The following is a 576,716-nucleotide window of genomic DNA, read 5'->3' on the forward strand; positions in this document are numbered from 1 at the left end:
CCATTCGTATACGGATACAGGAGCACTTATCTAAAATAAGAACTCGGAACAAGGAGGCTCCATTATCGCAACATTTTGAGTCATATCACAATCATGAAAGAGAATTACAATTTTCTGTGTTGGAGGTAATCCATCCTATAAAAAACACAGATGTGCACCAGGCTTTATTACAATCTGAGGCCAGGTGGATTTTTAGAATGAATACACTCACTCCAAATGGCCTAAATAATGAAATTGACTTTTTACCTTTTCTATAAAATTCCGGTTTAGAAATAATTGTTAAAGAATATATTTTTATAAAAATATATATTTTTCTATGTGATGATATTTATTGGAATGAGCATTTATTTATTGAAATAGGTATTGGTATGTATTTTTAATAGTCATTGATTATAATATAATATTTAGGGTGAAGAATTGTGATATCTGATTGTAATAACCTTGATTGTAATAACCGTGATTGTGTTACCCCCTGCAGCCGGATATTGTGTGAAATTAATGGATCCATAGAGATGTACCTCTCAGAGCTTTGGTCACTTTAAGAAAAGGAGCAGGTCAAACAAGCAGGTGTTTATATATTGCAGAGTGAATTAGGGGCTCCACCCAATCCGAAATGATTACTCTGTAGCCTTGATTGAAGAAATAATTGTCAGGAGAAATTATAAGTCCATGATTTTTCTTTTTTATTATTATTATTGCTTAGAATGCTTCTGAGTAAAAAAATATTATATAGAATGATTGGCCAGAAGAAGACGGACTCGAAATGAGTCTCTAAGAAATATGCCGGCAGAGCTCGTAGCCAGCCAGCCAAGCCAACATCTTGCAGTGCCACTTTCAATTCTATCCATTGGAGGAGAACAAGCGGCTTGCGCATATTCCATGCCAGCGATTATGCGCATTCTAGAAAAGAGACAAAAAGAATTGAAAGGATATAAAGACAAAATAATAGGACTTACTAAGGATTTATGCACAATATATATAAACATTGGGAACGGGACTGTGTGACTTATTGTATGTAAGAAATGGGAATGGAAATAGAGTACGTGAAATAGAAGATTGAAATTAACATTCTATATATGTTGCACAGGCTGTTTCATTGTAACCCCCCTTTTTTATCTCCTTGAGCTTCAGCTTTTCCATTACCATTTAGGTAAGTGGACAAATGCTGCCAAAGGAAGAGATTGTATGATTCCATGAGGGCCTGAAAAATGTGCTATTCAGAAATTTAATGACACCGAGGAATAAATCTTTCAGCCTACCCCGTCTAACTTCCGCCCTTCCCAGTCTGCAGAAGCAGACAATGAGCCATGCCAGTACCAAGCCTGAACCTTTTCTGCCACCAAAGAGGATGGCTTAGGATGGTTAAACAGATATGGGCAATCTTGCTGCTTAAGCCTGTAATGCTTCTCTATTTTCCGAGAAGTGGCCAGTGTAGAGGAGGGTGATTGCCACAGAGCTTGCACCATATCCAGCAAATCTTCAATGAGGGGAAATGCAACAGAAGCAGGAGACTCCGAATATAAAGCCTCTAAAACTTTACTTTTGGGTTTGGATGTGGATGTGGAGATGTCTAACTCCAGTGCCGTTGCCATGCAAATAATCTTTTCCTGAGAACAGTCTGTAATTGTCATTAGGAGATGAAGAACGGGTGTCCCCCACTGCCTCCTCTGGGGATAGATCCGATGCAAGGTCTGAAGTGGCCTCTGAGTGAGAAGCATCCTCCTCCTCTTGCTCAGAGATGGAGAACTCAGCCGGAGAGTCTTGGGACTGTCAAAGGCTTTCACGGCCGGAGAACGATGGTTGTTGTGGGTTTTCCGGGCTGTATTGCCGTGACCACTGATGGTCTGGGACTGATGGTCTGGGAATGCTCTCGGAACCGATCCAATTGGAGCTGATGATGTAACCGGAACAGAGGCATACGAGGTGGAAAGATGAGATCCTGCGGAGAAAGTTAGTGCAGCAAGTTGTTGCTGAAGAAACCAGGAAGCAGACTGTAACCAAGCAACAAAATACTGCCAGTTGGTCATATTGCCAACTCCTGGAACCGATTGCCATGGTGGAAGCGACTGTGGAACAGTTGGAGGTTGTTGAGCCCATGACATCAGAACGGAATGGTGTTGGATTGGTTCCTGTGGAGGCTGCGACTGTGACCACTGTGATGAGGTAGAACTTAGGTTAGCAGGGTCAGGTGCAGGTTGTTCAGCTGGCATCGAAACTTGAGCCAATGTCAGATCCGAAACCAAGGATTGTTCAAAAGACATGATTGGATCCGATAACATGCGGATAGGAGGGTAGTTGTCATCTCTTGCATGTAATGATGGAGTGTGGGGTGGAGATGGTGTGTGGAGAAAGTCCACGATTTCTTCCTCCGGAATCATCGGAAGTGGAGAAGGCTTACCCCAGTCACTCCGTGAGGCCAGCGCTGAACACTTCTTATGCTTAGTCTTGGCCTTACACTTTTGGGGAGGGGGCTGCAAAGCAGCCACCAAGTCTGCGGAAGAATGCTTTCGAGAGTCAGAGGCCTTATGCCCCACTGGCTCACTAGCCGTAGATCTCCCCTCAGATGGAGACTTGATCAGAATCAATGGGGTTACAGTCGGTTCCGAAGACCTCAGAACCAAAGGTGAAGGTGTTGGATTAGGAGACTGCACTTTCTCCACAGCTTTCTTTGCTGACAACTTCTCAGGGGAGAGAACAGATGATTCCCATAGTGTCACTTTCAGGCAGCCAGCTCTGTCATTCCAAGCTTTAGGAGTGAACCCCTAGCAGATATTACAACGGGGCACGTTATGGCCTTCTCCAAGGCAAATCAAGCAAAGATCATCTGAGTGGGTCATCTTGGTGCTGCAGCGCTGGAATTTTTTAAATAATGAAGCTTGCAACATGATGAAAGGTAAAGGAGAATAATAGCGAAAAAGTCACACTGAAAGAGTTCAGCGAAGAGCAAGTACAAGACTGGAGCTAGAAACGAACCTCTCTCGATGGCAGCGAAAGAAGAACTGAGGGAATTTGGGGGCACTCGCACATGCTGCATGTACTGCCCGTGCGCAGTATGGGCGAGTGCCCCTTTTTACAGATCTTAAGCTAGAGAAATCTCTCTGTGGCAGGCCTGCATGTGCACAGTCCCAATGTGGGGCGTCACAGAAGAACGATGATGAAGCAAAGATTCTAGATGCTGGAAGCTCTGTGGACAAACAGGCACGTTTTTACATTGTTGGTGGACATAAGAGTCAAACATACTGGGAAAAGGTTATTACCATTTGTCATGATCTGGCTGTGCCAGGAAGGCCTAGAAAGGCCTCAGAAGCATGTTAGCAGTGGGAGTAGGCCTGCCTACAATTCCCAGGAGTCCCTGGGACATTTTGGTACCCTTTTTGGTCAATCAGAACACAGGGGGCTAGTGCTATATAAGTCTGGGAGGGGAAAAGCCTGTTTCTTTCTCCCAGGGAGCAGGCCAGAGGAGGTTTCTGCTAGGGAGAGAGGCCCTCATCCAGGTAGGGTGAGAAGACAGGCCTGGAAGACAGAGGGACAGTGAGTTCAGTTGCGCTAAGGCCTTTTGTTTATTTTGCTTTCACCCATCTATTGTTGCTAATGCACCTTGTTTGCTTGTTTGTTGTTTGATTAACTTACCTCCTTGTAAATAAACTATTTTGTTTGTTGTTACTCTGGTGGGTCCTCACGCCTGTTTATTGGCCAAGCTACGGAGGTCAGAAGGGTTGGGAGGGTACTCTGGGCCTTCCAAAGGGACCCTAAATCCCAGAGTGGTGGCAGCATGAGGTGGCTCACCCTACCTGAGGCATGACACCATTACAGAAAAAATAATAGGTCACACAATACAATGCAAATAATACTGTTGAATTTATAGTATGAAACTAAGGTACCTACTTATAGGACAGATCTTGTCTCATTAATGATAACAGTTGCCAAGATAACCATAGCCCCCAAATGGAAAAGTGATAGTATCCCTGACATTTGATTATGGTTGTCTAAGGTCTGGGATCTTTTAATTTCTGACAAAATAACAGATTAAATAGCCTAATCAGAGAACTCCTGTTTCCAAGGGTTTTTTATGGAGAGATGTCTTCCTTTTCTAAACTATATCACCCTAGTAAGGATTATACTGTACCTAACAAATACGTTGACATATGTCTTTACTAAATGTTAATGGTTTGTAAATATGTTTATTATCTAACCTGTATATAAGGTTTTCTCATTTGAAATCTTGTTATTGTTTTATTACTGTTAAAAAAATTAGAAATAAAAAGTTATTTCAAAAGGGCCAAGACAACAACTGCACTAATATACCTCTCTTCTAGACAGATTAGTTCCTCACCCAGAGCGGTGAACAAGTTAGTGTTATTATTATCCCCACAATACAGCTGGGGAGCTGGGGCTGAGAGGAGTGGCTTACCCAAGGCCACCTACTGAGCTAATGGCAGCAGTGGGATTCGAACCAGTAGAGTGCTGATTCACAGCCAAAGCGCTTAACTACTACAGCAGCTCCCCCACTGTACAGGCTAGGAACAATAACAGTTAATTTGTATACTGCACTTCTGGACAGATTAGAGCCAACAGAGCTGTGAACAACGTCAGTGTTATTACCCCCACAATGCTGCTGGAGATTAGAGGAGTAACTTGCTAACACACAACCGGGGAATCAATACTCTATTATAAACAACTTTTAGTATTTAATATTATAAAAGTGCCAAGTGCAAAACTGTGCAATAAATACATCAGTTGATAAATAAATACATGCAATAAATACTGTGTACAAAATCTGTCATCCACAATATTGTCAGTTTTTTAGCTCAAATGAGCAATGTCCACTGTATAAGGACCGGAGTGCTTGAAGACGCGTCAGGAACAGATTGCAATGAAAAATAGTCCACAATCCGAGAATGGAACCACATAACCAAATTGCATATTGCCGACGGGCTTGTGCGTGCAATTCTCAATTCCCGTTTCGTTCTATAACTTCTTCCTGGGCAATATTACACTAGACTGGAAAGAAATTACATCCATAATATAGAGCAATTTTAAATTTACACTATTTATTATTTGCAAAAATACACTTTAAAACTCTACTCACTCACTAGTCCTTGACACTCCGATTCCCATAGCACCCGACTGGACATTCCAATTAACCACCTGATGGAAGTTCCCATTCCATATCCTCATTATTAACATCGTTTGCTAATCACCTACATGATCATCTTCTCATGGTTAAAGGGGAAACCCCCTGTATTCCAATATCCCACGATCTCACAGTATTCTATAGGATCTAGCAGCAGAAGAACAGCCTAAGTCTCTGTGCCTAATTTCTTATCCTATAAAGCAAGCTAAATTTAGCTCGTTGTTAAGTCCCAAAGGGGCAAGAGACTTCAATTTAAAAATCCATTGTGCCTCTAACTGTAACAGTCTCTTCGAGCAGTCTGAAATACACGGGTCCGTGATGACTTCTAGTACAGAGACTCTAAGGCTTTTTAGATCTTTAAGGTCTCCGTGCTTCTCCCAGTAATGGCTGACCAGAGGAGCCTCCTCCACTCTGTTTCTGACCCGGGAGATGTGTTCCTGTATTCTTGTTTTTAAGGGGCGCAGGGTACTACCAACATAGTACAGCTGACAACTACACCTAATTACATATACCACACTCGAGGTCTTACATGTGGTAAAGTTTCTTTGATTGCCCATTGGTCCGTCTATTAAATTGTTTAATTTTACCATCATGCAACAAACGTTGCATTCCCCGCATGGGAAGTGGCCCTGTGGCATAGTTCCCACTTGGTTAGTTGTTTTAAACTCCGAACGCGTTAATATGTCTTTAAGGGAACGCGTACGCCGATAGCCTATTTCTGGGGGTTGTTCACATCCCGGAATTTCAGCTACCAAATGCCAATGTGCTTTTATTATATTCCGGATATGGATAGTTAGGTAGGTATATTCCATGGCCCATTTTAACGAGCCACTTCTGAGGCGGTTTTTGGGTTTTAAAAGGTCCGTTCGGGGCGTGGCCATCGCCCTGGAGCGCGTTGATTCAATGGCGGGCCATGGATAACCCCTCCTCGCAAACGCTGCACTGAGCTCCGCCCCACTTTCCCCAAAATGTCTTTGATCGGTGGAATTTCTTTTCAGTCTTAAAAACTGGCCGACGGGGATGTTTCTTTTTAAGTGAGGCGGGTGAAATGACGTGCAATGCAAGTACGAGCATCTGTCTGTTTCCTTTTTAAAGGGTCGAACCCCCAAGCCGTCCTGGCTACTTTTATAAACCATCACATCCAGGTAGTTAATGCTGGTCTCACTACCCTGCCAAGTAAACTTAATGTCCATATCCAAAGAATTCAACCACTGGGCAAAACATTCAGCTGTATCAGCTGATTTTAGAATCACAATGACGTCATCAATGTACCGTTTGAATAGCACCATCTGATCTAAATATGGATTATTGTTTTTATTGAAAATGCACCGTTCTTCGATTTCAGACATAAAGAGGTTGGCGATGCTGGGGGCGGCAGCACACCCCATCGCCACCCCTTTTGTTTGATAGTAATAACCATCCGCAAACTTAAAATAGTTGCGCTCCAGGATAATGTCCAGAATACTGAGAAGAAAAGGTGTAGATGGAATCGGGAGATTTCTAGTCAGAAACTGAAAGTTACCTCAAAGACACTATGTCTTTGATCGCCCTGGTAGAAATGGTTGAAATTCCCAATACTTCTTACTTGATGACTCTAGATGTAAAATCGCTTTACACTTCCATTCCCCATGAGGGGGCCCGGGCGGCAGTAGAGAAGCACTTCTGACTAGAAATCTCCCGATTCCATCTACACCCATATCCGGAATATAATAAAAGCACATTGGCATTTGGTAGCTGAAATTCCGGGATGTGAACAACCCCCAGAAATAGGCTATCGGCGTACGCGTTCCCTTAAAGACATATTAACGCGTTCGGAGTTTAAAACAACTAACCAAGTGGGAACTATGCCACAGGGCCACTTCCCATGCGGGGAATGCAACGTTTGTTGCATGATGGTAAAATTAAACAATTTAATAGACGGACCAATGGGCAATCAAAGAAACTTTACCACATGTAAGACCTCGAGTGTGGTATATGTAATTAGGTGTAGTTGTCAGCTGTACTATGTTGGTAGTACCCTGCGCCCCTTAAAAACAAGAATACAGGAACACATCTCCCGGGTCAGAAACAGAGTGGAGGAGGCTCCTCTGGTCAGCCATTACTGGGAGAAGCACGGAGACCTTAAAGATCTAAAAAGCCTTAGAGTCTCTGTACTAGAAGTCATCACGGACCCGTGTATTTCAGACTGCTCGAAGAGACTGTTACAGTTAGAGGCACAATGGATTTTTAAATTGAAGTCTCTTGCCCCTTTGGGACTTAACAACGAGCTAAATTTAGCTTGCTTTATAGGATAAGAAATTAGGCACAGAGACTTAGGCTGTTCTTCTGCTGCTAGATCCTATAGAATACTGTGAGATCGTGGGATATTGGAATACAGGGGGTTTCCCCTTTAACCATGAGAAGATGATCATGTAGGTGATTAGCAAACGATGTTAATAATGAGGATATGGAATGGGAACTTCCATCAGGTGGTTAATTGGAATGTCCAGTCGGGTGCTATGGGAATCGGAGCGTCAAGGACTAGTGAGTGAGTAGAGTTTTAAAGTGTATTTTTGCAAATAATAAATAGTGTAAATTTAAAATTGCTCTATATTATGGATGTAATTTCTTTCCAGTCTAGTGTAATATTGCCCAGGAAGATGTTATAGAACGAAACGGGAATTGAGAATTGCACGCACAAGCCCGTCGGCAATATGCAATTTGGTTATGTGGTTCCATTCTCGGATTGTGGACTATTTTTCATTGCAATCTGTTCCTGACGCGTCTCCAAGCACTCCGGTCCTTATACAGTGGACATTGCTCATTTGAGCTAAAAAACTGACAATATTGTGGATGACAGATTTTGTACACAGTATTTATTGCATGTATTTATTTATCAACTGATGTATTTATTGCACAATTTTGCACTTGGCACTTTTATAATATTAAATACTAAAAGTTGTTTATAATAGAGTATTGATTCCCCGGTTGTGTGTTAGCAAGTTGTACCTCTTTACCGGTGGAACTCCCTAGTTGTTTCAGGAGATTAGAGGAGTGGCTTACCCAAGGTCAGTCCTCTTATCCTGTTGAGTTCATGGCAGTAGTGAGACTTGAACTAGGGAAAGTGCTGCATTGCACAGCCTAACTACTTAACCACTATGCTACACCAGCTTTCTAAAGATCTCAGGCTGAAGGGTCTTGTCCAGTCTCATGTCTTATAGATTCACATAACTATCACCTATTTCTTCCCAAGTATTGTGATTCAACATTTTCAGAAAAGTTCACCAGAATATATCCATAATGTTTTGCTGTTATTTTTACGCTGTTATTTTTATGTGATGTTGCTCTTCGGCACGAAGAAAAAAATGAGGGATGTGCTTTTTAATTAATTTTGAAGAATGAGGGAGAATGTTATTGCCTTATTGATTTATTATCTTGCTTAAACACAGGTGCTTTTCACTGAAAATGAGACTAAAATAAATAGAACACTTTTCCTCTGTGAAACCCCTTTTTAAGTTCTGCTATAGTTATAAAGCTCAATTTAAACCATTTTTACAAGGGTTTTTTTTGTCCAAGATTGAAAAATTCTCCATTCCTGAAAGAAGGCAACTGGAAAAAAACACAAAGTGTGATGGAACCACAGAATTACAACAGAGCAGAACTGAGATAGTCTTCTCATTGTGAACCCAATCTGATCCATACAGTGTACTTCAACATCCATTAAAGTGCATTCTACCACAGAGCTAAGATCCCTTGTAATGAATTAAAAAGGAATATATACATACATACATAGTTTAAAAATTAAAATTAAAATCAAGTTCTATCTCAGGAAATTGTAGGTTGTTTTCCTACATACTATGCTGTTCAGAATCTTACCAGGGTCAGAGAGCAAAGAGCAAAATTGTACCTTGCTTGAACTGGCCTTGATTCTTAGGTATACATAAACAGATGTTCATTTGGTTGTTGTGGGTTTTCCGGGCTGTATTGCCGTGGTCTTGGCATTGTAGTTCCTGACGTTTCGCCAGCAGCTGTGGCTGGCATCTTCAGAGGTGTAGCACCAAAAGACAGAGATCTCTCAGTGTCACAGTGTGGAAAAGATGTTGGCAGGTCATTTGTATCTACTCAGGAGGGGTGGGGTTGAGCTAAGTCATCCTGTAAGAGTTTCCCAGGGTGTGGAATGCTAATGGCGGGAGGCTTCACTGTATCCTGAGGAGGTTCTTTTGCATATGGATTGGTGCTTGATGTGCTAATCTTCTCTGCAGGGCTATTGTCGGGTGTGGAGTGTTTTGTTAGCCTGGTGTTTTTCAGAACTGGAAACCATGCTCTGTTCATTCTTAAGGTTTCTTCTTTCCTGTTGAAGTTTTGCTTATGCTTGTGAATTTCAATGGCTTCCCTGTGCAGTCTGACAAAGTAGTTGGAAGTGTTGTCCAGTATTTTGGTGTCCTGGAATAAGATACTGTGCCCTGTTTGAGTTAGGCTATGTTCAGCCACTGCTGATTTTTCAGGTTGTCCGAGTCTGCAGTGTCTTTCATGTTCTTTTATTCTTGTCTGGATGCTACGCTTTGTGGTCCTGATGTAAACTTGTCCACAGCTGCAGGGTATACGGTATACCCCTGCAGAGGTGAGGGGGTCTCTACTGTCTTTTGCTGATCGTAGCATCTGTTGTATTTTTCGGGTGGGTCTGAATACTGCTTGAAGGTTATGCTTTTTCATAAGCTTTCCCATCTGATCAGTAATTCCTTTGATATATGGCAAAAACACTTTTCCTGTAGGAGACTGTTTTTCCTTAGTTGTTTGATTCATCCTGGGTTTGATTGCTCTTCGGATTTCATTTCTGGAGTAGCCATTTGCCTGAAGTGCGTGGTTTAGATGATTAATTTCCTCATTGAGAAAGTGCGGCTCACATATCCGTCTTGCACGATCCACTGTTTTCATTATGCCTCTTTTCTGTCGGGGGTGGTGATTGAAGTTTTTGTGTAAGTACCGATCAGTGTGAGTTGGTTTCCTGTAGACCTTGTGACCTAACTGAAAGTTTGCTTTGCGGATGACCAAGGTATCCAGAAATGGGAGTTTTCCCTCGATTTCTTTCTCCATTGTGAATCGTATGTTCCGGTGGATGTTGTTGAGATGATTCAAAAACCCCATCAATTCTTCCTCCCCATGGCTCCAAATGATAAATGTATCATCCACAAACCGGAATCATACACTAGGTTTGTGGGGTGCTGATTCTAGAGCTATTTTTTCAAAATGTTCCATGTAGAAGTTTGCTATAACTGGGCTGAGAGGGCTCCCCATGGCCACCCCATCCATCTGTTCATAGAATTCGTTATCCCATTGGAAGTAACTGGTTGTCAGACAATGATGGAATAAGGCTGTTACATCCTCTGGGAAAATCTGATTGATAAGTGCAATAGTGTCTTTTACTAGAACCTTGGTAAACAGGGATACAACATCAAAACTGACAAGTATGTCTTGTGGATTGAGTTTCAGAGAACTGATTTTGTTGATGAAATCTGCTGAATCTTTGATGTATGACGAGGTTTTCCCGATGTGGTCCTGCAGGAGATCGGCCAGATGTCTCAATTAAAAAATGCAAACCTAAGCATTGTTTTAAGTACACATGGGCACGAACCGTGAAAAAACCGAACCGTGCGTTTTCATTAACCAGGAACCACGAACTTCCACAAACTGTAGCAAGTTCATGAACCAGTTCATGGTTCATAGTTCATGGGGTTTAAATGCCCCTTTCCAGCCGCTTTGCAGCAGCAGGGAAAGGGGCATTTAAACCCCCAGATCAGCTGCTTGTCGGGGAGATCCCCAACAAGCAGCTGATCATTTAAACAGTGGGGCTGTTTAAATGGCCGCTCCCAGCAGTGGGGAAATGGCCATTTAAACAGCGGGGCTTGGCTGGCTAGCCGGGAACTCCCAGCTGGCCAGTCAAGCCCCACCCACCATTTAAATGGCCATTTCTCCGCCGCTCTGAGGGATCTCCCCGACAAGCAGCTGATCCACAGGTTTAAATGCCCCTTTCTCTGCTGCTTTGCAGTGGCACAGAAAGAGGCATTAGTGTTTAAAATAAACCAAATGAACCAGTAGACCAGTTCATGGAAGTTCGTGGAAACAAGCTTCCACAAACTGCTGGTTTGCGAACTATGAACCAAGCCAGTTCATGGGGTTTTTTTGGTTTGTATGCTGGTTTGTGCCCATCTCTAGTTATAATTATCACCCTATTGAAAATCTCAGTCCTAAATGAGTTGAAGGGAGAAAAGCTATTGATATATTGGGAAGCAGAGATAAAAGGTAAAATGTGCATCTTCTAGGTTGCCCTGGGAATGTTTTTGCCCTATGATCTTTAGCTGTAAAGATGTAGCAAGATTTTTTTTTCAGTGTTGATCTGAAAACTTTGACATTCTTTGTCCATTGATTCACATTTAAGACTATGGGCTGGATCCTGCCAGCTGTTCACTCAGCCTTAGCCCATTTCCATCCTCATTACAGTCCCTGTAATGGCTACAAGTCTTAATATCCCCAACACAGCTTTTTGAATGGTTTTCACCAGTAAAATGCCTGGTTGGCTCCAACTTAGGAGACAATAATGCATCAGTGTTAAGATTCCATGTTTTTAGACACATTTTAAAATATACTTTAGGCCTGGTTTTGTTGTAATTCCATGTTTTAATTTAATTAAGCTAAAATATGTATTTATCAAAGCTTTTAGGTTCACATAACATACTGGTATCTGAATTGAATATTGCCTTGGGGAAGAAGATAGAGTGTATGCTTTAATTATCAGCAAGATTCTCATTTATCCTTCAATAAAATGTTATGTTTTTTAAAAAAATCAAAGGCAAATTTAATAAATAAGATTGTAAAATACTGTGAATATTTAGACTTTATTAGGTTAACGTTGAGATAATAATCCTGTTTTATAAAGCAAGACCAATTATTTTTTCAAAAAAGCAATTATAGCCTCTTAATGAACTGTTGATCCAACTTAAAATAATGGTTTATTACAAATGCAACTTGTTAGGTGCTTTTTTTTCTTTGTAAAATGTCTATCCTTTTGCTGCTATTCCACTTCAGCATTTGAGTTGTGAGAAAGAATTTAAGAAATCCAAAGAAGTAGCTTATGATGACCTTTCCAGCCTTTAATGCTGCAGCAAATGAAAATGGTGAACCAAATCCAAGAGCTAATGAAAAATATGTTCTACTATTTTCTCATCATAAAAAGCTCTATTTTTGAAATGAATCATATAGAAGTTAAGCTAAAATTAGTTTTTTTTCCCGCGATAGCAAATGGAAATGGGAGGAAAGGATCACTTTTGTCAATCACTCTTTGTGTTAAACTATTGCCTAGGTTTGCTAATAATGGCTGATAAGTCAGCATCGTGATTTGTGAACCTTCCAGCAGACACGTAGAAAATACTTTATGGCCACCACTCCTTTGAAGAATCTCGTGAAAACTGGGCTAAATTAATGGCAACAGTGCTGGTTTACTTGTACATGAGATAAACCAAGAAATACATAGAAACATAAGGCAATGTTCAGTGCTATAAGCATTATCTGTGGTCATGAACTTGTTAAGGGGAAGTTCTATTTTGAACACTGGTGGCTTGTTTGCATGGGAGTAAGTGCTAAGCTTTTCTGCCTGTTCATAAACTGGGATTGAAAAATACTGAGTTAGTGTTTCTCAAATGCTGTAAAATTACTCAGAGCCATCAGCAATGATGTGCTGTACAAAATCAAACCAAAGCTATTTTTCTAGTCTTATTGCAGCTCTTGTGGTTTTCATCAAAATCCCTTCAGTAGTTTCTCACGAGGAAGAAATTACAAACTGGCTTCAAGCTTTACCTTAGATGTAGCAACTCCATATTTGTTTCTCAAAAGTCCAGACTAAACCACTTTGGAGTTTCACAAAACTTACCAGAAGCTCTTTGAACTTCCTTAGATGTTACACTGTTGAACAAGTCTAGCTCTCAGCCTTAAGCCAGAATAACATTTGTGCATAGTATGTTGGAGAGAACAGGATAACTATGGGCAATGATGCCCAACTGTGGATTTCAGCCAGGTGACTCTCAGGCAGCTTTCTGCAGCCCCTCTACTACTGGCCAGCCACAGGGCTGAGGGAAGGTGGGGGCAGTGGACCTGCAATTTGGTCTCATGTTTTAAAAGAAGGGGCTGCAGGAAACAGGGCATTCAGACCCCTCTGCCAGCAAAAGGAAACTACTTTGATCCACAACCGCCTGCACAAAGCAGAGACAACTATAGCAGGAAGTGGGCAAGCAAGCTTGGAGAGACAGGAGAAGAATAAAAAAATTGAGCTGAAACTCAAAGCAGCAGAAATTACTACACTCTGAGTCTAACTGCTGTTCTTTACCACTCTCCTCAGCCATTTGTTCTTTTCTTTAAGACCCATAGTTCAAGATGGAGGAAAGCAAGGACCACCTCAACTTGTAGCCAGGTTCTACTGTCTATTGGGCTGCTGGAGAAAGCCATGTTTTCTCATTTGGTTGGGGGAGTAGTTAAGCAATGTTGCTCACATTACTGTCAGTTTCTGTTCCATGGATCTTCCCAAAAATATCCACACTGATCAGATTAGGCAGAGACAGATTCAGTTAATGGATTTTTTAAATTCAGGAATCACAGTACAACCAACTAACAAGGCAATTGCCAAGAATGATGGTTTAACTATAACAATGCTGACTATATACTCCTTGCCCCTCCCTTTTCCTATGGAATGGAACTCTTGGCTTTAACAGCCTTTCAGTGCTAGAAAACTAAACTGATGTGGGGATTCATGGAACAGCCCTGCAATGGCTGAACTCCTTCCTTCACAATCGGGGACAGAGGGTGGCACTTGAGGAACAGATGTCCGCTTGCCATTCTTTGGTATGCGGCGTCCCTCGGGGCGATTCTTTCCCCGATGCTATTTAACATCTATATGCGCCCCCTCACCCAGTTAGCTTGCAGCTTTGGGCTGGGTTATCACCAATATGTGGATGACACTCAGCTCTATCTGCTGATGGACAGCCAGTCTGATCTCGCTCTAGATTCCTTGGCCAAGGGTCTTGAGGCTGTGATGGTATGGTTACATCACAGTCGCCTGAAAATGAATCCCCTGAAGACGGAGGTTCTGTGTCTGGGTCGTGGGACAATCGAGCTGGGGGCCCAGCTCCCAGCCCTCAATGGGGTACAATTGAAACCATCGCTGACGGTGAGGAGCCTGGGTGTGACCTTGGATGCCACACTTTCAATGGAGGCCCAGGTCATGACCATTGCCAGGTCTGCATTTTTTCATCTTCGACAGGCGAGGCAATTTTCACCACGGGATCTGGCCACAGTAATCCATGCAACGGTCACCTTCAGGCTAGACTACTGCAACTCACTCTACGCTGGGCTGCTCTTGGGCCTGACCTGGAAATTACAGCTGGACAGGAATGCAGCGGCATGCATCCTTTCAAGAACGCCAATCTGAGCGCACATTCATCCTGTGCTGTGCCAGCTGCACTGGCTCCCAGTGGAGTTCCGGATCCAGTTCAAGGTGTTAACCTTGGTGTTTAAAGCCCTTCACGGGCTGGGACCTGCATACCTGTGGGACCGCCTCTTCCATTATGTCCCCTGCAGGGTGTTGCACTCTGCCGACAAGCAACTCCTGGTGATCCTTGACCTGAAGGACATCCGTCTGGCCTCAACCAGGGCCAGGGCCTTTTCTGCCTTGGCCCTGGCCTGGTGGAATGCTCTCCCGCTGGAGATCCGGGCCCTGCGGGACCTGTTACAGTTTCGCAGGGCCTGTAAAATGGAGATGTTCCACTGGGCCTTTGGCTGAGTGCCAGCGGGTGTCCTCCTTCTTCCATCTAAGACCACCACTTCTTCTGGGGCTGCCCTCGGCCATCTGCTATGCCCGTATACAGACTCCCAATATTTGTTTAAATAGCCCGCTCTTGGACTATTTTAATGATTTTTTAAAAAATATTATTGATTTTATGTTTTTGTGATTTTGATGTATTTTTTAATGTTGTTAGCCGCCCTGAGTCCATCTGTGGGGAGGGCAGGGTATAAATCGAATAAAATAAATAAATAATAAACTGCAACTATGTAACTTCCCTATTATAACTGACAAACTCCTGTCAGACATTAAACTGCAACTATGTAACTTCTGCCTTCTATGCCAGACAGGTTAACCCCTGTCTGACATTCTGCTCTCCTTATTTTCAATTCCCCCTTGGTTTATCTGGATAATGTTTGTGAAACTCCTTAACTAATTTTGGAGCTTTAACATCTTCTGCTGTGACCCACTCTTGGTGGCTTTGATTAAAATGTTTCCACTGAGTAAGGTATAATAGTTTCTCTCGTTTGCTTTTTGAATCCAGAATAGATTCTACTTCATGATGCAGTTCGCTGTTCACCATCACACAGGGAGGAGTCCCCAGTTCTGGGTGCCACTGGTCCGGATCTGGTGCCCTTTTTAGGAGACTGCAATGGAAAATGGGGTGGACACTATTTAAATTCTTTGGCAGTTTTAATCTTACTGTTACTCCATTAATGACTTCTATTATTTCAAATGGGCCTACAAACTTCAACCTATTTTTTTACTAGACTGTTCTCCCCGTAAGTTCTTTGTAGATATAAATACCCATCATCCTACTTTTAAGTCCCATTGAGGCGAGTGCTTCTTGTCTGCTTGGGCCTTGTAATCCTCTTTTGCTTTTCTCAGGGTCTGTGAAGTCAGGTCCCACTCTTCTACAATTCCCCTCCACCAATTGTGGAGTTCAGTTTTCTTCTCTCCTCCTTTTTCTGGATGAGTGTCTCTAATAAACAGCATCACCTTGCCCTCAAACTCTTGGGTGATCTTGAAAGGTGATGCTCTGGTAGAGTTGTGAATGCTGTTGTTATAACAGTATTCAGCGAAAGCTAAATATTCTGTCCAATTGTCCTGCAGATAGTTTGTATAACACCTTAGAAATTGTTCTAACACCTGATTGATCCTTTCCGTCTGCCCATCCGTTTCTGGATGGTATCCCGATGACATCCCTTGGGTGATGCTGGTCACTTCCATTAACTGTTTCCAAAATTTAGCAATAAACTGTGGGCCTCTATCCAAACTTACTTTATCAGGGAAAAAGTGAAGCCTCACTACATGCAACATGAACAGACTGGCTAGCTTCTTGGCTGTGGGTAGCTTGGCACAAGGGACAAAATGAGCCTGTTTAGAGAACAGCCCCCCCCCCCCAATCACTGTCTTTTCTTTACTTGGAGGAAGATCCATGATAAAATCCATTGATACTATAGACTAAGGTCAAGGGGAGTTCTCCACTGGTTGTAACAATCCTGGTGGTTTCCCCCCTCTCGGTTTTCCCATTAAGCATACTTGAAAGGTGGCCACATATTGGGACACATCCTTCCGCATTTTGGGCCACCAGAACTGGGTTAGATTCAATGTTTTGAGGTAGCCAAAATGGCCTGCTAGCTTACTATCATGGCAATTTTTTAATACTTCTCCCCTCAGTCCCAGTGGAATATACATCTTCCCATTTGATACCAACATCCATTTATCCTCTTTTCCAAATGCTCTGGTAATCCCTCCCATTACTCTCCTTCCTGCCTATGCTGGAAATATCAAGTTCTCTGAGGCCTGGTAGGCGGAGACATGGGGGGTGCTGCCGGCAAGCAGCCAGACCCCCCACCCCCTAGATTGGAGGCAGCCCGCCAACACCTTCTCCAGCCCGCCAGGCCCGGCATCCACAAATATCACCGTCTTTCTGGCCTATGCTGGAAATATCAAGTTCTCTGAGGCCTGGTGGGTGGACACATGCGGGGTGCCACTGGTGAGCTCTAGACCCCCGCCCCCTAGTGGGGAGGTAGCAGGCCAATACCTTCCCCAGCCCGCCAACCCCAGCAGCCACAAACATCACCCTCCTTCTGGTCTGCACTGGAAATACCAAGTTCTTTGAGGCCTGGCAGGTGGGCACAAGGGGGGTGCCTCCGGTGAGCAGCCAGACCCCCATAGACCCTCCCCTAGAGGGGAGGCAGCCCACCAACACCACCTCCAGCCTGCCAGGCCCAGTGGCCACAAACATCACAGTCCTTCTGGCCCACGCCAGAAAAATCAAGTTATCTGAGGCCAGGTGGGCGGGCACATGGGGAGTGCAGCAAGTGAGTGGCCCACCCCCTAGAGGGGAGGTGGCCTGCCACTGCCTCCCCCAGCCGCCCAGGCCCAGCAGCCACAGACATTACCCTCCTGGACTACGCCGGAAATATCAAGTTCTCTGAGGCCTGGCAGGCAGGCACATGGGGTGCTGCCAGCGAGTGGCCAGACCCCCCACCCTCTAGAGGAGAGGTGGCCCACCAATGCTTCCTCCAGACCGCCAGGCCTGGCAGCCGCCAACCTACCCCACCAACTTCCAGCCTTTGTGGTGCCACCAGCAAATGGCCAGATGCCCTGCCCCCAGAGGGGAGGCAGCCCGCCAATGCCTCCCCCAGACCTCCAGGCCTGGCGGCCGCCCATATCACCCACCATCATACCTTGGTGGAAGGTAGCCTCAGGGAGGCCTGGCGGGCAGGCACATGAGAGGTTCTGCTGGTGGGTGGCCAAAGCCCCTGCCCCCTAGAGTCCACTGCTTGTACATGGGGCAAAAGTCAACTGGTGGCTCCCATTTTGTTGAAAGGGAGTTTCCTGGGGGTGTTGGATTTCGGAATGTATAACTCCAAGATCCATATTGCAATCGTCCAAACTTGGTTGATGGCTGGAGGAGAACCTGCTGAACACTCCCTGTGAATATGGGCTCTCTAAGTCCAATGGATCCATTCTGGCCCCCACAAACAATGAACACCGAACATGTTTGGTAACAGGACATGTTTGTTACTGTTCATCTGTTCGTGTTCGTCATCAGTAATGAATAACGAATAATGAACAGCGTGTTCATTTTTTTTTCACGTTCGTGCCCATGTCTAATTATGATCCAGGAGAACCAGGTTAAAAATCTCATTCTGCCCAGACATACATTCTCAGTCTCACCTACCTCACAGAGTGGCTGTGAGGATAAAATGGAGAATGGAAGAATGTGTAAGCCATGTTGGATCCCCATTAGGGAGAAAAGTGGGCTATAAATGAAGTAAATAATGTATAAAGTAGTTCTAAAACAATCCAACGAGGATGAAATACTCATCCAGCAAATGACACAGTGGTTGTCATACCTGTTCATGAATTATCTTTAGTAGCTAAGTTGTGAAAAAAAAAATTTAAAGAAGTGTTTTCAACAATACCAAACCCAAATTTCAGGCCCAATTTGAATAAAAATCAAGATTTGTTAGTTTTATTTTGCCTTTTCCTTGAGTTCACTATGAAGAAAAGACTTGAATATCTTCTTGGATATGTGAAAAAGGGATCCTAAGAATATTTAGTTAACTATCTCTTTCCTGACAGCTAGCAATGACTATTCTCTTCCCCATAAACTTTACATAGAAGAGATGTCAATCTCATGTTACGTTTGCAGGCCTCTTAGATGAAAGCTTGTATTTCAGTTGTCAAGAAACGTACATGTTTTTTATAAGCCTGACCTCAATTCTAATAAGGTCACATTAATTAGCCTATTCAAAATAATCAACCAAGTAGAACAAACGGTTAGTTTACATTTATATTCAGTTTCATACTGGAAAAAATGGAAAAAGCATCTCTTTCTTCAATACATGTTTTATCAGCACATGTCAAAAATGCTTTGGACCAACAGTATTTCAAGTTCAATTCTCTAATGCTGTCAAGAGAACAGGTCTTGATTTATTTGTAATTTAAGGCAATCTATGGCAAAACATACAAACATAAACTTTATTACATTAGCTCATAACCTCAGCAGACAACACCAGAAGAGAACTGCAATATAATCTCAATACCAACTAAAATCCTTATAATGTTCTTTTAAAATAAAAAAATAATAATTAAAATCATAGCGACAAAACAGAAAATTAGAGACAACTTACTGTTTCTATATTAATACTTTGAACCCAGCATAGTACTGACAGTTTATCCATCAACCACACTAGCAAGAGATGGTTTTGACAGAATCTTTATCCCCCATGTGATAAACTTTGCCTTTTGTGATGTTACCCATTTATTTTTATCAGTAAGCAATATTCTAAGTCTGTTCTGGTCTGATCTCCCTGAATGTAACGATAAAATATTCCCAAGATATAACTCACCTTCTACTACAAATCCTGGGCACTGGAAAACCACATGGGCTAGGTCCTCAATAGATTTCTGATCACAGAGGCAAACGCATTCATTATATGGGATCTCATTATAATGATCTCTTAACATTGCTAGTTTGTAAAATATCCAAATATGTTTTAGTGAATGCTTTCCTATGCTCAACATTTAATAGATCAGTAAAATAAGATGGAAGGAGTAAAGGGGAAAATGCAAGCTGCCCGTAGAAAGCAGCTTTTCTCAGGACACCCAGTAATGCAGCATCCATCTGAACACATATATCCAACAGTCTTTGTTTTATCATTAATGTTTAGCAAATTATTTTTTCCATAAAAATTAAACTATTTTAAAAGCCTTCTAAGGTCAACTTGTGTATGGGATATATGTATCATCAACACAAGGAAGTATTGAGATGGCCTTCCCTCCCAGCCTAATTGGAAAAAATTGTGCTCCTGATAAATATTCAGCCATAGCATTTACATACAGGTTGAAAAGCAAAGAAGCCAAAATACAACCCTGACACAGACCTTTTGAAGTTGCAACTGAGTTGGACAATTGATCATAAATACCTAGTCTAACCTTAAGAGTGGTATTAGTATAAAGAGCTTTAATTAGATCCAATAGCCTACTATCAATATTCAAATCACTTAATTTATCCATAGGTGCTGCCTTAGGATAGAGTCAAAAGCAGCTTTAAGAGTGATGAACGCAACATATAATTGCCTAGATAACCCATTCACATATTTATTAATAAAATGCTGAAATAAGAAGCAGTGATCCAAAGTTGAATAACCTGGCATAAATCCAACTTGTTCTGGGAGCAGCAAATCATTTTCAAACACCCACTCTTCTAACTTCAATAAGAGGTGCCTTGCATAAAGTTTACCCATGACATCCAGTAGACTTATTGGCCTGTAATTGAATGGCTCTTCTGTTCCCCTTTCTAGTACACCAGAAGACTAATCCTGGGGGAACCTACTAGCTCTATCTATATGAGTGAACAAATTGGCTAGAACTGGTGCCCACCATGGCAAAATATCTTTATAGATAAATTACAGAAAAAATTACTTTGGAGCCAAGTCAAAAGAGTCTGGCAGATAAAAATCCTCTTCTGGCCATTTTAAGATCATCGGATAGTCTTTCCAAATCCCTGAAGCAGAACTAAAACTATACTACAATCATATGCAGACTTACTATAGTATAAACCCATTGCTTTCAAGGCAGATTGGAATAACTTTGCATTGGAACTTTGCATTGCATAGGATTGTGTTGCTAGCCCAGTTGTAGACTCACAATGTCAAGCCTGTTCCCTGTTCCAGTTTCTCTCCCTCCCCCTACTCAAAGCCAACATTGTTTTATTTTTTATTTCATTTTACTCATTTATACCCTGCCTTTTTCCCCAATGGGAACCCAAAGCAGCTAGTTACATCATTCTCCTCTCCATTTTTTCCCTCACATTAAACCCCGTGAGCCTGTTATGGATGGGGCCTTGAAACTGAAAAAACTACAAATCAATTTCAAATACCGTCAGCTGACACAGGTTTAAACCTGCACCAGGTATCATGTCTAGCTTGGGTCTCACAAGAATCAAAGAAAAACACATGTGGCATTGGTTGAACTTGGGGAGGAAATCGGATTCTTCAGGGAAGAGTGTTTTGTAATTCCTAAGCATCTAGAATGTGTGTTACCAGCAGCGGCGTCAGGGTTTTTGGTGCTTGTGGCCGGCCACACGCACCAGCCTGCGTGATGACATCACATGTGACGTCATCACGGGGGCACGCGTGTGCCACCAGCCCAATTGCTGTGGCAGGCAGCTGGGAAGGCGCACGAGTGGCCTCCGAGCTCTCCTGCTCGGTTTCCCTGCGCTGCCGCAGGTGCCTGCCCATAGCTGCTGAGCCCAGCCGGGGGCATGTGCTGGCAGCGGCAGCGGCTCGGGGCGGGAGGGCTAGGAGGCTGCAGGTCAGTGGCGCATGCTCCTGCCCCCCACGCCTCCACTGGTGCCCCGTCTGGCACCCCGCACCCTGAGGCCACCGCCTACCTGGCTTCAATAGGCACGCTGGCCCTGTGTGTTACCACTGCAGAAAAAATGATCCCAGTGATTTCCATGTGAGGGTTTGGGGTGGGGGGTTGGGAATTTTTCTCTAATGTCCACTGCTCATTCAACTCAGCTGGGTCATAGCTTGTGAATCTCAAACCTAGAGCACAGGAATAAAGCTGCACATTCTTATCACAACATATATTGAATTCTTCTGATCAGTATGAACTGATGCCATTTATTCCTTAGTTTTATATAAATAGGAAAATGCTGTATTTATTTTGGGAATATTTATGCTACTTCTCCAAGGGAATTTGCCTGAGGCAAATCACAAAATAACATTGTAATAAAAGCTTTAAATTACAATCTAGCACGAAAAACACCTACCCAAAGAATCAACAACTTAAAATTAATTTAACATTTTTAAGACAAAAGTACACTATATTTTTTAAAAAGATCAATCCCATAGTTAGAAGTCCATGTAAGTAAAACTGTTTTGACCTGATGGCTAAAAGAAAGTAACATAGGTGCCAGGTGAGTCCCAAGGGAAAAGGCATTCCACAGACAAGATGACACTACTGAAAAAGACCTGTCTCTGGTTGCCACACACCTCGCCACTCAAGGCAAGGACACAGAGAGTATGACTGTTGAGGCAGATCTCCACTGGCAGGATGAACCATCTAGGAGGAGGCCATTCTTCAAGTACCTGGCCTTAAGCCATTTATGGTTTTAAAGGTAATGTGCCCTTATTGACCAATAAGCCGTATGCCCTTATACTATCAGGGCAATTTTCAACAGTAAAATAATTTATTAGAAGGTCAAACTGCAAGCCTTCTTTTTCGCAAAGTTAGGACCAACAAAAATTACTGAGAAGTAACCATCATTAAAAAAAACCCAGTCATAATAACAGCCAGGTATGTGTACAGAATATTAAAGTTCACATCTGGCCTTCTAACATAAGCAAATCTTTTCCCAGAAGCTCCACTGCTTTATTTGCTGTAATGTTTTACATGAAGGCTGCCTGCTCAGCTAAGTAACAAGCCAATACAAGACGCTAAATGAGGTGAATTTAAAATTTAGTTCTTATGTATTTATTGTTTCCTAAAATATCATGAAGCTTTTGATATACAGTAAAATTGCTTCTATTATCCATGTTTTGGTTTAGATTTGTGTAATTTTTTCCACTTTCTTTCAAGCAGATAAATGCAAAGAAGGATCTAGTTTGATGGTACTCAAATTGTTGGTAAATTATTTGAGGGAATTCTAATTACAATACAACATTGAGGATCCTTTATGCTTGGGACCAAGTCAGCAGTGTTCATATCTGCTTACCTCAGATGGCTGCATGAAAATTCGTAGTCAGGAGGTTTCCCTGGTAATGTATTCACAGTAACATGGGTCCAAATGTCTCCAGGTAATTTGTAACATGTACATGATTGTTCCCTGTAGATATTAAAATGCAAATGTTATCTGGGTAGCCCCACAGGATGAAAAATAATCAATGACTGTGTGATAGATAGCAATTAGAGAAGTTCTTCTTCTTGTCAACAGCACAGAGGCCTTTGTAATTTCTGAATGTACACCAGTGCTTGCAACTTCCCTCTTATGTCTTTTGTATATCCTATATACTTTGAAATCTTCAGACCCAGACTCATCAAATTACTTGACTTCCATATGCTTTGTGTGGCACTGAGGTCTGTTCTCAAGCTGATAAAAAGAAAATTAAATGTATTATTTGCTTGGTTCCCCCACCTAACAGCCACCTGAAAAGAGTAAAAGTGAATAACAGAGCAGAATTTGAATCAGGTTTAGTTAAAGGGAGAACTAATTATTGAAACTTTTTTTTAGCATTTTATAAGAATAACAAGAAAAGGTATGATCCTAAAGAAAAAAATGTGTAGGTAGGAGCAGAGAAACAGTTTAATCTTCTGGCAGTAACACTCAGTGTCTAAGAGGTGTTTGATATTCATTAAAAGAGGAGGCAGCTCATAATCAGTAACAGGAGAGTGATTAAACTTGCATAAAAGTGCAAGATTAAATTTGGCTTGAATGAGGGGGGGGGGACCTGTTTAACCAGAGCTATGCCAAATTGCTAGACTGTTAATGAAATGAATAAGCTTTGAATGTAATCATTTTTCACCTGCTCTTTTAAGACAACCAATTACCTCCGAGTCCTGACAGAACTTGTAATAATTTGAATAGGTGTGAATTTACTCGAGGCTTGTTCAGATTTGAGGTGAGCCCAAATGGGAGAGATAATGTTTGCAAATATTTTTTGCACTCCTCTGAAAAATGCCCCATATTTCCGCAATTTTGCAGAAGGTGTGAAAAGGAAATACTGTCTGAGGAGGGAATATGTCCCTGTTGCTGAGGTAACCAGACTTGTTTTTTCCATGCTGAGCTGCAGCAGTGAAAGCACTACAACATAGCACAGCAAAACTGGAAATAGCGGCCAAGTTGCCTGAGCAATTGGGGACACATTCTCTCCACTCCTCCACCATTTTGAGTGGGGGGAAATACTTATGTCATAATATAATCAAGTATGCTTGGCTTAACTGAAGTATTTTGTCATTATGGTAAACTAGAAGGAACCTGCAAAGCCTTACATTTTCCCTCTCTCTCCTATTGGCAGTCCCCATATCCTCTCCCCTTTCCTTGCTTCCTTTTCTCCTTCTATCTCATCAACCAATCTTTTTTATGTTCTCTTATAGTCTTCTACTGCATTTATTATTTATTTACTTCATTTATATCCCACCTTTCTCTCTCAGTTAAGATATATGGTGCCCAGCCAAGTCAAACAAGGTGTGTGGAGGTCACCACTGGGCCTAGTCAAGCTGAGTGGCATCTAGTAACCCAATAGCTATCCCCATACCTGGACGAGTCATGTAAATTACATGGTAGCAAGTTTCTCAATTGTTGATGCTGGGCCTGGCACCAATGAGTCCTCCCTCTAGGAGAGGAGGTAGGTAGAGAATGTTTAGCCTCAAAGCCAAAAGGCCGAGAAGCGATAGGAGAGGAGGAAGGGGAGCAGGTGGACTGAGGTCCAAATAGCCCTTGAAAAGGCCCTCCTCCTTCTTTTTACTGACAGAAATCGAGAGTTGAAGCCTGGCAATACTATTGTGGTTACCTAACAATGTCCACAATGGCCACAGAGAGAATTCATATCTAAAGAGTACAAGGACTGATTCTATTATTGAGGTGGGGGTTTAATACCCAATGTATTTTTTTCAGATTTTTATGCAGACCTGGGGCTTTTCTCAGGTTGGTAGAAAGATCTGCCTCGTCTATTCATGTTTCCAGTCTTTGGATTTAAGTATCCACAAATAGTTCCATGCTGAAAATTAGAGATACTGATAAAACAAAAATGATACTGATAAAACAAAAAAGCACTCATGAGTCATATAAATTCACTTCCTCAAATATAAGGACACTCATATTGAAATAAATGTTTGTCATTTATTGTGTGCCACTGGACTCTTGTTTTATTTTTCCATAATAGATTGACATGACTATCTCTTTGCACTAATCGTTATGCGAACCACATAATCCATCATTAGTTGCAATCACAGAGCAAGCAAGAAGTATACCATATTGTTAAATGTGACACTGAAGCAGCTGCAGGATGAGGAAGAAACAGATTTCAAGAACCAGTAAAATAGCTGAGAAATGAGTTGTGGGTGATACACTTTAGCCCCTTCAAAATACTAATTAGATACCAAATTAGGGCCATCACTAGTTCCAATAAAATGCTAAGAGAATCATGTAGCTTGTAGTCTGAAGTATTAAGTCATGACATCTAAGCCAATACCAGAAAGTCTTAAGTTCAAAATGAACTTAAGACTTTTTAGTATTGGCTTTCAAATTTTTGTATTGTATATGGAAATCCTTATTCTGTGTACAGTGGTGCCTTATTTATTTGATTACTAGGGAATTCTAGTTTTGATAGTATCACCCAAATCCTAAAATATTCACATTTTAAAATACGAATATTTGTGGAGGAAGTTAAAAGAAAATAATGGATTGGATCAGGCATAGTATTTCCAGTCATCAACCAGGAAAAAGGAACTGTTTTGTCTCCTTTCTTCTCTTCATTGCAGTCTCCTGATTGGCTTCTTCTCCACATGAGTTCTGCAACATTGGGAACAAACTTTCCAAGGATCACAAATGCCTACTTTTGCGGGGATGGGGAGGCGGAGAGAGCTGGAAAGACCTGTGGCCAGTGGCACTTTGCATTGGTGGATTAAAGTATCCTCACCAAGACTGTGCCCAGAAATCTTGGGAACATTTGGGTGTGGAGCATGGGGATATACTGTCAGTGTCATGGTGTGATATCATTTCCAAGTCAAACCTGGAAGTTATGTTATACCACTCTAGAATTTGGGAGAGACTTTATGGTAAAACTATAGAGTTCCTTCCAAATCCTACAGCTGTGTGATATCACACCATTACACCAATGGCAAATTTTAAGTATTTTCCCCTGGATACCTTCCAAGAAACTGAGGGCTTCTTCTTGTGGAACAATACTGCGGCAGCATGGGAGGTCCTGCAGGGATACTCATTATTTCTTGCACCCCTTGTGCAGTTTGCCTCAGTTCATGCCTCATTCTCTCCATTTGGGTCTCAATAGCTTGAAATTCTGCAGATTTGTACATGTTCTGCACAGCCTCCGCAGGGGGTCACCACAGCGGGGCATTTTCCAGACCATCGTCCCTTCTGGCACAGGCTGTTGCAGTGTCTGGCCCCCTGATGGGTCTGTTAGCCTGGCCGCAGTGCCCAATTCACACAAGTCCCAGGGATCTATGGGCCCCTGCGTACATGGGTCAATCTCTTCCTCACTGACATATTCCTCCATCACGAGGTAACAGCTGCAGTACATCATCCCTCTTCGCTGTTGTACTTTCTCCTCACTGGTTATGGATTGGTGGGGAGCCCATTCCTGGGTGGTCAGTTGATTCCAGTTGTAGTGGACCACCCTAGCCTTAGGAATTGCTTCCAGCTCTTTGTATCTCAGGAGGGTCCCCAAAGTTCCAAGTCCATGTATCTGTGCTACATTTACATCCATTAGATATTCCAGCCTCGATTGAGGTGCTGGCATCAGTGCTTTAGAATGTCCACCAGGATGTGCACCTGGTCCCAGCCGAAGGTCTGGGCGAGTAGTTGGGTCCTCTGGCTCCATAGTCCTCATGTTCAACTCCAACAACATGATGCCGGTAGCCAAACTCCAGAAGTGTCGGGTACAGAGGAGGAAAAGGGGAAAAGGTGTCAGGTACAGAGAGGAAAAAGGTGTTGGGTACAGAGGGGAAAAAGGCGGGTCGCACCTCCACATCAGTTGGGTTGCATTTAGCCTGCCAGCCACATATACAATGTTCCAGGGATTGGTGATGTTAAAAACCTCTGCCTGAGAAACTGGAGCCACTGCCAGTCAGAGCAGATAATACTGACTTTGGTAAACCGATAGCCTGATAAAGTATAAGGCAGCCTCCTGTATTCAACCAGTATCCTTAAAAAAGAATGACTCATCTGCTTCAATTGTTCCCACTTGAAGAGCACATGAATGAGCCTCTCCAAATAGTGCTTGATCCAGAATATCCCCCCTTCCACATTTAAGAAGCTGGACATTCCTGAGTTATTTTCGTTTTCCCAACCGAATTGTCTGGATTCCAGTAAGCCGAATAGCCATGACATAAAAGGGAAAGATTAATAGGAAGCCAATACATATTATAATGTGGAGATTCCTGTATACCCTTAATGTAATAGAGAAAGAACCTTTAAAAATAACTGTACTCTTTGGCAGCATTTCTGGAAGGACATTTGCACCATTAAATGTTCTAGCACTATAATTTGTAGAAACATTTAGTGTTTTATTACCAGTTTAAAATCAATCATGTCATTCTCAAGACTAAAATTACTAATTGTTTCACTTAAATCTTTTTTAATTAGCCTGTAGAGTAATACCTTAATAATGCTATTTTAATTACAAATGACATTTTCAATAGGTAGCAAAAAAACAACCCAACAATGTTTTTTTTAAAAAATTAGAACACACTTTCAAATTGTAGAAGTGAATCACATAATGCAATTGATTTTGCAATTGATTCAAATTATGTTTCAGTACTAGAGAAACATTTGAGTATATGCTCAATGCAGCCAATAAGATCCCAGGGATCAGCACATCAGGCAGTCACCATAACTGCAGTGAACATGTTTCAAGGTTAAATTGCATATAGAATCCTTCTTTGGTCCCATTCACTTTTATTTGGGAGGTTGCAAAATCTAAACAAGGTGCTTTACCACCTCATTTTAAGTTGGAGCTTTTATTACAACTGGGTGAGGTAATAAAGGGAATAATTTATTGGCACAACAGAAAAAGAAAAAAGTGAACATAAAGCAGGATTGTTTTTAATGCCACAGCCACCTCACTACCACTTTGCCAGCCAGTATCACACCATAGTCTGCACCTGCCAATACTCACCTTCTTCATAGTCTGACGGGGTGGATGTGTGTGTGTGCAGTGTAACTGAGAAAAAAACTTGGTGGGTTGATTTAGAGAGAGGACTGTGTTTTGTGTGATCTTGAAACCATTAAATACCAAATCAGCTGCCCCAAAGAGCTTGGAAGCCCTCATTAACAACAACAACAACTACTACAAACATTCAATTTATATACCACCCTTCAGGATAACTTAATGCCCACTCAGAGTAGTTTACAGAGTGTGTTATTATTATCATCACAACAAACACCCTGTGAGGAGGTTGGAGCTGAGAGAGTTCCAAGAAGCTGTGACTGACCTAAGGTCACCCAGCTGACTTCAAGCAGAGAAGTGGGGAATAAAACCTGATTCTCCAGATTAGATTCCTGCTGCTCTTAACCACTACACATTGCAAAGAAAGGGGCTGAAACTCATGATAAAAAAAACACTCACAAAACAATTGGATTAGATTCAAACTGGCAATGTCTTGTCTGGGGGAAAAAACAGTAATGGTATATTCTTCAGGAACCCAAGATCTGAAACTGAAATAGATTTTTTTTTAGTGCATACCCCTAGCTCTGGCCAATGTTGTCTTCAAATCTATGACAATGGTAGACACAGAAGTTGACTGATTGAGTTTGGAATAGAGATGAGCTGTTTGTCACAGGAAAAGGTCAAGAATATGACTGGTGGGTTATTTGTTCAGTCACAAGTAAATTATATTCTTGCATGCCACTTGATCTCTGGATAGAGATGACAAAAAAAGCACAAGAATGAAAGCTGAGTGGAGTGGAGTCTTTTTAAAGTTAGAATTTCTCTGCATGCTTTTGCAAATAAGAGCCGCTGAATGCTGTGCTGAAAATTCAACTACATGACAGATTTAAATGACAGAACTGTACAAGATCTTTACAGTTGCATCACTGAATTTGATTATGATGCTTTTGACTTATCTAAAGTACTATAAGAACACTTTCTAATCTGGCACAATTGCTTATGAAGAACTCGTCTAAGATTTTGAAACAGTACATCATTATTGTAAATCCATCATCCAGGATCTCTTTAAAGACCAAATGTTTTTGATTCACTTGTTCACATGGGTACACAATGCACTGTTTGACAAAAATGTGAGAATTATTGCTGCAGAAAATACTATCTTAATACAAAACAAAATCATGACATTGCTGCAATTTTGACTCCCACATCACTTTCACAAGGTGGTTTGGTGGAGGTGTATTCATGTGAATTGCCTCTAATGGTAAAGAAATTGCTTTCTGGACATCAGTTTCAACTGCAAATTTTCTAATGAAGGTCAAAGGAAAATATAAAGTCCTTGATATAGATAATGTCAAAAAGATGTTTGCAGCCATGCTTGCTTGACATACAAAGCACCACAATGGCCTTTGATAATGATCTACATGTCACTGACATAAACATCAAGGCCAGCAAATATGAATGAACAGCGAAGAGCCCACCCTACTTGGATGGAGTGAGAAATAACTACATCAAGAGAGATGGTGCTGGCTTCAGCCATATCCCAAACTTTATTTGTATCCAGCAGTTTCAAGGTCTAGGAAGTATACAAAATGACTGCTCCCTGACTTACCTGGGCCCCTGAAGTGTAGGGTGAAGATGAGGCAAAGCATTGCTTCAGCAGACAGTGAGAGGCACATTCTATCTTCCCTGGGGGCTCTGTGGCAACATGGGGCTCTCTCTACAGGCTCCAGCACAGCCAATCAGGGCTGTTTCTGCTGGGGGGGGATGAGGAGAGGGAGGTTCCACTCACCTAATATTTAAAGGGGGAGCAACCTTGCTGCCTCCTCAGTTTGCTCGTTTTCACCACCCAACCTTCCCTCTGTATTTGGTTTTTTGATGGGTGTTCCAGGTTGTTTGTTTGAGTAATACTTCCTTATTTCACAACTGTTGATGGTGGGATTAGCATTGGGCCAGGTTCTTTTGTGGGGGTGGGGGGTTAGAGTTTGCATACCTGCTTTCACTATTTTAAGGGATCCCCTTAAGGGATTGTGGGGTGAGGACTAGTGGGGACATGCCCACCTTGGAGGCTGTCAGGATGCCCTCACTCCCAGGCAGGCTAGGGGATGTCAAGGAAGGGTTTCCATTGGCTTGCAGGCATGCTGTGCTAAGGCTCTGGACAGCTGTAACCAATAAAGTTGTGGCCATTTTATCTTAAGCAGTTTATCTCTTATGGATTCTTTGCCATCAGTTCACAAACAGCATTCACACATCTGTTTTCTGTACTTGTGCAAAAGAGATGCTGAGTTCTTCCATCTACAGATGAACATACGCAAATTTATTGGTTCCAAAATCTTCCTGCAAGTCAGACACAATACATCTAAATGACAGATGAGGGAAATAGACAAAGGGATACTATTATCAGTGATTCAGAATATGTTATTTGTTCTTGGAGCATATGTGTCATACCACATGGAAGCTGTTCTAGGCATCAAATGGAAGAAGGCTATTTTTATTCAAGGAACTTTGTTCAAAGGAACTGTCTCAAGTTATTCTTACATTTTACATACACACACTGCCACAGATGTAAATTCTGGATTTTTTTGACACATCACCAAAGCAGTATTTCACATGTAGTGAAATTATTATTATTATTATTATTATTAGTAGTAGTAGTAGTAGTAGTAGTAGTAGTAGTAGTAGTAGTAGTAGTAGTAGTAGTAGTATCATTTCTAACTCGCCCTTCCTGCAAGTGGGCTCAAGGCAAGGTACAACAGATTATAAAAATATACTACAAATATTAAAACCATAAAACAACAGTTCATCATAAAATCAACAAACAGATAACTGTCCTAAGATGGGGTCAATTCCAGATTCCTGCCCATCAACATACATGAAAAGGGAAGCGGACAGAAAATGTATTGCAACCCATATGTGGGTCAGCAACGAATGGGCATTACATAGCCCCGTGCTGTACCCATATGTTGGGCAGCTGGCCGGTGGACACTGTATAACCCCACACGTAGTGGGAAGCTGTTGGGAGGCTCAGTGAGGATCTCATGCTGACCTCAACCATACGCCTGGTGGAACATCTCCGTCTTACAGGCCTGCCGAAAAGATAGAAGATCCTGATGGGCCTGGGTGTCCTCAGACAGAGAGTTCCACCAGGTTGGGGCCAGGACTAAAAAGCCCTGGTTGAGGCCAACCGAGCCTCCCTGGGGCCTGGGACCACCAGCAGATGTTTTCCAGCTGATTGGAGCATTCTCCGGGGCACATATGGGGAGAGGCGGTCCCTTAGGTATGCTGGTCCCAGTCTGTTTAGGGCTTTATAGGTCAAAACCAGCACCTTGAACTGAATCCGGAATTCCACGGGGAACCAGAGGAGCTGCTGCAGAATTGGTGTAATATGTGTCCTATAAAGAACACCCGTCAAAACACATGTAGCAGCATTCTGGACCCGCTGTAGTCTCTGGATCAAACCCCAGGGTAGCCCTGCATAGAACGAGTTACAGTAATCCAACCTGGAGGTGACTGTTGCATGGAACACTGTCGTTAGTTCCTGGTCTGAAAGATAGGGGGCTAGCCATCTGGCCTGCCAAAGGCTGGCGTGTGGACAATCTCTCCCCCAGCGCCACCCTATATCCCCAACCGTGGAGAAAAGAAACAAGCCACTGCAAGGCCGTCCCTCGAATCCCTACATCGGTGAGGTGGTAGGCCAACAACTCATGGTCGACTGTGTCAAATGCCGCTAAAAGGTCTAACAAAATCAACAGCGCTGACCCACCATGATCCAGGTGCCTACGGAGGTCATCCATGAGGGCAACCAACAATGTCTCTGTTCCATGGCCCGGATGGAAACTGGACTGGTATGGGTCCAGGACAGAGGTCTCTTCCAGGAAAACCTGCAGCTGGTCCACCACTGCCCGCTCAATCACCTTTCCCAGAAACAGGAGAATTCCAAAAACCTGACAAGAATTATTGGACAGAGTCCACATATACTAGACAAGATGGCACTGTTCACCATGAAATTTGTATATTAAGACCTCAATAACAGGCTAGCAGACATTTTATACAATGAAGTGAGAGAAAACAACACATTTACATAGTTACCTTTTGACTATGATAATCATACTTTGAAGGGGCATCAGGTGAATTACCAGATATATGTCCTGTTCCATTACAACCATCTTCATTTTCTACCTTCACCAACAGATTATGGATTATTTTATTGAAGAAAAATGCCTGTCACTCCATCATACAAACCTCTTCCAGATACCTTTTATAATTGCACATGAAAGTTCCACAGTTAAGCATACTGTTTCAAATTCTGTCTATACATCCAGTTCTGACAGTGAGCTGAAATTGGATTGTGACTGAAATGTATTCTTGGAAATATTAACTTAGCATGTCATGCTTATTTTTCTTTTAATTGCCTTGTTCATAATTTGTGAATTGTAAAAGTCATATATTTTACATATAGGTATATTATTAGAACATTCAAAGTATCTGAAGTTCTCTCACCATCTCTCTGAAGTTCTTTATCAGATGCCTTTTTGTACATGTGGGTACCATGACAGCGAAATGGAAATCTCACCTGATTTTCCTGCTCATTGCAACCCTGTTCTACATTGCTTTTTGTCCACAGACGTTCAATGATTTCCACCATAGCTTTTTGGAAGGAATGGTCAAATTACCTCTCTTCTTTTTTGCACATGTAAAAAAACCAGCAGGTTCTAACTTACTATTTCTGATATAATAATAAAAAACAAAAAAAAAGAAATTCTTTGTTCTTAATCATAAATATTTTTTTCCATAAACTCAATGTGGCAAACAAAGAAATGTACATTTCTCCTGTGTGGGATAATCCTCATGCAGCCTTGCTATATCTAAATTTAATCTACATTAAAACAATTAAAACAGAATCTCTATTAGTAAGTACCCAAATTTGCCAATACCAAAGGATATAAAAATGTAGTACTAAGTACATCTGCTATATAGAGGAATATAGCTGTGGAAATCCAAACAAATGAGGTGTTACTTTATTTACAAATTGAGAAGGAAGCACTGCAAAACACAATAATGGCCAAATAGCTTTTGAAGCTATAAAAAGACCTGCATGTTCGCTTCAGAATAGCTCTTGTTTTCAGTAGTGCTCTGGCTAACAGCAATGCATATTGGCCTCTGAAATGGAGAACAGAGACAATTTCCCTGTTGTGTCTCCCCTGCCAATATTACCATATTTATTTCTTCCTGTTAATCTTTAAGCTGCTGATTAGGGATGTGCGCTTCGAGTTTCAGAAACCTGAACCAAACCCAAATCAACCCCGATTCAGGGTTCATCTGTGATTTCCTAATCGGCCCCAGCAAAGCTGACCCGATTCAAGAAACCTAAAGCAGAGCAACTCGAAGTGACAGGTTGATTCGGGTTGCTCTGTGAAGCCTTTTCCTCTTGCTGTGGCAAGAGGAAAAAAGCTTCAGAGGCTTTCAATTGATGGGAGGGGGAAGAGGGGAGTGAGAGAGGCAGGAGAGGGAGGGGAGAGGGGGGGTGATCAGGGAAGGGAGATTGGCTGAGAGAAAGAGCCAGTCGCTGCAGCAGTAAGCAGCTCTTCCCTTCCCAATTGGGGGATTCTATGGGACGAAAGTATTTTTTTTTTAATTGTTTCAAGGTGGGACTGTGATTTGAATGTGTTATTAATGCTGTTCCCAGATATCCAAGAAATGAAATTTTTTAAAAATTATTTTTGGTGTGTGATTCTCTGGTGTCATGTTAGAATTTGTTTCAAGGTGGGGGACTGTATGTTGTGATTTGAATGTGCAATTAATGCTGTTCCCAGAAATCCAAGAAATGAAATTTTTAAAAATTACTTTTGGTGTATTTTTGGTTCTACTTTTGGAGTGTTTTTGATTCTCTAGTATGATGATGGGGGTTGCTTTAATCTAGGACTGTACATTGTGATTTAACAGTGATGTGATGCTTTTAATTTATTGCTGTTACCCAGAAATAATTTTTTACTTGATTTTGTGTGTGTGTGTGTGTGTGTGTGTGTGTGTGTGTGTGTGTGTGTGTGTGTGTGTGTGTGTGTGTGTGTGGGGCTGGCCAGCCAGCTCTGGGGGTGCTGGGGAATTTTGAGGAGTTTGTCTTTGGTTTTGTTGGGCTGTTGGGGGGTTTATTGAGGGGTTTCTGCCTGTGGCCATGGATGCCACTTTCCATGTGTTTCTATTGTGGGAGTCTGGATTTCCCCACAATAGCAAGTGGGGTGGCTGGGGTGGTGGTCAACCTTCTTTCGGGAACCATTACATGGCCTCTCGAAGTCCAATCTCCTTGATGCTTGGGTGATCTCCAGAGGGCAGGTAGGAGTAGTTCCTCTGCAAGTTTGGTGCCTTTTGCTTGCAAAATGCCACCCTCAGCCTCCTAGAACAGCCCACTAGTTTTCAACACATGGTTCGGTTTGGTTTGGGTTGAATTCAATGGATGATTCTCTGGAGTGTTGATCCCCCTTTTTATTTTTTTACTAAGAAAAGGGGGATACAGAATAAAGAGGGTTGGGGAAAAGAAGTTCATATTATATCACTCTAATACATTGCACTGTTCAGTCTAATATATTTATTGTCACATCAATATGTTCTGCAGATCAGCCACTTATTTGCAAATTTTTCCATTCATTTTAAATAATGTCCATAAAAGTCTTCATCCTAACTAAGAGCTAGGTTTCTTCAGATTTCCTCTGTATCCAGCTATAAAATGGGTCCCAAATGTCATTATATATCGTATTTTCCATCTCTTTCAATAAACTCGACAATTTATCCATTTCAGCTGTCTCAAGAATCCTTTCAATCAGATTTTCTTGCATTGGGATGACTGCCGTTTTCCAAAGTTTCGCATATAGTATTCTGGCTGTTGTGATTATATTCAAAATCAAATGTTTTTGGTTTTTATTAACTGGAAACAACATGTGGTTTAATAAAAAGAGTTCTGGTTTCAAAGGCAATGAAATCTTAAGTATCTGTTGAGTCATTTTGTGGACCATCTTCCAGAACTCTGCTGCTTTTTTACATGTCCACCACATATGATAATATGAACCCGGGTTACTCTCACATTTCCAACATTTATTTGACATATTTAAAGACATTTGGCTATCCTAATAGGAGTTAGATGCCATCTATGTCCGGGGTCTGGGTCCCAGCCCCCAGACTTGGTAGGAGGGAGCAGTGGGAGGCAACCAGGAGGCAGTGGTCCTACCACCCCAGCCAGCAACCAGGTCCAGAACTTGCCCACTCCAGGGGGAAGAGGCGAAAGGCCCAAGCCTCAGAGGGCTGGGGGGAGCAGGGGGATACCAGCCAGTCCCACCCTCCAGGGGGAAGAGAGGGGGCTAAGCAGGACAGAGGCAAAGGGCCAAGGCAGGGGGAACAGGGACCCAGCGACAGCCCAAACAGAGCCCTTACCTGCCAAGGACGAGAAGCAGCCACTACAGCCCAGAGCCACACCCTGGCTAGAGGACAGCAGCCTGGCTCAGGAGGTGCTAGGAGCCAAGCCCCTCCAGGTGGGGCTGCCACAGGCATTCTGGGGGAGGAGATGGGTAGCCCCGCCCAGCATCAAAGAGCAGGCAGCCCAGAAGCTGGCCAGGGCAGCTCCTCGCAAGCAAGGCCAGGCATGTTCAGCAGCACAGAAGCCGGCTGGGGCAGCTCCTCGTGAGCAAGGCCAAGGAGACCTCAGCAGGGGATGGCTCGCATTCAACCCCACCCTGCCAGCAAGGCAAGGAAGCCAAGAAGGGATTAGTGGTAGGAGGGAAACACCTGAGGGAAGGCACAGCTGGGCCAAGTCAGGAGAGGGAACAAGCCCAGAAGGAGGGCGGGGCGGGGCAAGGAAACCCTATATAAGGTGGCTAGGAAGAGCTCTGAGGTGGTGGGTGTGAGTAAGGAGTGATGGTGTGGAGTGAGAGCAGAGCAATGTGAGAGTAGAGGCTTGGAGGAGAGTTCTAGGAGAAGAAGATGAAGATGAAGATGAAGATGAAGGAGGACGCAGAGGGTAAGCAGGCCAGGTTGAGTAGGCCAGCGAGTGGACTGAGAGGGAGTCTGGGTGAGGTATACCGCCCCTCCTTCCACAGAGCAGGGTCCTGCAGTATCCCTGGTGCCCCTCTGATGCTAGGGCTGGCCCAGCTGGGGCCCCGCCCAGCGGCAGCAGCGACAAGCCCTGACAATCTATACAACATTTTGTAAATATTTTCTTTCAAAGAGGCTGCTTTTGTCATCCTTAAATTGCCCTTCCCCATTTGCAACCATTGCTGTAAGTCAATTGTGTGTCTTACGTTCTCTGCCTGTTTTATCATGGTTCCTCCCCCTGTAATTTTGCATTTAAAAGCATACCATATAATTTCTTTATTGTTTTAACATTGGCACCACACATTATCATGTCAATATTATCATCCTTTTTGTAGAAGCCTATTACCTTGTCTTTTTTATATCTAGATTCCAACTGTGCCTGGCCCCACCATCCCAACTCAATGTCTAAATCTGTCATTTCTTTTGGGTTTTTCAATAGACCACCTGGTTTCAACAGTACCTTGTAAGTAGGGGCTTTCCCCTCTTTTTTCAAGTTAGGTTGTGTAAATGCTTTGATTGGGGAGACCCACAAAGGAATTTTCTCATAAAAGACAAGTCTTATTCTTTCCCAAACCATCACTAATGCCTTCCTTAGCCAATGATTTTTGAAGTATTTATGGTATTCCCATTTTTTATACCAGAGAAATGCATGCCAGCCCATCAATAAGTCATGTCCTTCCAGATTTAAAAGTCTTTTGTTTTCCAGGGTAATCCATTCTCTCAACCAAGTCAACACACAAGCTTTATAGTATAACCCCCAATCCAGTAGAGCAAAACCTGCTTTTTCCTTTGTGTCTTGTAATGCTTTCAGTTTAATTCGTGGTCTTTTATTCTGCCAAATAAAAGACTGTACAGCCTGGTTAAGTTCCTTGAAAAAAGCTTGGGGTACCCCTACTGGTATGCTTTGGAACAAGAATAGAACTCTTGGTAGAACATTCATTTTTATCACCGCAATTCTTCCCAGCAATGATATCTGCAGGTCTTTCCATCTTTCCAGATCTTTTAAAATTGCTTTTATTAATGTCATATAATTATCGTCATACAGAGAACTACATCTATTCATCATCCAGATTCCAAGGTATTTTATCCTCTTTTCAATTACAAGTTTTGATTTTTGAGTTAGTTCTTCCATCTGCTGTTTCTGCATGTTTTTTGTAATGAGCTTTGTCTTTTGAGTGTTTATTTTTAGGCCTGCCAAGGCACCATATTCCTTAATTGCAGGAGCTCCTGTATTGATGTTAAAGGTTCTTCTAAAATGAAGACTAGATCATCTGCATATGCTTGTACCTTATATTCTTGCTTCTTAATTTTAACTCCTCTAATTTCATCTGAATTTCGTACCTTATCCATAAGTATTTCCAATGTTATTATGAAGAGAAGAGGTGATAGTGGACAGCCTTGTCTCATTCCTTCATCAATTTTTATTGGTTCTGTTAGTTGGCCATTAACTAAGATTCTGGTTTTTTGTTTATCATAGATTTTTTGGATTATTCTAAGAAAATTTTCTCCACATTGCATCTCTCCTAATTGTTTAAACATAAATTGCCAGTTAAGATTGTCAAAAGCTTTCTCCACATCAAGAAACATTAGAGCTAGCTGTTTTTCTGGGTGGGACTCATAGTATTCCAAGATATTTAATATTTTTCTTATGTTGTGGCTAGTCTGTCTTCCTGTTAGAAAACCCGCTTGGTCTTGATGGATCATCTGGTCCAATATTTTCTTCATTCTCCATGAGAGTATAGTTGCAAAGATTTTATAGTATACATTTAACAGTGAGATTGGTCTGTAGTTTTTAATTTCTTTCAAGTCCGCTCCTTCCTTTGGTATTAGAGAAATCGTGGCTTCTTTCCAAGTCTCTGGCAAGGATTCTGTATCCCATATTTTTTCCATCAAGCACTTGAATGGGGCTATTAGGGTCTCTTCAAAACATTGGTAGAATTCAGCTGGAATGCCATCTGGTCCTGGAGATTTCCCCTTATTTTGTCTTTTAATTGCCTGTGCTATTTCGTTCATAGTAATTGGATCATTTAAATGTTCTTTAAATATGCTTCTTGTTGCTCTGGATGGACAGTCATTTTCCCGTGAAGCTTCTTATAAGAGTTCTACCACCTTCTTTATTTCCTCCTGGAGTATTTTCTCTTCTCCTTTTTCATCCCTCAACAATATTATTTGTCTTTTACGGTTTTCTCTTCTTTGTAAGCTAGCCACCTTCTGGGTTTATTTGCATTTTCAAAGTAATTTAATTTTGTAAATTTAATTTTTTTCTCCATCTCCTCCGTCAATATCAAGTTAAGTTTATGTTGCAGTATCTTTATCTTCAGTTTTACTGTATCTTTTCCAGGGGTGTCTTTTAGGTTATCTTCTTCTTCTTTTAAATTCCTTTCCAATTTCTGGTAGTCTTTATTTCTCTCTCTTTTTTTTTTGTGATGCGTATCTGATTGCCAGTCCTCTAAAAAAGGCTTTACTTGCATCCCACACTATATCCACAGTTGTTTCATTGTTTAGATTTTGTTTAAAAAACCATTCCATTTCTTTGGAAACCATTTTTTAAAAATTTTTGTCCTTTAATAGGCCTATATTCAGTCTCCACCAAAATTGTCTTCTTTCTTCTTTTATCCTTATTATCGGAGTGTTGTGATCTCCAATCACTTGCGGTAAAATATCTATTCCTTCCATATCCGCCTGTCCCGATGCAGACTCACACTGGCAGCAGGCAAGGAATAACTCCCAAGTTGTCCAAGCAGGGCAGCACCCAGTTCCAAGGTTCAGGCACCAACTGGGCACACTCACGGCTTCAAGTCCAAAGGGGGATTCCAAAAACACATCCACAGGAACAGGCCAAGGTCAGGGACAAGAGAATCAGTTCCAAACAGCAGCAAGATCAGTGGTGAGTAGACTCGTTGCTTCCACGCAGCCACTCCCTCTTTGGCTGCTTTTAAGCCTCACAGTGCTCAGCTGCTTGTGCTATAGCAAGCACCTGCCAGCTGTCAGTCCTGCTCCTGCGAGCACTCATCATCACTAATGATGCTGGGCCGGTGCTGTGCTGCTAGCCTGGCACTGCGCCTTCTGGCTTGGAGGGCTCTTCTAGCCCTCCTCTGGCAGCGCTCCCGAGGCTCTGGTGATGAAGGGGGAGAGCTGGCCTGCACCTGGCTTTCTTTTGCCAGTCCAGGGCTGGGAAGCTGAGGAACCGATGTGCTGGGACCTGGCTGTGGATCTGGGTCAGGTTCACCAGCTGCCTCCTCCTCAGAAGAGTCCTCTAAGTCTCTCTGCTCCACTGGGCCAGGTTGGTCCATGACACCGCCACTGCTGATGTTGAAGCCCAGCACATATCTATTCATGACCAAGATTTGTGTCTATCAGAATAGAAGGTATAATTGGTTGAATTCGGGTTTCGTATTCTCCATAAATCCACAAGGGCCATTTCCTCTGCAAATTCAAAAAAATTCTTGGGGAGGGTTTCCCCCCCTTTTATCCCGTTCTTCACCTGCTTCCTATCCAAACTTTTCCTACCACTGCATTAAAGTCTCCCACTATATATATATATATATATATGTCATTGTAATTCAAGTGGAATATACGCTCTGAGAGTTTTTGGTAGAATTTTTCTTGTTCATTTGGGGCATAGATGTTCACAACTAAAGTTTTTCTTTGGCCTTTCTGGAATTCACTCATTAAGATTCTTCCTTGGTCACAAGCATAAATTAGTTTTGGATTCAATCTTTCCTGTATATATGTTACTAATCCTCTTTTCTTCACTTGATCTGCCACAATAAATGGGGATCCCAAATTCTTACAGTTCAGCAACCTTCTTTCTTTATCCTTAATATGCATTTCTTGAAGACATATTATCTCTGCCTTAATTTTTTTCAAATAAGCAAATGTTCTTCTTTTTTGAGGGGAGTTCAATCCATTAACATTCATTGAAAATATTTCTAGAGAGTTTTTGGCCATTATTTCTTGTCTCTCTTACTACCTTGTTTGTTTTCCTCCTTGCTTTGCTTTCTAGTCTTCACACCACCCCTTGCTTCATCTTTTTTTTCCTGATTCTGATCATGAGCTTCCATCTTCTTCTTCTCCTTTCTTCTCCTCCAATTTCTGGTCCTGCAACAAGTTGTTTGGATGAATGCTTGAGCTTTATGTATCGAGTTAATATTGAATCTTTGACCTTTAAAATTGAAAAGCAGTCCCTCTGGTATCAGCCATCCGTATTGTATGCCATTTGTGCATAACAGGTCTGTCAAAAATCCATATTCCCATCTCTTCATCCGTACCTCCCATGGGATGTCTCTTAGAACTGTTATCTCTTCATCTTGGTACTTCAGTGGAGTTTCTCGTGTTGCTTTAAGGATTTCATCTCTAATTCTATGCCTAACAAATCTTACGTGAATTTCCCTTAGTTTTTTGTTCTTCCTTGCAAAGGATGAGTTTAGTCTGTAGGCCATGTCTATCTCTGTTTCCATTTCTTCTGACTGGGTATTTAGTGCAACTGCCAATATTCCCGCTGCCAACTCTAAAGTGTTTTCTCCTTCTTTTCCCTTAAAATTCTGCAAACGCACCAACGTTGCAGACTTCTCCATCTCAAGAGCTATCAATTTAGCTTCCATCATCATTTGACTTTTTGTTATTCCCTCTACCTTATCTTTTGTTCATTTATTCTTCTCTTCTATTTTTTGAACTTTACTGGTTAGTTCAGCTGCCTCTTTTTTTAGCTTCTTTCATCTCAGTCTGGAACCCCTCAAATTTCTCATTCATTATCTTTATTTGGTCCAATATTTGGGCCAGACATACTTCAATTGTCTGATTGATGTTTGTGAGGATGCAGGGGCCTGTACCATAGCTTGTGTCACTTATCTAGAGCTCCCAGGAGATGGTTTTGGGCCCTTTTCCTTAGCTGGCATCATCTGTAATTAGACAATCCCCTTTTTATTTTACTATCTTCCCTCAACTCAGCAGTAGAAGTGATCAAGCCCAACTTATTCCACTCCTGTTTCTACTAGCTTAAAGAACAAAGAAAATATTATTTCACAGACCACAATGTTTCCAAATATTCACATCAAATCTAAACATCCAGCCAGTGTTTAGGTATCATTCTAGAAGAGACAACCAACATAGTCTCATCCACCCAATTATGTCCCGGGAGTTGTTACCATAGAGGTCTTCCCTTCTTTGAGGCTGTAGCCATCAAGAAAGTCACTATGCAGTTTAAATCAGGCTGCATTCCATTTTGAAAGCCCAAAGCACCCACACCAGCCAAAAAGGGAAAGAAAGAAAGAAAGAAAGATAGATAGTCCACTGAAGAGTTTAATCCAGTACCAAATTTTCTCATCTTTATAATCCAATCAGATGTTAACAATGTAACCACCAGCAATAGTTAAAAATTGGGGAAAAAGAGAGAGAAAAATACACGCACATATCTAGGATAAGGAAAATATAATAATAATAGAGGAAGAGGAAGAGGAAGAGGGAGGAAGAGGAAGAAAAGCAAAAAAAAACCACAGTAGGAAAAATATTTTTTTAAAAAAACATATATATCCAAAGATTCTTGATCAATTCCAGTAATCCAATAGTCCAGGAATCTTTCTCTTTTCCTAGAAATCCAATGACCTTTCCAAAGCCATAAAAATAGGACCGTGTGTTAATATGGATAAATGCCAGCTAAAAACCCAATAAAACCTCTTCTTTCTTCTTTTTTACAAAGTCAAACCTTAATTTGTCACCATGTTTAGGGTGTATTAAGTCATGTCTTTTATTGCACCTTAGATCCAAAGAGCTAGTTTCTTCTCCCTCCCCTTAAGTATTTAAACCAAGTTGCCAGTTGATGGTTTTGCAATTGAAAGGGAAGAAATGCAAAGAAAGAAAGGAAAGGGGGGGGGGTTAAACTTTCCTTTAGTTGATAACCGCTTCAAACAGTTTGGGGGGAAAAAAAGAGTTGATCTCACCCAGCTTAGGGAAACAAATCAGGAGAGTTTGCTGCTGCAGATCTTATCTTTGCAGTGCTTATCAGTTTTCATTCACACTGTTTTTTTTTCTCGGAGTTCCCAGCTAATTAGCCATTACGGCTCCCTCTTCATCTTCCTGCCAAACGAGTTAGCCAAGAGTCATCAAGCTGAGCCGCTGCTCTGCCCGTGGCCCCCTGCCATGCTCCAGCTTTCACCCCCCTCTCCAGGGGGGGCTTAGAGTCTCGGATCCCCGAGACCCACGGAAGGTTAGAAGATCAAGGTCTTGAGCTCTCGCTCAATGGACCTTGCCACACTGCGCCATTTCCGGTCTCTGAGTGTTGATCCCCTTTCATAACTTTGGCTGAACTGAGGGAAGTTGTTCATTAGTTCACTTCTAGTTGTTCACTCACTTGCTTCATATGGTTTTGTTGTGTATTTTTAATCAATTTTTTCTTATTGTGATTCTCTGGTGTTTGAATCCACAAGGATCTATGCTTTTCAATGGGCAGATCATTTTAACTGCCCCACCCCTTTGTGGGGTGTCAGTGCCAAATTCACTCTTGCCTTCAGTAGATAATGGTTCAGGTTGAATCTCCAACCCTGAAACAAGCTCCCCCTTCAAAGACTTGGTGGAAAAGATTAATTCTAAAGTGTAGCCTCTTTAATGTGCTGGGCCCATCATTATTTGAGAGAGGACCAGAGACTATAAAATCCTGGGCATGAATGTTGCCCCTGCAGAATCTCAGTCTACATGTCTCCAGCACTGTATCTGAGAGCACCTCTGTCACAAGAGGGTGCCCAATGAGGAACTAGATGGCCAATAAACAAGCAGAAGGCATAATCTATCCTTAGCCCCTAACAAAAGAAGCAGACAGTCAATGCCACCTACAGTTTGTACCAGGAGTCTGCAGAAGTTGAGGGACTCACAGAGGATAATGACAGCCCTTCCTGCCCAGCCACCTGTGAGGGGTTGGTGGAGGACTGCATAACCAGGCAGAGTTAGTTGGGACAGACACACTACATCATTTTCTTCTAACCCTGCCTCTGTTATGCAAGCCAGATCAATTTCCTCTTTCTGTAACATCCTGGAGAGTCATGCAGTTTTGTGCCTCACTGATCTGGTATAGAAAAAAGGTGAGGTAAAGAGGGGCCTTGCATTGTCACTTCTCCAGATGCTACAGAAATTAGATAGGCAGAGAGAATTCTTGCCAGATACTGGGCATCTTTGAAAAATCTCACCCCTGTCTCTCCCATGTCCACTGAAATAGCTCATACATCAAACATCCTGCTGTGAGCCACAGACCAAGAGCCCACATCTCTTGTGTTCACACCCTTCATAGGCACCAGGTTGTTCATTAGTTCACTGCTCACTCACTCGCTTCATATGGTTTTGTAGCATATTTTTAATCAATTTTTTCTTATTGTGGTTTTCTGGTGTGACGTTAGTCCTCATAAGGAATAATGCGGCTGGGGGGACCTTCTTTGGGGGACCATAACATGGCCCCCAAAGTCCAATCTCCCTGAAACTTGGGTGGCCCTGTGTTGGGAGAGGGTCCTCTGCAGGTTTGGTGCATTTTGCTTGCAAAATGTCACCCACAGCCTCCTGGGAACCTTCCCCCCATAGGAAACAATGGAGATAGGTGGCAGCTCGGGGACCTTCTTTGAGGAGCCATAACATGCCCCCCAAAGTCCAATCTCCCTGAAACTTGGGTGGCCATGAGAGGAGGATTGGGAGAGGGTCCCCTGCAAATTTGGTATAATTAGGGAAGAAAATGACCCCCCCCCAGGCCCCTGGATAGCCGGGAGCAGCATTTCCCATTGGAAAAAATAGCCAAATCTTCCCTAATAATCCAGAATCTGTAAATACGCGAACCCAAAGTGGCTTGCTGCTTCGGGTTTTGGGTTTACTCGAATTTTTTTCCTGCTCCGGCTAAACCAGAAGCAGGAAACTCAAATCTTTTGAGGTTGCACACCCCTACTCCCCACTTCTTATTTTGGCTTTCCCCAACCTTCTATTATAAGATTTCCTCCCTCCAAACCTCTCATAATGCAGTTTCTGAGCAACATTTCTGTGCTTTCCTAACCTGATCTACTTCCTCCTCATTTCCCCAGTCTTTTAAATGTAACTGTCTGCACACACACAGAAGCCACCATCTCTTGAAGATTTTTAAACCACCTAGACACATATTTTTAAATCTTCGGGTTATTCTAAAAGCCAGAAATTCCCTCAGGTTTACAGAAAAAAACTGTCTTATCCATAGATAACTCCATTGTGGGAATTTTTTTGATCTTTATGGTATCCACCTTTCTTCCAAATTTGGGACTCAAGGCAAAAACCATGGTGAAGGAAAAAAATGGGAATTAGAAATTTTAAATTATATTTAATGCAGTATGGTTCAAATGCATAAATTTGATTTCACACCTGTTTTTATAAGATTATTCAAAGAGTAAGATAATATTCAAGATAAACCAATATTAACAAGAGTTTATATTATCAGTGTTCCTCAAATTTGCTTGATTACTACTTATTTACTCCAAAGTTTCAAATGTTAAATGTTCCAACTTTCATCATACCATTTTGTCTTTAGGTTTGTAATCTAAGAGAATAATTCATAGAATAGTCATCACAACATTTCATAAGAAAATATTTTGTTCCTTCCATTTACCAATGATAATAAATGTTGCTCAACAGGAACAGAAAACCAACATGGGGAAGAGTTTGGACTTGTGCCTCTATTTTGTAGTGTAAGCATTCTTGCAGAACTATGTTTCTTTCAGAACAAAGATGCCTCTTTGACCCATATAAAAATTGTCCTATCTTTCCTGTTGTCAAAATATAGAACAAGTTAATGGGCCACTCTGATAAGGAAGAGGAAGCCTTTCCCACATTTATTCCTATTCCTTTTACTCTCTCCTGGCCTTTTACAAGCAATAAATATATATAACAAGGCCTTTTCTGCAAGTGAAGAAGTTTTAGAGGTTTTCTTTGAACCAACATCCCAACTTTAACAAGAAAGGTGTTACTGAGTTCACCTGATAGGTCAGGCTGCTGTTGAACTAAATGCATACTGTGAAGACTCAGTATAGGGCAAAGAGAGATACAATTTTCTCTCCTAGTTGTTAGCTAGTTTTAAACTTTACTTGAGACTGAATAGAATTATAAGGGCTGAGGACAGGTAGTTGTCTTGTCCCTCCCCATCCATTCCAGACTGAAAAAAATATCTTCCATAGTAACACATTTAGGGTCTAATGAAGACAAACTATTGATCTCCAATGTACTTCAACATTTGCCATCTACATTCAAAGATAATTTATTATTTATTTATTTATATCATATTTGTATTCCGCCCTCCCTGCAAACGGGCTCAGGGCGGATAACAACCTTAAAATCATTTAAAAACGTTCCATATTAAAACATCATATAAACATAGCGCCACTCTTTTGCCTGGCGGCAACAATCTGACTATATAATTGAGTAAGCGTATTTCAGACAATCCACTTTATACCCTGGTGCACCACCAGAGGGCGCTGCCATGGAGGGAAGCCTAGGCAAGGCATCATGTCCCTCCGGAAAACGTGCTATGGTGAGAAGCCCAGGCCAGGAGCAGGATGGCAGCAGGTGGCAATGCCCACCTCCCGCCTTCACCCAGCTGGTATTAAGAGTGAGCCAGCTGACAACGTCCACCACCCAACTTAACCCAGCTGATATTAGGAGTGGAGCAGGTGGCAATGCCCACCTCCTGCCTTCACCCAGCAGGTATTAGGAGCGGAGCAGGTGGCAATGCCCACCCCCACCTTAACATGGTTAGTATTAGGAGAGGAACAGGTGGCAATGCCTAACTCCACCATAACCCAGCTGGTATTAGCAGCAGAACAGGTGGCAATGCCCTCCCCCCCCCATTGAACCAGTTGGGATCAGGAGCAGAGCAGTTGGCAATGTCTGCTCCCCCCTTAACCCAGCTGGTATTAGGAGCGGAGCAGGTGGCAATGCCAGCCCCCTGCCTTAACCCAGCTGGTATTAGGAGTGGAGCAGGTGGAATTTCCCTTCCCACCTTAACACATCTGTTGTTAGGAGCAGAGCAAGTGACAATGCCACCCCTGACCTTAACCCAGCTGGTATTAGGAGCAGAGCAGGTGACAATGCCCACCCCACTGTAACCCAGCTGGGATCAGGAGCAGAGAAGGTGACAATACCCATCCCCCTTCACTCAACTGAGATTAGGAGCAGATCAGATGGCAATGCCCATCCTCCTTCACCCGACTGAGATCAGGAGTGGAGCAGGTGACAATGCCCCCCCCCGCCTTAACCTAGCTGGTATTAGGAGCAAAGCAGGTGGCAATGCCCTCCCCTGCCCTAACGCAGCTGGTATTAGTGGCGGAGAAGGTGGCAATGCCCATCCCCCTGCCATCACCCATTTGGGATCAAGAGTGGAGCAGGTGACAATGTCCACCTTGCACTTTCACCTGGCTGCGATCAGACACAGAGCAGGAAGCAATGCCCTTCTTCCCTTCACCCAGCCTGGATAAGGAGCTGAGCAGGTTGCAATGCCCACCCTCTTCAACCTACCGGAATAAGCCACTGAGCAGGCAGCAATGCCCACCCTGTCTTCACCCTGCCAGAGTCAGGAGCCAAGTGTGCAGCAATGCTTGCCTCCCCTTCAACCTGCCAGAACCAGAAGCAGAGCACTTGGCAATGCCCGTACCCCCTGCACCCAGCTGGGATTGGGAGCAGAACAGGTAGTAAAACCCGTTGCCCACCTTCATCTGTCAAGATCAGGCACAGAGCCTGTTTCACTCTTCACCCACCAGGGAGCAGGTGGCAATGCCCACCCCCTTCACTCAGTTGGGATCAGGCTCGGAGCAGGTGGCAATGCCTTCCCCTCTTCATCCAGCCATGGTCAGGTGCAGAACAGGAGGCAATGCCCCCCCTTTACCTGGCATGTATCAGGCATGGAGCAGGTAGCAAAGCCCACCACCTCTTCACATGGCCAAGATCAGGCAGATCAGGCATGGAGCAGATGACACTGCCCACCCCCCCCTCCTTCACCATCTGGAATCAGTGATGGAGGAGGAGTGAATGCCTGCCTGCCCACCCTCCTCTTTCTAGAGCCCGTTGTATTTTTTCCCCACAATGGGCTTTGTTGCTAGTACAACTAATAACCAACGATACAGTAATACAACTGGATATGACAGCACAGTAATAGCAGCTGAAAAACAAACAGTGGTGGGCAACTTTCACAGGGAGGGGGATAGATGTTGCATCCTCTGGCCAGTGGAGGCCCAACCTCAGCCACGAGCCTGGCGGAACAACTCTGTCTTACAGGTCCGGTGGAAAAATACTAAATCCTGCCGGGCCCTGATCTCAGTAGACAGAGCATTGCAACAGTTAGGAGCTAGGACTGAGAAAGCCTGTTTGTCTGAAATGTTTCAATGTTCAATGGACATTGGACAATGTCCATTGGAACCAATTTTCACTGGCCCATTGTGTATCTAGCTTGTCTAACAAATATTGGTTGTAGACAGCAATAATTAGATCCATCAAGTCCATGCATTTTGGGAAAATCTGTCCAACTGGTTCCATCATTACAGTTCAATCCTTGCATATTTACTCAGAAAAAAGCTGGATGTGTTCAGCTGGCGCAAAATGCCATTTCAAGAAACTGGTCAGTCATTTAATGCAATGAGCAGCTGTATCATACACAAAGGTACTAAGGTTAAATGCAACACCCTGAAAACAGTAATACTGAATTGACTTATTTTTAGGATTACAGTCCTACAGCTAGTCTTTCCCAATTAAGTTCAGTTAAAGTCAATGGATTGACCCACATATAAAAAGACACATGGGAAACAATCTCTCTCAGTATTGATGAAAAGAGCCACCAATTAAATTCTATCTGTGTTTGAACATTTGTCAGTTATGCACTGTTATGATATACTGTTCTTCACACTGCTAGCCACTCATGCAGTCCCCCCCATGTGTTTTATTGAGAATTATCAGAGAAATATAGTAACAATAAAACAGTTAAATACAAAATACAATAGGTAAGCAGTCTCAAGTAAAAAGAACAGTTTACAGAACTGTTTAATTTCTGTAACAACAACAACATAACAATTCCTTAATTCCAGTAATTACAACAGTAACAAATAAAAATGGGTGGAGGTAGGATATAAGCTATTGTTCTCAATATATTCATAAAATGGGAGCCATTTCTCCCAGAAGCCTGTGTCTTGAGGATAGTGATCCATCTGAAAGAGCCTGTCGTTGATTTTTTTCCCATAATTAAATGAGTCCAGATTTTCGTCATCCAGAGATCTAATGTTGGTGCTAATTTATTTTTCCATTTGGTTGAGATTGCACTTTTAGCCGCAATTAAGAGTGTGTTAATAAGGTCTGTTCTAATCAAGGGGATTGAAGTATTTTCCCATAGATTTAGAAAGAGAATTTCTGGTAGCATAGGAACGTCATATCTGGTGATATCTTTAATAGAAGTTAGAACCTCTTTCCAGAATTTTTCGATCTGTGGACATTTCCACTAGCAATGTGCGCACCTGCCTTCAACTTTACAGCCTTTCCAACACAATGCTGACATGGATGAGGATATTAATGATATTTTCTTTGGCATTAAGTACCACCTATTAAAGATTTTGTAGGTTTGAAGCTTAGTAACTATTGCTCTAGAATTATAGGTACTTGAAGACCATATTCTTTTCCGGTCATCTAATGAAATTGCTTTATTGCAATCTACTTGCCACTTCGTCTGATAGCTAAATTCTTCAGCTTTGTTACTTGATAAAAGGATTTTGTATATCTTAGCAATCATACCCTTCCTAGTAAATTTGGTAGTATCCATCAGGTTTTCAAATTCTGTTTTGAGTAGTTTCATTAATTTTTTTACGTTTAGTTGTTGGATTATGGTTTGAATTTGTAGATACATAAACCAAGGTATCAATTTTTGTGCTTTCTGTTCTGTGTCTGCCTTCTCAAGTAGCCCTTTGTCTGACATTAAATCTTTTATTCTGATGTGTTCAGAGTTTCCCTAATTTTCATTGAATTGTTGTTTTAATTTAGGAGATAGCCATTGCTGGGAGACAAAAGTGGAAAATCTAGTTATAGTTGATTCTTATATTGATCCCGTACAGTCAGTATTGCATCTAGGATCATATTGTTTTTTATTTCAGGAGGTCTAGTGCTGGATATAGTCCAGTTTAATTCCAGCATGCTGTTCTGGTTGTCATCGATTGCAGTATTACAATCCAATCTGAAGTGTCTGTTGTTAGTTGTAATTGGAGAAAATTCAAAAGCCTTATCGCTGTGTGATAGAATGCTATATCAGGGTAATTGAGCCCACCCTGAGATATCTTTAATTTTAAAATTATAAACGTGATTCTGGGTTTAACATGTTTAACATTTAACATGTTTTGCCATTGTTTGAGTAAGATCTTAGGGATTGTGATAGGGATGGCTCTCAAAATAAATATCAATTTATGTAGAATAAATGACTTAATCAAATGGAATCGGTCAAACCACGTGAGATTAAGCTTATTCCAATTGTTTACAGAGTTCTTGTGACATTAATTTCAAATGATTTGTTTGTAGTATGTTTTTATTATCCATTGGGATTGTAATCCCTAAATAGGGTAAATCTTTATCTGACCACTGAAAGTGAAAATAATGTTTGATTTATTCCAGTTTTTGCTTTGTGACATTAAGTGGCAAAATCCGAGATTTTGAAGGATTGACCTGTAGACCTGAGTTTGAAACAAATTGTTAAAACTTTTTGCAAGTGATGCAATGAATTATGAGGGTCCGTGAGGTACAGAATCATATTGTCCGCAAAAAGACTAACTTTGTAATCTGCCCTAATTTTAATACCTGTTATATTGTCATTTTCTCTGATCATTAATGCTAAGGGTTCGATTGCGAGTGCAAATGAAGTTGGAGACAAAGAGCATCCTTGCCTAGTACCCCTTGAAATTTTCATACTCTCTGAAATTAAACCATTAATCTTCAGGTTTGCCGAAGGGTTTGTGTAGATTGATCTTATTATTCATGGAAAGTTGTTCCCAAATCCCATAAATTGCAGTGTTTTGTATAAGAGACTTCCAATGAATTGAAAGCCTTTTTGATATCTAAAGAAAGTAAAAAGGCTTCTTTTTTCTGTTGCTTAAAGTAAGATATTAAATTTAGGGTTTTATAGATGTTGTCTGTTATGTCTCTCGTTGGAATAAACCCTGTTTGATTTGGGTGTATGTAATCACTTATAAAAGAGTTGATTCTACATGCTAGGATTGCTGTAAAATTTTGTAATCCTGGTTGAGGAGAGATATTGGACAGTATGAGGAAGTTTTAGTTGTGTCCTTTCCTTGCTTAGGAATGACAATAACTGAAGCCATATTCCATGTTGGAGGCATTGAACCTCCTTCTAACAAAGTGTTTCGTGCGTCCTGAAGTGGTTGTGAAAATATATGTGCGAATTTTTTAATAAAATTCAGATGGGTATCCATCTGGTCCCAGTGATTTGTTGTTTTTCAAGTTCCTAATGGTTAATAGAATTTCTTGTTGGGTGATGGGGCTGTCAAACAGGTTGCAATGTTCATCTGTTAGTTTTTTAATCCTGCCCAATGAAGAGAGTAATTTAGTGATTTTATCATGGCTAGGGGTTCTTGTTGTATATAATTTACTGTAATAGTCCACAAAAGTTTTTATTATTTCTAGAGGAGTTAGCCATGTTAGTCTGTAGTAGCAAAAATAGAAGAGTCCAGTAGCCTTTAAGACTACCTTTAAGACTAACCAACTTTACTGTAGCATAAGCTTTCGAGAATCACAGTTCTCTTCTTCAGATGCATGGAGGGAGATGCATCTGTATACATCTGAAGAAGAGAACTGTGATTCTTGAAAGCTTATGCTACAGTAAAGTTGGTTAGTCTTAAAAGTGCTACTGGACTCTTTTCTATTTTTATTATTTCTTTCGTTTTTGTAAAGCATTTCCCTTTGCCTCCATATATTTGTTTGATAGCATTAGCTGATCTCTTTAACCTTATGTGAGAGCAACTTCAATGATTTAGGAGTATTGAACCAGTATTTTTGATTTACAAACCAAAGATCTTTCTGGATTTTATTCACTTCCAAGGATTCCAATAATTTACATCGGTGTAACAAATCCTGATATACTTTTTTGCTTCCTGTTTTTTTTTGTGTCATTCCTCTAGGAGATGTATTTTATTTTCCAATTCCTGTTTTTGTAGTCTCTTATGTCTGTTTAGTCTGGAGGAAATTGCCATAATGTGGCCTCTTGCTACCACTTTTAACGTATCCCATAGTATATTTGGTTTGATTTCCTGAGATTTATTATCTTTGATTGCAGTCTCTAACATTTTTTCTATTTCTTTAACTGAGCTGTCATTACTGAGTAGTGTTTTATTGAATGTCCAATGCATTTCTTGGTTTGATTCAGAGTCACCTGATATTATACAGTTGACCCCAAGCATGGTCCAATAATGTGATGTTACCTATTTCTGATTGATTTTATTGCTCAATGAGTCTGATACCAAAATAAAATCTATCCTTGCATAGATATGGTGTCTAGTTGAAAAGTAAGTATAGACTTTTTCCTTGCCGTGCAAGAATATCCATGCATCTAAGAGACGATTATTTTCCAGAATTGTTGCTAGTCTGGTTTTCTGTGGGTTCTTATTATGTGATACCTTGTTAAAGTGTGACCTGTCAAGTTTATGATAGATTATATGATTCAGGTCTCCTCCTATAATTGTAATACCATCTTGAAAGTCTGATAATTTATCTAGAGTTTCTTCTATAAAGTTTAGTTGTTTTTCATTGGGTGCATAGAGTGATGCTATAGTTATCATTTGATAGTCTACCAACCCATTTACAAAGATAAATCTGCCCCTGGGATCTTTAACAATGTTTTTTAGTTGGAAAGGAAAGTTATTGGAAATTAAATTGCTACCCCTTTCAATTTAGAGTTTCAAATGGCATGGTATTGGGTTCATATCCATTTTGCTTTTAGCTCTTGCGATCTAGTGAGGTGGAAATGGGTTTCTTGTAGCAAAACAATATGTGAATTTGTCTGAGCAAGATTTGATAAAATTTGTTTTCTTTTTATTGGATTTCCCAGTCCTCTTACATTTTAACTTTTGAGTTCATTGTCTCGACCTTTAGAATGGTCAATTTTTAGGTTCCAATGTTCAAATTGTTACTACCTACCAGCCAGTTTGTTAGTACTATTCTCAACACCTATGCCAATAAACAGCTGAACTACCCGAGATAAAACTTATCTTTCTTTTAATTTTTTTTAACTAACGTCTTTAGTATAAGTAATTTGGAAAAAAGAAGCTGCTAAATTCTATCATTTTGGTAAAGATTTAATAATAAAATTGTACCATTAATTGTGGCTTGTAAATCTAATTGTTTTTCTATTGCTGTCTGTAAAGACTGTTCGCTGTTTTTTTATTTTTTATTTTTCCCTTTTTTAAATATATTTCCCCAAAAAACTTTTGAGTTCAAAGTAAAAGTTAAAGATGCTTCACACAACCTTTAAGTGCAAAGATACTAATTTACAGTGCAATCCTAACCCCTCAGGCTGCACCATCGCTCATGCGCCGGTGTAAATGGGGTGGCGCTGGACGGCACCCTAATGACTTTCGCAGGACAGTCCTGCCAGCACCTGAGTGTGGCAAGGCAAAATGCAGCAGCCCCTGGGAGGTCCCGCCCACTGTTCCCCTGACAACCCCACTCACACCAGCCAATGACCACACCCCTCTCCTCACATCCCGGTGAGAGAACAGCAGCAGTGCAGCTAATGGGGAGGCTGCAATCGCTGCCACCGCTGCCACCAATAGGCCCCCGTCAGAGGGCAGGCATCCCTGCCAGGGAGGGGGCAGAGGTGACAGTGAGGGTCCAGATTGAACACCCCCCCTCACCTGTCCAGCCCCCATTTCTGATGAGGGCCAGGCCAGTAGCCGCAGCTCAGTGTGCCTGCACATACCCACTTCCACTGCCACCACCAAAAGAAAAAGGTTCCCCCCCCCTGAAAAATAGGGCCAGACAGTAGGGAGCTGATCTCTGTTGCCTGGAGAGCAGTAGTACTTCCGGGAGATCTCCAGCTACCACCTGGAGACCGGCAATCCTAATTAGTCCCCAGGTTCCGGAGAAGCAGGTGGGGGGAGGTGGAGCCGGCAATGAGTGACAGGAACGCACCTTGGGAACCATGTGGGAGGCCGGGAGGCCATTTGGAAACGAGGGGAATGAAAAGCACACTCAGACTTGCTGCTGCGCAACGGGAACACATCACTGCATCTCTACAAAGCGAGAGTGGGGGCTGGGCCTTGACAGCCACGTCCCAGTACTGGGGAGATGCCACTCCAGAGTGAACAGAGAGATCCTCCCCATGCCAAGCCCATTGCTGTTTCCGCAAACACAACCCCCACCCCCTGGCAGCAGCTTTCCATCTGCACCCCATCTTCCTGGCTTATCAGATACCAGCCACTCAGCCTACCAGAGAGTAGGCTACCCCTCCTCGAAGTCCCCTCCTCGCAGACATTCCTGGGCCACGGTTCAAGTCCCACCCCTCTGCCTGACGTTACAATGGGGGGAGAAAGGGGGCAGGGAGGCTGAACGGGGTCTGCTTGATACATTTGTAGGGATGTGCGAGTGGAAATATGTGATGGGGTGTTGGGGGAGGGGCTAAGGACAAAGTCAGGCACGCAGACACAGAAGTTAGTTGTTTTTCAACTCATTTTATTAAACTGGAAAAAGTGCTATTGTTTCTAGGCTGGAAAGGGAGCCAAGGCATTTCACACAGTCCTGTTTTTGCTCCCAGGGGTGAGGCTGAGATGCGGGCTGCTGTGAGATATTGCCTCCTGGGCTGGATCCGAATGTCACTCGCAGAGGATTGGGGGGTGGGGCGGGGAGGAGCAGACATGCTCGGGACGTGCCTGCAAGAGAAAGACACATGTGGCCTTTGCCTCGGTCCACGGCCGAGGCAAACCCGACACCCCAACATCTGAGAAGATGCACATAGTAGAGAGCGGCAGCAGCAGCGACCAGCTGATGCCAGACTGTCTGGTGAGGATGCACTCTGTCTTGGGGTGCTTTTACCTTTAAGGGAGGAAACGAGCTGGTAGTTACAAACACCTGGTCAAGAGTAGCTTTCTGGCAACTGCCTCTGGGGTGGGCAGGGATGCCCCTTCCCCTGCAGAGCCTCATCTGAAGAGGCTAGTGGTCAGGTGGGTTCAGGTGAAGGGGCAGTTAGCACTAATCAGCGGGACAGGTTTGCCGTCACCTCATCTCCTCCGTACCTGTCAGCGTTCCCTTGTTCCTTACTGAGCTGGAACTTGAGTCAGGACACCTGCAAGGAAACACAAGTGGCTGCTGTTAGTTAGCCAGATATTCTGGACTTTGTCCTTCTTCCCTTCAGCGAGTGCAGTTCTCCCACTTTTCTTGCAAAGTCCCCAAAGTGCACCCAGTGCCTGCCACTGTGCAACCCTCTCCCCCACCTCATGTTCAAAGTGGCCATGGCTCACAGCAAATGGGCAGAGATTCCTGCCATGTGCTCACTTACCTGAAGAGTGTGGGCGGCACCGGCCGGATGTTTTATAGGATGCATTCGCGGGTGATTGGGTGCGGGGAGGAGGGCTCGTCCATGCCGGGAGCACACGCTGATTGGTCCCCATGATAGTTCTTATCCTATGCTCCTTCAGGCCATGGGGGCGGGGCGGGGCGCTCGGAGAGGGGGCTGGGTTTCTGCCGCCTATGGGCTATGCCTTGTTTTTTCCGTGGCATAGCTCTTTTGAGCCACTGTGGGCGTTCCCGCTTCTGGAAGGGCTTAGGGAGCGAATTAACGCCGCCCCCGCCCTCCTCCCTGCCCCCTCCTGCGCTGACGCAGGGCTCTACGCTGCTTCTCCGTCTGTGCCCGGCCGCCTCTTGCTTGCGCCAGCGGCAGCCCGGTGGCGGCCAGGCGCCTCGTAGCACTGCTGACGGAAGACCATTTACGCTGACGTAGAGGCCAGATCTGCTGTCGCAAGGCTTAGTTTGGTTCCTATTCACTTTCCCTGCCCTCCTTAGGATTGCACTGCTATAATGATATAAAAATATTTAATTGTTAAACTCTTATATCAGTTGTTCGCAAACACATTAACAAATCAATTATAGAAACAACTTGGAATGAACTATTCTTTTTTCTTTTTCAATTAGTAAGTTCAAAATAAGAATTAGTGTTTACTTCACACAACCTTCAATCGCAAAAAGACTTACTATATAAATTCAGTAATAATGTAATGATATTTAAATACTAAGGTCCTATATCCTTTCCTCACAAGCAGTTAACTAAACAATAAAAAAGAACTTAAATAGGTTTTTTTCCCTTTCCCCAACAAATACAAATTTAAAGATGAGTGTTTGTCTTGGATTCACACAAATATATACCATGAGTAGTAAGGTTTCTAAAAATTTCAAAAGATTTTGAAAGATTACAAAAATTTTCTAAAGGTTTCTAAAGATTACCCAAAGATTTTAGAAATGTATTATTTTCTGGAAATAATAGTAAGAACACAATGAAGCCTTTGCAATCCTATTTGGAATTTAGACCAGAAATCTTGTGCAAGTTTCTTCTAGAAGATTCTCAGAGCTCAGTAACCTATGCTGTGGCCAAATTCTGTTCTTTAGCTATTAGAAAACAAACTTCTTTTAGTGGAAAACACAATATAACTTTTTATTCCCATTACTGTTATTCTATTTTAACTTTTATCCCTTTTATATCCTTGATCTTTTTGTAATGATAGTATTCATTTATTATTTGGAACTGTATTGCTTTACACTGCTGGCTTTTGCTGTAATGAATGAATGAATGAATGTAGGAAAGGGTTTTAGAAATCCAGTCTGTCAGCATAGACTCTCTGCAGGATGTAAGCCTATATGCATACTGCACATGTACCTTGTACAAATGTGTCTATCAAGGCTACACAATACACTATAACTCTATGAAACCAACAATTTTAAAAAAATCCAGAACTGGAACATTTGACAAAAATGTAAGCAAATATGAAAAGAAAGAAAACAGGGAACATTTGCTTATTGTGAAAAAAAAATTGTAAGATTAGCAAATTATAAGGGATTTTTAAGAGTTTAGGAATTAAAAGAACAATGTGTGCATTCAGGCCCTCATATCATTGCTAGTTGTCTGCAACTGTCATAAGTTAGCAAATGAATCTTTCACCTCATTATTATGCTTACTGATAAAACTGCAATTCAAGCCACAAACCTGCATTTACAGTGACTGGGATATCAAAAGCTTCTTTTTTCCTGCCATGAGGATTTCTTTTAATTTCCTGTGCAAGTATTTTGCATAGTTTCATATGCAAGAATGTATCTTCTTCTGAATCAACTCATGCTGAAAAAAACAAAAGCATTGACTTTGAGATAGCAGTATCTTCCCTGGGAGCCGACAGGACCTAAGGACATAGAGCACTCTTAAGATTTGCAGTTAGCATGGGAGACTGTGAAAAATGTCTCAGTGTGTCACAGTGGATTCTTTAATGCTGATGATCATTCCCTGAACTTGTACACTTGATAAAATGACTCAGAAGGACAAGCTGATGAATGAGCTTCTACTGTATCAAATGATGACTTCCCTTGATCAAAAACGTGGATCTCTTCCAGTTACAGTAACTTAACCCAGATGCAACTCAGATTTTCTAAGCACCATCTGGCACATAGTTTAGTGCATGTGTGTGTGTTAAAAATGAAACTGTGCAGCTGAATTAGGAAAAGATGTAGGATACTACCATGGATATCATGGAATGCTTAGTGTGCCTGGTATCTAGAAACTTTCACATAAATACTGTTTTTTTAAATTTGGTTTCATCAGGGATTTTTTTTAAAGCAAAGACATCAAATTGAGACAAAATACTAATTCTACTTTTTTATTCAGTTGGATTTTGAGGAAAGAACTAGACTTACTTATTTAGAGAAAAATTAACTGCTTTGTAACCAAAGTTCTCAAGGCAGTTCATAAAAACAGAAGAATAATGATACATTATTATATGCCCCATGTCTATAACATTTCTATATAACAAACAGTAACAATCAGTGTAATCCTGCACCCTTTAATTTATTTATTTAAAACATTTATATTTATTTATGTCATTTATAGTCTGCTTTTCTCACTGAGACTCAAAGTAGATTACACAGTGTGATATTAGTATAGTCAATATCAAGGACATTTCCATAAACACAAGTTTACAAAGACGTAGCATTAGCAAGAATCCAATACAGCAATGCTGAAACAGAACATAAGCAATTCTAGGGCTGACATTAGACAACATGAAGCACAGGTAGCTTATAGGATCACATAGTTAAAACAGCAGATAGTACGTAGGGTGACAGTGGTGAAGTCTATAGTCCCTAACTCATTAGCGAAGCATCTGAGACCCCCTTCCTATAATACAAAAGCCTTTTTGAATGATAGTGGTGAAGTCTATAGTCCCTAACTCATTAGCGAAGCATCTGAGACCACCTTCCTGTAATACAAAAGCCTTTTTGAATGATTTGGTTCTGCATTGTTTGTGGAAAGCTAGGAGAGTGGGGGCTCTCCTGACCTCCTCAGGCAGGCTGTTCCACAGGGTAGGGGCCACTACAGAGAAAGCCCATGTATGGGCTGCTGTTGACCATGTGCAGGGTGGCACCTGCAGGAGACCCTGTTCAGATGAGCAAAGTTGCCATGGAGGAACATAGGGAGGGAGGTGGTCCCGTAGGTATGCTGGACCAAGGCCTCCTCCTTTCCTCAGATTTAAGGTGGCTTACAAGGGTTAACTTTGTTTAGAACTGTTTGTAAAAAAGGATAATCATAATAAGCGTAGTGAAAAAGTAATGGAATTAAGAACCAGCTAAGACACTAATTATCTTAAAATCACTGGGAAAATAAAATATAAACATAACCTGGAACCAAAATCTCAAAACAGTAGACATCAATTAACCTAGTTTCAAAGAAGGGACTTGTACAGATGAGTTGCCACCACAATGGGAAAAAAACAGTCTCTTGAGGACATCCATGTTGGTTCTGAAGAAGGATCACACAGTAGAAGAACTCTGACTCCATATAAACTAGCCAATGTGATGGTGATCTCCACAGATCCACCATGTTTGTAAGGAAGAAGAGCTATCTGCCCTGCTCCCCTCGAAAACTTTCTCATGTTGTGATATCACAACTTTGTGTTTTATCCTGGTCACTCTCACATCATTGGCTGTTGGTGGGAGACAGAACAACACTCAGTGTTGTAACATTTGAACATGTATAATTTGTACAGCTCACATTTTCAACAGAGGGGGAAAAGAATATCAAACATGGAGCTGCCATTTGTAGTAGTCATATTTTGACAATTGCAAATGAAATTTTAAAATTCAGCATATCAAAATGCCTGTTTTCTCTTGAAGTAAGCACCCCATATGCTTGTTCTGATGATTTTTTAGCAATTTAAAATGAGCAGTATTTCGAATGTGTTTACATCTGTGCAGTTGGCAGCATTCATCATCAGTCAGCCAATAGCCACTGTTGGCACATGCTCAGAACTTAGTAGAGTTGCTGAGAATTCTCAGCTTTATAATGCAGTTCAGGATGTTGTACAAAACACAATTCACATCAGCCCTAGCAGGAAGTCAGAAAGGAAATTCTAGGAAATATAATTCACAGAAGAGATAGCTCCAATGAGAGGCTACTCTCTGTTTAAAGAGACATTGCCTGGGGCAGGTTAGATTGTCAGTTGGGAAGATGGAGCTGGCAGGGAAAGGAGAAGACACATGCTCATTTTGTGAGTATCCTTGCCTGAACTTGCCTGGCAAGCATGGAATGCCTGCTAAAATGTAAGTTGTTCCAGGTCAAGAATGGGGATGTTTAGCCATCATGAATTTTCAGTGGTAGCAATACAAATGATATATCACCCTGTGTAGGTACAGAACAACACTTCACAAAATAATAGCTTAGATTTAATCTTCTGCGGCTCTTCTGCTTAACCACAGTTAAAAATTAACACTTCTACAGGCACCTGACTCTAATTCATCTATTTCCTTCCACGGATAATCACTGACTGATAGAATACCAGAAGTTCCAAAGTATTTGAAATTAGAAGCAGTTTAATAAACACATACCATAAAGACTCTTGCCTTGGAGAAATTATGTCCTAGAATGCACTTGAAAATCATATTCAAGTTGACCCACAAAGGCAAACGCTTTAAACGCTGCTTTGGGTGATGGCATGACCTTAAAATGTCTTGTTGCTACATTGACTTGCTTTGCATTTTGGGGAATTAATTGGAAGAATAGTACCAGAAAAAGGGAACAGAAGGATTCATAACCTAGAAGTAGTAAAATACACAAAAACATAGTATTCGCTGTGCTAATTCAGACTAATAATAATCCAGCTAGTCAAGCATTCTGTTGCCAACAGTAGATACTCAAATGTCACAGAGATGCCACAACCAGTCAGACTGCATCTGACAGTCAGAGGCCTTCTACCTCTGGATGTGGGGTCCCATTTTACTATTAGAGCTAGAAGCTAAAGACACACTATAACGCCTCCAAGGCAAAGGACAGCTTCTCCATGCAGAAATCCCATCCTTCTCCAGCTTCTCCAATAAAAGGGTGACCACTATTTTAGTTTATTGTTTTGTTTTATTGCAGTGTGCACTCATTTACAGCTTTGAGCTTCAGTTATTCTTCACTGCTTCCATTTGTCTCAGGGCTCAGGTCCTACTCCCAGGTCTCTGTAATTGCTACCACTGGCCACTACATTCCTTGCCACAGGATTAGGCTTTGGGAGGTAGGTCCCTAATGAGTAACCTGCTGCTATCATGGTCAGGAATACCACTTCCCTGGTCCTTGAGGGGGGATGGGTTTAGGCTCTTTCTACCAGCTGTTCTTTCTGCCTTTATCATGCAGCTGTTTCTCCTCCTTCCCTTCCTCCTGCTGTGGCCTTTTGTTATCCTTTCTCCTGCCATGCCAGTTCCCTGACTCTCTTGGCCGACATTTGGCCAATGGAGGAGAGGGGCAAGGACTGAGGGAATGACACAGTGCTGATGGCACAATGTCTCTTCCTGCATTTGCCCAAATCTTAGAGCACCTAACGTGCTGATGTCACTTGCTCAATTCTTACATCGGCTTCACACTAGCAAAGTAATGTCACTTCCAGGTATTCACTGGAAGTGACATAGTGCTGTCAACATGGCACCATTCCCCCAGTCCCCACTGTCTCTCTTATGAACAGACTCATCCACTGTGTCATCTTTAGAGGCCTTGATTTGGGTGCCTCTGCCAGCTGAGACTAGCTAGGTGGAAACCTGAAATAGGGTCTTCTCAGTCAGGAGCCTAACAGTGCAATCCTGAGCAGAGTTACTCCAATCTAAGCTCATTGAAATCAATGGTTAGAGTAACTCTGCTTAGGATCTCACTGAAAATGTTTGAACTCCCTCCCCAGGGAAATTTGTCTGTCTCCCTCTGTCATTAAGTCTCTCTATACAACATCTCTTACACAAGGATGTTCAAGTGAAGAGAGACACAATGTTAGCTGAGAAGCCGAGTTTTAAAAGACAGATCGGAAGGCTATGTCAATTTCCCCTCTCTAAAGAGCCAGCAAAGATTGCTTCTCAGGGAGTTTGCTTATTTCCTCTTTGCCTCCCAAAAGGGGAGGTGAAACTGACATTCTCAAGTATTCTACAATGTATGGGGAGCAAGAAGATAAGAAAGAGAAAAAAGGAGGGAGATGCTTCTAGTGTTTTCCCTCTTCATTAGCCACTTATCTAGGGTTACTGACTCTGGGCTGGGAAATTCCTGGAGATTTTTTGGGTGGAGCCTTGGGGACAGGGCTTGGGGAGGGGAAGGAGCTTAGTATGGTATAACACCCTCCAAAGAATGGTCTACCCTCCAAATAAGCCATTTCCTCCAGGAGGAAATTATCTCTGTAAGCAGCTACCACAGCAGCCAAGTTGGGGCTGTCTGCAGACTGCATAAAAGCGATTGGCAGGTGAGCTTCCAGAGCATTTGTGGGTTATGACAGAAGACAGCATACTAATGTTGTTTGATGTTGCTGTTAATGTAGTTGCAGGCAAGGCATCCCCCTTGAAGTGACAGTGAACTACTGGCAGCAACATCTGGACAAGCAGAGCAGAGGAGAGTGGGGACAGGGCGATGCGGTGGGGCCCCTTGGGGGTCCCAGCAGAGATCCCCAGGGCCAGTTGTCCTGATCGCCTTTGAGGGCCAGGAAGGAATTTTTCCTGCAAGGGGACAGATTGGCTGGGGCCTTCTTGGGGGTTTTCACCTTCCTCTGGTTATCAAAGTTGGAAACCCTGGGGGGAAGGGAGTGGCTCCAAATTTTTGGTTGCAGCAATTGGAGCATTGGCGGGAGTCAGTCCTCTGGCCTTCCTCCTATGGTGGGTTTGAGGCATTGGACTGGATCCCAATAGGGTGAGTGGGCCATTGGGACTGCTCACCCTGATGGATCGGGAGGCAATGGTCGCCTAGCATGGCTGGCGGCGGTACAATGCTTGCTATGGTGGGCAAGCACAGGGCAGGCAGGATATGCATCAGACGGCAGGTGGGCCCTCCAATGCCAATAGGGATCCATGCCCAGATGCCGGGCCAATGCTCCATACAGCTGTAATAAAAAAGTTGTGGCCATTTTCCTACCCAAAAAGGTGTTGCATGTGTTATTTAGCTAGAATGCAAACTGACATAGCACATATGTGACAACACCATGGCACTACTGAAGACATCATTCTTGGTGTCATTAAGTTCCAAACATTCCAAGCCATAGGAGAATATAGCAGCTGTGAAGCTTGCCTCCCTTTGAAAGTGGGATTTCTGAGCTACTGGAGCTCATATTCTAAGCCAAGAACTTTGTCATCATTCCTAAAAGTAAAATAGGATGAAAATTCCTAAATAGTAGATATGTGAGTGTGGGCACGCTGAGGCTGAAAGTAACTTGCCTAAAGCTACTTAATGATTTTGTAACATGAATCAAATTCTTACAAGGAATCTCCTGATTTATCGCTCAACCTTTCAACACTGTGCCATGATAGCTAAATAATATTAGTCCACAGTACACAATTATAATAAGGATTACTGATCTAATGTATACAAAGAACACTTAGGAAAAGCATTACAAAATGCTATTTATCATCACCCTGTTTTGAAATGATTATTGAACAAGTGAGAAAAAGCCTAACTTTCTTCAGGTTTGCTAGCAAGAAGAAATGAAGCAAGTAAGTTCTGAAACTATATGGACCTGCTTCTCCATTCATCCATTTACGCACTCATTACCTAACATGTATTTTTAGACCCACATACACGAACTAGGGATGATATACACATTTAGCACAAAGAGAAAGTAGGGTAAACTATATCACTTCAGAACTGCATGAGGTGGAATCTCATTTGCCTGCGTGTGTATTCAAAAATGTTATCACCTACTTTTGGTCAAAATAGTATAGTCCAGAATGCTACCGTTTCAGTCTACTAATGTGTAGGCCTAAAAATTAGGCAACAATTGAACTCAATGGTTGTAAAAAAAAGTCAGTACAGGAAAATAATACTTAACATTTCTTAGATACTTAACATGTCCAGAGAACTATGTAAACATTCAATTGAGATCTCCTTTTTGTAATGAGGAGAAAGTGGGAAAATACTGGAAATGTTAATGTGTACATATGTTGTAATGTCATTGCCAGTTGTTAATTAGCATTTCTCTGAAATGGTTGAAAGAAAGGAAGGAACTATCATCTCCCAGAACTCTAAAGGGAAAACGGTTATAAAGGAAGACTACACATATGAAGAAATAATCATTTTGATACCTACCAATTAGCATCTTAACAATTAGGAAACAGAAAGAAGAAAAAAAAGAAATAACTAGTATTAAATCCTCATTGTTCAGTTCTACCAGCCCACACTGTTAAGATTTGGAGAAACCACACAATTAGCAGATCCTTGTGATATCTGAAATGGTACAATCAACATGTCATGAGTCCATTGATCATATCCTTTCTCTAACTAAATTAACAAGTATCCTTGAAACTGGTTATCTCTGTTTTTTTAAAGATGACATTACATGTGCTGATTTCAGCAGAGGTAAAGGGGGAGCAGGCTACTACGCAACAGCCAATCAGATGAAGCCCTTGAAAATTCCTGCTCGGACCAGCAATGATATTCAGCAAGTCCTATATTGCACCATGGGAGGGGGACAAAGTGCCTGCCAGGGCGAGGGTTCAGGTATCCAAATAATTTCCCACTGCTGCCTCTGATTGGCTGAGACCTCTTACCCCACTACAATGTCTCGTGCCACATTTGCATTGATGTGGGCTGCAGCAAACTGAATGTTGTGAATCTCCAATGTGGAAGAACCTTTATAAATATCAGAATTACATTGTTTTAATTCTGTTGTCAATACAGTTCAGATAGTAACTATAATAGGAGGTAATATGAAACTGGCATGCTGCTTATCTCCTCATATGGGACATTACAACTTCTGAGAGTTACTTAGCCGCTGCTCAGCTGGAGCATCTAGCAAACATATGTAATATTCCCTTTTGCTTAAAAATCAGAGATAAGGGGCTCATTCAGGTTCCTGCTTGTAGGTTTACATAGCAGAGACAGGTATGTTCAAAACATCCATTTATTAGCAAGGAGATACAGAGATGAGAGCAACTGGTTTCAGGACAAGGGAAATCATGCAGACTACAGTACTAACTAACAAACAGAACTAAGGGGCAGGGACTCTACCCCATGAGACTAAACCAACACATACAATATAAAAGGGTGCAGTGGCATACACCTGTAATCCCAGCCTGAGCACGGGAGGCTGAAGCAGGCAGATCACTTGAACTTGGGACTTTGGGCCTGCAGCGGTGTAACGTCAGTGGATATAAGAGGGGGAAACAGGTTGTTCCATTGTATACAATAAATACACCAAACATATAATTCAGTATGGCAATGTATGTGTGTTCTTAGAAATGGTTGAGATTTCGAAGTATTAGCATACTCACAATTAGAAACGGGCATGAACCAAAATACGAACCAAAATTCATGACAAATCAGGCCAGTTCGTGGTTCATGAATCAGCAGTTCATCAGATCCCATTTCTGACAAATCACCATGAACTTTAGGCTGGTTCGTTTGGTTGGTTTTTCAGTTCATCACTGCAGACAGCCTGGTGCCAATCAATCAGTTTCCTAGGCAACAGGGGATGGACTTCCTACAGATCTTCAGCTGACCCGGAAGTGACCTTCTGCTGACCTGGAAGTGGTGATTTGCTGGCCCAGAAGTGACATTTTCACAAACCACAACGAACCAATTCATGAACTGGGGCAGGTTCATGAAAGTTCATGGTTCATGAAACGTGACGAACCATGAACTGCATGGATCATTTTTTTCTGGTTCGTGCCCATCTCTACTCACAATCAAGTCATCTCCATACTATAATACCAAGACAACATGGTCATTATTGCTTTAAAAAACCCTATTAGAACCCTTTACTGGTTCCTTTAGTCTCTTTGACGGTTATTGACTAAGGGAAATGAGCCCCATCTCCCTTTAGACTGACCATTCTTCAAATGGGAGGGACAAACACAAATCAAAACAAACTACATGGAATGATGTGGCAACAACACTATTCCTTAGTTAGACGGTGAAAACAAATATGAATTGTAAAGCCTCTTGCTTCATTCCTGCTGCCAAGCCAATGTTGAAGGCCAACTGTCTCTTCCGTTCCTGTCTCTATAAGTAATAAAGTATGTTTTACCAAAGACTCACAGTTGTAGAATCATGTAAGAAAGATGTTACCAAAGTTGTGAAAATTCTGGTTCTGTTTGCAAAGGCAAATTTCTTTTGTGGTTTCTGCACATCTGGGATAAACTGAGGTTTTCCTTTTCTCCCAACCATGTTTCCATTTCACTTGGTGCCTGGTTGTGGATCAATTGTATGCAAACGGCATATAACATTATGAATGTTGCAGAAATACTATAAAAGGATAAAAGAAATTAGGAAATTTGCCAAAGAAAATAGAAATGGTGAAAACTGTCATCCTGACCATGCATGAAAATTTAAAGAAAATGGGGGGAAATGTACATCTCTGTAGTTAAGACATGTTCTTTTTTCCATAGAATAATCTCTATTTGCAATAAATCAAGAAACATTCTTGCGCATAACATGCGGCCCATAGCAACTAATGTTAAGCTAGCTGATGCAATAACTATCTGACAACCAAAACTTCTTCTAGGCTAGTTTGACTTACCTTTGTCTTCCCTCATTTTACAGTAGCTATTGTGACTAGTTATTGGAAAAGTTCTTCCCCAAGACCATGCCAAGACCACGGCAATACAGCCCGGAAAACCCACAACAACCATTCTTCCCCATTCTTACTTTTTCCTTGAGAACTACACAGCATCTTCCTCTTCCCTTCATTCAATGACAAATGTCAGCTGTTAACTCAGGCAGAAGAATCATTAGTGATGAAAAAGCTCGTTTGTCATAGATATAATGCACTATGTATGTTTCATATATCTCATAAATCATCAATTAGTCTAAAGAACCAAAAGTCCTCCCTAGAGGATAGCAAATTCATAATATGTTCTCAGACAGCTGGTCTAAAACTTTAAATCAGAATGCAACAAGCGTATGGGTATGAGCCAATGTGCATCTTCCAGCAGTTTTGTTGTTCTCCATTGCCACTGAAAAAAATAATATTTCTTGATCAAAATAGAACATTAAGACCAGTCTGGTACTAGCCACTGGCCAGAGTATAAACAGATGCAGGGGCTTTGCTTATCTGCTATAGCCTTTTAAAGTGCCAGTTTACCTGAGACTAAAGATGTGAGGAGGAAAGCACTTTCCTTTTGGCTGGAGGTCCAAGGGCTCAGTAGAATTTAGGTGGGGGAGATTTAAAAATCTCTTGCTTGGGCATCACTTTCAGGATCATTTGACTGGAAGGCAAAGTAAGTAAATGAATAAGTAAATAAACTGCCTAGGCCTTCACTAAGTGCCAACAGGACAATTAGATAGCAGGGACAAATAATTAACACTTGATTCCACTTTAGAATCCCCCACATGGAGGCTGTTAAAAACACTTTGGTAGCCCTGTATGAGGGCATACGTTTGCAAGTTGCTTACTATATGGATCAGTTTAATATGTTAAGTATATATAGTGTCCCTTGATGTAGAGAGCAGCTTGTAAACATTATCACACTATATGGATCTGTTATTATGTAGAAACATTTCCAAAAGCCTCCCACTGCCCACCATAAAGTGAGAACCAGCCCATATGCAAGGGTTAACTATGTTAGTTTAAAAAGTAAAGCATAGTCTATTTTGATTTTGTGCCTTTTTCAAAACTAGCTTAAAATAAAGTTGGTGCTTAAGTAGGCTACTTTTAAAATTGTAGTTATTCTGAGCATGTCTTAGTAGTCTCCAAACCATGCCTACAAGATAGAAAAGAGTAGAACAAGGGTAGAAAAAAAGATAGGAAAAGGTGTCCAGTTCCAGTTCCCTAGAAACTAGACACCCACAACTAGTCCAAAACTGTGAATGACTGCAGATTTGCTAAACATCATATTATTAGTGAATGTATCTGTAACTGAATACAGAACTTCTACTATCTCTTGTTTCAATCAACCTTACTTAATCTAGTATTCCATTTCTTAGAATGTGTTTTATCATACCCATTTTCACACTTTGCATCAGCCCTTGTCTCTTTCTCATCTTATTCAGTTGTGATGCATGGAGTACAGGGAACTGGCCACTGGAGCTGCTCCCATGGCAACCAGAAGTCGATTAGGTGGTAACAGGAGTAACATTACAAGGATTTGGCCAGGATATAGGTATATATGGAGCAGAGACCAGAAGAGCAAGAGGGCAGTCAGGGTGGGGCAGCAGAGGAGTGCAGACAGAAACAGGAGCTCCTTCTCTGATAGCTCTGAGAAGTAACGGCCTCCAGACTTACTTGGACGGCCCAATTTGCAGCTCACAAGGGTGGTGGCGGGGACAAGGCACAGTGGCTGCCATGCTTGGGCTTCCCAAGAGCCCCTGGGGAAGCTCAGCAGCCAATCAATTCAAACTTCCCGGCCGGCCAATCAGAGTCGGCTGGGAAGGGGGGGCAGAGCAAGTGCCGGACTTGAGGCTTGCAGTTCTCACTCAGGTCCGGCTGGCTGGCATAAAAAGAGGAGCCCTGCCTCGCACTGCCTCATTCGGCTCAGACGGCAAAAGGAAGAGTATGAAAGGAGAAGATGAGAGGAGTGCAAGGAATAAGAACGCAGTCCATGTGGTCTCAGCGGTGAGCGCAGCGGCACAGCATGAGGCGGCCCAGCCAGCACATGCCTGGGCTTCTCGGGGCAGCAGATTGGTGGCGATTCCTTGCAGACAACTGAGGTTCCCAGCTGAAACACTTAATGAAGAAACAAACCTCCAGGTCCTGCTTCCTCCTTCCCAAGGCAGCTGGAGGTTCCCTGCTGAATCACTTAAAGAAATGAACCTCCAGCTCCTACTTCCTCCTCCTCCCCCCTTTTTTCTTTCTTCCTCCATGTATTTGCTGTTGCTTTACTCACTACTCCTGCTGGGGCAGTCCCTCCTTCCTCTGCCTCCTGGGACTCTTGGATTGCACTCCTGTCCCTTCTTGCTCGGTTGCCATCCTCCTGTCCTTGGTTGAATCACTCACTCCTCGGGGCAAATAGATAATGGCACCAGCAAAGACAGCAGGGGCGGTATCAACACAGACACCTTCCGGGGCGCACTCAGCTGCCAGGCCCCTCATAAGGGCAAGCACTGGGGGGGGGTGGCGGCAGAGGGCCCCTCAGGAGCCAAGACGCACAAAGGCAACAGCATCCAGGGTAACAAAGGCTCCTGCTGCCCCCTCAAAAGGGACAGGCAGGAGCACTGTGGCCCATCAGCGCCCTTGGACCCATGGGGGGCCAGCGGAGGGCCTGTTATCCCCCAGCCAGCCAACTACCAGCAGCACATTGCAAGGGCTCAGCAGGGCACTTGAACTCCTCACCACCAGGGTGGAGGAGCTAGGCAACTCTGGGACCAGGATGACTGCTGCTGCCCGGGGCCCGTTGAGGTCCTTGCTTCAAGGGCAAAAGCTACAAGCAAGAGAAGGAGGTCAGCCAGAGGATGGGCCGCAGAGCCATCTCCCAGCCCCAGTGGGAGTGATTCTGGCAGCTCAGAACAGCAGCATCCTTTGATGATGCGTCAGGCAATGAAAAGGAGAACAAGGTGGGCTCGTCGCAGGGATGAGGACTCAGACAGTCAGGGAACTTCAGGTGAGTCCTCGTATTCTGATGAGGGGGTCCCCAGGGAGTACTATTGGGAAATAGCGGCCCAGGTTCCTGGCCTCCCCTCCTGGGCCCTGCAGCACTGCATGGGCCAAGGCAAAAGGGTGAGTGAGAGGTTTGGGCTTCAAGCCAGCCCCACAAGACCCCTCCTCAGGTGCCATCTTTCACGGATGATGAAGATCCGGTGGAGATTCACCTTGCTTGCAAGGTGAGGAACCATATTTTGGATAGCTACTATGCAGATGTCTTTTCCTTAATCAGGTCAGAGGCTGAGGACGGGAGGTGCACCCCTCCCTCAAAGCGGGAGAAAAAAAGGAACAAGAAGGAGGCAAGTTGAGTGTTCCTTCAGTAACTGGTTGGAGGACTAAACAGTGTATATGGGGGTGGTGCAGGCAGTTAATCCCCAGAGGAGCTGGCACCTTTCCAACCACCAGGGGAATGTTCTCAGGGCTGGGGCACTGTCGGGGGCGGTCGCTGCCATAGAATATGATAAGGCCTTCCATAAATGGGCCTCGCACAACCCCAGGGCAAAGTGGGATCTCATTACTCAAAAACTTTGGCTATGGTTGGTGGGTCCCCACATCAAGGTAAAGTCCAAGGCCTTCTGGGGGGGGGAGTTCACCAGTCAGGCAAACGTGAGACCCCCAGGGGCCTTTGCTGGGAGTACAATCAGAAGAGGTGCCAGTGGACTAGGTGCTGCTTTGATCATAACTGTGATGCCTGTTTTGACTCGCACCCCTACCCCTCTTGCCCGCAGGGGGCTTCAGTAACTGGTTGGAGGAGGCTTCTGCTCCCCAGCCCTTACAGTTAGGCTGTCCCTCTGGCTCCCGTAAGGAGGGAGGGTCAGGCTCCACTGCAGCCCAGCAACAGGGTTCTGGCAAGTAACAGGAAGCTTGGGATTAGCACCCACCCCATCAAGCACAAATCCCTTCTCCCCCTCCTCATCCATTACCTTGACAGAAAGTCCACCATCTACCTAGCCAAGGGGTTCTACTCAGGTTTCTGTATCCCTTTTACTGGACCTCGGATCCCCCCCTCATCAAGCAACCTAAAATCTACCAAGGAGTTGCTGGAGGTCATTGCGGCCAAACTTGCTAAGGGGTTGGCTGCTGGGCACATTGCTGGCCCTTTCTCTGCCCCCTCCTGCCAAATTTCCTCACTGGGGGTCATGCCCCAAAAGGCCCCAAGTGAATACTGCCTCATCCATCACCTCTCCTACCCTCAGAGTTCCTCCAGCAATGATGTCATCCCCCCTGAACTATGTTCTGTCGGGTACGCTTCATTTGACCATGGTGTCTGGCTGGTCTGGTCCTGCAGCCCTGGGGCCCTTCTGGCCAAGTGCAACATTCAAAAAACTTTTCGTCTCCTCCCTGTGCACCCTTCAGATTTTTTCTTGCTGGGCTTTAAATTCCAAGACAAATGATACATGGATAAGGGCATGCCCATGGGGTGCTCCATCACCTGCACAGCATTTTGAGACATTCAGTACCTTCCTGGAATGGGCCACCAAGGACTGCATGGGTTCCCCTCATATCACACATTATCTATGTAGATGATGTTTTGATAGTGGGGCCCCCAGGCAGGACAGTCTGCACAAACCATTTATGCGCCTTCCAGGACCTGGTCCTTGACCTGGGGGTCCCATTGGTGGGGGAGAAAACTGAAAGGCCTGCCTCCCGTTTAACCTACTTGGGCATCGAGCTTGATTCCACGGCTGGGCAGTCCCGTCTCCCTGCAGACAAGCTTGGACGCTTGCAGGAACTCATCACCTCCGCCCTATCCTGCCAAAAGTGCACCCTCAAGGAACTGCAATCCATCATTGGGCACCTTAACTTTGCCTGCAGAGTGGTTTCCCCGGGGCAGGCTTTCTGCACGCGATTAGCACGGGCCACTGGATGGGCATCCTCTCCACATCACCACATTTGCCTTACAAAGGGAATCAAGGACTACCTTAGGGTGTGGCTTTCTTTCCTAGTGGAGTTCAATGGGGTCTCCCTATGGCAGGATGTGTGGGAAGTGGGTTTCAACTTACAGGTTCACTCAGATGCTGCCAGCAGTCTTGGGTTCTGGGTCTACTTCAGAGAACACTGGTGAACCCAGCGCTGGCCCCAGGCTTGGGAGGGGTCTGGAGTTCTGCAGGACCTCACGTTCTTGGAACTGTTCCCCATCCTGGTAGCAGTGGTAGTCTGGACAGAGCGTCTTCAAAACAAATAAGTCCTCTTTTGGTGTGACAACCAGGCTGTTGTCCAGGTTCTTAATAAACAAACCTCTCGCTCTGAGCGAGTCATGTGTCTGGTACGTCATTTTGTGATTGCCTGCTGCTCTGCTAAGATTACCTTCTCAGCTCATCATGTAGCAGGTGCTGATAACAGCATTGTGGATGGCTTGTCTCGATTCCAGATGGAGAGGTTATTCAGCCGGGTACCAGAGGCCCAGCGCACCCCAGACCCATTCCCTGAGGACCTGTGGGGGATTGGTGGAGTTCCATAATGCAGGGGGTATTGAGCTCGGTCACCCCCTCCACCCTCTGGGCATTTTCGGCTGCCGGGTGCTTCCTGGCCTTCACCGCAGGGGCAGTGGGTTCCTCCTCATGGTCCATGTCACAGCCCATCATGCTGCGCTATTTAGCCTACCTTAGGGATTTGTTGCTCCAAGGCCAACCAGCGGGGACGCGGGACCAACATCCTTCTGCAGGCCTCCTTGGACAGCTTCCTCTGCCCAGTCGGGGCGACCAGGGCCTACTTGCTGCTGCATCCCACCCGGCACAAAGGTCTGAGGAAAGTGTTCCCAGGAACTTACCTTTTATGGTCGAACTTGCTTCAGAGGCAGCACTGGCATGGGACACTGTTTCTGGAAAAACTGGATGGGGGAAGACAGAGGCTAGGCGGGGCAATGAGCTGGTACACTTTGGATTCTGGGGGCTTGCTCATCCCACACTGGGACATTTCTTTTCAGATCGGGGCCCTGTTCCAGCCTGATAGCGTTCACCTATCTAGCTGGGGACAGGACATTTGGCTACAAGACATCCATGATGGCTTGTTGGGGTGGTTGTGGCTATAGGACTGTTGGCGGGAGCCATTTTGTGGCTCTTGTGGCATTTTACATTGTGGAATTGAATCCCTTTTGGGGGGAGATGAGACCTGTGGGCTCTATCTCCTCATTAAGGGGATTCCCATAAGGAATCTTGGGGTGAGTTATGGTGGTGCATGCCCAGCTCGGGGACTGCTGGGGCAGGCTCACTCCCAGGTGGCAGGGGTTTTCACACAGGGGTGTATACCCATGTGATAGCCCATGGCTTGCCACTCTTTGGTTCCCCCCTTCAGCTGGGGTCTGAGGGGGATGGTGGGTTATCGGCTGGCAGGCAGGTCAGCCAATGCTTGGGATCCGACCCCTATGTGGCGCCAATGCTCCTTTAGCTGTAATTTCAATAAAGTTGTGGCCTGTTTTACACCTATCACGTGTGTTGGGTGTTTTGTTGCCAGACCTTCCTCCCCTCTGTCGCCCTATCAGCACTGAGCTGCAATTTCTCAGACCTACTGAAATCTGCAGAATTTGAGCTGTGTCCTGGTCCTGGATTATTTCCTTCATGTTACAAGGTCTGTCTACCTTTAATATCTGACAGCTCCTATACCTATGTTCAGTCTACTCATTGCCTCACTATACCATGGGTATTGTAATACACAAATTCCTTTAAATTTAAATATTAGACTAATTGTTGATGTTTGCATAATGTGCTCAATTTGTTCAGTTAATGAAATAGACATGAAACCAATTATGTTGATTTCCCCTGAAGATTTGTGAACTGGATCAAAGTAAAACAGAAACCATACAGAATTTTTATGGAGAGAGATCATCCATCTTTAGAGTAAAATACTTGGCCGTCACATCCCAGTAAGGTTTTTAGTTCACTAATTCAATTTTTTATAAAGAGTTTCATAAGGACAATTTATCAAAAAGGTTACCTTAAAACTCTTAATTTTGTGCTTTCTAACAGCACAGTCAGCAGTGAAATTCAATCCTGAATAGGCCTTTGTCTCTCAGAGCAATATTAAACAATAAGAACGCTATTAAGCAGGTTTAGGCAAACATATTTTTCCTCTTAGTGTGATTTCTTAAGTAACAACATAATTTACTGTGTGTGCGTGTGTACTTGAGATGCAGATAAAGGATCTTTTTATTAATTGCATCTCAAAAGTGAAAGACTTGAAAGCTTTTTTGACGTAGAAGTGGGTTCAAGTAAAATTGGCAAACGAAGGATATAAAAAGAGAAACAAAGACTGGTAAAATTTCTCAGATCAAATTTCTGCATAATGGTGAACAGACTGTAATTTGAAACCAACACTTTACTCTGGGATAGGCTCAGTAGAAGTGATGATAGATCTAATCTAAAAAGAAGAACTCAGTGTTACTTTCTTCACCAACAATACAAGCCCCATTTTGAACTTGCAGGCAAGATTATGTGTGTTGTAGCAGTTGTTGTTCTCCCACACATTTGCTTTCTCACTTGCTACCACTATCACCTAATCTACCTGATAGAAGAAATTTAAAAAATGTCATCCAGTTGGATGTTGAAGCTTCCTGCCACCTCAGACAGCTGGCTACTGAGTACTCTGTTAGCTTTCTGCAGGTAGAAGGAAGAGAAGATGGCAGCAGTGTGTTTGTGAGAGAGTTGTCAGGTGTACAGGAGGGACCAGACTGGCTTAGAAGATGGGCTTGGAACCCTGTGAAAGTGCAGTAAGTCTTCTTTGTCTGTCTTCAGCCTTAGTTCTCCATTCTGCATTGTGTGTGTGTTATGTGCCATCGTTTCCGACCTATGGCGACTCTATGAATGAAAGACCTCCAAAACGTTCTACTTCTAACAAACCTACTCAGATCCTGCAAACTGGAGGACTCTTTTATTGAGTCAAGTTATCTCATTTTAGATCTTCCTCTTTTCCTGATGCCTTCCACTTTTCCTAGCATTATTGACTTTTCCAGAGAATTTTGTCGTCTCATGATGTGCAGTAGCTTTAGTCTTGTCATTTTAGCTTCTAAGGATAATTCTGGCTTGATTTGATCTAGTACCCACTTATTTGTCTTTTTGGCTATCCATGGTATCTGCAAAACTCTCCTCCAGCACCACATTTCAAGTGAATCAATTTTTTTCCTGTCAGCTTTCTTTACCGTCCAACTTTCAAATCCATATATGGCAATGGGGAATACCATAGTTTGGATTATCTTGATCTTGGTTCCCAGAGAGACCTCTTTATCTTTAAGAATCTTATCTAGTTCCCTAAAAGCTGCTCTTCCAAGTCTCAATCTTTTTCTGATTTCTTCATTGCAGTCTCCCTGTTGGTTGATGATTGAGCCAAGGAATAGAAAATCTTGAACAACTTCAATTTCCTCATTGTCAACTATAAAATTGTGTAGTCCCTCGATAGTCATTACTTTTGTCTTGATATTCAATTGTAATCCTGCTTTGGCGCTTTCCCCTTTAACCATCAGTAGTCATTTCAAGTCTTCACTATTTTCTGCTAGTAATGTGAAGTCATCTGCATATCTCAAATTGTTAATGTTCCTCCCACCAATTTTCACTCCACCTTCTTCTAGATCTAATCCAGCTTTCCTTATGATATACTCTGCATAGAGGTTGAACAGGTAGGGAGATAATATGCATCCCTGTCTGACATTCTTGCCAATTGGAAACCATTCTGTTTCCCCATATTCTGTCTGGACAGTAGCCTCTTGTCCAGAGTACAGGTTGCACATCAAAACAATCAGATGTTGTGGAACTCCCATTTCTTTTAAGACTCTCCATAGCTTTTCATGATCTACACAGTCGAAAGCTTTGCTGTAATCTATAAAACACAGGCTGATTTTCTTCTGAAATTCCCTGGTAGAGATGGGCATGAACCGCATTATGAACCTCAAAAACCCACAAAATTGGTGATCACGATCTGGCGGTTCGTTATTGGCCACGGCAAACGAACCAGTGTTTGGTAGAGGCCTGGTTCGTTGAGTTTGACCGCGGTTTGAGAAACCAGACACTCAGGCGCCAGCAATCAATTCCCCTGGCAACGGAGCTGGAGGAATGCCTGAGCTCTGTCTGCGCTCCTTCTGTCGCCCTGGAAACCCAAATGGAAGCCCAGCTTACCTTGATCGGCAGAGGTCTTCCTTCCAACCACGGAGCTGCAAAACGGTTACAAGTTGGGAGAAGCCACCCAGGGGAGGGAGGGGGGAAGGGGTGTTCTGTAGCCATAGGGACTTCAACCTCATCCCTGCAAACCCTGATAGGCAGCTCTGATGGCCAAACACAGACCTCCTGCGTTGCTGAATGGGACCTGTGCTTATAAATAGCTGTGGGCTCCCAGGCTGGGTTTCACTTTCTGCTAGCAGTGGAGTGGGACAGAGCTCTTGCTTGCCACTTGGTAGCCTTTGGGGAGAGAGACTGAGAGTATAATTCAGCTTGGATTTGGGGGATAGGGATCTATCTCCTCTGGTTCCAGGGCTGCTGCCTGGCTCTGGGGCCAAGCTCAGTGGGCACCTCAGCTGAGGGCTCACATTGATTATTGATCAGGACCTGATCTGTTCAGGTCTGTGGGAGTGGTGGGCTACGGCTCTAGTCCCTCCTTCCCTCTGGTGCCAGGGCTGCTGCCTGGCCCTGGGGCCAAGCTCAGTGGGCAGCTCGGCTGAGGGCTCACATTAGTGCCTGATCTGGTCAGGTCTGTGGGAGTGGTGGGCTAGGGCTCTAGTCCCTCCCTCTCTCTGGTGCGAGGGCTGCTGCCAGGCCCTGGGGCCAAGCTCAGTGGGTACCTCGGCTGAGGGCTCACAGTGTCATTTCCTTCTCCTCAATTGTTGTTTGCTGGCACTATGAGGCTCCAGGTGGGGGACAAGAGTGGTCTTGGGGGGAAGTGCAGAGATTGTTCCAGTTGCAGCATGGGAAGCAGTGCTGGGCAGGGCTCTGGATCAGCAGAGACTCCCGCTCCCCCAAAGTCACCAGTTGAGGCTGTGGAGGAGGCTTAAGAGCTCTTGCCGGTGGTGGAAGAGGAACTCCTAAAATTTTTTGGGGAGGTGGAGGCTGAGGGATCCTTGGAGGAATGGTTTGGGTTTGAGGAAACATCCAGCCAGTCCCCATCCCAAACTACCGGTGCTGCTGTCCCTGCCTGCAGTCCACCCATCACTCCATCTTCCATTGCCAGCTCCGTGGCACAGCCAGCAACAACCCTTCATCCTCCCTCCCCTGGAACCATTAGTGGGTCACGGTTCAACCTCAATGTTTGGAGGTACTTTCAGTCCCTTCCTACTGACCCTCGCGTCGTGCGGTGATGTGTATGAGGGCCTGGTGCGCAGGGGCAATGACCCAAAGCACCTGTCATAGATGGCCCTGACTCGGCACCTGAAGAGGCACCACCCGAGCCTATGTTCTCCGTCCTCAGCCAGTGAAACATCCGTCGAGGGGAGTCCGACGGCCGCCAGCTCGTCTGATCCAGGATCAGTGGGAGGGTCTCCAGAATGCACCCCGAGCAAGAAGCCTTGCCTCGAGGGTGTGGCTGGTGGGAGCGGAAGGGTCAGGCAGGTCTCCCTGGGTAAAGTTGTTCCATCGGGGTCAGGGGTGGCTCCGCTGTAAAGGGTGATGTCAAGTGCTCAGGAGGCGGGTGTTCGTGTGGTGGTGCAGACGATCGCCCTGCAAGGCTTCCCCCTATCGGTCGTGGAGGGCGTGGGCTTCCAACTGCTGCTCCAGCACTTTGCCCCATGGTTCTCCATGCCGGCACGGTGAACTGTTGGGCGTCGAGTCGTGCTCGCCTTGTATGAGGCAGTGCGAGACATGGTGCACAGAGACCCGTCAGCCGCCCAAAGCAGAACCGTGCATTTCACGGCCAACCTGTGGAGCGGCTGCCATCATGGGTACCTTGCCATCACCACCCACTGGTGGCAACCAGAGGACCTCTGCCTCCCCATGCCAAGATTTGGCAGCCATAAAAAGGTGCCCAGCTTGAGCCCGGGCTACAGGGCGGTTCTTCTTCAGGCCCAGGGGATAGACGAGGTCCACACAGGGAAGAACATCGCCACCACCATCAAGGCAGCTCTCAGGGAGTGGACGTCCAGGGTGGAAGGGTTTGTCCATAGCTTCATGGTCACGGATGGGGGAACCAACATGTTGGCAGCCCTGAAAGAGGCATCCATCCTGAGCCTGGTGTGCATGGCGCACAAGCTGCACCTTGTGATGCAGGACATGCTTGGGCTGGGGAGCAAGCCGAGGGACAGCTGGGACGAGGGAACCTTGTGGACACACAATCTGCTGGACAGCTGCCGTCGCATCGCTTCCCACTTTTCCCGCAGCATTAACTCTTACCGCGAGCTGCTCCAGAGGCAGGGGGAGGCAGGGGACCCTGAGCACCAACTCTTCCAGAACCTGCCCACCCGCTGAAACTCCGCCTACGACATGATATGTCGTCTGGTGGAGCAGAAGGGCGCGGTGCAAGACATCCTTTCCTCTTCGGATGTGATGAGGAGGGGAGAGGAGTTGAGCCTCAGCTCCATGTACTAGAGAGTTCTTGCCCAGATGTCCCGGATCCTGAAACTGTTCAAGGACGCCACTGAGCTCTTGTGCTCATACCAGGCCAGCCTGGGTCAGGTCCTCCCTCTGATCCACGGCCTTGACCAGTTTCTGGCCCAGGAGCTCCAGCAAGGGCAAGAGCTGCTCCCCAGGGTCCGGAAATTTATCCAGAGGACCCAGGCCTGCATTGCTGAATGCCTGCATCCTCTCCGCCGTGAAGCGCCCTACCAACTGGCCTCCCTCTGTGACCCCCGCATCAAGGGCAGCATTGCCACGCAGGCGGGTCAGATGCAGCACTGGAAAAAGGAGCTCCGCAGAGCAGTGCTCCATTTCCAGAGACAGAGGGCAGGAGAGAAAGAACTGGGCAGCGGCGAGGGGCAGGTGGTGGCGGAGAAGGGTGAGGGTGAGGGGCAGGAGGTGGGAAGAGAGCCACACCTGGGAAGAGCCACGCCAATGGACACAATCAATCTCTGGGCCTCATCGGTGGGCTGCGTGGTTGGCCGCTGCACGGAGGACACGTCCCACTCAGTGGAGGACTTGGCGGGGGCCATTGTGCGTGAGTACCTTTCTGAGCCCACCGAGCCCCCCCATGCCAACCTGTTGCAGTATTGGGCTAGGAAATCGGATCAGTGGCCAGACCTGCCCATTGTCGCCACCAACATCCTGCCCTGCCCTCCCACCAGCGTGCAGAGTGAGCGAGTGTTCTCCCACCTGGGAGACCTCCTCCGTCTCCGCCACACATGTCTGCACTGGGACTTGGTGGACATGTTGACGTTTATCAAGGTTAACCTCAACCTACTGGGGCACCCTCCCATGGACCTGGACCTCCCCGGGCTCTGAGCCACCCTGGGGTTGTGGCTAACCCAGCTCATCCACAGCGGGTTCAAGCCTCCCTCAGCTCTCAGGGCTGCTTCCATGGCTAGTGACCCTTTACCGTCCTCTCCCAGACAAGTTCCCGTTCCCTCTTCACACTTCTCCCTCTCTGGATCTGTTCAGATGCCTCCCAACCTCTCCTGTCTTTCCCATCACGTCCTTTCTGTGATGGCAGGAAGGTGTGGTGCTTCCAGCTGATGGCGCTTCTGGCCACGAGGAACAGCTCTGCTGCTGTTGCTGATGTCAGAGTGGCACTGACACTCCCCCCCTTCCATGGCACCTGGTGTCCCCTCTGAGCAGGGGGAATGGGTCCCTCCCACCCTTTCTACGAAGGCAGGAAGTTGGGTGCTGTCTGCTGCCGCCCATTTGCACCCTGAGGGGCAGCTCAGAAGCTTTTGCTGAGCTTGACAGGTTTGAGCTGCACGGTGCACCCCTATCCATGTGCACCTGCTGTCCTCTCTGTGCATGGGGGGAATGGGACCCACAACCAGTCACGTGTCCTTTCCGCGAAGTCAGGAAGGTGGTTGAGGTCTGCCACTGTTGCTTTTGGGCACGAGGGGCAGCTCAGGAGCTGTTGCTGATGTTAGTGTGGTGCCACACGGTACTTCCCCTTTCCGTGGTCACCTGCTGCCCCCTCTGAGCAGGGGGGAATGGGTCCCTCGCCCTCACACCCTTTCCGTGAAGGCCGGACGGTGGGTGCTGTATGATGCTTCAGCTTTGGGCCACGAGGGACAGATCAACTACTGTTGCACATAAGATTGTATGTCACGGTGGCCCCTGCCAGCAGCAGCGGCTGTCCCCTCTGGGCAGGGATGAATGGGTAATGCCACTACGACCAGTCATGTCCTTTCCGTGAAGGCAGGAAGGTGTGGTGCTGCGAGCTGATGCCGCTTTCTGCCACGAGGAGCAGCTCTGCTGCTGTTTCTGGTGTTAGTGTGGCACCGCACAGTATCCCCCCTTTCCATGGGCACCTGCTGCCCCCTCTGAGCGGGGGGAAATGGGTAATGCTGCCATGACCAGTCACGTCCTTTTCGCGATGGCAGGAAGGTGAATGATGCTGGTGACAGCCTCCACTGTGACACAGGGGGAGCGGACAAGCCTCTGCCACAGCAGTCTGCGCACTCCTTCAGGGTAGATGTGGGGTTCCTCCGTCCCGGTCCTGCTGTGCAATGCGGCCAGGAAGCCTCAGGCTCGTCCCTCCTCTCCCACACAAGTACACGGTCCCTCTTCTCACCTCGCCCTCTCCGGAACACTCAGTCCCCTCCCAACGACCTCTCCGGTCCTGTCCTATTCCATCTTTTCTGCAAAGGCAAGAAGGTGGTTGATGCTGGCTGCTGCTGCAGAGTTCCTCAGTGGGATCCTCGGAGGAGGCCTTGCGGCTGTTGGGATCTTCCGACTTCACAGACCCTCTATCGACCTGTTCCTCTCTGGAGCACTCCGACCCCTCCAAGCAACATCTCCTCTCCCTCCCATCCTTTCTGGCAAGGCAGGAAGGTGGGTACTGTTGGCTGCCACCACAGAGTAGCTCAGTGAGAGCTTCGGAGGAGGCCTCGTGGCTGTTGGTGGATCTTCCCGTTTCCCCTCCAAATGACATGTCCTCTCCCTCCCATCCTTTCTGGCAAGGCAGGAAGGTGGGTAATGCTGATGGCAGCCTCCTTTGGGCACTTGCGCAGCTGCTCAGGAACTGTTGCACATATAGTTAAGCCGCATGGTGCCCCTATCCATTGCCAACGCTGAGCCCTCTGAGCAGGGAGGAATTGGTCCCTTGACTCATATCCCTCCCACAAAGGCAGGAAGGTGGCCGATGTCTGCTGCTGCTGGTGCCATATTTCTGTCTCCCCCTTCCCCTCTCTCAGGAACCACTGTGACCCGTCCAAGCAATGTCTCCTGTCCTGCCCATCCCCTACTTTCTGCAAAGTCAGGACAGCGGATCAGTTCAGCCCCCGCTTCACGAGGGACTATCCTCTTATTGCTCCCTCTTTGGTTACACAGCTCGGTTGCAATCGTGCAGCCAATTGTACCATATAGGGGTAGAGTCGGTTGACAACGTGGTGGCTCCCTTGTCAACAGGACTGATGGGACCTCTTTCAGCTGGGTGGGAATGTGTCCCACAACTCTAGTCCTTTCCAGCAAGGCAGGAAGGTGGGTACTGTTGGTTGCCACCGCCACACTGTTCCTCAGTGGGACCCTCGGGTAAGGACCCACAGTTGCTGAGAGATCTTCCCCCTCCCTTTCCTCATGATGACACGTCCTCTCCCTCCCATCCTTTTAGTCAAGGCAGGAAGGTGGGTGCTGTCGGCTGCTGTCGCAATTTTCCTAAGTTGGAACCTCAGGTGAAGACATGCAGTTGCTGGGGGATCAGGCCCCCTTCTGAATGTCAAGTCCTCTCCTGCCCACACCGGGAATACCAGAGTGCTCCACTTTGGCCTGGCGGTTGCGGGGGGATCTTCCCACTTACCCCCCGCATGACATGTCGGCTGCTGTTGAGATTTTACTCGGTGGGAGCCTCAGGTGAGGACACACAGTTGCTGGGGGATCAGGCCCCCGTCCAAATGTTATCTCCCACTAACTCCGGGAATACCAGTGCATTCCTCTTTGGCCTGGTGGGCAGGCACATGGGGGTGCTACCGGCGAGCAGCCAGACCCCCTGCCCCCTAAAGGGGAGGAGGCTTGTCGCCACCTCCTTGTGCTTGCCAGGCCCGGCAACCACCGTCAGAACCCACCTTCTGTACACTGGGCCAATGTCAACTGGTGGCTCTAATTGTATCGAGTGGGAGTTTCCTGGGGCCTTGGATTGGAGAGGGTATAACTCCAAGATCCCTTTTGCAATCTTGTCCAAACTTGGGTGATGGCTGTAGGACAGCCTGTAAAAGACTCCCTGGGAATACAGGCTGTGTAAGTGCCACAGGGGCCGTTCCATCCCCCACAAACCGCGAACTGGTTTGGCAATGGGAAATGTTCGTTGTGGTTCACGATCCTGGGTTCGTCGTCAGCACTGAACCTCGAACCACTGGTTCGTTAATTTTTTTTTGGTTCGTGCCCATGTCTATTGCCTGGTATGTTCCATTAGCCATCATGAATTTGCAATGTGATCTCTGGTGCCTCTTCCTTTTCTGAATCCAGCTTGAACATCTGGCATTTCTCGTTCCATATATGGTAAGAGTATTTGCTTTAGAATTTTGAGCATCACTTTGCTTGCATGGGAAATTAACCCAATTGTCTCATAGTTACTGCACTCCTTGGCATCCTCTTTTTTGGGGATTGGAATGTAGACTGAGCGTTTCCAGTTGGTGGGCCATTGTTATGTTTTCTATATTTGTTGACATGTTCTTGTTAAGATTCTGATGGACTCCATTTCTGTGGCTTGAAATAGCTCTATTGGTATTCCATCTACTCCAGGTGCTTTGTTTCTCTCAATTGCTTTGAGTTGTAGCTTTTATCTCACTTTCTACGATTTCTGGCTCTTCATCAAAAGATTCTTCGTCAAAAGTACGTCATCCTTCCATCTCTTTTGTATAGTTCCTCAGCGTATTGTTTCCATCTTTCCTTTATTTTGTCCTGATCAGATACTGTATTTCCATGTTGATCTTTTAGCATCCCAAGCTGTGGCTTGAATTTCCCTTTGATTTCTCTGATCTTTTGGAACAAATCTCTTGTTCGTCCTTTTTTGTTGTTCTCTTCTATTTCTTTGCACTCGTTATTATAATAGATTTCTTTGTCTATGCGTGCAAGTTGCTGAAAAACTGCATTTAGAGTTTTGACCCTATTTCTGTTGCCTTTTGTTTTTGCTTCTCAGACATCCATTTAGGCTTCTCCTTTCTTTTGGCTACAGGGATATTCTTTGCACATTCTTCCTTGATAATATCTCTAGTTTCAGCCCATAATTCTTCTGGCTCATGATCAATTAAACTTAGTATTGCAAATCTGTTCCTTACCTGGTCTTTAAATTCTTCAGGAATATTATTTAGATTGTATTTTGGCACTATGATTCTTTTAGTGTTTCTCTTCAGTTTTATTCTAATTTTTTATATTAATAACGCATGATCTGTATCGCAATCAGCTCCTGGTCTTGTTTTAGCAGAGAAAATAGAGCTTCTCCATCATCTGCTTCCAATTATGTAATCTATTTGGTTCGTGTAATGGTCACCCAGTGATTTCCACTTATACAATTGTCTTTTTGGTTGCTTGAAGCATGTATTAGCAATGAACAGGTTGTTGGCTTCACAAAATTCTATGAGCTGCTCTCCTGCTTCATTTCATGATCCTAATCCAAATTTTCCAACTATGTTTGATTCTGCTTTATCGCTTACTTTTGCATTCCAGTCACCTATGATTATCAGCATATCTTGTTTAAGTGTGTGGTCAACTTCTTCTTGGACACTTGTGTAAAAGTTTTCTATTTCTTCCTCTTCAGCAGCCATAGTTGGAGCATAAACTTGAATGATAGTTATGTTAACAGGCTTTCCCTGAAGTTTGATTGATATTACTGGGTCAGACTTTGCGTTGTAGCTCTTGACTGCTTGTGCTATGTCTCGCTTCACTATTAGAGCAACACTGTTTCTTTTGAGTTCATTTCTGCAGTAAAACACTGTATGATTTTCTGACTGAAAATGTCTTGAGTCGGTCCACATTAGTTCACTCACACCCAGGACTGCGATGTTTAAACGTTCCACTTCTTGTTTTACAATTTCTAGCTTACCTGTTTTCATACTTCTCACGTTCCATGTTCCTATTATGTGTGTCGCACAGCTTTAGACGTTCTTTTTGCATCTATTCACAGCCGCAACTGGATGTCCTTTGGCTTTAATCCCATCATTAAGAATAGTGGTATTTGGACTTCCGGTTTGGGATCCATGAAGGTCTAACGCAGCTCTAAGAGCTGAGCTGTCCGGGCTGCTGTTTTGGAGGCTAGAGGGGTGAGGATTTGCCCGTAGCCAACTGTTCTCAGGTGGAGAACAGGCATAGAATGCTCAAGAACCTGAGGGCACGTTGATCTTGGGCGAGGGGGGGGGTCCTGCGCAACGGACTCTCTCCCGTCCCTTGAGGTCCCACCCGAGGAAAGGTTTTGCCAAGATCTCTATAGCAGTTTTGGAGCCAATTTGGTTGGCATAAGACCTGCATGCCCAAGCTTCATACAGGGACAAGGGGACTTGAAGTGAATTGAATATAGAAACAGTGATTACAACCCGCGAAAATGACTAAGAAGGTAAAGATTACTATCTTTTGAAATGGGACAGATTGCTTTAAGAAATAAAGTACTAAAGGAAATTTAAAAACTGCCACAGATTGATTACAATGAGGGGAAATTCCGGCAAGAAATTTTTTTAAAAAAGGACTATGTATAACAGAGTTAGTAGAGAAAGTTGATTATTGTTTACATACCTGCGGAGAGTAAGAGATAGTGGACTGTGGGAAAGTCTCAACATCGCGAGAACTGCTGTGTGTGGCAGAGGAACAGGAAATACGTCAGAACGATAGAGAAGCTGGAGAGAAGCGGCCTTTTCTATGTGACAGGAAGTAGAAGATCGCCATTTTGAAGAAGGGAAAGGTCGTGGCTTCAGCGGAAGAGGAAGTAGGCCATCTTGGATTAGAAGTATAGTTGAAATAACCATAGAGAAAAGACGCCCGACATTTTGGACTGTGTAAATGTGTTTTTTTAAAGAAATAAATCAAATTCAGGACTTTTAAAAGTAAAAGTATATAAAGTTAAATGCCACGGAGTTAAGAAAAACAGCGGACTCGTGGGAGCGAGGCAAAGCTAGCCCCACGATGTCGAAAAAGGAGTGGCAAGCAGCAATTGAAAGTTTGGATAAAAAAGTTTCAGACGGAAACAAAGAAGTTAAAGATATGATACAAGAGATGGCGAAAGAGTTTAAAGAGACACTTAAGAAGGAATTGGCGGAATTGACGAAAGGTATGGAAAAAATACAAAACGACTTGCAAGCCACACAGCAAAGGGTTAATGTAGTAGAAAATGCAATGGATACTTTAGCAGACACACAATGAACTGAGATGAGGGCGATGAGAGGCAGAATGGCTGTAGCAGAAAGTAAACATATGGAGAAACAACTGAGATTTCGTGGTTTGCCGGAAATTGAAGGAAAATCTGCCCAAGAACAGATTACAGAAGTTTTGGCTGGATACCTGGGAAAAGAGGAAGAAGAAATTGTGGCTTTCCTAGATGCGGTATACAGAATAAATTCAAGATTTGCGACCCAGAGGAAATTACCAAGAGACATGATTGTGCAATTCACGACTAGAAACACAAGAGAAATGATTGTGACTAAACAATTCCAGGACCCATTGGAGGTCGACGGCAAGGTGATAAGAAAGGTGATAAGGTGATAAGAAAGATAAGGTGATAAGAAAGATAAGAAATCAGGAACTGCACAAAAGAAAAGAGGATTACTACCAAAGTCTTTTTTTGCAATAAAGGAACAAGAGACTCTAGAAGACGTGTGGAGGAGACAGAACCCCAAAACTAGACAATATACATTTTATTCTGCAAGACATTTTACTTTATCACGAATTGACATGATCTGGGCCTCCAAAGACTTAGCGTTATGGACTAAAGATGTGGAAATAATGCCTACGGTAGGCTCAGATCACAACCCAATTATGTGGAGATTTGGGGAAAGAAATAAAAGAAAAGGATGGAGAATAAATGAAGATCTTTTGCATGAAGAAGAAAACATTGAGTTCTTGCGAACAGAGACCAGATTCTTTATACAACATAATATGAATAAGGAAGTTTCGACTAATAAGGTATGGGACACTTATAAAGCAGTGACCAGAGGCATACTAATGGATTTAAATGCAAGAGCTAGAAAGAAAAAAGAGAAGAGGTTAGAGATTATGGAGAAAATAAAAGCCAAAGAGATTCAACTTAAGAAGAGACCAGGAAAAAAGAAGATATATCAGGTTATTAAAATCCTACAAGAACAATTGACGGCAATGAATAACAAGGAATTGGAATGGAATCTTAAGAGAATGAACCAGAAGTCGTTTGAGGGTGCAAACAAGCCTGGGAAATATTTGGTGTGGCAACTGAAGAAAAGAGAAGAGAATCATAAATAAAATTTGTGAGGAGAATAAGACATATTTGGAGCAGGCAGCCATTAGTAGAGCTTTTTTTAAATTTTACGCAAAGCTGTACCAAAAAAAGGAAGTTAATAAAGACTCTATAACGAGGTATTTGGAAAAGATGAAGCTATCTGCAATTTCTGAAAGTTGGAGAGAAAAATTGAATAGGGAAGTGACGGAAGAGGAAATAAAAGAGGCAATTCAGTCAACAAAATTAGGAAAGGCACCAGGTCCGGATGGACTAACAGCTAAATTCTATAAAGTAATGGCTAATGAACTGGCGCCTTTCCTGAAAGAAGTGATTAATGGAGTCATGCGAGATCAGAGGACCCCCGATACTTGGAGAGAAGCTAATATATCATTGATTCCTAAGGAGGGACAGGATTTGACCAATGTTAAAAATTATAGACCAATTTCGTTGCTCAACAATGATTACAAAATCTTTGCGAAGATTTTGGCTGAGAGAATAAAAGGATGGATGTCTGAATTTACTGCGGAGGAGCAAGCTGGATTTTTGCCAAATAGACAAATCAAAGACAACTTAAGGACAGTTATAAATGCTACTGAATACTATGACAAGCGTTGTGATAGAGAAGTTGGTTTCTTTTCGCGGACGCTGAAAAAGCATTTGACAACTTGAACTGGGACTTTATGTTTGCCACTATGGAAAAGCTGCAAATGGGAGAAAAGTTCATACGAGCAGTGAAAGAAATTTATAGGGACCAGAGTGCAGCAATTGTGGTGAATGATGATGTGACTAAAAAATTAACAATAGGTAAAGGTACAAGACAGGGTTGCCCTTTGTCACCATTGTTGTTTATTTTGGTCTTGGAAATATTGATTCAGATACGGGAAGATGATGCAATCCGAGGAATAAAAATAAAAGAGTTTTCCTACAAGGTCAGAGCATTTGCAGATGATATAATGTTAATTGTGGACGACCCAATTGAGAACATGCCGAAGGTAATGGAGAAAATAAAAAAAATTGGAGACTTGGCAGGATTTTACGTAAATAAAAGGAAGTCAAAGATACTATGTAAGAATATGACCAAACAGAAACAACAAGAACTAATGGAAAAAACGGACTGCGAAGTAACAAATATGGTGAAATATCTTGGTATTGAATTAACTGTGAAAGACATAGACTTATTTAAGAATAACTATGAGAAATTGTGGATACAAATAGAGCGAGACTTGATAAAATGGAATAAGTTGAATTTGTCATGGTTGGGAAGAATTGCAGCAGTAAAGATGAATGTATTGCCAGGAGTGATGTTCTTGTTACAAACAATTCCAATTATCCGAGACTCCAAACAATTTGAAAAATGGCAAAGGAAAATATTGGACTTTGTGTGGGCAGGCAAGAAACCTCGTGTGAAAATGAAAGTATTGCAGGACGCTAAAGAGAGAGGTGGAATGCAGCTGCCCAATCTAAGACTATATCACGAAGCAATATGTTTGGCATGGATAAAAGAATGGATGACGTTGAAGAATCGCAAGTTACTGGCTTTGGAGGGATATAAAAAAACATTTGGATGGCATGCATATTTGTGGTATGATAAAGTAAAAGCAGACTCTGTGTTTTTACACCACTATATCCAGAGAAGCCTCTTCACAATTTGGAAGAAGTATAAAAATTACCTACAAGATGGAATTCCTTCCTGGGTGGTTCCGTATGAAGTAATAGATCCGAGAACTGTTGATAATGAGCAGCAATGTTTAACCTACAAGGAGATAACTCGAGTAGAATTTTCAAAATTGAGAATAAAAACAGAAGAAGAGCTGTCTCCATGTTATGGATGGTTTCAATATAGACAGATCAGAGGTCTTTACAATTCGGACTGTTTGAAAGGAGGAATAAGAATGGAGAATTCAGAATTAGAAGATGTAATTTTTCAAGAAGCTAAAAAGGAAATTTCAAGGATTTATAAAGTACTTTTAAAATGGTTTACAGAGGATGAGACAGTAAAAGTCCAGATGGTGAAGTGGGCTATAAATTTTCATAAAGAAATAACAATGGAGGCGTGGGAATACCTGTGGAAAACTACGTTGAAGATTACGACATGTACAAGTATTAAAGAGAATGTCTACAAAATGATTTATCATTGGTACTTGACACCAAAGAAAATTGCATTAGGAAATATTAATATGTCGAATAAATGCTGGAAATGTAAAAAACATGAAGGATCATTACACCATATGTGGTGGACTTGTGAGGTAGCGAAGCAATACTGGGGAGATATAATTGAAGTAATTAATGAGGTTTTGCAAACCCAAATAAATAAGAACCCAGAATTGCTGCTACTGAACTTGGGAATGGAAGATGTTCCAATGCAGTATAGAACATTGTTATTTTACATGATTACAGCAGCAAGACTTTTATATGCGCAGAAATGGAAAGTACAAGAAATACCAACTACAGAAGATTGGATTTATAAATTGCTGTACATGGCTGAGATGGATATATGACAAGAAAAATTAAAGATCTTGGTCCAGGACAATTTAATGCAGATTGGGAGAAATTGAAACAATATCTAGAAAAAAAATGGGACGTGAAAGGGGAACTGTGGCAGTTCGAGAATTACTGAAACGTAATAGAAAAAGAAGAGAGAAGTGACTTTACCGGGAAAGGGGGAATTTAATTATAGAAATCTAAGCTACCATTGGGGTTATGATAAAATTAAAAATTATAGAGTATTAAATAATAGATGTTTTACTATGGATATATAAGATATATAAGATTAAGCTAGCTAGATATTATTTACAATATATAGTTTAAGTAAAGAGTATATAATGGATATTTGAGTATAACAGTTACCTTATAGACTTAAAATAAGCTCAGAACAAGAAATAGTAAAAGATGGGTGTGTAATAGAATATTAGAGTTTAAGTTAATATTAGAATTAGGATGATTGTGGAAAGTAAAGAGTTTAGATAATCGGAAAGTAAAATGGATGTAATGTTATATTTTTAATATTTTGATTGCTAATATATATGATTATGCTAGCATTATCTTAGGTAGAATATATGGTTTACCTGAGGTATTTAAAGGGAAACTTGTACCATAGAGATATAGAGATATTTTTAGTAGAGATTTAATAAGCTTAGAGAAAAGAGTATTAAGTGTGTGTTTAATAGGATATATGAGATACTAAGTAATTAAGTAATAAGATAGACTAAGGGTTGGAAAACTGTTGGAAGTCAACTAAAAAGGGGGGAGGAAAGGGAGGGGGTTAGAAATAGACTTACAAGGGGGTAATCTATGTGTTGAATGATATTATAATCTAATCCAATAAAAAAAAAATTAAAAAAGAATAAAATAAAAAAAAGAATAGTGCTATTTGTACTTGTCTTCGGCTCTTCCCCAGTAGCCAATTGAGTGCCGTCTGACCTGGGAATCCTGCCTTCCAACACTATATCTTTTTTTCATTTTGGACTGTCTCATTATTGGGTTTTCAAGGTAAGAGATTAGCAGAAGTGGTTTACCATTGCCTTCTTCCACTTTGCAGTACTAACCAGGGTTAATTGAAGTGACACTGCCGTTGTCTGTGAGAGATCCTCTGCCAGTGTCACCTTCCACTACTGTTGCTGCCCAGTAGTTAACCTTCAAGGATTCTTCCACTCCCATCAACACTGGAACATTCAGTTCTCTTCTGCTGATGTGACCGTTGATTCTTGAAGGGAGTGGATACATCTTAGTTTGGTATCTCAGCTTTGACCATTCTGCTTTGAGTGACTCTTCCAGAAGTTTAGACTCTTGACCAAGCCTGTGCTCCTGGCAGTGTTGCTCTCAGCTTCACTGACACACTTAAACCCCCTCACCGCATTAATGTGTGTATCCAAGAAGGGTATTGTATATAACCCTTAAAGTTGGAATTGTTATATCAACCAAAGCAAGGGATTGAAGTTCTGATGGTTTGGGCAACATGCAACTAAAAGCATGTCTTGTCATAAAAAAACAAATAGCTATTTCATTGAAATAAGCAAATCCAGATTGATGGTGCCCTCTAGCAAAAACCAGGGCTTGGACTGTATGCAGAGTAAGGTGCTAATAGATTTTTCCTACCTGACCCTTCCCCCAGCAGTTGCTTTGTTTCTAGGTATGTTCAGGAACAGACATATACACCCAGGTGCATGTCATTGTGAATCTGGCCCATTTCACCATTCAAATCCAATTCTCACTAAAGCAGCTTGAGAAAAAACCTACTTTCTACCATCTCTCACTCCTAGGAAAGGAGCTGCTGTGGAATCTGCACCTGGCTTAGAAAAATTCCCCCAAGTTGGGCAGTGACTTACACAAACACCAAAGGTCTCTACTGTCAAAATGGTGAAGCGCTTCTATAAGTTTGGAACAACTATGGAGAATATTGATGACATGAAATCAGAGTCAAAGTTTACTGAGGGGAAGAATACACAGGTATGGTGAAAAATGAGCAAATTTATACTGTCCAAATAACAGCAAGTGTTCAACATTCAACACTATAAAGCTCACTAAAAGGACCAAATTTTCCAAGCACTTACATAGTCCATGCATCATACTGCTACAGACCAAAAAGGTAGAGTGAAAACGTAAATCAGGGGCTATAGTTACTCACCCATGCAAGTACAGCCACCCAGGCAGCCAATAATCCAAAACGTAAATCCAAAATGAAAGAAGAGCAAAATTCTGAACACAATATGTGTGTTCAGGATTAGCACCAGCAAAGCAACATACTGGAGTATATGGGCTGCCAAAGCAAGCAGGGAGCAAGGGAGGGAGACCCAGGGCCAAATTTGCATGTCTTATTTCTACTGCTTTAAATATCAGTTTAACCAAAGTTCGGATCTCTCAAGATTTTGTTTTGGTTGTCTTTGCCATAATTTTACAGCTGAGAGGCTATTCAGAGGAGCAGGGAGATACAGTTAAGTTGGCTAGTAGGTGAGAAGAAAAAAAGGGAGCAGGAAAAGGGGAGAAGCTATGGAGTATTTCAGGAAGAGGAAAGAAAGGGGGAGCAGAAAATGAGATGACCCCCACAAATCCTTGCAAGTTCCCCACTTGTCTTACTGTAATATCTACCTAGCATATCTGCTTGCTCACAATAGCATAAGGCTGTTTTTACTTGTTTGGTGCTTACATGAACCCATATTTTAAACCTGTACAGCTATTACACTGAGAATAAAGCATAGCATTCACAGAAAATTCAAACTCTGGAATAATATCCTTGATTTTTCTCTCCAGCTTAAGGGGCATACTCCACATATTCCATATTTAGTTATCCATATGTACAAGAGGCACTGTCTCATATATTTTTGGTTGAAACTACTAGCAAACAAGCACAATGTCATGAGATTCAATGAAGGGGCTTAAGGGCTAAGAATTGCACATAGTTTTATCATCAGATGCCCCCAAAAATTAATCAGATTTTACTGTATTAATCATTCACACTGGGATCTGCTCATTAATAGAGCAAGGATGCCTACCACAACTATTACTGCAGCTAATCTAACTAACTGTGGTAAAAGATAGTTCTGACCAGAAGGGAGTATTCATACTTGGGCATTTTTGTCTATTCTAGCTTGGAAAGAGGTTTAATTGTACATTAAACTAGATTTGAAGGATACAGAGTTAGAACACGCTGACCTTAAGAAATATCTAGAACTTTTGTTTTATAATTGCTGTCTAATGCTTATCAAAGTGAGTGTGCTGTTAGCATCCCTCTAGGACAAGTTTGTAAATAAGATGTGCCTTAGCTTTTTCATTCCCCATCAGATTAAATGTAAACAGTGTTACTAATTATGATTTATTAGAGTTTGTGTCACCTAATAAAGTCTTCAGTTGGAACTGAACTATTATGATAGAGAAAAATCCCAGAAGACACCTGTTTTACACTTCAAAGCTCTTTTCAGCTATACAGTAATATTAGTCAAGACAAGTGTAATTCATTTTCTGGAACAATAACTAAAACAATCCCCATTCTATATAGTTTGTATGGATGTTGTGCACAGAAACATATATTGTTGTAGACAGAGGGTCAGATCTGTGTGTTTGGAAAAGTATGGCCTAGTACCCTTCTTGGCTTATAACAACTTGGTGGAAGTGTCTGGTTGGATCTCGGGAAGAAAAGAGAGGATGACCCCTGTCACCATGGCAACTGTCACTAGGCCACTTCTAAAAAGCCCTGCTGTGGATCCTGATGATTGTTCCAGCTATCAACCAGTGACAAATATCTTTTTCTTTGTCAAGATGCCTGGAAAGAGGAAAACAAACAATTGCACACCTCTCTTCCAGAACGCAGTCTTGGGCTGAGAGACCAAGATGAGACTTCGGTCCTCATGGCATGCATGGTTTGAAGCTGTTTCTCTGAGGGACAGAGGGTTTTGTGCCTAAATCTATAAGGTTCTAACCCACAAAGAATCGTCCTATTCATAGAAGAAAGCCCTGTTTAATGCTTTGTTTTGATAGGTTTGATGAGAACTCAATAAGCTCAAACTAGGAATGAAAGGAAGGAATATAAACACCCATGAAGGCCCATCTCCTTAACAGCTTTACAGTTCTGTATGTGGGAGAAGATGTATATGTATGTTTAGCAGGTTGACTTTGTTGTTTTATATAGTTTCTTGTTCATTCTTCTTAACTAGTAGAAAGAGAATTACCACAAACAAAAAAATGCAAATATCTACAACTTACAATGTTTATTCAGAAAAGAGAATCTGGATGTAGCTGACTGTTAAATATACACAACTGTATTTTTCATTAAAAACATGGAAGATGTGATCATCATACTTGTTTCAGATATGGTTGAAGCCTGTGGTGTACAAAGAATAAGTTTAAACTCTATAATGGCTATTTACTGAGGGGTGGGTGGTGGTGGGATTGATACTTTATTTAGCAGATTTCCAAGAGCAAAAGGTGTGCAAAAACTACAAGAAATATTTTTCTTGCTGTTGGGTAGTAAAAGGAAACATATGACAAAAGAATTATTAAAACAAAAAACAGAAAGAATATGAAACAGGAAAATAAAATTCTTGTACAAAAGACTAGAACAAAGAAATGCTTAGGTGGGCAGTTAATAGTTACCTGGGTAAGAGATTCTAGTACTACTTCTACTAATAATCAATTTATTTTAAAGTGCTTAAAACTACCAAGTGTCAGACAAAGGTAAAAACTGACAGAATCCTACCCCAAAACTTCAACTATTTAATGATTCTAGGCATAACATCTCCCATTCAGGTTAAATATGGACATTTCATATGACATGCTTAGCAAACATTGAGGAGCAGAAGATTGCAGAACTGTGGAATGTCAAACAAGGCAATACAATAGAGATGATTCAGAGCCCTTTCAGGCACACACAGGAGTTTTTAATCCAAGGATGTCTTTATTTTACTTTGAGCAGTACTCATTGCACTGAATCAGAGGCATCTCCTAAAGTAGTTCTGACGAGAACTTATCACAAGGCTCATCTTGCCATCTAGCACAAGTAGATTTGAATAAATAAGAAATTTCTAACATTAATTTATAAATATAGAACATTACATTAAGATTTGTGTACACTCTGAATAGTCTATCTCCCCCTTCCCCAATAAAGAACAGCTACATTAAAACACCAATAAAACACTGCTCAGGGAAATGGTGGTAAACCGAACAGTTCAGGTTTAAAATGGTTCATAGACTGAAGTACTAGAGTTGCTTCTTTTGTGAGATCTTTGTTCAGGTTTTCATCTGGAACCATAACTACTTGCATTCCAGCTGCCAGAGCTGCTTTGACACCAGTTGGAGCATCTTCAAATACAAGACACTGAGAATTGAAAAGAAAAAACAATCAAAGGAATAGCACTGGGCAAGAAAAATTCAGACTTTTACAATTAAGAAACAGCAGTCCAATACACTGTTTTCTATAGATGCCACCATGAAAAAGCTAGAGCTACTTATTTCACAGAAGATTATTGCAGTGCTATGATTAGAACTACACATTACAATTGTCATTAAAATCCAAGTACATTACCTCTAAAATATTTTTCAACTCATATTGATATATTGCTCAGTTCTCAGCTTGAGACAAATGTTCAAAACAAACATTTTATTTAAGCCCTTCTTATTGTTTATTAAGTAATAAATATGCATCAGACCTGTATTTTGAAAATTAGATGAACTCATTTTGGTGATATCGCTTCCTTACATTCCCTCTGTTCTCTTACCTCCAGTTACGTTATAAATTATGAGAATTTTATATCCAGAGATAAGAGTACAAATTCTTCATCTACATTTTTTCTCAAATGGTATGTTAGTAGAAATTAAAGGTGACAACAAAGAGCATGTGCCCACTTTGCATTTATGTAGTGGAAATGCCCAACAAATGCTTTGCATTGAACTCAGTAAACATTATTGGCTTATCACTCCACTCAGCCAAGTGAGAAGTCTTACTCCAGCCTAAGATTTCCTCTAGACAAAGTGAATTTTCTGACAGAAAAGGCCACTGCCATTGGAGGATGAAAAGGAATAACCACATGCATCTGCCCTGTGTTCCTTCTCGGGAAAGATAAAAGTGTGAAGGACTAGATACTTAGATAAGTCTGTTCAAAACATTAATCTGAGTGATTTCTTAAATGTTACCAGTTTACATAAACAAGCGACTTATCAGATGTTAAACCTGCAAGTAAGATGTATTCTTTCACCTTTAGTTAACCTTTATTTAAACAGAAAACATGTTTTAATACTTCATAATACTGACTTACAGATTGATGTGACTTTATAAAAGGAGCGTCACTGTGTTCAAATATTGTTCATCCAACAATTTCATGTTTGTCTGCGCATTGCTGAAAAGGTGTTCTTGATGAATAAATGTACTTTTTCCTTTCCAAAGCTTAATGTGCCACGGGAGAAGTATCTCAAGGATGGAGAAAATTGATATATTAAAGTATTTGCATACTGGACTATAACTGAGCTAACATGTTTTATAGAACTTAAATTGACTTCTCCATGAATAAAAATGTTTTCCTTGCTGACTGTAAATTGTGATCGTGATTAATTATTTACAGAAGAAATTCTTCTGTAAAAGGAACTAAAAATTTGGGATAAAATGCATAAGCATTTGGCCATGCATCATTCCCAAGAGGGAACCCACATTTCTGTAGCACAAAATTTGAGACCTTTAGTGGCGAGCTGCAATTAAAGATTTCCTGCTAAAAACAATGCACTCATAGGACAAGGACCCTTTATGCAGGAGCACATGGGAATTTTCTCCCCTGGTGGAGCACAGGATGCCCGTGTTTTATTTGGGAGCTTTCACATAATGCCATGGTCTTTCAGAACATGTGGGGCTCCTGGAGCTTTCTCTTTTAAGCTGGAGCAAAGGAAAACCTCTGACTTGAAGGGGAAATGGCATTACAGCTGTGGGTAAAGTAAAAGTTTTACCAGCAGTCAAGGGGGGGGGGCAGCTTAGCACTACCTCTACTTTCCTCCTCCCCTTTCAGCTCTGAACTCCCCCCCCCACACTTAACAGCTAATGGGCAGCTCAGCTGTGAGCCAACTCCTCACTGTTGGGGGGAAGGGGGTTGCTGTGCTGCAGGAGGGGCCAGCAACACTTTCTTTGAATCAGCACTTCTGCACTGATCTGACTAAAGAGAAGGAGTGCAGAGGGGATAGCAATAAGACAAGCAGTGTATGAATGCTGTCCCTGCCCACCTCTAACTCACTTGCTGTTGCTTCTACTACAGGAGCATATTTCCATGCTCCTGTGTGGAACCAGCTACTTTTTTCACAGGGAATCCTTCAACATACTGTATCTTATCAATGTGCAAACTGTCCTGCTGCATTGATTAAGAGTTCATAGAGAGGCAGGATGGTAATGGGCAAAACTCATACTCCTCTGAGGTTGTTGAAGATTAAAAACAGATCCAGAAGTATTTGGCTGCAAGCTCGTAATTCTGCGGCCATGTTTGAAGCAGAAATTTAATGAACAAAAAAGCTTGATTCTGTCATCCAGTCTTGGGATTTTTAATTCTAAATAACTGGTAAGGTCTACCCAGAGTTAAGCAAACAAATACTAAAATTTAAGGCGGAAGTGGAAATAACATCAAATTATAGCTCTGCCCCAAATTTCAGTCAGAATGAACAAGATTTGAACAAAAGGGTTGTTAGTTTCATATTCCTTTTATAAAGTTGTATCAGTCTGGAAGTGAATATTATAAAGTGCTGAAATATGTTCTCTGTTTAAATAAAAGTAAACAGAAGGCTGAACAATACATCTTTATTTGCTTACTGAACACCCAGGTCAGTTACGCAGTACTTTATGTAAATTTGCAAAAAAACCAGAAAGAACCTGAAAATATTCAGTCTCCAAAAGATAGAAGAAACTGAAGCAAAGAAATGTTGCTTATAGAATGAAGAAAGTGCTTCTCAAACTAGCATTTAATGATATAGCACAATGGAAAGACCTATCTGGAAAAATCTTTTCTGTTGCAAGAACAGTTTTACTCTGCTTACTGGAAAAGTTTTATCTCAGTTTCATTATTTTCTGACCCGCTCTAAGTCAGAATTAAGCTTGAATTCTTTTAAAGGAGACAGGTAGAGACAGAAAATAAATAATAATGAATGCTGTTATTTTCCCTACTCATTTATTATTATAACAAAAAAACCCAGAACTTTATTTCAGTCTTTTATTAGTTAATAAACATATACTCACCTTTAGCAGGGAGAGATCTCTCACTAGGCCAAGGCACTTGAATCCATCTACCAAACAATTTAGCTAAATTAACTTATTGAGCTGGATCTAACCAGGTTTTCCACTTGTGTAAAAGGGATCCCTTTGACCACCAAAAAGTCTATAATGGGGATCATGGGACCAGCATGGATAAAAGCCATGTGGGATGGGACAAGAATGGGTCAAGAATAGACTGAGTGAAAAAATTGGCTGGATCCAACTCAACATCTATACACTCAAACTAAACAGGCTGACTATCTTCTAATAAGTTGAGAGGGATTTTATTTAACTTGACATTTTTGTATAGTCACTGAATACTTTCATTTAGTTTTCTTTTCAAGTTGAAGATTAAGAACAATTTTATATATGGCTGAATCTTTTAGTCTAGAATGAGATACTTGCAAATATATATGCGCTGCAAGAAGAAGAAAAGCATTTTAAAACTAAATGTACATTCTAGTTATGTCAGTTTTTCATTGAACTAGAAGTGCCACACCGCCTATTCCCAACAATTTAAGCAACATTTGTGATTATGCCTTAACATGTACTTAGCTAGAGTGTTGATTGCTACCAATAATAAAGAGTCAACAAATAATGTATTGACTGTTTCATCTTCTGTGAACCACTTCAATAACAATTTATACATTTTTGAAATTGCTTTAGTATTATCTCCTAACAAAAGTTCTTCAAATTCTGAATTTTTAATTCTAAAACCTGTTTTCCTTTGGTCTGAGTCAAATAAATCTTTTATCTGTCTGTATTGTAACCAACCATACTTAAAAGGCAACTCCTCATTTGGTTTAAGCTTCAGCTCCTTATCTGCTACTTCTGTTCTTGAGGGTAAGAGATTCTTTCCCATTATACTCTAGATTTGGGTTGATCACCTCAGCTGGTATAATCCACAGTGGTTTCTTCTGATCTATATATTTTTTGTACTTTAGCCAAGTCAACAATAAATTCCTTCTCAAATAGTGGTGCTGGAACATTGCATCCATTTTATACTTATCGTACCACATATATGCATGCCATCCAAAAAGCTTATTATAGCCTTCCAAGGTTAACAAATTATGATTGGTTAAAGACACCCATTCTTTTAACCAGACTAGGCATATCGCTTCATGGTAAAGTTGAAGATCAGGTAACTGCATTCCACCTCTTTCCTTCGCATCACAAAGTACTTTGATCTTTACTCTGGGTTTCTTTCCTGCCCACACAAACTCCGATATTTTCTTCTGCCATTTTTCCAATTGCTTTTTGTCTTTAATGATTGGTATTGTTTGCATTAAGAACATAATTCTGGGCAGCACATTGATTTTAACTGTGGCAATCCGACCAAACCATGATAAGTTTAATTTATTCCATTTTATCATATCTCTTTCAATTTGTGACCAGAGCTTTTCATAATTATTCTTAAATAAATCAATGTTTTTAGCTGTCAGCTCTATTCCCAAATATTTAGTCTTGTGTACCACTTCACAGTTTGTAAGTTCACACAATTCCTGTTGCTTCTTCTTAGTCATGTTCTTAGTTATTATTTTTGATTTCTTTTTATTTATAAAAAATCCTGCTAAGTCTCCAAATTCTTTAATTCTATCCAGTAATCTTGGCAAGGTTTGTATTGGGTCTTCTACTATAAAAATCACATCATCTGCAAAAGCTCTTAACTTATAAGAAGATCCCTTTATTTTTATCCCTTTTATGTTGTCATCTTCTCTAATCTGCCTCATCTTCTCTAATCTGCCGGTTCTAAATCAATTTTTGTATGGCGCAGAAATCTGGATTCATGCCACATCTGAGAGAATGGATTATATCAAGTACGATTTTTTATGATGTGTATTGGCTACTTCCAGATGCATTTCGGAAGCAGCTCTGAGAGCTGAATTGGGTGAAACATCAACAAAGCTAAGGCATGGATAAAAGCATTTCTTTTTAAAGTAAAGACTTTAAAATCCGAGGGAGCGTCCACTCTACTTGGACTCATTCAGGCAGAAAAATATGGTAGTCAATGGGATCAACTACTGGAAAAGAAAATGAAATGCCTAGGAATAACAAACAATATGGTCAAGACTACAGAGACCAAATATATAATTAGGCAAATAAAAATGCATGTCAGGAAGTTGGACATTACTAGTACGTCTGTTAGGGCACAGAGAGTATGTTTGACTCTTTACTTAGGTATAGCCCTCCCAATGCAACTGTCAAGGTATTTTTATCATCTGACAGTAGCAAAGCTCAGAAGAGCTTTTACACTGGCAAGAATGAATGCCCTTCCCTCAGCAGTTTTGGAAGCTAGATACAAGAAAGCACCATGTGCCAATAGAACATGCAGATGCCAAGATGATAAAAATGAAAGCACTGAACATACAATTACGGAGTGTCCCATATTTGATGAGCTGAGGGCTAGCTTGATCTTCCCTCTGCTTGAAAATGTGGAACTACCTAGTGTGAGAGCCCAGGTGACATGATTGTTATCAGATATAGATGATTTCGTTACCTTTCTGTGGCAAAATATATAGGGACAATAATTAAACATCAGAGACATGATACCAAGTAAGGTTCTTCCCATTTTAATTTCTGCTTAAGGCAATAGCTGTAGGAGCAGTACTAGATGGGTGGGCGAGCAGGCAGGCAGGCAGGCAGATATTGACACCCACTGTCAACAGCCCAACAGAATTCTGTGCACTGATGAAAGTGACTTCCAGAACTCATAGGCAAAATTGAATTTAAAGTGAATTCAGCATTGACTCGCTAACCTTTTTGTTTGTCTATTAATTTGCTACTTTAGAGATATGAACAATTAATTAGGAAGGCAAGTTAGAATGTTATTTTGTCTATCAAAGAGAAATATAATTTCCCTATAATTTCTCTTTGAAATATAATTTTAAAAGCAATTTGACTGAAACATGTTTGTTTCTTTCCATGTCCATCTTTCCAGTGTTCATCATTGCTCCCTCCTCTCTTATTTGTTTAAAAGATTTATAAACCTACCTTTCTGCCAGCATAGATGGATTCCAAGGCAGGTAACAACATAATAATTACAATAAAAACTATTCTAATAATGTTCTTAAAATAGTAAATGAGCAACCAGCAGTACTTTTGTGTAATCATAATGAGCCTGAAAAGGTACTCAGTCCATGACAAATGCCTTCCTAAATAATGCAGTTTTGTAGCCTCTTCTAAGGGCAACTAAGATGCTCATTAGGGGTGTGCAATTCAGGTTTCTGATTCGGGTAAAGTAACCAAATTGGACCCAATTCGCAATGATTCGGGATTTCCAAATTAGGCCCAGCATGCTGGGCCCAATTCTGAAACCCAAATCAAAGCTTCCAGAAGTGATTTGTATTGCTTTGGGAATCCAGCTGGCGGGAGTTTAAATGCTCCTTTCTGTGCTGCTGCGAAGCAGCATGGAAAGGGGCATTTAAACCCATGGATCAGCTGTTTGGCAGGGAGATCCACACCAAGCAGTTGATCCAGCCAGCGGGGGTTTAAATGCCCCTTTCCATGCCATTGCAAAGTAGCACGGAAAGGGGCATTTAAATCCATGGATCAGCTGTTTGGCAGGGAGATCACTGCCAAGCAGCTGATCTGGGCCTTTCCTGCTGCCTGCTGCAGTGGCAGAGGAGGTGGTGTGGGTGGCAGAGAAGCTGGCTCCAGCCTTCCCCACCACCCAGCTGGCCACTGCAGCAGCAGAGGAGCCAGCTCCAGACTTACCCGCCTCCCAGCTGGCCACTGTGGTGGCAGAGGAGGCGGTGCAGGCTGTAGAGGAGCTGGCTCCGACTTCCCTGCTGCCTAGTTGGATGGCACGATGGTGACTGCATGCCCTCTCGCCACCCAGCTGGGCATCCCAGTGAGGTAAGTGGGGTGGGGGTAAGTGGGGTGTATATGGGTAGGGTGGCCAGGGCAAAACTTCTGTTAGATAAGCTGTCAGCATATCTGTCATGTATCAACTGTACTGTGTTATAGTATTGCGCTACAGAGCCTCTGAGTAGGTGCAAAGTGAAACTTGTATTCTGACTTCCGGCTTGGGATTCATGGAGGTCTAACGCAGCTCAAAGAGCTGGGCTGTCCGTGCCGTTGTTTGTGGAGGCTGGAGGGGTGCAAACTGCCCGCAGCCCCCTGTTCCCAGGCGGGGAACAGGCAAGTATGCTCAAGAACCTGAGGGCGCGTTGATCTCGAGTGTGAGGGGGGTTCTATACAACGAGACCTGTCCCACTCTTGAGGTCCCACCCGAAGAAAGGTTTGCTAAAATCTCTGCAGCAGCTCTGGAGTCAGTTTCTGGCATAAGACCTACATGCCCAAGCTTCAGTAAATCAGGAAGGGAATTGGAATTGATCGGATAATTGAAGCAGCAATTACAACCCAAGAGAAACGTCTAAGAAGGTAAAGATTGCTATCTCTCAGTACGGGACAGATTATAAAAAGGAGTAAAGAGACTTAGACGATTTAAAAACTGTAAGGGACTTGTTATATATAAGAGAGAACTCCGGCAAGTTAAATCTTTAAAAAGTGACAGTATAAAGAGAAATAAATGCGGAAAACTGATTATTGTTTACATACCTGCGGCCAAGAGGAGATAACGAACTGTGAGAAAGTTTTAACATCGCGAGAACTGCCGGGAAGGAAGGAGGAACAGGAAGTGCGTCAAAATCATAGAGAGACTGGTGAGAAGCGGTTTGCTAAAAGCGGAAGTAGGGAGCCACCATCTTGAAGAAGGGCAAAGCTGTGGCTTCAAAGAAAACGGAAGTAGGCCATCTTGGATGAGGGTAAGGGCGATTACCTCAATATAAAACCATAGAGAAAAGACGCCCGGCATTTTGGACCATGCAAGTATAAATTTTTAAAAAATAAGCTGAACTGGGACATTTAAAAATAACCGAAAGGAGTAAATTAGCACCACGGAGTTGAGGAAAAGGGTGGACTCGTAGGAGCGAGGTAGACCTAGCCTCACGATGTCAAAGAAGGAGTGGCAAACTGCACTGGAAAACTTGGACAAAAAAGTTTCAGAAGGAAATAAAGTTAAAAAGAAATGATGCAAGAGAACTTTAAAGACTTTAAAGAGGCACTCAAATCGGAGATGGCAGAACTCACAAAGAAAATTGATCAAGTACAGAACGAACTGCAAGCTACACAGCAGAGAGTAAATGTAGTAGAGAACACAGTTGACACTCTAGCTGATGTGCAGAGAACAGAGATGAGAGGAATGAAGGGAAGAATGGCTGTAGCTGAATGTAAAAAAATGGAAAAACAATTTAGAATGCGCGGAGTTCCGGAGATTACAGGAAAATCGGCCCAAGAACAGATTTCAGAAATTTTGGCAGGCTACCTGGGAAGAGAGGAAGAGGAGATTGCAGCTTTCCTGGACGTGGCATATAGAATTAATTCAAAATTTGCAGCACAGAGGAAGTTACCAAGAGATATGATTGGGCAATTTACGACCAGAAGTATAAGAGAGACAATTGTAAGCAAACAATTCCAAGAACCATTAGAAGTTGATGGGAAGGTGGTGAGAATCATGAAAGAATTGCCCAGATCGGTGTTGGTGGAGCGGAAAAAATACAGAGAGCTGGTCCAAATGTTAAAGGACCTGAAAATCAGATATAGATGGGAAATACCGGAAGGACTGGCATTTGAATTTGGTGGAACAAGGAAGAACATCAGATCTGGCCATGAGATGGAAGTGTTTATTAGGGACAATGAAAAGGACTTACCAAAAAGTACAAGAATGTAAATATGGAGTGTAAAATTATATCTTGGAATGTAAATAGACTTAATTCACCTTGTAAACGTAAGGCTATTTTCCATTGGCTTCTAAAACAAAAATGCAATATAGTATGCTTGCAAGAGACACATATTAGGAAACAGGACTTACAGTATTTAAAATTGGCAAAATTGGGAAATGAATTTGCAGCTGCCTCCAAAAAGAAGAAGAGAGGAGTTGTACTGTATATAAAGGAGGAGCTGCAGCCAAAATTAATTTTAAGTGATGTAGAAGCCAGATATTTAGCGGTGGAAATAATTTGGAACTCAAAAAAGATCTTGGTGATTGGAATTTATGCACCAAACGGTGCAAAAGAAAACTTTTTTAAGGACTTGCAAGGACAACTAGAGGAGTTGACTTATGACCAAATAATTATGGCGGGTGACTTTAATGGAGTTACAAGCTTGGAAGAAGACAAGAAATCTAAAATTGCACAGAAAAAAAGAGGACTTTTGCCAAAATCATTTTTTGCGATTAAAGAGCAAGAAAGTCTGGAGGATGTATGGAGGAGACAAAATCCTAAAAATAGACAATTCACCTTTTACTCTGCAAGACATTTTACATTATCAAGAATTGATATGATCTGGGCTTCCAAAGAATTGACGTTGTGGACTAGAGATGTGGAAATTATGCCTAAGGTAAGCTCAGATCATAACCCAATTATGTGGAGATTCGGAAAAAATACTAAAAAAAGAGGATGGAGGATAAATGAAGACTTGCTGCAGATAGAAGACAACATGACGCTGCTGCAAAAGGAGACCAAATTCTTTATACAATACAACATAAACAAGGATGTGTCAACTTATAAGGTATGGGACGCTTATAAAGCGGTAATTAGAGGAATACTGATGGACTTAAATGGAAGAGATAGAAGGAGAAAAGAGGAAAAAAGAAAAGAAATAATGGAAAAAATCAAAGCCAAAGAGGTGCAACTTAAGAAAAGGCCAGGGAAGAAGCGGATATATCAGGGTATAAAAATATTGCAGGAGCAATTGACGGCAATGAGCAACAAAGAATTGGAGTGGAATTTGAAAAAAATGAACCAAAAGACATTTGAAGGGGCCAACAAACCTGGCAAATACCTAGCTAGGCAATTGAAAAAGAAAAAAGAGAAGAAAACTATAATTAAAATCCGAGAGGAAGATAGAACATTATTGGACCAAACAGCCATCAGTAAAGCCTTCTATAAATTTTATGCAAAACTGTACCAGAAAAAGGACGTGAACAGGGGTTCGATAGAGGAGTACTTGGAGAAAATGAAACTACCAAAGATGTCGGAGGAATGGAAAGAAAAATTAAATAGAGAAGTAACAGAGGAAGAAATAAAAGAGGCCATCCAATCAACGAAATTAGGGAAAGCACCGGGACCGGACGGATTAACAGTAAAGTTCTATAAAGTGATGGCTAACGAATTGGCACCTTTTTTGAAAGAGGTAATGAATGAAACTATGTAAGGCCAAAAAATTCCTGATTCATGGAACAAAGCTAACATATCATTAATTCTGAAAGATGGACTGGACTTGACCAATGTTAAAAATTATAGGCCAATTTCGTTATTGAACAATGACTATAAAATATTTGCAAAAGTTTTGGCAGAAAGAATAAAAGGATGGCTGGTGGAATTTATTGCAGAGGAACAGGCAGGATTTTTACCTGATAGACAAATTAAAGACAATTTAAGGACAGTAATAAATGCTATTGAATATTATGATAAGCATTGTGATAGGGAAGTTGGTTTCTTTTTCGTGGACGCATAAAAAACTTTTGACAACTTGAACTGGGACTTTGTTTGCCACTATGGAAAAGCTGCAAATGGGAGAAAGGTTCATACAAGCAGTTAGAGAAATTTACAGAGACCAAAGTGCAGCGATTGTAGTGAATGAGGACTTAACTAAAAAATTGAAAATAAGTAAAGGAACAAGACAGGGTTGCCCTTTCAGCGCAATCCTATGGCCGGCCCCAACGCCGACGCGGCTGCACTGGTGGTGTGGCGGCGCCGCCGGGCCGGATCCTGTGCCAGCAAAGTGTGGCCGCAGCGGCGCCCGCAGCGGCGCAGAGATGCAATTTTGGAGAACCAGAAAGTGTTGTGGGCGGGTCTGATGCACGGCCGCCGCCAGGCGCAGCCAAAGGGCACTGTTCCTGACAAGCGTCAGGGGGAGGGGCCAGGAAAGGCGCAGCCTATGGGCAGCACGCGATCCCGGCCAGGCCCCAGAGCAGCAGGCAAACCGCCCCCATGCCGGCAGACTACCTCGGCTCGTGTGTCGGGCGGGGCTCGCAGTCGGGAAGGAGAGGGGTGGGCGTAGTCTGAGAAGCCTTTCCCCCGTTTGCCCAATGTAGCACCAAGTCCATGGCGGCCGCGTCCAGAGAGGTTGGCATGGGACTGGCAGGCGCCCTGCCATGAGGAATCCAGGGCAGCAGCCAGTCTCTGGCAGCAGGGGACAGCCCCCAAGTGGCGCCGAAGGGGAGGGCTGGCCTGAGGCCGCCACCAAGAGGCAGACACAGCGGGCCTGCCCCCTCGTCCCCATCCCAAGGCAAAGAACACAGACACCCATTGCACAGAAATCAGCCTTTATTATTATATCATCCCACCTCCCCCAGCAGACGTGAGGAAGGGGAGGCGTGTAGGAGAGCCGCCTGTGCAGCAAAACACCCCACCCCACCCCCAAGGCGGCAGTGGCGGTCACCGGGGAGGCCGGCGGCCGGACCCCCTTGGCCGTCCACGGGCCCGGCCTCTCGCACGCAACTGGGCCCGAGGGAGGGGTGCCTCTGGGGCGGGTGGAGCTGCTGCAGCGGGTGGGGCCGGAGGGTCGAGGATGGCGACGAGCCGCCCGAGCAGGGCTTCGGCACGGACTTGAGAGGCACACCCCACCCCTCCCAACAACCATGGCCTGTTGGCGTGGGAGGCTGGCAACTGCTCCACGGGATTGGATGCGAGGCAGGACGCCCTGGGGTGGAAGGTGTTGGAATGACCAATGGGGCTGCTGCAGACGCCCGAGGGGCTGGACCCACTCTGGGAGGTGGCCGCTCATGGGACTGTGTTGCTGGGGCTGCGATGGGGGCGACCCTCCCCAGGCGCGCGAGACCTCCTGCCCGGGATATGGCATCCACCTGCCACCACCCTGGATTCTCCATTGGTGGGGGCTAGGGTTCCAGCGAGCGGACCGTTTGCCCTGCCATCTCCCGCCCCCTTGCAGCGGCAGCTCGCACCACCCTCTCCCTGGCTTATCGTGTGCCAGCTACTCTCCCCACTGGGGATTGATCCCCCTCCCCGCTCACATGCCCCGCCCCAACCCTCTACCTGGCCATAGATACAGGGGGGTTAGCCGTGTTAGCCTGTGGTAGCGAATTCAAAAAGGGTCCCGTAGCACCTTTACAACTATCCAATTTTATTGTGGCACAGGCTTCTGAGAATCAAGTTCTCTTCGGCAGATGGGTGGTACAGACACTGGTCAAATACAGAGGAGGAGGGGGGGAGGAGGAGGGAGGGAGGGGGCGGGGAGGCAAGACGGGGTGTGTCGGATACATTTGTGGCAATGTGCAGGTGGGGAGATGTGACGGGAGTGTTGGGGGAGGGGCGGAGGACGAAGTCAGACTCGCAGACACAGAAGACAGTTGTTGTACATCTCGTTTTATTGCACTGGAAAGAGCGGGCTTGCGTTTAGGCTGGCGAGGGAGCCGGAGCATTCCACACAGCCCTCCTTCCCGCTTGGAGGGGCGGGGCTGGGATGCAGGCCGCGGCGCAACGGTGCTTCCTGGGCTGCAGCCAACCGTCCGTCAGAGATGTTTGGGGAGGGCGGGGCGCGGGGGAGCAGCCATGCCCTGGACGTGCCTGTGGGGGAAAAAGACACGTGTGGGCTTTGCCTCGTTCCACTGGCAAGGCAAGCCCCACACTCCGCCATCCGGGGGGGGGTTGCACATGGTCGAGGGCAGCAGCTGATGCCTGACGGTCTGGCGAGGATGCACTCAGCCTTGGGAAGCCTTTACCTTTATGGGAGGGAATGAGCTGGTCACAACAAACACCTGGCCACATGTGGTTTTCGAGGCGCCTGCCTCTGAGGCAGCCAGGGGCGGCCATGGTTGCCCCCCACCCCTGCTGGGCCTCACCCAAAGCGGCAAGTGAGCGGGTGGGTTCAGGTGAATGGGCGGTTTGCACTAATCTGCGGAATGCCCCCCCACCTCCTCCTTACCTGTCAGCGCTCCGTCGGTCATCACCAGGTGGGAGCGCCAGAGTCAGGGCACCTGCAAGGAAACGGGAGAGCATGCGGTTAATTTGCAAAGTGTCATTCCCTTCTGCCACGGAAGGGTTAGTTTGTTTGTGCTTAGTTAGAAGCAACTAGCATGCATCAGTTAGCTGTGGAGTCATTCTTTCTATCACGGTAGAAAGAGTTAGGCAGACATTTGCACCTCTTCCCCTTTATGCGAAGTTCCCCCAGTTTTTCGCAAAGTCCCCCGAGTGCATTCTGCGCCTGCCAATGTGAATGCCCTCAGCCCGTTTCGGTTTTCAAAGGGGCAATGCCACTCAGCAGACGGGCAGAGCCTCCGGCCGAGTGCTCACTTACCTGGGGGTTTGGGCGGCGCTGGCCGGATGTTTTGTAGGGCGCGGTCGCAGGTGATTGGGTGCAGAGAGGGGGGCTCGTCCACGCCGGGCGCGCACGCTGATTGGTCCCCGGGATAGTTCTCATCCTATGCTCCTTCGGGCCATAGGGGCGGGGCGGGGCGCTCAGAGAGGGGGCTGATTTTTCGCCGTTCCATGGACGCCTATGGGCTACGCCTTCTTTTTCCGTGGCGTAGCTTTTTTGCGCCGCTGTGGGCGTTCCCGCTTCTGGAGGAGCTTAGGGAGCGGACTAACTCCGACCCCGCCTTGCTCCCCGCCCCCCCCTGCGTCGGCGTAGGGCTCTACGCCACTCCTGCGCCGCCGCCCGGGCGCCTGTGTCTTGCACCGGTGCTGGCCCGCCGGCGGGCCAGCGCCGCGTCCCAGCGCGGGTGGAAGGCCACTTACGTGGGCGTACGGGCTAGATGCGCCCTCGCAAGCCTTAGTTCGGTTCCTGTTCACTTTCCGTGCCCTTCTTAGGATTGGGCTGTTTGTCTCCATTGTTGTTTATTCTGGTTTTGGAAATATTGATGGTTCAAATACGAGAGGATGATACAATCCGAGGTATAAAAATAAAAGAATTTTCCTACAAGGTCAGAGCATTTGCGGATGACATAATGTTAATAGTAGAAGATCCAATTGAAAACATGCCAAAGGTAATAGAGAAAATAAAGCAATTTGGAGATCTAGCTGGATTTTATGTGAATAAAAAGAAGTCCAAAATATTATGCAAGAATATGACTAAACAGAAGCAACAAGAACTAATGGTGATAACGGACTGTGAAGTAACTAATAAAGTAAAGTATTTGGGTATCGAACTGACTGCGAAAAATATAGACTTATTTAAAAACAACTATGAGAATACAAGTTTCTTTTTAATATATATATATATATATATATATATATATATATATATATATATATATATATATATATATATATATATATATATATATATATATATATATATATATATATATATATATATATATATATATATATATATATATTGGTGAGTTTAAATTTTTAAATTTAATACATACATTCCCTTCATATCTAATTAATTCTGTTCCCCACCCTTTTCCTCCCCCCTCCCTATTGACTTCTAACAGCTTTCCAACCCTTACCCCCCTTTTATTGCTTAATACTATTTCACTTATATTTTTCTTCAACACATAGATCATACTATCTCTTACTCTAAGCATATTCTTTTTATACAAATACTCTGTCAACTATACTATCAATATAGTATTTGCTGTATACTATACCATACAACATAGCATAGCATGCATTGAAATATAATATAACATGTATTTATCTATAACACATAAATTATAATATCTCTTACTCTATGCATGTTCTAATTCTTTTATGCATGTTCTCTATCCAATATACTATCAATATAGTATTTGTTATATACTATTCCATGCAATATAACCTAGCATGCATTGTAATATAGCATCCCAATATAGTATACAGTACAATATACTAACACCATACATCATAATATATATAATATATGATATAAATTTTCTAATGTATCCGTTTTACTTCAAATTTTCTTAATCATAATATTAGCTTAGATTGTCATAGTTAAATTTCCCCCTTAATGGTAAAGTCACTTCTCTCCTCCATTTACACCACCACCCTTTAGAAATTCTCAAACTGCCACAGTTCTCCTTTCACATCCCATTTTTTCTCTAAATATTGTTTTAATTTCCCCCAATCAGAAATATATTGTCCTAGGTCAAGATCTTTAAGCTTCCTTGTCATTTTGTCCATTTCTGCCATGTACAGCAATTTGTAAATCCAGTCTTCTATAGTTGGTATTTCTTGTACTTTCCACTTCTACACATACAAAAGTCTTGCCGCTGTAGTCATGTAAAATAGCAATGTTCTATACTGCATTGGAACAGCTTCCATCCCCAAGTTCAGTAGCAACAATTCAGGATTCTTGTTTATTTGGATTTGTAAAATCTCATTAATTACTTCAATTATATCTCCCCAATATTGCTTAGCTACTTCACAGGTCCACCACATATGATACAGTGATCCTTCATGCTTTTTACATTTCCAGCATTTGTCTGACATGTTTGTATTCCCTAGTGCAATTTTCTTTGGCGTTAAATACCATCTGTATATCATTTTATATACATTCTCTTTAATATTTGTACAAGTTGAAATCTTCAATGTATTTTTCCACAGGTGTTCCCATGCCTCCATTGTTATTTCTTTATGAAAATTTATTGCCCACTTCACCAGCTGGGTTTTAACTATTTCATCCTCTGTATACCATTTCAGAAGTAATTTATAAATTTTAGATATTTCTTTCTTGCCTTCCTGTAACATCACTTCTTCTAGTTCAGAGTTTTCCATTCTTATACCTCCTTTTAAGCAGTCCGAGTTGTAAAGATCTCTGATCTGTCTATATTGGAACCATCCATAACAAGGAGACAACTTTTCTTCTGTTTTTATTCTTAGCATTGAATGTTGTACTTGTGTTATCTCCTTGTATGCTAGGCACTGCTTCTCATTGTCAACAGTTCTTGGATCTATTGCTTCATACGGAACCACCCATGAAGGAATTCCATCTTCCATGTAAACCTTATATTTTTTCCAGACTGTGAAGAGGCTTCTCCGAATGTAATGGTGCAAAAACATCAAGTCTGCTTTTACTTTATCATACCACATGTATGCATGCCATCCAAATAATTTTTTATGTCCCTCCAAGGCCAGCAATTTACGATTTTTTAACATTATCCAATCTTTTAACCATACCAGACATATTGCTTCATAATATAGTCTTATATTGGGCAGTTGGAAGCCACCTCTTTCTTTCGCATCCTGTAGTACTTTCATTTTCACGCGTGGTTTCTTGCCTGCCCACACAAAGTCTGAAATTTTTCTTTGCCATTTATCAAACTGTTTTGAGTCTCTAATAATTGGGATTGTCTGCAACAAGAACATCATTCGTGGTAAGACATTCATCTTTACTGCTGCTATTCTTCCCAACCATGATAGATTCAATTTATTCCATTTTATCAAGTCTCTTTCTATTTGTATCCACAATTTCTGTCTGCTTTGTTGCTAACTGCTTATCTCTCAGGCAAGGTGTTTTGGAGACAAGTTCCTCTTCAAGCCTGGGAAAATGACCTTGGACTAAACCCAGAGACTGAGTAGAACTCCTTTCTCTCCCCCTCCCTTCTTCCCATGCAGTGCACACCAAAACCTTCAACAGCCTCTTCTTCCCATAGAGGGGGGTGGTGGAGACAGTACTCTATAACTTACCCTGCTTTACTACCCTTAGGCATTTCAGCCAATTCTCCTGTCATAGTATCTTGTTACTGTTATCTTTCTTTAATAAAAACATCTTTAACTCATACACCTGAGGGATATAGTGAAGTGTTTGGGAAGTACCTGGCAAGACTTGACATTTTGCCTGGAATCCCCTCGTTTTCCTTCAGAACCAGGACCCTAATTTCGATGCCTGCAACATGGCAGGCGGAACGGACAAGGGAATGCCTGAGAATCCTGAAGGACTACCAAAAGACCCCATGGAACCATGTGGGCTTGGTGTGGAAGCACTGACAGAACTTGGAGCAATCCCTAAACACAAGGCCAGCTATCTGAACTGGTTGATGAGAACCCCTAGGAGCTGGACCCCTCGCGGGACCAGCACCCAGAGCGAGCAGGACTGGAGACTATGTTGGAGGGGACAACTGTTTGGATTCAGTCTGGGTGGCCCCTCTGCTATCCCGGAGGATGACACCAAAACCCCAGTGGGAGACAAGAAGGAAGAGGATGGTGCTGGGTTGACCAAGGACTAGGATGAGGATGACCAGGATAAAGCCAAGCCTCTCCTAGATGATACCCGTGAGGAGATGCATGCCCTCTGGAATGAGATAATGACATCAAGCAAGGCCTGGGAGACCTACTAGATGGTTTCTGAGATCTGCTGCAGAACCTTCCACAACCAGGACCACCTGTGGGGGTCCCTCTGGGCAGAGAAGTACCTGAACCAGGACCAGGACCGCTTGGGGAACCGAGAGATCCCCCGGACCAGCCACCCCAGGGGTGGTGCAATATGAAGGCATGGTTTGAAGGGGATCCTGAGGATTTGGGCTACTTCTTAATCCAAGTCATGGAGTTTTTCAGAGAATAGGATCCTACTTTCCCAGATGAAGCCAGTCAAGTAAGTTACCTGGGCTCACGGTTAGGAGGGCCAGCAGGAAGTGGTACATGACCCTGTATGTGGCCTGTGCTGCAGAACTAAGGCACTTGGATGCGTTCGTCTGAGCCTTGAGAGAGCAGTTTGAGGACCTGCTCGAAGAGGAGAGGGTGAGGACCAAGCTGAAACAGATGCGGCATAGGGCAACCATCCTGTGCAAGAATATGCAGCAGAAATCCAGCAGTATGCAGCTAAAGTGAGAGACTGGACCAAAGGAGTGAAGATCAAGTTCTTCAGGGCAGGCCTGAATCCGGACCTGGTGGTGAAGGCGTTGGTGCAAGACGCCCTCCGGACATTGCTGGGATGGATCCAACTTGCCTGCAAGATAGAGAACCAGAATCAAGTTGTCAAACTACTGCGGATGCAGCACCAAGTAGGTCAGCGCAGACCCCCCCCCCCGGATGTCAGAGCTCGAGAAAGGAAGCGCTCCAGGAGCCTCCTCCTGGACGCAGAGTGAGCCCTCTGCCTTAAATGGGGCCTCTGCCTGCAGTGTGGGGGAGTGGCCCATTTTACAGCTGATTGTCTGGGACAGAGAGCAGAAGCCTCAGAAAGAGGATGCAAGGCCCAGAGGACCCCAGAGGAACCATCAAAGACTGCTAAGAAGCCGACATGCCTGCGGGACGAATTGCCCACAAGCTTGAAGTTGGAGTCAGAGCCGTCCAGTGGAGACCCATCCAGGGCTGAAGAAGACAAGAGCCTGCCAACGGGAAATGAGGACGACCTGCTGTGAGCAGGCCCCGCCAGCAGGTCACAAAAGAACCAGCACCTAGAGAGGTGAGACCAAAAGGGGCCCTGTTCTACTTGCCAATTACCCTAGTTAACCCTCAGAGAGGGACACATATCCGAGTAAGAGCTCTAATTGACTCGGGCTGTACCAGAGACTTAATTGTCCCTGCATTGGTGACAGGACTGGGACTGGAGGTGAGAAAGCTCGTCCATACCATTGTGTTTGAGCAAATGGATGGGTCTCGGATGAAAGGGAATCCTCCCAGTTACAAGACTGAACTTACCCCTCTGGGGATGAGGAGCCACTGGGAAACCCAGGTGTTTGTAGTCAGCAACAGCTACTAAATTTCCCCTGGTGTTGGGAGTGCACTGCCTGTGTGATCACAACCCTTATGTGCGCTGGAGGGCCGAAGAACTGTTTCCCAGAGGAAGAGTGCCATAACTATGTGTGGATTGAGGAGTGGGGAAAAGAGGCCCCTCCTAACCCAGAAGCTGTTCTGTTAACCAAGGAGGAGAGGGATCAGATCTCCCCAAGTATCAAGACTTGAGCCAAGTGTTTAATGAAAAGGAGGCAGACGAGCTCCCTCCCCATAGGGCCACCAACTGTGCTATTGAACTGATCCTCGGGCAGAAGCTGCCAAAGGGGAAGCTTTACTCCATGAGCTCAGGGGAGTAGGCGGAGCTATGGAAATTCATTGACAAAAAGCTGGCGAGAGGGTTTATTCGGCCCACAAGTTCTCCCCATGCAGCCCTGGTACTTTTCCACAAGAAAAAGGATGGGAGGTTGAGACTGTGCACAGATTATAGAAAGATTAATGAGATATTGATGTCTAATGCCTACCCCCCTCCCCCTCATCAGAGACTTGTTGAGAATGGTGGCTCAAGGGAAGATCTTTTCTAAACTGGACTTGCGCGATGCTTAGAGTCTGGATAAAGGAGGAGGATGAATAGAAAATGGTGTTCAATGCCCCTTTGGGGCAGTATGAGTACTTAGTGATGCCTTTTGGATTACAAGGGGCTCCGGGGGTGTTCATTAATTTGATTAACGAGGTGCTCCATAAATACCTGTACAAAGGGGTGGAGGTTTACCTATTCACAAAACTATGAGTCACATGTAAAGTCAGTGCGGGAAGTGTTGAAAACCCTGCATTCTCACCTGCTGCCTGTTAAACTATCCAAATGCGAGTTTCACAAGGAGCTGGACTTTCTGGGATATCAGGTATCAGGACAAGGGTTGGGGATGGACCCAGCCAAGGTTCAAGCTGTGATTGAATGGGAGGCCCCCAAAACCTGACGGCAGCTGCAATAGTTTCTGGGATTTGCTAACTTTTACTGACCTTTCATAAAGAACTTTGCTCAGATTTCCCTAACCCTCACTGACTTACTGAAAACAAAGGAGAAGGAGCCACAAGGAACAAAACCTAGCCATAAATTAGCTTGGACAGGAGAGTACCAGAAGGTTTTTGAGAGTTTGAAATGGATTTTCACCTCTGAGCCGGTCCTACATCTTCCGGAAGAGAACAGTAAATTTGTGGTCCAGGTGGATGCCAGTGACATAGTGATGTGTGTGTGTGTGATCCAGCAGGAAGATGACAAAGGGAAATTACACCCTTGTGCTTATGTATCTATGTATCGGAAACAGAACACTATTGGGCGGTGTGGGACAAAGAGGCGTCTGCAGTGAAATTGGCTTTATGTAGATGGAATAATTGGCTGGAAGGGGATAAAATGCCTTTCGAGGTATGGAACGATCATAAAAATTAGGAAGCGTTACATGCCCCTTGCAAATTAGGCACCAAGCAGTTGCGGAGGGTGGAGTTTTTCATCTGGAGTCTGAGATTCAGCCCCCGGACTTACCAAGAAGAGCAGATGGGAGATGGGGGACAACTACCCAGCCACCCCAACGGACACCCAGGGCCAGCACAGACCAACAATAGAAGGGGGGAAAGAGGCACCCCAGCAACAGGAGGGCGGAGCAGCTCCCAAGCCCCAGAGGGTCAGGCAGGGCAGGTGGAAGCCAGCTAGCCTCACCCTCCGGTGGGAGGCCAGGGAACCAGGCAGGGAGAGTGTGGAGGACCATCAGGAGGGAAATAGACCTGGGGGAGAAGGTACAGGGAGCAGGGGCAGCGAGCCAAAAAACTAGCCAGCAACCTTACCGGCAGGGGAGGAAAAGAAGCATCAAAGGCGGCTCAGGACTACGCCCCAGCCTCCAGGAAAGATAGAGGGGATTAGCCAGGACCAGGAGAACCTGGGAGCAAAGCAACCCCAGGTGTGTCAACCTGAGGCACTCAGCAGGAAAGGCTTGGCAGCAAGCCAGGAAAGCACAGCTGTGGCTGATCAGGGCAGCCAGCAGAGGAAACTCAGGTGTGACTGCCTGAGACAGTGAGGGCTATGGCTAGAATGCAGAAGGAGGTGTGGCTGGCAGGTGGAGCTGGGAATAGGGGAAAGGATATAAGGAGAATCCACCCACAGGGCGTGGTGGGTTGTGTAGGAGTGTGGTGGAGTGGAGGAGAGAGAGAGAATGAGAGAGCAACAGAGAGGAGTTGGAGGAAAGAAGAAGAGAAAGAGAAGGAGTAAGACCGACAGCTGGATGGAGACAGCTGTTGTGGAAAGCAGCTGGGACTATGTCAGGTTGAAGGGACCTGCGAGTGGACTGAGAGGGTGTGAGAGTGAGGTATACCCCCCTCCTTCCAAATTTCAATTATACCCAATCACAATGGTTCTGTTAACCTGATGCTTTCATTAACAACAACATGAAGTCTAAAATAAATGGAACACTGTTAGAAGGTGGGCCCAGCAAGGAATGTGTCAGATCCTAGAAATGCAACAGTCACACCCTAAATAAGGTGAAGGAAATAACCCATAAACTATATCCAGCCTGTCTAGCTAGCTGGTTGTTTTAAGTTATGTGAGAGTGACTTCCCCAAGGTTTAATCTCAGAAGTTGTTTTCACATGCCAAGGATATGTGATTTAATCATCAACATCCCTGAGCATGTGTGTGTGTTATGTGCCATCAAGTTGCTTCCCACCTATGGGGACCCTACGAATGAAAGTCCTCTAAAACATCCTATCATTAACAGACTTGTTTAGATCCTACAAACTGGAGGGCATGACTTCTTTTGTTGAGTCAAGCCATCTCGTTTTAGGTCTTCCTCTTTACCTACTGCCTTCCACTTTTCTTAGCATTATTGACTTTTCCAGAGAATCTTGTCTTCTCATGATGTGACAAAAGTGTGATAGCCTTAGTTTTGTCATTTTAACTTCTAGGGAGAATTCAAGCTTGATTTAATCTAGTACCCACCTATTTGTCTTTTTAGTTGACCATGGTATCTGCAAAACTCTCCTCCAGCACCACATTTTAAATTAATCAATGTTCTTCTTATCAGCTTTCTTCACTGTCCAACTTTCACATCCGTACACGGTAATGGGGAATACCATAGTTTGGATTATCTTCTTCTAATTTCTTCATTGCAGTCTCCATTTTGGTTGATGATTGAGCCAAGGAATAGAAAATCTTGAACAATTTTAATTTCCTCATTGTCAACTTTAAAATTGTGTAATTCCTCAGTAGTCATTACTTTTGTCTTCTTGATGTTCAGCTGTAATCCTGCTTTGATGTTTTCTCCTCTAACTTTCATCAGTAGTTGTTTCAAGTCTTCACTATTTTCTCCCAGTAACGTGGTGTCATCTGCATATCTCAAACTGTTAATGTTCCTGCCACCAATTTTCACTCTGTCTTCTTCTAGATCTAATCCAGCTTTCTTTATGATATACTCTGCATAGAGGTTGAAAAGGTAGGAGATAATATGCATCCTTGTCTGACACCCTTGTCAATTGGAAACCACTCTGTTTCCCCATATTCTGTCCTGACAGTATAAAGTACAGGTTGCGCATCAAAAGACAGGGTTAACATACCTGTAACTTATGTTCATCGAGTTCTTCTGTGCCGACACACATGGGTACTGCGCACGCGCAGGCCAGCCGCCGGAAGATTTTTTATCGCTTTCCCAGCTCCGAAGGGGCCGTTTGCCGCGCGCCTCAGCGACCGTTTCCCGCCCAAACGGTCACATGCTCCTCCAGCGGCCAACGGCCCCTTCCCTCAGTTCTCCCTTGCCGCCGCTCATCCAAAACACAGAGCTATAACTTCGACTAAAGACTAGAGCCATCGCCCAGCCATAGTACAGCAATCTGCGTTGGAGTTCACAGCGGGGTAGGAGGGAGGGTTGTGTGTCGGCACAGAAGAACTCGATGAACATAAGTTACAGGTATGTTAACCCTGTCTTCATCTTCGTTCTTCTGTGCCTCCACACATGGGAGAGTACCAAGCTTCACATAATAAGGAAGGTGGGGTGAAATCCAACTCAATTTTATTATACAACAGGAAACAAGAACAACATATATACACATATACATATGTGGCAAAAGAAAACATACCAACCCCACAACATCCAGCAAGTATAAATATATATATAATATACACTATATACAGCGCCTCCACCTCCCCCATTGGAGCATATTAATCAGTATACTCCTAGGGAAACAAGGAGTGGAGGACGGCCCTAGCAACAGCTACATCCTCAGTGGCATTTACATCAACAGCGTAATGCCGTACAAAGGTATCGGCGGACGACCAAGTTGCAGCCCTGCAAATATTAGCTAAAGGTATACCCTTGAGCAGTGCCGAAGACGCCGCCTGGGACCGTGTGGAGTGAGCCCTGACACCCAAAGGACAGTCCACCCTAGCCGTGGCGTAGGCCTTCACAATGGCTGTCACAATCCAACGGGACACCGTCTGTGCAGACGCCCTGCGGCCCTTGTCCTTCGCCCCGAAACACACAAAAAGGTAGGGACTGTTCCTGAACACCCTTGTCCTCTCCAAATAAAAAGCCAAAGCCCTCCGCAGATCCAAACTGTGGAGGGCCTTTTCCCCTTTAGTAGAAGCTTCAGGGAAAAATACAGGCAGAGAAATCTCTTGTGAAAGGTGGAAGGTTGACACCACCTTGGGCAGGAACGAAAGACACGGTCGCAAGACCACCTTATTCGCATGAAAGCGAAGGAACGGGGGGTCCGCCCTAAGAGCGGCCAGTTTGCTGACCCGTCTAGCAGAAGTGACCGCCACGAGGAATGCCACCTTGTAGGAGAGCAAGTCCAGAGGGCACGTAGCCAAAGGCTCAAAAGGGGGCAACATCAGCCTAGCCAGGACCAGGGAGAGAGACCACTGGGGCACAGGGGGTGACACAGGCGGGTAAAGATTAAGCATCCCTTTCAAAAACTGGCGGGACTTATGGTGAGAGAAAACCGTGCAGCCATCCACCCGATCATGGAACGCAGAGATGGCCGCAAGGTGCACTCTCAGAGATGCCACACTAAGGCCCTGGTCCTTCAGCTCGCAAAGATAATCCAAAACCATCCCCAAGGGGCTATCCAGAGGCGCCACCTTCCTAGAGGCGGCCCAAGCCTCAAACCTACTCCACTTCGCCTTGTAGGCACGCCGTGTGGAGGGCTTCCTAGCGTTCAGTAGGACCTTCTCAACTGGCTCAGAGAAGCCTAGGGACGGGGCCGAATCCGCCAAGCGGTCAGGTGTAGTTTCCTGGGCTCGTGGTGGAAGAGCTTCCCGTGTAGGAGGAGATCCCTCCGGGGTGGAAGGGCCACGTAAGCTCGGCCGGACATCTCCAGCAGCTTCGGGAACCAGAGCTGCCGTGGCCAGAACGGAGCCACTAAGATGCAGTCCGTGTTGTCCCTCTCCACCTTGCACAGCACTCTGGGTATGAGAGGGAAAGGCGGAAACATGTAATGTAGTCCCCGGGCCCAAGTAAATTGGAAGGCATCCCCAATAGAAAGGGGGTCGCTTCCTGCCCGAGAACAAAAGATCTCGGCCTTGGTGTTCGCCGATGTCGCAAACACGTCTATGCTCGGGCGACCCCATTCCTGAAAGATCGGCCCAACGTACTTTGCGTTGAGCCCCCACTCGTGATTCAGCATGTGCACCCTGCTGAGAGTGTCCGCCTGCACATTGTCCGACCCAGCTACATGAATGGCGCGAAGCGTCACCCCATTCCTGATTGCCCATTCCCAAATGAGCGTGGCCTCCCTGCAGAGGATCATGGACACCGTGCCGCCCTGTTGGTTCAGGTAATACATGGCGGTAGTGTTGTCCGTCTGCACCAGCACCTGATGGTTCTGCAAGATTGCTGTGAATGACATAAGTGCAAAACGAACAGCCCTCAGTTCAAGCACATTAATATGGAGACCCCTTTCTCTCTCAGACCACACATCCTGAACACATAGCTCCCCACAGAAAGCCCCCCACCCTTGCAGAGAGGCGTCCGTGGTCACGGAGAACTCGGGATGATGGAAACCAAATGGGGTCCCTTTAAACAAATTAGCATCCGACAACCACCAGTCAAGAGAGGATATAACGGCTCTGGGAACAGAGAATTTAGCAGTCGGAGGATGCTGTAAAGCATTGTATCTCCTCACAAACCAATTCTGGAGCGGGCGCATCCGCAGCCTCGCAAAGGGGACCACCAGGGTGGCAGCAGCCATATGCCCTAGCAAGCATTGAATCATGCGCACTGGCTGAAAACGATTTCGTTTAAACAAGGACACCAGGCCCTTCAAGGAACGTGCCCGCTCTGGAGGCAATAAAGCCTTGGCCTCCAATGAGTCGAACACCGCCCCAATATAAGGCACAACACGGCTAGGTGTCAGCTTAGATTTTTCAAGGTTAACCAGGAGGCCCAAGCGTTCGCAAGTGTCTAGCACCAATGCCACATCTTGCAGCAGCTTAACCTCCGAGCCCGCCGTTATAAGCCAATCATCGAGATAGGGGTAGATGGTACATCCCTGCTCTCGAAGAAAGGAAACCACAGGGGCCACGCACTTGGTAAACACGCGCGGGGCTGTGGAAAGGCCAAAGGGGAGAACCTTATAACGGAATACCCGCTGCTTGTAAACGAAGCACAGAAATCTCCTGTGCTCCTCCAAGATCCCCACGTGGAAATAAGCGTCCTTTAAATCCAGGACAGCGAACCAATCCCCCCTCTTCAAAAGGGCAATTACAGCAGGCAGTGTGATCATTTTAAACTTGGTCACCCTTAAAAAGCAATTTAAGCCCCTAAGATCCAAAATGGGACGTAGGCCCCCGTCTTTTTTGGGGACCAGGAAGAAGCGGGAAAAGAAACCCTTCTCAGACTCCACAAAGGGCACCTCTTCCACCGCCCCTTTAGCCAAGAGGGACTTAATCTCATCCTCCAGCTCAACTAAAGTATTATGCACCGCACTTAGCGGTGAAGTACACATCGGCAGTTCAGTGAATTCCAGCCCGTACCCCTTATCAACAATCGTTAAGACCCATGAGTCAGATGTTATCGACTCCCATTCAGACAAGAAAGGTCTGAGTCTGTCCGAAAAGTTCAGGGCTGCCGCAGGGCCGGGCCTTCAGAACTGCCTTCCAGCCCCTTGCGGGTCTTTCTGCTGGGGCGGAGGTTGAGACGAGCGGGGCTTGAATGGCCTACGCCGCCTGCCCTGGTGTTGCGCTGGAGTGTACTGGCGCTGCGAGGAAGGGTACTGTTGATAGTATGGGCGGGGTTGATATCTGCTGCGGTACTGGTAGGGATTATACCTCGAAGAGTACCGAGGCTTGAACGTGGACCTGTCCGCCGGAGTGACCCCCAGGGAGCGTGCCGTCTGCCGGTCCTCCTTCTTCTTTTTAAGCGCCTCGTCGGTGGTGGTAGAGAAGAGAGAGTCACCCTCGAAGGGCAGACGTTCAATCTTGGCCTTCACCTCCTGCGGGAGGGCAGTCGACCGCAACCACGAGTGCCTCCTCAGAAGCACCGCTGACGCCATACCCCGAGCAGCCGTGTCAGCCGCATGACTCCCGGCATTCATCTGTTGCTTCGACAATCGTACTGCCTCTGTCTGCAGCAACGACACCACCGCCTTCTTGTCAGCAGGGAGGTCAGTGACATAGTTCGCCAGCTTTTCCCATAGGTAGAGCTGATAGCCCGCCATAATCGTTTGATAGTTGGCTATCCGGAGGGCTAAAGCAGCAACTGAGTACTGACGTCTACCCAGTGCGTCCATCTTCTTTCCCTCCTTATCCGGTGGGACGGAGGAGGACCCCGACCTCTTGTGCTGAATCTCCTCGGCTATCAGGGATGACGGTGGAGGGTGCTTGATGAGAGACTGCCACGTCCCCTGTTTAATCTTATACATCTGTTCGATGCGTTTGGACGTGGCAGGCAGGTCAGATGGTGACTTCCAGACCTTGTCGATGATCTCCTCCAAGCCCTCCAACATAGGAAAACCTACTGTAGCCGGGTTCTCCCCATAGATTCTGCACAGCAACTTGTCCTTCGTCTTCGGGACCACAGAAGACACGTCAATCTCCAAGGCCTTGGACATGCGGGCCATTTGGTCTGCATAAATCCGCAGGTCCTCGAAGGGAGAGCTGGTGGAAGGGCCAACATTGTTGTCCGGAGATGGCTCGGAGAGCGACTCAGAACGGTAGCCGGACCCCGCATCCTCGTCATCCTCATCAGACGCAGGTGCTGACACTTCCTCTCCTGGGAAGGGTGGAGGCAACCACTCACGACGGCTAGACGACGACGGCCCCGGATCCGACGATCTGAAGCCAGGTGGAGCTCCTTTCCACAGGCACCGATAGGCCTCCGGTAGACCTGAAGCCTGCTGGTGATGCGCAGCCACAGACCGCTCGGATCCGACTCGCTCGGATCCGACACTCCACTCAGACCAACACCGCTGGCTACGGGCAGACTGTGCAGGCGACGGATCCCTCGTCGCCTCTCGGACCCGACGACGTGGAGCCGGGCTCGATTCCGGTGTTGGCGAACGCCGTCTACTCGACAGGACCACATAGGCCCCCGGATCCGGCATCTCTTCCTCAAGGAGGGGACGGTCAGGGGAGTCCAGGTGAGGTGATGGCGTAGGTGGAGACACCAGGACCACCTCTTCTGTAGACCGGCGCCGAGGGGACCGAGAGCGATGCTTGGTCTTCTTAGCCTTCTTCTTCGGAACCGATTCGGAGGAAGCTTTCGGAACCGATGTCCTCTTGGTCGACGCCTTCCGTGCAGCCTCCAGTCCCGGGACTGTCACAGGCCCTTCGATCGACGCCGGGGCTGACTGTATCGGACCCGACTCGCTCGGTTCCAGCCTCGGAGCCGACCTCCCCGGTTCCGACCTCACCGACGCCGACTTGTGCGGAGACTTCGAAGACCTCGCCACCGAGCTTGCCCTCGACGCCGGCTTGTCTGCCGGGTGGGATGTAGCCACCGATTTGGAAGAGGTTACAGAGCCCGCTCGAGACCGGCTCCCGGCATGGGTGGGGGTTCGGCCAGCCTTCTCCGCGGCCCCGGGTTTCTCCGCCTCGGAGGGCCCAGGGGCGTCCAAGACCCGCTGCCACAGTGAAGCCTTGAGGCGGGCGGACCGCTCCTGCCTGGCTTTATGCGTAAAGCCCTGGCAGACCTTGCAAGTGGGGACTACATGTTCCTCCCCCAGGCAAAGCAGGCAAAGGCTATGCCCATCCGTTTGTGCCATTTTAGCACGGCACTGGGCACAGTGCTTAAACAGGGCTGTAGAAGCCATTCCGAGGGGCAAAACAAACGCGAAGTCAAAAACAGTCCGGGTCAAATACTCTACCAAGATCAGTCCATCCAAATCAGTAAGCAAAGAGAAGTCAAATCCAGATCCAAGTCAAGTCACGAGAAAAGCAATCCAAAGACACAAATAAGCACGGAGCTACAAGCGAACGTTCTCCTCGAGCGGTGGCAAGAAGAGAACTGAGGGAAGGGGCCGTTGGCCGCTGGAGGAGCATGTGACCGTTTGGGCGGGAAACGGTCGCTGAGGCGCGCGGCAAACGGCCCCTTCGGAGCTGGGAAAGCGATAAAAAATCTTCCGGTGGCTGGCCTGCGCGTGCGCAGTACCCATGTGTGGAGGCACAGAAGAACGAAGATGAACAATCAGCTGTTGTGGCACCCCATTTCTTTTAAGACTCTCCATAGCTTTTCATGATCCACACAATCAAAAGCTTTGCTATAATCTATAAAACATAGGCTGATTTTCTTCTGAAATTTCCTGGTATGTTCCATTAGCCATTGTAAATTTGCAATGTGATCTCTGGTGCCTCTTCATTTTCTGAATCCAGCTTGAACATCTAGCATTTCACGTTCCATATATGGTAAGAATCTCTGCTGTAGAATTTTGAGCATCACTTTACTTGCATGTAGGGGTCATTTCGTAGAAAAAGAGCTGGAGGGACTCATTAGCATAACTCATTAGCATATGCAACACCCCTTGACATCACCGGAAATGTGCCATTAGCATAACTGATTTGCATATGCCACACCCCCTGACATCACCTATCCTGGCTGTTTTGGACCCAATCCTGACCATTTAGGGCCGAAATTGGGCCCAAAATGGCAAAAAGGGGATGAAAGTGGCCAAAAAGGGGCCCAAAATGGTCAGGATCGGGCCACTGCTGAGTGGGAGAGTGATCCATCTCCCGTCAGAGGCCCGATCCGGGCCATTTTGGCCTCAATCCAGGCCGAAATGGGCCCAAAATGTCTGAGAGTCAGGTGGGCAGAGCCACCTGACATGTGACCTCTTTGGGAAATACCAGAACTGCATTCCTGTGCGTTCCCCCTCAAAATGAGCCCTGCTTGCATGGGAAATTAACGCGATAGTCCATTAGTAGCTGCATTCTTTGGCATCCCCTTTTTTGGAACTGGAATGTAGACTGAGTGTTTCTAGTCTGTGGGCCATTGCTTTGTTTTCCATATTTATTGACTGATTCTTGTTAAGATTCTGATGGACTCCATTTCTGTACCTTGAAGTAGCTCTATTGGTATTCCATCTGCTTCAGGTGCTTTGTTTTTTCCCAATTGCTTTGAGTGCAGCTTTTATTTCACTTTCTAGGATTTCTGGTTGTTCATCAAAAAATTCTTCATAAAAATTATCTGTTATCTGTGTGGAAGTCGCTGAAAAACTGAATTTAGAATTTTGATCCTATTTCTGTTACCTTTTGCTTTTGCTTCTTGTCTATCTTTAGCAATTTTAAAAGTTTCCTCAGTCAACCATTTAGATGTCTCCTTTCTTTTGGCTACAGGATTAGTCTTTGTACATTCTTCCTTGATAGTATCTCTGGTTTCAGCCCACAGTTCTTCTGAATCAATTAAACTTAGTATTGCAAATCTGTTCCTTTTCTGGTCTTTAAATTCTTCAGGAACATTAATTGGATTGCATTTCCACACTATGATTCTTTTAGTATTTCTGTTCAGCTTTATTCTAATTTTTGATATTAGCAACTCATGATCTGCATTGCAACCAGTTCCCAGTTTTGCAGTTCAGTCACCAATGATTATCAGCATATCTTGTTTAAGTGCATGATGAATTTCTTCTTGGACACTTGTGTAAAAGTTTTTGATTTCTTCCTAAAAATCTGTTGTTGGAACATAAATTTGAATGATGGTTATGTTAACAGGCTTTCCATGAAGTCTGACTGATATTACTCTGTCAGACTTTGTGTTGTAGCTTTTGACTGCTTGTGGTATGTTTTGCCTCACGATTAGAGCAACACCATTTCTTTTGAGTTCATTTCCGCAGTAAAACACTGTATGGTTTTCTGACTGAAAACGTCTTGAGTCGGTCCACATTAGTTTGCTCATACCCAGGACTACAATGTTTAAACATTCCATTTCTTGTTTTACAATTTCTAGCTTACCTGGCTTCATACTTCTCACATTCCATTTTCCTATTATGGCCAGCATCCTATTATGGCCTATTCCTTGGCCAGCATCACCTTCCACCATTGCTGCTGCCCAGTAGCTAAACTTCAAGAATCCCTCCACTCCCATCACCATTGGAACATTCAATTCTCTTCTGCTGATGTGACCATTGATTCTTGAAGGGAGTGGATTCATCTTAGTCTGGTGTTTCAGCTTTGACCATTCCGCCTTGAGTCTTCCAGAAGTTTAGACTGTTGACCAAGCCTGTTCTCCTAACGGTGTTGCTCTCAGCTTCACTGACACACTCAAACCCCTTCACCACATTAAGGTGTGTATCCAAGAGGGGGCATGTGCAGATTGCCTTATCTCACCACTAAAGAGATGTTGTTGTTCAACTTGGAGAGCATAGGTTTTTCAGACAGTAGTCCATAAGTTGAATTATAGCATCATGTACATTTACCCTATTTCCCTATCAGTTAATTTTCATGACATCCACTAATCCAAAATGCTTAATATATTGCTTGAAGTACTAATTCATACAATACTAAGTGTGTTTGTAACAAGCAAGTGCTTGCAAGCATATATATCATAGAAATATGCAGCTAGAGAACTATGTTTGGATGGAGCTGAATATCAACTCAGTGGAAAACATGAGTTTGTTTCTTGTATAATATGCGAAAATGGTCCTTACTTGTTTTGCTTCATATCCATGATGCAGCCCAGTAGTGGAGCAGAGGAGGGTAAGGCAACAAAGACACGCTCACACATTTGACTAGAGTAAAAAATAACTTTATTAAGTTCAGCTAATAGGAGCATTGGCGATGTATGGGGATCAAATCCCAAGTATTGGCTTACCCGTCTGCCAGCTGATGACTTCTGGCATCCTCAGACCGCTGCTGAGGGGAGGAACTGAGGTGTGACAGCAACCAGGAGATCATGTGAGTGTACACCCCTGTATGACTCCCCTGCCACCTATGAGTATGCGCCAGCAGCCTCCAAGCTGGGCATGCACTGCCGGAACTCAATCCCAAGATTTTTTATTGGAATCTTTTTAATGGGGAAATTGGGCATGCAGGCTCCACCTCTCCCCAAAGGGATCCAATCCCAATGCCAGGCCGCCAGGCAAAGGTGTAACAAAAATGATTTTACAGAGAAACTACAAGAATCCCCACTTGCAGAGCCTGTACAAACCCCAAATGTAGGGAGGGATGGGTGGGATTCACTGGGAGAGAGCAAAGTGGGGAGAGGTGGGGGCACCAGCAGCTTAAATCCCCAGCAGCTGGACCAGAGGGAAAACTGTGTCCCTCTGGTCCAATGCCAGGCCCCTCCCATTGAAGCCCTTGTTGTCCCTAATTGGGAAATTTGAAATGATTCGTTGTGAACCCACAAACATGGCAGCTGTCATGCCTTGCACCCCTCCACCACCCCACAAGCCGCAACCAGGCCACCCAGTATGTCTGGGGGCTGCAGTTTCTCAAGAGAGGCTGCACTGCACTACACAAAAATGTTTAAGGGTTGCAAGGTATTTTTTAGCTTTCAAACAAAAGATGGCTCAACTGTGACCACAGGACAAAAATATTACGCATCCTAGATCCTGTGGCTAAGTGCTACATGTGGCTGAGTGATAAATTAACTTGCAGGCAATATGATGCATAAACAAACTGGCATAAATGTTTGTTGACTACCTAGTGGAAAGCCCACCATGTTTGTTTCATAACTTAGATATAATTCAATTTGCAGATCCTATTGTATATGCTTGTTTCTAACAATTTATATGAATGCAAGTAATTCCATTACAGAGATAACCTTTTACATATTATTCAAAAAAAGCTCTTATCCTTTTTAGCTCATGTTCACTGTAAAAAGCTCTTTCTTAATGCCAGTGAGCTGCAAGCCATGGCCAATCAAGTGACTAGTTACAACTATAATAAGGCAAACTATAATAAGGAATGAGCTCACTTACACACGTTCTTTCTTTCTCTCTCTCTCACTCTCTCTCACACACACACAATTCTCTCTTTGGGTAAAGGGCAAGTTCAGAGCAGAAACAAAAATTTTACATAGACTTTTTCTAAAGGATTATTTTTAAGAAGAGCTTGAACATATGAAAATGAAATCTCCAAATCAGAGCAGTAATGTGTACTCATTTTTAAAGCAGAATTACGTAATTTTCCTTTCACAAACATTTTGCTATACTTGACTATACATTTGGGTGCACATATGTATTGTTTAATTACTTTATCACACAGCCCCCATTTATCCCAGCAACATTTGATCAAAACCTGAATTTGATAGACAAAATAGAGCAGAACATTATCAGGGAGGAGAATTCTTATGTATATTTGGTGATATTATAATAGACAATGGTAAACCACCCTGTAACGAAAAGTCTGCCAAGAAAACATCATGATGCGACGTCCCCCATAATGACTCAGTGCTTGCACAGAGGGATTACCTTTACCTAAAAATAGATTCATGACAACAGCATACAAAGTTATTAGCATAAGTTTTATGTTACTGTTACAGTGGTTTTTGAGATAAGCATTTAAAAATGTAATTAATAAAAATAACACATTAACTAGCATGCACATTAATTTAGAAAAATACAAAATGTAAATTACACGCACACTATTTTAGTTAGGTGTCATGATAAAGCTTTGGGGCTATTCAACTTTTCTTATTCTTTACTTTGGGGTATAGAATATCTAGGAAAAAGGGTAAATATGTCTGACCCAATTAACAGTAGCTACAGTGAAGTATTACTCAATAGATTAATTGTAAATAGTATTAAAATTTGTAGCTCTGGATTCCTGCTTTAAACAAAAGAATTAGCTTTTAAAAGAAGTAACAATATGGCTTATTTGGATTCCTCACGTTAGATACACATATTTTTAAAGAATCTGTCTTACTGTCGAAGAACTGTCTGGAAATGAACTTAAGTCATAATCATTAGCTAGGCTTCAGTATAAGATGAAAATTTACACCTAATAGGGAAGTCGTATTAAAAGTCATGGAATACATTCAACCCCTTAGAATCAATTCTGCAGAAGCAACATAATAGGTACAGATGAATCTTCCTCATGATTTTACGGACAAACCCGTATACTCCACTCAAGTTACATCCAAGAGAGCTGTTAAACTCCAAGTGAATATGCAAGGAGATGTACAAGCCGTAAATCTAGTCCCAAAATACAAGGTTCAGATAAACTCTTGGGAGTTGTAGAATCCTTGAGCCAACTGAAAAGGGAAACGCTTAAGTAAGCTTTCCAGTCTTGAATGGAAATGGACTAAGGAGTCCTAAATGTGCTCCAAAAGGACAAGGCTCATCTCCCTCTCTAAGCTCATCCATGCATTCTTTATACAATTTATGCACACTTTATACAATTATGCACACTTTATACAATTTATGCACACCCTCTCCCAGAGCACATAACTGGTGATGGCCTTTTGCCCATCATGCCCACATCAATGCTGAAGCTGGCTGTTTGAGTCAGGAAGCGTCCCTGATTATTCTGGGCTACTCCATGGATGATAAGGCACCAGACAGTGAAGTTCTGTATTGGGATAGCTCAGGGACTACGTCTCTCTCATGTCCAGATTACAATGTTTATTGGAAATCTGCAGATAGATTTTTAGGTATGTGTATCTAACACAGTATAAACCCTAATCTATTGTATGCATAATTCTTTTGGCTACCCCTAATCTAGAGCAAAACTCAGAATCCATGCTCATAAAATTTAAATTGGTGAATGATACTCTGATTTCACGAAGGTTGGGCATTATTTGGATATTCAGACATTCATAGAAGATAGCAATTAGGACAAACCCGTATACTCCACTCAAGTTACATCCAAGAGAGCTGTTAAACTCCAAGTGAATATGCAAGGAGATGTACAAGCCGTAAATCTAGTCCCAAAATACAAGGTTCAGATAAACTCTTGGGAGTTGTAGAATCCTTGAGCCAACTGAAAAGGGAAACGCTTAAGTAAGCTTTCCAGTCTTGAATGGAAATGGACTAAGGAGTCCTAAATGTGCTCCAAAAGGACAAGGCTCATCTCCCTCTCTAAGCTCATCCATGCATTCTTTATACAATTTATGCACACTTTATACAATTATGCACACTTTATACAATTTATGCACACCCTCTCCCAGAGCACATAACTGGTGATGGCCTTTTGCCCATCATGCCCACATCAATGCTGAAGCTGGCTGTTTGAGTCAGGAAGCGTCCCTGATTATTCTGGGCTACTCCATGGATGATAAGGCACCAGACAGTGAAGTTCTGTATTGGGATAGCTCAGGGACTACGTCTCTCTCATGTCCAGATTACAATGTTTATTGGAAATCTGCAGATAGATTTTTAGGTATGTGTATCTAACACAGTATAAACCCTAATCTATTGTATGCATAATTCTTTTGGCTACCCCTAATCTAGAGCAAAACTCAGAATCCATGCTCATAAAATTTAAATTGGTGAATGATACTCTGATTTCACGAAGGTTGGGCATTATGTGGATATTCAGACATTCATAGAAGATAGCAATTAGGAAACTATAAGAAAGTAGTTTTTTTTTTAAAAAAAAAATCTTTATATTAACTTGCTGATGTTACACAATGGGGAACTCTGAAAAACTAGCTTACAGCACAGGTGCAAGGTTAAAGTGAACATCATTTGAAGAAAACAAGTCAGTAGCACAGAAATAGAAACTCTTACATTTGCATATCTTAAATGCCCTTCAGCGAGTTGTTAATTAGAATACTCGGCAATATTCACTGTTGTATAAATGATGCTTTTTTCTTAGGCCAAAACCAGTGGCTATTTTTTTTCTGAAGAATTCACAAGAATTCCTCTCACAGGGGTTCAGAAGAGAGTCAGACATGGAGTGATGGAAGAAGCCAGGAAAAGATAACTTTTTAATATTTGTTCAAGTGAAACAGTTTACTCCTAAGGACATCTGGACACAAACAATGAAATTCAAAATTTACAAGAAGGCCATGTTTACATGCCAGGTTTACCCTGATTTTTTGAAACAGTCTGTGCACAGCACAACTGGCCATATGCGAACCAGCCCTATGAAGGCTCAAGAAGAACTTTAAAAAATCAAGGTTTCTTAGCTACTTATGTACGTAATAGACCAATAGCTGATTTTGGGGGGAAATGGAAGGATTTCTTTGACTACTTAGGTATAATTAACATTAATTAAGGTAGTATAAAGATAAGAAGATAAAACACATATTATAGTTTGTATAAGTAATCATGGAGAGGGAAGGAAAGCCATTATGCAATTAAGATTAGTTATAACAAATTCTGAATGTATTTTTCTAGTTAAATTAAATTTTAAACGCAGTGCTTGTATAAGTTTCAAACCAGTTTCAAATGTAGTGTTTATATAAGTTTTTATGCACTTTCTATTGTTATATCTTTTCTTTTTAAATAAATTTCTTTACTGTAAAAGAAAAATTAAGGTTTCAGCCGTCAGCCAGTTGTTCAACATATACAGTCAAAATCCAATATTTAGATTGACAATGCCTCAACTACAGTTACTTCCTTAAAATTTAAACCATTTGTACATCAAACACAAAGATGTAAAAGATGTGACTCGTCTTCTGCATGGAGCAAATTTAATTAGCACAAATACATACTGACATTACTATAAGAATTAAAAACAAATTTATATTATATTGTTAACCACCTGATTATCAGAAAATTTATACTGTCATTGGTTATGGGGGCTAGCATCTCTTGCTTCTATTTGATGCAAGAAGGTTTGCAGACTCAATTATAAAGAGAGAAACACGGTTTGAAAAGTACATGCAGTAATGTCTGCCTACAGGATACACCTCTAAAATTGTATCCTCTTGCCCTTGAAACAGGTGCATCAAAATGCTTTCTGTAAGTATGGTATTTCATTTTATGTTTGTATGATTTTTTTTTTACAAGAGGATATTGGCCAAGCCTTGAAAACTGAGAATCCTGGATGTAAAACTACAGGAAGGATAGGATTTTTTTGCAGATATATTTACTAATCTTCAAATATTTTGGGAGTTTATTCTTCTATCTCATTTCCATTCTGGTAAAAAGCTGCATATTTTCATTATTCTTGCATTTAGATGACAATTATGTTTAGTCTTCAATGTTTTTAGTTTTCTTATTGAAGCCTATTTATTGACCTTCCCAGCTCTTGTCTCAAAAAAGACATGTTCCCTTGCAAGGGGATTATTAAATTCTTATTCTCTTTTATAGGTGTATTCATTTTATGCTGTCTTTATGACCAGTTTGAAGTTAGTGAGCCTCAAAGAGGGGTCAAAAAGTACATTTCTGTCAGGATCAAGGACAGAGGTTTCCATTAACGTTTACAAGGGCAAGCTGTAGGAAGGTACAAAATGGAGGAGAGGCAGTTTCAGCTCTTAAGTAATAGGTGTCAAGCCACTTGCTATGGTGAAATGGGACAGTTTATACATGGATCAAAATCATTTAGGGACAGACGGTGAGTAACCTGCTTGTGAGCTTGTCAGGAATATTTGTCTAGCTGTTTAGAAAAATGACTAGATGGCCCTTGATCTGCCCCTCTCTTTCTGAGAAAGAAAACTGAAAAAATTCTTCCTCTGAAAGAACATTTTCAACTCTCCACCCCACCTCAGGTACAGTCAGCATGATGTTGGGATGAGTGTTAGACTAGGAGCGGTGAATCTGGGATCAAAATGCAGTCAGCGTTGAAACTCACTGGATTATCTGAGGTCAGTCAGTGCCTCTCATTTTAACATAATCAGAACGTAGTCATTGGACTAAAATTGTCCAAACTTAACATTGCTTACTGCTTCTTGAAAGATAGGATTAAAATATAATAAAAAATAAGTTTAGAAATCATGGAGAGGTGCTTCCTAACTTTCCCCTTTAGATTAGACAATTAGAGATGGGCACGAACTGCATTATGAACTTCAAAAACCCACGAAAATGGCGATCGCGATCCGGCGGCTCGTGATTGTCCATGGCCAACGAACCAGCGTTCGGAAGAAAGCTGGTTCAGTGTGTTCGGCCATGGTTCAGGAAGCCAGACACTCAGGCACCAGCAATCAATTCCCCTGGCAACGGAGCCGGGGGAATGCCTGAACTCTGTGTGCGCTCCTTCTGTCACCCTGGAAACCCGAATGGAAGCCCAGATTACCTTGATCGGCAGGTCTTCCTTCCAACCACAGAGCTGCAAAGTGGTTACAAGTTGGGAGAAGACACCCAGGGGAGGGAGGGGGAAGGGGGTGTCCTGTAGCCACGGGCACTCCAATTTCATCCCTGCAAATCCTGATAGGCAGCTCTGATGGCCAAACACAGACCTCCTGTGTTGCTCAATGGTGCTTGTGCTTATAAATAGCCGTGGGCTCCCAGGCTGGGTTTCACTTTCAGCGAGCAGTGGAGTGGGACAGAGCTCTTGCTTGCCACTTGCTAGCCTTTGGGGGGAGAGACTAATTCAGCTTGGATTTGGGGAATAGGGATCTATCTTCTCTGGTTCCAGGGCTGCTGCCTGGCTCTGGGGCCAAGCTCAGTGGGCACCTCGGCTGAGGGCTCACATTGATTATTGATCAGGGCCTGATCGGATCAAGTCTGTGGGAGTGGTGGGCTAGGACTCTAGTCCCTCCCTCCCTCTGGTGCCAGGGCTGCTGCCAGGCCCTGAGGCCAAGCTCGGTGGGCACCTGGGCTGAGGGCTCACCAAATGATTCTTCTTATTATAACAATCCTAATAATTTTAATTATGATTCTTATTATTACTATTATTATCATTAGTCTCTGTGCCAGTTCTGCCCAGGCATCTTGGTGTGCTGGGCTATGGCTGTAGCCCCAGCCTCTGGTTCCAGTGCTGCTGCCAGGCTCTGGGGCCAAGCTCAGTGGGCACCTCAGCTGAGGGCTCACACAGTGTTATTAGTGCCTGATCTGTTAAGATCTGTGGGAGTGGTGGGCTAGGGCTCTAGTCCCTCCCTCCCTCTGGTGCCAGGGCTGCTGCCAGGCCCTGGGGCCAAGCTCGGTGGGTACCTCGGCTGAGGGCTCACATTAGTGCCTGATCTGTTCAGGTCTGTGGGAGTGGTGGGCTAGAGGTCTAGTCCCTCCTTCCCTCTGGTGCCAGGGCTGCTACCAGGCCCTGGAGGCAAGCTCAGTGGGCACTGCTGCGGAGGGCACACAGAGTCATCTCCTTTCCTGTCCTCAATTGTAGTTTGGTGGCACAATGAATCTTCCTCTTGTGTTGGCTGCAAAGGGTGGTTGTGGGGTGAAGTGCGATGGCAGTCCTCCTGGTTCAGTTGTGGAAAGCAGTATTGGCTTTGGCTCGGGGGCTGCAGAGAGTCCTCCCACTACCCCCAGTTCACCTGTGTGGGCTGTGGAGGAGACCAAAGAGGTCTTTGCGCACGGGGGAGAGAATCTCTCTCAACATTTTGAGGAGGGGTGGGTGGGCAATGGATCCCTGGAGGAATGGTATGGGTGTTATGAAAGATCCCTCCCGTCCCCATCCCAAACTCTCGGTGGTGTTCCTGCCTGCAGTCCACCCCTCACCACGTCGTCCGTGTCCAGCCCCTCCGTGCAGCCTGTAACCGTTCGTCTTCCTTCCCCTGGGACAGTTAGTGGTCAACATTTCAATACCTCCATATGGAGGCACTTTCGGGCCCTTCCTAATGAACCTGTGTGGTGCAGTGCCATGCCTGTGATGTCCTGGTGCGCAGGGGCAAAAACCCGAAGCACCTGTCTTTGATGGCTCTGACTCGGCACCTGAAGAGGCACCACCCAAGCCTGTCTCCCTCCTCACCCAGTGAAACATCCATTGAGGGGAGAAAGGGGGCCACCAGAGCTTCTGAGAAGGGGTCAGTGGGAGGATCACTTTGCCCTGAGGGTGATGCTGGTGAGAGCAGAGCGCTCCGGCAGGCCGTGCTCGTGGAGGTTGTCCCCTCGGGGTCTGGGACAGCGCCACTTAGAACCTCGAGGCTGATAACTCAGGAGGCTGCTGCCACCACACTGTTCCTCAGTGGGACCCTCGGGTGCGGACCCGCGGTGGCTGGGGAATCAGGCCCCTGGTCCGAATGACACGTCCTCTCCCTCCCACGCTGGGAATACCAGCGTGCTCCTCTTTGGCCTGGCGGTTACGGGGGGATCTTATCACTTACAGCCCACATGACAGGTCCTCTCCCTCCCATCCTTTCCAGCAGGTCAGGAAGGTGTGTACTGTTGGCTGCCGCCGCCACACTCTTCCTCAGTGGGACCCTTGGGTGAGGACCTGCGGATGCTGAGGGATATTCCCCCTCCCCCTCCTCATGATGACATGTCCTCTCCCTCCCATCCTTTCCGGCAAGGAGGAAGGTGGGTACTGTCAGCTGCTGTCAAATTTTCCTTATTGGGACCCCGAGGTGAGGACCTGCAGTTGCTGGGGGATCCGACCCCCATCCGAATGTCATGTCATCTCCCACCCACACCGGGAATACCAGCGCGCTCCTGTTCAGCCTGGTGGGCAGGCACATGGGGGGTGCCGCCAGTGAGCGGCCAGACCCCCCGTCCCCTGAGGGAAGGCGGCTCGTCGCTGTCTCCCAGTGGCAGCCAGGCCCGGTGGCCAACGCCAGTACCCACCTTCCTACATAGCTGGGAATACTAGAATGCTGCTTTTCAGTCTGGCGGGCGGGCACATGGGGGCTGCCGCCAGCAAGCGGCCAGACCACCTGCCTCCCCATGTCCAGTGGCTGCCGCCAGTACACACCTTCCAGCCTGTGCCGGGAATACCAGCACGCTCTACTTTGGCCTGGCGGGCGGGCACATGGGGGGTGCCATCAGCGAACGGCCAGACCCCCCGCCCCCCGAGGGGAGGTGGCTCATCGCTGCTTCCCCATGCCCATTAGGCCCAGCGGCTGCTGGCATCAACCACATTCCTTCCCTCGCTGGGAATACCAGCGCGCTCCTCTCTGGCCTGGTGGGCAGGCACATGGGGGGTGCCGCTGATGAGCGGCCAGACCCACCGCCCCCTGAGGGGAAGTGGCTCATCACTGCCTCCACATGCCCACCAGGCCTGGCAGCCGCCGTCAACACCCACCTTCTGTACACTAGGTCAACGTCAACCGGTGGCTCTAATTGTATCAAGTGGGAGTTTCCTGGAGGCCTTGGATTGGAGAGGGTATAACTCCAAGATCCATTTTGGAATCTTGTCCAAACTTGGGTGATGCAAAAGATTCCCGGGGAATATGGGCTCTGTAAGTGCCACGGGGGCCGTTCTGCGCCCAACGAACAGCAAACCGGTTCGGCAACGGAAAATGTTCATTGCGGTTCGCGATCTAGGGATCGTCGTCGGCACCGAACCGTGAACCACTGGTTCATTAAATTTTTTTGGTTTGCGCCCATGTCTATAGACAATACAGGCAAACTTTTAAATCTATTTTATTTGGGCTTAATGAAAATTTCCTTGCTCTCTGAGTCATTGAATCCAAGTATACAATGTTTTACAAAAAGCCTTGTAATGTAACATTTAAATAACTATTTTTTAAAAAGTTATTATTGGTAGGTATTTGTGTAAACTGATCAAGGAGTTAGGTCTTAAAACTGGGGCCTTTGCTCCAGAAAAAGCAACAGATAGTAGAAAATGGTCCAAATTCTAGGGTTGTTGAGCATGGCCTAGCAATCAATAAGAGATGGAGGGAGGCAGGAACTTACTGTTGGGGGCACAATTGTTTTCCCTGCACAATGACATAACTTCTGGTTTGACCCGGAAGTGACAGCATTGTGCCAGGGCTGATTCTTCAGCATTTGAAAAAAACAGAGTTGTTGGCCAAGTGCTAAAGCATCATTCCCAGCCCAACACTGTTGCTTCTGGGCTGCATTGAAAGTAGGGTTGCCAGGTCCCCTTACCCTCCTGGAGGGAGGGGGGACCCAGAACACCCCTTGTTATCACTCCTCATGTGCGCATGCTCCTGTGTGTGCGCTATGACATCAATACCAGGAAGTGACATCATTGTGCAGGTGTGGGAGCATGCACACTTCATAGTGGGTCAATTTGAGCTCCGAACGTTCCTGATTTGTTCGGTTTGGGGCTAAATCGACCCACTGCAAAGTGTGGGAGCATTCTTGGGGTGGCATGATGACATCACTCTTGGAAGTGACGTTGTCCCTGCTGCCAGGTGAGTGGCAGTGGAGGTTGAAGGGTAAGAGTGGGGGATCCCTTGCCCCCACTGGGAGACCTGGGATCCCTAATCAATAGTGATGTCTTTACATGGTGATGACTCTTGTGTCCCATTGTTTGGCCTGCCAATTTCCTCATACCAATCAGCTAGGGATCGTTGGCCAGCAGCCAGAATCATTGACAGTTTGCCCGCCCTAAGGGGACAAATAGAAACCCTACCAATTTCTGTGTAACATCTGGAACTACACAAAGCAAATATACTCAATGATTTTTAGACCATGATAAGAGGGAGATGAAGCTGCATATCCTGTTGGTTTTAGGTCAGGACTCTGAATTTGTGCTTCAGACTTTTTAAATGCAATAATATTTTTGCTACCATGAGAATGATTCCTTGTTGTAAACTGTGCAAATGGATCTTCACTTTAGATTCTGTATTCAGTACAGAATGATGCTGATTGAACACAGCAATAGAGTCCATAATACAGCATATTCTTTGGACATGATGGTGGTGAAAAAGCCGTATTTCTCCATCACCACTGCATTTGCAATGGTGTCCAGTTGAGCTCTTTTGTGTCGTTAGGGGCTGTTATATAATAGCCCCTGGAATGGGACTCTGTTCACATGACAGCCCACTGTGATAAATGTGCAGCTTACTTTAAAGACATAATCACTCAGATCCTCTCACAGTTAGATGCTGTTGTGGATTCATGTTCAGATGCATCTGCTTGTCTGTGTTATATGGATACCTTTCAGCTTGTGAAGCCTTAAAAAACATGGACAGAATCCTTGGAAAAGTGAGACATACTACCTGTGTTCTTGAGCCTTACCCCCTCCTGCCTGATAAAATCTGCCAGAGGAGACTGGCTGAGTAAGAGAAGATGTGGATACTTCCTTGAGAACAGGAATTGTGCCACCTGTGCTCAAGGAGGCCGTGATTGGGCTTGTTTTGAAAAAAACTCCCCCTGAGCCATACTACGTGGGAGATGTTCCAGCAAGTCACCAATCTTCCATTCTTGGGCAAGGTTGTAGAGTGGGTGGTTGCTTCTCAGTGCTAGGGGTTCTTGAAAGAGACTGATTTTCTGGACCCATTTCAATCTGTCTTTGGGACAGGATTTGGGATACAGACTACTTTGGTCATCTTGGTTAATGACTTCTACTGAGAACTAGACAAAAGGAACATTACCCTGCTAGTTCTGCTGGATCTTTCAGTAGCTTTTCATACTACCAGTCATAGTATCCTGCAGAGCTACCTCTCAGTGTTTGGACTTAGGGTACAGTGTTATGTTGGCTCAAATCCTATCTGGCAGGTTGGTCTCGGATGGTAATATTGTGAGATTCTTGCCTTGCCCCAAGGCCACTGGCTTGTGAGGTTCTGCTATGATCCATGCTATTTAATATCTGTATGAGACCTCTGGCAGGCACCATCAGGAGGTTTGGGATGCTATAACTCCAATATGCAAATGATACCCAGCTCCATTTTTCTTTTAACCTCATTCTGAGGTTGCTACTGATGTTCTCCTTCAGTGCTTGGAATCAGTAATGGGCTGGATGAGGGTGAAGCCATTGAAGCTTAATCTGGATAAGATTGAGGTTCTCTGGATTAGCAGAAAGGCTGACCAGTGATGTGAGTCCTTGAAAAGTCAGGTTTGCAACCTGGGAGTGCTGCTCAACACAGCAATCACCTTAGAAAATCAGGTCGCTTCAGTGGTTTGGAATCTTTTGTCTGGCTTCATCTGGTGCCCCAGCTGCACTCATGCCTGGTTGGATCAGATCCAGCCTCAGTTAGAGGTGTGCAATTTGAGGGGGGAGAGCCAGATTTTTGCTGGTCTGGCTAAATCCAATTTCCCTGAATTAAATCAGAAAATCTGGGAACCTAGATCCAGACCCTAGGGGAAACATGTCTTCAGTCTTGCTGGCTTCTTCCTTGGCTTCTCTTGCTTTTTTCCAAGAGGGAGGGAGGGAGGGGGGAGTGATAGGGATAGTGGTGGAAGGGGCAATAAACACTTTTTTTCAAGAGGGGAAGTTCCTAATAAACCTCCTCAAAGATTGACAGCATGAGCCAGAACGTGCAGAGCAAGATGGCACTCTGCCACTAGAGCTGAGAAATTGATTCCAGGCCCTTGCTGACATGACAGAATTACTGGCCAATGTACAACAACAAAGACCAGAAAGAACAAGTTGGCATGCTATGGAGATACAAACAAGAAGTATTAGAAGGAAAAGGAAAGTCTTGATGATTGGTGACTCTCTGCTGAGGGTAGGGAATGTCATGTGTGTAGGCCTGACCCCATGGCCTGAGAGGTGTGTTGCTTGCAGAGGTGAAGATTAAGAATATCACAGACAGGATGACCAAGCTAGTTAAACCAACAGACCATTACCCATTTGTGATGGTTCCTGTGGGAACAAATGACACAAGCATGAACACCATTGAAGACATTAAGGCTGACTATGAAATCCTTAGAAGCCAACTGAAAGGAATGGGGGCAAAGGTTGTATCCTCTTCGATTCTATCTGTCAGAGGAAGTGGAATGCAATGGGAACAGATGATTATGGAGGTGAGCCACTGGCTGCGTTCATGGTGCTGGTAGAAACAATATGAATTCTGAGACCATGGACTACATTTTCTTGAAGATGGCCTGCTTGCATGTGATGGACTTCACCTGTCAAGCACAGGGAAGAATGTGTTTGGAAGGGGCCTGGGGAGATTCCTTGTGAGTGCTTTAATCTGACATTGTGGGGGAATGGAGACAACTGGCATAGCAATTTCAGGGAAGAGGGAGAATAGCAGTGGCCTACCTGGGAAGGCCAAGTCAAACAGGGAGAATGTTGCAGGGCTTCCAGTGCCTGTAAACCAATGCCCAAAGCTTGGGCAGTAAGGAGGAACATCTACTAATGCAGATGGAAAGATATGACTTAGTAGGCATTTCAAACACTTGGTGGGATGATTCCCATGATTTGAATGCAGTAGTGGATGGGTATGAGTTATTCAAGAAGAACAGAAAATGTCATAGAGGAGGTGGAATGGCACTGTATTATGAAAGGGCTTGTTTGTCAATAAATACTGGAAGAAGAGAGCAACAGCCCAGTGGAAAGTGTCTGAGTGGTTATATATATATATATATATATATATATATATATATATATATATATATATATATATATATATATATATATATATATATTACATTGTCATCTACTCTGAGCTTGCTTTCAGGGAGAGCAGATTATAGATCAAATCAAATTAATAATAATAAATAAAATAAGGGAGGGAAGGACAAGCAGTATTGTAGTTCTGGTCTGCTACAGACTACCAGACCAAGGAGATGAGGTAGATATGCCCTCCGTGAACAGCTTAATAGTGTATCCAAGAAACAAGACCTTTTAGTTATGGGAGACTTCAACTTCTGTGATGTTTGCTAGGAGACTAACTCTGCTGCATGCCCAGGGTCACACAACTTCCGGACCTGCCTGGCTGACAACTTCTTTGCTCAAATGGTGAAGGAAGTGACGAGGGGCTTGGCCATACTGGACTTGATATGAGCCAACATCAAAGAGTTGGTTGGTGGGGGATTCGGTTTCGTTTTTTGGCCATGTCGGACGCTCCTCTCCGCAGGTCCGGGAGGAAGCGCCTGAGCAGCCTGACCGGGCAGCTGATCTGCGAAGATTAGCCCACAGGACTCCCAGTGAGGGAGGCAGGGTCCAGGACGCGGCGGGAAGAGCCCCCTGAAATCGATGCAGGGGGTAAATTGCCCGTTTGTCCCTATGGAGGCCAGCAGACGTGCGCAGCACCTTGAGTGCTGCCAGGCCATGGAAAACGGCAAAGAGCAGAACTAGGCGGAAGCCTGTAAGTAAGCGAATCCCTTCTGTTACCACAAGCGCACGTGAAGGAGTGGTGGGATCTGAAGCTAAGAAGGCTCGTTCTTCCCCCTCGCTGAGTTTCAGAATTTGGTTGGCGGTCCCCCCCCCCTAAAATGGCAGCGAAAAAGCAGAGTCCCGCTTTGGGAAAGTCAATTTTGGCTGCCCTGCAGGGGAAAGGAGAGTCGCTCGAGGACTTGGTGAAGAGGTCGGTTATCGAAGCCATAAAGCCCTTTGTTGACAAGCTGAATGAAACAGATCAAAGGGTGGGCTTAATTGAGAGCGAAGTGAAAACCATTAAGGAAGCAGCGGGGGGGGGGGGCAGAGAAGTCTGCACGGGAAAATGCGTCACTCGTGAGGGCAACGAATAAAGAGTTAAAGCTGGTGGAGAACCAGCTGATCGGGCTACAAGTGGAACGAACACAGACAATTTTGCATCTCCAGAACGTGAAAGAGGAGGAAAATGAGGATTTATGGGGTCTGGCCTCGGAACTATTGGCGACACCCGCGAGGGCGCCATTTTGGAAGTCCGTCGGGCTTCTTCAAAATATGCAACGAAGCGTCAGCTGCCTCGCGAGATCATCATCGATTTTTCATCTAAAAGGATCCGAGACACTATCCTATACAACTCATACAATGCGGATCTGGACTTTCTGGGTAATAAAGTCAAGATACTGAAGGACGTCCCATTTTTAGTTCGGAAAAGAAGATTTAAGTATAAAAAGCTCGCAGCTCTTTTGAGGGAACGTGAAATAAAGTACAAATGGCTATTTCCGGAAGGTAACTGGTTCAGTTACAAAGATCAAGCTTACAAGATAACACCAGAAGATCAACTAAGGGATTTTGAGGACAAAAATCAAGAATTTCAGCAAGACACCAAGCAAGAAGAAAAGGCGAAGTCTGAAGGGGGGGGGAGGGAACGAGCACTGCGGCTGCAGTTGCTCAGAGAGAATTGCGTCCGAGGCCCAGGGGGTGGGGGAGGAAGACTTAATTTGAATTGCAATTTGTATTTTGCAAGGTCAACCACTCCATCAATATCATACAAAGTTTTAATTCTTTAATAATGGCAGTATGAAGGGAAAGCATTATGTGTAGTGTAGTGTTGTTATATGTTGCTGTTTTTTTTTCCTTTCCTTTCCCTGCCTCCCTTCTTCCCCTCTGTATTGTTAGTCAATGTAGCTAATAAAAAAAAATAAAAAATCTTTTTAAAAAAAAGAGTTGGTTGGTGGGGTAAAACTGGTGGGAACCTTAGGAAGAAGCAATTACGTCCTCCCAGAATTCCTTTTGCTGTGGGATTCCAAGGGAGTATGTAGCCAAACATGAAAGTTAGATTTTAGTAGGGTAAACTTTAATAAACATTGACAGGAATACTGGAAGGGAAAGGAGCGAGTGAAGGTTGGGCTCTCCTAAAAGAAGAACTCTAGCAGGCTCAAGCCATCACCATTCCAGTAAGACAGAAACATGGTAGAGGATCTAAAAAGTCAATGTGGATGAAAAACAGGGTTTCTCACCTGTAACTGTTGATCGTCGAGTCTCTTCTGTGCAGCCCCACATTGGGACTGCGCAGGTGCAGGCCAGCTGCGGAAAAGATTTTTCTAGCTTTTAGAGATGTGAAGGGGACGTTCGGATCCACCGCGCATGCGTGCCAGTGTTCCCGCCAATTTTGAATGTATATATATCCGAACGTCCCCGGCATTCCCTCAGTTCACCTGAGCCGCCGGAGAAAAACTCAGTTAACCAAGCACTCACAGCGGGGTAGGTGGGAGGGAATGTGTGTCTGCACAGAAGAGACTCGACAATCAACAGTTACAGGTGAGAAACCCTGTTTATCGTCGTCGTCCTTCTGTGCAGCCCCACATTGGGAGAATAACTAGCATCTCACCAATGGGGGCGGGTGTGAGTGTCTACTTGAACAAAGAATGCAGGACAGCCGTGCCAACAGCTGATTCACGCCGTGCATTCACGTCCACAGAATAATGTTTGATAAAAGTGTCTGCAGTGGACCATGTCGCAGCTTGGCAGACGTCCCGGAGCGGCACTCCTCGCAGGAAGGCAGCAGAAGCAGCTTGCGCTCGAGTGGAATGAGCAGTAACCAACAAGGAGCACTGGACTCCAGCTTGCTGATTACAAAGTTTAATTGTAGACACAATCCAGCGAGAGATGGACTGGGCAGAAGCAGGTGAGCCCTTGCGAGGGCCAGAGTAACACAAAAACAGAGCAGGAGATTTCCTGAAACATTTGGTGCGATGTAAATAAAACAATAAAGCACGTTTTACATCCAGTGTGTGTAGTGCCCATTCCCCTGGGGACGAGGGTGTCGGAAAAAAGGAAGGGAGGAACACCTTTTGCTGCAGGTGAAGTTTGGAGACCACCTTGGGTAGAAACTCCATGCTAGTGTGGAGCATGACCGTATCAGGGAAAAACTGTAGGAAGGGAGGGTCACACCGCAGGGCAGACAGCTCCCCAACACGTCTAGAGGACGTGACTGCCACCAGAAAGGCTACCTTCGGTGTGAGTAAAGGCAAGGGACAGGTGGACAGGGGCTCAAAGGGCCGGAGCATCAGTTGGGAGAGGACCAGGGATAGGCTCCACTGAGGAATCGGCGGGGCCCTAGGAGGGAAGGTCTTGAACAGGCCCTTTAGGAACTGCTTGGAAAGCCAGTGAGTAAAAACGGTCTTCCCATCAATCTGCTCATGAAAAGCAGAGATCGCAGCCATGTGGACCTTAATGCTCGAGAAGGCAAGACCCTGCGAGCACAAATATAGGAGGTAGTCCAGAACGATAGGCAAGGGGCAATCAAAGGGAGAGACCCCTTTTGGGGCTAACCACCGGGAAAAATGTGACCACTTCCTCTGGTAGGATAGCCTGGTTGACAGCTTCCAGGCATTTAGAATGACCTTAAGAACCTCTGAGGAGAGGCCTAATCCGGAGCGCACAGGAGCCAGGCAGCCAGGCTCAGAACTGCCACATTGTGGTGCCGGACCCTGTCCCTGATTAATAGGTCCAGGGCCAGTGGCAGCGCTAGGCATTGTCCCTGTGAAAGGGAGAGTAAGAGAGGGAACCAATCCTGGCGAGGCCACTGTGGGGCAATCAGGATACAGTGGGTGTTGAAGGCCCTGACCCTGGAGAGGACCTTGTGCATGAGCGGGAAGGGCGGGAAGGCATAAAAGAGCCCTGGGGACCAGGGTATCTGGAAGGCATCCCCTAGGGAGTGACGGCCAATTCCGGCCCGGGAGCAGAACAGCAGGGCCTGCTTGTTGTGGGCCGTGGCGAAGAGGTCGATGAGCGGTGTACCCCACGTGTGAAAAACTTGGTGGAGGTAAGCCCTGTTGAGGGACCACTCGTGTTGAGGCAGAAACACCCTGCTCAGCGTGTCTGCTGCGGTGTTGAGCTCCCCGGCAATGTGCACGGCCCTGGGAAGGACGTTGTTGACCATGGCCCATTTCCAGAGAGTCGTTGCTTCCCTGCAGAGCTTGAGCGAGACCGTTCCTCCCTGCTTGTTGAGGTAATAGCAGGCTGTGGTATTGTCCGACAGGACCTGAACCCTCCTGTTCCGAATGACATCTGCAAAAGAAGCAAGGGAGTAACGGATCGCTCTAAGCTCCAAGAGGTTAATGTGCATGGATGCCTCAGTTGGGGACCAGATGCCTTGGGCTGAGAGCTGTCCACAGCGCCCTCCCCATCCCAAGTTGGAGACGTCAGTAAAGACGGTGACCTCTGCCAGGAAAAGGCCAAAAGGACAACCTTTGGACAAGTTCTCAGGGACAGTCCACCAGGCCAAGGAACGCTGTACCACCCTGGGGATGGAGAACTTCTGACGCTGGCCCATGGTGAGGGGGTTGTACCTCTGGACGAACCAGTTTTGCAGAGGCCTCATATGCAGGCGTGTGAAAAAAACCACCCCTGTGGAGGAGGCCATAAGGCCTAGCAGTGTCTGAATCAGGAGGGCAGTTTGAAAACGGTTGTGCATGAAGTGACGAGCTAGGGAGGAAAGCCGGGTCAAGCGATCTGGGGGTAGGTAGGCCCTGCCCCGTGGCGAGTCGAAATGGACCCCAATAAACCTAATGGCTGTGCCCGGAGTTAGGATAGACTTATCCCCATTAACCACCAAGCCCAACCTAGCCAGCACAGACAAGGTGAGGGCAATATGGGCCTGGAGAGAGTCAGCTGAGGGTCCCACCAGGAGCCAGTCATCCAGGTAAGGGTAGATAAAGCATCCCCTGGACTGTAGATACGCCACCACGGTGGCCATGCACTTCGTGAAAACCCTGGGCGCAGAGGCCAGCCCAAAAGGCAACACCGTGTATTCATACACAGAATCCCCATAGACAAACCGCAGATATTTTCTGTGGCCCTCAGAGATGGAGATGTGGAAGTGGGCGTCTTTCAAGTCTAGAATAGCTAGCCAGACGCCTGCCTCCAAGAGCTCTATGACCCGTGCCAGGGTCAGCATCTGAAATTTCTCAACCCTTAAGTAACTGTTGAGACCCCTAAGGTCCAAAATGGGCCGGGACCCTCCATCCTTCTTATCCACGAGGAAGTATCTCAAATAGAATCTCCAAGGGGAAGTAGCGACATTGACCACCCGGATAGCACCTTTGTTCATCAACTCCATAACATTATTGTGTAAAACAACATCACAACATGGAGAACAACGGGGAGGGAGAGAAAGGGGAGGTGCATCAGAAAAATAACAATTTGTAACCATGGGTCACAATAGACAGGACCCAAGTGTCAGAGGTAACAAGCTGCCAACAGGGCAAAAAAGGCCGAAGCCTGTCCAAGAACCGGCCAGTAGAGAGAGTGTCCTCGGAGGCCAACTGGGGAGCGTTCAGGCTTAGTCAGAAGACAGAGGGCTTCTGCATGGAGGTCGATGGCTTAGGTGAGGGGGGCTGCTGCCTGCCCTTGGACCGGCTGGAGTGCCTGGAAGAATGACGCTGCTGGGCCGAGTAGGATCGGTGGCCATAGGACTGGACCGAGAAGAAATGCCCTTGACGCTGCTCGTATGGCTGGTAAGGGGTCTGGTAGGATCGGAACCGACCGTAACGATACCTCGGGCCCGACGGCTGCGCTGAAGGAGAAACTCCCAGGGACTTGGCCGTCTGCTGGTTTTTCTTCATCAGAGAGAGGGACTCATCCATTTTTTCGGAGAAGAGCTGGGGCCCCTCAAACGGGAAATCCTCCACCTTCGCCTTCTTCTCTGGTGGCAGGGCCGTGGACCGGAGCCAGGCGTGTCGACGCAAGACCACCGAAGTCGCCATCGCTCGCGCTGCCGAGTCGGCGGCGTCCTTGCCCGCTGTCATCTGTTGCTTTGACAGCTTCATGGCCTCGACTTGAAGGGCCTTAACCAGGTGGCGGCGATCCTCAGGGAGGTCGGAGAGGTAAGAGGACAGCCTCTTCCACAAGAACAAATTATAGGATCCCATTATAGCTTGGAAATTTGCTATATGGAATCCCAAGGACGCGGACGAGTAGAGCTTCCTGCCCATGCCATCCAGCTTCCTGCCTTCCCGGTCTGCCGGAGCCGAAGAGGAACCGTATCGGAACCAAGCCTGACCTTCCTCTGTCACGATGGAAGAGGGCTTAGGGTGAGAGAAAAGGTACGGGTAGTCGTCCTGTTTCAGGCGGTAGTACCTTTCGACCTTCTTTGCCGTCGGCGGCAGGGACGCCGGTGTCTGCCAGAGCGCAAGAGCATTATCGACAAAGTCCTCCACAGGAGGGAACGCCACTGAAGCGGGGGACCCAGAATACAACGCCTCCAGCAGCTTGCTCTTAGGCTTGGAGGTCGTGGACGCAACATCTATCTCCAGTGCAGCGGCCATCCTGACCATTTGTTCAGCGAACATTCTCTAGTCGTCATTTGGGGACGACGAACGGAGCTCACCCACGGTGTCATCCGGGGAAGGGTCAGAAGCCACATCCGAGGAGTAATCAGACGGGGAAGCCAGGCCCTCTTCATCCTCGGAATCTGAAAATTCCGCCGGGGTCTGCGTCGGAACCGAAGCCGGGCGTCCGACCGGAACCGATGGACAAGGCCCAGGAGCCGAGGGATGGAGTTGCACTCTAGCCGCAGGAGGAGCAGGCGCAGGTTGCACGAGCGGTTGAGCCGGAATGGAAGACGGCAGAACCGAAGGGTGTTGCAGGAAGGGCACGGACTGCTGGAACCAGGCCACAAAATCCTACCAAGAGGTCATATTCCCTATCCCCGGGACAGGCTGCCAAGGAGGTAGAGGAGCGGACACCGGAGCAGGCCAGTGATACGGCGCCGGAACCGATGAGGTAGACTGCATCGGAACGGAGGCCTCCGGGGACTTCCTGTTTGGGATCCATGGAGGTCTAACGCAGCTCCACTTGCGGAGCTGACCGGACTGCCGTTTTAACCGGCCGGCGGGGTGAAAATAGCCCGCGGCCGACTGCTCTCAGGCGGGGAGCAGGCAAAGAACGCTCAAGACCCTAGGGTGAGCTAGATCTCGGACGAGGGGGGGCTCTATACAGCGAGTCTCCCCCCGATCCTTGAGGTCCCACCTTGTGACGGGTCGGCTATAATCTCTGCGGCAGTTTTGGGGCCAATTCGGCTGGCATAAGACCTACATACCCAAGCATCGATTGGGGGAAGAAGCTGAGAGGAGAACTTAAAATCGAAACAGCGATTACAACCCGAGAAAAGTGAAGAGAAGGTAAAGATCATTATCTTCTGAGACGGGACAGATTGATAAAAACAGAGAGGAAAAAAAGTAGATTTTTAAACTGCAACAGACTAGTGAAAAGGAGGGGAAGACTCGGCAGGAATCGAATTTAAAAAGAGACTAAGTTTAAAGAAGTTATTAAAGAAATGGGACTATTGTTTTGAATACCTGTGGCTTTGGAGCTGTGAGAAAAAGACACCATCGCGAGATCTGCTGTGGGAAGACGGGAGACAGGAAGTGCGTAATAACAATAGAGTGGCTGGAGAGAAGCGGCCCTTGCTGGAGGGCAGGAAGTAGGGAATCGCCATTTTTGAAAGGGGAAGGGTCGCGGCTTCAGCGGAAGAGGAAGTAGGCCATCTTGGATTACAAAATCATAGAGAAACCATAGAGAAAAGACGCCCGACATTTTGGACTCTTTAAAACTTAATTTCTATAAGAAGACCGGGACATTTAAAATAGAAAAACGTTAAATTTTACGCCACGGAGTTAAGGAAGAGAGCGGATTCGTGGGAGCGAGCTAAAGCAAGCCCCACGATGTCAAAAAAAGAGTGGCAATCGGCAATAGAAAACCTGGATAAAAACCTGGACAAAAAACTTTTAGATATGATTAAAGAACTTAAGGACACGAAATTGGAGCTGATAAAAGAGGTTAAAGAGGTTACACAGACAGTAAAATCGGAGCTGTCAGAAGTGAAAAAAGGTATGGAAACAATACGAAGTGAACTACAAGGAACGCAGCAGAGAGTTAAAACAGTAGAAGACGCGATGGAGAATTTAGCAGACACGCAACAAACAGAGATGAGATTGGTGAAGGGGAGAATGTCAGTTGCAGAAACTAAACATATGGAGAAGCAGCTACGTTTTCGTGGCTTGCCAGAAGTGGAAGGAAAGTCAGCGCAAGAACAGATGACTGAGGTGTTGGCTGAATACCTGGGGAAGGAGGAGGAGGAAGTTGTGGCTATCCTAGATGTGGCGTACCGTGTGAACTCGAGAATTGCAACCCAGAGGAAATTACCAAGGGATGTGATTGTGCAGTTTACAACTAGAAACATGAAAGAGAGGATTGTGACAAAACAGTTTCAAGATCCATTGGAGATTGATGGCAAGACGATTATTATAATGAAGGAACTGCCCAGATCAGTGTTATTGGACCGGAAAAAATATAAAGTGCTAATTCAGACTTTGAAGGACATGAATATTAGGTACAGATGGGAGCTACCGGAAGGAGTGTCCTTTGAGTTTGGAGGGGCAAAAAAACGCATCAGATCTGAGCGGGAGATGGAGCGATTTATTAAGGACAATGAAAAAGACTTACCAACAAAACTATGAATATGGAGTGTAAAGTATTATCTTGGAATGTAAATGGACTAAACTCACCGAATAAGAGGAAAAATATTTTTCATTGGCTACTAAAACAAAAATGTGATATTGTTTGTTTGCAGGAGACCCATATTAGAAAACAGGATGTAAAATATTTAAAATCTGGAAAATTGGGCAAAGAATTTGTAGCGGCCTCCAACAAGAAAAAAAGAGGAGTGGTGTTGTACATAAAGGAGGAGCTGCAGCCAAAATTTGTTATGAGAGATGTGGAAGCTAGATTTGTAGCAGTGGAATGTAATTGGAATTTAAAGAGAGTGTTGGTAGTCGGACTTTATGCACCTAATGGTGCAAAGGAAAGCTTCTTTGAGGATTTAAGGAAGCATTTAGACGATCTTGCATATGACCAGATAATTCTTGCTGGAGACTTCAATGGAGTGACAGATTTGGAATTAGACAAAAAGACTACAACAGCACAAAAGAAAAGAGGACTATTGCCAAAGCTTTTTTTTGAGTTGATTCAACAAGAGACTCTCGAAGATGTATGGAGGAGAGAATATCCTAAAACCAGACAGTTTACTTTTTATTCTGCAAGGCATCTTACATTATCAAGAATTGACATGATCTGGGCCTCAAAAGACTTAGCGTTATGGACTAAGGAGGTAGAAATAATGCCGATGGTAGGCTCAGATCACAACCCAATTATATGGAAATTTGGAAAAAGGAGAAAAAGGAAAGCCTGGAGAATAAATGAGGACTTGTTACAGGAAAGAGAGAATATGGAAATATTGAGAAGAGAGACAAAGTTTTTCATACAATACAACGTGAACAAAGAAGTACCAACCAACAAAGTTTGGGATGCATACAAGGCGGTTGTAAGGGGCATACTAATGGACTTAAATGGTAGAGCAAGGAAAAAGAAAGAGGAGAAAAGACAAGAGATTGAGGAGAAAATAAAAGCCAAAGAAGCACAGTTAAAAAAGAGACCAGGAAAAAAGAAAATATACCAGGAAATCAAAATTCTTCAAGAACAGCTAACAGCAATGAGTAATAAAGAATTGGAGTGGAACCTTAAAAGATTGAATCAAAAAGCGTTTGAGGGTGCCAATAAACCTGGGAAATATTTGGCATGGCAATTGAAGAAGAAAAGGGAAAAGAAAACAATAAATAAAATCTGTGAAGAAAATAAAACGTACTTGGAGCAGACTACCATCAGTAGAGCCTTCTATAAATTTTATGCTAAGCTGTATAATAAAAAAGAAGTAAACAAAGAATCAATAGCATCATATCTGGAGAAAACCAAACTTCCAGAAATCTCGGAAGCTTGGAGAAATAAGTTGAACAGTGAAGTAACTGATGAGGAAATAAGTAAGGCAATACAATCCGCAAATCTAGGAAAGGCGCCAGGGCCAGATGGACTTACGGCTAAATTTTATAAGATAATGGCCAATGAACTGGCACCATTCCTAAAAGAGGTGATGAATGGAGTTTTTAGGGATCAAAGGATTCCAGATACTTGGAGTGAAGCGAATATATCATTGATCCCAAAAGAGGGCCAAGACCTGACCAACGTGAAAAATTACAGACCTATATCACTACTTAACAATGACTATAAAATTTTTGCGAAGATATTGGCGGAGAGATTGAAGGGGTGGCTCTCGGAAGTTATAGAGGAGGAACAAGCAGGCTTTTTGCCAGACAGACAAATAAGAGACAATTTAAGGACAGTGATCAATGCTATTGAATATTATGACAAGCGTTGTGACAAAGAGGTTGGTTTCTTCTTTGTAGATGCTGAAAAAGCGTTTGACAATTTAAACTGGGACTTTATGTTTGCCACTATGGAAAAGCTACAACTGGGAGAAAGATTTGTCAAAGCAATTAAGGAAATTTATAGAGACCAGACTGCAGCAATTGTAGTGAATGATGAACTGACCAAGAAATTGACGATTAGTAAAGGAACAAGACAAGGTTGCCCGTTATCTCCATTGTTGTTCATTTTAGTATTGGAGATTCTGATGATACAAATACGACAAGACGAGGAAATACGAGGAATAAAAATAAAGGACTATTCATATAAGGTCAGAGCATTTGCAGATGACATAATGTTAATTGTAGAAGACCCACTGGAGAACATGCCAAAAGTGATAGATAAGATTAAGGAGTTTGGAGACCTGGCAGGTTTCTTCATTAACAAAAAGAAGTCAAAGATACTATGCAAAAACATGACTAAGCAGAAACAACAATTGTTAATGGAAACAACGGATTGTGAAGTAACTAGTAAGGTGAAATATTTGGGAGTTGAGCTGACTGCAAAAAATATAGATTTGTTCAAGAATAATTATGAAAAATTATGGATTCAGATAGAGAGAGACTTGATCAAATGGAATAGATTGAACTTGTCATGGCTGGGCAGGATTGCAGCAGTTAAGATGAATGTGTTACCAAGAGTAATGTTTTTGCTACAGACAATACCAATCATCAGAGACTCTAAACAATTTGAAAAATGGCAGAGGAAAATATCAGATTTTGTTTGGGCAGGCAAGAAGCCTCGAGTGAAAGTAAAAGTTTTACAAGATGCAAAGGAAAGAGGCGGAATGCAACTGCCCAACCTGAGACTTTATCATGATGCAATCTGCCTAGTTTGGCTAAAAGAGTGGATGACATTAAAGAATAAGAAACTATTAGCCCTAGAGGGATATAAAAAAATTTTTGGATGGCACGCATACCTATGGCATGACAAAGTGAAGGTCAACTCGATGTTCCTGCATCATTTTGTAAGGAGAAGTTTATATACAATCTGGAAGAAGTACAGAATTTATCTACAAGAAGGAACCCCCTTGTGGGTGGTTCCATATGAGGTGATAGACCCGAGAGCTGTTGATAATGAACAACAATGCTTAACGTACAAAGAAATAACTAAAATTGAAGTATCTAAACTTAGAATAAAGACGCAAGAGGAACTATCACCTAACTATGATTGGTTCCAGTATAGGCAGATCAGAGACTTATACAATTCGGACTCTGCAAAAGGGGGCATACGAACAGAGAACTCGGAACTAGAGCAGACCCTTCTTAAAGAAGATAAGAAAAGAATATCCAAGGTATACCAAGTACTGCTGAAATGGTATACTGAGGACGAGACAGTTAAAACACAGATGGTGAAATGGGCTATAAATTTTAATAAAGAAATAACAATGGAGGCATGGGAATACTTGTGGAAAACTACAATGAAGATAACGACATGTACTAATATTAAAGAGAACATTTACAAAATGATTTATCGTTGGTACATGACACCAAAGAAGATTGCGCTAGGGAACTTGAATACTTCTAATAAATGCTGGAAATGTAAGAAACATGAGGGCTCCCTCTACCACATGTGGTGGTCGTGTGAGGTAGCTAGGCAGTACTGGGGGGAAATAATAAGAGAAATGAGTGAAATTTTACAGTTCCAAATAAATAAGAACCCAGAACTCCTGCTACTAAACTTGGGAATGGAGGGAATTCCAGCCCATCATAGGACGTTGATATTTTATATGACAGCAGCAGCTAGACTTTTGTATGCGCAAAAATGGAAAGTACAAGAAGTGCCAACTATTGAAGATTGGATCTACAAATTGCTGTATATGGCTGAAATGGACAAGATGACGAGAAAATTGAGAGATCTGGACTCAGGGCAGTTTAACACGGACTGGGAGAAGCTGAAACAATATCTGGAGAAGAAATGGGAGGTGGGAGGAAAACTGTGGCAGTTTGAGAACTACTGAAGTATAATATAAGTATAAAAGAGAGGGGTGACTTTACCGGGGGAGGAAGAGAAAAGTGAACTTATAAGCAGTTAGATTAATAGATTGATATATATACATAGATATGTATAGGTTAATTGATAGAACATTGATAGAGAATAATTAATGATAAGGTTTAAACATGAGGATTGAGTAACTAACAATATTTTCTTTCTTTGATAAGATTTATATGCACCAAACTGAATGTACAGAAGAGTTAAATTGATTGACTATGTGATGAGCTATATAGAATTACCATAAAAAGATGAAATGAGTAACATATAGAGAACAAATCAAATTGTTTGATTTGTTTGATTTAAATGTGGGAAATTTTTATGGTTTATGATATATAGGTTTATGATATATAGAAATATTCAAAATGGGAAAAGGGGATAAATTGTTTATCCAAGGACGTACAGTTTGGGTGTATAGTAAGTAAAGGAGTTAAAGATGTACTGCTTAATATAATGGAGAATGTATATCTGTTTTAGATAGAGGAATTTAATAGAAGTAAGGGAAAAGGGACAGAGGGGGGGAAAGCTGTTGGAAGTCAACAAAAGGGGGGGAAAGGGAGGGGGTTAGAAATGAAAAATTTGGGGAAAATTGAATGTAATGTAAAAATAATAATATTCTAACCCAATAAAAATTTTTCTAAAAAAAAAAGGAACGGAGGCCTCCGAAGGTGCCGGGGCGGACGGCAGGGAACGCTCGAACGACTGATACGGTTCCGGAAAAGGCGGGAATGGCATGTAATCCTCCGATGCTGTTGGAGGAGGCGTACAAGGAGGAGACGGGGTGTGAAGACTCACCACATCGTCATCGATCAGGACAGGTCCGGGTGGCATACCGGGCCGCACAGTCGGAGCCGGGGATGGCACACGGCTCTTAGGTTTCGACTTGGCCTTGGCCTTTTTAGGTGGGGGCTCCGAAGAAGCCTCTGCGGCCGAAGCTTTAGACGAGGGCTTCGATGATGCCTTCGACGAGGAACGCTTCTTAGCCTTTCGGCTAGAAGGGCGGTCCACGGAACCGGAGTCAGATCGGACCTCCGGAACGGGTTGCCCCGTCGGTTCCGAGGGGAGCGGCTCCGGCGATTTTCGAGACGGTGCCGGTAAAGGAGCGGCGGAGCGGGGCCTATCTCCCGACGAACCCGATGGTTTGGGGGGGAGAAGGTTGGCATCCCACAAGAAGGCACGGAGTCTGGCCTTCCGATCGCTCCTCGCTTTCGGGGGGAAGGACATACACACCGCGCAACGCTCCACAATGTGCCCCTCGCCCAGGCAGATGAGACAGAGCTCATGGCCATCTGAGTGGGTCATCTTTGTGCTGCACTTCAGACATTTCTTAAATAAGGCTGTCTGAGACATCCTGAAATGATATTTCCCTCAAGATGGACGCAGGAAAATATCGTACAGCACAGTAGTTGATGAACAAAACTCCGAAGAGACGCTGAGAGAGAAACAAGTAACGGTAGAAGAAGAACCTTTTCGACGGCGGCGAAAAAGGAACTGAGGGAATGCTGGGGACGTTCGGATATATATACAATCAAAATTGGCGGAAACACCGGCGCGCATGCGCGGTGGATCCGAACGTCCCCTTCACATCTCTAAAAGCTAGAAAAATCTTTTCCGCGGCTGGCCTGCGCCTGCGCAGTCCCAATGTGGGGCTGCACAGAAGGACGACGACGATCAGAGAGTTCTGTGATAAGCTAAGGAAGAAAAAGATGTTCAAGAAGCGAAGGGAAGGAAATGCATCTAAAGAAGAGTATCTAGGGGTAGATAGGCATGGTGCGGCAGCCATCAGAGAGGCCAAAGCTCAGAATGAGCTGAGACTGGCCAGAGGGGCTTACCACAACAAAAAGACATTCTTCAGATATGTGAGGAGCTAACAGAAGGTAAAGTGGGTGATATCCCATTGCTGGGTGAAAATGGAGAAACTCTGACAGAGGACAGAGAGAAGGCAGAAAGGCTCGATGCCTATTTTGTCTCAGTTTTCTCCCTGAAGGAGAGAACAGGCTCACCTAGAGATTGTAGTAAGCAAGATATGGCATTGCTACTGTTATTTGATATGGGCAGAGAAGTTGTTGAGAAGCAGCTAGCTGCACTGGATTTGTACAAATCTCCTGTGCCAGATGGGGTGCACTTGGGAGCACTTAAAAAAGTTTCGAAAGAGTTTGCAGACCCTTTTTGATCATCTTCCAGGACTCTTGGAGGAAAGGTGATGTACTGGAAGGCTGGAGGAGGGCAAATATCCCAATCTTCAAGAAAGAGAAAAACAACTATCTAGGGAACTACAGATCAGTCAGTCTGACCTCTGTCCCAGGGAAAATACTGGAACAGAAATTAAAGGTGTCAGTCTGCAAGCATGTGATGGACAAGACAGGGTTAACATACCTGTAACTTATGTTCATCGAGTTCTTCTGTGCCGACACACGTGGGTACTGCGCACACGCAGGCCAGCCGCCGGAAGATTCTTCAACGCTTATCCAGCTCCGAAGGGGCCATTTGCCACGCGCCTCAGTGACCGTTTCCCGCCCAAACGGTCACATGCTCCTCCAGCGGCCAACGGCCCCTTCCCTCAGTTCTCCCTTGCCGCCGCTCATCCAAGACACATAGCCCTAACTTCAACTAGGCAACTCATGTTATAGCCTATATATGTATAAGAAATCAGCATTGGAGTTCACAGCGGGGCAGGAGGGAGGGTTGTGTGTCGGCACAGAAGAACTCGATGAACACAAGTTACAGGTGTGTTAACCCTGTCTTCATCTTCGTTCTTCTGTGCCTCCACACATGGGAGAGTACCAAGCTTCACACAATAAGGAAGGTGGGGTGAAATCCAACTCAATTTTATTATGTACAATAGGAACAACATATATACATATGCACACATGGATAAACATACTAACCCCACAATATTCAATAAAGTACACATCTACAACTATATACAGTGCCTCCATCTCCCCCATCAGAGCAGATTAAATCAACAAACTCCTAGGGGAACAAGGAGTGGAGGACGGCCCTAGCTACAGCCACATCCTCATTAGCATTTACATCAACAGCGTAATGTTTTACAAAAGTATCAGCGGACGACCATGTTGCAGCCCGACAAATATTAGCTAAAGGTACACCCCTGAGCAGAGCTGAAGACGCTGCCTGGGACCGTGTGGAGTGGGCCCTGATACCCAAAGGACAGTCCACCTTGGCTGAAGCGTAGGCCCTTACAATGGCTGTCACAATCCAACGGGACACCATCTGTACTGACGCCCTGTGGCCCTTGTCTTTCGCCCCAAAACATACAACAAGGTGGGGGCTGTTCCTGAACACCTTCGTCCTTTCCAAATAAAAGGCCAATGCCCTCCGCAGATCCAAAGTGTGGAGGGCCTTTTCCCCTTTAGTAGAAGCCTCAGGGAAAAACACAGGTAGAGAAATCTCCTGTGAAAGGAGGAAGGTTGACACCACCTTGGGCAGGAACGAAACACATGGTCGCAAGACCACCTTATTCGCATGAAAGCGAAGGAACGGAGGGTCTGCCCTAAGAGCAGCCAGCTCGCTGACCCGCCTGGCAGAAGTAATCGCCACTAGGAATGCCACCTTGTAGGAGAGCAAGTCCAGAGGACACGCAGCCAGAGGCTCAAAGGGGGGCAGCATCAACCTAACCAGGACCAGGGAGAGGGACCACTGGGGCACAGGGGGTGACACAGGTGGGTAAAGGTTGAGCATCCCCTTCAAAAACTGGCGGGACTGACGGTGCGAGAATACAGTGCAGCCATCCACCTGGTCGTGGAATGCGGAGATGGCCGCTAGGTGCACCTTCAGAGACGCCACACTAAGGCCCCGGTCCTTCAGCTCACAAAGATAGTCCAAGACCATCCCCAAGGGGCTGCACCGAGGCGCCACCTTCCTAGAGGCGGCCCAAGCCTCAAACCTACTCCACTTCGCCTTGTAGGTACGCCGTGTGGAGGGCTTCCTAGCGTTTAACAGGACCCTCTCGACCGGCTCAGAGAACCCTAGGGACGGGGTCGAATCCGCCAAGCGGTCAGATGTAGTTTCCTGGGCTCGTGGTGGAAGAGCCTCCCGTGCAGGAGGAGATCCTGCCGGGGCGGAAGGGCCACGTAAGTACGGGCGGACATCTCCAGCAGCTTCGGGAACCAGAGCTGCCGTGGCCAGAACGGAGCCACTAAGATGCAGTCCGTGTTGTCCCTCTCCACCTTGCATAATACCCTGGGTATTAGAGGGAAAGGTGGAAACATGTAATGTAGTCCCTGGGCCCAAGTAAATTGGAAGGCATCCCCAATAGAGAGGGGATCGCTCCCTGCCCGAGAACAAAAAACCTTGGCCTTGGTGTTCGCCGATGTCGCAAACACGTCTATGCTCGGGCGACCCCACTTCCAAAAGATCGGCCCAACGTACTCTGCATTGAGCCCCCACTCGTGATCCAGCATGTGAACCCTGCTGAGGGTGTCCGCCTGCACATTGTCTGACCCAGCCACATGAATGGCGCGAAGCGTCACCCCATTACTGATCGCCCATTCCCAAATGAGCGTGGCCTCCCTGCAGAGGATCATGGACACCGTGCCGCCTTGCTGGTTCAGGTAATACATGGCGGTAGTGTTGTCCGTATGCACCAGCACCTGATGGTTCTGCAAGAGCGCTGTGAATGACACAAGTGCAAAACGAACAGCCCTCAGTTCAAGCACATTAATATGGAGACCCCTCTCTCTTTCTGACCACACATCCTGCACACAAAGCTCCCCACAGAAGGCCCCCCACCCTTGCAGGGAGGCATCCGTGGTCACCGAGAACTCGGGATGATGGTAACCAAAGGGGGTCCCTTTAAACAAATTAACATCCGACAACCACCAGTCAAGGGAGGAGATAATGGCCCTAGGGACAGAGAGTTTTGTCATTGGAGGATGCTGTAAGGCATTATACCTCCTCACAAACCAATTTTGGAGCGGGCGCATCCGCAGCCTCGCAAAGGGGACCACCGAGGTGGCAGCAGCCATATGACCCAGCAAGCATTGAATCATGCGCACAGGCTGAAAACGATTCCTTTTAAACAAGGACACCAGGCCCTTCAGGGAACGTGCCCTTCCCGGGGGCAACAGAGCTTTGGCCTCCACTGAGTCCAACACCGCCCCAATATAAGGCACAACACGGACAGGCGTCAGCCTAGATTTTTCAAGGTTCACCAGGAGGCCCAGCCGTTTGCAAGTGTCCAGAACCAATTCCACATCTTGCAGCAGCTTAGCCTCCGAGCCTGCTGTTATAAGCCAATCATCGAGATAGGGGTAGATGGTACAGCCCTGCTCTCGAAGAAAGGAAACCACAGGAGCCACGCACTTTGTAAACACACGCGGAGCTGTGGAAAGGCCGAAGGGGAGAACCTTGTAACGGAATACTCGCTGCTTATAAACGAAGCACAGAAACCTCCTGTGCTCCTCCAAGATCCCCACGTGGAAATAAGCGTCCTTTAAATCCAGGACAGCGAACCAATCCCCCCTCTTTAAAAGGGCAATTACAGCAGGCAATGTGACCATCCTAAACTTGGTCACCCTTAAAAAGGCGTTTAGCCCCCTCAAATCCAAGATGGGACGTAGGCCCCCGTCCTTTTTGGGGACCAGGAAGAAGCGGGAAAAGAAACCCCTTTCGGATTCCCCATATGCCACCTCTTCCACAGCCCCTTTAGCCAAGAGGGACTTAATCTCATCCTCCAGCTCAACTAAAGTATTATTCACCGCACTAAGCGGTGAAGTACACATCGGCAGTTCAGTGAATTCCAGCCCGTACCCCTTATCAACAATTGTTAAGACCCATGAGTCAGATATTATTGACTCCCATTCAGACAAGAAGGGTCTGAGTCTGTCCGAAAAGTTCAGAGCTGCCGCAGGGCCGGGCCTTCAGAACTGTCTTCCAGCCCCTTGCGGATCTTTTTGCTGGGGCGGAGGCTGAGACGAGCGGGGCTTGAACGGCCTACGCCTCCTGCCCTGGTGCTGCGCTGGGGTGTACTGGCGCTGCGAGGAAGGGTACTGTTGATAGTATGGACGGGGCTGATATCTGCTACGGTACTGGTAGGGATTATACCTCGAAGAGTACCGAGGCTTGAACGTGGACCTGTCCGCTGGGGTGACCCCCAGGGAGCGTGCTGTTTGCCGGTCCTCCTTCTTCTTTTTAAGTGCCTCGTCGGTGGTGGTAGAGAAGAGGGAGTCACCCTCGAAGGGCAGACGTTCAATCTTGGCCTTCACCTCCTGCGGGAGGGCAGTCGACCGCAACCACGAATGCCGCCTCAGGAGCACCGCCGACGCCATGCCCCGAGCAGCCGTGTCCACCGCATGACTCCCGGCGTTCATCTGCTGCTTTGACAATCGTACTGCCTCCGTCTGCAGCAACGACACTACCGCCTTCTTGTCAGCAGGGAGGTCAGTGACATAGTTAGCCAGCTTCTCCCAGAGGTAGAGTTGATAGCCCGCCATAATCGTTTGATAATTGGCTATCCTGAGGGCTAAAGCAGCAACCGAGTACTGACGCCTACCCAGTGTGTCCATCTTCCTTCCCTCCTTATCTGGTGGGACGGAGGAGGACCCCGACCTCTTGTGCTGAATCTCCTCGGCTATCAAGGATGACGGTGGGGGATGCTTGATGAGGGACTGCCACATCCCTTGTTTAATTTTATACATCTGTTCGATGCGTTTGGACGTGGCAGGCAGGTCAGATGGTGACTTCCAGACCTTGTCGATGATCTCCTCCAAGCCCTCCAGCATAGGAAAACCCACTGTAGCCGGGTTCTCCCCATAGATTCTGCACAACAACTTGTCCTTTGTCTTCGGGACCACAGAAGACACGTCAATCTCCAGGGCCTTGGACATGCGGGCCATTTGATCCGTGTAAATCCACAGGTCCTCGAAGGGAGAGCTGGTGGAAGGGCCCACATTGTCGTCCGGGGTTGGCTCGGAGAACGACTCGGAACGGTAGCCGGACCCTACGTCCTCGTCATCCTCATCCGAGGCCGGAGCTGACAGTTCCCCCTCTGGGAAGGGTGGCGGCAGCCACTCACGATGGCCAGACGACGGCCCCGGATCTGATGGTCTGAAACCACGTGGAGCCCCCTTCCACTGGCACCGATAGGCCTCTGGCATACCTGAAGCCTGGTGGTGACGCGCAGCCGCGGACCGCTCGGATCCGACTCGCTCGGATCCGACACTCCCCTCGGACCAATACCGTTGGCTACGGGCAGAACATGCAGGCGACGGTCCCCTAGTAGCCTCTCGGATCCGACGACGCGGAGCCGGGCTCAATTCTGGCGTAGGCGAGCGCCGCCCGCTCGACAGGACCACATAGGCCCCTGGATCCGGCACCTCTTCCTCAAGGAGGGGATGGTCTGGGGAGTCCAGGTGAGGTGATGGTGTAGGTGGGGACACCAGGACCACCTCTTCTGCCGACCGGCGCCGTGGGGACCGAGAGCGATGCTTGGCCTTCTTCTTAGTCTTCTTCGGAACCGGCTCGGAAGAAGCCCTCGGAACCGACGCCCTCTTGCTCGACGCCTTCCGCGCAGCCTCCGGTCCCGGGACTGCAGCAGGCCCTTCGACTGACGCTGGGGCTGACCTTATCGGATCCGATCCGCTCGGTTCTGGCCTCGGAGGCGACCCCTCCGGTTCCGACCTCACCGACGCCGATTTTCGCGGCGATTTCGATGACCTCGCCACCAAGCTTGCCCTTGACGCCGACTTACTTGCCGGGCGGGATGCAGGCACAGATTTGGAAGACGCCACAGAGCCCGCTCTAGATTGTTCCCTGGCATGGGTGGGGACTTGGCTAGCCTTCTTTGCGGCCCCCGGCTTCTCCGCCTCGGAGGGCCCCGGGGCATCCAAGACCCGCTGCCACAGCGAAGCCTTGAGGCGGGCGGAACGCTCCTGCCTGGCCTTATGTGTAAACCCCTGGCAGATCCTGCAAGTGGGGACTACATGTTCCTCCCCAAGGCAGAGCAGGCAAAGGCTATGCCCATCCGTTTGGGCCATCTTAGCACGGCACTGGGCACACTGCTTAAACAGCGTCGTAGAAGCCATTCTGAGGGGCAAGCCAAAACGCGACGTCAAACACAGTCCGGATCAAATACACTACCAAGATCAGTCCGTCCAAATCACGAAGCAGAAGAAAGGTCAAATCCAGAATCCAAGTCAAGCACGAAAAGGCAATCCAAAGACACAAACAAAGCACGGAGCTACAAGCGGAACGTTCTTCTCAAGCGGCGGCAAGAAGAGAACTGAGGGAAGGGGCCATTGGCCGCTGGAGGAGCATGTGACCGTTTGGGCGGGAAACGGTCGCTGAGGCGCGCGGCAAACGGCCCCTTCGGAGCTGGGTAAGTGTTGAAGAATCTTCCGGCGGCTGGCCTGCGTGTGCGCAGTACCCACGTGTGGAGGCACAGGAGAACGAAGATGAATATCATGATATGAGGAAGTCAGCAAGGATTTGTCCCCAACAGGTTCTGCCAGACCAACCTCATCTCCTTCTATGACTGAGTGACACGTTTACTGTTGGTATACTGTTGATGTAGTTTATCTGGTTTTCAGTAAAGCTTTTGACGAGGTTGTTCATGATGCTCTGATAGGTGAACTGGAGGACTGTGGACTGGACTCTAGAGTGGTTAGATGGATAGGAAACTGGCTGGATAATTGCACCCAAAGAGTAGTTGTCAATGGCATCACGACTGATAGGAGGGAGGTGTCCAGTTGAGTGCCACAGGGCTTGGTTCTGGGAACACTGCTTTCAATATTTTTATAAATGATCTGGATGAGGGAGTGAAGGGATTACTTATTAAATCTGCAGATGACACCAAACTGGGATGTGTAGCAAACACCCTTAAAGATAGAATTCAATGAGATCTGACGAAGTGGGCAGATTTGAACAAGATGCAATTTAACAAGGATAAGTGCTGGGTTCTCCACTTCAGTTACAAAACTGTGAAGAATGTATACTGGATGGGGGAATATACTTTTTGGTAACAGTGTGTGTGAACAAGATCCTGGGGTACAGGTGGATGGGAAGCTAAATATGAGCAGTCAATGGGATGCAGCAGCAAAAGACGGTAAACACAATCTTGGAGTGCATCAACAAAGACATAACATCCAAATCCCAGTATGTCATGGTCCCACTATATACAATGTAGGTCAGGACCTAGCTGAAGTATTGTGTGCAGTTTTGGAGGCCTCACTTCAAAAAGGATGTGGACAAATTGGAACGGGTGTAGAGAAAAGCAACCAGGATGATCAGTAGCTTGGAGACCAAGCCCTGTGAAGAAAGACTGAGGGACTTGGGAATGTTCAGTTTGGAAAAGAGAAGGTTGAAAGGAGACATGATTTCTCCCTTTAAGCATTTAAAAGGCTGTCATTTAGGGGAGGGAAGGGAGCTGTTTCCTAGAGATGTGGTGGGTTCCCCCTCATTGGCAGTCTTCAAGGAAAGGCTGGATAAATACTTGTCGGGGATGCTTTAGGATGCTCCTGCATTGTGCAGGGGGGTGAACTAGATCACCTATAAGGCCCCTTCCAACTCTGTAATTCTAGGATTCAATCCATGCAGGAGCTCTCCTTGGCCATTTCCACACACGTTGAATAATGCACTTCCAATGCACTTTTGCAATCCTTTTGAAGTGGATTTTTTGTTCCACACATGGAAAATCAGTTTCAAATGTTCACTAAAGAGAACTGAAAGTGGATTATCCAACGTGTGTGGAAGCAGCTCTTGTCTGCCTGGCTTCTGTGAGTGACATTGATACAGTTGAACTAAGTTGCAACAGGGTCCTTTGCTTCAGTTTGGTTTGGATGGAATTCTCTGTTTAGACATGATTCACTGGTTTGATGTTGATCCCCTTGATTCATTTTGGTTCTGGGGGGATTCTATCAATTCCCTTGCATCAGTTTGGTTCTTTGGGGCTTCCACTTGCATTTGGTACTGTACCTTTGGCCACTGGGAACCTTCTCCCAGTGTGTTTCTGCCTGAGATCACGCTTGGAAATGTTTCCCTCATAGGAAACAATGGAGAGTGGCTGGGGACACCTTGTTCAGGGGCCCATAGAATTGGACTCCAGTGTCTATTAGGAAGATTAGACTTGGGGGATCATTAGAGGAGAGCTAGGAGTAGGTTTCCTGAAAAATTGATGGTGTTTGATTGAAAAATGCCATCCCCAGCCCCTTTGAACCCTGCAGATAGTTTTCCCCATAGGGCATAATGGTCAAACAAATCTAAGATTCTCTGATCTGTCTTAAACAGATTTTTTTTTTTAGATCCCTGAAAACCAAATCTTTCTTTCTTTCTTTCTTTCTTTCTTTCTTTCTTTCTTTCTTTCTTTCTTTCTTTCTTTCTTTCTTTCTTTCTTTCTTTCTTTCTTTCTTTCTTTCTTTCTTTCTTTCTTTCTTTCTTTTGGTGCACATATGTAGCCAGATCTTTAGGAGGCAGCTGAAGACAATTTTATTTAAAACTGCATTTATTTCATTAACTATTTATTGATAGTTTTAGATAGTGATTTTAAATCGTGTTTTTATGTCTGTTGTAAGTCACTAGATTGCTATAAGGTAGAAAGGCAGTAAATGAGTCTTCTAAATAAACAGTCGATGTCAAGTACAGACTTTAATATTTAGCCTGTAAAGCCCCTTGATCTGAAGTATTTATCTCATGAGCCTTAGACGTTTCACAACCAAGTGTGTGTATAAGGTGAAGGTACCATCAATTTGCAGCTGATTTATGGTGACTGCAGAGGATTTTCAAGGTAAGAGATGACCAGAGATGGCTTGTCATTGACTGTTTCTGTCATATTGACTCTGGACTTTGTGGTAGTCTTCCATCCAAGCACTACCAAGGCAGATCCTACTTTGCTTCCTAGATCTGATGAGATCAGGCTAGCCTAGACTGACTAGGTCAGAGTCACAATGAAATGGATCTGATAAAAATGGATGAATAAAGGAACAGCCATTGCTAACATAGATTAAAATAAACGTGAATAATTTCAATTTCAAAAAGTCCCGAAAATTCATGTTGTGAGCTGATAATTCACTGTGAAACTCGATCTTTAGCTAAACTTCTTTTAATGAGAACCTTATGTTCATTAGAGATAAAGTTAATATCAAGGAACCATTACAGTTACTAGTCATTATGTGTAGGTAAAAGGATTTACCATCTGTGAGACAATATATTAAAGACTAGTGACAAACAGTAAAAAGGATGTAGTATTACTACACTCAAACTAGAATATATTTTTGTTCAGTACTGAAACATAAATTTGGGTTGAGATGTAATGAGTTAACTTCTATAATATTTATGAAAATTAAGCAGGACATATAGGAAATGTTATGCTCTCAAAGTATTTCCTTACCTTTCTTGTATAAAATCTACTTCTTAGCACCTGTCACACTCAAGTGTGACTAAGAAATACAACAGAGCTATGCAGACAGGAACAAGTTTAACCGAGCTCATTGTGGGGAACCAGACATGAGGAAGGGGAAGAAAAAAAGAGACAACACATAGGTGTGGATGAAAGCAAGGACTCTATAGCTTCCAGCACCATTTTAATCATGTCATCTGTGACGTCTATACCAGCTAATAAGAAAACAGGGTTAACATACCTGTAACTTATGTTCATCGAGTTCTTCTGTGCTGACACACATGGGACTGCGCAGGCGCAGGCCAGCCGCCGGAGAATTTTCTAGAGCTTCTATGGCTCCGAAGGGGCCGTTTGTCGCGCGCCTCAGCGACGGTCTTCCCGCCCAAACGGTCACGTGCTCCTCCAGCGACCAACGGCCCCTTCCCTCAGTTCTCCATTGCCGCCGCTTGACCAACACACTTAGCCGTAACACCTTAAAACACATCAGATTCAGTTACAGCCACCACATCTTTGTGCATTGGAATTCACAGCGGGGTAGGAGGGAGGGTTGTGTGTCAGCACAGAAGAACTCGATGAACATAAGTTACAGGTATGTTAACCCTGTTTTCATCTTCGTTCTTCTGTGCCTCCACACATGGGAGTGTACCAAGCTTCACACAATAAGGAAGGTGGGGTGAAATCCAACTCAATTTTATTATGTACAATAGGAACAACATATATACATATGCACACATGGATAAACATACAGCTGGTAGCCAGCCATGATGGTCTGGTAGTTGGCAATCCTCAGACCCAGCGAAGCGACAATGTACTGGCGCCTGCCCATGGCATCAAGCTTTCTGCCCCCTTTATCTGCAGGCACTGAGGAGTGACCCGACCGCCGGGGGTTGAATTCCTCCGTGACCAAGGAGGAAGGTGGAGGGTGCTTCACCAACGCCGGCCAGGTGCCCTGCTTGATTTTATAAAGCTGCTCGATCCTCTTAGATGTTGGAGGCTGGTCACAGGGCACCTTCCACACCTTCTCCACGATCTCCTCAATACCCTCGAGCATGGGGAAGCCAATGGACGCCGGGTTGTCACCGTATATCCGCTTGAGCAGCTTGTCTTTGGTCTGCGGGGTTGCCGAGGAGATGTCCATCTCGAGGACCTGGGCCATCCTCGCCATCTGGTCGGCGTAGATGCGGAGATCCTCGTACGGGGAGCCCGTAGATGGCACCAGATCATCAGCCGGCGAAGGTTCGGACCAGGATTCCGACTGGTAATCGGCCAGGCTCTCCACCTCCCCTTCCTCGGAACCGTGCTGGGAGTCCTCACCCTGGACTGGAGGGGGAAACCACATTCGCCTCGACGTCGATGGCCCCGGTTCCGACTCGGAGAAACCAGCAGGTGCCCCTTCCCACTGGCAACGGTATGGCGAGGGAAGGTAGGAGGCTTGACGATGCCGGGACGCAGTGGATCGGGCAGATCGAATGCTGTCCCCGGACCGGCATCGCTCACGACTCACAGCAGGCGGAGATGGACGGGCAGGAGATGGACGGCTCCGATGAGGAGACGGGCTCGGTTCCAATCTCGGCGATCGAAGGGCAAGAGATGGTCGACTCCGACGGCGCGGGCTCGGCTCCGGCCCCGACGAAAACTCTGCGGGCACCGTTTCGAAGACCATCGGATCCGGCACCGGCACGGAGAGTTCCTCCGGTTCGGGGGAATCCAGATGAGGGGAAGGCGTGTGAGGAAGCACGATGACTTCCCCCTGGGGAGTGGGATGCGGCGACCGACGATGTTTGGTCTTCTTCTTCTTTTTTGCCGGTTCCGAAGAAGATCTCGGAACCGACGCGCTCCTCGCCTTCGAAGGGGACCTCCGCTTCGACCTCTTCGATGTAATAGGGATCGAACCGGTCGTCGGTTCCGACCGGGGACTCGGCACCAGGATCCGCGGTTCCGATGTCGGTCTCGGATCCGACCTGGTGGATGACGCGCTCCGGGGCGGCCGCGCCGGACCCTGCGCTGGAGAGGCCGCTCTCGATGCCGAGGCACTCGGGGGACGCGGTTTCGACCCCGACCTCGCAGAGGCCACTGAGCCAGCTCTTGAAAGCCTTTCGGCAGAGGGGCTAGGGCCGGCCTTAGGTAACGGGGTCCCCTCGGACATGACCGACTGCCACAGTGACGAATTCAGTCGGGCCCTCCAATCCTGCCGGGCCTTGTTGGTGAAGCCCTGGCAGATCTTGCAGGCCGACACGTTGTGGGTCTCCCCCAAACAAAATAGGCACAGCTCATGGCCATCGGTTTTGGCCATTTTGGTGTGGCACTGAAGGCAGTGCTTAAAGAGAGCCGTGGAGGCCATCTTAAGGGGCACGCGAGAGAAAGGTCAAAACAGTCCGAGTCGTATTACCGAGTCCACGTCAAAGTCCAAAGGGAGATCCGAAGAATAGTCGAGGTCCGAAGTCCGAAGTCAAGAAGCCAAGATCAATCAGTCAGAAAGGCACGAAGCACAAGCACAGAGCGCGAAGCTCAAACGTTCTCTCCAAGCGGCGGCAAGAAGAGAACTGAGGGAAGGGGCCGTTGGTCGCTGGAGGAGCACGTGACCGTTTGGGCGGGAAGACGGTCGCTGAGGCGCGCGACAAACGGCCCCTTCGGAGCCATAGAAGCTCTAGAAAATTCTCCGGCGGCTGGCCTGCGCCTGCGCAGTCCCATGTGTGGAGGCACAGAAGAACGAAGATGAACATAAGAAGTGTCCTGCTAGATCAGACCAGTGGCCCATCTAGTACAGCATACTGTTTCACACAGTGGCCAACCATCTGCCCTGTAGGGCCAATAAACATAATGAAAACATAATATAAGTCAAATCCCATCCCCTGGTCTACCTGCTGGTAATCCTGGAAAAGAAAACTGGCTTTAGACTGAGGAATATTGTATATGCACATCCCACCTGCTTTCACCAGCACTCCAGCGACATGGCAAATGTACCCTCTGTGAGTTAGCCCAACTTAGGCTCACCCCTAGCTTTCTTACCAGAGACCTCTCCTTTATGGGGCCTGTGAAAATTCTACTCTTGCCTTCTCCTTGGCTGTGGTATCTGCCCAAATCCAACCAGAAATCCAGTTGTGACAAGTTTAATATAAACATTACATGGAACACGTTGTACATAAACATAGAGCCTAATGTGATCCTTCATCAAAAAGGCTGCTTGCTATGAGTACAAAACACACACACCAAACCATACAATATTTCATGGCTGTTCTTTTTGATGTGGAGGGGGAAACAACTGGAGGCTCTGGGAGTGATTTTACAGACAATCCTCTCCCTAACCTAAAGAACCCCAAAGTTTCAAGCACATTGATCAAAAGGGGTGATTTTACAGACCCCTAAAGTGGGTCCCTTTCTTCACAGCAGCACTAAAGTTCTCTCTACTAAGTCTCAAAATGTTCGTCAAGCAGCAGCCAACCACCAGTATTTAAAAAAGGCTTGTCTACATTCATTTCATTTATTTACTCTTTCAGTGACAATAAAAAAACATTTTACCTTTCTACTGAAGATTCTGCATTTTCCTTCCTTTCTTGTTGTGGTTTGTTTGTTTCCTTTCAGAAAGTGAGAAGGCTTCCATTGCAGCTCCATCTTTCCACTTCCATTATTTCCTATGGGGGACTTCCGGGGGAGGGGTTAGAGTTGTTTTTCAGTCAAATGACAAGAAATTTGTAGCTGAATGTCTTCTGCTTTTCCTTCCAAGAACCCCCAAGTTTCAAGCAAATTGGGCATAGCTGGGGCTCCTGGGCAAGTTTCCCTCCCCCCAGCCCCCATACTTCAATTGTTTTCTATGGGGACATCCAGGGTGGGGGCTGGAGTCATGGTTTTCAGTCAAATCTCATCAAAATTGCAGCAGATTGTCTTCTGCCTGTCCTTCAATGAACCCCCAAGTTTCAAGCAAATTGGGCAAAGGGATTCTACGGGCCTCTGAGCAAGTCTCCCTCTCAGCCATTAGGCTTTTTAACTTCACAAGCAAAAAAAAAAAGTATCTCTCCAGCCCAAAAGGAGGGGTGAAGGGAGAAGGAGGAGAGGTAAGGAGAATGGCACTTCTCTTAGGATTGCCTGGGAGTGCTCTTTGCTCTTTCCTTGCAACAATCTGATTGGAAGGAAGAAATTGGAAAGACTCAAGTAAAATAGGAACTAGTGCTGCCTGGTTGGTAAATGCTGCAACTTAAAAAACAAACAAACAGGTTTTCTGAGAGCGAGTTTCCATGATTATCAAACAGCTAGAATGAGTGTTTCCATTGTTGAGTCTCAAAAACAGGTTTTTTCATGATTTATGCAACTCAGAGTTTTGTTTCTGCATACCCCTCATTAGTAGTATAGTCTAGGGGTGTGCAACCCAAAAAAATTGGGTTTCCTGCTTCTGGTTTACCCAGAGAAGGAAAAAAATTCAGGTAAACCCAAAACCCGAAACAGCAAGCCACTTTGGGTTGAGGTCTTTAAGCCGATTCTGGATTATTAGGGAAGATTCAGCCATTGTTTCCAAAGGGAAATGCTGCTCCCGGCTATCGGGGGGCCTGGGGGCGTAATTTTCTTGCCTAATTATACCAAATTTGTAGAAGACCCTCTCCCAACCCTCCTCCTCATGACCACCCAAGTTTCAGGGAGATTGGACTTCGGGGGGGCATGTTATGGCTCCCCAAAGAAGTCCCCCCAGCCGCTGCCTATCTTCATTGTTTCCTATGGGAAAAATCGGGGGGAAGGTTCCCAGGAGACTGGGGGTGGCATTTTGCAAGCAAAATGCACCAAACCTGCAGGGGACCCTCTCCCAACCCAGGGCCACCAAAGTTTCAGGGAGATTGGACTTTGGGGGCCCCCAAAGAAGGTCCCCCCAGCCACATTATTCCCTATGAGGACTAACTTCACACCAGAAAATCACAATAAGAAAAATTTGATTAAAAATACACAACAAAACCATATGAAGCAAGTGAGTGAGGAACTAGAAGTGAACTGATGAACAACCTGGTGCCTATGAAGCAAGTGAGTGAGGAACTAGAAGTGAACTGATGAACAACCTGGTGCCTATGAAGGTTGAGAACACAAGGGATGTGGCTCACAGCAGGATGTTTGATGTATGGGCTATTTCGGTGGACATGGGAGAGACGGGTGAGATTTTTCAAAGATGCCGAGTATCTGGCAAGAATTCTCTCTGCCTATCTAATTTCTGTAGCATTTGGAGAAGTGACAATTTCTGTAGCATCTGGAGAAGCCCCTCTTTCTCTCATCTTTTTTCTATACCAGATCAGTGAGGCACAAAACTGCATGACTCTCCAGGATGTTACAGAAAGAGGAAATTGATCTGGCTTGCATAACAGAGGCAGGGTTAGAAGAAAATGACGTAGTGTGCCTGTCCCAACTAACTCTGCCTGGTTATGCAGTCCTCCACCAACCCCTCACAGGTGGCTGGGCAGGAAGGGCTGTCATTATCCTCTGTGAGTCCTTCAACTTCTGCAGACTCCTGGTACAAACTATAGGTGGCATTGACTGTCTGCTTCTTTTGTTAGGGGCTAAGGATAGATTATGCCTTCTGCTTGTTTATTGGCCATCTAGTTCCTCATTGGGCACCCTCTTGTGACAGAGGTGCTCTCAGATACAGTGCTGGAGACATGTAGACTGAGATTCTGCAGGGGCAACATTCATGCCCAGGATTTTATAGTCTCTGGTCCTCTCTCAAATAATGATGGGCCCAGCACATTAAAGACGCTACACTTTAGAATTAATCTTTTCCACCAAGTCTTTGAAGGGGGAGCTTGTTTCAGGGTTGGAGATTCAACCTGAACCATTATCTACTGAAGGGAAGGGTGAATTTGGCACTGACGCCCCACAAAGGGGTGGGGCAGTTAAAATGATCTGCCCATTGAAAAGCATAGATCCTTGTGGATTCAAACACCAGAGAATCACAATAAGAAAAAATTGATTAAAAATACACAACAAAACCATATGAAGCTAGTGAGTGAGCAACTAGAAGAGAACTAATGAACAAACTCCCTCAGTTCAGCCAAACTGATGAAAGGGGATCAACTTCACTCCAGAGAATCATCCATTGAATTCAACCCAAACCAAACTGAACCATGTGTTGAAAACTAGTGGGCTGTTCTAGGAGGCTGGGGGTGGCAATTTGCAAGCAAAATGCACCAAACTTGCAGGGGAACTACTCCTACCTGCCCTCTGGAGATCACCCAAGCATCATGGAGATTGGACTTCGAGAGGCCATGTAATGGTTCCCAAAAGAAGGTTGACCACCACCCCAGCCATCCCACTTGCTATTGTGGGGAAATCCAGACTCCCACAATAGAAACACATGGAAAGTGGCATCCATGGCTACAGGCAGAAACCCCTCAATAAACCCCCCAACAGCCCAACAAAACCAAAGACAAACTCCTCAAAATTCCCCAGCACCCCCAGAGCTGGCTGGCCAGCCACTCTCCATGCATCCCTATGGGGCCAATCATCACAACAGAGATTCACACACACACACACTCAAAATCAATTAAAAAAATTATTTCTTGGTAACAGTGATAAATTAAAAATATCAGATCACTGTTAAATCACAATGTACAATCCTAGATTAAATCAACCCCCACCATCATACTAGAGAACCAAAAACACACCAAAAGTAATTTTTAAAAATTTCATTTCTTGGATTTCTGGGAACAGCATTAATAGCACATTCAAATCACAACATACAGTCCCCCACCTTGAAACAAATTCTAATATCACAACAGAGAATCACACACCAAAAATAATTTTTAAAAATTTCATTTCTTGGATTTCTGGGAACAGCATTAATAGCACATTCAAATCACAAGATACAGTCCCCCACCTTGAAACAAATTCTAATATCACACCAGAGAATCACACACTAAAAATATTTTTTAAAAAAATTTCATTTCTTGGATTTCTGGGAACAGCATTAATAACACATTCCAATCACAGTCCCACTTTGAAACTTTTTTTTAAAAAAAATGTCATCCCAGAGAATCCCCCAATTACTGCTGCAGTGACTAGCTCTTTCTCTCAGCCAATCTCCCTTCTCTATCACCCCTTCTCCCCATCCCTCTCCTGCCTCTCTCACTCCCCTCTTCCCCCTCCCATCAATTGAAAGCCACGGGAAGAGAGCTCTTTGAAGCTTTTTTCGTCTTGCCACAGCAAGGGAAAAAGGCTTCACAGAGCAACCCAAATCGCTTTGGGTTGCTGTGCTTCAGGTTCGGGAATCACAGATCAACCTGAATTGGGGTTGATTCGGGTTTGCTTCAGGTTTCTGAAACTCGAAGTGCACATCCCTAGTATAGTCCACAGCCTTGTTCCCTCTATTGAATCATCTTCCTGAATCATTGTATTATAAAGTAAAGCAGAGCCCTCAGGTCACAGCTGACATGGCAACTCCAGGTGGGGTTTTCATAGCAAGAGACTAACAGAGATGGTTTGCCATTGCCTGCCTTTGCAACCCTGATCTTCGTTGGTGGTCTCCCATCCAATTACTAAGGCTGACCCTGCTTAGCTTCTGATTTGACGAGATCAGGCTCACCTGGACTATCCAGGTCAGGGCCATTCTATTATAATGCAGCCTTATTTCCTGCATAAAAATGCTCTCTTGAACAATTCTGTACATAGTTTTCAGAAAGCCAAAAGTATGGGATCCTTCTTGACTTGCTCAGGAAGACCATTCTATATGGTGAGGAATCAGTAAAGGCAATTGTTGAACTTGCCCATTGAAAGGATGGCACCAACAGATGGTACTGTTCAGATAAATGAAGTTGTTTTGGCAATGCAAGTATTTACTGTTAAAAACATGACTTACTGACAATCATTTATAGTCTGAATGATTCAACAAATATTTATGTTTTTCAGCAAAAAAGCTCTGTATTTAAATGTTTCTTAACATGCACTCTATGAATTGTATGCAATGGTTTTCATCATCATTACTATACAATAAGCAGAGTAAATTAAATGTGTTATAAAAAGTAGAGTTTTGTACACTAGCATGCCTTGGTTCAACTTATAATCACAGCAAACCTCTCTGCTTCAAATGCAGTTCTAACAAAGCTTCTACAGAGAACACAGTCTCATTTCCGTCCAAGTAAACAGTATAGACACTCTGACCTGGCTAGCCTGATCTTGTTTGATCTTGGATGCTAAGCAGGGATGGTCATGATTAGTACTTGGATGGAAAACCACGAAGGAAGTAAAAGGTTGCAATGCAGAGGAAGGCAAAAGGACCTCTGTTTCTTGCCTTGAAAACCCTACGGGATCTCCGTAAGTTGTCTACAATTTGATGGCACTTTACATATACAAAGAACATAGATTTCTTCACTGCCAGTCAGTCAGAGGTTATTGTCTATAGCCATAGGCCATCACAAATTTTCCAAACATCATGTCAACTAACAAACAGTTAACTTCCAGTATCAGTAAAAACTTCCAGTAAAAGGTTAATTAAAATTAATTAAATCAGTACAGTATACCAAACTATCCCAAGAGTCCCAAAACAGCACCACCTTAGATCTTATCTGCTTAGCTGCAAGTGCAAACTGAGAGACTCTGTAAGATACATGATTATCTGTAACAGCAAGGAAGAAAAAAGGGGTGGGGGAGGAAAACCCCACAAACTCAACCCAAACAAGCAGGGGAACAAAAGGTGTTAGATAACAACCTAAAAGTATATATATATTAAATATTAAAAAGTATTTATTATAGATGTGAACCAATGTGAATAAAAACAAGTTTAAAACATAAGGCCTAAATGGCAGGCTACATATATATACTAAAACTTGCTAAAACATCTCAAGATATAGATGATGGTACAGTGCAATGACCAACACAAATAGACCCAGGTACAGTACAAAACTGACCAGATGCGTTTCGGCCCTTAGGCCTTCCTCAGTGGTCAATTGTAAACAATTTATGATCAAACACACGCACACATATGGAAACCAATCATGCAATGATCCCGGTGTTTTATCTAGAGCTGTAACAAAAGAAGAAGGGGGGAGGAAATTTTTTTAATACAATATAGTCCATTCTAAAGTGCTAGAATTATTCTAGGTAAAATACTGGATCAAAATTTACCTCTAGTATTGTGTGATAAACTGCAAATATTGCAGTAGACCCAGGACTGCATTCACACAATGCTCTTCATTTATTGTTGCACTCTAAAGAAAAAATTATCAAATTATAAAATTATTCCCTAACATGCTCTTAATTACCCCCTAGGTTCTCCAAACCCAATCACAAACCCACCTGAGGCTTGGTTTCCAATGTATAGGAGTGTGTTACGTCAATCTGCCCTAAAGATACAATGGCACTTTAACCTAAAAAAGTTCACGCCTTATGTTTTAAACTTGTTTTTATTCACATTGGTGCACATCTATAATGAATACTTTTTAATATTACACACACTTTTAGTTTGTTACTTAACCCCTTTTGTTCCCCCACATGATTATCTGTGTCAGATAACAAGAACACAATCTTCTCAATTTCAGAATATGTGTTTATGGCTGGTAGGATTCTGGCCAAGAATTTAGCTCTGGGCACACTGTATAATGGACAGTAAAGTAGGTAGTGGGGAAGGTTCTCCACTGTAGATGATCCACAAATGCAGCTGCGGAGTTCCATAGGGATGCGAGAATAACGCCCTGTCAAAAGAGCCGATTGCATCGTCTGAAAGCACAGAGTGGTGAAAGACACTCTGAGATTATAATGAGAAATGCTGGCTAGGTAGGTGGATCTTAAGTAGACATGGGCACAATCCAAAAATAAATCCCGATTAAGTCAATTGTGTATCTGGGCTGCCGCTGAACTCAGGTTCCCGATTCTAACTGATCAAGTCTCGTTTCCAGTCCGAAATCGAGAATCGGGGAGGCCAGCGCCCAGGGCAACCGTAGTCAGGCTGTTGCACGTGCTCGCGCTCCTGAGTCGCCCCTGCCCACGCAGCAAGCCGGCTGTCCTGGTGCGCTGCGGAGCTGGCAGCAGCGTGAGTGGCTCGGAGGCTGCCCGCGCTGTTCACCTGCCCCGCAAGACAAGGGGCGGCTGGCTTGTCTGCGCGCCTCTTGTCCTGGGGAAAGGCAAACGGCGCAGGCGGCCTCCCAGCCTCCCGCGCTGCCTTTTGCCTTTCCCCAGGACAAGGGGCGGCTGGCTTGCCCACACGCCCCTTGTCCTGGGGAAAGGCGAACGGCGCGGGCGGCCTCCCAGCCTCCCGCGCTGCCTTTTGCCGTTCCTTTGTGCCCATCCCCTTCTCCCTCCCTCCCCTGGGTTGCTGCTCCGTGGTTGGAAGGAAGCCTGCTAATCAAGGAAAACTGGGTTTCCATTCGTGTTTCAAGGGCGACAGAAGGAGGGCAAACACAGCTCATTTCCCTGACTCCGTTGCCCCAGGAATAAATGACTAGTGCCAGAGTGTCTGCAATTCTGAACAGAAACTGACCCATCCGATCAAGTCCCGAACAAGCAAACTCCCGACCACTGGATCGGTTGCCATGGACAGAACCGATTAGCTGAGTCACGATGGCAAAAATGCCAAAATCGGGGAGGGGGGGGTTGAAATCGTAATTCAGATCAGGCCCATCTCTAATCTTAAGTGATCAAATTTAATTAATTTATACCAAGGCGCTGCCTTGGATTTTAATATTGATAGCCGGTCCATCACTGCATCTGACTTGTAAATCCACTCCCTAAGTCGGGAGTTGTTGGCTGAGACCCCTAACAGGTCATCAGGGATGGTACACCTTTGGCAAATGGTGGAAAGAAAGCCAGGGCGTGTGGGGTCTTTAGATAGTAATAAATACAGGACTCTTTCGAGGCCCTGTAATTGGAATGAGTACACTTTAAATCCTTTAATGAGGATTTCTTCACTGCCTACTATTACTAGTAACAACAACAACAACAACAACAACAACAACAACAACAACAACAATTTGCGAAATCCAAATGTTTGGAATCAAGAATGGATTTTGATACTTTTAAAATACTTAAAATGATACTATGAGTTTTTACAAGCATAAGGTAAGTTAGCTAGCAGTGTGATCTACTAATCTGCTTAAATGATAAAAGAAAACCCTAGGGCTAAGCAAGTAAAAGAGCAGGATGGTTCTGCTGCCCCCTGCTGATGCAACCCCTCTCATCAAGCATTTTTTCCAGGAAAGCCATGTACAGAGCTGTCCTTGTTTCTCTTTCATCCTCTTTTCAAACTCAGGTTATTTTTCTTTGGGGTGACCTGGATCTTACAGATTGCTATATGCATGGCATAGCATGGTTTCCTGTTTTGCATTTTGCAGGGCCAGAAAACAAAAATGAAGTTGAAGGCACTGTTTTTTGTTTTTTTTTAGAACATCAGGATAATCAAATCCTAAAGCAAAACTGTAGAGACAAGGCAGCAATCTCAACAACTTGACATGCAGGTCAGTGGCATTCTAAGCAACTTTCTGTTAACTTGGAAGATTGAACTCAGAAGCAGTTATAAACCTCCCAAGGGAAACTTACCAGCTTCAAGCATGTCAAGATGACAAAGCATTCCCTACAACACAATCTATTGACTAGACTTTTCTGGCAAAAGGAAAATGCTGTGACAATAGTAAAAATGGTGAATATCTATGATTATATATAGGTGAATAGTAGTATTCTTGTTCTAGGAAACAGAATAAGTCTTGCTGGTTGACTGTACTCAACAGTATTTGAACAGTTATTTTAAAAGCACAAGCCCTTGCTGGCTGCAATCAGAACCATTGCGGCTGTATCTAATGTTACAGAATCTCACATACACACCCTGAACTCCTTTGAGAAGCTGCCTTGTTCAAGGACACACTAATTTCAAGGACACCAAGCCAGGAAATCTAACTTCCCTGGAGATCAGTGATCTAGCTGAAAAAAGCCCAAACCATGAGTACTACTGTACACAACAATAAACAATAGTAAGTGGTACCCAATGGTTTTGCCTATGTATATGTAATGTTTATATACCAGTACCTGTATATTTATCAAGACAAAGCAAATAATGATACACTAGGTTGTTTCATATTAGGAAAACAACATGGGGATAATTTATGTTGTGGTTCTGATTAGAACTGGACTCCTATGTTTCTGATAATTTAATTTTTTTTTAAAAACCCTCTGGGAGTTCCACTTACCAAACTCTAAGCATCATGTCTGGTTTGGCCCTTACATAGGTTTGAGCATCTTCAAAAAGTCATTCCTGCATATGAGAACTTATGTGAATCAGGAACAAATGGTGAAGTATCCAACTGTGCAGAAGATGCCAGGTTTTTCAAGATGGTAAAAACACACTGTGAAGAACTTCAAAATGATTTTCCAAACAGGTTGTGTAATAAATGTTAAATGCGATTCAGTGTAAGTAATATAATGTACATAGAAGAAAAGATTGAGAAGAAGACTGAGACTTGGAATCATAGAATTATAGGGATGGAAAGGACCTCTAGAGTCATCTACTCCAACCTCCTACACAATGCAAAAAATTCACAACTACCTCCCCTTTCCACACTCACAGAGATCCCTGCACCATGCCCAGAAGATGACAAAACACCATCAGGATCTCTAGCCAAACTGGCCTGGGGAAAACTGCTGCCTGACCCCAAGGTGGCTATTGGTCTTACCCTAGGCATGTAAGAAGGAACCACAAGAACTAAGCACTGATGTAACCCCTTCTTCCTTCCCTCTCAAGATCTGCCTACATTCACAAAATCAGCATTGCTGTCAGATGGCCATCTAGCCTCTGCTTAAAAACCTCCAAAGGATAGCCCACCACCTCCTGAGGTAGCCTGTTCCCCTGAGGGACCACTCTGTCAGGAAGTTCTTCCTAATGTTTCGCCAAAAACTCTTTTGACTTAATTTTAACCCATTGGTTCTGGTCCAATCTTCTGGGATAGTGGAAAACAACTCTGCACCATCCTCTATATGAAAAGAAGCTGTGAGAGCTACAAAAGATCCTTAAAGATAAAGCTGTCTCTCTGGGAACCAAGATCAAGATATTCCAAACTATGGTATTCCCCATTACTATGTATAGATGTAAAAATTGGATGGTGAAAAAATCTGATAGGAAGAAAATTGATTCATTTGAAATGTGGTGCTGGAGGAGAGTTTTGCGGATACCATGGACAACCAAAAAGACAAATACGTACTAGATCAAATCAAGCCTGAATTCTCCCTAAAAGCTAAAATGACAAAACTGAAGTTATCATACTTTGGTCACATCATGAGAAGACAAGATTCTCTGGAAAAGTCAATAATGCTGGGGAAGGTGAAAGGCAGCAGGAAAAGAGGAAGACCTAAAACAAGATGGCTTGACTCAATTAAAGAAGCCACATCCTCCAGTTTGCAGGATTTGTGTAAGTCTGTTAACAATAGGCTGTTTTGGAAGTATTTCATTCCCTGGGTTGCTATAGGTCAGAGGCAACTTGATGGCACATAACACACACAGAGAAGTAAAAAGCTGCAACAAATATATATACTGGCATGTAACCAAAAAGAAATCTGGGGGATAAAACAGGGTTAACATACCTGTAACTTATGTTCATCGAGTTCTTCTGTGCTGACACACATGGGGACTGCGCAGGCGCAGGCCAGCCGCCGGAGAATTTTCTAGAGCTTCCATGGCTCCGAAGGGGCCGTTTGTCGTGCGCCTCAGCGACCGTTTTCCCGCCCAAACGGTCACGTGATCCTCCAGCGACCAACGGCCCCTTCCCTCAGTTCTCCCTTGCCGCCGCTTGACCAACACACTTCAGCCATAACACCTTAAAAACACCAATTTCCGTTACAGCCATCGCATTATTGTGCATTGGAGTTCACAGCGGGGTAGGAGGGAGGGTTGTGTGTCAGCACAGAAGAACTCGATGAACATAAGTTACAGGTATGTTAACCCTGTTTTCATCTTCGTTCTTCTGTGCCTCCACACATGGGAGTGTACCAAGCTTCACACAATAAGGAAGGCGGGGGTGAAGTCCAACACAATTTTATTGAACAAACAAGAGCAACAACAAATAGATATGCATATATACATCTATGTAAAAAACTGTGTAAGGACACATAAATACTCAATATTTACATATATACACCCCAAGGTACATATATACACTCTTTCACTCAAGGGTACTTAGCAGGTACGCCAAGAAGGTCATCCCAAAACTCCATCAGGAAAAAAAGGGAGTGTAGGACAGCCCTAGCCACAGATACATCCTGCTCCGCATTGACATCAATGGCGTAATGCCTGACAAAGGTGTCTGCAGAGGACCATGTGGCTGCCTTACAAATGTTAACCAGGGGCACCCCCCTGAGGAGTGCCGAAGAGGATGCTTGGGACCGCGTGGAGTGGGCCCTGACACGAAGCGGGCAAGCCACCCCTGCCAGGGAATAGGCCTTGCTAATGGCCGTCACAATCCACCTAGACAGGGTCTGTGAGGAAGCCCTGTTACCCTTTTCCTTGGCCCCAAAACATACAAACAGGTGAGGACTGGAGCGGAATTCCTTCGTCCTATCCAGGTAATAGGCTAGGGCCCTCTTCAAGTCTAGGGAATGAAGGGCCTTTTCGCCCTTAGAGGAAGGTTGAGGAAAGAATGCAGGCAGTGAGATATCCTGCGAGAGGTGGAAGGCGGACACCACCTTGGGCAGGAACCCGAGGCAGGGACGCAGGACCACCTTGTTGGGATGAAACACAAGAAAGGGAGGGTCAGACCGCAGTGCAGACAGCTCACTGACCCTCCTGGCCGATGTGACGGCCACCAAGAATGCTACCTTGTAGGATAGCATATCCAAGGGGCATGTAGCCATAGGTTCAAATGGAGGCAACATGAGACGTGAGAGCACCAAGGACAGCGACCACTGAGGCACTGGCGCCGACACAGGTGGGTAAAGATTGTACATGTCCCTAAGGAACTGGCGGGATTGTGGGTGAGAAAACACCGTAGCACCCTCAATTCGGGTGTGAGCAGTTGATATCGCTGCCAGGTGGACCTTGAGGGAGGACACCTTCAAGCCCAGGCCACGCAAGTGGCACAAATACTCGAACACAACCCCCAAGGGACTGCTGTCAGGCACCACTCCTTTAGCAAGTGCCCAAAGTTCAAACCTGCGCCACTTGGCCGCATAAGCGCGCCTAGTGGAAGGCCGACGGGCATTCAGGAGGACCCTCTGTACCTCGTCAGTAAAGCCTACAGGAGAGGAACGATCTGCCAAGCCGTTAGGTGCAGCTTCCTGGGATCGTGGTGGACTAGGATCCCGTTTAGGAGAAGGTCTTGCCGAGGGGGCAGACTCACATATGTCCGTTGGGACATCCGCAGGAGTTTCGGGAACCAAACTTGCCGGGGCCAGAAGGGGGCCACCAGGATGCAGTCCGTCCCGTCCTCCTCTATCTTGCACAGGACCCTGGGAATCAAGGGGAATGGAGGAAACATGTAGTGCAAGCCCTGCGTCCACGTAAACTGGAAGGCATCCCCAATAGAGAGGGGGTTGCTCCCTGCCCTGGAACAGAACGTGTGGGCCTTGGTGGTCGCCGCAGTGGCGAACACGTCTATCACTGGATGACCCCACATCTGGAAGATCGGCCCAACGCACTCTACGTTCAGTTCCCACTCGTGGTCCAGCAAAGGGACCCTGCTGAGGGCATCTGCCCGAGCATTGTCTGACCCAGCCACGTGTATAGCACGGAGCGAAACGCCGTTCCTGATAGCCCACTGCCAAGTGAGCGTGGCTTCCCGGCACAGGGCCATGGACACTGTGCCCCCCTGCTGATTCACGTAGTACATGGCAGTCGTGTTGTCCGTCTGCACCAAGACCTGACGATTTCTCAGCAGTGCTGTAAGAGACACAAGTGCGAAACGAATGGCCCTTAGTTCAAGCACATTGATATGGAGGGTCTTTTCCCTCTCAGACCAGACATCCTGCACAGACACATCACCACAGTAAGCCCCCCAGCCCAACAGAGAGGCATCAGTGGTAACCGTGACGTCATGGTGCTGATACCCAAAGGGGGTCCCTCTAAACAAGTTGTCATCAGACAGCCACCAGTCCAAGGAGGAGAGGATGACCCTCGGGATAGAGAATTTGAGGGACGGAGGGTGCAGCAGAGCATCGTACCTCCGCACAAACCAATTCTGGAGCGGGCGCATACGCAGCCTAGCGAAAGGCACCACAGAGGTGGCCGCTGCCATATGCCCTAGTAAGCACTGGATAGTGCGCACAGACTGGAATCGGTTCCTTTTAAACATGGACACTAGACCCCTTAGGGGCCGAGCCCTCTCCAAGGGGAGCAGGGCCTTACCCTCCACAGAGTCCAACAGTGCACCAATGTAGGACACCTTGCAGCTGGGCACCAGTTTGGATTTCTCAAAGTTCACCAGGAGCCCCAGGCGTTGGCAAGTGCTAAGTACCAAGCCAATGTCCTGCACCAGCCTAGACTCTGATTCAGCCACGATGAGCCAGTCATCGAGGTACGGAAAGATGGTACAGCCTTCTTCCCGTAGGAAGGAAACCACAGGGGCCACACATTTCGTGAACACTCGTGGGGCAGTGGACAGGCCAAAGGGGAGCACCTTATACCGGAAAACCCTTTGCCGGTAAACGAAGCTCAGGTATTTCCTGTGCTCCTCCCGTATCCCCACGTGAAAGTATGCGTCCTTTAAGTCAAGAACCGCAAACCAATCCCCCTTTTTCAGCAAGGCGATCACAGCCGCCAACGTAACCATTTTGAATTTGGTCACCTTGAGGAAGGCATTAAGGCCCCTCAAATCCAAAATGGGACGTAAGCCCCCATCCTTCTTAGGGACCAAGAAGAACCTAGAGAAGAATCCCTTTGCGGAGTCGTCATAGGGCAATTCTTCCACAGCACCCTTGGCCAAGAGCGACACGATCTCCGCATCCAGCTCGGCCATAGTGTTATTGACAGCTGTCAGGGGTGAACTGCACCTAGGCAGCTCAACGAACTCCAGCCCGTATCCCAGCTCAACAATAGTTAAGACCCATGAGTCAGATGTTATCGACTCCCACTCAGAGAGGAGTGGACTCAGTCTGTCCGAAAAGTTCGGGGATACGGCTGGCGTGACCCGTCAGTACTGCCTCCCGGCGCCCTGCTGATCTTTCTGCTGGGCCGGTTGTTGTGCCGGACGAGGCTTGAAGGGCCGACGCCTCCTCTGCTGTTGTGCGGGAGGGTAAGGCCGCTGCTGGTAGGCAGGATACTGTTGGTAGCCCGGCCGCTGCTGTTGGTATCTGCCCTGGTAGTGGTAAGGGCCGGACCGGGGAGCGTACCGTGACCTGGAGGAGGGCTTGTCCGCCGGAGCCAGACCCAAGGACCGCGCCGTCTGCCTGTCCTCCTTTTTCTTTTTCAGGGTCTCGTCGGTGGACTTGGAGAACAGCGAGTCCCCTTCAAAGGGCATGCTCTCCACCCTGGAACGCACCTCTTGGGACAGGGCCGTAGACCGCAACCAGGAGTGGCGCCTGAGGACCACCGCCGAAGCCATCCCTCTAGCAGCAGTGTCAGCAGCGTGGCTCCCAGCATTCATTTGCTGTTTAGACAGCCGGACAGCCTCTGTTTGCAGCAGGGACACCACAGCCTTCTGCTCAGGCGGGAGGTCTCTGGTATAGGACGCCAACTTCTCCCAGAGGTACAGTTGGTACCCTGCCATGATGGTCTGGTAGTTGGCAATCCTCAGACCCAGTGAAGCCACAATGTACTGGCGCCTGCCCATGGCATCAAGCTTCTTGCCCTCTTTATCGGCAGGCACCGAGGAGTGACCCGATCGTCGGGGGTTGAATTCCTCTGTGACCAAGGAGGAAGGTGGAGGGTGCTTCACCAACGCCGGCCAGGTGCCCTGCTTGATTTTGTAAAGCTGCTCGATGCGCTTGGATGTTGGAGGCTGATCACAGGGCACCTTCCACACCTTCTCCACGATCTCCTCAATACCCTCGAGCATGGGGAAGCTAACAGACGCCGGATTATCCCCGTAGATCCGCTTGAGGAGCTTGTCCTTGGTCTGGGGGACTGCCGAAGAGATATCCATCTCGAGAGCCTGAGCCATCCTTGCCATCTGGTCGGAGTAGATGCGGAGGTCCTCGAACGGTGAGCCCGCAGATGGCACTAGCTCCTCAGCCGGCGACGGTTCGGACCAGGACTCCGATTGGTAGTCGCCAAAGCTCTCCACCTCCTCCTCATCGGAACCGAGCTGGGATTCCTCCACCTGGACTGGAGGGGGAGCCCACGCCGGCCTTGATGTCGAAGGCCTCGGTTCCGACATGGAGAAGCCCGCAGGTGCCCCTTCCCACTGGCAACGGTATGGCGAGGGGAGGTAGGAGGCCTGTCGATGTTGGGACGCAGTGGACCGGGCTGTTCGGACACTGTCCCCGGACCGACGTCGCTCACGACCGGCAGCAGGTGGAGATGGACGGGCAGGGGATGGACGGCTCCGACGAGGAGACGGGCTCGGTTCCAACCTCGGCGACCGAAGGGCAGGTGACAGTCGGCTCCGACGGCGCGGGCTGGGCTCCGGCCCCGACGAGAACTCTGCGGGCACCGTCTCGAAGGCCATCGGATCCGGCACCGGCACGGAGAGTTCCTCTGGTTCGGGGGAATCCAGATGAGGGGAAGGCGTGTGAGGAAGCACGATGACCTCCTCCTGTGGAGCGGGATGCGGCGACCGATGATGTTTAGTCTTCTTCTTCTTCTTTGCCGGTTCCGAAGAAGACCTCGGAACCGACGCGCTCCTCGCCTTCGAAGGGGACCTCGGCTTCGACCTCTTAGACTTTATCGGAATCGATCCGGTCGTCGGTTCCGATCGGGGACTCGGTACCCGGATCCTCGGTTCCGATGTCGGTCTCGGATCTGACCTGGTGGATGACGCGCTACGGGGCGGCCGCACCGGTCCCTGCGCTGGAGAGGCCGCTCTCGACGCCGAGGCACTCGGGGGACGCGGTTTCGACCCCGACCTCGCGGAGGCCACTGAGCCAGCTCTTGATTGCTGTTCGGCAGAGGGGCTAGGGCCGGCCTTGGACGGACGTAACGGAGTTCCCTCCGACATGACCTTCTGCCACAGCGAGGAATTTAGCCGGGCCTTGCGATCTTGCCGGGCCTTGCTGGTGAAACCCTGGCAGATCCTACAGGCCGAGACATTGTGGGTCTCCCCCAAGCAAAAAAGGCACAAATCATGGCCATCGGATTTGGCCATTTTAGTGTGGCATTGCAGGCAATGCTTGAAGAGAGCCGTAGAGGCCATCTTCAGGGGCACGCGAAAGAAGGGTCAAAAACAGTCCGAGTCAAATTACCGAGTCCACGTCAAAGTCCAAAGCGAGATCCGAAGAATAGTCGAGGTCACGAAGTCCGAAGTCAAAAGCCAAGCAATCAGTTAGAGTAAAGCACGAAGCACAAAAGCACAGAGCAACGAAGCTCACGTTCTCTCCAAGCGGCGGCAAGAAGAGAACTGAGGGAAGGGGCCGTTGGTCGCTGGAGGATCACGTGACCGTTTGGGCGGGAAAACGGTCGCTGAGGCGCGCGACAAACGGCCCCTTCGGAGCCATGGAAGCTCTAGAAAATTCTCCGGCGGCTGGCCTGCGCCTGCGCAGTCCCCATGTGTGGAGGCACAGAAGAACGAAGATGAATAGTTGGTTATAACAGCGATAACAGTGGAAAAGACAAAATTCATATTAGGGTCTGTAAGGAGAGGGATGGAAAATAAAATTATGTGGCTGCATTTGGAATACTGCACTTGGCATATGGAAAAAGAGAGAAAGACAGAGAGATCTCCTACAGAACTGGAAAATCTCTTCTGAAATGGTGCATACCCACAGTTTGTCTAGGTGCTTGTCTTCAAAAGTAATTTAAAACATTCTAAAAGTCTGCAATCAGGGATACTTTGACAGCCAGCAAAACTGTAGCAAACTTTACATTACTGGCACAACACCTCTCCACCTTAATAAAACCTACTGATCTATTCTTCTGTTCCACATCAGACGTGTTACAATTCCATTCCATATAGATCCGCGCACACAGTGACAAAAACAAATCTTTTAGAACAGTCAATGTCAAGTTTTGAAAGGTTGGTAGATTTAAATTTTCTACAGTTCATAACACAACTGATCCTGGAAAGAGCTTATAATGTCAACAGAAGGTTAGCATTTCAACATCCATACTTTGTATATGTGATCTATTCGAGCACTGCTGTATTTTTAGAGATTTTGCCAATTAACGTAATTCATGTTTTGTCCTAAAAATGCAAATCAGGCAAAGATCTGCAAATAAACCACAAGTGATTGTGATGTATTTGTAAGAAATACAAAAGAACAGAAAGGGTCATTGTTTTGTCAGGCTATGCAAGCTTTTAATATCTCTAGTCATTCAGACATTCAATTGAGATTTATTAACCTGTCAAAACAAAACACAATTTTTACAACATATACAATTGCAGTTCATTTTAGCATATTTATTGCTCTATAAACAAAACATCCGGTATTTCCTTTAAAGACACTGAACCATTTTCTTTTCTTTTTACCTCCCTGAAACAAGGAAGAAAATTTTGACAAGAACATTTGGAGGAGAGAAGCAGAGACAGGAATTAACATGGAATTATGCAATCATCAGCATACAATTATGTTCTAATGAGGATTATGCTGCATAATTTGGATGAGGTCTGACCTCAATGGTTTAGGCTAGCCTGATTTTGTCAGATTTCAGAAGCTAAGCAGGGTCAGCCCTGGTTAGTACTTGGACTTGGGAGACCACAAAGGAAGTCCAGAGTCACTATGCAGAGGCAGGCAATGGCAAACCACCTCTGTGCATCTGTCTTGAAAACCGCTTGAGGGTCACCATAAATCAACTGCAACTTGATAGCACCTTATATACATGCACACTATTCAGACAGGGAGAGTTTTTCTCTTGAGGATTCTGTGAAAAATTTAGGAGTGCTTCTTGATCCAACTTTACTGCTGGAGAAGTAGGTTAGTATAGTGGCTAACAATACTTGTTCAGTTGCTTTGGGCATAGAAATTGTCTTTCCTTCTAGACCTCGTTAACCTAGTTCATGCTAATCCATTACCATTAAGGTCCTTCATGGCTTGGGACCAACATACAGGCAGATAGCTAGAATTTTTTTGGAGAGGAGGAAAATTAGTACTCTGAGAGTGAGTAGTAGGGTTGCTAGATCCTCATCATCTGAAAGCAGATTTGATGGGGTCTGATGATATCATTGGTGAAGGTCCAATAATATGTGTTGTGATCTCTTGATGGCACACTAAATAGCAGTATTAACAGTAGCACTTCAATAGACCATTGCGTATGCACATGGTAGTGCAGTCACAATCATTTGCCTTTAAAGAACTGAGCTATTTATGAGATTACCAAAACCAGAATATAACATGAGAGTTAACTATATGGTAAATTTAAAATGTAGTTACGCCGATTATTGTTTCTTCACCCCAATATTTATGTACAGATTGCAGGTTGGGGTAAGCTATTGGGAGCATGTGACCCCAATATTACAACAATTACACTGGCTACCAGCTACCAATGCACTCCCGAGCACAATCCAAGGTGTTATCTTTGGCTTGTAAAGCTCTACATGGCTTGGGACCAGGGTATATGAATGACTATCTTCTACCATATGTTCCTGTCCAGAAGTTAAGGTCACAGGGAGAGGCCAGTCTGTATCACACCACCATATTTCCCTTCTGCCGAGGACCAGGGGGATATCAATTCCTTCCCTAGGGCACATAGCCACTGGATATCCCCTCACTAAGGTTGCAACTGAGAACTAACATTCCCGTAACCACCTAGCAAGCCCAGTATCCCTGCAACCATATGAGTAGTCCCTTGTAGGGGTGTGCACCCCCTCAAAATGAGTAAATTATTTTTTTTCATTGAATCTGAGAAAAAAGTCAGAATTCCCTTAATTTCGAATTGATTCACTAATTCAGTTCCAATATTTCTTTTTTCCCCAATATTTTTATTCAATTTTAAAACTGTAACAATAATCAAACAACAAACCAATATAATACATTGCATTTACAAATATTAACACAGTGCTTCAACTTTAATACATCAACAATGAGTGGTGTGAAGAGGGAGGTTGCAGATCTCTTGCTTCTATGAATTTGTAAAATGGGATCCATTTTTCCCAGAACTTTGATCCCAAAGATTGATATTCCGTCTGATGTAGATTGTCTGTTATTTTTTCCATTATCAAATGGTTCCAAAGTTCTGTAGTAGGTGGAGATTGGTCTTTCCATTTGGTTGCTATTGCACTCCTAGCTGCCACCAGGAGAGAGTTGACAAGGTCTCTTCTAACATTTGGGATTGATGTCTGATCCCACAGTCCCAAGAAGATTACTTTTGGCGACATAGGGACACTGTACCCTGCTATGACCAAAATTGAGATATCAAGGGACATTCCCACCAACAGTGAGCAAAATTACCCTCATTATTGCATTTCTTCCAACAAGAGGGGAATGCTGAAGAGTAAATTAAGGAGATTTTTTTGGGTGTTAGGTACCACCTGTGTATAATTTTATAGCTTTGTATTTTAGTTAATATAGTTGAGGATGTATTTAATTTTGATGCCCATACTTTTTCCCAGTTGTCTAATGTCAGTACTTCATTAAGATTTTTATGCCATTTAGTTTGATAACTAAAATAGTTAGGGATGTTAGAGGACAATAGCAGGCCATATATTTTTGAAATCATGCCCTTTTTTGATATTTTTTTAGCATCCATGAATTGCTCAAATCTTGTCTGAGTTGCATTCATAACCTTTCTTATGTTCATTTGTTGGGTGACAGCTTGTAATTGCAGATATAAGAACCATGGAATTGAGCTTTGAAATTTTTGTTCTATCTCAATTTTGCTTATGAGACCGTCCTTCGTTGCTATATCTTTTAATGTGAGTTCCAATATTTCCAAAAAAAAATGGCCATTATTTTCTATGGGAAAATCACTCTGGGGGCTATCTGGTGGGTTGGGGAGTCATTTTTCAATCCACTCCTGTCTTCTAAAGATTCCTCAAGTTTCATGAAGATTGGACTTTGGGGGCCAATTGTATGGGCCCCCAAAGAAGGTGCCCCCAGCAAGGGAATGCCTTGTTCTTGTGGTTGGGTACTTCTTGGTTCTGTTCTGTGGTGTTTCCTCACTAACTGAACCCAGTACCTGGCTACTGTGAAGGACACTGGTTTTGCTGGGCTAAGTTGAAACTGTTGCTTGCTACAGTTTGGTTTGGGTGGAATGGATGAGATTCTCTGAGGTAATGTTGGTCCCTTTGCTTCACTTTGGTTCTGAGGGGATTCATTCCTGAGCTGCAGTTTGTTTCTGTTGGGCTAAGTTGCAAGTGTCCTTTGGTTCAGTTTGGTTTGGATGGAAGGGATGTGATTCTCTGATGTGATGTTGGTCCCCTTGCTTCACTTTGGTTCTGGGGAGGGATTCATTCCTGTGATTCTCTGATGTAGTGTTGGTTCCCTACCTTCACTTTGGTTCTGGGGGAGGGATTCTATTCCTGTGCTTGCTTGATTAGATTTCTAGCCCACCATTCCCACAGGCAGGCTCACGGCGGGTCAGAATATCTCAATCACATAAATACAAGAATATAAATACATAAGTAGATAAAACAACACAATAAATACATCATAAAATCCAATATAAATATAAAATGTCTCCAAGATATAGTAGTCATTATACAATCTAGTAATAATCTTCAGTCACTGCGGGTAGACACAGGGAGATCTGCCAAGATCCAACCAGCAGGAGTTTGGTACTGTTGGGCTTTCTCGGGGATGAGCTCAGCTTGCATTTGAGAGTGTGCCTTGGCCATAGCAGCCTTGCCACAGTGTATTTCTGCAATGGGAGTCAGGTAAACTGAGGTGTTATACAAATTGGTTTAAAACTTCAGCCTTTCACCAAGTAGTAATGAATTACACACCGTATTTAGAATGATACAAAAATACTATATGTTGTTTATGGTATTCAGCAAATGCACTAAACAGCAGGTGAACTTCTTGTTGATTCACCCTCAATATCTGATATTAAAGCAACAACAGTACAGTTTGTACAGTTTGTTTCAGACACCAAGGTTTCGTTCAGCACTGACACCAAAATCCTTTTTATTAAAATAAAAATTGTTTACACATCTTCATCCTTGGAGTGAAATTGAGTCTGAAGGACTTTTCCAGTAATCACTTTACACAAGACCAAAAATCACATGCTGATCTTGCATGGTGAATCTAAGGATCCGTTGCTTCTACTGCAGGATGAAAAAGGAAATTTTGATTTCTTAAAAAAAGTATTGTGAGAAACTGTACTTTGATTGTGCAAAGCCATTTATGAGAAAGTTGCTTAGAAAAAAAGTTTCTGAACACTAGAAACAATTCAAATATCTCTTGTTTTTTGCATGTATCTTTACAATTCAGCTTGGTAGAAATACCCCAGGAGAAACTATAATTTTTTATAATGAAAGAAAAACATGACACAGCATTCCAAAATCTGGCTGATCTCAGCAAGCCATTATTTGCGGTTGCCAGTGACCTTTCCCACTCACAATCCTCTGATATTCTCAGAGGAGTTAGGTATCAGGGCTCGCTAATGTTTTTGCTGAATTTTGAAAAAGAAGCAGTCAGACAGACTCCTTTGTTGCATCTGCCTTCTTCAGGACCCAAAACAACACAAGTACTTGTACAGAGGGGGGAAAAGTTGTGTGACTGTTTGTACTACTTTTGTGGGTTCCACTGCTGAATACTATAATATGAAAAACTTTTTTCAACATCAGAGGACGGGGTGGGGGTGGTCAGTTTTTTTAATAATGTACTGAACTTTTTAACAGGTAGAAGCAGTGCAAGTTCCTCATGTTGATTTTGATCTCTCCAAAGTTCAGTGTGACATGATAGCACTTACAGAGGGAACATGTGCAATGGCATGGCAAGGATCTGCCCACACCAAAGAAATGTGGCTTAGTGGTAGAACATCTGCTTTGCGTGCAAAAGGTAGCAGGTTCTATCCTCAAAATGTCCAGTTAAAATGACCATGTAGTAAGTGATAATTAAGAAGACAAGAAGAGTCATGCTGGATCAGACCAGTGGTCCATTTAGTCCAGCAAACTGTTTCACACAGTGGTAAACCAACAGGGTACAAACCAAATACAGAGGCCAAAGCCTTCCCCTGGTGCTGGTCCCAGTAGTGATCTGGATGCTAGCTGTAATACAGACAAGATGGAAGAAATACTTAATACACGATCTGGCTTACATATAGACTGCCCTGAACAAGTTACAATGACTAATCTTAACAGGATCTTCGAAAAGAGTCCAGTAGCACCTTTAAAACTAACCAACTTTACTGTAGCATAAGCTTTCGAGAATCACAGTTCTCTTCGTCAGATGCATAACAGGATCTTGACATCTACAAAAGCTACTGCTTATGCACTAGATCCTTGCCCAGTCTTGGCTGTTAAAATCAAGTAAGGACAACATAAGTGAACCACCGAGGTCTATTGTAAATCAATCACTAACTCAGGGTACTTTCTCTCAGGTGTTAATTAAAAAAAAAATCCTTAGACAAAAATGACATGGCTAATTATTGCTGTCTCTCTAATCTGCCCTTTCTGGGCAAATTGATTGAGAGAGCAGTAGCTACCAACTCCAGGTCTTCTTGGGTAACTCTAGCACTCTGGACTAGAGGTGGGCACAGACCTCATAACGGACCTAATTTCCTCATGGATTTACCTTGTTTGGTGTTCGCTGTGGGTGCGGGTTTTCTTAACGAATGCACCAAACTTTGGGGCATTCTGTCCATTGGTCCGTTATGCCAGGATTCCTGCCATCGCCGCTCAATCAATTTCCTGGGCAACCGTGTGGAACACACCAATCTCAGCCAAGGAAACCTTGATTGGCAGCTCTGTCAGCCAAACAGAGAGCACCTATTATTCTGTAGCGTTTCTGTATGTAAGTGAAAGTGCGTGAAGCACAGCTTCACTTTGCGAGCAGGAGTGCAAGTTAGCAACTGCTTGCTGCGGAAGTTTTTCTTTTGTATTGCATGTTGTGAGCGGCTTGTACCTTAGCAAGGTGCTTTGGGGTTTTGGTTGCAAGAGGGCTAATTCTCCCCTCCATTCCTGTTTATTTTTTTCGCCTTTCAATTCTTGCTTGCTTAGTGAGAGCACTTTTTTAAAAAAATCCTTTTACAGTGCTATCGGGTTACTGATTTCTTTCCATTTTCAAAACCTTGGGTTCTTGGGCTCAATTTTTTTTTTCAAACTCTTACTTGCTTCTGGGTTCCCAGTGGGATCTATTGTGCTCTGACTCCACCCACTCTCAGACCCACAGTGGGTGCAAGGCAGCTTATGGGGCTCTTTGCTTGAGTTCTTTCAAAGCCTTTCTTTCCCCAAAGAGTGAATGCTTTTAGGGGTGCTTTCTTCCCTGGCTTTTGAGGTGCCCGGGGGCTGCTATTGAGCTCTGTGAAACACCCACTCTCGGATGACCAGCAGTACGCTTATGGGGCTCTTTACTTGAGTGCTTTCAAAGCTTTTCTTTCCCCAAATAGTGAATGCCTTTTGGGGTGCTTTCTTTCCTGGCTTTTGAGGTGCCCGGGGGGCTGTTATTGGGCCCTGTGAAACACTCACTCACTGATGACCGGCAACACGCTTTTGGGACTCTTTGCTTGAATGCTTTCAAAGCCTTTCTCTTCCCAAATAGTGAGTGCCTTTTGGGGTGCTTTCCTTCCCGGCTTTTGAGGTGCCAGGGGGCTGCTATTGGGCTCTGTGAAACACCCACTCTCTGACAACTGGCAGCACGCTTTTGGGAGTCTTTGCTTGAGTTCTTTCAAAGCCTTTCTTTCCCCAAAGAGTGAATGCTTTTAGGGGTGCTTTCTTTCCTGGCTTTTGAGGTGCCAGAGGGGTGCTATTGGGCTCTGTGAAACACCCACTCTCTGACGACCGGCAGTACGCCTTTGGGGCTCTTTGCTTGACTGAGTGCTTTCAAAGCTTTTCTTTCCCCAAACACTGAGTGCCTTTTGGGGTGCTTTCTTTCCTGGCTTTTGAGGTGCCCGGGGGCTGCTATTGGGCTCTGTGAAACACCCACTCTCTGACGACTGGGAGTACACTTTTGAGGCTCTTTGCTTGAGTTTTGTCAAAGCCTTTCTTGCTCCAAACAGAGAGTGCCTTTTGGGGTGCTTTTCTTCCCATCTTCCTATCTACCAGCGGTACCAGGGACAGGAAGACCTCAGAGGCAGCACCTTTTTCTGCAGATTCACTTTTGGGGATCAAGAAGGAAGCAGGAGAGCTCTTAGCATTGCTGGTGGAAGATCAGCTGCTAACACTCTTTGCGGAGGGATCTCAGGGGGCATTGGGGGGTCTTGCAGAAACATCCAGTTCCTCCCCATCCCAACCTCCTGTGGCTTCCCCTGCCTGCACTCCACCTTCCTGGCCCAGCCCCGCACCTCAACCATTAAAGCTTCGTCCTCCTCCTGAGGCAGAGACTCCCGGTTGCTGTTTCAATCCCACACTTTGGCGGCTCTTCCTAACCCTCCCCAATGACCCCTGTTCGGTGCATTGATGGGTCTGCAATGCCATGGTGCGTAGGGGTGTGGATCCCAATCACCTGTCATCCAGTGTTCTCCGCAGGCATCTACAGAGGCATCACCCAAGCCTGTTGCCTCATGAAAAACTATCCAGTGGTGGGGTCAAGAGGGCTTCTGAGTGAGGAGAAGGGTGCATGGAATGGGAGTACACCCCAAGGAAGAAGACTTGCACCCCTGAGAGTGCTGTGGGTGGGAGTGGAACTTCTAGGCAGACTACCCTTCAGGAACTTGTTCCCTTGGGGTTGTCGCTGCCAAGCAAAAGATTCATGGGGAAGGCTCCAGAGGAAGGAACTCATGTACTGGCTGAGATGATAGCCCTGGATGGACTCCCTTTGTCCATGTTGGAGGGTGTGGGCTTTCACTGAGCGCTGCATCATTTTGCCCCCTGGTTCACAACACCCTTGCGGTGGACAGTTGTCCTGTGAGTCTTGCTTGTCCTCTACAACTGTGTGGCAGAGTTGGTCAGGAACCAGCTGGCCAGAGCAGGACAGTGGACTGTGCACTTCACAGCTGATCTGTGGAGCAGCCACCGTCACGGTTACCTCGCCATCACTGCCCACTGGTGGCAACCGGAGTACCTCTGGAGCACCGTGGTCAAATTGGGGCCCCAGGAGGAGGAGCCACCCCTGCCAGTGGGCTACAGAGTGGTTCTGCTCCAGGCAAGGGGGATGGACATGGATCAGATCAAGAAGAACATTGCCGCCATGCTGAAGGGTGCACTAAGAGAGTGGGTGCCCCCAGACAATGCTGTCTGTGGCTACATGGTCAGACACAGGTAGAAACTGACACAAAGCTTTCTAGCAGCTTACTGGCTAGCAGGTTAGATGCAGCAGAGACCACACCAAGTAAGGTGAACTATATACAGATTTATTTACAGAGATATATATACACAGTCCAATAGCCTTTACAAATCAGAGCGACAAAGTGCTTCACCAAACTCTGAAACCTTTGCAGGCACACAATACACTGTACATAGAGTACATTTATACAATGTGTTGTCGAAGGCTTTCATTTCAATGTATTGTCGAAGGCTTTCATTACATTTATACAACTTACATCCAATCAGCATTTACCTTTGCACTCAGCACATCTGGCTGATGCAACCTTGCAACCTTGGACTTCTCCGCCCCCAGGAAGACCGATCGTTTCTGGATGCGATTCAGTCTTGGATCCCTTAGCTCAATTTCTGGATTCATTTCTACAACCATTCGTAGCCAAATTGCCAGAGTATTTAAAGGATACACGTATGTTCATTAAGGAGGTAGAGGGGATTGAGATGGGGAAAGACTGGACTTTCATCACTATGGACGTTTCATCACTCTATACGTCCATACCTCATGATGGTGCGAGAGGAGTGATTGAAAAAAGTTTACACCAGAGGGAACAACGGGTACCCAGGACCCCATTTCTTTTGCAGTTAGCAGACCTAGTACTGGAGAAAAATTATTTCCAGTTCAAAGATCAGTGCTATTATCAGATCAAAGGGCCATGGGGTGTGCGGCCGCCCCGAGCATTGCAAACCTCTACATGGGACAACTGGAATCTGAATATATTTTGTCAGCCGATCGCAATCCCTTTCATAATAAGATTGCTAAATATTTAAGATTCATTGATGACATGTATATCCTATATAAAGATAAGGGGGGCACAGAATCCTTTGAATTTTGGATGAATCAACTTGATTCTAATATTAAATTCACGGCACTGACCAATACAACTTGCATCAGCTTCTTGGACGTGGTGACCTTTCGGGATGAGTCAGATAGGATAGGTGTCAGACCATTTAGGAAACAAACTGATAGAAATTCGTACTTGAATTATACATCTCACCATCCCAGACATCTGATCAGAAATATCCCGTATGGCCAATTACTGCGCCTGAAAAGGAACTCCACCTTAGATAGTGATTACCAAGCGGGGAGCAGGGAGATGTGTCGAGCGTTCCGGGAGAGAGGCTATCCCTCAAGGATTGTACAACGGGCTAAAAGCAGAGCGGATTTGGCCGCGAGAGATGGACTGTTAGAATCTGGAGCAAGGGCAGTGTGGACTACTATTGCATGCTCCCTGGAATACATGCCTTTGGCCATGGAGATTAAACAGATAATATTGCAGCATTGGCATATAATAGCAGATATAGAGGGGTGTGATCATCCCCCTACCATTGGATTTAAGAAAACAAGGAGCATTGGGGACAGACTAGTACATACGGGGTTTGGCCAAAGAGTGTACAACAATGTCCTCCCCAAGGGGCATTTCGCCTGCGGCCATTGTAAGGTGTGCCCGTTGGTTTGGTCACAGGTTGACATTCAGACTGACAGGAGGATGGCAAATTTCAGGTTTGACCACTTTTCTACGTGTCAAACAGACAAGGTCGTATATGCCATTAGATGCCCATGTGGCAAACTATATGTGGGGAGTACCAATCGTCCGGTACGTGTCCGGATCGGTGAACACGTCTCCAGAATACGTCATAGAGTTATGGAGGCACCACTAGTAGAACATTACACTAACCAACACAGCGGAGTGATCTCTTTAATTTTTACTGTGCTATACGTAGCGCGACATGAAGAGCACTTTAATGTTCAGCGGGACCTTTTAAGAAGAGAAGCAGAGTGGATTTTTCGCCTTCGGACATTACAGCCAAATGGACTCAATTCGGAGTTCAATCTGAGTTGCTTCTTGGGTTGAACTATTGGTATATACAAGCTCTCTCTCCCATAGTATGTTGCAAAAGGAAAAAATCACACATATATGTGTATCACTTTAATTGGTTACCAGTCAATTGTATATATTGAGGGTGGGTGTAGCGCGAGTAACACGGTCCCTGGAAGTGCGTTGAGATTCAGCACGTGAGAGTTTATTTTCGTGAGGGAGAATTGGGTGAGTTCATGGGATGATGGGAGGACGGCTCAATATGGAGAGTGAGAGCAGATATTGTATTCTGGTCTGGTCTTCCATGATATAGAGAGATTACATCATGGCAGGAGGAATATCGCCCCATGAAGAAGTGCTTATGGAACGAGCTTAAGATATCCGGAAGCTTGTCGGGCGGGGGAGCCCCCCACGGGGGTTTCCCACATTTTCCTTTTCTACCTGAAGAACCACACCATCTCCTCCCAGTTCCACCGCTCCTTTCCATCGTCTCCTGAGGGACTTTCCAACTGTTCCCGCTTGTGCAGCGGGAGTCCTCATCATTGAAATTGGGAAAACATTCACAAGAGAAATCATAAGATACAATTTTTCTATTTGAGGACATATGCGCTTTTCAGTGTTGTTATACCTCGCTGTATTTTTGATATTGAGTGTTGTATTTTTGATACTGAGTGTTATTATAGTGATCAATTTGACTCTTGAATGAATTTATATTGAGTGTTTATAAAGCTTTTGGAGAGAATCTTTGTATATTGTTGCATTGCTTACCTGTTTGTTTGGGAATGTCTGAATCTTGCCAGAGTTATTTTCACACTCTGACAGCCCTGAATGAGGCATCCCTGGAGGGCACTGTGTGCCTGGTGTATAACTGCACCTGGTCATGGAGGATGCTCTCAGGTTGGGTAGTGCGGTCAAACCCAGCTGGGACTGGGGAACATGGGAGATGCGCGACCTCTTGGATGGCTTCCGTCGTTTTGGCGCCCACTTTTCTGGCAGCATTAAGTCTGCCCACCAGCTGAACAAGAAGCAGGGGGAAGGGGGATACAGAGCACGAGCTCTTCCAGGACATGGCCACCGATTGGAACTCCACTTATGTGATGACAGTGTGTCTGGTGGAACAAAGACATGTGTTGGAAGACATCATGTCCTCAATGCCCGTCATGCATGCAGGAAATGTGCTCAGCATCAGCTCTGTGGATTGGCTAGTCCTCTCCAAAATGGTCCATGTCCACAAGCCATTTCAGGACACCACCAATCTCCTCTGTTCCCACCAGTCCAGCCTGGGGCAAGCCATCCCCGATTCGTGGGCTGGACTGGAAACTAGCCAATGAACTGGATCGAGGGGAACCCTTTCTTCCAAGTGTCAGGGACTCGGTGAAGAGATTGCAGGCTCGCCCGCGGAGACTTATGGACACGATTTGGTTCCAGAATGCTTTGTGGGATCCAATGTTCCACTGTGATTCATTAGATGAGCTGGTGGAGGACTGGCAGTGCCGGCTCTCCAAAGCCATCGATGAAATCGCCCCCCATCGCCCTCTTTGCCCCCGTGCAAGAAGGGCTCCCTGGTATACAGAGGAGCTCCGACAGAAGAAGCAGGAGCTAAGATGGCTTGAGCGAGTGTGGAAGCAATCTTGGGACAAGAGGCAAGATCATCTTATAGGACATTTATGAAAGCCTATGAGGTGGCGGTGAAGGCTGTGAAGAAAGAGTTTTATGCAGTCTCGATCGCGTCAGCTAGCTCACGCCTGGCAAAATTGTTTAATGTGGTTTGCTCCTTGGTCTCCTTGCCAGAGGGAGGCCATCAAATTTTGAATTCAGATATTAGCTGTGAAGCTTTTGGGAGCTTTTTTGCTGATAAAATCTTGTCTCTCTACCGTGACTTGCCTACCACAGTTGATTCAGTGAATGAGCTGGAGACCCCTTGGCCATCTTCGGGGCCAGTATTTGATCATTTCAGCCCACTCTCTGGGGAGAAAATTGACAGGACCCTGCGATCAGGTAGGCCCATCACATGTCCCTTGGACCCATGCCCATCGTGGCTGGTAAAGGCCAGTGCTGAGGGGCTGCGGTCCTCGTTGGAGGCCATTGTTAACCTATCCTTAGGCTCTGGGGTTTTCCCTGGGCCATTAAAGGAAGCTGTGGTGAGGCCTCTTTTAAAGAAACCATCGCTGGACTCCACTGACTGAGTCAATTACTGTCTGGTTTTGAACTTCCCGTTTCTGGGAAAGGTGATTGAGCAGGTGGTGGTAGAACAGTTGCAGGGCTTCCTGAAGGATGTCTCAGCCCTAGACCCCTTCCAGTCCGGGTTCCGTCCGGGACATGGGACAGAGACATTGCTGGTCGCCCTCACAGACGATCTTCGTAGACTTCTGGATCAAGGCGGCTTGGTGCTGCTGATATCATTGTATCTGTCAGCAGCATTTGATACAGTCGATTACTATCTTCTGACTCACCGCCTCGCTGATGTGGGGATACGAAGGTCTGCCTTACAGTGGCTTGTCTCTTTTCTCCATGGTCGGGGACAGAGGGTGGCGCTTGGGGAGAAATTGTCATCCTGCCACCCTTTGGTGTGTGGGGTCCCGCAGGGAGCAATACTCTCCCCTTTATTGTTTAACATCTATATGCGCCCCCTTGCCCAGTTGGTGTGAAGTTTCAGACTTGGGTGTCATCAATATGCAGATTACACCCAGTTGTATCTGATGATGGATGGCCGGCCCGGCTCAGCCCCAAATGTCCTGGAACATGCTTTTGCAGCTGTGACTGGTTGGCTGAAGCGGAGTCGGCTGAAACTTAACCCGATGAAGATGGAGGTCCTGTACTTGAGCCACGGGGGATTAGGTTCGGGACTCTGGCTTCCGGCCCTCGATGGGGCACCATTAGTGCCAGTTCCAAGAGTTAAGAGCCTGGGGGCGATCTTGGATGCCTCCCTGAAAATGGAGGCACAGGTCACAGCGGTTGTCAGGTCCTCTTTTTTCCATCTGCAGCAGACCAGGCAACTTGTCCCTTACCTGTCAACCCATGACTTAACTACAGTGATCCAAGCAACGGTCATCTCTAGGCTAGATTACTGTAACTCACTCTATGCGGGGCTGCCTTTGAGCCTGACTCGGAGATTACAGCTGGTACAAAATGCAGCGGCGTGTGTTATTATGAGAGTGTCAAATAAGGCGCATATAACACCATTCTTACGTGAGCTGCATTGGTTGCCAATGGAGTACCGGATCAGAGTCAAGGTTCTGGTATTGATCTATAAGGTCCTGTGCAGACTGGGACCAGCTTATCTACGGAACCGTCTCTCCCCATATATTCCCCAGAGGACACTCCGATCAGGGGACAAACAGCTGTTGGTGGTCCCTGGCCCCAAGGAGGCCTGCCTAGAGCCAGGGCCTTTTCGGTCCTGGCTCCCACCTGGTGGAATGCTCTGTCTGCTGAAATCAGGGTCCAGCAGGACTTACTATCTTTTTGCCGGGCCTGCAAGACAGAGTTGTTCTGCCAGACATATGACTGAGGCTGGGCGTCCCCTGGCCTGGAAAAAAGGTGTGTATAAAACCCTCCCTGTGAAGGCTGTCCACCATCTTGTTTTAAATGTGTTGTTTTTAATGAATATGAATTTTTTATTGTATTTTAATTGTATTTTCAATATGTTGGTATCTGCCCTGAGCCCGCTTGCGGGGAGGGCAGAATACAAATTTGAAATAAATAAAAATACATAAATAAATACCAAGGGATACTGGCAAGTCCCCATGGCCCCCGCAGACAAAGAGAAGACGGCTTTCGCCACCCCCCAGGGCCTGTACCAATTTCAGGTGATGCCCTTTGGCCTGCACGGGGCAGCAGCCATGTTTCAGAGACTGGTGGACCACGTCTTGACCCATTGTCAAGGATTTGCAAGGGCCTATATCGATGATATAGTCATCTTCAGCGGAGCCTCCTATGGCTTATCACAGCAATTACTGCTTAGTATGGATTACAATCAAGCCAAAAAGGCCATTAAGCAGAGAATAATAGAGGTCGAGATACAGCATGACTTAAACAGAATCAAGGTGTTACTGTTTGATCCTCACCCCATAGTTAGGCTAACCCCTATGCCTTATCTTTTCAATCTTGCCAATCACGAACACAGGAGAACCTTTACGTTAATGCGTTGGGTCGCTCTTCCATCAGCTGTACTGGAAGGCAGATACAAAAGAATGCGACTGGAAGAACGCCTGTGTCCCTGTGGTGATGGGAAAATAGAATCACTAGAACATGTCATCTTTGACTGTAAAATACACATGCAACTACATGAAGTTTACATAAGGCCTATACTTTCTGCCCATCCGGGTAGACATAGAGCTTTTCTACTTTCAAAAATGCTCTCGTATAGATCCCAGGATATAACATATAAAGTTGCTAAGTTTGGTTGGATGGCAATAAAGAACAGGAGTTCGTTCATTACCAACTAAAGACAGTTCTGTTTTATGGTTTTATGGTATCTGGTTTTTATGATATACTGAAATTTAAATTTTAAATATTTTTTAAATGTTTTAATTTTTTTTAAATATTGTAAATATTTTAAGGCAATGTAACCTATTATGTTACTGAGGTATCTTTTAATCTGTATTCTCTAGATGATCTCTGTAATACTGATCATTCCTGTAATTCTTTTGCTGGTCTAGGACTATAATAATAAATTTGATTTTGTCATCTTCAGCGCAGACTGGCCCACTCACCTGAAGCACCTGGTGGAAGTGTTGCAAGCCCTGGCAGAGGCGGGGCTCTGGGCCAACCCCTGGAAGAGCCGCATTGGATTTAGGGAGCTCACACACCTGGGATACCGAGTGGGCTGGGGGCTCCTGCGACCCATGCTGGACAAAGTGAACACGTTGGAACAGAGTCTTTTAGGCCTGGTTGGCTATTACAGCAAGTTTATTCCCCATTTTGCCAGCCAGGCCAGCCCTGTCAGATTGCCTAAAAAAGGACCAGCTGGCCCTCGTACACTGGACCCCGAAGCAACAGTGGGCCTTCGAGGCTCTCCGCCTAGCACTATCCCAAATCCCGACTTCGTCAAGCCCTTCATTGTGCACACAGACTCGTCTGCAGTGGGGCTCGAGGAAGTGTTGTCCCACGTATCCGAGGGCCAAGAGCATCCGGTCCTCTTCAGCCACAAGCTACAGCCAGCCGAGACCTGATATGCCACAGTCGAAAAGGAGGCGTTGGCCATCAAATGGGCTGTCGGGGCCCTGCAGTTCTACTTAGCACACAACCCCTTTACCCTCACCACCGACCACGCCCCCTCCTCTGGATGGCTTGAATGAAGGAGCACAACCCCCGCATCTTACGTTGGTATCCCTCTCTTCTCCCTTTCAGCTTTACCCTGCAGCATCGCCCCAGCTGTCAACATGTGAATGCGGACTACCTCTCCCGGATCTACAACAACTCTATGAGCAACCCTGCACCGAATCCAAGGGAGGGTGTGTGTCTGGCCTGGCTGAACTTAGCCCCGCGGTGGCGGGTGTCAACCTCCCGCTGGAAGCCGCCGGCCCACCCAGCCTCCAGCTTCACCAGCGTTCGTACCTGGCCTGAGGATCCTGCGCCAACCCTGCAGCCGCTCTATTGCCCGGCCTCGCAGCTGCCAAGCCGGGCAACGCTGGCCCAGGCAGAGATGCCACCCGCCGGGCAGCAGGGGAGCGGGTTGCCACCGCCACCACCACTGCTGCGCTCTCGGCAGCAAAGCCAGGAGTGGGCAAGGGGAGCCACACCGCCAGCACCCGCCACCCGACTGGCCCCAGCGCTGGCCCCTGTCACCGGAGGGGCATCGGAGGGGCTTGGCAGCAGGCCAGGCAAATGCCATTTCACCTGGCTGGAAGCGGCCGCTCCTGGGAGTGAGGGGGCAGGCCCCAAGTTTGGCCATACTGGGTAGTTCTATGTTGTCTGATATCAGTCTTAGAATTGCTTATACTTTGTTTCAACATTTCTTCAACTCTGCATTGGAGTTTTACTAATGTTATAACTTTGTGAACTTGCATTATTTACCTATGGCATCGTTTTGATACAGTCTTGATACTGACTGTACTAATCTCATACTATGTAATCCTTGAGTCTCAGTGAGAAAATCAGACTATAAATGACTTGAATAAATATTCAGAGGTTTGTTGTCTCTGCATATGGAAGTTCCCTGAACTCATAATGGCTAGTAACCATTGATGACCCTATCATCTATGAACCTATCTAACTGCTACTGAGACCATGGATAGTCACTGCTAGTAAAAATACACAATACTAACTATGATAGACCAATTGTCTTACTCAGTATAAAGCAGTTTCATGTGTTCATGTTTGATCACAGACCCAAAATAAAAACGGTGATCAGTATCATTTTGATTAGTCATCCTTAATTAAGATAGCACACCTGCTAATGCGGAAGCTCAAACAGTAACTATGGAAACTACTATAAATTTACAAAGAAATTAAACTGAAATAAGCCTTAGATCAATAAATTAAAGATCAACTCATTTTCTTCCATCAGCTGCATCAAAAGTCAGCCAGCAGCTTTGAAATATTATGGCTTGGTTTTGGCACAGTTTAAATGTTAGAAAGTGGACTGATTTTAAAGAGCAAGAAGATTAAAAGATGGACAAAGAACTGGCTTTTTAAAAATTTAAATATAAAAAATTAGCAATCTGATATCAAAGAACTAAGTTGTGCCATTTAGACGCAGCTATTCATCACAATTTTAAAAAATGTAAACTCAATTATATTATGTACCCTTGCACAATATCCTGCAATGAGAAAGGGACAGCCAAATTTGTAACATTGGGCCAATCTACATATGGTAAAATATTAAGTAACATCATATCATATCATAACATTAAAAATCAACAATATTAGGTAACGTTTCCTTAAATGTGGATGGTTGGCTTTTATCCTGGAACACCAGGGACAGCATAGAGTTTCAATATTTTAAAAAATGAGATTAAAACAGAAATGAAACTAGATAATAGTAACTGTTTTAAAAGCCAATTAAAAACTGAAATGTTTTTTAAAATTTGTTCTTACTCCACTATGTAAACAGCAGACCTGCAGTTACAGCAAATGCTGACAGGTTTGTCCTGGCAGCTGTAGAATTAGGTGGGGAAGACGTCCTTATTCTTGCCTTTGCTGACAAATGATAATATCAGAATGGAACAGTAAAGGTAAGCTTCTACCCATAAAGTGACATTCTGGGTTTCGTGGTTTTGCAATATTAGACCACAATCAAATAGCAAGCAGGTAGTCAACTGAGAAAAAAACAGAAGAGTGCTTACATTTTATTTTGGCAAGTCTATATTGGGAGCAATCAACATTCCTTCTACAGCCTTGTTGACTGAATCTTACATACAGATTACTTCATTAACAAGGAGCCCTCCAAGATCATAATGGAACAAATGGAAACTAGGTAATAATAATAATACGATTTATATACTGCCCTTCAGGACAACTTAATACCCGCTCAGAGTGGTTTACAAAGTATGTCATAATTATCCCCACAACAAAACTCCCTGTGAGGTGGGTGGAGCTGAGAGAGCTCCAGAGAGCCGTGACTAGCCCAAGGTCACCCAGCTGGCTTCAAGTGGAGGAGTGGGGAATCAAACCCGGCTCTCCAGATTAGAGTGCCGCACTTTTAACCACTACACCAAACTGGCTTTCTAATTACTAGGTAGTAATTAAAAAGTTTAATCCAGTTATGAAAAATGTTACAGATAGTCCTTTTTTAAACAAAAGAATTTCCCACACTTCTAGGTTGTATAAAATTGAAATGACACATTTGGCTTCCCAAAACTGCTTTATAAAGTATGGTTTGCAATCATCTTATAATTGCACTAATTCATGGCTGCTGCCTGCTGCACTAATATTCTATAAGACACTTTGCCCTCTTTGTGTAATAAAATTTTTGTTAGTGTTAATAAACTGCACTGTATATGTAGCTTTGTTGCCAAGAGAGGAACATTAGTATGGAACAATAATAATTATATCTCACAAAACAAACAGCAGAAAAGTAAGGGAAGACAAAACGGGGAGGCCCAAATATCAGATAAAAATTTAAAAGCAAGTTTTTACAATATGGAATTGATTTTTTTTGTCTTAAAAATGAAGCCTGCATGTCACTAGCTCCATTTTGCAAATCTAGAAATCACATTATCTATGGCATGGTTCAGAATTAGATATAATAAATAGGGAATCCACAAGGATCTGCAGAAGTCACTTCACTTTCCCTTGTATCACTTTCCCCACACTATTTCCTCTTTCTCTCTACCTAGTAGCCCTTATATCCCCCTCCCCCCTCCTTGCTTCTCTCTCTGTCCTCATTCACCAACTAAACTTTCTTTTATCTGCTATATTTATTATTTTGTTCATTTATATGCCATGTTTCTTCACAATGGGGACCCAAAGCTGCTTGCACTACTCTCTTCCATTTTATCCCCACAACAACCCCCTATGAGCTAGCTTAGGCTGAAAGAGTGATTGGGTCCAAGGTCACCCAGCAAATTTCCATGGCCAAGTGAGGATATGAATCTGGGCCTTTCAGATTCTAATCTTTTTTTTTATTTTTTTATTTTTAATTACTAACAATACAAAGGAAAGAAGGGGGGCAGAGGGAAGGAAAGAAAAAAAACAGCACATAACAACACAAACACTACATCTACAAATAATGCTTTCCCTTCATACTGCCATTGTTTAAAATTAAAACTTTGTAAAATACTGTTAGATTGGTAGACCTTGCAAAATACAGATTTTAATCAAGATTAGGTCTTCCTCCCCCCCCCCCCGGGCCTCGGACGCAGTTCTCTCTGAACAGCTGCAGTCGCCGCGCTCGTTCCCTCCTCCCCTCCCCCTTCAAACTTGGAATCCTTTCCCTCTTGTTTAGCATCTTGCTGGAACTCTTGATGCTGACCCTCAAAGTCCCTTAGCTGATCTTCTGATGTTATCTTGTAAGCTTGATCTTTGTAACTAAACCAGATACCTTCCGGAAATAACCATTTGAACTTTATTTCACGTTTCCTCAGAAGAGTTGCAAACCCTTTGTATTTAAATCTTCTTTTCCGAGCTAAAAATGGAACGTCCTTCAATATCTTAACCTTATTACCCAGAAAGTCCAGATCTGCATTGTATGAATTATATAGGATAGTGTCCTGAATCCTTAGATGAGAAATCAATGATGATCTCGCGAGGCAGCTGACGCTTCGTCGCATATTTTGAAGAAGCCCGACGGACTTCCAAAATGGCGCTTTTTAATTCTTCTTTAGTTGCCCTCATGGGTGTCGCCAAAAGTTCCAAGACCAGATCCTGCAAATTCTCATTTTCCTCCTCTCTCATGTTCTGGAGACGCAAAATTGTCTGTGCTCATTCCACTTGTAGCCCGATCAGCTGGTTCTCCACCAGCTTTAGTTCTTTGTTGCCCTCACGAGTGACGCATTTTCTCGAGCAGACTTCTCTGCCTCCCCCGCTGTTTCCTTAATGGTTTTCACTTCGCTCTCAATTAAGCCAACCCTTTGATCCGTTTCATTTAGCTTGTCAACAAAGGGCTTTATGGCTTCAGTCACCGACAGCTTCACCAAATCCTCAAGAGATTCTCCTTTACCCTGCAGGGAAGCCTAGATTGACTTGCCCAAAGCGGGACTCTGCTTTTTCGTCACCATTTTAGGGGGGGGAGACTGCCGACCAAGTTCTGAAACTCAGTGAGGGGGAAGAAACCCGAGCCTTCTTAGCTTCAGATCCCACCAATCCTTCACGTACGCTTGTAGTAACAGAAGGGATTCACTTACTTACAGGCTTTCGCCTAGTTCTGCTCTTTGCCGTTTTCCGTGGCCCGGCTGCACACGATGTGCTGCACAAGTCTGCCGGCCTCTGTTGGAGCAAACGGGCGATTTACCCCCTGCATTGCTTCCAGGGGGTTCTTCCCGCGGCGCCCCGGACCCTGACTCCCTCACTGGGAGTCCTGGGGGTTAACCCTCGCGGGTCAACCGTCCAGTCAGGTTGCTCAGACGTTTCCTCCCGGACCTGCGGAGAAGAGCGTCTGACATGGCCAGGAAAACGAAACCGAATCCCAGATTCTAATCTGATACTCTAACCACTACAGCTTTCTCTCATTCTCTCCTCCTGGCAGCTGTTCTCTGGGAAAAAAACTGGCTAAGTTGTGAAAGTTGTCCGGGGTCTGGGTCCCAGCCCCCAGACTTGGTAGGAGGGAACAGCAGGTCAACTGGGCGGACAGGCATACAGAGGGGGCAGCCAGCAGCCAGCAGGTCAACTGGTCAGCCAGCAGACAGCAGGTCAACTGGTCGGCCGGCTGACAGCAGGTCAACCAGTCTGACTGGCAGGCAGAGGGGGCAGCTGGGGGACAGCAGGCCAACCCCTCCCATGGGCAAATGGGGCCAGAACCTGCCAGTGCCAGGGGCAAGGGGCAAAGGCCCAGGGCCTCAGGAGGCAGGGGGAGACAGAGAGAGGCCAGCGAGTCCCACTCCCCTAGGAAAAGAAAGGGGACTAAGCAAGGCGGAAGGGGGCAAGGGCAGAGAGATTGGGGGCCCAGCAGTCACCCACCCAAAGGCCTTACCTGAGGAGGAGAAGCAGCAGCAGCCCCAACAACCCAAAGCCACGCCCCAGCTAGAAAATAGTAGCCTGGCCCAGGAGTTGCCAAAAGCCAAGCCACTCCAGGTGGGGCTAGTGGAGGCACTCGGCATGAAGCCCTGGGCAACCAGCCAAGGAGCCGCAGCTGGACCCACCTTCAGCCATCAGCTCAGCCAGGGAGGCCGGGCTGCTAGCCAGGGAACTGCAGCTGGACAGGCCTTCAGCAATCAGCCCAGGCAGGGAGGCTGGGCAGCCAGGGAACAAGGCACAGCTGGTGCTGGTCAGTGGGGCCAGATCAGCTACCCCAGCTGCAATTGCTTGGTGCAGCCCAAGACCAGGCTGGAAGAGGGGTGGGACAGTAGAAGGAAGCCCTATAAAAGCTGGCTGGGAAGAGCCCTGTGGTGGTGGGTGTGAATGAGGAGTGATGATGTGGAGTGAGAATGGTGCAATGCAAGAGTGGAGGTTTGGAGGAGAGTTCTGGAAGGAGGGGATGAAGAAGGACACAGGGGGCAAGCAGGCCAGGTTGAGCAGGCCAGCGAGTGGACTGAGAGGGAGTCTGGGTGAGGTATACCGCCCCTCCTTCCACAGAGCAGGGTCCTGCAGCATCCCTGGCCCCCCTATGACGTCAGGAGCAGACCGCCCAGGGCCACACCCAGCGGCAGCGGCGGCACGCCCTGACAAGTTGGTGGCCCGTACGGGGAAAGTCGTTCCGGCACAGGCGCCAGTCGAAGGGATGTATCCCAATGCCGTAGCCCCAGCAGACCTCAGACTGTGGCTAGAGGAATGCTTGGACAGGATGTGGAGGAAGCTGGAGGCGGCCTTCCAAACAGCTCAGGCAGAGCTAATGCAGGCCGTGGAGCAGCAGATGCAAGCCTGCACCCCCACAGCCTCCTCACCAGTGGTATGTGCGTTGGCTTGGGAAATTAACCCGCCAGCTGGCAAGAGGATAGAGAGTCTGCGCGCCACCGTGAGGATAGGCCGGCAGAGCCTGCAGGCCCTGTTGGACTCAGGGAGCGCAGTCTCGGCGATCCACACCCAACTCGTCCCAGCTGCCACCCCAGTGCACCGCTGGATCCCGGTGACAGATGTGATGGGCCGCACCCTGCCGTATCCTGCGGTCTGGGTCACGGTGGAATACCTGGGGGCGATCCGCCGCATAGAGGTCGTCAAGGTGGCCCACTTACCCCTCCCCATGCTGCTAGGGAGAGATGCCCCTGAGTTTTCCCGGTTACTCAGGGAGGCGATGGGGGCGTTGGCAACCCCCCAAGCTGCTGTGGCTCTGCAGGTAGAGGAAGCAGCTGACCCCAGCGAGGGCCCTTCCCGTGGACCAGTGGCCGAACCACAGGCCGAGGATCCCGCAGGTCCTCCAGCAGACCGCCGGTTCCGCAATGCCCAAGGTGCAGACGAGTCCTTGCAGCGCCTGCGAGATACGGCAGCTCGTGAGGAGGAGCAAGTGCGGGATGAGAGAAGGACCCAGCGGCTCCCCCGCATCGAGAAGCAAGGAGAGGTTTGGGTCCGTCTGGCCCGTGCCCCAAATGGCCAGGGAGAGGTCCGCCAGCTACTGGTGCCGGCAGCCTACCGGGCGGAAGTTCTCCGCATGGCCCATGAGCATGCTTGGGCCGGGCACCTGGGGCACCACAAGACCCCGAAGAAGGTCCTCGAGCGGTTCTTCTGGCCCTCCGTGAATGCGGACGTGAAGGCCCACTGCCGCTCATGCCCCACCTGTCAGCGGGTGGCTGCACGACGCCCCTCAAAGGCCCCCCTCTCCCCATTGCCTGTCATGGAGACACCCTTCCAACGCATCGCAATGGACTTTATCGGCCCGCTGCCGCGCACACCCCGGGGCCACCGCTTTGCCCTGGTGATCGTGGACTATGCTACGCGGTTTCCGGAGGTCATCCCACTAAAGACAATGCAGACCCCGGGGATGATACGGGCCCTGTCCAAGCTGTTTGCAATGGTGGGCCTGCCGGACGAAATCTTGACGGACCGGGGGGGGGCCGTTCCGTGCCAAAGCCATGCGTCAACTCTGCCAGAATTTGGGGATCCGGCAGGTATTCACCTCGGCTTACCACCCTCAGACGGATGGTTTGGCAGAGCGTCTGAACCAGACCGTCAAGGAAGCCCTGAGGAAGATGACCCGGGACAAGCCCCACCAGTGGGATCTGTACATTGACCCCCTCATGTTCGCCCTCCGGGAGACCCCACAGGCATCCACCGGCTATAGCCCCTTTGAACTGCTATATGGGCGCAAGCCACGGGGGATGCTCTCTCGGTTGGCAGAACGGTGGAGTCCCCGCGCCAGCAGCCCTGCTCCCCCCATACAGGAGTATGTGAGCCAGCTCCGCGAGCGGGTGCAGAAGTCCCAGGCGGAGGCAAACCGCCAGCTAACACACACCCAGGCGCGGCAGAAGGCTGCCTACGACCGGGGTGCAAGGATGAGGACCTTCCAAGTCGGAGAAAAGGTCCTAGTACACCACTCGGTGTTCCCACGGGAGGAGGGGGACCCATGGAGGGGCCCTTACCAAATTCGGAGGGTACTGGGTCCCACCACTTATGAGCTGCAGTGCGGGCCGGGCCGGCGCCGGCGGAGGACGCTCCATGTGAACCTGCTGAAGAGGTGGTACGAGCGGGACAGCGAGGAGTGCCAGCTGGCGGAGGACCCCCTGGAACTCCCGTCCAGTGAACTGCCGTGGACCACAGAAGGCCCAGAATTCGAGGAGCCCAAGGTGGACCCCCAGCTCGACCCAACTCAACGGGCCCAGCTACAGGCTCTATGGGCCCAGGTACCAGGCGTCTTCTCCCGCAGACCGGGTAGCACCAGCCTGATACAGCATGCCATCCCAACCGAGCCAGGGCAGGCGGCCCGGGCTACGTGGCGACCCATCCCTAGAAAGCGCTGGGAGGCAGTGGAAAAGGAGACGGACGAGATGCTCCAGCTGGGGGTGATTGAGCCCTCACGGAGTGCCTGGAGGAGTCCAATAGTCTTGGTGCCCAAGCCGGACGGGACCACCCGCTTCTGCGTCGATTACCGAGAGCTGAATAAGGTGGCCAAGTTCGATGCCTATCCCATGCCCCGAGCAGACGTGCTGGTGGATCACCTGGGGTCCGCTCGCTACCTGTCGGCTCTCGATTTAACCAAGGGATACTGGCAGGTGCCCGTGCGGCCTGAGGATCGGGAGAAAACAGCGTTCGCCACCCCCCGAGGTCTTTTTCAATTTAAGAAAATGCCTTTCGGTCTCCATGGTGCGGCAGCCACGTTCCAGCGACTAGTGGACCAGGTGCTGGGCGAGTGCCGGGCATACGCAATGGCCTACATTGACGACATCATTGTCTTTAGCCCGGACTGGCCCACCCACCTCCAGCACCTGGAGTCAGTCTTGAGAGCCCTTCAACAGGCCGGACTGCGGGCCAACCCAAAGAAAAGCCATCTGGGGTTCCAGGAGCTGCAGTACCTTGGCTTCGTGGTCGGGGGAGGACGGGTCCGACCACCGCCGGACAAGGTGGCCTCTATAGCCGATGCCCCACAGCCCCAGACCAAGAAGCAGGTCCGGCGTTTCTTGGGACTGCTGGGGTATTATGGGCGGTTCATCCCCCACTTTGCCTCCCGAGCGGCACCTCTGACGGACTGCTTAAGGAAGGGGATGCCCAACCAAGTCCGGTGGACCCCAGAACTAGAGGTGGCCTTCCGAGACCTGCGGTCAGCCCTCTCTAACGCCACCGCCCTGTGGAACCCGGACTTTGACCGACCCTTCACGCTGGCCACAGACGCTTCAGACACCGGCCTCGGGGCTGTGCTGACTCAGGAGCGTGATGGAGTAGACGCCCCCATTCTCTTCCTGAGTCGGAAGCTACAGCTCGCAGAGAAGCGCTATGCCACAGTGGAGCGGGAGGCCCTAGCAGTCAAGTGGGCAGTGGGGGCCCTGCAGTACTACCTGGCCAACAACCCCTTTGTACTGCTGACGGACCATGCGCCCCTGCAGTGGCTCCACCGCATGAAGGCGCACAATCCCAGGGTGCTGCGGTGGTACCTCTCCCTCCTACCCTTCCAATTTACCATCAAATACCGCCAGGGGGCACAGCATGTGGACGCAGACTTCATGTCCCGCATGTTCGAGACTGAACCGGACCCCCACAACTCAAAGCCAAGTGGGGGTGTGTGTCCGGGGTCTGGGTCCCAGCCCCCAGACTTGGTAGGAGGGAACAGCAGGTCAACTGGGCGGACAGGCATACAGAGGGGGCAGCCAGCAGCCAGCAGGTCAACTGGTCAGCCAGCAGACAGCAGGTCAACTGGTCGGCCGGCTGACAGCAGGTCAACCGGTCTGACTGGCAGGCAGAGGGGGCAGCTGGGGGACAGCAGGCCAACCCCTCCCATGGGCAAATGGGGCCAGAACCTGCCAGTGCCAGGGGCAAGGGGCAAAGGCCCAGGGCCTCAGGAGGCAGGGGGAGACAGAGAGAGGCCAGCGAGTCCCACTCCCCTAGGAAAAGAAAGGGGACTAAGCAAGGCGGAAGGGGGCAAGGGCAGAGAGATTGGGGGCCCAGCAGTCACCCACCCAAAGGCCTTACCTGAGGAGGAGAAGCAGCAGCAGCCCCAACAACCCAAAGCCACGCCCCAGCTAGAAAATAGTAGCCTGGCCCAGGAGTTGCCAAAAGCCAAGCCACTCCAGGTGGGGCTAGTGGAGGCACTCGGCATGAAGCCCTGGGCAACCAGCCAAGGAGCCGCAGCTGGACCCACCTTCAGCCATCAGCTCAGCCAGGGAGGCCGGGCTGCTAGCCAGGGAACTGCAGCTGGACAGGCCTTCAGCAATCAGCCCAGGCAGGGAGGCTGGGCAGCCAGGGAACAAGGCACAGCTGGTGCTGGTCAGTGGGGCCAGATCAGCTACCCCAGCTGCAATTGCTTGGTGCAGCCCAAGACCAGGCTGGAAGAGGGGTGGGACAGTAGAAGGAAGCCCTATAAAAGCTGGCTGGGAAGAGCCCTGTGGTGGTGGGTGTGAATGAGGAGTGATGATGTGGAGTGAGAATGGTGCAATGCAAGAGTGGAGGTTTGGAGGAGAGTTCTGGAAGGAGGGGATGAAGAAGGACACAGGGGGCAAGCAGGCCAGGTTGAGCAGGCCAGCGAGTGGACTGAGAGGGAGTCTGGGTGAGGTATACCGCCCCTCCTTCCACAGAGCAGGGTCCTGCAGCATCCCTGGCCCCCCTATGACGTCAGGAGCAGACCGCCCAGGGCCACACCCAGCGGCAGCGGCGGCACGCCCTGACAAAAGTTGTGTGGTAGCAAGTCTCTTAAGTCAATTGCATGACCACTTCTAGGTGTAGCCAAGTCACGCAGCTTGCATAAAAGCTGCTACTGGGCACAATCAACTGCTATGGAATCAAGTCATAGTTACCGCCACAACAGTGTTGATTGGCATAAATTGTATGGTAGCACATTGACCCATGGTTGCTGTGAGGTCCGGACCCAATGCACTCTCTTTCCAGGGCAGATGGGAGGGGAGCAGGAGTGGACTGGGAGGCCAAAATACCCTGGAAAGGACCACCACTCCTGCCTTTTGCTGGTAGAAACTGAAGTTTGAAGGCTGGCAGTATTGTTGTAGTTGCCTAGCAACCCCTACAATGGGCACTGAGAGACCTCAGAGGACATCCATTTCCTAAAGGCAGTCACTGCTTATATTATTTTGATTTTTTGTTTTTAGAATGCAGATTTTTCTGAAAACTTGGGGCTTTTCTTGGGTTTGAAGAAATATTTATCTTGCCTGTTCATGACCCAGTCTGTGGATTTAAGTATCCACAAATGGGACAATACTGAGAATTAAATATATTGATGATGATGATACCAGTGGGTGAATGCTGAAGCTACATGAATCTAAAGACACATGAATCTGCTTGAGTCAGGTTTAGCTAAACGTGAAGTAGGACATTCATTATTATAATCTCCCAGTTTTTTAAAACACTAATTAGCATCCAAATATGGAAGTTTTAAAGATCAGGGAAATAGCAATGAGGCTCAGGATGGGATTAACCCATCACATTCCATTTTAACTCCAGTAACCACCCCACCAAAATTGCAAATAAATACCTGAGGAAGAAAAAACAGGGACAATTTTTCTCCAGAAATGTACACAGGTGTATGTGTGTATGTATAAAACTCAAGATGTGTGTTTTTCTAAAATAGATTCACTGAATCATTGAAACTGCATTAATGATACGTAAGCTTTGTAAAACAGACTGAAGATAGTAAGATTTTTATATCCAAAAATCATCAAAGCAACAGGAAAATGCTAAAAGCAAAGGAGAGAATGTATGCACATTAAAAAATCAATAGAAGAGGGGAAGGAAATGACAATCACAGCTGAACTGATTTATGTTCATTGAGCAAAAATAAGAAACAAAAGCATAGAAAAACAGTAGTAGGATAGGGTTCACTGAAGGTGTTGCCGGATCATATACCTTCACATGTTTAATAAACAAGAGTCCTTCTGAGTGCCAAACACATAATCAGGTTTGATATAGGTAATTTGATAACATATATAAGCAGTTCAGGTATAAGAAAAAATGGCATTCATTACAAATCATGTTTTCACAATGGAAATTTTTTACAAATCCTCTTAAATAGGAAGCTGCATTTTCCAGGGTATTTCCTAAAGATTATTATCAACACATTCTATTTCATTTTTTAAATTATTCTGAGAGTAAATTAAAAATTCCATCTAGAAGCACAATATAGTACTTTCAAATATGCAGAACCATAGGAAACTTGCATCCTGAAGAACACTCTGTGCCACCATATTCAAACTTTTAAAATGTTTTACTTATTTTATACTAAGGATTAGAGATGGGCACGAGCCGAAATACGAACTAAATTTCATAATGAACCAGGCCGGTTCGTGGTTCATGAACCAGTGGTTCGTCAGAGCCCATTTCTGATGAACTGCCACAAACTTTAGGCTGGTTCGTTTTTTGGTTCATCACTGCAGACAGCCTGGCGCCAATCAATCAGTTTCCTAGGCAACAGGGGAGGGACTTTCTGCAGACTTTCTGCTGACCTGGAAGTGGCCTTCTGCTGGCCCGGAAGTGATTTGTTGACCTATATGTGCCATTTTCACAAACCAAATTAACCGGTTCACGAATAGGGGCAGGTTCGTGAAATGCGACGAACCATCAACTACACAGTTATTTTTTTCCAGTTCGTGCCCATCTCTACTAAGGACGAAGGTATTCCTCAACTCTTTGTTTATTACCACAACCTTCAGTGTCAACTTGTATTCAACAATAACTTTAGCTTTTCAAAAATCTAGAAGTAATCTACGTCTATATTAAAAGGTCTGTTAAAAATTTGTTTCTACTTAAGGACCCAGCTTATTAGCTTTATATATTCTGAATTTTCAAGAAACAACTTTATAACTGAAAAAATGCAGGAATGTGATTTCAAGTTTAGCAGATATACTAAACTAATATATTTATTTCATCAAATATATTTGTATGGGGAAAAATACTCCTTGTTTTACACACACTTTTAATTCTTTGAATCCAATCCATTGGAAATAAACATTTTATATTAGTAAATCTAGATAAATTTGCATTACAAGAAATCATGTACTTACAAAAATAGGCCACTTGCCAATGTTTTCTGACACAAAAAAATCCATTTTTTTCCTATTAATGGAGGAGATGTATGTTTGATATATGTTAGGAAATCAAAACATAATGTGGAGTATTTATCACCATTGGTCATATTACTCTTATTATTCCTACCTTTTCTGGAGGTGACGGAGGCTTAAATCTCTTTGAACAAACTAAAAATATATCAGGTGCTGGCTTGCCATTCTTCACTTCAGGGTCATCTCCCAACACAATATGATGAAATAATTTAAAGAAGTCTTTGTGTTGAGTCGTTTTCATTTCAAATGGCTCTCGAGCTGAACTAGTGGCAACAGCTATGGGTATGTTGTGTCGATGTAAATGATGAACTAGTTTTTCTGCTCCTGTGAAACAAAGATATATGAACATATACAATATACTTGATAGAGCAAAATTAAAGAAGCAGAGTAATTAATGCTAGTTTCTAAGAACCTGTTTTACTTTAAACCACCTCCAACAGTTAATCTAATTTGATTATCAAAAGTAGCTTGCAGGAGGAAGAGAAAGAGAGTCACTTGCTTAACAGTACACAGAAAGCATCATATCTAGCTAGATTTTTCCACTGTAGCTGCCACAAACTAGCTTGGAAATATGGAGTTAGCCATTTAACTGATCAAAAAACCTTTGTCAGCTGAGAAGTCAACAGTTATTAAATAAGAGGTGAACTTTTAAAGTATTAATTTAGCAGTTCAGTAACAAAAATGGGGACTCACTCTAAACACAGTTTCTTAATCAGAAAACTGTTCAGAAAAAAAATGAAATTAATTCCTTAACTACTGCATCCAATGGTGGTTGTGGATTTTCCGGGCTGTATTGCCGTGGTCTTGGCATTGTAGTTCCTGATGTTTCGCCAGCAGCTGTGACTGGCATCTTCAGAGGTGTAGCACCGAAAGACAAGGATCTCTCAGTGTCAAACAGTTTGACAGAGAGATCCTTGTCTTTCGGTGCTACACCTCTGAAGATGCCAATCACAGCTGCTGGTGAAACGTCAGGAACTACAATGCTAAGACCATGGCAATACAGTCCGGAAAATCCACAACAACCATCGTTCTCCAACCGTGAAAGCCTTCGACAATATACTGCATCCAATTCTTAATTGAGACTAGACATGGGCACAAATAGCAATATGAATGAAAAAACCCCACGAACATTGGGTTCAGCTGTTCGCGAACAAGCCGTTCATGAGGCCCCATTCTGAACGAACAAGTGGTCATTGCAAAGCCTTGTTCATGCATTCATCAGCCATTCATCAAGTCAGACAGTCTGGCACCTTTCAATCAATTTCCCTGGCAACGGAGGTAGGGAGGGACTGAACTCTGTATCAACTCCTGGCTTTAACCTTTCAGCTTCCAGCAGACAGTCCAGTTTTTGCCACTCTGAAGAGAAAATGACAGCAAAGGGAGTGGTGCAGGCTCTCTTGGTGTGAGAGGGACGGAGAGAAGTCTCTGCCAGCTCTGCCCACTATCAGAGGGACGATGGGAGTCCCCTCGTGCCTCTGACACTGGAGAGAACGAAGCCCTGTAGTGCCGGCTCTGCCTGCTGTCAGAGGGACAAGGAAAGTCCCCTTGTCCCTCTGACAGTGGGCAGAACAAAGCCCTGCAGCAGCAGCTCGAAGGCAGTCCCCTCATCCCTGTGACAGCGGGCAGAACGAAGGCCGCAGCAGTGGCTCGAGGGGAGTACCCTCATCCCCGTGACAGATGGCAGAACGAAGCCCCTTGTCCCTCTGACAGTGGGCAGAACAAAGCCCCGTGGCAGCAGCTCGCGGGGAATCCCCTCGTCCCTCTGACAGAGGGCAGAACAAAGCCATGTAGCGGTGGCTCTGCCCGCTGTCAGAGAGATGAGGGGAGGAGAGTCCTCTCGTCCCTCTGACAGTGGGCAGAATGAAGCTCTGCGGTGGCGGCTCCGCCTGCTGTAAGAGGGAAGAGGGGAGTCCCCTTGTCCCTGTGACAGTGGACAGAACGAAGCCTTGCAGCGGCAGCTCTTCCTACCGTCAGAGGAATGAGGAGAGTCCCCTTGTCCCTGTGACAGCGGGCAGAATGAAGCCCCGTGGTGACAGCTCTGCCCGCTGTCACAGGGACCAGGGGAGGGGAGTCCCTTGTCCCTCTGACAGCTGGCAGAATTAAGCCCTGCGGCAGCAGCTCGAGGGGATTCCCCTCATCCCTGTGACAGTGGGCAGAATGAAGCCTCGTGGTGGCGGCTCTTCCTGCTGTCAGAGGGATGAGGGGAGTCCTCCTGTCCCTTTGAAAGCGGGTAGAACGAAGCCCTGCGGTGGTGGCTCTGCCTGCTGTCAGAGGGATGGGGGGAGCACCCTAGTCCCTCTGACAGCGGGAAGAACGAATCCCCGTGGTGCCGGCTCTACCCGCTGTCAGAGAGACAAGGGGAGTCCCCTAGTCTCTTTGACAGCAGGTAGAACAAAGCCCCACGGTGGCACCTCTGCCCACTGTCAGAGGGACGAGGGGACTCCCCTCGCCCCTCTGACAGCAGGCAGAACAAAGCCCCGCAGTGCCAGCTCTGCCCGCTGTCAGAGGGATGAGAGGAGTCCCTTTGTCCGTCTGACAGCAGGCAGAATGAAGCTCCACAGCGCTGGCTCTGCCTGCTGTCAGAGGGACGAGGGGAGTACCCACGTCCCTCTGACAAGGGCCACGAACACCGAACACCGAACATGTTCATTAAGAGGACATGTTCGCTTCTGTTCGTTGTTCCGGATGGCAACGAACAACAAACAAGTTGTTCGGATTTTTTTTCCCATCCGTGCCCATGTCTACTTTAGCCTAATGATATTATATAAATATAGGTTATGTCATTGATATTTCAGAGATAAAACCGTTACTCTTGGCTATTTTTGGGAACAGCGACAGTCTAAATAGTTACAAACAATATTTAAACCAAATTAAGCAAATGGCAATGATAAAAGTCAAGAACTGGCTTCTTGAGGGGTGTGTGTGTATGTACAGTAACTCCTTCAAAGCTGCCTTTAGATGACATAATGACAGTTAAGGTGTCAGCCACATAATGAGATTCTTGACATGCTGGAATATTTGACCTTGACTGTGGTAATATTAAATAGGATTCCATCTCTGTTCATTCAGCACCCAAATATGTGAACTTGAAGACTTTTGTTCTTTAGCAAAAACAAAACATGGTCATGACCTAGAGACACTCACTCCCAACCCTGAATGCTGAAATCCAGCCACTCAGGACACCTAGGAGTTTCCAAGAGCTCTGGTCAAAGATTTGTCAAGCCCCAACTTCCTGGATTCATTTGAGTGTGTGTACACACCTTAGGCAAGTAACACTGAACACAGGCAGGTAAAAGATATTATTTATGTTTATTAAAGAAAAAACATAGGAGAGTATTCAAAACAGGAATTGCTCTTCAAAAACATTTAGGCAAGGCACAAAATAAGTAAGTCTTGCTATTCTAAATATCATTTCACTAACTAAAATCACTGCAAGCTAGTCATCTAAACATTCTCTGACTTAGTTCCAAAGCTGGTTGTTCTTACCAAGGCTTAGCAAAGAGTCCATCTATGCCAGCCAACTCTAGGCATCTGGGTAGAGTGTGAGGGAGCTAAGAAGCTCTCTCTCACATTGTAGTGGGCAGCAGTGACTGAAAGGTAAAGGTTGAGCTCTTGCCTGGAGACAATGAAACTTCTTGAGATCTAGGAGAGCTGACCCACCAGCCTGGGAACCAATCAGGGATCAGTTACTTAATTGGCATTATAGCATGAGAAAATGTAGGGAGTCCTGATTAGGAGATGAGTTCAGCTACCAGGCTCTGGCCTACTCAAGGACACTTTCTCACAAGAACAAAATAACACACAAGTGCATCCAATTAGCAAAGTAAGGGACTTTCCACAAAGCAGGCCAGAGCTTGAACAGAAGCCTGAACCAAAATTTTACATTTATACCTTTTGGAGCCTGTTGTAGGGCAGGATCTTTACAAACATACATACCAGTGTTTCTTTTATCAAATATCAGTTTTAGCACTGATAGGTATGAATTATTTTTGGGAACCAATACAGAGGGGGAAAAGCTAAATCCTCACTCCCTGAGCAATGGTTCCAGTATACTTGGGATCACTCACCCACCTCACTGGTAGTTGTTTTAAAGAGAAAATAGAAAACACAGGAGATTGACCCTTAATTTGATTTCTAAATTGCATCACATTAAATGTGACAACTTTAATGTATACATCAACAGCAGCATGTTTTAGGCAAAAATATTTTTTTTCAAAAATAAGTCTGCAATTCAAAGATCTTGATATATGAGCGGAAATGATAAGTAATAGAAAAATCAACAATATTTAAGAGGATACATGCCTATGAAAGACAAATATACAGTACTATTTTTTAGGGCATTTTAAAAAGACCATACTCTAAGATTCTTTGAGAACGTAACAAATCAAACTATATATACTTGCAGATTTTCTCAGAAAAGCCCTAAACAAGGGATAATAGCATCGTGAAAAAACCTAAATATATGGAAAATGAACGTGAAGTGAGATCTCGCCCATAAAAGCAAGATAATTTGTAAAGAGGATAGTCTAGGAAATTAATGTGCAGTAATATGCAGATTGTTGAGCAGTATGTAGAAAGCAGAACGAAGAAAGTGAAAGAAGAAACTATTTAGTTAGGCTTTAAGATAATCTGAAGCAGCTTTACTAAAAATCCTATTCAGGTCTATTCTGTGGGGCTATCTCCCAGGAAAGTGAGATTAGGATTGCTCTGTTAATTTAGCTGAAAGGATCAAAGTTTAGAAGTGAGCAACTTTAAACAAAATCATGATTGATCACAAATGTCAAATTAGGAACGCTGAAAGACAGGCATGCTTTTTTTTAAAAAAACCTGCATATTACACGGCAGAAGTATTTGGCAGGGGACTTGAGAAGCTTTCAAAAAGAAACATTTTTCTGCAGGTAGTTTAAAAAATCAAATTCAATGGAACATGTTAAACTAGATTTTTCTCTGCTTTTATTATATCCTGGTGCTTCTGCCCTTTCCCCCTTGGATTCTGCTGAAATGTGGGTGGATTCTCCTATTTATTCCTTCTGCTTTCCAACCTGAGTATGCCTCATACATTAATGAAAGCCAAGCGCACACAAAAATTCTATCAAGAGTTCTTCAGTAAGTTTGGTGGCACACAAAATTGTATGTTTTTTGGAACTTATAAACATTCTTGAATTTCAAAAACCAAATATCTGTTTGAAAAGTGGAAAATGCCTACTGCATCCTCAAATATAGTAGAAGTCTACCACCCACATATCTACAAACTGACAGGTTACTTCTGTGCTTCCTTCTCACTTCTGTGAAGAATGAATAATGTAGTGTGACTTTATAAAGCTCATAAGAATATGCCATCAGCATTGGAATTGCACTTTTATTTAAATAAGCACAAGTTTGGCCAATTAAAGTAGGATTTTACCTGAAAAATTGAAAAGCCAGATGAATTGCTAAGGAAAGTAGGGGTACATACATGGAAAATGTAACAGTTTGTACATTATACAAAGTTTGTCTGAATAGTTTATTTTATTCCCTTTTACCTCTCTGTCAAAAAGGTACTTTCTGTGATGTTGTTAGTGATACAAACGTTTTGACTGATAGCAGGATGGGTTAACTGAAATCGTATTTCCCACTTTGCACTTTCCAAGGCATATTAATTAAGTTGTAACTAAAGCTTATTGGTTTGCTTTTAGTAGTAGGTAGTAGTTTACTAATTTGAAACTTCTGATCATGCTGCATGCATGTCTCTTGCATTAAGAATTATGGGTTTGATCTAGCCAATCTTTTTGCTCAGTCTTAGTCAGCTCCCATTCCACATAGCTTTTGTCCATGCAGGTACCATGATCCCAAACATAGTCCTTTTGGTGGTAAAAGGAAACACTCTCCTCCTTTTTTAACAATGGAAAAACTGATTAGATACAAGCTCTGTATCCTACCATATAAAAGGCGTACTGTGTTCCAGACAACTCACTTCCAATCCTGGTATGCCACCAGAGAGCACTGCCTTGGAGGGAAGCCCAGAAGAGGCAGCTGGTCCCCCCAGAGAGTGCACTCCGGCAGGAAGCCCAGGCTGGGATCAGGCGTGGAGCAGGCAGTGAAGGCCTCCTGCCTTCACTCAGCTGGGACCAGGAGCAGAGAAGGTGGCAGTGCCCACCCCTCAACTTCAACAAGCTGGGATCAGGAATGGAGCAGGTGGCAATGCCTGTCCGCTGCCTTCACAGAACTGGGATCAGGAGTGGAGCAGGTAACGATGTCCGCCCCCGGGCTTCACCCAGCTGGGATCAGACGCAGAGTAGGGTGACGCCCGCCCCCACCTTCACCCAGATGGGATTGGGAGCAGAGCAGGTAGCAGTGCCCATCTACCACCATCAACCAGCTGGGATCAGGAGTGGAGCAGGTGGAAATGCCCATCCCCCTTACCCAGCTGGGGTCAGAAGCTGAGGATGTGAAAATGCCAACCCCCTGCCTTCTCCCAGCTGGGATCAGGAATGGAGCAGGTGGCAATACCCATGCCTCACCTTCACCCAGCAGGGATCAGGCACAGAACAGGTGGCAATGCCCACCGCCACCTTCACCTGGCCGGGATCAGGAGTGGAAAAAGTGATGATGCTCGCCCACTGACTTCACCCAGGTGGGATCAGGAGTGAAGCAAGTGGCAATGGCCAACCCTCTGCTATCATCCGGCCAGGATCAAGAGCAGAGGAGGTGGCAATGCCCGCCCCCCGCCTTCACCCAGCTGGGATCAGGAGTGGAGCAGGTGGTGATGCCAGCCACCACTCAGAGCAGTTTACAAAGTGTAGTATTATCATCACAACAATTACCCTGTGAGGAGGGTGGGGGTGAGAGAGCTCTGAGAGAACTGTGACTGACCCAAGGTCACCCAGCTGGCTTCAATCAGAGGAGTGGAGAAACCAACCCAGTTCTCCACATTAGAGTCCTGCTGCTCTCAACTGCTACACCAAACTGGCTCTGTACTCTCTCCCTCTTCTAAATTTCTGCAAACTATACAAAACCTGAATTATTCAGGATGGCTTTTTTAAATCAGTTAATAGAGGCTGTGCCCAAAGAAATGGCTGAGAGAAATGCCTTTGTAAGGAACAGGGACTACAGACCATTCTACTGGGTACTGTCTGCTGAGGTAGATATGCTCCTACCGGTTAGTTTCCACACTGTTAAGTATCACCTAATTATGCTTTGTTTTGGAAATATTTCATTCCTGTTAGGATTTAAGCTTGTTTTCATTTTTCTGCAACCCATACCCTATTGTATTTGTTCACTGAATGTCCTAGCTGTTGATCATATATTTTTTTGTTCATTGAATGTTCTAGCTATTGATTATATTGCCTTGCACTCTGTAATCCACCTTGGGTCTCACTGAGAAAGGTAGACTATAAATAAATAAAATACACTTTGTACAAAAAATCTCCAATATACAATTCTCAGAAGAATTCTAACATACCTTTGTATCTACCATACCAAGTTTATTATGTGATTAATATTTTGGTATGGAAATGTATTCTATTAAGTGGGCATCTACTTGCAGTTTTGTACAGCTCAACAAATATACCATCTCTGGTAGAATAATAAGCTTGTAATAGCATCTCTTTTTTTTAATGATGCCATATTTCAAAGTAATAAAAATCTATGCAGGGATCTGGAATATTGAACTCATTTTCTTGTCCAGTTGAATGCAAGTATTATATATTTTTCTTCAGACAGATCTACTAGGGAGATGGCTAGACCAACAGTGAAGAAAGATTCATGATGGATCTAAGAAGACTGGCAAAAGTTCATTTTTAAAGAGTACTTTAAGGCGTACTATGGCAATGAAGGAACAATACTTTTTAGCCGCCGTTGCATCTGCACTGTATAGTTCAATGGAGCTGTTGGTGATCAGAGTCCTGTTGGGATCTGGCCTGCAAGAGGAGTTGGTCTGCTCACTGGCCTGCAGTAACCATTTTGCTTATCACTTTTCAGGTAAAATTGCTTGCATTTGTTCTCACTTGGACTCTACACGAGAAGTGACAGGGTCAGATGGTGCCAGAGGGCGAACTTGTCCTGTTTGGGATACTTTTCAGTTTATTTAGTCTGAACATATGGACAGGATTCTTGGAGGTTTGAGGCCTACCACCTCTTGCCCTTCTTGGCTAATTAAATCTGCCAGGGCTGGGGGTGGTGGTTGGCTGGGTCTGAAAGGTAATTAGTGCTTTCTTTAGAGTGGAGGGAGTCACCCCAGCCTTGAAACAGGATGTGGTATATCCACTTCTAAAGCACTTTACCCTGGAGCAAGGAAATCTTAATAACTATTGACTTGTTTCAAATGCTCCACATTCTTGAGCAAAGTGAACGAAAAGGTGGTGGCTGGTCAAATTCAAGCTTTCCTAGATGAGGCAAGCTTTCCTTGATAAGGCAAATTACTTCTCATCTGGTTTTAAGCCTGTCTATATGACTGAAATAGCCTTAGTTGCCCGGGGGGGAGGGGGGCATGATCTGCATTGGGAAATGGACAGAAGGGAGTTGGACTCTGTTGATTCTTCTTGATGTCTCTTTAATACCATTAATCATGGTATCCTTCTGGACCATCTTTTTGGTCTGACATTGGGAGGCACCCTTCTATGGTGGTTTCACACCTACCTGGAAAGTAGGTTTCAGATGGTGAGGCTGGGTACTCTTTCTCAGTCACCTGATTTTTGGCTTGTGGAGTCCTGCAAGATTCCAACTTGTCCCCTATGCTTTTTAACATCTACATGAAGCTTCTGGGTGAAGTCATCTGGAGATTTGGGCTTGGTTGTCACCAATATTTGGATGGCACTCAACTCTGTTAACTTCTAGCTAATCCTAGGGAGGCTGTAGAAACCCTGAACCAGTGCCTGGAGGCACTTTTGGAGTGGATGTGGGCTAATAAACTAAAGGTTAATCTCAACAAGAGAAATGCTACTGATGAGTGGGATGTCTGACCCAGCATTTAAGGTGTAACCAGTTTTAGATGGGGTTACACTCTCCTTGAAGGACCAGGAACATCTTGGACCCAAGACTACTGCTGGATAAGCAAGTGGCTGCTGTAGCCAGAAGAACCTTTTACCACCTTCAACTAAGAGTCAAGCTACAAGTGACGAATTACACTTGAATGGCAAGTGAACAGACTCACATGTATTCCTCCCTGTTCACTTGCCATTCACTTGCACCACTTGATCACTATGTGGTCAAGTGGAGCACAAGTGAATGGCAAGTGAACAGGGAGGAATACACGAGTCTGTTCATTTGCCATTCAGGTGTAATTCGTCACTTGTAGCTTGGCTCTAAGTTAGCCAGTTGCAGCCTTTTCTGGGCAGAAAAATTCTGGCCAGTGTGGTTCATGCCATGGTTACAACTAGATTTGATGACTGCAATGTGCTCTACATGGGGCCACCACTGAAAACTGTTCAGAAACTTCAACTGGTGTGGAATGCTGCAGGCAAGATGCTTACTGAAGTGAATTGTAGCTCTGGTCTTGGCTCATATACATGGGCTTAACTCAGGGCCCAATTCAAGCTGCTGGTGCTGACATTTAAAGCTCTATATTGTATGGGATCAACATACCTGAAGAACCGCCTTTTCTCTTATGAACCTACCCAACCACTGCAGTCATCTTTAGAGGCCCAGCTTCAGGTGCCTATTCCTTTTAAGATTAGGCAGGTAGAAGCCCAGGTGAGGGCCTTCTGCATAGTGGCACCAAAACTCTGGAACTCTCTCTCTGTTACAGTTTTCTACCGGCAGGCGAAGACTTTTTTGTTTCGCTTCTCCCTCTTCAATGTTTAATAGTTGTTCATATCTTTTGTATTTATTTTAAACTCTGATTTTTTATTGTTTCAATGAAGTATTTGTGTAGTTTTAATGCTGCTTACAATGAGATGTTATTTTACCTTTTGTTAACTGCTTTAGTGGACTTAATAGGACCACAAAAAGCAGGGCAAAACATTGTAAGTAAATAAATATGCTAATTTTAGCAACCTAGAGGATGTTTAAAGAGCTCTTAATCATACTTGCATGCCTAAGGCAAATTATTAGAAACTGTGTCAGTAATAAAATAGTTCTCCACATTTGAAATTTGAGTAATGGAGGAGTAACATCTGGACTTTAGGGGCACTTTCATGCTGTTACCTTAGCCCATTTTTCTCCAAACAAAGATGAACAAAAGAAATTTAAAGGAAGGAGGAAGGAAAGGGTGCATTCCAGCTTTACATGGAATGCACTGGAAAAGACCCAGCTGAGCCTACAGATTCAAAGCTTCTCCTTCACACAGCTAATTTATTGCTAGGAGACATCGTCTGCAAGGAAAGTTCATGTTTACAGAGGCAATGCCATAAGAGGAAACAGTCTGGGCAGTCATATAACAGATATATTGTATCAAAACAAAAACATCAATCCAAAGTTGTTTTGGAGAACATACAGAAGGTAAACAAATTAGACAAGACTATTTGAAAGGTACAAAAAATCAGCTACAAAAACAGCAATAAAAAGCCAAAGAAACCTACATAGCTTTTAATATAGCAACATACTATGTTCCATCTTCAATGGTATCACATAATAGGAAACGTAAAACAATATTTCATGTTTTGCACCTGTGCTGGGATAACTAAAAAGTGCATTTATTTTATTTATTTATTCCTCTATCCTTGCAAGGTGACTCAATAGAATGTTTTATTAAAATGACAAGTTCCTTCAAACCATTCAAGAAACGAAGTGGATAATGTTTTTTTAAAAAATCAAAAATTGAGTTGTTTAAAATTTAGATGGGATTTTTTATAATTAAATCTGATTTTGTTCGATAAAATGCATTTTGAGGAAAAAAATTTATCTAAAGATAATTTTCTGTTTAAGATATATTATAGCCCAAAGGTTTTTCATCATGAAATACGGATTAATTTTTAATTACGTACTATAAGACTTCATATTCATGAAATGTTTAATCATTTTTGTAAATGAATTCCATTAATTAATTCATTAGGGCCCCAATGTCATGCTCTCCCAAAGGTTTCTGTAAGACTACATTGGATAATCTTTCTGTCTAAAGATACCATCACAGAACTGTGACTTTTTGTCTGCAAAAATGCATGCCTCCAGCAAAAATGGTTTAAAATGAGCATACAGAGGTGAGAAAGAGGTCTCAATCCTACTACTCATCTGCAAATCTATGTAGACAGAATGAACTCCTTACCTGTTAAGCACTAAGTTTCAAGAAGTTCAATGAATAGAAGATTGTCGAAGGCTTTCACGGCCGGAGAACGATGGTTGTTGTGGGTTTTCCGGGCTGTATTGCCGTGGTCTTGGCATTGTAGTTCCTGACGTTTTGCCAGCAGCTGTGGCTGGCATCTTCAGAGGTGTAGCACCAAAAGACAGAGATCTCTCAGTGTCACAGTGTGGAAAAGATGTAGGTCATTTGTATCTACTTAGGAGGGGTGGGGTTGAGCTGAGTCATCCTGTAAGAGTTTCCCAGGGTGTGGAATGCTAATGGCGGGAGGCTTCACTGTATCCTGAGGAGGTTCTTTTGCATATGGATTGGTACTTGATGTGCTAATCTTCTCTGCAGGGCTATTGTCGGGGATAGAATGTTTTGTTAGCCTGGTGTTTTTCCGAACTGGAAACCATGCTCTGTTCATTCTTAAGGTTTCTTCTTTCCTGTTGAAGTTTTGCTTATGCTTGTGAATTTCAATGGCTTCCCTGTGCAGTCTGACAAAGTAGTTGGAAGTGTTGTCCAGTATTTTGGTGTCCTGGAATAAGATACTGTGCCCTGTTTGCATTAGGCTATGTTCAGCCACTGCTGATTTTTCAGGTTGTCCAAGTCTGCAGTGTCTTTCATGTTCTTTTATTCTTGTCTGGATGCTACGCTTTGTGGTCCCGATGTAAACTTGTCCACAGCTGCAGGGTATACGGTATACTCCTGCAGAGGTGAGGGGGTCTCTACTGTCTTTTGCTGATCATAGCATCTGTTGTATTTTTCGGGTGGGTCTGAATACTGCTTGAAGGTTATGCTTTTTCATAAGCTTTCCCATCTGATCAGTAATTCCTTTGATATATGGCAAAAACACTTTTCCTGTAGGAGACTGTTTTTCCTTGGTTGTTTGATTCATCCTGGGTTTGATTGCTCTTCGGATTTCATTTCTGGAGTAGCCATTTGCCTGAAGTGTGTGGTTTAGATGATTAATTTCCTCATTGAGAAAGTGCGGCTCACATATCCGTCTTGCACGATCCACTAATGTTTTCATTATGCCTCTTTTCTGTCGGGGGTGGTGATTGGAGTTTTTGTGTAAGTACCGATCAGTGTGAGTTGGTTTCCTGTAGACCTTGTGACCTAACTGAAAGTTTGCTTTGCGGATGACCAGGGTATCCAGGAATGGGAGTTTTCCCTCGATTTCTTTCTCCATTGTGAATTGTATGTTCAGGTGGATGTTGTTGAGATGATTCAAAAACCCCATCAATTCTTCCTCCCCATGGCTCCAAATGATAAATGTATCATCCACAAACCGGAACCATACACTAGGTTTGTGGGGTGCTGATTCTAGAGCTGTTTTTTCAAAATGTTCCATGTAGAAGTTTGCTATAACTGGGCTGAGTGGGCCAGCATAACCTTCAAGCAGTATTCAGACCCACCCGAAAAATACAACAGATGCTACGATCAGCAAAAGACAGTAGAGACCCCCTCACCTCTGCAGGAGTATACCGTATACCCTGCAGCTGTGGACAAGTTTACATCGGGACCACAAAGCGTAGCATCCAGACAAGAATAAAAGAACATGAAAGACACTGCAGACTTGGACAACCTGAAAAATCAGCAGTGGCTGAACATAGCCTAACTCAAACAGGGCACAGTATCTTATTCCAGGACACCAAAATACTGGACAACACTTCCAACTACTTTGTCAGACTGCACAGGGAAGCCATTGAAATTCACAAGCATAAGCAAAACTTCAACAGGAAAGAAGAAACCTTAAGAATGAACAGAGCATGGTTTCCAGTTCGGAAAAACACCAGGCTAACAAAACATTCTATCCCCGACAATAGCCCTGCAGAGAAGATTAGCACATCAAGTACCAATCCATATGCAAAAGAACCTCCTCAGGATACAGTGAAGCCTCCCGCCATTAGCATTCCACACCCTGGGAAACTCTTACAGGATGACTCAGCTCAACCCCACCCCTCCTGAGTAGATACAAATGACCTACATCTTTTCCACACTGTGACACTGAGAGATCTCTGTCTTTTGGTGCTACACCCCTGAAGATGCCAGCCACAGCTGCTGGCAAAACGTCAGGAACTACAATGCCAAGACCACGGCAATACAGCCCAGAAAACCCACAACAACCGTCGAACAGAAGATTGTTTGGGATGGAATAAGTGTGGATAAGGAGGAGATGTTAAGACGTAAGTGTGAGGAGGGAGAGGCAAGCAGTACAAATGAAAGTGAAACTTTTTGAGCAGAATACTTCAGAAGTCTTGAGATCTTTGTGAGTGTAGCCTGAGATTTATCATATTTATCATAGCCTATAATGGCAGCAAGCCATAAAAGAGACCCAGTGTTGGAATATTTCTGTTTAACACCATTAGTTAAAAAACATGGATATTTAAACAAATACAAGAATAAATATGCTATATAATGTTATTGTTTTAGCCAAATAAAACAATTTAAATGGTTATTCTTACTCATGATTATTTTTCTCCTTCCAATAAAATAAAAGTTGTCCAAATATGAATGATTAACCTATTGAACTGGAAATAGTTCATCTTGCAATGATGTCATAGTTATCTATTTCAAATAGCAAATAACCAAAAATTATTAGTTTTCTAATATAATTGTAAAACTAAATTGAGACGTTATTATTCTAACAATGAAACCTTCACCTGGGTTGCTAATACTAAGGTTATAAACAAGAATGAGCCTTTACATAGAAAACCATGATTTAAATAGTCTTATCAACTATTTAAATCACCCTGCTTAGAAACTAACCATACATGACAAAAAAGTTGTCTGTGAAAGTAACTATTAAAAACTATGACAGGCAGTAAAATGATTTACACATATTTAGTTGAAATACAACCTGCCATCAATGCCGATGTGGGAAACAATTTTTTAAGCTTAATTTCACATTCATTCACTATTTCTTCTTTGGTGATTGGAAGACCAAGGACAGTTCGCATGATCTCTGCTCCCTCCAGTGCTCTTCTTCCCATAACTGAGGATTTCAAGTCCCAGGTGAAAATCTTTCCATAGCTCTCACAGACTTCTGTATACACAGTGGTATATAGACGTTCAGTATCTAGGAAAGAAAGAAAAGCAGCTTTACACTGATCTAATTCTGACAGTAAATTCCAACTTATTTTGAATCTCTATTTAATGAATAGTATCAATAGAGCTTTACATAAAAGATCTGATTACATTACTAACTTTGGCTCAAAGGAATAATATTAATATATTTATTTACTTAGAAAATTACTACTATGCCTTTTGGCTAATCATACTACTAATAATGTTGTTGTTGTTGTTATTTTCTTCATTTATACCCAGCCTTTCTCCCTAATGGGTACCCAAAGTGGCTTACATCATTCTCCTCCATTTTATCCTCACAACAACCTTGTGAAGTAGGTTAGCTTGTGACTGGGCCAAGGTGAGTTTCCATGGCAGAGCAGGGATTCAAACTAGGGTCTCCCAGATACCAGTCCAACATTCCAACCACTACAACAAGCTGGCTAGCAAGTACTCAAGGTTGTCTGTATCTACATAAGGCTGCAGCCCCAGATTTCCCTGGAGCTCACGTTTGCAGGGCTGCAGGGTAACAGGCAGAGTACCCACTATGTTGCCTGGGTCCAGGCAGCTCCCAGCAGCCTCTTCATGGGGCAGAGGAGCCAACAGATTAAAACTGTCTGGACAGCCAATCAACGGATCAGACAGGTGCTTGATAGTGGACCCTGCTGGATGAGGATATGGAGTGGGCAGGCCTCATTCAGATCCACCAGCAGAGCTTAAATTCAGGAGCTGTCCAGGTTCTGGACTCAGTCAGCTTTTGATCGATTTGGCTGCAAAGTGGTGGAATGACTCAGTGGCAACTTTAGTAGCAATGCAGCAATGTGTGGAAGTGACTTGCCAGCATCCCAGAGCCGTTTGCAGCAGCATTTGGACGCCAACTAGCAAGGTCCCAGCAGCCGTAGTGTCGCTGGTTGGCTGTGGCTCCTCCGAGGCGGGCAACCAAAACAGCTCTTCAGGGGATGTGGGCCTGCGTCAGCCTCCCTATTGGGGAGTGGCAAAAGCTCTGGCAGGTGACGAATAGGGTCTCTGGCCTGGGGCACCATTGGGAGCAGTCAGGTGCAGTCTGCTGTGTAACTCCCCAGCTGACAAGCAGGCTTTACTGCCACATGGAGGATGCCTATTAAGCTTTAAAAAAAGAGGAGCAAGGAAGCCCTCAAGCCTTGACAGGTCATTGATTCCATCCTTACTAATGGTGTGAGTCAACGAAAGCTTAATTTTTTTAAAAAGGATAATGCCTCCCAAATGGGTTGCTGGGGCTAATGACTGCTATACTGCCCAAGTTAAAGGCGAGTCTGCAGGGGCTCAGAAGGCAGTGGCTCACTACAGAGGGGCAGGGAATCATGGGCTAAACTTCCCAGGAGCCTCTGGCTTGAGGCAAATGGGGCGGACACAGCTTGCTGAGTCCCCTAGGGTGCGTTCCTCTGGGTCTTTGGGCAACTGCACTTCACAAGGTCTGTCTAGGGCTGCTGAGTTTCTTAGTAAGAGTGTTGAACAGCTAGGTGCCTCCAGGTCTGGAGGAACAGTGGAGGCTGCTGCCAGAGAGCCTGTTGAGGTAGTTGGTAAGGTTGCCGGAGGGAGGGGGGAAGAGGTGAACCAATGGACACAGATGTGCCTGGTCTCCATCCAGCAATAGCTCCAAGAGCCCTGAGAGGAGGAGGAGACCCACTTGACAGAGGAGAAAGAGGAGATCAATCTGAGCCCATAAGTTTTAGAGAGCTTTGTGCAAGGAGGAAGAATCAGACAGTGCAGGACATTCTGGTGAGTCTTTGTCAGAGGGGGAGAATGGGGAACTGGCTGAGGACTACTGGGGGGAGGTGGCTAGTGGCCATACGTAGGAGAGCACAAATGGATCAGGTCCCAGTGCAGCCTGGGCAGACCAGGAGAGGAGGGGCACTCCTTCGGCCCTCACCACATACGTCAATGAAGATCCTCCAGGAGTTCACCTTGCTTGCAAGGTCAGGAACAAGATCCTGGATGGGTATTACGTGAATGCCTTCTCTCTATTGAGGCTGGAAGACGAAGATGGAACAAGCACTCCAATCTCAAAAAAGGAAAGGGACCAGGAGTGAAGAAGCTGACTGCAACTTTACCAACTGGCTTGAGGGTTATACTGTATTTATGAGCATAGTCTAGGCAGTTTACCCAGAGAAGGTATGAAACCTGTCCAACCACTTGACAAATATGCTGAGGGCATGAGCCATACCAGGGAATAGTGCAGCAATGGACTATGTTGAGGCCTTCCATAAGAGCGCATTTCACAACTGAAGAATGCAATGGGACTTCATCAATCATAAGTTATGGCTGCAACTGGTGGTCCCTCATATCAGAGTTAAGGCTGATCCCTCCAAGGCAAGCAAATGGGATGTCAACCAGGAATGGGGTTGGGGTGTTTGTTGGGAATAAAACCAGGAGAGGTGCCATCAGTCCAGGTGCAGGTTTGTCCAGAGCTGTGATGGTTGTTTCGGCACTCACATTCTGGCCATCTTGGCCATGTCCCCTGGAAGGCCAGCAGACCTTTTGGGCTGGCTAGCCCTCCTCCACTAGTGCCCGCAAGGAGGGAGGGTCTAATGACACCTCTGCCCAGTCCATTGCTAGAGAACTAGCCACCCAACCACCAAGCTTGGGTTCACAGTCACATCCATTTGGAAGGAGGTGTTTTGCCTTCTAAAACTCTCTGCCAACAAGCCAGCTCCTGATGACCTATGGGCAGAATTTTGTAATCGTTTTTTCATCCCTTTCATGGGCCCCTGTGTGCCCATCACCTCTGGTAACCTAAAGTCTGCCAGGAACCGGGTAGAAGTAGTGCCCCCAAAATTGCCAAGGAGCTAGTCCCTGGCAGCATTGTAGGCTCCTTTCACGACACCCCCCCCCCCCACACACACACAACTTGAGGGTGCCTCAGTTCAAGGTGATCTTGGAAAAGGCCCTGGGTAAGTACTGCTTAATACACCATTAATCATGAGTTCATAACCCTGGGGCTCTTCCATAAATGATGCTATTCCCCTTGAATATTGCTTGGTCAGGTACATGTCTTTCAATCAGGCCGTTTGCTTCAAGTCATGCGGTGAAGAGGCCCTTATGGCCAAGTGTGACATGCAGTTGGCCTTTTGGCTCCACCCTGTACACCCTGATGACTTTTGCCTGCAGGGTTTTAAATGCGAAGGCTTCTGGTACATCAACAAGATCATGCTTATATATTGCTCCATGGCCTGTGTAGTCTTTGAGGCCTGCAGCACAGCCATGGAATAGGCAGCAAAGGATTGCTTGGGGTGCCCACATTTCATGGACTACCTTAACAATTTTCTCAAAGTGGCCCTAGCAGGCAGGACGACTTGTGCTGACTGCCTGGCCACTTTCAGGCTCTGATGAGTAAGCTTGGAATCATGCTTGCCTAGGAGAAGACCAAGGGCCTGGCCCTCCACTTGACCTACTCAAGCATCGAGGTGGACTTGGTGATGGGGTGCTCCCACCTCCTTCCTAACAAACTCCAAGCACTAAAGGAGCTTAGTCATCTCACGCTATCCTGTTTGAAATGCAGCCTCAAGGAACTACAATCATTGATTGGGCACCTCAATTTTGCACGCAGGGTGGTTTCCCCAGGGCAGACCTTTTGTACTCATCTCTCCAGGGCAATAGCTAGGGCTACTACCCCTCACCATCACATTTGGGTTTCCAAGGGCATTATGGAGGACTTTATGGTTTGGGTCTCATCCTCAAAGGGATACAATGGGGTCTCACTCTGACTAGACTGTGCAGAGCTGGGCACTGAGGTACAGGTACATTCTGAAGCTGCAGGGACCACAGGCTTCAGGGTCTACCTTTAAGGCAGGTGGTGCACCCAGAAGTGTCCAGAGGTGAGCTTAGTCTGAAATCCAACATGACCTCACTTTTTTGAGCTCCTCCCAATCTTAGTGGCAGTGGTCACCTGGTGGGAACAACTCAGGGGCAAGTGGTTCGATTTCTGGTGTCACAAGCAGGCAGTTGTATGGGTGATTAATAGGCAGTCCTCATGCTCTGAGCAGGTCATTTGCCTTGTTCACAGGTTCGTCTTGGCCTGCTTTTCTGCTAACAACCCGTTTTCATCCCAGTATGTAGCAGGTACTGATAATGGCATCATGGACGCCTTGTCTCACATTCAGATAGAGAGCTTTTTTGCCCTCACTCCAGAGGCTCGCCAGAATCTGGACCTGTTTCTGGAGGACCTGTAAGATCTTAGGAACGCAGATTATGCAGGGAATACTGGTGTTGGTTGTGCCCTCCACCCTATGAACACATTGCGTGATTCAAGCAAGTTTCTCTGATTTTTCCTCCTGCATAGGGGACCAGGACTCCCTGCTCACTTTGGAGAACATGGACTTGCATTCTCTAATCGCCTTGCGAGAGCAGGGAATTGCACCCAAGACCATGAGGCTGCCACTTCCTTTTTCAGCAAGGCTCGGTGTTTTTTTAGTTCTTGCAATTCCTCTGCTGCCCGGAGGCCCATAGAGGGTTGGAGGAGAAACTCTCTGCCTGCTGTAGAACCATGCAGGTCCATCACCTAGCCAATTCTTGCTGCACTCGTCAGGCAGCTCTCAAACACCTGCACCTCAGCCTTTGAGGCTCTGCTGTTTGAGGCCTCCTTTACCCTGGACTTTTTCAGGGCCTTCAGGATCTGGGATCTGGTAGCCAACTCTCACCACACTTCAGGATAAATCCTCAAAGTTCAGGATGCATCAGTGCACGGCTCCAAGGGACACCTCATTCTGAGGAGGTCTAAAACTGACCAGAAGGGGCAGGGTAGCACACATTTATTTGGGGTCAGAAAGGGCTCTTCATTGCCCAGTGCACATATTATCAGCCTACATAGCAGGCCGCCCAATCCACACTGACAGCTCCACCTGTTTCCAGTTCGTCAGCATGCTCAGGTCTGCCTTGGGGGCAGGGGAGTATGGAACTCATTCTTTCTGGATGGCTATGATGGGCATGGATATTTGCCTTCCCACTTCCCAGATTCAGGTGGTGGGTGGGTGGAGATCAGATGTGTGCAAATCATGCATACATCCCATGCTGTCTATTAATCCTCCTTCTTTGTAGTACCCATAGGGCAGCCCAAGTTGGTTTGGCTTTGCAGACACAGCATCTGGTATTGGGCAGGGTGCCACACAGTGGAATCCAGATGGGGAAGCACTTGGGACTTCGTGAAGCCATCACTGTGAAATGGATTGACATGAGAGGGCTGGTGTGGGACTCCATGATCCCTATGGTACGGTACTCAAGCATGCCACCCAGCTGCAGCCTCCTTATGCCCTGATCATCCAGCTGGGGGAGAATGACTGGGCACTTGGCCAGGCTTGGACTTATGGCACACAAACTTGGTAGACTTGGGGACTTTGCTAGGATGTTTTTCTGGTCTGCAACTGCTGTGGTCAGACTTACTGGAGAGGCATTTTTGGAAGGGTGCTGCTTTCCCAGGAGGAGAAAGGTGGCCAAGGCTGTGGAGTGATTTATGGAGGTAGTGGGAGGCCATGTCATTTCCTTTAGGCTGGGTGACTTTTTGCCACCCAGACATTTCCTTTAGTCTGGAGGTTCTGTTCCATTCCAATGGGGTACACCTGTCCACCTGAGGACAGGACACCTCGCTGCAGGATATATGGGATGGACTGTGGGATTGGTTGCAGATATCGGAGTTTTGATGGGAGTTGCTTTGGGGCTTTTGTGGTATGGATCCTTTTGCGGGGGAATCCTGGCCTGTATGCAGTTTCCCCCTATCTGGAGATCCCCTTAAGGAAGATGGCATCCCCTGTCGAGGCATGCTCACTCCCAGGTGAAATTCTATTCATTGTCATCCCGTTGTTCCCTCCTCAACAGGCTTACTGAGGGTACGTGGGGGTCATCAGCTTGCAGGCAGATCAGCCAAGGCTGGGATTCAAGCCCTATGCAGCACAAATGTTCCATTCAAGCTGTAATCAATACATTGTGGCTTTTAAAACTCCATTTGGTGTTGCTGTGTTTCTGTTGCACTGCCCTTGCCCCTCACTTGAGCTGGCCAGGCAACATGGATTTAAATTCACTATCTTACACAGTGTCATTCTAAACTCAGACAGAGAGAGGGCAGAACTACAGGAAAACTTAACAAGGCTCACAGCAGTATAAAGTTACTCCAAACTAATGCCACTGAAATCAATGGAGCAATTTTGTAACCGAGAAACAGTGCTTTTTTCCTTTTTTAAAAAAGTGCCAGTAATCATAATGTTTGCCACATAATTGCTAGGAATAATTACTGAAAAACATTAATTACAATTTTGAAACAGCCAACCATACTTAATATTGAGCTGGATCCAGTCAGCTATTTAGATCAATTTCACCCAATTCTCTTTTTTATTTCAACCCACATCCTATATGGCTTTTGTCCATGTATAACCCTTTACATGGTCAAGAGGGAATGTTCTACCATCTTTTTCAACATTCAAAAAATTTGGTTAGATCCAATCCATTGAATGGACTAATGCATATATTTGTTATTAATTTAATGAAACCATGTTTAGATATGGAAAAATAAAGCATTGAAAAATATTCCTATCCAAATCACTGGACGATGTGCATGAGAATCACTCAGGCTTATGGTTTTTGTTGTTGCATCTGGACCATGACACTATCTTCTTATCTAATAGTATCATAATCCACTTTAGATATACTGCTGATTTCATTTTTTTTCAATCTATCAATAAAAATATTTTACAGAAACGATACAGAATAATTAACTATGCACTTCTAAGGAGATTTGTGGAAAGTGCACAGGAAGAGAACTGAGGCGTGTGCGGGTGTAAATGGCACTTATGTGGCCATAACCCCCCTTCTGCTGGGGTCACCGGAGGCGCACTACTGCAGATGGGTTGCTGCCGGTGGGTACGCTGGGCAACCGGGTGGAGGCCTAAGTGCAGCGGAGGGGGCAGACCACAAAGTCAGATTCCAGAACTGCTCTAGGCCCGAGAATGCCCTCTGCAGCAACAGAAAGTTAAGCCATGAAAAAAGAAGGCATAGCCCATAGGTGCCCATTGAACGAGAAAACTAGAGCTATCCTCCCAGTTCCCAGCCCCGCCCAAGCAGTCCGAATGGGGCATAGGATGGCAACTACTGCAGGGACAAATCTGCGTGCTCTTCTGGGATGGGTAAACCCATCTTCCTGTGCCCAATCGGCTGCCCACGCACCCTACATAACCTCCAGCTGCGCCGTTCATGAACTCAGGTAAGTGGGCGGTGGCTGGAGGTTCTGCCCAGCAGCTTCCTGCTGCGGAGACTTTGTGCGTGAGGTGGGAGAGTGGGTACACACGGTGGTGGGTCACGTGGAAAATTGAGATCACTTTGTACTCGCTCAAGGGAAGAAGAACAAAGTCCAGAATGTCTGACTAACAACAACCACCCAAATCCCTTTGCAGGTTATGAGACTCTGGAGTCCCAGCTCCAGAAGGGGCGAGGAAGCACTGACAGGTAAGGAGGAGGTGGGGCAGCAGCTACTCTGGCTCACTGATTTGTGCCAGTGCCCTCCTCACCTGAACTCCCCCAAGCACCAGCCTCTGCAGGTGAGGCTCACCAATGAGGGGCTCAGTGGCAGAGGATGACTCCCTCAGCAGAGGCTCCTCTAAGCAGAGGAGGAAGTCCAGCTGCAGGTTGGGTTGATGGTGTTCGTACACCTTGTTGATGGAGGGTATTCAGCTCCATTGGAATAAGACCATTCCGATGCATAGTGCTTTTTCATCAGGGGGTCATGCATCATCTGGTTGTGGGCTGGACCTGTGATACTGCAGCTGCCGCAGCTGCTCTCACCCATGGACACCCTCCTAGAATGTGGCAGACTGGGCTAGGGCTCAGACAGGGCTGGGTCTCTTGCCACATGTGTCTTTCCCTTGCAGGCAGGTTGCAACTAATCAGGGAGACCAAGGAACCTGGCTATTCCAGCCCCCGGTGATCTTCCTCGAGTGCCATTCAGGACCAGCCCGTGGAGCAGTTTCCCAAAGCAACCCGCATCTCACCCTCACCCCTGTGAGGGCAGGATGAGGGATGGATTTTGTGGCTCTGACTTCTGTGCAAACTGTCTTTGCTCCCTTTCCAGCCAAGGGCCACTGGCAAGAAACACATCCAGAGAACCTCTTCACCTTTTCCAGTTTAATAAAATGTTTTGAAAAACAGCAAACTGCTAGTCTTTCCTTGTTTCTTGACGATGTAGCCCTCCCCCCAACTCCCCATTGGGATATCTTTTCACACATCCCCACAAATGTTTCCTGGCTCAGGGCTGGGATGAATGGGGTGCCAGAAGAAGCAGGTGTCAAGTGGTGCCTTGGGGCCCCAACCAGCTTCCCTGTCCCTCCCTCCCTCCATGTAACTTCAGGCAGTAGGGTGGGAATTGGTGTGGCCCATGAATGTCTGGCAGGGTGGTGGTGGGGACACAACGGAGGACTTTCATTCTCTGACAGAGCTGTTAGTATCTGATAAGGGAGGCAGATGACCACTGCACGTGGAGGAAGGGGGAAGTTGCTGCCAGGAGGTGGGGGATGTGGAGCGACATCTTGGGATCTTCAGGGCTCCTCCTCTGGGAGAATGGACCACCCTCCTTTTTGCTGTTTGTGGAGGCAGGGATGACCTTGAGAAATCTGGTGTAAGGAGGAGGTGGATGACCCCCCCCCCCCGCAGGCCATCTGTCCAGTCTGGGAGGGGGGTTACCCCAGGATTGGAGCATGACTGTCATGGTCCAACCTTTGTTCTCACATCTTTGTGATGCAATGATGTGTTCAAATGGTGCCGCCACAAGTCTGTGGGTGGTTTTCACTCCCATCACCTCCAATGGGCCTTCTGGCCTCTTGCGTGGTTTCCAATGGGTATTCCTGTCACTCACTTAAGAACCTCCCCCCCCCGCCTCTCTGAAACCGGGGGGCTGATCTCAAGCGCTGCAGGCTGAGAATGCAACCCTCACTGGGTCTTGCCGCCTTTATGGTCCCACTTTTCAGGGAGGGGGAACCTGTTTCTTGAGGTGGCAGTGGTGGGGGGATTTGCAGGCACGTGGAGATGCAGCCATCGCCTGGCCTTCATTGGAAATGGGGGTTGAATGGGTGAGAGGGTGGGTGCCTGATATGCACCTTCAGTGTTACCTCTGCCCTCCTCTCCCTGGCAGGGATGCCTACTCCCTGACAAGGAGATGTGGGTGGGCAGAGGGGATTGCGACCTCCCCATTGGTTGCGCCCCTTACCTGTCAGGGGAGTGGTGCGGCCATTAGCTGGTGTGGGCAGGGTTGTCAGGGGAACGGTGGGCGTGTGCTCTTGGCAGCAACCTTCCCTCACTAAGCTCTGGTGCCAGCATGGCTCTCCTGCAAAAGTCCATACAGACTGGCGAAGCAGCTCTACTTTTATGTCACCATGCGGGTGGGGTTCTGACTCTGCAAAAACAAGGAGGGCTACCCCTGTGTTGCGGGGTTCTGACTCTGGACTTAGGATTGCATTACCTATTTATGATCAAAACACTGATTTCAATCAATTCACTTTTTCTATAGTCCACATGACATGTATGTGTGTGTAAATCTTATGCTGATCCATAGCCTTTAATCTTTAAATTTCCCATAATTTCAAAAGTTAGTATAGCACCTCTCCAGGGTCTCAGAAGGTAGCCTTTTTATCACCTCCTATCCTTTTAACTGGAGATGGTATGGCATGAACCTAGAACATTCGGCATACGAAGCAGCAGAGCCAACTTGGTATTACTGTTAAAAGTGCCTCATTTTTACCTCATTCCATTGCATTTATCTACTAGGCCTACAACACTTGAAGTGTTTTTAACATACTAAAGGGTTATACAAAGGTTAATTCACAGATACAAGGCTCTCATACGCAGTGACACAAATGCAGATACTTGGTGATTTATATAAGGCTTTATCAGCTTAACTGAAAAATATTGCTTTGGTTTAGAAGGCTATGAAGCTTTCCATATTTTATATCCTAGCTTGAAGTACACAACATTCAGGTTAAATATGGAAATTCACACATGAGGTCATAGAAAAAAAACAAAGAACACTAGGTGAAAAGTAACAAATGAGAATTACGATCAAGATGAAATAATGATTTCTACTGACCAGTATCTTTCTATTTTAACTTGAACATGCACTGGAAAATTCCTCAATTCATTAATTAGCTAACCACCTCCTTTACGGAAATAGTCCATTCTTCTTGTCTTTTCTTTCAAATATATCTATGACTTAAGCATGACTTAAGGAGATTTTTTTTAAAAAAATTGTTCCAAACAATATTTTTTGCAAGGGTAACAAGGATAAATTTTAACAAACTATCCCCAGCTAAAGTAGACTTGAATTTTTAGAAAATAGGATTGACAAATTCTCAGCCTGTAAACCTTTTCTTACCAGGAAAAACAAGAAACTTCGAGCTTCAGGCCAGAGCCAACTGAGGTCACTGAAAACTTTAATGTCAAAATATGTAAATAAGAAAAAGGCATCTAAGTACAGATATATATTCCTATTCTAGGTAACTCAGGTATGATTTTAAAAAAACCTTATCACAACACACAATTATGCATTATTACAGTTTAAACTTTGTCTTGCACATATTTAATTGAAAGGTGATATTTATCTTAAAACCTAAGGTAACAAATTAAAGAGGACATCTGGTACTCAAGGGATGTTATTACATATTTTATTCATACTATAAAATAATACATTTTCAAGCCTTTGAAGAGAACTTTAAAAGTTCTTTAAAATATAATACTACTTTTATTATACTGCCAATAGCATCTCTGAATTTACATCCATTTCCATTACAACTCCAAACCATACAATCAAGAGGTTTTAGGAAACAGTAAGATCTCTCTGAGAGAAAGTAAGTTCTCTTTCATGCATACAATTTCAGCCTAAGGATCAAACTATCTCTGGAAGTTGCATTTTTTTTAAAGAAATGAGAAAGTGTATGTAAAAAGTAATGTAAATGTAAAAAAGCATGAAAATGTAAAAAGCATGAAGGATCATTGTATCATATGTGGTGGACATGTGATGTAGCTAGACAGTACTGGGGAGATATTTTAGAAGTAATAAATGAGATTTTGCAGACCCAAATAAAGAAGAACCCAGAGCTATTGCTACTGAATTTAAGTATGGAAGATGTTCCTATGCAATAAAGGACATTACTATTCTACATGACAATGGCAGCAAGACTTTTATATGCGCAGAAATGGAAGGTGCAAGAAATACCAACTATTGAAGACTGGATATATAAATTGCTGTACATGGCAGAAATGGATGACAAGAAAGCTGAGAGATCAGAATCTGGCAGAATTCTTTACTGATTGGGGAAGACTGAAAACATATTTAGAAAAGAAGTGGGACGTGAAAGGGGAACTATGGCAATTTGAAAATTATTAGAATGGGTTTCTTTTTATTGGAAGAGATGGAATCTTTACCATATGGAGTGAAGTATTAGCTAATTGTTAGCTTAAATTTAAGTGGATTTGGAGTTAATAGATATTGGTAAAATTAATAAAGTAGATATTTTATTTAATTGTTAGCTTAAATTTAAATATATCTGAAGTTAACAGATAGTAATAGATAACAGATTTTAAGTTAATAATAATAGATCTGAAGCTAACAGATAGAGCTTAGCTTGACAAAGCAGAATGTAAATATGATATAATGAGTTATAGAAAAAGGGGATAGATTAGGTATAGATTAAGATATAGGGTTGGAAAGCTGTTGGAAGTCCTGAAAAATGGGGGAGGGAAAGGGTGGGGGAAAATAATATTGAGATGTTACTTGAAAGCTGTATGTATTAATATTCTCACCTAATAAAATTTTTTCAAAAAAAAAGAAAGTGTAACTCCAAAATGTAGCTGGGGAGTGGGGCTCCAGAGCAAGACTTGGGATCACTTGTATCTCGATAATAATGGATGAAAACAGGTTGGGAGTATGTCACTTTTCTGGACCCTAAAAGATTTAGGTATTTAGGTATACAACCATATAAAACCAAACCAGACACTCAGACACTAACAATTGTTCATCCATAGGGTGTGTTGAGGCAAGTCTTACTGGGGGACCAGTACAATTCAGAGACATCTACTTTCTAGCTCAATATGTCTCATGACCATGGATGCTCACTAATCAATGAACAATATGGATTACTTCTGAGGAACAGGAATATACAGGACACCTATAAAAATGTATGTCGGGTTCTGTCAATTAAATTTCCATTAAGAGAACCAAAGGAAGGTGGTGGCACTAATTTGAGTGTAGAACAAGAAAGCAGTATAAAAACATTTTAATAAATATAACTAAATACTGAATAGGTAGCAGAGCTATTAATTAAAATTTCACATAATTTTTTTTCAAGGATTTACTGCATTTAAGATTATTCTGTATAATATTGGGATGGCAGAGCCAATTCCCTTTGTACCTTGGTGGTCTGATAGAGAAAGCCAATAATAACCACTAGTCCTTAGGACCTTTGGAGAGAGGGGGAGGAGAGAAAATAGAGGAAAACATTTAACTGATTTTTGTTCAAGAGGGTTTAGAGATCTAAACAGATTATGGATTTTTTACTCTATCTTCAGTCACTTCAATGAGAAGACACTTGTGTGCTGCAGTAGCCGGGAGTGGCCCGCTATATTTTCAAGATTCTCTACTAGTATATCTGAAAGCTTTAAAAGGCTCTGAAAGTGTGGAAACTCATGAAAAAACTTAACAGTTATTACAGCCAGAAGTACTGGCAGTTACTGGTCCTCTCTCCATTCTGAAACAATATTTATAATCCACATATCACTTTCTCCATAAGTTACATTTGTATAAAGTTGATCTTAAACATCTTGTTTTTAAAAAATCTGTTTTCTTTCACAGTAAATTCAGGTTGTACAAGATTAACCGGGGATTTTATGAAGGACAGAGCCTGTGCTTCAGAAGCACCATCACAGGTTACCTCAGGAGTGATTAGCTGTAAATAGTGCCAAGCCCTGGCAGGGCCGGATCTACGGTTGCCAGTGCCCAGGGCAACCGTAGTCAGACTCTACGCGCGCGCTTCTGGCGCTGCGTGATGACATCACTCCCGTGACGTCATCACACTGGGCGCCCCCCCCACCCCCGCAGTCCCTTTATTTGAGTATGATAAAATATGGAAACCAGTTTTAGATGTTTTAAATGCCAGATTGATTGATTGATTGATTATATTAGATTTTTAGTCCGCCCTACCCACCAGGCAAGCTCAGGGTGGAGTACAACATTTCAGTTTACATAAATAACAGTTAAAAACAGATAAAACATTATACAAATAACATTAAAACTTTATACAATAAATACAATACAGCTTCTCTTCATATGGTGACAATAAAATACTACATTTCAGGGCCTAGCTCATATATAGGATCACATATAGGATGGTGGACAGATCTTTAGTGTGGCCGGTGGGGGCCCAACCTAGCCTTCACCATATGCCTGGCGGAGCATCTCTATCTTACAGGCCCGGCGGAAAGATAACAAATCCCGCTGGGCCCTGGTTTCCTCAGACAGAGTGTTCCACCAGGTCAGTGCCAGGATCAAAAAGGCCCTGGCTCTGGTTGAGGCCAGGTGGGCCTCCCTTGGGCCAGGGACCACCAACAGTTGTTTATTTGTTGAATGAAGAATCCTCTGGGGTACATATGGGGAGAGGCAGTCCTGCAGATATGCTGGGCCCAGTCTGCATAGGGTTTTATAGGTCAATACCAAAACCTTGAACCGGACCCAGTACTCAACCAGCAACCAATGCAGCTGGCGTAGTATAAGTGTTATATGTTCCCTAATCGGGACCCTTGCCATTACTTGTGCAGCTGCATTTTGGGCTAGCTGTAGCCTCCAGATCAGGCCCAGGGGAAGCCCTGCATAGAGCGAGTTGCAGTAGTCTAGTCTAGAGGTAACCGTTGCTTGGATCACTGCAGTTAAGTTATGGGTAGACAGGTAGGGGACAAGCTGCTGCGTCTGTCTTAGAAAAATGAAGACTGGGCAACTGCTGCAACCTATGCCTCCGTAGTCAGGGAGGCATCCAGGATCACCCCCAGGCTCCTAACTCGCGAAACTGGCTCAAGTGACGCTCCATCAAGAGTAGGGAACCAGAGTCCCATGCCCATAGCCCCCAGACCCACATGCAGGATGTCCGTCTTTGTGGGATTTAATTTCAACTGACTCTGCTTCAACCACCCAGTCACAGCTTCGAAGGCATGCTCCAAGACATCTGAGGCAGAGTCGGGCCGTCCGTCCATGAGATATAGTTGGGTGTCATCAGCATATTGATGACACCCAAGTCTGAAACTCCACACCAGCTGGGCGAGGGGGCGCATATAAACATTAAACAGTAATGAGGAGAGTATTGCCCCCTGATGGACACCACACACCATTCAGGAAACTCAGGAGCTGCTCCACCACCGCCCGCTCAGTCACCTTACTCAGAAATGGGAGGTTCAAGATGTAATCCCCTCAAAGATGTAATCCCTTCAATGCAACAAAGTTTAAATGCTTGTTTATTGTAATTCTTGGGTTTTTAACAATTTCCTAAGGGCTGTTTTGATTATTTTTTATGGTTCAATTTTAATTCTTTTCTTGTTTGTATTTTATGGTTTCATTGTTTCTTGTATTAAATATTTTTTAAAAAAAAACAAGGAGGCCCATGCAGTTGCAGACTCCTGTGGATCCCCACTTTTTTGTTGGTTGGTTCATTTATATAAAATTATAAATTGTTGTATGCTCCTTTGGGTCCCTTTGGAGAAAATAGGCAGCTATGAATATTTAAATAAACTGGGGGGAGGGGGAGCTAGGAGGGTGAGAGAATTGCAGTTCCTGAGACATGACTCTCATTAAGATGTTTGCAGATAAGGTTAGCCTTTGTCCAAGCCTTCCCTTTCTGCCAAAGGTGGTCTCCACTTTTCACTTAAATCAGGACATTGTTTTGCCAGTGTTTCCCCCTATGACTGGTACAGACTTTTGCACACCCTTGATGTTAAACAGGCTTTGTGCATTTACTTGGACAGGACAGCTCTCTTCCAAAAGGATAATAATCTCATTGTTTCATTTAAAGTACCCCAAAAAGTTCTTACGGTCACCACACAGACTATTTCAAGTTGGATAGTTTGGCTCATTAAGGATTGTTATAAACGATATAAAGAACCATTTCGATGTATTTTTTATTTTAGAGTTGTAAAAGATTCTATATCCAATCAAGGAATTAATAAAAACTCTCCATAGCCTTGACATGTTTGGTAGTGCAGGACTTCTTTGGGGCTGAAATGGATTTGAATGCAGATGAGGGGGACACCTCTTTCACATGTGTGGTCTGATGACATTGCATCTGGGTTAAACTAGAAGGGACATCATCAGGAGCCTGCAAAGCATGCACATGCCATTTTGCAGTGTGCTCCAGCTGGCCACCCACACACATCCTGCTGTGGGCAACATTCCTATACTATTCTAGTCAGGTATGATTGTAACAGGTGAACCAATCAAAATTGGTCATTAATGCGGAATGTGTAACTGAGCAGCTTCCATATTTCTATACTAAGGTTAGTCCAATAAATGAAGTCAGTTTATACTTTTAAGTTTTCATCAATTTCCCTAATCACTACCTGCAATAGAAGTAATTCTTTGGCATACTATTTGCGTTTTTATGAGTGTTAATGGTTGTTTCTCTACCATCTCTATGATATAACAAACAGAATGTTTCTAAACCAAATTTTAAAAATCAGAATTCCAGTTCATAGACATGATGCCCTGTATTTTGGTTTACTTCTATTGAAATTTTATCTAGTGTCTTCAGTTGAATTTGAATGTCAGATTCAATAAAGAGTTTATGTCAGAGGCACCAGAAGCATCCTCTTGTTGGAGTTGTATGAATAGTTTCTGATAGATCTCACTGACTGACATAGACAAGTTCTTTGGGAACATCATTTATAGCAGTTGCTTCAGTCTTGCCAGAAACAGCTAACAAATAATACCTTTTTCCAGACATCTTCATTAGATGTCAATTTCTCAAAATCTTTAAAAGAAGCTATAATGAACCAATTATTTTAAGAAGTCTTTCTTGTTTAAGAACGGCTGGACAGTTATAGGCCCATTTCAGATCTTCCTTTTGGGGCAAGATGAGTGAGTAGGCGGTGACACAACAGTTTCAGTAAAGCCTGAATGATATTCTATCTTGGGCTCATTTCAGTCTGGATTCAGGCCACATGGGTTCCTCTAGTGGGTTTGAAGATTGTTTGAAAAGTCTCTGAAAATGTATAGGGAGTTTCCTTGTTGGATCTATCAGTGGTGTGATAGAATATGCTATACAGTTACATCAGCTGGAAGGCAGGAGGAGATCTTTGGCACTGCTATCCAATGATTTCAGAGGGGTTGTCAAAACTCTCAGTGGGATTCAGTCAGGGATACTGAATGATCTCTTTTTGATCTTAAATTTAGTGACCTTCAAAGTTCTATGCTTTTATCTTATCTTTTAAATATTTACATAAGGTCTTATTTAACTGATTATTTTAAAAATATTGTGATCTTGTAGACTACTTTTTCAGCTGCTGGTTGGAATAGTGGCACAAATACCTTTTTCAATCACGTCTGATTTAGAAATTATCTTCCAATTTTATTATTTGAACAAAAATTGGAAATATACATTGAAAATTGGTAGATAAGCATTTTAAAACTAAATGATCCATTTTCTATAACATAATTTATAACCATTATTATCTTTATATCAATTTTTTCATATTATTGAAAAGTTAATAGTTGACAGAGTGGTTTCTCTGAAGGTATATCAGGAATTCTTTTAGGCAGCGGCAAAGCATTTTCAGCATTTCACAAACAGAAGAGAACTCGGCAAGTGACATCTTAATCATTGTCCTGCCAATTCTTCCCATAAGCTTGTTCTGAGCATCATGAAGAAGTGCCAAGTGAACAATGATATGGATTATTAAAAAATATTTGCATCCTCAAGCTATCAGTCTTAGCACCTTTCAGAGCCAAGTCACTTGAATTTGTGCTGACCTAGAAATCTTGTGATATACAACTTGTGTTTGTGGGGCACCCATGATTACACTGGAAATGTTCTTAGCTCTTCTTTAGTGGTCAGTCTGTCCTCTTCATATGAGTTGTATATGGATCAGTGTTTAGTATCAATCTGTCATTTTATAATCTAAAGTTGACCAGTTGCTGATATGACCTTAGCTTGAGAAGCCATCTTCTTGACAGGATTCTAAGAACCAGAATCTAGAAAAAACAGGGTTTCTCACCTGTAACTGTTGATCGTCGAGTCTCTTCTGTGCAGACACACATTGGGACTGCGCAGGCGCAGGCCAGCCGCGGAAAAGATTTTTCTAGCTTTTAGAGATGTGAAGGGGACGTTCGGATCCACCGGGCATGCGCGCCGGTGTTCCCGCCAATTTTGAATGCATATATATCCGAACGTCCCCGGCATTCCCTCAGTTCACCTGAGCCGCCGGAGAAAAAACAGGGTTAACATACCTGTAACTTATGTTCATCGAGTTCTTCTGTGCTGACACACATGGGGACTGCGCAGGCGCAGGCCAGCCGCCGGAGAATTTTCTAGAGCTTCCATGGCTCCGAAGGGGCCGTTTGTCGCGCGCCTCAGCGACCGTTTTCCCGCCCAAACGGTCACGTGATCCTCCAGCGACCAACGGCCCCTTCCCTCAGTTCTCCCTTGCCGCCGCTTGACCAACACACTTCAGCCATAACACCCTAAAAACACCAATTTCCGTTACAGCCATCACATTATCGTGCATTGGAATTCACAGCGGGGTAGGAGGGAGGGTTGTGTGTCAGCACAGAAGAACTCGATGAACATAAGTTACAGGTATGTTAACCCTGTTTTCATCTTCGTTCTTCTGTGCCTCCACACATGGGAGTGTACCAAGCTTCACACAATAAGGAAGGCGGGGGTGAAGTCCAACACCATTTTATTGAACAAACAAGAACAACAGATAGATATGCATATATCCATCTATGTAAAAAACTGTGTAAGGACACATAAATACTCAATATTTACATATATATACACCCCAAGGTACATATATACACTCTTCCACTCAAGGGTACCCAGCAGGTACGCCAAGAAAAGTCATCCTAAAACTCCTTCAGGAAAAGAGGGAGTGTAAGACAGCCTTGGCCACAGATACATCCTGCTCCGCATTGACATCAACGGCGTAATGCCTGACAAAGGTGTCTGCAGAGGACCATGTGGCTGCTTTACAAATGTTAACCAGGGGCACCCCCCTGAGGAGTGCCGAAGAGGATGCTTGGGACCGCGTGGAGTGAGCTCTGACATGAAGCGGGCAAGCCACCCCTGCCAGGGAATAGGCCTTGCTAATGGCCGTCACAATCCACCTAGACAGGGTCTGTGAGGAAGCCCTGTTACCCTTGTCCTTGGCCCCAAAACATACAAACAGGTGAGGACAGGTGCGGAATTCCTTTGTCCTATCCAGGTAATAGGCTAGGGCCCTCTTCAAGTCTAGGGAATGAAGGGCCTTTTCCCCCTTAGAGGAAGGTTGAGGAAAGAATGCAGGCAGTGAGATATCCTGCGAGAGGTGGAAGGCGGACACCACCTTGGGCAGGAACCCGAGGCAGGGACGCAGGACCACCTTGTTGGGATGAAACACAAGAAAGGGAGGGTCAGACCGCAGCGCAGACAGCTCACTGACCCTTCTGGCCGATGTGACGGCCACCAAGAACACCACCTTGTAGGATAGCATATCCAAGGGGCAGGTAGCCATTGGTTCAAATGGAGGCAACATGAGACGCGAGAGCACCAAGGACAGTGACCACTGAGGCACTGGCGCCGACACAGGTGGGTAAAGATTGTACATGCCCTTAAGGAACTGGCGGGATTGTGGGTGAGAAAACACCGTAGCACCCTCAACTTGGGTGTGAGCAGCTGATATCGCTGCCAGGTGGACCTTGAGGGAGGACACCTTCAAGCCCAGGCCACGCAAGTGGCACAAATACTCGAACACAACCCCCAAGGGACTGCTGTCAGGCACCACTCCTCTGGCAAGTGCCCAGAGCTCAAACCTGCGCCACTTGGCCGCATAAGCGCGCCTAGTGGATGGCCGACGAGCATTCAGGAGGACCCTCTGTACCTCGTCAGTAAAGCCTATCGGGGAGGAACGATCCGCCAAGCCGTTAGGTGCAGCTTCCTGGGATCGTGGTGGACTAGGCTCCCGTTTAGGAGAAGGTCTTGCCGAGGGGGCAGACTCACATACGTCCGTTGGGACATCCGCAGGAGCTTCGGGAACCAAACCTGCCGTGGCCAGAAGGGGGCCACCAGGATGCAGTCCGTCCCGTCCTCCTCTATCTTGCACAGGACCCTGGGAATCAAGGGGAACGGAGGAAACATGTAGTGCAAGCCCTGCGTCCACGTAAACTGGAAGGCATCCCCAATAGAGAGGGGGTCGCTCCCTGCCCTGGAACAGAACGTGTGGGCCTTGGTGGTCGCCGCAGTGGCGAACACGTCTATCACTGGATGACCCCACATCTGGAAGATCGGCCCAACGCACTCTACGTTCAGTTCCCACTCGTGGTCCAGCAAAGGGACCCTGCTGAGGGCATCTGCCCGGGCATTGTCTGACCCAGCCACGTGTATAGCACGGAGCGACATGCCGTTCCTGATAGTCCACTGCCAAGTGAGTGTGGCTTCCCGGCACAGGGCCATGGACACTGTGCCCCCCTGCTGATTCACGTAGTACATGGCAGCCGTGTTGTCCGTCTGCACCAAGACCTGACGATTTCTCAGCAGTGCTGTAAGAGACACAAGTGCGAAACGAATGGCCCTTAGTTCAAGCACATTGATATGGAGGGTCTTTTCCCTCTCAGACCAGACATCCTGCACAGACACATCACCACAGTAAGCCCCCCATCCCAGCAGAGAGGCATCAGTGGTAACCGTGACGTCATGGTGCTGATACCCAAAGGGGGTCCCTCTAAACAAGTTGTCATCAGACAGCCACCAGTCCAAGGAGGAGAGGATGACCCTCGGGATAGAGAATTTGAGGGACGGAGGGTGCAGCAGAGCATCGTACCTCCGCACAAACCAATTCTGGAGCGGGCGCATACGCAGCCTAGCGAAAGGCACCACAGAGGTGGCCGCTGCCATATGCCCTAGTAAGCACTGGATAGTGCGCACAGACTGGAATCGGTTCCTTTTAAACACGGACACTAGACCCTTTAGGGACCGAGCCCTCTCCAAGGGAAGCAGAGCCTTACCCTCCACAGAGTCTAACAGTGCACCAATGTAGGACACTTTGCAGTTGGGCACCAGCTTGGATTTCTCCAAGTTCACCAGGAGCCCCAGGCGTTGGCAAGTGCTAAGTACCAAGCCAATGTCCTGCACCAGCCTAGACTCCGATTCAGCCACGATGAGCCAGTCATCGAGGTACGGAAAGATGGTACAGCCTTCTTCCCGTAGGAAGGAAACCACAGGGGCCACACATTTAGTGAACACTCGTGGGGCAGTGGACAGGCCAAAGGGGAGCACCTTATACCGGAAAACCCTTTGCCGGTAAACAAAGCTCAGGTATTTCCTGTGCTCCTTCCGTATGCCCACGTGAAAGTATGCGTCTTTTAAGTCAAGAACCGCAAACCAATCTCCCTGTTTCAGCAAGGCAATCACAGCCGCCAACGTAACCATTTTGAATTTGGTCACCTTGAGGAAGGCATTAAGGCCCCTCAGATCTAAAATGGGACGTAAGCCCCCATCCTTCTTAGGGACCAGGAAGAACCTAGAGAAGAAACCCTTTACAGAGTCCTCATAGGGCAATTCTTCCACAGCACCCTTGGCCACGAGCGACACGATCTCCGCATCCAGCTCGGCCATAGTGTTATTGACAGCTGTCAGGGGTGAACTGCATCTAGGCAGCTCAACGAACTCCAGCCCGTATCCCAGTTCAACAATAGTTAAGACCCATGAGTCAGATGTTATTGACTCCCACTCAGAGAGGAGTGGACTCAGTCTGTCCGAAAAGTTCGGGGATACGGCTGGCGTGACCCGTCAGTACTGCCTCCCGGCGCCCTGCTGATCTTTCTGCTGGGCCGGTTGTTGTGCCGGACGAGGCTTAAAGGGCCGACGCCTCCTCTGCTGTTGTGCGGGAGGGAAAGGCCGCTGCTGGTAGGCAGGATACTGTTGGTAGCCCGGCCGCTGTTGTTGGTATCTGCCCTGGTAATGGTAAGGGCCGGACCGAGGAGCGTACCGTGACCTGGAGGAGGGCTTGTCCGCTGGAGCCAAACCCAAGGACCGCGCCATCTGCCTGTCCTCCTTTTTCTTCTTCAGGGTCTCATCGGTGGACTTGGAGAACAGCGAGTCCCCTTCAAAGGGCATGCTCTCCACCCTGGAACGCACCTCTTGGGACAGGGCCGTCGACCGTAACCAAGAGTGGCGCCTGAGGACCACCGCCGAAGCCATCCCTCTAGCAGCAGTGTCAGCAGCGTGGCTCCCAGCATTCATTTGCTGTTTAGACAGCCGGACAGCCTCTGTTTGCAGCAGGGACACCACAGCCTTCTGCTCAGGTGGGAGGTCTCGGGTATAGGACGCCAACTTCTCCCAGAGGTACAGTTGGTACCCTGCCATGATGGTCTGGTAGTTGGCAATCCTCAGACCCAGCGAAGCTACAATGTACTGGCGCCTGCCCATGGCATCAAGCTTCTTGCCCTCTTTATCGGCAGGCACCGAGGAGTGACCCGATCGTCGGGGGTTGAACTCCTCTGTGACCAAGGAGGAAGGTGGAGGGTGCTTCACCAACGCCGGCCAGGTGCCCTGCTTGATCTTGTAAAGCTGCTCGATGCGCTTGGATGTTGGAGGCTGATCACAGGGCACCTGCTACACCTTCTCCACAATCTCCTCAATACCCTCAAGCATGGGGAAGCCAACGGACGCCGGATTATCCCCATAGATACGCTTGAGGAGCTTGTCCTTGGTCTGGGGGACTGCTGAAGAGATATCCATCTCGAGAGCCTTGGCCATCCTTGCCATCTGGTCGGCGTAGATGCGGAGGTCCTCGAATGGCGAGTCCGCAGATGGCACTAGCTCCTCAGCCGGCGACGGTTCGGACCAGGACTCCGACTGGTAGCCGCCAAAGCTCTCCACATCCTCCTCATCGGAACCGAGCTGGGATTCCGGAACCTGGAGTGGAGGGGGAGCCCACGCCGGCCTCGACGTCGATGGCCCCGGTTCCGACATGGAGAAGCCGGCAGGTGCCCCTTCCCACTGGCAACGGTATGGCGAGGGGAGGTGGGAGGCCTGTCGATGTTGGGACGCAGTGGACCGGGCTGATCGGACACTGTCCCCAGACCGACGGCGCTCACGACCGGCAGCAGGTGGAGATGGACGGGCAGGGGATGGACGGCTCCGACGAGGAGACGGGCTCGGTTCCAGCCTCGGCGACCGAAGAGCAGGCGATGGTCGGCTCCGACGGCGCGGGCTCGGCTCCGGCCCCGACGAGAACTCTGCTGGCACCGTCTCGAAGGCCATCGGATCCGGCACCGGCACGGAGAGTTCCTCTGGTTCGGGGGAACCCAGATGAGGGGAAGGCGTGTGAGGAAGCACGATGACCTCCTCCTGGGGAGCGGGATGCGGCGACCGATGATGTTTGGTGGTCTTCTTCTTCTTTGCCGGTTCCGAAGAAGACCTCGGAACCGACGCGCTCCTCGCCTTCGAAGGGGACCTCGGCTTCGACCTCTTAGACTTCATCGGAATCGATCCGGTCGTCGGTTCCGATCGGGGACTCGGTACCCGGATCCTCGGTTCCGATGTCGGTCTCGGATCCGACCTGGTGGAAGATGCGCTACGGGGCGGCCGCACCGGTCCCTGCGCTGGAGAGGCCGCTCTCGACGCCGAGGCACTCGGGGGACGCGGTTTCGACCCCGACCTCGCGGAGGCCACTGAGCCAGCTCTTGATTGCCGTTCGGCAGAGGGGCTAGGGCCGGCCTTGGGGGAAGGTAACGGGGCGCCTCCGGACATGACCTTCTGCCACAGGGAGGAGTTCAGTCGGGCCTTGCGCTCCTGCCGGGCCTTGCTGGTGAAGCCCTGGCAAATCCTACAGGCCGACACATTGTGGGTCTCCCCCAAACAAAAGAGGCACAGTTCATGTCCATCGGTCTTGGCCATTTTCGTGTGGCATTGTAAGCAATGCTTAAAGAGAGCCTTTGAGGCCATCTTCAGGGGCACGCGAGAGAGAGGTCAAACAATCCGGGTCGTATTTACCGAGTCCAGTCAAAGTCCAAATCAGTAAGCCGAAGATTAGTCGAGGTCCGAAGTCCAAAGTCAAAAGCCAAAGATCAATCAGAAGTCAGAAAAAAGCACAAAGCACAGAGCAACGAAGCTCACGTTCTCTCCAAGCGGCGGCAAGAAGAGAACTGAGGGAAGGGGCCGTTGGTCGCTGGAGGATCACGTGACCGTTTGGGCGGGAAAACGGTCGCTGAGGCGCGCGACAAACGGCCCCTTCGGAGCCATGGAAGCTCTAGAAAATTCTCCGGTGGCTGGCCTGCGCCTGCGCAGTCCCCATGTGTGGAGGCACAGAAGAACGAAGATGAAACCTCAGTTAACCAAGCACTCACAGCGGGGTAGGTGGGAGGGAATGTGTGTCTGCACAGAAGAGACTCGACGATCAACAGTTACAGGTGAGAAACCCTGTTTATCGTCTTCGTCCTTCTGTGCAGCCCCACATTGGGAGAATAACTAGCATCTCACCAATGGGGGCGGGTGTGAGTGTCTACTTGAACAAAGAATGCAGGACAGCCGTGCCAACAGCTGAGTCACGCCTTGCATTCACGTCCACCGAATAGTGTTTGATGAAAGTGTCTGCGGTGGACCAGGTCGCAGCTTGGCAGACGTCCCGGAGCGGCACTCCTCGCAGGAAGGCAGCAGAAGCAGCTTGCGCTCGAGTGGAATGTGCAGTAACCAACAAAGGGCATCGGATTCCAGCTTGCTGATAACAAAGTTTAATCGTAGACACAATCCAGCGAGAGATGGACTGGGCAGAGGCCGGAGAGCCCTTGCGTGGGCCAGAGTAACATAAAAACAGGGCAGGAGACTTCCTGAAACATTTGGTGCGATGTAAATAAAACAATAAAGCACGCTTGACATCCAATGTGTGTAGTGCCCGTTCCCCCGGAGACGAGGGTGAGGGAAAGAAGGAAGGGAGGAACACCTTTTGCTGCAGGTGAAATTTGGAAACCACCTTGGGTAGAAACTCCATGCTAGTGTGAAGCATGACTGTACCAGGGAAAAACTGCAGGAAGGGAGGGTCACACCGCAGGGCAGACAACTCCCCAACACGCCTAGAGGACGTGACTGCCACCAGAAAGGCCACCTTTTGCGTGAGCAGAGGCAGGGGACAAGTGGACAAAGGCTCAAAGGGCCTGAGCATTAGTTGGGAGAGAACCAGGGACAGGCTCCATTGAGGAATGGGAGGGGCCTTAGGAGGGAAGGTCTTGAAGAGCCCCTTCAGGAACTGCTTGGAAAGCCAGTGGGTAAAAACGGTCTTTCCATCAATCTGCTCATGAAAGGCAGAGATTGCAGCCATGTGGACCTTAATGCTCGAGAAGGCTAAACCCTGCGAACACAAAAACAGGAGGTAGTCCAGAATGATAGGTAAGGGGCAAACAAAGGGAGAAATCCCTTTCGGGGCCAACCACCGGGAAAAACGTGACCACTTCCTCTGGTAGGACAGCCTGGTAGACTGCTTCCGGGCATTTAGAATGATATTAAGAACCCCTGAGGAGAGGCCTACTCCGGAGCGCACAGGAGCCAGGCAGCCAGACTCAGGACCGCCACATTGTGGTGCCTGACCCCGTCCCTGCTTAGCAGGTCCGGGGCAGGTGGTAGCGCTAGGCACCGTCCCTGTGCAAGGGAAAGTAAGAGAGGGAACCAATCCTGGCGAGGCCACTGTGGGGCAATCAGGATACAGTGGGTGCCGAAGGCCCTGACCCTGGAGAGGACCTTGTGCATGAGCGGGAAGGGCGGGAAGGCATAAAAGAGCCCTGGGGACCAAGGTATTTGGAAGGCATCCCCTAGGGAGTGACGGCCAATACCGGCCCGGGAGCAGAACAGCGGGGCCTGCTTGTTGCGGGCTGTGGCGAAGAGGTCGATCACCGGTGTACCCCATTTGTTGAAAACCCGGTTGAGGTAAGCCCTGTTTAGGGACCACTCGTGCTGAGGCAGAAACACCCTGCTCAATGTGTCTGCCGAGGTGTTGAGCTCCCCGGCAATGTGCACGGCTCTGGGAAGGACGTTGTTGACCATGGCCCATTTCCAGAGAGTCGTTGCCTCCCTGCAGAGCTTGAGCGAGACCGTTCCTCCCTGCTTGTTGAGGTAGTAGCAGGCCGTGGTATTGTCCGACAGGACCTGAACCCTCCTGTTCCGGATGGCATCTGCAAAAGAAGCAAGGGAGTAACGGATCGCTCTAAGCTCCAAAAGGTTAATGTGCATGGATGCCTCAGACGGGGACCAGACACCTTGGGCCGAAAGCTGCCCACAACGCCCTCCCCATCCCAAGTTAGAGGCGTCAGTAAAGACGGCGACCTCCGCTAGGAAAGGGCCAAAAGGACAACCTTCGGACAGGTTCTCAGGGACAGTCCACCAGGCCAGGGAGCGCTGCACCACCCTGGGAATGGAGAACTTCTGATGCTGGCCCATAGTGAGGGGGTTGTACCTCCGGACGAACCAGTTTTGCAGAGGCCTCATATGCAGGCGTGCAAAGAAAACCACCCCTGTGGAGGAGGCCATAAGGCCCAATAACGTTTGTATCAAAAGGGCAGTTTGGAAACGGTTATGCAGGAAATGACGGGCTAAGGAAGAAAGCCTGGTCAGGCGATCTGGGGGCAGGTAGGCTCTGCCCCGTGGTGAGTCGAGATGAACCCCAATAAACCTAATGGCTGTGCCCGGAGTAAGGATGGACTTATCCCCATTAACCACCAAGCCCAACTTAGCCAGTACAGACAAAGTGAGGGCAATATGGTCCCGGAGAGAGTCAGCTGAGGGTCCCACTAGGAGCCAATCATCCAGGTACGGGTAGATAAAGCACCCCCTGGACCGTAGGTATGCCACCACAGTGGCCATGCACTTCGTAAAGACCCTGGGTGCAGAGGCCAGCCCAAAAGGCAACACCGTATATTCATATACAGAATCCCCATAGACAAACCGCAGATACTTCCTGTGGCCCTCAAAGATGGAGATGTGGAAGTAGGCGTCTTTCAAGTCTAGGATAGCTAACCAGACGCCCACCTCTAGGAGCTCCAGGACCCGTGCCAGGGTCAGCATCCGAAATTTCTCAACCCTTAAATAGCTGTTGAGGCCCCTAAGGTCCAAAATGGGCCGGGAACCTCCATCCTTCTTATCCACAAGGAAGTACCTCGAGTAAAATCCCCACGGGGAAGCAGCGACATTGACCACCCGGACAGCACCTTTGTTAACCAACTCTATAACATTATTGTGCAACACAACATCACAACATGGAGAACAACGGGGAGGGAGAGAGAGAGGAGGTGCATCTGTAAACATTAACTTGTAACCATGGGCCACAATGGACAGGACCCAAGTGTCAGAAGTAACACGTTGCCAACAGGGCAAAAAAGGCCGAAGCCTGTCCAGAAACTGGGCAGCAGAGGAAGTGTCCTCGGAGGCCAACAGGGGAGCGTTCAGGCTTAGTCAGAAGACCGAGGGCTTCTGCACCGAGGTCGAAGGCTTGGGCGAAGAGGGCTGTTGCCTGCCCTTGGACCGGCCGGAGCGCCTGGAAGAGTGACGCTGCTGGGCTGAATAGGATCGGTGACCGTAGGACTGGCCCGAGAAGAAGCGCCCTTGACGCTGCTGGTAAGGCTGGTAAGGGGCCTGGTAGGATCGGAACCGACCATAACGATACCTCGGACCCGATGACTGAGCTGAGGGGGCGACTCCGAGGGACTTGGCCGTCTGCTGATTCTTTTTCATCAGGGAGAGGGATTCATCCGTCTTCTCCGAGAAGAGCTGGGGCCCCTCGAATGGGAAATCCTCCACTTTCGCCTTCTTCTCTGGCGGCAGGGCCGTGGACCGGAGCCAGGCGTGTCGACGCAGGACCACCGAAGTCGCCATCGAGCGCGCCGCGGAGTCGGCAGCGTCCTTGCCCGCTGTCATCTGCTGTTTTGACAGCCTTATGGCCTCTGCCTGAAGGGCCTTCACCAAGTGGCGGCGATCCTCGGGGAGATCGGAAAGGTAAGAGGACAGCCGTTTCCAGAGGAACAGATTGTAGGACCCCATTATGGCCTGGAAGTTGGCAATACGGAATCCCAAGGACGCGGACGAGTAGAGTTTCCTGCCCATGCCATCCAGCTTTCTGCCTTCTCGGTCCGCCGGGGCCGACGAGGAACCGGAACGGAACCGAGCCTGACCCTCCTCAGCCACGATGGACGAGGGTTTCGGATGATTGAAGAGGTACGGGCAATCATCCTGTTTTAAACGGTAGTACCTCTCTACCTTCTTTGCCGTCGCGGACACGGACGCCGGTGTTTGCCAGAGCGCAAGAGCGCTGTCAACAAAATCCTCCACAGGGGGAAACGCCACCGACGCGGGGGACCCGGAATACAGCGCCTCCAGCAGCTTGCTCTTGGGCTTGGAGGTCGTGGAGGAGACGTCTATCTCCAGCGCGGCGGCCATCCGCATCATTTGCTCGGAGAACAGCCTGTAGTCGTCATTCGGGGACGACGAACGGGGCCCACCCACGGTGTCATCCGGGGAAGGATCAGAGGCCGCGTCCGAAGAGCACTCTGACGGGGACGCCAGACCCTCCTCATCCTCGGAATCCGAAAACTCCGGCGAGGTTTGCGTCGGAACCGAAGACCGGTGAGCGGTCGGGACTGACGGACAAGCCGCAGGAACCGACGGTCGCAGAGGCATGCCAGGAGGTGGAGGAGCGGATGCCGGGAGCCCGACCAGCTGAGCCGGAACGGAAACCATCGGAACCGAAGGATGCTGCAGGAAGGGCACCGACTGCTGGAACCACGCCACAAAATCCTGCCAGGAGGTCATGTTCCCAATCCCCGCGACAGGCTGACAAGGGGGCAGAGGAGCAGGCACCGGGGCAGGCCAGCGAAGAGGCATCGGAACCGACGAGGTAGACGGCAATGGAACGGAGGCCTCCGAAGGCGCCGGGGCGGAAGGCAGGGAACGTTCGAAAGACTGGAACGGTTCCGGGAAAGACGGGAACGGCACGAATTCCTCGGGAACCGACGGAGGAGGCGTGCAAGGAGGAGACGGGGTGTGGAGACTCACCACATCATCAGGGATCAGGACCGGTCCAGATGGAGTACCGGGTTGCACAGTCGGAGCCGGGGATAAAGTACGGCCCTTGGCCCTCGGTTTCGTCTTGGCCTTCTTGGGCTGGGGTTCCGAAGTAGCCGCTGTGGCCGAAGGCTTGGAGGAGGACTTCGGCTTGGATGCGGAACGCTTCTTGGCCTTCCGGTCGGAAGGACGATCCCCGGAACCGGAGTCAGATCGGGCCTCCGGAACGGGTTGCCCCGTCGGTTCCGTGGGGAGCGGCTCTGGCGACTTACGAGACGGCGCCAGCGACGGAGCGGCGGAGTGGGGCCTATCTCCCGAAGAGCCCGATGGCTTGGGGGGGAGAAGGTTGGCATCCCACAAGAAGGCACGGAGCCTGGCCTTCCGATCACTCCTTGCCTTCGGAGTGAAGGACATACAGATAGAGCAACGCTCGACAACATGCCCCTCGCCCAGGCAGATGAGGCAGAGCTCATGGCCGTCCGAGTGCGTCATTTTAGTGCCGCACTTAAGACACTTCTTAAACAAAGAAGTTTGGGACATAACGAACGGTATCTCCCGCAGCTGACAAGGGGAAAAATACCGACTAGAAGATCACGATCCAAAAACTCCGAAGAGACGCTGAGAGAATAAACGCTAGACAATAGCACCTTTTCGTACGGCGGCGAAAAAGGAACTGAGGGAATGCCGGGGACGTTGGGATATATATGCATTCAAAATTGGCGGGAACACCGGCGCGCATGCGCGGTGGATCCGAACGTCCCCTTCACATCTCTAAAAGCTAGAAAAATCTTTTCCGCGGCTGGCCTGCGCCTGCGCAGTCCCAATGTGGGGCTGCACAGAAGGACGAAGACGATTATGGAGTTAAAGTTGTAAAATGATTCTCTCCTTCCCCTATTTCTACTGTCTTTGCATGAAGTATCCATCCATGAGAGAGGGCTCCCGCCCCCCAGAATTCTTTAAAACTGTTAATATTTTTCTCATACCCATCACTTTACTGAAATGACAGGCTGTCTCTCTTTGATTCTGATAGCTCTGTTCACCAGACTGAGGCTTCGACCCCTGCAGAACTGCTTCATCAGTGTTCCACTCACACCAACAGAAGTGGTACAAGTGGTTCTCAGTTCCAAGGCTCATCCACAGGTTCCTGAAATGGTGGAACAACACAGAACCTATTTGTGGGGACTCCATTCAGCTCCTCCCCAGTGTTCCTTTTGATATACACACGTCTCTCTGTCGTGATGAGGGGTTTGCTCTTGGACTATCCAAGTAAAGGGAGCGTGGTCTCATCATAAATCATATAGGCACATCAAGCTCTTCGAGCTCAGGACAATAAAGTATGTTCTAAAGGCTCTTGTTTGCCTAGTTGAAGGCAAGAATGTTCAAGTATGCATAGACAAAATGACTGCCATGCATTAGTTGAACAGGCAGGGGGACAAAGCTTCCTCAGCTCTCTCCCAGGAATCCTCACTGATACGAATAGGCTATCCAGCACTGAATCTCCCTTTCTGCCATACACATAGTGGGCAAGGACACTGTTCTGGCAGATGCGTTAAGTTGCTACAAATCCTATGGTCCATCCACGTGGACTTACTATGCGCTGTGTTTGCAATGTGGGAATATCCTGCAATAGATTTCTTTGTCACAGACCTCAACAGGAAATGTGCTTGATATTGCTCACAGGCAGGAACGGGGAAGGCCTTTCTCAGGGATGCCTTTCAGATCCCTTGGAGGAGCACCCTCTTGTATACTATCAGTCCTTGGCAAGTAGATTTCCCAAGTTCTCCAAAGCAAACATGCAGGTGTATTGGTTGAAGTAACTTTATTAGAGATCCATCAAGTTCAAAGTGCTCAAACAACTGAATTGGCAGAAGTGACGTGGATGGGGTTGGTAGTGTTAGTTATAGGGAATGTTCCTGCCATCAGGATAGGGACCGTTAAAGTTTGGGCATGAAGGAGCCATGTGGGGGGGGGGGTGAAGAGGAGAAGCTAGGTTTAGGCTAGACAGAACAAAGAATGAAATCATCTCAGTTCCCAAGAAGGATACATTTTGAGCCGGCCACAGCCAGTCTTCAAGGACACTTGCTGGAGGCAGCGAGAAAAGAGAAAGTAAATACTTGCAAAATAACCTACTGCCTTAACATCATTAAGAAACTTTTTTTTAATCAATTTTTATTAACAAACAAAACAACAGAACAACTTATAAATGAAATTACAGGCAGTTTGGAACGAATTAGTAACAGTAATAATACTCAGCACTATAAACATATACTCCAAACAGATTGTGAGCATTTCAAGATAATCTACAATAATGATTATATGGTGAAATAACCGGAGTTAGTTACTGATTGTACAATTCCAGACTTTGGTTGAAGGTTGTTCTTTTCTATATATGCAAAAAAGGGTAACCATCTTTCAGAGAAGTTTGTTTCAGCAGGAAAGTGTTCAGCTCTGTATAAGTCATCAGTTATTTTTTTCTAGAATAAAGTTGTTCCAAATTTTTTCAAACCAATCCTCAATTGTTGGCCTCTTGTGTGCTTTCTACAATGTTGCTATAACACTTTTTGCAGCTACAAAAAATGAAGCAATAAGCTCCCTTCGGATTCTCGGTATTGCCAAATCATCCCATACATCCAGAATTATTTTGGGGTCAAAATATATGTCATAACCTGTCATCTTTTTGATTTCGGCAAGCACTTCCTTCCAAAATGTGACAATATGAAGGCATTCCCACCAGCAATGGGCGAAGGAGCCCACTTGTCCACAATTTTTCCAACTTAAGGGGGACGTTGTTGAGGAAATCAGAGATAATTTTTTAGGGGACAGATACCACCTATGAATGATTTTATAGGTCTGAAGTTTCATTACAACTGTATTTGATTTAAATATATAAGAAGACCAAATCCTTTTCCATGAGGAGTTCGCTTGATCTATGTCAAAATCTTCAGCCCATTTGGTTATACAATTTAGCCGTTTTTCCTTAAAAGTGTTTAGTAAAATTTTGTAAAGTTTAGCTATAATTCCTTTTTTTAACAAATGTAGAACCATTTAATATCAATTCGAACTCTGTAAGTAGTCTCTTCATTATAGCTTTTAGGTCTATTTTCTCTGCCATATTTTTCAATTGCAGATACTTATACCAGTGTAACTTTTGTTCTAGTTTTTGATCCAACTGGAACTCCTCGCCCCCTTCCAGGGGCAGGGGCAGGTCTCTGTGCATCACCTAGTTGGTGTTGTTTCATGAAACGGACGACTTGAGTGCGATTTTCGACTTCACATGCCAGTTGAATCCAACCAAGGAGTGTGGCCAGGTCGTCTTCCATTAACGCTCGATCCAGAAGGTCTGGATTTAATCCATTTCGGAATAATTCAGTTATGACTCCCTCATGGTAACTGGGGCATTTGGTTGCTAGCTGGTGGAATTTAGACGCGTATTCACTTACTGGTTTGGAGCCTTGTCTAATGGCTCTTAGCTCCATGCGAGCCCTCTCGCTTTCCAGGAGGGTCTTCATATTGCGCCCTCAGAGTGGCTATGAAAGCTTGCAAGTCCCAAAGTTCCGGTGCCCCCATATCATAAAGGGTCACATACCATTCCATCGCTATCCCCTCCAGCCTGGAGGCCAAGTGAATGACCCGGCTTTGCTCCGTGGGGAACAAGTGCCCCCACTCATTGAAAAACTGCAACGCTTGCACAATGAAGAATCCTAACTTTCGAGGCTCACCATCGAAAATAGCTTCTAATTTAATCCACCCCATTGTTTAAGTAGTTGGGCCTGAGTTTTTAATTTCAATTTAATTTTGGTTTTGCTACTTTGCTGTGTGTGTGTGTGTGTGTGTGTGTGTGTGTGTGTGTGCAAGTGTGCGTCTGTTGGGGTAGGGGCTTTGCCATTTAATTTTTCAGTGGGTGGGCTTTATTGAGGGGGCGCTCTCCTGGGGTTTTGATTTGCTTCGCTGTGATTAATTGGGGGGCCTTTTTTTGCTTCTTTGCTGCGGTTGGTGTTCGCAGATGCTATTGGAATAGTTAGTGTTGGTGTTTGTTGTTTACAGTTGTCAGTTTGTTGTTTTCAGTTACAGTTTGTTCTTTACATTTACAGTTGGTTGTTTACAGCTGTTGGTAGGGATTGCTGGTGCTTTTTGTAGTTATAGCTGTGTTTGGTTAGCATACTTTGGGGTTACAGGAATGGTTCTACTTAGATTTAAATAGTGTTTTTAGAAGGTAGGCTAGCCTTCACTGAACATTTGCCCTCTCTACTAAATTGATAGGGAACTGAGGGCAGTTCTCCCCATTAAATAGGATTCAGTAGGAAAAGAGGAAAGATAGGAAAGCTGAGAGGGGCCCCGGGGGAAAGGCCAGCAGTAAGTCCAGAGGGGTGGAGGGGAGGGGGAGTGCTGTGGCTTTCCCCCCATCTGAGCGGAGGCCCTCTCCTGTGCGTCATGGGGAACCTTCTTCCCTTCAGAGTCTTCTCCCTCCCTCTAGCCAGCTGGAAGGAGGGAGACTTTGAAGGGAAGGAGGTTCCCCACGGAAAAGGGAACTTCTTCCCTTCTGAGTCCCCCCCTCCCTCCAGCCGGCTTGAAGGAGGGAGACTTTGAAGTGAAGGAGGTTCCCCACACCGTTTGCAAACGGCGTGGGGAACATTTTTCCCTTCAGAGTCTCCCCTCCCTCCCTTCAGCTGGTTGGAAAGAGGGAGACTTTGAAGGGAAGGAGGTTCCCCACATTGTTTGCAAACAGCGCAGGGAACTTTCTTCCCTTCCAAGTCTCCCCCCTCCCTCTCATGAACAGCCAACCATGAACATGTTCATGAACAGGGTCATGTTTGTGCTTGTTCGTGGATGGCAACAAACAATGAACATTGTGTTCGGGTTTTTTTCCTGTTCGTGCCCACTTCTAATGGAGAGTGGCTGGGCAGTTACTGCAGGGGTAGCTAGTTTTTTTGTGTGGGGGGGAGTTTGGTTCTAAGGGACTGCTTGGGCTGTGTAGTGTAGCCCATCGGCAGCCACAATCCACGTGTTTCTGTTGTGTGGGAGTCTTTCCCACAGTAGAAATAAAATGGTGTGGTGGGAGAACCACCTTTGGGGGGCCATAACTTCTCCCTGAAACTTGGGGAGGGCATGATAGGACAGGTAGGAGCAGGCCACCTAGAAAGCCCTTTTGTTTTTCCTCATAGGGAATACTGAGAATGGAGGAGGGTAGGGGCACCTTCTTTGGGAGGCCATAAAATCCCCCCCCCCGAAGTGCAATGTTCCTGAAACTTGGGGGAAGGTGGAAGGAGAAGTAGGAGCAGGTCCCCTGAAAATTGGGTACATTTTGCTTGCAAAATGCCACCCCAAGCCTCCTAGAAAGATCCCGTTTTTCCCCATAGGGAATAATGGAGAGTGGAGAAGGATGGGGGTACCTTCTTTGGCCCCCGAAGTCCAATCATTCTGAAACTTGGGGGGTCATTAGAGGAGAGTTAGGAGAGGGTCTCCAGCAAGTTTGGTTTGCTTCGTAAAGAAAATGACCCCCCTCCAGGCTCCCAGAAAGCCAGGAGCCTGTTCCCCATTGAAAATAATGGCAGAATCTTTATGAAGCAAACCCGAATCTTTCGGAATCAGGTATTCCGAAGCGACTTGTTACTTCGTAATTCCCTTTATTCCAAATCTTTTTCCCGATTCCAGTAAACCTAATTGGGAAACCCGAATCACCCTGGCCCTGCACACCTCTAAGTCCTTGTGCTATAGTGGCAGATGCTGTTGAAGCATTAAAAAAAAAGTTAATCATATCTTCAATGGGTGAGCAGAAGCCCTACTGAGCAAAACCCACACACGTCATTGACCACTTTCTCAAAACACTTGGACAACAACTTTTAGCATCTGGTCACTTTAACCTGCAGGCTACAAGTCTTTTCTGAAATCTATATCCAAACCCTTAATGGCATGTTTCAGTCTATCAAATATTCATTACTTTCAAAATATTCTTCTAAATATTCCCACATCAAAAGCAGAGTAGAACAAATTCACAATCCACTTCAGCTAATACCACTGATTTCAATGGTACTTTATATATTTATTTAAAACATTTCTATGCTGCATTTCCATCAATACAGTCCCCAAGATAGTGAACATCAAAACATTAAAACAAGACATTAAAAGAACATCTAAAACATAAGTGTACGTAAAGTATTTTAACACATAAGCACATAAACACACACAACAATAACTAGGGAAGAGAGCCAACAATAGTGGGGGAATGCCAAGCAAGCAAATGTATTCCTCTACTGGTAGAAGACAACAAAAGAGGGAGACAAACTAATCTTCCTGGAGAGGAGATCCAAGTTTTGGTGCCATGATCAAGAAGGCCTTTTCTCAGGTTGCCATCCATCTAGCCTCAGATAGTGGGGTACCTGAAGATGACCAGAGTGGACGGGTAGCTTCATATGGGAGTAGACTGTTTTTAAGGTATGTCGGTCCCAAGCTGTACAGGCTTTAAAAGTCAAAGCCAGCATCCTGAATTTGGCCCAGAAGCAAATTGACAGCCAGCATAGACTGAACAAGACTCGAGTGATATGGCACCTACGATTCACACTAGTCAATACTCTGGCCACAGCATGCTGTATCAAGTATTGCTTCCAAACAGTCTTCAAGAACAGCCCCACCTACAGTGTATTGCAATAATCTAATTTAGATGCTACCAGGGAGTAACATCTAAACACCAGAGTGGAAAGTTCTTTTCTGTAGGAAGGCCTGACGCTTGCAAAAGCACCCCTGTCTATCCAACAGGAGGAACAGATCCAGAAGCACTCCGAAGTTACAAACTTGCTCCTATAGGGGGAGTATAACCTCATCCAAAAGAGGAGAGATCTCATTTCCTAGGTCAAACTTCCCCTTCATCAGCTCCCACCCCCAGTTCTGCTGGAAGTGTGAGATAGAGCTCAGTGCCATCCACATACTGGTTGCAATGCCGTATGTAGGCTGAATACAGGAGTAGTCATGGAAAAGGCAGATTGGGAGATTTCATCCCCTTCTTCCTCACTATTGAAGCCTATCAGCTATCTATCCATCCACATGTGTCTCTTAACCCTGCAATAAACTCTCCTGGGTTCAAAAAAGCATGCTGGGGAAAGGGAACTGAGGGAAAGGTTCACAACCAACAGTTCCTTCCACTGATGAATTACTGAATCCAATCCATCTCAATCTGAAGATGTCTACACATGAGAGAATTCCAGACACAGTCACATGAAAAAATTTCAAGTAATAGATATATTACACGAGAAGATGGCTGTCTCATGAGGTAGTATTTAAAACAAGTATTTTACACTTTTAAGAGCTAGGGAATATTTTGAAGGAGAATGTGAGCCTGAGAGCCAAGGACATAGTAATACCACACTACAAGGATGTTAAATCAAGAAAATGGCACAATGGTGTTATACAACCACCTGAATGGAGCAATAAAGAAAACAGTTTTCACAGATTGCCACTTTATAACAAAACAAAATTAATTCTTCGATTCAAGCCATAATAAGGAACAACTTATATAGAAAACTAAGGTTACATTGAACTCATTCTATTTGCTATAGTGCAGGAGGAGAAAATTCTTCTAACATCTTATTCACAATTAAAAACTTACATAAACATAGCACGCAATAGCACTCATATCAATTTCCTCTTAAAAATAACTTCCAGCAGTTAGAAGTAAAAAGCATAATGTAATTCATGAGTTTTGAGTCAATGAGGATAAATACTGCAAGACATTTTTTTTACAAAAGAGTAATTCAAATTAAGTACACTTGAACTGAGGTTTAAATTTCTTTTATGAACAAAAAGTTTTTTTTCTTTTTACATTAATTACAATAACATTGTTATGCACAAACTTGTGCCTTAGGTGTCCCTCTCACCAATCACAATAAGAGACATACATACCACGGAGTCCTGTAGAATGAAGCAATATATGATTGTTTAATTTAAACAATGGAGGAGCCCATTTTCACAGGAGTAGGTGGTCTCCTTGTGTCCAGAGCTCATCAAAATTACAATAGAAACACAGGCAATTAATACTTTCAGATAATCATAACAATATTACAATATTCTAATATTTGATATCTTACTGGCTCGTAACATATCTAGGGTCAGTTCTGATTTGAAGATGCAATTCTGGGCTGGGCCCTCTATTTGGGGGAATTCCAGTCTTCACAGTTTTTTTTTCTCTGCCCTCATTTTGGAAGGACACTGTCTAACCTTTTACCTACTTTCTTCTGGACATAATACTTTCAAGGGTGCCAATGAGTCTCAATCTGGTGCCTTGATACCTTCTGATAACTGAAACCTGTGGATAGGAAGGGATGTTTTCCTATTCGTGCCCTTTTCCCCAGTTTCTTCTCAGCTTTAAGGAAGATAATACCACAGGTGGCCAAAACCAGCTTGCTGCATCAAATCAGTTTTCTACAAAAGGCTCTCTAGTACTGATTTCTATTGGAATCTATAGAATAATATAACATATAATATAAGTGCAGCCCTAAAAGCAGTATATCAGTTCTTACAGAGTTTCAAGTCTTCTTGTTTCAAGTGTCAAATTCTTACAGGTTACATTACAAGTACTACTTTGGCTCCTGAGCATAGAAAAAGTGCAAAGCATGTAATACTGAAAAAGCATAGGTTTAGTATATAAAAATAAGTATAAAAAAACCCTCCAAATCTATATCCATCAACATTTTAAGTAACATTGGAACTGAGTAACATTTTGAATAATGTAAATGAGTAAAGTAGTAACACCAAAGCCCTGGGTTTTAGACCCAAGTTGACCCTTTTTAAGTACCACAGCTCAATGGAAGAATGTGTGTTTTGCAAGCATGAAGTCCTGGATACAATCATTAAGACACTGGACTCCCTCTTTGCTTGGCTTACTACCAGTCACTATTTATGGTGGCCACCAGCTCCCAAGTTTTCTCCTAGCTTGTGCAGACAGCTTAGGAGGGAGACAGGGAACTATCTCATTTGTGCTGGGTGCAATAATAGAAGAGCTAAAAAGAACGCCGGATTCAAAATTAGGTTCTTGATTGTCACTGTACATAATTAATCCAAGTCAATAACCTTTTATCCAATCATATCACTCACTCATCCCTCTCCTTCACTCCACTCTTCACCTAGCTCAAACCAAGCATTTAAAGATACATGCACACATTTACTTGAAATCATTACAAGGACCCTTCACGGAAAGTGTCCAAAGGTCAGTTCTCCCTCTGAGGTGCAGGATATCTTGGGTGCTCCCAAAGCAGTTTCCACTTTCTGGGTGGGATGGGGTCTTTGTCCGAGATCATGCGCTGCAATGCTTTTCTACTGCAGGTGGTGTCCGCTGAATCATAGAGATTTAATTTGTAGCACCTTATCAAGGTCGAGATCGATGACCATGTTTCTGGCTTGCAGACTTCTTTTACAGAAGTGTTCCTGCGTAATGCTGCATTGGTAGCACATACACACACACACACACGTGTGTGTGTGTGTGTGAGAGATTTAATATGTAATACATACACTGTATAAGATGTCTCTGACTGATCCTTGCTCATCCTCTGACAGGAGCCCAGATGACTGAAGTGTAGCCACCGGAGCGTTGATCGTAGGTACCGGCAACATCTCATAGCAAGGAAAGTTAGTGAAAAAAGTTTTTTTAAAAAAAACTACATTAGGGGACTGCTTATTGGTTGATGGTCTGGACCACTCAGCCTTGAGCTGTCTCCCAAAATATTCTGGAAATGAGAGGACCTTTTCTGAGGAAACTTCCCTAGGAAGAGACTCTTGTTTCCCTGGGTCTGGATTTGGTATTCCTTGTCTAAGGGTCCTCTTCCCCCAAGGGTAATTCTTGCAAAGCTAAGGCTGAGAATGTCTTAGGTAATAAATACTGGTAGATCTCAGATTCAGACAGCTGGGCTGACTGTTCTGGCAGGGATATTTCCTCCTCCTCCACATCTGAAGGAATTCTTCCTTCTCCTTGTCATTACAGACACTCTCTGAGGCTGATCTCCCTGCTCAGTGGGAATCCCTGTCTGTTAAACATTACAAGCTGCCTTATTCTGACTCAGACCATCAGTCCATGAAGGTTAGTGTTGTCTATTATGACTGGCAGCAGGTCTCCAGGGTCTCAGGAAGAGGGTTTTTTCCCCATCATCTACCTGATCTTTTTAACTGGAGTTAACAGGGGAACCGAGCGTGGCGACCGGTGACGGTGTTTCGCCTTCTTAGGCTTCTTGGCCGGTGGCTCCGACGAGGCCCTTGGAACCGACGCTCCCCCGGAAGACAGGCTCGTGGTGGAACTCGGCCTCAGCTTCGACACCTTACCCGACGTCGACTTCTTCGGAACCGATACAGCCTTCTTCGGATCCGACCGCGGACTCGGCACCACCAGTCTCGTCTCCGAGTCAGACGCCCTTGGATCCGACCGAGATGCGGAAGCGCTTTGGGGCGGTCTCACCGAACCCCGCACCGGAGAGGCCGCTCTCGATGCCACAGCACTCGTCGGCCGAGATCTCGACGCCAACTTCGCCGAAGCCACTGAGCCCGCTCGGGAACGCTTTTCAGCAGAGGGGCTAGGGCCAGCCGTGGGGGAAGGCATCGGAGTACCCTTGGACATGACCTTCTGCCACCGGGAGGAGTTCAGACGGGCCTTGCGCTCCTGCCGGGCCTTGTTGGTAAAGCCTTGGCATATTTTACAGGCCGGGACATTGTGGGTCTCCCCCAGACAAAACAAGCACAATTCATGACCATCCGTTTGGGCCATCTTTGTGTGGCACTGAATACAGTGCTTGAAGAGCGCCTTTGAGGCCATCTTCAGGGGCAGGCAAAAGAATGGTCAGACAGTCCGAGTTAGAAATACGAAGTCCACAACAAGATCCAAATCAGTACCGTAAGAGTAGTCAAAGTCCGAAGTCAAAGCCAAAGATATCCAGTCAAGAAGCACAAAGCACAAAAAGAGCACAGAGCAACGAAGCACACGTTCTCTCCAAGCGGCGGCAAGAAGACAACTGAGGGAAGGGGCCGTTGGTCACTGGAGGAGCATGTGACCATTTGGGCGGGAAAACGGTCGCTGAGGTGTGCGACAAACGGCCCCTTCGGAGCTATAGAAGCTGTAGAAAATTCTCCAGTGGCTGGCCTGCGCCTGCGCAGTCCCCATGTGTGGAGGCACAGAAGAACGAAGATGAAGAGAGGTTTCAGCCTAGCAGAGATGATGTATTTCCTCCCTCGTGGTTAGTCTTAGGAAATTAAAAGGTTCAAAGACACAGGCAAGTTTGTGCCCTTCATATGTTACCCATCTGACAAGGACAGTCCTGTTGTAAAGGCAGGGCTAGATCTGAACGGGAAAAGTCTGCTGTGGAATCTCCAGCCAGGAGGTTGGCATGGGCACATTCACTGTGGCGCTGGAGCTGAGGATATTCCTGGTGTCTTTTCCCACCAAAAGCCTGGGCTGAGGTAACATACCGACTCCAGTTGCAGATGCTTCCGTCTCCCGCTCAGTGGGATGGGCCTTTTGATGCTCTTCTGAGGCTAACTTGTAGACGGGAGACCGCACAAGCCACAGAGGCATGTCGGTGCCAACTCGTTGCCAGGAGCACATACAAGCCAGGAGGCATGTCAGCACCAGATTCATCAATCCCCATCACGTTTGATGTGAATACTAGGGAGCATTTCTCTCTGTAGCCTAGGAAGCTGTCCTCAGAAACCCTGGCGTCCATCTTGTAGGTGGCTGTCCCAAATGGCTGCCGTGATCCTCTCAGTCAGTCAGGGAGAGTAGTAAGAGACAGGAGAGAACAGCAAGAAGATGGGGAGGAACTATGAAAGTTTAAGTCAATAGAGTTTGAAAGATAAACATTAGAGGAAGAGAAGAGCAAAGGAGTAGGAATGGGAATGGGAAAGTGAAGTCCTAATAAAATAGTAGCAGAGCTAGTCTGCTACTAGACTGCTCTCCCTAGAGGCAGGAACAGAACTGAAGAGAGGGTGTCCCACATGCCAGACAGGAAGAGGAAGAAAATTAGTTCCTGCCTCCCTGATTGGATGATGGGACTCACTCATGATGTCCTCTGTCTCAGAGGGAGAACACACTATTCCTAAATAGCACATCCACCTAGATAGTTATCTTTGGTAATGCTGAATATACTGCTGAAGAACACTGTCTCAGTTATTTAAATCAGGAATCCAAACATGATTTGTGATTGATCAAACACATACTGACTGATACTATTTTCCAAATAACTATGTCCTTTTGCATATTAAAGGCATATAACACTACATATTTCATGACTAGGTAGGAGCCAGAAATCATCTACAAACGTCTAGGGGCTAAAAGGTGGCTTTTATACACCGTTTGTTGCATTGAAAATGGGACAGTGCCTCTGCTGTAACAGGACAGGCTCCAAGCTAGAAACCTTGTATCTTATCAGAAGTTTTGAATTTTAGGGAAGTGGAAGGTAGAAAAAACTTCAAACATGAGCATGATTTAAAAGTATGGAGAAAGTATGGAAAACTTCAAACATGAGCATGATTTAAAAGTATGGAGAAAGTATGGAAACCTTTCCGGAAAGTACCGGAAAGGTTGCCAGCTGAAGCCTGTTGGAAAAGACTGGATAGTGGCTTGACAGATTTTTCTGAGTAGTAATCCTGATTAACCAAGGCTAGGAGATAGCTGGTGTTCTGGTCTCACATGATTAAGTTTTCAGGGAATTCTTCATTGTAAGGCAGATTCTGTGATGATCCTAGAAGGTTGATTATGGCCCAGCAAACTGTGATCATTAATCATAGCTTGAATTTTGATGATGCCAAAGAATACAACTATTTACAAACTAAAGAGATTGTCCAGGGCCCTGAGGAAAGCCTGGCTATATTCCTGACACTGAGTCAGCTTTTCTGTTCCTGCAGCCGGATCTTAATGTCTCAGTTAGATTTAAACATAGTCTCTCACGCTCCTGCAATCCCAGACCACATATGGCCTGAGAAGTCATGTAGGAGGCACAAAAACATGGCTCCCACCTCATGGTTACAACTGAACACATACACTTATTGAGATCAGGAATGATGGCATTTAGGCTAATAATAACATAATGATAACATTTGATTTATATACCGCCCTTCAGGACAACTTAATGCCCACTCAGAGTGGTTTACAAAGTGTTATTATTACCCCACAACAATCACCCTGTGAGGTGGGTGGAGCTGAGAGAGTTCCAGAGAACTGTGACTCACCCAAGGTCACCCAGCTGGCTTCGTGGAAGAGTGGGGAATCAAACCTGGCTCTCCAGATTAGAGTCCCGTGCTCTTAACCACTACACCAAACTGGCTTTCTAAGTAATCAGGATTACTTAGTGCCATGGCCTCTGAGAGTCATAGTTAGCCAACAGGGTTAATTTCTGACTACAATTTGGGATACCCTAGTTTGCAAGGAAATAATCAGAGGGATGGTGTGCTTACTGGGGTGAAAGAAAGGTGGCCCTTATTTTTGTTAGATGAGAGCGAGAGCGCGAGATAGTAGGGGTACCATTCCCCCACTTGGGGCAGGGGACCCCTGCTCCCACCCTTCCCCCGCCTCGCTTACCTGGCCAGCAGGGGGTACACTTCCTGGGGTGTGCCCCCAGGTGGTGTGGCACGCCCCCATGCCTGCAGTGGGCCTGTTTCAGGATGAATTGCACTCTACAGCAGGCCAATTCAGCGCCTTGGTGAGTGCAGGAGCACTCCCAGGCTGCCCCTTGACGATGGCATCCTTTCCCGGAAGCATGCAAACAAGAACCCAGGAATACATGTACTGGTCACAGACTGTAATAATAAACTTGACTTGAGAACCCAGGAATGGGGCAAGGTAAGTGCTAGGCTCCTGATCTCCCACCAGGGGAGTCAGGGGACCTGGCAACCCTAAAAGATAGATACAGAAAGGGGTAAGAGCGGGGGATTCCTCACCAAAGCTAGTTAGGCCTCCACCGCAATTATATTAAAACATCTGTACTACTAAAACAATCAAACTTACTATTAAACTCTTATTAAACTTATCTAAGAATCATCCAGTGTGTCTGCACACCCAACCATAAATGTACAAGTAATTCTGATTAAAAACAGACACTAGAAACTCACACAGAAAAAAATCTTTTCATCCTGGTTGAAGAAGCAAATAAAACTAGCCAGAGTTCAGAATAGAGTCATTTCAGAACATCAGAGATTGGTACAGAGGCAGCATTACAAAACGAAGGTATGACACTGAGTCATTCCAGTGGCAGCAATTTTTGAGAAGAATGGGAAGATTTGAACTGGGGATCCCCAGCTTTCAAGGAACACTTAATGTCCAGATTACTTTATTGGTCACAGATTGCATACCATGTACAAGATAACACAGGAAGAAGAACCTTTGTCTAGTGGGGCTTCATTACATTTGTCCTGTTTTGCTCTACTTGCCTTTCCAGTCTCTTGTGAAAACAACAAAAAAGGTTTTTTTTTCTTCCAAAGTTATCATTGCTGCAGGGTTATTGCTGTTGCTGATAGTATCATTGTGGCAAGATCCATCTTGAGAAACAAAACATGGCAATTCCTCCCCATGTTCCATGTCTGCCTTTCAGGGACTTAAACTTGCTCACAGTGTTCCACATGTAATAAACACATTCAGGCTGGGAGAGAGGGTGTGCAAGTAGAAGGGGGACTGGCAACAAACTCACAGGGAATGTATTTATATACTCATTTAGTTCAAGACAAACAGGTGAAAGCATGTTAGCCGACACTGTGTAATGGCTAAAGTATCACCCTAGGATCTGAGAGACCTAGGGTCTAGGACCTACTCTGCCATGAAAACCTGCTGGGTGACCTTGGGTCAATCATACATGCTTGCCATGACCTACTTCACAGGGTTGTTGAGGGTAAAAGGGAGGAGGGAACAATACATTTAGCCATTTTGCGTCCCTATTGGCAAGAAAGATGGATTATGAAGCAAATGACCAAATAACCAGACAGGGCCTCTTTCCCCCTTAATTAAGCCTCCAAGTTAACTGATTAAACGTGTAAATCAGATAATAACATTCAGTTCAGAAAAATATTTTTAATTTAAATACGAATAACCAATATAATGTAAATATAGGCTTGGAAGTACACTCCCATAAGCATACTTTGAAAGAACAGGCAAAACCTACCCTTTTACTATGCTTTGCATAACTCTGAGAATACAGAATCGTGATTCTATAATTATGATTTCGAGCACAAATCCACTAAGTGGTATTTATTTCAGACTGATGAATTTATAAGTAAAAGAAACTCTATAATAGCTTGAAAGTTAAGTAATAACCAAATTCATATTTGAATGCACAAAAAGTGGCAGTATTCAAAATGCAAAGCACTATGAAGTTAATAAGAACCTAAAATTATTTTGATGGTTGTCTAAGGCATTACTGTTAAAGAAACAGGTTTCTTTGTGACATATGATTCAAGTTAACAGCGTTTACAAATGGAAAAATTCTATTTAAGGGGGAAAGCAAGTAGCTTCATTTTTGGAGGGAAAAGAAAAAGTAATCATTGTTTTAATAATGTAGAATTCTCAATAGTATCTTAAAATACTACATTTACAAAGGGTCATAAAACAAAACAATTAAAATTAACAATGAAAAACAGTTTTCTATACTAGAAAATGTGTATGAGACTACCATGGATCTGAACAACTTGGTACTTGCCAAGCTGAACTCAATGCATCAGTCTTGTATTGTTGCCTGACAAATGCCTGATACGCTCCCTTTTATTTCTGCATTCCTATTTAGACAAAAAAGACAAGTTTGTGAACCCCTGGTGTGTCACCAGACATCAGGGAAAAGACTGTGTTCTGACTGCAGGTCAAAAGATGTTCATGTCTATAGTATAAGAAAATCAATGTATACAAGAGAACTGTAATGATCTCATCACATCTGTCTTTATAGAAGATATTAGACCTTTTAAAAGGGCTCTGAGACAATAAACGTGTTAGGAATTTTGGTAGGTTTTCCCTACCATTTCTTTTTATCTATTTTAGAGCATTAAATTAGAACAAAACTCCTTTAATCAATAGGTTACTCATGCCACTGACAAACTAATTAATTCATCATTGTCTCTTCTGTGCAGTCCCACATGAGAACTATGCATATGCAGGCCAGTTTGGTATGGGTAAGTGCACAGGAACTACGGGTACATGTAAGATTGGGATTAACTTTTTAAATGCACAAAACTGAATTTTTCAAGATGGCTGTACTATAAAGAAGTGGTCGCAAAGAGATCTATCAGTAAAAGGATAGGCAGGGACTACAGACTTTACTACTATTGCTGAAAGTATGATACACCAGACACTCTACTAATATTGCTATAAGTATGATCCTACTAGTAGTTCCTATGTTGTTTAATATATCAGTCTTAGAATTGCTTATGATCTGTTTCAGCATTTCTTCAGCTGCATTGGATTTCTGCTGTTTTTAAATCTTTGCAAATTTGCATGTATATACCTGTTACATATTTGAAAAGACTTTTAAATTGACCATACTGACTGACTCTCATGGTGTATTCCACCTTGAGTCTCAGTGCTAAAGGTGGACTATAAATAACGTAAATAAATGAATGTTATTTTTGTCATTGATTACTGCCTGTGTTCCCGTATGGAGATAACCTGCATTTATAGTAGGTGGGTAATAGAAGCTTACTATGCTGCTATTTATAATTCATCTTTCTTTTCTCATGGAACTCAAAGTAGAGCACATTAGATTCCCAGGAAGACACATACCTGCACTGCTTCAGAAAAGCCACATTATTACATACTTTCAGACCATACTTTGGGGTATAGGTTTACCCTTGACTGCTACAGGAGTAGACAGCTAACAGTCATCATTACTGTTGCCCTCACTAACAAATGCCATTATAATGAAAAAAGGTGAACTATCACCTACGCAGTGGCATTCCTGACTTAATAAAATATTTTACAATATTTGACCACAATCACATAACAGGCAGTCAACTGACAAAAATTGACCATTGAAGAATTTTTCCGTATGAAGATCAGTATTCCTCAAATAGTTTAAAAATATTTTTAGCATTTATTTAAAAATTTATTCGGTCAAAGCTACACAAAACATTTCCTGCATGACTGACCTCTAGAAAACAATCACATCCATCATCATTGCTTAGTGTTACAAGCGATGTCATTCCCTATGTTAATGCTATAGCCTTAAAGACCACTTATGTGCAACTCCCCAAGTTTCTATGAAGTGTTTTTATTCATCAGACTTAACTGATCTAAATGCTAAGTTACAAGTTTACTAAAAATGGTATAATCAAACACATTCCAGAATGTAGACTCAGCAAAATCTTATTTGGACAAATGAAATGGACTGAACGTAGACCTGTCACATTCTGCATTTATCAAAAACAGCTGCTTTACCGTAAGTAACTTTGTTTTAAACAACTTTTACCAACTTCACAGACTTGACAACAAAACAGAACTCCTTAGGGAAAATGTAGTCCTCACATATGTTAAATCATCAGTATTTTCCGTGGCGCATTACCTTCTGCTAAATGTGTCCTCTCAAAAAACTGAGGGTTGGACATTCCTGTCAGCCAACTATTTGTCTTTCTAGTAACTTAACAGTTTTTATAGTAACAGAAATCAAAATATACAATATTATTTAGGAAAGAACAGTAGTCTCCAGCAACTATCTATAAAAACTTTACAGAATAAATGTTGGGGTTTTCATAAATTTAATGTTTATATATACCAACTTCCTGTAATATCCAAATATTCAAATGAATGTACTCGTTTCATACACTTGAACTTTCTGCTACATATCTTTCCTTCCCCCCAATAGAATCTTGATAACCAAAACCGAATTTGACTCTCAAGTCTTTAACTGTAAACTGAATACCTATGCACACCTACTTGGTACTGAATCCCGCTGAAGTCAGTGGGAACCGGTTCAGACCATAGGACCCAAACACGAAGCGAGTAAGTTGTAGATTCACCATTCACATCTTATAAAGTCCTATTGATTTCGGCATCACTGAACTCCAAATAATGTATTTAGAGTATAAAGATGATTATGGTAAGCCCAGCCTCCCTTAATGCGTGCGGTATTCTCCATAGGTGCCATCCTATTCTAAAGAATTCAGGGCAGAAAATCAAAATAAATGCTGGGGGGTGGGGTACCCTGACCTCTCATGCGTTTACTTTCAACATTTGAACAGGTACCTATCCTTTAACAAATGCAGCGTAAACAAACGAAAAGAGCCATTTACGGCAGCAAACACGACCGAGGTCGATTGCCCTTTTGTGAGAGAACAGCACGTACGCCTGCGGAGAGAAACAGGCGGAACCTGAACTCTAGCCTCTGGCTAAAAAGTGAGAAACGGATGGTGGGGAGGAGAGTGAAACTGGCATTCAGAGCCGTCGGTTTTGGTACTTGTGTAGCCTGCCCGCAGTTACAGGCAAGGGCAGCAGAGAGGCGAAGCGGCAACGCATTTTAGAAGTCCGCAGTGCCGAAGACGGGGCTTAAACATCGTTTCTTCACCCGAGAACCAGACTACCCAAGAGAGAAAGGAGGCCGCACGCTCACACACCCAGAAGGGTGCCGTCCAAGTCAAAGATGAGGTGAGTGACGGCTTTCAACGGCATAGGACTCAAGGACGACACCGCCATTGCGCAGCAGCAGCTATCCACGCAAAGAACTAGCTAACGGCCACAGCAACGGCTGTAGATGAGCTGCGCAGGCGTTCTGCCGCTGGGCAACGGTTTTGAGGGAAGGGGTGGAGCTACAAATTGACGGATTGGCTGGAAATTATCATGCGTCCGTTACGGTTTTTATTGGTATTCCTCAGACGGCTGAGAACTGTTTTTTTAAAAACAGCGAGAAAAGGAGGGGGGGGGGGTTGTTTGTTGCGCGTGCGCACTGTTCTTACCGATAAGTCTTTTTTGTGAGCAAAGGAAACAAGCTGTGGCAGTTGGAGCGCCTGAAATGTGCGCATGTGTGCCAAGATGGGACTTTTTGGTATTCAGTTGCTGTGCGCTGGTGAAGTGGAGGGACGGCAGCTGTATTTTTGCGATTGAGGAAGAAGGTTGCGTCATCGCGCACACAAATGGAAAGGAACTGAATAAGTTATATATAGCTAATGAGCAGCCAAATCCTATGTATGTTTGCGCAGAAGAAAATACTTTTGCGTCCAATGTGGCTTTCCTAAGTAAGCTGCGTTTAGAAATATTGATCGCTTGGACAATTACCCAGAATGAAAAGCTAATACGGAGGGATGAGGGTGGAGGAAGGTAGGATATGGTGCGTGCTGCTAGTTTCTGTTAAAAACGGTTTTTTGGTTCTGGGTATCAGACTCTCCCCTGTGCTTTCGGTTAGCTTTTTCAAGACATCCCAAATGTGTAGTGTATTAGAAAGGCAGGAGGCTGTGGCAGTTCCTCGTCGTTTGATTTGTTTGTATGAGGCAGCGTGTCATGAAGCCGCTTGGCATCTGAATACTCCGCAGGCTTGGCCCCAGAACCGTTGTGAACTGGGGCAGGGGACTTGGAGAGGGCTTTATGCGTGTGTTGCCTTCAGCAAAGAATAGCTAACCTCCATTCAATTGGAATCAAGGAATTAAAAGGTTTCTAAATCAGGAAGTATTTCATTTTAGGAACTTTTACATGCATTCTTACTTTATTCTGTCTCCTCCCAAGCCATCAGGTTAATAACATTGACTGATGTTTATAGAAAAACAAACTTGAAAACTGAATAAATTTTTTATTTTATTTCTAAGTCTATCTTTCTCATCAAGATTCAAAGTAGATTAGGCAGTGTAAATCAGTACAATCAACGGGATGGGACATCCAATAAACAATGTAATAGAGTTTGGATTACAGAAATCTTAAAGCAGAAATCTGAAACAGCTGAAACAAAGTATACATATTGACACGACTCAAGGATAGTATGTACTGTTCACAGTAGTACAGTCTGCAGTCCCCATCCCTTTACCAAAACATTTTTCTGAACCATTTTGTTACAGTACAGTAATATATCTTCATACAAAAGCCCTTCTGAATAATTCAGTTTTGCATAGTTTGCTAAAAGCCAGAAGAGTGGGAATTTTCCTGCCCTCATCAGGCTATTGGGGTGGGGGTCGCAAAACAGAATGAACATGTATAGACAGTTGTTGGTTTTGCCCATTTGCAGGATGGAACCTGTAAAAGGCCATGCACAGATGAGCGAAGCTGTTGTGGTGAAGCATAGGGGGAGTGATGGTCCTCCAGATATGAGGGACAAAGGCCTTGAAGAACATTGTATGTGTTATCCAACACCTTGAATTGAGCCTGGTAACTGATAGGCAGCCAGTGGAATAACTACAGAAGGAGACTAATATGCATTCTCTACCTACCAACTGATAATAACCAAGCTACACTATTCTGCACCAACTGTAGACTCTAAGTTGACTTTGAGGAGAAACCAATGTATGTTAAATATTACTTACATTAATCAACCAAAAATTATTTATATTAGTCAACCAGATATTAGTGTACGGAATGTTCAAAGTGCAAATAGACGTTCTCATTGATGGGACTTTGTTTAATTGGCTAAGCCAAATTAATAATAATTAGGTATTAGAAAAGAAACAAAAAATAGTAATACAGTCTGTATTGTGTATCATAAGTGTACAAGAGTACACGAATTAATGTAAGCGTGAGCCATTTAAAGTGTTAGTAATAGCTACACTATCAAGAATGTATGTAATGTGTGTGCATTTTTTATATACATAAGTGAAGGACACTATCACAATAAGGTTCAGTAATGAAAGGGACTCATAATATTCTAAAGTGTTTGTGATCTGCCTTTACAAAAGAAGGTGTGAGAGCTTGTGGTCACAGTAGAGTCTGAACAAGAGTAGGAGACCCAAATTCAAATTGCTTCTCAGTAGTAAAGTTCATTGACCTAGTCCTTAACCTAAAATACATCACAGTTGTAGGCTGTATGCTACATTGTACTTCTCTGAGGCAGAGCAGGTATGAGCATAACATTACGGAGAAAGGCAGCAATGGTACATACATTTTCTATACTTGGTTAAATAGATTCCTTTTAGAAGCAGACACAGGTATATTGAAAGCGGTAACTCAGTTGTGTGCAGCTCTAATATGCCTGTTCAACCGAAAACAAAACGAAATAAATTGGCATTGAATATTGTAAGCTTAAATGTTGAATCTTCACACCCAAAACCTACATGTTTCTAGAGTTTATGTTAAATAATAATTAAACTGAATAGATACTTTCCCTGGTAACAAATTCCAGAAAGGTAGTTTAAATAAATGGGATCCATGTGATACTTGAAAGACTAACACATTCTTATTCCTAGTATAAGCTTTTCTGGACTGGAGTGCTCCTAGATGGGGCTAAACTTTCTTTAGTTAAACATGTTAAGCGTTTGTAGATGCTCTTGGAACTGGCCTTGTGGATAAACAATTCAACGCTGTTTGCCAGGAATGCCTTATTTCAGTTATATCTGGCTCATAAATTGGTTCCTTATTTAGTATCTGCAGCCCTTGCCATGCTGATTCACTTTAACCTAATTTACAGATTGGGCAAGCATATGAAGGACTTACTTTGAAGATATCTCAGAAGGTTCAGTACAAAATGTAGCAACGAGACTCCTGTCTGGGGTGAGATATTTGTAACATGTAATCCAGTGCTGTGTTAATGTGTCTGATTACATATATGCTTCAGGCCTAATTCAAAGTGCTAATTATAATTTTAAAGCCTTTCATGGCCTTGGGCCCTGATACTTATTGAGCCACATCTTCCAGGATGCTCTCATCCACTTGTTGTCAGGTTCTGACTATGTTTCTTGTGTGTTCAAACCAAAGAGACTCCATTTTGATCCTGTCAGTATTTTAAGTGCTTCTTTTGCAAATGGCAAGCAGTTCAGTAGCAGTTATCTTAGAGAAGAGGAATGTTATGACTACAACCTTTCCAGCCTTGGGAAACTTTCACTTTCTCAGCCTCAAGCCGTTTGTTTTGAGAACTGTGGGGGGAGGATGGGGCCTGCAGGGGTATGCTATTCTGTACCTTAACCTTTGCCTGTCATTCGTAACAATACTCATGTACCAGCCAAGATATTGCATCTTGGATAGTGGACTATAAGGGTTGTTTATATTCAGTAAAGTCTTTTGAAACCAATGGACTCATGTCTAATTGCAAGAGATAGTCTGGATTGCAACTTTTAGTAATCCACTGTCTGACACTTGTTACATTCCTCAAACAACCTTTGCCTTGTGGTACCTCTCTTAGGATAGTTTGTACAGCAACAACAAGGTAACAGTCTTCCTCTATAGCAGATCCAGTCTTCTGAAATAGCCTGCCAGAGAGGGTGTGGAGGGTTCCTTAACTAGTATTTTTCTAAGAGTATGAGACAGTTCTTTTTCAGAGGACATTTGATTGAGGGTAAACTAATTAGGTAGGTTTGGTTGCATTTCTAATCTCTTCCTGTTTAATTCTTAATAGTCTGTTATTTTGCATCCTTGCGACTTGCTGTTGCATTTTTCACTACTGTGAGTTGTGGCCTAAGAACGGACACATGTTCGGTCATTCCCACATATACCCCAACTCTGGGCTTTTTTTTTTTTTTTTTGAATCTAGGGTCTTTGTATATAGAGACGGGGGCATTTAATGAAAAGGAAAAAAAATAACTGGTACACAAGATTAATTTTATTATCAAAAAGCGAATAGGCATAGGCAAGCCAAAAGGAAATTTAGAAGACAGTTGGCAACAAAATACTCGGCAAGTTAAAATAAAATACAATGGCAAATTAAAGTATCTAATTTGACAACTCTCAAACAAACAATTCTTGGGATCTTTAACAATTAAGATGTCCATTTATGCCTCCCTCATGGCTAGTACATAAGAGAGAGGTGTGTGGGTGTGTGCATGTCTCTTGAAGAATATGGGAAAGAGAACTAGATTGGGCGAGGGGGGGTGGGGGAATGAAGGAAAATGCAGAGGGAATAGAGGCGATATGGGTGTGGGAGAGATGAGAGCCAGGGAAACTAGATCTGGAGAGGGGCTTTGAGAGAGTAAAAGGGAGGATCCATGGGAGGAAAAAGGAGCTGCGTCAGAACAATGGGGAGGAAGTGTGGGGAACAAAAGCCATAATGAGATTAAGGTGGAAGATAAAGGGAGGCATTAGATCAATGCTACCTAACTTGAAAAGTGCATGTTATGTCTGCGGTGACGGCCATAGGTTTAGATAGAAAAACCTCACCTGTCTGACTGAATCTCTGATTTTATTCTCTAGTTTTTGCCATTTTCAAGGGGGGGCGGGGTTCATGATAGTTTTGGACTCAAACATTACATCTGACAGGAAATAGTTTAACATTTATTATCTCAAGAAAGAGACTAGATGGACCTATCTGATGTGTTAGCTGTTGTCTTGAAAATCTCTTTAAGTCTTCCGTAATGTTTGTCTTCTTTGTTACAAACATCCAGAGGAGTTAGCCGTGTTAGTCTATAGTAGCAAAATAGAAAAGAGTCCAGCAGCACCTTTAAGACTAACCACCTTTACTGTAGCATAAGCTTGCGAGAACCACTATTCTCTTCGTCAGATGCATGCCATGCATCTAACAAAGAGAACTGTGGTTCTCGAAAGCGTATGCTACAGTAAAGTTGGTTAGTCTTAAAGGTGCTACTGGACTGTTTTCTATTTTGTTACAAAAACTGACCTTTCTTACATGGCCAGAATCTGGTGGTTCAGGATGTTTACCCTTTACACTGAATGGTTTTCCCCCCCACAAATAACACCTTTATTGCCTCACCTTGCAATATGCTAATTTAAATTGCCATTTTATTCCTTGCCAGTCTTTATTTCTTTTTCAAGGATGGATTCTCCTGCTTTCTTTTTGGCATGCTGGTCTCTGGGTTGTTGTGAGAGAAAGGGGGAGGGTCCCCTTGAGTTCCTTTCCTTGGTGTCCTAAGGTGACACAGGGTCCCAGGACTCTAGCGATTTTTGTGCTGACAGAGTCTTAAGATGATGAGGTGGAACATAATAAATAATTTAAATAAACTTGCTCACATCCCCTGTTCACAGACTTACGTATGCATGTCAGTTGCAGACAGTAAGGTCAAAAGGCCATGAAATGCAAAACTCTAAAAATTGACATTATGATGAAAATACCAGTGTAATCAAGAAAAGTACAGTACAGTGTCTAGTCACAATAGCAGTAACTGGTGATAACAGTCTCCCAAGTTTTGCTAAGCTGATTAGCACCTGTAATAGTTGATGAAACTCTGGACTTTGTTTACACCTTGGAAATACGATCATATTTCATGATGAAGTCTAACTGAGCAGTTTCATGCTATAGCCTCCCTGGTATGTTCTCTCATTGAAAAAGGGTGGCTTTAAGGTCAGAAATAGAATATTCTGGTTATTCATCTCTTTCTGGACACAATTCAAAGTGCTGGTTCTTCCTTTAAGGGCCTGAGTGGCCTGGGGCCAGGGTACCTGAAGGATCATCTCACATATTGTTCAACCTACCATTTAAGATCTGCCTCCCAAGCCTGCACTCTGTGCTCCCACCTTCAGAGGTGAAGTGAGTGGTGACTAAAGAGAGAACATTTTCTGTGGTGGCACTGTGTCTTTCGAACATCCGCCCCCTTGAGGCTCGTCTGATGCCTATTTTATTTATATGAGATATGTGTCTATTCATTTTTTCAAATTCTTTCCCTTTATTCTTTCAAATAGCTGTGTAGATAGACAAAAGAACTGCTAACAGATTATTGCATATATTGCATGGGGGTATAAGTGATGTTCTTATAACTTATAATAGTGTTGATGGAGTGAAAATGGGGACATACTTGACAACTGGGTTTGTTGCAGGATCATATGTACTAAGGTCTGTGTAACCTATCTCTCCCAATTTGAACAAATTCAGTATATCATGAATAATCTTGTCCTCATCTTGTCCCCCATGCTTTCCTATATCAAAATAGGTAAAACCTTTGAGATTTAAGCTGAGTTACTATCAGTTGAAGCTGGCCACAGGTGCCTTTTGCCGGCTTCAACTGGTGAGCTTTGGCTCTTCCTAATGTGCAAAAGATCTTTCCACTACGGTGCATGCCCTGATAACATCTAGTTTAGATTCCTGCAATGTGCTCTATGTGGAGCTGCCCTTGAAGAATGTTTAGAAGCTACCATTGGTACAGAATGCTGAGGCCAGAGTGTTGACTGGACTGGGTCATAGGAACTATATCACTTAGGGTTGCCAGGCCACCCTGTCCTTTGAGCAGGAGGTAGAGGACCTGGCACTACCTGCTCTGTTGTCTTTCACGCGTGTGTTCCACACACACATGCTTCTGGGCCCACATGATGGCATCACTCCTGGGAGTGCACAGGCTGCCAGCGCCGTGGGAGCGATCCCATACTCTGCGGGGGGGCGGGGTGGATTGAGCCCAAATTGGGCTAGATTGGGTCCAAATCCCCCCCCCCCGCAGATGTTTCGCAGTGGCCCCATTTGGGCTGATTTGGGCCCGATTCAAGCCTAGATCGAGCCGCTGCAGAGTGTGGGAGTGCTCCCCAGCTCCCCAGCAGCCTGATTCGGGCTGATTAGGGTCTTGATCGAGCGTATGAGAACATATCCCTGGGAGGCCTATGCCTCCCCTGTCAGCCACATAAGTAGGGCACTGGTTCCCAGTTTGCTTCCAGGCCCAATTTAAAGTGCTGGTATTGTCAGTATTGACAGTTAAACCCTATATGGCTTGGGGTCAGTGTGTCATGGTTTCTTTGGGTCCCTTCTCCCCCTCCACTCTGGTCATTTGTGGAGGACCTACTTTGGGTGCTTCCACTATCTGAGGTTAGACAAGTAACAAATTGAGAAAGGGATTTCTTGATCATGGTGCCAAAACTTGGAACTCCACCCCAGGGACATTAATTTGTTTCCCTCTATTGTTTTCCTCTAGCAGATGAAGACTTTTTCTGATGTTTGACGTATCCCCAATAATCGTTATTGGTCCTCCTTTGTTTTGATATTATGTATTTATGTGTTTATATACTTTTACAGAATTATTTTATCTATTAATTTAAATGATGTTTTAATGTTCAAATGCTTTAATGCAGGGGTCCCCAGCTTAGTGCCCATAGACTTTGTGGGGCTTGCCATGTTTCTTAGAAAGTGGGCAGAGCCAGGTGGGGCTTTTGCCCAGTTGGGCTTCTGATTGGCCATTGGAGATCTGATAGGCTGGGCAGATTTTTAAAAAGTTGCTTTGGCAAGAGCTGCTACCACAGCACAAGGATCTTCAATTCATGACTGAAGGAAAGTTGTATGTATGCAAGAAAACATTTAAAAACATGTTAATTTTAAAAGGTATTCTGTTTAAAAGAGCTTCTATCTGAAGTATTGAACTACTACTAGAGTTATGCATGACCTGATTCCTTGCCATTTCGTGGTTGGCTGAACCTCCTGCGGCAGCCATTTTGTAGTTACCATGTGTCAGAATTCCAAAGACACCTGCATGCTCAAAAAGGTTGGGGGCCCCTAATTTTTATGTTTGCTGCCTTGGGGACTCTATTTGGGTGAAAAGGTAGCATAAAATGTTTTAAATAAAATAAATAAGCTACAGCATATTCTGGATAATGCTACAACAGACTGAAGGAAAGGTGAACAGATCTTCCAACTGTTTAATGCCAGAAAATAGCAATGTTACCTGTGGTATTTCTTGTGATAAAAAAATCTAGCTGCCCAACAAATATCACCCACCCAACACACGCACGCACACACACACATGCAAACAAAGATCCTTAGTACTAGAAATTACTTATGGAACGCTCCATTCTCAAACCACATAGATAATCCATAATGAATATTGCATTTCATTTTTGTGGTAATGAAGGATAGAACTCCATAAGGTTATGCAACTACAGCAATCTTTTATTAGAATATAATGAGGTATTTATTATCTCTTTGAATAACAGTTGTGGGAACATTCAGTAGGGAGAAAAGTAGAATAACATGTAATGAGCTTTGACTAATGAGGCATACTTTTTTACCTGTTGCATTCTCAGTAAGATAGATGGACATGAGATACAGGAATATAATCTTATACTTCAAAGAGGCCAGTCATATCTGAATTTATATTTAGTGTTATATATTCAATAATTTAATTCCTTTCAAGCAGTACTTTAGAAATAACAATTAAAAAAAACCTTAGTTTGTGTGTTAAAAAAGATTATTTTAATATTCTTTTTCTATTGTTTCTTTCTCCCCTTTACCTTTTCTGTTCCCGCCCTTCCTAAGGATCTTTCCCTTATTCTTTCTCCCCGTTTCCACAACAATCCTTCTCTGTTTCTTCCTCAGTTCTTAGAGGCCCGCTCTCCTTTTTTTCCCCTCCCCGCCATTCCCAGGGATCCTTCTCTTTCTCTTTCCCACCTTTTACCCTCCCCCCGCCTCCCTGGAAAATTACCTTACCCTCCCCCTCCCTCGCAGGCAAATAGTTTTACTCCCCATCAAACACCCTTTGTCTTTTCCCTCTTCCTCCCTCCAAAACATCCTTCCCTCTCTTCCTAACTCTGCAGGGAGGCTGGGCTCAGCGCTGGCCCTCCCTGGGCCTGTGGGTTCTTGGCACACTGTGGCAGTTTTCAGGTCTGGTGGGACTCCATGCATCCTACTAGTGGCCAGCTGAAGTGGTGTTCCCTGCATCCCATTGTTGTTTGAGTACTACAGGGCTCAGCACTGTCCATGCATGCTGGAGCTTCATGTGTCCCAGCACTGGCCAAGAGCAGTGGTGATCCCCACATCCCAGTGCTGTCACCCTTCTCTGCCTCCTGGCCTGCTCCATGCGTCCCAGAATGATGTTGGGGATGGAGGGTGGAGTGGGCAAGCAGCATCTTGGCATGCTGATGCTTCCTGGGCCTCACAGGGTGTATGCTGTAATTGAAGGTGTGTAAGTAATGCCTGTGCACAGCATGCACTGTTTTGGGGAGGTTTAATTCTCCCAATGCATCACTTTCACTTTTTGTATTTTTCTGCAGCCCTGGGAAGTTACCTGAAGTGGCACTAGCCTCTGTTGCTTTTCCAAGTAACCCCAATCCTTAGTATCTGCAGATCAGGTCCACTTTACTCTTAGTATATACAAGTGGGGGACTTGCAAGGACTTGTGGAGGGCATCTCATGTTCCTCTCCCAACCATGTCCTCTTTCTATTCCCTACCCGCCCCCCTCCCAGAGCCTCTCCCCTTTTCCTGCTTCCTTTTCTCCTTTCTACCTGCCTTTGTCTGTCTCCCTGTTTTCACCTTTCACCCCAGGCAACCTCTCCCATATGGCACAGTTGCATGGTGGGGAACTTGCAAGGACTTGTGTGGGGTACTTTACTTTTCCATTTATCCCCTTCCCCACACTATTTCCTCTTTCCCTCCTACTGGTAGCCCCCATATGTTCACGTTTTCCTATGTCCTTCTCTCCTTCATACCCATTAAATAATTTACCTTTTATCTGTCCCCATCTTCATTTATATTTACTAACTTGCTTCATTTGTGTACTGCCTTTCTCCTGTGGTCCTGAGTGGGGCAGTCAAGACGCTGGGTAGCTCCTCCTCCTCTTTTACAGGGTCGGACGAAAGTTGCGATCCTAAGGGGGAGGGGCTCCCAGGCTCTCCAGTTTTTGTCCGGCCCTGCTCAGCAGGGGACGAATCTTTGTGCTCTCTCTGAGCAGCGATCCTGGGACGATTGGAAAGGAAGGCGCAGGCTCGTGGGGATAAAGGAAGGACTGGTTCCTCCGTCCCTCCCCCCCCCCTCCCCACTCCTCCTTCCAGCGTTGGAAAGTGCAGCGTAAGCTGCGGGGAACGAGCTGCAGAGCCGACGAACCTAGCCAGCTAGGTCCCGGCGTCTGCTGAGGCAACAGAGAGCGGGAGCAGAACGCTGTCGCTGCTGCTACCGGGGAGGAAGGCTATCGACTCCCAAGCAGCAGAAGCCTCGTTTATCGCGCCAAAACTGTGAGTGTCGGCCGTTTGGCTTCTGAAGCCTCCGAAGGGGCTTAAAAGTGGGGGGGGGGGGAGAGCCGCGGGTAGGCGATTTGGCAGGGCTGGAAAGGCGAGTGAAGCCAGATGTTGCCCTGATCGTCGCGGCGGGGTTTTTTAATCGGTCTGGGACTGATCTACCCTTATTGGTCCAAAAGAGCCCACAGTCTCTATCAAGGGACGGGGTTTTTTAGTTATTTTTGCTTGTGCTGGGCCCTCAGCAGCGAGGTTTTAAATAAATAAAAAATGGGAAGAGAGTAAACTGAAACGGTTACTCTTTACTTTCGCTTTCAGGCGCAAAGAATTTGGCGGGAATGACTTCAGAAGCCAGTAGGTCTGACGCAAGGGAGGTGCATACAATGCCCAGTAATTTAGAGTCTTCAGTGGCTTCAAGGCCTGCCTACTCCAATCAAGGGGAGGACCTGGGGAGTAGTGATCTGGACTTGTCTGGGCCAGAGGCAAAAGCCAACATTCTAGCATGGTTAAGTTCAGAGATAAAGAAAGGCCTGGACACAGCAGTCAAAGATCTTAAGACACAGCTGGTGTCCCAAAAACGAAGCCAGCAGCAGCAGCAGCCTAGCACTTCTAAGGGCAAAAGGCCTGCAAAGCCAGCCACCCAGACAAAACCAAAAAAGAGGAGAATGGAACCCCTGTTGGAGGACATCTCCAGTGACTCTGATGATTCCCCTTGGGGTTCTGATGTGTCTCAGCAATCATCTGATGCGGAAGAGGGAGAATTGTCTGAAGAGGAAGTTATGGACATTAATCAGTCCCAAACCAGGCTGTTTCCGCCAGAAATGTTTTCTAAGCTCTTGGCGAAGGTTTTGAGAACTCTAGAAATTTCTCCTATTGCTTCAGGAGTAACAGAAGTGGAACCCTCTTACCCCCAAGGCCTGGAAAGAGCCCTGCCTAAAGGGGGTCCTAAGCACGCAGGGGTACCACTGCCAGCTATTTTCCACGATGTTCTGAAAACAGAGTGGGATAACCCAGCAAAACCTAAGCTGTATCAATCAGTCTTTCACAAGTTCTACGCCTTGTCAGTTAACGACTCCAAGAAGATCAAGCTTCCCATAGTAGATGATCCTATCTCCAGTTTGGCAACGTCTTCGGTACTACCTATGGATGCTGAGGGCATGCCCAAGGACCCTTCAGACAAAAAGATCGAGCAAGCGTTGCGCAGGAATTTTGAAGCGTCGGCTGCTGCCCTAAAGTCCTCAGCGTTGGGTTCCTTATTTGCAAGAGCGGCTTTTACATGGGCATCTGATTTGGCATCTGCTGGTAAGGAGGTGCCTAAGGAAATCAGGAATGAAGCAAAGAAAATAGCGTTGGCGGCGGCCTTCTCTGCAGATGCCACACTGGACTCCTTCCAGATGTCTTCTAGGGCCATGGGTTTTAATGTGGCGGCGCGACGGAACACGTGGCTCAGGAATTGGGATGTGGACCCTCCAGCTCGTAGTAAGGTGGCAGCAATCCCCTTTTCCGGCACCAAACTCTTCGGGGAAGATCTGGATAGATTCTTGGTAGAGGATGCTGAGAAAAAGAAGGTCCTACCGTCTAAGAAAAGGGACTTCAAGTTCAAAGGGAAACATTCCTTTCGTGACTATAAAAGACCTGCCAGGCAAACTAATGTCAGACCGTTTAAGGGCAGATGGCAACAGAAGCCTAGGTCAGATGCCAGATCCTTCTCCTTCAGAAAGTCGCCCTCTCAGAGTAAAGGACAAAAGAAGGGGGGGCAAGCCTGACTATCCGACAAGGCAGGTGTGTGGTCTGGTCGGGGGCCGTCTCCAGGACTTTATATCCCAGTGGAGGACTTCAATCTCAGACAGCTGGGTACTGGAAGTAGTATCCAAGGGCTACTCCTTGGAGTTCGAGAGGGTCCCACGAAGGCGTTTTCTTCAGGTCTTCAGAAACCCGTCTCAGGCAAAGCACCTGAAGATGGTGGAAGCAATCAGGCATCTCCTTCGGATCAAAGCGATAGAACCGGTACCTACATATTCTCAAAAGCAGGGTGTGTACTCGGTTCTGTTTCTAGTCCCAAAGAGGAACGGGGACACACGGGCCATTCTGGACTTGAAATGGTTGAACCTGCATATAAAATCCAGGAGGTTCAAGATGGAGACCCTGAAGTCCACTGCAGGGGCCCTACAGCAAGGGGACTTCTTGGCCTCCATAGATCTGTCAGAGGCCTATCTGCATATTCCCATCAGGGCTTCACACAGGAAATTTCTCCGTTTTGCCTACAACGGAAGACATTATCAATACAGGGCCCTCCCCTTTGGTCTGAAATCCTCGCCAAGGGTATTTACAAAAGTCCTGGTGACCCTAGTGGCCTTTCTCAGGGTACAGGGGATAGCCCTGTCGCCTTACCTCGACGACATCTTGATAAAGGCGCCATCTTGTGCAGCGGCCCTGAGGGCAGTGGAGATCACCATGGACTGTCTGGAGAGTCATGGCTTCATCATCAATCGTCAAAAGAGCACTCTGTCCCCGACGCAAAGAATCGCCCACCTGGGGGTAATAATAGACACCATGGTGGGCAGGATGTTCATATCTCCAGAAAGACAACAAAAGATCCTGACTATGTTAGAAACAGTCCAGACAAGGAAAATGATGGAGATTATGCAATTGGCCAAATTACAAGGAATGATGGTGTCGTGTCAGGACGTCCTGCAATGGGCCAGATTTCATACCCGGCCTCTCCAGAGGTTCTTGCGACCCTTTCAAAGAGTCATCGTTCACAGGTGGCACAGGAAGGTGGAAGTTCCTACCCGACTGTCGCGGGATCTGTCTTGGTGGACGGAACCGGGAAGGTTCGCAGAGGGCGTTCGCCTAAGGGAACCCAAGAGAGTGACTCTCACTACGGACGCGAGTCTGAAAGGTTGGGGTGCTCACATCGAAGCGCAGGCAGCTCAAGGGGAGTGGTCTCCCGAGGAGACTCAGGTCAGCATAAATCTCCTGGAGCTCAGAGCAATTCGGAACGGGCTACTGGAATTTGCGGACAGTCTGAGAATGAAGCACGTGATGGTTCTCACCGACAATATGACGGCGAAGGCCTATATAAACAGGCAAGGAGGCAGCAGGTCCAGGACTCTGAGCAAGGAGGCAGAAGTGATATTTCGGTGGGCGGAAGAGAACCTACTGTCCATAAAAGCAAGCCACGTAGCGGGGCAACTCAATGTCCTAGCCGACTGGTTGAGCAGGAACAGGATAGACCAGTCAGAATGGAAACTGAACGAGGAGATCTTTACACGGATATGCAACAGGTTCGGGTCTCCGACAGTGGATCTCTTCGCCTCGGCACAAAACAACCAGCTGGCACGATTCATGTCGAGATACCGAGACACGAGGGCCATGGCAGTGGATGCATTGTCTCAGGACTGGCCTCGAGGTCTTCTGTATGCCTTTCCCCCAATGAAAATCCTTCACCGGGTAATACAGAAGATAGTGGATCAGAGGGCGGAGGTAATCCTAGTCGCCCCTTACTGGCCGCGGAGGCCTTGGTTTCAGGATCTACTGAGTCTGGCGTGCGCAGAACCGTGGACTCTTCCTTGCAGGGAGGATCTCATAACCCAAGGGGAGATCCTACACCCGAACGTCAAGGCGCTAAAGTTAACAGCTTGGAAGTTGAGCGTGGCCAGCTTGAAGATCTAGGGTACCCTGAAAGGGTGATTGGCACCATGTTGGCTTCAAGAAAAGGTTCCACGAATCACAGCTACAATCGGACGTGGCAGGTTTTTCAGGAATGGTGCGAGAAAAAAGGACTGCATCCTGTATCGGCGCCTATAAAACAGATTCTTCTATTCCTACAGGATGGACTGGACAAGGGACTCAGTACAAGCACCTTACGGAGACAAGTGGCGGCCATCTCAGCCATCAGGGGATCCAAAAGAGGGGTCTCTCTTACGAAGCATCCTCATGTGAAACGCTTCTTGAGGGGGACAGCCTTGCTTAATCCGCCCCAAGTGCATCGTTTCCCGACTTGGAACTTAAACTTAGTACTGAATGCGCTTACAAAAGAACCTTTTGAGCCTATGGCTACTTGTTCCCTTAAAGAACTGACTCTTAAAACAGTGTTTTTGGTGGGCCTGACTTCAGCAAGGAGGGTGTCAGAGCTAGGAGCCCTATCAGTAAATAGGGAACTGTGTACGTTCCATCAAGATACAGTGGTCCTTAGAACGGATCCCTCCTTTATTCCTAAAGTAAACTCGGTCTTTCATAGGGGGGAGGATATAGTCTTGCCATCCTTCTGTACCAACCCCAAACATGAGAAAGAGAAAGAATGGCACAAATTGGATGTAAGGCGGGCTTTGAGTTTCTATATTGATAGAACCAGACAGTTTCGTAAAGTAGAAAACTTGTTTGTCTCTTTCAAACAGAGTGCAATGGGGAGCAAGGTGACTTCCTCAACCATCAGTAGGTGGATCAGGGAGTGCATAGGATTAGCATACAAAGCCAGGAAAGTAACCCCTCCTAAAGGGATTACTGCCCACTCTCTGAGGGGAACGGCCACCTCAGCAGCATATAGGTCCTTCCCTTCCTTGGAAAAAATTTGTAAGGCAGCGACTTGGAGGTCAGTTCATACCTTTACCAAACATTATAGAATAGATCGTATTGCTTCTGCGGATGCTGCCTTCGGCAGGAGAGTGCTCCAGCAGGTCCTGGAAGATTAGTCACCCTCCCTGTATGTCACTGCTAGGAATATATCCCAGCGTCTTGACTGCCCCACTCAGGACCACAGGAGAATGGAAGATTTATTACTTACCGAGAAGCTTCCTTTCTCGGTGGTCCATGAGTGGGGCAGTCGTAACCCGCCCAGTTATGGAAAGGGAAGGCATGAGCAGTTGAGAGAACAGACCTAAGTAGACCAGTTGTGTTTCGTTAATGGTTGAAATGTTCTTGTGTTATATAATGATGAATAAAGTTTATATTGTTAGTATTATAGTTGTATTATTCAGGTGTGAGAGCCTGGTCTGATTGGTTGGGGGATCTGCGAGGGCTTGGAAAGGAACTGGAGAGCCTGGGAGCCCCTCCCCCTTAGGATCGCAACTTTCGTCCGACCCTGTAAAAGAGGAGGAGGAGCTACCCAGCGTCTTGACTGCCCCACTCATGGACCACCGAGAAAGGAAGCTTCTCGGTAAGTAATAAATCTTCCATTCTCCACAGTGGGGACCCAATGCACCTTACATCATTCTCCTTACCTCCATATTATCCTCACAATAACTCAGAGAGGTAGGTTAGACTGAGAGTGTATATAACTGGATCAAAGTCACCCAGTGAGTTTCCACAGAGTGGTGATTCGAACAGGAGTCTCCCACATCCTACTCTGAAACGCTAACCACTACACTACGTTGGCTGGGGGGGGGGCGCTGTTGAACAACAGCCAAGCAGCAAGGCCTGAGTGAGTCATGCAAGTCATCTGGCATCAAGTGGTTGTTTCTGAGTCTGATCCCAATGAATTCTCCCTCAAAGGCAAAAACAGCCCTGGAAAAGGCCCCTCTCCCTCCTTGCCTTTTCATGATGAAAACCAAGCCTGGAAAACCGATCTGTTGCTTGATTGCTTAGCAACAGCCACTGAGGGCATCTGGTTAAAACTATAGGAGCACCTTTAATAATGTTAGGTTTTTAAACCTCCAATGTATTTTTTCCCAGTTTTTCTGCAAACTTGAAGATTTTTCAGGTGTTTACAAAGATCTGTCTTATCTGTTCATAGCTCCAGTCTCCAAATTTTAGTATCCATTGATCAGGGGCACTTCACTATTAGTATATAAGACAATACTAATAAAAGCAAAAAAACACACCAGAGCAAAAAGGATTAAAGCAATAGATTAAAATGAACCAGTCTATCCCCCCTAATGCTTGGTGTGTTAAAAAGATAATGATTAGCCTAAACCAGTAGTGCCCTTGGACACCATTGCACCTGCCAATGTATTTCCAGCTGCCCACCAGGTGTTTTTAGAAAGTGGGTGGGCCAATGCTTTTGCCAAGCATTGGCCACTGGAGATTTGGCAGTGTAGATTTTAAAAAACTTTTTTTGACAGAAGCTGCTTCCACAGCAAAAGAACCTTCATTGACTGACTGCAGGTAATGGTAGCAGCCATTTTGTGGCTGTGCTAGAATTCCAAATGGGCCCACAGGCTCAAAAATATTTGGGACTTCTGACCTAAACTTTAATTAAAGAGGCACATCCTAGAAAAATTTAAGCCTCAACAGCTTGGGTTGATACATGCTGAAACCCTATATAAGGTACCTTGAATCAAGCCATTTAAGGAATGTAACAGCACCAAACTAAAATCTTGCACTGGGCCTAGAGTTGCCAGTCCCTTGGGGGCAAGGGATACCCTGTTCCCACCCTCTACCCCCCGCCCCTACTTACCTGGCTGGTGGAGGAGGAATGCGCCTCCCAGGGATGCACTCCCAGGTGATGTGGTGAACTCCCATTGGCCTAAATCAGGTGAGATCAGGCCACTGTGGAGCGCAGGAGCACTGCTGGTCTCTGCGGTGGCCCGATCTGGCCAGATTTGGGCCCAAATCAGTCTGATCCTGGCCCAATTCAGCCTAGATCAGGCTGGATCGGGCTACTGCTGAGCACAGTATCGCTCCCGCGCTCCACAACAGCCCAATTTGGACCAAATCTAGCCTGATTTGGACCCAATTGGGGCTGAATTGGGCCCAATCCGGCCCCCTGAGGAGTTCAGGAGCACCCCCGGGAGTGGCTGCAGCCCGTGCGATGACATCACTTCCTGGAAGTGACATCATTGTGCAAGGCCAGGAGCGCCTACGAGGAGGAAGGTAAGTTGTACTGTGATGATCTAAAAAGTAAGCCACCATGCTCACTTTCATTTTTTCCCAGAGCTATTTAACTAATCTTGTTCATATTTTGCTACTTTTATATAGTAAACCTTGCAGATAACAAATAAAATCATTACAGGCCTCTTGTACAGCCTTAACTTGTAGCTGAACCTAAAAGCGACAGTTAACACTTTCTTAAGTAAAGTGTTCAGGACTCTTTTTATCTCACAGTAGTTTTACTATGACTTTTGTAATCCTAACATAATATTGTTCAATAATAGAATTATTTCCAAATTAATAGTGCCAAAAGTATTCCAAAAGAATTTAAACTAGGCTATAGTGAATGAAGATACCACACGAATCACTCTCAGGCTTATAGTTTCAGAACCTCTAGTTAAAGCCTGATAGAAGAAGAACTATGTGCCTGTTGATTCTTTATATCCATGCTTGGCAGGGTAGGCTCTTTTAATCTGTCCTATATTTTATACTTCAGTGCAGTGGACTTAGGCAGCAGCAGCTTCTGCTTGTTGGGGAACAAGATGCTGCAGTCAGTGCATAGAACCAGCAGCCGCAGTCTTCTGAAAGCCAATATTCCTCCCTTCTAGAGGCACCAGAGGCACTACTTGAAACAAGGAAAAATGGCTGCAGGCAAAGGATTGATGACTTATCCTCCAGCCTCATCCCTGGCTGCAAATCTCAAGAGAAAGTGCATCCTCTAAATCTCTTCTGGCCATCATTGGGTATAGCCCACCCAATCAGCTCTGAAACAGAATGGCTTGGAAAGAAGTGGAGAGACAGCAAGTAGTGGAGTGAATACAACCATCCTCTAAGTAGAGATAGGCATGAACCGAAATATGAACCAAAGTTCGTGACGAACCGGGCCAGTTCATGGTTCGCAAACCAGTGGTTTGTCAGAGCCCATTTCTGATGAACCGCCACAAACTTTAGGCTGGCTCATTTGGTTCATTTTTTGGTTTGTCACTGCAAACAGTCTGGTGCTGATCAATCAGTTTCCTAGGCAACGGGGGATGGACTTCCTGCAGACTTTTTGCTCACCTGGAAGTGGCCTTACTGCTGGCCTGGAAGTGACAATTTGCTGACCTGGGTGTGACGTTTTCACGAACCAAACCGGTTCGCGAACTGGGGCAGGTTCATGGAAGTTCGTGGTTCATACCGCATGGTTCATTTTTTTCCCGGTTCGTGCCCATCTCTACATCTAAGTAGTCTTTCTCCAACTTAAGTGGCTCTTTCTGCAAAGGAAAAGCCATTTAAGTTAAAGCAAGACAACTTAAACTGGAGAAAGACTTGAGCCAAAATGAAAGATGGGGTATAAATATTTTGATAAATAAAAGAATAAAAGCACATACTTTGTTCAGTAGAGTAATAGGATTTGGACAGGAGCCACTCCAATATTCTTTCATATTGTCCCTATTTTCTGGCATCTGTCCCTGGTAAATCATTGTTTATATTTGATACCCATTATTGTCTTTTTAATCAGTTCCAATAATATTTTGTAATTATGAGATAACTCTCTGGGGTCTCCAGTAGTTAAATCTCTGAGGAAATGGGCAGGTGCTTCTAACTCCAATGCACATTTAAATAAATGCATGTTTGTATGTCAAAGCCTAATGCAGTGCAAAAACTTGGCATATCATACACTGCCGTTGCTGAAGTCTGTCTTGATATGTTGATAACATATTAGGGGACAATTATTTTTTTCCTAATATATCTTTATGGTTTTTTTTTTAACTATTTGGTTTCTAATTTACCAATAGAGAGGAGCTATCAACTTGGGCTATGAAATCAATACATTCTATGGAATATATACATAGTGAATGGTGTGGGATTCATGACTTTACTATTGATATGAGAATGAGGATGTAATAGTACATTTCCGTTTTTATTTGTGAAATGCTGTAAGGTTCTCTCATAGGAGCAGAAATTAGTGTTCCTTAAAGGAAAATGAAATTGTGGCTGACAGTTTTGAGTATGGACTGCATGCTTTTCATACCAATTACTCCACTTGAAAAATTTCCTATTTCAAACAAGAGTGTGCCTTTTCATGCTGCTCATTCTAATGACTAACTACCATGGTAATTAAAGTTATTAATTTAATATTACTCCTTGTTAAAAGTGATAATAGTTAACCAACCATTAATATAAAATATAAAAGAATTTGTTGAGCCATCCAATATGATTAATGAATTCATCATCATTATCATGATGCCATTACCCAACACACACACACAGAGCTCACAGAATGATTTGTTGTACAATTACTTCATCAGTATTAGACATGCCATTTAAACCAGTACTTACCAGAAGCTCTAACAAATTAGTGTTGTGTGAACAACTAAGTTTGACAGCTATAATCTAATGTACTATTTTTCAACAGCATATTTTAGTATAACAACTTTGCCCTCATCTGGAATAGCAACAAATGAGGTTAATTCAGTTTCCTAAAAATTACATTAAATAGCAAGTTATTCAATATTAATACTGATATATGTTCTAATTAAGTAGGAAGTGCTATCCTGAGGCCGACCATCTTGTATTATGATCCTTTTCAAAAATCTTAAAAGCTACAAAAGAGACTAGTAAAGTCAGCTCAATTCTAATGATAAAACAAAAGAACCAGAAATAACCAGTATAACTGCAACCTATTTTCTAGCAGATGACCTGTCTTGTGTCTTAAAAAGCTGCATAATCAGAAATGCAGTGCTATCCCAGTACCTGTACTATAATGCTAGGAAATGCTTCACATTTTGGATTTTTGTCTATCAAGCAAAAAATCAGAGGTAAAAGTGGAATGAGTAAATTACACTACAAAGACCCTTTTTTCAAATAGTGTTTGATTCTGTTAAAAAAAAAAGTCTCCAAATTCATATGATCAAATTGGCATGCTGTGTGTACTGAAATGCCTGCATGATGAGTTCATCATTTCCAACATTTGGCTTGCACTTCATCCCATATTTACTTTGTCATTGTTCAATCTTGGTTTGACAAATTTGCAGTACTATGATAGATGTGACAACGAACCAGTTTCTTCATGGACTCATTTGGCTTGCACACAGTGGTGCCACATCACATACTTTGTATTACTAGACATTAGAAGGGAGATAAATGAAGAGTACCAGCAATGCTTCTGCCATAAAAATTAGAGTCACTATTTCAACTATGTCTTCATGTTTAGAAACATGAATGTGGCCTTACAGTGACACACAATCCTGCACAGAGTTTAGATTGAGCTGACCTTTTCCCCAGCACAGAATGAGCAATTTTTAATGAACCTGGCTTCAGTGCAATCTGCAACTTCCCACATTGTACCAGAAAATGACATTTTCTGGCACAGCGGAGGAACTCTGGATTGCACTCCAGACAGACAATTTTTAATTAATCTGGCTGTAGCGCAGGAGTCTGTGCACTTCTCCTCCCTAAATTTCCCTCCACTGGCCAGGTGAACTGGGCCAGGAGATGCTGGTAGGGACAAGAGATCCCCCACCTAAGGCAGGAGCTGGCAAGCCTAATGAGTCATCAAGATATTCTGGAATTACAACAGTTATTCAGACAACAGATATCAGTTCTCCTGGAGAAAATGGCTACTTTGGATGGTGGAATGTATGGCATTATACTCCACTGAGTCCTCTCACCTCCTCAAGTCCCATTCTCCCCAGGCTTCACTCCTAAAATCAGGAATGTCCAGACCCAGATCTGGCAACTCTAACCCTTGTTATGATTAGATTGCTGCTGAAAACATGGGTGATAGTATCTTCCCTGCTACACAAGGGCAGTATCCAGAGTAAAACAGTCTACACAAGGAGACTAATGAATTTAACTGGTTTCCAGAATGCTCTAAGGAATTTTGAAAACCTGAACAACAATGCTAAAAAATCCCAAATAAGGATTTAGAACAACAGGCTCAGTTGGAACACTCACATCTTGAACAGTCTTGATTCTTTGGTTTACTTGAAGGGTTGAAGGAACTTAAACGAGATGTGAGACATCTTGAGCAGTGCTCAATATCTTGAGCAGTGCTGGTAGAGACGCATGCTGAATTAGAGCATGGTACAAAGCTCATTAGAAGTTTTTTAAAAAAATACTCCTGCCACAGAGGTTGCTGGTGGGATGTCCCCCATCATAGCAGAAGACCTAGAAACCCTTATTGGGGTAGAAACTGTGATATGTTTGTAAGCTTTTTTTTGTAGAAAATGATCTTACTCTATTGATTGAAATTGAACACTAGTTTGGCTGCAGACCAGATGTTAGGATGTCAGTAGCACTGTATAGTCACATTGCTATGGAGAGATTGTGATTGATCTTTCCAGTGAATGCCAATATGGTTATAAAGAACACTTGTGAATTGAATCCTTGCCTCTCTTTGCTTATAAAAAACACTTGCCATGGAAAGTTAAGAGTTCTATTCACTGAAACAGTAAACTTGTCCTTAATGGAGGGAAATTTACTTTGCTTTAAGGAGACTGTTTTTAAAATAGTAAATAGTCCAGTAGCACCTTTAAGACTAACCAATTTTTTTGTAGCATAAGCTTTCGAGAACCACAGCTCTCTTTGTCAGCATCTGACAAAGAGAGCTGTAGCTCTTGAAAGCTTATGCTACAACAAAGTTGGTCAATCTTAAAGGTGCTACTGAACTCTTTACTATTTTACTACTACAGAGTAACACGGCTAACTCTGGATCAGTTTTTATAGAACATGATGTCATTATAGGCCAGTGTAATATTTGCCATTCTTGAAAATAGTGATCGGATAGGTAGTGGCAGAGGAACTTCATTTTTTTTTTAAAGATGACTCGTCGGCACTTGACCCCTCTGGCACCAGGGTAGGTTTTTGAGATAAAAATGGAATTAGTTACTCTGATGAACAATGTCCACTTACAGATGGATAGATGCAGTGCTTCTGTGCTGGTGCTGTTAGATCTGATGAAAGTCTTTGATAGCATGGATCACTTCATTTTATTAAAATGTTTGGAGAATGAGGTTTGGTGTAAGAGGAATACCATTAGGTCATTGTACCAGTCTAAGAAAAAAAAGACGTATCTGCTAAAATGGCCAGTACAAAATTCACTGGATTAATGGTTTGTGTCCAGAAGCATCTAGTGCCTTCATGACGGGTTACTGGCTGCATGACAAATATTCAACATTATATGACTGTATGTGTGTGTGGGGGGGGGGGAGGATCTATTAATTGAATTTCTGCTTTTATGCTGCTGATAAATATGAAGAGCCTCCATCAGGAAAAAAAAGTTTTACAGTCCTACTATATGAAGTCACCATATGTGTTCAGACATGTTGGAAAAAATAGATCCACATGCCAAGGTGAACACCGTAAATTCCACTATGAAGCATTAGATCTCTCAGTTCTATACTAGGGGTGTGCACCCAAAAAAGCTTCAGAAAAACCCGAAATACGAAGCAGCGTGTTTCCCACCCCCACCCTTTAACCCCATCCCCCCACCCCACTTACCTGGTCAGGCAGAAGGCTGGAGCCAATGCCGCGCTGGCCAGCTGGCCATTGGAGAAGGTCTTCCCTGCTGCTCTCGCCGTGCAGCCATGGTTGGTGTGGCTGGCCGGCACAGAGGGCCTTCCCTGCCGCCATCGCCATACAGCTGCGGCTGTCGTGGCCAGCTGGCCAGCAGAGAGGGCCATCACCAGAGGCCAGTGGGGAAGGCTGCCTCCTCGGGTATTTTACCTGAATCAGATACCTGAAGCGCATACCCCTAAATATCACCACTTGGATCACTACAAAAATTTCAGTGGTATATACCAAGGTCACAATTTCAGTCAAGTTCTAAGCTCAACAGTTAACTTTTGTCCTCTCTGGTGCTTAGTTACATCTCTGTCCCAAAAAGTACAATTGAATATATTCTCTGTCAGGTTGAGCTCAATTCTGAACTGGAAATAGACAACAGGCCCAAACTCAGCTTAGGAAGTTAGACATTTAATAAAAGAGTCTTATAAATTTTGCTGTCTGTGGTCTGTAGAGTTCAAGTGAGGGAAGCTGATGAATCCATACATACAGTACTCTGAATCCATTTTACTCATAATCAGCTGCAAGATGTTCAGTTGTTCAGAATCAAAAGCAGTAACAAAGATTGTTTTGTAGTATGCACTTACACACTGAGCAAAGTGTAATATTTTATTATGTACTCTGATCACTGGTTTTGTATGTACAAATGATGTTTCTTGCCTCTTCGCTTAGATCTAAGACTTTATGACAATAACTTTTAAAACATATTTCATATGATAAGAATTTTCATATGATGATCATAAATTGTATATAGTAGCTCCAGTTGTTTTTATTGTGTTAAATATTTTAAACTGAGCACAAATAAAATACTTCTGCATTGATTTGAGGAATGTGATATTGTTGGTTTTGCATGTCTTCTTAGTAGCTTTCAGTACTATTGCCTTTGGTAGCATTCTGATTCATCTGTCAAAAAATAGGGCATATTGCATTGCTGTGTCTCCATTCCTACATGCCTGGAGGGTTCAAGAAGGTAATAGTGGAATGCTTTTAGAAAGGTTTTAGTCCTCACCTCCAGACAACCTAAGAGAACATGCAGTTAGATGGGTATCTGTCTGCCCCACCCCAAAATACACAATGTATATACATAGACTGCTGACACCTACTAAGGTAGGATTTAAATATATAATGGAGAAGAGATCTGACTGGAGTATCAAATTACAGCTATGCCAGTTCAGTTTCTAATGATACAGCTTCCGAAAAGGTTAACATACACTAACTTGGCCGAGAGGATACAGACAGTAAGTTTTTAAAAATTATTATTTTATTAATGCAAAATACAAAAACAATAAATCAACATACATCTTATAGACTATGCAAATGTATTCAGGAGAACTTCAAATAAGTGATAACAAGCAAAATGCAAAATCAATACAGGTAAACAGCTTCAAACAACATGGAGTACAAGACTGGTAAGCTATGGTTGTATGGATTGTACTATTCCAAGGCAAAAGGCACATTAAGGACACACCAAAAGACCGCTGCTGCAATCCAAAGCTTTATCCACAAGTGCCAAGGGTCAAATCAAGAAGACGGGGGAGCGCCCACACTCTCCGGCTGCTCCCGGCGGGAGATTGGCAACGGGTTTGCCTGGCTAAATTGTCCCGTTTCGCAAGGCTCACAGCTTCATCAAAAGCCACAAATAAATTCTTAGTGTAAAGCGTTTTTCTTTTACTGAAAAATAACCTCCTAGACAAGAATCAAGTTTCTTCTTAGTTTTAGTTGAACAAAATTTCCTCTCTTTAGTTGAACAGAGAGGAAATTTATTTTCTGAAAGGAAATAAAAAAGAAGAAACTAAGAGTTTTATACGGTCTGAAGAGAAACCAGGGTATGGAACATCGGAGGGGACATCAGAGGCTACACCAACCCCAGTGCAGAACCAGGGTCAGCCACAGCATGTTAGGGTTCGCCCAAGGTATCTTCAGGATTCTGGCAGCTAGGGCGAAGGGGTGTAGTGTATTTGCCCTCTTGGCTTACCGTAGGTGGTGAGGTGGAGCTCAGCCTTGCTTAGGCTGAATCTCTCTCCTGTGCCTTATCTCTGTTTGGGGTTCTGTTCACTGTCTCTAAAGTTACAGTTGTTGGCTTGTCCTGTTAACCATTGAATTACAATAAATCTTTTTTCAACCCTTTGAAAATGGCCTCCTTTCTGAAGACTTTACAGTGTCCACAATATTTAAAAAAAAAATCTGGAGAGGCAATTGTCAAGAGAGTTCTGGGGGGGAACAAAGTACTTTTCATGGTTGTTTCACTAGCTGCCAGCAGATTAATCTGTTGTGGTTTGAATTGTCTGCTTGGCATAAAATGGAACCTCTCTGCCAGGGCAAAATGTTAAAATGCTTCTGCCCCCCCACAAACAACATTCTCATTGGCCTCCTCCCATCACATGACCATGTTCTGGGATGGAGAAGGTGGATTCTTGAGACAAGTCCCCCACTCTTATTTCCAAATCGCTGTGAATATGAGTCCCAGTTGTAAAGAAAGGAAATAAAAAAGAAAACAAGAAGTTACAAGGGTAGAACACAGCATTGTGACTCCCCTAATTAAAAGAAGGGAGTGTTGAATGCTCAGTTGCTTGGGGCTTGATTCAGACTTCTCCTAAAGTCAAAGAGTTGTTCAGATGATAAATATGTAATTTGCAGGCAGAGTTTGCAGTTATAAATTTGCAGTCTTCATTTCACAATACAGCTGTATCAGAAATGATGTTTCATCGTTACGGCCCTTCTCTCATTTTTTTTTTAAAAAAATATTAAAAAGTATGTGGGAAGAGCTGGGAAGGGAGTGTGTGGTTTCCACCAGGTGGTCAACCAATAAACATCCAGGGAATCAAAAGCGGGAAGGGGTGGGGGGAGAAGCAGTATAGGACTAAGAATTCTGCACACACATAAGATGCATCAGTGGCGACTCAAAAGCAGCTTTAAAAAAGTTGCCATATGCGTGCAGGGGAAAAAGTTAGGGGAAAGCCAGGGAAAGTTCAATTCTGCAATCTGCATCTCATGCCTTCTTTTCTCGTGTGGAACTCTGGAGATCAAGAGAAGTGAAATGAAACCTGAATTGCTGTAAATTGACCATACAGAATGGGCCATGATGAGATCTCCTTTGATTTAATGCAATCAGATCAGTGACCAATCTAAGATTATCAGATCCTTAGCTACTTTGTATAAATTCTACCTGATCTACATGTACAGAAGTTCTAATAACCTTTTGAACTCTGTTAGTAAGAATGACAGTTAAAATCTTAGCATCCACATTAATTAATGAAATAGGTTGAAAATTTGCACATTAAGTAAGTTGAGTAAGATTAGTAGGTTTATAATAAAAATATTGCATAGTGGAGCAACAACAAACAGTTTCCTTTAATGTAATGGTCCACTAGACCCAGGTCTTAGCCTGATTCTAAACAGTTTGTTTAGCCCTTGCACTCCTATAGGTTAGATAGTAGGGAAGTAGTGCTTTGTGTCCCACATACTTTCCACTTTGCACTGAGGTGCTCTGGGTTAGCCTCTTAAAGAAGCAGTACACAACAAGAAATTACCCAAATGCTGCTATCATCATTTGAGACTCTGCTTTGGATCCCTCTGCAACTAGTTGAGAGTAATGACTAGAAGGGTTACTATTTCCCTGCTGGAGGCAGGGGTTCACCCACTTCCAGCCTCCACCCCCGCCATCTCTCACCTGGCTAGTAGGGGGAGAGAAAGGCACGGGAACCAGACTAGTAACTCTGGAGCATGCAGAAGCACACTCCAGAACACTTCTGTGTTGAGCCAGGAATTATGTCATTCCCAGTACAACACAGAAGCGTTCCAGAGTGCACATGCATGGTCAGTACCCACGACTGCACCCCCCCCCCCGCCCCAGATCCCCAGACCCTCACTTTGAGTCCTGGGGGATCTGGCAGATGTTTTGTGCAGACGGCTTTTCCTCATTCTCTTTTATCATCAATAAATTATATTGTATTTGATCAATCTTGTTGGAGGTAGGGAACCATTTAACATATGTGATCTCCTGCTATTTTTCAGATTAATTTTATGAATAGTAGTTATTTGTGGAGTTGTTGATTTTAGTGTGAATGTATTTGTGTCTTTAATCTATCGATTGTGTCTTTATAGACTCACTTATTTGTAAGGCAGTTGTCTTGCTGTGCTGTTGAAAATTATTGATTATTCTTAATGTGTATATTTTTAATGCTTGGATTTTTTATTTTTAATGTTAGTTGCCTGGGCTTCTTTCATGGAAATTTTTAAAATAAATTAGAATCATGAAGATGCTAGTTTTTTTTTAAGATTCTAACTTATTTCCAAAACTGGAAAAAAATGGGAATGGAGTCATTTATTGTGCTTTTTTACACACACGCCACACACTTTGTTTAAAAAATTACATTATGCTATTTTTTTTAAAAAAATAAGGGCTGTTATGGAGGTTATGATCTGAGATTTTAAATGCTAACTATAGATAAAATATGTCAAAGTGGAGATGATCCCTATTTCCAGTAATCATATAAGAAAACAATAATCTAAGCACTCTTCATGATTAAAAGTTTTTCTGTGGCCAAGTCCATTTTAATAGGTTTAAGCACGCCTAATGCTGCACAAGATTGGGCTGCTTCTTATTAAAGCCAAATAAATAACAAGGGAAGATTTACTGTCCTGGAGTACTAGTATTTTTCTTTATTTGTATGTTAGAAAAGTCATGAACACTTAAGAGAACTCTAAAACTGATAGCAGTAAAAATGTAGGGGGAAAGAATTATTGTGGTTCCTAAAAAAACCCTTTGCCTGCTGTACAGTTAGGGCTGCAAACTGGTTTGATAAATTCCTGGAGATTTGGGGAGGTGCCTGAGCAAGGTAGAGTTTGGGGAAGGGCAGAGCAGAGATGTGATGCCATAGAGTCTGCACTCCAGAGCTGTCATTTTTTCCACAAAGGAACTGATGTCAGGGATCTGGTAATCCTGGGAGATGTTCAGGCCCAACTGGGAGGTTGGCACTTGGCAGTTCTAGGTAGAGCACTGCTTTCTTTCTCAACATTTGAAACATTGCATGCTCAGAATACTCAAGAAATGAGTAATATTTACTTGGGTACCTCTTTTCCATAAAGTGAGTACTACTGGGCTGAATAAGTATTAACCTTTTACAAGGTATTCTGCTGTGGCAAGCTTGAAATTCAAAAATAGAATAAGAACAAATACGTTATCTAATGAAGTTAATTTTATTACACAATCTGGTCAAAATGCCCTGGTTCAGATTGAGGAATAAGTTGGCTAGTTAAACATTAAAACTTTATCTCCGCACCTTATAAAATTTGTACAGCTGTTTTGATATTATATCTCACTTGCAGAGATTAACAGAATGTAAGCACGTGTATTCAATGATTTATTCATACATATCGAATATCTCCTGCATTTTCTCCATGAAAGTGAAAGTGGAATGCGAATGTAGTGTAATGCTTAGAATACTGGTGCACTAAGGCCTGCGAGAAAGTTGCCAACTCTGGGTTGGGAAATTCGTAAAGATGTTAGGGTGGATCCTGAGGAATGGTGGGTTGGGAGGAGAGGGAACTCGGTGAGGATGTGTTACCCTACAGTCCACCCTCCAAGGCAGTGATTTCCTCCAGTGGAATTTATCTCTGTAGTCTGAACTATCAGCAGTAATTCTGGGAGCTCTCCAGGCATCACCTGGATATTGGCAATCCCACCTGGGACAGTCAAATTCAAATCTTTACTCATGCATAGACCAGTCATTCTAAGCCTAATTTACTTCACAGGGTTTTTGTAAGGATAAAATGAGGGAGAGAAAAGCCATTTATATGTGTTCCTTGGAGGAAGGTCAGGATAAAAAATAAACAGATGTTATATATAAATCACTGATCTGAACAGTGACCAGATCTGGACTTGCTTAATGTCAGCAAGATTACTGTATCGTACTATCAATTAATATGACAGAACACATTCATGGATAAAGAATGGCAAAGAAATATAAATTCTGAAAATCAGGAAGTTTCTCAATCTCTATATATATACAAAGAGAGAATTTCTTAGCCAATTCTCAAGAAAAATGCTTGATGTGGTCTATAATTTAACCTTAATGAAGCAGAATATAATTTTATACATTTGCTCTTTTTCTTTCCAAATCTATACACCCAAGAAAGAATTTCTAAAAGCATGATCTCACATTCATATTTAGGAATAATTGAAACCAAAATTGCAGCTTCAGTTTCTAGCTAGATGACAAGTTTATATGTGATCTAATTGAGATTCTTTGCCATAAAGACAACATAATTATATATCTTTGGTATTTGCAGAGTGGAACTACATTAGCTGGCTGTGTTTAACATTTGCTTTACGTTGATTGGGTATGTAGGGTGTGTCTGGATTGGCTTCTGTGTTGCATTTCATTATACTCTCACTGTCTGTCTGGGTATTAGTTTCCACATATTTGCCAGATCTTCTTTTTCCAACTAGAACTTAATATTAACTTTTAAAGTACCTTTTCCAGGTTTTTTTGTACAGTGAAGTTGAACCTGTACACCTGATTTGATTTATAAAACTGTTCAGCCAAAATGTTGCATAACTATGAGACAAATATTTGAGCTTTGTACGACAGTAATTGTATTAGACAGCTGCAATTTTTTTAAAAAAAGGTAAAAGAGTAGGGGTTGTCAATTAATCAAATATGCCAGTTAACAAGGCTTTCACCCAGTGGTGGAAACAAAGCAGGCTGTAAAACCCAGGCATGCCTGCTACCCCTTTGACTGCTGCCTGCTCACCTCCACTGGGTTGGACTCGCCTCTATTTGAGGGTAGTTTTAAAAGACAGAGCTGGTGGAGATTCCTCCTCAGAGGGTCTGTTTTATCTTCACCTCTCTGAAGGGGAGGTGAAATTGACAGAGCCTTCAGGAAGATGAAGATGAAATTAACAAACCCCCTGAGGAGCGATCTCCCCTGGCTCTGTCTTTTAAAACTATGATTCCGGCTTAACATTGCATCTTCCTACACTCGAGGTTCCCATGTAAGATGTCTTGTGTAGAGAGACTCTGAGTAGGCAATGGTGGAACATGCTGTGGAGCCATTGCTGTGCCTGCCTCACTGCTGCTGTTGGCCAATTGGCCCAGCAATGGCAAGCAGGCAGCAGCACAAACCGGTGGTGGCAAGGCTTGGCACTTGCAAATTGCTCCTCTGCCAGTTGCTCAGAGCTGCTGCTGCTGGCTGGCTGGTCTGGTCTCAGGCATGCTGCTTAACCAGGACTTCTAGATATTAAAGTGTCTGATAACATCAGCAGCAGCTTTATTGCAATAGCTCACAGCCTTAGTTCTGATAACAAAGCTTCTTTTGACGCAGTGAAATTTCAGTCTTAAATCATTTGGGATAAGATTAGTAAATTAGTACCTTATAACCACACTGCTTAGCAAAATTTGAAGTCTTCCAGCCTAAGGAAGCTGACTTTCAGTGGAGGAGGAGTCTCTTCCTCTGGTAAAAAAAAGTCCTTTCCATCAGAGGAAGGCTCATATTCTGGAGGAAAACTTCAAACTTCGCAGAGTAAAGTGGTAAGATACAAGTCAGTATTTCTAAAAATGTCTAAAAATCTGTTGTGAGAGTTTCTTTTGAGCACTTTTGAAGAGTAACAGAAAACATCATAACTATATTTAGCGCTTTGTATTCAAAACATTCACATGCTTTATTTTCATAATCTTTACAAGATCTCTGTAAAATCATAATCCCCACAAGAGGAAACCATCAAGGACTTTTCGTGGGAATCTCATCCCCCCCCCCCGCCACTGTTTCTTCTTTCCTATCCCTGAAAGCTCCCATAGTTTCTCCTGTTTCCCTGCTTCCTTCTCACCCACCAACCAGCCTAGCTGTATCTCCCCACCCCTCATCTTTAGTTTCCCTTCTTCCCTACCTGTAGCAGCCTCTGGAAAACTATGGACCACTTGAGAGTGGGGCATCATTTGGGGGTGTGGAAGTGACAAGCTGTGCTGCAGGCCAATTCAGTAAAGATCAGCCCCAAATTCAGTGTTTGGGGGTGATTTTTACTGAATTGGCCCCCAGCATGACCCATTGCTTCCTCCAGTGACTGCTGCAGCCCCTGCTTTCATCTCTAGGGAACCTCGCAGTCCTATTTCCCACTGTATCACCTTCCCTTCACTATCTCCTTTCTTCTTCCTCTTAGCAACCCACATATCCTCACCTTTCTCTGCTTCCTTCTCTCTTTCTCACCTACCCATTTACCTACCTTATATCTGCCCCCTGTCTTCAGCTATATGTATTAATTTATACCCCAATGAGAATGCAAAGTGTTGGAACAGTAAAAAAGAAGTATAGGCTTAATAAGCCAAAGTGGCTTACATAATTCTTCTCATGTCCATTTTGTCCTCCATTTTATCCTCACAACAAACCTGTAAGCAGGAGAGTGATTTTTTTTTGGCAACAATTAATATGCTATAATATGTTTATGTTTAATAATGATGTATTATTAAACAGTTCAATGTTTTCAGTGTTATAAAGAGTAATTCAGTATCTAGCTATGGTGATAGTCCTACCTATTGTGACGGTATGAGAATGCTTCTGTCCAAATAATATAGTTTTCTCTGTTTACTACAGAATTTTTTTCTACTTTCAACTTTTATTTTTCCTACCTCTCAGATTGCTCTACTATATGGAGCAATCACTTTGAATTATAGATTGTTTTCTAAGGGAGTTCAATCATTCTTGCACCATACCTTCCTTTCTTCGTTCTTCCTTTTCCATATTGCTATGACGGGTGCAGGACATGCCATGCTTCATCTCTTGGCCTCCTAGACTAGATAGATAGAACAGAATGTTTTCTCTACTCTTTCCTATCCACAATGGATAAAACATACACAGCATGTAACCTTGTTCTTCACTACACATACACTCTGCAACTAGGGTTGCCAGGTCCTCCTGTACTTCCCAGCGGGAAGTGGGGGCCCTGGTACCTACCTTCTTGGTGGGTTGGATGCGTGTGCGCACAAGTGCACATGCACTGCAAGCCAGCACAATGACTCACTTCTGGGAAGTGACATCATCATGCAGGCCATGACCACCTTCAAGAGTGCTCTCGTGCTCAATGGGGGGCCCAATCTTGGCCATTTCAGGCCTAAAATGGGCTGAAACAGGCCTAAATCAGCCAGGATTGGGCCTGAATTGGGCAGGATCTGGCCTGAATCGGCCTGGAATGGGATGCTGCCATGCACTCCCTCACCCAGCAGTGGCACGATCCTGGCCATTTCGGGCCCAAATTGGGCCAAAACGGGCCCAAATTGGCCTGGAGCAGGCCGCTGTCACATGGGGGAACACTCCCCTGTGTGGCAGTGGCGCAATCCAGGCCGATTTGGGCCTGATCCTGGCCATTTCAGGCTCGTTTCAGCCCACGGGAGTGTGTGGTACCACCTGGGAGTGTGCTGCGCCGCCCAGGAGTGCATCGCTGAGGCTTGTGCCTCCCCCACCAGTCAGGTAAGTAGGGGCGGTGGTAGAGGGTGGGGGGGGGGATCCCTCACCCCCAGCGGAGGACTGGCAACCCTATCTGAAACTCAGGTGCACACACACACACTTCACTGCACACACTATGCTACTCTATTAACACATTCAGGGCCAGGTGCCTATCAAGGCTCCCAATCTGACATACACTCTTTTTCGCTGGCTCTTACAGTTGCCATCTCTGAGATGGTAAATTTCAGGCGTTTTGAGGTGGAACCTTGTGAAGGGGGGACTGTAAGAGGGGGATATTGTCATAGATCCCACCTTCTAAATCAGCCATTTTCTCCAGGGGAACTGATCTCTGTATTCTGGAGATCAGCTGTAATTCTGGGAGATAATAATAATCATAATATTTCATTTGTATACCGCTCTTCAGGAATTTAATGCCCACTCAGAGTGGTTTACAAAATATATTATTATTATTCCTACAACAATCACCCTGTAAGGTGGGTGGGGCTGAGAGAGCTCCGAGAAGCTGTGACTGACCCAAGGTCAACCAGCTGGCTTCAAGCAGAGTAGTGGGGAATCATACCAAACTGGATCTCCAGGCCCAACCTAGAAGTTGACATCCCTATTGCCTTTTTGCTTCTGGGTATATTCTTTTGATATGAAAATCATATTGCCACACAACTGTATAGAAATTCAAATGTTATTTTGGTTCAGTCATACATTAATAAGATTATAGCAGAAACAGTATTTTTTTACTCAAGATGCTTTCAACAAAATATATAACTTTTAATGCCAAAGAAAATATTACTTGTTATAAAGATTTTGTGTGTGTGAATTATTTCTTTTAGGTTGTGTGAAATATATGTGGCATTTCTTCTATATTTTGATTGTTTTCTTATGAAATTTAGTATCTTAAAGACCTTAATACCTTTCTTGAGGTTTTATCCCTAAACCTGTTATATTTCCTTTTTTATTTAGTTAATGTTCTACCTGATTAAATGCATCAAATTCATTCATGTTTCATATTAGAACATCTGTATCTATTAATTTTTTTCTCTAAAATATACTATATCTTGAGGATATAGCATTCTTTATATGTTTGATCTGAAGGATCCAGGCAAGTCCCCAGTTATTATCAATTTTCTTTTATTAAATATGTTTAATATACCATACTTGTTTTAAAAATCTGAGGTTTTTTCTTGGTAGGCAAAATATAATATACAATCTCTGCATAATTTTTATTTATTTTGTTGAAGATTGAGTAAACGTTTCAAATGGTGATTTCTTCATTAAATACTCTCACAATCCTAACTTCTTTCCAAACATATTTTTTAATTAATGGTTCCAGGTAAATTAGTAGTGTCTGTGTTAATATGGGGGTATATATTGACATAGTAAAATAACCTTTCTAAATATGTTTGCAGTATAAGGATTTTAACAGGCCTTTTAATTCAAGCATATATTAGATGAATATCTAATTAAATTTAGATTCAGTATTGGTTTGGCAATGCAAGAAGAGAATAATTTGCTTGTAGGAGCCAGACAGGTTACTAATGTTCTGATGCCTCCTGCTTCTCCTCCCAGGATTAATTTGTATTGCAGTTGTTATGTGTGTTGACTGCTTTTTAGCAAATGAGACCTATGAAAGCTGCCCCAAGAAAACGTTTACTGTTATAGCAATGTCTTTTGAACATTGAAAAAAAGAGTTTGGTTTGTATTTTGAGTTAGAATGTTACAGCTGAAAAATCGTCCCCCTCATGAATTAATGAAACATTTTCTTTAATAAAAACCTGTGACTATATCTCATTGCCCAAAGGCAGGCCCCTATGTAGACAGCTAAACCTATGCAGCAAAGCCAGCTGCAGCTATTGTTTTGGGAATGGGTTTGTAGAAATAAAATATGTGTCTTTAAAAAAGTTTAGGAGATTTATCTCCAAAAATTAAGAATGAAACCACCAGTATTCAAGCAGCAATTTGGATTGCATTCCAAAATGGCATGCAAACACTGGCTATGGCCCACAGGCAGATATAAACTGGAGGAGGAGCAGGTGATGGCCAGCTGGAGAATGAGGAGAAGGGGACAAGAGAGCCTGAGCTGGCAGAGGGGATGTGAGCTAGTGATGAGGGAGAAGGGAAACCAGAACCATGGAGTGGAGAAGGTTCACTGATAGTGAAGGGGAGAACCAGAGCTATTGATAAGAGGAGAAGTAAGTCTTATAACCAGCACCAAAAGGCAGAGGGGAAAAAATTTTTTTCCACTGCAATGGGTTCCCATGGAACTCTATTTAAATAGTAAGAGGATTAGACATAATTTGTATTGTTCGAGAATTCTATGAGCAAACATATACCATTGCTTTAAATATACTTCTATATACTTTGTCCAAGCAGTGCCAGGCATTGTGTTTGACCTAATGATCTACAAGCAGAACTCCATACATGATCAGAACTTTGCCACTATAATTTCTGTGTTTCCTGAAACTCTACATCCAGGACTCAAGAACACTGCTGGACACAATGTGAGATTGTGCAATGTGAAGGGAAAATCAATGAAAATCTTTGCTCTTTTTCACAAGAATCATCCTTGCACTGATAGAGCATAAGACCCAACCCATTAAAAGCCGCAGGAGTAGAAAAACAAACAAAAATCAAATGGGCTTTCTTTAAATCATTACACTTGAAACGGCTTTTTGTTTCAGGCTTAAATGGACAATTAATAAGTTCTGTTACTTGAATAATCAGATAGATACTTTTCTGTGCTAGTTTCAAAACTATTAATCTGATGAAGAGATCAGCATATATAGCCTGGATGCTAAAGAAGTTACAGAAAGTTCATTTGACTCATCAATGATAGGATCATTAAATTCTTACTCATTGTTTTCATTGCAATTAATTAAAGGAGCATTTCCACAATGCCTTCTGCTACCGTGGGATTCCACTAAATGAAAGGCATAAACAGTATGCTAAGAGTAGCCTCAACAGAAGTCAACCAAATCATCAAATTTCATAAACATTAAAGCTAGATGAACACAGGGAAGATGAACAGCTGGGAAGAAGAGGACAGGGTCAAAATAAGGAAGTTCAAACAGTGCAGCCGCACATCAAGGGTAAAAGGAAGCAACTAGGCAAAGATCTTTGCAAACAGCAGGCAAGATCTTTAATAAGAATGGAGTCTGGCTATCTCAGCATTTGAACACTTGCTATAGTTTCTGACTTATCCAGCCTGTTTGGCAAGCTGTTTTATTGCTAGGCCCCAACTACAGTGATTGATGACAGTAGGGTGGGGCTTTTTCTGTACTATATATTTGGGGTTAGCTAGCATGCAACTGAACCGTAGCTCTCTGCAAGCAAAAAAGTCTCAGGAAGAAAATGCTAGAGTCACAGTGATAATAGCATTTGACACCTGGTAAGAGGTAAGCGGATCAAACAACTTTTCAACAGCAGCAGAGCAAGAAAGGAAGGATACTATACTTACTTTTTCTCATTATCTGATACATACCAAATAAACACCTTACCTTCAAGTTAAAATGCATCGAAAAACAAATCATTCCTGAATATGGAGAATGGGAGTTTATCAGTGTATTGCACAAAATGTCCCATGACTACTTGCTGGGCTGCTGAAGACAACGAGAGTATAAGGGTAGGGAGATATCAGAGTTGGCAATGAGGAGAATTATCTCATAGAAGGGACCTATTCAGATAGTAAATCAAAATGTCTTGCACAATGGATATCTCTCTGGGGACTGAGTTGGTAGTGGGAACAACAATCTTTAAGAATGTAGGTCTGTGACAACATTTTAACAAGATGGTTGCTTGCCTGTTTGGGACAAAGGTAGCAAATGCCAATAGTATCTAAATAGGGATATTGCTTTTCTGGTGGAGGAGCAAGTGTTTGTGCAACTCATCAGCATCAGCTATGTTGGAAAGTGTAATTGCATGGTCCTGGCGGGAAAATGTACATTTCTAGGCAGAAAAGCCTTTAAGGTGATATTCTCTGAAATATTGCCTGTTCTATGTACATGGCTAGATAGGCAGGTGGAGCTTAGGGTCTGATTTCATGGATAAGATGGTGGTGCTGAGAGGATGACTTTAAATTTCTTAGGCATGAGATATGTTATGAGACAAGTTGACCCTGTACAAAACTTGAACAAAAGTGGAACCAGACTGCTGGTGCTTCACATAAAATAAGATTTAGGGCAGTTTTAAAATATCCTCTATGGGAGGGCTGAGAGGAGCTGAAAAGCTTCCAGTTTGGGGTGACTCATCCCTAAGAGGTAAAGGTTCAACTGGTCTGGAGACAGGCTAGAACTTGATAGAGTATATCTGGAAATGACATCAGTTTCAGGAGATCACAGGGCTGTAGGACATGTGTATGTCAAGGTGCTTAGATATGCAAACAAAGTATAGGTCTTTATACACAAATCCTAGAAAGCTCTGAGCTGAAATGGGAGAGCTGGAGTGCTTGATCCTGAATGGGAAGACAGGAACTAGTAGGCTTTTTGGAAATCTGTTGGGATGGGGAAAATAAGTTGGGTACAGCTATAACAATATAGACTGTAGAAAAGTCAGGAAAAGTGTATCAGGGGCAAGGTGGCTTTGTGTTTCAACGTGAGTTTAGAGTCTAATAAATTAGAATGCTTAAGAGGAATAGATTATGATTAATGAGAAAAATCAAGAAAAAATATATATCAAGGATTCCTTTAGAAAGGAAAAGTCTTTCCCAGATGAATGAGAAAGAGCATAGAGTCTACTAAAATAGATTTAAATTGACAATATGGCATGGCAGCCAAAAAGATAATATGAGGAGAATATTCTTTAAAACATTTTTAAAAAGCAATTAAAATGTTCTTGAACACTTCAGAAGCAGGAAAGTGTCCTGGAAGCTTTCTGAATCTTTGAATGTTAAGTAAATGAAAGGATTGCTAAATCAAGATGGAGAGTTTACAGAGAAACTGAATGAATTTTATGTGATAGCTTTCACTGCTGAAAACGTCACTTGCCCACATTGGTACTTCTGTTTGGGGTGATGTTGTCAGAAGAACAGGGTCAAATATAAGTGAAAGAGGTGTTATACTTGGTAGCTTGACTGTGAGGGTGATTATAACTGTTTCAGGTAAGTACATGAAAACTGTTAATGGCAAGTAAAAACATAATGATTAAGTAACTAGTTGGCTGCTGTGTGAGACAGAATGCTGGCCTAGATGGACCACTGGTCTGATTCAGTAGGGCACTTCTTATGTTAAGCATAAAGGGGAATAAGTCCTGTTGAGGAAGAAAAAGCCTGGCTTGAATAAAGAGAAGTTCCATCTTGCCAGCCTTCTGTAATTCCTTGGGAAGGTTAACAAACATGGGAACCAGGGTCATGCAGTATGTATTTGGAATTCCACAAACCCATCATCAATAGCTCCTGAGTAAATTTGGCAGTCATGAGATAAGAGGTTAGGCCTCTAATGATTTACAAACTAGTTAAATGACAGGAAGCAGTGAGCAGAATTAAATGGGAAATTCTCACAATAGAGTGTTCTGCAGAAATCAGCACTGGGACCATTTCTATTTAAAGTGGCCAAGTTTGCAGATGACACAAAATTATTCATGATAATGGATTATGAATGGATTCCCCGAATTTGGTGAATAGACAATAATATAGCAAATGAGGTTCAATGTAAATAAATTTAAAGTCATACACAATGGAGTGAAAAACCCTGACTTTAAATATTTAATGGTAGTGTCTGAACTGGCAGTTAATGTCTATTACAGTGATCCTTGAGTCATGGTGGATAGCTCGGTGAACATTCCAATTTGGTGTTCATCAGTGGAAAAGGTGAATTATGCTAAATGAAGGAAAGGGATTAAAAACAAGACAGTTATCATAATACTCTTGAATTGATCTACAGTGAGACTATATTTAAAATACTATAGACTGTTCTGGTTATTGTATCTCAAAAAAAATGGTACTGGAAAAATTGTGACCAATGTAATCAATGAGTTGGAGTTTCTTTCTTGTAATCTAAGACTAAGGAGATTGTGTGTGTGTGCGTGTGTTATTGTTAAAGCTTAGAGAAAAAGAAGATGAAGTGAGAGGACATAATACTGTTTTATAAAATTGTGCATGAGGTAAGAGAAAGGAGGTAAAAAATGTTTTTCTCCTTGTCTTCTAAAACTAATACTTGCAGGCATCCAATGATGCTAGTGTGTATTAGTTTTTGCCAGACAAATTAACATACTTCTTCACTCAAAGAGTGACTGGCTTATGAAATGCACCACCATAAGACATAATGATGTTTACTAATTTAATTGGCTTTAAAATGTAATTAGTCCAATGGTGGTTATTTGCCATGATGATGAAATGGAAAATCTCTTTTGAGAGATTAAAAAAACCCTTCTGAATACCAGCAGTGGACAGTCAGCAATGAGGGAAAGCTTTCTGATAATATCTGTATGAAACCACTGACCATTGTGTGAAACAGGATACTGAGCTTGATAGGTCTGGTCACGACTAGCTGTTTTTATGCTTTAACTTTACTCTCAACTGTAGAAATTTTAAAATTGGACTAAATACCATCACAGGTAATGAGCAGGGCCGGTGCCACCGTTGAGGCGGTGAGGTGGGCAGGCGCCACGGGGCTGGAGGGGGTGCCGGGGGCGGAGGCGTGCACCCCGCACCGCTGCCAGCCAGCCTGCGTCGCTGCAGGCCAGCCGTGTGCCGCCGCTGCCGCTGCTGCATGTCCCCAGGCAGGCACAGCAGCAACGGGACAGGGACGGTGCGCGGCGTGCGGGCGGCCTCCTCATGCCGCCTCAACCATCCTGCAGCAGCGCGGCGCCCCCAGCCAGGCACAGCAGCGACGACGGGACAGGGGCGTGTGGCGCATGGGCGGCCTCCTCGCACCTCCTCAGCCACCCTGCCGCGGCGTGGCGTGATGACGTCATCGTGTGATGATTTCATCATGCATTCCGGGGCACGCACGCACGCACGCAAGGCTGCCTCCAGCACCAGAAACCCTGGCACCGGCGCTGGTAATGAGTCAGGCTTCTTGAGATAGAACTGACCTCTAAGGATAGGCTAAATAATTTGCTACTTTTTGAGCATGCCAACATATAATACCACTTTTGAGAAACATTGAATAATATATTACCTATATACTTGTGGTAGAATTAGTCAGTCTAAATCTGAAAAGGCCTAGGATTTTGTCAAGAGTGACTGAACTTAGAGTACTGAAATGTCTTTAATACTCCAAAATAATGTAGTTAAGAATCCAGAAATGTTATTGTTATCTTTACATTTAGGGGACAAGGATAGAGTAATACTGTACTATATGATAACGGTGGCAAGAACTTTGTATGCACAATATTGGAAGAAAGAAGAAATACCGAAAACTGAAGAGTGGATACAAAGAGTGCTATATATGACGGAAATGGACAAATTAACAAGGAAACTGAGGGCCAAGCTACAAGTGACGAATGACACTTGAACAGCAAGTGTATTTCTCCCTGTTCACTTGCCCTCCACTCAATCCACTTGCCGTTCAAGTGTCATTCGTCATGTGTAGCTTGGCCCTAAGAGAGCAAGATCCAAAGGAATTTTTTGAGGACTGGGGGAAATTGAAAAAATACTTAGAAAAAAGATGGGATGTTAAAGGACAATTATGGTCTTTTGAGTGTTATTAAGTAAGATAAGATATAATGTAAATCTTTACCATTAAGTTTAAAATGACAATTAATGAAAGATAACAAATCCTGCCGGGCCCTAGTTTCCTCAGACAGAGAGTTCCACCAGGTCGGAGCCAGAACTGAAAAGGCCCTGGCTCTGGTAGAAGCCAGGTGGACCTCCCTGGGACCAGGGACCATCAGCAAGTTCTTAGTGGCTGATCGAAGCGACCTCCGGGGAACATATGGGGAGAGGTGGTCCCGAAGGTATGCTGGGCCCAGTCCACATAGGGCTTTATAGGTCAACACCAAAACCTTGAACCGGACCCGGTACTCAACCGGTAACCACATCAAAGTATCATTTATAGAGTATCCTTTATAAAGTATCATTTGTATCTTTCCAACATTAGAACAAAAAATAGAGAGGCTCCATTGGCACAGCACTTTGAATTACACCACAGACATGAACGTGAATTTAAATATTCCATACTTGAGGTAATAAAACCATCTGACAATGCTAGCAAGATATTGCAACAGACTGAAGCCAAATGGATTTTTAGAATGGACAGCCTTGCTCCTTAAGGACTTAATAATGAAATTGACTTCACAGTATTTTTGTATTTTTGTAACTTTCCTCTTACAAGTAGTTGGTCTACCATTTAATAATATTTTACCATCAAATGTATTTCTCTATAAAATTTATTTCTCTATAAATGATACTTTGATGTGATGGGATAATTAATATTGTCACAATTATTTTTGGATAGTGGTAAGGTCTCTTTAAAAGAATCAGCACTGTAAATGATGTTGTTGTTAAATACTGACTAGCCTATGGAGCCACACCTGTACTCGATAGAGGGATGTGATTTGAAAATGATGTTCATTGAAGGAAACAGTAAGTCCGTTACGGCTTTATTTGTATTACAGTAATTGGAAATGTCTTCCGAATTGCAGCCTGTGATTGAAGCCTTCACATTCCCCCATCCAAATGTTTCCAAATCTGATGGGTGGGGAAGCGGGGAGTCTCCCCTTGCAAGGACTCAGTTGGCAGAGAGACAATGCTATTCTCAGGTAGCAATGGAGAAAAATATGCACTCTTGTGCATTGTGCTCCTTCTCCCTTCCCACCAACAGAGTTAATTAATAAGTACTCTCACCCCTGGGGATATGATTGGGGCAGTTAAGGAAAACAAGATACTGCTGTGCAAGCCTGCTGCTGCTGCTGCTGCTGCTGTGAGGCACTAACCAAAATGAAACACACAAAAATTTTGACAGGAATGTGCTGTTATAACTGCTTTCCCAGATTTGGTTCACTGTTCCAGAAGCTGCTTTAACAAAACAAAACCATTTCCAGTTGTATTTTCAGCTCGTTTTTATACACTCTTCCTATTAATCAGTGAACGAATAACATGTAGCACAGTAAAATAGTATTACAGGCTAAGAAGAGCCTTCAACTATGTGTAAAGCATATGTGTGGGATATGAGAATTTCTTTTCTGTTTTTAAACTTCTTTCTTTTCATTTGTGGAATGTTGGAAGGCATTACCACCTTTACACAATATTGGGTAGGCTGCTCCCACACCACTCCCTGATGTTATAAAATATTGTGTAGTGAACTATAACACTGGCAACCTATGCCCAATATGTGTTACATTACCTTATCAAGCTGTAGCCCAGGGAAAGGCAAATACTCATTACTGGAAAGGGAGGAGGCGCACCTATACAGGGGGTACCCAGCTATGGTAGTCTAGTAACTTATTTTTTATCATTTTTCTATTTGTATGCATCTGAATTTTATTATTAACAAAGTATATATTGACCAAGAATGTACAAGCAGCATTTAAAAAAGATTTCCAGAGCAAGTTGAATGAGAAATACTGTAAAGTCAAGCAGTTATTCAAGCTTTGAAAAAGTGTTAGGAGGTGTAAATGGATGTGAAGGTTGTTTAAAACAAACCAGGCTACATCTGCTCTGTGTTTCTAGAATGATCAAGTTGATGACAAGCAGCTAATAGGTGAGAAGACTGAGCTTATTTCTTTCTCAGCCTGTGAAAGTATGTGTATAAGATTACAACTACACATGAAGTGTCAAGTTATTGTGCAGAAGACCGGAGGGGAGCAGAGAGATAGCAAATATGAGAACGCTCATTGTAGAGGAAAAAAAAATTGGTGGATGTTTTGGGAGCCTATCTCTGGATATCGTTAAGGGCTAAAAAGCTTTTTATGGAGAAAAGTTGGTAGCACTTCATGATGACTTTATGCTCTTTCATTTCTAGCACTCTTATATGTATGACAAACTCAAATATCTACCCAGTCAAACAATTACTAGACTTGTTAATAATGAAGATGACCAATTATGCGACTCATTGCTAGAGACAGCTAGTACTTTGTGCATGTCTTTGAACAACCAAGGAAGAAGGAATACATGAAAAACGAGAAGAGAATAAACCATAATGCATGGAGGAGTCTCCTGGGTCAAAAAAGGAGAGCTATACAGCTGACCTGGGAAAAAACGGAGGGGGGGCACCTGTCAGGAGCCAAGGAACCGGGAAGTATGGAGTAGGGCTTAAGGAGAGTCAAAGGGAGTCTCCAAGGCAGGAATCAGGAGCTATGTTGGAGCAATGAGGAGAAAGATAACATTGGTTGTCAGCTTCCCATCTTTTCTGGGAGGCAAGTGATAGCTTTCTGTGTTAGATTTATCGGTTCAAACATTACCTCATGTTTTAGAAGTCAAAGAATTTGTACAGAAGATGGGTTTAGTACTGCTATTAACTCAGGAAATATGCTAAATTGACCTATTAGATTTAGGCTTAGGTTTAGACATTGTTTGGAAAACTATAAAGAATCATACTGTCTTTCTGTCGTCTGTAATTATCTCAGGACCCAGGAAGCAAACCTTAAGGAAGAATTGTATTTTTGCTCACTGTGCACCTTATTGTTTCACCTTTGAGATGGCACTTCATCTAACTTGAATTCCCTTGCAGAAAACTAACAAGTTCAGTGCTAATTTAAATTGTAGTTTCCATTTTGATTTTTTTTAGGCACAGAGTATACGGGGTGGCTGGGTGGTCCCAAGTGCTAATTTCCCCTATATCCTATGGTGTTAGGTAGTCACAGACTGGGAGGTGATGTTGTGAGGTAACAGCAATAGGCTCACTCTGAAACCACTTGCATACTCTCTGGAAGATTTGGAAGATAGTATATGATTGGTATATGATTGGCAAATGAAGATGGCTAACAAAACTAAAACCTGGGGAAGTGATGCCAAAAGAGAATATACTCACTAGAAATATTTGGTTAACCAGGTGGCCTGTTACTTCCCAGTAGATGGTATGTTGCTGTATACAACAGTGTCCAGAATGAGATCCTTCATTGTGTGCACCATACTTCAAAAGCTAATCTAAATGTATATAAAGGTAACAGATGTGAAAAATAACTGCAACATGTAAATTTCAGACATTCCATTTTCGATCAAGAAACAGTGATGATTTATTCATTAAATCAGATGAAGCAGGTACAACTCAGTATTTTTTTCATCTTCTGTGACATAGATAGTTAAAAGACTCACAGAGAGTGTGGGTAACTATTTACTTAGTTTTGATACCACTTTGTAATGATTTGCTCTGTTTCTAAAACTTTTTAAAAGCTTTGGCTTTGGACCTTAAATTCAGCTCCTCCTTACATTTCTTTAAATTTACACCTCAGGAGACCTCTAATCATAGCCAACCCACTTTTTAATTCCACTCACACAGAACTTCAGCTGTTCTCTACTTTACCCAAGCTGATACCTTAAGAACCCCTTCCCTGTTTTATCTGAGAGTCTCTCTACAGAGACATCTTACATGGGATGCTCAAGTGTAGGGAGATGCAATGTTAGTAGGGAAGCATAGTTTAAAAAGACAGAGCCAAAGGCTCTGTCACTTTTATCTCTCCACAGGAGGATAGTTTTAAAAGACAGAGCTGGAAGAGATCACTCCTCAGAGGGTTTGTTATTTTTATCTTCGCCTCCCCAAAGGGGAGGTAAAATTGACAGAACCTTTGGGGAGGCAGATAAAATTAACAAACCCTCTGAGGAGCGATCTTTGCAGGATCTGTAGAAAGGTGAAATTAACACTTTTCGGCTAACATTGCGTCTCCCTACACGTGAGCGTCCCTGTGTAAGATGTCTCATGTAGAGAGACTGTGAGCCAAACAGACAGCATGCCAGGCATGTGGAGGACATGTGTCAGTTTCCTGCAAGGTTCCATGGGAAGTATAGTGAGAAAGAACCTCTGCCAGGGAGAAGAGGGAGAGAATCCTGTAAAGAGTGGGCAAACCCTCTGGGCCTGGTTCTGGTGCTGATAACAGCCACACAGTACCCCAGAAGCTCTCCCAAAGTAGTATGCCCCACCTGTTTATACCAGACTCACCGGTTTCAGGGTTCTTAGCTGGAAACCCTTGTGCACAACAGGCAGACACTCAAGACACAGGAAAGATAATTATTTATTAGCTCAAGAGAACAGTCAAAATAACAATACTCACTCTTGAGGCAAAGCAATGGCAATAGAAAAAAAAGAGCTTGACCTAATCTTAGCTAAAACAAAGCCCACTAGACAAATAGGTACTCAACTTCCATGCTCCTGTGATTCAGCTTCCTTTCCCTCTTTTCAATCCACCCAGCCTTTTCTTAAGGCTGGGGGAGGAGCCACCTAATCAAGGACAACCACCAGGTGCACTTAATTAGCCACTTATCCACTGTTCTAGACAAATCCCTCTTCACCCTAGCAGAGGTTCTTTCTCTAGGCATCTCATCTAGTCTGCTTGGCTCCCTCTTGCTGCCACTATCTCCCCTTGCTCCCCTAAAAGCATTCAGCAGCCAGAGGGAGCCAAGCACTCAGGCAGTGGTCAGAGGGAGCTGGCAGCAGTGATTGGTTCCTTGTCCCTCTCACCCCTGCTGGCGCACTGCCCTTGCTCCTCTAAATGCTCTCAGCAGCCAGAGGGAGCAGAGCATGCTGACAGCGGTGAAAGGGACAAGGAGCCAATCGCTGCTGCCAGCTCCCTCTGACTGCCACCAGTGCAATTGGCTCCCTCTCGCTGCAACCTGCAGAGTTTTGATAAGCATACTGGTTTCAGAATAGTTCTTAAACTTGACAGTTTAGCAAATAATTATCTCTTCTTAAAGGTATTTTCACAGAGTCCATCACACAAAGTAATTTTCCACACAAGTCTTCACTAACAAAATAAACTCTCTTCACATCACTAACAAAATAAACTCTCTTCACATCCACACAGACATAGATCCATTCAAGCCTTTCCACACAGCTTGCTTGACCTAAATAGAACATTTTTCCCTAGATAGAAACTGACTCCCCAAAGTGCACACACAGTTTACCTGATTTACACAGAATTAGGCTCTCAGGCTTGCACATGGCTTGCCTGATCTGGCCAGAATCCTTTCTCTGAGAAACACACAACCTCTCAGGAACACAGTTTCTCTGAACTTGGCAGAATAAATACTTTCTCTCAAAAATACACAGATACTTCAGGCCACACACAGGTTACCTGATTTAACTAGAATAACCTTTCTCTTATACAGAGGGTGATTGAAAAACTTGCCCTCAGCAGTGACTAAAAACTGCAGTTCAATCCACCTCCTAGGATTCAACTACCATCCCATTAGAGCAGACTCCATTCATCCATCCAGCCCACCCGCCTTCTTTCCTTGGAGGCCTCCAATTAAACTCACAGCAACAATTTTAAAACCCCCACATTAGCAAGCAGGAATAAAATCCAAATTAAATACATTACAGGCAAAATTTAAACCAAATGAACTCTGAGATCAGTCCTTAGATTATCTTAATCAAAACCAGGAAAATGGATATCAAGTTAGATTTTGTTCAGACTCATTTATGGTATCCTGGCCCTCTTGGAGCAAGGAGGACAGACGCATGGAACTCTGGAGGTGACTAGTTGCTGGGTGCAGGACAGCATATCAACAATCCTGAGACCCTATCCTTTTTATTTAGAAGCAGCAGCAGAAGGAAATCAATTACAGATGGTCTTGTGGGAAGTGCTAAGATCTGGGTTCTGGTGGGGAAACAGTAATAGTATTAGATGGCTTTTCCTGGAGCTTGAAATCCCATCCACTAGTTTTCTTGACTAGGGCACCAGTTTCTAGAGCTCAGTAACGATCAGAAAAGGGGTGGTAGTAGGTTATTATTATCCTCACCACAATCACCCCTGTGAGTTGGGTGGGGCTGAGAGAGCTCTAGAAAAGCTATGACTGACCCAAGGTCACCCAGCTGGCTTCAAATGGAGGAGTGGGGAATCAAACCCAGTTCTCCAGATTAGAGTCCCGCCACTCTTAACCACTGCACCAAACTGGCTCTCTGTATTTTGTATTATAAGCCAGGTAATTAGGGATGTGTCATGCTTTTCATTTCTTTGTTTTTATGTGATTATTTTGAACCATTTTGATTAGTGATGTTTCCAATTCATTTATTTCTTTTGTGCCATTTATATAACATTGATGGGAAAATATCATTGACCATCAGGGCTGAGAAATTTTATAGCATGTCTAGATAATTGAAAAAATGGCAGGATCGATAGCTGGGCCTTGTATCCTTGGTGCAACATTACTGACCAAGGGAAGCTGTGGAATGCTGATTGGTTTATGGCAGTTTCATCCACATGGGGCTTATTTTAATTACCCTCCAATTACCAATGGTTCACATTGAGAGGACTTGTTGCTACTCCTGCCAGAGGACTTACTTTTCAGATTCAAAACATCTTTCATAAAAAGAATGGCACTTAAAAAATTAAATCTTAAAAATTTTAAATATCTGTATGTGAGCTCTATACCTCTATATTTGATACTAAAAATGCAAAACAAGTGTATAACTCTTTTGGTGTATTCTTCTTTTGACTCCAGTTTGATAAGCAATTTCCTTGTCAATCAAAAGAAACAGTAGGGAGAATAGCCTCCCTGCTCCTTTTAGCGTTTTTATGAGAGGATGGTGTGACTCCTCTGTTCTCTCCATATATCTTCCAGACCAAAAAAGAGACGAGTTGACAAAAACCAAACGTATTGTTAAACGTACGAGACCCCTGCTTGCACAGACCCACATTTGCAATTACTATCAATGAAAAGAGCCACTTTTACTTCTGTCCCAGGTGTGGACCTGCACCTCAGGGAGGCTCACAGATTACCCATTCCTCTGGTGGTGGCTGTTTCAAGGGGGAAACCACTTGCCAACTACAAGCCCACCAGGCAAGGCCTTCGCCATTTTTTCTGAAATATGGGGCAGATGCCACATTGGGGAACAATGCTCAGAAGAGCTGCAAGTGTCATCTCAAAGAGCTACATGTGGCTCCTAGGCCACTGAGTATCACTGGTTTAAGGTTATGCAGATAGGATATAAAGTTCCTAATTGCTATGAAAGCCCCACCTCCTGCTTAACATTCATTTATTTTTTTATTGGTGAAGGATAGCTTCTTATGGAAATTAGGAGTCCAAAAACTCACAAGCTTTTAGAATAACATTTCCTAGAATTGCCAGTTAATAAAGAACTGGTAATGTCCAGAAGGAATGTTACATTGAAAAGAAAAGGGGGATCCATTTATGATTTTATGAAGTTATGAAATTTCATAAATTCAATTTATGAAGTTATGAAATTAAAATAATATACATCAGCATCATAACCTTTGATTGGCATATAAAAATAATAAAAATGTTTCTTTATAAATATATGTTAGCCAATAGCTGTGATTTTCCTTTCCAAATATTCACCCTAGTAGGCCAATAGAAATATTCTTAATTATTTTATTAAAACAGAAAATAGCATTGGACTGTAGAAAGAATATCAAAAGTGGACTATATAATAGAAAGTAACATTAGACAGTAAACATAATGTCAAAACAAAATATGTAACAAAGTATTAAAACTACATAATTATATAATAAAAAATAACCTTAAAGAATAAGCATAATATCAAATACAGAAATGTATAGTATAACATTTCTCCTCTCCATCCCTTCACTTATTTATGTTAAAATACATTAAACTTACCATTTTATATTCAGCATATTAAAAAAAAAACCTTATCTTTCAGCTACGTAGTCAAAAAGATGTTCCATTTTTCCTGAAATTATTAAATTGATCTGTTATGCATATAAGAAGTTAATTTTGCCATTGTCATGTAAACATACAATTTATTCATCCATTCAGTCATGTTTGGACAAAGTTCCATCTTCCATTTTGTTGCATATACTACTCTCGCCACCATGACCATATATTTAAAGAGTTCACTGTGTTCTTTTGCAATATTACTTGTCAAAATATTTAATAACATATTTTTGGGATCTAGCACAAAGCAGAGCTTTAATATTTTTTTGCATCTCTTCATGTATTTTTATCCAATATCTTCTCTCTTTCTTGTATGTCCACCACATGTGATAGAATGTTGCGTCCATACATTGACATTTCCAGCACATTCCACTATAACCCTTATTGGTTTCTGCAATGTCTTTAAGAGTAATATACCATCTAAAAACATTTTATACCAATTCTCCCTTAACATTTGACAATCTGTAAATTTAATTTCTTTAGTCCATAAATATATCCATTTTATCATACAGTTTTTAACTTGCTCTGATTCTGTTTCATACTGCAACAAGATTTTATATACTTTTCCTAACAAGTGGTTTGGATCACCACTGATTAGGCATTCAAACACTGTTTTTTCTCTTAGTCAACCACCTTCTTTGGATAGTTGTTCTTTAAATTTGGATATCATTTGATGATACATCAACCATGGGATGTTTTTCTCTTGAACCCAAATAGAAATATTGTGTATATCTGAATGTTAATTTATTTTGAATTTTAGTTGTGTTGGTATTTATGAGTTTTTTAGAGGAAGAAATTTCCTGAATGTGTAGTGTCCTTGAACGCACTCCAGTATGAATGGTATGCTTCCGTTCTGTGTTAAGCTTTAGTTTTCTCTTTTAGTACATATATTTGAAAAAATATGAAAGGTACATATTGTTGAGGCAAACATGCATAGTAAGGCAGCTAGCAGTGACAGATTAAAGTCATCTAGAGTTGTAGCAAGATGACAGTTAGCTATTACATGACTTTAGCCAGGTGATGAGTTTTTCTATGTATGCCAAGGACATTTGGGCTGGCACAGTGAGTCAGCACTATGGCTGTGATAGGCTAACATACACTATATAAGAAAATAGAGTCTTTTACTTTTGGGGCTCTTGCTCTGCAGGTTGTCTGGCGGAGCAGTTTGTCAGTCAGCATAATACGTCTTGTATTGTTGTAAATATTGTATAATACACCATTGGAACTAAAGCTTGGTGTGTCGTATCTTTCTCTTGAACCTGCCACTGAGGCCAGTGCATCATAAACCACCGCGACACATATTGCTTTTAAACTTTGATATGAGTAATTTCAGGAACACAAAAAGTCTGTTTGTTTGTGACTGTGGTTCGTACTATAACTGAAAGGGCAGTGGTGATGTTTAAAATAACCACTGTGTAAAAATTATTTTATTTACCCTAGGTGCACTTGAAATGTTTTGATCTACAAGCAAAACGATGATACTTCTTTTTCATGTGCTATTTTATCTGTGGGAAGCAAGCAATGCTAATGAAAATGTTTCAAAGCCCAATATTGTCATACTCATGGCTGATGACCTCGGCATTGGAGACTTGGGGTGCTATGGGAACAGAACTCTAAGGTTTGCTAACTCAATTGGTGCATGGGGTGTATGCTATTTTTATATATATAATGTCTAATCTAAAATATTTTTGGTCTAGTGATGTGTAGTTTCATGCAGTCTACAGGTAGTGAATTGCATTATATGTTCTCTGGCCACCTCATGTATTAAAAACCCAGGAACCATTTCTGTTCTGCAATGAAGAGCAATTTACAATGGAAAAATATGTTCAGTTATGCCTAAAATTTTCCATGTCTACCACTTTCACTAGCTCTCAGTTTGAGGAGAAATTGCAGCTGTATGTTTCTACCCTTCCAGTTCTACAGCATCTTGAGTTCTTGACAGAAACCAGCCCCAACCTGTTCAAGTGGACAGGAACTGTGGCAAAAACTTTGCTCCAGCAGACTATGTTTATATTGAAATTCCTTAAATACTGTTAAGATTTCCCCAGACTGGATGATCCATTGGCCTTATCCTGATATTTTTCCAGACAGTCTCACTAAAAATAAAAGGTTCGAGATTTAAAAGAGAAGGAAGAGAGAGAAAATCAATCTTAACAAAGATGGTTATCCTTTAATGGACATTTTAAACATAACAATGTCAGTGATTCCATAAAAATAATACAGAGGTCCTGTTTTCTTCTTTGAGAAGAAAAGTTTTGGTGTGTGCAGTGAAGGCAGCACCTACAGGTAGAGAACAGGAATGGAAAGTCTAAAGGGAAATCATGTAGAATCAGTTATCTTTCATGTAGAGATGGGCACGAACCAGAAAAAAATGAACCATGTGATTCATGGTTCGTCACATTTTACAAACCACAAACTTTCACGAACCTGCCCCAGTTCGCGAACTGGTTCGTTTGGTTCATGAAAATGTCACTTCAGGGCCAGCAAATCACCACTTTCAAGTCAGCAGAAGGTCACTTCTGGATCAGCATAAGGTCTGCAGAAAGCCCAACCCCCATTGCCTAGGAAACTGATTAATTGGCACCAGGCTGTCTGCAGTGACGAACCAAAAAATGAACCAAACGAACCACCCTAAAAGTTCATGGCAGTTTGTCAAAAATGGGTTCTGACGAACTGCTGGTTCGTGAACCACGAACCAGCATGGTTCGTGACAAACTTTGGTTCATATATCAGTTCATGCCCATCTCTACTTTCAAGTACTCCTATGTCAGAAATAGCAAATATAAATAGAAATTGGCCAACACACTATAACTTAAATGCATGACAACCCTATATACTTTTAAAGAACTAATAGCAGACATGATTTGGAAGGTTCATCATTTCACAATTAAATCCCTGAAGTGCTTGCATGAAAGATTTAACCACCTTAACATATATTTAGAGATGAGTGACTTTTTGATGTTCAAAGAAAATCAAGACATACAAAATAGAGAATATAATTGGGGAACCTCCAAAGACTTGGGGGTGGGTGTCACCTCGTTTCCCCCTGTATTCCTCCCGCACACTATTTCATTCTTCTCTCCTCTTGACAGTCTTGATATTCTCTTCCTTTCCCTGCTTCCTTCTCTCCAGACACCAGCCAACCTTCATTTTTATACCCCAACTTTCTTTCTAATGGGAATCCAAATTAGCTTGCATCATTCTTCTCTTCTCCATTTTATCCTCTCAAATCTACCTCTGTGAGATATATTAGGCTAAGAGTGTGTGACTGGCCCAAGGTCACCCAGCGAGCTTCCATGGTACAGCGGAGATTCAAACCTGGGTCTCTCAGATTGTAGTCTGATACTCTATCCACAGTACTATTTTGATCAAAGATATAGTGAAGAGAGGAGTGACAGGCAGGAAGGGGACGTTCTGCAGAATTTCAGAATTTCACTCCCAGACCTGCTAAGCACCACCCTGTGGTATGCAAAATTAAAGAACTGCAAACTATAGTTACCAATTAAAACTTTGGGCAAGAATAAACAATCACTGGGAGAATGCCAAACAAAACAAAGAAGTCGTTACCCATTGGCAGAATGCAGCAACAGAATGGGACAGATGAGCCTCCCCGGGGAAAGAATTCCAGAATTTTGGTACCACAACTGAGAAGGCTCTCTGTTGAGGCAATCTGCCTAATCTCAGAAGATGGGGCACCTGAAATGAGGCCTCCAAAGATTATCACAGTTGTTGGGTAGGTTCATGAGGAAGTAGAAGGTTCTTCAGGATTGGTTTCAAACCATATAAGGCTTTAAAAGTCAGCACCAGTACCTTGAATTGTGTCCAGAAATAGATTGGGAGCTAGTGTAGATGGGCCAAGACTAGAGTGATATGGTCTTATGACCCAATTCAGTCAACATCCTGGCTGCAACATTCTTCACCAATTAAAAATTCCAGACACTTCTCAAGGGCAGCCACACATAGAGTGCATTGCAATAATATAATCCAGGTGTAACCAGGGCATGCAGCACAGAGGCCAGATATTTTCTGTACAGGAAAGGCCACAGTTGGATAATCAGCTAAAACTGGTAAAAGGCAGTCCTGGCCACAGCTGCCACCTGCTTATTCAGCAGTAGGCCTGGGTCCAAGAGCACTCCCAAACTGTGGACCTAGTCATTTAAGGAGAGAGTAACTCTATCCAGAACAGGTGATACCTTAAATTCCAGGTCAGATTTTAAGCTCACCGGTGGCACTTCATCTTTTCAGGGTTAAGCTTAAGTTTATTAGCTTGCATTCCCTCCAGAACTTCCTCCAGGCAGGGTTTTCTCAGGTTCAGAGTTTATACATGGATCAATTAGAAATAGACCGTTTCCACGCTGTCTATAAATAGCGCAAGACTCACGGAAGGCTGCCGGCTTCCTCGCACGATTTTTAACACCAACTGTTGACAAAATGCCATAAATCACCATTTATGGTGTTTTGTAAACAGATGGCATCAAAAATCGCACGAGGAAGCCTGCAGCCTTCCATGAGTCTCGTGCTATTTATAGACCGTGTGGAAACGACCATAAAGAACAGAGCTGAGTATCATCCACATATCAGTACAACCTAGCCCAAATCGCCAGATCACCTCACCTGGCAGTTTCATGTAGATGTTAAAGATCATTGGAGAAAAGATGGAACCTGCAAACATAGGCCAAAGGTGAAGGGGCTGAACAGCAATACCTGTCCACAACCTTTTGAAACCTGCCATCCAGGAACGAGCACAAAGTGGTGCTTCCGAGGCCCAGCCTGGAAAGGCTATCTTGATGGATGGTTAGTCTTAAAGGTGTTACTGGACTCTTTTCTATTTTTGATGGATAGCATGATTGATGATATCAGAAGCCACTGAGAGGTGCAGGAAAAACAACAGAGTTGCATTCCTTCTGTCCATTTCCTGGTACCATCTTCTGGTGACCACGGCTATTTCAGTCCCAGTTTGCACCCCTCCAGCCCTACAAACAGCGACTCGGACAGCCCAGCTCCCTGAGCTGCGTTAGACCTCCATGGATCCCAAGCCGGAAGCAATACTGGGGAGATATAATAGAAATAATTAATGAGGTTTTGCAAACCCAAATAAATAAGAACCCAGAGTTGTTGCTACTGAACTTGGGAATGGAAGAAGTTCCAAGACAGTACAGAACATTGCTATTTTACATGACTACAGCAGCAAGACTTTTGTATGCGCAGAAATGGAAAGTGCAAGAAATACCAACTATAGAAGATTGGATTTACAAATTGCTGTACATGGCTGAGATGGACAAAATGACAAGAAAACTTAAAGATCTTAATCCCGGATAATATATTTCAGACTGGGAGAAATTGAAACAATATCTAGAAAAAAAAATGGAATGTGAAAGGAGGATTGTGGCAGTTTGAGGATTATTAATATGTGACTTTATAAAGGGGAGAGAGAAGTAACTTTACCATTAATGGGGAAACTTAGCTATTAATTAATCTAAGCTAATATTAGTAATAAGGAGATTGTATTAAAAATAGATAGTTTAAACAGTGAAATGTAGATTGATATATTAGAAAATTGGAGATATAGAAGAATTTGAACATGCTTAGAATAAGTGATATAACATATATAGGATTTAGAAAAATTATGGTTAAGAGTAATTTGAGTAATAAGAGGGGTTTGGGGTTGGAAAGCTGTTGGAAGACAGTAAGGAGGGGGGAAGGGGGGCTGATATAATTTAGATAAGACGGGGAATTTGTGTATTGAATAACATTGTATGTACTCACCAATAATTTTTTAAAAAAAAGAATGTACTGGCACTGCTGCATTGTGCTTTTGATTGTAGCGGGCATACAAACATTGATTCCCAGCATTTTGCTCCTCAGTTTCAACATGAGATAAAATATGAAAAGAAAACACAGTATAAGCTACAAGTACAATTGTATGCAGAGTTAACGGTCATCTAGCTCATTGATTTCAATTATGTGTTAATGCTTCATAGGGATAGGCTGTACATTGGGGAGAGGGAAGTGTTCTATAAACTATATTGTAGAAGAACATACGTACTTCTTAAAGTTGTCTAACAGTGCCATTCTAAGCAAAATTACACTCTTGTAAACCATTTAAAGTAAATTGTCTTAGAAGAGATGGGATGGCACTATTCTATGTATCCAGAATGCAAATCCATTAAAATTTTTGTTTTCATCCAGAACTCCCAATATTGACAAATTAGCTAGAGAAGGTGCAACATTAACTCACCATATAGCAGCCTCACCACTTTGCACTCCAAGCAGAGCTGCTTTTGTCACAGGCCGGTATTCAGTCAGATCAGGTAAGCTGTGTTTCTAAGCTATTTAAATATTAATAATTTATTATTATTTCATGTCTTGTTATTTCTAATTGTATTTTTAAATATTTTCATCAGTACTGTAATACTGCAATATTTTAATCAGTACTGTAATAATGTTGTCATATATTTTAAATTTCATTAGGTAAATTTTAAGGTCTACAATGTATTGCTACAGAAGAAATTCAAACATTCTATTGTTTGGTTATACATTACAGCACAAAATTCCAGGATAATTGTTTTTATTAACATTATTGAAATCATACATTATGGAACAGAAAAAAATATTTTTCAATTTAATACACTTTTATTAATTGTTCTAGTATACAGCAAAAGGAATTCATCTTGAATCACAATTTCTATTCTCAGTCTGAAGCTGTATTAATTCACTTAATTTGTCCATTTCAGCTACTGAGAATATTTTCTTCAACAAGTCTACCACAGTGGTTCATTTCAGGTGTGTGTTGTATGCCGAGTCACCTCTAGACATGGACACGAACCACAAAAAAAACGAACCATGTGGTTCGTGGCAACCCTATGAATGAAAGACATCCCAAACATCCTATCATTAACAGACTTGCTCAGATCTTGCAAACTGAAGGATGTTGCTTCTTTTATTGAGTCAAGCTATCTTAGTTTAGGTCTTCCTTTTTTACTACTGCACCAGAGAATCTTGTCTTCTCATGATGTGACCAAAGTTTGATAGCCTCAGTTTTGTCATTTTAGCTTCTAGGGAGAATTCAGGCTTGATTTGATCTAGTACCCACATATTTGTCTTTTTAGCTGGCCATGGTATCCGCAAAACTCTCCTCCAGCACCACATTTTAAATGAATCAATTTTCTTCCTATCAGCTTTCGTCACTGTCCAATTTTCACTTATTTGTCTTTTTGGCCGGCCATGGTATCTGTAAAACTCTCCTCCAGCACCACATTTCAAATGAATCAATTTTCTTCCTGTCATCTTTCTTCATTGTCCAACTCTCTCATCCATACATACAAAGGGGAATATCATAGTGTGGATTATCTTGATCTTGGTCTGCAGAGAGACATTCTTATCTTAAGGATCTTTTCTAGTTCCCTCACAACTGCTCTTCCAAGTCTCAATTGTCTTCTGATTTCTTGGTTGCAGTCTCCCTTTTGGTTGATGATTGAGCTAAGGAATACAAAATCTATTCAATTTCAATTTCCTTATTGTCAGCTTTAAAACTGAGTAATTCCTTAGTGGTCATTACATTTGTTTTCTTAATGTTCAGCTGTAATCCTGCTTTAGCGCTTTCTCTTTTAACATTCATTAGTAGTCGGTTCAAGTCTTCACTATTTTCTGCCAGTAATGTGGTGTCATCTGCATATCTCAAATTGTTAAGGTTCCCTCCAACCGTTTTCATTCCACTTTTTTCTAAATCTAACCCAGTTTGCCTTATGATATGCTCTGCATAGAGGGTGAATAGGTAGGGAGATAATATGTATCCTTGTTTGACACCTTTGTCAATGGGAAGCCATTCTGTTTCCCCATATTGTGTTCTAACAGTAGCCTCTTGTCCAGAGTACAGGCTGTGCATCAAAACAATCAGATGTTGTAGCACTCCCATTTCTTTTAACACTATCCATAGCTTTTCATGATCCACAGTCAGAAGCTTTTCTGTAATCTATAAAACATATGCTGATTTTCTTCAGAAATTCACTGGTATGTTCCATTAGCCATCGTAAACTTGCAATATCATTTTCCTGAATCCAGCTTGAACATTTGGCATTTCTCTTTCCATATATGGTGAGAGTCTTTGTTACAGAATTTCGAGCATCACTTAGCTTGCATGGGAAATTAACATGATAGTCCGATAGGTGCAGCACACTTTGGCATGCCCCCTTTTTTGGAATTGAACTGTAAACCAAGTGTTTCCAGTTTGTTGGCTATTGTTTTGTTTTCCATATTTGTTAACAGATTCTTGTTAAGATTTTGATGGCCTCAGTTTTTGTAGCTTGAAATAACTCTATTGGAATTTCATCTGCTCATGTGCTTTGTTTCTCCCAATTGTTTTGAGTGAAGCTTCTACTTCACTTTCTAAGATTTCTGGTTCTTTGTCAAAAAATTCTTCTTCAAGGGTATCTGTCATCTTTCCATCTCTTCTGTAGAGTTCTTCAGTGAATTGTTTGCATCTTTCCTTTATTTTTTCCTGATCAGATACTGTATTTCCTTGATCTTTCAGCATCCCAAGCCATGGTTTGAATTTCCCATTGATTTCCCGAATCTTGTGGAACAGATCTCTTGTTCTTCCTTTTTTGTTGTTCTCTTTCTTTGCATTGGTTACTAATAATAGATTTCTTTGTCTCTGCATGCAAGTCGCTGAAATGCTGCATTTTGAATTTGACTATTTCTGTTACCTTTTGCTTTCTCATTTGTCTTTAGCAATTTTAAAAGTGTCCTCAGTCATCCATTTAGGCTTCTCTTTTCTTTTGACTACAGGAATAGTCTTTGCACTCTATTCCTTGATAATATCTCTGGTTTCAGCCCATAGTTCTTCTGTTTCACAATCAATTAAATTATCATTTCAAGTCTGTTCTATAAATGGTCTTTACATTCTTCAGGAATATTATTTGGATTGTAGTTCAGAACTGTGATTCTTTTAGTGTTTCTCTTCAGCTTTATTCTACTTTTTGACATTAGCAACTCATAATCAGTATGACAATTTACTCCTGGTCTTGTTTTAGCAAAGAGAATAGAGCTTCTCCACCTTCTGCCTCCAATTATGAAATCTATTTGGTTTCTGAATTGGTCACCAGGTGATTTCCATATGTTAGTTGTTTCACAGAATTCTATGACTCATTCTCCTGCTTCGTTTTGTGATCCTAGTCCAAATTTTCCAACTGTGTTTGATTCTTCTTTGTTTCCTACTTTTGCGTTCCACTCACCTATGATTATCAGCATATCTTGTTTAGGTCTATGATCAATTTCTTCTTGGAAACTTTTGTAAAAGTTTTCGATTTCTTCCTCCTCAGCATCTATAGTTGGGGCATAAACTTGAATGATGATTAATAGGCCTTCCTTAAAGTCTGATAGATATTAATTGGTCAGACATTGCATTATACCTCTTGACTGCTTGTGCCACGCCTCGCCTCACTATTAGAGCAACACTGTTTCTTTTGAGTTTGTCATTTCCATAGTAAAACACTTTGTGGTTTTCTGATTGAAAATGTCCGGAGTCGATCCACATTAGTTCATTCACACATAGGACTGCGATGTTTACAAGTTTCATTTCTTCTTTTACGATTTCTAGCATACCTGGCTTCATACTTCTCATGTTCAATGTTCCTATTATGGGTGTTGCACAGCTTTGAACATTCCTTTTGCATCCATTCATATCAGCAACTGGACATCCTTTTGACTTTAATCCCATTCTATCATTAAGAACAGCTCTACTTGTAATTGTCCTCTGCTCTTCCCCAGTAGCCAAATGAGTGCCATTTGACCTGGGGGTCCTATCTTCTAGCACTGTATCTTCTTTCATTTTGGATTGTCTCATCATAGAGTTTTCAGGGTAAGAGATTATCAGAAGTGGTAAACCATTTCTTCTGTGCAGTACTAACCTCAGTTAGCTGACGTGACACTGCGCAGTAGCTAGCTTTCAAGAATTCCTCCATTCCCATTGGCATTGGAACAATCAGTTCTGTTCTTCCACTACTGCTGCTGCCCAATAGCTAACCTTCAAGAATTCCTCTGCTCTGATCACCATTGGAACAGTCAGTTTTGTTCTGCTGATGTGACTGTTGATTCCTAAAGGGGTGGATGCATCTTAGTCTGGTGTCTCAAATTTGACCATTCCTCCTTGACTGACTTCTAGGAGTTCAGACTCTTGACCAAGCCTGTGCTCCTGAAAGTATTGTTCTCAACTTTACTGACACATTCAAACTCCTTCACCACGTTAAGGAGTGTATCCAAGAAGGGGTGGGGGTCATTTCATACAATGCTTTATAACAATAATATTTCATGCCACAAATAGATTTATCTATAAGGGCTTTATGATCACATACATCCGGGGATTTAAAAAATGCAACATGCATGAATGACAGCAGTCAGTATGAAAATGCACCTTTTGCTCCAAAACTTTTTAATCAAAACGCAATTTCCCATAAATGTACAATCTAATTTTGCCATCTCAGCACTTCCAATAATTAAATCAAATTGCTTTATAGATACTGTTAAAACTTTATGGTATAATATACTCGATGTACAAAGTTTTATATTGCATCTCTCTCGGATTCAAAGATAAGGAAAGATCTAATAGATTAAAACAGATTCTCCATTTTATTCTATAATTTGAATACCTAGTTTCATCTTATACCCATTTATTTTTATACTAGCAACAGAGCCCATTGTGTGAACAAATACAACAGGCTCTAAAAAATGGATCCGACGGGCCCCCTCCCAGTGGCAAGTGGACCCCCAAGCTGCACCTCTTGGCCAGGCCCTTCCATCGCCCCATGGGGCTGCCTCACCCTCCCAAGGCCCTGCAGCAGCTGCAGAGGTAGCGGAAGACTGCTTCTGCAAGTTTGACATGGCAAGTTGCCTTGAGCAGCTCCTCTGCTAGAGGAATAGGTGCTTGGAAGAGCTCTGCTTTCTCTCTCCCTTCTCTCCACCCCAGCCCACATAGCATTGATTGTCTGCTCCTGGCAGGGTCAGCGGCCTGAGGATGGGCCTAATGATCTCATCTAGCTTTTCTTCCCCAGCGCTATTAGTGTTAAGATTGGCAGAATGAAGTGCAACTACATGCAAATCATGTTAGGAGCCCTTTATCCCAATGTAGACCTCAGGCCAGCCCAGCTTCTTCTAGTTCTTCTTTTTAACTTCCTTTCTCTGTCTCTGATCCATTAGTTTAAAGCAGGCTGTTAAAGACCTCGGTTGCATTTTGCTTCCCACTGTCTATCCTGGCCAAACAAAATAGATGCACAGTACCTTGCGCATTTTCTGACTGTACGTTCGGGGGGGGGAGGGAATGGTGAGGTTGTTGCTGGGGGGGGGGAGAGAGAGAGAAGTGGAAGTGCCAAGATGAGGAGCTGCAAAGTTTAACAAACAGAGAGATGCACACTCATGCACAGCCACACTCACCAAGGCTTCCCTCTGCTACCCTCCCCCTCAGCTGGCTCCTTCCCTCCGCCCAATTTCCCCTCCCTCTGCCTTTGAGTATAGTGGTAAGAGACCTTCTTCTTACCTCATCCCTGATGATTGGCAGGGCTGACAGTGATGGGTAGGGTGCTGCATTGGCGATGCAACAATGACACCTGGCATGCCAATAGAAAAGTGAAACAAAATGCTTCAGCGCTGCAGTCACTGTGGATTTAGGGGAAATACAATGAAGCTGTGGTCATTAGGGTGATGGCAGCCAAGTCTCTGAATCTGCTTGCCATGGCAGCAGCAATGCTACTTCGCACCTCTGCATGCCTGCCTGTGTCTATGTGTGTGCATCTGAGTCAGTGCAAAGTGCCAGTGGGTAGGTGTGAGTGTGCATGCCCGAGCATGGGTTTGAATGAGGGGCTCTATGTGGATGCACGTGGGGTGTATGAGCCCTCCGTCCCCCCTCCTCCTCTACTCTCTCTTCTGTGGCTTCCCCTCCTTCTCCGTTGCCTTTTGCCTCACCTCCTGCTCATCTCTTGCTGGACCCTGCCATCCACCAGGTGTTCTGATCCCCTCTACAGCCTGTTTCTTCCTGCCAAACTTCCCCACTACCTGCACCACTACCATTGTTCAATACTTCTGGTCAGCGGCAGCAGCAGGTCCAGAGCTGGAAGAGGTAGCAGCAGCCTTAGGAGGGCTGCTGCACCATGCTGTGCCACACCTCCCTGCCGCCTTCATGGCCCCTCAGAGGCCTGGTGCAGGCTGCAGGGAGGTGTGGTGCACCAAGCCATGCAGTGGCTTGTGGGCTGTAGCAGCGGGGCCTTGGGAGGGCCACAACTGCGCAGCCCTCTCAAGACCATGGAGCTGGTGGGGAGCCCCCCTGCTGTGGCTCTCTCGCTGCCAGCGTGGTGCACCACGTTGGGCTGCAGCATCACACAGTGCCTTCATACAACCTCCGCAGTGCAGTGTTTCGGGCCTCCCTGCTGCCACTGTGGCAGCAAGGCTACTCACCAGGCCATGGTGCCACACTGCCTTTGCAGCCCCTCATAAGCCTGGGGCAGGCAGCAGGGAGGCCTGGCGCTGCCCTACCAGGGCCATACAGCAGCAACAACCAAAGGCAACTGACTTCTTATCCTGGCGCATGAGCACTTGCAGACCCCTCAGTGCACCTGCACCAGGATAAAAAGTGAGTCATCGACATATAGTGAAAAGTTATCAGAAAGTTTATACTGGGTGTATTGTTTACTTTATTACAGTCTTGCTGTTTATAAGTAGAGGAACATTGTTTTTAACCATTCCCAAATATCTGATTTCTCTCACACATTTCTATCTGCATGATGTTAAGGAACATATTTTGGTCATATCTTATAACTAAAAACATATCACAATGTTATCAAACAACTGAAGCCATATCATTGTTTTTGTGTTTATAAAGTTATATTTCTTCTAAAGTAGAAGAGGGAGTAATTTCCTGAAAAAATGTAAGGTGAAAGAATTGCTTATCTCTTACTTTGATATTAAGATTCATTCAAAGCCATGGAATGATCTGCACAATTCAAAGGGTATATTTAATATATCATCAGTATATAATGGGTAATATGATTAAACTACTGTTTTGTTTCTGTATTTCAAAGTGTATATATTCTACTAATGAATACTTTTTTTGCCTTACCTTTCAAAAGTTACTTTTATTTCTTCAGGAATAGCTTCTGTACATCGAACTGGAGTCTTTTTGTTTCCTGGTTCTTCTGGTGGATTGCCTTCTGAAGAGACAACGTTTGCAAAACTTTTACAGCAAGAAGGTTATTCTACAGCTCTTATAGGTACAATCAACATATACTTGTTAGTATTTCTTGTCCCTACACACCTATTAGGTAATATTACCCAGGTTTACATTGATTCAATACGTATATAAATTAATGCACAGTTTTGCTACTATAAGGACTTGCAATGCTCAGACAATCCATTCCCAGAATCACCACTGGTGGCAAAATATGCAAATTTTGGCAAAGAAGGACTGGGAGACCAAAATGGCCTGGAAAAAACCCACCTCCTTCCCTGCCCCACTTCATTCCTCTTATCTCTCCTTATGGAGGGCAACCTAGGCGAGTTACACATGGCAACTGACTTGGCTGTGGCATTGTCATTTTGCTGGTCAGCTAGGCAGGCAACATGGTTGCTGCCATTTGGGATGAGTTGGGCAGTAGTAGTTTTTTCCAGGCCCTGCAACATCAGCTACCAGATGAGTCATGAAGGGGTGGCCACCAGATAAGTTGGCAGCCCTACAGGTCATTCAGCTCCAGCAATGGGAATGGATCACATGAGTTATCCTGTGTTGGTTGCTCAAATCAAGATGAATGTGAGGAGGCAGGGGCAGCATAGTCATCCCTGCTGTGTGTGTGTGTGTTGACTGAATGTACAAAGGGAGACAGGTCCTGAGGGGGGGGGCTGGGTGAAATATGTGGTTGATCCTCAGACTGTGAATAGGTGAGATCACTAGTGGCAAATCTGTGAAGGGTGAGAGTCTGTACCTCATTTTTCTTTCCCTCTATTTTGCCCTTTTAAAGGATGTCTGCTCCATTTGGTGCTAGAGTTCATCAACTACTGGTTTAAATATTTTCAAACAGAAGTGCTACTTTTTAGAAGGGAAGATGCACCTCCCTACCAACAGTATCCAGTTTATACACTTACTGGGCCAATGAATGTCTTTGTGTTGCTGAACAGTGAGAAGGCACCCCACCCAGTCCATTCTGTCCTTTATGGTATGCATGGAGTGGACCATCATTTACATACATGAAGAGACTGAACTTTGATTGTGGAAGTAAAGGGAATGTTCACAGAATAATGATGGTTCACTCCAAGTAGAAAAGAAATCATAGCAATGTTTTTATATGTAAGACAGACTACCTTTCTGATTGGACATTTGAATATTTATCTGAAAACTTTATGTGTGTACTTCTCTGCACTTAGGAAAGTGGCATCTTGGGATTCACTGCAACAGCAGTAATGATTTCTGCCACCACCCTTTAAGCCATGGATTTGATTACTTCTATGGGATCCCTGTGACCAATCTTAGAGACTGCAAACCTGGGCATGGAAGCGTGTTTACCAGAGGGGTTAAAATGTACATCCCTACAGCACTTCAGTTCATTGGGATTGCACTAATCTCTTTGAAGGTTGTATACTATCTTGGTCTTCTAAGAGGTCCTATCAGAGTACTAGGCTACTTCTTCTTAATGACCTCAGTCGTACTGGGACTCTTAGTGTTCTTGTTGTATAACTTCCGATATCTGAACTGCATCTTGATGAGGAATCACACTATTATCCAGCAACCCTGGATCTATGAAAACTTAACTCAGAGGTTGACGGAGGAAGCCAAAAGGTTTATACAAAGGTATGTGTGCTGAGCTTTAATATATTGGTATTTTGCTGGGTTGACTTGTTTTTAAAGCAATCTGTAATATGGCGAATGAGCAAAATATTAATTTGAATCCCTCTACGGTATTATTATTTAAAGGTCAAAAAGAATGTGTGAAGATGGGAGAGAAGGCTATACTGAAATTTGCAGGAATCCTTCATTCCAAAATATTTATGGATCATTGGTTGTATTTGCAGAAAAGGCTGCATCCACACATTGTTGGATTTGGAGCTACCATTATGCTTTACCAATGATTTGCAACTGGATTACCTGTGTGATCAACCCACTCTAGTTGCAAATGATTGCTATACTGCAACTCACGTCAATATCCAATGATGTGAGAATGAAGCGCAAGAGACTTTTTTTTGAACAGGTGTTTAGATACTCACCACTTGGAAGTGGATTATCAAACATTCCCTGAACAAATGTATTTAAGATTATTTGGCATCTATATATATTTCATAATGTTTCATATTGACAAGAACTCTACTTACGTATCATTCGGTAAAGTTACTCAAAACTTCCCTTTGCCATGGCTTTGTTACTAGTAGTAAAATAGTTAACTCAACTGATTACCTAAGTCACTGTAATGGAGTGCTGATGCTCAATGTGGTGAGATGTGAAATGATTTGTTTACTCTGTGCTGGACTATAGCACAAGATATCTGAAAAGGAGCTAGTTCATATCTCACTATGGAAAGGAAAAATAGTTCTCTGGTATTTCTAGAACTTGGAGTTCTAGGGGCTATTGCATCTTCTTTAGTGATACTGCTGCCTATCTATCGTACTAATAAGTGTTCAATTATACCTCTTCCAAAACAGAAGTAAGCCATGTAAATCCTTGGGCTTTCCAGGACAGGACAGTTCAAGACAGTATGTTGCTTGGTTTGAATAATCAGAACTGCGTAACTTGTAACTGCACTTCATATGCAGTAGCCCTCTTGGGGTGGGGGTCAAGAACTGTCTCGCATTCCTAAAGCAAACGGTTGTCAAGCTCTCAGGAGGCCTCAATATGTGAAAGGTGAATAGTGTTCAGATGGGTGAATCACACATTATACAGACTCAGCTCCTAGGTTTCCTTCATGCTGAAGTCAGTGGCAGTGTCTGCCTAGAATGGAAGACATAAGATATGTGTGCGTGTCTCAGATCCTCGCTACAAGTGACATCTTACACTCGAACGGCACTTGATCATTTTCGTAAGTCTTTCTGGGTACTGAAGTCCCTCTCCCCCACCCCTTTTCCTTCTGTTCCTTCCCCTCTCTGTTAGAATGGCTGCCTGAAGAGACAGAGAAAGCCTATGACAGCAGCTTTTGCAAATCGTCTTGCTGGGGGGTGGGGGATGCTCTGGAGAAAGCTGACATATCGGTGAAGTCCTAGTGTCCTTCCCTCTCTGTTAGAACTGTTAGAATCGCTGCCTTAAAAGTCGGACAGCTGCAACTTTGCTAATCGTCTTGCTCAGGGAGGGGGGATGCTCTGGAGAAAGCTGAGAAAGTTGCAGCTGCCCGCCCCCAAAGATCATTGAGAGCAGGCTTGTGACTAGAGAAACGATTTGCAAAAGCAGGCTTTCTCTGACTTTTAAGGCAGCGATTCTAACAGTTCTAACAGAGAGGGAAGGACTTCACCAACATGTCAGCTTTCTCCAGAGCATCCCCCACCCCCCAGCAAGACGATTTGCAAAAGCTGCTGTTGCCGTAGGCTTTCTCCATCTCTTTAGGCAGCCATTATAACAGAAAGGGGAAGGAACAGAAGGAAAAGGGGTGGGGGAGAGGGACTTCAGTTCCCAGAAAGACTTGCGAAAATGATCAAGTGTCGTTCGCGTGTAAGATGTCACTTGTAGCGAGGCTCTCAGTCATTACTTCAGGCAAGTAATGACTGAGACACGCACGCATATATTATGTCTTCCTCATCTGTATAGCACATTTATTTTAATTTACAGGTAGCTAATAGTGAAAAGACATAAGATTCAGGTGCTAATTATTTTAATTTAACACTACATTCAATGCACTTGACACTCATGCCTTTAGAAAATGGCCCTTTGTATGAAGGGCATTGCGAGTTCTGAAAATATTTAAATCCTGGTTTAACTTGGACGAAGTTAGAATTAAACCTCTTGTTTTTCTCTCAGCACTTTATTAAACTGGTACAATTGACCCTAATAGTGGGGAAAACCTAACAAGTTGTATGTGTAGAGAAGCAGGTAAAGAATTCAATTGAAAATTATAGAGGTAATATTTGTTGACCAATTTCTTTCATAGAAAAAAATCTTTAGTATTCTCTGGAATTTTGTGTAGTGATATCTTACAACTACATCAATAAAAGCAATTGGCATGTTATGCTATTCTACTGACGTTTAGCATAATAGTTCAATCATAAGGATGTTTTTCTGAGCATAAGCTTGACTGAATAGATCTGCGTAGGCTTCTCTCCTTTGAAGTAAGTCCCAGCTTATTCAATGTAGCTTACTCCCACAAAAGTGTCCTTAGGATTACTACCAAAGCCTGTTTATAACTTTTTAAAAAGTCACATCTATATTTTTCATTTTTGATGCTGTACAACAGCAGGATTTAAGTCCAGTGGCACCTTAGAGACCAACAACATTTTCAGTGGCACCTTTGAGACCAACAAGATTTTCCAGGTATGAGTTTTCGAGAGTCACAGCTCCCTTCTTCAGATGCCTTCTTCGTGTATTTGAAGAAGGGGAGCTCTGGCTCTAGAAAGCTCATGCCTTGAAAATCTTGTTGGTCTCTTAAGGTGCCACTGGACTCAAGTCCTGCTGTTCCACTGCAGACCGACACAACTACCCACCTGAAACTATTTTTGATGCCATGTATTGAAGATTTAAGACTGTGAAATGAGAATGAAAAATGGCAAATGTATGTTGCTGCTTGAAGACATGGAAAATGTTTTCCATAGGAATAAATAACAGAGACGTACAATTTAAAAATATATAAACCTTTCAGTGACAGATATGTTCTTTACATTTCTACTCTGTTTGAATACGACAGTAAAACTCAGCCTTTATTTGTTCCTGCCAGATTTTATTTTTTCATTTTTACATCCAAATTTAAATTTAGTTACACTGTAAATGCCATTTTGATATGATTCACTCCCAAGCTATAAAATGTGAGCTCTACCACCTGTTGATTTTAAGCAACGCCTTGGCTCAACTAATATAACAGACAGTATTAACTAGTTTTATTTTGATGAGTTTTTATACTGATTTCAGGTAAGGAAGTTAGAAAATACCTTTTGCTAATGGGTGAACCTTCCAAAAGATAATAGGATATTGCAGTAATCCCTACAATAACATAATGATACAAAAAATAGTAATTATGGGGGGAGGTATGTGCATACAGCTTCTTCATGACTTCAGATTTAATTAATCACAGAGAACACTTTGAATAAATACTTCTCTGAACAGTAGTAGTCTTTCAGATTATTTCTTCCAAATGAATCTGTTACATATGGTTGCTTCAAAGATTAATTTCTACGCGGAAATTGAAAACTTGGCCTTGCTCCAATCAGGTAGCCAAATTGGTTAATTCTTTATCACAATCTGAATTTAAATAAAGGCCAAAAAAACCCTTGCCCAATCCCATAAACTAGGAACAAGCTGTAGACTTCGTAGAAATCTGGTATAAACGAATATTCAAATTACTAAACAAAAAAGTCAAGTGGAGCAATCTAGTGGCAGGTTTTAAGGCTGCTGGCCCTTATTTTCAAATTTGCGCTCCCAGAATGACTTAGGATTAGTTGTACATTGATAGTACTATTTTTAATAATAATTAACACTGTACCAAAACAAAAATTGACAAAACATTATGGCTGTAATTTAATTCCACCCAAGGAAGAATTCAAATGTATTTGCAGTTTTGCATTTACCTGGCATACTTAAGTGGATAAGACTGAGTTTGTATTGATACTTTTGTTTTGATCAATCCATTCAACCTTTCTCTTCTCCTGCAATACACATTGATAACATATGAATGCACTTTACAGATCTGGCACCAAGCTTCAGCTTTATTTTTAATTCCTGTCTCTCTTTTGACATTTTTCCAGTAAATTAGATAAAGTAATAGAGGGCTGAAGGACTTTCATTGCTGAGATATTTTACCACCTCAAAGCAAGAAGCTGCTGGCCTAAGGCAGCAGGCCAAGGAAGTAACAACAGGTATAAGCTATACCCATCACCCCATACATTGAACATATAAGGCTTACACAAACAGCACAGCAAGCATCTCAGAGGCTCACCATGGGCTCAATCAACAGTAGGAAAGTTCCTAGGGACAATGATGGGTATGGCTTACACTTCTCACCTCTTCCTATACCTCACCACTGTTTGGCAGCAAAATAACCCCCAGAGGGAGTATAAGCTCCTCAGGGGCTCATATTAGGCACCAATTGCCGCTGTGCAGGAAAAGGAGGCAATAAAGGATGTTGGTTATACTTTTCACCTCTTCCCATGTACTGAACTCGGAACAAGCTGAACTGTTGTCTGTGACTGAGATTCTCTATTTGTTTTTAATACCATATTTATATCATCATATTTCTCACAAAAACCCTCACAGTTGCTCCCAACTAAATCCCCTTCCTTCACATGGTGCGACTTAGTGGTAGCTGGTGAAATCGCTCATATAAAAGGCATCTAATACCTGCCGTACTTACACAGGAGTGGATGAAAATATAATGATAAAATATAATGAGTGAATTATAAGATATGTGCAAACTTTTGAAAATTGTATTGGAAACTATAGTGGCATATGTGTAATTGTGTAGATTAAGAACTAAGTTACGAATTTCCATAAATACCTAGGATATTTCTGCTGTTTCTAGGGGAAACATTATATCTAATTTTCAACTTGGTTCCAGCTATGTATCTTTAATACAGTGATTGTGGCCTTGTACAGAGAAAGGGAGTTTTTCTACAGACCTGGGGAGTTTCCCATATGTGCAGAAAAATGCAAACAAAAATAGATGGGAAATCCGCCCCCCTGGACAATATAAAGATACTGTGAGCCATGGGGAGGCATGTAAACAGAGCAGGGGGAGGGATAGATGAACAAGGATTCCCCCTTCCCCATTTGTTTCTTAGAGGGGCAAGGAACATGAGTACAAGCCACCACATGAGCCAGGGTGGTGGCGTTAGTGGTCCTAGGGAGCCTCCAGCTTCCCCTGCTGCCACCATTGCAGCCCTTTAGTTGAGCAGATGCCACCTTTCCACTCCCCTCGCTAGCAGCCACATGAGCTAAGTAGGCAGAGGCAATGGTGCTGTAGGTAAGCATATTGGCAAGCAAGTGGCAGCCAAGAGGCTATGCCGAAGGGATGCGTTCCCCCTCCAAGTCTTATTTTGCTGCTAGTAAAGACATAAAAATGGAGTTTAATCTTAATTAAATATACAATCTGAATACCTTTGTAAAGTGTAGCTTTATCAGGTCCTAGGTTCTTTATAGAAAGGAAATACTTCACTACCATAAAAAAGAATTATGCATATAGCAATTGTATATAGTGACAAATTAAGCATATATTAAAGAAAGTGATGCTGGATTTCTGAATTCATTGCCATGTGAATTCCAGCTTTATGCTAGTTCTGGGTTTTTACTTTATTATCCTTTTCAAGAGATAAAAGTTAGACATGTTAAGAAAGAAAAGTCTGTCTTGGTAAATTGTGTAGAAGAGGGCAGTAAATTTTCAAAGGAGCTGTTTGCTGAAATGCTTCAGTTAATAAAACAGGACTTTAACGGTTATTGTCAAATTTCCCTCCCACTTACAAGCGTATGTGCCATTCCATTTTCAAGGTCATGGAAGAAGTAGTCAGTCATGATTTTTTTCTCCCAAAGGGTTTGGTGTAAGTAAAATAGTCATCTCTGATTTTCTAATCTAAAGGATATTAATAGGTGAGATTCTTCTTCACCTCAGACACAGATGTCAATCAGTGCCTGTACATGTAAAAGGCAAAGCAATAAATGATTTTATATCTGTATGAACCATTGATTAGATACCTGTTCTTGTTGTAAGGATTTTTTTTTGTTGTGGTGGCATATTATTTCAAGGGTGTTATCTTCTGAAAATAGTCATGTGAAATAGATGTAGTGACTTGCATCACTCCTGTATTTATTGCTATAATCTTAAATTCCCATTATGTACTGTTGCAAGTGATATATCTTCTTCCTTTGGAACTGTTTTCAATCACTCTTTGTTGTTTTGCACTGCTGTATGGGAAATGGGTTTGTTGTCTTGTAATGTTTAATGTATGGTCTTCTTTACTCAAGATCTCAGTTTGATTAATCATTTGTAAATGGCAGTTAATAAATTCCCATTCCCAATCATTTCTGGCTCAGGACAAAACCAAGATGTTACACATGGTTGCAAAGGTCTGACCCAGGTAATAGCTTATCTCATGTTTTGGACTCCCCCTAAAGGAGCAGGTTTGCAGCTCCACCGTGCTCCTGAACCCGGGCCTCCTTTTGGATATACAGGGGGCTGTAGCCAGGGGTGCCTTTTACCAGTTTCAGCTAGTGATCCAGCTGTGGCTCTTCCTGAGTGGGAGAGAACTTGCCACTGTGATTCATGCCCTGGTCACATTTAGATTAGATTATTGCAATGTGCTCTACATGGGTCTGCCCTTAAAGACTGTCTGGAGACTGCAGTTGGTGCAAAGCACTGTGGCCAAAATGTTGACTGGAGTGGATTGTAGGGATCATATTGGTCTAGTTTTATTCCAGCTGCACTGGCTCCCAATTGGCTTCTGGGTTCAATTCAAGGTCTTGGTATTGACCTTTAAATCCTTGTATGGCTTGGAATCAACATATCTGAAGGAACACCTCCTTCCATATGAACCTACCTGTTAATTCTGGCCATCTTCAGATGCCCTGCTTCAGGTGCCCCTCGTATCTGAAGCGAGATGGATGGGAACCTGAAAAAGGGCCTTCTCAGTCATGACACCAAAACTGTGGAACTTCTTCCCCAAGGAGATTAGTTTGTCTCCCTCTAATGGTGTCTTCCTCCAGCAGTAGGTTGCCAGATCCAGGTTGGGAAATTCCTGGATAGTTGGGGGGTGGAGCCTGGACAGGGTGAGATTTGAGGAAGAGAGGGACCTCAGAAGGTATAATGCCATAGAATCCACCTTCCAAAGCAGCCATTTTCTCCAGGGGAACTGATTTCTGTCACCTGGAGATCAATTGTAATGCCAGGAGATCTCCAGCTGCTACCTGGAGGCTGGCAACCCTATGAAATCCAGCAGGTAGAGCCCTTTTTGTTTTGTGTTTGGCACACTCCCAATAACTGTTATTGGCCCTCCTGTGTTTTGATGTATATGTGTTTATATGTTTTTATTGAATTATTTTATATATTATTTTAAGTTCTGTTTTAATGTTCAGATAGATATTCAAATGTTCACCACCTAAGGGACTGAATTTGGGCGGAAAGGCTGCATAAAAATGTTTTAATTAATAAGAATTAAGGTGACAGAAATAGACATGCCTAGATGGCATGGATAGAACACTGACTCCCAATTTGCTTCTGTGCCCAATTCATTGTGGTGCTATTGACCTTTAAAGCCCTATATGTCTTGGAGACAGCATACCTTAAGGACTAGTGTCTCCCTTATGAACCTACAAGTCAACTCTTGTCATATTCAGAGGCTCTTATTTGGGCATCCCCACCATTTAAGGCCAGATAGGTGGCACTCTATGAAAGGGTCTTAGTCATGGTGCCGAAACTTTGGAACTCCCTTCCCTGGAATACTTGCCTATCTCCCACTGTCATTGTGTTCCACCAGCAGGTGAAGACTTTTTTGTTTCATTCAGTGTATCCCCAGTAAACTCTTGTTGCCCCTCCTCCTTGGTTGAATGTGTACTTATATGTTGATGTGTTTTTACTGTATTTATGTATGTATTTTAAATGTAATGTTAATGTTTTAATTATTTGTTGTTTGCTGCCCTGGGAACCCTATTTGGGGTGGAAATGTGGTATATAAGTATTTCCAATAAATATACTGGAGAATTCATTTGTATAATGTATAATTACACACTGTGGGACAGATCCAGACTAATTTTTCTACTTATACAAGGCACTTTTGTCAGTAGAAAAGAACATTCTTATCTCTCCTTCCCACAGATCTCCCAAAAATACTGCTCCCAAGGGACAAGGGGCTCTCAGGAACAGTATGAGAGGCAAACTGGGAGTCTGCAGCAGGAAGAAGAAATTGGGGAGAAATTAAATCTCTTGGGATTGCCAGGCAATGGCATGCAAACTCCTGATGAGTTGCCTCTCTGCCCACCAATTGCTGGTGGTTGGCGGGAAGAGACAGGCCACTCAGAGATTGCCTACCATCAGCAAGCGGCCTGGGAAAATGGCCCCATGCATGCTCCCATACTATTTGTAACAACATCACTTCCTGTGTTAAAATGTTATGTTTGGGGCTGATTCTTAAATAATGGGCCCTGGTGCCCATGTTGCGTCCAGTCACACCAGAAATAACATCATCATGCTGTGCATGGGAGCATGCATGTGCATACTGTTCGCCCAAGAGAAGACCCAGAAGTATCAGTTTTTGAGGGTCCTGGCAACCCTACTTCCTTACGTTAGCAGAAAATTTAGTCTGGATCCAACCCTATGTGTGTGTGGGAAAGAGAGTGGAAGAGGTATCAATCAATGTAAGGTGTAATTGTTATAACAGTCATCTTCTTCTGTGGGATATGTACGTGTGCCAGATGGCAATCACTTTATTTAACTCCATAGAAGTAAAGGGGAACCAAGCTGCTAAGAACTGAGCCATACTATCTCTCTATTGCACCATCCCTTTGTTTAATTAGTTATAAGAGACAAACTTCTGGCTTTAGTTTATATGGCAGTGCTGATATAGTGTAACTATAGAGAAGGGTGTATCTGGTCCTAGTATTCTGAAATACTACGTGTTATATTCTCTTCCCCTTTTTTTCTATTTCAGAAACAGTGAAGTGCCATTTCTTCTTTTCCTGTCTTACCCTCAGGTCCATACAGCTCTTTTTGCCTCTCAGGCTTTCAAAGGAAATAGTAATCATGGATTATATGGGGATGCTGTGGAAGAAATGGACTGGAGTGTAGGTATGTTGTTTGATTTCTCATGAGGTGTATAACTCTTGAGCTAACTACCTTTTAAAAATATCAACAACATTGTACCCCCCAAAAAAGTTTGATAGTAAGAAAAATTAGGACTGTTGTCCTAAATCACTCACACAGAAATAATCCAAAATGATTTCAGGATAGCCATCTGAGCTGAATAGTTAATCTTTGCTACAAGTGAGGCAACTGAGAAAATTATAGTTTGTATGACTTTACCAATTTTTAACTGTTAAAAGGAAAGCTGGGAAGAGTTAAAGTGCAGGGTGAAAGTCCTCGTGCAGCTAACTTCACAAGAATTTATATAACAACATCTTTAGTTTGACAGTGGAACTAGAGGTTACAGGAGACAGGGAACTGCCATCACTCTGTGTCTTTTTCCTTCATCATCACCTGTCATTGCTGGCAGCAGAACAATGGCCAGTATGAGGCTATTTTAATCTAGTTGTTATGAAGAAGTGGAGATGAGAGTAGGAAACATGGAACACTGACAGATCTGTAGTGGATAGCTGTGCACATAGATTCAGCATATTGGGAAAGCCTCTTAGCAAAGTGACACTCCTTTACAATTTATGATTGATAAGAAAAAAAACTGAGACACTGGATGAGTATTTCATTTCCTTTTAATATGAGTGAAGTGTTTGTTTTGCCTTTGCCTAGTATAAGAAAAGGAAGATCTTAAGTAGTCAGGGCTGAATGTATTCATTGGGAGGTTCTCCATCTCAACCATATCAAAGAAAGTTTCACAGGGCAACATGTAGGTGGTGGAGGTATTAAATAGGGATCCCCCCCCTCCTCTGGGTATGTGGTGATGATTGTGATTGATTAGATCCTGAACAGCACCACTCAAAGCATTCGAAAAGTGGGCTGAGTGGCATCATATTTTAAAAAATGGTCATGAAGTTGGTGGTGGTAGATCAAGGTCTGAGGAACATGAAGAGACCATTGCATGACCATTTTACATCATGACTAGATGAGAAAAAAATCAGATAGTATTTTCTTGCCTCCTTCTAAGATAATCATGTGAAATAGCACCATCAGATGACTGGAAACAAGTATTGTTGGCTGTAGGCATAGTAATGACGCTGTTTATAGAATTGTTTCTGGAGTATGATTGTGGGGGAGTGTCAGTACCAGACTGAGAAATCTCTCTCAGTGATTAATTTAGATGGTGAGATCCAGGTTTCTAGACTCGATCCTTAGGTAGGCCCTGGTGTGCAAGAATAAGAACAAGAATTACTGCCTGGGTTATGAGTAGAGAATGCTATCTTCCTTCATGCTACTTATCAGAAAAAATCAAAGGTGGAATGAAGGACTCTTTATTCTGAAGGTCTCATCAAAGTCTTGAGTTTTGATGCCATACTTACATGACACATCTTAGGGACTCTGGGACCATGGATATTCGATGTCTTATGGTTATCAGGACATACTATACCTGCTCAGCAGTGTCTACATTTGAAAAAAATCTTTAAGAAGCCAGTCTAAAAATGCAGCTGGTCTTTGGTTGCAATGATAACAAAAGGAAGAACTTTGCTGTAGGGTAAGGACTAAGTATACAAACCTACTTTAATGTTCAGGCTGTCCAGTAACTGTGGTTTATTTCCACTAGGAACACCAGGCTGATTGTGCGAGTTTATGTTTTACACTAAAAACATAAAAATCTCATTTAAAAAAAAACTTTTCTCCCTCAGCTCCTTTTCAGACATTATAAACAAGCATTGACAGCTAACTGCTGATGAAACTATGCTGGCATCAGTAACTTCTAAAACAACATTGGCCCCATTTGAACTCAATGAAAGCTTGGTGTGTTTCACTTCCTGTTGAACTGTGTCCATTCTTTAACATTGCTTATTATTTTAAATTCATAAAACAAGTGACTTTTCATAGGGGTTGTCAAGGAGTTCCAGACCCCTGGGGCCTAGCCCAGCTCAGGGGAAGGGACACAGGCTGCCTGGAAGGTCCTGTTGCAAATAGCAAACCAAGTAAGCTGCCACCAGCTCCCCAGTCTATCCCTAGGCTAAGGAGTTAGGGAGCAAAGCTCCAGAGCCTATTAGGGAATTTAGCCAAAGCAAAGTCTACCTTGCAAGAATAAACTTACAGGCAGAGTTCACAGCAAAATAATAGTTGTTTGGTAGGTGGATCTCAAGCACACATAGGGTGAGTTCAACAAAGGTTTTATAGCAGTGAGGCTTCAGAGTCTTAATAACCCACACAAGATAAAAATATAAAGGTTTATTAATTCCAGGTGCAGGGTTATCACACACGAGACAAAAAGTGAGTACAAACAAACAAAAACCTACAGCAGTAAGCTCTACATACCACAGTAAATTCTTAGGAGGCAAAGTAAGTTGGTTTCTCAGTTGTAGCAAGCAAAAGTCCCACAAAACAGCAAGGCAAAAGATGGAGCTTCAGTCCTTCTCAACAAATAGAGCCAGAAACAAAGCAAAAGAGCATGGGCAGAGGTCTAAGGTAGACACTCAACATAAGCTTCTCCATGTTGGTTAACAGCCGGTTTATATTGGTTCAAGCTGGAACCAAAGTGAGGCAGGCCTAACCACACCCGCTCCCAACCTGACCACATCACCTGACAAGTACACAAAGGGACGTGTGGAAGGTCTGCAGCTCTTGGCACACGACCCCAAACTACAGGTGTGAAGTTAATTACCAATTAGCTAGTAAGAACAGCTTATCTTGACTCAAGGACAGAGCATACATAACTTACTGCTAGCAAAAGTGAAAAGCCTCTCCAAAAGGGGGGAGGGAATTTCTCCAGCCAAGGAAGCCTCCAACCTAGCTCTCAAAAGGGCTTCCTATACTCTTAAACATTTTTTCTTTACAGGGGTTGACATATAATGAGATTTATACAAAGAGAAAAAAATATTGCGTACAGCAAAAGCCTTCTAGTACACAGACTCCAGAGGAGTGCTCATTTATCAGGTTCTGCAAAGGCCCTACTTTATACTGGAATGACTGCACATTTCTAGAGGTAATCATCTGTGAAAAACATGTTCATATTTGAAACAATCAAGCTGAAGCACCAATATGAAAAGGTGATGTTCCTCTCATTCCTTCTTTCTGTTCACCTTCAACTTCCTTCCAGTTTCAGTAAAGCAAAGTCCAAAATTACTTTCAATAAACAGCTTATAAAATTATTGTACACTGTCTTTCACCTCTGCATCAGATGCATGTTTAATAATGAACTTGCCAATAATATGTTTTGATTGCAGACACACAAATGTTCATCCTTATTCCCATTTCCAACCTAAAATTAGCATCCAGGAATTCAATTTATAGATTTCAGGAGATGCATAAGGCCACAGAAATAGTTGAAGATATTTATTACATTTTTATCCATCTCTTCCTCCAGGGAACTCAAGGCAGTATGCATGGTTTGCCCCGTTTTCATTATATCCTCATTACAACCTTGTGAAGTGGGTGAGCCAGATCTGGTCTCCTTAGGAGTAGTTCTAGCTGCTTAGCCAGTTAAGCTTGAGAGCATAGAGCAGCAAGGGGCTGTGGCTTGGGGCACAGGGCTTGTGCCTAATGAAACTTTGTTTGTTTGTTTGTTTGTTTGTTTGTTTGTTTGTTTGTTTGTTTGTTCGTTCGTTCGTTCGTTCGTTCGTTCGTTCGTTCGTTCGATCGATCGATCGATCGATCGATCGATCGATCGATCGATCGATCGATCGATCGATCGTTCGATCGATCGATCTTTATGCTGCCTCTCCCTCAAACAAGGCCTGGAGCAGTTTATGAGTAAAACAATTTAAAACAATTAAAATTTAAAACAATTAAAACAACAATAAATATTATATATTAGACTAAAAACACAAGCCTCCAATTAAGTGGTCCCAGAAATACAGCCAGTAGTAAAAACAGCGTCAAAGAGACAAAGATTCCATATTAATCATGGCTGGTTAAAGGCCTTCTGAAATCGTTCTACCTTGCAGGCCCTGTGGAACCTTGATTGGTCCCACAGGTCATGTGTATTGCCACCTGCTTTCCACCAGGATGGGGCTACCACAAAGAAAGAGAGAGTAGCCACTCAGGGGCTGGGAACCACCAGTAAGCTGCAAGATAAAGAATGCAGACTTTGTAGGTGATAATAATAATAACATAACATTCAATTTAAATACCGCCCTTCAGGACAACTTAATACATACTCAGAGCAGTTTAGTATATTATTATCCCCACAACAATCACCCTGTGAGGTGAGTGGGGCTGAGAGAGCTCTGGAAGTGCTGTGACTGACCCAAGGTCACCCAGCTGGCTTCAAGTGGAGGAGTGGGGAATCAAACCCAATTCTCCAGATTAGAGTCTTGCTGTTCTTAACCACTAAACTACACTACACACTAGACTGTGTAGGGCTTTAAAAGTTAAAACCAGCACCTTGAATTTGATCCAGAAACCAATTGGGAGCCAGTTCAGCTGCTGTAAAATATGCTGCGTATGGGCAGACCACAATGAATAGGTCAAAAGTCTAGCAAAAGTTTATTCTGGATGACCTGCACTTTACAGAGCATCTTCAAGGGCAGCCCTGTATAGAGTGAACTACAGTAGTCTAACCTGGAGGTGATCATGGCATGAATCACTGTGGCCAGGTACAACCAAGACAAGTAACAAGTATGGAGCCAGCTGACTAGCTCCAGAAATCCTGTATTTTAAATCATGATATTCTGCTGTCCATTTTCCTTGCAATTTTATAGCAACCACAAAACCACTAACGTAGCTGTGTCAGTTTCATATGCATATTTTTCCTTTTGTCAGAATTATACTACATATTTTGAGAAAGTGTATAGGGACCCATACCATTTCCAATAATTTGAAATTCATTTTTCATTGGGTCTTAAATTAGGTGTTTTGGAATCTTATGGTGACTTTATCATTATGTGGTTCATTGTTTCATTACTAAAGTTGTTACATTACACCATTTCATATATTACAAATATACTAAGAGCCTGGCAACCACAAGTATTGGGGGAGCGCACTACCTGTAATGCTCATGATATGCTTGATCAACATGTTGTGTGAACTGGGGTGGTGTACCTCTTTTGCATGCATGTACAACTTTAGTATGAGTAGACGAGACCTCTGAAGAATTCAGTGGTCACTTGACACATATCAAAGCTATATGTTTTTACAGCATGATGACTACACTATTAGGAGAATCATAGGTAGCTTGCTTTCCCAATAGGAAGAGTTTCTGGCTCCTGGCGCACATGGATGTAATGTCTGAAATTCTCTGTTGACAAGCAACTATGCAGAGACAAAAGTATACAAATACTGAGCTGCATAAACTCCATGCATTTCAATGAAGTGCAAATTTTTGGTTTAGATGCCAAAGCAAAATTTTGTTTCTCAGTTTATAAACTTTTATGGGATTTTTTGCAAGGGTTTGTGCGAAGAAAAAAATTGTTAATGATTTCAGATCTGGCCTTTCAAGGGAATACTGTGATTATTTATTACTGGGTAGGACATTATCAGTTTGATATTCAGATCTGTATGGGTTTGTGGGGTTTCTGGAGTTCAGGACCAGCATTTTCAGCAGGGAAAGTATACAAGCATCTGGGGCAGCTCAGATTTGCACAGAACACAGTCCTCCCTCTGAAGACTCCCTGTTTCAAGCAGATTGAACTAAGGGGGTTGATTTTACAGACCCACAAAGTAGGTGCTTCTGTGCAGGTGCACTTCTCTACTGATTCCTAAAATGGTGGACAAGTTGCAGCCTAGCAGAAGAGCGCCGCTTGGCCACCAGCATTTTAAACAAAAGTTTTCTGCATTCATTTCATTGTCCTACACTTGACGGACTAACAATATTTTTTAACCTTTCTGCTGAAAACTCTGTATTTGCCATTCTTCATAGTTGTGGTCTACTGTTGATTTTCTTTCACAAAGTGAAGACTTCCTTTGCAAACCACCCCTCCCATCCTGTCCCACACGTCTGCCCTTATTCTTTACAGAAGACTTTTCTCTGTGTGTAGCGGGGAGGGGGCAGGCTGTTTTTGAACAAAATGACACCAACATTGCAGAGGAGCTAGTGTTGCCTGTCCACCAAAGAACACCCAAGTTTCAATTAAATTTGGCTGAGGGGTTTGATTCTACATGCCTTGAAGGTATCTCCAGCCATAGTACCTGCATTGAACAAAAGGGCTCCTCCCACAAAGGAGGGAGGGTATGAAAACTACAGTTCTCCACAACTTGTCTCCAATGTTAATCACCTTTGGTTGAGAGTGCTAAGTGTTCCTTCCTTGCATGGATCTGATTGGAAGGGAGAAATGCCATTCCAAGGAAAACAATAAAAGGAAAGACAGACAAGTGCCTGCTGTAGTAAGCTAGCAGCACCCGAAGACAAAAAGCAACATGGAATGTTTGTAGGTGGAGTAGCAAGGTCCTAATACCTAAGAATCCAAGATTTGTGTTACCATGCCAGAAAATCATAGTAACAATTCAAACCAGCAGTTTCTATGTATATCTTTGGTTCAGGAATTTCATAGCACTCATTCCTAGTTTTTGTACATAATATTTACCGGCCTCAAAAGCAGTTTAATCGAAATGGTTTTGCGGAACTTATTTTCAGACAGTAAGTGAAGTGTTTCAAAGTTTTTGACTTCCATGCATCCCCAAATAAGCAGGGATGTAGAATCAATAATCACTTTTTTTTCCCAGACAGCACGACAAAGGACAGGGAAATGTATTAGGATACCACAATTCTGAAAAAGCTGTTGTCAGGTGTAGTTCCAATGAAATGAATGGGCTGTAAATTCTGAAGCACAGCTTTACAATAGGTTGTAAATTGGACAACTTTGATTACACAAAGGGAATGTACATGAAGTAGGTTAACAAGACTAGGACCTGTTGTCTAAATGGAAACTCCATGTTTCCATTTATCCCTGAATATCAATAACAGCAGTGGGAGCCTTTGGCCTCTGGGTCTGCTTGTTAGCTATCTGGACCATCTGGCTGATCACTCAGGGAAACAGGATACCAGACTGGATGATCCTGATGTTTTTCCTGTCATTCTCACTAAAAATAAAAGGTTCGAGATTTAAAGGAAAAGGAAGAGAAAGAAAAGAAATCTTAACAAAGATAGTTATCCTTTAATGGACATTTTAAACACAACAGTGTCAGTGATTCCATAAAAATAATACAGAGGTCCTGTTTTCTTCTTTGAGAAGAAAAAGTGTTGGTGCGTGCCGTGAAGGAAGCACCTACAGGTAGAGAATAGGAATGGAAAGTCTTAAGGGGAATCATGTAGAATCATGAATCTTTCAAGAACTCCTATGTCAGAAATAGCAAAAATAAATAGAAGTTGGCCAACACTCTATACCTTAAATACATGACAACCCTATATACTTTTAAAGAACTAACAGTAGGCATAATTTTGAAAGTTCTTCATTTCTCAGTACATACCCTGAAGTGCTTACATGAAAGATTTAATCTCCATAACATATATTTAGAGAACAATGGCTTTTTTTGATGTTCAAAGAAAATTGAGATATACAAAATATAGAATACAACCGGGGAACCTGAAATGATGTGAGGGGATCACTTCATTTCCCCCCATATCCCTTCCCCACACTGTTTCATACTTCTATCCTTCTGGCAGCCTCCATATCCCCTCCTTGCTTCCTTCTCTCCAGTCACCAATCAACCTTTCTTTTACATGCCTCCCCAGCCATCAGCTTTATTTATTATTCATTTACTTCATTTATTCCCCAACTTCTACAACTTGGAGCTATTTTTATTCAGAAGTAAAGAAGTAGTATCCTTGAGAGAAATAAGGTCCACACCTCCTTCCTGCATCATGTGCAACAATTACTCAGAAGTGCCCATTGTCCTAATCGGTTCTTTTCTCTCATAGATACAGGACTAGCTTTGTTATCCTATAGCTCTATAATAGGCTAATCCTAAAATGTTTTACAGGTAATTGATGCAACAGTAAAAAAAATAGTAATCCTAAGTAAATGCATCTGGACCAAGGTTATACAAGTCAGTCTTGACTTTCTGGAATGTTTTAAATGGAAAATACAGGGAAGCAAAATAGGTAGCATTAAAAGACAATAAGCATTCAAAATTCCAGATTGTTCAGTAACTGTTTTCTCACTGAATCTCAATAGTTACCATTAATTGTGAGGTGCAATAAGAGTAGTTTTACTGCCTCTGGGAAGCACGAAACATTTTTGACTTCATGTACTTAACATCTATGTGCTACTGAATTTTCAGCGCAATATGGATATGTTTGCAGCGCACGTGCTTATCCATCTGTACCCAAACCTTGCAGACCTCAATAAATATGCAACTAGTCCAAAAAGGAAACAGGCAATGCATCCTTAGAGTTTTAAATATTTAGCAGATGATCAGAACTTGTATCTGTGTTTTTCCAGACATAACATGCCAGGAAACAAAAATAGTCTTTTTTAGAATGTTTGCTTGAGATGTGATGTGAAACTACAGTTTAGGCTAACTACAAATGTACGGTAAAACCAATAATCAGCTCACAGGCAATATTCTTAGTTTCACCAGTTTGTGGTTTCATCACCTTTGCTCTCTTTCCACCTCCTCTCCATCAGTAGTCTGGCTGGGATCGTAGTATGCTTCACAGGACCCATGTGACAAAATCACTTGCACGTGGCCATTGGAAATACAGTGGAAACCGAGCTGCACTTGATGATCTTGGTACAATATACAGCAGCCAAATATTCTATTTGCAAACTAGCCAAGGAAATGTAATGTTTACCTTTTCATCACTTATTTTTAAGTCAGTCTTGGCCCCATATAGCTTTGGTTTCTGTCCTGAGTTCTGCATGCATGGTTATTTCAGTCTTCAAATTGCTTCCCATAGTCTTTCTAGCGCTGCTCAGTGAAAGGCAGCATCTGCTGCTCCCTAAGCACATACCCCAATGTTGTTGTTGTTGTTTTTACAGTAAAGGTAAAAGACGGCTGTTTTGAATGGCAGAATATGTTCTTTGGTGTAAGCCCAAACCTGCCTTTCATCCTTCTCTTTATTCCCCTACATCCTGATTGGTAGAATAGCAATGTGCAATCACACCCCCTCTTTCTCCCCCCCAACCTTAAAAAAAAGTTGTCATTTGTTATTTGTTGTGTTCCTGTGCTAACCTCGACATTTAATCTTGGTTGTAAATCGTCTTCGCAGCAACGCCAAGCTACCAGGAAGATGTCTGTTCAGGAGTCTCCTTTACTTTTTTAGACCAGTTCCCCCCGCCCCCTTTCTAAAACATTTTTTTAAAAAACAACAACAACATTGCAATGTTGTTTAATTTTTAAATAATTAATTATTTCCAGTGTTAGGAAACTCCTGCTTAATATTTTAAAGTTTCCATCCAACACACTGATGAAACCACTGTCAGAAAGATCACAGCATAAATGGAGCATTTTTCTTAAGTGCAGAAATACAAAAACAGACATCCCTTAGGTTCTACTCCCTCAAATGTGGAATTACAGAAGCCCAATGTGGATCTGATCCTCACATGCTGAATTCCTAAAAAAAGGCCTGCTTCAAGTAAGCATGCAGAAGAGGGCATTATGTCCTGTCATGTAAATCATTTCCACACTACAAGCCTTGGGAAACAGCCAGTGCCCCCTTCAAGTAAAGTAAGCACCTTTACAAGTGTATTCCCCATGTTCCAAGCCATGCAACACAGTTGCAGTTCCAATTCAACTTGTTCCTTATATACCAATTTCTGTCTTTGCAAAGAGCCTCTATAAATCACATTCCTATATTGTTCACTCTAGCATTATTGAAAGAAATTCTCTTAATCCCTCCTTACCTATTTTCTCCCTGAGATCCAACAATCCATTTCTTTTAAACTTTTTAAGAATTTGAAATTTGTTTGTAATTAATTCTGTTTTGATCAATGAGAAATTTGAAGAGAGGACAAGCAGAAAGAGAGATTCTGCAGAATTTCAGAATTTTGCTTTGCAGATGCTCAGATGCAGACAATGTCTTTCCAAACTTTCATATCTTTCTGCTAGAGTACCATGCTGTGTTATGTAACATAAAACACCTGCAAAGGCAGAACCAAACCTGTTCTAGATCTCTGTAATTTGAATGCTTTTCTTAAAGCTCACAAGTTTTGAATGTTGTCTTTGCCTCAGGTTCTACAGTTACTGGAACTGAATTATTCAGTGTTTTTGACTTGAAGGATGCATTTTTCATTGTGTATTCATCCTTCCTACCAAAAATCTCTCCATTTTAAATGTGGTTCTACATGTTTCCAATATACAGTGTTTCTGTTTGATTTGGTAACTGCGCCCGGAGAGCTAGTTGGTATAGTAGTTAAGAGCAGCAAGATTCTAATCTGGAGAACCAGTTTTGATTCCCCACTCCTCCAGTTGAAGCCAGCTGGGTGTCCTTGGGTGAGTCACACAGCTCAGAGCTCTCTCAGCCCCACCCACCTCGTATGTTGATTGTTGTGAGGATAACAACAACACACTTTGTAAACTGCTCTGAGTAGGCATTAAGTAGTCCTGAAGGGCAGTATATAAATTGAATGTTATAGTTGTTTGGGTTTTTTGGTTATTTTTTTTTATTTTAATACAGAGATTAAAATCTCACTGAAGGAAAAGGTAAAAAAATCTATATATAAAATAAGGAAAAGAGAAAAGAAAGAAACAGGGAATAAGTAGTAAATAAAAGAAAAGAATATATATACAATAGACCATTTTCAGTTTTTTCTACAACAAGTATAACATCATTATAAACAGTATTATTGTAGTCTTATTAATACATACTTCTCTATGTCCCCCCTTTTTATTTAATTTCCCAAATTATCTTCTTAAAAGTCAAATCCACAAATCATCAGCTCATTTTTTCCATCTCCTGCAGAAAGTCAATAAGGGGTTTCCAATTCATTATAAACGTGGACAATATTCTATCTCTAATCAGTGCTGTCAGTTTAGTCATCTTAGCTAACTCCATCATTTTCACAACCCAGTCATCTATTGAAGGCAATGCTGTACTTTTCAATTTTTTGCTTTGTGTTGTTGTTGTTGTTATTAAATGATTAACTGTGGTAGTAGCTCACCTGAGGGCTAAAGGATGCTCAGTGTGTCCTTACCTGAATGAACGTTTGATGGTAGCCTCATCTGAATCACAGCTTCCACAACACCTCCATCTTAGCCTTACTTGCCCATCTGACTTGGGTTTGGCCATTAACTGGGAGAAATCTAGGCTGTGTCCTTCATAAAGGGTCCATTTTATTGGAGCCATTTTAGACTTCACAGTGGGGTCAGCCTTCCTTCCCCTTGAATGGGCACAAACTTTAAGAGTCATTGGTTTTTTGCCAATAGGTTTCTGTCGGCATTTGCCATCCAAACACTTTTGGGTCTCATGGCTTTGACAACTCACTGCATATTCATTATTTCATTCTGACCACGGCAGATCTAGTTCTGTTACCTCACATCTTTGACACAGCATTGGTACATCGGCCTTCCTACCAATCCAGATCTTCTCCACAGAGAATGCAGTCTCCACAAAGATGTTTCCAGACTGTTTGACTGTGTGCTTCTAACTACCCCTCCCCTCAAGTTAAGTTTTTTCTCAAGAGGTGAATATAGTTCTGTTGAATACATGCAAGCACTCCACTTGCAAGTCCTATAAATGAGAAAAGTTCTCTACCTTGGCCCTAGGAAAAGGACAGTCTCCTTTTTCCTGACCTTTGCCTCTGGTTTTGCAGTATTTGTGAGATATGAGATCCAATGGATTGGCTCCCTTTTCATTAAAAGTGCTATTAGCAGCCATTGCAAGTTTCCTGAGTTGGTGGATGGCAGGACAGTTTTCTCACATTATATAGCCAAACAGTTTTTGAAGGGGTTAAATGATCTGTTTCCACAAAGACCTGTTACTGTCCCACAGTGGAGTTTATCTTGGTTTTGGGTCAGTTAATGTTGGCTCCCTTTGAGTCCTTAGTCACTTTTTCTATGTCTCTCTTATCTTTAAAGATATGCCATTCTGAAGCTCAAAAGGGCCAGCCAGCTTCTGTACAGATTGTCTCATTGGATTATTTCAACCATTAAACTATATCATTAACAAGCAGGAGTGTATTGTTCTTCTTCTGTTTGTACACATTCCAGCAGGGCACTGGCTGCCTCAACAGCTCTCATGAGCAGAGCCAGCGCCAGCATTTCTGGTGCCTGAGCCAGCTTCAGGGGTGTTGGTGCATGCGTGCTTTGCACATGTGCACACCCGGACTGCATGATGATGTCACTGTGTGTGACGTCATCACGCGGGGCAGGAGCGGTGCACAGGTGGCCTCCCAGCCCTCCCATTCAGTTGCCCCATGCCACCCTGGCCGCCTGCTGCACCTGGCCCACAGCTGTGTGCTGATGGAGATGATGGCGGCGGCGGCAGCAGCAGCAGCACAGAGCAACTGAGCGGGAGGGCTGGGAGGCTGCCCACTCAGCTGCCCCATGCTGCCACCACCAGCACGCACTCCTGGCCGGGTGCAGCAGCTGTGGGCCAGGGGCGGCAGGCAGCCAGGGCGGCGTATGTGCATCCTCCCTCCAGCTCAGTTGCTCTGCGCGTCACATGCTTGGCCTGCAGCTGTGTGCCGGCAGCGGCGGTGGCAGCACGGGGCAATTGAGCTCCATGGTACATGCCCCCAGCACCCCCTCCGGCACCCCCTTGGCGCTTTAGCACTTGAGGTGGCTGCCGGCCCGGCCTCAATGGGAGCGCCAGCCCTGCTTATGAGAGGAGTTCCATTGCTGGACATCAGCAAAACCACAACCTGGTCTTCAGCCGATACCATCATCCAACATTATGCAACTAACATAGACACAAGAAGAGTCAGCTGTGGGGAAAGCTGTTTTGCATTCCTTGTTTGACTGAGAGATTCGCTCCTATCAGGAAACACTGAGGATAGTTAGAAAGAAGGTAATTGATTTTGATAGTGTTAGTATGCAGTTTCTTGCAAGGCATGTATTTTTTATCCTCGTGCTGAGAGTTCTCTCCTCTTTAATCCTTCCTTTGTATTTAAATTTTCTTACTACTCCTAGCCACCACTTTGCCTTTATAGTAGGCAAACTGAATGTCTTCCCTAATGCAGAAATGAGAGGACATTTTGCTAAAACTCCGTTTTCAGATTGGTTTTACTGTTGTGTTTCATGTGCAATTGAGACCAGCTTATTTTATTTTATGAGCAATGGGTTTTATTTCAAATTTTTTGGATTATGTGTATTCTGAACAAATATCAACTTTCTGTTGAATTTTGAGTGGTCTCTTTTTTGCTGGTAGATGTTGATTCATTAATAATTTCCTCTGTTGCCAAATTTTTGTCATTACTGGCTTCTTTGAGACATTCTTATAATGGGTTTTAATTTATTTTCTTCATAAAACATTTAATGTTTATTTTTATGTTTAATTTTGTTATGGCATTTATTTTATTATATTGACATTTAAAGCTGTTTTAATGTTTGAAAAGTTTTTATGTATTGATGTTCACTGCTTTGGGGGCCCTATTTGGGTGGAAGCGTGGCATAGAAACATATAAAATAAAAGACTATTAAAACCAGGCTGAACTCCCTGATCAGCTGTGTGGCCCAAGGTAACCTTGGACCAGTCACCCTCACTCTGCCTAATCTGTCATATAGGATGTTGAGCAAATAAAATGGAGGTGGACAGAATCAAGATTGTTCCAAGGTTTTGGAGGAAAGAGAGGATAAAAATGTCATACATGATAAATTTTATGAAAAGATGTTTGAATGTATCAAGTGGTCTTGCAACAAGATGTTAGGCATGGTGGTCTTTTAGTCCTCTCCCTGCCCCTAGATAGTTGTGTGCTTTCCAAATGAATCTGAGCTCGCTACAGAGATTCTCCGGCTTAGAATGTACAGGTGAATCTCCTTCAAATTGTCCCACAGGCCTATTTTAAGTTCTAATCTGTCAAAGTCTTTCACAAACTAAAGACATCAGATGTGAAGAGACTTCCCATGAAACTGTTGCCAAGTAGGCCCCCTCCCCTGCTTTAAAGCCTGCTATGAACTGTGCTAAAGTTTCCTGCGTTGCTGTTTCACTGCTGCACAAAGATTGCTTTGCACGTGTGTGTTCTGATACACGTGTCAGTTTCCTGTCTGCGTGTCAATTACCTTGCTGCTGCAATAGACTGTGTAGTTTACTGACTCCATGTTTGGGTAACTGCACAAAGGACTCTCTTTCTGGGCAGCCCTGCCCTGACCTGTATCTGGAATTCCCAGTGTGTGTTTGGACTGTGTTCCCCGTGCCTGCATTGCCATCTGCCATGGACCGTGCCTGTTCCCTGCTTTGGACTGTGTTTTAAAGTGTTGTTCCCCCTGCCTCCATGGAAGCCTGCCTCATATGGGCCCAAGCCGCTGCTAGCAGCCGGGCGCCTGCCGAGGAAACCTCCAGCGAGCCTGGCTAGGCGCTCCCTGGTCAGTTCCCGCCTGGAGCCTCCCGCGAGCCGGTCGCCGAGCTTGCCCTCGCTACCGGGCAGCCTGCTATCCAGCCCCAGCTATGCCCAGCCGGCATCCATGTTCTCAGGCACCCAGAAGACCCAGAGGAAGAGACTGCTTTGAGAAGCCATTTCGGCGAAGCGGGCACACCACGTCCGCAGCGAGAGTACCTCGCCCCGCTCTGCATATCTTAGGAGCCGCCCCGGAGAAGGAACTAAGTGCCGACCATCCCAAGCACTTAGAGAATGCATCTCAAAGAAACCTCCGCATTCCAAAGCTGATGACATCAGGACAAGCCCTGTCCGCTGGAACATCCTTTCAGCCCACCTGGATTTCCCCCTCCCTCTTTTGTCCCCTCTTCCTGAGGTGTCACTTATCACAATCTGATCACCAAAGTGGCCCATCCACGCCATTCAGCAGCCCATTAGACCCTTTGTTTTAATCTGTGAGAACCACCAAGTACAGCACCAGCCCCAGGGTACGTTTTGGGGTATTTAAGCTGGTCTCCCAGACCCCTCGGTGCCTCGGCCATTCCTATCCAGACCCCCCCTTGCTGTCCGTGGCCTCGGCCATTCCTATCCAGACTTCCTTGCTGTCCGTCTGTGGTTCCAGTGCTGGCATTGGGCCACCCTCGCTGCTGCGTCTCTGCTTCGCTCCAGGATAAGTGAGTATTCCCCCTATCATCGTTGGGAACCAGCTAATGCGAACGTCTCTGTATTTCCTACTCTGTATTTCTTAGACCTTGTATGTCCTTTGTATGATTGGGCAAGCTAGGCTTACGCTACACTCAATACACGTGTTTGGACCTTACTCCTTGTCTGCCTCTTTTTCACTAGAGTGTCTGGGATCGGGACCTCCGTAAACATAGGTTATGATCCTCGCTTAATATTAATAGTTACAGACTGCTATAGCTAATTCCCCATTATAATAAAGAGCAGTTCTGGTAACAGTTTACTGGTGGAGAATGCGGGCATAACCCGGTTCGTGTGAATACACGTGAGTCGACACGCGTGTCTTCAGCGAACTGACTTAGAGGAAAATTTTCCAGACCTCTGTGTAAAGAGCGCAATTTAGCTCAGGGAATTAAAAGTGTGATTGTGTGTGGCTCTAGTGAGCATTTCTATCTTGTGGGTTGGCTTTTCCCCCATTTCCTCCTTCAGCCAGCTTTGGACTACTTGCCTTTTGTGGTGCACCGCGAGGCCCTCCAGCCGTTATAACCGGTGTACTGTGGGTGAGGACCTCTGAACTGGTGAAGTTCCTGGCCACCTTCCGGGCCGCCTAAACGCGTCTATGTGGGTGGGATCCCAGAAGTAGGCTCTATAGATTTATATACATCCTGAAGCAGCACATATAAAATTCTTTTCTGCCCTCCCCCGTCTCTCCTAAGTCCGTCCAAACCCCGTTCCTGCCAGCACTTAGGCTTCAATCCCCGCTCCGGAGGAAACGTGAAGGGATTGTTAGTCCGTTTGGTTGTTCAGTCAGTTCAGCTTTGGGAATCTAAAGCCAGGTTCCTGAAGCCCCGCGGCAGCCGGCCGCACTGTGCTTGAGAGTTTTAAGTTAGACTCTTGGGCGCTTTTCCGCTTGCGAGTTTTAGGTCAGACTCGTGGGCGCTTTTCCGCTTGGGAGTCAGTGGGACTCTTGGGCACGCTTTTGCTTGGGAGTTGTTAGAACTCTTGAGCGCTTTTTCCGCTTGGGAGTACCGTGGCTTTACTCCTGGGCACTTTTGCTTGGGGACTTGCAGAGGCAGTCCTTGAGTGCTTTTGGTCTTTTGGTCGAGGCTTGGAGACAGTTTAACCGTTTGTCTCTGAGCACGAGGCCTGGGGACACTTTGAGTTTAGTTCTTGGGCAGAGAGCTTGAGAGCAGTTGTAGCTTCTGAGCAGAGGCTTGGGAGCATTTCTGGTTGCCTGAGCACGTAGGCTTGGGAGACCCCCTTAGTTGCAGTTTCCGGGCAGAGGCTTGGGAACACTTTTTGGTTTTCTGAGCGCATAGGCTTGGGAGACCCCTGAGCTTTGGTTTCCGAGTATAGGCTTGGGAGACCCCCTTAGTTGCAGTTTCCGGGCAGAGGCTTGGGAACACTTTTTGGTTTTCTGAGCGCATAGGCTTGGGAGACCCCTGAGCTTTGGTTTTCCGAGTACAGGCTTGGGAGACCCCTGAGCTTTGGCTTCTAGGCAGAGGCTTGGAAGCACTGAGCGTTTTGGTTCTTGGGCTTAGAGAGCTTGAGAGCACCCTCTGAGCCAGTAAACTTTTCCTGGTCCCGTGGCTTGTAGGCAAGCTTGAAACGGGAATAGGAATTCTCCTTCTCCCCCGGTGGAGAAGAGCCAAGTGTAGAACCCTTAAAAATACCCTGGTGAACCCTAAAAGTAGGACCTTAAAACCCCCTGGTAAAAACCCTTGAGGACCTGAGGGAAGGATAAACCTCCCAAAAGGGACATAGAGAGGAAGAAGTTGTTAAAACCCTTGAGCAGCTTTAATCGCCCCACCCCTGGTTGTCGCTGATCCACTCTTTAACCTCCCCCGAGATCAGCCTTAAACTAAAAACGAAGTAAAATGTACCGGGCAGCCCCCACCGTGCCCCGCCTGGAGAAGTGGCTAGTTAAGAAGGGAGATTGCCCTTGGGAAGCCGGTTCCTTCAAGGGACCTGACCCGCTCCAAATAGTTAGAAGCGCCTTCCAGGATTTTTGCGAGAAGGAGAAACCCAGGTCAAGTAAGAAGGACAGATACGGAGCCTGGGCACTTTTCACCGCCCTACAGGACAGCGTGTCCCTAATTAATAAGCTACAGATAGCTCAGGAAGAACAGGAACAGGAGATAGAAAAGCTAAGGAGAGAAAAGAAGGAACATGAGGAAAAAGCAGCCGAGTGGCGTTCAGAACACGTTAACTTCATGCTGGAGAAGCAGGGACTAGCCGCTGCCCTCCAGGACGCCCAGCACAAGGCTGAAGTAGCCGCCGCTCGTGCCGATATGGCTGAGCACGCAGTAATTGAAGGACAGGAGAAGATTGCAAAATTAACCCATGCTGCCCAGTTCATGGCAGAGCAGAAAGTTGCAAAGATAGCCGCAGCAGACCACTCCGCTTGTAAGAGGGAGCTAGAGGCCCTAAAACAGCACCTGGGAATGCAGCAGGCCGTAATTTCCGCCGTGCATCCCGCAGCCCTCTTGGCCCTCCCCGAAGGTAGTACCGACCACTGGTCACCTCCTTCGCCCCAGCCCGAGGAAGCTCCACAGCCCCTCCATCCGATAGCTACCAAAGAAATTGTCTCCACAGACGAGGATGGCAGGAAGACAGACCGAATAGTTAAAGAGACCCGCAATTGGAGGCCCGATGAGCTCCAAGCCATAGCGGATCGAATGGGACCCCTGAACCGAGACTCAGCTATACAATGGTTTGCTCACGTGACCATGTCCCAACCCTCCGCCAGTGGCTCCGATGTAGCTCAGCTGGCTCGCCATTGTGCCAGCCCCGAAATAGTCACCTCTCTTAATGCATACATTTCTAACAGGAGACTAGCCACTCGCAGTCAGTATGGTGCCATGAAAGAGTTGTGTGCCTTCCTGTGGCCCACCAAGAGTTTAAAAGCCCTGTACATTGCAGAGTCTCAAAAACCCGGAGAGGATCCAGAGGCATATTTAGCCAGGAAACAGCTCCTAGCCGAACTAGCAGACGAGGTAGATTTAGATTTGAGCGACATGCCGGACTTCGACGACTTAGAATTCAGGAGGGCAGTCATAGATGGACTCAACAGCACCACTCGCCTAGCCCTAGCAGGAGTCGAGCCCGGGAGCATTACATGGGGAGAGCTGGAATCCCGCATCAGGAGCATTGCTGGCCTGTTGCGAGAGACCGGCGCCATCCGCCATGTGAAGTCCCCGGCCTCGCGTAGAAAGGAAAGCGAGCCGATTAGTGCAGTTACCTATGCCAATCATGGCCCCCACTCTCAGTACCGACCACAGGGACGCAGCCCGTATCCGGAGGCAAGGGGAGGAATCCTGAGGGGAAGGAGCAGTAGCTTTAACCGGGGAAGAGGACCGAGGGACTACCGTCCGGGAGTTTCCTTTGCGCCTACCCCGAGTTACAGTTCCTCCTCCCAGCCGGGACCCCACGAGCCCCGACTACAGGATGCACCCATAGCCCCTTCTCACTCGCGAGCATCGCACCCGTACCACCATCAGGTCTACCCGCCTCCAGATCAGTCTAATGCTTGGGGAGCATCGCAGGGCGACCACGAGGGCTACCGGGACCGCGGCAGCACGCCCCAGTCCAGGGACTCCCTCCGTTGGGAACTTTGGATGCGCCTCAAGAACATTGGAGCGAACATGGAGCTCTTCGACGGAAAGCCCACGTCCGTTCTAATGAAGGCGATCATGGAATGGGAAGACCAGCAGCAGCCCCCAGTACCTCCGTCGGCGCCCCCTTTGCCGCCGGACCCTCCCTTCTCGAATCCCCCGATAGCTGCGGTTCGGGAACGCCCGAGCCCCAACAACCCCTTTAGAGGAAGCGCCGCTTCCACCGATCAGGGTGCAGGATCAGAATAGGGTTGCCCCGAGTCCCAGTCTCCCTCCGTGGGCATAGTTGCCAAACTAAAGCCGGACACATGGGGGAGACCGACAGTGAAGGCAGGGATCGGGACTCCCGGGGAAAAGAAGAAGCCTGCCACCCTCCTCATAGATACCGGAGCTTCACTTAATATACTCCGGCCCACCTTAGTCACAAAGGGCACCCAGACCCCCACTACCATGCAGCTCGCCGGTTTTGGGGGCGGCACGCAGGAATCCCCGGTCTGGCAGGATATCCCCCTCTCCGTTGGGAACCTGGCCACCCGGATTTCGGCGTGCGCAAACCGGGGAGAAGACGATGGACTTTTGGGCATGCCATTCTTCCGTGCCGAGGGACTGACCATTGACTTAGCGAACGGGCTCCTGTGGCGCATCCCGGAAGGCCCAGACTTTGTTAATGCGGTCCATCGATGCGCAGCCCTCAAGGCCCCCCTTCCTCTCGCCCCCATCACAGGAGACCCCTGGGCTCAGGACTTTCCCGAAGTGTGGGTGACAGACAAGGCCGAGTGTGGGATAGTGAAGGGCGCCTGCGTCCTGATTGAAGGAAAGGACCCCCCTCCCCAACGACAGTACAAGTACCCAGCAGAAGCTGAGGCAGGGATAGCCAAGACTATAGAAGGACTCCTTGAGTGGGACATCATACTCCCGATGCAGTCCATCTGCAACGCCCCATTGTGGCCAGTTCTGAAAGCAGATGGAGTGACCTGGAGAATGACGGTCGACTTCCGTGCCCTGAATGCCACCACCCCTCCAGTTGCCCCGGTTGTGGCCAAGTATAATGAGATCCTAACGGCCATTGCCGCTGGGTCCCGGTTCTACTCGGTCATAGACCTGGCCAATGCTTTCCACTCCATCCGGTTGCATGAGTCTTGCTGGTACAAGTTCGCGTTCACTTTCCGCGGCCAGCAATACGCATTCAAGCGGACCCCCCAGGGATTCCACTCCAGCCCCAGCATTTGTCATGCTCATGTAGTTCAGATGTGGGAACGCCTCCAACCCTCCTCGAGGCCCCATGTACTGAGCTACGTGGATGACATTTTAGTCCACGCCCCCACGGAAGAATTAGCCCGCCAAATCACCAGGGAAGTCCTGGAACTCCTCCGCGAGACTGGGTTCAAGGCTAGCAGGGAAAAGGCCCAATTGGTTCAGACCAGCGTCAAGTACCTGGGTCTGACCCTGGGACCCGAGGGTCGCACCCCGGATGCCCAGCGAATGGAGGTCATTTCCAAGCTGCCTGCACCCACCGATGTCCCCTCCCTCAGAGCCCTTCTAGGAACCTTTAACTTTTCCCGAGACTTCATCGAGTCCTTTGCAGACAAAGCTCGCCCCCTTTACGCCCTCCTCAAGAAGAACACTCCCTGGGAGTGGGGACCGGAGCAACAGACAGCCTTAGCCGAGCTAAAGCGCAGTCTGGCCGCAGCCCCGGCCCTAGCCCATCCAGATGTCACCCAGCCATTCTTTATTCAGTTAGCAGTATCAGACAAGAGCATAGGAGCCACGCTCACCCAGCAGCAAGCGGGAACCGCTAGAGTAGTAGCCTATGCCTCTCGCAACCTAACCGCAGTAGAGACCAAGTTCAGCCCATGCGAAAAGACTTGCCTTGCTCTAGTTTGGAGTCTGACCCATTGGGAATTTATCATAGGAGGTTCACGTACAATAGTTCAAACCACTCACACGCCTCTCAAATATATCCTGTCGGGAAAAATACAAGACGGACAAGTTTCAAACGCTCGCATAGCGCAGTGGACCCTGGCCCTAGTCAACCGCGGAGTGGAATTTAAAAAGGAGACCACCGAGCCTCCAGCCCCCTATGGCCTATTGGTAACCGGGACCGAGCACGAGTGCCCCCTGGACCCGCCACCGCAGGTTGCCTGGCCAGTCACTTGGGGAGTCCCGCTAGAGGAAGCCCGACAGAACGGCTTCACATGCTGGTTCTGTGACGGCTCCTCCTTTCACGTTGGAGGCTCCCCTCGGACAGGCTACGGCGCCGTGCGAGTGAGCGACGCCCATACCCTCAAAGGTCCAGCCCGTCCCCATTCCAGCCAAGCGGCTGAGGTGCAAGCGCTTCTGGCGGTGCTTGAGTTTGAGCCCCCAGAAAGCCCACTTGCCATTTACACAGACTCGGATTGGACGGCCAAAGCCGCCACGGTCTGGCTCCCGGTATGGCAGAATCAGGGGTGGAGAGCTAGCGATGGGAAACCCGTAGCCCACCTACAGCTATGGCAGCAAGTAGCAGCACTCCTTCAGTCCCGCTCAGGCCCAACGCAGGTTACCCATGTCAAGGGACACCAGAAGACAAACTCAGAGACCGCTTATTGGAACGACCAGGCAGACCTCGCAGCCAAGGCAGCCGCCACTGAGAATGCTCCCCTACTGGAACCAGCTACCGACTGCCCCTTACACCCTGTCACCACTCGAGCACAAGCCCGCAGCCAGGCTCAGGGCACTACGGGAACACTAGACCTAGCGCAACTACAGCTATCTGACCCAGAAATAACTGACCTCCTAACCGCAGGGAGAGATCAGACAGGAAGACTCATGATCAGAGAAGAGGAAGGCATAGTTTGGGCAGTAGATGCAGCCGGCGAACGCCATTGGGTAGTACCATTGGAAGTTAGGGCTGACTTAATTCAGTTTGTCCACGAGCAGGGACACCGAGGCAAGGATCTGACTCTGGAAAGGGTAAAAGAGGTTGGTTGGTGGCCTGGCATGCGCACCGAAGTAGCGCAATGGGTAGACAACTGTCTGTCCTGCGCTATGGTTAATGCAGACCCCACCGGACCTAGAGCTCCCCTCCAGCATCAGAGAATTGATGGACCCTGGGCTCGCATACAGATTGACTTTATCGGCCCCCTTCCCCCCACTGCTCGTGGCAATCGCTACTGCCTCACTGTCATAGACCCCTTTAGCAAATGGGTCGAAGCGTTTCCGTGCAAGCGCAACAATGCAGCCACCACAGCCAAACTATTGTTCAACAATGTCTTTTCGCGATGGGGCATTGTGAGGGTCATGGACTCTGATTTAGGCTCACACTTCATCGGAGAAGTCACCCAGGAGCTTTGCAAGGCGCTAGGCATCCAGCAACGGTTCCACATAGCCGGCCACCCTCAAGCTTCAGGCGCCATAGAAAGAACCAACCGGACCCTCAAGGAGGCTCTCCGCAAGATGGTTCGCTCCTCCGGGAGAGACTGGGATGAAAAACTCCCCATAATCCTAATGGCCATTAGAGGCACTACCGCAGTTCACGGGCTCACACCCCATATGGTAATGACAGGGCGAAGAATGCAACTCCCGGAAGCCTTCTGGCTAGATACGCAGCTCCCTTCCGACATGCAGCCTGTAGTGATTAATGACGCCTGGGTCCAGGATCTGCTCTCATCCATACACGCTGTCCACATGCAAGTGGCCCAGAAGTTGGGCACAGCTCAGAAGGATATGGACCGCAAATTGGGATGGGTCAGGAACCCCAGGCAGTGGGAAGAAGGACAGCTCGTTCTGTACAGGAAGTTTTCGCAAAAGGCGCACTCACTAGCAGCCAAGTGGCAAGGCCCAGTCCCTATCACAAAAAGAGTCTCCCCAGCTGTCTATCAGGTAGCCATCCAGAGAAGGACAGGAGGAACGTGGCTAAAATACTTTCATGCCTCTCAGTTAAAAGAATGGAAAGGGAAGCCGCTGCAAACCGCCCCTCCTGTGTACGACCCTGGGGGAACCTCCACCAGTCCAGCCCCCCTCTGCCCAGTGATTCGCCAGATATCCCTCCACCCTGGGCCAGAGATACCGTGTGTCCCCTTAGACCAGACCTTTGTAGCTTTAGAATAAAAGAAATAGTAGAATATGTAGATATCGGTGTAAATGTTAAAAGTTTTTCCAATTCTATTCTTTAACTTCATTAGGCGGGCCCCACAGTTGGGACCCTTAGGGAAAGACACGGCAACCAAAGCCAAATAGGACCACCACCGAGAGTGATTCTTAATTGGATTGTAAGCCGCATGTTCGGGAAAAAATTGCACAGGCAAAAGAGATTTGCTGTGTGTGAAAGTGTTTGGAGAGGCTTTAGCCCAAGAGTGAATGCATTTCCAATATTGGAGACACACCAATAAAGGTGATCTCTGTATTTGAAAACATTTCACCCGCCGTGCTGGTGAAGATCCCGCATCTACGTAGATTCGGGGTCTCACCTGCCAGACCCACGCTTTCGCATGATGGTCGGCTTTGGCTTTGAGGGCCGTGCCTCCCCTGGAAAAGGACCCCCAGATAGCCCAACATCCCTCTTTTACTAATGTTCATATTCGTCATGGTGAGTTGCTATACGGCGCCACCAGTCCATACGCTTTAGTGCAAAGGTAAAAGACCCGCCAGTATTCTGTAAATATGTGCCCTCTGGAATGTGTTATTGGGGTGCGTTCGCCACGCACAAGGGGCAGCGTACCTCATTTACATAGCCAGGATCCCCTGCGCCAAGATGACCCCCAAATAACCCAGACCCAGTGGCGCCGGCAGACCTCGGCCGCCTCCGCCGCTTTTCGATAAACGCCGCCGAGCACCTTCGGCTCCACTTCGGCCCTTTCCGCCAGCAGCCGCCCGCCCCACGTAATCTTTTCCCTTGCCCGTACCGTATAAGGGAAAAGAAGGGGGGGGAGACATACTGAAGTTATAATGAAGCCCTGCCAGACACCCCAAGTGAGGGCAACCCGAAAGTATCCCACACCCGTGTGCTTTTGCTTTGTGTGTTTCTTTCTTTTAACATGAAAATGGGGCCTCCCGAGGGAGTCCCTCCAAAAATTGATCCTAGGAAAAAATATGGTCCGCCGAAATACATACATGAGGTCCTGCAAAAAAGCAGAGGGAAAAAGGCAAAGCAAAAGCAAACCATCATAAAACATACCTTCAACCCTAACCACCCCTACTTAAAAATTATTTTAGAAAAATAGAACGAAGGTCTCCTTTAGCAGCAACCCTTATAGTTAATGGAAGCCGCTCTTTAGTTTTTTTCTTTTTAAAACGGCAAGGCCAGGCCGAGCCGGACGGATAGCTCTCAGCCTGCAAAATAAAAGCAGCCCGCCACCGAGCAAGGGGCACCTGAAGGCCACATAGCCTAGGCACCCAGGGACCCCTGGGGCGAGTTTGCATAATCCCGCCTAACGCACAGCCGACCCTTGCTCAACGCAAGGACGTTACCCTCTGAAATATACATGCTATAGGAAGAAGCCCCCGCACAGGAGTTCCCCAGAGCAACAAGCTGGAAGGCTCGCTTAGTGCTCCGGGACTTCTCGTTCGAGCCCCACCTAATAGACAGTGCTGGCAGAAAAACGCTCTCCCTTTTTCCTTTTTCCCCCTTTACTTTATTTTATTTTTGCTGCAATGAACTCAGGGAGCCTGTACTTATATCCGCAGGTCTCCCCAGGATATTTTCACCAAAAGGAAAGGAAGGCCAGGAGATGAGGCACCTGGCTACTCTGTGTTTGCTCGTGCTGGCAGGCACCCTAATAGAGGGGCGCCCGTCCAAATTAATGCCCTACCCCCACTGGAGATGTATCAATACACTAGCAGGAAATGAAATGATGGTCTGCAAGGTTGTGCAGCAGATTAATATGACCACCCCTACGAATCGCACTAACTTCCGCAGTTGTGAAGAGCAGTGGATCCGACCCCCAGAGCTTGTTATTTTATGTGTGGGAGTGAAAACCATGTCCCAAGAATTAGTGTGTTACTCGCCTACTGATACAGTTTCACCACTTGCTCCGATTCCATGTATGTTCCTCCCCCGCATCAGGCCAGCCCCCACCGCAGTCCCGGTGGTAGACAAATATACCACCCCTGCCAATTTCGAAACCTCGCCATTTGTCACTGAGGCTCTCGGACCATACTGTGAAGTTATTTTAGTGTCGGCCGCAGTATGGAAGGCAGGAGACCCCTTTAGAATGACCATCCTACTAGGCACTACTACCACTGAGTCTGCATCAGTCGCTATCACGCCCCCTTCAGGCGCAGTTCTCTCCTTCGCTATAGAGCACTGGGAGAACTTGACCTGGATTGTAAAGGAGGAAGACCTAGCCAAACATGGCCCACCCGATTGGATACTGGTTCAGCAGACGCCCGAATGCCAAACCAAGCCCCTAGTAGAGAAATTTCACCGGCTTGGGCTGCTCTTTGTAAATTTGACTCACGAACCAGGCAATTATTCCCTGCTGATCCGGACCCAGGAGACCCACACCATCCAAATTGACCCTTTGATTGCTAGCAATGAACAATTAAGCCAAGGCGGCACGCATATAGTGGGCTCCCATGTTTTGAAAACTGACATTCGAGAGAGAGTTCTAGTCCGCCCGCAAATGTCTTTAAAAGAGATCCGCATAGACTTAGCTGAACTAAATATAACCCAGAGGCTGCCGCAGTGCGCTCCCTATCTGGAGGCCGGTAGCAAGGGTTGGAATGCATGGCTACAACTGTGGATCGATCCCTCTCCCTCTCTCTCGCGTGCCAGACGAAGCATTGCCGACTGGACTGCTCCTGCAGCCGGAGGCTTAGCAATCATGGATTCGGTCAACATAGAGACTCTCGCTAATAAGTTTGCCCATGTCACGACTAGCATCTCTGACTTAGGTAAACCGGTGGTGCAGTCCCTAAATTCCATTTCGAATGGGCAACACGAGATCAGCTCCATTTTAGTTAACTGGGAGAGTCAAATTGAAAGAGATTTTTCTCTGCTGCTCAAAGGGACACAGTCTTTTGAACGCAACGTGTCAATAGCCATGGCATGTATGCAAGCCCAACAATTAAATCAGGCTGTGGCCATGGGGCTAATTCGGCAAGCCACGGACGGGCATTTGCCCCTGGAAATTAAAAGATTGATTATGCCCAAATTGTCACCCATTGAACTGGAGCTTGAATCCTGGTGGTCTCTCGTAAATTCCTCATTCTCACCGACCACCCAGGAGCTTAAATTATTTTTATTAACGGCCAGTGCGCACGAGTCATTCCACGTGTATCCAGTCGTGCCTCTGGGACTCCAAGTCAGCGACACCGAAGTCCTCTACGCCAGACACCCCGACCATTGGGCCCGCTTCACCCCGACCGGATGGCAGCTCGTCAGCCTCCAAGGGTGCCAGCATCGAGACCAGACCGGCTTCATTTGCCAGGGCCAAGCCTTTGCACCTCATCACCCCTGTGTAGCCCCGCAAGTCGACGCCCTCAACGAGTGCCCCTTCGAGGTCGTCCGGGAGAACAGCTCCGCTGTCGTCTACATTGGGAAAGGATGTGCCTGCGTGCGAACGGCCTGCGACTTTGTGATCCTGAACTCGTTCCAGCTCAAGCCCGTGATCCCGGGAGTCAATCGCTGCTTTTGCAACCTGTCTTCGGTGGCAGCCTGCGACTTCACTTACACGGTACCGGTCTGGACCCAAGAAGAGATCCTGGTGGCACCCTCCACCTATCGACATGTGAAGCCCATCTCCCTCGGCATCGGTCTGGAGCTAATCCACGAGCTCCTGACCCACCCCCAGCTCCACCGTACCCTCCAGAGCATCCAGAGGGACGGGGATACTACTGCTTTGGTTGTGTCCCACAACGGGAAGGAGATTTTGGATCTTGCCCAGCGGATTAAGACCACCGGCGAGCATTCGTGGTGGGAAACCCTCTTTGGCTGGAGCCCCACTGCCACTGGAATTTACAATTTGGCTTTGCACCCGATCGTTGTGATTCTGGCCTTCCAAGTTTTATTATGTGCCTCATTACTTTATTTGGGCTGTTGGAGCCGCCGACAGCTCCAGCAACTCCAGCTGTCTTACCGCTTGGATCACTATAACCCCGACCTTCTTTTGCCTTAAGGGTCGTTCTTGGCGCCCTCCTTTAACCCTTGTTTGTTTTATTGCTTGTGCTGGTATGAACTATGCTTGTATTTTATTATGTGTATGAACCCTGCACCGGCCCCATGGACGCTCTGCTGCCGGACGCCGCTCCGAGGCCCTCTTGTGGACTAGGGGGGGACATGTTTCTCTGCCTCCCAGCCCACGGCCCGTCTCCAAACGACCGCCAGCGGCACTACCTCCATGAGGACTAGAACTGTGTGCCTGAAGCCCTTCTCGCCGCCCGCCGGCCCTGCTCTGCGGATTGACGCAGACAGCAAGGGGGGTGAAAATGTGTTTTGGAACACATGAACTAAGTTTGCTTGTTTCTGTAAATATGCAACCCAGTCTAGCAGCTGTACTGCGGACTGAGCCGTCTGTGATCTTTGCTGCTCTATTGTTTTACGTTTCTTATGAATTTCTTTCCATTGCTTTTATGAATTTTAACTCCCATGAATTTAGCCCCGAACTAGTCCCTCCCTCTATCTACTGCAAGTGCGCCCATGAACTTTATCCCGATGAATTTGGTTTTAACCTTTTGAATTGCCTTCTTAACCCGACTCCCTCCGCCGAGGCAGTTCTAGTCTATGAATTTGATTTTAATCCAGCCATATTGATTTGGTTTTTAATCGCAGAGTTTATTTTTCTGTCCCCCATGAGCCCTTCCGCCGCTTACCCCTCATGAATTGTTTCCACGCACTTGCTTTTATTCTTGCTGCTTTTGACTTCATGAACTATTGCTTTTAATCACATATATGTATTTATGATTTTAACCAGTTATGAATTAGCCTACCCTCAATGAATTATGCCATGCTTGCACATTTCACTTTACCTTGTATGAATTGCTTTTAATCCTACATTCATGAATTGAACCATGAATTGTCTTTGCTTTTAAATCTTATGCCTATGAATTGATCCATGTATATTAATTGCCCCTGGTTTTTAGTACTTTTAACCCACCATGAATTCCGTATGAACTACCTTCATCCATGAATTAATCAATGTACACAAATATGAATTATTGCTATGCATGAATTGCTCATTGCTGCCTATGAATTGCTGTCTATGTTGACTGTAGCACTTAGCACACCCCCTGGTGTGAACCCAGAGACCTGCAGCCCATTGGTTGATCTAAATTGCACTTATTCGGTTAGGTGGTTCTCCAAACTAAATTTTTGAGTGACGCCTCCTCCCCCTTCCCTTCCCACCCCTTCTTCGCTCGAAGCTCGACCACCGGACATTGCCGACCACCTCGCCTTTGAAGTCAAGTTCGGAGACCCGCGCGCCTGACGTCACGGGGTCTCCGAGGGGGGGAATTGTTGCCAAGTAGGCCCCCTCCCCTGCTTTAAAGCCTGCTATGAACTGTGCTAAAGTTTCCTGCGTTGCTGTTTCACTGCTGCACAAAGATTGCTTTGCACGTGTGTGTTCTGATACACGTGTCAGTTTCCTGTCTGCGTGTCAATTACCTTGCTGCTGCAATAGACTGTGTAGTTTACTGACTCCATGTTTGGGTAACTGCACAAAGGACTCTCTTTCTGGGCAGCCCTGCCCTGACCTGTATCTGGAATTCCCAGTGTGTGTTTGGACTGTGTTCCCCGTGCCTGCATTGCCATCTGCCATGGACCGTGCCTGTTCCCTGCTTTGGACTGTGTTTTAAAGTGTTGTTCCCCCTGCCTCCATGGAAGCCTGCCTCATATGGGCCCAAGCCGCTGCTAGCAGCCGGGCGCCTGCCGAGGAAACCTCCAGCGAGCCTGGCTAGGCGCTCCCTGGTCAGTTCCCGCCTGGAGCCTCCCGCGAGCCGGTCGCCGAGCTTGCCCTCGCTACCGGGCAGCCTGCTATCCAGCCCCAGCTATGCCCAGCCGGCATCCATGTTCTCAGGCACCCAGAAGACCCAGAGGAAGAGACTGCTTTGAGAAGCCATTTCGGCGAAGCGGGCACACCACGTCCGCAGCGAGAGTACCTCGCCCCGCTCTGCATATCTTAGGAGCCGCCCCGGAGAAGGAACTAAGTGCCGACCATCCCAAGCACTTAGAGAATGCATCTCAAAGAAACCTCCGCATTCCAAAGCTGATGACATCAGGACAAGCCCTGTCCGCTGGAACATCCTTTCAGCCCACCTGGATTTCCCCCTCCCTCTTTTGTCCCCTCTTCCTGAGGTGTCACTTATCACAATCTGATTACCAAAGTGGCCCATCCACGCCATTCAGCAGCCCATTAGACCCTTTGTTTTAATCTGTGAGAACCACCAAGTACAGCACCAGCCCCAGGGTACGTTTTGGGGTATTTAAGCTGGTCTCCCAGACCCCTCGGTGCCTCGGCCATTCCTATCCAGACCCCCCCTTGCTGTCCGTGGCCTCGGCCATTCCTATCCAGACTTCCTTGCTGTCCGTCTGTGGTTCCAGTGCTGGCATTGGGCCACCCTCGCTGCTGCGTCTCTGCTTCGCTCCAGGATAAGTGAGTATTCCCCCTATCATCGTTGGGAACCAGCTAATGCGAACGTCTCTGTATTTCCTACTCTGTATTTCTTAGACCTTGTATGTCCTTTGTATGATTGGGCAAGCTAGGCTTACGCTACACTCAATACACGTGTTTGGACCTTACTCCTTGTCTGCCTCTTTTTCACTAGAGTGTCTGGGATCGGGACCTCCGTAAACATAGGTTATGATCCTCGCTTAATATTAATAGTTACAGACTGCTATAGCTAATTCCCCATTATAATAAAGAGCAGTTCTGGTAACAAAACAACACCTAAAGGTTTACCACGTTGTCATATTTCAAGCAAAAGTAGAATAGATTGAAAAAAGCTGTTGGAATGATATTTTTCTTTTAGGTGCTTTAATAGGAAGGTGTACGTGGACTTTAAAGCTGAGTCCTGGGTCGAATCCACATTCACCTATTACCCACATTTTTAACGGAAATCTTCCGTTTGTCTCCAGTCCACAAATTTCTCCTCTCCGTTCACATTCATGCTTCCAATGCGTCTTTCTCACGCATTCCTCCAGTCACACAGCCACTGGAAAAACCACTTTTGTGGGCGGGACCTCATTTTCCCGCCCATATTTTTTTTATTTTTTGAACGCACTTTTCCGTTATTTCGATTTTACCATATAAGGAAACATCACCAAAGTGATATATCACATGAACACTTGGAAAGCAATTGGTGCTTGTTTTCGGGCGGGGAATTTAAAAAATCAATAAAAAGGGAAGGGTTTAGGAAAAACTCTTTGTGGGTGTTAGTGTATGGTCAGTTTGGTTGGTGTCGGTGCTTTGTGTGATGGTCATGGATCCCATAATTGCTATCATTGCTCATGTTATGTGGATCTTAATGGAGTGGCAGACGCAGATGCTGCTGGCCTACCAGTGGTACTCTGTTCAAAGGCGGTGGGCCGCCGCCAGGATTTTTTTCCAGAGTTCTGGAACCACCGTTAGCTCGGCGCATTCAAGAAGACGGCGGCGCCAGCGGTTTCTGCAGTGGTTTCTGCTTGCTGAGATGGAGGAGCCGAGACAGCACTGGGTGTACCCACGCAGCACCGACTGGTGGGAAAACATTGTGATGGTGCACTGGGATGACCGTTGCTGGATGCGCCGCTTCCGAAAGTCCAAGAGCACATTCATCGAGCTGGTGGAGGCTCAATTAAGCTGCAATTTTTTTTTTGATCGAATCTTTGGCATAACGATATTATGCTAAATAGAAACCAATGCCTTATTTCATTGGGGCATTGACGGAGATCCAATATTCCCAGATGTGTGTTACCCCATTGTTGTTGCAACCACCAATCAACTCAAGCACCATCAATAATTTAGGATATTTAATTTTGCTATATCGATAGGAAGAATCTTGCAAGAAATAAATAAAAAAATATTTTTTTTATTCATCAGTACTGCGTAAAAGTGATGCTTTGATAAGAATAAATTAATCTTTTTAAAAAGACGTGCCAAATGTTAGAACTTCATCCCAGGCAATATTCGAGCTAATGTGAAGCATCATAGGGGACTGAGTATACGTGGGGAAAGCCAGGAAGCCTGATAGCTGTGCTGCTATGTGATCTTTATTGCACAGGAATATACGCCGTGATTTCGCTATTACATTGATCTAGAGAAAAATAAAAACTAGAAAAAAAAACAGGGAATTGCACGAGGCCGGTATTAGGCTACATTGCCAAAAAAAGTTTTACACTCAACCAGAAATGATTTTGAAGACATCTGAGTTATAATTTCCAGACAATGAAAGAAAAAATTAAAAACAGGCATTAACAGACTACGGAACACTTGATAATAGAATCGGCCAATGGGAACACAGGGAACGGCCAGAAATACTTGAATGGGGGTGGTTTAAAAAAAAAGGCGCGTAAATTGCGCTTGTAGGCGTTCACGTCCACCGTGAAATTCCCGCAAGAAAACAGTGACTGAAGTTCCGAGAGGAATGTGGAAGTGATGTGAGTGATTTATCAGGTAATGTGACTGGCACTCGGGAATGCGGGGAAAAGGTGGGGAAAATGCGTTAAAAAAGGAGTAATGTGGATTCGGCCCTGGTAATGACATTAAAGTTAATTTTTGATATTTGCCTTTATTTGTTTGTTTGTTTAAATTTATAGTCCGCCCTCCCCAACCAAGTGGGCTCAGGGCAGATCACAACAATTTAAAACACACTACACAATTCATCAGGAGTGGCCATTAAAAATATAAATAATACATATCATTCATTTAAAACGTATATTAGCACCATGTAAATACAGCTTTCAACAATAAAAACATAGCAGCACATTATACATTCACCTATCACCGTCTATAGAGCAGATTACAGCGATCATATAAAGATGTGAGATGACTTTGGGCTGGAGGGCACAGAATTTCACCCCCCCCCCATGTGTCTACTGTCTACTAATTAAAAAGATGAGGCTTAAGGAACTGGCTTATGATAGCCTATGCTCCAAGATACTCCATTTCCTATAACTTAGTGGAGAATTCTAATGTCACATTCTATTTACTCAGTAGACTTTCACTCACTGTATTGTTCTAACATGTATTGTGCTCACAGAGGTAATCTGTGCAGTTTTATCTTTTCCCCTTTTTTGCTTTCAGGATTTTTATTTATTTATAGACTGCCTTCTTGCTAAGATAATACATTTTAGAATAGTACTATAATGTTTGCATTTAGTCCAACATAGTCACTATAAGGGTACCTTAAGAAGATAGCTAAAAGGTTTTTTGAAAAATATATCAATGTTAGTATAATTAAAATGAAGAAGAAGCAAAATCCAAGGGTAAGCATGTTTGTTAATAATTCACTCATGTATGTCTCATTAATTAGAGAATGTATCCTTGTGTTTTCAGGTCATAAGTATAATGTTCTACATGGCAGTAAGTTCTAGCAGGTCACTACTTTGCTTTAGAGACAGTTATTTCGGCAGTAATGAAGAACTAATCTTTTAGCTATTAGTAAAGCTTTACTTCTGCATCTTTCGAGGATTATTCAGTTCCTAGCCATTGTCAATCAAGTTCAGAACTGAATAGCTGGCTTTTTCAATCAGCGGAGATCCATATCATGCTCACCTATTGTTAACTATATTATGTTTTTTTTTTACCTTTCCCCTTCTAGATGCCATTCTTAGGAAATTCTGTCAACTTCTAGAAATATGAATGACATGTTAAATCAAATAAAATAACTAACGAAAGTTATTTTCCATTTGATAGAGCAGTGATGAGACTCAGCAGCAGGAACATGGGCTGCAAGCCTAGCACTTTTTTCCCCATTATGCTGCCTCATCACAGGCTCACTATCTTCACTGCTCCACCAGGTGGGAGGAGAGTCTGTAGGGTGGTGGTATGAGGTCTACCCCACGGGGAAGAGGGGCAGCCTCCCTGGGGTCTGATGAGTTGGTAGTTCCTTCTTGAGCTGAAGGTTCTGGAGCAGGCCACTTGGATGCATCCTCAGAGTCCAGGGTTTCTAGGTCCAGTCTGGTAATGATCTTCCCCAAGGGTAGCTCCTAGCTGAATCCTCTGAAGAATCTGTTTTCAAGTCTGAGTTTGGCACAGGAGTGCTGTCATTGCCTCCCATTTTGGACTCAATCGTCTGCACAATTTTTTGGAATATATCAAGTAGAAATTTCGCAAACATGAACAATAGTATGAAACATCTGGATGATGCATTCCATTTCTTAAAAGTCATTTGTAAAGTTTTCAGAGACATTAAGGCTGCAATGCATCATCACCTGTTTGGACATCTCATAGAAATCAATGCATTAATAACTGAAGATCAAAAGTAATGGGATGGATAAAGGCCAATAAAGTGAAGCTCAATCCAGACAAGACTGAGGTTTTGTTGGTCAATGAAGAAGCTGCTCAGGGACTGCGGAACCACTCTGTCCTGGGAGGGATTGCAGTCCCCTGAAGGAGCAGGTTCGTAGCTTGGGCATCCTACTGATTCCTGGCCTATAGCAGGAGGCTCAAGTTTCCTCCATCTTACATAGCACTTTTTATCAGCTCCATTCCACAAAAAACATGATCTGGTCACAGTGATCAATAACATCTAAGTTAGATTACTGTAATGTGCTTTATGAGGCGCTGTGTTTAAAAATGGTTCAGAAACTTCAATTGGTCCAAAATACAGTGGCCAGGCTACTGTCAGGGGTTAGTTACAAGGATCTTATTACCCCTTTGCTAAAAGATCTACACTGGCCACCCATTTTTTTCCAGGCACAAGTCAAAGTGCTGGTTCTTGCTTTTAAGGCCCTACATTGTTTGGGGCCACAATACTAGAAGAACTGTCACCTCCCATATTGTCTAGCCTGTCAGTTTTACTGTATTTACTTTATTTATGTGCCAGGCCAAAACACATATTTTTGCCCAGGATTTTAATTAGGAGGTTATCTTACTAGCTTTTAAACTGTCTGCTTTGTTTTATGGATAGTTTTATGTGGCTTATGCTTTTTAATGGCTTGTGTTTTATAATTTGTTTTTTAATTGTTAGCCACCTCAACTAGGATTCTCAAGATATGGCACAGAAATATAAATAAATAGGGGGGCAAAATGCTTACAATAGGTTTGCCAGGTTGTGCACTCACAAAATCACCTGATTAATAGAATAGTTTTACATATCCAGCAAAGAGATAAATCAGCTATTAATGCTGCTTTTCCTGTTTATGTTGCCTCTGGTTCTGTCATCTCTCCCCCCGCCCCCAGTGCTGCTTAGTCAAACAGGTGCCCTGCTAAAAGAGGCAGGAGATAAGAATGAATGAAAGAATGGGCAGGGGTGGTTAACATGTTGAATCTTTCATTTCAAGGAGGAATTTAAAAATACACTGTTGAACTCTTGGAACCTCTGCCATAAATGCTTTTAGTATCTGAAAGATGTAAAGTGTTTGACCTAATACCTCAGGAATAAGTTAGGTGTTTTGTGACTACATTGGAACCCGCTTTTTGAGAGATAGAAAGTGTAATTGCAGGTCTACAGTAAAACTTGGAATATTATTGTTTGAGTATCCACAGCTGGACAGTGTGCTGAATGGACAGCGGCTTTCAGCCACATAAGTGGTAATTGTAAAGCTCTTCATGAATATAAGTCTATTAAGTGTTGAGTTGACATCTAAAGTAATGTACTTATACCATGGGCTTATTTTCTTTAAGGTTGCTCTTTATATCTATTAACTAATATTTCTATGCTTACTGTGTAGCTTCTGTTAACACAAGCAGTAGTAACACTCATTAGATTTACTTTCTCTTACAATTAAATACAGATCTTTTTGCTTATGCATATATCACTTATTACTCCAAGTGCCAATTGTGGAAATAGAGATATAAGCTCTATCTTATTTTTGTGATACCTCCTTTCAAGGAGAAACAAAAAGAACATTTCTGAGTCTCAAATATAAATTTAAAAACACTGCTTCTATAAATAGATTTTTTAAAAAATTCTTAACGCTGCTACAGCAAAATCTGTTTGAAGTCAGACAACTTGCTTTTATTTTTCACAAAATAGATTATTGAAAGGCTTTGTAAAAGTATGGTTATGGAAAGTGCTGTCCAGTCATAGCTGACTAATGACAATCTCTCCTGGAGTTTTTAAGGCAAGAGACTAACAGAGGTGGCTTACCATTACCTGCCTCTGCATAGCAACCCTGGTCTTCCTTGGAGGTCTCTCATCCAATTAAAAACCAGGGTTCAGCCTGCTTTGTTTCTAAAATCAGATGAGATCAGGCTCACCTGGGCTATCCAGGTCAGGGCTTTTCAAAAGTATGATGGGGTTTTATAAAGCAAACATTTTCCTAAATATTCAGTGTCTTGTTAACATTTTTAACGTATTGGTGCCCAGTGTAAATAGGCTTGCCAGGTGCCTTTCAGTGATGTTCAAACTCCTGGCAATTTGCCTCTCTGCCCAGCTATCGCTAGTGATTGGTGGGAGGAAGCAGACTGCCCAGAGATCACCCACCATGGACAGGCAGCCTGGGTAAGTGGCTACATGTGTGCTCCCGTGCCATGCATGATGACATCACTGACAGTTACACTAGAAGCGATGGCATCACGAGGGCCAATTCCTTAAGAAACAGCACCAGACATAACATTTTTGCTGTGTTTGGGGCCGATTCTTAAGGAATTGGCCCTTGAATGATGCAGTTGTTTCCAATTAACTAAACTGATGCCATTGTGTGGGGTTCTGGTGTGCACATGCAAAGAGAGAAAGTATAAGTACCTCCCCCCACCCCAAACCTGCTGGTTAAGAGAAGGTACCTGAAAATCCTACGTGTAAAGAAAGTTTTCTTATCCTTTGTCATCACATACAATATCATTATAGTGAGAGGTTAAACATACATATCAAGTTCTACTACAAGAAGGCCTCATTCCCCCTCCCCAAATCAATAGAGATATACATGTTTTGTTTTAGTTTTGTTTTCATTTTTGTTATATTCATAATTATCTCTCCCAGGAATTAGTCTTCCTGTCCCTTCTATTGCAGTCTGTTTCCCTCCATACACACACACACACTGTTCTGCAAGCTAAATTGTGAGATATAATTTAGCTTACATTTTGATTATGGAGTTTCTAAACCACAAACTGAGAATTTTAGGGCCAGGAAGGTAACACATTGCCTTGGCAATTGAATATAGAATTATTGCAACTTTTTAAAAAAAAAACTGGATTCCGCCCCCCCCCCATTGATTGGTTGGTTCATGAGGCAGGAGATTTCACATCATAATGAGAAGTAAAATAGTTATTAGGCCTTCTCTCTTCTGCAAGAGAGAATTTTGGATTGCAGACGGGAGCAGGCTGGAAATGCAAATGAAAATATCAGGATGAATGGTATTGATTTGTGTATTTATTACATTTATTAAAGCATTTTAGGCCACCTTTTCATCCAAGGTAATGTCCCCAAGGCAATAAAAAATAAAAACATTAAAATAAGTTGAGCACACTCTCACATTTACAAAACAGTTAAAACAAATATATATGCATAAAATGGGAGAGAGTCAATAAGAATCAGTGAGAGGACCCCAGACAAAGCAGAAAAGTCTTCACATGTTAGCAGAACACAATGATAGAAGGGAACAGTTGAATCTTCCTGGGGAGGGAATTCCATAATTCTGGTGCCATGACCAAGAATGCCCTTTTTCAGGTTGCCACCCTGCTAGCTTCAGATGGCAGGGGCACCCAAAGCAGGGACCTTGAAGCTGACCATAGTCATTGGGTAGGTTCATATTCTAAGAGATCTTTAAGATATGCTTGACCCTAGCTAGGGTTGCCAGGTCCCCCTGTCCTCCCAGTGGGAGGTGGGGGACCCAGCACCTACCTTTTCTTCAGTTTCTTTCTGGGAAGTGATGTCATTGTGTTGGCTGGGAATGCTTCTGCGCTCCATGTGGGGCTGGATTGGGCCCGAAACGGGCTGGATTCAGGATGATTCGGACCAGGTTGGGCTGCTGTGAAGCTCAGGAGTGCTCCTTCACTCCATGGCGACCCGATTAAGGCCCAAATGAGCATGGATAGGGATGGAATCTGCCTGGAACAGGCTGCTGTGGAGCATAGGAGTGATCCCGCACTCCACAGTGGACCGATCTGGGACAATTAGGGCTGAATCCAGCCCAATTCGGGGCCAATCCTGCCCGGATTGGGCTCAAATTGGCCTGGAACAAGCCGCTGTGGATCATGAGAGCGCTCCTGCACTACACAGCAGCCTGATCCGGGAAGTGATGTCATTGTTCAGGACCAAATCAGGCCAGATTTGGGCTGATTCAGCTTGCATTGGGCCACTGTGAAGAGCAGGGGCCCAGATTGCACCCAAATCAGCCTGGAACAAGCCATTGTGGAGCATCGGAGTGCTCCCATGCTCCACAGTGGCCCGTTTCAGGCTGATTTGGGCCCAATCCCTGCCAATTGGGCCCAATCTGGGCCAGATTGGGTCCGCAGTAGCATGCTGCGCCACCCAGGACTGCGCCTCCAGGAGGCCCATGCCTTCCCCACCGGCCAGGTAAGTGGGGTGGGGGTGAAGGCTAGGAGCGGGGGATCCCCCATCCCCAGTGGGGGACTGGCAACCCTAACCCTAGCTGAATAGGATTTTAAAGGTCAATACCAGCAACTTGATTTGGGCCTAGAAGCAATTTGGGAGCCAATATAGGTGGACTAAAACTGGAGTATAAAGGATCCCTCTGACTCACTCCAATCAGAATTCATGACACAGAACTTTGCACTAATAATGTTTTCACACATTCTTAAAGGGCAGCCCTACATAGAGGTCATTACAGTAGTCTAATCTAGATGCTAGAAAGTGAGGACATGGACTATGTTGAAATTAATCGGTAAATGTGGATGTGTCGGCAAGGATGAAAGGGTTCTGTTTTTAAATATCTGGGCATGTAAAAAGTTATGAACATGACCACAAAGGAAGAAATGGGTTATTGTGTGTGTATATATGTGTGTGTGTGTGTGTGTGTGTGTGTGTGTGTGTGTGTGTGTGTGTGTGTGTGTATGCAAGGTATAAGAAAAGTATTTTGAATACAGATTGGAAAGATTGAAAGGCTTACAATATTGACTACAAATATATTTGATTTGTAATTTGGGACCAAATTGTATGTGATGTGGGATATGTGAGTTTTGAATCTGAAGACTTTTCCTGCCTTTTTTTCAAAAAGAAAAAATTAAAACAACACAATCAGCTTCATCAAATCAGGACCTTGTATGTTTCTCCAGTTTAGGGGGGGGGGCAAGAGCAGCTCAAGGACTATTTATTTATTTATTTTATTTATACTCTTCCCTCCCCACGAAGGGGCTCAGGGTGGCTCACATCATCCATAAAATACAATAAATTAATCATCAACTGCCTGAGACTGACCTTATCCTTTCCCATCTCCTCACCCCCCCCTCACTGCCTCCATGTTCCTTCTCTCATTCTTCAGGTGTCTTTAAACACAATGCAGCAAGCTATGCAGGTTCTTAGGCCTCCTGAAGTCTCTTGAGAATGTTGTGAGCCTGTTGGGTGTGTCAGATTTAACACATTGTTTTTAAAGATGCTTGAGGGAAGAGGAAAAAGGAGTGTAGGCTGCTCTAGCAGCAACAGGAACTTTGAGAAACAAACTGCTTTCATACAAAATCTGTTGCCTCAGGCCACCACCTCATTCATTTGGAGCAGAAGGGGTGGAGAGAATTTGTAACAGAAAATATCACAAAGAAAATAATTATATGCTCTCCTTCCCAAACCCTAAATCAGAACTACTGCTGCATATCTCCTTTCCCTTGTAGGCCTTTGAACCTTTTTTTAAAAAATGAAAACTCTTGCTTATGGATCTCAGTTATCGCATCTTTTCTGGCTCCATTGTACACTATCTAAAATTCTGACTTTGGCTCTAGATTTAGATCTCTGCTCAGATGTGAAATTTCTTGACTGTTTTGGAAAATTTTCTCTCAATCTAATCTTTTGATATTATAGGATGGCTGTTTGAATAAATGAAACAGAAATTGTTGTGAGATTTTCTGCATGTCAAAAGTGTTTAAAGAATTAGTTGTAATAAAAAAAACCATTGTGTGGTAGAATGAACATGTAGATGTGACTTTAAAATATATTTCCATCTTCAGAGCATTTAATTATAATAATTTCATTACCAAAATGAGACCCAGTGTGGTGTAGTGGCTATAATCTGGGAGGCCCAGGTTCAAATCCCCACTCTGCCATGGAAGCTTGCTTAGTGACTTTGGGCCATTCACATACAATCAGCCTAGCCTACCTTATCAGGTTATTGTGAGGATAAAATGGCAGAGAGGAGAATGATATTGAGTCTCTTTGGGTACGCATTGGTGTGAAAGGTGAAGTAAAGTATAATAAAAATAATTGTCTAACTTCTCAATGGATGTTTTTCCAGAATGTAAAACATTTGGAACATCAGAAAGTGGCAAATGGCAAACATAAATAGGAATGAGTTGAGTTGCTTACTTTTGTTTCATTGCCTCTGCTTCTGATTGGATAGATTTTGGTAATTAAATTTTGGGTGCATATGCATTACTATAGAATTACTGTATGCCATAATATTATATATTTATGATAAAATTGTCATTTTACTTTTTCAGTATTTTAATGTATATTATGGCTGCATGTTTAGTAAAGCCCTTCTTGATCAAACTTTGCTAAAATTTATTAGTGAACTAAAATGTCAAGTGACTAACAATTAAACTGATCATAGTTAATAATAGACATGGGCACGAATCGAAAAAAAGAACCACGTGATTCATGGTTCATAGCGTTCCACAAACCATGAACTTTCCCTGGTTCACGAATCGGTTTGTGGTTCGTGGCATTTCAAACGGCTGGCACCGGCTGCTGAAACTGGCGTGGGGTGTTTGAAACTGACAGCCCCCTTCTCCTGTCACTTGGAAGCAGCAGGTGAATGCTGTCAGTTTCAAAACATCCCACACTGGCTTCATCCAATCCGGTGAAGCCACCACGGGGTGTTTAAAAGTCACAACCTTCCCCTGTTGTTTGCAACCAGCAGGGGAAGGTTGTCCCCTTCTCCTGCTGCTTGCAGGCAGCAGGAGAAAGGGGCTATCACTTTCACACACCCTGCGCTGCCTTCAGCCAATCGGCTAAACGTGGCATGGGGTGTGTGAAAGTGACAGCCCATAAGAACATAAGCAAAGCCATGTTGGATCAGGCCAGTGGCCCATCCAGTCCAACATTCTGTCACACACAGTGGCTAGAAATCCAGTGCCATCTAAAGGACTGTCAGTGAGGCCAGGACACCAGAAGCCCTCCCACTGCCTTCCTTCCAGCACCAAGACAACAGAGCACCACCTCCCCACAAAGAGAATACCATCTATCTCCTGTGGCTAATAGCCACTGATGGACCTCTGCTCCATATATTTGTCCAGTCCCCTCTTGAAGCTGGCAATGCTTGTAGCTGCCACCACCTCCTGTGGCAACGAATCCCATGTGTTTATCACCCTTTGTGTAAAGTAGTATTTTCTTCTATCTGTTCTAACCCGACTGCTCAATAATTTCATAGAGTGCCCACGAGTTCTTGTATTGTGAGAAAGGGAGAAAAACACATCTTTCTCGACCTTCTCTAACCCGTGCATTATCTTGTAAACCTCTATCATGTCTCCCCTCAGTCGTCTTTTCTCCAGGCTAAAGAGCCCCAAGCGCCTCAATCTTTCCTCATAGGGAAAGTGTTCCAACCCTTTAATCATTTTAGTTGCCCTTCTCTGTACTTTTTCCAGTGCTATGATATCTTTTTTAAGGTGTGGCGACCAGAACTGTACACAGTACTCCAAATGAGGCCTCACCATCGATTTATACAGAGGCATTATGATACCGGCTGATTTGTTTTCAATCCCTTTCCTAATAACCCCTAGCATAGCATTAGCTTTTTTTATGGCAGTCGCACACTGTGCTGACGTTTTTAGTGAGTTATCTATCATGACTCCAAGATCTCTCTCTTGGTCAGTCTCCGCCAGTTCAGACCCCATCAACTTGTATTTATATTTTGGATTTTTGGTTCCAATGTGCATTACTTTGCACTTGGCTACATTGAACCTCATTTGCCACATGGATGCCCACTCTTCTAGCCTCGACAGATCCCTTTGGAGTGCCTCACAATCCTCTCTGGCTTTCACCACCCTGAACAATTTCGTGTCATCTGCAAATTTAGCCACTTCACTGCTTAATCCCAATTCCAAATCATTAATAAACAAGTTAAAAAGCATTGGACCCAATACCGACCCCTGTGGCACCCCACTGCTCACCACCCTCCACTGTGAGAAGTGCCCGTTTATGCTCACTCTCTGTTTCCTATTAATTAGCCAGTTTTCGATCCACAAGAGGACTTGGCCCTTTATCCCATAGCTACTGAGCTTACTTAGGAGCCTTTGATGAGGAACTTTGTCAAAAGCTTTCTGGAAGTCAAGATAAACAATATCTATCGGGTCTCCCTTGTCCACTTGTTTGTTCACTCCCTCAAAGAACTCTAACAGATTGGTGAGACAAGATCTTCCCTTACAGAACCCATGCTGAGTTTTCCTCATCAGCTTTTGGTCATCAATGTGCCCACTAATTTTATTTTTGATAATAGTTTCCACCAACTTACCCGGTATTGACGTCAGGCTGACTGGCCTGTAATTTCCCGGATCTCCCCTGGAACCTTTTTTAAAGATGGGGACAACATTAGCTACCTTCCAGTCCTCAAGAACAGATGCAGAGTTTAATGACAGATTACATATTTTTGTGAGGAGATCTACAAGTTCACACTTGAGTTCTTTCAGAACTCTTGGATGTATGCCATCTGGGCCCGGTGATTTATCAGTTTTTAAATTATCTAGCAGTCGCATAACCTCCTCTCTCGTCACCTCAATGTGACTCAGGTCTTTCAAAACCCCTCCCAAAGTCAGTGCTTCCGGAGTGGGCATGCACTTCTTATCTTCCACAGTGAAGACAGAAGCAAAGAACGCATTCAGCTTCTCGGCCATTTCCCTATCACCCTTTAGTAATCCTTTTACGCCTTGGTCATCCAAGGGCCCCACGGCCTCCCTAGCTGGTTTCCTACTCCTAATATATTTAAAGAATTGTTTATTGTTTTCTTTATGTTCTTTGCAATATGCTCCTCATATTCCCTTTTTGCCTGTCTGATCACAGACTTGCACTTTTTTTGCCACAGCTTATGCTCCTTTTTATCAACCTCACTCCGACTAGTTTTCCACTGCCTAAAAGAATCCTTTTTACCTTTTACAGCTTCTATTACATTGCTTGTTAACCATGCTGGCCTTTTCCTAAACCTATTTGTGCCTTTCCTAACCAGCGGTATATATTTAATTTGAGCTTCCAGGATTGTAGTTTTAAATAGTCTCCAAGATTCCCCAAGTGTTTTGACCTTTTTTACTTTCCCTTTCAGTTTCTTCTTCACGTACCCCCTCATCTCAGAAAAGTTACCCCTTTTGAAGTTAATGAAAAGTTACCCCTTTTGAAATGCCCCTTTCTCCTCCTGCTTGTGGGTGGCAGGAGAACGAGGCTGTCACTTTCACACACCCTGTGCTACCTTCATCTGATCGGCTGAATCCAGCAAGGGGCATTTGAAACAAACAGCCCCCTTCTCTTGGGCCAGGGGGCTCTGCGGAGCTCCTCGTTCTTCCTTGGAATCCACCTACGAAGGAAATTAGCATTTCACACATCTTACAAGTTCATCTACTTACACTTTGAAATAGACATCTCCTTTCTCCAATTGACTTTTGTTGACACCTCATGGTTAAAGGAACAGCTTTTTGTGTGGGAGTCTCCAGTGTTTATTTTCAAAAAGAAGAAAAAAATTTATTATGAGGCTGTTCAATTTACCTCTCTGGGACATGGGACAATTTACCTCTTAAAGGGACATGGTCAATGACTTATAATCCCCTTTGTTGGGACTGTAACTGTAATTGCATTGTTTAAAGGTGATACAAATCGTGCACTGAGAACTTTAATAGATTTCTCAATATTGTTTTTGAAATAACATTGATTGTATGATATTTCTCATTCCCAAGTATTTTTGTTGAATTTTCGATCGGCTGAACACAGCATGGGATGTTTGAAACAGACAGCCCCCTTCTCCTGCCACTCGCAGGCAGCGGGAGAACGGGGCTGTCTCACCCACCCCGCGCCACCTTCAGCTGATCAGCTGAATCCTGTGTGGGGCGTTTGAAACAGACAGCCCCCTTCTGCCGCTTGTGGGCAGCAGGAGAATGGGGCTGTCAGTTTAACACACCCCGCACAGCCTTTAGCCGATCAGCTGAACCCAGTGTGGGGTATTTGAAACAGACAGCCCCCTTCTGCTGCTTACAGGTGGCAGGAGAATGGGGCCATCAGTTTCACACACCCCATGTGGGAATTAATGGATCATCAGCGCCAACCTGTCTGGCTGCACAAACCGCTCACGACTCTCAAGAACTGGGCAAAAAAGTTATGGAGTTTGTGGAAAACACGGTCCATTGAACTGCATTTTCACGAACCAGCCCAGTTCATGCATTTTTTTAATTTGTATTACGATTCATGCCCGCTTCTAGTTAGTAACCCTGATGTATATATTCTAGACTATGGGACAAAGCAGATAAGATACTCAGAGTCTATGTCTGCAGCTCCCAATTTACCCTGCTGGGTCCCAGAATCAGTTATGCTAACCATCTTTTGGAGCAGCTATTTCAGGTCATGGAACCAATATAGTGAAAGCCGTCTCCTCCGCCACCATATCTCATGTCATGGTCTTAGTCTGAATCTGGGTCACAGGCACTAGCAATTTAAAGGAAATACCTTGGGCCTTTGGACACGGAGCTTCCAATATCACCTCTGACAATGGATATGCAAGGTGTCATATGCTGTGGAAGATTTTAATATTTTTTCCTTTTATTTTTAAAGGACAGATCCTCCATGTCTTAGATCAACAGCACCTAAGTGAGAAAACTCTTGTGTACTTCACTTCAGACCAAGGGGCACATATTGAAGAAATAACTGACAACGGAGAGGTCCATGGTGGTTATAATGGAATTTATAAAGGTATGTGTAATCTAGTATCCCTCACTATCATGTATCACAAATGCTATAGAACCATAACATTTCAATAAATTACCAATCATAGGGTTCAGGACAGCCCAGTTCTTCACATTTCAACCCACACAATCAATATTAAAGCATGCACTCGACAAAAAAGGCACTGCAGAAAGGTATCCGCAGAACAAATGTTTCAAATGAGACTACTTGTAAGTGCATGCTCAGCCAAAACTTCTTGAATTTAAGTACAATCAGACCTTGAACATAAGAACGCAAAATTAACCATTACCCACTAACTCAGACTCCAAGTATCAAACTGGAAAAAAGCCATCCAGGAAAATCTACAATCAGATTTCATTTTTGTTTTGTTTTGTTTTGTTTCATTAAAAGCATGTTGGGAAAGGGACATTTGTATTGGGTCAGCAGCATGTCACAACATTCCTGAAGTCAAAAGACCCCCTAGAGCGGCTGCTGTCCCCCCCCCTCTCCAGTTCAGAGAAACCAAATGGTTTCCTTGATGGCTCCTGCATGTTTCCACAGTGGGACAGTTTAAGGTGAAGAAACCAGCATAGGGGATAGCATATTCTCACCTCCCATTTGCCATGGTCATGATTTTAACTGGGCTTTCCTTATTTATTATTTATAAAGAAAAATATATTCATTATCCTCCAGTGTCTTGTGTTTGGCCACATACAGAAGGTACATGAGTGGATCTCTCATTTTGCAGTGATAATATTAATTTAGCTTCATCTGTGAGCTATTTCATGCACAGGTGATTTCTTATGTAGTTTAGCTCCTACACAATTTGGCAATTAGGCTGTAACCACATCACAAAGTGAAATATGAGAAACTGGTTGGAATAAGCAGGACTCAAGGAAGAGGATTGTTTTTATCCAATTCTGACTTACACTTCACCCTGAAGATGACATCCTAAAGGTGTAAGGAAATGGCAAGCCAGTAGCTAGTAACGTCACTCTGCCCTGGATAGCCCAGGCAAGCCTGATCTTGTCAGATCTTGGAAACTAAGCAGGGTTGGCCTTGGTTAGTATTTAGATGGGAGACCTTCAAAGAAGACCAGGGTTGCAGAGGAAGGCAATGGCAAACCACCTTCGTTAGTCTCTTGCCTTGAAAAGCCCAGCAGGGGTAGTCATAAGTCAGCTATAAGTCGAAGGCAGTTTCCACCACCACCATCTGGTAATGTCAGATGATCTGAGATCACTATGATTTTGAATACTAGTTCAAAACATGTAAGGTTGGTGTGAGCAGAGAGGGTTGTAGCAGGCTCAGTGGCCATCACTTGTCCATCAGTGTGCTTCCCACAAGCCCTTTAAACACACACATAAAGGAGTTGTTTTTATGTAAATACTTCTGCCAGTCTCAGAAGTTACACTACTCCTTTCCTAGGCTTATAGATCCAGAGGAGTTAGCCGTGTTAGTCTGTAGTAGCAAAATAGAAAAGAGTCCAGTAGCACCTTTAAGACTAAACAACTTTACTGTTGCTACAGTAAAGTAGGTTAGTCTTAAAGGTGCTACTGGACTCTTTTCTACTTTCCCAGGCTTGTGGCACTTGAGCCACAAAGGAAGTTACAGCTCCCTTCTTCAGCCTCTTGAACTCTTCATCCATCTCCGAGCTTCACCTTACTATCTCCTTTAAAGCTTGCCCTAGCACTGTACCCTCCCTGTTGTGTGGGGCCCTCTCTCCTCTCACTGCCCTGTAGACACTTCCTCCTGAGGCTGGCTAATAAACTGTCACACCTGTTCTCTCCAGCCACCCACTACAAGGGTGTGTTTGGCCACCACAGTTATCAGTCCTCAGCTCCTTCCAACAGCCATGTGGTTCTGCATTGGGTCTATTTGTACATTGGCTGGGGCAGCCCCGGTTCTTCTGGTCACTGTCAGATGGCCTTCTCTGATGCCAGCTCAGCTGAAGTCACCAGATACAGCTTCCCCAGTGCTGGTTATTGTTACACATCAGGATATTGCCACACCCATAGTTTTTCATAGTTTTTACCAAGAGTAATGTTTTTGCTACAGACAATACCAATCATCAGAGACTCCAAACAATTTGAAAAATGGCAGAGGAAAATATCAGATTTTGTTTGGGCAGGCAAGAAGCCTCGAGTGAAAGTGAAAGTTTTACAAGATGCAAAGGAAAGAGGCGGAATGCAACTGCCCAATCTGAGACTTTATCATGATGCAATCTGCCTAGTTTGGTTGAAAGAATGGATGACATTAAAGAACAAGAAACTATTAGCCCTAGAGGGATATAAAAAAATATTTGGATGGCATGCATATTTATGGCATGACAAAGTAAAGGTCAACTCGATGTTCCTGCATCACTTTGTTCGGAGAAGTCTATACATAATCTGGAAGAAGTACAGAATTTATCTACAAGAAGGAACCCCTTTGTGGGTGGTTCCATATGAGGTGATAGACCCGAGAGCTGTTGATAATGAACAACAATGTTTAACGTATAAAGAAATAACTAAAACTGAAGCATCCAAACTTAGAATAAAGACACAAGAGGAACTATCACCTAACTACGATTGGTTCCAGTATAGACAGATCAGAGACTTATATAATTCGGACTCTGTAAAGGGAGGTATACGAATAGAGAATTCGGAACTAGAGCAGACCCTTCTTAAAGAAGATAAGAAAAGAATATCCAAGGTATACCAAGTACTGTTGAAGTGGTATACCGAGGATGAGATAGTTAAAACACAAATGGTGAAATGGGCTATAAACTTTAATAAAGAAATAACAATGGAGGCATGGGAATACTTGTGGAAAACTACAATGAAGACAACGACATGTATTAATATCAAAGAGAACATTTATAAAATGATCTATCGTTGGTACATGACACCAAAGAAGATTGCGCTAGGGAATTTGAATACTTCTAATAAATGCTGGAAATGTAAGAAGCATGAGGGCTCCCTCTATCATATGTGGTGGTCGTGTGAGGTAGCCAGGCAGTACTGGGGGGAAATAATAAGAGAAATGAGTGAAATTTTACAATTTCAAATTAATAAGAACCCAGAACTCCTGCTACTGAACTTGGGAATGGAGGGAATTCCAGCCCAACACAGGACGTTGATATTTTATATGACAGCAGCAGCTAGACTTTTGTATGCGCAAAAATGGAAAGTACAAGAAGTGCCAACTATTGAAGATTGGACTTACAAATTGCTGTATATGGCTGAAATGGACAAGATGACAAGAAAATTGAGAGATCTGGACTCAGGGCAGTTCAACACAGACTGGGAGAAGCTGAAACAATACCTGGAGAAGAAATGGGAGGTGGGAGGAAAACTGTGGCAGTTTGAGAACTACTGAAGTATTGAAGTAGAGGGGGGAGACTTTACCGGGGGGAGAAGAGATAAATGTGAATTAATAAGCAGTCAGATTAATAGATTGACATATATATAGATATATATAGGTTAACAAACAGAACATAGAGAAAATAATTAATTATAAGGACTAAATATAAGGAGCGATTAACTAACAATATTTTCTTTTTTTTTCTGACAAGTTTTGTACCAAACTGAATGTCTGAAGATATAGATGGGTCAAATTGATTGACTACGTGAGGAGAGATATATAGAACTATTATAAAAAGATAGAATGAGTAATATATATAGAGAATAAGTCAAATTGTTTGATATAAACGAACGTATGATCTATATGGTTTATGATATATAGAAATACCTGAAATTGAAAAATTGGGATAAATTGTTTATCTAAGATGGAAACAAAGGCTTACAGTTTGGGCATATAATGTTAAAAATAGTTAAGGATGTACTGCTTAGAATAATGGAGAATATATATTTGTTTTAGATAGAGGAAGCTAATAAAAGTAAGGGAAAGGGGACAAAGGGTTGGAAAGCTGTTGGAAGTCAACAAAAAGGGGGGGAAAGGGAGGGGGTTAGAGATGAAAAAATTGGGGAAAATTGAATGTAAATGTGGAAATAATGGATTCTAACCCAATAAAAATTTTTCAAAAAAAAAAAAGGATATTGCCACACCCATGTCTATGATATCAGGTCTCTTTGGAAATGTAGAATCATTCTTTTGCAAGTACATATTAATAGAAGAATGCTCAGATACCAGTGTGTGTCTTCTGGAGTCGGTGAATCTATTTTCTTTAATACCCCCCCATCCAGTTTTCATGGACCATTTCTGTGTCCTCCTAGAGTATTTAGTATCAAAACTTCTTCCACTTTTCCTATTACAGAAAGAGTGTTACCACACTGTTTCAATGCGCATTATGCACGTAAATCAAGTAAGTAAATAAATAATACATGTATTAGAATGCCAGAAAAGTAGCATAAACAGAATTCCATTGAGAGTAGACAAGGAAGGGAGGGAGATAGACTTTAATGCTTTCCTTAAAAAGAGGTAAATTTCAAACCATGCTAGAATAAGATGATATTTATTAATCAAACCACTCAAGTTGCTATATCATATGCCTGATGTATTTCTAATAGAGACACTTTCAGAGGCCTTACAGCATTACAAAGAAATGAGGTATAACTAAGAACTCCTTCCTTTTCTCCACATACGCCACCTCCTAAATTAGGAGCACTTTTTACCATTCAAGGAATATTTCCAAATTTCAGCCAAGCATTTTTATCTTCATGAGGATTGGAAATATGTATTTACCTAAAGCATTTGAACCACAAGGGAGGGGGGAACAGCTGATGAGTAGGGGTGTGCATTCCGAAAAGATTCAGAGAAAAAATTCAGAAATACCAGAACTCTGAAGCGGCAAGCGATTTCAGAATTCTGGACTTTACTCGCTTTGGTATGCTCTGTAAAGATTCTGAGCATACTGAAGTGACGGGGAGCAACCCCCCCCACCTCCCACCCACCCCTGGGCAACACCCCACACCCCAACCACTTACCTGGCCGGCAGGGAGAGGGGGAGGGTGATCAGCTGGATGGCGGGAAATCGCTGCCACCACTGTGGTGTCGGTGTCAGCGGCACCATGTACGAGGCCGGGACAGCCTGGAGCTGGCTCCTCTGCTGCTGCCATGGCCCGCACGAGGCTGGGACGGCCTGGAGCCGGCTCCTCTGCCACCACACTGCCTCCTCTGGGCCTGCAGAGCAGTGGGGATGGCTGGAGCCACCTCCTCTAGCCCTTCCTGCCCCTCAAATGGCCACCACGGCAGCCATTTGAGGGATAGGAAGGGCTTTCTCCACCTCCTCTGCCGCCCTGCGACACTGCAGGGAGGGCCGGAACTGCTGCTTCCACCACCGCGCGACCTTCTCTGGGTCTGCAGCAGCCCACAGGGCAGTGGGGAAGGCCAGAGCCACCACCTCCAGCCCTTCCTGCCCCTCAAATGGCCACTGCTGCAGCCATTTGAGGGGCAAGAAGGGCTTTCTCTGCCTCCTCCACTGCCCCGCAGCCCCACAGGGTGGCGGGGAGGGCCGGAGCCACCGATGCCACCGATGTCTCTTCCACCACCAGCGGCAGGGCCAAGGTGAGTGGTGGTAGGGCCAAGGTAAAGGCCCTTTAAACTCTGCCCCGAAGCTTTCCAAAGCATTACAAATGCTTCAGAAACCTTTGATTCAGGATTTTTGACTTAGGGCCAGCATACTTGCCCCGATTCGGAAATCCCGAATCTTTATGGATCCGGTCCGATTTGGGTATTTTATCCAAATCAGAAACCCTAAGTGCACATCGCTACTGATGAGTAATTTGGAGGAGGAACATTCATGGTACCCCACCACTCTTTCTTTTTCCACTCTACATCCTAATTGTTCAGTTGAATTTTCTTTCCTAAAGGAGACAAAATTGGGGTTTATCACAACATTCTAGGGTAGATTTTGTACTTAAATCTTGACCCTTTCTCATTGGATGGTACTTTGAACTGAAATCCCATCTATAAGATCCTGAATCAAAAGAGAAGTTCACACTCAGTGGGGGAATCTTGTCTTATGTATTCTACAGACCGTGAACATTGGGGTATTCCCCCAAGTCTTATGAGTATGTATTTCAGTAACCCTGAAATTCAGGGATCCCAGGAAAAGTACTCCCATGCATTGCAAAAGAAACAAAGAAAAATAAGAAATGCCTTTAAAGCGAACATGTTTTGTGCTGAAGAGCATATACTTTTAGTTAGTCAGTCAGTCTGTCCATCCGTTCAATTTTTTTGGCTCACAAAAGATTAGTTTTGAAGGGATTTCTGTTAATTTTTTTTTGCTTCTATGTTTCAAAAAATATACTTTTGCAACATGAAAACAAAAAGAAAACAGAAGCCCCTTTAGAATTAGAACTTTAGATACCACAATCTTATGTTCTTTACATGTAAAAAAAAATCTAGAAATGATGGACTAGTTTTGAAGGCACTCCTTTTAGTTACTTTAATTGGTGTTTTAGATTTGCAGCATATGAGTGTGTTTTCCTCACTTGGAAGGCTACTAGTATTGCTGGTACGAGAAATGTGTATTCATGTGACCTTTTTTAACTCCCATGCCCATGGAAATAAAATTCAATCATTGTATAGGCTTAGATACGTTGAATTCAGAGTATTTTTATATAAACAGAAATTGGAGTATAACTTTCAGTATAGTGTTTGCATCAAGGTTGCTCAATTATAAAAGTTTGGTAAATGAACATGTAAGTGTGACTCAACACTTAACCCTCTCATCTGTAGTGCCAATCTGCCCAGAAGTAATTGGTACTAGCCTAACTCGAAAGCTCTCCACACATCTTTACAAGTTGAACTCAGTCATTATCTTGATGTTCAGCCCGATCAAAACCAATATTAAAACATAAGAGCTTTTGGAAATGAACTGACTCCCGCTAACTGAACTGAATAAAAATGACATCATTTGCATGGACTGAGGTTATGATGGTCAGGATGATCTCAAGGATGTAAAAGAAAATCCAGCATTCAGTGGTTCATTTTGAATCAGGAAAATACAAGTGGATTATTTTGTTCTTAGGGACAGAACAGCAACAAACATGCCTGACTCCTCCACAGCTGTTGAAGCAAAAGCATACTTCTATTGAATTTCTATCATCTGGTTTCCTTTTTTTATCTATGCTGTTTTTATACTTTTCTTCACATTTATTTTATTTGGTTTTTTACTTGGGATGTCATTGTGGTCACATATTAGAATTACTGTGAATGTTGGCCAGTCATTCCTTTGTTATGGAAATGGTTCAGAATGGTTATCTGAAGGTTCTGTTATACATCTTCAGGAGTTTCAAGGAAATAACTACACTTTCCAGGTGAAAGAAGTGTTAAGGAACACAGCTGTCAACAGAAACCTTTCAAAAACAAAATCCAACGGAAAGGTGCTGAATTGGAATTCATATGTAAATTTGACTCAGTCAAGCTGGGATTGAATAGAGATTATGAATGGTTATCTCATTATCAGAAGTAACTGACTTCCTTAACAGAAGCAAACTGATCTCCATATCAGAAGCTACTGTTTGCATCTACTCCTCCCTCCCCTCTCCACCTATATATCTGACCAGTTTCTTGTTGCCCTCCATGCATCTGATGAAGAGAACTGTGATTCTCGAAAGCTTATGCTACAATAAAGTTGGTTAGTCTTAAAGGTGCTACTGGAATCTTTTTGATTTTGCTACTACAGACTAACACGGCTAACTGCATCTGTGAAAAGAAAGAATCAAATGTAAATGATTAAAACAAAGTTACATTGATCAATTAAAATCTTTTATGTGGGAAATGGAATGAGTTTATTTCTATAAAAGGAAAAAGAAATGAAATTGATGGCATGGAACATACATCCTGGATGGACAGCTCAGACTCAATTTTCAATAATATCTACTGGTACTTAGAAAACAGGAGTAAAGGGGTGGGGGAAGACTATTTTAACTCCACAGCGGTTTACAAAGAAGAGATTAACACTTCTTCTGGTTTCAAAGGGAGGGATTCCAAAACAATACAGGATAATACCAACCCATTCACGCCTTTGCAAAGTAGAAAGGACTGTAACATTTCACATAAAGAAACATACTTTAATTGATTAATCACATCTTTAAAAAACAGACTTGGGGAGTTTTCTGATTGATTTTCCAGCCCTTGCTTCCTTACAGGCCTCCAACTTGTAGTTTATTTCAAAAGCTTGTTTTAATTGTTTGTTTGTGTCCTGCAGTTTCAGCATCTGTTGTCAAGGTGGTTTCCAGAAATCAAATATAAAAAACAATTAAAATACATAATCTCAACAAAAACTGAACAACCACTAGACTCACAACATAACCTGGAGTAAAACCAGAGGGCAGAATAAAAGCAGCATAAAGATAATTTGATTAAATATACTGTAAGCAATTACAGTATTAACAACATTTATTTGAACCTACCAAACGTATTTAGAGAGAGAATGATTGTGAGTGAGTAGGATATCATCAGAAAACTTGGATAATAAAAATACTTTTTCATCTAAAATTATCAAGCTTGGGCATTAGATGAAAGATTTCATCTGTGACATATTGTCATATACAACATATTGGGTTAATTCTACCATTTTGTTCTGCAGGGACATGTATATCTTCAGCACAATCACTAATAATGATGTTCTTTCATCAATGAAAAGGAAGGGGTCTTGTGCTAAAGAAATTTGTGGGTAAAAAGAGTAGGAGCCAGAAAGCTATACTACAACACTTTGCTTAAAAAAAAAAAGTAACTCCAAAGTTCTCATTTCTTCCACTTGAGATAAGTGCTGCATTGACATGAAATAAAAGACTGTCCTTGATCCAACATTGTTACTCATCAGGGTGTAATGCATTACTAACTCCCACCAAGAAAGAGTAAAAAGTAACTGATATTACTGCCACCTTGATTCTAAATTTAACCCTTTTTATATTGTTGAGAGGGTACAACTTTTGTTCTTACTATTTTCAGAGAATGATAGTATATATAATCCTTTGAATTTTAGGAATAGTAGGTATTTCTGCCACAAGTTTGTAAGTCATTAATGTGAAGATTTTTCTAACACGTTCTGACCAGCCAGAACATTTTCTAGTTTCAGAATAATAGTGTCTATCTGGTTGATTCACGTGGCATTAACATGGTGTTTTGTTGATCATTTTAGAAGTGATATTGGAAGCATTGGTTTGAGTTTGCGTTCCCTTGTGAGTTGTTACCGATACAGATACTATGTTAAAGATCTACTCCTCAAAGTACAGAACTTCAGGCTATCATATTCATTACTAATACAAAGAAAGCTATTGGCTGTAATTTCTCACAAAAATTGGGAAAAGACTCGAGGCTCAAGACTCGAGAGAGCTCCAGAGAACTGTGACTCACCCAAGGTCACCCAGCTGGCTCCGTGGAGGAGTGGGGAATCAAACCCGGCTCTCCAGATTAGAGTCCCGTACTCTTAACCACTACACCAAACTGGCTCTCAGTTGATGCTTTGAGAATGAATTCAGGACCTGAGACTTAAGAACTGCCTTTCCAGAAAATATGAAAGACCATTCTTCTATTTCCAAATGTTTTTAGAAATGACAAGCGACTACCATACCTTTTTTCTAGATCCCAGCACCTAAGGTATACTTCCTCTCTTTGTGGATGTTCTACTAACCTAACAGAGCACTCTGATAAATCTGTTCATTATAATCTGATACTTTTAAACTTGGGGTGAAATACATTTATAAACACTCTCATATTTTATTTACATCATCTTTATTTGTACTCATTTTCTCTCTGAAAAAATACTGGCATTTTAGTATTTTTTTTGTACATTTTCTGTGTTGTAATTTTTTTTTCTTAATGTGGGAATCAGAATGGCTTGGATCCTAAGGAATTATCCCATCAGTACAGCACAAGGTTCTGGTGGAACAGCTTTCTTGTCTGCAGAAAGGTGATGGCCTCATAAAATTCTGGTAGTATTATGCATATTATTAGAAACCGTCTCCTTCCCCAAGATTTTTTTTTTATTTTGTAGTTGTAGCTTATGTGAACCAAAGGGTAATGAAATTCTCATCCCATGAAATAAGCATGAAATAATAATAATAATAATAATAATAATATCCTACCTTTCTGCCCTCATAAAGGTCACCAAGGTGCTAACAAATTAAAACATACGTACTAAAGTCACCTTATAAAACCATTAAAATCGACAGAAACATATCATTAAAACAGTTAAAGCTAGAGCTTTTAAAGACATACTTCTCATTGCTGTTGTTGGTGGTGATGGTGGTTGTGGTGGTGATGGTAGTAGTATTTCTCCAAAAAGCTCAGGGTTTAATACATGGTTTCTCCTTCCTCATTTAACCTTCAGATCAACTATGTTCATTTGTCCATAAGAACCTTTGAACTTCACTCAAAGACTTCCTAGTCTAATGTTCTAACCATTACACGACATCTAAAGAAGTGAGCTGTGGCTCATGAAAGCTCATACCCTACCACAAATTTTCTTAGTCTTATAGGTGCTACAGGACTCTTGCTCTTTTCTACCATTACACCACAGTACTCCTATTTCCATCTATCCTTTTGAATGCATATTCTCATCTTCAAGCATAGGAATCAGGAATTTTCTGCAATCTGCAAGTGCAGATTCTCAAAATTGCACTTGCATATTTTGGCAGATTCCAGGATACGGGAACTATGCCTTTCCATAAACTAGCATGGAGAATTTGTTGTCTCCTTAAAGACTTCAGGGTCAATGTCTTGCAGACTGTTATAGGTGTATGTCATTGATGGCACATTTTCATTTTGAAATTCATAATTTCCACAGTGGTCTTCTGCAGTTCATCATTTTTTCTTTCATTTTATGAAGAGGAAGATGAAATACTTTGTCATCTCAATGTGAGGTTTTAGAGAGTTTTCCTCACTTTGTTTTAAATACATAAACTAATGGTAACAGTAGAGATTATTTTAAATTTATCATCTGTTCTGTTTCAACTTGAAAATCGTGTTTCATTTTTATATCTTTTTGTGCAAACTGTACCTGTTTGTATCCATCTTTTTTTGTTTCTATGCACCACTATGTTTTAAACATTATCTTTGCATCAATGACATATAAATGGAGTAGATCATAATAGTGTCATACATAAAAAATTAATCAGAAACAGTTGCAAAAGTCAAGGGTGAACCCAAAGACTCACAATGATAACTGCATACAAAGAATGAGAAATGAAAAAGGCTAGGTAATAATGCTTGCTTTTCCACTTATTTCCCTGTTTGAAGATAGAAAGTTCACCAATTCTTATGACAGTTCCTTCATTTTTATCCTCCCCATAGAGCTCATGGGATGTATTTAATAAAATATGTAACGATAAATCAGACACTGCTCAAATTGTATTTCTTTGTTTTCATCAAATCCTTGTGAACAGATAGTTGGTAAAGTACCTAATTTTTTTCCTAAATCATGTCATTGGATGATGTAGACTTTAAGGCCAAATAAAGAAAAAGGGTATAACAAAGACTATAGATGCAGATATTCATGGCATATCTTTTGGAAAGTGGACAAGAGATTTGTTTTCAAGCATAAAAATACATTTGTTCACTATCCTGCAGAGTGGAATAATGTCAAATATTTATACATGTTTCAAACACTTTTGAAAGGATTGTTAGTGGTAAAACAGTGTTTATCGCAATCATTCTATTGCTAACAATTCTTAGAAATAATCAAAGAGACAAATTTTGAATAACAGTACAATGAACCACAAGTATTGATAGTAAACTTTCCAACTAGTAACACAGTCACTTATCCTGATAATCTGTATTGTAAACCAAATGCATTTCTAAAACATTGCTATAGTCTGTTAATAAAAGACCTTTTCTGCTGCTAAACTATTGTTTTATATTTTTTTTAGGTGGAAAGGCTACAAATTGGGAAGGTGGGATTCGAGTTCCTGGTCTTCTCCGCTGGCCAGGAGTTGTTGAGCCTGATAAACACATTGATGAGCCAACAAGTAATATGGATATATTCCCTACAGTAGTTAAACTTGCTGGAGCATCTTTACCCAAGGACAGGTATGAGATGATCTATAAACATGACCCCCCCCCTTTACTCTGGTTGGAGTTACATTACTTATACATCAGTAACTGTTCTTTTCTTGTAAGGTGCTATGACAAAGAAACTTGATTTTTTAAACATTTGTCAAGTCTCTGTCACCCAGTTGCAACAGATTATAAATTATTTCAGTAGTCCATGACTTAACTTCATACTGTTAGTATGTGATGTAACAGATAGGATATTGAGTTGGATAGTTAGGTTCAAATCTTTACTGAATAAAGTGAAAGTATGTGAATATACCATCTCTATTAGAGATGGGCACGAACCGGGGGGAAAATGAACCCTGTAGTTCGTGTTTCTTCGCATTTCACGAACCACAAACTTTCACAACCTGCCCCAGTTCACGATCTGGTTCATTTGGTTCATGAAAACGTCACATCCGGGTGAGTAAATCATCACTTCTGGGTCAGCAGAAGGCCACTTCCGGGTCAGCAGAAGGTCTGTAGGAAGTCCATCCCCTGTTGCCTAGGAAACTGATTGATCAGCACCAGGCGGTCTACAGTGACGAACCAAAAAATGAACCAAACGAACCAGCCTAAAGTTTGTGGCGATTCATCAGAAATGGGCTCCAACGAACCACCAGTTTGTAAACCACAAACCTGCCCAGTTTGTGCCAAACTTTCGTTCATATTTCAGTTTGTGCCCATCTCTAATCTCTATTGAAAAATAAGGTGGCATGAAACCTTGGTCCTGAAATGCTTAGGAGAACAGAAATTATATAAACAATATTTAAAATGAAATTAATACTTAAATTTATATTTGGCTCTTTTGTACATGTAAGCCATCCTTGACATAGTAGCTGTTAAATGATCAACTTGCAAATGTCAGTTCACTTTGATCTGTTAAGGAAACTGAATGGTCACTGTGTTAGCCAAAACATATGGTTGGTTTGATGTCAAGATAAAGTCTAAGCAGGGTTTTATCATAAAATGTGAGCCCTCTTGCTAGTACAAGAAAGTGTTGGTCACACATTCATATGCTAGCAAAGACATCTGTTGGCACTGTTCTGTGCAGGACTTTTTTTTTTAAAAAAAAGCCTTAAATATTTGAGTACATTTTTAAAAAACTGTTCCTGAGGACAGTTTCCCATGTGACATGGTGCAGAAGCATGCAATTTGAAGAGAAAATTGGCTCACAGAAGGGCATCTTTGAATCAAAGCCATTATTCTGTCAGGACCTAACCAGAAGCTAAAAAAAAAAAAAGAAGATACACGAAGAAGTGAGATGAGTGAAAGTTCATACCCTACCACAACTTTTGTTAGTCTTATAGGTGCTACTGGACTCTTGCTGTTTTCTGCTTCCACAGACAAACATAGCTACCCATCTTGATCTATCAGTATAGAAAAGAGACAATGTTAACCTAATGCATCTGCTCTGTCTTTCTTATGACCATATTGTACACTATAGAAGTATTCGTTAATGCTATCTTGGCTGCAGCACTGTTTTGTCATGCTCAAAATCTGAACATCCAAGTCTTTCCAACAAGCCTTTCAAGTGTCCTTATCATTCATTGCTAGCAGTATTTTAATTACTTTTCTCTTCTTGGCTAGAGAAGATGAGTTCTTCCTGACATCACTTTCTTACCTGCTTTTTGATCAGGCTCTAGATGCATAGGCATGATGCCAGCTCTTTCTGCTCTTTCTTATATACAGTCAATAAATCACCAGCTGTGAACTTTCCCCCCTCATATCTAAAGTAATGGCATCCTGACAACAGGTGTTCATTTACATCATGCAAATTTAAAAGTGATTTTGCTGATCTAAATTCAAAGTGTCTTTCCCCCTCTCTTGTTCCAGCTATCATACCTCCAGAGTAGACAGAACAGATGCTAGGTTAATGTATATTTCAGATTTAAGGTGCCGATTCCTGAAAGACAAAGTCCTTAATGAGGGATACATGGGTTATGCTCATAGACAGAACCTAGTAAAGTCAATGAGTAGAATCCATATACCCAGGGACAGACACAGCAGTGAAGACTCCACATAAGAAAAACTTTGTTTACGCAAGGTATTCAGCAATACATTAATATAGGATACCAAGCTGACAGGGTTGCCAGCCTCTAGGTGATGCCTGAAAATCGCTTGGAATACAACTGACTTCCAGATAACAGAGATCAGTTCCTCTGGTGACAAGGGTTGCTTTAAAAGGTGGGCTTTATGGCATAACCTACTGAATTCCAGTCCCTCCCCAAACCACACCTGCCCCAGACTCAATACCCCAAATCTCCAGATATTTCCCAACCCAGAGCTGGCAACCCTAGAAGCTGACAATATTAATGTCAAGCGCAGGCTCCGCCCCCTTGGGTGTCTGACCCTCCGCCATCAGTCAGCCCACCTTGGATTCATGGCCACCAGGTTGCACCTGCAGTTCCCTTTTCCCCTCGCCTTGGGGGTACCTGGGCTTCTCCCCTGAGGCCTCAGAATGGCTGGACTCTGAGGGGGATGCCCTCTTCCTCTGTCCTGCCTGAGAGGTTGCCCTTCCTTTCAGGGACAGACCCCTCTCCCTCTACTCCTCCTGGGCCAGGAGACTCAGCCCTCCTTTTATACACTCCTTCCTCTAAAGCCAGCCCTGCTCTGCCTCCCAATTACCCACCCCCAGTGCAATCCCCGCCACCTGTGCCAGCTGGGGCCACATCCATGGTTTCTACCCTGGCTTTCCCCGGCGGAGCCCATCATTGGTCTTTGGGCACAGCTAGGCTATCTGGCCGTTCCAGCCTTGGCTCACCCCTCACTGCAGGCCCCGCCCTTCCCAACACCAGTGTTTGGCTTCCTCCCGGCCTGCCGGGTTTGGGCGGGCCCTTCTTCCTGTGGCGCACCGCAGCACTGCCACAACTAGCAACCAGCAGGGCCGTGCCTTCCTGCCGTGGCACATCTTGCCCTCGGACGCTGCTGCGGGCCTCGCTGGGTCTTCCCCAGCATTGAGACAGCCGTCGATAGACTGCGGCACCTCCAGTGCTGCTGCCACCGCCCTGCTGCATGGCGGGCCCTCTCAGGCGCTGCTGCTGGGCCAGGCCTCTTTCTGTGGCCCTAGGTAGGTGGGTGCTGGGGGTGGGTTCGGTCGGGCTGCAGCGTCATCCCCAGACACCCCCCATGAAAAAGAGGAGGACCCTGGTGCATCGGAGCAGAGCATCTGGGACATGAAGTCTGCGTTGGCATGTTCCCGTCCGGGGCGGTGGCGTATTGATAAACTAAAAGACAATAGGGACAAATACCATCTCATCACCCGGGTGTTGTGCTCTTTCATCCATGACATCCAGAGGAGGGGGACATGGTCTATCATCAAAACAAATGGGCTGTCCGTGAGGTAATATTGCAATGTCCCGACAGCTCGTTTGACCACCAAGGCCTCCTTCTCTACGACGCGTATCTCTGCTCTGCCGGCTGAAGTTTGTGACTTAGGAATAAGATGGAGTGCTCCTGCCCATCAACCTCTTGGGTCAATATGGCTCCCAGCCCCATGTCGGATGCATCCGTCTGGACAATAAATGGGCGTCCAAATTTGGGGTTCCGCAGGGCGGGCTCCTGGGAGTGGGCTGTGCGTAGGTCTTGGAAGGCCTGTCGCCTTCCTGATGTCCACTGTACCTGGTTGGGTTGGCACTTTTGCAGTGCATCGGTCAACAGGGTAGCCTGTCTTGCAAAGTTTGCGATGAATTTTCTGAAATAACTGACAAGCTCCAGGAATCGGCGGAGCTGCCACTTCATAGAGGGCAATGGACAGTTTTCCTGGGTTGCTACCTTGTCGGGCAGGGGCCGAAGGAGGCCTTTCCCCACCATGTATCCTAGGTATTTGAGCTCTTGAAACCCTAGGGGACTTTTATGGGGGTTTGCCTTGATACCCGTGGATCACAACACCACAAGGACTTGTCGCAGGTGGCCAAGGTGGGACTTCCAGCCCGGGCTGTAGATGAGGATATCATTAATGTATGCCACCATATACCCCTGGCATTGAGACAGCCGCTGGAAGGTGGCCGCTGCTCCGTGCAACCCAAATGGCATGACCCAAAACTGGAACAAGCCTTGCGGGGTGGTGTCCCTGGGCACCATTGGCACCTGCCAGTACCCCATTGTGAGGTCCAGCGCCAACAAGTACCAGGCAGTTCCCAGTTGATCAATGAGGACGTCGGCTCAGGGCATCACATGGGCATCGAACTTCACCAACTTGTTGACCTCTCAGTAGTCAGTGCAAAATCGTATTGACCCGTCAAACTTGGGGACCAGAACGACTGGGCTCCTCCATGCACTGCTGGAGGATCTGATTACCCCCAGCTGCAGCATCTCAGCCATTTCCTTACCCACCGCCTCCCACTGTTTGTGGGGCAGGGGCCTCCAGGGCAGATCGAGGTCCATCCAGGGCGGATTGAGAAGCTGTCTGCAAATTCCCGTAGCAGTGACTCCAGCTGTTGCATCTGCATGGCGTCTAGCTAGTTGTCCAAAACCGGCCAGGCGTTGGGTTGCTCCTTCACGGTCCAAGACAGGGTGCCATCGAAGGGCTCCGATGGGTCTTCCGCCAGTTGGCACCCTTGGTCTGTCAGGGCCTGCCACTCTTTGAGGTCATTGACATGCAACCTCTTGAACCGGCAGGGCCCCGCCCCGCACTCTACTTTATAGGACAGGGGTCCTAAGACTTGGGTTATTGTAAATGGACCTCATCAGAGGTCCCCAGTCGCTCCTGGCCCAAAGACTCGCAGGTGGACCAGGACACTGTCCCCCACCTGGAAGGTATGGATGCAAGTGCCCTGATCATATCGCTCGTTCTGGGTGGCCTGGGTGGCCTTCAAGTTGTGCTGAGCAGCCGCCTGCACCTCTCCCAGCTGCTGCCATGGCTGCTCCAGGTGTTCAGCTGCAGGGACCTCTGGCTGTTCGGGGCTGGGCTCCCACTGGCCCTCCATCACCTCCAGGAGGCCCCAGGGTCTCCACCAAAAGATCATTCAAAGGAGGAAAATCCCATGGAAGCCTGCGGTGTCTCCCGTACCACAAATAGCAGGGGGTCAAGGAAGAGGTCCCAGTCATTTGGGTGCTCCCTGGCTGTCTTCTGCATCATTTCCTTGAGGGTCTGATTGAATCTCTACCAGGCTGTCTGTCTGGGGGTGGTACACCGCTGTAAATATCTGGCGTACCCCGAGCGTGCGACAGAACTGGCAGGTCAAGGTAGCGGTGAACGAGGTCCGCAATCTGTTATGATCTCCTTAGATAGGCCCACCTGAGCGAAGAATCACAGTAAGGCCCAGGTTACCCCTGTGGCCTGCATAGATTGTAGTGGGAAGGCCTCCGGGTACTGGGAGGTGTAGTCTATTAGGACCAACAAGTAGTGGTTGCCACGAGCCGTCTGGGGCAGCAGCCCCACAAAATACATAGCGATTTACTTGAAGGGCGTCGGTATGACCGGCAGGGGGGCCAGCGGGGCCCACGGCGGTGACCTGCTGGTGGCTTGTTGGTAGCTGGTGCAGTTCTTGCAAAAGGTTTTGACATTTTGTGCCACTAAGGGCAAAAAGAAGCAGGCAAGTATCTGGGCTAGGGTGTTATTAGCTCCTTGGTGGCCGGCCCAGGCATGGTCATGGGCTAAGGAGAGAACCCTTTCCTGATAGGCAGTCAGTATCAGCAGCTGCCGTGTCTCAGACCTGCGGGCTTTGGTGAGACAGAACCATGTGCCCCCCTCTTTCACCACCCGGGGGTAGCGGCCAGCCCTCCACCCATCCTGGACTTCCCCTTCACTCACCGCTATGGCATCCCTCAGAGGTTCCAGGATTGTGTTCTCCTCCTGAGCCACACGGAAACTGGGATCCCCGGCTGTCAGCACAGCTGCATGAACTAGCCAACTTGTAACCAGAGCAGCACACTGAAACCCCATACCAACTAAGGCCACTGAGGATGGCTGGAGTCATAGGCTCCCTATCATCCCTTGGTCTGGCTGCCTCTCAAGACCAACCCTTTGTCCAGGGGGTCACCAACCTCTTGCCTGCCGTTTCAAGCGCTGATTACAGCCACTCAAACCCCTAGCAGGCCTCCTGGAAGGATACCTTACCCCGTTTGTTTGAGATTCACCAGTCTCTGGGTTCTTTCACCTGGGGGATTCTGCACACAATTGGTCAGACACTCAAAGACACAAGACTTATGTATAAATGATGTTTATTAGCTTAGAAGAGTGTATGCAAGTAGCAGGAACCACTCTATTAAGGCACAAGCAAATGGCTTTAAAACAACAAATAGCTTGCCTATTCTTTACTATAGCTAACTGACTAAAAACATAAGCTGGCTAACTTGCATATCTCTGAAGAAGCTTGAGGCTCATACTCACAAACATAGTCCATAAACCATGCCAGGCAGGTCTGGTCATCTCAGGCCTGGCATGGAGCAAAGTCTCTCACATGCTGATGGAAAAGGATAGCATAGAATGATCCAACAAAGTCTCAGTGCGAGTGTGTAGCATGATTCTGAGAGCTGAGAGGAGCCATCTTTTCTATGATTGTTAGCCAATCAGAGGTACACTTGCAATCAACGTTTCTAGCCTGAGAACTGAGGAGTACTTGCAGAGCTAGGACTCCCTCGTCTCTCAAGGACACTTTCCCCAGGCAACAGCTCACAGGTGCAATTAATTAACTGAGCTGCACATTCCACTCCCAGGGTGTCCGACCAGAACTGGGCCTGTGGAAACTTAGAAGCCTGAACCAATGTAGGCAATGGACTTAACATAGCTCCGCTAGACACCCTCTAACATGTTCACTAAGGCAGAAATCCCCAGTGGTATCCGCAAACCCATGGGCTTTGCTGGTAAATGCATTGCTAATACTGCTAGCTGTCACCTAATTGACTTTACCTCTAAGCCCCTAGCCCTCAGCTGAACACAAAATTGTATAAGGTGATCAACCGGGATGGGCAATACCTGTCGCAACCCTGCTCATTCCTAAACCCCGAAAACTGCCTCACCACACGATCATAGGACCTCTATGTGCTGGTGACAATGGCTAGCTGCATGGCCCTGTAGGCTTCAACCTTCCAAGCTGCCATAGTTCCTGTGGCATATGGGCAGGCAACAGGTCAGCCTCAGGCAAGCTGATGAAATCGCTTCAACTGCAGGGGAGACAAAGCATCCGCCACCCCATATTCCCACCCTGGGATGTGCTTGGCCATGAACACAATGTTCAATTTCAAGCAGCAAAGTGTGAAAGCTCTAACTAGCCTCATTACCCTTCGTTACTTGGAGGTAAGGGTGTTCACAACATGACCCACTGCCAGATTGTCACACCGGAAGTGCACGGTTTGCTTTGCAATGTCCCGTCCCCTGAGGCCCTGCTCAACCCAATCTGATGGACACTGCTCGGCACACCAGTGGCCTCAAAAGAACACCCCAAATCCAAGAGCTGGAGGCATCAGAGTGCACCTGCAATTCTGCTTCCAGCAAAAGATCATCCCTCTGAAAGGAGACGCCATTAAATTCCTGTAAAAATTCCTCCCAAACCATAAGTTCCTTCCTGATCCTGGCATCTATCCTGAGCCTCTGTAGGGGAAACCTTAATTTGCCCATGGCATCACAGAGGCATCTTAAGAAAGCCCATCCAGGAGCCACAACTCTACAAGCAAAGTTTAAGTGGCCTACAAGCTGCTGTATCTCAATCAGAGATACTCTATGCTGCTCTTTAAATGAGGCAAGCCTCACTCTGAGGTCAGCTAGCTTTTCCAGTGGCAGCCTGGAGGTTTTCTCCAGCTCAGCAGAGCCAGGTAAAGGTAAAGGTAGTCCCCTGTACAAGCACCAAGTCGTTATTGACCCATGGGGGGACGTTGCATCACAACGTTTTCTTGGCAGACTTTTTACGGGGTGGTTTGCCATTGCCTTCCCCAGTCATCTACACTTTACCCCCAGGAAACTGGGTACTCATTTTACTGACCTCAGAAGGATGGAAGGCTGAGTCAACCTTGAGCCAGCTACCTGAACCTGGCTTCCACCAGGATCAAACTCAGGTCGCAAGCAGAGCTTGGGCTGCAGTACTGCTGCTTACCACTCTGTGCCACGAGGCTCTACATGGGCCAAGGGGACCCCAAATTGCGCTGCCAGATTAATGAAGCCCTCCAAGAGCCAGGCGCATTGGCCGGTACCAGAAGGCCCCATGAAAAGGAAAACATCCAGATAATGAACAGTGTCCCAACAATGCAGCCGGTGACACAATGCCCATTCAAGGAAGAGCTGAAGTGTTCAAAGACTGCACAGGAAATAGAGCACACCATGGGTAATGCTCTGCCCATGTAGAAACAGCCTTCAAAAGAGAAACCCAACAGCTCAAAGTCCTCTGGATGAAGCAGGAGAAGGCGAAATGCTGACTTAATGTCATATTTTGCCATCTCGGCACCCTGTCCACAAAGCCTGACAACCTTGACTGCCTGATCAAAGGGCATGTAACTCACTAAGCGAAGGTGCTCAGAGATAGCATCATTATCGATCCCACCCTGTATCAGCTGGAACTCACCTGCTACCTTCTTTGGCACCACACCCAATGGGGAGACCCACAAATGAGGGCCGGTGGGACTGCCAAGGGGCCCAACACCTGACCCTCGGCACACTCCTTAGCAATTTTATCCCTAACAATCCCTTCCATACCAGCCACTGGCTGTAGATTGGCTGCCATGAAAGGGGTCCTGGAGCCCTGGAAAGGGTTCTAAAACCAAACTTAAATCCATTAAACAGAAACAAAGCGTCTTTGCACTTAGGGTAACCATCCAAGAGGCACTTAAGTTCCTTCAGTTTTATTGGGCTGGGGCCCTTTACCAGCTTGCTGCTGGGGTTACCTCCACCCCCCCACTTGCCCCCGCCTCTATAGCACCTAGGGCAGAAGTTAAAGGAGTGGGAGCCCCCACACATTGGGCATTCATGCTTGAACCTGCATGGTTTCCTTGTGCATGTTCCCTGATACACAAAGTCCCAGCACAACAGCTGTGCTTGAACTGGCTGACCTGTGAACCTGGGGGTACTAGGAGTAGCAGAGGAGTGCTGGACTAAATGGCCACTTTCAGAGCGGTCTGCAAGATTAGCCTTTGCAGGGGCCATCACCTACAGCCAAAGTAGCTGGAGAATCTTATCCGAAGACAACGCATGGTTCGTTGCGGCCCTCATATGGAATTCTTCATCGTATTGCATCCACGCAGCACCGACGAAGCCTGTGTACCCTTTGTATATTATGTCAAGGTGCTGGAAAAGAGATGCAGCCCTCCATGGCTGTGCCCTATCAATTACTCCTGCATAAATCAGGAACCCAGGGAGCCAATTGGCCCAGGTATGATCGATCCAGCGCCGTTTCAGCCGCTCCTTGTCCCTATCATCGAGGTCCTCTTTGTCCTTCTCCAGTTCCCTGTAGAGAAAAGAGAAGACATCGACAAACTCTCCTTTTAAAATCTTATCCCTAGTAGCTTGAGTAAGATGATCATCCAAGGGTAGGGCTGTGTCCTAAATGGAAGGGCCTGATAAGGAACCAAGCCATGAGGGGTCATTCCTGCAAAGGGGAAGCTCCAAGGGGGAGCATAACTGGGCCACATGGAGGAAGGACCAGGCAATGCCTGGCCATCAAAACCTTGCCAAGAGGCAGTACCCATTTGTGTCAATGCACCCGTGTCAGCTGTAGCAGACTCTCCACCCCATACCTGATTGCTCCAAGCAGGCCCAGCCCCGTAGGTGCTTTGACTTTGCATGATTTTCTGCTGCATGCCAGACAGATGTGTCATAGCTGAGGGCCCTGGGGAAGTGGCCTAACCCCAGGGACTCCATGGCCATTCACCACCCTGTTGACTCAGAGGAGACTTACCATCCACCACTGGGTCTACGGCCACCGCCACCGGATCGATATCAGTCATCCAACCAGGATTGACTCCAGAAGGCTCGCTATCACTAGAAATCCCTTCCGTGGTGTGGCTCATTGTCTCTGCACCTGTTGATGTAGAAGACCCCTCGAGGGCAGAAAGTCTATTAAGCACTTCAGCTTGAAAAGCAGCTGCCGATGTTAACCTAACAGACCTACTGTGCTTTGCACCCTCTGTCCCCCCTACACCTTTAGCTTGCTCAAGGGCCGTTATGCAACTCAAAATGGCCTGAGGACCTGAGGCTTCATCTGAAGATGACAAAGTGGGAAGGGGCCTCTTAGGAGGGGGTTCTTGGCCGGTTTCTTGCCCTTAGAGGGGCCAAACCTTTTTTTGGGTGGCATGGTTAAGAGTTTTTACTGATTTATTAATAATACTAAGAACAACTATTACTACTACTACTACTACTACTACTACTACTACTACTACTACTACTATGAGCAAAGTCACCTAAGCAAAACCAATAAAGTCTCCCAAACAGGCGTCTGGGGCTGAAATTCAGATTTGTCAGGTCCTGAAATGGGTGCCAATTGCTTTCCTGCATGTTCTAAAATGGCCACCACTTATGCATGCCAGGAAGAGGGCCAGTACCTCAAAATGTCCACCAATTATGTTATACAGTGAGGCAACAAGCACCCTAAAATGGCCACCCTCGCCTTATGAGTAGATTGAAAAGATAAACCAAAAGCCCTCTGTAGGGCAAACAGCACTAAAGAAGGAAGGGGGGGACAGCAGTAATCACTGAATATACCCATGCAAGCCTGCCTAGTATGCTACCACTGCACCCAAACCCCTTATAACCCAGCACTCAAGGAGCGATGATGTAAGGAAAAAACTCCCCAAAACTGGCCCCGAGAGGGAGAAGGCACCAACGTCCCCTTTCCCAGGATGTTGAGACCCCCTCACCCCCGTTACCACAGGGGATGGGTGGTACAAATGCCCCACTGGCACGCAGGCAGGAAAAAGCTGGAGCACCCCCCAAACTGGCAAAACGACACCAGTCAGAAAGACAGGCGCACTTAGCCTAAGGAATGGAGCCAGATGCTCCGACAGCTCCATTCCACCCCGCACCACTTCTTGCTGCCTCTCAGCTGTTTGGGCCACTGTGGCTGTGCAAGCGGCTCTGCTCTGCTCCACTGCGTTGCTCCCGTCCTCACCACCTCAAGCTGTCCCGAAGGCCTCCGAAGTGCTCAGGGAAGCAGAGGAAAAAACCCTCCATTCTATCTGAGCACGGGGCGGCAAGTGCCTTTCCCAGGGGGCAGGGCTATCCAAATTAAGCATGTAGCCCCGCCCCTACCCACGTGACCCTAAGAGGCTGGGGGAATGCTGGCTCTTATCCTCCATGGCGGCAAAGGCAGCCCCCGGCCTCAAGCCTTTAGCTGCTGGCCAGGTAAGTTCTGAATTCTCTCCAGCAATTTACTCTGTCCTGCAAAAAAAGTGATTCCTGTTCATTTTTGTTCCTTCTCCTAGCAACACAATAATACAGAACTCATATTCCACTACTGAGCTGTTCCTTTTTCAGTTTGTTTTTAACTCTCCCTCCCCCTGTTTTTCTTTCGTTTTTAATGGATTACACTATTTTAAGAATATTTAGCACTTTTTCCGCCAGAGTGGCTTTGACTGAATAGGGGAGATCTTATTTAACTAGTTTCCTCAACTAGTTCCTCAACTCAACTAGTTTCCTCCATGAAACAAATGAGATACCTGTGCAAGTGACCAAAGGAAAGAGAATCAAAGATGGTATCCTATTTTGGTGAATGTGAGGATTTCTTTAAAATCCTATTGTTAATGAAGGCTAAAAAATTAACTGACAGAACTAAAATCCTCTGCTCTTTGAGTCCTTGTGGTTCATAACAGGAATTTCGTTTGTAATGGGTTTGCCATTGCTACATTAATGCTAACTAATCTACAGTTGCCGGTGTGTTAAAGCAAATGTTTTGATCATTGACTGCCATTTGAGCAAATTATTTTCGTAACTACTAATGAGAAGTACCCCAAGATGTTTAAAAACCTTAAACGCAGTTCTTATTATTAATCTATTATAATGAAGTCTCTCTGACACCTGTGCTGAACTGCTATTCAGGTCAAATGATCCATTTCCTTGCAGTACTTCTACCTGTCCTCTAACTGGAATCCTTTCTACACCAAGACACCAAAGACCTCTCCCCTTGTGCTCCGCCATAGCAGCTTTGCTTATTTGAACAAAGTCTTTTGTAGATGTGTGTTATGTGCTGTCAAGCTTTAAAATTGTGTAATTCCTCAGTAGTCATTACTTTTGTCTTCTTGATATTCAGCCACCTCCCTGCAAATCACAAAATCAACAGCTGCCCACATATGAGCATTCTCTGTAGTATCCCCCCTCTTGTGGAATTACCTGCCTAGAGAGGTCAGGAAAACTCCCACTTTCTTGGCTTTCGGAAACTATGCAAAACTGAATGATTTCAGATGGCTTTTTAAGTCAGGTAACACAGCTGTGCTGGAAAGAAATTGTTCAGACATATGCTTTGGTAAAGGGACAGGGACTGTACATCATACTACTAGGTACTGTCTGTAGATGTAGATACGATCCTACCAAGTAGTTTCTGCATTTTTTAATGGGTCACGTCAAAGTACTTATGTTTTGTTTCAGCAATGTTTAATCTCTGTTTCTTTATTTAAATTTTATTCTTCTGTTTCCATTTCTGCTAAGCCTACTTTATTGTATTGCTTATTGAATGTTCCAGCTGTTGATCACATGGGCTTACACTGTGTTATCCACATTGGGTTTCACTGAGAAAGGCGGACTATAAATAACATAAACAAACAAATAAATAGAAAGATACTTGCTACACGGCTCTTATTTTTTAAAAAAACCCAATAAAGTACCCAGTAATCTTTCAGATAGGTCCTTCAAGTTGTTCTGGGATATCAATTGTCAAGTGTGAAAATTGCAAGGCCTCTTTTAATTTTGCATGGCCAAAAGGGAGAGACAGTACATTAGCTGCCAGTCCAGGCAGAAATGCAGTCAAGAAACACTCTAATACAGCTGATGATTTATCAAGTGCTGATAGGACACTACAGGAGAAGAATAGGTTATGAAATAATAAATCCAATGCAAACAGTAACTTTGTTATGTTTTAAGTAGGCCAGCCATTTTGATTGGTGCCAATTCATTCATAAGAAATGTAGCTCCTTGGAAAGTCTTTGTCCTTATCAAGAGATCCCTTTGTACAAGGTTTGTGCTGCATCACTGCAGGCAAACTAAGTAGTAGCAGCTACAAAACCAGAATAAAACTAAATGAGTGCTAGCATCTACTCCACCAGAGCATGTCCTGGTTGTCTCCCTGGTATCAATAATACCAACTGTTACCCAGAAGCCCTATCGGAGTGTAACCAAGCCTGTGATGGACCAATAGCATCTTCTGAGCAATCTGTCCGCTGTCATTCCCCTTTCCGACAACAACCTAGCAAGAGCCAACAAATAGCCCAAGGCATGTTCTTTGATTTCTACCAGTTTCCCCAGTCAGTCTCTCTAACCCCTGCCCCTCATATACCACATCAGATTCTATTCCAGAAGTTCCCTACCCTGAAAAGTAGTCTTCTGGCTGGCATATGGTACTACAGTAGAAAAGACAGGTCCTGTTCCATGGGTAACACTCCACTCTTAGTATCCATATTACACAGGTCCATTAATGTTTGTTCATGTCAGTGTAGCAGGTGTCATGTCTCGTCTAAAAACAGTAGCATTTTTAATTTTGGATTGCTTTACATAAGATAAGAAGGAAATAAAAAGACATAGTTAAAAGAGCAAATGCTGAGATCTGGCTGATTGCATACTTATTTCTCTTAAACTTAAGTGTACTTTAAAAGTATGCTTTCTAAAGAAGTGGCAAAAGAGGAGAAGAGCAGTATCCCTCATGAGGAACGGTGAGTTCTGCATCTACATTGGGACAGCACATATCTGCTCGGGGCAGGTATTCATATTTTGAGAAAGATCTCACAGCTGCATTAGACTGTGCATTTTTAGTCTGATTCCTAAGTTGAAAGCAAAAATGGATCAACTTTGAATGACCCACATGCTTTTAACATTGCTATCATAAACAGAGTAAAACCCTTCTAAGTCCATTGAAGTCATTCTGTTTAGAATGGAACTATAAATCAACACAGTACACAAAATGGAATCAATTCTTTCCTGATCACAAATTCCATATAATTTGTTAAGAAAGATAGCAAGTTAAATGTATGTATGCCATACAGAACTGGAAGATTCTACGACCAGGAAGATTCTACCTACTACCCAAAATCCACAAACCAGGTAACCCAGGACGCCCGATAGTTTCAGGAAAATGCACTATCACAGTAGGAGTCTCGGGATACATGGACTCTATCCTCAGGCCCTATGCCACCAGCACACCCAGCTATTTACGGGACACCACTGACTTCCTCAGGAAAATACAGTCCATTGACAACCTACCAGATGACACCATCCTAGCAACCATGGATGTGGAGGCTCTATACACCAATATCCCACATGCAGATGGACTGCAAGCCATAAGGAATATTATCCCGGACAAAAACACAGCACACCTCGCCACTGAACTTTGCCACTTCGTACTCACTCACAATTACTTTGAATTTGGTGACAACTTATATCTACAGGTTAATGGCACAGCCATGGGCACACACATGGCACCACAATATGCTAACATATTCATGGCGGACTTGGAGCAACGCTTCCTCAGCTCCCATCCACTGGAACCACTACTATACTTAAGATTCCTGGATGACATCTTCATCATTTGGACCCATGGGAAGGAAGCCCTTGAGAGATTTCATCAGGACTTCAATAACTTTCACCCTACTATCAACCTAAGCCTGGACCACTCTACACAACAGGTACACTTCCTGGACACCACTGTACAACTACATAATGGATGAATAAATACCACCTTATACCAGAAACCAACAGACCGATACTCATATCTACATGCCTCCAGCTACCACTCTAAACATACCACTCGGTCTATTGTCTACAGCCAAGCCTTACGTTACAACCGTATCTGCTCCAATGCTCTCGACCGAGACTCACACAAGAGATTTACAACAAGCATTTTTGAGACTACAGTACCCACCAAATGAAGTGAAGAAACAAATCAACAGGGCCAGACTAGTACCCAGAAACAGTCTGCTCCAGGACAAACCTAAAGGAACTAACAACAGAACACCACTGGTTGTCACCTATAGCTCCTAGCTCAAACCCATCCAACGTATCATCAGTGAGCTACAACCCATCCTGGAAAATGATACCTCTCTCTCCGAAGCCCTGGGTGGAAGACCTTTCCTTGCCTACAGACAGCCCCCCAACCTTAAACGACTTCTCACTTACAATCATGAATCGGCCAGCAGAGTCACCAGCACAGGTACCAGGCCCTGCAACAGACCCAGATGCCAGCTCTGCCCCTATATCTACCCAGGGAATACAATTACAGGACCCAATGGCATCAACTACACTGTCTCTGGCTCTTACAGCTGCTCATCCTCCAATCTGATATATGCCCTCATGTGCCAACAATGTCCTTCTGCTCTGTACATTGGACAAACCAGCCAACCTCTACGCAAAAGAATAAATGGACACAAATCTGACATTAGAAATGCCAACTTCCAAAAACCAGTGGGAGAACACTTCAATCTACCAGGACATTCCATCAAAGACTTAAAGGTCGCTGTGGTTCAACAGAAACCTTTCAAAAACAAAATCCAACGGGAGGCTGCTGAATTGGAATTCATATGCAAATTTGACTCTGTCAAGCTGGGACTGAATAGAGACTATGAATGGTTATCACATTATCACAGGTAACAGATTTCCTTTACAGCGGCATGGTCTGGGGGAGCCCAGTGGCGCCTGGTATGGGCTTTTGGGGACCACAGTTCTCTTTGTCAGATGCATCTGGCAGGGAGAGCTGTGGTTATCGAAGGCTTATACTACATAGGAATTGGATGCTTATACTGCTGCAAACTAACACGGCAAACTGACTCCACACCAAAAGGAGATGTTTACATTTACTAGCAAAGGAATGTTTTGGTTGCCTCCCCACTAATTGCATCTTGTCCCCTTCTGATATATGTCCTCTTCTCTCCCCTCTCCCTCCTCCTCTTCTGTATTTGACCAGTTTGTATCATGCATCTGACGAAGAGAACTTGATTCTTGAAAGCTTATGCTACAATAAAATTGGTTAGTCTTAAAGGTGCTACTGGACTCTTTTTGATTTTGATACAGAACCGACTTATCTTAAATTATGTTTGTAGTTGAAGGCCGTTTCTACAATAGATAAGTTCCAAGGGAAAGATATCATGTAAAGTGTTCTGAAATTGATTTAAACTTGAAATGCATGATAAGACTCTGTATGTGTTCCAGACTGAATTGTACATAAATAGTTGTAAATGTTATGATTTGTACCATGCCAGAACTGAAACGTCATTTGTTTCACTGTAAGTAAATATGATTTATTTGATGCTTTAATTAAAGTAAGCATATTTTCTTTAATTATAATATCAGTTCTTAACTCTTTATCTTATGAAATGGAAAGTTGCATTCTGTGGGAACCATGAATTTAAAAGAAACAGGAGAGAATGTTAAGTTTGATTTATGTGATGCATGCCTTCACATACATAATAACTGTGTACTCTAAAGGTGATGGAGCACGTAAAAAGATTCCCTCCATTTTGGAAACTAGACCATTACAATTTTGTTTCAGATACCTCTGAATTTGGGGTTGATTCACAATGGGTTTGCCACTACCAGTCAGCTGTCCCTGCCAGCTGCCCTGTACCCCAAACAAAAACCAAGCAGCAATCCATTCCCTAGAGAACAGGGTGGCGGACAACCAGCAACAGAGAGGATTCTCTAGAAATAGAACAGTTCTGCTGGTATACCTCTTCCTTAATGGGAAATGATGCTCCTAAGAATGTTTCAGAATATCATTTTATTCCAGAAAGTTTGTGATTTGTAGTTTTTTTGTGTGTTTGGATCGATTTCCGGTTATTGATGAGGCCTGCTTTTCTCTGATTTCTTTAGTGGGAATTTCCTAGCAACTGTAACCCTTTTTCTCTTTAAAGCGTTCCCCCCTCTTCATCTCTTTCTTTTCTATGACCTTTTTCAGAAAGACCTGATTTTTTCCCCACAACAATTGTCAAATGTTAGTATCTAGGGGATCTCACTAGTCACTACTCTGAATTGCTTCTGATTTTAAATCTCTTATGTATCATGACTTAAACTGCATGTTGAAGACAATTCTATTTTTTTTCTCTCTGAATTATTTTTAAAAATTTAAACTCAGCTTAAGCATTTGTGGATTGGGATAGATGATGAAGGGCTTTTTATTCCATCCCTCTGGTGTATATCAGCTCAAAAATAGCCTCTTCAAATAACTGTTTAATCCACAGGGAGAAAGTTCCAGGGTTCCTACATCTTTGCATCTTTCAATGAACAAGCTGCTTGGGGACAGTGGTTTTTAGTTAAAAAGTGACCAGAGGGTAAAGGGTTTTACTTTATTTCTGTCTGAAAGAAAAACCCAAGGGAGCTGTCAAATATCATCTAATAAAATAAAATGTTAAAGTTATCAATTAAAATTAATAGCAAGAACATTTCAGAGTACCAGGTTAAAGAGCCCATCTCTCCTCAGTCTTTCCGCCCTGGTAACTTGTAGCTTATTGAGAATATTACCATAAAAAGTACTGTGGAAGGAGGACCACAAAACTACCTTTAATCTGTGACTTGAGCCATAAACCCTAAGTAACACTTTCCTATGGCTATGGAAAAGCCTCATTAAACTCTCCAGGATAGAGATAATGAAGTTCTATTGATAAGGTTTTTACTGAGGAATGATTCTGTATACTAAAGAGCCAACTTTCTCATTAGGCAAAATTCCCTGGTGAATTTAGTATAGGGAGCATCTTGTTCTCCAGTACTGGAAGACATAGAGGTTTATACATCACTGCAGGTGAAGTCAGCATAGAGTCAGTGCAGTGGACACCTAGCTGCCCACTAATCCTTTTTTAAAATATGATTTCATTTGGATGAATAAACTTTGGTATTCATGTATAATATTCACCATGCTAAGTTTGTAGAAGAATTAAAGGGAATTGCAATAAGTAGGGCCATATTATAGGAATAAATATAATTTAATAGATGGTTCCTAAGAAATGTAATTTTCTGGAATAGTTATGTAGCACTTCTGTGTTCTGTTATAACCCTTCATTTGTGATAGAACCAGCTGTCAAAGCTTACCTTAAAAATGGCATTATGCTACGTACATTTATTCTGTGGTAAATTATACTGAATTCATTAATGCTTACTCTCATATAAATGAGGTTAGGATTAGAGATGGGCACGAACCGAAATACAAACCAAAATTAAGCACGAACCAGGCCAGTTCATGGTTCGTGAACCACAGTTCATCAGATCCCATTTGTGACGAACTGCCATGAACTTTTTATTATTATTATTATTATTATTATTATTATTATTTATTATATTTATATCCCGCCCTCCCCGCAAGCGGGCTCAGGGCGGGTTACAACAGAAGATAAAATGTACAAGATAAAATCAAAATAAATTAACACAGCTTTCTAATAAAACACCTGCTCACCGTATAAAAACCATATAACATCTGCGTAGTTGCTCATATATGGGGGGGGTAGATGGTCAATACCCCCTACAGATATAGAGGAGACTGGGAGAGAGGCTCATTTGGTGGAAACCCTGATAGCCTCAACCGTACATCTGGCGGAACATCTCCTTCTTACAGGCCCGCCTGAAGGAGACAAGATCTTGGCAGGCCCAGGTGTCCTCAGAGAGTTTCACCAGGTCGGGGCCAGGACCGAAAAGGCCCTGGCCCTGGTTGAGGCCAATTCAGCCTCCCTGAGGCCAAGGATCACCAGTAGGTGTTTACCAGCTGATCTCAGCACCCTCCGGGGAGTATATGGGAAGAGATGGTTCCTCAGGTATGCTGGTCCCAGTCCGTTTAGGGCTTTATAGGATAATACCAAAACCTTGAACCTAATCCAGAACTCCACAGGAAGCCAGTATAGCTGCTGCAGAACTGGAGTTACATGTGTCCTGAAAGGCACACCCATCAAGACATGGGCAGAAGCATTCTGGACCTGCTATAATTTCCGGGTCAGACTCAAGGGAAGCCCTGTGTAGAGCGAGTTACAGTAATCCAATCTGGAGATGACCATTGCATAGATCACTGTTTCCAGGTCACGGGTCGAGAGATAGGGAGCAAGCTGCCTGGCTTGCCGAAGATGGAAAAAAGCAGACCGGGCAACTGCCGCGACCTGGTCCTCCATTGATAAAGAGGAGTCCAGCATCACGCCAAGACTTCTAACTGGCAAAATGGGCACAAGAGGTGTGCCATCGAAGGCTGGAAGATGGATCCCCCCCTCCAACGTCCCATGACCTAACTACAGGACCTCCATCTTCATGAGATTTAACTTCAGTCTGCTCTGCTTCACCCAACTAGACACAGCATCCAAAGCTCTAATCAGGGCTTCTGGAGCCGAACCAGGCCAGCCGTCCAACAACAGATACAACTAGGTGTCATCAGCGTACTGGTGGCAACCCAGTCCGAAACTCCGTGCCAGCTGGGCGAGGGGGCGCATATACAGATTGAACAACAATGGGGAGAGAATTGCCCCCTGGGGAATACCACATACCAATGGTTGGCGTGCAGACACCCTCTCCTTTAGCGTCACCTTCTGTCCCCAACCGTGGAGAAAAGAGACAAGCCACATTAAGACAGTTTCTCGTATCCCCACATTGGCAAGGCGGTGGGTCAACAATTCATAGTCAACCATGTCAAACACTGCCAAAAGATCCAATAACACCAGCAGCGCCAATCCGCCTCAATCCAGATGTCTAGAGATCGTCTGCAAGGGCGACCAACACTGTCTCAGTCCCATGGCCTGGGCGGAAGCCAGACTGGAATGGGTCCAGGACTGATGCATCTTCCAAGAAAGCCTGCAGCTGCTCCACCACCACCTGTTCAATCACCTTACCCAAAAATGGGAAATTCGAGACTGGGCGGTAACTGGACAGGTCGGTTTTAGGCTGATTCGTTTGGTTCGTTTGTTGGTTCGTCACTGCAGACAGCCTGGTGCCAATCAATCTGTTTCCTAGGCAACAGGGGATGGACTTCCTGCAGACCTTCTGCTGGCCCGGAAGTGATGATTTTCTGAACTGGATGTGACGTTTTCACAATCCAAATGAACTGGTTCGCGAATCAGGGGCAGGTTCATGAAAGTTCATGGATCGTGAAATTTGACAAACCATGAACCACATGGTTCGGTTTTTTCCCGGTTCATGCCCATTTCTAGGTAGGACTGGCATCCTAGTTGGTTCTAGAAAAATCAGACATAAACTGTCAATTACCTATTCTTGATCACTGTATGGAATCTCCGTGTTTGTTATGCTATAGCTGTCATCCCAGATGATGTGTGTCTCCTGGGCTGGAGGTGAACAGTATCATATTTGTAACATACAAATGCCAACCAAGAATGCTCAAAAAAGATCAAGGACTGTGGTGTGTATGCAATGGTTGCCTTGTACAATCTCCCATGTTCAGGCCCCTGCCCTTACTAATTTTAGAGGTGGTAGAAAAAAGTGAGGGGAGGATGGCATTGATTGTGATGCAGCATTCTGCACCAACTGAAGTCTACAATCTTCCCCAAACTAGAGACTGGTGGAACTCCTAGAGTGTCACTCAGAAATGACATCATATTCAGCAACCTTCCACCTCGAAGTAACATATTTTCTTCTGTTCCACTCTAGGAATTTCCCCAGTTTTTATGGTAAAGACCATAGATATAGGAGAAATTCCTAGAGGAGCACAAAGGAAATGATGCCACCCCTCAAAAATACTTCACATACACCCCCCCCCTTCCAGGCGTAGTCTCCCAAATCTCTTGGCATTTTCCAGAGTAGGGCTGGCTACCTTAGTGAGTACTCAATGGCAAAATTTGCTGCAATGGTCTGACAGGGTCCTAAGAACAGTGTTGCTTGTGCAATAGTATTAATTAGAAATGGAAATGCATAATTAAAATTTATTTTCACTAGGGAACATATGGGATCCTTCCTCTTATTTTAAAATGCTTTTTTATTTAGAATTATTGATGGACATGATCTGATGCCCTTGCTTCAAGGCAATGCTGTCCGATCCAAGCATGAATTTCTCTTCCATTACTGTAATGCACATTTAAATGCAGTTCGTTGGCATCCAGGAAACAGTAAGTCAAATTGCCTGTTCATATTTTAAATATTTTATGTAATTTTTATTATAACTTGAAAAGCATCGGGAAGGGGGGAGGGCCTTGGGCTATAGTTACAGATAAATTGCTTGAAGTGTCTAACCCTTCTTCTTATTTCTTTCATCTCTTTTATTCTTTTATCTTAGGACAAAAGCCTGTTAATACAGTTGGGTATCAAACAATTAGTTTGATATGATGCAATTCAGTTTTCCATCATCACTTATGCTAAATCTCTGGCATCAGCAAACATTTTAAAAATGTTGGAGCTGATGTACAAAATATGTTATGTGACCCTATTATTATGTTAAGACCTTTATAACATTTCCAGCTAAGAGGACATTTGAAGAAGCCTTATACTATGGGATGATTGGTCCATATAGCCCAGGAATGTTTGCGCAAGTGTTTCCTTTGCATTTTTACAGCTTATCTGTGTTTTTACTATTGAAAGACATCCAGTACAAGGAAATGAAGTCCAAGAACAATGTGCAAATCATAAAATACTCAACATTCTTAAAAGAAACCTTTTGTGCCATGATGACTATTAAGATTGTGCACCAAAAGGTCTTTGTCTAGTGATGTATGTTTTATCTACCAACTGTTTTCCCATTCTAGTATATATTCTATCTCAAGCCATTACTCTCCCATGAAAATTCATGTGAAAAATTATTGTTCAGAGGTGATAAAGTAAGCACCATCCAGATGTTCAAATGGTGTATGTTGTATACAGGGCTTTTTTCTGGAAAAGAGGTGGTGGAACTCTCAAGAGGGCAATGAGGTAGAAACACACGGGCCCCCTTACAAAACGGCCATTTCCTCCAGGGGAACTGATCTCTGTCTGGAGATCAGGGAGGCGGGGCCACCAGACATGAGAGGTGCTGGAACTCTGTTCCACTGTGTTCCCCCTTGAAAAAAAGCCCTGGTGTTTATATGTGGAGGGATCACGTCCAGCCAAAATTCTGCAGCGAGCCTAAAATATGTGTAAGTGTATTTGTGTGGGCTTTGAAAGTGTCAAATGTTTGGCCTTAGCACAGACATCTAGAACCAGTGTATGTGATCCCACTCCTACATGTACTGCACACATGATTTTGAACATCTTAACAGGGTTATGGATCTCTGTTTCTTTTGATCTGGAAATGAAGGTATGTCAGAAAAGAAAAATTAGAAGGAAAAATTAGTCCCTTATGGAGAATGCAGCACCAAAGATCCAGAAATATCATTTCTTGTTTCTGATTCTTCTGAATGTGCTTGCCGCAAACACCATTTACAACACAAAAGAGACAGTTCTTCAAATATCCCTTCTGAGTTGAGTGATACATTTCTTTGTAGAATGAAGTTCTCTCTCATGTTACCTGAAATTGAGACAGTAAAGTTTCGTCCTCTTCTCAGTGCTTTAGAGAGTTGCAAACACAACAGCAATGTCCAAAGTGCATGATTTGTTGTTTATAAGTTGTACTTCTTCACATCATGCAGTAGATAAATACTAGGCAGATTCTGATCCTGATATTTTCAGGTTGCTTTATTTTGTAAGCACAGGCAAATGGTTAAACATTCTTTCATGTTACTTGCCTCCAGAGAGAACTTGATTGACTGGTCCGTTGTCTGGAATCAGTCTTCACAAATACCTTTTCTGTGGACACAATAGAAGAGTGTTCATAAAGAATATTCTCAAGGTGCCAAAAGTTCTTCCATACTGCTTATCTTCCTCCTGCAAGCTACAGTTGCATAGAGAAAGGCTCTTTACATGTCTCTAACTTGCTCACTGTGATGTGTGGCTGATTTTATCAGCATTGCCATGGGTATTCATTGGGCCTGTCTATGTAGTAGAATTGTTAGCTGCATTCTAACCTTTTTCTGTTGTTCCCTAAGATACCTAACTGATTTCACAGAGTTCTTTTGGAAAGTACAGCATAAAATTATGTCCAGTTATGTGCAGATATTTTGTAAATGGAGAAATCAAAATGAAAATTTGAATTTAAAGCCCTTACAATGCAATGTTTGGCAAAACATAAAGCTTCTGTCTAAGACAACAATCATGGCTCTATAAGAGGGTGAATTACTATATGAAAGCCAGTTTGGTTTAGTGGATAAGAGCACAGGACTCTAATCTGGAAAACCAGGGTTAATTCCCCACTGCTCCGCTTGAAGCCAGCTGTGTGACCTTGGGTCAGTCACAGCTTCTCAGAGCTTGATTATTGTTGTGGGGATAATAATAACATACTTTGTAAACTACTCTGGGCATTAAGTTGTCCTGAAGGACAGTCTATAAATCAAATGTTGTTGTTGTTGTTGTTGTTATGATTAGTAGAACTAAGTTTTTCTTTCATCATGATACTGTTTCCCAGCCCTGCTCCAAATCTTTGTCACAGTTGAGGGCAAGGAAAAGTAGAATGTTATGACATCTGGGCATGGGTAAGTTGTGCTAGAAATTATTAAATTAGTGCTGGAAGCTAAAGTTTTGGTTGCCTTATTCTTTTTTGGGCAGCAGTTACGCATATTGTATCACTTTTAGTTTGGCCCAAAAGCAAACCTCACTTATTTCAACAGGTATTATTTTCAGTAGCCCAGCAATAGGTAAGCACTAGAATTTCAGTTATAATGGTTTATAATGGGGAAATGGCCATTTAAACTGCCCCTGTAAATATGACCCAATGAACCAGTATAAAGTTTGTGGAAGTTCCGGAAAAGGAGCTTCCACGAACCCTGGTTCAGGAACCCCGAACCAGCCTGGGTTTTTTTGGGTTGTATTTTGGTTCGTGCCCATCTCTACTCGAGAGTCTTTGGTAAGAGACTTTGTCAAAGGTGTATTGAGAAATAATGTTTGCTGGATCATCATTTTATTGATACTCTCAAACAAGCCAAGACTTTTTTGTATATGTGTAGTAATTTTAGCTTAATCATTTGCACTAGTGAATCCAACAGGCTTGTAATTTTTTATTCCCCTGCATCCCATGTTTCTAAATTATGTTAATTTGGAAACCTTCAGGTTCTGTTTTAAGGAGCCTAATTTTAGTGACATTACATATTTTCTTGTAAGATCTCTAATTTCATGGAGGTGCATGCCATGCTATGATGTTCTAATTTGTAATTCATTAATTAGCCATTGGATATTATATTTTATCATTTGTATTTCACTGAGTTGTTCATATGCCCCAGTGGACAAAAAAAATGTTCTTTAATTATTATTTATTTGTATTTTATTAATTTATATTATATATAGTTCACCTTTATCACTGAGACTCAAGGTAGATTACACAATAGAAGTCAATATGATTCAAGAAATAATAAAATAGGGATGGATAACAGAAATTTTAAAAAGAAGCATAAATTTGAATACAGAGCTACAAACAATGCTGAAACAAAACGTAATCAACTTGACATGACATATTAAATGGTGTGGAAACTACTCAATAGGAGCATACTTACAGCAATGGAAATTCCTTTAACTTCCTGCAACATTGAATTCCTTTAACTTCCTGGAAATTTCCTGCCCTCTCTCAGCAATTCTGTCTAACATTTGCTGTCTAACAATCCCTCCAATTTCTGGTTGGTTTCCTTCTGGTGAGGGACTTAATGATTCTTTAATTGCTTATTTTTTTTTAAAAAAATGTAAAATACTTCCTGATTCTTTTTCCATCTTCAGTTTGCATTGCACCAGATTCTTTCCTTTTTTATTTTTCTAGTTTGAGCACTAGTTGCTTTTCAAAGGAAGCCTCCTTATCTTGATATTACTCATAAACCCTGCAAACAAACTGTTCAAATTATGTGTGCCTTTCCCAATCTATTATACATTTTTTATTTTAAAAATTCCAGATGATATTTTTCTCTCTGTTCTCTTAAGTAACCATTTTCCCCATACACACACACACTTTTTTGAGTAGTTTCCTCTTTGAAATAAAACATGAATCTGGTGTTATTTATTTATTTATAGTCTGCCTTTCTCTCTGAGACCCAAGGTAGATTACACAGTGCAAATCAATACAATATAATCAACAGCTAGACTTTCTGTTGAGTTTGCCACTGTGTGTATGTGTGTGTTGAATTTGATTAAGGGTGTGCACAGGGGGGAAAATGTTGATCTGGTTCAGTAATGTTGAATTGGAAAATAATTCAGAATTCATGGAACACCAAATTCATCCTCCAGTTCCGTTTGATAATACAGAGCAAATTTGGTCAAATTTGGCCATTGTTTCCTATGGGAAACTCAATTTGGAAATTTCTGGTGGCCTGAAGGGGAGGGGGGATCATTTTTTGACCAAATATCACCAAATTTGCAGGGGACCTACTCCCAACAGTCCTCTGATGGCTCCCCCTCCAAAGTGTCGTGACAGTTGGACCATGGGGGGCATTTTATTGCTCTCCAAAGAAGGTGTCCCCCACCACTGCCATTCTCCATTATTCCCTGTGTGGAAAACCTACAACTAGCTTATCTTAAAAACACTTTTTGAAAGTTCAGACTTCACAATTCTCTCAGGATACTTAAAAATATACACAAACACCACTAGGTTAAGTTAAGAAAAAAAGCAGTTTTTAAAATGCCAGTTAAAAAAAAAACTTTTCCATTCCTCCCCATCCCTCTCAGACACCCCACCAACCCCCTCCTCTCAAAGAGAGAAAAAACCCAGTGAGTCTATGACTCTCAAACCAAGCAGCAGCCATGAATCCACTCCACTCGCTGGGCAGCAGGATCCAGTCACAGTCCAAAGCAGGCCAGGAGAGAAAACCAACAGTCAGCGGCAGCAAGCAGGCAGTGTCTCTCAATCTCTATGCCAGAGCAAAATGGAGGCTGACTGAGGCAAACTTCCTAATTTAACTCCTTGCAGCAGTTCAAAAAAGGCACTCTCCTTCTTGAAAATCCCATTGGCCAGAGAAGGAGCGCTGCTGCAAGGACTGGACACTCACATTTACCCTCTTCCCTTCCCCCTCTCTCTCCCCCCTTCTGCCTCTGATTCACTCCTTCTCCCTTTTCCCTCCTCCCATCTGGTTAAAAAAAGTGGGAAGCTGTGTTTCTTTGCTGTTTCTTAGCAAAGGAAAAGTAAGGAATAGCGCTGCCACACTTTCCAAATTTGGTAAACTTAAATTCAGTGTTACAAATCTATTCAGTAATACAGATGTAAGTTCAGTAACACCAAATTTTACTGAATCAGGTAAAATTGGATCATTTTGACCAAATACCAAACCCAAATTGCACATTCCTAAATTTGATAACCTTCTGGACACTATTCTCAACAGTTTTATATATCTTGCATCAGATTATCTGTACTGCTCAGATTCTATCTTGTCAGTTCCAAAGCTAGCCGTTTTAAGGCAATTACTTGCATGTCATTTCCTTCAACCCACTATGAATACATGCATTCCTGAGATCAAGCCCATCCTCTACCATGTATAAGAGAGTATAAACATTTGAATCAGCCCCTATTTTCTCAGCATTGTCCAGATATATATTCATTAGGGATATGACTAGGACATCTAGAAAGTGTTTGTAATAGAAAAGGAGCAAAACTGGAAAGCAAAAAAAAAACATTGAGCTTTATGCGTGCTAGACAGAGAATATCTGTCACATATCCCAACCTAGATCTATTGTTTTAATGATAATTATTCTATACTTCTGTCCTTTGTGTATCAGATATAAAGACATGTAGACTATATATTTTTGTTATTCATTTATTATTTAGTTTTTTAAAATGTTGTGAGCCTTTTTGCCACCAACCATGCCAGCAAATCCCTCTGCCATTCTGCCAGGTACATTGGGTATCCTCCCTAAGCCTCAGAATGGGATATGGGAGGGGGTTACACCACCAGGTTTCTCTTCCTTTCCACTGTATCGTGATACACCACCTGAGAATCATAGGGTTGGAAGGGACCTCCAGCGTCATCTAATCCAACCCCCTGCACACTACAGGAAATTCACAACTACCTCCCCTTCCACCCCACACACCCACTGACCCTTACTGCATGTCCAGAAGATGGCAAAACACCATCAGGATCCCTAGCCAAACTGGCTTGGGGAAAATTGCTACCTGACCCCAAGGTGGTGATCAGCGTTCCCTGGTCATGTAAGAACGGACTACAAGAACTAAGCACTGATGTAACCCTTCCAGCCCTCCATCTCGTGGTCTTCCTCAGTTCAAAGAATCAGCATTGCTGTCAGACGGCCATCTAGGCTCTACTAAAAAACCTCCAAAGAAGGAGAGCCTACCACATCCTGAGGAAGCCTGTTCCACTGAGGGACTGCTCTAACTGTCAGGAAGTTCTTCCTAATGTTTAGCCAAAAACTCTTTTGATTTAATTTCACCCCGTTAGTTCTGGTACAACCTTCTGGGGCAATGGAAAACAACTCCATGCCATCCTCTATATGACAGCCCTTCAAGTATTTGAAAATGGTAATCATATCACCTCTCAGTCATCTCCTTTCCAGCATACTGAGGTCCTTCAACCTTTCCTCATAAGACTTGGTCTCCAGACCTCTCACCATCTTTGTCACCTTCCTCTGGACTCGCTCCAACTTGTCTATATCCTTCTTAAGTTGTGGCACCCCAAACTGAACACAATACTCTAGGTGAGGTCTAACCAGAGCAGAGTAGAGTGATACCATCACTTCGCATCATCTGGACATTATACTTCTGTTGATACAGCCCAAAAGCACGTTTGTCTTTTTAGCTACCACATCACACTGCTGACTCATGTTCAGTGTATGTTCTACTAAGACCCCTTGAACCTTTTCCACTCATATTACTGTTATGACAAGTCTCCTCCCTCCTATAATTATGCATTTGATTTTCCCTACATAAATGCAGAACTTTACATTTATCCCTGTTGAAATTCCTTTATTTATTTTAGCTCAGTTTTCTAGCCTGTCAAGATCATCCTATATCCTGACTCTGTCTTCTACCATATTTGCTACCCCTCCCAATTTAGTATCATCTGCAAATTTAATAAGCATTCCATCTATTCATTCATCCAAATAGTTTATAAAAATATTGAACAGAACAGGTCCCAGGACCAATCCCTGAGGCACTCCACTTGTCACTCTTCTCCAAGAGGATGAGGAACCATTAACAAGCACTCTTTGGGTCCAATCGGTCAACCAGTTCCAGATCCACGTAATAGTAATAGGATCCAAGCCACATTTTACCAACTTGATAACAAGGATATTACGTGGGACCTTACCAAAAGCCATTGAAATTGAGATAAACTACATCTATAGCATTCCCTTGATCCAGCATGGTAGTAATTTTCTCAAAAAAATAGATAAGGTTAGTCTGATATGACTTGTCCTTGAGAAACCCATGCTGGCTCTTAGTAATCACAGCCATCCTTTCTAAATGCTCAGGGACTGACTGTTTGATGATTTGTTTTAAAACTTTTCCAGGTATAGACACAAAGCTGGCAGGTCGGTAGTTACCTGGATCCTCCTTTTCCCCCTTCTTGAAGATGGGGACAACATTTGTCTGCCTCCAATCTTCTGGCATCTCAGCTGTTCTCCAAGAATTCTCAAAAAATGATGGACAAAGGCTCAGAAATTACATCTGCGAGTTCTTTTTGTACCATTAGGTGCAATTCATCTCACCCTGAAGATTTAATTTAATTTAAATAAACCAGGTGTTTATGTACTACCCATATGCCAATCGTAGGCTGTAATTCATACCAGGTTCTTCCCCCCCCCCAGTCCACCAATCCCCCTCAGTGCCTTGTTCTTTGTCTCTCAGCTATCCTGAAGATGAGGTAAATGACAGGCTGGCTGCCTAAGACTCAGCCTTGACTGGGCCCTCCCTTGGACTCAACACCCACTGGCCCTCTGTGGGGCCACCCACCCACCACCTCCAGGCTCCGACCCTCCATCCTGGGCATGCTCAACCCGCCTGTGTTGACTGTGGTTGCTCCTTGACCAACGTGCTAGTCGCAGGGGCATGGTCGGCCTCACCCAAGCAAGGCCTGGCTGCACTGGTCCTTTGGCTGATTTTCCCTGTGCCTCCTTCTTGGTGGGAGCAGCAAGCAGCAGTGGCCCTGGTGATGGCAGTAGCAAGGGATCTAGAGGCGGCAGCTGCCGAATCACAAGCAACTCTGGCTTGCCAGTGGCTTCCTGCTCCAGCCTCTGCTCCCCCAGCACTCTCTTCTTTGTTACTCCTGTTGCCACCAGGGCTGATGAGTAGCCCCATGAGGGCTAGGGCCTGTTCGGGGCTGGCAGGGCATCTATGGCAGGAGGGAATGCCTCCTGGCCGTCTCCTGGCTGGGTGGTTGGCACTGAGGCCAAGTTCCAAATGGGTGGTTTCTGCTCCAGACAAATGTATATACCTCCTCTCCAAAGACCCGTTTAAGACACCTCATAATCTAATGATATAATAAAATGATATAGCCATTAAAAACAAGCCATAACATAAAATTACATTTAAACTTGATGGCCCAAGTTGGTCAGATCTCATCAGCCCTGGTTAGTACTGGAATGAGAGATCACTGAGCTACTCCAAGGTCACTATGCAGAAGCAGGCAATGGCAAACCACCTCTGAACATCTCTTGCCTTGAAAACCCTACAGGGTTGCCATAAGTGAGCTGCAAATTGATGCTACTTTTCATACACAGTAAAGACAATGTGTTTCTCCCCCTAATTTCTCCCCCACATTTTCTCTCATTATAGAACAAGTTACCAGGTACAGACTCTAAAAGACTTCCTTTAACTTTATAACTGCATAAGTAAGACATTGATACCAGGTGTAGCTTGTTTTATCCTATTGTAGAAGTGATGGGAGGTGCTTGTGGTAGAATTCTCCTTTGTACACAACTGTTAACAAGAATCTTTTTAGCATCCTTATCTGGATAGCCCTAGTATAACATTTCTCTGGTCTTAGATGCATTTTTTTCTTGTTCTAGTTGAAAAATTAAAATAAAATAGTGTTTTAAAATACCATGAGCAAAAGCTCTGGAACATTATTGGCCTATGAATCAGAGTTATTAAAAATATATTGCTATGACAACTTCATTACAAGGAGAGCAGTCACCCGATAAGAAACAGAATGTGGGACATTTGCATCTTTCAAACTTGGGGGTGGGGGACATTTAATAGCCATTTGTAGAACTGTAGTCACATTGGAGCAAATGAGTCCATGCTGATATAAATGGCCATTGAATGGTATTTCCCAAGCTCTGTTTTCTTCTTATTGTGGACAAAAATAGTCAATATAAACAAACTGCAAGAGTACTGACTAAACCTGTATAATGAATTCCTTTGTGTCTCATAAAAAATCTTTTGAACAACTATGTAACATAAATACTCAACAACTCTAACATTATTTTAATACTCTTAATATATAAAAAAACGTTATTATGACGCTAGTAAATGCCAAGGCAATTGATTTTGCCAGCAACAACATCACTGGCTTTAAAACAAGATTCCTTGTCTGCAATACAAACCTCTCTTTTATTAAAAGAAATGTTATTTCCCTATTTTACAGCATGTAACCATATTCAAAAAAAGGAGTGCAGACATGGAAGTAGACAGAAGAAAATAGCACCAATCACTAGTGATGTGATGAGTCCAATTGCCAGAGAAATATAAGAAATGCATGCTGGATTTCCACATATCTATGTATGTAGATACCACGACTAAGTTTGCCTGTGAGAGCAATGCCATCTAATCTAAAGGCTAATCTTCAAGTGACACTAGAATTCTGTGACTGGAAAGCCAAGCATTTTCTTTGGCCATGGAAAGCAGTCATGAGGTTATGGTGGTGGGGATATGTGGTTGTGGTACTAGGGTTGCCAACTATGGCTTGGAAAATTCCTGACAATTTGGGGGCAGTGTTTGGGGAAGACAAAGTGTGGGTAGGAAAAGGAATTCAGTGGGGATGTGATGCTATAGCATCTACTCTTCGAAACTTCCATTTCCTCCAGATTAACTGATCTTTGTAGTCTGGAGATGATGTGTAATTCCAAGAGAACACCAGGTCCCATCTTGAAGTTGGTGACCCTAGATAGTGTACATTCTCTGAGACAACTTCTCCTCTAGCAAGCCAACTTAAGTCCCTACAATTACTTTAGCTGCTGGAGCCATTGTTACAATGAGAAACCTCATTTCCCTCAATATTATTGTACGCTATTCAGTGTCTAGACTAATGAGTCTAATAAAGCTTCCTAATTACTTTTGGAACATTGGGAGGAGCAAGCTTTCATACTTTTTATTCTTAAAGCCATCATGGAAACCAGATATCTACTATACAGTACTTCTGCTTCAGCCGTGAAGTGCCTGGCTCCAGCAGATGGTTGCTATGGCCCATGAATCTGAATTCCAGAACAGCTACCACTGTAATTGCTTCCCAGAATGAGCTAGAGAGTGTAGTAGCACTACAGTTCTGTTCCCAGTGTTGGTTCTACGCAGCTGGTAAATATGGGTGGGTGAGATGGACAGTAGGAAGAAGAAACATCTTTGTCTGCCTATCTTTTCCTGCTTTGAAGTTTTGATAGACCTAATCTTGTATTTAATTTATACTAAAATGAAATGGGGCAAGAAGTAACTTATAAAACATTAGGAACAAAATACACAAATCCTGATTGTTTTCCCCATTTCAGTCTATTGACCTTTAAAAAAACATATCTGGCTGTTAAAATTTAAGGGCAAGAAAATAGGGGAAAGCTCACTGACTTGCCGGATTTTTTAAAGATAATTTTAATCTAAGTTCCAAGCATAGAATATACAAAACTGTTAGTTGTTCTATTTGCTATATGTTATGCAAATCATACAACAGTTTAATTAGTGAAATGTCAAACATATTTGCTATGCTTACATTAATACAGAACGGCCCTGTTATAATGGGCATCAGCTCTTATCGTTTCAGTTTTAATTAATCTCTTTTGGGGAAGAGATTTTATTTCCCCCAGCTCAGTAAACAGTATTACCTGATCTATTGGATTTGCATCTGAACTCTTATTTAGATTTTAAAAAAAGATTGCAATTACACTGATGCTAGGCCATTGGAAATGACACACTATGTAACCATAGAAAGTAAGTAGCTTTTATACACACAAGAGAAACACATATATGCCAGGCCAGTGTCAAGGGGATAAGCTAGCAAGTAAGGGCAGAGTAGAAAGGGAGAGGTCACCTTAACAGAGTAAATTTTCTTCCCACTGTGAATTGCATACATTGGGAAGGTTGATAGTGTTTTCTCTAGTCATACATTCAAATGTCAACTTTTATTCACTACTCTAACAACAGAACATAGTGCAGGGACTAGTATAGTAGTACTCTATCTATTCAAACATTGCTGACCCCTCAAGGGTGGGATGGAGGCACTGAAACACATGCCTAAACATGATCGTTGGAACAGCAAGATCCGAATCCACAAGAACCTTAAGGACCAATGAGATTTTCAGGGTATAAGCGCTTTGTCAGAGCACTTCATCATGATAGTTGGGTTACACTAGACACATCTTGATAATATAGGAATTTCCAGATGGGACTTTGTTCCTGTTACATGTGCAAATTGGTTTTATAAGGCCTCCAGAGATTTTCCCAGATATCAGTGCTATTTCCATCACCACCCTGTTTCTCATTGAAGGAATATATGCCACCGATTGGATCATGTGAAAGCTGTTGAAGTAGGATTGTATTGGGTGTATTCATAATTTGTTTTCAAAACAAGGGCAAGTAGAAGTACGAAAAAGTATAAGTGTACTCTAAGGAGGAGATTCAGAAATAGAAGAGCACAGTTTATGGAATATGAAAGGTCTATTGATGAAATCTTTAAAGTGATGATGTATTGAGTTGATTCATTACTGATCTTTACCTATTCACATAATGGCTTTTGAACCAAATAATTAAGCGGTTAAAAGTTTGACAGAACAGGGAAATATTTTCTTCATTTCTTTATAGGAAAAGACATATTCCAGTAATCATTTGAATTAAAACCATCCTGAGTAAATTAGGAACGTTCTGAAAGGAGAAAGAAATGTTGACAGGTCTGAATTATCATATATCAACACAGATGTTTTAAAGAGGCTAATCCATTTTTATTTAAATATCGGCAGTGCTGTCACACTGTAAAATATATTTGTGACAGTTTTATAAAAGTTTTTGAGCTAAAAAGAAAATCTAAATAAAACATTCACAGATATTCATTGTAAACTAATTTAGAAGATTAGCAGACAAAAAAGGTAATTAATAAATTTAATCTTTATTTTTAATTTTTTATATAATCCCTTAACCGCTTTCCCATAAAAATTAGATCAGGAGACACACATAAACAAGTTAAAACAAAAATGCTATTAATAAACCTAAAACTAAATATTGAAAATTCTGGAAAACTTCACAACTAATACTACTGATTGGTCACACAATTCTGAAGGTTGCTGCAGTCGTGGCAGCCAACTGCTGCTGCAAAATCAGCACTGTGGTCCATTCCCTATGGACATTCCATTGGGGGAAATAACATCATGCACCCCTCCTCAAGGCAAAGATGGCATAGCAAGCGTGCCAGAGTCCATAGCAACCTTGGTGACATCAACCAAGCAGGTATCGGCAGCCGATGATGCCTCTGTGAGTGACAAACAAACACAACCAGCCACTGCCAATCCATCCACTACTCCTCAATTCCACTCTTCCTCCCCACCCCCAAGGACAGTCAGCAGACTGGGGGGGGGAGACACTCAGCAACAGCATAACCCTAACAGAGGCATGTGGTCTGAGTGCACCCCTGCCCATAGGGGAAGGGTGCTTATGCAGCAGACAGGATCCCCACTCCTCCCCCCACTAGGGCCTAACTGGCAGTGAAAGTGCTGCCCACATGCAACCATCTCTACTCCAAGCCTAACATTCTCTTCCCATGAAAAAGTTAAGACAAAAAATGTGTAGACCAGGTTTGGACCCATAGCCATAGCCCCTGAGACCAGCATTCTAAGTGCTGGGCCAAGAAGGTAGGTTCAAAGGAGGTGTGTCATCAGGCACTAGGCATTCCACTGAAGCCCTGACATCACCATCAGCCACATGGGGCCAGGCAGAAGTCATTGGACAGACAGTCATAGCTCAGTGGAAAGGCACCAGAATAGCATGACCAGACTTTCTGGTTCAGTCTCCACATGCGACAGGCCAGTGGCAGCAAAAGCCTTGGAGATGATTTTTTTGCTCCCACAAACCACAAAAGTGGGAACAGGATGGCTCATCTAGTGAGTCATCCTGGATATCTGTCATTTTGGGGTCCCTTACTCCTGCACTGCCATGCTGCATAGCTGATCAGATGCTAGTAGTGCTGTGGGGGAATGTGGAACCCAGAAACTGCCCTCTTGTGCTAGAGCAGCCACATATACCCTTTGGCCACCCACCAACCTGTTCTCTGTGCAAGTTGCACAGAGAAGCCTGCAGAGTGTATGGCTCTCTGTGTGGGACAGGTGTGGGGACCAATACATGGGGTCAGCCTTCAAGGTGCCAGTGAACCCTGGCTATGTTGTGAGAAAGACCAACAACAACAATCTCGGCATGGACATCCCTGAGTCAGAACCCCCCTTTCAGACATGTGAAAGGGAAGACCTAAGGGAATGTCACAGATGGGGGCCCACTCACAAACAAACAGACAGGGACAGAGTTGTAGAATACCCCAGACTTTATTGAACATTAAATCAGGGTCTGATAAATTGGATTGCCAGTTCCCTCCATCTATGGCACCAGTACCTTTACAAGGTGCTCCCAGGGGGCATGGGGACCCAGGTTGAGCTGTCCTAGCACAGCATGTATCTGAGTGAGGCGGACTTGCTGGTCAGAAGGGTGCCCAAGGCCAGATTCTCCAGCAGCCAGGCTAGAACTGGTGACACCGCAGAGTGGCAGGGACTGCACTGGTCATGCTCCTGTGTCTCCCTGTTGAAACATAGATGGTAAACCATCCCAGCCACAGCAGGTTCTGCCCCCATGGGGGAGCTTCGTTTACCAGGGAATCCCCAGGAGGAACATGCTGTAGTCATTCAAATGACCCTAATCTCATAAGGAAGTGCTCTGCAGCCTCAGTTGCTCCACCTGCTGCTGCTACTACTGAAGGCTCCAATCCTACAAGGCAAGAAGGTGATCTACAGAGCACAATGGGGCAGCTGCCAGGCATCCCAAACCACAGTTGTGCCCTGTTTCCCACTTGGGGGGAGGGGCACCCTGGCAAAGGAGCATGCAAAGAGATGACTGCCATCATCCCTGTCCCCTCATATTAGTCAGCTCTCCCGGATTCACTTCCCTTGGTGTATGTTAGGTGAGCTCAGTGTACATGGCAGAGACCTCTGGGACAGAGTCCTGTGCCACATACCCTACCTGCTAAACTATGAGGTGCCCTGGCTGAAGTTTATGTAGCTCTGGGAAGACTGTGATTGGGTGCAGGGGAAAGGATGATTGGTTACAGCTGTAGTCAGCATCCTGTGTCCTGCCAGGGTTTGTGGGCCAGACTCTATATGTCAGGAGGGGTACTTGGCCTGTCCTATTTTAGGGGTGTGTATGGGATATGCCATTGATTTTAATGGCATAACATTCCACAGGGTTTGGGAACATTCCCAAACTGGACTGGAGTGGCTTAAGGAATCAACCTACTTCTGCTAAACCCCTTGGTCCACCCCTTTTCCTGCTGGCACAGCAGCTTGAGTCAGCATTCTGCCCAGTTTTCCTGCCCCCTTGGGGTTTTTTTGTAGTTTTTGGTTTGTCACATAGTTTCTTGGCCTAACTCTTCCTTTCTTGGGGAGTTGGACAGCATCTAGTTGAAGGGCATTGAACCTGCCAGGTGGTTGCATTGGTAAACTGTTGACAGGGACTTGTGTGATCTGATTTCAACTACTACTTCTCTCAGCTTCAGACGCTCTCCTTATCTTCTGGACAGCACAGAGGGGAAACCCCCACGGAAACCCCCATGGTTTCCGTGGGGGTTTCCCCTCTGTGCTGTCCAGCTGTTGTTACGGAAATGGCCATTCTCTTTAACTACTTCCTGCTCTCCTTATCTTGGCCTTGCAACTTTCTTGGATGGACAAGTCACCCAACAATTCCTTGCCAGTCTTGGGTGGGATTCACTTTCTGTAATCCAGGCCAGAGGTCAGCTAGCACTTAGCCATAGGAACAGAAGGGCCTGAGGAAGAGAGCTGCAATTTTGCTGGGTTTCTTCTGCTCTGGAAGTTGTAATAAGAACGTTCTTCAGTCTTTAAGCTTACACACAAACAAACTCTCATGAACATTTTAAAAAACCATTTTCACATTTGATTCCATCACAGGGCATAAGCAAGGCAATCTACTTCATAGATCTAGGCAAGGGACAAGAAGATGGGAGATGAGCCAACACAGTTAGCTTGTCCTTTACAAAGGGAACAATCTTTATCTACTCAATAGGAAAAAGACACCTCAGTTATAATGTTAAGACCGATACAGTCTGCAGATAAGCCTTGTTACTATCCCCTCTTCTAGAAAAATCTTTTTTTACCCTTCAATTTGAGAGAGAATTCTTGGAACACTTGGAAGGAACTATTCCAGTTCCACCAGGGCTAGCTCTTTTAAGAAAGCTAGTACCCCTGTCACCAGTATCTTTCCTCATAAATAGTACAAAGGATTTCCAATGCAATATCTATGTGCAAAACCACGTTTTCTAGAGGGAAAGCAGGGAAATCCTAAACAGGTATCAAATTTTGGCTTTACATTATTGTGGTTGGATTAGCTAAGAATACAATATTAGATTTGAGTCCAGTAGCACCTTAAAGACTAACAAGATTTTCAGGGTATAAGCTTTCAAGAGTCAAAGGTCCCTTCTTCAGTATCTTTAGAAGAGAGCTGTGACTCTCAAAAGCTTATACCCTGAAAATGGTGTAGGTTTACTGAGCTTGAATCTTACTGTTCTGCAGACCAACATGGCTACCCACCTGAAACAGTTTTAAACTCTATTTAAAAACAAAACAGAACAGTATATCTTATTTAAAAGTGTGGTCTGATGGCTAAGCTACATGAAGAAAGTATTGACAAGCGTGCTTGTTTGTTTAGAATATTTCTGTACTGCCTTGTTCTGGGTGATTAGATGGATCTTCTAATCTACACAAGGCTATACAATTTTGTTATTCTTCTGTTTTGTGCCCCTCTCCAAAGTTGTTCTATTCTAGGCCTCTAGAATCCCTTTGTAGCATGTCTAGCTGTGGGGCTGGACTAGCCCTGTTTCTATGTGCAAAAATACCTTCTATTATCTTCTTGGTCAAATCCAGTAGTGACTGTTCCTCTATATTTCTAGCTATATCCATGTCAGTCTCTCAGAGTCCTGCTCAAGGCAGCTCACACAGTATAAAAAAAAGTGTACTTCATCCAATCTTTTTAACTTTTTTAGGCCAGAAGATCTTGGTACAAGAGGTATGGCTGTTGGAAGGGGGGCACACTATGGGTGCAATACTACCTATTAGGCACATGTCAAACAACAGCAGTAGTAAACAATCTTTGATATGGAGTACAGAATATCAGAGACTGCGTATCACTTCTTTTTTCCAAAGAGTGTGTGTCTGTGTCTCTGTGTGTGCATCCATGTATGCATCCCTTTCCTTGTAGCATGAAATAAAACTCAGTTGCTTGAGCTATTTCTTCTTCAAGGGCTTTGTCTCTGCTTGTTAAATACTGGTCTGGAGTCCATGTATAGATTACAGGGTCAAAGTATGATCCTTAAGAGTCCTTTTTCAGTACAGTCTTAAGAATACTTTCTTGACAGTAGCTCCATTGTAGACCTACTTATGATTGCTCTCTTAGCTCCTTCTAGTTCTCTTATTTTGTATAGTATGTTTGTATTCATGTAGTTGCAGGCAATATATATTTATACTGTACTAGAACTACTTATTGCATCCTTGCTTATATTGACATAAATGAATAGTTTTGCTAATCTCCCACAGGCATATTTTCATTATTATTTTTAACCATATTAGATTTTTTAAAATTCTGTTTGCTGACCCTATATGAGTTTGGTTTTGTTTTCTCTGTAGCTTGACAAAAGACAACAAGCACCATAAGAATCAGAAAGTCCTAGCCTGGGCCTCATAGCATTCATTGTCCTGTCAGTCAAAAACACTGGAGGAGGCAAAGCAGACAAGAGTGCAGCTCAGCTCAGCTTTCTCATTATACTTTTTAATTTGTCATTTTAATGGCCATTGTAGAGCAGCCATGGCTGAATTTGTGTGACGCACTTTGGGTACTTTAGTCGTTAAGTGTGAAATTACATAACTGTCAAAGGGGAGGAGAGCATTTCCAGCTTAAGCAGATATTGTTGAGATGGTGCATAAGAAAAATTTCCCATAATCAACTGATACACGCTTTGCTAATGCTATTTTCTCTGGAAATGTGTTTTTCTTGACAAGCATGAAAAAGTCATATGATACTTTATTGGCTGTGCTCTGTGGTGTCAGAGGCATTGAAATTGCTGAGCACTTGGTAAGAGTTACCTTTATCTTAGTTCATTCTGGCCTCATTTGACTGCTGGTCATCTTCTGTCTATTCCAGGAAGTAAGCCTGCTGAAATGCAATTAATTTGTATTTTTAATTATGTGGGTGCCAGTTGCATTTAAAATTATATCCATGTAGTAGGCCTTAATGACAGATGCTTTCCTCCAGTCAAACATCATTGATAACCTTAACTAGCAATCAGTGTTGTAACATGGTGCAATAAATGGTACCACAGGATCAGACGTCCATAAATGTTTTCATCTCCCTGTCTACGGGATTTTTGTAATAATTGTGTGTATAATAAAGATATATGTTTGCCTGGTAACTGCCACCTACTTAGAGTAATGCCGGACCAGGAAAAACCCATGAGTGGATCAGGATGAACATGGGCAAGAAAACCAAGAAAGTAGTGATGCTGGAACACTGCAAATAAAAAAGATCCATGGTATAATCCAGGAACTTTTTTGAGTGACTGTGGCCAAGTGACACAGCCAGTGGGAAAATATTGAATAAAGCTCTGGAAAAGGATAAAACGAGGAGAAATCTGATTTGAAGCCAATCAGAGATGTAGCTGTTATTATTGATTGGTTGAAAACATTTCTATCCTATCTCTTTGGATTCAAGGCAGTGAACAATATATCAACCAAATTGTAAGGATAGTCTAATTAACAAAATCAAACTGATCAGCAGCCCAATCCCAAGGGCTGTTGTGTGGGCAGCAGCCAAGCTATGGTAACAGCAACATTGCTAGTCTGTTTCCTATAGACATTCCACAGGGGAGAAAAACAGCCCACATCCCTCTGAACACACCAGTCTCCCTATCAATCCTAGCAACAGCCACACATCTGGCAGTAGCACCCAATGACATCCCTCAGAGTGACTTACTCAGGAACAACCAACTACCACTGCCAATGTGGCTTAGCTTCTCAAGGCCATTGCTCCAGGCAGAGTGCCAGATGGCAGAGGGGAAAGAACCAGCAACAGCACAAACCTCAACAGGGGAGCAGCAGAAGCTGTAGAGCCAATGCACCCAGAATACTACACAGTTGAGTGCTTGAGTCCCTGTCCATAACCACCTTGCCATTTGCCAGGCAGGGGAAGAGCAGGCATCAAGATTCTAGGTGTAACACATGACTGCAAAGTCTCTCACATTTTCCCCATAGACCACTGGGCAATGGCACCCAAGTGTCAGAGGGGACGCATGGGCCCAAGCTACAAGGGACCAGAAATGGTGGCCAAAAGACAAAGTATGCCTATTCTCCTGACCATAGTCCAATTGGCAGCAAAACACAAAGCCTCAAACTCACAGCCCCCACACCCAAGACTAGTGCCCTAACTGCTGGTCCAAGCAGGTATATGCAAAAGAGGAAGACCATTGGGCATTAGGCATTCCACTGCAGCACTGACATCAACAACAGCCATATAGGGTTGCAAACACAGAGCCCAATGGAAAGACACTGAGGAAGAACAACAAGGATTCCTGGTTCAATCCCTGCATGAGGAGAGGCATGAGAAAGACCAGTGGTGCACAGCAATTATTTTGCCTCTGCAAACCATAAACGGTGGGAAGGAATGGCCTAGATGATAGAACATACCAGACAGCCATCATTTTAGCTCACATACCCCCTCCGTGCTGTGCTCAAAGGTCCCATCACTGCCATCAATGCCCATGTACCCCTATTATCCTAAGATTCTCACAATGCCAAGACCACGGCAATACAGCCCGGAAAACCCACAACAACCATCGTTCTCCGGCCGTGAAAGCCTTCGACAATACATTCTCGCATGTACTTCACCAAGCTGCATGGCTTATCAGATGTCAGCAGTACTGTGGAGAAATATGAGATCCAAAGACCTGCCCCTCTTGTGAAAGCACTCATTTACCCCCTTGGTCCATCGCCCCAGCCTGCTTCCAGTGTAAGCTGCAGACAGAAGAATGTGTGAGTGGGAAGAGTGGCTGTGTTAATCTGCTGCAGATAGCTGCAACGTATCTGAAGAAGTGAGCTGTAATTCATGAAAGCTCATACTAAAATAGTCTTTCAGGTATCACTGAACTTTTGTTATATTTTGCAGCTAAACAAAGTAGAGGGCCAGTGGTACCAAGAAAACTAACAACACAAATCCCAGTGTGAACTTTCCTGAGTCAGAGCTCACCCTGTTGGGTGGGGAAATTACAGGGGAGGAGTTGGAGCTGAGAATCGTATGGCATTAGGGGTTGAGTATGGCAGGGGCAGGGAGCAAACCTCATTTCCCCAACAGCAAACAGACAGGGACACATTTGTAAATAACTCCAGACTTTATTGAGCAACTTTATGGTGAGCAAGCTAACAGTTGTAACAAAATATAGAGAGTATACATGTTTTTACTAGTGAACAGGCAATTATGAAGAGTAAATGAGTATCCTTTCTAAGTATGTCAGATTGCCATTGCAACTTAATTGCCTTAAGAAAAGTTAATCTCTACTCTAGAGTAGACATGGGCACAAACAGGAAAAAAACGACCATGGTGTTCGTTGTTTGTTGCCATCCATGAACAATGAACAACGAACATTGTCGAACATGACCTGTTCATGAACATGTTCGTTGTTTGGGGGGGGGCCAGCAGGCTCTCCTCCAACAATCAAGATCCCTACCACACCACTCCCAGAAACCCTACCTGAGCAGGCAGCAGGAAAGGTACCAGTAATAAATAATAGCTTGGCCCAAAGCCTGGCAGCAGCCCTGGAACTTGAAGAGGTAGATCCCTATCCCACCACTTACAAAGAAAATTCAAGCTCCAATGCACTCTCCCTGTCTCTCCCTCACTGTCTGCAAAACCAGAGCTGGGAGCTCCCCTCCCCCCTGCTCTTTGCTTCCTTGTAACAAATTTGGAGCTCCACACTTGAAAGGAAGACCTGACTATCAAGCTAAATTGGGCTTAGATTGGGGTTTCCAGAGCAACAGCAAAAGTTCAGACCGAGTTCAGGCAGTCCCTGCCAAGGGAATTGATTGCAGGTGTCAGATTGTCTGGCTTGACAAACAACAATGAAGGAGGCTTGCAACGACCACCTGTTTGTTTAGAATGGGGCCTCACAAACAGCTTGTTCGTGAACAGCTGATTGGGCTGTTTGTGGCTTTTTTTTAGTTCGTATTGCTGTTCGTGGCCATCTCTACTCTAGAGACAGAAATGAAGCCCAACGTCATTAAACGTAACCAATTTGAACTAAAGCTAATTAATCTTTCAGTCTGTTCTTTTGGCCCTTGTATTCAGTATAGTTTCCTCACAAATTGTCTAGATACTGTAGGATGAATCTATTGTGTTCGTAACTGAGGCAAATTTGTAGAAATAAATTTTATTGTCTACCTCTTCTCATAGCAGTCTCCCTTCCCCTCCCAAAATCTCATGGTTTAGCAGGGACCCTCCAAAACAGGAAGCATGAGAGGTTAAAGAAAGTAAGTTGAATGGCCCTTCCTCCATCTCTCATTGTAGTAACTTGAGCTCACCGAGTTCAGAAAACCCACTCCACAGTGGGATTTTCTACTAAGCAAATTATGTCATTGTGATACATTGAAAGTTAAAGGAGAAAGTGCCAAAGCAGGATTACAGCTGAACATCAAGAAGACAAAAGTAACGACTACTGAGGAATTACACAATTTTAAAGGTGACAATGAGAAAATCGAAATTGTTCAAGATTATCTATTCCTTGGCCCAATCATCAACCAAAAGGGAGACTGCAATGAAGAAATCAGAAGAAGATTGAGACTTGGAAGAGCAGCTGTGAGGGAGCTAGAGAAGATCCTTAAAGATAAAGATGTCTATCTGGGAACCAAGATCAAGATAATCCAAACTATGGTATTCCCCATTACTACATATGGATGTGAAAGTTGGACAGTGAAAAAAGTTGACAGGAAAAAATTGATTCATTTGAAATGTGGTGCTGGAGAAGAGTTTTGCAGATACCATGGACAGCCAAAAAGACAAAATTGGGCACTAGATCAAATCAAGCCAGAATCTTCCCTAGAAGCTAAAATGACAAAAATGAGGCTATTGTGCTTTGGTCACATCATGAGAAGACAAGATTCTCTGGAAAAGACAATAACACTAGGAAAAGTAGAAGGCAGTAAAAAATGAGGAAGACCTAAAACGAGATAGCTTGACTTTTATAAAAGATGCCATGTCTTCCAGTTTGCAGGATATGAGCAAGTCGGTTAATGATAGAACATTAGGGAGGTCTTTCCTTCATAGGGTCGCCATTTGTTGGAGACAATTTGATGGCACATAACACTCAGACAATACTAAACCATTCACAGTACCTTAAATTGAAAACATTAAAAATTCTTCAGCACTTCGGCACTATATGGCTTCCTAGACCTGAACATGGATCAGTAGTGTTTGCACTGGAGACCTCTTATGAGTGACATTCTGTATTGAATCATTTGAATTGCCATGTGTTGAAGTACTAGTGATTACCCAACCCTCATACCCACAGACAGAAGGGAGATGACACAGTTGTTTACAGTGCTTATGGAACAGCTGTGCCATGAATAAGTTATTGAATCATGTGCCTTACTCAGAAAAGAGCCCTATTTTCTGAAGTCTGCCATAAGACTCTGAAGGGAATCAAAGTGTTAAAATTGCCTTATTCTTTCTTTATGATTGCAGATTTCATTTAAGAATGACATTTAACAGTTGCAGTAACTAATGAGGCTTTACTCTTACAGGACTTTACCAGAACAAAGGGATTATTAATTGCTGGAAGATTAATTCAATCCTTGCAGCTCTCTTCTGGCACAATGAGATTATATACCAGTCGAGAGAAGTACAGAGAACACTCTTCCTTTTAATGACGGGTCTTATAACAGTTCATCAAATTTACAGATTACAGCTCTGACAGCTCTTTGTGTCTGACAGAATATTATATTGGTCATTCCACTAATGCAGGATATAACGAATGCATTTTACTTTTCTATAATGATTAGAAAGGCAGCTATTAATGCTCCATTGCTTTTCTCAAGCAACAGAACAGTGTCTTGCGATGACACAAGAGAGAGAAGCATTATGATATTGCTGAAAAACAGAAGTGTATGAGTCCACAAGTTCATTGCTGTTTGCTTTGTATTAGGCTTGGCTCCTTTTCAAACTAGTTTATTTGACTCCTTATCATGCCTCTTATCTTCTACCTTGACTTTTTGACGTTTTACAAATTCTCTGCTGTTTTCCTTGATTCCACAAGGGCATTTTCTGTCTATTTCATAGCTGCCTGTATTTCAAAGAAAAAGCTGAGACTACCAAGGAAATGATGCTCATTAGACATCAAGCTGTCTCTCTATGTGTTGGTAGACCCAGCTCTTTTTTTAAAAAAACCACATACAAACCGGTGAACTATAAAGGAGTGTGAAATGCCATCCAGTGAAGGACTCACTAGTGTCTCCGAGTCCCTACCTATGCCTTTTCTACTGGAAGTAAACACATCCAGGAGAGAGATCAAAAGGTAGCACTGGTATTAGGGTGGAGCGTTCATAGCCTTGATGCCTTCAAAAAGAGCATGGCTGACTTAGGTAGTGAGGGAAGAAGGACCTAAGGACAGCAGAGAAATCCATTGTACAGAAATTCAGTGGCTGGGGATATCTTTTTGTAGCAGCCTTAGGCCTCCTAATGAGAAAAGTTATGAGAAGATACTCTAATGTGCAGTCCTCTCAACTTCCCATACAAACATAATCTCTGCTTATTTTAGAATAACTTACTTTTGTGTTCCATTGTAATATCTGAAGGGGAGCTTGCATGGGAAGATGTGCAAATCTGCATTTATAAACAGAAAATCGTGTGTTTTTTTTTAATTGAAAGCTGGTATTTTAAGGATATTGAACCATTTTTGCATTTGAATCCACAGTATTCTGGCTGTGGGTACAGCTCAGAAGAACATTACAGAGATTTCTTGTTCTGTTTTGAATAGAGCAGTGCTCTATGTTAATACTAGGATGGCCAACTGACCCTGGAATCCCAATAGGAAAATTTGGGGAGCAGGGACAAGGAATTCAGCATCATATTAATCCTAGAGCATCACCACCTACTCTGCTCCTGATACCAGCTGGGTGAAGTAGGGGGTGGGCATTGCCACCTGCTCCACTCCTGATCTCAGCAGATGAAGGGGGAAGCAGGCATTTCCACCTGCTTTTCTCCTGATCTGAGGTGGGTGAAGAGTGGATGGGCATTGCCTCCTGCTCCACTCCTGATCCCAGCTAGGAGAAGGGCAAGCGAGCGTTGCCATGTGCTCCACTCCTGATCCCAGCTGGGTGAAGGTGGAGGGCAGGCATTGCCACCTGCTTTGCTCCTCATCACAGCTGGGTGAAGGTGGGGGTGGGCATTACTACCTGCTAAACTCTTGTTCCCAGCTAGGTGAAGGGCATTGCCACCTGCTCCCCTCCTGATTTTAGCTGGGTGAAGGTGGAGGGTGGGCATTGCCACCTGCTTTGCCCCTCATGCCAGCTGGGTGAAGGCCGGGGTAGGCATTGTCACCTCCTCCACTCCTGACCCCAGCTGGTTGAAGGGGGGAGCAGGCATTGCCACCTTCTTTGCTCCTGATCCCAGCTGGGTGAAGGCAGGGGATGGGCACTGCCACCTGCTCAATTCCTGATTCTGGCTGGGTGAAGTGGGGGTGGGCATTGCTACCTGCTCTACTCCTGATCCCAGCTGGGTAAAGGCGGGAGGCTGGCATTGCCGTCTGCTCCATGCCTGAGCCTGGCCTGGGCTTCCTGCCATGGTGCACTCTCTGGAGGTCTGGCTGCCTCATCTGGGCTTCCTTCCACAGCAGCGTCCTCTGGAGGTGCACCAGGGTAGCAAGTGAGTTGTCTTGAATTCACTTAGCCTTTTATATAATAGGATAGAGAATTCCTCTAACCATTGAAGAAGAGCCCCTATGTATGAGTAGTCCAATATGTGGATTAGAATATTTTAATCAAAGTCATTCATAATTCAAGGAGACTGATCATCTGAATCAGGTCCAACACATTCAAATACACAAGGCTAAGGTTTTTGATTTTGCTTTAAATTTTAAAAAAACCTTAATTTGGTACATGTGTCTTCTGTCTGTGCTGGATTGGATCTGACTGCACAAATAACTCCCCTGACAATCACTTGTTTGCAGGGAAGCAGAGAATTTACATGTAACCCACTCACTAGCCAATCTACAGTTTCAAAATTTTCAGTCCTCCTCTTCAATTTGCCACATGTGTACATAGAGTGCAGAGCTGTACATGACAATCTGTATATCTCGATGACTGACTGAACATAGTCTAAAATTACTCAATCTTGTATGATTCATAGTTAATTTTAAAATTCCAGTGAGTTCACCAGGCAGGCTAATCAGAGACTGTTTGCAAGAAGTGTCATTGACTTTGTTTCTGTAAGGCAACATATGTGACCTTTGTAAATATGTTGATACCTGTTGGTGAAATTAGGGCCCTGTCTGTATTTTGAAAGTGTGATTTGTTGCTTGCACAATCAATTCAGTCTCAGACTTGAAACATCCTCTGCGTTTGCAGAGGTTTGAAGAGCCATCCAGAGAGTTTCTGCCACCCACCCCAGCAACTTCCCCCAGACGACATTGGTTATTGATTGTGAGTGCAGTGTAAGTCATCCAGACAGCAATAAATCCATTTAGTTTGTCACTCAATGACTATCCCAGATGGTATATTTTAAGGGATGATATATGGTTAAAAAACTGCCTCCTACAGTGTTAAATACAATCCCTGTGATGAGTATTATTATTGGGTTGAACTCAGGGGTCTGCAGTGCAAGAAGTATGAATGTTTGTCTTATTTCCTTCCTGCCAGCAGTCTCTCCCAGAAAAGTTGGGAGGAATTTCCGGGTATTAATCGTCACACAAGTCAAGGAGCTGTAAGAAAAGGAAAGGGGATGAAATTCCTCCTTCTATTGGAATAAGTCCACTAACACAAAAGGGAAAGGGGCAATATCATTCTTATCTCATACCTTACCTATGTGGCTTTTAGTCCCAGTTGAACCCTGTGACCCCAGGAAACCAATGCTCTTGTGTCAGAAAGAATTATTAAGGGAAGAGAATGGGGCAAACATCCACATTGTCAATGACTTCTGCTGATGGATTACTGGATTCAATCCGTTGTCTTAAAAATCTAACTCTTAAAAAAACTAAGGGTAAAACCCAGCTTTTAATCTATTGACTGTGTTGGGAAATTGGAAGAATGAGTATTGTGCTTTTCACTGTAATATAAGAAATATTTGTTTCAATAACCATACACTTGATTTTTACTTACTTTTAAAAAATTCCCTTTGTCCTTTTTAATGATTACATTGTTACCTTTTGGGTGGGAACCACAGTTTTTATAGGCATGTAACAAATATTTAAGATTATTTTTACTAGTAGCAGTAGTAGTAGCAGCAGCAATGACATAGTTTCTTGCTGCAAAATTTCAATCAGTTATTCTTTGTCTTCTGAGAAGCAAATTTTTGGGCAATTGGACTGTGATTTTAATTTAAAATGGTTATTCAGAAGTGGAGATGCTAGGAATTCAAAGTGGAGGGCAAATAGGCTTAGGGCTAGTGACAGCTGATATCTTGAGAAAGAATAAGGGAATTGTCTTGCGGGGAGAGTACCACACCATCTGTCTCCCTGCGCCAGCATACAGTTTGTGGAGAAATGCATTACACCCTAGATTTTGTGTTAAAGTTCCCATAATTGGGTTTGCACTCTGTACAAGCTTAGAAACCAAAAGGGACTCCTTGCTGACTAGCAGAGGTAAGACACAGGAGGATGAGTCTTTTCTTGAATGTTGAAGATGGCTCTGGCCTGGTGAGAACATGGAGCTGGCAACTCACAGCTAGAGAGTCACACCTAAGAATACAGAGCCTGAGTGGTCAGGAGCAGAGAGAGTATCCTTTGCCTTTGGACAAGGAGAAAAGGATGACCCATGTGGTAGGCAAAGGGAGATAATAAACATTCCTGGACAAAGCCATTGTGTTTCACCATGAAGGATTAAACCATTATCCAATTCTTTATACCTGGACTCAGGGTTTTTTTTCAGGGGGAATGCAGGGGAACGGAGTTCCTTAACCTCTTGAAAATGGTCACATGGCTGGTGGCCCCGTCCCCTGATCTCCAGACAGAGGGGAGTTTCGATTGCCCTCCGCACCACTCAGCGGCGCTGAGGGCAATCTAAACTCCCCTCTGTCTGGAGATCAGGGGGCAGAGCCACCAGCCATGTGACCATTTTCTCTGAGGGCAACCCACTGAGTTCCACCACCTCTTTTCCCAGAAAAAAACCCTGCCTGGACTCCATTTTGAATATGTGTTGCTAAAACAATAGGGGGAAACCCCAGCCAAAGGAACCAAGATATCTGATCATTTCTGAATGCTTATGACTCCAAGAATAAATAGTCCAATCTACTTTTAACATAATTCAGAGTATGTGAGTGGCAAGGAAAGAGAATGTGCGGTTTATTCCCAGTTTCTTTTATCCTTGCATGGTATGTGGCACCTGCAAAGGATGTGCACAATGTTTATTCTCTTATTAAAATTCTTTTCATTTTGAACTCATTCTGACTGATCTCTGTGAACCACAAAACCCTGAGTGATCTTGTTGAACAAGACAGGGAAAGGGAGGGGCAGCTGTGATCCCTATCCTGATTGAATTTTCAAGTGAACCTCTAACAGTAGCAGCAGATGGGACCCAGTTCCAGTGGACTCAGGTGGAAATAGTAGAGAAAGTTTACCCAGAGAGGATGCAGAACCCAGAGGCAGAAAAAGGGAAGCCTGACTGAGCTGGAGACCCAGGAAGGCTAGGTAGCTCCCACTGTGATTAAAAGAGGCTTGATGAGACTGTTTCATCACACAGACCCTTGAATCTTTTAAACTATTGAAGCTGAACTAAAGGATCACCAGCTCCAAACCCACCTCTAAATCTTCTAAGACAATAATAGAATGACTTCACAGATTGTTCAAAAAATCATAAAATCCCTTTAAAAATAAGAGTTCTGAATGTTTTCCCTTACCTAGTAAGCGCTAAATCATGTCCCATTGCAAATGAGTTCCCAGAGAAGCTAATATTATGAGATAGAGGTCTACTAGCATAGACCTAAATATAGATTATTCCATATGGATACAATAACAACTAGATTCATTGAATCTAATTAACAAATGTCATCAATCAAAGCAGCTGACAGAGGCTTTCAGGGGTCCTTACTTTTTCATCAGAAAAGAAAAGGGGGTGGGAGCAACTTGTTCAGGAGATGTCATGAATTTCATAAATGATATTAATCAGCAATCTGTGGTTTAATGCCTATATTTATGAATGGTTAAGATCATCACTCGTCTGAACCTTCACACAGCAACAAACTAATCAAGTTGCATGGACTGTTTTACAAACTGTTCAAAGAGGTCCCAGTTTAGAATGTTATGGTACATTGTCAAGATTATGAGACCTGTTCTCAAAATCTTTTGGATTTCATCATTTGGAGGATCAGTTTTCTCAATCCATGGAGATTTGTTCTTTCTTTTGCTGTTCCCAGACAGCTGGACAACAATTTCTGCTGTGCTTTTCCATTTTTCCTAGGAGATAGATTTCTGCTTATCTCCCTCTTTCACAATAATGACTAGTCGAAGTATTGCAGGCAGAGAGACAAAGGCCTAACACAGGCCATTGCAAAGTAGGAGGCTATTACGTGACTTGCATCTCAAACATTGAAGATTTAGTTGCATCAAAAAAAAAAAAGATTTTTGGGATGCCAGTTTGTGAGTCTCCATTGTGTTCTGTATAACCAGAATGTCCCCGCAATCATATTACTGGCAGTAGGCATATAGGTCTTTCAAATACTAGCTGGAATTCTCCACCCTGGGACAAAATCCTAAACTAAATAATTACAAAAAGAACAATCCTTTATAACATACAACATTTATAACATAGCTTCAGCAGTTTGATTAAACACAGTCATCTAATATCAGAGGTATATTTTAATTAATATAGATATTAAAAACTATTAGAAAACAATTGTCTAGCCAGAGCATAGACTGAAGGCATGGGTTTCCACTGCTCAAAGTCAAGGTAGCCCTTGAGAGGGTCTGAATAGGAGTCTTCCCTGGAATCCTTATGTAATGTGCTCTGGTCTTCCTGGAGTCAGACCTAGGGATAAATATAATCAAATTACATAACCATATGGTTAAATGCAGAAACCTTTTTGAAATGCTTCCATTCTTTCCAAGTAGCATCATGTAAAGCAGATTTGTGAGAGATATGAAAAGGGACTGTATAAGCAGTCTACAGGACTAGCTTGAGTTTTATATCATTACGGAATAAGATAACTCTTCTTCAGCATCTTTTAATTTACCACCAAAGTCTGAAACTGAGAGCACAGAAATCTACTAAGCAACCATATTACTGAAGTCCTTTAGAAAAGAAATAACAAAATGTTCTAGCTTCACACTGACAACTATTGACATTTTGTTGCAGTAAACATATTGCTGACTCCTTTATTTAGTTGCTTTGATACACACACCTCATTTATTTACTTTATTTATACCCCCCTTCCCCAACAGGGACCCAAAGTAGTCCACATAGTTCCCCTGTTATCCATTTATCCTCACACAACAACCTTGTAAGGTAATGTGGCAGTATAACCCCTACTAGGATGACTGTCAGCACAGTTTCTGGCACTATGGCGCCCAGAGGCAAGCCTACGGAGCCTGAGTGCCATTGCAACTCTCCCAATGGCCCGACCAGAAGGGAGGTTGTGACACCACCAGGCAGGCAGGCAGAGCAGAGTGGAGGAGTCATCCAGCCTACTCCATTCCCTCACCTCCTTCCTCAAAGAAGTGGCCAGAGATCAGGCTGGACAGGGAAGAAGACCCAGCATGATTCTAGGGAGGGGTCACAAGTGGAGTTGGCACCAGGGAAACTGGAAGCACGCACAACAGTGGTGAGGCTGGGGATGAGCTACCAGGGCTGCTTATAGCAGTAGCAAGAGTGCCTTGTCTTTGATGCCTTGGGAAGAACTGTGTCACAGATAGGTTAGTCTGAGAGTATGTGACTGGCCCAAATTCACCCAGAAAGCTTCTATGGCAGAGTGGGGATTTGAACTTGGGTGTCCCAGATTCTAGTCTGACACTCGAATGTCTACAGTACTCTGATTCTCATTATTCATGCATGACTAGCCTACTGTAGGTACCTCTTCTGAATTTCATATAAAACAGTTTTCATGCTAGAGGAAGATTATTGAAAAGAACGTTAAAAGTTGGAACCCTACAGTTAAATGATATATCCTCTGAAGTCATTTTTGTTTCTTTCAGGTAATTCCATCTGGAAGGTGTTTTTCTTCACTCCAAATTTCAGTCCAGAAGAGTCCAGTGGCTGCTATGATTATCATGTGTGCTTTTGTCAAGGTGATTTTGTCACATACCATGATCCACCATTACTGTTTGATCTTTCCAAAGACCCAGAAGAAAAAAACTCACTGACGCCAGAAACAGAGAGTCAGTTCTATGAAATCATTCATGTCATCCAACAAGCAGTAAACAACCATACCATGTCCCTTCCCACTGTTCCCAACCAGTTGTCTTGGGACAATGTTCTATGGAAACCTTGGCTTCAGCCATGTTGCTCTTCCTTTCTGGAGTTTTGCTACTGTGATCATGAGATGGAAGAAAACAAGAATGTGCCAGAAGCCTGAGGTTACAAACATGTAACCACACACATGATTTTATACCTTCTGCAAACAGAGTATTTCCTGAACCTGTAAAGAGTTACACCGTAGTGATATAATTCACAGGCATATCATAAGTTTGCAATAAAATATTTCATGAATGTTTGCAAATCATAGTAACCATACTTTATTCATACATGCATTTTTATTTAATTAATCAAATGCAAAATATTCCTGCCTTTCTTTTAACTAACTTTAGACTGGCAGTTTTCTTAGTACAGTATTCCATATCCAAGAGGTATGTACAGCACAAAATAATTAACAATTGTCCATGAACAGAGACTAGTCCTCAGCATACATGCGTGACCTAAAATGGCATCCTCTGAATTGCAAGTTACAGCGTACCAATTGCTATTCATCTTAAAACAAGATGGCTGTCAATGAAATGACATGGGAGGGAAACAACGTGGCGATTTGAACTCTTGAAAAATTTGCCTTACAAGAAACTTTACATTCTCAGGGGTTTGAGCAGACCAGTTCTGCCCCGCCCCCTGCTGCCCCTTTCACCTTCAGCACTAATCTGCACTCAACATTTCATCCTGCAGACCTCCGCATTCCCTCAAGTATGAAGAAACCCCTATTGTGTGTAGGCATTCATGTTGTGCTGCTCTTGGGATCCATTCAGAGGCCATCTGTATTGCTCTTAGGTCTGGTTGTCATCAAGTATTGGGTGCAAAGGATTAACAAAGCTGGCTCTGTTGTGGCTGAACTGCCTTCCACCTGCTATGGAGGAAAGCCATTCGAAGTTTCTTCTCCTGTTATACACACGCCATGGCTGTTAGTGGGATCAAGTGCAAGTTACCAACAAATGGTTGAATAATATCCAGTATCATTACTGTTTTGTTAGGAAATATGCATTCCTCCTAACTGCCAATACAATTTACTGAAGGGTATTAATAACTCACTAATGTCTTAAAATAAAGTTAGGATAATATTGATTTTGTGATTTTATGGTACTATATAATCATTTGTCACAAGAAGCAGTTTGTATCATAGGATGGTTAAGAAACAATCGTTTTAGTCAATTGTTTGTACACAGTGCCAAACAGCTTGTTACACACATCTCACCAATTAACTATAATTATTCAGCTTTTTGAATAGTATTTTGACCTTTGGAGCTGGTCTTTTGGAGTTAAAGTAACACCCTTCTAAGCTAATTGACTTCAGTGGACTTAGAAGGGGGTAACTCTCCTTAGAATTGCTCTGTTAATGCCCAATCTTATGCATTTAGTTAGAAGTTACTGAGGTCAGTGGGACTTAGTTCTAAAGAGGTATATATAGAAGTGAGCATTAGTTAAAGAAACAATAATAATTTGATAGAAAGTTCTATCGAGTCATAGCTGACTTATGGCAACCCCTGCTGGTTTTTTCAAGGCAAGAAGCTAGGTGGTTTGTTGTGGCCTGCCTCTGCATAGCATCCCTTGGTGGTCTTGGATCCATTTACTAACCAAGGCCAACCCTGCTTAGCTTCCAAGATCTGATGAGATTAGGGTTGCCTGGGCTATTCAGTTCAGAGCAATAATAGTTTACTGAACTATAAATACCATCACATGACCAAAATAGCATTGCTAATCAGACTATACAAATAAGAACAGGATGAACAAAATTAATAAATAAGTTTTGAAAAAAACTTGTATAAGACAGCTAATTGGTCAATATTTTTTGCAGTACACTCGGGTCATTTCGTAGAAAAAGAGCTGGAGGAACTCATTAGCATAATTCATTAACATAACTCATTAGCATATGCCACACCCCTTGCCATCACCGGAAGTGTGTCATTAACATAACTGATTTGCATATGCCACACCCCCTGACATCACCTATCCTGGCTGTTTTGGACCCAATCCTGGCCATTCAGGGCTGAAATTGGGTAAAATGGCAAAAAGGGGCTGAAAATGGCTGAAAGGGGGCCCAAAATGGTCAGGATCAGGCCACTGCTAAGTGGGAGAGTGATCCACCACCCATCAGAGGCCTGATCTGGGCCGTTTCGGCCCCAATCCAGGCTGAAATGGGCCCAAAATGGCCGAGAGTGAGGTGGGCAGGGCCACCTGACATGTGACCTCTTTGGGGAACTGCCGGAACTGCATTCCTGTGCGTTCCTCCTCGAAATGAGCCCTGAGTACACTAAATGATCTGCATTTACAGCAGCCATTAAGAAAGTCTCTGCCAGTGGTTTACTGAGCTCCCCTAATTTACAGAGAGATGGGACAGACAGGTGGGGTACTTGCTTGCCATTAGCTGAAGGCCAAGCAGAAGGATGATGAAAAGAGGAGGCAGAAACTGAGCTGCAGGGGAAAAAAAGAGTTGGTGGAGAGGTGCATGTTGCCAAAAACTGAAAAGAGAAACATGCTCACATGTTGATTGGAATCAACCAATCTTTGTAAGCATTGAGTATTTTTAAAAGGGATTAGACAAAGTTATGGACGACAGGCCTATCAATGGTTATTAATAACGGCTAAGTTGAATCTCCACATTTAGAGGCAGTGTAACTCTGAAAATCAGTTGCTATGGGGAAATTGCCAAGAAGAGTTGTTGCCTTTACATTTTGCTTTTGGGTTTTTGATTTGCATCGGATGAGCTTCTGCCAATGCTGGACCAGATATACTTTTGTCTTTCCAGTAAGCTGCTCTTTTATTCCTACTATTTCCATGTTGTGGTTTTAAGCATCATTTTGAACAGGAAACATTTTTCTCCTCAAAACTTCCAGTCTATTATTTCACTTTTGTCTGATGTAAGAAATTACATACTTCCTAGTTTCATCACTGTTTTTCCAGAGATTTCAACTAGTGTCCAACCGGATTTTGAAAAATAATTACAGTAGCATTGGTATGACAAAGGAATTTATCAGTAGCAAATATGAATTATTTGTACGACCACTGATGAAAAAAAATTGTCAATTGGATTTGGTCTCCTGTGTACTTTGTTTAATCATATATTTAGCCAAGTTGTTTCTTATATTTGTTGCTAGTACTATCAGTGCTTTGTCACTGTTGTCTATGCATATAGAGATGCATTAGCCATTCAAAATTACAGCATACTACTTTTTTGTTGTGCTTACATCTTACAAGAGTAAACAATGAAACTGTATTTATCAGGAAACCCTACGTTCTTATTGAAGCCAGCAAGGAGGGCCCATAGTCTTCGAACGTCAACTTGATTGGACATAAGAATATCCAGTTGTTAAAAAATAAAAACAAAATGTAGCTGTATGTGAGCAGTAGTGTGATATAAACAGGATTTTAAAAACTGTGTTGTATTATCAATATGTTGGTTTCCAAAATCTGTTCACCACTCATCCTGAACAGGCTGTAGAATTCTATCCCAAAACTGGCTGGAAAGAGAGTACTAGTTCCCTGAGGTGCTATGCAAATTATGCTATACTCAGTAGTCTTTCTGTTTATTGAAAGACATGGTCATCTCTGAGTAGATGCTTTGATACAGATCCTATTTCTTGCTTCCTTCTTTCATTTGGAAAGAGGCACACTACTCCTCCAATGAGCTAGCTCAGCCAAGAGAGTGGCAGTTTTTCTAACAGAATTTTGAAAAGGTCTCAGAAATGTTTGTTATTTAAAATGACTCAGTTTTTCTTCCATGATTCTGAATTTTTCTCCCAATAAATAATATTTATCATCATTTCCATGGGTTGGAAGGCATTGTGAAATTAATGAATTTATAGCACCCTTTATAATGAATTTATAGTGCCGTTTGTTGTTTTAATGATTTTAAAAACAACTGAAATGGATTTATGGTGTCTGGCAATGTTTATAATAAAAGAATTACAGCAGATGCTACTTGAAATTTTAAATACAAACAAGTTAGCTTGGTAGGAAATAAAGCTGATGTGTTTCAGTGTTCATCATTGTTAAATTTTTAAAAAGGTGAGAGAGTGAAAATTAAGTGTCTGGTTCGACAGGAATAAAAATAATTTCTAAAAGGGTTTTACGTGTGCAAGTATTTCTTTATCTCTTGTAGTTTCTTTTTTATAAAGGCATGTAATGGAGGTTAAGAAAACTAACACACCATTTATTGCCATTTGCCAGTGCCTGCGCAAGAGCTGATCTCAGATACCACATTGGGAACGTTTGATTAATGTCCTTGTCCACATAAGTGTTTAAGTTCCAGAGAGATTGTTAGGAATAGGAAATCCAGGCTTTAGCCCCTCTCTGTCAGCTACATATGAAAAGTGCAGCAATTCATTGTCATGTCATCTTTCACTAGGCTTTTAAGAAATGTATTACTTTGCCGAAGGACCATCTTGGTGTTCCAGCCATCTTCATTTTGATGATTGCTAAAAATAAATGGCGATCCTCTTGGAGGTTGTGAGATTTATGTGGCTAAATGACAGCCCTCTTTGATTATCTTTCAATGAGAAACTGTCATGAACAGAGTCCCTGGAAGCTAGATGGCATTCTGTTCTCTCTGGGAATTCATGACAACGACAAAAGTGTTTCCCTAAAGCCCAAGCAACTGCATTCATATGAAGTGTGTATGCAACAGATTCTATTTCACTTACTCCCTTTGAAATTTAAATAAACAATCACTGAACTATACAGCAAGTTCTATCAGTTCTAAAACAATTCTTGTCATATCCCATGCAATTCTTTTCCTTCACCAGTTCAGTACCCCCAAGCAACTTACATTAAAAGCCCAGTGTCAGTTGAATTGTCAATTTCTGTAATACATTGTCATACTATGTGAGAGTCAGTGAAGAAATGCATTGCAATAGAGATTGGGAAGATAAACCATTCAAGATCTAGGTTTTGCTTGCATAAAACTGCCCACAAGTGTCACTCAAATATTGAGTGCAACTGTGATAAGCAGCAGAACAAATGGACAAAATGTCTGATTTTACTTATGATTTATGGATTGGGCTTTAAGTTTTAGTTTTTCTATTACAACAAGTGGGAGAACTGCAAGGATTTGCGGGGTGGCATCTTATTTTCGCTTCCTCCACCACGTCCTCTTTCTCTTCTCTACCCCCATAGCTTCTCCCACTTTTTGTCCTTTATTTTCTCCTTCCCACAAACTTTTGTTTGTCCCCTCTATTTTCAACCTCCTCCCCTGTCAGCCTGTCCCCTATGGCCTAGTTGCATGGTGCCAACTGGTTTGCATGGGGAGAAATCTACAAGGACTTCACTTTTTCCTGTATCTCCTTCCTCATACTATTCCTCTTTCCCTTCTCCTGGCAGCCTCCATATGTTCACCTTTCCCTATATCCTTCTCTCCTTCAAACCCAGTAAATCTTACCTTTTATCTGCCTCCCATCTTCATCTATATTTATTTATTAAGTTTATTTATACCCTGCCTTTCTCTCACTGGGGACCTAAAGCAGTTTGCATCATTCACCTTGCTTCCATAATATCCTCACAACAATCTTGAGAGAGAGGTTAGGCTGCGTGTGTGTGACTGGATCAAAGTTACCCAGTGAGCTTCCACTGCATAGCAGTGATTTAGCCCTGGGTCTCCCTAATCCTATTCTGAAACAAACCACTATAGGACACTAGCTTTGGGAGGGGGTGCTGTTGAACAGTAGCAAGCAGCCAGGTCTGGGTAAGTCATGCAAGTCAGGTGGAAGCAAATCATCTGGTGATTGCTGGTGGCCTTGGCCTTTTTGAATCCTACCTCAAAGGCCAAAACAGCCTTGGAAAGGGCCCTGCCATATCCCCCTTCCTTTTACTAACAGAAACCAAGTCTGGAATACTGGCTGAACTGTTATGGTTGCACAGCCACTGAGGGCATCTGGTTAAAGCTACAGGTGCTTCTTTTGTCAGTTTGGTTTTTTAAACATTCATTCATTCATGTTAAGATTGCAGTTTTTTTCTGTGGAGATCTGGCTGGGCCGGGAGGGGGGGGGCTCCCCTCATTGAAATGTGCCCGCCAGGCTTCCATGCATTCCATCAGCCGAGGGCTCAGGGCAGGGGCGGGGGAGTGGAGGTTGTTATAAGGGAAAGTCTTTGTCCAAGGGAGACCGATGTGCCTCAGATAGCTGGATGTGAGTCCCTACTTGTGAAGTGGGGCCGTGGGGTGCAGATGGGCCTGCTAATTGTGTACATGACTCCCTGCCGTGTAGCGGCGGCCATGCCTGAGCTGCTTGATGTGATAGCCGGGGTGGCGGTTGATACCCCTAGGCTGGTGGTCATGGGGGATTTCAACCTGCCATCTGTTGGCGAAGCGTCGGAGGCGGCTCGGGAGTTCATGGCCTCTATGACGGCCATGGACCTGACCCAATTAGTTCAGGGCCCTACGCACACTGGGGGGCACACTCTGGATTTGATTTTTGTCTCTGGCCAGTGGTTGAATGACCTAGGAACAGGGGAGTTAGTCATTGAACCCTTGTCATGGTCAGACCATTCACTCCTTCGACTGGACTGCCGTTTAGCTACCCCCCGCCGCAGGGACCTACCTAGGGGCGATAACGGCGGCGAAATCCAATTATTTTTCCGCTTTGATTGCGTCTGCAGATAATCGCCCGGCTGCCCTGTTTGGGGTGACCTGCTCCCTACTTCACCAGGGAACGTGGGAAGACCCTTTGCAGGGCAGGGCTGAGGATTTTGTCCAATATCTGCACGACAAGATAGCTCAGATTCGGGAGGGTCTGGACTCTGACTGGGTAGGTATAGATGGGGGGACAGAGGTGGGTCTTGTGAATGTCATCTGGGAAGAGTTTGACCCTGTGACTCTTGAGGACATGGATAGGATACTGGGTAGGCTTAGTGCTGCTACTTGTTTATTGGACCCATGTCCCTCCTGGCTGGTGGTGGCCTCCCGGGAGGTCACACGAGGCTGGCTCCAGGGAATTATTAACGCTTCTTTGCGAGAGGGTTTCTTCCCAATGGCCCTAAAAGAGGCGTGGTTGAGGCGCCTCGTCAAGAAGCCTTCCCTGGATCCGGCTGTATTAGCAAACTATCGTCCAATCTCCAACCTTCGTTTTGTGGCGAAGGTTGTTGAGAGTGTGGTGGCGCAACAACTTCCCCAGCACCTGGAGGAAGATGTCTACCTGGATCCGTATCAGTCGGGCTTCAGGCCTGGGCACAGTACGGAAATAGCATTGGTCGCATTGGTTGATGATCTCTGGAGGGCTCGGGACAGGGGTTGCTCCTCTGTCCTGGTCCTATTAGACCTCTCAGCGGCTTTTGACACCATTGACCATGGTATCATGCTGCAGCGGTTGGAGGGATTGGGAGTAGGGGGCACTGTGTTGTGATGGTTCTCCTCCTTCCTCTCCGACCGCTTGCAGTTTGTGTTGACAGGGGGGCAGAGGTCGACCTGGAGGCACCTCACTTCTGTTTAACATCTATGTGAAGCCGCTGGGTGAGATCATCCGTGGTTTTGGGGTAAAGTACCATCAGTATGCTGATGATACTCAGTTGTACATCTCTACCCTGGATCACCCCAATGATGCCTTTAACGTGATGTCCCAGTGCCTGGAGGCCGTGCGGATCTGGATGGGGAAAATCAGACTCAGACTCAACCCTTCCAAGACTGAGTGGCTGTGGTTTCCGGCGCCCCGTTATAGCCAGCTGGTTCTATTGCTGACTATCGGGGGCGAGATTTTGGCCCCCACAGAGAGGGTTCGCAACTTGGGTGTCCTCCTGGATGCGCGGCTGTCGTTAGAAGATCATGTGTTGGCCGTGGCCAGGGGGGCTTTTTATCAGGTTCGCCTGGTTCACCAGTTGCGTCCCTTTCTGGATCGGGACGCCTTGCGCACAGTCACCCATGCCCTCGTTTCCTCCCGTCTGGACTACTGTAACGCTCTCTATATGGGGCTCCCCTTGAGGACCTCCCAGAGGCTGCAATTAGTGCAGAATGCAGCCGCGTGGGTGATTATGGGAGCAACACGGCGCACCCATGTAACACCTCTCCTGCGCGAACTACACTGGCTTCTGGTGGTCTTCCGGGTGCGCTTCAAGGTGCTGGTTACCATCTTTAGAGCGTTCCATGGCTTAGGGCCTAGGTATTTGCGAGATCGCCTGCTGCTACCGATAGCCTCCCACAGGCCGGTACGCTCCCACAGAGAGGGCCTCCTCAGGGTGCCGTCGGTCAAACAATGTCGGCTGGTGACCCCCAGGGGGAGAGCCTTCTCTGTCAGGGTGCCTGCCCTCTGGAGTGAATTGCCCCCGGAGATACGTATGGTCCCTGACCTACACACCTTTCACCGTGCCCTTAAGACGCTATTATTCCAACAAGCGGGGCTGGCCTAAATGTGTTTTAATTGAGTTGTCCTGTTTCTGAGTTAAATTATTTAATATGTTTATATTTTATATTCTTATTGTTTTATATTTGTATGTTTTATCTTTGCTGTACACCGCCCTGAGTCCTTTGGGAGATGGGCGGTATAAAAATTCAATTAAAGTTAAAGTTTCTGCAACCTTGTGTTACAAGTGTGTGGGAAGATCTGCCTTTTCTGTTCATTGTTCCAGTCTCCAGAATTAAGTATCCAGAGATCAGCGCCAGTTGGCTATTAGTATATAAGATGCCATTTCCAGCTTAATACGGAGTGACCACCATTCATCTTTGAGTCATGTTTGCAATCCCACATTGGGACCTTGTAGATGCAAGCTGAGCAAAGTGCCACAGGCTTCTAGAGTTTTCATAAATTTGAGGGACACTAAAGATGGACTAGGGTAGTTTCTTCTCAAACTCTATCTAGAGGGATTGTCACAGCAACATTCCAGGTGACTTCTCATTCTACCATGATCCAGGCATCTTCTGCATCCTGCGAGAAGTTGCTCTTGAAGAGATCTGCAGAGCTGCTACATGATCATCAGCTTTCACATTCCTCAAACATTACTCTGTAGACATATATTCCAGAAGTGAATCAGTGGGAAAAGCAATTCTTCAAAGTTTATTTTCCTGGGATCTTCCACCTACATCCTAGATCGTGAGCTTGCTATTCTCCCAATGTGGAACTACACTAATGACTGAAAGATGAAAACACCTGTAGCTGTTGATCTAGAATGTTCTGTGCAGGCACTCATTCCCTCCCTCCTGGCCCTACTGTAAGGGTTCTTTTTATGTTTTGGCACTTAAGTTTTTGAAATTATTTATACTTTGCTTCAACTGATGCTTGTTTAGTTTTTTTGAGACAAGGTATCCAAAGAAGTGGACATTGGCATTCTACTATCTATCTATCTATCTATCTATCTATCTATCTATCTATCTATCTATCTATCTATCTATCTATCTATCTATCTATCTATCTATCTATCTATCTATCTATCTATCTATCTATCTATCTATCTATCTATCTAGGCAAGTGTCCTGACTGACTCATCAACACCCAGCCCAAACCCCTGGACCTAGAAACGTGAAATTTGGGCAGGACGTTCCTTTTGTGATGTATGGGCTCGCTAAGAAGGGATTTTAAGAAATTTGCCCCCTAAGGGGGTAAAAAGAGGTAAAATGTGTTTTCCCATAAGGATACAGCTTCCCTGCATGGCTGGCAGTGTGCTCCTCCCCCCTCCCACCAACTGCCAACTCAGCCTCCCTAAGGTCATTTGCATATGTGGCCCTGATTGATCATCATCCCAACATTCTAAAAAGTATGTACCTCAGGACTCATTCAATGACTCCCAGTCATTGAAAGTGTCCTGAGGTAAAAATGCACCTCCTCTCTAGGGTTGCCAGTCTCCCTGTGGGGCCTGGTTTTCCTGTGTGGCTGGCAGGCCAATGGGTCAGCTGTGGAACTGTTCTGAGGTAAAAATTAGGTCAAGGAAACTGCAGACAGTTGACAAAAGACAGTACAAGACTCCTGAAACGGGATTTTATATAAAAGTCAGTATGGCAGCTGAGTTTTTAAATGTTCATGGGGAGATGGTGCACGACTTTTCTAGGGGTAATTTCAATGGGAACTTCTCACATGAACCTGCCGAAGGGCCCACCACACCACCCCTCCCTCAGTCCAACTCCACCTCACACCTCTTGCAGCCATCACCTCTTACTGCCCCCAAGAAGCCTCCTGGCAGACGTTGTGCAAGATATACCGATGCTAAAAGGAGGAAGCAACTTAGAGATGCGGCGAAGAAATATGCACATCATACTCCTGTGGTGTACTGAGCAGCAGTGGACAAGTACCAGCAAGTCCTGAGTCCACGGGAAAGGTGACCACTCCTGCAGGCCTGGGCACTGTAGTGACAACACTAGCAGACCTAACAGCCACAATATACCCTGATATTATCACTATCATGAAGAAGTCCATGGACGGGTTGTGCAAGTGTGCCATTCTGACCCCCAAGAAAGACAAGGCTGCCATCATTGATGAAACACAACTTAACTCCCTTGAAGGGGCAGAAATGGAGTACAGATCTGTAGACTCAGTGGTACAAATGGATGATGCAGTCCACTACCCTGTAGAGTTCCTCAACATGCTCAACCCTCCTGGCTTCCCAGCCCACAAGCTTCTCCTCAAAGTGGGGGCTCCAAAGTGGGGGGAAACCAACAATAAGGTCTACAAAGAGGTCCTTCAGTAGAAAAAAAAGGCTGTATGTATTTTTCACTATTTATTGTACTACAATCTTTTCTTTTTAAAAATCTCTTCAATAAATGTTACATTTTGAAATTCACTTCATCAGCTTTAGGCATCAACATGCTTTGCTTTATTCAAATACTTTTGTGAAGCTTGGGTACTATCTATTATACTACAAAACCAACTCAACCCCCCCCAACCAAAAACATTATATACACATAAATATTATAACTGGATTTAAAGTAGTTAAATACTGTAGTGAAGCACAGGCATCAAGCTAGTGTGGCTATATTTTCCAGTGAGAGTAAATGAAGCCAGTGGTAATGATTGCTAAGTTTGGAACCCACTCTGGTTTGCACAAAACACTGAGTACTGCTGTAGGCTGCTTATTAGCCACAGTTCACATTAATTTGGGGATGTTTAATTGATGGGGATCAGTCATTAATAAGCTAGTGAATCTGGGTACTAGTAGTGTCTTGTATTCTTATTTTGAGGTACTGGTTCAAATTTAACCTGGACCCAGGTGTTAGTCCACATTGGAGTCATAAACTTTAATATATGACCAATACAGGACCACCATCCAAACAAGGCCCTTCCCATTGCTGAACATGTGTAGCAATGACTTTGAACTCTCTCATGGCCATCTTTACAACTGGAACCATCATGGTTGCCCTCCTTCCTTCAGAATATTGAGATTATAAAGAACATGGAGAGCATTTGGAGCATTGAAGATCCAGCAGGAAGTGGCAAGACAACCAGTTCTGCTTCTATCAGGTAGCCAGCAGACAACATGAAAGATTGCTGTGTAGTTTAATTTGTTTCTTATTTGAATAAATTATGTGTTCATTTGACAGACTCTCCAAAAGCAACTCTATTTCTCTACATAAGCAAGTAGGACATTTTTCCCCAATGAGGTGTTCAAAATAAATTACTATTGTGTGGGGAGGGAAATGACTATACCATCCTTTTATATGCAGGCAGTGCACAGCCTTGTAGAACCCAAAGGACTCAACCCACAATCTTCATACTCTGAATGAGTCTCATTTACTTCATCAGGACTGGCGTAGATTAAAATTGCTTTGGTTTTCAGCCTGAGGATCTTAGCAATGATAATAGTTTTTGTGCCCTTGACATTACTAAAGAAGATATTATTGGCAGGATTTTAAAGAAGAGTCACAATTATATAGGTCAAGCAATTTGTTTTTAAGGTCATTCTAATCATTCTGTATGCCAACATTGTAATTAGGGCACTAAGATAAGTTATTTCAAACAAAATAGAGTTCGGCCAGTAGTAAATTATCAGCTTTTCAAATTTACATTAGCTGTTAACATCCATTATAAATGGGGTTTGTGAAGGACTCCCTTATTTTAATTTGTATATCCCCATTCTTTTAACTAAACTAATTTTCATTTTTTATTCTTATAATAGAACCATAGATTTATGTCTCTACTGTAACTAGCTAGATATTGTACAATGCAATTCATGTACTCACATCAGATTTATGTTTTGGGAATCAAATGTTATGATAGAGTAAAATGTAGACATCATGCACTACTACTTTTTATCTATTTAATGTCCTGGTATATTTGTATTATGTCAAAGTGGTTTATAATTTATAATCTGAGAAGGCAAAAGCTTTGTCTCAAGCCATTGATGATTTTAAACGTCTCAGCTGTGGATCTGGATGTCTGTAGTTCTAATATCACCTCCACCGATGGGTCCCTCAACAAGCCCCCCCCCTTCCATTATTTCCTATGAGGAACTTACGCAGGGAGACTAGAGTTGTTTTTCAATCAAATATCACAAAAATTGCAGTGGAGTGTCTTCTGCACATCCCTCTAAGAATGCCCATGATTCAAGTAAATTAGGCAAAGGGTTAGAATTCTATGGGATCCTGAATAAGTGAAGGCTTTTCACAAGAAAAAAAGTCTCTCTTTCCAGCCTACAAGGACGGTGAAGGGGGAAGGAGGCAGGAAGGTTAATAGCAGCTGTCTTTGGGATTAGCTGGGAGTGCTTTAACTTCTCCATTGCAACAATCTGATTAGAAGAGAGAAATTCAGTATAGATTCAAAGCAAGATACGAGCTTGAATGAAAATAGGAATCTTACCTAATATTAAGGAATTGGCCATCACACAGACAGGTTTCACCGAAAGCATGGATGCTATGCATCTTGTATACATATATCATAGATCCCTATATAAATAAAGTTGCCCTGTGTGAAATGCTGTTTTTAAATCCTTTTTTGAAATTTAAAAATTTAAAAACAAATTTACATTTAAAACAACATTTAATATAGTATAAAACAGCTGAGGCCATTGTGTGTCATCTGATGAGCCTTCCTACCAGTCTCCTGTTGGGGGTTTGTATTCTCATCTCGCCCCCCCATTTAAATCAATTCCAATTAGAATGTTGTTCCCTCCTTCCCTTCCCCCCCACCGTACTGTCAGCAGGGGTGGATGTTGGCTATGGACCACCATCTTTGGAATTGCAAACTAAATTTTAAGCTATATTTATGTCTGTGAGGATTTTACTGTGGTTTTTAAATTGTATTTTGGCTTGATGTTACCCACCCTGGGCCCATTCTCAGGGAGGGAGGGCTAGAAATTGAATAATAAAATAAAAATAAATTTAAAATAATGTGCTAAACACACAAGCACAAACACACAACACAAAGAACAGAGAGGTGGGCCAATAACAGTTATTGCGGTATGCTATATAACAACCACCACCACTGGTTTATACACAACTTAAGGCCCACTCAGAGCATTACAAAGTATGTTTACAAAGTATGCTATTATTATCCTCATGACAATCACCCTGTGAGATGGATGGTGCTGAGAGAGCTCGTTGAAGCTATGACTATCCCAAGGTGACACAGCTAGCTTCAAGTGGAGGAGTGAGGAATCAGACCCGATTATCCAGATTAAAGTCCCGCACTCTCAACCACTACACCAAACTGGCTCTCCATAAATAAAACAAAAAAGTCTTCACCTGCTAACAGAAGGCAGTAATAGAGGAGACCAAAAACAAAAAGGTCTCCCAGTAAGCAAGAAACAATGAGAAACATCTGGAGAAACAAAAACACATCTGCTTTGTGAATCAGAATGATTGAATAAATATTTGCCCTTGAGAAAGCCTTTGGTGCGAAACAATCGTGGCTAGCAGGTTGTTGGGCGGAGCTTGTCCCGTTAGTGATCCTCTTCCACACATGAGACTTCTACACAGATTGAAGTGCAGATTCATTGCTATTGTTCCTTTCCTCATCTACCATACCGAGTGTGGTTGTCATGGGAGCCTCAAGAGTTCTCCAGACCTGGAATACACTGTTTCTGGAAGTGGCCTGAGTGTTTTTTCTACCTGTTACTGTTTACATTGATGAGAAAATTATCTGTGGATGTGTATATGTGTAGTGCTGCTATGTTTATACGGATGCAATTTATGAATTGGACTTATACTATTTATTAATTACTGACTGTTACTATTTATGAGCTATTGACTGTTGGTTATGCTTTGCACTTTGGCATTGTATTAACACATTGACTCCTGTTTCTCATTGTTTATTGCTTACCTCATATCTCCCTAGTGGGCTTCCTTGTTGTTGTTAGTAATAGAAGAGAGACAGAAAAATCTCCCTGAGGAGGATGTTCCAAAATTTTGGCACTGCAACTAAGACGGCCTTTTCCCATGTTGCCACCTGTCTAAACTCAAATGGTGGGAGAATATCAAGCAGGACCTTCAAAGATGACCAGAGTGAACAGGTTGGTTCATATGGGAGAAGACAGTCCTTAAGATATGCTGGGCCCAAGCTGTGTAGGGCTTTACCGTCAGTACTAGCACTTTAACTTGGACTCAGAAGCAAATTGGAAGCCAGTGCAGATGGAATAGAGTGATATGGTGCCTATGACCCACTCTGGTCAGTATTCTGGCTGCAGCATTCTGTACCAACTGTAGTTTTTAGACAGTCTTCAAGGGATGTCCTACACATTGTAGTAATCTAATCTAGATGTTACCATTTAACCTAGACGATGCAATACTATTGTATTATTGTTGCACATGGAGGAGCAGTCATATACTCCATGTAATCTGAAATAGCACCAGTAACCTGCCACAGGGAAAAACTAAATGCACTTGGACCTCTGCAATATTTCTTGCTTTAAGCTGTTGCTGCTATACCAATGCTTTTTTTCACTCACTATGGTTTCTTATCAGTTTTCACCCAGCGAAGGAAGCAATCCTAAGCAGATCTATGTGGAAGTAAATCCCATTTTTTTTCCAAAAAGACTCATACCTGGGAAAGTGTGGCAGAGTTGGACAGCAGTCAGATGGCCTGGAGCATCAGGGTCCATTGCAGGCTAGGCAAAGGTCAAGCTTCCATAGGTCTCATTCCTCCAAGAATGTGCTGTACTCACAAATGAGTTCAACAAAAGACATTTATCTCAAGCTTCATGCTGTCAAGGCAAGGAAGTGGTTGACCAGTGCCCTTCCTGTCACATGGCCTATAAATCCCTCTTGCCACACTATCAGCCACCCTTACAAGCATCTTCTTGCTTCTTTTAAAGTTTGCCTTAACCAGCAGCCTGGCCTAGCTGTCTTAGGGCCCCACCCTCTTTCAGCTGCTGCTGCTGCTAATTGCAGCTGACCCTGCTCAGACCCAGGGTTGTTAGCCAAAAGCTGCTCCACCGGAGGTGTGATTGGCCTTCTAGAGTTGGCTTCTCATAGCTGTTTGGACACTCCCTTTCACCAATGTCTCTTGGCTCCCTGGTCTGTGTGGTCTCCTCGCTTCAAGACCCTATTATAGTGTTCTTAGGATTGCAGTTTGTTGCAGGGTAGCAGTCCAGTTTTGGGGTCTGATAGAAGCCTGTAAAGTCATCATGATGCTGTAATTTCAGAGCTGGGATTGAACTACACAGGTGCAATTATGTCAAAGCTTCAAGGTCTTGTACCTACATTGCATTGTTCTAGCAAAGGACCTTGAGTGAGACTATGCACGCTGTCCTTGATTGGCTAATTAGGATCAAGCCATTTGATACAGTTTTGAATAATACAAGGGTCCTTATTCTAGTTTCCCCCACCCTTGAACCCGTATTGCTTTTTGACTCTGTATGGTTGCTGGAGAATTTCTGCTACCTGTTTTTGTACTTCCTCTCCTGCATTGGTGCCAACTCAGGATTTCTGTGTCTGGATTTTGAGACTTCAGAATCTTGTTTGGACGCTGTTGGTTTGTCCTACCTTGCAGTAAGCACCATCTATATTAACTAAAGCCTCATCATGTAATGAATTAAGCATCTTTGCTGGTTTGACAACCTACACTTGATCATCATAATCTGTTAGTGGCCAATCAGGTTATATAAAACATGCTTCCCTTTCTGCTTGACACAATAAAGTAGGATTTATTTATCATTTATTATTAATTAAATCCATAACATTATTTTTGATATGTCAAGCAAAGAAATATTGACTTATACAGGGCTTTTTTCTGGGAAAAGAGGTGGTGGAACTCAGTGGGTTGCCCTCGGAGAAAATCATCACATGGCTGGTGGCCCCGCCCCCTGATCTCTAGACAGAGGGGAGTGTAGATTGCCCTCCACGCCACTCAGCAGTGTGGAGGGCCATCTAAGCGCCCCTCTGTCTGGAAATCAGGGGGCGGGGCCACCAGCCATGTGACCATTTTCAAGAGGTTCCGGAACTCCGTTCCACCGCGTTCCTGCTGAAAAAAAGCCCTGGACTTATAGCATATTCATTTTTATTGCTGTCACAGAAAACCAAAGATCAGGATCTTTAGAGTTAGTTTTCTTGGTATTTGCTTTTGTTTATATACCAGTCTGCTCTTGCTTTCAGTGTCTTCCATAACAGGAAAGAATATATTATATATGTTGAGGAAAGTTTAAATGAACGGTTGTTTGGTCTCTTGATATGTGTTGTGGATCTCTTAGAAATTAACCCATAATTATTCTTGAAATAAAAGAATTGTTAGTAATTGTTACAATATGGAAAACTACTGGAATTGTAGGTGTTCCAACAAGAACGAAAAATAATTAACTATATTTCTCAGCATGAACCTCTTAACTCTTGGTATGAATATTTTATCTCAGTTTTAAAGTAAAATTTCTTCATGTGTGTGTTAATTTTCTAGTCATTTCTAATCTTGTCCGATTTCTGTGATAATGTCAATTATATTTTTCCCCAGTAAACTTGCAGCTTCACCTTCAATTCAGGAAATGTCATGTGTTTTATAAAGACTGCTTATAAACATATCAAATATATATATCAAAATATAAGGTTGCAGATTTAATTAAGGCTCTGAAATCATTCTTCAGAATATCATTTTGTAACTTCTGTAATGCCCTGTTGTAGTGGAATGCAGTGTACTGATTTCAGCACTGGTGCTATCCATGCGCTTCAAAGTGAATTTGTGTGTGTCATAAAGAGAAAGGAACACAGAAAGACAAATACCTTGAAATGGCCCTACTTGGCAGTTTTATGTGTGAATACACAAGAAGATACTGCTTGCATATTGCTTGCATGATACAGATATCTGATTTCTAATAGTGTTTAGTGCACTCTCAGGTATAATCCATCTGATGTTGTGCATCTGGAAAGGAAACCTAAACAGAATTTTTAGGGGAATTCTGCACTTGGATAAGCACATATAGTGCTGAACAATTATACCCAAATGGGTGCTTTTTATCTATAGATCCTCCCATGGAACTCTCCAGTGGCTCTGCTTTTTTCAAAGCCCAAGCATCTGATATGTGGTGTGGTTCTGGAGGAGGAGCTGTATTTGGCCTGTTTGGCTTCCCCCAGCATGCCAAATGCTGCCCCCCCCCACCAAGCTAACTCCAGATTAAGAAAGCAGTGCAAGAGGTAGGCAGAGCCCCATAACAAGTAACACAGTTATTGCTCAGTTTAGACACCTTGTGCATCAGAACTGAGGAGAACCTGCCACATGTGTGAAAGTTACAAAGGATAAAGGGTGGGGAACATGGACCCAAAATATGTACTCCAAAATGTGTGAATTGACAAAGAGCAAATATTTCTTATTTTGTTTTTCTAGTTGTTCATTTATATTTGTGAATGGTTTTGGTTCTTCACTTTTTGAAGTTGGTTTTGCATTTTTATTTGTATTATAGACATATGTTGTATTTTAATAGACAATTTATACAGTATCGATACACATAACATATATTTATCATTTTCATGTATAATGTACCTATAACATATTATACTAATATATTAACGTAGTGTTTGGTGTAGTGGTTAAGAGCGCAGGACTCTAATCTGGAGAACTGGGTTTGATTCCCCATTCCTCCACTTGAAGCCAGATGGGTGACTTTGGGTCAGTCACAGCTTCTAGGAGCTCTCTCAGCCCCACCCACCTCACAGGGTGTTTTGTTGTGGGGATAATAATAACATACTTTGTAAACCACTCTGAGTGAGTGTTAAGTCATTTTGAAGGGTGGTATATAAATCAAATGTTGTTGGTTTTGTTATTATTATTATTATTAATATACAAAAATGTTGAAAAAATGTGTTCATTTCAATGCAAAGAAACAGAAAATACAGCAACCTGAACCTGAACAAATTGAACCTGAATGACCGGTTCAATTTGTGAAAGGGAAATGTGGAATCAATAAAGGGATTTGGGGGCTGAAACAACAGGGTGAAAAATCAGAAATCACCACACCACATACTGTGTTTGTCAATGGAATGTCCCTCTAACAAGAGGCTTCCTCCCTGTATCATATTTATTTTCTTCCAGAACTGAGTTTGGGGGATCTCAGTATGGGACAGTGCAGATACAGACTGTGATGTTAAATGTGCCAGGTTAAACAATAAATAAATCTAGCCTTCAGGAAGCATCTAAACCTCAACAGAGCAAGTAGCAGGAATGGACAACCAGTTTCCCTTTTTTAAAAAAAAAACCTTTTAAAAGAGGGTTGCAAAAAGGAGTAGTGATCCTAAACAAATCACCTCAGAAAAACAAAGAATGAAGTGAAAAATGAAGAGACACTTCCTACACACACCATTAGAAAAAAGCTAACATGAACATTGGCCACCATCAGAATAAATCATTGTTCCCTGAAAATAAAGCATATTTGACTCTCCAGTGAATAGATAAAAGCATCAGCTTTCACATCAACATCGGAAAGATAAAAATACCCTTCCAGGAAAGAAACGGCCTCGACCTACAAAAACATGAAAGAAAACATAAATCTATATAAATGAGGAGAGGGAAATTAGAACTGATAGAAAAAAATTTAATTCAAGCAATATGTGCTGCTATATACAGAAGACAATCTAGATTTTTTTTTGAATAAGCAAAGCAACAAAATATCCATCTACTATCTTCTTGAATAACAAGGCAAAATTCATGTCTTTTTCATACCAGCCCGAAGATTCTCTACTCATGTTTGTATTCATTGTGTTGGCTATTATCTTCTACACCACCGTGAACAGTAAAAGAAGATTGTACATTTTGATGCATTATTAAAGAATCAGATGGGGAAAGACCAGCATTCTGTCATTTCTCAGGAGATCCAGAGATCTTTCTCCCTTCATACCATGTCAAGGAATGATTTGTCAGTAATTCATAAATGGTAACACATGTGAAAACAATGAAGATGGATGGCCACTATGTGTCATAAATGCCACAGATAGTGAGAGCTTGTAGCATTCCTTAGCAGGAGTAGTGGGTTGTGTGGGCCTGTCTATTGCATAATCTCAGTCCCAGCTGATTCTCCAATACCACACTACTTGTAAGGATTTGCCAAGCAAGTCTCAAAAGACTTCACTGCAGGCAGTAAAATAACTTTATTGAAAAGCTGCTAGTATCATGAGCTTACTCCATCTTTGCCAGGAATAATGTTCACATGCAAGCATCAAACATATATAGGCTTCCAAAGCACGGGCAAATTCTTAAAAAACCCTCCCTCCAGTCTAACAGTCAACTAAGCTCAGTGGGGAAGCATTTAAAAGAAACAAAAAAGAAGTAACTAAGGGCCAAGCTAAAAGTGATGGCTTCTCTGGGATTAAACATGTCTGATGACACTATTTTAAATTGATTTGTAGTTTTTTAACACAGAGCTCTGAGAGCCCTCCTCTAGAACAGGTTCACAGTGGGGCAGCCCTAATTGTGCAGGCTTGCTGGTCTGACAGCTCGCCTGGAGGCATGGTCTTGCCATCTTGTCCCAGTGTGCTGGGTGGAGGAAAGAGAGGAATTGTCCCTCAGCCCTCGATCCACTGCTGCCACAGGTTTCCTCCTGCTCTCACCTCTTTTCTCAGGAGGAACTAATGACACAGCCGGCGAGCCTCACTTCTGTCTCCTTGCTGTTAACCACACCTACCAAACATGTTCAAGGCAAAAAGGACGGCAATCCTCACTGCGTACAAAAATGGACAGATTTTGTATTATGAGCTGCCTTGTATTTCTTTTGAAAAGCAGGATCAAAATGTACTTCAGGAATAGTGCAGAGTGATTAATGAGCATGTAACTATCCTGGAAGCAGGGGTGGGGTTCATTGTGAAAGCACACAAATAAAAACACAGATTCTACCCATCTTGTAGACCCTGAACAGAGTCCTGAAATGCTGACAGTGATGGATTCAGGGAACTTTCCAAACTGGAAGGAGCTGAGATGGGGGTGGGACTAGAAGTCTCTGGTTCCTTGAGTCCACTGAAGCCAAGCGCACCTGCCCTGCCATCCCTCTCCCTGGTCCTTTTGCAAAGAAGTGCCATCAAAGCTGAATCCAAGCCTTCCCTTCCCATAAGCGAGGTGGGGAAAAGTGGCAGGGTAGGCAGTGCAAGTCCTTCTTAAGATCAGAGCAGCATGGCGAAGGGTGGCTGGGTGGCTGTCTTTCTCCTGCATCTTCCTCAGGTGAGCTGTCCAGTCAGCAACCCCACTTGACTAGGGCTGCCCCACTTGTGCCTGTTCTGAAGGGTGGTCTTGCAGCTCTGTGTCAAAAAAAATGACAAATCAATTAAAAATGGTGTCAGCAGACACAGGTTTAATGCCAGGGAAGCCTTCACTTCCAGACATCGCTTCTGTAATCTGACTGGAGATCAGTTGTAATTCTGGGAGTTCTCCAGACTTCACCTGAAGATTGGCAACCCTATGTATTAAAATGTTTGTCATTATAAAAGGGAAAAAACAGTCCAAATGTTGCTTCCAGTGTTATCCTGTGTAGTGCATATGGGGAAAAGTCTTATAAAATAATATTACAAGTAGCTGTGGAGTGACTTTATAAAATTCTATCATGCCCCTCCTCAGTTGTCTTTTTTCCTCAACTGAAAAATCCCAAGACTCTTTAGCTTTTTTCTTAAAGAAAAGGTACTCCAACCCCTTAATCATCTTGGTTGCCCTGTTCTGCATTTTTTTCCAGCTCTGCAATGTTCTTTTAGAGATACTACACACAGCACACCAAATGAAGTTTCACTATAGATCTATACTGGAGCATTACAATATTGGCTGTTTTACTTTCAGTGCCTTTCCTAATAATCCCCAGCATGGAGTTTGCCTTTTTCACTGCTACTACACATTGATTCAACAGTCTCGTCAAGCTATCTCTGAATGAAAATATGAACAAGTTTAATTAAAAAAAAGTCTCTTCTGCTAAGTGAAAGTATTTTCTGATGGTGAAAGACACTCATAAATTGTAAAGGAATTTTTTGTCCCAAATAAATTAATTAAGAAAAGAGATTATGCAAGATAATGGTTTATTAAAGTTTATTCTTTTAATAAAATATGGTACAATTATGAAAGAAATATAATCTGGGCGTTCAATCTTAATCAAGGAAAACTTTTACCTGCTTTTAGACTATATTTTAGAGGGGTTTTGTTTTTTTTTACTTTCAGGCGGCTAGAGTGAAATAAACTGTACATGGAAGTCCATATTTGAGTCAAGAGTTCATATGCTTTCATAAACTGAAGTTAGTTTTTTCCCACAAGTATACATCAGCAAGGGGAAAAACCTCTAAAAATTCCAAATGTTGGCAGAGAATAGCTAATTTTTCTTGTATTATATTTGTACATTGGCTGTATTATTTTAATTTTAGAGGACAATGAATTTAGCAAACAATAGTACCATTGATTTCAGGCTACAACCTGACCCAAATAAATGTTGCTGGAAGCACCGTTTAGCCCTAATTAATCACATCAACTGGTTATTTTCCAGATTAATAAATCCTAATGTTTAATGATAAAGAGGAAAAACATGGAGGCCAGAAGACTTCAGGTAAACATGTTCACAACGCATATGTATGTTCCCGAAAGTTTGGGTTCCTTACCCTCAGCCCTTTCTTTTGGTAAGCGTGAAAGCGAAAAACAAAGAATGCTGTAGCAACTCAGTTCCTTATGCATTATTAATTATCTTAACAAAACTAACATACACATGTCCGGATTTATTAGGAAGTTTCGTGGTATATTAATTTGTTTAAAGATTGTCATGCCATGAAGCTAACCCAATGTAACTGATTGTTTAGAAGAGATAATTCACTCTCTACAAGTTCTACCTAATTGCCTCAAATGAAAATCATGTCTAATGATGAAAGGCGTAGCACATGGGTGCATTGTCTGCATTTCAATATTCATTTACATTTGTTTTCTTAATGGAAATTAATTGTAATAAATGTGTCAAACTGTTAAACCATAATTTCAGCAGATGGATCAAATCACTGCGCTTATGTATGAAACTGCTACCGTACACTGTTGGTCCTTTTTTATTGTATAGTTTCACCATGCAGCATATGAGATCAGTGAATCACAACTACTCAACGGCTAAAATTAGAAACTTGGCAGGAATGTGGGAACTTGGAACTGTCTTCTTGAATGAGCAATACTTCAGTCCACCTTAAAAAATAATAGAAAGACTGCACTCTCATCCAAGTTTAACATATCATCTTATATACTAAAAACCAAAGACCCTGATCTGTGGATATTTAAACCTACAGATCGTGGACATGTGGGAATATATGTTTCCGCAAACTTAGCACCCCCCCCCCACCAGGATCGCAAACAAATATAAAAACATACAAAACATGGGAGGTTTAAATCCCCCCCCCCAACTTACCTGATCTGTGCACATGTGTAGCCCTCAGACCCCTGCAGGGTGATGTGGCTGTGAGGCCTGGTGAGCTGTCCCAGGTCTGGGTACCACATATGATTGCCAGGTCCCCTTACCTTCCTGGCAGGGCGGGGGGACCCAGCACTTACCTTCCCAGGTCTGTTGGGATGTTTCTGGGAAGTGATATCATCGTGCAAGACTGGGGAGCATGCATACGCTTTGCAGGGGGCCCATCTGGGCACTAAATGGGCCTGATACAGCTTGTTTGGGGCCAAAATTGGCCCACTGAAAAGCATGGGAGAGTTCTCAGGGTGGCATGATGGCATCAGTGACATCATCACACCGGCCTTGGGAGCAAGCCCAGGAGACCCATTCCCTACCTTTCCCCCTGCCAGCCAGGTAAGTGGTGGTGGTGGTGGTGGTGTGTGTGTGTGTGAAAGGTAGAAGTGGGGGATCTCCCATCCTCACCAAGGGAATGGGATCCCTAGTGCCACAGCTGCAAGCCCAGGTGACCACTGGGGGAAGGGTCTTTAGGCCAAAGAGAGAGGGAAGGGGCAAAGGGCAAGGGTGTTGGGGGGTGCACAGGGGAATGATCTTCAAAATGGGAGACAAAGGGGAAGGGTCTTTGCAAGTGTTACCAGAACTGCTCTTTTAAATGGGGGAAATTAGCGCAGCAGTCTGGAACTAAAATTAGCGTGGATCTAACCAACGTTAATGGAGATCCCGATTCCAGACACTCTAGTGATAAAGAGGCAGACTACAAATAGATTCAATAAACACGTGTATTTACTAATAGTGTGGCGTAAGCCTGAACTTGCACATACATACAAGAAAGCATACGAGAACTAGGAAATGCAGAGTAAGAAATACAGAGACGGTCACATGAGCAGGTACCCATGATAATAAGGGCGATACTCACAATCCTGAAGCGGAGCAGAGACACAACAGCGAGGTGGTCCAATGCCAGCACTGGATACACAGAGAATCAGCAAGGGGTCTGGATAGGAATGGCGTACGCCTGGCTGGGAACAGGATAGGAATGGCCTGAGCACCATGTGGTCTGAGAGACCAGCTTAAATACCCCGAAACGTACCCTGGGGCTGGTGCTGTACTTGGTGGTCCTCACGGATTAAAACAAAGGCTTTAATGGGTTACTGAATGGCTTAGATGGGCCACTTTAGGAATCTGATTGTGTTATAGTGACACCTCAGGAAGAGGGGACAAAGGAGGGAGGGGGAGATCTGAGTGTGCTGAAAGGATGTACCAGCGAACAGGGCTTGCCCTGATGTCATCAGCTCTGGAATGCAGAGGTTCCATTGAGATGCATTCTCTAAGTGCTTGGGATGGTCGGCACTTAGCTTCTTCTCCGGGGCGGCTCCTAAGATATGCAGAGCTAGGCGAGGTTCTGTCGCTGCGGACGTGGTGTGTCCGCTTCTCCGAAATGGCTTCCCAAAGCACGTTTTTCCTCTAGGTCTTCTGGCTGCCTAAGAACATGGTCGTCGGTTGGGCATGGCAGGGGCTGGTTAACGGGCTGCCCGGTAGCGAGGGCAAGTTCAGGGACCGGCCCGCGGGAGGCTCCAGGCGGGAACTGACCAGGGAGCGCCTGGCCAGGCTCACTGGAGGTTTCCCCGGCAGGCGCCCGGCTGCTAACAGCGGCTTGGGCCCAGGTGAGGCAGGCTTCCATGGAGGCAGGGGGAACAGCACGTAAAACACAGTCCATAGCAGGGAACAGGCGCGGTCCATGGCGGATGGCAACGCAGGTACAGGGCACACATGTAATAAAGTCCAAACACACACTGGGAAGTCCAGATATAAGTCTGGGCAGGGCTGCCCAGGAGGAAAGTCCTTTGTGGAGTCATCCAAACATGGAGTCAGGAAACTAACACAGTCTATTGCAGCAGCAAGGTAATTAACAAGCAGGCAGGAAACTGACACGTGTATTGGAGCGCGCACGTGCAGGGCAATCTGGGTGTAGCAGCAAAACAGCAACACAGGAAACTCCATGGCAGGCCTTAAAGCAGGAGAGGGGGCCTACTTGGCAACACAAGGGAGGAAGAATCTTTGGAAAGGAGGGGGACAGGGAAGGATTTTTGGGAAGAGGAGGGAACATAGAATGATCCTTAGGAAGGGGGGGAGGAAAAAAGGAAGGATCTGGGAAGGGGGAGAGAGACTGGGAGGGTTCTTTGGGAAGGGTGGGGATAGAAACCAGAGAAAAGCATCCTTGGAAAGGAAGGAGAGAAGGAAACTAGGAAATATCTTTAAGGAGTGGGGAGAAATGGAAGGACCTGAGGATACTTAATTTGGAGACTGGAGTCATGAAACGACAAAAAAGATTTTCTGACACAGTTGACAAATGCCTCAGGTTTGCAGAAAAATCTGAAATCTAAAAGAAATACATTGGGAGGTTTTAAAAAACCCAAAATGATAAAAGGAGCACCTGTATTTTTAACTGGATGCCCTCAGTGGCAGTTGTTAAGCAACCATAACAGTTTGGCCTATATTCCAGACTTGGTTTCTGACAGTAAAAACCAGGGGGAAGAGGCAGGGCCCTTTCCAGGGCTGTTTTGGCCTTTGAGGATTCATTGGGACCAGACTCAGAAACAACCACAAGGCAACTTAATACCTCAAGACATCCATGACTCACCTAGGCCTAGCTGCTTGCTATTGTTCAATGGCAGTTCCCCACAACAAAAGCCAGTATGATGCAGTGGTTAGAGTTTCAGAGTGTTTGGAATACCCAGGTTCAAATCATTACTCTGTTGTGGAAGCTTACTGGGTGACTTTGATCCAGTCACACCCTCTGAGCCTAACCTACCTCTCAGGGTTGTTGTGAGGATAATATGAAGGCAAGGAGACTAATATAAACTGCTTTGCATCCTCATTGCAGAGAAAGATTGTATATAAATGAAGTAAATTAAATATAAGTGGAGGACCCACAAAGACTTGTTGGGGCATCTCATTTTCCCCTCCCTCATCATGTCCTCTTTCTCCTTCCTGACACACATGATTTTTCCCCTTTTTCTTGCTTCCTTCTCTTTTTCTCATCCACCTTTGTCTGCCCCTGCCTTCACCTTTCTCCCATCCCCCAACAACCTCTCCTCATGGCCCAGTTGCATGGTGCCAGCTGAGCTGCATAATAGGGAACATGCGAAGACTTGGGGGGGGGGGGGGTCTTTATTTTTCCTGAACCCCCTTCCTCAAACTGTTTCCTCTTTCTTTTCTCCTACCAGCTTCCATATGCCCATAGTTCCCTATGTTCTTGCCTCTGCAAATTCTTGTGTGTCCCCACTTGTACATAAGAATTCCCAAGTGGCCCCATGTACAGACATTAAATCTAGGGTGCCACTTGGGTACAAAACAGATAGTGCTGCAAACTTGGGGAACCAATTAAAATGGGGCTTAAAATCCCCAAAAAACATTTGATTCACTTTGTGCATCTGTATGACAGGCACGTACTCAAAAAGATGAGCGAGCAGGTGGGCTGGAGGCCAGCGGCAACACAGAGACTCCATCACCTCACTGACCAGAGTCCTTATCCCCATCCATTGGGTTGGAGAGGGGGGGCTCTCTGGACATCCCTGCAACTGGATGGCCACACAAGAACTGCACAGCAGCAGGGTGCTCCAAACAACTTGGCTAGATTAAAAAATGGCTGGGTCAGGAATGATGAGCTACCACCGCTGGAGGAGTGTGGCCCATCCAAAGTGCTGGCAGCCAAGGAGCTTCAGAGGGCTGGGAGTGACCTCTGCCCAGCTTGGCCACCATTGCTGTGAGAACCTGCAGGTCCAGCCACCACCACTGAGAGCCTCCAACAGAGGCCCAGCTAAGAAACAAGAAGTAAGGAAAAGGAAGGATTGGTTTGGAGGAGGAGGAGAGTAACAGGGGAGGGTGGAGGAAACAAAGGCAGGGGGAATGGGAGTTCCCCCACAAGTTCTCACCCCCTTAATTAACAGTGCCACCCTGGGCCACTGCAGCTCATTGTTCCCTGGAACCCTCCTGCAAATTTTTGTGGGCCCCCCACTTGTAATTATACATGTATATATAATAAATATACACATATACATAATATTAAACTGCTTTTATTGAGTTAGGCCATTGGCCCCTGTATCTTATTGTCTACTCTGATCAGTAGGATCTCTCCAGGATCGTAAGTAGAAAAGTGCATTCAAACTCTGAAAAAATAACAATCGATAATACTCAAAAAATTTCAGATCTGGCCATCTGGCATAGAGGTAAAGAATGTCAGAAGAAAGGGGAGAATGAAGAAAAAGAGACCCTCAAGATATGTTGACATGGAGATTTACCAGTCTGCAGAACAGCATGCAGATTGTGCCTCTAACAAGAATTGTGCTGTGTTACTCAAAATCTGAGGCTGACACATGTAGGCATCTTCCCAAATGTGCTCCTCAACAGCATAGGGATCACTTTAGGCCTGTGTACGCATTGGCTTGCCCTGATATACCTCTTCCCCAAACAAGTTGGAAAGACACCTTTAACAGCAATTTTTTTGACTAACAAGTGGACAGATAAAAGAAGGAAAGAATTTTTTCTTGCTGTGCCTTTCATATATGTGACGGACTCCACTTCAAAAGCTGGGATTGCTGTACAGTAAAGAGAATGATTGACATGTTTCTTCCTCTCCCATTTGTGGCTAGCCTGAAATGGCAGTTGGGAGATGGAATGCTGAGGGGATGACAGTTGGAGTGAACAAAAGAATGAGAGGAGCTGGAGTCTAGCTTCTGACCAGAGAGGGTCAGCCAGAGAATCCCGTGTGAGAAAGTAATGTTTATGAAGCACTTTTAGTCCTTGGAATAAAGTAGGAAAAATCAGTACTAACTCCTGCTTAGACTTAAAAGACCTGGGAATTATAGTGGGCCAAGGAAGTGGGTAGAGAGAAGTCTCCCCTTTGGCCACAGGATCAGGGTTATAACTGGAGCATAACTGTAATGCCTGCCCAATAACTTGAAAGGGTTTGACTCAGTGGAGTACCCTAAGGTCTGCTAAAGAGGAGAAGTCGTGTTGTGTGTATATTAGAAGTGGAGCACCTACAGGAGAGCCTACTGCAGAAAGTGTTTAATGTAACACCTGTAAAGTCTGATAACACCAACCCTCTAATACAAGCCAGCAACTTAAGAACAGCACCAAGCATTTTGTGCCTCACATCAGTGAAGTGTTCTGTTTAAAAACCTGTTATTTTAATTTTTAAACACTTGCCTACCCGCCTTCTTTTTTTACCTTCTTGTAAATAAACCTTCTGTTGCACTTTGAATTTCCCAAAGTTGTATGTGCCAGTTTCTGTTTAAGGGAAGCGCAAACCACTGATCTTTCCCCTACTTGGACTTGGCTGGGTAACCATACTACTTATATGTTACAGAGTGGGACAAGAAATAAAGTTGAAGCTTAACATCAACCATGCTACTGAAGGCTTCCCAGCCCAGTATACAGCTTCATAGGCTTAGAGAGGAGAAGTTTTACCTCAGGGTAGGGGAAGGTCAGCCCAAGCCTGAGTTTGACGTGGGTTTGTGATAAGTTACTTGAGTCCTAACTTATTACAGGACTGATAGTGCAGGTCACTCTGAAGAAGCAATTGAACCTGTTTTGTGGATAAAATTCCCTTTGTTTTAAGGGAGCCCTGTGATAATTTCAAATTAAATTAACTTTATCTACTAGTTTCCTTCTCCAAAGAAAATCATTTCCTTGCTTAGTGTTCATTTGTGACAAAAGCTGACCATGACTTTATTAACTCGAACACAGTATGTGAATGAATGGTTACCAACATGTTGGAACTCGGGAGATGAGGTTTGCTCTCAGGAATGAAATTAGGGCTGATTCTGCACACGTTGGCTAATGCACTTCCAATCCTCTTTGTCGATCATTTGGAACAGATTTTTTCATGTGTGGAACAAAAAATCCACCTCAAACTATTGATAAAGTGCATTGAAAGTGCATTATCCAACGTGTGCAGAATCAGCCTAGGTTGCTGTCTTGGATATGAAGGGTTTTAGTTGTCCCTTTTCATGATAGAGTGCTGGTATAACATATTGAAAGATTTGTTTCCCCAAATTCTGGTGGTGTACGTGATCACATTGCTAACTCATTGTCTGCTAAGAGTTTTGACTAATTGTGGCTTCTGCTTGCTCGCTCTTCTATTTCATGTCATATGTGGTAGGTAGAGGTGGGCACGGACAGAAAAACAGACCAAAATTTGACACAGACCGGCCCATTTCAGTGTTTGCAAACCAGCAGGTCATGGGATGGATGTTTTTCACGGATGTGACTACTTTTGGGCCGGTCCATCAGTCCATTGGTCTGTGAAACTAGACATGCCGGCTCCAAGCAATCAATTCCCTGGGCAATGGAGGGGACGTCCACACATCTTCTCTGACTATCAAACAGAGAGCTCCTGTTCTTCAATATGAGAGCAGAAAGAGTAAATTCTCCTCCCCCTCCTCTCAGGCAAGTGGTTTCTGTTTCCAGCAGGCAGTAAAACCCAAAGAAACTGCAGGGTGGATTTTTCAGTCCCAGAGGGAGGTATTTGAAGCTTTTGCTTGAGATTCTGGCTGCTTCTGTCCACAGCCAGGCTCAGGGACTAAGCTTGTGAGGACTCACAGGATACTTTTATATATTATATTTATTAACAGTATCATTATTATTTAGAGTTCTTGTCCTAGCTGGGAAGGTGCCTGGGTGGGTCAGGGCTCTGGACTACCCCCCTGTCCTTGCCAAGTGTGAATGCACCCCTCCGCCCCCACACACAAGGGGAATTTTAACCTCCTTCCTCATAGGTTATCCCATCCCCTAGTCCACCAGTGCCTGCTGCCCTCTGGCTGCATCCTAGCAGAGGGACTTGTTGTCCATAGCTGGGTTCATTCCAGGAGGAGCTCAACCACCCCTTTAGGAATTCCTTGCCACTACGCCATGAGGATCTGTGGTTCTGAAGCATGTTTCTGCATGGTTTTTTTGGTGCAATTTGTGGCAATAGACATAATATGGGATTGTGTGGTGGGTTTTGGGTGGCCCATGTAAAAATCAAGAGGATCCATGAGATCTGGGTTTTTGAAGCATGTTTTTGTTCTGTGGCAGCTCCATGGATTGGTGTGTGTGTGATTGTTTGATGGTCTTTTTGTTTTGTTTCAATATAAAAATTATATGAATTCATGAGGATCCATTTAAAATCATCTGGATCCAACTTTTACCAACTCCTTTGATGAGTTCCCAGAGATCGTCGTTCCGCTCTGGTGGCTGTCATTCCAGCCACAGAGCAGTTTAGCTGCTCCCAGGGACTGTCATTCCACTCAGGAGGGGGGGGGGCTTCATTCTAGGCCCAGATAGGGTTGCCAGCTCCAGGTTGGGAAATTCCTGGTGAATTTGGGGTGGAGCCTGAAGAAGGTAGGGTTTAGGGGAGGAGGAACCTCAGCAGGGTATAATGCCATAGAGATCTCCCTCCAAAGCTGCCATTTTCTCCAGATGAACTCATCTCTGTGGCCTGGAGATCAGTTCAGGGAGATCTCCAGCTACCACCTGGAGGCTCTAACGAAATCAAGTACTACTACAACAATTACAAAATAATTAACTTGTTCTCATTTCATCTGTGCACAATTTACCATCAACATACATTCAATACAATTAACAACATTCAATATTGCTTTTTGTAAACAATTCTTGATATAAGCAATATTGAATGTTGTTAAATGACTATTCATCAATTGTATTGAATGCACTAGTACTTTATGTATAGGTCTGAAGGTGAGAAGTTTGCATGTAATGGTATGTTGATGGTAAATTGTGCACAGATGAAATAAGAACAAGTTAATTATTTTGTAATTGTTGTAGTAGTACATTATTTTGTTAGAACATCATGATACTTTGATACGTTATTGCTTCTGGTGATTCTCTCTGTACTGCTACCACCTGGAGGCTGGCAACCCTAGGCCCAGATCAGAGCAGTGCATCTAAGCTTGTGCAGAAATAACAGAGAACAGCACCTCTGCAGAGAACTTTCCATTCTCAGAGGAAGATTCTCTAACTCCGTTCCACATTTTCATTGCAGCTTTTTGGTGCTGCAATGTATCTTAGAGTGGGACCACAAGTGACGCCTGACACAGGTTGGACACTTGCCAGCTTCCCTCAAGTTTTGATGGGAAATGTAGGCAGCTTGGCAGAATGTTGGACAAGTGACATTTGAAAAGTCCATTGGACAGCAGTCAGAGAGTCAAGCTGCAAGACCAGGATGCCTACATTTCCCATCAAAACTTGAGGGAAGCTGACTAGTGTCCAACCTGTGTCAGTCGTCACTTGTGGTCCCGCTCTCAATGGAGCCAATGCAAGTCAATTGGCATTTGAGACACCTATTACATCTAATGGAACTTTCCTGGGGGCAGCTGCTTTGGGTGTCTATAACTCGGACATCCAAAATCCAATCTTCACCAAACTTGGAGGGTGGCTGGAGGAGAGCCTGCTGAAGACTCTCAGTGAGTATGGCATCTCTGAGTGTGAAGGGGCCATCCTAGGGCCCCCAAAAGTGACAGATCACAGATGGATGAACCAGTCGCAAACCTGGGCGGGTCTGTGAAAAGTTCGTGGTCTGTGAAACACAATGGACCATGGACCAATGGTCCGTGGTTTTTCCTGGTCCATGCCCACCTCTAGTGGTAAGTAAAGGGACAAACATTTTACTTGCTGACACTGGAATAAAAAATATCTCTTATTGATTTCCCAAAGTCCTTGCTTTTCCTTTAGAGTCATAGATTAACTTGTATAAACTGCTCTGCCTGAATAGTTCCTTATTAATGATAACTGAGAGTTGATTCACTGGCCTGAGCTGTTTCATAGTTTGAAATGATGAGCAGAGTTCTATGGCTATACATTTTCTAGTAACAATCTTTTTTTGTCATAGTTAATACATTCTAAACTAACTCAGTTTGAACTTTTCAATCTCGTTAGCAAAGTAGAATATTCAGTGGGTTTTTGGACAGTCTCCTTTTGCTGTGTTTTCTGTACCCTCAAAATCACTCACTTGGGATTGGTGGGCTCCTGGCAATGGTGGGCGTGCAGTGCAAACAAGGAATGGAAAAAAACTGAGGGCTCCATTTTTTTGGAATTTTAGAATTGCATTTCCCAATCTTTAAATTAAAACACAGATTTTTAATGGAAAATGTTGCAGCCACTGAGGTTTTTCATTTTGCATTTCAATACACAGAAATGTGAGTGAAGAAAGACAATACTTAAATGTAAAAGCATGTAAGAACATTAGTGTAATTAAACGTCTGAAGGTTAGGGATGGTGATGAATTATTTTTAAGATATATCCAAATTTAGTACTTTAAATAAAAAAATGGTATTTTAAATAAACAAATAATTCTATCAGTAATGGCATCCCCCTAACAATGGAGCATTCTCAGCATTCTAAATGTTCAAAGCTTTTTGTTTCTACTTCTAGTTGTCCTTCCTTTATACTTGCCCATTGGGCACTTTTCTTCTTTTACATGCTTGGATCTCTTGCCTGAAACAATTGGCTCCAGTACAGTCATCAATAAATTGTTCAATATCTTTTAAATGTGTATGGATCACAAAGATTCAGCAAGAATTTGAAGAGGATATTTTTCCAGACTTTTATTTCAGCATGTCAAAACCACTCTGTAATCAGTGTGCCCTAGAAATAGCTTTTGTGTTCACGTCGGCGGGATTCATATTCTTAAAGAACCATGAAAAATGAAGTTGATTGATATGACTTTGCATGGTTGAAATGAGAGGTTCTTTTTGTCATTGTCAGTTTGATTGACCAGAAAAGTTGCAGAATTAATGTATCTGAAAGCAGGTCTTTCTCACAAAAGGAATCAGTGGTGGGTATAGCATAAATGATTTTATCTCAATGTTCTAAAAGCCCAGGATTTTTTCAGTAAAATAACTGTCTTATTTCCTTATCAGTGCATTATTTTCCTTTGCATGGGTGGATTGGTCCTTAAATCACTAGGAAAATTCCTAGTAGGCTCCTGCCTGGTAAAGATGGGAGATGCTGGAAACACACTGAGCAGCCCCCAGAGGTAATGGCTGTGCCACCTGTTCTGATCAACTTGGACCTGGCTGGCAGCAGCACAAAAGCAAGCAATAGTTAAGCCTGTGCCCATAACCATCATGCTACAGCACGTGGCCAAGGGAGGGTGGTATTAGCAGGGGCCAGTGACTTGCTTCTCACACTGGGGCCAGTCCATTCCAAGGTAGAAGATCCATGGGGGCCCAAGGAAGGCAAATTTTGGCCTGGGCAAGTCAGACACAGTGTGAAGATTGTTGCACCTGGTGCCCTATACCTGGTCAGCTGCTCAGTCAGGAGTCAGTCCCTTGACCAGCTGGCCTCTGTGGCAAAAGCAGCTGGCCCTGGAGCACAGAACTTGTGCTTAGTAGACCAGTTGATCCAGCAATGCAATCTTCTCAAGCCTCAGTCTAAAATAGGCAGAGAAGTAATCTGACTCAGCTACATCTGCTGGCAGGTGTTAGAGCTCAGGAGGCTGCATTATGTGCTGGCCAGGATCTTGCAAGGGATTATTGCTCTCAGCATTGGGGCTACAGGGAGGCTGCACACAGCCAGCCTGGCACTTCACCTCCTTTGTGCCACCTCAGCCTGGGCCCTTCGCTGCCACTGTTCCTGCAGAGTGAGCAAGGGTTCTAGGCTTGGGTTCATATCTTGCCTGGCAGGGTCCTGTTGGCTGTCTCAGGGGTTGTTGGCAAGGGCTCTCTTGTAGGCTCTAGCAGGGTGGCTTCTGGCACTGCTGGTGCTTGATCAAGAGGTACCTCTGCAGCTTCAGCTTCTTCCTGACTGTGCTGGTACTCCTGGTTCCCTGGTCCTGATTCCCCAGGCTCTTCTTCTGAGCTCTCCATGTTAGAGTCATTGGCCTGGTCAGGAAACTGGCCAGTGGAGGTTATTATACCTGGGCCCAGCAAAGTTGGGGGAAATGGCCAGCTAAGTCACGCAAGGTGCAGGGCTGGCTTTTTCTACTACCTTCCTCTGTGGGTGTGAGCCTGGGCAGGCCAGAAGGCTGGGCCCCCTTCCAGGGTGTTTTTTTTTCTCCTAGTTCACTCTTGTGTATTAGGACTTGGCTTGCTACTGGGTCATTTTCATGACCCAATCCACCATGTCTTTCCTTAACGTTGTACAATGTATTCCAATGTTGTTGGCAATGAAGAATGGGACAACACTGAAAGCACTGTCTTTCCAAGCTATAATCCTGATATGTTTGAAGGAGACATTAGGAAAATGTAATAATTTTTTCAAAATAGTTTAAATTATAACAGAAAGATTCCACATTTGCAGTTTTGCACTATTCATCATCAGAATGAACTAGGGGTGCTAGGTCCCCCAGGAACCAAAAAGAGGCAACAGACAATGGGGGAGCAAAGGGGTACTTACCCCACATGCACTCAACATGTTTGTGCTCCCGGGCCCACCCGTCACACTGAAAAAATATCCTTTTCCAGTGCATTGTGGAAGTTACAAGTTGCACTGTGGTACAATTAACTAAAAATCACCCCCAAATCTGTGTTTGGGAGCAATTTTTTTCTGAACAGTTCCCTGCAAAACTTGTAGCTTTCATGTCATTCTGGAAAAGGATGCCATTTTACAGTGTGACAAGGAAACACATGCATTGGGGGCCTCTCCCTAAGGTACCTACCCCCTCTGGTCAGGTGACTGGAAGCAGGGGAGCCAGGTCTGGGGGCAGGGGATCCCTCACCTCCAGCAAGGGGATGGCGACCCTTGATGGAACATACAGCAACTGAGTAGCAGAGTGGGAACTGCTTTGCTCTGGCTTCTTCCCCCACAAATCCAGTACTGTTTGCATATAGGGATCATGTGCATGGACCAATTGCATAGTTCCTTTTTACCCAAATATTGCCCTGTGATAATAGGATGGGAAGGAATCACATATTTCCCTTCATAGTTTCTCTCTTCCCTCTAGTGGCATTGGATAAGGGGATGGGGAGATGCTTTTGGGTGGGCTTAAGTATGGAGGGAAGGTGGCATGGCATAGCCCAGTCTCATCAGATCTTGGAAGTAAAAGTAGGATCAGTTCTTGGATGGGGAACCACCAGGGAAGACTCTGCAGAGGAAGGCAACAGCAAATTGTTTCTGCTTTTCACTTGTCTTGAAAGCCCCATGCTGGAGTACCCATAAATCAGTTGTGACTTAACAACAAATACATACTAAAACTTATTTTGGTCCTTAAGGCTAGTCTAACCAGGAAACCCAGGTGGCCTTCCAGAAACTGCTTAAAACTTTATTCTACAGAGAGCTAATTTTAACCCCCAATATGGTTCTTTTGCTTTTTGGTCCTCTGGATAGCTGATTATTGTAATTTTTAAGATACTAAGTTTAAATTTTAGTGGCTTTCTTTGGTTGCCACTGTGTCTGTTGCTAGTTTGTGATTGGTTTACTTTTAAGCTCCCATTTTACTGTTTTAAATAGTATCATTTTAAAACTATCAATGTCTCTATAAACTGCCAGGAGTGCTTTTGAAATAGAATCTCCATTGTGAATAGCCACAACCTGGAAAAAGTTATACTGTCAACTTCCAAAATAGGCAGAACATTAACACAGAAAATTATTGAGATATTTGATAAAAGATGGGGGAAACTTTTGGAAAAGAAGAAAAAAGAGTTATAGCGTGTATTAAGGAAATTCGAGTGCCCTTTCCCATTAATCATAATAGTCCAGTTCATATAATCACCCCAATGTCTCCAGTCTTTAATCATCATCTTTTCATCCATTTTTGCTTCATCAAACTAACAGAAAATTCATGGTAAGGATGTTCCACCCTCAGTTTAAGTTGTATGGCTAAATCTAAAAACCCACCCCAGAGAGGTTAAAGATGGTGCATGACAACTTGATTTTTATAAATACAATCTGCACTTGATCTTCTACCTCTTGTTGCCATGACTCCCAGATAAAATGGTTCACATGTTTTTTCCCTAAGGACAAGCCAACAATGGAATGCATTCCAAGGACATTACACTGGTTGGGTATTTTGTTTTCAGAAAAATTCACGTCAATGAAGTTCTTCCAAATATTGTTCGAGAATAAAACATATTGAATCTTTTAAAAGTTCTTTTATGCTAGCCCTTTTCAACCTATCTATTAATCTTAATGCTCTCATTTTTTTTTAGCTGTTCTTACAGTATCTCTGCCAAGTTGCAGAGAAACATCATTGACACTAAATATATGGATCATTATATATCTGCATAGCCTGTGGTGAAAAATGATTTTAATAAGTCTTCATCAATAATTATGACAGTTCCAAAGCTGACTGAAGATTCCTTAAGCAAATACATAATCTTTGCAAAGAAGCAAGTATTTTACATAGACAAGAAACCATGAGTACTGCCAAGAGCTACTACAGACAGCCCCCAGACAATTATTTCTTCTGATCCTGCCCTGCGCACCACCACGCATCATGTAGAAAGGAATTACATGACTTTAAATAGATTGCTAACTGAGTACCATACATTTCCCCATGTTTCACATTCATATCCTGCCTTCCACTTTATCCTTCCAACAACACTATGAGGCAGGTTGGGCCTCATTCAATAGTGGATGGTTCAGTTGGCAACCAGTGGGAGGACTGGAGACAGAGACATGGAGGGGCATAATATTGGTGGTGTCACTACATCTCTTCCAGGAAAAACCCATAATTGATACAGGGTAGCTCTAGGAATCACCAGAATCTCTGTGAGCTATCCTAGATTCCTAGAGAGATGCAATATCACTTCTTTTTTCCCCCAGAAGTGACATGCTGACACTGCAGTTTATTTTTTTTCCCTCCTACTGTTCTCTGCAGCAGGCAAAGAAGATTGCCAGCAGGAGGTTTCTCGCTGTAATAGGAGACCAGGCAGTCCTAAATCCAATGTCTTTCCCTTTCCTCCTACCATTAATAGAGGTAGCTGTATATACCAGGCATTCTCGTCCTCTTATTGGCTTTGGATCCTACAAACACATTAACAAACCTTCCACAGCCCCCTGTTTGTGAATACAAAATGCAAACTAATAGCAATGCATGTCCTAAATTTGATTTATTTTGCAGTATATTTTTTTCTTTGTGAGAATAGGGCTCGGAAAGATTGAGAAGGAAATCTGGTATCCACTGAGAAAAGCATGAATATAGATGTGATGAACTGTGATATATAATATGGATTGTGTGCAGTAATGACTGATTCCACACAAGGAAAGGGGAGAGAGAGCACTGCACTTGAGGAAATTTCCAAATGCTGATAGGGAGAACAGAGAAAAAACATGTGCCACTAGTATTGCTTTAATGTAGTTACAGCATTACAAGATTGCCCTGAAACTCGTCCCCCCACCCCATCTCAGTTTTGTGGGCATCCACAAAGTAAATGTATTTTCACTGTGAAAATGCAGAGGAAGTGGGCTTTTCTTTCATTGAAACAAAAGGGATGCCTTTCCTTCTGGACAAATGAGAAAGATTATCTTAACCCCATGGCTGTTTTCACACGTCTTAACCTGCTACACAAAATTGTGCAAAACTCACAGAACAACAGTGACTTCATGGTGCCATTTCCTGTCATGACTCCGTTTCGTTGCATGATGATGTTAGAAATCATGCCACAAAATGGATTCATGATGGGAAATCACGCCATGAAGTTGCCGGCGTTCCATAAGTTTTGCATGATTTTGTGCAGTGGTTAAGACGTGTGAAAACAGCCCATGCCAGGAAAGATTTTTTAAGTTTTTAAAAAGTGGAGTTTTTATAGAAGAAAAGAATGTTCATAATTTGAATAGACTGGAGGATGATGTCGCATGGAAACAAAAAAGGGTGTGTATAATAATTTTAAGTGTTTGGTGTGTTACTGAAAAAGAATGGGAGGGTGAAAGAGAGGGGTGAGTGAGTGAGGTAATTGGTTTATGACTGAGAGCGTAGGCAGAGTTGAGAAGTGTGAGTGGAGTGAAATATGATTGGACAGTAGCGGTACTCTAGCGGTACTCAAGTCTCAGTCAGACTTGGATTGAATGGAGACTATGAATGGTTATCTCATTATCAGAAGTAACTGATTTCATTATCAGAAGCAAACTGATCCCTTTATCAGAAGCTACTGATTGCATCTACTGCCCCCTCCTCTCACTACCTATATATATCTGACCAGTTTCTTCATACCCTCCATGCATCTGACGAAGAGAACTGTGGTTCTCGAAAGCATATGCTACAGTAAAGTTGGTTAGTCTTAAAGGTGCTACTGGACTCTTTCTCAGAAGCAATGTTACACAATTGTCCCAATGGCCATTTAAAAAAAAATTCTCATGCCATTGCTCTGAGCCGCAGTGAGAAACAAGAGGCAGGGCAGGGCATCCTCTGCCACTGCCAGGGGATTGGCAACCCTGATCCAACCGATAGAAAAGTATTTCATCAGGGAGAAATTTAGGCTGAGTTGAATTTTTTTCTTTGATATGGTGGCATCTCTCCTGGGCAAGGAGAACTGTTTGATATCAAGAAATATTCAGTCATGGTATCTCCTTCTGGAATGAAGTAATTCAGTTCTAGATTGGTTGTGCTATGTATTGCACATGTTATGTAAAGAGTTTTGCTCTGCAATTATGCATGATGAGTAATAGGTCAGTTTTTTATGAAGGCATATGGACCCTTCCTTGAAATGATAATTTTCACAAGATAGTTACCTTTTCACTGCCTTGCTTCCTATAAAAGATAAAGAAAGCAGTCATGTATAGACTGAGCTACAGCAGAGAATCCCCTCTGTTCAGCTTCCCACTAGCACAATCAAAGTATTTTGTGCAGTTCTGGAGGCCTCAGTTCAAAAGGATATGGACAAATTGGAATAGCCAAGCTCTATGAGGAAAGACTGAGGGACCTGGGAATGCTCAGTTTGGAGAAGAGGAGGTTGAGGGGAGACATGATAACTTTTTAAAAGGAATTAAAAGGATGTCACTTAGAGGCAGGAAAGGATTTGTCCCTGTTGGCAACAGAGGATAGGACTCAAAATAATGGGTTTAAACTACAGGAGGACTACAGGAGGAAAGGTACTGCCTGGATATTAGGAAAAACTTCACATTAAGAGTAATTCAACAGCAGAATTGGCTGCCTAGGGATGTGGTGAGTTCCCTCTCATTGGCAGTCTTCAAGGAGCAGCTGAACGAATACTTGTCTGGGATGCTTTAAGCTGTTACTGCATTGAGCAGGGGGTTGAACTAGATGGTCTGTAAAACCCCTTCCAACTCGATGATTCTATGATTTATGAGTCTACATATACCAGAAGTGTGATAATATAAAGGTGGTCTGAGATCATGAAATAGTGTCTCATACTTCATTCTGGAGAGCAACAAAGAATTTGCATATTAATTTATGTTTATCGTTGGGAAGCTGTGGCTACAAGCATTGTAGATATGTATGTCAGAAAATCTCTTATGATACCTCACTTGTAGAATTATTGGCCTTTATCCAACCATACTAGGAAGACTTCCCATGGCTGACTCTATGCTGTTCCTGAGGGTCCACTGACTCCCAGGAGCAAAACTGGGGGTGGGGGGATCAGTGGCCTGCAGCAGGAGGGAGGAATGGGTAGAAATTAATCTCTCCCCTCTTAAGAAAACTTTAAGGGCATCTATTTATGTATTTATGTATGTATTTATTGATTGATTTATTTTCGATTTATATTCCACCCTCCCCGCATTAGCAGGCTGAGGGCGCTTTTCTTAACTGTTGGGGCTTAAAATGTCACAAGACTCCTTCTTGGTTTTACTGCAACCAGAGCAATGTGTCTACTCCTCTAGAATTAGACTAGAATGAATTACATTACATTACATTAGAATGGAGTGACAATGCAGTGAAAAATTTGCCTTTTGTTGCTCCCCTAAGGTTGGGAACTGACTATCTATTTTAGGAAGCATTTAACTTAATATTTAGCATAACTATCTTCTCACCATGTCATTTTCATTATCATCCTTTATGGCTGATAGTATATAAAGCAGATAATTATGTTCAATCTACTGTCTTTGCCAGATTTAAGACTATATTGATAGCCGACATTTTCCAAAGCCATGCACTGATGAATCAGCGGTGACCTGTTCCCTATCTCGCAACAATTTTCTTTAATCAGTAAGACTTGGCATAATATTCTCATGGAACAAAGGCCTCAAACGATTTCTTTATTATAAACTGCTGTCTTCAAGCAGTCAATTAGAGATGCAATCTGACCTAGTAAGTATAACAGTCATGTTTAAACAGCAGATGCTCACTGAGATCACTGCCCCAATGCACTCCCTGCTGCACCATATTTTAAGAAACTCTGTTTACAAGTTTCAGAGAAAGCATGCACATCCATCTTGCATATATGTGTATATATTTGGGATTTTTAAAATAAAGTTTATTATTTTATATATCACACCACAAACAGTTATATTAACACCACAAACAGAGAAGATAAAAAACACAAGGAAGTGACAAAGAAGGTGGGGCAGGAGAAACAGCTTCCATCCAACTTGGCCTATATGCCAATAAAGGCTAACTTGAACTTGATAACTTAACATACATTAATTAAATTTATATTCTGTAAAATAATTATTCAATACCTTAATCAAATATCAGATAATGTATAGTGAGCCGAGGAAGTGGGTAGAAATGAGTCTCCCCTTCAGTGCCAGGAACAGGATTATATAGCTGTAATGCCTGCCCAGTATCTAGTAAGGGTTTGTCTCAGTGGAGCACCCTTAAGTCTGGAGAGGAGGGGAAGTCGTGCTGTGTCTGTGCTTTAAAAGGGAAACATTTGTGAAGCAGTGTCAACCTATGAAAGAAGCCAGCAACCTAGTGCTAAACCAAGTGTTTGCATGATTGCTAAACCAAGTGTCAAAATGTGACCTTCACGTTCAGTCAGGTTTGAACCTAAAAAAAAAAGATCAGATAATTGTCTCCATCCATCCAGTTAAAGAATGTTTTTAACAGAGCTATATTCTGGAAATTCCATTAGATAAATTATGAAACTATTCCAGATTATTTTAAAATCATCATTTTTTTTTCTCCCCTGAATTAATCTAATCTTATTTGTTAGTTTTTCGGGTGCTGCAATATTTCTTAATTTAGCATGTCACCTATCCAAGGAATTCTCTTTGGCATTTTTACAACACTGGACAATAAGTATACTAGTGTATACATTTGTTTGTAAGAAAGAGGCATCTCACATGTATTTTAAAAATGAATGAAACTGGGAACTAGTACCTGGGTATAGGTATATGTATGGTTTCAATCATGCAACCAGTTGTACACGTGTTGCACATAAAATGAGAATTATTCAGTGCTCCTATAAAGAAAAAACAAGTGCACCTTGTTCATCTAGGATCCCCAACCTCTTTGACCCTATGGGTGCTGTTGACAGCTTTGGAAATGACATTGAGCAAGTCATTTCCAAAGCAGATCTTGGAGGAAGGATGGGATTAAAATGTGATAGATTGGATGCACCTAAGTGTAGTTAAAAAAAGAAGTAGGATAACTGACCACAGTCTATAGAGTGTAGTAGGCACTTTTTAAGACCCCTTGATTTGTCCTTAGAATACTAAAGGAAGCTACTGTGAATTCTGAAGCAGGCTGTAATTGACTCTGGGCAAGAGTCTGCCTACTCTCACATCCAGAGAGGCTGCTAGATTGAACACTCAAATAAGGCAGGTCTGCAGAGAGTTAGTTTCTGTAGTTTAATCAAAAGCCATTAATAGAGTTTGCCAGGCCTAAGAAATAATAGTTGCCATCTTATGAGATGGAATCCTTTGGTTTCCTTCTTCACTTTCCTTTTTAGTTAGGGAATGAGCAGGATTTTGTGGGGAATGGATTTGTCCTGGAATCAATGGAACTCTTTTTTTTCTGCTCCTTACATTGATCTCTAGAGTGTAGTAATGTACGTAGATGCAGGCCATCTAAATGGGCTTAGGATAGAACTTGGCAATGAATATGCATGAAATGTGATATGTCAGTCACTTAAAGAGGCCAAAGAGTTATAGGGAATTTACAATTAAAGGCAGTGCAGGAAGTTCCATTAAGGCAAATGGAGTAGTGCTCCACCAGTCCCCTCCTGACTGTTCCTTTTGTCCTCACCAGACAGCCAGGGGGTAGCAAGTAGACATGGGCATGAACAGGAAAACAAACAAACATGGTATTCGTTGCCATCCACGAACAATGAACACTGACGAACATGATCCTGTCATGAACATGCTCATTGTTCATGGGGGCCAGCAGGCTCTCCTCCAGCTGTCAAGATCCCTACTGCACCACTCCCAGAAACCTTACCTGAGCAGGCAGTAGGAAAGGTACCAATAATAAATAATAGTTTGGCCCCAGAGCTTGGCAGCAGCCCTAGAACCTGAAGGGGTAGATCCCTATCCCACCACACACAAAGAAAATTCAAGCACCAATGCACTCACCCTGTCTCTCTAACAGCAACTCTCTCACTGAAAGCCAGAGCTGGGAGCCCCCCTCCCCCCTGGTCTTTTCCTCTTGTAACAAATTTGGAGCTCCAGTCCACACCTGGAAGGAAGACCTGCCTATCAAGCTAAATTGGGCTTAGATTGGGGTTTCCAGGGCAACAGCAGGAGTTCAGACAATCCCTGCCTGAGTTGACATGGGAATTGATTGCAGGTGCCAGACTGTCTGGCTTGACGAACAGCAAAGAACGAGGCTTGCAACGACCACCTGTCCATTTAGAAGGGGGCCTCACGAACAGTTTGTTCACGAACAGCTGAACAGGCTGTTCGTGGGCTTTTTTGCGTTCATAATGCTGTTCGTGCCCATCTCTAGTAGCAAGTAGTCAGCTAAGTCAGTTTCTGTCTTATCTTTGTTTGCAAGCAATCTTCTTCCTACAGTGGAAGCCCCCCTCTCTTTAAACCAGGTTTACTCACACCAAAACATTAGTTCATTGGGCAGGTAGCTGTCCTTATGGCTCTCTCTGTGTACCTGATTGGTCCTTGGATCCATAAGAATCCATCAATTAGACCTGTCTGCCTTTCTTTCCCAGTTAACATAAAATAAAAAAAACCCCTGACTAATCAGAGATGTGCTTGGATGGAGAAATGTTATGGCTGCCAAGCCCCAATGGACTTGCACACTGAATCTTTAAAGCCTTCATTTCCCATTCCCACCTCCCCAAGAACCAGGTGAATACAATAGCATGAATCCAGAGTAGGGTTTTTAAAACATTACTATTTCACTTTTAGCTCAAGGCAACCCAGGAGTTTAGGGAGAAGGATTCACATGTGTTCCAAAATGTAACCTTTTCTCAAAGTGTGACTGGGAAGGTGTTGTCCTTCAACCCCATCCACCCCTCCCTGCTCTCAGTTCTGAGAGGTTGAAGAAGGGTTGTAGAAGGTAATTTCTTCAGTAACTTGCATAGCAATCCTAAGCAGAGTTATTTCAGTCTAAGCCCATTGAAGTTGTTCTGCCAGTCAGGCAGAAGGTAGAATGAGAGCCTTCTAGTTCTGGTTTTGTTCCCCTCCATCCTTGAAATAATACCCCAAACATTTAAGTGCTGCAATACCTCAAGGACTGCCTCTTTATGTACTGTGTCCAGCCTACTGGTTATGAACTAGCTTCCAAGCCCTGCTTTAAGCCCTTGCCTTCAGAAGTGAGGAGGATGGCAAACAGAAATAGGGCATTTTCTGTGGTTGCACCTACTACCTGTTTTATGGTCTGCTTCTGGTGTGAGGTCTATTTCACAGAAATGTTTTGTAGTTGTTGTGTCCCTGGTTAATGACTTGTTTCTTGGCCAGGGGAGGGGCAACACCCTTTCCCCTTAAACTCATATTATGTTCAACAACTTCAATGGACTTAGACTGGAATAACTCTTTTTAGGATTGCACTGCAAGGATATCTGAAGAGTAGTGCAATGTGCAGATATAGATTTGCTAATGCTAGAGATCTCTAAGCCAAGATAGAAGGGCCGCTGCTAAATTTGCACACAGATATACTAGGCATATCCTAGAGAAGGAAAGAATCAATAGGCTATGATTATCCCTGGATATAAATTCTGTGGAAAGGATGGGGAAAGACTTACTGGGTCTGATGGTGTTCTGTATGTCAAAGATAGCTATATATATATATATAGGGGAGGCATGTATGGATCTCCAATGGATGGCATACTATATGTTCCTGCTAATGAACCATTGATAACACAGGAAGAAAGAGGGCTTCATTTACCCCTGATCTCATATCTTGGGTGTAGTTTCTTTTGTGGGGAGAAGAGCTTCTACCCTTTTTGTTTCTGTTTTTTGGGGGGGAGGGGGGTTGGACTGCCATGGGACTGTTTTTACTATACAATGAATGCTTAACATTCATTATAACTAATAGTCCTGTAGACATATTTTTCTAAGATGAACTCTTTCTACGCTGCTGATTTTCTAATCCTTCCAAAACATAATCCATATTATCAACATAATTTTCTCCACTGCTGATTTGTTTCTTGAAATCTTTGATCATTTGTTTGAAAGAGATGTCACCAAATTCATAAATTAAGTTTGATCAGCAAAGCCTAAAACAGATGCTATTTCTTTTAGTCTATTTTCTTTTTTAAAAGAAACCTTATTATCTACAGATAAGTGAAATACCCTTTCCAAATGTAAGTCCCACTAAGTAGCTGAATTTATTTTATCCTTGGATACATTCAATTTGTATTCATTTTAGAGTTTACTCTGTTAATTAGAAAAGGTTATAAGATTAATAACTAGCCATTGCTAATGTATTCAATGGACTGTAAGTTTTGGTTGATGATTTCCCCCCCGAAGAGGCTTTAGTGATTAGTTCATACAAATTGGAGCAAACACATCTTTGCTACCCTTAAGTTCTAGTATGCATCTGTATGGTCCCATTTTTAATCTTTGATTAAGCTTAAAAATGCAAAGCAAATTATAACTCTATAACTTTAATGGAACAAAAGACCTAATTATTCAAAACAATTTTAATATAAGATGAAAATATAACATGATGATAGGAACTAGACCATCCATGGGATAATTGTACTTATTGTTTGGCAACTACCTTCAAGGTTTGCCTTGACAGATTATATCCTCCCAACAAGCGGCCTGATTAAGCTGTTTGTTGGTATGCTGCAACACAGAGTCTAATTGCCTGCACAGACTGATAACAAATGGGGAAAAATACCTGTAAAATAATATGTGTCCACCTAATGTTTTGGGATGTTCTGACCTGGATGGCCCATGCTACGCTGATCTTGTCAGATCTCAGAAGCTAAACAGGGTTGGTGCTGGGTGGAAGATCATCAAGGAAGACCAGGGTTGCTACACCGTACAGAGGCAGGCAATGGCAAACCACCTCTTTTGCCTTGAAAACCCCAGCAAGGGTCTCCATAAATCAGCTGTGATGATGGCACTATATAAACACACACAAACTCCCACTGGTTTGGTTCACATCCTGATTGCCAGATAAGATCATGCAGCTGGTTTAATGAAGATTAGATCAACTATTCCCTGACCAGTTTGTGGCTGCTCATTACTGCCTAATTTGTACTTCATGAATTGTAGACCTTCAACTTACTCTATCTTTTAAACCAGTGAATGGTGGGGGAGGTATTGGTTGCCAGCCCACCCACCCCAAGTGGTGTCAGGGGATTCCCCTGCCTCGGCCTTTCTCCCTCTGGCGCCACTCCACCTGGCTGGTGGGAAGGGAGGTAGGAGGCAGGCTGGGAGCCACTGGAGGGGAAATCAGTGAAATGGCAGACACACACATACTCCAGAGGCTCTGTTGATGCACTTCAAGTAGAAAACTGGAAGCTACAGGTCAGGGCCAAATCAGCCCCAACATAGCTAAAATGTTATGTTTGGGACCAATTGTGGTCCCACTGAGATCCTGTAATTTCCAGTTTACAATGGGAAGTGATGTTCTTGGGACCTCCAAATAGGGTTTCAAGGTGCCCACCGATCTGCCAGCAATTGGCGGGAAGTGGCAAGCCCCCTGGAGGTCACCCACCACTGGCAGGCACCTCAGGAACACACGCAGTGCACATGCTCCTGGGAGGTGCAATGTCACACTGGCTGTGGTAGTGCTTCTACTCTTTGTTTGGGGCTGATTTTGAATCAGCCTTACATGGAGCGTGGGAATGCTCCTGTGGTTGGTGCAATGACATCACTTCCAGAAGTAACATTGTCACACAAGCACTGAGGCCCATGCATGTGAATGTACAGCACATGACTGGTACAAGTGCCAGATCCTCCCGACCCCACCCCCACTGGGAGGGTATAGGGACCTGGAAACCCTACCTCTAGAATGCACATGTGCAAAACACACACACAAGGAACCTGGATCAGGGCCTCATGCCTGACTTGAACCGTCTCCCCCCCATCAGCTGCTTCTGAGGTAAGGGAGGGTGACAACTTCTGTTAATGAATGAATGAATGAATGTTCAACTATGTCACTGAACAGACATGATGGATTTTATTAAAGCAGCTGCCATGGCCATGCCCATATCAGTTGTGAAGGACCAGGGTGGAGGATTTTTAAAGATGTGAAAAATAAACATAGTGTGAAATTATGACTCCCATAGTCCTTTGCAAAACCACACATATGCAAAAACCCTGCAGAACCACATATATTGGTGGTGACAATCAGAAATTATTAAAATTATCAGATTCCATTTTCAAACAAATTCATCTTCCAACACATTATGGCTCATGAATGATAAATGTAAATCTGTGATCTGGCTGCTGAGCAAATAAATGCACTCAGTGAAACCACACCATCATCACCAAGATACAATACTCACTTCTGAATAAGACAGCGACCAAGCATCAAATATCAATTCACTAGAGTGATCTATACTTTCTTTTTCAGTCTTCCTGGTTGAGTTTTCATACCATGTATGCCACTGCCCCTTCTTGCAGTGGCATACATGGTATGAAAATGAACCAACACTTGCCTAGCTACTATCTTTTAAACTGCCAGTCCTTTTATTGTCGCCTTTAAACCACACATTTAACCTCTAAACCAATTGGCCTGAAAGGTAACAATGTAGGTATACAAGCCCCTCTGTGGGGAATGCGGGATATAAATTGAACAAAACTTAAACATAAACATAACAAACAAAGCAGATGAAAGATCATCATTAGGAAGCCAGGTAGCCTAGTCTGCCAATACAAAATAAGGCAACTAGACAATGACAAAAAGTAAGCAGCAAAGAACTATATGAGAGAGAGTGTTCTCCCCCCCCCCTCTTTTTTTTACTCTGCCTCACTCTCCCATTAGTATAGGTGTGTGTGTGTGTGGGGGGGGGGAATCTCTGTTTACAAACTTATTATTTCTGATTTTTACCCACATGGGCAAGAGGACAGGGAGATTTATCCTCATCTCTCAGGCTCCAAAGACCTGTCCAAACAGCTGGAAAAACAGTAGAGAAGGAAATACCACCAGATGGGATCAGAGAGCACCACTCTAACTGTACAAAGGGAAGGGGTAGCCTTTGCTATTAATGTCCAAGTGCCAACAGTAGTGCCTATTGCCACTTTGGAATCAGGAAAGAATTTTCCTCCAGGCCAGATTGGCCAGGAATCCTGGAGGTTTTTTGTTGCCTTTCTCTGGGCATTAAGCAGGGGTCACTGGAGGAGTGGGGGTGGGTAGCTATGAATTTCCTGCATTGTAAAGGGAGTTGGACTAGATGACCCTTGGGGTATCGCTCTATGTTTCTATGGTCAGAGTTTCACTGTGTAATACCCAGAACAGCACCATCCTTCCTACTGCTCCACACAGAATGACTGAAAGCAATGGCACAAAAATACCCCACCACCGTGTTGCCACTGGATGCAGCCCAAAATTTTTTTGTCCAGCTTCTGGCTCAGCACTCATTCCCATTGCATACCCACGTATCTCCGTTACTACTGGGAGTCCCTCCCCACATCGTCTCCCTCTGGGATTCAGAGTGACCTATTTCACCAGAATGCCATGTCTGTATCTTAATAAGATGATCATGGAAAGAAGACTTAGAGAGTCCATATTCACAGAGAATGTGCAGCAGGCTCTTCTCCAGCCAACACACAAGTTTGGTCAAGATTGCAGTACGGATCTTGGAGTTATACATTTGCAAATTCAATGTCCCCAGGAAACTCCCATTCAATACAAATGGAGCCACCCTCTCCAGTTCACTTTGGCCCTGTGCAGTGGACCTGAAGGCAGGCTGCCTTCCATCTCAGTGGTGGGAGGTCTGGCTGCTTGCTGTTGGCACCCCCATGTGCCCGCCCACCAGGCTTATGCGTGGGCGGACACTTATCCGCTCATGAAGTAAGGTGGGTGGTGACTGTGGCCGCCGGGCCTGGCAGGCTCGGGGAGGTGGTGGTGGGCTGCCTCCCCTCTTGGGGGCAGGGGATATGGCCACTCACTGGTGGCACTCCCCATGGGCCTGCCCACCAGGCCTACGGGTGGGCAGACACTTATCTGCTCATGAAGCAAGGTGAGTGATGACTGCAGCTGCTGGACCTGGCGGGCTCAGGGAGGCAGTGGTGGGCTGCCTCCCCTCTCAGAGGTGGGGGGAGGGGTCTGGCCACTCACTGGCAGCACCGCCCATATGCCCGCCCGCCAGGCCTATGGGTGGGAGGACACTTATCCCCTCATAAGCAAGGTGGGTGATGACTACGGCTGCCGGGCCTGGCAGGCTTGGGGAGGCAGTGGTGGGCCACCTCCCCTCTTGGGGGTGGGGGGTCTGGCCACTCTCCAGCAGCACCCCCCATGTGCTTGCCTGCCAGGCCTCCTGGAGGGTATGTTCTGGAAGGTATAGAAGATGGGTGATGTCGTTGGCCACCGAAGACCAAAATGACCCAGCCACAGTCTGCTAAGAAAATCCTCCAGCAAGACAAGTTGGCGTATGTGGAGGCCACGTACACAGGAACACACAACCTGTAGGGTTGGACACCACCGTACGTTCACTGGATGGGGTACTTAATGGCATCTGGGCCAATAGTGTTGTCCGCACCTCATGTGGTGTACAGTCTGGACAAAGCACACTAGCTGGACATGCATGGAGCATTGGACACCCCTCCAGTGTCAAAGCAGAGGCTGCCTCCAAGATGACCCACCATCCTGCCTTCACAGAAAGGATGTGAGTTGTGGGCCGTGGCAGAACCAATTCCACCTGGTCAGAGGGGAGAGCCGGTGCCATGTGCAGGGGGCACTGTGTCACACTACCATATGCACAACAGCAGCTGAGCTGCCCCTGTTGCTCAGGTGGCACCGGCAGAAACCAACCATGTCCCTGCATTCGCGGAAAGGACGGGATGGATGGGACAGATAAGAGAAGTCCCCTGAGGGTTGGTGTGCTTCCACAGAGGGAGAGGGAGAAACAGGGACCATGAATTTGTCAAGGGGGAAAGGGGGACTGGATTGGGAAGACCTTGAATCAGTGGCTGCTGGCATCACCCACCTCCCTGCTGTCATGGAAAGGAGGGGACAGGGTGGTGCAAGTCGTTGGGAAGGGTCGTGGCAGTACCTGAGAGGGAGAGGAAGAAAGAGGGAAGATGAAGTGTTCAGGGGGAGGGGGGCCAAGGGGATCCGGCCACGGCAACAAGCCATACCTGGAAGATCATGCAAGAGGGATGGGAAGAACCTGAATAAGCGGATGCTGGCATCACCCACCTCCCTGCCATCACGGAAAGGAGGGGATGGGGCAGTGCAAGTGGTGGGGAAGGGTAGTGGCAGTACCTGAGAGGGAGAGGAGGAAAGAGGGAAGACAAAGTGGTCAGGGTGGGAGAGGGGGACCAAGGGTTTCAGGTCACAGTGATGAGCCATACCTGGAAGATCCTGTGACAGGGCCTGGAAGACCCCGTTCCATCAGCTGCTGCTGGCATCAACCACCTCCCTGCCGTCACGGAAAGGAGGGGACGGGGCAGTGCAAGTGGTTGGGAAGGGACTCGTGGCAGTACCTGGGAGGGAGAGGTATTGACCGGGAACTGGAAAGCTTCTCAGCGAGAGGTAGTTCGGAGGGGTTGGAGTGGTCCCAGAGAGGAAGAAATAGGGCAGCGGCATAAGCTGCCATTGTCCACTTCCTGCCTTTGCGGAAAGGACGGGAGTCGCTGGACACATTCCCACCCTGCTCAAAGGGGTCCAGTCAGTTCCGTTGACAGGGGAGCCACCATGGTGTGCAACCATGCTGTATCCCTATACGGTACAATCGGCTGTGAAATTGCAGCCGAGCTGTCCCTCGTGACCAAGGAGGGAGCAGTAACATGACAGTCCCTCGTGAAGCAGATCCGCCTTCCTTCCTTCCTTCCTTCCTTCCTTCCTTCCTTCCTTCCTTCCTTCCTTCCTTCCTTCCTTCCTTCCTTCCTTCCTTCCTTCCTTCCTTCCTTCCTTCCTTCGTGGAAAGAAGGGGATAGGCAGGACAGGAGAGGTCATTCATAAGGGTTGGAGTGGTTCCACAGAGGGAAAGGTAGAAAGAGGGACCAGCAGCTCCAAGAAATGAGGGGGGCCAGAGCAGTTACACACCGCTCTGATACATCTCACCTGTGCAGGCAATATGGGCATTACTCATAACAGTTTGGGCGGCACCGCCAGACACAACCACCTTCCTGCCTTCGCAGAAAGAAGGAGATGGATGGGACAGGAGAGGTTGCTTGGACGAGTCAGAGTGGTTCCAAAGAAGGAGAGAAAGAAACGGGACAGCAGCAGCGGCAGCTGACATTGGCCACCTTCCTGCCTTTGCGGAAAGGACATGAGTCGAGGGACCCATTCCCCACTGCTCAGAGGGCACAGCATTAGCAATGGATAGGGCCACCGTGCGACTCAACTACATGTTCAACAGCTCCTGAGTTGTTGCACAAGTGCCCAAAGGATGCTGCTGCCAGCATCACCCACTTTCCTGCCTTCACAGAAATGAGGTGTCATGATGATCTGGCTGTACCAGGAACGCCTAGCAAGGCCTCAGAAGCCTATTAGCAGTGGGAGTGGGCCTGGCTAAACCTGACCCAAACATGCCAGCCCTTATTTGAGGGCTCATTCAAGGGCTCATTCGAGGACTCGATGGGCGAGGGTCCATGGCAACGGCATGGAGAACCAAGAGGCAAGATGCTTTAGTAGCTTGTGGAAGTCCACACACTCCATGATGAATTCGGGCAAGCCATGTAGGGCAATAGTCTCTGCCAAGACACGAAGGCCTGCCTCCTGAGCCCTTCAACCTCACCATTCTAAGCGGCGCTGTCCCAGACCCTGATGGGACAAACTCCACGCCCTGCCTGACCGCTTCACTCCCACCAGCATCACCCTCAGGGTAAGGATTCTTGCTTGGGGTGGATTCTGGTGACCCTCCCTCTGATCCCCGCTCAGAAGAGCTGGTTGCCCCCTTTCTACCCCCAAATGAATGTTTCACTGGACGAGGATGGAGACCACAGGCTTGGGTGGTGCGTCTTCAGGTGCTGAGTCAGGGCGGTTGACAACAGGTGCTTCGGGGTTTTGCCCCTGCGCACCAGGACATCACAGGCATGGTACTGCACCACACAGGAGTCATTAGGAAGGGCCCGAAAGTGCCTCCATATGGAGGCATTGAAACGGGCACCGCTAACTGTCCCAGGGGAAGGAGGACAAACGGTTACAGGGTGTGCTGTGGAGCTGGCCATGGACGACCGAGTGAGAGGTGGATTGCAGGCAGGGACACCACCGAGATGTTAGGATGGGGACGGGAGGGATGTTTCATAAAACACAAACCATTCCTCCAGGGATCTATCACCCACCCCCTCCTCAAAATATTGAGAGAGATCCTCTTCCCCCCAGTGGAAAGACCTCTTTGGCCTCCTCCACAGCCCCCACAGCTGAATCTGCGGGAGCAGGAGTAATCTCTGCTGCCCCCAAACCACACTCAGTTCTGCTTTCCACAAGTAAACCAGGAGGACTGCTTTTTCACTTCACCCCACTACCATCTGTGGCGGCCACCGCAACAGGAAAACTCATTGTGCCCCCAAACTAGAATTAAGGAGGACAGAAAAGGAGAGAACACTGTGAGCCCTCAGCCAAGGTGCCCACTGAGCTTGGCCCCAGAGCCTGGCAGCAGCCCTGGAACCAGAGGGAGTGGCTAGAGCCCTAGCCCAGCACTCCCCGATACCTGACAAGATCCGGCACTAATAATAATGTGAGCCCTGAGTCGAGGTGCCCACTGAGCTTGGCCCCAGGGCCTGGCAGCAGCCCTGGAACTGGAGGCTGAGACTAGAGCCCTAGCCCAGCACACCCACAAGCCTGACCACCAGATCAGGCATTGATACTGCTAATAATCAGTGTGAACCCTCAGCTGAGGTGCCCACAAAGCTTGGCCTCAGATCCTGGCAGCAGCCCTGAAACCAGAGGCTTGGGCTAGGGCACTAGCGCAGCTCCCCCAATAGCCTGACCAGATCAGGGACTGATACCAATAATAGTAATAATCAGGGTGAGCCCTCAGCCACAGTGCCTGCTGACCTTGGCCCCAGGGCCTGGCAGCAGCCCTGGAACCAGAGGGGATAGCTCCCTATCCCAGCCACCATACTCAGAAAAAAGTCCAGCTCCAATGCACTCTCCCTCTCCCTCTCCCTCTCCCAAAATGCTATCAACAGCTCTTTCCCACTCCAGAGCTTGCTGAAAGTGAAAGCCAGAACTTGGATCGCAGTGCCCTTTTATAAGCAGAGGTCTCATTGAGAAATGCAGGAGGTCTGTGGTTGGCAGTCAGAAGTGCCTAACAGGGTTTGCAGGGATGAGATTGGAGTTCCCATGGCCACAGAACACCCCCCTCCTCCCTCCCCCCTGGTGTCTGCTCCCACATTACCGGTTGTAACCGATTTTGCAGCTCCACACTTGAAAGGAAGACCTGCCCATCTAACTAAGTTGGGCTTTGATTGGGGTGTCCAGGGTGACAGAGGACATGCAGACATTGTTCAGGCAGTCCCTTCCTCCATTGCCGAGGCAATTGATTGAAGGCGCCTGAGTGTCTAGCTTCCCGAATGGTGGCCGAGCGCAACGAACAAGGCTTGCGATGACCACCTGTTTGCCTGGAGTGACGCCTCATGAAAGGCCCGTTGGCGAGCAGCCGTGCAGCCTGTTCGTTGGTTTTTTCCGTTCATAATGCTGTTCGTGCCCATGTCTAGTCTTTATCCCCCAGGAGCGGATTTTTCGAGGGCATTTTGTGCTGCAGCAGGAAAGGGAAGTGGAGGAGTTACATTCCACAGATAGAAATCCTTCCATCAGCTGAGCTTTTCAGTGGGATCTATGCTAATGTTATTATATATTTCTCAATTCTCCAAGAGATGAGAAATTTTAGGGACAGACTGGATCCTTTGGTGGAGGGTCATGTCATTTATGTTTTTTAAAAATTGCCTTATTTACAGATACAGCAATAGAATGCTTAAGGAAACCACAAGACACTCCTGCAGGGAGTATAGCCACCTCACAGTTGTCTGTCTGTCTGCTGCTTTCTTTATTGTCTAAGCTGCTGTTTCTTCATATATATTTCTATCCCCTCCTTCTGTTGGAGGGGAGCATCTTCCTGAAGATCTGCTATTCTCCTCGGTTAAGGAATGATCCACAGTTGTTGAGGAATGTACATTCTTTTATCATAGGGCCTGGCTCCACTCCCACTTACCTTGATCAGATAGCAATCTCACACATCACTTTACTTGATAGTCAAACAGGATTGCAGCTGAAAGTAAATAGATCTTTATCACAGTAGTATCGTTGTTGGAAAAAAGATATATACTGCAATCAACTTCTGCATAAGTCAAGTGCTACTTACAGGAAAGATATCTACTCTGCCATTTCATCTACTTCAGACATTCTGTACATCAGGTATATCTGAATTTCTATCACAGCTTTAGTAGAGAGGAGATCACTGGAGGCCTGGAGGTCTCTGTATTGCCCAAGTTATTCACAGAATTATCAATAAATTAATTGGCTCCATAAATCTACTTGGAGGAACCACCATAATGGATCTACTATTCTGACTTGCACAGAAAAGAGCAGTAATTTGCACATTGGTATGTGAAAGTAGTTTATGAAGGTATTTTTATTTATGAAGAATAATGTTAAGGGACCAAAAAGAAACCTTATCCTGGTGTAATTAGAGAATTTGTGGAATGGAGTGTGTTTGAATGGTCTATCTCTGCTCTGAGCATACTTCAATGCAATACACCTAATTTATCTACTGTCTTCTGTTAATAGGACCTTATTGATTATGTTATATGCAGCAGGCTGATATGTAGAGGATACTGTTTGATTCAAAGACAAATAATGTTTGTGAAACACTTTTAGTCCTAGGACTAAAGTGAGGGAAACCAGCACTAACTCCTACTTAGACTCAAGAGATCTGGGGATTATAGAGGGCCAAGGAAGTGGGTAGAGAGGAGTCTCCCCTTCGGTGCCAGGAACAGGTTTATAGCTCATACCTGTAACACCTGCCCAGTATCTAGGAAGGGTTTGTCTCAGTGGAGCACCCTTAAGTCTGGAGAGGAGGGAAAGTTGTGCTGTGTTTGTGTTTGAGTATATAAAATGTAACATCTGTGAAGCAGTGTCAACCTCTGAATGAAGCCAGCAATCTAGTGTTATTCCAAGTGTTTTCTGCCTCACACCAGTGAAGTTCCTGTACAAAAACCTTTCTGTTTCTTCAGTTCAAACACCTGCCTACCTGCATTTTGATTTTAATCTTCTGTAAATAAACCTTCAGTTATGTTTTGAACCTCCCTAAGCCTTGTGTGCCAGTTTCTGCTAAAGGGAAGCACAAACCCCTACTATGACTTGGTTGGGTAACCATTTTTAATAATCCTTATGGGTGGGGCAAGAAGGAAAGTTGAAGTTTAAAATCAACCACGTTATCAGAGGCTTCCCAGCCTAGTATACAGCTTCATAGGCTTAAAGAGGAGAAGTTTTACCTCAGGATAGGGGAAGGTCAGCCTAAGCTTGAGTTGGACATGGGTTTGTGGCAGTGCATTCACATGCACAGGTTTAAATGAAACTTGTCATTCCTATTGTACTAAACAAGAACCACCCCAATCCCCCAATCTTACATTGCTTGGTAGGAAAACTCACTTGGTTCTGTCCCATTATAATACCATTAGAGTTTGCTAAATTTAATGTGTAAAAATAGTTCACATTTAAATAGCCTCATTACATTATGCTAAATTATATTACACTTTTGTGGAACTCACATACCTTTGACATAAAATAGGAATATTAGAAATTAAATATTAACGTAGCTGTGTCCCAAATCTACCTCTCCTCCAAGCTCCAAATAAAACCAGTAGATCATTAGTGACACCCCACGTGTTCAGTCAAATTAGCCAACTTCTTATTTGCCCAAGGGACAAGTATCATAGGCTCTCTGGATTTCCCCACCAGGGTAAAAGTTGAGGCAAGTGAGTTAAGCATAAACTTTAGCTAGAGAAAGGCTTGGATGATAGAGGTCCTTCACCAGTCATTTCTGTAGTAGTCTTCAAAATATACCTTTTTTTAAAAAAAAAGTTTTGAATTAAAACCTTCAATACAGTTCTGAAGCTAAAAGACCCAACAGAAAAATGTGGGCTATTCGGTTTTTCATGGCATCCTCTTGTTGAGCAGGAATTGTGGTATGTGCTACGGCAATGATTCTTAAGTAAGAAGTTTCCCCCACTTTGGGGCTCATGTATGGGAGAAAAGCTGGCTAAAAATAAATTAAACTTGTTCCCATGACAGCAAGATGGCTATGCATATGCAAGGCAGATGGAAATGAAACTTCATAAAGAGAGAAAGCCAACAGTTAAAGACCTCAAGAAAACCATACCCTTTATATGTCACAACAAATAATATAATATGTGATACATGAAAAATTAGTTTCAGGTAGGTAGTAAAATCTGGGTCCAAGAGCACCTTAAAGACCAACTAGCTTTCCATGTTATGAACTTTCAAGAGTCAAATTTTTCTTAACTGGTCTTTAAAGTGCCATTGGACCCGGATCTTGCTCTTCACAAGAAAATTTACAGTATGTTTTACAATAGCACAATAACTCACAGCAGAATTAAACATGGAGATCTACACGTAGAAGTGTCCACTCATAAATATTTCCGTAAAATAAAGAGAGTAGTAATTAGTTCTGCAACCAACACAATTTACAACTGAATTAATATAACAGGATTGAGTATTTTGATACTATTGCCACTCTCCTCACATTGTGAAACATATACATGGATATATATGTGAAACATACGCATACATACATACATGTATGTGTATATGTGTGTGTGTACACACACACACATACAAAATACACACACACAAACACACATATATATGTATGTATATATGTATATGTATATGTATATATGTATATATATATATATACACATGCACACACAGTATCAAGAGCCCAGGGGCGCAAAGTGGTAAGCTGCAATACTGCAGCCCAAGCTCTGTTCACGACCTGAGTTTGATCCTGGCAGAAGCTGGGTTCACGTAGCTGGCTCAAGGTTGACTCAGCTTTACATCCTTCCGAGGCTGGTAAAATGAGTACCCAGTTTCCTGGGGGTAAAGTGTAGATGACTGAGGAAGGCAATGGCGAACCATCCCGTAAAAAGTCTGCTAAGAAAACGTCATGATGCAACATCCCCCCATGGGTCAGTAATGACTCGGTGCTTGCACAGGGGACTATCTTTATCTTTACCTATATACAATGTACTCTCCTGTAAAGTATATTGAAACTTTTTTATGCATTACATATTGTTTTCATTCAGCTGCATGTGGACATTGCTACATGTAGTACTTCATGTTTCATTCTGCTATGAGTCATTGTGCTGTTGTAAAACATACTGTAACTAATTTTCATGTATTACATAGCATTTTATTTGTTGTGAGTATGATATACAAATTGTATGGTTTTGTTAAGGTCTTTCTCTGTTGGTTTGTTCTCTTTGTGATATCACTAGGATCTCTAACTATTTTCTATTTGGAAATGAAACTTCACCACCACAGGTGCTGCCACCACAAAACTTTGCTACAGATCAAGTTGGCAAACACATAAAAAGAAACAAAATCAGAAGGTGGAGATTATATATTACCACCCAGAACACAAATGTGCTGAAACTGTAGTGTCTTAACTTGGCATCTGTAATCAGAAAAGGAGGAGCCAGATAGATCTGGGGTAGAGTTCCAAAGAGCAATTCAGGAGTCGTCACAGAATGAATGTCAGCATGAACTGCCTTCCACTACGTGTAAAATCTTGTTCTGTTAGAGAACGCTTAGTTAGTGAACACACATTAATTGGATCCAACTCAATGATGTTATTTCTCTAAGCAGGGAAAGAAAAGGAATGATCATGGTATGACATTTTCTGTCACCAGAAGCGGCTTACTAATCCTCAGCGAGGATGTTTCTAGGACGTGAGGGGGCCATTCCTCCCTGTCCTGTTTCAATCCATATATGATTATTTCTCTGGACCATCTGTTTCTACACACTTAAGACTATTAGAAACAAAAATGGAATGTCACATTTTTGTTACTGTAAAGTCCAAAAGTAACCACATATACTTTTAAAAAATATTTCCATTTATCTTCTTTCATAAAAAAAAAAGAAATGAAAAGTAATAGTGTTTACATCTTGCAATGAATCTCTTCCTTCTAAAATCTTGGAGACAGAAAGCTTTTCAGCATGGATTATGCACTATTGTGCCTCTTTACAGAAATGAGCAGAAGAAATTAGTAAAATGAAGGATTTGCAAGAAAGCAGCTTACCTTTTTTTTTCTTTTTGCTTAGATGATGTGATAAGGAAGGAGATAGAGGGGCTTAGCACTTGGTTTAAACTGTTCATAAGGTTGCTAGTGCAAACATTTATACGAACAAATAAGGAAGTAAACCACTATTGAGGGATAATAGGGGATGCAAAGCAGGATGAGGGGAGACTGCATCACCTTCTCACACTTTTTTCAAAGACTATAGAAAAACGAGCTGGTGAGGACATACCCTAAAATGCCCTAGAATTCACTCTATTATATGTCTGCAATTGCTGGTTTTCAGTGTGACAGATTCATTTACTCAGTGCTACAGGCAATCTCTGTCTGTATCTAAAAATAGCTTTAACAGCTGTACACAAGGAACAATCACTTGGGGGGAGTACATAAAAGTAAAAGACATCTGAGAAAGGAACTTGGAGACAGAGGCATTCAAGGTTACATTTCTTTCATTTGCAAAAAGTATTCATGGACACCCAAGTGCAGGCTACTGCATTTTCTGGGTGTTCACCTTTTCCCCATCATATGTGTGTTGTCAAGTTGCAACTGACTTATGGTGACTAGACATGGGCACAAACAGCATTACGAACAGAAAAAAACAATGAACAGCCTAATCTGCTGTTCTTGAACAAGCTGTTCTTGAGGCCCCATCCTAAACAAACAGGTGGTCGTTAAAAGCCTCGTTCATTGCCTTTGGCAGCCGTTTGGCAAGCCAGACAGTCCAGCACCTGCTGCAATCAATCCCCTTGGCAACGGGAGGCAAGGAGGGACTGAACACTGTCTGACCTCCTACTGGCTTTAACCCTTCAAAGTACTTCCAGCAGAGAGTCTCGTTTTTTCCACTGTGAAGAGAAAATGATAGCCAACGGGGAGACCTGTGAATCATGCCTTTCCCGGGGTGCTATCTCTCTGAAGCTTGGGGGATCTTCAGAGCACAGTGAGGACTATGTCCCCTGCAAATTTGGTGGGTATTGGACATTGGGAAGGTCAGTTTGTGGGATGTTTAAAGGACCCTGCCCCTTGCACATGGCAGGAAAGAGCCCTTTAAACTATCAGCTGGCAGGCAGCAGGGGGGAATCACCCCTGCCACCTGCCAGCTGATAGTTTAAAGGGTTCTTTAAAGGGCCAGGTAAGTGGGTTTGAGGGGAGGGGGGCTAAGTGGGGGGTTTGGGGTGGGGGGTTCTGGCCCCCACGAACAACGAACATGCCCAGGAACAGTTCATGTTCATCCATGTTCGTTGTTCATTGTTCGTGGATGGCACCGAACGACGAACAAGGTGTTCGGGTTTTCCCCCCATTTGTGCCCATGTCTAATGGTGACCCCAACAAGAAGCTTTCAAGGCAAGAGGGAAGCAGAGATAGTTTTGCCATTGCCTTTCTCTGCAGAATGACCCCAATCTACCTTACTGATTTCCCATCCAAGTACCAACATTGTGTTCAAATACCCTTCCCTGTCCCCCCCACCCATCATGCACATAACATAATGAGTGAATCACGTGCTCCATGAAAAGGCTTTTATGTGTGCAGATCTGATCTGTGATTTTTCCCTGTCAAAAAACCAAGCTTTCACACATATGAACTTGAATTCTACTGCATTTTGTCATTGTTGTCTGAATATCTCAGAATTTCTTTTTTTTAATTGTTTCTCCCCCAAATACACATTTGAATACGTATTTCCCTATTTTGCTGTTTGGTATGACACTTCATATCTGTTTGAGTGAATGCACAAAGCAATCATATACTGTTCCCTGAGGTTGTGTGCATGGAAGAAGACATTTAAATGCTGTACTATTTATGTATCTGCTGCCACTTTTGAATTGTACTTTCTGATTTTTTTTTAATTGAAAGCTTTCTTGGTTGCCACAGTCTTGGTTGACACAGTCTCAGCCTAACCTACTTCACTGGGGTGTTGTGTGGATAAAATGGAGGCGATGAGAAGGATGTAAGCCACGTTGGGTTCTCCCTGGGGAGAAAGATGAGGTGTAAGTAAAGAGGGGAAAATATAAATAAATACATTTGGGGTTGGGATTCAAACACAACATCTGAGATGCGTTGCCACACCTCAGGTGGCACAAACTATAGGCTTATGCACATTGCAGCATTAAATCAAGAGTTAAAACTGATGACATAACTAAATATATTTTACTTTATCATTTGGGAGATGTCAAAATGAAGGAAGGAAAAAGAAGTGAGGTCAAGTGCATATTGGTGTGTCATGCTAGCTGTGTGGATAGATAACATTTGATGGAGAAATTTGGTGGCAGAGAATTTTATGAGCATCCCTGATAAGAGAATCCTTATGGTCTCAGTACAAATGACAGCCCTACACACTCACTGATTGTCGGTAGGGTCTACAGACAATGGTTGTGGTTACAATGGCCACATGTATACCCCTCTCCCCATGAACAACAGTGTTACTTTCTGAATGTCTGCTAATCATGGAGAGAGAGAGTTCCAGCAGCCACTTCCTTTGCACAGTTATCCCTGCAGATGGCCAGGTGATTGCAGGGGGTGGAGTCACTGTGCTGGCACCCACTGTCCCTCCCTGCACAGTCAGCAACTGCATGATGTTGTCATCTATACCGATCTAAGGAGCATCCACCTCACATGTTATATGCCACTACCATCCTAAGAGGACCATTGTTAGATAGATAAACATATGCACTTCCTCTAGAAATGACGTAAATTGCAATTATAGGCATAATTTTCACATTCTCAATGGGAAATTCTTGGAGTATAATTATTTGTTTTGAATGGTCAACTATAAGATGTTTGAGAAGAGCATTTAAATTCTTCAGCGGGATCACAAAGTTGCATGAATTATGATTGCTTTGCAAAATTAAGTAATAACAGAAAGACATAAGTGTTTATTCTAGGAGTGGGTGGGAGGATTTTAAAAATATTGATCTTTATGTCACAGATCTTGTGGATCTGGCAAATGCTTAAAATATCTTCTGTCTTTTTACTTTCTCACAAATATATCACAGTTCTGGAACACTAAAAGAAGTTGATGTTGTAAAATCAAACCTAAAAGAACTCAAAAGGCTATCAGAGTCACTGTATTGCTGTGAGTCAGGGCCACTCATCCATCAGATTCTACAGACAAACTAACACAATCCAAGAGTGGTAGCCAAGAGACAAAGAATATTTTTTTCTCAGTTCCCAGTTCACTACACTATCAAAAATTTAACTGCCCTTGGGTCTTCTATTTGATCACTTTTCCACATATTTATAAAAATGGCCCTAGGACTTATGTTGGGTTATAAATTTTATAGAGATGGGTAAGGATAGTGCAATGGTTTTGGACTATATGTGCCATTCAAGCATCCAGCAGTTCTTATCCAAGATTATTTTATTCCTCCATTCACTGTCATGCTAATAGGTATGTCTCCTATAGTTTGTTTATATTCCATTCATTCCTATCTATTTGTCCTCTCCAAATGGGATCTCAAAGCAGCATACAAAGTAACATAAAAATACAAGGGGGACCTGCAAGGACTTGTGGAGGGCATTTCCTGCCCCACCTTTCCCACTATTTTATCTTTGCTTTCTCTGAAAGCCACTAGAGCCATTCCCCCTTTCCTGCTTCCTCCTGTCTTTTCACCCACCAAACAAGCTACCTTTCTCTGCCCCCTGTCTTCAGCTTTCCCTCCTTCCCTCCCCCTCACAGCCTCTCCATGGGAAAACTACACTATTCTGCCTAGTCTGGGGTCAATTGGCTGGTCCCAATTCTGGGGTACTGATTACTGGGCTAGGCCCAGTCGCATAGCAGAGAATATGCAAGGACTTAAGGGGGCACTTCACTTTCTAAGAATATGAAAAAAGCCCTAGGTTTGCAAAAAAATCTTGAATCTTAAAAAAAATAAATAGAAGCAGCACCTGTATTTTTTTTAAAAAAATGAATGCCCTCTCAGTGGCCACCAAAGTATTGCCATGCTTCAAGCCCTGGTTTATGTCAATAAAAGACAGGCAGAGGAGGCAGGGACTTCTCTAGGTATTTTTGCCTTTGGCCTTCTGGGCAGGCCTATTTGCAATGCAACCATTAGGCTATTGGATACCACTCAACTTGCATGAGTTGCCAAAACCTGGGTGCTTCCTACTGATCAACAGCAGCCACCCCACAAAGGCCAGTGTGGTTTAGTCATTAGCATTTCAGAATAGGATCTGGGAGACCCAGGTTCTAATCCTCACTCTGCCATGGAAGCTCACTGGGTTACCTCAGGCAACTCACTGGTTCTCAGCCTGGGGCTCCCCCCACAACTTTTTAAAAAAACCCAAAGCAGCTTACATCGTTCTCTCCTCGTCTATTTTATCCTCACAACAACCCTGTGAGGGTTAGGCTAAGAGTGTATGTGACTGGCCCAAAATCACCCAGCAAGCTTTCATCGCACAGTGGGGATCTCCCAAATCCTAGCCCAACACTGTAACCACCACTGTAACCACTACTGTAACACTGGCTTTCAGCCTTGTCTTCTCTGTTCATGGCCCCACATGGGCTTTGAGCCAAGGGCTACGACCCCTTTGGTTCTTGACGGTTGGTTTGCAGCTTTGGCAATGTCCAGGATTCAGTACCTGTAACAGGAAAGAAAACAGAAGCTCATCTTAGATCTTGTTCAGTTGGTATACACATTCTGAAGATTCCTCTCCTCTGCTAGAAGAGCCTCTGGCTGTGGCTATACTTGAATACTTCTAAGAAGAAGAAAAAAATACTCAGTCTAGATCTTATTTCCTGTAAAATGATGATGTCTGAGGTTGCATTGGTTCAGGCTAGAGTTGCCAGGTCCCCTGACTCCAGGGGTGGTGCAAGGGTTTGCCATGCCTGCGGCCGGCCAGCTAGGCGCCCCCCGCGCGCGCACGAGCGTGCGCGCGCATCGGCCTGCATGATGATGTCATGCGTGACATCATCACGGGAGCGCGTGCACCGCCGCCGGCCCGATTGCTGCGGTGGGCGGCCTCCGAGCTCTCCCGCTCGGTTGCCTGCGCCGCTGCAGATGCCTGCCCACGGTGCCTGCGCCTGGCCAGGGGCTTGTGCTGGCGGCGGCAGCGGTGCGGGGTGGGAGGGATAGGAGGCTGGTGCTTTGTGGCGCGCACTCCCACCCGCCGCGCCTCCTCCGGCGCTCCCTCTGGCACCCTGCGCCTGCGGCCACCGCCTACCTGGCCTTAATAGGCGCGCCGGCCCTGCCTGACTCCCCCAGTGAGAGATCAGGGGCCTGACACTTGCCTTTGCTGTGTTTCTGCGTCCCTGTTGGTGCATGCACTCCCAGCTTGTAATGTCATCATCCTCCTGGGAAGTGACATCATCGTGTGGGTCTAGGGGAAGCTGGGAGCACTCCTGCACTCACCAGGGGGATGAATTGGCTTACTGCGGGCTGCAATTCGTCCTGAATCTGGCCCACTGCAGGGCGTGATTTGACGTGAATTGGCCTGCTATGGGTGCAAGAGTATGCTGTACCACCCCAAGACACACCATGCTGCCTGGGGGTGCCCCCTGGGAAGGGTGCCCCCTTGGTAGCCAAGTAAGTGGGAGCAGGGGGGAGGGTGGGAACAGGGGCATTTCTAGTTTAAGCACACATTCACTAAAACCAATCCTTAAAAATGATCAGGCTCAAAAGAAGTAAACAGACCACAGTGATGCATATCAAAACATGTATATTCAAAAGATGTTTAGAAAGCCAACAGGCAAAAAAGAAGTTAAGTCAAATCTTCTTTCTACTTCTTTCAACAATGCCTTTCTTCTATCTATAAATTAATCCATCTCTGTGTAGAAGTATAAATGGACACAAATTTTATAGAAAAATGGACACAAGTCTTATAGGAAAATAGCAATATTCAGAAACAAGTGGGAATTTCCATTTATTCAGATACCCTGTCCTTGACCTAAGGGATATCAAAGAGAGCCTTTATCATGAAAATACTGAATAAGAATTCAACAGAAGGCTTGATATTAGTTAATTAGAGCTCAGTTGTGACAAAGGGATCCTCTCATGCAGGTATTAAATTAGATTGGCAAGTCTAGCAAGGTTTTGTTATCCTCTATGGCTGCTACTGTGGTCATCTTCTATGCATTTTGGTTTTCAATAGTACTTGTGTTTTGTAACCTTTGATCTCACTTTCTATTTTTTTTTTGTATATTCACTTACATACTCTAGTATGCCAAATGGAAATATACTTCATGCATCTGGTGAAGTGGCTCGTAATCCACAAAAGCTTGTGTTACCATAAACCTGACAGTGTTTTGTTGGTTATCCTACCTGTTTGAGCCTGAGTGTTATGGTGCTATGGCCTAAATCCAATTAAGGTTTGCAGTAGTGAAAGAGGATCACCAAAAAGGCTATACTTGCATGGGACGTGCAGGGACAAAAGGCATCTGTGTCAGGCTTAGAGTTAGGAGGGAAATTTGGTGAGACTGTTAGAGCAGCACAGCAGATCCCTCTGCTGTTGTTGTGGCTGGAGTTTTACTGACACAGCAGCTTCCTCTAGAGCAGTTCCCTAGGAGCAGGCAGCCCGCAGGATACCCTGGGAGAGAGAAGCAGCTGCCTGCCCACAAATGATCTTTGGGGGCCCTTGCGTCCAGCAGGGTTTTGACTAGAGGAACAATTTGCAATAGCTGCTGCCAGCTTTCTCTGGCTCTTCAGCCAGTGATTCTCACAGAGAGGGGAAGGACACTCCTACTTCACTTCCCAGGTAAACTTGCAGGACCAGTCAAGTGTTCTCCACGTGAAAGAAGTCACTTCTAGATTGGTTCTGAGTGAAAAAACTGACTGGATCCACCCCACTGACAGGATGGAAGAAATCGGAAAGTCTGATTGTGTGCTAACTGCTAAAGGTATGGCGGGTTGGGGAAACGTGACTGTACTCACCTTCAAAATAGTGTGAGTGTGGGGAGAGTGGGCTCCTGAGCATATGCAGAGTCAGGAGTGGTTTCATTTGTCTCTGCTTTCTACCCAGTGTGTTTTTGCAGATAGCAGAAGGCTGAGGTGTGTGGGTGATGTTTGTCTTACTGCTAGAGACACGTCTGCCCAGAAGACACCCCTTACGGTCCTCTTCTATCTGCAAAATCAAGCTGGGCGGAAAGCAAGGACAGATGAAGCTGCTCCTTCCTTCTCATATACTCAGGATCCCATTCCCCCCACAGTCACACTGTTTTGAAGGTGAGTGCAGCCACACATTAAATGCGAGTTGGGATTTCTCCCAGCCCATCTCACATTTAGAGCCCATGTAATCAGAACCGAAGATAATGACTAAGAATGGCATGTTCATCATCATGTATGCAAATCCTCTGACCAACATTTTGAAGTGTTGCAAAAAGGCAAAGTGCTCTATAAGCATCTGTTGTATCATACACAATCTTGAATACTCTAAACATTTATTTCAGCATGAGTGAAGAATGCAGAGAAAATTATGATAGTTGAAAACAAAAATAAAACCAAAATAGAATAAAGTTAATACTAACTCTAATAGCTGTTATGAGGAAAAATCATACTAGACATTAAGTTTGTGAATAAATGAGAATAGGAATGAAGAGATTTTTACAAAAACACAATGTAACCAATTTTTCTAAGAGCTTTTATTTGCAAAAGTGAAATGATGCTAGCTGTTCCAATTCAGGAAGAGAAAAAAACCCATCTAAATGGAATGGAAATGCTGACTGTGTCTCAGAATGGCTACTTAATGGTTTCTGCTTTTTAACTAAGAAAACAGATTTCTCTCTGACATTATATGCCTTAATAGCAGCACAAACAAGAGTTGAAAAAGTGGAAGAACAACCACACAAACTCCAAAGGAAAACTCAATGGTTTAAGAGTGGGGTGTCATTTCTTTTCTCTTTTCTTTACTTTTGGAGAAAGGGAACATTCAGATTCTTGTTCATTGTAATGGAATGGCTAAGGTTCAAACCAGAGGTAACATTGTGAAATCTTTCCAGCAGTTAATCATTGAGACAAGTAGTTGTTGATGGTATTTGGATTAAGACTGTAGCACAAGCCCAGCAAGGGTTTGATGATTTTACCGATCAAAACTGACCTTGCCCAGACTTCTATTAAGGGGGAGACACTGCATTTTCATCAAGAGTCCAGAAGGGCAATTCTGATTCGCAAACTATATGTTGGGAAGATCTAAACCTGCTCTCCCACTGTACCATGGCAATGATCCAAACTGGTGGCATGGTCCAGTTACCTGCAAGGTACCTCTAAAACTCCAATCACAGCTCTTAGCATCTTGTCTGGTTTAACCTTTTGTGTAAGCCAGAGGTGAGTTCTATTGCCAAAAACTCACTATGTGGCCTTAGACAAGCTGTTCTTCCTCTGCTATATTCCATTATTGGGAGATGATTATAAAATGGCCTACCTTAAAGGACTGTCGTAAGAAGTACTAAGATAAGTTGTGTGTAGTGTTTTTAAAACATAGTACAAGCGTTGGGTGCATTTTTTAATAAATAAAATGTTTTAAGAAGAGAAGCGTTGCACAAAAATATTGATGTCTTCAAATGCTGAGGTTTAGTCACATCTGGAACCTATTTCTGGAATATATTGTCGAAGGCTTTCATGGCCAGAGAATGATGGTTGTTGTGGATTTTCCAGGCTGTATAGCTGTGGTCTTGGCATTGTAGTTCCTGATGTTTCGCCAGCAGCTGTGGCTGGCATCTTTAGAGGTATAGCACCAAAAGACAGAGATCTCTCAGTGTCACAAGACTGGAATGTTCTATCAATGTGACCATATCGTAGGGTTCAGAATAATTCCAGGTTTCAGTGAGCCCTGGGCAACAGAGTATACTTGGGCCCCCTTTTCCCCTTAGTACAGCCCCTTTATCTGATGGACATGTTTTGTATGCCTGGCACTAGTGTGCCAAGGGGAAGGCAGAAGAAGGCAGGGCAGTGGGCCTCTCACCTAATTAGTGAGATGATCGCTCTAGATGAGCAATCCTTTTCTGTGTTGAGGATGCCATGCTGGGTTCTTCAGGCTACTCCAGTCTTTTCTTGCAGCATGCTGAGCAGGAATGTGATCCTCTTGCTGTTTACGACTTCCAGGGACCATATGAAGGCACAATTATCCCACACTTGTGCACATCACAATTGACATTTGGGCCTCCCCTTAGGCACAGCACTTGCACATCTTGCTGACAGCACACAGGTGTTCTTGGTGAGACAGTGTGAGGGCGAAGCTACAAGTGACAAATGACACTTGAACGGCAAGTGTATTTCTCCCTGTTCACTTGCCCTCCACTCAATCCACTTGCTGTTCAAGTGTCATTCGTCATGTGTAGCTTGGCCCTATGAGGGGCCATCAGGTGGGTTGTTGCCAAGCTTTGCTCCACGCTGCGGTACTAGCCATGGTGGCAGCACCAGTAATGAAACTCCTGGGGCCCCTCTTGTGACTCAGTGATGGTATAGCCTGCAGAGTGCAGAGAGAGAACTCTCATGCTCCAACCCTCCTCTCTCACTTTCTGAAGACTCCAACCTCACTTTCTGAGGTCTGCATTGTATGTCACGGGTTCTGCTTGGTTTCTCTTGTTTGACATGGGTTTGGTTGGGCTTGCAACAGTGTCCCTTGCTTAATTTGGTTTAACTTGGCTTCTCTGACGTGACATTGCTTGCATTGGGCTTGCCTGTTGGTCCTGTTGGAATCTGGTTCTGTTTGCATTTTGAGATTTTTGGCCAGTGGCTCCTCTTGTGTGTTTGAATATTGGCTTCTTTGCCCTGAAGAAGGCATGGATTTTTTCCCTCATACAGAACAATAGAGACAAGTTGGATGGCTGTGGGCAGCTTGTTCAGGGGGCTACAGAATAGGACTCCTTGATCCAATTCACTTGGAATGGTGGGAGGAGGGTCTTAAGTGGACAGGTAGGACTAGGTTCTCTGCAATTTTATTGTCATTTGCTTCTAAAAACAGCCACTCCAACTCTCTAGAAAGAGTACTCCATAGAGAGAAATATACTTGAAAAACATTGTAATTCCAAAATAAACCTGAATCTAAATTCCAAAATGCTATTGGAGAATCCAAATAATCTGGAATACCTGTATGGAAAATCTCCTGAAATCTGAATTTAAAAAAATACCATCCCCCGCCCCTCAAATGCACATTCCTTTTTTTTTTTTTTGAAAAATTTTTATTGGGTTAGAATCCATTATTTCCACATTTACATTCAATTTTCCCCAATTTTTTCATCTCTAACCCCCTCCCTTCCCCCCCCCTTTTTGTTGACTTCCAACAGCTTTCCAACCCTTTGTCCCCTTTCCCTTACTTTTATTAGCTTCCTCTATCTAAAACAAATATATATTCTCCATTATTCTAAGCAGTACATCCTTAACTATTTTTAACATTATATGCCCAAACTGTAAGTCTTTGTTTCCATCTTAGATAAACAATTTATCCCAATTTTTCAATTTCAGATATTTCTATATATCATAAACCATATAGATCATACATTCGTTTATATCAAACAATCTGACTTATTCTCTATATATATTACTCATTCTATCTTTTTATAATAGTTCTATATATCTCTCCTCACGTAGTCAATCAATTTGACCCATCTATATCTTCAGACATTCAGTTTGGTACAAAACTTATCAGAAAAAAGAAAATATTGTTAGTTAATCGCTCCTTATATTTAGTCCTTATAATTAATTATTTTCTCTATGTTCTGTTTGTTAACCTATATATATCTATATATATGTCAATCTATTAATCTGACTGCTTATTAATTCACATTTATCTCTTCTCCCCCCGGTAAAGTCTCCCCCCTCTACTTCAATACTTCAGTAGTTCTCAAACTGCCACAGTTTTCCTCCCACCTCCCATTTCTTCTCCAGGTATTGTTTCAGCTTCTCCCAGTCTGTGTTGAACTGCCCTGAGTCCAGATCTCTCAGTTTTCTTGTCATCTTATCCATTTCAGCCATATACAGCAATTTGTAAGTCCAATCTTCAATAGTTGGCACTTCTTGTACTTTCCATTTTTGCGCATACAAAAGTCTAGCTGCTGCTGTCATATAAAATATCAACGTCCTGTGTTGGGCTGGAATTCCCTCCATTCCCAAGTTCAGTAGCAGGAGTTCTGGGTTCTTATTAATTTGAAATTGTAAAATTTCACTCATTTCTCTTATTATTTCCCCCCAGTACTGCCTGGCTACCTCACACGACCACCACATATGATAGAGGGAGCCCTCATGCTTCTTACATTTCCAGCATTTATTAGAAGTATTCAAATTCCCTAGCGCAATCTTCTTTGGTGTCATGTACCAACGATAGATCATTTTGTAAATGTTCTCTTTGATATTAATACATGTCGTTGTCTTCATTGTAGTTTTCCACAAGTATTCCCATGCCTCCATTGTTATTTCTTTATTAAAGTTTATAGCCCATTTCACCATTTGTGTTTTAACTATCTCATCCTCGGTATACCACTTCAACAGTACTTGGTATACCTTGGATATTCTTTTCTTATCTTCTTTAAGAAGGGTCTGCTCTAGTTCCGAATTCTCTATTCGTATACCTCCCTTTACAGAGTCCGAATTATATAAGTCTCTGATCTGTCTATACTGGAACCAATCGTAGTTAGGTGATAGTTCCTCTTGTGTCTTTATTCTAAGTTTGGATGCTTCAGTTTTAGTTATTTCTTTATACGTTAAACATTGTTGTTCATTATCAACAGCTCTCGGGTCTATCACCTCATATGGAACCACCCACAAAGGGGTTCCTTCTTGTAGATAAATTCTGTACTTCTTCCAGATTATGTATAGACTTCTCCGAACAAAGTGATGCAGGAACATCGAGTTGACCTTTACTTTGTCATGCCATAAATATGCGTGCCATCCAAATATTTTTTTATATCCCTCTAGGGCTAATAGTTTCTTGTTCTTTAATGTCATCCATTCTTTCAACCAAACTAGGCAGATTGCATCATGATAAAGTCTCAGATTGGGCAGTTGCATTCCGCCTCTTTCCTTTGCATCTTGTAAAACTTTCACTTTCACTCGAGGCTTCTTGCCTGCCCAAACAAAATCTGATATTTTCCTCTGCCATTTTTCAAATTGTTTGGAGTCTCTGATGATTGGTATTGTCTGTAGCAAAAACATTACTCTTGGTAACACATTCATCTTAACTGCTGCAATCCTGCCCAACCATGACAAATTCAATCTATTCCATTTAATCAAGTCTCTCTCTATCTGAGTCCATAGTTTTTCATAATTGTTTTTGAATAGATTTATGTTCTTTGCAGTTAATTCGACTCCCAAATATTTCACTTTACTTGTTACTTCACAATCCGTTGTTTCCATTAACAATTGTTGTTTCTGCTTAGTCATATTTTTGCATAATATCTTTGACTTCTTTTTGTTAATGAAGAAACCTGCCAAGTCTCCAAACTCCTTGATCTTATCTATCACTCTTGGCATGTTCTCCAATGGGTCCTCTACAATTAACATTATGTCATCCGCAAATGCTCTGACCTTGTATGAATAGTCCTTTATTTTTATTCCACGAATTTCATCATCTTGACGTATTTGTATCATCAGAATCTCCAATACTAAAATGAACAACAATGGAGATAACGGGCAACCTTGTCTTGTTCCTTTACTTATCGTCAATTTCTTGGTCAATTCATCATTCACCACGATTGCTGCAGTCTGGTCTCTATAAATTTCCTTAATTGCTCTGATGAATCTTTCTCCCAATTGTAGCTTTTCCATAGTGGCAAACATAAAGTCCCAGTTTAAATTGTCAAACGCTTTTTCAGCGTCTACAAAGAAGAAACCAACCTCTTTGTCACAACGCTTGTCATAATATTCAATAGCATTGATCACTATCCTTAAGTTGTCTCTTATTTGTCTGTCTGGCAAAAAGCCTGCTTGTTCCTCCTCTATGACTTCCGAGAGCCACCCCTTCAATCTCTCCGCCAATATCTTCGCAAAAATTTTATAGTCATTGTTGAGTAGCGATATAGGTCTATAATTTTTCACATTAGTCAGGTCTTGGCCCTCTTTTGGGATCAATGATATATTCGCTTCACTCCAAGTTTCTGGAATCCTTTGATCCCTTAAAACCCCATTCATCACCTCTTTTAGGAATGGTGCCAGTTCATTAGCCATTGTCTTATAGAATTTAGCCGTAAGTCCATCTGGCCCTGGCGCCTTTCCTAGATTTGCAGATTGTATTGCCTTACTTATTTCCTCGTCAGTTACTTCACTATTCAACTTATTTCTCCAAGCTTCCGAGATTTCTGGAAGTTTGGTTTTCTCCAAATATGACGCTATTGATTCTTTGTTTACTTCTTTTTTATTATACAGCTTAGCGTAAAATTTATAAAAGGCTCTACTAATGGTAGCCTGCTCCAAATACGTTTTGTTATCTTCGCAAATTTTATTTATTATCTTCTTTTCCCTTTTCTTCTTCAATTGCCATGCCAGGTACTTCCCAGGTTTATTAGCACCCTCAAACGCTTTTTGATTCAGTCTTTTGAGATTCCACTCCAATTCTTTATTGCTCATTGCTGTTAGCTGTTCTTGAAGTATTTTAATTTCCTGGTATACCTTCTTTTTCCCTGGTCTCTTTTTTAGCTGTATTTCTTTGGCTTTTATTTTCTCCTCAATCTCTTGTCTTTTCTCCTCTTTCTTCTTTCTTGCTCTACCATTTAAGTCCATTAGTATGCCCCTTACAACCGCCTTGTAAGCATCCCAAACTTTATTGGTTGGTACTTCTTTATTCACGTTGTATTGTATAAAAAACTTTGTCTCTCTTCTCAATATTTCCATATTCTCTCTTTCCTGTAACAAGTCCTCATTTATTCTCCATGCTTTCCTTTTTCTCTTTTTTCCAAATTTCCACATAATTGGGTTGTGATCTGAGCCTACCATAGGCATTATTTCTACCTCCTTAGTCCATAATGCTAAGTCTTTTGAGGCCCAGATCATATCAATTCTTGATAATGTAGAATGCCTTGCAGAATAAAAAGTAAACTGTCTGCTTTTAGGATATTCTCTCCTCCATACATCTTCAAGAGTCTCTTGTTGAATCAACTCAAAAAAAAGCTTTGGTAATAGTCCTCTTTTCTTTTGTGCCATTGTAGTCTTTTTGTCTAGTTCCAAGTCTGTCACTCCATTGAAGTCTCCAGCAAGAATTATCTGGTCATATGCAAGATCGTCTAAATGCTTCCTTAAATCCTCAAAGAAGCTTTCTTTTGCACCGTTAGGTGCATAAAGTCCGACTACCAACACTCTCTTTAAATTCCAAATACATTCCACTGCTACAAATCTAGCTTCCACATCTCTCATAACAAATTTTGGCTGTAGCTCCTCTTTTATGTACAACACCACTCCTCTTTTTTTCTTGTTGGAGGCCGCTACAAATTCTTTGCCCAGTTTTCCAGATTTTAAATATTTTACATCCTGCTTTCTGATATGGGTCTCTTGCAAACAAACAATGTCACATTTTTGTTTTAGTAGCCAGTGAAAAGTATTTTTCCTCTTATTCGGTGAGTTTAGTCCATTTACATTCCAAGATAATACTTTACACTCCATACTCATGATCTTGTTGGTAAGTCTTTTTCATTGTCCTTAATAAATCGCTCCATCTCTCGCTCAGATCTGATGCGTTTTTTGGCCCCTCCAAACTCAAAGGACACTCCTTCCGGTAACTCCCATCTGTACCTGATTTTCATGTCCTTCAAAATCTGAATTAGCACTTTATATTTTTTCCGGTCCAGTAACACTGATCTGGGCAGTTCCTTCATTATAATAATCGTCTTGCCATCAATCTCCAATGGATCTTGAAACTGTTTTGTCACAATCCTCTCTTTCATATTTCGTGTTGTAAACTGCACAATCACATCTCTTGGTAGTTTCCTCTGGGTTGCTATTCTCGAATTCACACGGTATGCCACATCTAGGATAGCCACAACTTCCTCCTCCTCCTTCCCCAGGTACTCAGCCAACACCTCAGTCATCTGTTCTTGCGCTGACTTTCCTTCCACTTCTGGCAAGCCACGAAAACGTAGCTGCTTCTCCATATGTTTAGTTTCTGCAACTGACATTCTCCCCTTCACCAATCTCATCTCTGTTTGTTGCGTGTCTGCTAAATTCTCCATCGCGTCTTCTACTGTTTTAACTCTCTGCTGCGTTCCTTGTAATTCACTTCGTATTGTTTCCATACCTTTTTTCACTTCTGACAGCTCCGATTTTACTGTCTGTGTAACCTCTTTAACCTCTTTTATCAGCTCCAATTTCGTGTCCTTAAGTTCTTTAATCATATCTAAAAGTTTTTTGTCCAGGTTTTTATCCAGGTTTTCTATTGCCGATTGCCACTCTTTTTTTGACATCGTGGGGCTTGCTTTAGCTCGCTCCCACGAATCCGCTCTCTTCCTTAACTCCGTGGCGTAAAATTTAACGTTTTTCTATTTTAAATATCCCGGTCTTCTTATAGAAATTAAATTTTAAAGAGTCCAAAATGCCGGGCGTCTTTTCTCTATGGTTTCTCTATGATTTTGTAATCCAAGATGGCCTACTTCCTCTTCTGCTGAAGCCGCGACCCTTCCCCTTTCAAAAATGGCGATTCCCTACTTCCTGCCCTCCAGCAAGGGCCGCTTCTCTCCAGCCACTCTATTGTTATTACGCACTTCCTGTCTCCCGTCTTCCCACAGCAGATCTCGCGATGGTGTCTTTTTCTCACAGCTCCAAAGCCACAGGTATTCAAAACAATAGTCCCATTTCTTTAATAACTTCTTTAAACTTAGTCTCTTTTTAAATTCAATTCCTGCCGAGTCTTCCCCTCCTTTTCACTAGTCTGTTGCAGTTTAAAAATCTACTTTTTTTCCTCTCTGTTTTTATCAATCTGTCCCGTCTCAGAAGATAATGATCTTTACCTTCTCTTCACTTTTCTCGGGTTGTAATCGCTGTTTCGATTTTAAGTTCTCCTCTCAGCTTCTTCCCCCAATCGATGCTTGGGTATGTAGGTCTTATGCCAGCCGAATTGGCCCCAAAACTGCCGCAGAGATTATAGCCGACCCGTCGCAAGGTGGGACCTCAAGGATCGGGAGGGGACCCGTTGTGTAGAGCCCCCCCTCGTCCGAGATCTAGCTCACCCTAGGGTCTTGAGCGTTCTTTGCCTGCTCCCCGCCTGAGAGCAGTCGGCCGCGGGCTATTTTCACCCCGCCGGCCGGTTAAAACGGCAGTCCGGTCAGCTCCGCAAGTGGAGCTGCATTAGACCTCCATGGATCCCAAACAGGAAGTCCTCAAATGCACATTCCTTAACATTCACTTCAGTAATGTGTAGAGACAGAAAGATGCAAATTGACTAAAGAAACTGAACGCTATCTCAAACTCTGCATAGTTCAGTTCGTGAATTAATTTTAGATATTCTTCTAGGTAAACCTGAATTATGAAGTAGAGTTCTGAACAGAGCAAAATGCTGCAGTACAGCATTAAAAAATAAGAAGCTGTACACATATACCTTGTCTTCACTTTCGTTTATTCTTTGTCATTCAAAATAAGTCACCATACTTTTTGCACAATGATGCTTCATACATTAAACCATAGAAATGTACAAACACATATGAAAAGGTGATACAAACTTTAAAAAAAATTCACAGGTTTACAGTGCAAATTTGTTTCAGGTAATCAAATTGTTAACAAATCTCTTGAGTTCCAGATAGGATCTGTGGGGGAGGGGGGAGGATAAGTGTTTGCTGATTTTCAGTTTAACAGTTAGAACATAATCTGACCCATTTTCTCCATGTGCCTCAGGCAAATGATGAACCTAATGTGGGTTTAACTATGTCAATCAGGAGAGCAGTGCAAACAGCACTTCTTCACGTTCCTACAATAAGGTGAGTACTGATCACACAGAAAAGTTTTTTCAAGGGCACAGGTTCTAACCAGGTTTAGTAGCAAGTTTAGGGGGGTTTCATTGCAAGCTAATATTGTGACATAGAATTTTGATTTGGAGATGGTAGCTAAAACTTCAAATCCCTGTTCAGCTCTGAAGATTTGAAGTGACCATCAGTAAATCATATTAACAAATCATGTGGTCATATTCTACTAAAATTCTTTCCAATGCAAACATAATGCTTAACTATGTTGTGGTTTACTCTTATTTTTGATTGAGCATTTGATGTGAATGCTTAAAGATTGACTGCAAAACAGAATATGAAATCATAGTTTGAAAACATGGTTCGTATTAACTGTGGCTGTAATATATCTGTACTGATCAAACTATGCATGTGGCAATTTCTCTCTTCTTGACTTCCACTCTTTGCTAGTTGAAAAGCTCTTCTTGCTGATAGTTTCCTATGTATTTTCTAAGGGTTGGACAGTGAATCACTGTTTCACTTTATCTTTGGGATGTTAACCAAGTTAAGAAAGTAAACCCCATGGGTAGCACTAACCACCCTTGCCATCAAACTCTGCCTTGATACTGAGACTACCTAGTCACATGATGCCCAGTATGAAGCCAAAACAAAGGCAGAAAAGGCAGGATAAGACATTAAACTATATACACTCACACACATCCATACATATCCTGAGCTTTTTGCAGGGAATTAACTTACCAAACAACTGTAACACAACTATGCTGCAGAAAAGTATATATAACAAGTGATTTTATGACCATGTAATATATGGTGAAGATGGAAACAGTCCATTAGCTGTGGTTAGATGCTAAACTGCAAAACCCACACTCTAGAATACCTTTTTTTAATTCAGGAGCTCTGGATTTCCAGATTTGTGCCAGGATTTATGAAACTTCAGCAGCTCAGGAAGATTAGGTCCTGATTCGGTTTCGGTTTCCCGGCCATGTCGGACGCTCCTCTCCGCAGATCCGGGAGGAAACATCCGAGCAGCCTGACCGGGCGGTTGACCCGCGAGGGTTAACCCCCAGGACTCCCAGTGAGGGAGCCAGGGTCCGGAGCGCGGCGGGAAGAACCTCCTGAAAGCAACGCAGGGGGTAAATTGCCTGTTTGCTCCAACGGAGGCTGGCAGACTTGCGCAGCACATCGCGTGCAGCCGGGCCATGGAGAACGGCAATAAGCAGATTTAAGGTGAAAACCTGTAAGTAAGCGAATCCCTTCTGATTTCTAAGCGTATGCGAAGGATTGGTGGGAGTTGAAGCTAAGAAGGTGCGGAGTTCTTCCCCTTCACGGAGTTTCGGAACTTAGCTGGCGCCCCCCCCTAAGATGGCGACGAGAAAGCAGAGCCCTGCAATGAGTAAATCGGTGATGGCGATGTTACAGGGGAAGGGGGAAACCTTAGAAGAGACGGTCAGATGAGCAGTCTTTGAAGCTGTGCAGCCCTTTGTAGCGAAGATAAACGAAATGGGGCAAAAGGTTGATTCAGTGGAAAGCGAAGTGAAAACCATTAAAGAAACAGCGTCTCGAGCAGAGCAGTCTGCACGCGAAAACGTAGTACTCATGAAAGCAACAAGTAAAGAAGTGAAGCTCTTGGAGAATCAAATAATAGGATTGCAAGTGGACCATGCCCAAACGGTACTGCGTCTTCAAAATGTAAAAGAGGAGCAAAGTGAAAATTTAAAAGATTCGGTGTCGGGACTTTTGGCATCATTTGCAAAGGCAACTAAAGAAGAGTTAAAAAGCGATATTTTGGAAGTCCGTCGGACATCTTCAAAGTATGTAATGAAGCGTCAGCTGCCTCGCGAGATTATTATTGACTTTTCATCTAAGAAGACTCGGGACACCATCTTATATAATTCGTATAATGTGGACTTGGACTATTTGGGCAACAAGGTTAAAATATTGAAGGATGTTCCATTTCTGGCTCGTAAAAGAAGATTTAAGTATAAAAGACTTGCAGCTTTCCTGAGGAAATGTGATGTAAAATACAAATGGTTGTTTCCGGAAGGCGTCTGGTTCAGATATAAGGATCAAACCTACAAGATTACATTGGAAGTACAGCTGACAGACTTTTTGTTCAACCATCAGGAGTTTCAGCAAGAAGAAAGTTCAAAGTCTGAAGGGGAAAGTGGGGGGAGGAGAGAACGAGCGCAGCTGCTGCAGCTGCGCAGAGAGAACTCAGACCGAGACGCGGGGGGGGGGGGGGGAGAAGACCTGATCCTGAATATAATCTGTATTGTATAAGATCTACCAATCTAATAGCATATTAGAAAGTTAACTTTAAAGAAAAATTGCAGCATGAAGGGAATACAAGACATGTAGAGTAGTGTGTGTTTTTTGTTCATATGTTGCTCTTCCCTTTTCCCCAGTCCCCCCTTTTTCCCTTATATCTTTGTAGTCTTTTGTAGTTTTCTATGTTAGATATTAAAAATTAAAAAAAAAGAAAAAAGAAAAAAAGGAAGATTAGGTCCTTAAATCACTCCCCCCCCCCTGACACACATCCACAACATGCGCACATTGGTGGCAGGTGGGTTGAAATACCTTACACCCTAGGATTAGTTCCCAAGTTAGCAGTCTCAAAGGATAATTTTAGAGTTTGCACTCTATGCAGACACAGAGGCTATAACAAACTCTTTGGCGGTCAGCAGGAAAAAGGGAAAAGAAGCAAGTGGGTATGGATCACGTATCTAGGGCAGAGCAGTTCAGTGCCACAGAATTGCAGACAATCCTGGCTAGAGAAAGGAAATGGGCAGACCCAGTTCCACCTAAACCATAGTCCCACCTAAGCTATAGCTCTTCAGGAGGCAAAAAGAGCAGTGGATACATTCCTGCAGACAAGAAGAGAACAAGACTTTGCTGTGGAGTGGGCTACAACACCTAGATGGACACCCATCTGAAATTGCCTATTTCATTACCATCTGTAGAGATCTGTAAGACTCAGGGATTAGAGGACTCACATTTCTTTTTATCCTTGCTGTCTATTGTGTTTGAGGATGCAGTATATGCTATTTATTTTCTTTTTATTTTATTTTCATTTTTTAATGTGATTAATAATCTGATGTCTATGACCCACTTTAAACCCCTGTTTGGTCCAAGCATATCGTGCATTAACCCTTCTCTTGTAGCATTCTCAGCTGAGCTGAGAGGGTTGGTCCCCTTGGTAGTGAGGGTGAAAGGAGAGGGAAACATGAACAGAGAGCTAAGCCTTTAAGCAGGAAAGGGGTCTGGAACTCAATCTGTCAAGTACAGCAAACTACTGAAACAGATTTGATGGTGGCAGAGAAAAAGGCAGCAAGAATGGGGTTGTTGTCTTGTTAAATTTGATAGAGCATGTGCAAAGGAACATATCTACTGATCTGCTGTTTCTGTTGACCTGGATGAGGCTGTTGGGTGGTCAGTGATGTTCTGACGTCTTTAAGAAGTCACTAGACTATCAGTTTCAGCTGAAGAAACTAAACACCCATGAACATAAAAAAATCTGAAAAGAGACAGATGATTAGTTTTCAAAAAGGAGCTCTGTGCTTTACTGTAGAAATGAATGAAATCAAAAGAAAGCATATTCTACCATTTGTTGTTGCAACATGAAAGGGGTATTGTATAATAAAAAAGATTAAAAGTAATAGATAAAGCAAAATGTATTCAGAGATATTTTACAATATAAACCATTCATTCATTCATTCATTCATTCAAATACCAGTAAGCACCCAGCCAAGGGCTTACCCAAGGCTGCCTTTGCATTCTGCAAGATGGGGCTGCAAAACACACAGTGCTACCATCTTCTCTGGTGTCCAGTAGCTCCCTGGTGCTTCATCAAGGCTACAGGTCAGCTCCAGGTTCAAATCACCAGCCAGCCAATCAGGCTGGCTGGTTGGCTGGTAGGGCAGGGTGCTGGCTGGCAAACCCTCACAGCTAAGTCTTCCCTCTAGTCCGCCCGCTGGGTTGGGTACCACTGGTTGGGTACTCGGCACTCTGCTCTTCAATTGGCTTCCCACCAATCCCACCCTTGTGTCTAGGGATTGCTGGGCATTGTGATAAGGTAAAGAGAATTCTATGCCGATGGTTGCTTTTGGGATCTGCAATATATGGGGTCATTGTTTTTTAATGCATTAGGCTATTATATCTCTGTCACAACTTTGGGAAGGACAGTTTTGGCACTGGGCATGGATCCTTTTGGGGGGGGAAACAAGGCCATGAGTCCAGTTTCCCCATACTTGGGGATCCTCTTAAGGGATCTTGGGGGCAAGGCATTGCAGGGACAGGCCCACTTAGGGGCTGTTGGGGCATGCTCACTCCCAGGTGGTGGGGGATCCACGCAGAAGCTTGCTCCCATGTGAATTCTGCAGCCCATCATCATATGGTTCCCCCCTTCAGCAGGTGGGCTGAAAGGGTAAGGGGGTCATCAGCCAGCAGGTGGGTTGGCCAATGCATTGATCTGCACCCTATGCTGTGCCATGTTTCCATAAGCTGTGAACCAATAAAGCTGTGACCTTGTTTAATCCAAGTTGTATCTGTGTCTTTGTGCCATGTGCCCTTGCCACCTAATCCATCAGTGCTGGACTCACAAGTGTCTTTTACATTGAAGGGCACTAGAAAGAAAGGTCACAATTTTGCATTATGTTCTTCTAGACTTGTGAACTCCCTATAATTAAAAGCAAAGCAAATTTAATAAGCACATTCAATCAAATAAACTAAAAATTGTGTACACCCACCGCAGGCAACAAACCTCAATTTTTGGCACTAAGATTGTATTTCTGGAGTGTTCCCAATAGGGGAGAAACATCTGGTACTCTAATAGTAAGGTCCTTGATGTTAATGTACTCCCTAAGGCATTTCTAACAGCCAGAAAACAAGCCAGAAGGACGTTTTATTCTGAATCAATATATTGTCTGTACAATAAAAACCTTATAAAAAGCAAACAGGAGAATTCCTGTTCACACAATAGAGGCCTCAGATCAAAAAACTGGGATCAGAGGAACCAAACTTTTAAATTGTTAACAGCCATAAGTCCTATCTGACAATCATTTTGGCAATCAGTTCCATCACAATCCATCCATATTACAAAAAGTTGTTCAGTAAGTTCTCTTTCATTATGGGTCTGTGTTGGATAACCAAGGTTGAGTCAAAACTACTCAATATGTTCTGTGAATATTTTTGGCACTACCCACCCCCCCAACCTTTCCCTTCTCCCCCCCCCAGCACGACTTACAATAATGTTTGAATTAAACTTGCCTATGCCTTCAATTACCCTTTTTTTGCCCTGAATCAGATTGTCTGTGTTTTAACTATTGACTTGCAACTGATATTATCCCCTTGCAACTGGTATTGTTCACTAAAAGATTCTTAACTGAGAGGGATTTCCCATGTGACTAAATCTGGAGTGGGGGGAGCCAAAGGAAATAAAGGCACCAAAACAAGAACCAAACAAGTGTTAATACTTCCAGAAACTCAATATTTTTCAAGGAAAATTTGTACCTAGGTATATGTATGTAGGTTAGATTCATCTTAAAAATCAAAACTGGCCAAAATTTTGCACAGTTTTAATTTTTATCCATCTCGGAATGGATGGGATTTATTTTTCAGGTTTTCTATTTTTAATTATACTTAGGCAATTTTGTAAAGGAAGAAAGAATTCAGTTTCATTTCAGAAACTGGGCACGATCACTTTCAACCATTTATAGACTAGTACTATGACACATGCCGCTTCTGAGTTTAATTTATTTTCTTCCACAGTGTATATAAATATGAAAATGCTGCTCAGCCTGAATGGGAATAATCTATTTTGATAAGCATTTAAATGCTCATTAGTCTTTTCATTATGATAGAAAGGGTGACTGAGCAGATTTGGGGCCTTCACAGGTCAATTTCCATGTTCATTTTTTCAAGATGGCTGCATATGACCATTGGCCTTCTTTTGGTCATGCTGACAGTCAGATTTGAGAGTACCCAGATGCTGTGGACTACCTGTTCATGTAACATGAACACATTATTGCAAGTCAGTAGCCTTTATAATAAAACTGTCAAGACCCATTTCCCATACATTTCATGCTTTTTCACAAAGAGGATGACACCTACAACTTCTTTGGAGGGGCTGCACAAGCAAATGTGTTCAGTGAATGGCTGAGCCAAGGGACGTATTCTTTGCTGATCTATAAATAGCAACCTAGATTCTAGACAGAACTCTTCAAAGTTCTGGGGAGCAAATTCAGGTATCTGCACATCTTTGCTTGCATATCCAGTTAGAACCACGTGTTTGTCAGTTTTAGCATTCTTTCTTTGTGCTTTTCTTACAGATTTCTTAGTCCTAGCAAGTTAGTTCCCCCCCACCCTTACTTGATGCTGAATTTGTGTTCTTTACTCATACACCAGTGAACAACCTGTTCTGGCATCCCTCCCCCCCGCCAGATTTCATTTAGGAACAGAAGATCACTGGTTTATTGGTTCCACTCAAATCATAATGTTTTGAAGGGTTTCTTTTAGGAAGACAGATGAAACGTCATTCATCAGACATGTTTGATTCCCTGTAAAGTTTCAAGATTAAAAACTGTTGTCATTAGTGTCTGCTGTGGTGTCTGGTTTTTTTTTCTTTTATGGTGCTTGATTTTCTTTTGTTTTTCACCTGATTGTGTATAAAAGAATTGCAACAGCAGGTGGTTCTTTTTAAAGTTTTGATCTAATTTGTCGTGCTTTTAAGTTTTTGCACTTCTAAGAAGATGACGATAATGGGGATACTAACAGTCAATTAACTACTTTCTCCTTTCTTTTCTTTCTTAGGGACCCAGAGGCTTGTCCTCTACAATAGTACTTTTTCCTAACCTATCAATTATCTTCAATGGATTGTTTCATAATATAGACAGCAATTTCATAACCAAATATTTTTGATTTTTCTTAATGATGTTTACAGAGAGAGTCAAGTATGTCACTTTGGAAATGAGGTTAGGTAGTTGATGTTTATGATACTTTAATGGTAATGACTAGAGATGGGCATGATCCAAACAAAAATTAACGATCCAGCTGATCGTGGATCGGCGCCGGCGACGATCCCAAATTAGCGATCCACACCGATCATCTCCCGTTCCCGAGCCATGGATAGTGGAGGCCAAAGCGGGCCATACTGCTATTGCCAGCTATGTGGGAAGGTGGGTGTTGGCAGCGGCAGCCAGGCCTGGCGGGCACAGGGAGGCAGTGACGAGCTGCCTCCCCTCAGGTCCCATTCAGCAACACAGGTCTCTGTTTGGCCATCAGAGCTGCCTATCAGGGTTTGCAGGGATGAGATTGGAGTGCCCATGGCTACAGAACACCCCCTTCCCCCTCCCTCCCCTGGGTGTCTTTTCCCAACTTGTGACTGCTTTGCTGCTCCGTGGTTGGAAGGAAGCCCTGCTGATCAAGGAAAGCTGGGCTTCCAGTCGGGTTTCCAGGGCGACAGAAGGAGGGCAAACATAGCTCAGGCTTTCCCCTGGCTCCATTGCCAGGGGAATAGATTGCTGGCACCTGAGTGTCTGGATTCCCGATCCGAGCCTGAACGCAATGATCCAGGCCTCTCCCGATCACTGGATTGTTGGCCGTGGATGATCACGATCTGCCGGGTCACGATCGCACGATCACCATTATCGTGGGTTTTTTTTTATTGTAATGCGGATCATGCCCATCTCTAGTAATGACCAATGTTGTGAATTTATATATACTTGCATTGAAAGAAATAGTCTTTTGAAACACAAAGTATTCTCTTTTTTGTTGAGTTGTCATTGTAGACAGGAAGGATTCCTTTGCATAAAATGTTCCTGTGCTGTACTGTTCTGCAGCTCTGCCACTATTCTCTATGGGGACATTTTTCAGGAAGGCTAGGGAGGATGTTCGTCAAATCTAATGACACCAAAATTGCAAGAGAGTTAGCACTGCCTAACCTCTAAAGACCTAGGGGTCTAATTCTACAGGTCCCTGAACAAATTGCCCGCAGCCATTGTATATGCAAACAAAAAAGTTGCTCTGTCCCACAGAGGAAGGAGGAAGGAGAAAGATTGAGAAAGAACCACAGCTCTGCCATACTCTGCACCTGGCTAGCACTGGCCAGGAGCTGCCTTCCCTGGGCCATGCCTGGGAAATCAATAGAATCAAAGAAATAGTGGCAAAGAAATATTCATTCTGAGAGAGAAATATTCATTCAGAGAGAAGAAGAATCACCTTGTTTGCACAACAGAAACAATATCCACTAGCATTTAGCGTTATGGTGTATTTATCTTCAGAGGAGAAATTAACATTATTTTTCTACACATAAAACAACTAAAGAAAACTGAGCAGCTAATTCACACCTTAAAAATAGTATCAACAATACATAACATATTTTAGTTAATTTTTTTAAGTTAACAAAGGGGAATGCTTTGTGGAAACAGATGTGAAGAGACAAATATCATTCTAGCATTTGGAGGAGGGCAAGGAGCTGTTCCTGTTGGCAGCAGAGGATAGGACCCAAAGCTACAGCTTAAATTACATGCAGAAATGCACATGCTAGATATTAGGAAAAACTTTTTCACGGTCAGAGTAGTTCAAAGGTGGAATCAACTGCCTAGGGAGGTGGTGAGCTCCCCTTCACTGGCAGTTTTCAAGAAGAGGCTGGATGAATATTTGTCAGAGATGCTTTAGGCTCATCCTGCATTGGGCAGGGGGTTGGACTAGAAGGTTTGTATGGCCCCTTCCAACTCTGTGATTCTGTCATCTTTGCTAAAGAAAACCCCCAAATCTTTTTTTTTGAAAAAAGAACCAGATGGATTTCTAAAATTACATACACACTCCCCAAGAACAAAAACATGACAGGTTTGTTTACCCTTATCTGAGATATGCAGCTGGAGCTAGTTTGTCCATCCATTCTTGCCCTACCTCCACAAGTGGGCAGCATGATCCCCATCCCTTGAAGCCAAATGCATCCAATAGTAACGAGGCCAAGAGCAGGGGACTGGGAATGCTGTCCAGCTTGAAGGATCCTATGGGGACCCTTGCCTGCTTGCACAACATTGGGGAAGTGGCCTGATGCCTCTAACCTAGTCATCATAGAGACATCTCTCCCATGAAAGCCAAAAGTCTGATAAGACTAGAACTTATGGAGAAAGCATAAGGCTGACTTTTCTTACAAGTGGGCAAGACAGAAAGAGAACAGGACAAACAGAGTATTTGAAGGGGGGAGGATGAGAATGCAAGTGAATTCAGAATCCCACTCCCCTATCTCAGAGCATTGGGGAGGGTTAGCTTGCTGGGAAACACTCCAAAGATGGCAGCTGGGGTAGGCTCTGCCCCTCCAATCCCTTACAAATAGTTTCTAGTTAGTGTGATAAGATCATACAGAGGTTAAGTATACCTGCACTTGTACCTTCTTTCCTAGCTTGGCTTTGCAGATGACTTAAAACTAATTTTCTGGCTGTTGTGCACTGACAGAGAAGAAGCAAAATGGAGGAGATGATGGAAAGGCCAAACAAATGTAAGGCTGATAGGGTTAAAATGTATGTTGGAAGACAGTCCCTCAAATATCTCAGGCCCAGGTCTTAAATGACTTTAAGGTCAGTTGTAGCTTTTGCCTTAAAGGGCAGCCCCATGTAAATTTCATAAGAAAAATCTAACGAAGTGGTAATTAGGGTATGTGCCAGTGGCCAAACCCTTCTAGGTTCAAACCTTTTCAGGTCTCTGTCTTCATGTCACATAATTCAGCCTTCAGTTTTAATATTTGTTCTACGAAATGCTTTCTATTCAATAGCGAGTGGGTAGAATCATAGAATCATAGGGTTGGAAAGAACCCCCAGGGTTAGCTAGTCCCCCAGAGTCAGCTGCACAATGCAGGAAATTCACAACTACTTCCTCCCCTACACCCACAGTGACCCCTGCTCCATGCCCAGAAGATGGCAAAACACTGTCATGATCCCTAGCCAAACTGGCCTGGGAAAAATTGCTTCCTGACCTCAAAATGGTGATAGCATTACCCTGGGCATGTAAGAAGGGGCCCTGAGAACTAAGTGCTAATGTAAGCCTTCCTGCCTCCCTCCCATGATCTGCCTAGGTTTACAGAATCAGCATTGCTATCAGATGGCCATCTGGCCTCTACTTAAAAACCTCCTAATGTTTAGCCGAAAACTCTTTTGATTTAATTTCAAAATTAATGTTGGTTCTGGTCTGACCTTCTGGGGCAATGGCAAACTCCGCACCATCCTCTATATGACAGCCCTTCAAGTACTTGAAGATGGTTATCATATCACCTCTCAGTTGTTTCCTCTCCAGGCTAAACATACTGAGCTCCTTCAACCTTTCCTCATAGGACTTGGTGTCCAGACCCCTCACCATCTTCGTTGCCCTCCTCTGGTACTTTTCCTTCTATGGTACTTTTCCTTCTGTTATTTTAGTTGAGGGTTTTTTTTTAGTATTCATGCATTCTACTATAATATTTCAAAATATTTGAGCCCTCTTTTACTTTTTCTCCCAGATATCTTAGTGTGATATAGTCTAGATGGCATGATCATTCTTAGATCTGCTTTCCAACATACAATCACTATTTATAAAGCTAATGGTGGTTTTGCATCCATGTTCATCGCTCATTCACAGTATTATCAGGAGACTCCAATTCCGAGGGTGCACTAAGTTGCCAGAGGAGTTGGAGGGGAGACATTTCTTCTTGCCTGCCTGTTCATTAGCCAACTGGCTGACTGACCACCTGGGCACCTTCTAATTTTGCCTGTCATCTGATTCTACTGATACTGTTAACTTCAGCTAGAACATAGTAAACACACGGCTGCAACAGAAGGAGAAGAAAGAAAAGCAATATGGGATGGAAAGAATGGAGAAGAATTTCTTCTCATTCCAGACCCCAACAACATTTACTCAGGGCTGGGTTGTGCAATTTGTTTTTGTTATTAAAAAAGTGAAACAAATGGGGGGGGGGATGATTCTTTTTTTCATGTGTTAAGAGAATGAATTCACATCCCTGTTCTTTCACTGTTGGTTTACTTTCCAGGACAACCTGACAAATGATATAGTTTCCTTTGACATGGGTTTTGTGTGTGTGATTTGATCTGATTTTAATCTTGAACATTTTACTTTCAACTACAACAGTGTGCTTGGCTTACATACCTTTCTATTCTGCCCTTGGCTGCCATGTGAAGCAGATGGTTGGATAAAAAGATCTATTTTAGATCTAACTGCCTTCGAGGAAGCAGAACTAGAAAAGATAGGTAATTTAAAACATGGCAAATGTAAATCATTCCTTCAGTATCATTAGCAATTCCAGACTGGCTTGAATCTTTGTTCCAAATACTAAAATATAAAGATGTGCAAAGAATCATCACTCTATTTCACTCACTTTCTATAACCTTAAATGACCTGATTTACCAAATTCTTATTTACATAAGATTTCTTTAATGCTGTTTTCTAGCTAGTACAGAATTGGCACTTGTTTTGAGAATACAAGATAGGGGAGTGTTTTTAGACTATTATTTGTAGCGGCTTGTCCTCAGAATTGGTGAATTAATAAATACAAAATTACATGCTGCTGATTGGACTGTGGTGCAACAGGTCATCTCCCTCCACTGCTATTAGACAGAAAGTAGCCTTGGGATTCCTATAAGATTAAAATACACCAACAGAATATGATTGCCAGCACCAAGAAGTTCTTTTATCCAAGGAAAGCCCTTCTCCAAACAATAGTTTTCAAAACCTTAAAAGGCAGCAGAAATTGCAAATGTAAGGGCTTCTGCTGTATCTTTATTGCCAAGTTAAGGAGATTGTACTATATATTAATAATCAAAAGCAACAGTAATTCTAAGTAGATAACACTTTTCAAGTGTTCTTAGTAAGCTAAATAAAGCTCTATTATACATGTGCCATAATGTCACTAAATCACAGACTCAGTATTTACAGAGCGTATAGGATCCTATTCATTATTCAAACAAAAAGAGGTGCGATATAACAAATGTGAGAATTAAATTTCCTGTGATCCCAACTTTTCCCAAATAGTGGCAACTTCTCTTCCATATAATACTAAACTACCGAGGCTATCTAAATGTAGGAAGATCTTCCCAAATGGCTGTACTGATGTGTAATGCTTCTAAATATTACTTTATGTAACAGATCTCTATTTCTACAATCATACTTGGGATGGTGATGATAACTGATCATGCATTTACCATAGTATTTTAAAGAAGTCCATTATTTGAGCTCATCCTGAAACTCACTTTCAAGCCTCTGAATCAACCTAATGGTCTTGTACTACGCTTGAAGTCACATCTCTTTTCTACTAAACAAAAACCATAATGATACATACAAACCATGGGCCAAATTTTATTGGTAATCCAATTTTCTTTACTTCCACAACAACTTCACATAGAAATTCACTAACTGGCCTGAAGGAAATTTAGTTTGCTCAATGTGTGTGTAAGGTGCAGCCAACTTATGACATCCCCTTCTGTGATTTTCAAGGCAATAGGTGTTGAGAGATGGTTTGCCATTGCCAGAACATGGATATCTTTGGCGGTCTCCCATCCAAGCACTAACCAGCTCCAACCCTGCTTAGCTTCTGAGTTCTGATGAGATGGCTAACCTAGATCACACAGGTCAGGGTCTTTTAGTATTGTAATTAATGATTCACTCCAATCCCAGTCCCCATTGTATATTTGTGCTCATGCTTTTGCTTACATTTATATGTTTTCATGGATTTTGTTGCTGTAAATCTGTGCCATGTTCATAATGAATTTAATGGTTTAAGAGCACTTGCCAAAGATGAAGTGAACCATAATACTGGTATCACAAGAATAAGTAATACTGATTTATTGTACACAGTGCATGCAAGATTCATTTAAAAGATTGCACATTTTGCATTCCCATTAGAATATTGTATTTTTAAAATGCTGTAAGCTACTTGGAGAACTTATGGTCCAAAAGCAGCCTATGCATATAATAAATATCCAGAGCACAGTTTGGCAATGGCAGATTCAACAAATCCTCTTAGAATTCCAGATCATACGAAGTTCAACAAAAAAAGCTTCCAACAGATTTCTGACACCTGAATACTCATTTTCCAGATATTGCTATTATTTGATACATAGATATAGTGGAAACTATACAGAAGCTACAGGAAGAAAATGAGGATTAAGGTGTCTGTGCTTTAACATCTGTAAGCAAGTAAGCAATTTACAATGCAATCCTAAAAAGAATTATTCCAGTTTAAGCCCACTGATTTCAATTTGCTTAGACTGGAGTAACTTTGTTTAGGATTGCACTGTTAGAAGTTTACTCTTCCTCTACTAACTTAAGAGAGACACAGTAAGAGAAATGTAATGGTCACTGAGGTATGAAACAAATGAGAAGCACGTTATAGATAGTTGTAATGTAACCAAACATAACTGAACAATAATTACAACTAGAGATGGGCATGAACCAGAAAAAAAATGAACCATGTGGTTTGTGGTTTGTCACATTTCACAAACCTGCCCCGGTTCAAGGAACCAGCTTGTTTGGTTCGTGAAAATGTCATATCCAGGTCTGCAAACCATCACTTCCGGACCAGCAGAAAGCCACTTCCGGGTCAGCAGAATGTCTGCAGGAAGTCTATCCCCTGTTGCCTAGGAAACTGATCAGCGCAAGGCTGTCTGCAATGACAAACCAAAAAAACAAACCAAACGAACCATTGTGTATAATGTGCATGCCTTGGACATATATGAAAATGCAGCTTAGTGTTTTCCTTCATGGAGTGGTGCTGAAGTTGTTGAATGTATTATGTTCTTATAACATCATGGCCTTTTAGACAACATTGCATTAGGAAGCACAACAAATGGCTTACTAAAATGCAGAGGAACTATTTCTCTGTATCGCTCCGTTGGTATATTCAAAGGAGCCTACTGACATGTTTAATTCATCTGCTTTTTGACTAGAAGCCTTTTTCTGATTAACATTTTTATCTGATGTGATTCCCTATTGGCTGGATTATTTTATATGTGATCAATAATTTCTTAATATTACTTTATGTTTCCTGTTTTGAATTTTTCACAGGCTTTAATCATAAACATATTTGTATTTGCATGTGAGTTCCATTGAAATTGGTGAAGTTTATTGTCAAGGAAACATGCTTAGACTCTGAATGTTAGCTTTTTTAACAGTCTGGTCATTTCTCCTCTGTCTTCCTTCATGGACCTGCATTATATTAATTTTTCCTTTTGTACACATTCTTGTTAAATCTTTCACACTGCTGTTAGGAGGTCATCCATCACAGCTGGTAGCTAGGCCTCTTTAAAATGAAACAAAACAAAAGAGTAGCCTCTCTCATTTCCAGCTATTACTAGACTTTTCTTGCCTTGGTATTGCTATGTCTTTTTATACAACTGTTATCCACTGAAACAAACTGTATCAAGGCAAAATGTTGAATTTATAAAATAGTGAAACTTGGAATTTATAAAATATGAACCCTCAAATTACAATTCACAGACAGCAACATCATCATTTAATTTGCAAATTCCTTCTCCCCCTTGTGTATTTGGTACTTTGTCTGTATTCCTTTTTATTGCATATCTTTAAAACAGGATTGCATTGCCAAGAATGATAAATAAGGTACTCTGTATGTATGTATGACTGACAACAAGGGGGGAAAGATACCTCTATAATGTGTTGAGGTGACTAAAGTAGGATCTTCATACTGAAATCATAAATAATGTTCAATAGTGTAGGTTCCATTATGTTTACACCACAAAATAATGAGAAAGCATAAAGTGCTTTGAACTTAAAGCATCCAGTAATAAAAACAGCATGTTGAGATTGATAAGCTTCTGCCTTTTTTTCTGGTGTATAAGAAGCCTCAACAGTAGTTAGTATGACTCGTCTCCGGAGAATTGCTAAGAATGTTCTCTGCTTAACAGAGCAGATTCATGTGCAAAGATTTATTGTGGGTGGATCCCTTTTCTATTAATGGAAGCAGAAATGAAACAATATTTTTTCTCTATTGTCCAGTGATCAGAAATAAAAAAATGACCTAGGTCCATGAAGGCAGCTGACACCAATGGTACCACTAATCGTTACAACAAGCGATAGCAACCAGCCAAGCCTTGAACACTTGGTGGTCAAGCCACAGGAGAAAAGGCTTGCAGATTCTTAGGTGAGAGTCTTTTTGACCTCAAAAGAAACCAAGAGATTCAGGAATTCATTAGCAATTTTCACTATCAGAAACTAGCTAATAGGGAAGTGTTACAAGGGCTACAAAGCACTTGCAGATCTTTGTAACATATTGCTACTCAGTGAAAAAAATGAGATGATGAGGGGCAAGTCACTTCATAAAGCTATTAAGAGGACTAAGTGAACCCATGTATATTATCATTAATCCCTTACAGGGAGTTTTATTGTGTGTAATAATACTCCCATGACATTTTTATACAGGCCAAATGATCCATTCTCATAGCTACAAGCACAATTACTTGGACCAAACTTCAGATTTGGCCCAAGGCATGGAATTATGGGGCAGAATTACATAGTTTCCTAGTTCTTGAATTCCTAGATGGTGCTTGCACTATATATGGCCATTGTCTGAGTTTATGGCTTCATCTGCTCCTAATCCTCTACCTAGATGACTCACAATGCATTTATGTAGAGTTATACTCTTCTAAGCCCATTGACTTTATTTGACATTTTACTTCAATGGCTCTGCATAAGACTGCTCCTCTAGTTATCAAAATATCAGTTATTTGGCTGACCATCTCTTGTTCATGACAAAGAATAATTTAGAAAAGAAAATAGGTAGTAAATACTTTTGCTGCTTTTTGAAGAATGAGAGTTGAGGGTCAGGAATATACAGGGCTTTTTTCAGTGGAATCTCCCTGGATCTGAGATCCAGCACCTCAGAAAAAAGATCATGTGACTGGTGGCCCTGCCCCCGGTGCCCAAAGACCCATGGGCCATCTCCCCGGGTGGAGCTTCCCGGCCTCTTCCTTGGCCTTTCCCTCCCTCCCTCCCTCCCTTTCTCTTCTTTCTCTATCACATGCATAAGTGGGTGTCATCAAAATATTGATGGCACCCAACACCAATGCCTCAGACAATCCAATTCAGAAGTCTTTTAATCAAATTGATTCTGGTTTTGGAAAAGGTGTAACCAAACTTGCAATTAGCTGCTCACAAAGTAGATTTCTGGCTCTCAACACTGCACTGCTTAGAGGGAATATTGCTGCCAATTAAGGGAAAGGGAGGCAAGCGGGCCTGAATCAAGGGAGCGCTCCGGGGGTGGTGGTGGCTGCACCCTGCGTGATGATCTTGCTTCCGGGAAGTGACATCATCGTGTGTTTCCAGTGGTGCACATGTGATAATAGAGAGATCCACCACCTCTTTTCCCAGAGAAAAAGGCCTGGAAATATACATGCTGGGAAACAAACAAGGTCTAAGTACTAAAACTTTTATTATAAAAACTTGTGCATGTAATCTAATTGAATTTAAGCATCTTTAAAATTCTATTGATTTCAGTGGAAAGTTATGTTTAACTTTAATCATTGTTTCTGTTGCACTCTGGTTTTTGTGGCACTGCTATTTCTTTTGCACTCTGATCTGAGCCACTTTACAAATAACATTGGGTATTGCTTAATTTTTTTCAGTCAAAAACAGTGAGACTTAACTGTCTTGGGTTTGGTTGGATTTTGCCGTATATTATAAATTATAATACCTAGCCACCACAAAAAAAGAACAAAAGTTCACTGTAGTTCTTCAACTTTCTTTCCCTTAAAATTTTAAATACATTTTTCGTAAACTTTAAGACAATTCTAAACTACTGTAACGTTGTATATAAGTTACAATGAACACACATACACCCTGTCTGTGCAAATGTACACCTGTTTTTAAGAAAGAGCCAATGTGTGTGTTCACTTTAAAATAAACCATGGAGCAATATCTGGATAAATGTAGGATTTAAATCACATGTTTAGCTGTTTGTGCACTGAATGTAATGGAAAAAATTACTAAACAGCCATACAAAGAAAAATCATTTGTACACTATATTCTGGACAACTCTGGTCAGTCCTGATTCAGATATAGGTATGCACTTAAGAAGAATTAAGTATTTAGTTAGCTTTCCCATATCAAATCATTTAACTCCTGGCAAGAGGTACATACATTTTAGGTCTGTTACCAGGTATTGTACACATATAATTATATAATCATGACTCCCATTCTATGCCTTTTTTATTAAATCATGATTTTTAGCATTCTTAATATTAGTTCAATCAAGTCATACCATCCATTATCCTACTATATAATTGAGTAAGCATATTTCAGATAACTCACTTTTTACCCTGGTGCACCACCAGAGGGCACTGCCACGGAGGGAAGCCTAGACAAGGCACCATGTCCCTCCAGAAAACGTGCCATGGTGGGAAGCCCAGGCCAGGAGCAGGATGGCAGCAGGTGGCAATGCCTGCCTCCCACCTTCACCCAGTTGGTATTAAGAGTGAGCCAGGTGACAATGTCCAACACCCAACTTAACCCAGCTGATATTAGGAGTGGAGCTGGTGGCAAGGCCCACCTCCTGCCTTCACCCAGCAGGTATTAGGAGCAGAGCAGGTTGCAATGCCCACCCCCACCTTGACACGGCTGGTATTAGGAGAGAAGCAGGTGGCAATGCCTAACCCCGCCATAACCCAGCTATTATCAGCCGTGGAACAGGTGGCAATGTCCTCCACCCCCATGAGCCAGTTGGGATCAGGAGCAGAGCAGGTGGCAATGGCAGCCCCCCCCACCTTAACCCATCTGGAAATAGGAGCAGAGCAGATGGCAAAGCCCACCCACCCCATCTTAACCCACCTGGTATTAGGAGTGGAGCAGATGGCAATGCCCATCCCCCACCTTAACCCAGCTGGTATTAGGAGCAGAGCAGGTGGCAATGTCCACCCTCCTTCAGCCAGCTGGGATCAGAAACAGAGCAGGTGGTAATGCTTGCCCCCTGCCTTAACCCAGCTGGTATTAGGAGTGGAACAGGTGGCAAATCCCAGCCCCTGCCTTAACCCAGCTGGTATTAGGAGTGGAGCAGGTGGCAATGCCCACTGCCCGCCTTATCCCAGCTGGTATTAGAAGCGGAGCAAGTAGAATTTCCCCTCCAACCTTAACACAGCTGTTATTAGGAGCAGAGCAAGTGGCAATGCCACCCCTGACCTTAACCCAGCAGAGCAGGTGACAATACCCATCCCCCTTCACCCAGCTGGGATCAGGAGCAGATCAGATGGCAATGCCCATTCTCCTTCACCCGACTGAGATCGGGAGTGGAGCAGGTGACAATAGCCTCCCCTCGCCTTAACCTAGCTGGTATTAGGAGCGAAGCAGGTGGCAATGCCCTCCCCTGCCCTAACTCAGCTGGTATTAGTGGCGGAGAAGGTGGCAATGCCCATCCCCCTGCCATCACCCATTTGCGATCAAGAGTGGAGCAGGTGACAATGTCCACCTTGCACCTTCACCTGGCTGGGATCAAACACAGAGCAGGAGGCAATGCCCTTCTTCCCTTCATCCAGCCTGGATAAGTAGCTGAGTAGGTGGCAATGCCCACCCTCTTCAACCTACCGGAATAAGCCACTGAGCAGGCAGCAATGCCCACCCTGTCTTCACCCTGCTGGAGTCAGGAGCCAAGTGTGCAGTAATGCCTGCCTCCCCTTCAATCTGCCAGAACCAGAAGCAGAGCAGGTGGCAATGCCTGCACCCCCTTCACCCAGCTGGGATTGAGAGCAGAGCAGGTAGTAAAACCCGCTGCCCACCTTCACCTGTCAGGATCAGGCATGGAGCCTGTTCCTCCCTTCACCCAGCAGGGAGCAGGTAGCAATGCCCACCCCCTTCACTCAGTTGGGATCAGGCTTGGAGCAGGTGGCAATGCCTGCCCTCCTTCATCCAGCCATGGTCAGGTGCAGAACAGGAGACCATGCCCCCCTTTACCTGGCATGGAGCAGGCATGGAGCAGTTAGCAAAGCCCACTACCCCTTCACATGGCCCAGATCAGGCAGATCAGGTGTGAAGCAGATGACAATCCCCACCCCCTCCTTCACCATCTGGAATCAGTGATGGAGGAGGAGTGAATGTCTGCCTGCCCACCCTCCCCTTTCTAGAGCCCGTTGTATTTTTTCCCCACAATGGACTTTGTTGCTAGTCACTACATAAATCATTAAAGGAGAGCACTTACAGGATTCCAAGAGAGTATCTTACCCAATGACAAGCTGGTCACAGGAAAGGAGCCCCTTCTAGGAAGAAACTCCCAATCAATTCAGCTTGTCATATTTGTAGGGTTTCAAAGCTATCTCCTATCAATAACTAACTGTCCCATTTCAAAAGGGCTCACATACTTATTACTTGCCACTGAAGTCACATCCCGGGTCACATCCAGATTACATTAATGCAATGCACTATAGGTGGATCTGAAGACTGTCTGGAAGCTACAGTTGGTAGAGAATACTGTGGCCAGAATATCAACTGGAGTAGGAATCATATCACTTCAGTCTTGTTCCATCTACCTATCACTACACATTTGTTCCATATGCTTCCAGGACCATTTCAAGGAGCTTATATTGACATTTAAATCCCTGTAAGACTGGAGCCATCATTCCTTATGGACTGCTTTCTTCCATTTGAACCTACTCCTTAATTCTGGTCATCTTCAGAGGCCCTGCTTTGGATGCCCCTGCCATATGAGACCAGATGAATGGCAGCCAAGAAAGGGCCTTCTCAGTCACGGCACCAAAATTTTGGAGCAACCCTCAGGGAGATTCACCTTTCTCCCTCTATTGTAGTCTTCTGCCAGTGGGTGAAGACTTTTTCATTTCATTTGGCATATCCCCAATCACTGTTATTGGTCCTCCTTGCTGTTCTTGGCATTGTGTGCATGTTTTATTGAATTATTTTTGTTATTTAAAATGTTGTTTTAAATTGTTTTAAATTGTTTCAGTTTTTTAATGTTTTAATATTCACTAACTTGGGGACCCAATTAGGGTAGAAAGGCAGCACACAAATGTCTTCAATAAAATAAACAGACTCAACTCATCTGTAAAATAAATCAAGACTGTCCATGGATTGTATGCAAGTTCACTGTAAGTTGTGTACAGGGAACAGTTGTATGCATATTCACTGTGGATATTTGGGAAGGACAGATTTATATAGAAAAGAGAAATAGAACAGGAAAAATCCTTGAAATATCCATAGAAATTACAAGCCAGGTGTTGCTATTATTGGAATCTATTCTTTCCACTGCTTTCCTTATTTTCAAACTGCCTTTGACTTTTAGAACCCACTGAGACAGTTGTGGCTCATATCATTGTGTGAGGGTTTAAAAAAAAACAAAGATAATGGTCAAAAGGAAGTAAGATGAATTGAAATGCTTGCATTGTTACTATTCTGATAAAAGGTATATCGAACAATAGGACACAAAAAGACCTTTGAAGTTGCCACTTGAGAATCACTGCCTATCAAATTATAGCTAGCATTCAACTATACTTTGACAGAGAATGAAGATATGCACTTTGACTCCTTGAATATGAAGCTATTTGCTCTTATAGAAATATGTTCTTTTAATCCCACATAAGAAATATAAGAGACCAAATATACAAATAGGCTTAACTGTTTAAAGGGAATATTTCAACAGATAACATTCCTAAACAAACAGCTATTGGACATGATAGGATGTGCACCTGAAGAAAAAAAATGTATTTTTCAGATTCAGATTTTGGGAAGTGTGTAAATACCAGTATTTGCATCCCCTGGTACTGTTTTGGGATTTAGGGCCAAGCTACAAGTGACGAATGACACTTGAACGGCAAGTGGATTGAGTGGAGCGCAAGTGAACAGGGAGAAATACACTTGCCGTTCAAGTGTCATTTGTCACTTATAGCTTCGCCCTTAGATTCTGGGTTTCAGAGGATTCCAAAAGTATTTTGAATCTATTATTCTATATGAGAAACATTTGATGGGTGCTGGGGTGGCTGAACAAGGTGTTCCCAGCTATCTTACTTGCAGAGGCATGGATAGAGGCCATTAAAAATGGTCCTGGAAAAGGACCCCATCCCCACAAAAGAGGGAGGGAAGGAGAACCATAACTCTGCCATTGTTCCCTATGAAGGACATTTCTGGGTGGGTGGAGTGGCTGTGTTTAACTAAATGGTGCCAAAATTGCAAGGGAGCTAGTGATGCCCCCAAGTTTCAATTGAATATGACCAAGGAGTCCAATTCTATGGACCCCTGAACAATGTGTCCTCAGCCATCCAACTTGCAGAAGAAAAAAGGGCCCCACCTCCACAAAGGAGTAAGGGAAGGAGATAGAATGAGCCAGAACCACAGCTTTGCAAAGTGCTGCACCAGGCTTGTGCTGGGCAGGAGTTGCCTTCCCCAATCCACTGCCCGGGAAATTCAGAGAATCAAAGACAAAGAAGATACCTGCTGATGCTGATGGAAGTATCTTGACACAAAAAGCTACACAGATGTTTGTAGATCCAGAGGAGTTAGCCGTGTTAGTCTGTAGTAGCAAAATAGTAAAGAGTCCGGTAGCACCTTTAAGACTAACCAACTTTACTGTAGCACAGTTCTCTTCATCACATGCATGGGTGGTATGGAGAAACTGGCCAGATATATATAGGTGGTGAGGGGAGGGGGGAATAGATGCAATCAATTGCAAAAGTCATGAAAGAGGTGGAGCGCACAATCCAGGCTGGGTGTGACCCCTCCCCTCCATAGCTGAATCTGAATAGAATGCCTGAAAGGCAGTTACTTCTGATAATGAGATAACCATTCATAGTCTCTCTTCAATCCAAGTCTGACTGAGTCAAATTTACATATGTGTGTTTCATAATGCCTAAGAATCCTATTTGTATAACTATACCAAAAAATCCATACCAAAACAGAAATTTTTGTGTGAATTTTTGGCTCAGGAGTTCTGGAATGTACATCCCTAATAGAAACTAGGGGTGTGTACCATGAAGGTGTCTGTTAAAGTTTTGATTACGAAGGTTTAAGAATAATTCCATTTCAGGCCAAGCCATTTCAGCTGTCTTGAAACTAATCTGTTTTTTTCACTAGGCAGAGAACCTTGACCTTTTCATACAGGGTCCCCTCTCTCCTTCTTTCAGAGATTTCACCAGATGGAGCAGCCAGTTCCCTATATGAATCCCTCCTCATCCAGTTGCTATCCAGGACTGTTGAAGTCAATGAACTCCATGTCACTTTACTACTGCCACCAATTTCCACAAATCTGTATTTGTAGATGTGTGTGTATGTGTGCGTGTGCATGCACATATGTGAAATTTATTAACGATTTAACAACCTAGGAAGGATTCATAAATATATATACATAGTTTCTCTATTCTTGAACTTTTGACCTTAGAGTTTGTTCCCACTTCCAATTCTTTTTGTTACTAAGTATACACTTTCTTCTCAGCCAGGACTGACTTAAGCTACTGTCTCTGTCTCTCTGGCTTAAAAACTTTCCTCTGCTCTAAACAGCTTTCTCTCATATCTCCCTCACTTAACTGCTTTTCCCAAATGTCAACCTTGCCCCAACATTCCATCAGCTTCTGTTGGCTACCTCTGGGAAAGGCAGAACTGGAGCTGTTGGCAACCCTAAATAATGGCAGAATTACTCCAGTTTAAACTAATTGAGTCAGTTTTGACAATAGTGGACCTTGATTGGAATACTTCTGGTTAGAAATGCACTGTGAATGTGTTACTGCCAGAGATGGGTGCTAAGAATATTGCTCCATCTCTTGACTTTGAAATGTTATATACATTGATGCCTCTACACCAGCCAGTATCTCCTGAAAAAAGGCTGGGTTTTCAATTGGATTCAAGCTCCCCCCCCCCGACCACAGTATTTTTATTTATCTATTATAACCCACCTTTCTCCCAGTGGGGACCCAAGGTGGCTTACATAATTCTCCTCTCCTTCATTTTATCCTCACAGCAGCCCTTGAATTAAGTTGAGCAGAGAGTGTGTGACTGGCCCAAGATCACCCAGCAAGTTTCCATGACAGAGTGGGGATTTAGCCCTGGTTCTCCCAGATTCTAATCCACTACACCAAGCTGGCTGGATACAATTGATTGCATGTATGTACTGGATATAACTGATACTCCCACAGCATACATATTTCTTATTATAGCTCAGCAAGGTGGTATTCTTGTTTCCTTGGCTCTTGGCTCTTATTTCTTCACTTTTTTTTTTTACCAGAATGTATGAACCATCACAGATGGGATGGTTTGAATGCCTGAGCCAGGTCAGTGGCTTGATTTCCTAATTTCTGGCCTGTTCAATGCCCATATTTGCTACATGGGAAAACTCAGCAAGGCCTAATTGGAAAGATTTGATTCCCCTCAATATGGATTTTCTCAAAATGGAGTAATCGGCCATTAGAACTTGGTAAATTGTAATCTAACACTCAAAGCAATGTCCACTGCTGCTGTAAAGGTTTTAGGGCTCAGGTGGGATTCTTGATTGATGCAGCAACTCAAATTGTGCCGCTGCAACAGCTGGGGACAGTAGCACCTGATACCATGATACTGCCAGCATGGAGCCTGAGGCAATCGGGCAATAAGATACATTTTCCTTTTGATGCTATTTTTTTCCTCATTGGTACAGGGGGAGCAAAAACATTTCAGACTTTTTCCACGTTAAGTGTGAGTTAGAGAAATATGTTTCTTTAGATTGAAAGTTTATGTTCCAGAAGTCAAACCTTGTTGAAGAACATAGTTTTATCATTTGTGAGGAAGGAAAAATGCCTGCAGGAAAATTGAACATTTAAAAGGTTTATCACTGCATAAAACCAAATGTTCTAACTCTACCTGCACCCCTGAAACATGGGGTATTGCAAATTTTTTACATTTAAGAAAGCCTTATGCTCCTTAGGCTCAGTTACCTGAGGTTAACTGAGTTGCTGAAATGATATATTTCTGGAAATTTGCTTGAAGCTCAGAGACATATAAGTCAGCCTGACCTTTACATTGTGAACTGTGTATTTGCAGCTTTGACTTAGATTATCAAGGTACTTTTGTTTATATTCCTGACAGAAATACTTGCACTCTGTAGCTAATGTGAAACAATATATATATAGTTGATACCTACAGAAAACGGAAGATAGGTGTATTGGGAACTCTAGTTTCTTAAATCTTAAATTAGATTCAGTAGGTAAAAGTCCTCTCCACTTGTTTTTCAACTAAAACGAGGCTGAGTTAGAAGAGAACACAATGATATTGTATTTATTGGGTTGGATCCATGCATCTGCAGTTTCATGGAAGTAAGTTTTCTCTGTTTCCCCTTTCTCAACAGCTACAATATCTCTAAAATTCTCTGTTGAAATGCTTGGATTTTGGACTTGCTTTGCTCCCTCAAGCAAAAGGGCACAGTTTTGCTCCATTTTCCTTCTTCCTGCAACCCCATGTTGCATTATACTTATTCAGATGGTGCACCAGTCCTTAGCAATGCCTTTTTAGGGCACAAGAGAACAACTGGGGAGAGGCCAAGATGAAGAATATTCACTTCTATACATTTATTCAATTCATGGAAGTTTTGTAGCAGCCCCACATTTCCAGTACTCATATCAAATTTGCTATCAGCACAAATGGGTCAGTTGTTTCTACTTCACAGGTAGGCAACGTGAAAAATATATTAGACTCTTGCCCCACTGCATACAATGCTAACTATCCTTTTCATATGTAACATGCATGTCTGCTTTATGATGTACTAATTATTGGATGACCTACTGTAGACCTGCATAACTTGTGACCCATCAAACCAAACAGAGCTCACCCACCATATTTTGTAATCTGAGAAACTTACTTGGTTTGCTGCTCACCCCGGGGTGCAAAAACAAAAATAAATAAAAAGAGAATTTACAGTACATAGAAGGCAACTATACCTGGCTGTAGATCCAGAGGAGTAAGTTGGTTAGTCTTAAAGGTGCTACTGGACTCTTTACTATATTTATACCTGGCTGGTGGGTCACAAGTAGAAGAAGCCTGACTTTAGATAAGAAGATACTTTATGTGCATGTTTCAAGTAGCTCTGAGACTTTAGACACTCATAGTGATTCAGTGATAAGTACAGGGCTTTTTTTCAGTGGGAACACGGTGGAACAGAGTTCCGGAACCTCTTGAAAATGGTCACATGGGTGGTGGCCCTGCCCCCTGATCTCCAGACAGAGGGGAGTTTAGATTGCCCTCCAGCCATGTGACCATTTTCTCCTAGGGCAACCCACTGAGTTCTACCACCTCTTTTCCCAGAAAAAAAGCCCTGGATAAGTATCTAAGCAAGATGCCAGAGAGAGATGAAGTATTTCATCAACACAAGCCCATACGCTGATTGCAATTCATCTACCATTCCACTTCCCAAAGTAGTAGCTGCCCCTGTAAATTCACATCTACCTTTTCAAATAGCAGTAGTTTTATTCCCACATTAACTTCAGCAATAGTTCACTTCTGTAATCCTTGTACTGTCTCATCAACAGATATTTCCTTATGGAGCTTTCTGTCTGCTTTGTAGAAAATAGTCTATTCTCTGTTCCACTATAAGAAACAAAGGATCATGGAAGATGCTCTGCTCAAATAGTAGGTTCACTAAATGCAGTGAAGGTTGTAGATACTTTCAAAGATTATACTGCATCTAATTGTTTTAACTTTCTGAAGAGCTGGACATTTTCTGACCACTTCTTAGGATGCATCATGAAACATTGTAACATCAGTTATGTGTTGTGGTAAGTTGGAAATAGGATATGGTTCAAAAATAGTGAGGTAGAAAAACTAAGAACAGAAAAATTGTGGTTGAAATGCTTGCATTGATTTATACATATGACGCATATGACATGGAGAATTCACAAATTATATTTTGAACACTATCTATTAATTTATTGTATTTCAAGCTTATTTTGTTCCCCCATTGATTAATGAAACCAGTATTTCAAACCCCACTAGATTAAAATTGTATTTGTTTATTGTTCCACAAACGTGGGAATATTTTCTTACTAATATTGCATATTACATAAACATATGTTAGAATAACTTTAAATGAATTAATAATGTATTTATCTAGAACAAGTACAGTTTTTTGGGGGGGAGCAGGGGCAAAAGCTTTGGAATTATATCTTGTAGTTGAGTGTGTGGGGGGGTATGCTCCGTGTATCCGATTCAGGAAAAATGCCCTAATCCTATTAATCTTATTCTCTGCTTTCCCTTGATCCACCACCCACCTGATCAGAATCAAACAATAGGATAAATGAAATAAATTAAAATAAATAAGTAAAATAAATAGAGTAAAACCTCCCACAACCAGGCTGAGGAAAGAAAGCAGAAACGTCCTCTAAAACAGGGGGCAAAACTAACACATCCAGCAGCAGTCTAGAGTCGCCATTAAAAGCACCAACTGGCTAAGCAACAGAACAGAAATGAGATTAAAGAACAAAGAGCAAACCAGTTAAAAGGAGACAGCTAAGAGTACACAAGTTTGCCACCTAGAATAAGTGAGAGAAATCAGTCTCCTTCCCTACTAGTCAGCCCAGTAAATGAGGCATGGTTCAGCATCTCAGAAAGGGTGGGGAGTGAGAGGTAATTGCTCAAGCCGAGCAAGGTCAGCTGCTATCAAAACAAAAACCAAGATTAAAGAACTAGGAGCTAAAGCCTCAAGAGAGCCTATAAATGTTTGAATAACTAAGATAACAGAAGTATTTAACAGAGAAATAGAAATAAAATAAATCTGCTGGAGCAGCAGCCACACACATCCAAATCGCAACCCCACCCAACCGCGCTTCCGCTACTTAAATCTGCCAGGGGAGCTGACTAACTGGATCTGAGGAGTGGTTAATCAAATGCCCAAATCACACCTGATCCGTAGAGGTTTGGAAGACCCAAATCAAAGGTTCCCGAAGCAATTCAGGTCACTTCAGAAAGCTTTGGGGCCTTTCCCAGACTTTAATTGGCCCATGGGGGAATTCCCCCCGTGGACCTGTTAAAGTTTAAAGGACTCCCTTCCACCACCTCATTTACCTGTGCCTTCCCGGCAAAGACAGAGGAGGCAGCGCAGGTGGCAAAGGCAGTGGCTGTGGCCTTCTTCACTCCCCAGCTGGCTAATGCAGTGGTGGAGAAGATGGTGAGGGCCATGGAGATTCTGGTTCTGGGCTTCCCTGCTGCCCAGCTGGCAGCAGCAGCAGTGGAGGAGGTGATGCAGGTGGTGGAGACACCAGTTCCAGCCCTCCCCACCACCCAGCTGGCTACTGCGGTAGCGGAGGCGGCGGCGTGGGCCATGGAGGCACCGGCTTCAGCCTTCCCTGCTGCCCAGCTTATCTTCTTCCTGGCTCCATGGCCAGGTAAGTGGAGTGCGGTGGGAGTTGGGAGGATGGGGGGACTAAGTGGGGGGGGGTTAGAACATACTTCAGTATGTTCCGAATCTTTACGAACCATACTAAAGTGATTTAAATACCCAAAGCCGAAGCAGCTTGCCAGTTTGCCTTTTGAGGAATTACAAATCATTTTCCTGCTTTGGTTAAACCCGAAGCGGGAAAACCAAATTTCGCCCCCGTGCACACCCCTACAGATGAGCTCAAATTCTCTTCTAGCTACACCAATGGTTCACCCTCTGTCTTTGTCTCAGTCTCAAAATGTGTGAAAGGGGACTAGTTTACTACTGGTTTATCATTAGACCTATACAGACTTTTAAAAAAGAAGTTTGCCACCTTACATGCTGCCACCCACCATAAACCTCCTTACATGGGTTCTAGGCTACATAAGCAGTTCAAGGCAGTCCCAACACACCTCCCATCTAGTTCCCAGTTATCAGGTGGAGAGCCCTGACCCAAGTCCACACAGTGTCCCCTCTCAGCTCTTCACTAGACAGGCAACCCATTCCCTCAATTTATTATCCCAAACCAAGCTGAATGCCCAGGGGTATTGGACCTAGGGAACTCTGTATTTGTCTTCTTATATGCTGCCACCATTTAGGTTACATATTGGTCATGGCCAGAAAGGCCCTGTGTATGTGTGTGTGGTTGTGTTTTACTTTTCGTGAGACTCCAGACACTCAGTCACAAGGTTTAAACAGAAAAAAAGGAGTTAAAGTTTATTTACAAATATATATATTCTCAGAATTAGGGGGTGCATAACAAAAAAATAAACTCAAAAATACACAAAGAAATTGCTCATTTGGCTCATTAAATGGCTTTTGGAATGGTGGAACAAATTTGAGAATTGGGGCTGTAACAAGTCTCCCCTGTGAAAAGGTTTGTGTGTTTTGTTTCGGTTCTTACTGCACATAGGCTGTGCAGGCAGGCCAGGCAGAGGTAGGCCATCTGGCAGCATCTTGTTTTCCTTAACGGAAAGTCTATCTGCACTCAACATGTAACCAATTGGATCCAAAGGTAAGAAGCTGAGTCCTTAGTGTTGACTCTGTTGGCAAAGAGAGGACATAGGTAGCATGCATAAGTACTTTTTTTTCAGAGCTTCCCGGGCAATGGCATTGGAATTGAGTAGCTCATAGGGATCAAATCGCAAAAGATTTGCTTTCCACCAGGAAGAGGAGCAGCAGAAGATAACACAGTGCTGTTGGTGCCAGGGTTGCTATTGCCATCCCTTTTTGTGCATTTTTACGTACCATACAAGGAAAGGTTGGCAACATCCATGCTGGTATGCACACATGGACTTGAGGAGGGAGAGGTCTCCTTCAGCCTCCAAGTCTCCAGCTCATGTTATACGGATTAGGGTGAAAATGGGGGTGGGGGGAGCAACTATTAAAGGAGAGCTGCTCTGAAGAGATCCCAGGCATGTAGAGACTGTTAATACCCATTCTTCTTCTGCTGCTGTCCTTTGCCTAGGTGCCATGGTGCCAGTGACACAACTGTGACTAAAGAAGTCCTCCAAAAACAACCTGCCCAGTTTCCCTCTTTTCCCCTCTTTTTTACTAATAAGAGGGCCATCCTCTCTCTACTTTTCTTCCTGTGAAGGAAAAACCAACATCTACCCCTTCCTTCCTGCGATCTTTGATGCACAATGCAAAGACAAGTCGGCAGCCATCATTATCTTTGTGGGTTTAAATAGGGAATCCCAGGCTGCTGTAAAGGCTCATGGTAATGCAGATTAGAGTGAGGATTCACCCCTCATCATGAGAATGAGACTATAAGGCATGGGGAAAGATGACAGAAGTATAGCACTCAAAGGTAATAATTTATTGACTTTGTCATTATCATGAAGCAGGGAGTATTTTTCGCTGTGCTGTGCTGGTAGGAAATGGAGTTCTCTCCTGCTTACTCACCGTGACAGCATGCCGTGCTGCCATCATTTTGCCAGCAAGTTTCTCACCATTGTGTGTGCCTGCTTACACTCATTTTCTTTGGGATCCATCGTTGTGTTTGTTTTCATGTGCTTGAGGAGAAACTCATTGGATCAATGGGTTTTTAGATGATGTAATTTTTCATTAAGCATGAATAGAGCCTCATTTCCCCAGCTTTTTCCCTTGAAAAGAACTGTGTGTGTGTGCATGCATAGTCACCCAACACTCACCTTGATGTGCACTTTCTCCAAGCATTCTTTGGGTCCATAAACATAGAACACCATTGTTGCATGCTCTCATACTCGGTGGGTTGATGGTTTAGAAAGATGACTGTGCTCTGTGATGACTGTGCTCTGCTGCCCCCAGAACCTCCCTTGAAAAGAACAGTGTGTTCGCATGTGCAGCCAATGCCCACCTTGCACACATGTAATGGAATGAAACTAATGAAAATAGAAAAGATGGATCAGATCTGAGCTGGCACCATCCCACCTGGAACAAACTAATAATGGTGGAACAGACTTATTGGAACCAGCAGAACAGCAACTGAAATGGAAATTTTCTCAGTACACACCCATACTCAGAAGTCAGCTGTATTCAGACTCCTCCCGTCAAAGCTCAGATAATCCTCCCTTCAGACTGCCTAAAATTCTGCTTCTCACTGCTGTAATAGCTCTCAACTGTCCTCAGCCCCAGCATTCTGCCAGCTTTAATTGGCTGTTCCCAGGAGAGACAGAGTTGAAACTGTTCCAGACCAGCAGATATGTGAAGAGAAATACACTATTTTTGAGATACTAAGAATGCTCACATTTCCTACAAAGTTGTAAATGTGAGTGAGGTGAGTTGTGTTATGCTAAAATATTAATCAATATAAAACAATCCATTTCTTTGGAGTGGAAGTAGGGTTTCCAATTCTGGGTTGGCAAATACTTGGGAGAGTTTGGAGGTGGAGTCTGGGGAGAGTCAAGTTTGAGAAGGAGGGGTCTCAACAGGGTATAATGCCATATAATCCACCCTCCAAAGCTGGCATTTTTCTCCAGGGGAACTGATCTCTGTAGCCTTGAGATCAGTTGTAATTTCAGGAAATCTCCAGGCCCCACCTGAAGGTTGGCAACCTTAAGTGGAAGTAGGAAGATGGGGTTTTCTGAGAAAGGACTATAAAATTGTGTCAGTTGTTGACTAGGATCAGAATATAAGGCATGGGTGTCAATCTGAATTTACTTCATTTTTGTCCTTAGTGAAATTAGTACATAGCCAGAACTGGTAGGTTATGTAGCATTATGATATGTATGTGATCCCTGACTGGAATCACTACAGGAAAAATAAAATAAGAAAAGGTTATTCCAAGGCAGTTGGGTAAGGGGAAACAGTGACTGAGAACGACTGTGCAAAGTTGGAGAATTATACGATTTAGGGATATTTCAAGGCAGCAAGGGTGATTATCCAACATTCCTATTTTTGAAGTGAAAAATAAACCATGGAAACATGTGCATCAATCCTAGTTCTCGCTAAGTCTGCAAAGGCAGTTTACTTATATTCCTATTGTATCACTGTGTCTTATTGCTAGGCTAATATAGTAAGGGCAAAAGATCACTCAGACTTCTAAGCACTGTGTTTTCTGCTGAATTACTTTTTTATAGCTGAAAACCAGTTGTGATTTTTTTCACTAGAAAATTGCCTATGTATCACATTTGTAGATACCAGGATGTATTCTATTGACCTTTCATTAATATTAATCTTGGAAAGGGAACGTTGAGTTTTATGAGCAGTTGTAGCATATGCTTGCAAGCAGCCTCGGAGGAATAGTAAAAATTAAAAATGTATGAAGCAGTCTTGTGGATACCATGTATTTCTTGTATATACCAAAGTTACATCAAGGTTTCCCTAGATTCAATAAAAATAAATCAATGTTCTGTGGGGGTAGAAAAAACATCAGAAAAGCAACAGTTCTGTGAGCAACATTTCTATGCTCTGTATGAAGTGAGTACTTCCAACAACTGCATTGTGATTGCTGAAACACAGTGAAAGTCAAGCCTGTACATTTGTCAGAGGGTCTAAGGCTTCTGAAACTTTGCATATACATTCTGTCATTAAGATGGAAGTCTAAGCGGATTTGCTAATTATTTAGAACTTCAGGAATGAGATGTACTATTTTGTATGGTCTTTATGGATTATGGTACTAATTTAGAGCATCATCTAGTGGCAGGGGAAGTAAACATATAATTCCATTGCTGTGTCAACTGCACTGTTTACCTATTTACTTCTCAGTCCAATTCAAAGGGCTGGTTATTTAAATCCCTCCATGTCCTGAGGCTCTCGTACTTATCAAACTGCATTTCTGGTAAATTCCTGCAAACCAATTACATTCATGAAAGTCTTCTGCTGGCAACAAATGGTCTACCAGAGTGGATGTGGAAGCACCTTGACTCACTGCCTTCAGGAAGGTGTATATAGTGGCTTTATTCCAGAAACCATTCTTGTGCTCCAACAAATTAGGTTGCCGTTTTAACTGTGTATTTGTATTTTTTAAAATCTTGTTAGTGGACACTTTAGATGATTTTTTGCTTTGTTAGCCACCTTGAGTTGGATGATCTAAGGCAGGATATAAGGAAAGGAAGGAAGGAATCAGCATTATATTTACTTGTTACAGATTGCAATCCTACAGAGGACTACTCATAATTAGACATAGGCACAAACGGGAAAAAAACCTGAACACCCTGCTCATTCCTGATGTTTCGCCAGCAGCTGTGGCTGGCATCTTCAGAGGTGTAGCACCAAAAGACAGAGATCTCTCAGTGTCACAGTGTGGAAAGGATGTTGGCAGGTCATTTATATCTACTCAGGAGGGGTGGGATTGGGCTGAGTCATCCTGTAAGAGTTTCCCAGGGTGTGGACAACACTTCCAACTACTTTGTCAGACTGCACAGGGAAACCATTGAAATTTATAAGCATAAGCACAATTTCAACAGGAAAGAAGATACTTTAAGAATGAATAGAGCATGGTTTCCAGTCCTGAAAACCACCAGGCTAACAAAACACTCTACACCCGACAATAGCCCTGCAGAGAAGATTAGCACATCAAGCACCAATCCATATGCAAAAGAACCTCCTCAGGATACAGTGAAGCCTTCCTCCATTAGCATTCCACACCCTGGGAAACTCTTACAGGATGACTCAGCCCAACCCCACCCCTCCTGAGTAGATATAAATGACCTGCCAACATCTTTTCCACACTGTGACACTGAGAGATCTCTGTCTTTTGGTGCTACACCTCTGAAGATGCCAGCCACAGCTGCTGGTGAAACGTCAGGAACTACAATGCCAAGACCACGGCTATACAGCCCAGAAAATCCACAACAACCATCATTCTCCGGCCGTGAAAGCCTTTGACAATACCCTGTTCATTGTTTGTTGCCATCCATGAACAACGAACAATGAACATGAACTGTTCCCAGACATGCCTGTTGTTCATTGTTCGTGGGGGCCAGACTGTCTGGCTTGATGAACAGCTGCCGAAGGCAACGAACGAGACTTGCAACGACCACTTGTTCATTTAGGATGGGGCCTCACAAACAGCTTGTTCGAGAGCAGCAGATAAGGCTGTTCATGGGTTTTTTCTGTTCATAATGCTGTTCGTGCCCATATCTACTCATAATCCTAAAGTCTATTTAATGGGTTATACTCCCAGGAGTATACTGTCAGTTTTAAAGATTGCACTAATATTGGACATTGTATAAAGCACACCGTCTTGCAAAATCTAGCCAGAACAAAGCCAGGCAATTTACTTCTTGAAAAAAGAGGGGCTAGTTAGTTTGCATATACATTTATGTTATTCACTTTCTCATCACTTGATTACTCAATGCTTGATGATACGGATATACGTCAGAACTGGATCTCCTAGTTCAGCATCATATCTGGCAACAGTGACACTTTGATCACAAATTATGAACAGTGCCGTCAAACACTTGATATTTAGGGTTTTTTTTTTTACTGAATATTCAGAATTGCTCTAACTGTGCAGTAAATTTGTGTGCACACACATTCTTGCCCAGCTTTTCTGCAGTTATCCTTGCTCTTTCTGCGTCCAACTCAAGACACACCTGGAAGGGGGAAAAAAATCTTTAAAAATGACACTTTCCTTATTTACCAAAATCCTGCTAGCTTGCGGGGAAGAGTTGTATGACTTTTCTAGTTTTCTTACCTTGATCATTTTGCTGCCTGGCTTCAAAAACCAAGCATTAATCAAGTGGTCTAAATTAGATCAAAATACTTTGTTCATTTTTTCACTGCCAACTGGCAATTGCTATTCAATCTGGTAAATTCAGAGCATGTGGCAGTGTGATGAATTCTACCAATGGATGTATGCTGCCAGCCGCACCAGTGCAAAAGAAGTCTAGACACACAAAATATGGCAGATTTAATACGATGCATATTATCATATTATGATGACCCCAGGCACTCATAAATTATGAGTCAGTCACCATGCTGAATGCCACCAACTGTACAGGCTCAAAAGTGTTTGAAATGCTGCTCTTTTTGAAATGGAAACAGATAATCATTGCAATGGCACTTGACTGTAAATGGTCATGCCCAGTGAAGTAATTTTATTTTTCAAACATCTTATTTGTGAAAACCGATATATCAGTGGTAATATTCTTTGTTGTTAATCCTCAGCAGATAATTTGATAAATAAAAGCTTTCACTTTTATGGCTAGGATAGTGATATTTTTCTCTCTGTGTGTATTTGATTCTTTATTTTTAAAAAAATTGATCACACAATGTTACCTTTAATAGGATTATTATGCATTGTATGAAGAATTGCATTCTGATTGTTTTAAACCAGCAGACCATCAATTTTCATGGACGGTCCCAAGAGTAAAAGAGACATATTATAATGCAACATGCCTTAACTGATGAGCTATTCCTGCATCTTCCTGCTTCGTGCCTTTGAAAGGCAACTGACTGACAGGCAACTATAGGGGAATTTTCTTCAGCAGAGGAAGAAGGAAGATGTAATAATATCAGTGTGTAACTGAAGGATGAACTGAGCAGGGGGATGCAAAACTGATACTCAACAATTTATGAGCTGATTAATTGGTCAGTCCTATTGCAAAGCCAGAAAGAGCCATCCAGAGAGTCCTTCAGTCTTAAGTGTACTACCATTCTTGAGTAAGTGGTGGCTGGGAAGCTTCAGGGATTCCTGGATGAAGCAGATTGTTTGGATCTTTTCCAGTCAGGTTTCAGGCCTGGTCACTGGACTGAAACAGCCTTGGTCACCTTGGTGGAAGACCTATGCTGGGAAATGGATGGGGGAGTATGACCCCCTGTTAATTCTCCTGAACCTCTTAGTGACTTTTGATACCATTGATCATGGTATCCTTTTCTAGTGCCTTTTGGAAGACTGGGAGGCACTGTTCTGTGGTCGTTTCAGTCCTACCTCAAAGGTAGGTTTTAAAGTAAGGTGCTGGGGAACTGTTGCTCGAGCCCTTGGCCATGGGCCTGCAAGATTCCATCCCATGCTTTTCAACATGTACGTAAAGCCTTTGGGAGGGGTCATCCAGAGATTTAGGCTGAGTTGCCATCAATAGGAGGTGACACTCAGCTCTATCTTGCATTTCCAACAGAATCCCAGCGAGGCTGCAAAAACTATGAACAGGTGTCTAGAGGCAGTTTTTAAATGGAAAAGGGCTAACAAGCTGAATCTTAATCTCAACAAAATGGAGATGCTACTGGTGTCTGGGGGAGGGACATTTGACACAGGAAGTGGGATAGCTCCTGTTTGGTATGGGGTTACACTCCCCCAAAGGTGCATCTTTGCAGCTAGGACATGCTGCTAGAACCAAGCCTCCTGTTGGATAAACAGGTGGCAGCAACGGCCAGGGGTACCTTTCACCAACTTTAGCCCTTCCTGGGCAGGAAAGATTTTGTCACTGTGGTTGTCATGTCTGAGCCCCATCCATGCCAATTTTGTTTCTGTTCTGCTGAACACAGTGTATCTAGCTATAGCTAAGTGTCACTTTGCTAGTGTCATAACTATTCTTTCTCAGGCTTTCACAGGTGGTTATCTGTTGAACTGTAACAGCTTTCAGTGTTTATGACTTTGTGCTCATTCCCAGACAGTGCTGTGTCTTGACTCCTAGTAACTCATCGTGATATAACAAATATGTGAAATGTTCTCACGCAAAGAAAGTGCCAAGGTATTGTTTACAGTTGGGAGGGGGGAGAAAGGAGTAAACCAGAAGGGTAAAAGAGAAGTCTCTCTCACATGATGTCATTCCTGTCAACTTCTACTCATGCTGCTTAGATGCCTGTCTTGCTTCTAAGTAGCCCTATGGACCTGCATATGGAAATGATCTGATTTCTGAATAAAATCCATTTGACTAAGTGCTTGTGTCTTACTGCAAATGGGCCAGAGATCTGTCTGCTGTATCCAGTCATCCATAGCCTGACAGTGGTGCATGCACTGATAACATGATAGAGCCAGTTTGGTGTAGTGGTTAAGAGCGCGGGACTCTAATCTGGAGAACCGGGTTTGATTCCCTACTCTTCCACTTGAAGCCAGCTGGGTGACCTTGGGTCAGCCACAGCTTCTAGGAGCTCTCTCACCCCAACTACCTCACAGGGTAATTATTGTTGTGGGGATAATAATGACATACTTTGTAAATGGCTCCAACTGGGTGTTAAGTCATCCTGAAGGGCGGTATATAAATGGAATGTTGTTGTTGTTATAACATCTAGATTACTGCAACACAGTCTATATGGGGCTGCCCTTGAAGACTTTTCAGAAGCTACAGTTCGTACAGAATATTGTGGTCATACTGGTGACTGCAGTGGCTTGCACTTCAATTCTGTTCCTCTATATTGGCTTCAAATTTGCTTCTAGGTTCAATTTAAAATGCTGGTATTTTGGCTTGGGGCCAAAATACCTTAAGGATCACCTGTTCCCATATAAACCAACCTGTCCACTGGTTATCTCCAGAGATCCTGCATTGGGTGCCCCTGCCAGAAATGATTTTCTCCGTTGTGGTGCCTGAACATTGGAACTCCATCCCCAGGGAGATTTGTCTGTCTCCCTCTATCATTGTCCTCTTCCAGCAGGTGAAGTCTTTTTGTTTTGTTTGACATAACCCCAATAACTGTTATTAGTCCTCCTCATTTGTTTTGTTATTGTGTGCTTATGTATTTATATGTTTTATTTAATTATTTTATGTATTATTTTAAATGCTATTTTAACATTCAAATGTTTTCAAGTCTTCATGTTTGCCACCTTGGGGTCCCAATAAATAAACAAACAAATTAGTAAAAACATTTTACACTTTTCTGCACCCAAAGAGTTTCATTGTGTTTAAAAAGGTGATGTAGAAGCACATCACCCTGCACAGTAGGTGGAAGTAGGGATCAGTTTGTAGTCTAGGCAATCAAGTGGGTGATGATAAGCAGACGGAGAGAAAGCTGAGTGGTGTGGTCTCTCTGAGGAAAAAGAAGAAAGGACCTAAAGTAGGGATTCTGCTGAGGGAAAGTCAGTCCCTGGCCGAAGCCTCAGAAGGGGGGCTGTACCTGTAGGAGTGGCTGTTGGGAAGGACAAATTAAATAAAAACACTATTGAGGCTTGAGGAAACAGGCTATGGTCAAGCATGTGAGGAACCAGTTCCCCTAATGCAATGCGAAGTACTACTGAGAACATTGACAACCAAGGTTGTTGTTCAAGGGACTTAAAAGTATTTAATCTGATTGCTCTAGAACTGTGAAAAAGAAACAATAATTGAGGTAGGAAGGTACTGGGGAGTAGCCTGCTGTTGTTTCTGCCCTTTGTCTCATACATACTTTCCTGTAATCATCCCCTTTCTCTCTACTTTTCTGAATATTGAAGTCTTCCCCTTCATATGACTTGTATGCAGGAGCTATGCCAAACTTTAGTTCATTTGCACAGGTGTAAAGTCAATAGTGCATGCTGGGTTACCAACCTCAAGGTGGGTCTTAGAGCTTTCCTTGAATTACAATTGACCATCTGATAGTCCAGACAACAGAGATCAGTTCCCTTAGAGGAAATGGCAGCTTTAGAGGGCAGACTTCATGGCATCTCGCACAACTAAGCTCCTTCTCCAAACTTTGCCTCCCCGGGCACTGTCCCCAAATCCCCAGGAATTTCCCAAGCCAGAGTTGGCAACTTTAAGTGCACTGCAGTGTCTTTTTGCTGTCAGGTTTACTGAACCACTCGTGGCAGGTCCTACAACCATGTTGTGCTGTCTTTCTTCTTCATCTTCTTCTTCTTCTTCTTCTTCTTCTTGGGAACAAGAGTGTCCCCTATCCAGCAGGGAAATCAGCCAGAGACCAGATGAAACTGGAAATAAAGTGGCATAAGGCACTTTAAGATCAAGAGTGAACTGTTAACTTGTGGAATATTGAGAACTGAACCTGCTCAGTCTCCCTACATTTCCAAAATGATTCAGGAACACAGAGTCATGGAGTTGGGAAGGATCTTCTAAGTAATCTCATCCCATGTTCTGCTCAATGTAGCAAATCCAAAACTAAAGCATTCCTGACAGGTGCCTGCCAAGTCTCTGCTTGAAAACCTCCAGTCATGGACAGACCATTTGCTCTGGTATTGGAGTAGAGGGTGGGACTCAGATGAAACACTTTCCACAAGTAGTGATCAATTCAATATGGAGGGAAGTGTCCCGTTTGCAGACTCACACTGGCAGCAGGCAAGGGACAACTCCCAAGTTGTCTGAGCAGGGCAAAGCACAGTTCCAAAGCTCAGGCACCAACTGGGCAACACTCACAGCTTCAGGTCCAAAGGGGTATTCCAGAAACACATCCACATGAACAGGCCAAGGTCAGAGACAAGAGAATCAGTTCCAAACACAGCAGCAAGGTCAGTAGTAAACAGACACGTTGCTTCCACACAGCCACTCCCTTTTCGGCTGCTTTTAATCCTCACAGTGCTCAGCTGCTTGTGCTATAGCATGCACCTGCTGGCTGTCTCAGTCCTGCTCCTGCAAGCAATCATCATCACTAATGATGCTGGGCTGGTGCTGTGCTGCTAGCCTGGCACTGTGTCTTCTGGCTTGGAGGGCTCTCCTAGCCCTCCTCTGACAGTGCTCCCGAGGCTCTGGTGATGGAGGGGGAGAGCTGGCCTGCACCTGGATCTCTGCTGCTGGCTCAGTGCTGGGAACCTGAGGAACCAATGTGCTGGGGCCTGGCTGTGGGCCTATGTCTGAGCCTTCAGAGACTGCCTCCTCCTGCAGTGCCTCTGCCACTGGCTGTGGATCTAGGTCAGGTTTGCCAGCTGCCTCTCCCTCAGAAGAGTCCTCTGAGTCTCTCTGCTCTGCTGGGCCAGGTTGGTCCATGACAGGAAGGTAGAGTTACCCAAATGAGGGGTCTCCTTGCTAGTGGGGGGAATTAGCGTGCAAGGAGAGGCAGTGAGAGGGGATAACAAGTGAGATCCTCCACCAATTTTTACCAGATCACTTCCCTCAGAGGACTCTTGAAATGACCAAGCGGTGTTTAAAGAATTATTTTTATTAAAAGGGTATCAAAAGCTAAAAAAGGGTATACAAGAACATACACCACACATGTACAGGGTTTTTTAGGAAAGGCAGGAAGGAGTTTGGGGTTTTGGATTATGGTTACCAGTGCAGAAAGGAAGTAGTTTCAGCATCCAGTACTGCACAGCAAGTAGAAAGAGGGTCTCAGACATGCTGTCTGACGGTATGCACGCATGGACCCAAAGGGCACATACACTGAATAAGGCAGCGGGTAGTCCAAGTATACTGTGGAAGATACCCTGGGGGAGGATTGCATCTTCTGCCCCAAAATAATAACTTAATGGTCGTCTCTGGGTTGAGATAAAGAACTGGAAAGACAATAAACTAGAAGGCTGTCTCTGGGGTGAGACAAAAGAACTGGGAAGGTTTGATTAAGTCTTCCTGGGCAAAACTAAAGTTATCAAGATTTATGACCCATAATGGCTGGATAGGTAAGGCTGTTAGAGCCCTGAATAGCCCAGGAAGGGAGAGTGGATAAGGGAATGATCAGCAGGGTTAAGGAGTTTAATTCAAGAACTCCTGGAAGACCATATTGTCTTAGGATCTTTGCACATCTCCAGGGCATGTGAGACTGGTGACTCATACGTCAGTAATTTTCCCGCTTCTGGCTGGGATCAGGCAGCATTTCTGTGTTTAACACGGATACAGAGAGGAGCTTATGATATTGTCATATTCTGATATTGATTATGGAACAAAAAACGATAAGAATCAAAACAGAGGAAGAGTTATCCTCCTGTTATGGATGGTTCCAATATAGACAGATTAGAGACCTTTACAACTCGGATTGTTCAAAAGAAGGAATCAAATGGAAAAACTCAGAGTTGGAAGAGACTATACTACAAGAAAGTAAAAAGAAGATACCTAAAATTTATAAAATACTTTTGAAGTGGTGTACAGAGGATGAGACAGTCAAAGTACAGATGGTGAAGTAGGCAATTAACTGTCACAAAGAAATAACAATGGAGTCATGGGAATATTTATGGAAAACTACATTGAAGATTTCAACTTGTACCAGTATTAAAGAGAATGTCTATAAGATGATTTATAGATGGTATTTAACGCCTAAGAAAATTGCGCTTGGAAATGCAAATATGTCAGATAAATGCTGGAAATGTAAAAAGCATGAAGGATCATTGTATCATATGTGGTGGACATGTGATGTAGCTAGACAGTACTGGGGAGATATTTTAGAAGTAATAAACGAGATTTTGCAGACCCAGAGCTATTGCTACTGAATTTAAGTATGGAAGATGTTCCTATGCAATACAGAACATTGCTATTCTACATGACGACGGCAGCAAGACTTTTATATGCGCAGAAATGGAAGGTGCAGGAAATACCAACTATTGAATACTGGATATATAAATTGCTGTACATGGCAGAAATGGATAAAATGACAAGAAAGCTGAGAGATCAGAATCTGGCAGAATTGTTTACTGATTGGGGAAGACTGAAAACATATTTAGAAAAGAAGTGGGACGTGAAAGGGGAACTATGGCAATTCGAAAATTATTAGAATGGGTTTCTTTTTATTGGAAGAGATGGAATCTTTACCATATGGAGTAAAGTATTAGCTAATTGTTAGCTTAAATTTAAGTGGATTTGGAGTTAATAGATATTGGTAAAATTAATAAAGTAGATATTTTATTTAATTGTTAGCTTAAATTTAAATATATCTGAAGTTAACAGATAGTAATAGATAACAGATTTTAAGTTAATAATAATAGATCTGAAGCTAACAGATAGAGTTTAGCTTAACAAAGTAGAATGTAAACACGATATAATGAGTTATAGAAAAAGGGGATAGATTAGGAATAGATTAAGATATAGGGTTGGAAAGCTGTTGGAAGTCCTGAAAAAGGGGGGAGGGAAAGGGTGGGGGAAAATGATATTGGGATGTTATTTGAAAGTTGTATGTATTAATATTCTCACCTAATAAAATTCTTTCAAAAAAGATATTGTCATATTCATAAACCTTCTTAATAATGAGCGTAGTCTGACTGCTAACAGTGTAATAATTAACAAAATAAAATACTGTGTCCCTGTTTTCTCCATTCCCACAAGGTATTGTGAATCTCATCCATTCCACCATATAATTTTATCAAGAACCATTTACGATTTCATCAAAAACCATCATAACCTGTGCCATAATTCAGTATTCTCTCTCCCAAGAAATTACAGTTATGTAGACATGGATAAGTAAGATGAGTGTAAGGCTCCTTCGTGTTCTTCCCATCCTCAGGAGAGATGGGGACTGGAGTTCTCCTCTTCCAAGCTGCTCCTGGTGGTGTCTATTTTCCATCCTGTAGGTCTGCAAGTCCTCAAAATTGAGAGGGAAGGGAATTGCCACCATCTTATTCCTCTTCCTCTCTAAAGGCATCTCCTGTACAAAGTGGAGGTTGTTTCCTTCCTAGTCTGTGTTTCCAGCCCACTTTCAAGATTCAGTGGGAGGTCCTAACTTCTAGCAGGCCCAAAATATCAGGACTGCCCAAAAGATCAGATCCACTGATGGACCAGGCAGGACTATGTCTATCACCCTTTATCTGTCCCACTCCACTTTCCACCTGTAGACCATGCCATCATCTCCCACCAGCGCTGCTGCAGCTTTATAGACCCTTCCCTCACTCATAAGACTACACAGCATTGAGAAAGCTTTGCTTTCAGTTAGCCAGAGGCTTTGCCTGGGCCATCTGTGCCACCAATAGGGCTGCCAGGTCCTCAGGGGCCCAAACTGGGAGACGGGGGTAGGGGTATGTGCGGGGGAAACTTATCGTGTGCACACGCTCCAGAGCCTTTGTTGTCATGCCAGGAATGCTGTCATTCCAGGCGCAAGCAGAAGTATGCTCCGGAGCTCCTCTTCCCATTCCCAGTACCTTCCCCCTCCCAGCCAGGTAAGAGGTGGGGGGTAGGGGCTGGGAGTGGGGGATCTAGGGGATCTGGGAGCCCTAGCCAGCAGTTGAGACGACAATATGAGTGAACAGTATGTCCTGTAGGCTGTTGAGTTTGATGTTGGAGCCAGGGCCAGAAAATGGGCACAATTAAGACTCATATAAGATCAAAATAAAGTTATATGGCTTAGGGTAGCTGTCATTTCTAAAATACATATCCTTCTTCAGCATTTATATGGCTCAAGATAAATGTTGGGTTTTAAACATCAGGGTTTCTTATACAAATATCTATGCCCCTTTGCATGCCCATGATATCATAAAATAAAACATTAGTAAAAGTACTGAACAGATATGGTGGTTCCAATTGAGTCCATCAAGGTGGTTTCTAATAACTTGATTCCTGTTTAAGATCTGGTTTCTTTTAAGACTTAATGTAGATGGAGTTTTCCTCCTTTCTTACTGCTTCTCTTTACATTTAACAGAACAAAATAACAGAAGCCTTTTTGTTTTCACTGCAGCAGTGTAAATCTTCTTGTTATCAGCTATATGAAGATGTTTGATTGTCTCATTCAAGCAATCTTGGAAGCAGCAACATGAACATAAACCAGTAGCCCAAGGCCATAAATAACTCAGTTTTCTGGCACAGATAAATTAGCATAACCATTGTCCTTGGTAATGTTCAAAGACGTCTCATCATACCATTTTTTTCATGCAGATCAAAATCACACAGATTTCTCCTCCTGCCTCCCCTTTCTTTTATCTTTTCTTGTAAATTCTACTCCTCAAGAAAGATGCTATATCAACATCTTAGAAATAAGAAAAAAAATTGAATGATAAAATACATAATGATATGTCAATGCTATGCAAATTTTCTGAAATGGCTTTAGTCTTAATCTTCATCACTACCAAGGATGTCCCTCTAGGAAGAAGGAAGTAATTTGATTAAAACCAAAATATAGATTGTGTCAACAAGCAAATTTATAGCACTTGCTTTTCATCTGCATCTTCTTCAGGACAACTTCTGACTTGCCAAACCAAATCCATCAGTTACATATTGTGGTCTGTTTGGCAATCCCCATTTTTGTAGTCCCATGCAGGCAACTATGATGGACTACATGTTTTAAAAAGCCTGGCAGTGCTGTACACACAACTGCATGACTGTTAAGGGTTAATCCCTCACACAATCAGAGAGCTTTGAATGACAGGCTACCCCAAGGGATCTGATTGCCTTGCATGAGATGGAAAGAAGAGGATCTGTTTTTCAGTCATAGCTGAGAGGAATCCAGTGTGAAGAGTTGGGAGATGGAGTACTCACTGAACGTAGTTTTAACACTGACAGGTGAACTGGGGAAAGTTGGCAAGGAGGTTTGGGAAGTAGGTGCAAACTCCCATTCTGGGCCAAAGAAAGGAGACAGATCTTCTAAGAGAAGAGATTTTCTCTACCCAGTCAAACAGAGAGGTAGTTCTGGAGAGTGAAGAGCCCCTGGTCAGATGTGGTTGGAAACTGCCTCCGGAGACCTTCAGATTCAGGGCGAAGCTACAAGTGACGAATGACACTTGAACGGCAAGTGTATTTCTCCCTGTTCACTTGCACTCCACTCAATCCATTTGCCGTTCAAGTGTCATTTGTCACTTGTAGCTTGGCCCTCAGTTAATGACTGAAGGAAAACACTAGTATGTGATGAGAAGGGGATTGGGGTACTAGAAAGCGGTTACCAGCACTCCTAACTTCAGAAGAGAAAGAGAATACTAAAAGAAAGTATACTAGAGTGCTTGTGGAAAAACAAGGGAACCAAAGCCTCAAATGTCCACCCCCCTTCACTCAGTTGGGATCAGGCTCGGAGAAGGTGGCAATGCCTGCCCTCCTTCATCCAGCCGTGGTCAGGTGCAGAACAGGAGGCAATACCCCTCCTTTACTTGGCATGTATCGGGCATGGAGCAAGTAGCAAAGCCCACCACCCCTTCACATGGCTGAGATCAGGCAGATCAGGCATGGAGCAGATGACAATGCCCACCCCGCTCCTTCACCATCTGGAATCAGTGATGGAGGAGGAGTGAATGCCTGCCTGCCCGCCCTCCCCTTTCTAGATCCCATTGTATTTTTTTCTTGACAACGGGTTTTGTTGCTAGTACTACATATTTAAATGACAGCAGGTGCAGTAGGCAACTTGACCATTTGGCTACCTTATCTGGCAGATTCACCCTAACTCCAAACGCTGCCAGTGTCTTCCCCCAGCCTTGTTTATCCTCACCAGCACTGTGATGAGAAATGCCAAACACCATCCCCTCCTCTGATGCACTAGAAGATATTCAGGAAGATGTTGCTTAGCACCAAGGGCTGCTCTTTCCCAAACCCCACCCTGTTCTAAGGACAGTGATGGGCTGGTCAGGACACTCTTTCCATCTGTGATGCCTCAGGGTGCTTGCCACTCTTCCCAGTTTATTGTGAACATTCTGCTGTAAACCTGCCAAACAAGGGGGATAGCCTAGCTTAACAGCCCCGGCCCCAGCTGCAGGCTATAACGTTCTGTGGGCCTTTACACAGATTAGCTAAATAGACGCACCCTTCAGGAGAAAGATGCACACCATATTCTCTGTATAGGTGAGGCATATCAAATCTGATGCGGTATATAAGCTTCACCACCTTCCAGCACTGCATTATATATTGCTCTGTGTATATTATGTCTGGCCCACTCCATATGTGCTGGCTTCAGAGCATCTTGCCATATCCTTTTCTGTAACTATTCAGTCCATATGATGATTATCCCTGAGTAATATTTAATATTTTTCAAGTCTTTATTTATTCTTAAAGTTAACATGATCCCCTTCAACTGCACCTGATCATTCTCACCCAGATGCAGAACTAGAAGTTCAGCATGACTGCCTTCTCTCAAAGCCTGATGAATTGGCAGGTGGCAGTCTTCTCTCAAGGCCTGATGGAGAGAAGGCAGGAGCTGGCTCCAAGGCATTCCCCATCTGCCACAGCTCTGTATGCTGGCTAGGGGATAGAGGCCCAACTGAGTCACTGTCAGTGGCCCTTCTGCTCCCCTCGGAAGACAATGGAGTGTCCCATTTTCAGAACCCAGACTGGGTTCCTTGATATGCCTGTACCTGCAGAAACACGAATATTCAAAAGGACTCTCTAAAGGCCTTGGACTGTCATCTGCCAATCCTCTGAATCATTTGCTCCGTTAACCCCAGCCTTGCAGCTGTAAATCTTGTTCCTATATGAAACAAATGCATACCATACAACCTCTCTGGCAGTCCAGCCTCCACCATGATCTGCCATTTTATAAATTAGATTGGAAACTGCATTAGTGGACAACCATTCTCATGATGGAAGACATAGCCAGGACTAGCACCATACAAAACCATAAACATCCTCAGGGCTTGGACTGGTCACAACTGGAGATCCCTAGTGGTCTGCAGGACCACTTGATGACTTGCACCCCTCTGGTCCATCTTGGATTTCATTATCACTGGTTCCTCTTTCTCAGATGAGAGCACATGGTCTGACACTTGTACAAAGACACGTCCCAACGAGAAGCAGATAAAAGTTCACTCACACATATGGCTCATAAAAGGCCATCAGGGCCGCCACCCTAACTAAAGCCACATCCTTGCTGCCAGTGCATACAAAACTGCATTCCCACACTTGCAATCTATGTCTGGCATGAAGCTACATGTTGCATAACTCACAACCAGTTCTTTTTTTCTTTTCTTTTTTTTACAATCAGTTCTTCCCACACCCAACCTTCCAAAATCCTTTTGATTCTGAAGTGTTGTTGCACAATCCCTCTGGCCTGGCCTCAAAAGCCAAAGGCACAAGGTAGCCCCACAATGTCTTAACCAATAAACTTTTTTCTTTCAAATAACTGAGGAACTTTTCAATCTGCACTAACAGCAAAGGCCATACCTGAACCAGACCTGCATCCATTCTAAACTTAGCAGACTCCTTACATTGTCTGATAAAGGCCTCCCTTCTGCCAGGAGCCAATGGTGCCATTAATGTGTACGGTTGCCACAAGTCACCCACCATTGACATAGGACCCTGATCTGCAGCAGGTGTCAGCTTGTAGACACACTGTTTCTGAAAACGAGCCAGGGTATCTGCTATATTATTATCTATGCCAGGTATGTGCCTAACCTTAGAAAGTATATTAAGCTGCAGACACTTCAGCACCAGCACCTTAACCAGTTGCATTACCCTGGGATTCTCTGATACTATCTGATACTGCTTATACTACCACAACATTATCAATCCCCTCCCCCAAATGCCACATTCCTAATAACTGCCCCCAAAATGTGCATGGCCACTACTATGGGAAACAACTTCAATAAGGTCAGTTAACAGACCCTCCAACCGGCACTGAGTGCACCAGTGTACTTAAAAGAAAACCCCCAAACCGTACCCACTGGCTGCATCTGACTGCACTATGAAAATCATGGTCTAAAATTCTGGTGGCTCCAGAGGGACATGCTATTAAAATGTCTCTAGAAAGCCAGCCACGTATGTGAATCAGTTTTCATCTCCAGCTTTCATTTAAAAAAAATGTCTGTAGCATCTTTCATTGTGGAGATATAAGGGGAAATGCATATTGCCACAAGGAAAGGGCCTAGAGACTTTTTAAAAAAATGTGGGAATTCAGAGAACCTGTTACACGTACTGTTATAATGTTATATAGATATAATCAGGGCTTTTTTTTCAGTGGGAACATGGTGGAACGGAGTTCCGGCACATCATAAAAATGGTCACATGGCTGGTGCCCACGCCCCCTGATCTCCAGACAGAGGGGAGTTTAGAGAGCCAGTTTGGTGTAGTGGAGTTTAGAGAGCCAGTTTGGTGTAGTGGTTAGGAGCACGGGACTCTAATCTGGAGAGCTGGGTTTGATTCCTCACTCCTCCACTTGAAGCCAGCTGGGTGACCTTGGGCTAGTCACAGTTCTCTGGAGCTCTCTCAGCCCCACCCACCTCACAGGGTGATTGTTGTGGGGATAATAATAACACACTTTGTAAACCGCTCTGAGTGGGCATTAAGTTGTCATGAAGGGCAGTATATAAATCTATTATTATTATTATTATTATTATTATTATTATTATTATTATTATTATTATATTGCCCTCTGTGCCGCCAAGCAGCGTGGAGGGCAATCTAAACTCCCCTCTGTCTGGAGATCAGGTGGCGGGGCCACCAGCCATGTGACCATTTTCACTAAGGGCAATTTAAACTTTTAAAAACTCCCCCCTTGTTCCAGCTGACCCAAAGTGACATCATTGTGTGGTTGCCATAAGTCAGCTATGACTGCTTAAGGCTATTGCCTTAAGCAGAAATTAAAATGGGAAGAACTTTACTTGATATCATGTCCCTGATGTTTAATTATTGCCCCTATATATTTTGATGAGGGGCACTCAATGAAGTTAAGGAACAATACATTCAGGAAAGACAGAGAGAAATATTACTTGACTCAATAATAAATTGTGGAATTCACTTGTGTGTGAAATAAATGGTCACTAACATAGATTACTTTAAAATGGGCTGAGATTCATGGAGGATAGGAGGATAGGACTGTCAATGGCTACTCACCCTGGTGACTAAAATGAATCAGTGCTAGGAGGCGGCATCAGTGGAAGGACCTGTCCCCCACTTCCGGTAACAGTAACTGACTGGCCGCTGTGGGAAACGGAATGCTGGACTAGATGGGCAACAGGGTTCTTCTTAGGTTCACTCAAAGTGGAATGTATACTGAGGGAAGAAGATGTTGAACTTTCCTCTGCCTGAACTTTTCTTTAGTATGGCAACCTATTTCCCAAATTCAAACACTTGATAGACAATAATGGCTATGTGGAACGCCATTTCATGGGGAACTTGGGCCCAGGAAGTGTTCAGTACCTGGCCGCTTTCTATACATTCTGCACTTCAAATTATCTGCCTTGACTTCTTGAAGGGTAGCAGAAGCCCAGTAGTATCACACCAGACTGTTGCTGTCATGTTCTACTTCCACTTAGTATTTTGATTATGATTGCTCAAATCTAGGTCATAAACATTTTCAGAACTTATACAGGTTCTGTGCTTCTATTATTCAAAGGCAGTATTAGAGGCAATCTCAAAACCACTCTTCTGTATCTGCCCAGTTTTGATCAGGCATCTGATGAAGAGAATTTGATTCTCGAAAGCTTATGCTATAATAAAATTGGTTAGTCTTAAAGGTGCTACTGGACTCTTTTTGATTTTGCTACTACAGACTAACACGGCTAACTCCTCAGGACTAATGATTCTGACATATATATTTTGAAAATGCCCTGTATTTATCAAAACCTGCCCAGTCTGTGCATTGACAAAAGGAATATGGCTTTAAAAAAAAAATCCTGTAATTTGAGAAATGTTGTCCTTTCAGAATTCATGGCTATTTTGATTACGGATTTTACTCCATGTATACTAGGAAGCAATATGCCTTTATAAATTATTTTAACAGAGCTTCATATGAACGGTTGTGTTCTTTAAAGCAGGATAATGCATGTTGCCATTCAAGATTTTCTCAAGTGCTATGTTACAAGAAAAAACATCCAGTCCTTCAAACCGCATTAAGTATGCTAAATGCATTTTTATTTTCAGGTACTCTGTGTTTGCTGCAGCTCAGATTTTGTTAATGCAGTTTTAAAGTATTGAATCCTATATTAATATATGGATTTAACCATAGATAAACATTGTGCAAAATAATTTACAAATACAGTCTTCCTTGGTTTTAGACAGTTCTTTCATAGTACAACATGCTTGTTAAATTACAATAGGGTGAACCTTAAAAGTAATAAGAAAAATGGCACAAGTTTTTCACTCAGATTCCAGATATTTACCAATTGTGTAATTGGCATTGCTCCCACACATTTCTAAGTTATATCACTTTTATTTAAATGGTAATACTAATGTCTCATCCTTCTCTTCAGGGTTCTCAATAACAAATATTGTTAATGAACAATTTTGCATTGTAGGGTGATACATGAACTGCCAGTTTATCAGCTGACTTGCACAACAGCAATAAGATTTTTTTTTCAATTATGGCATTTTGATTTAACTTAAATCTTAAATTCTCTGTTTCTTTGGAGACAGGTTATAGGTCTGTATGGATTTATGAACTCAACTATGCCATATGAGATGGCATCAACTCCAGTTAGTACAGAATGCTGGGGCTTGGTTATTATCAGGAACTAGCTGGAACATGCAATATTACACCCATTCTGCTGTCATTGCATTGGCTGCCCATCAGTTACTGGGTTCAATTCCAAGTACTGCCTACCACATAAAAACCCTTCATGGCCTTGGATCATCATATCTACAGGACCACTTTTCCTGTTATGCTCTGCCATGCCAGCTTTGCTCATCTTGGGGTGCTGCCCTGCAAATACATAAGATCAACAACCATCCACACTAAATGGGGTGTATAAATAAGCTGATCATCCCTTCCTCACAAGCAAATGCTGCTGTTCCCTCCTATCACCTTGATGCAGCTTCCCTCAAAGAATATCTTCAGAAGAGAACTCTTCTTATGTAAATTGCTTGATCCCACATTAGTCTTTGAGAAATTGTAGTGCATATGTACTTCCTCCTCTTCGGAATTCAAGCAGAATTTTTTTGGGGGGGAGGAGTGGGTAAAACTAAACATTGCCATCTGTATCCCATTCATGAGCTTTTCTAATGGTTGCAAAATTTCCCTTGGTTTCTTTAGGAAATAATAACATTTGATTTATATAATATTCGATTTATACCACCCTTCAGGACAACTTAATGCCACACTCAGAGCGGTTTACAAAGTATGTTATTATTATCCTCACGGCAATCCCCTGTGAGGTGGGTGGGGCTGAGATAACTCAGAGAAGCAGTGACTGACCCAAGATCACCCAGCTGGCTTCAAGCAGAGGAGTGGGGAATCAAACCTGGTTCTCCAGATTAGAGTCCTGCTGCTCTTAACCACTAAACCGACCAAACTGGCTCTCAACTGATACACAAGCTTCACACTACTGTAAATGCGCCAGCTCTTTCAAATCCAAATATGACAACTGAATTCAAATAGTCTTCCTGGAACTGGCAGCAACATAAAAGAAGGCTAAAACAGAAAGAATGTTTACAGCAATCAAAATGTTGTATACTTTGTGTACTTTTGTTAACTTTTCAACAAGGTCAGTTCACTTAAATATGAATCAGGCTAAACTTAGTGTCATCTCTGCTCAGATATCATGTAAACATTCATTATTTTTCTAAATTAACTTTTAAATCTATTTTGTGTTCCAGCTTTTCAGAGTTGCTGATATTAACTATATTTTAATGTCTTAGATTTGCATTCTGCTTTCACAATTTACTGGCCTGTAATGTGCTGTTCATTATTACTTTGCAAATGTTAAAGTGTTGGGACAGCTCTTTTATGGCTTCTTGTATTGATAAACATTCACTAAAGATGCTTTATATTTTAATGATGATTTAATGATGGCTGTAATTGTTGGCATGCCTTAAATTTATGCACAATCAAGTTTCTTTTGCCTGGATAATTAATTGAGATATAAATATATTTAGTGACAAGACTTCTAATGTAAGACACCACAGTAAAATTTATTCAGTTCTACCCACTATCAATATCGGAGTTCCTCCTGCTGCACACAGTCAGGGGCTTTGATGCTGGGCTCTGCGTGGTGGTGGTGGTAACAGGCCTAGGAGCAGCTTGATGAAGGGAAGCTGTGTTATGCATGGCTGTGTGTATCTTCTAAGATCTCTTTTCAGGATGGGGAGGCCTTGGCTGAGGGCTGTGCCATGGAGTGGCAGTTCTGGTGGCTATCTTATATGATGCTAGAGATCTCTGACACAGGCAGAGGGCATGAGTAGCAGCTTGAGGGATCCTGTACTCCAGTCTGACTCAAGAGAACAGTATATCACTTTAGATTTTGGCAGAACCAGAAACCCACCCTGTCGGCAGGAAAGAGTAGGAAAATTAGTTCCCTGTGTAACACCTCAGTTGGTTTAACACCTTCTTAAAAACAGCACATAGTAGTTTGGACAGTTCCTGTCAAGGAACTTTCCAGTTCCCAGGTCCTTATCTGCCTCCTTGTGGATCTCTCTGGATCTTGCTCCTGATCTGGTGGACAGCTCCAGGTTGACTTGATCTTGGCTGCCACTATGCCTGCCTGCCTAGGCCCCTTGTTTCTTCATGTGTGTGTTATGTGCCATCAAGTCTTTTCCAACTAATTGTGACCCTATGAATTAATGACCTCCAAAACATCCTATCATTCACAACCTTGTTCAAATTTTGCAGTCTGGAAGCTGTGGCTTCCTTTATTGAGTCAAGCCATCTCATTTGAGGTCTTCCTCTTTTAGTTTACTAAAGTACTGCAGCCTGAGCACTGCTCACGACCTGAGCTCGCTCTTGGCAGAAGCTGGGTTCAGGTAGCCGGCTCAAGGTTTACTCAGCCTTCCATCCTTCCAAGGTCGGTAAAATGAGTACCCAGTTTCCTGGGGGTAAAGTGTAGATGACTAGGGAAGGCAATGGCAAACCACCCCGTAAAAAGTCTGCTAAGAAAATGTCATGATGTGACATCCCCCCCATGAGTCAGTAATGACTCAGTGCTTGCATCTTTACATTTTTTCCACCTTTCCTAGCATTATTGTCTTTTCCAGTGAGTCTTGTTTTCTCATGTTGTGACCAAAGTACAACCAGGGCCAATGACCAAAGTACAACCAGGGCCAAAAGTAGACATGACAGCATCCTCATGCCACCATTTTAAAGTGTTTTAAAAATGTTGCAAGCCCCAATCTTGATCAGGCCTACAGAGTAACAGACTGAGGTGCTCTTGTTTCCCCACCCCTATGCCTTTTCAGGTACCAAATGGCAATGCACCTCTGGGCACTTGGAAAGGTGCCCATTTTAAAATCACTTTAAAATGATAGCAGGATCCCCATGGTGGACACAAGGCCACTGTCATGCCTAGTTTCACCCTAGGTGAACACTGGGAAACTAGCAGGATTAGCAGCCATTCAGATTAAAAAATGAATTGTGGAGACAGAGGCTGTTAACAAGAGGCAGTGAAAAAGGTATAGATTTAAAGCTTCTCTGGCCTGAGAATGCCCCTGTTTATACGTCGCATGAAACTTTAAGACTTTACCGTCAGATCCTTGTTCAAGGCACTCTACCTATTAGTTAATAAGGTAGCCTGTGTTCAGACAATTAACTAACAATAACTTGATTAAATCATAGTTTTATATGACTTCTGAACCCACCATAGAATCAATAATCTCTCACTCTGTTTTATCTTCACTTAAACTAAATATCAAATACTATAAATCAGATCAAAAAGAGTCCAGTAGCACCTTTAAGACTAACCAATTTTATTGTAGCATAAGCTTTCGAGAATCAAGTTCTCTTCGTCAGATGCCTGATCAGGCATCTGACGAAGAGAACTTGATTCTCGAAAGCTTATGCTACAATAAAATTGGTTAGTCTTAAAGGTGCTACTGGACTCTTTTTGATTTTGCTACTACAGACTAACACGGCTAACTCCTCTGGATCTATAAATCAGATGTGAGCAACTGAACAAAAAACAATTCCACTCTTTTCTATCACCAAAGCACTTAGAATATCATCCTTTGGTGAATTATTCTATTTGTCACTTATTAGAAAAGCAGCAATAACCAAAGGCTTTAAGTAATTGTATAATTACAGCCACATGTTCACTACAATGGGAATGTAGTGAACAGAATAGCTCAGCAGTTGGCATTATTTTTATATGGCCATTCCTGAGGTGACATTTTCATTTCAAGTTAAGCTTGCTATTAATTAGCAGTTCTAAACCAAGTAGTCCATCTGGCCCATGTGTTTCAGGAAAAGCAATATGAATTTTTTTAACTTTTTATTTATTTCATTTATATACTTCCTGTCTCCCCAACAGAGACCCAAACTATCTTACATTGTTCTCCTCTCCTCTATTTTATCATCACAATAACAACTTTGTGAGGTAGGTTAGAGTGTATGACTGGCCCAAGGTCACCCACTAAGTTTCCATGGAAAAATGAGGATTCGAACCAGGTTGTCCCAGATCCTTGTCTGAGACTCTTACCACTACACCACTTGTGCTCTCTATAAATATTTACACTCACACTATTTTGATGTGTCTGTGGTCTCCCCCAAGATGTGTTCTTTATACCCAAGTTAGAAGTCACATAGCTTTCTGTTGTAAGATTTTGGACTGATTGTGAAGAACGATTACTGTGGATTTTAAGTAGCTGTTTTAAGAAAGATGCACAGCCTGATGCTGAAGTAACATCTGTCTAAGCAGTGTAGGAAGTTAGTTGTGAATATTTTCTATTGTTATGATTGCCTTTAAGATACAGCTTTTATACCCTGAGACTATATAATAAAAACACTTACTTAATTATGATTATGTTTAGCTGTATTTGTATGGTAGACTGAAAACTTTGATATCCCAAGAGAAAAAAACTATATCATGAATACAGCAAAACAGTCTTTGGGATTCGTGCAATACTAGTGTTTACTAACTACTGGTTGTGACAGATGGCTGTTTCTGGATAGCTAAAATTTGTCTTTGACATCTGGAATTTTGCATACTATTTACTTACATTATTTATAGCCTGCCTTTCTCACAACGTTTTAAAGTGGGATTACACACTGTAAATCAATGTAATCAATAGATTGACACATCTAATAAACAACATAATAGGATTAGGATTACAGATATCTGAAACCAAGCAAGATAGCAAGCAAAAATAGCAAGACACGCAGTCCTATTACCTTTATTACCTTCCTGAACAATCCCATTATTCTATAGTCACATTTCCTTTCACAAATGCTACCCTGAACAATACTGTTCTACATAGTTTGCAAAATGACAGAAGTGTAGGGCCCTTGATGCCCTTATCAGGCAAGATGTTCCAGAAAGTGAGAGCCACAAGAGAGAATGTGTGTGTAGGGGTAATTGTTGATCTTGCCCATTTGCAAGGTAGCACCTGAG

At 43.9% G+C, this 576,716-nt stretch overlaps 2 protein-coding genes across 3 annotated transcripts; one reads left to right on the forward strand and one right to left on the reverse strand.

Moving 5' to 3' along the window:
• Window positions 1-92,242: 92,242 nt before the first annotated feature.
• On the reverse strand, window positions 92,243-270,137 carry PUDP (pseudouridine 5'-phosphatase). Its single transcript, XM_054974379.1, has 4 exons — window positions 270,059-270,137; window positions 223,021-223,239; window positions 209,058-209,287; window positions 92,243-92,419 (listed from the first exon to the last, which is right to left on the reverse strand). Exons 1-4 carry the CDS (start codon window positions 270,135-270,137, stop codon window positions 92,243-92,245), a joined length of 705 nt encoding a protein of 234 aa, XP_054830354.1.
• On the forward strand, window positions 269,840-452,904 carry STS (steroid sulfatase). Of its 2 annotated transcripts, none has more exons than XM_054973193.1 (10): window positions 269,840-270,089; window positions 319,418-319,595; window positions 324,167-324,288; window positions 331,111-331,233; window positions 332,381-332,804; window positions 341,774-341,910; window positions 385,604-385,741; window positions 397,534-397,693; window positions 418,719-418,840; window positions 448,562-452,904. In XM_054973193.1, exons 2-10 carry the CDS (start codon window positions 319,453-319,455, stop codon window positions 448,939-448,941), a joined length of 1,749 nt encoding a protein of 582 aa, XP_054829168.1. In that variant the 5' UTR covers window positions 269,840-270,089; window positions 319,418-319,452; the 3' UTR covers window positions 448,942-452,904. The 2 variants fall into 2 exon arrangements, with proteins under 2 accessions (XP_054829168.1, XP_054829169.1); XM_054973194.1 differs by lacking the exon at window positions 269,840-270,089 and adding an exon at window positions 270,643-270,676.
• The last annotated feature ends 123,812 nt before the right edge of the window (window positions 452,905-576,716 follow it).

The sequence above is a fragment of the Eublepharis macularius genome, chromosome 3, assembly GCF_028583425.1.
Source record: "Eublepharis macularius isolate TG4126 chromosome 3, MPM_Emac_v1.0, whole genome shotgun sequence".
Taxonomy (NCBI): domain Eukaryota; kingdom Metazoa; phylum Chordata; class Lepidosauria; order Squamata; family Eublepharidae; genus Eublepharis; species Eublepharis macularius.

Coding starts and splice junctions, on each gene's coding strand:
- PUDP (XM_054974379.1), bottom strand. CDS start 270,137: ATGGCGGTGTCGTCCTTGAGTCCTATGCCGTTGAAAGCCGTCACTCAC. Junction 209,288..223,020: donor CACATCGGCATTGATGGCAG/GTTGTATTTCAA, acceptor TTTGTTTCACAG/GAGCAGAAAAACTAGTTCAT. Junction 92,420..209,057: donor CTCCGTCACCTCCAGAAAAG/GTAGGAATAATA, acceptor TTCAATTCTCAG/TGTCTTGTATTTGAAGATGC.
- STS (XM_054973193.1), top strand. CDS start 319,453: ATGATACTTCTTTTTCATGTGCTATTTTATCTGTGGGAAGCAAGCAAT. Junction 341,911..385,603: donor AGAAATGGACTGGAGTGTAG/GTATGTTGTTTG, acceptor TTATTTTTAAAG/GACAGATCCTCCATGTCTTA. Junction 418,841..448,561: donor TCGTTGGCATCCAGGAAACA/GTAAGTCAAATT, acceptor TGTTTCTTTCAG/GTAATTCCATCTGGAAGGTG.